General features: G+C 43.6%; 7 protein-coding genes and 1 long non-coding RNA gene across 18 annotated transcripts; 4 read left to right on the top strand and 4 right to left on the bottom strand.

Moving 5' to 3' along the window:
* Window positions 1-171,276: 171,276 nt before the first annotated feature.
* On the bottom strand, window positions 171,277-192,539 carry LOC142070949 (uncharacterized). Its single transcript, XR_012666884.1, has 3 exons — window positions 192,415-192,539; window positions 191,831-191,885; window positions 171,277-174,475 (listed from the first exon to the last, which is right to left on the bottom strand). It is a non-coding gene; the product is annotated as an uncharacterized LOC142070949 (long non-coding RNA).
* A 3,810-nt stretch (window positions 192,540-196,349) lies between these two features.
* On the top strand, window positions 196,350-198,137 carry LOC125632827 (myb/SANT-like DNA-binding domain-containing protein 7). Its single transcript, XM_048841628.2, has 2 exons — window positions 196,350-197,010; window positions 197,599-198,137. Exons 1-2 carry the CDS (start codon window positions 196,431-196,433, stop codon window positions 197,682-197,684), a joined length of 666 nt encoding a protein of 221 aa, XP_048697585.2. The 5' UTR covers window positions 196,350-196,430; the 3' UTR covers window positions 197,685-198,137.
* A 21,591-nt stretch (window positions 198,138-219,728) lies between these two features.
* On the bottom strand, window positions 219,729-272,848 carry TMEM65 (transmembrane protein 65). Of its 2 annotated transcripts, XM_048841629.2 has the most exons (8): window positions 272,098-272,848; window positions 262,548-262,628; window positions 243,371-243,415; window positions 240,562-240,629; window positions 238,173-238,227; window positions 235,439-235,481; window positions 226,742-226,847; window positions 219,729-224,676 (listed from the first exon to the last, which is right to left on the bottom strand). In XM_048841629.2, the coding sequence occupies exons 1-8, from the start codon at window positions 272,450-272,452 to the stop codon at window positions 224,581-224,583; spliced, it is 849 nt and encodes a 282-aa protein (XP_048697586.2). In that variant the 5' UTR covers window positions 272,453-272,848; the 3' UTR covers window positions 219,729-224,580. The 2 variants fall into 2 exon arrangements, with proteins under 2 accessions (XP_048697586.2, XP_074981048.1); XM_075124947.1 differs by lacking the exon at window positions 262,548-262,628 and having other exon boundaries at window positions 272,098-272,816.
* A 56,817-nt stretch (window positions 272,849-329,665) lies between these two features.
* RNF139 (ring finger protein 139) lies at window positions 329,666-339,858 on the top strand. The gene is made up of 2 exons (XM_048841608.2): window positions 329,666-330,021; window positions 337,907-339,858. The coding sequence occupies exons 1-2, from the start codon at window positions 329,841-329,843 to the stop codon at window positions 339,700-339,702; spliced, it is 1,977 nt and encodes a 658-aa protein (XP_048697565.1). The 5' UTR covers window positions 329,666-329,840; the 3' UTR covers window positions 339,703-339,858.
* Window positions 339,859-341,023: 1,165 nt separating this feature from the next.
* Window positions 341,024-368,989, bottom strand: TATDN1 (TatD DNase domain containing 1). 3 transcript variants are annotated; one of them, XM_048841627.2, is made up of 12 exons: window positions 368,864-368,989; window positions 368,089-368,154; window positions 363,535-363,584; window positions 359,870-359,933; window positions 357,539-357,682; window positions 357,408-357,450; window positions 351,186-351,271; window positions 351,039-351,079; window positions 349,786-349,862; window positions 348,791-348,861; window positions 346,016-346,142; window positions 341,024-341,497 (listed from the first exon to the last, which is right to left on the bottom strand). In XM_048841627.2, the coding sequence occupies exons 1-12, from the start codon at window positions 368,883-368,885 to the stop codon at window positions 341,395-341,397; spliced, it is 894 nt and encodes a 297-aa protein (XP_048697584.1). In that variant the 5' UTR covers window positions 368,886-368,989; the 3' UTR covers window positions 341,024-341,394. The 3 variants fall into 3 exon arrangements, with proteins under 3 accessions (XP_048697584.1, XP_048697583.1, XP_074981047.1); XM_048841626.2 differs by having other exon boundaries at window positions 341,395-343,639; XM_075124946.1 differs by lacking the exon at window positions 368,864-368,989 and adding an exon at window positions 368,580-368,835 and having other exon boundaries at window positions 341,395-343,639.
* NDUFB9 (NADH:ubiquinone oxidoreductase subunit B9) lies at window positions 368,884-373,929 on the top strand. Of its 2 annotated transcripts, XM_048841634.2 has the most exons (5): window positions 368,982-369,110; window positions 371,251-371,393; window positions 371,489-371,681; window positions 372,362-372,475; window positions 373,678-373,929. In XM_048841634.2, the coding sequence occupies exons 2-5, from the start codon at window positions 371,332-371,334 to the stop codon at window positions 373,807-373,809; spliced, it is 501 nt and encodes a 166-aa protein (XP_048697591.1). In that variant the 5' UTR covers window positions 368,982-369,110; window positions 371,251-371,331; the 3' UTR covers window positions 373,810-373,929. The 2 variants fall into 2 exon arrangements, with proteins under 2 accessions (XP_048697590.2, XP_048697591.1); XM_048841633.2 differs by lacking the exon at window positions 371,251-371,393 and having other exon boundaries at window positions 368,884-369,110.
* Window positions 373,930-381,790: 7,861 nt separating this feature from the next.
* MTSS1 (MTSS I-BAR domain containing 1) lies at window positions 381,791-560,417 on the bottom strand. 7 transcript variants are annotated; one of them, XM_048841599.2, is made up of 15 exons: window positions 559,500-560,417; window positions 536,349-536,410; window positions 531,598-531,671; window positions 433,486-433,570; window positions 431,879-431,970; window positions 429,547-429,621; window positions 404,200-404,357; window positions 402,963-403,070; window positions 401,538-401,635; window positions 398,514-398,724; window positions 390,939-391,058; window positions 389,794-389,988; window positions 387,838-388,002; window positions 387,259-387,418; window positions 381,791-384,722 (listed from the first exon to the last, which is right to left on the bottom strand). In XM_048841599.2, the coding sequence occupies exons 1-15, from the start codon at window positions 559,569-559,571 to the stop codon at window positions 384,025-384,027; spliced, it is 2,373 nt and encodes a 790-aa protein (XP_048697556.2). In that variant the 5' UTR covers window positions 559,572-560,417; the 3' UTR covers window positions 381,791-384,024. The 7 variants fall into 7 exon arrangements, with proteins under 7 accessions (XP_048697556.2, XP_048697558.2, XP_048697555.2 ...); XM_048841601.2 differs by having other exon boundaries at window positions 387,259-387,421; window positions 398,514-398,640; window positions 559,500-560,416; XM_048841598.2 differs by having other exon boundaries at window positions 387,259-387,421; window positions 559,500-560,415.
* LOC125632835 (zinc finger and SCAN domain-containing protein 32-like) lies at window positions 447,504-454,915 on the top strand. The gene is made up of 2 exons (XM_048841642.2): window positions 447,504-453,524; window positions 454,113-454,915. The coding sequence occupies exons 1-2, from the start codon at window positions 453,122-453,124 to the stop codon at window positions 454,196-454,198; spliced, it is 489 nt and encodes a 162-aa protein (XP_048697599.1). The 5' UTR covers window positions 447,504-453,121; the 3' UTR covers window positions 454,199-454,915.
* Window positions 560,418-576,716: the final 16,299 nt, after the last annotated feature.

The following is a 576,716-nucleotide window of genomic DNA, read 5'->3' as shown; positions in this document are numbered from 1 at the left end:
GAAATGAAAAGTCTTTTTTTAAGGAGAAAAAACCCAAAATAGAATCAGAAGCAGCAAAGAAGAAAAGTTACTCTACAAAAGAACCTCAACTCTGGGTAGATTCACTAAAAAACGAATACTAAACCCTTGAAGAACAGGAGTTTGTGATTATATGCCACCTCCTGGAGTGTCAGAAACATCAGCACACCTGCCATGACAGAGCAAAGTAATGAAACCACATGCTCCAGCAAAGCAGAGTGAAAGTGACAGAAATTCAGCATTGGGTCTTTGACTTCACAACCTCTAATGAAAAGGAATCATATTAGAAAAAATTCAACAGACAGTGAAATGTGAGACCTCTTGGGAAACAGCAATTAGTTTATAACTCCGTCACGTCTATTGGCTCAGCTGCGCAACCTTTCTGTAGAGCTAATGCGAAAGGAATCCAAGAGCACGTAACATTTAAGCAGAGGAGGGAAGGCCACATGGCATTCTGATGTGTTACTCTTGATTTACTGCAGTACAATCAAGGCAATATCCAACCCTTACAGTAGTTGCCAATAATGTCAACATTTTATTTTAAAAAATTACACTGCACTGGTATCCACACTGTTTCCTGTTCTAAGTGCAGAGAAATACTTTGGTATCGCATACACCACAGCTAAGTAGTAACTGTTGGCACGTGTAAAATGATGGTTGTACAGTAATGAGAAAAGGAGTACTTGTGGCACCTTAGAGACTAACCAATTTATTTGAGCATAAGCTTTCATGAGCTACAGCTCACTTCATCGGATGCATTCTGTGGAAACTGCAGAAGACATTATATACACAGAGACCATGTGTATATAATGATACATATAATACAATTGTTTCATGGTCTCTGTGTACATAATGTCTTCTGCAGTTTCCACAGTATGCATCCGATGAAGTGAGCTGTAGCTCACGAAAGCTTATGCTCAAATAAATTGGTTAGTCTCTAAGGTGCCACAAGTACTCCTTTTCTTTTTGCGAATACAGACTAACACGGCTGTTACTCTGAAACCTGTACAGTAATGGTGATTCTTTTTTAACTGGTACTAGATTCACTTCCCCATCTTGAACCTTTGATAACCCTCGTCCTTTTCATTGCAGCGATATCTGAAGAATAATTTTTTTTTCTAATTTATGCTATGAAAATGCAACTACCACACCCAAGAATGTCATTGAAATCAGTAATCAAAAGATGTGACCCACCCCCACTGGCACTTGTCATAGGTGAAAGCCTATGGAATCACAGATGTCCCATTGTTTCTGACCCATTGTTTCTATCCCTGGTGGTTTGCAAGATATCCTACCTAGAAATGATCACTGGTCTTACAAGCAAACCATAGAGGCCACGTAGAAGACAGGTGGTGATGTTTGCAGCATCCAATATTGCTGGTCCCGAACGGTCAAAAATCATGTCAGGCTCCCCCAAAATCATGAGCTTAGCTTGAAAATCATAAGATTAAAAATAATAATAATAAAGTTTGGATTCTTTTCTTTGCCTTCTGGTGTTTGAACCTTTATGTTACATTTTGATGACATTTTCCAGCTTTTCCCGGCAACCATGAGAGCTAGAAGTGTACTTTTTTTTTTTTAATGAAAGCTGAGATTCTCACAAATCCAGCAACTGGGGCTTTATGAAACCCATCAAACAGCACAAGACTCATAATAAAACCACGAGAGTTGACAACACTGAGCATCCCAAGCAAGTCTGCCTTTGGGTTACATAGCAGGTCAGTGGAAGAATGGGAATTAGAATTTAGAGGGTCCTGACTCTCAGCTTTAGGCTTAGCCCACTAGGCCACACTGCCACCAGGCTAGCCAAAACAAATTACTGGGCTTACCAGTCTTTTACATATTTTAAATTTTTTGTTACTGGTTTGCATTGCAGGTCATTCATTTTGATAATCTCTCAGCATGAGTGTACCCTCTTGGTCACTGTATAGCAGTTGCCCAGATGGGCTACACTGACAGTCTGTACATCTTGGCAATGGCTGAATGCACCTTGCTATTTTATGAGTGTTTTGATTTCTGTAATGTTTGGATGCTTGACTCTGGCACAGAGACCCTAACTATGGGCAAGTCACTTGATCTGTCTGTCCCTCTGTTCCCATCTGTAAAAAATGGAGGCATATTGGAAGTATAAATTAATTAATGCTTGCGAGGAACTCAGCTACTGTGGTGATGGAGGCCTTATCCTTAGTTGGGGATTGGTCCTGCTTTGAGCAGGGGGTTGGACTAGATGACCTCCTGAGGTCCCTTCCAACCCTGATATTCTATGATTCTATGATTATCAGTACACAGATAGATAGAACTGAGTGTTTCCATCTCAAAGGCTACCTCTCCTTTCACCTAGCAAGTAGCTTTCAAAAATTGTTTCCTGCATTCCTCTCCGGTGGACATTCCAGTCTCCATTACTCCACCCTGTCCACCTGTGTGAGCTCTATGCAGAAGGTTAACTAGCTGCTTGCAGGGAATAAGGCAGGGCCTCTGCAGTCTCTCAAAATCAATGGCCTGTTGCTTTATTTGTCTTACTGATACATCAGTCAGGCTGAGTGCTTCAGGTTTCTATGGTCAGATGCATCCTGCTCTATTTCAGAGTCTCAAGGCATCACTTATGTTCTTTCCACTGCAGCATAGCTTTTTGGGGGGCGGGGGGAGGACAGGAGGGGACATGGCCCTTCCTCAGCCAGATGGATCATTGTAACTCTAATGAGAAAAGGTCTCAGTAGATTATGGAGGGAGGCTCCATCTTGTTTGTGATTTGACTGCTGGCTATTTATTCATGGATGCAAATAGCTTGGTGAGTGAAGCCACTGAGAGGTAGTGGGACCCACTGTATGGAGCACTACACTGGGAGTCAAGAAATAAACATGGGTTCTAGTCCCAGCTCTGCCACTGACTTGCTGCCTGATCTTGGGCAAGTCACTTCAGTTCTGATTCTCCTCTATTTTTTGTCTTGTCTGTTTAGAGTGTAAGATCACCAAGGCAGGGATTGTCTCTCACCATGTGTTGTTATTTGGGGGCCCAGTTTCAGTTCCAGCATGCGGCTTGGTGTACAGGATGTTACTATGTGTCAAGCTGCCTGGCTACAGATTCACATGTTGGCTTGGGCACAGTCATCTGTTGTTTAGCCAAGCCCTAAGTTACCTTCCTTCACCACAGCTCTACTTTGTCATACAGCCTCCTTGTGGCCCTTTAGTTTCTGCAGCATGTGAGGTTTCAACTAAAGTAATACAAGTTTTAAGCCCTCTGGTTACAAGGAAAACCTTCCAGAAATGATGTTATATTCCTGCGTGCCTGACCAACCAATGCCACAGACAGCAATGACAGCTCGAGGACCAGTGGGAATTTATCTGAAGAGGGCATTTACACAGAAGCCTAATAATGACAGTTTAAGTAGCAGTGTTGTTAACTGTTTCACAGCTAACCATTTCAGCAGAAACATCAAGCAAAGGTGCTTTGTTAGGGAAGGAAAGGCTCAACGGATCCATAGTCTTGTGGCCTGCCACCCCTCCCGCCGCCTCTCAGCTTCAATTGCTCTCTGGAAAAGTGAAGTCCTGAGACAAATAGGTATGGAGCAGGAGAGAAGAGTACTTCTGGTTATGGAGAAGAATCTAGAGTCTAGATGCTCTTCTGCCAAAGATTTGCTTTGCTGTTTCTGCTGGGTGTAAGGGCCTTGCTTTCATAAAATCATAGAATCATAGAATATCAGGGTTGGAAGGGACCTCAGGAGGCCATCTATTCCAACCCCCTGCTCAAAGCAGGACCAATCCCCAAATAAATCATCCCAGACAGGGCTTTGTCAAGCATGACCTTAAAAACTTCTAAGGAAGGAGATTCCACCACCTCCCTAGGTAACGCATTCCAGTGTTTCACCACCCTCCTAGTGAAAAAGTTTTTCCTAATATCCAACCTAAATCTCCCCCACTGCAACTTGAGACCATTACTCCTTGTTCTGTCATCTGCTACCACTGAGAACAGTCTAGAGCCATCCTCTTTGGAACCCCCTTTCAGGTAGTTGAAAGCAGCTATCAAATCCCCCCTCATTCTTCTCTTCCACAGACTAAACAATCCCAGTTCCCTCAGCCTCTCCTCATAAGTCATGTGTTCCAGTCCCCTAATCATTTTTGTTGCCCTCCGCTGGACTCTCTCCAATTTTTCCACATCCTTCTTGTAGTGTTGGGCCCAAAACTGGACACAGTACTCCAGCTGAGGCCTCACCAATGTCGAATAGAGGGGAACAATCACGTCCCTCAATCTGCTGGCAATGCCCCTACGTATACATCCCAAAATGCCATTGGCCTTCTTGGCAACAAGGGCACACTGTTGACTCATATCCAGCTTCTCGCCCACTGTAACCCCTAGGTCCTTTTCTGCAGAACTGCTGCCAAGCCTTTCGGTCCCTACTCTGTAGTGGTGCATTGGATTCTTCTGTCCTAAGTGCAGGACTCTGCACTTGTCCTTGTTGAACCTCATTAGATTTTTTTTGGCCAAATCCTCTAATTTGTCTAGGGCCCTCTGTATCCTATCCCTACCCTCCAGCATATCAACCTCTCCTCCAAGTTTAGTGTCATCTGCAAACTTGCTCAGGGTGCAATCCACACCATCCTCCAGATCATTTATGAAGATATTGAACAAAACCGGCCTGAGGACCGACCCTTGGGGCACTCCACTTGATACCGGCTCCCAACTAGACATGGAGCCATTGATCACTACCCGTTGAGCCCGACAATCTAGCCAACTTTCTATCCACCTTATAGTCCATTCATCCAGCCCATACTTCTTTAACTTGCTGGCAAGAATACTGTGGGAGACCATGTCAAAAGCTTTGCTAAAGTCAAGGAACAATACGTCCACTGCTTTCCCCTCATCCACAGAGCCAGTTATCTCATCATAAAAGGCAATTAGATTAGTCAGGCATGACTTGCCCTTGATGAATCCATGCTGACTGTTCTTGATCCCTTTCCTCTCCTCTAAGTGCTTCAGAATTGATTCCTTGAGGACCTGCTCCATGATTTTTCCAGGGACTGAGGTGAGGCTGACTGGCCTGTAGTTCCCAGGATCCTCCTTCTTCCCTTTTTTAAAGATGGGCATTACATTAGCCTTTTTCCAGTCATCCGGGACCTCCCCCAATCACCATGAGTTTTCAAAGATAATGGCCAATGGCTCTGCAATCACATCCGCCAACTCCTTTGGCACTCTTGGATGCAGCATATCCGGCCCCATGGACTTGTACTCGTCCAGCTTTTCTAAATAGTCCCGAACCACTTCTTTCTCCACAGAGGGCTGGTCACCTCCTCCCCATGCTGTGCTGCCCAGTGCAGCAGTCTGCAAGCTGACCTAGTTCGTGAAGACAGAGGCAAAAAAAGCATTGAGTACATTAGCTTTTTCCACATCCTCTGTCACTAGGTTGCCTCCCTCATTCAGTAAGGGGCCTACACTTTCCTTGACTTTCTTCTGTTTGCTAACATACTTGAAGAAACTCTTCTTGTTATTCTTAACATCTCTTGCTAGCTGCACCTCCAGGTGTGATTTGGCCTTCCTGATTTCACTCCTGCATGCCCGAGCAATATTTTTATACTCTTCCCTGGTCATTTGTCCAATCTTCCACTTCTTGTAAGCTTCTTTCTTGTATTTAAGATCAGCAAGGATTTCCCTGTTAAGCCAAGCTGGTCACCTGCCATATTTACAATTCTTTCTACACATCGGGATGGTTTGTCCCTGTAACCTCAATAAGGATTCTTTAAAATACAGCCAGCTCTCCTGGACTCCTGTCCCCCTCATGTTATTCTCCCAGGGGATCCTGCCCATCAGTTCCCTGAGGGAGTCAAAGTCTGCTTTTCTGAAGTCCAGGGTCCATATTCTGCTGCTCTTTCTTCCTTGTGTCAGGATCCTGAACTCGACCACCTCATGGTCACTGCCTCCCAGGTTCCCATCCACTTTTGCTTCCCCTACTAATTCTTCCCGGTTTGTGAGCAGCAGGTGAAGAAGAGCTCTGCCCCTAGTTGGTTCCTCCAACACTTGCACCAGGAAATTGTCCCCTTCACTTTCCAAAAACTTCCTGGATTGTCTGTGCACTGCTATATTGCTCTTCCAGCAGATATCAGTGTGGTTGAAGTCTCCCATGAGAACCAGGGCCTGCGATCTAGTAACTTCTGTTAGTTGCCAGAAGAAAGCCTCATCCACCTCATCCCCCTGGTCCGGTGGTCTATAGCAGACTCCCACCATGACATCACCCTTGTTGCTCACACTTCTAAACTTAATCCAGAGACTCTCAGGTTTTTCTGCAGTTTCATACCGGAGCTCTGAGCAGTCACACTGCTCTCTTACATACAATGCAACTTCCCCACCTTTTCTGTCCTGCCTGTCTTTCCTGAACGGTTTATATCCATCCATGACCGTACTCCAGTCATGGGAGTTATCCCACCAAGTCCCTGTTATTCCAATCACATCATAATTCCTTGACTATGCCAGGACTTCCAGTTCTCCCTGCTTGTTTCCCAGGCTTCTTGCATTTGTGTATAGGCACTTGAGATAACTTGCTGTTCGTGCTGCTTTCTTAGTATGAGGCAGGAGCCCTCCCCTTTCGCGTTCTCCTGCTCGTGCTTCCTCCCAGTATCCCACATCCCCACTTACCTCAGGGCTTTGGTCTCCTTCCCCCAGTGAACCTAGTTTAAAGCCCTCCTCACTAGGTTAGCCAGCCTGCTTCCGAAGATGCTCTTCCCGCTCTTCGTTAGGTGGAGTCCGTCTCTGTCTAGCACTCCTCCTTCTTGGAACACCATCCCATGATCAAAGAATCCAAAGCCTTCTCTCCGACACCATATGCGTAGCCATTCATTGACTTCCACGATTCGACAGTCTCTACACAGGCCTTTTCCTTCTACGGCGAGGATGGACAAAAACACCACTTGCACCTCAAACTCTTTTATTCTTCTTCCCAGAGCCACGTAGTCCGCAGTGATCCACTCAAGGTCTTTCTGTTATTTATTCGGTTCCTGCATTGTCCAGACAGCTGTTGCAGGAATACATTTGTGTACTAATTGCACCAGTCAATTAGCTCCACCATTATGGTAGTTAGTGTTGCTGTGAGACATCTATGTACTCATTTTGAATCACAGATCTTTGAAATGTGCCAGGAAGCTGCAATGCTTTCATTGTAACAGCATCACAAAACACCAGAAATTTTGGAAGACAGAAGGGTTTACAGGAACTTAACTGTAATCATAATTAATTGAAAATACAATAGAGTATAACCCTGTCTAGCTGCAATGTTTCAGGCACTTCAAAAACTTCGGGAAAGGGGTTTTTCAAATAATTAGAGGAGTATTCAATGCACACACAGGGACATAACTGTGTTTCAGTTAAGTGGAGTATGGATTCACAGGACTGTACTCTATTCTCTGTATTTCATTCATGTGTTGGAATGCATTGTGAATTAGGAGATCTGACTTTATTTCCTGGCTCTGCCACAGACTTCTTGTGTGTCGTTTGACAGATCACTTGGGGACAGATTTTCAAATACTCAGCATCAATGACTGGGGTCAGATTTTCAAAAGAGCTGCGGTCCCATTTAGGCAGCTAAATGCAGTAGAGATTTTCAAGGTCCTTGGCAATCAATGCACTGATGCACTGTATGAAAAAATCCAGCCACTAATTTTGGTACCTAAACAGGAGCTGAGCTCCTTTAAAAATCTAGCCCCTCCTAGGAGTGTTGTGAGGATAAATTCATTAGTGTTTGTGAAGTTACTGTGGTGATAGTGGCCATATAAATAAACAGTTAGATAGACTTGGTATTAACACTGTATTCTGAATCCATGTTTTGACTTTACATCTAATCAGAAAATTCAAAAGTATTGGAAAAAGATGAGGGGTTGAATGTAGCAAGATTAACGGTGTGCTCCAAAACAGTGTGGATAAATATTTGTGCTGTACTTTTCATTCTTCTGAGATTTGAGAGATCTCAGTCCATGTCTATACTACAAAATTAAGTCCATCTAATTTACGTCAGCACACAGCTGCCACAATAATTACATCGCGTGTGCATGTCTACGTTTTTCTCCTTGTGTCAGCTGTGCGCATCCTCACCCAGAACGCTTGTATCAATTGTACTGTCAGTATAGGGCATTGTGGGAAGGCTCCTGAAAGCCAGGAATAGTCGACATAAGCAACGCAGTATCTACACTGACACTGTGTTGACCTAACTACATCAAACTTGACTATACGCCACTCATGGAGGTGGAGTTATTAAGTCAGTGTAGCAAGGCAGTTACATTGGTGGGAGCAAAATTTAAGTATAGACACTTCCATAGTTAGGTCAACATAAGCACCTTGCATTGACCTAACTCTATAGTATAGACCAGGCCTAACATACAGTGGTTCTTCATAGATCTAATGCCTCATGCTCTTGAAGGCCTGTGGGAAGTTGCCTGAGATCTCAAGTCTTCTCAGATTTGTGGCTTTATTAGTTTGTCTTTTTGACTGTTTGCTTGATCTTTTCAAAAGTAAAAACATCTTGGGAAAAGAAAGGGATTTTTTTACTGCAAAGCTACTTCTTTGCAATCTCAGAAAGGATTCAGGAGGACAATTTGTGGACAGTGTGCTTTATTTTCAAAAAATTGGGACAAAGTAGTTATGGCTTTAATGGTCAGGTTATCTTTCAGTTTAAATATATACCTAAATCTTAATAGATTTGCTGTTTTTTAAAGAAGCTGGAAGAAATTGAGGGATAGGATTTTGCAAGGGAACATGATAAATAATATAGAATCAATTGTTAAAAAAGAAAGTTAGAACCTTGGAAAAATTTGGCCAATTTCTTTTCTTTTCTTTTCTTTTCTTTTCTTTTGACTTTAATGCAGCTTTGTGCAGCCTGGCTTGGGAGAGGACCAGCAACTGACATGCTGAAAGGCTGTAAGAGATGCTGTTTCCACTGGGTCAGAGTCTCCTCTAGTGTACACAGGGGTAACCAGCTGAAGTTCATGGAATTACATTGGTGAGAGAGGTGAATGTGACTCAATGTTTCCAATCTAATTAGGAACAGGAAGTGCTGTACATCTGAAGGGAAACCCTGGTCTCATACTGTGTCTGACCCAATTTTTGCAGACTATAAGCCAAGTCCTGTGAAGTGTTGAGTCCCTTCTGGGGTGTCTTTAAACCCCCCCTCCCCACACCCCTGCACTGCTTTCATTAGGAGCAGAGGGCACTCAAAACCTCCAAGCTAGAGCTGTATGGATGGTGAGACAGATGAGAGAACTATCCAAACTTTTGACTCCCTATCCAAACCTAAAGAAACCCTTGGACTCTTTTGATGTTCACCCATCACTGATAATGCAGTACATCCTAGTAGCTGTAATGTTGATAGAACAGGTGACAGCTCTTTCCAAGACTGTAGGTGTCACCTGAGCACTGAAAGATTCCTAGCTGGAAGCAAGACCAGCTCAGCTGTAGATTAGCATTATCCAAGATAGATGTTAGACTTGTCAGAATGTGTTTAGTGTTCAGACTCTATAACATGCTTGTAAGTTGCTGCATGCACTAATCTTACGTGTGATGTCTGTATCCCATACTATAGGAAAGTTTTGCTTTATAACTTTAAAAAATGCCTGTTCTGAATCTGTGAACTCAGGCAGGAGGAGTGGTTCCCCTGTCCTTCAAAAGGGCTATCAAAACTAAGTGGGCCATTGTGAAGCTACTGGCCATCTCACACCTGTAAAAGTGCTACATACAAGAAAGCTCATCCCATCAGCTGGAATTCTGACATGAAAATTCTTCATCTCTTTGCTTTTTGGACTCTCCTAGAGCTGGAGCTAGGAGACAAAAGCCGAGATCCTAGGGTCAACCTGGGTTAGCCTGAAAAGACTTTCAGTGCTGACAGCATACTACAGCTCTGTTACCTTCTGGAACCATAGGTTGTAACTCATTTTTGTATATCTGTTGTCTGTTAACCTGTAAATAACTCTAATTTCTTCTTCCTAGTTAATAAACCCTTAGTTAATTTACTATAGGATTGGCTCCCAGTGTTGTCTTTGGTGTGAGATCTGAGGTACAAGATGACCTGGGGTAAGTGACAGGTCTCTTGGGACCGGAAGAAACCTGAATATTTTGTGATGTTTGGTGTAAGTGACAATTTATCACTAAGTCCAGCTTGCCTGGGTGGCAAGATAGACTGGAGCGCCCAAGGGGACTGTCTGTGACACCATGTTAAAACTATTCCAGTGCTTCAGGAATTCACATTTGTTGCTTCGTTGGTGAAATCTAATTCTAGAACATACCACTGGTTCAGGGTGTCTGCCCTGGTTTTTGACAGTCTGCCCTGAGATTGGCACTCATGGTTGTGAACCACTCCAGACAACACGACAGTAGCTCTGAAGGTTCAATATCCTGATGAGTGACACATTGTGGCATGCATATGAGTAAAAGGCAGTCACCCTGTGCTGCATAGAACATCAGGGGTCTGATCCTGTTCCCACTGTAGTCAATGGCAGAACTTCCATTGTCTTCGGTGGGGCAGGATCAATCCCCTAAGAGCACAGAAATGTCATGGAACACTTCAGGCACTGCTTAGGCTGGGGCATGCCAAAGAGAATGGGCTGGAAAGGCAGTGTAATCAGGGTTGCAGAATCCTAAGAAGTCGTCAGCAGAAGTCTTACATGCCATACATTCTAGAGACCCTGACAGTATATTTCACTTTCCTACCATCATGGAGACTGTATATCAGGTCTTCAGATTAGTCATTGTACAACAGGTCACATTCTTCTGCCATCTCATTTGCATATAGTTCTCCCCATATTTGTATTGTGATGTATTGTATTTGTTCATAGAATTAGTTACTGATTGCAAAAAGAATCTCTGCACTTCGCTGTGTACTCTTTATGAACATGACAGAGAGTATTTGAGGCACTCTGTATACAACAAGCTATCAGGTCTGCAGCATGCTCTTTCCTTTCAAACACCTTGGTGTATATTTTCTATGCACTATGTTATAACCAGAGATGCACTCGAACCAAAATCTTGGATCCAGACACCCATACTGCCAAGGTTCCTCCCCCACTCTGAATGCTAGGGTACAGATGTGGGGACCTGCATGAAAACCTCCTAAGCTTATCTTTACCAGCTTAGGCCAAAACTTCCCCAAGGTACAAAATATTCCACCCTTTGTCCTTGGATTGGCCGCTACCACCACCAAACAAATACTGGTTATTGGGAAAGAGCTGTTTGGAAAAGTCTTTCCCCACAAATACTTCCCAAAACCTTGCACCCCACTTCCTGGACAAGGTTTGGTAAAAAGCCTCACCAATTTGCCTAGGTGACTACAGACCCAAACCCTTGGATCTGAGAACAATGAAAAAGCATTCAGTTTTCTTACAAGAAGACTTTTAATAGAAATAGGAGTAAATAGAAGTAAAGAAATCCCCTCTGTAAAATCAGGATGGTAGATACCTTACAGGGTAATTAGATTCAAAACATAGAGAATCCCTCTAGGCAAAACCTTAAGTTACAGAAAAGATACACAGACGGAAATAGTTATTCTATTCAGCACAATTCTTTTCTCAGCCATTTAAAGAAATCATAATCTAACATATACCTAGCTAGATTACTTACTAAAAGTTCTAAGACTCCATTCCTGGTCTATCCCCGGCAAAAACAGCATATAGACAGACACACAGACCCTTTGTTTCTCTCCCTCCTCCCAGCTTTTGAAAGTATCTTGTCTCCTCATTGGTCATTTTGGTCAGCTACCAGCGAGGTTACCTTTAGCTTCTTAACCCTTTACAGGTGAGAGGATTTTTCCTCTGGCCAGGAGGGACTTTAAAGGGGTTTACCCTTCCCTTTATATTTATGACACATACTTTTATCAGCTGAGGCTCTCCTCTAATTACAGTCTCCACACAAACTTTCTAGTTGTTCCTGATGGAGAGATTACGGCTTGTAGAAACTTTTTCATCCTTTCTTCTTTCAACGTTACAGCCCCATGCTAACAGGAACACAGATCACTTACAGCTATTTTAATTAGTTGAACCTGGGAGATTTGCCTCAGCTTCACGAATGGCTCTCTGCAAAAGCTACCAAGCTTTGCCAGAACTTGTCAATTCTCTAGTAACTTCTAAATTGAAAAGCTCTGACTGTTCCACTGTTTCCTATTAATTGAACAGTGACCTGCATTGGCCTATCTGCCGGATGGAATTTGATGTTTAATTACTGGGCTAATTTGGGGACCCTGTCTTTCAGAATGATGTGTCTGTCACAGCATGAAATCTTCCCATTTTTCAGCTTTCAAAGAACTGCCACTTACCTCCCTGCCCCAGGAGGAGTCAGTTTCCTCACATAGCCGTTTCCCTTTGCTTCCTTAACTGCTAATGTACTTCTGGCATGAAGCTGGATGCTGCATCAAGAGCCATGTAGAACGGTTTCTGTCTGTAACAAAGGGAATGCCGCTAAAAGGGGTTCCTTGATTGAAATTAAGATTGAAGTTTCATTCTGTTTAATTGCTAGATTAGCGTCTAAAATGAAATAGGATTTTCCAAGAGAGGCAGAAAGCATCCCAAGTTTCCGTTTCAACCTCTTGTATCACGCTGTGCAGTTCACTCTTCATTTCCTCTTGTCATTCACAAATCATGACCCCTATTGACCCACAGGGACCAGCTACAGACTTACTTTCCCAAAGGTGCTTTAAAAATACGTGCAATAACTTAGAATCTGTTATCAAGCTGTGCAGAGGGCCAATGGGGATTCGGGCTTGCTGACAGTTATTAAACATACTGATTCAGAATTATTAAGTTGCACATATCATCAGCCTAGCCAATTTAACCTCACGTACTTGCTGCTGTCTTTCACCCTCCCTCTGCCTTCCCTCCTATTCTTTGTTACGCTCTCTTTTTGCATTTTGCCTTCAGTTAGGTCCCTGCTCCTGCAATAAGCTCAGCTTGGATGGATCCCTGCAGCAGCACTGAGCCGCATAAAAGACAATGGAACTCTGTGAGGAGTTCATTGCAGAATGGGGGCCTTAAAATATAAAATCTTAGGAGCAAGCACCACTTCTTGTATATGTACAGCTCCCAGCACAACAGGGCCCCTATCCTGTTTAGAGCCTTTGGGCACGACTACATTGTTAATGAAAGTGTTATAGTGTTATTATTTAAGGCATAGGTTATTAATGTAATTCATTTTTTCAGGTACAGGTTGTTTATTTTGTCAGTGGTTTTTATTATGAATTTGTGATATTGTAGTATGATTGGTGGAGGAATGTATGGCAAATACAATCTTCATTGCTAATACCGACAGGAATGAATATTTGCTCAGTGCTTGGAAACTATGATCTGTTTTTGATGTGCTAAGTGTCATTATTGTTGTTGATTATTGTGGAGGTAAATGGAATTGACAAATACTTCTCATTTTATCATCAACAAAATCTGAACACCACAGAATAGGCTGCTGGAGTAGCAAATGAGTTTTGTGAGACACATGTGTGGATTCATTCCAGAGTCCCTTCATACTGAAATATAGGGCAACAAAATCCCTCACATAGCACTGTATCCTGAGAGGTGCTGAATGGCCTGGATTTCCAGTGAAGTCAGTAAGAGTTGAGAGGAAATAGCACCTCTCAGACGGTGCTTATTAATGGCACTGAGCTTCTGGGGGTTCAGGGCAATAGATGGGCTCATCAAATGGGAATTTATGAGCCGAAATGGTGATTTGAGCAAAAGACATGGAATGTGGACTTCCCAACAAGGCCCCACTCTGAAAACTAGGCCCAGTATTTTCTGTCAGTGTTTTTTCTGTTGACATCATCAATACCTGGGGCCTCACTCAAAGCCCCCTGAAGTCAATGGGAACCTTGCCATTGCCTTGGGACCAGGCCTCTGTTTTGTACCACATGCACACAGGTAGCAGGAAATGGGGTACAGGCTGTAGCAGCTAGCAGCAGTAATGTCTTCAACAAAATTTGGGTCAGGTTCTTCCCTCCCAACCCTATGTCCCCGCTGAGTTATATCATAAAAATATTCCTGACTGTGAGATCTGGCACTGGTGAAAGCCCCATCACTTGGGCCATTTCAAACTGAATTGGGCACAGCGCTTGAAAGGACACTGCAGGGAACATTCCTGAACTGGTGGGGGAATGGGCTAGATTACCTAACAGATTCTTTCCATCAGGGCTGGAGAGGGAAGAGCCATAAAACAGTGAACATTGGAGCCCTGAGTGGAATCCCTTTGGCAAACTAGAGTAAGTCAGACTCTAGACACTCAAGTATTGGGGATGGGTGGCTTTCTGCTATATAAAAATGGAAGTTCTCCTATTTTTAGAATATGTACAGCTCTTATAATTCATACCACAACAATAACATATTCCAGCAACAATATAAAAACAGGTCTAACATCCACCTGAAAGGTTGTTCCATTTGTGTGACGTTATCTGATTAAAATATGACCATATAGATCATTGTTGCAAGCACTGTTATATATTTGCAGCAAATCTTGTACAAAGGTTGTCAAGTGAGGTGTCTATGAAAGGTTATGATTTGCTGGTTATGATTATGCTATCTGTATCCAGGTATCATTTTTGTATTTGTTATGATATTGGCTCTATACCTGGATTTCAAATGTTTGCTCCTGGGGTAACGCCCACAAGGTAGGTAGCACATCTTGGAGGGACTATTCAAATGGAGTGGCCCATCAAAAGAACATTTAACTGACAATGAACCATGGGAGATATCTATCTACACTTAATGGAATTTCCTGCTGTGACTAGGCGAAATGCATGGACATGGGACTTGCCCGTGTGACTCCAAACTCCATCTTGTTACTGTAATTTTCCACAGTAAGAACAATGGGTTTCCTGTCACATGGCAGAGAATATAAAAGGCCCTGGAAAGCCCTCCATTTTGCCTCTATCCTGCTCAAATCTCTGGACTGTGGACTTACACTAATGGGAGCATTCTAACCAAGGGACTGAGGTCCTTCCAGTGATTTGGAAGCAACCAAAGACTTAATAAGCCAGCATGACTTATTAAGTCGTCACTGCTGCAAGCCTGAACCAAGAACTTTCCAATTGTATGTATTTGATTCCTTTAACCAGTTTTAACTCTCACCTTTCTTTCTTTCTTTTGAATAAATCTTTAGATTTTAGATACTAAAGGATTGGCATCAGCATGATTTTTGGGTAAGATCTGAGTTATATATTGACCTGGGTGTGGCTGCTCCTTTGGGATCAGAAGAAACTATCAGTTAATGAGACTGGTGGTAAAGAACCACTCATATCTAAATCCAGTGTTTTTGGTGGTGACATAAGATCTGGAATGCCTAAGGAAACTGCTTTTATGACTTCTTGTTAGCCAGTTTGGTGAAACAGAAGTTTACTTTTGTTGCTGGTTTGGTATAGCTTATGGAAGAACAGCCACCAGTTTGGGGTTATATTTGCCCTGTTTCTCAGCAGTTTGTCCTGAGTTTGGCGTTCTCAGTTGTGACCCGCTGAGGCACGGTTACAACTTGGTTAGTGTTAAAATATATTAATTTATTCATTGTGGGAACAAAACTAAACACTAACTATAGCCACAATTTACATTTTAATAGCTTAAAAAGTGAAAGGAGCTGATTCTAAGCTCATGTACATCAGTTTTCCGCTCATCTTGGAGTTACTCCTGACTTAGGCTGCTGTGAGAACAGAATCAGGCCCTCGCAGACTTTATTGAGAATGCTGGGGGAACATTCACCATTCAGGTGCAGGTTTTTTCTAGCCAGATCCAATTTACTTCCCTTAATCGGAGTTGGTGTGACAGAGAGCTGAGTCCGCAGTTCCTGCCCAGCACCCCGTCACAGGCAGTAATTTTCTTGTGCTGGTGCTTTTGAGCAAAAATGGAGCTCTTGTGAATGAAAATGATATTTTGGTCTAAGTAGAACTTTTTGGCACTGTTTGTGGAAACTACCTGATTCCAATGCTTAAAAAATAGCAATAAATGTCAACTCTGGGTTTTAATCTGCCTCTTGATATATGTGTGCATAGCTTCATAATGTCTTTTATTCATCATACTGAGTGTCTTTATTCAAAGCTTGTAAGGTATTTCACAAATATTAATTAAGCTTCCCAGCACCCTTGTTAGAGAGGTGAATATTATTACAGTGGAGTCGCATCTTACGCGGGGGTTAGGTTCTAAAGTCAGCGCGTAAAGCGAAAATCGCGTATAGTCAAAAAGAGAGAGAGACGAAAGAATGAAAGAATAAAAAAGGGAGAAAGATGACTTCAATGTCGTTATGCGCAAACCGGAGCGCCTCAGGGTGGCCAGGAGCATTGTCTATGATCAGCAACACTTTAAAGTCAAGTCCTTTCTCTTCGAGGTACCGCTTGACCTCCAGAATGAAACGCTTGGGGAACCAATCCGGAAATAATGCTGCCATCACCCAAACCTTTTTATTTGATTGCCAGAACACAGGCAGGAGATTTTTGTTCTTGCCTTTTAGGGCACGGGGATTTGCAGCCCTGCAAATTTTAATGCCTTTTCAGTCTTCACTAAAGTCTTATTACGCACCTGGCTCGTCACCTTAGCAGTTATTGGAGCACTTGATGCCACGGCTTGACAAATTTCTCTCTCTTGAATCTTGATGGCACAGATGCTAGATTCGTTGCGGCCATATTTACGTGCCACGTCAGAGACTGACATAGCATCTCTCAATAAGTCCAACACAGCCAGTTTTTCCTCCAGCATTGGAACAGATCACTGTTTCTTCGGTTGAGCACCGGATGAAGTAGTTGGCTTGCGTTTAGGGGCCATGTTGTAAGAAAAATACATATCTTTAAACACTAGAATCACACTCAGCGCGGCAAGATGCTCACCAGATCGGCGGGCATCGATCGATCCAACGGGGGTTGATTTATCGTGACTAGTCTAGATGCGATAAATCGACCCCCAAGAGCTCTCCCATCGACTCCTGTACAGTATTCCACCGCCGCGAGTTATAAATTTTTTCTTTTTTTTTTGCCGAGCATGTATAGTTGAATTTGCATAAATTAAATGCATGTATGATGCGACTCCACTATACTGCACATCCAACTTATAGGTAAGTAAACTGAGAAAATTAAAGTGATTTGCATAAGGTGGCACATTGAGTCTTCAGCAGAGCTAGAAATAGAAGCCAGGAGTCCTGTCTACAGCTTGCAAAATTTCCATTATGAAACCTGAAATCATACAAAATTTGTGGAAACCAAAGTTTACCATTGCATGCATGAGCATTTGTGCCAGAAGTGCATGTGTGTGAATCCAGATAGGGATCAGACTGTGTGATGTATATGACTAATCACAATCAACGCAGCCTGAATATTGAACACATGCAGAGAAGTATTTTTGATTAACCCATAGGGACAAGAGTGAGATTTCCAAAAGCACGCGGTGTTGGCCTAACTCTGCTCCCATTTAAGTCAATGGCAATTTAACTGTTGATTTCAGTGAGAGGAAAGTTAGGCCAATGATGAGAACTTTGGCAAATCCCACCCAAAAAGTGGGTTGAATAGTTTCAAATAATGAAGTTGAGGAAACTGTACAAGCAGCAAAAAGAACCTAATGTCATCAACTTATTTGTCACAAATTATTCAGTTAGCTCCAACAGCTACCATGACTGGAGAAGAAATAATTCAATGGGACCTAGCTGGGCGGAGGGAGGGTTAAGCCATGAACAGACCAATGGGAGCATTCAGTGATGTTACTGTTGCCCAGAGCCTCGCTCCACTGGGCAGATCTCTTTGCCTTGACTAAGTTACTAAGAAGCAATTTCTGAAAAGCAGAGTTGTACCAAGTGGGACCGGTATTTACATTTCCTGATTAGGATAGTCCCACTTTACATGCTGGCTTCCAAAATACACTGTTTGCAGCTACCCAAGCATTTCTATACATGGTTAAGTACCTCTCTCTGTTAAGTACCACTAATGAAGCTTATTCTCATCTTGAACAGAGGAGTTAAGTGCCTAAATCCCATTAACACTAATGAGAATTACATGCATACATCTGTTACATATTGAGATGAGAACAGAAAAAGACCTAAGAATATAGGTCTACTGTAGATATATTGCAACTACCCAGGCATCTTTTCAGCTCTTCCAAAAAAGCACTGATTGCAGCTGAGAGGGAGTGGTTGGCACAGAGGTCATTTACACCATTCTGCAATCTTCAGGCCTGGTCCCAGCATAATTTAGAACAGCCTCAGGACAAGTCTAAACTCTACTGACTTCCTACTGTAATTTATATGACAGTAACACTTACAGATCCTAGCTGAAATTGGGACCATTGGGCATATGGCTCTAAGGGGCTGCTTTGGGAACCAAAGATTACAGAAGTGTGGAGATGCTCCAGCCATGACCCCTTTCTCTCCACATCTGGAAAGGAGATGATGTAGGAACCACTGTGGTGGTCATACACCACTGAAGGATTCCCACATAGCAGGTGAATCCTCAGGAGTTCAAATCTATCTAGTTGATGTGTGTTTTGCATTGGTACACAGCACAATAAATAGACCCAAGAATCAGGCCAGAGTTACCTGCAGCAGTGATGAGCAAAAGGTAAATCCACTTGGCAGCCTGCTTTGTGGATATCAGCCATTTTACTGCAAGCGCAGAAAAAATATTTAGGACATAATATGATTAGGATTTTCCCTAATTTTTAAGAGCAGCCTTCACTTTGCCAACAAGCTTGAAAAATTTAAATGAGAAATTGAGTGTAGATAAATAAGACCATAATGAATAAGAAGGAAAGGATTATACTTGCAGAGATATGTTTGTGGCAGATTATAATTTAGAGACATGCTATCATAAATTACAGTATTATGAATACAGGAATTTAGAGATGTGCCCTGGAAGCTACAGATGAGCCCTGGAAGCTAGGGTGTCAGAAGTGCTGAATGAGAAGGAAACTACAGTCTTTTTATCATACACATTGTAAGGAGAGTGGTCAGTTTGGATGAGCTATCACCAGCAGGAGAGTGAGTTTGTGTGTGGGGGGGGAGGGGTGAGAAAACCTGGATTTGTGCTGGAAATGGCCCACCTTGATTATCATGCACATTGTAGGGAGAGTGGTCACTTTGGATGAACTATTACCAGCAGGAGAGTGAGTTTGTGTGTGTATGCGGGTGGGGGGTGAGAAAACCTGGATTTGTGCTGGAAATGGCCCACCTTGATTTTCATACACATTGTAAGGAGAGTGGTCACTTTGGATAAGCTATTACCAGCAGGAGAGTGAGTTTGTGTGTGTGTTTTTTGGAAAAAAAGGCGGGGGGGGGGTGAGAAAACCTGGATTTGTGCTGGAAATGGCCCAACTTGATTATCATACACATTGTAAGGAGAGTGATCACTCTAGATAAGCTATTACCAGCAGGAGAGTGGGGTGGGAGGAGGTATTGTTTCATGGTCTCTGTGTATATAATGTCTTCTGCAGTTTCCACAGTATGCATCCGATGAAGTGAGCTGTAGCTCACGAAAGCTTATGCTCAAATAAATTGGTGATAAACTCAAGGCTGAGCTTGCAAGGATGGAAGCAATGCAAGTAATACAAAAAATTGAGGGGCCAACCGAATGGGTGAGCTCCCTCGTCATTGTGGAGGAATGTAATGGCAGCTATGCATATGCTTAGATCCCAGAGACCTCAACAAGATTATAAAAGGAGAACATTTCAAACTGCCAACCAGAGAAGAGATTATGGCTCAATTTGCAAATACTCAATATTTCAGTACAAGATACAGCCTTAGATTTTTGGCAGCTAAAATTAATTGAAGAAAGCGCAAAACTAGGCACATTTAATATGCCATTTGGAAGATACAGATTCTTATGCTTACCGTTCAACATAGCTTCAGCACCAGAAGCAGAGCGCAAAACCATAAATATGGCCATCCAAAGTGACCACTCTCTTCACGATGTGTATGATAATCAAGGTGGGTCATTTCCAGCACAAATCCAGGTTCTCTCACTCCCTCACCCCCCTCCAAAAACCACACACACAAACTCACTCTCCTGCTGGTAATAGCTTATCAAAAGTGACCACTCTCCCTACAATGTGCATGATAATCAAAGTGGGCCATTTCCAGCACAAATCCAGGTTTTCTCACCCCCCCACCACTTTGGATGGGCTATTACCAGCAGGAGAGTGAGTTTGTGGGGGGGCGGAGGGTGAGAAAACCTGGATTTGTGCTGGAAATGGCCCAACTTGATGATCACTTTAGATAAGCTATTACCAGCAGGACAGTGGGGTGGGAGGGGGTATTGTTTCATGGTCTCTGTGTGTATATAATGTCTACTGCAGTTTCCACGGTATGCATCCGATGAAGTGAGCTGTAGCTCACGAAAGCTCATGCTCAAATAAATTGGTTAGTCTCTAAGGTGCCACAAGTACTCCTTTTCTTTTTGCAAAGACAGACTAACACGGCTGTTACTCTGAAACCCGTTGAATTGTTGGGGATCCTTAAAGAAATGATAATTAAAGTGTGGCCTAAAGAAATAAGTAGTTGCTATCCAAGTATAAGACTATTGGAACTGCAGACATGAACTTGCTGTGATAGGTTTTCAAGGGCTGTAAGGTTGTAATTCAAATGAGCTTCCAAAAAGAAATGCTGCAGGTATTTAAGAATTGAGAAGTGCAAACAACAAGCAACAGAGGTGCTGTATTGGCCGTGGATGAATCATGACATTACTAATGTGGTAAGAAACTGCTTTTCATGCTTGAAATACAAGCCATGCCAACAGGCAGTGCCACTGAGACCTCATCCAGTTCCACAAAGGCTTTATAAGAAGATAGGCACTTATTTATTTACCTCACAATCAAAGGATTATTTAATAGTCACAGATTATTAATTTCTGTATCCAAAAATTTGCACACTGCACAGTACTAATAGTAAGTCAGTGATAGCCAGCATGAAGGGAATCTTCTCCAGACATGAAATTCCAGATAAAATCTTTAGTGATAATGGGATGTAATTTTCCAGTGCAGATTTTAGGCAATTTGCCATAGATTGGGATTTTCATCACAAAATATCAAGTCCAAATTTCCTCCAATCAAATGGACTTGTGGAAAAGTATTTACGGACAGTAAAGAACCTTATAAAAAGATTTTGGACCATGGGGATGATTTGTATAAAGCTTTATTGGTTTACCAGAGTAGACATCTGAAGAATAGCTTTTCTCCAGCTCAGCTCTTAATGGGAAGAAGGGTCAGATCTAATTTACCAGTCACTGATAACTTGCTGAAAACTCATTACAATGAAACCATATGGGATATGAAAGAAAATCAGCAGTGGAAGCAGAAATATCATTTTGACAAAAGGGCCTGTGATCTCCCATCTCTTAATTCAGGTGATAGAGCATGTCCAAGGAATCACACATCTAATGCTTGGGGCCAAAGGGGTACCATTATAGACCACTTGCATCCAAGGTTTTATGTAGTCCAGCCAGACCAGGGGGACACATTTCGACGTAATCAAAGGGATCTAAGAGTAATCCCAGAAAGTTCCAAAACATTGACAGTCAGTGTGGACTCTGGCATTTCCTAATTGATTGATCATTTATCATCAGTGCACTAAGGAGAAACTGTCAAGGAACAAGAGAACAACTTAAAGAAAGGCTGATATTGAGAAGATCAGAGAGGAAGATTAAACATCCTGAAAGACTCAAGGAGACTAGCTAACCTGCCTGGAGAAGGGGTATTTGAGGAAAGTGAATGGTAAAGACACCCTCCAGAGTGAAGTGCTGGTAACCTCTCCTCTCTAGGTAGTTGACATATTGGGTTTATGGAAATGTAATTGATGGGTTGAGAATTTAATGTATGTGCTATTAGATAGTTGTTAACTCTGTGTGTGTGTTTGTGTGTGTGACTACACAGTGAGTTCGTTTTTCTTTAAGAGGTAAAATGTAGAGATATGTTTTTGGCAGATTGTGATTTGGACACACTCCCTCATAAGGGACAGTATTATGAATATAGGAATTTAGAGATGTGTCCTGGAAGCTGGGGTTGAGAACACAATGTAGCTGTGTACAGCAGTTCACCACAGAAGCTCTGTAGTTTATTTTATTAAAAGTGTTATTTCTTTCTCATTCACTGGTTTGTTTAATGAACCTCAAGATCATTACAACACTGTTTCATTTATGATCTATTATGAACATAATTTTAACTCCATTTTTATTGGACCGTCCATTTGTATCCACAATCCCCTGTTGCACAGCTTTCCAAAAAGCTGTGTTTAATGAACTCAAGCAGTCTCATAATATAAATTCTTATTGTATAGTCACAAAGGAAATTTATATGTTGCTCCATCCAAGCCCAATTTGCAGAGCGTAAATTGATCTCAGAAAAGGGCAAAAAGTGGTCAAGCTACATAATTTATGACCATCTGTTCCCTTGCCTTCATTTATAGTTCAGAGCATTAAGCAGTTCATAATTGTGTGCATTTATAGAATTATAGGTCTTTATGAACAAAAGCAGCTATTCAAAGTATGAGTTGCCAGCCTGCACCAGACTATAAATCCAAGTAGTCTGGTATGATACTTTCAGCAGTGAATGTGCTTTCCTCCATATACTTCATATGAAGACAACCTTCACCCCTGGAGTCCCTTCCCACAAAAAAGAAAATGAGCATATTTAAAGAGTTTTTAAAAATTAAACAACAGAAAAAATGATTGTTTGTAATTAAGTCCTGGGGGGAAAAAAGCAGGTGGGAAGATTTTGCACTGATTTAAAAAGATGACTGTGATAAAGCCCAAGGGATGGTTGATAAGTGTAATAGGATGATACTCACTTTTGAGGGTCTATTTTCAGGTGATGTCTTCCTTTCATGAGAGTAGTGTAATGAACCTGCTGGCTCATTACTGGGCACCTTCCTCCCACCCCAAACAAGCTGCAGTGAAAGGATTTAGGCTGTGCAGAGCATCGTGTTACACAGTTCAACATTTAGCCAGTGACAGGTTCCCTAAGTCCCAGAGTTAGGAAAAATAACTAACAATCTGAGGTCAGAGGGGACCAAAGTAGACAGAGATGCAGGCTGTGTGAGAACAGGAGCAGAAGGCCAGAGACAGCAGCTTAGGAGCTGCAGCTGAAAGTTGGTCTGGAAAGCTGCCTGCTGCTGGCGGGGGACTGCAGGAGCAGCAGTAGGATGAAGACACAGCACAGAGCCCTGCAGATCAGGGATGTGAAAGCACTGGGACTGCAAGAGCGCAGCGTTGGCAGGTCTCAACAAGACCACAGACAAGAGAAGTGAGCTCTGAACAGTGGGGCTTGCAGGCCACTGCTTTGTTGTCTCTGGAACCTAGGAAGGGCTAAAGCCTAGTCCTCGGAGCACCTACAGAAGTTGTCTCCATGATTGTAAACAGGACATAACTACTGGTATGAAAGCCCTCAAGTCAGAAGAAAGTTAAGCGCATCCACTGTGGCTAGATTATTGTATCTAACTGTGTTTATCTCTTACCCTGACTGAGACACTGGATCTTTGGTATTTGCATCCTTTCCTTTCTTCCTGGAACTTCATCAGCAAAACTTTTGTCATTGGGGGTGTTAAAAAAACACACCCCTGAACGACAAAAGTTTTCTTGACAAAAAGCGCCGGGGCGCTTTCTTGCTGACAGTGCTGCTGCTGCTCATTGGGGGTGGAAGTTTTTTGTCAGCAGGAGAGCTCTCTCATGCCGACAAACAGCAGCTACACTGCGTGCCTTTAGTGGCACGGCTGTGTCGCTAAAAGTTGCATAGTGTGGACAAAGCCTTAGACACCCTATGAGCACGTGAGAAACAATTCCAGTTATTACAAGTTCCTTTATTAACAAATTAACTAAGCAGATAAACAGTCCCACAATTACTAAAATACAATAGCAGACAGTGCAAAGCGTTTAGCCCCATGACTGGCATTACGCACCTCTCCTGCAGGGGGACCCTGGAGTATCAATCTATTCTCTTCATCATTCTCACCCATTGTTGTCATCCTGGCATCTCCCTGTGTCCTGTGCATTCTTTCCTCCCAGTACATAGGCTGGGCAACACCTTTTATCCTGAGTTACATTTACGCTTACTAAGGCTCATGCAAACTCCCTTTTCCTTATTTACACATCCACACCCCATAAACTTTGTGGTGCTCCACTTTTCATAGGTTATTGTCTTAGCTGTCCTCACTCCCACTAGCATCTACGTAGACAAGTTCCCAGGGTAACCTGCGGTTACTGAAGAATTTCTCATGATGTTACAATCAGGTGATGGCTGCAGTCTAGATGGATACACTGGCATATTTTCCCAAACATCACCCATTGGCACATTCTTTACCGTAATCTTGTAACTTTACTGGTACAGGGTTATTCCTGGGTCACCTACTTATGTCAACCCTCCTGAGTCCTAATTACAGCTAAGCTGAAATCTTACAGGCCTTGACTTGTAGGCCTCACATTACAGCCTTACTTTGCTTATATACCTAATACATATTCATCAGTCACAAAAGGTTGTCCACCTTACACTCCTATGAGACTATCTTACTTACACCTATCCATCATACCTATATTATATACTTAACTCACAACACTAAATCCTCTATTAAGTGATTAAATGAAATAACTGGCTACAAAATAAAAATCAGCTACTCCAATCAAAAGTCTGGCAGGGTGGAAAATAGGGGGTAGAACTGATCTAGATTCAGCTAAAGAGTCCCTACTGATGCCTCCCTTTCTACATGTGGACAAGCATGCAGCTTGGTGATATTAATGCAAAGCCTGTAGCACAGGGGCAGGCAAACTTTTTGGCCTGAGGGCCACATCAGGTTTCGGAAATTGTATGGAGGGCCAGTTAGGGAGGCTGTGCCCGTCCCCAGCCCCCCTACCCCTCACCGCTTTTCGCCCCGACGGCCCCCCCAGGACCCCTGCCCCATCCACCCTCCCTGTCCCCTGACCGCCCTGGAACCCCCGCCCCGACTGCCCCCTGCTACCCCATCCAACCCCTCCTCTCATTCCTGACTGCCCCCCCACCGGGACCTCTGCCCCATCTAACCACACCTTCTCCCTGACTGTCACCAGAACCCCTGCCTCTGACTGCCCCCTGCCTCCCCATCCAACCCCCCCCCCCTTCCTGACTGCCCCCCCACGGAACCTCCTGCCCCCATTCAATCTCCCTGTTCCCTGCCCTCTGACCACCCTGACCCCATCCACACCCCCACCCCTGACCACCATCCCAAACTCCCCTCCCCTCTATCCAACCCCCCCTGCTCCCTGCCCCCTTACTGTGCTGCCTGGAGCACCGGTGGTTGGTGACGCGGCTGCACCAGGACAGGCAGCCGTGCCGCACAGCACAGAGCACCGGGTCAGGCCGGGATCTGCAGCTGCGCTGCCCCAGGAGCTCGAAGCCGGCAGCGCAGTGAGCTGAGGCTCCGGGGGAGAGGGAACAGCAAGGAGGGGCCGGGGGTGAGCCTCCCTGGCTGGAAGCTCAGGGGCCCGGCAGGAGGGTCCCGTGGGCCAGATGTGGCCCACGAGCTGTAGTTTGCCCACCTCTGCTTTAGCTGTAGGATGCCACCAGCAACTAAAGCCAAGATCATACCTGTTCGTATGGTAATGGAGTCATCCAGCAGCAAATATTGGCCTCATCTAACCGTCTCAAATAAAAATAACCCTGGGATAAATCTACTTTGCCACTATTTGATCAAACAACCTGTAGTAGATCAAATATAAATCTGAATAATGAATACCCTCTGGACCCTTTGAGATTACATGAAGCAGCAAGGTCTGAAGTCGGTTTAGTAGCATACATACGTCTGCAACATACAAGCAGAGGCGCTGACCGCAGAGGGGCAGCTGATCCTGTGATTCATAGGAATCTCAAGTGGCTGCAAAGATATACTGTCTCTGATTTTAGGTGACATTTATCTTGTCACAGAGCAAGCCCAAAGCCTCTTTCAGTCTATGAAAGCCTCATTCACTGGAGTCAATAAGAATGCTGTAGAAAAATACAGATTTTTTCCTTGTGAAAACTTCATGACTAAAACTATTTTTCAGTGTTTTCATTAACATGTTCCGGAGGCATTTCAGCATTCTGAAGTGGAGCGCGGAACTGTGAAACTGAGCAGCTAGCCAGCGAACATAGTGGAATATACAAGCTGTGTTCTGCAACAAGTGGAGGCTAATTAATTTCCTCCTTTCGTACCCTGTGCAAGATTGTTCCCTGTGGAAAGAAACCAACCACAGTCTGCGTGATAAATTTACCAGCCGTGATGACTAAAATGCTTTCATTGACTTGTTCCATTTTTCATGTGTAGCAGTGAAAGGCTTTGCGGAGGGACTCAGAGAGCATGCAGTGTGAAAGCAGGAAATAGCTAGCTGCACCTGCTTTTCCCACCCAGATCCTCTGCGGATAGATAAACTGAATCTGCCAAGGTGCAAAGTGAGATTGTTTTTCTTTATTTTAAAGAAAAATATGCACAATAATTTGAAAAAGATTGGCAAGGGAGTGAATCTTAGCAATTTCTAAAGGAAAAATATTTGAAAAGTTCTCCCCCATTTCCTGTTTGAAATGGTTACACTGCATTTTTTTTTTTTTGAGGGAGTGTATTTGTTCAATCTAATACCATAAGGACAGACCATAAGGATAAAGATCATTGCCTCACTGCAGTGTCAGTCTGCCTAGAGTATATAGCTTGATTTTCGTACATTTACCAAGTCACAGATTTTTCACAAAGCATGTTCCTCTCATCTGTATTTTAAGTATACCCCTTATGAGTCATCATCTGCAGAAATAATTGTGCCTTCTTGATTTGCATTGCCATCCTCTTATGAACTTCAGCCAAAGCCCAACTGAAGCAAACAGGATTCTTTCCATTGGCTTCAGTGGATTTTGGATCCATCCCTATATCTCCTTTTCTGTTTTTTAAGTTACCATGTTGTGCTGGACTTGGGAATTGCTTCACTATTTTGAATATATACAATTAGAATTGAGTTAATGACCACATGTTCCTCTCCTTTGAGGGTCTGCAAAAGAACATTTTAAATAACAAACTTTTGGAGTCCGACTACTGGAGCTGCAAAGCTTTGTAGATCTCTTTGAAGACTATGTGCACTTTTCTGGGGGTAGCGAAACAATTACACAGCAAACTGCCCTATATTTATTGCATAAGTTTGTGCCCTACAGAACAGTAGCCAGAATTTGCACTTTGTTCTCCTTTCCTTCAACTTCACTGGAGCATCATTGCTTGGAGTGCTAGCTGGTCCCCCGGACAAGAGACATTCAAGCAGCTTTTTTAATTTTATTTCATTTCTCTGGATTTATAAAACAATAAAGTTAAGCTCCATATTTCCCCTGCATAACTGACGCAAGACAACTGTTCTTAAGCAGTTTTAACTGTTACCCCTTTTGACCTGAGGAGCTGGCCAAAACTTCCGGGTCTAGTAGGTTGTTCCAGTTTGGAGGAAAAATTGGGGATAGTTGGGTATTTCTTTGATGCAGTTTTGTTTATTTACTAAGAATTTACAAGGTCCTGTGGCTCTGAACTCAGGAGGAATCAAATAGCAGGAAACAACTTCTTTTGCTCACAGCACCAAGAACAGTCTTTTCAGCCTGCAGCCCTGACTCAAAAGCTTCTCTCCAGGTTTCTTCTAAGGTCGGCCACCATGCTTTTAATACTCCTTCAGGCTCTGGCTCTCTCTCCCTCCCTCTGGTTTTTCCATTTTTTTTTTTTTGGCTGCTCTGCCTTCCCCAACACACACCCTTACCCAAAAGGAAACTCAGCAAAAGCTTGTGGATAGGTTCACATCCTCCTTTTATTTTAGATGGGGGTGGAGGATGGGGTTATCTTTATAGTCAAGTTAATTGAAGGGCGAGTTCACATCTATCAAGCTCAGTGAGATGTAACTCCATAACAAGATTTCATCCACTTCATAACATTACATTGAAAAAAAACTTGTCTCCAGGCTTGTGCAGTAGTTTTCCATTGCAATTTACATATGTACAATTTCTGCTCTGTGTGCCTTTATCATGCTCTAGATCGGGGTCTCAAACATGTGGGCTGCGGGGTTAACTGTGGGCTCCCTGCCTGCCTGCCCTGCCCCCACGCTGCTCCAGGAAGCAGCCAGGACCTGGGGAGGGGGGGCACAGGAGTCTGTGTGTTGTCCTGGCCGCACCTCCAGGTACCTCCCCCAAAGCTCCCATTGGCCGCGGTTCCCCGTTCCCAGCCAATCGGAGCTGCAGGGGGCAGTGCCTGGAGGTGCAGCCGGGGCAACACACAGACCCCTGTGGCCCCCTCTGCCAGTTTCCGGCCACTTTCCAAAGCGGCGCGGGGGCAGGCAGGCTCTGCCTGCCCTGGTGTGCGCCAGGCCGGAGCCCACCCCCCGAACCCCTCCTGCAGCCGTACCCCATGCCACACCCCTCCTGCACCCCGACCCCCTGCCCTGAGCCCCCTGCCGCACTCTGCACCCCCTGGGGGCAGGGAAGGGGCGGAGTTGGGGTGGGGATTTCAGGGAAGGGGTTGGAATGGGGGCAGGGAAGGGGTGGGAAGATGTGGGGCAGGGGCGGGGCCTCATGAAAGGGGTGGAGTGGAGGCGGGGCCAGGGCAGCAGGGGGGTCAGTGATGCAGCCCTCAGGCCAATGTGCTAGTCCTCATGTGGCCCTCGTGGTCATTTGCGTTTGAGACCCCTGCTCTAGGTAATGAAATATTTGCACAGACTACTTGAAGAGCGAACCAAGCACTAGAAAATATACAGCATGGAGCCATCCTGGACTAGCAGGGAAATTCCCTGGATGACCTAGGTCTCTTCTTTTTAAGCCTCTTTCCTGGGTAGGGAGTTTTGATGAGTAGTACCACCACTAAAAGAGCACTGGAGAAATGGTGCTTCTAGTTTGGAGGAAGTGTTGTGGGGGCCATGGATTCACCTTTTCAGATTCCTTCTCTCCAGAGGGGAGCAGGAATAAGCCGTCCCTGCACCCCTCAGAGAGCACAGTGCGACTGTTGTGTGCAGCCCATGCAAAACTGAGCAAAGTGGGAAAGCTGCTTGCTCGCTCCTCCATCTGTGCATGATCACATTCCAGATGTCCCTATAAAAGATAACAGCTGGGCTCTTCTGATTACATGTCAACCCCTATCCAAGCAGATCATTGTTAATATGGAAAAACGTATGTGGATTTGCTCCATGTTTGGAATGTAAGGTAAGTTAGTTCAGTCATTCTTGTGTTGTATTTCACAGTCTTAGCATATCCAAGTGGCACCATCATGCCTCCAGTGAAAATAGCAAAACTCCCATTGACCTGAGCAGGCTGGGAACCCATAATGTCAACTTTGGGGCCTGTTTTGCTCGCACTCTCACCCTGTGCAACTGCAGTGAAGTGAACAGGATTGTACTGACTGCAAATTTGGGCACAATTTGGCCATTGAGAAAAGCATTAAAAGCCAAGAAAATCCTTAGAATCCAACAAGCATGGGACTGTGAGAGCAACTGGCTTGGATAAGTTAATCAAAGTGAAGTATAAATTAATTAGGCAAGAATGATTGCACATCTGTGCACTGCTGTTCTGGTGAGAGATGGAGGTACTCCATTACTGCCACAGTTAAAGTAACACCTTCCTTAGCAAACTCTGCATAAAGATTTTACTACTACAGATGCCAGAAAGTGATGCACATCAATACTGGGTGCTGCCTTTAAAAAAACTAATACTGGACAAGCTTACAGTGATGCTTTCTTGTACCATACACTTGGGTTTAATGACATACAGGGAAATCGATACTAAAGATCCCACCTTCATTACCCTGTCTTAAGCAACCACCACACGGTGCACACAGGACTATATTTCATTGCCCATATTGGGTGCCCATCCCTCCAGCATAATGTGCGACCACTCAGAATTGGTCCCAGGTACAAAAACACTCTCTGCTGGGAGACTAGATTTGCAATTTAATGCCCATAAGACAGACAAACAGACACACACACACATGCACACACGCACACACACAGCATGTGCATAGGAGACACTGTGCTCTGGTCCACACTATGGCCCCTTTGTGCCACTCCCTGGAAGTGTAGGGGAATCGCTGGTAGGGATGTAGAGCCATCATAGCCAGCTCTATGCCACCCCTTCCTGGCCTACCCAAGAGGGGCAATGAGGGGGCATGGACAGAATGCACTGTGCTCTGATGATACCTGGCTAATGAAATCACCCCCTTGGAACTGTAACAACCCAGCATAATTTAGAGCAGTCCTGAGGTTGTTCCTGGTTTTGCCAGGGGCCACACCAGTCCCTGGCAATCCTGGGCCTTTACTCCACCCCTTTTAACTGAGGATCTAGCCCTTTATCCTGAACCATCTGACAGCCATTAAATATAATAAAGCTTAGAGTCTCATTTCAACTAAGACAGGTAAACAGACTGATGTTTTGGCAAGGAGAGACCTGGTTTTTATTTGTTTATATATTATGTAAACATCAATTAATCAAAATTATTTCAATTGGGAATTAAAGTATCAATTGAATTCATTTTTTTGTTCGAGTATGATTCAATCTTTCATAGGATTCCCCTCAGCTTTGTATGTAAAATTCTAAACAACCTCTACTACAAATCCCGCCTTCCCTAAGAAACCATTTTTAAAAGGTCCCTCAACACAAGTGTCACTGTGTATTATATGGACACGACAGGCGAAAAGGCAGTACTGCTGCACCACAGAACAGAGGTAGGCCTTAATTTTCAACCCTGGATGCCTAAAATTAAGCAGAAATTGCTGTGCCAATGACTTCCTGTACAGTCTTGGGTAAATCCCTTAGGGCCAGATTGTTAAAGGTATCTTTATGCTCCTAGATCCCTTTACAAATCTGTCCCGAAGTTTCTCTGTGCCTCAGTTCTCCATCTGAGAGGCTAAATACATTAAAGAATGTGAGATATTCAGTTACTATTATAATTGAGGCCTTATATAGATGTTTATCTTTTAGAGCATTTGCCAAAGCAAAGAAAATCTCTGTAGCCACAAAGAAAAAAATCATGCTTCTTAATAAGGACTTCAAAGCATTGTTCTAGCTGTTTAAGGAATAAAAAAAAAAAAGGCTTTTTTTTTGCAATACAGCCTCCAAAAACACTTGAGTCTTGAAAAACTCCTTGCAGTATATTTAGCCTGTTGTAATCCTACTGAGGATACTCCAAAGATGAACTGGGCCCACCATGACTGCATGTCCTCTTATTCCATAACGCCTCACTTCTGCTCCTTGCTGCAAGTGCTCTAATTGAAGGATGCAATCTGATTTGACATAAATGGCAACAAATGAGGCCTTATCTTGGTTGCAATACTGAATGATTTGTATTTGGTTAGATGAAATACACCGATGCCTTGTCCTTTATTGATCCGAGCAGTTCATCCCTGGGGACTTTCTGAGGAGAAATTTACATGAGTGCCACTCCTCATGTTTCTGTCAGTGCATTTCCTAACTCCATGGTATGATTATGCTGATACTGCCTTTTAAAATATAACCTTCTCTTTTAGCCCTGCCTGGATTTAAGGGACATTGCTATTGCCTTTAAATAATCAAAGGAACAGTCAACAGAGATTGGAGAGCAAGTGCTCTCCTAATGCCTACTAATTAGTGTTACTGAAGATACACTAGCTAAGGGATTGAACTGAACTGCTAATATATTTTGGACTTAGGTAGACACTGAGGTCTAAAAATATTCATTCCCAAGCCAGCTTGGGTGGCAGCATGCTGGCGCCATGTACTATTAAAAGCTATCCAGGGACTATTCAGGAGGGTTAAAGATGTGCTGCAAGCTCACCAGGGTGCGGATGATGGAAAGCAAACTTCAGCATTAATTGTAAAATACTCTGTTACCATAAGCAGCAGGTGTAACATCAACAATGACTGAATTTATATCAAAGACTTTCTCAAGTGCTAAACATCAGTACATGGAGCCTTCTCTTTACCAGGGCATCTCCATAGTCTTTTAAATGCAAACACAACAAGGAGGAAGGATGAGAGTCAGAGCAATAATATTATGTGATGAGTTCCATCCAGATTCCTGGATGATAAGTTTGTGTCTCCTTTTTTACCTTTTCTCAGAGAACAAAGCCCCATGGCTGGTGCTCTGAGGGGGGCAGGGTGTCTTATGAGCCTACCGCTTTACACTAAGGGGACCAGGTAGAAGTGTGAGCCGCAGAATGAGCCAGAACAGCCAACTACAGCCAAAAAAGAGACAATCCTCATTCTGCTGAACCTGTTTGACTAATATATGACTGTATTATAGGAGGGGCTGATAGTACTGCCGGTTATTAAGGTTGCCTGACACTTCCTATTATAAACCCCTGTTTTCAGTTGTTTATAACTTTGCTAAACTGTAACTGATTGGGCTGACGTTTTCCATGCCAGGTGTCTGCTTTATACTGGTGGGGAGTTTTTCGTTTTGAAATTTTCAGCAAAAGGGTTTCAGACATTTCTGAGACAGAACAAGGAGTAATGGTCTCAAGTTGCAGTGGGGGAGGTTTAGGTTGGATATTAGGAAAAACTTTTTCACAAGGAGGGTGGTGAAGCACTGGAATGCATTTCCTAGGGAAGTGGTAGAATCTCCTTCCTTTGAGGTTTTTAAGGTCAGGCTTGATAAAGCCCTGGCTGGGATGATTCAGTTGGGGATTGGTCCTGCTTTGAGCAGGGGGTTGGACTAGATGACCTCCTGAGGTCCCTTCCAACCCTGATATTCTATGATTCTATGAGAATGAGGCTATGGGAAAAGGTATTGTTTCACTCATGTTAAAAACATATTCTGGTAACCTTGTCTTTGAAAAGTTGTAGGGACCTCCATGCTTTGGAGCAGGGGGTGCCTTTGGGGTCAGCAGTGACGGATTAGCCACTGGGCCAATGGAGGCTGTGCCCCGGGTCCCCGCCCAATTGGGGGACCAGGAAAATTGGGCAATCCCAAGCCCCGACCTGCTCTGCCCACCCACCCATTGCTCCTGCCGGGGAGCAGGGTCTGGATGCGGGGGCTTGCCCTGCTCTGCCCGCCTGGCACTCCTGCTGGGGAGCAGGGTTGGGGCATGGGGTGAGGAGATAGACTGGGAGTAGGAGGGGGGAGACTGGAGGGGTGTGACTAGGACTTGCTGGGAAAGGAGATTGAGACTGGGATGAGAAGCCTGAGGAATGGAGATTGGAATTGATTAGGTGAGAAGAATGGGACTGGGACGAGGAACGAGGGATGGGGAAGACTCTGGGAAGGTTTGCAACGTGGAATTTGTTTTTTAAGTTTGCCTTTATTAAAAACCTAGGAAATTACACACTAAAAAGGTTAAAAGAAGGTTGCAAAATCAAGCACTCAAAAGTTAAGACATACAAGAATTATGTTGCTTGTAAAACTTTAATTCAGTCTCTTTGTGTGTCCATCATGTGGCATCATACTGATATTCAGCAGAGTTGGAACTTTTAGGTCAATCACACACACCTCTGTCACTTAAGCTAGCCGAGTAACTGATAGCAGTAGCAGGCTGTTATCCTCTGTATGGGCCAGCATTAGTGGGGAATGAGACACATACTTTGCCAGTGTGTTTTACAGATAGTGCTTACCGCAGAGGAATGGTGAAACTCAGGAATTGTGGGTTCCATTCCAGGCTCTGGATGGGGCCGTGCTCTCAATTCCAGACTCTAGCCTGCAGCAGCCATTACAGGGAAGTTCAGCTTTGCCCCTCTAGACCTGGGCTGGAGAGAGTGTGTCACTTGCTTTGTGCACTATCACATCACACATAGGAGTTGTGAGAGGCTGGAACATGCTCAGTGAGATTGGAAACTTCAGAGATTTTAGCTAAAATTGAAGACGACTCTACTGAGCATGTGCAAACAGTGATTTTTTTCAAAGGCTTGTAACTTGGCCAAATTTGTGCCAATTTTCACAGTTACTGCAAAAGGCACTTCCCTGACACAAGGGCCACTCCCTGCCAAATTTCAAGTCCCTGCCCTGAAGTATGTGCTAGCCATGTTCAAAGAAAAGATCATCAGGTTTTTTTTAACAATGCAAAATATGCTTTTCTTTTAGCCTTGTGCTCAAAAAAGGCTGAACCATTTTGGCTGAAGTTTTCCAACATAATTCAGTCTGAGGCAAACACCATGGCATGGGAAATTTCATTGCAAAAAATTATATTTTGGCAAAATTATAAACTCCTAAAAAGAAAAGGGGCTTCTAATGGGACATTTCAGACAACCTTAATAATAGGTGGTGCTATGAGCTCCTCCTACAATGTATGGATTTACCAGGCAGGGCTTGTAGAGATATGTTTATGAAAGATTGTGATTTGGAGACACTCCCTCATAAGGGACTATATTATGAGTGTGGAAATTTGGAGATGTGCCCTGGAGGCAGGAGCTGGGAAAACTGAATGGTTTTGTGCAGAAGTACACCAGAGATGCTCTTCAGTTTAATAAAACAAACTTTTATTCCTTTCCCATTCACTGCTTTGTTAATTTAATGAACTCCAAGATCGTTACAGGGCTAATCTGTTTTATGCATTTCTGAGTTATCTACCTCAGCCAGCTTGTGGAAGGAAGGTGGGAAAATGAATGGACAGTTAAATTAGTGTGGTTTTTTTTAACCATCTTGGGGTAACAATGGGCCTATGAGAAAAGCCCTGTGTTTTATTTCATTTTATCTGGAGAGGGGAGGGCAGGGGAGAGAATCGTGCCCTTGGGCATATGGGGAGCCCAGGGATGGTTTGCAGCATGAGCCCACCGTGCCCTTATGCCACAGTGGCAGCTCCTGTCCCAAGGGGCGTGGCCTGGCTCTCTGCTCCAAGCAGAGAGGTTGCAACATCACTCAAGTTTGCCATGTTGCAACACTATTCACTCAAATTTGGGGGGAAGGACATGGGGCTGCCCCTGCCCCAAGCACCAGCTCCACACTCTCATTGGCCGGCAAGTGCGGCCAATGGGAGCTGGGGGGGGCAGTGCCTGCAGGCGAGAGCAGCGTGCAGACCCTCCTGACCTCCTCCCCCCCCCCCCGCCTAGGAGCCAGACCTTCTGGCCACTTCTGGGGCACATTGTGGTGCCAGGAGAGGCAGGGAGCCTGCCTTAGCCCCATTTCACCACTGCCCAAGGTAAGCCCGTGCCCCAACCCCCTGCCCAAGCCCTTAGCTCCCCCAAACCCAGAGCCCCCTCCTTCTCCGCAAACCCCTCATCCCCGTCCCCACCCCAGAGCCTGCATCCCCAGCTGGAGCCCTTACCCCCTCTTGCACCCCAACCCAATGCCTTAACCCGCAGCCCCCTCCCGCACTCTGAATCCCTCGGTCCAACCCCCAGCCTGAAGCCCCCTCCTGCACCCTAAACCCCTCATCCCTGACCCCACCCCAGAGACCTCACCCCCATCCCAGAGCCTGTACCCCCTCTCACACACCAACTCCCTGCCTCAACCCGCAGCCCCCTCCCACATTCTGAATCCCTCAGATGCACTCCCCAGCCTGGAGCCCCCTCCTGTACCCCAAAACCCTTATCCCTGGCCCCACCCCAGAGCCCACACCTTCAGCCAGACCCCTCACCCCCTCCTACACCCCATCCCCCTGCCCAGCCCAGAGCCCCTTCCCACATCCTGAACCCCTCATTTCTGTCCAGAGCCCGCACTCCCAGTTAGAGCCCTCACCCCCTCCCACACTCCAACCCCCTGTCCCAGCCCAGGGAAAGTGAGTGAGGGTTGGGGAGAGCGAGCCATCGAGGGAGGGGGAATGTAGTGAGCATGGGGCGGGGCCTCAGGGAAGGGGCAGAGCTAGAGTGTTCAGTTTTGTGCAATTAGAAAGTTGTCAACCCTAGTTCATGATGGATGGGTGGACAGGCCAAACTGGAGCACCGCTTATAACCCCATACCTCAGGTTGCAACACCCGAAGTGGGGATCCAGGCCCTACCCCACAGGACAGGAGCCAGAGATGCTGCCTCTTTGGGGTAAGTGTTTCATTTAGTTTGTTTTTCACTGTATTTAGTGTTATTTCACACTTGTGAAAAGCATGTGGACTCTACCTGTGAGGCCCTTTGCGTGGGCTCATTAGCCTTCCAATTTACACAGAAAGCACCAAGAGAGCGTGTGAGTGCCAGGACAGACACATGACAGAACAGTCAGCCATGAAAGGTAATAAGTATATCAGAGGCAGTTTTATTTGTTTTTTAATCTATTATTTTGGGGTTATTCTTTGCATGCTTCTCTTATCATGGTAAAAGCTCTTTGGACACTTTAAAAAGCCACCCTATGGAGTCATATACATCCTTCCATAAGGATGGAGATTCTCCCACAGGTTTACAGCCATCAGCTCTCTGAAATACAACGAAAGGTCAGACATGCAGCTGGATTATTTATTGAGTAGCTTTAATGTGCTCTGTGTTATTGTCACCGAATGCTCTACTCACCACTAGGGGCACCTCCTTGTGGCCGCATCTGGGGGATTAACTCCACTCAGGTCTGATGGCCCCTTCTGCTGCTTGCTGCATACCCTACCATCTCTCTCTTGCTCCCTGTGACTCAGAGCACTCTGTCTTCATGGCTTGGCCCTCCGGCCAGATCACTATAGTTTTCCCCTCCCGGGGTATCAAAGCCTTTCCATACCCATGGTCTCCGGCAGTCATCTCATAAACTGCCCGGATGGTGCCACTTCTCCAGAGGGCTAGTAGAGGAGCACAGACCTGCCCATTACTCCAGGTTCCAGTCCAGGCAACTGTGGTGGCTTTCCCTCAGACCCTGTTACTCTTTCTCTGGATTTCTTCCTACAGCTTCTGGCTCCCCACATTCCCCCCACTTCTGGGAGTACTGTGGACTACTGAACTCCATAGCTTCAACACACCTCCCTACTCGCAGGGAGTGACTGCAGACTACTTTCTCGCAGCCCCTTCCTGTTGCCAGCTTCCTGGCTTTATCCTAGTCCTGCCTGCTCCTTCTTATCATGCATAATACACCAGATAACAATATTTTACAAAGATTTTTTTTTAATAAAGATATTGTATCTGTCTTTAGCGGATTATTGTTGAAAGGCATGCCAGTAGAATTACAGGCTGTCCTGCTCAATTATTTTATGCTATCTCTGCTGGAGCAATGTAAGGAGGTGAATCAGATATCCAAAGACCAGTGCAGGAAAAGAAAAGAAGAACCACGTTGGGAGTAGTTTTATCTCAGAAGACGAAGGACAGAAAATCATACAATTCATTCAGAATTTCACGCTGTGATTTTTAGTGTTATAATATTGCCTCGCTGGTGTAAGTCAGCAGCACTCCACTGAAGTCAATGGAACTGCATCAATTTACACCAGCGTTCCACAGTGCAGTAGAACATTTGCCTGACCACCCATATTAAATAAAGCTTTTGAACTATGTACAGCTATTTTAATTCTTTTCTATAACAGGAGCTGTCTCTTTTCCCTGTGCTCTCCAGAGTCCAGTAAGTTCTTTATTTGTGGTAGTGCAGCTTGAGGATGTGTCTCAGGAATACGGTAGGGAAAATATAACAGGAGTTAATATTTACAAGCTGGAGGTTAGAAAAGTGTACCAAGGTAGCCAATCACAGAATGGACGCTGTAGGGATGTAGCTGCTTGGTAGGTTTAAAGGGCCAACACTACAAAGGTGTGCTGGGGAAAATATTTCTGTAAGAAGGGAGCCCTGCACGAGGGAAAGTTAGAGGAGACAGGAAATTGTAGTTGAAGATGTGTGTGTAAAATAGCATTAATGTATCACACAGAGTGTCAAATTAACTATCCACATCTTTAATTAATTTATACAGAATGCATAGTTTGGAGCTGTGTGTGCAAAAATGTGTGGGCCACATACCATGTCCTCTAGCCCTTGCTCCAGAGGTTTTGCCAGGAGCTAGAAAGGGGTTGGACAACTTATGCCTCATGCTTCCCCTTCGGGCTATGTTTTCTCTGGCTGGCCCCAGCAAGCCAGACTTTATCCCACAGTCTTGAACAGAAAATTCCACTGGATACAAGTGAAGACAAGCAAACGGTATGTATCCAGTCTAGGGACGGAGTATCTCTGGCATAACTATGTTCACTACTGGGGCATTCCAGTAGAGAATTCAGCCCTGATATCCAATTATGTGGGAAAAACCTCAGAAGGGTTTAATGAATTCTGGGAGAACATGGGGACCTTTACTGCCTGCTCCTGGGCTTTCTGTAGGAGTAGTTGTCTGATCCATGTGCCCATCTTGAGTCTTCAGGGGACCAGCTCTTGTCTCCCCTTCCTCCAGTTAATAGGAAGTCTCTTTAGCAAGTGGACTGCTTGAACCACCCCAACCACCAGTTCAGCAGCAAGATAGGAAACAGTTCTGTGCCTGCTGGTGCTTCACGAAGCCTTACCGTGCTGTGGGCTGAGAAGGTGTGGGGGTGGGGGGGGGGAGTTGTTATCCACCATCATGGACTCCAGATAGGGAGAAGAAGGGCTGTGTGTGGAATCTTTTGGCCAATGTGAGGAGCTGGGGCCATGGAAGAAGAAGCCAGAGGTTGCTCTGAAGCATCTGGAACTGGTCACTGTTGGAGACCGGATACAGGACAAAATGGACCTGTCTGATCCAGTCCAGCCATTCCCATGCACCTATGGTCCACTTGGACTTCAGAACTAGGTGAGTTTGCTTATTTTCAGATAGCAGTACAAAGGTTTTGCCTGCTTCTAATACTGACTGATAAATGCACGTTTTCATGGGCTTGCTCCCTTGCACCCTATAATGTAACACTGACATGGTCTAATCATTGTCATTACTTTGACCTATTACAGGAATGTTGATCCTGTTGGTCTCATTTGGAATAAGAAACTGGATTTGCAATGTAATTTGGCAATATTAAACTTATAATATCAGCACCATTATTTGAAAGCATTACCATGTAAAGTGCTCCTCTTCCTAAATTACCATAGGTGCACCTCCATTGAGCTACACCTCAAGCGCTATTGTGATCTCACACTGCAATGGGGTTACACTGCTGCAAAACCAATGTGAGCCAAGAATCAGGCCACTGCCTTTGGCTCCATCTCCCAGATCTTTTATTAAGAGCAGAGCCTTTAAACTATTTTTGTCAAGCTGGCCAAGGATGAATATTAAATAATAGTGATAGGACTCTCTTCAGTAAGAGATGATGTCTTATTGGAAGAGGAATCTGTATTAATCAGATTTAGAACAGTACATCTGTCTCCTAGCCAAAGAGTACAACCAAGTATATGAGAAATGAGTCGTGTGCGTGCGCGCACCCACAGACATACACACACACAGAGTTCAGATGTAATTTGCATATAATTATTATGGGCAGTGCAGTGATTCATAGATCCTTGGTCTGCAGATAGACAGGACATTTTTGCACCTGCACTTTGGTCCCACAAGAAAGTGTGTCCGAGAGAAGTGACTGAGATTGTTTTGCAGCTCTTTCTATTTAGGAAAACTGAGTAAATTTTCAGTGCTCATAAAAGGGATCAGCTCGAAACAGTGGAAACTGAGCTCCTTTTTATCCACAGAAGAGTTATAGCATGGTTAGCAGCCCGGCAAGGTTTCTGCACACTCCCATCAATATATCTCAGCTCTGACTTGGAGGGACTACTTCTAGGGCTGAGAGTCCATGGAGTGCTGCCAGATGAGAGCCAATGCTAGTATTCTGGGCCTGTGTCTACCAAGAACTGAACTGAAAACACCAATACCTTTCACAGAGAGTCTTAGTCATTGCCAATAAAGGCTCCAATTCAGCTATCAGATGTGCATGGGGATCTTTATATCCAAGAGAAATCTGATTAAATCAGTGGAGCTTTGTACAAGGGCCCGCTTGTATGGGTATGATTACATGATTGGAACCTGAGGTTCTCTACTGAGACACAAGATGTAGCCAAGATTCATATTTAAGCCAGTGTCATGGAGCTCAAATCCTCTGTATTTTATTACCAACCCTACAATGATCCAGTTCTTTCTTTTAAATTGGTAAAACGGTCTTTGCAAATAACTTCTTAAACAATAGTAAAAGATATTCTATTTAAATGAAAGCATTGGAATCTTTGGGCTTACTCAAGTTATTAGTGCACAGAACTTCTTCTAACCCAAATGTCATACAAGTAAAGGGTATTTCTAACTCAGGATTGCACCCAGCTCTATTGCTGACTCTCCATTCTGCTCATGTATCTGCATATCATCATTTTATTGCAATGCCTTGTTGGAGGCAGCACTATGATCACTGCCGACTTACTCTGGAAACAACCCATGGTTATATTGCCACATTTCTAGAGACAATAAATGAGGCAGTAAAACCCATACAAATAATCATCACTGACTTTTGCAAGTGCTTTCCTGGTGCATCTCTCATGACATAATCTTTTACTTCAGATTAAAATGCTTCCTTTGTAACATAGAGAGCTTAATTAATGCATGAATTTTCTATTAGAACAATTCAGTGATCAGACACCTGCCACCACTAGGAAATGGTCCCTCTAGAGAATAGGAAAAAGCAGGAGTTCCCTTTTATCAAAAGGCAGTTGCAGTTCAATCAAGTTTACAGCTCAAACATTATTCTCCCTGTTAACTTGTTCTGGTCTCTCTGATGATTGTTAAATGGCAGACCAAAAGAGGGCAGCTATCCAGGACTGTATAAGCACTCTTCTAAGGTTTTTTCTTCTCCTGCTAAAGGCAGTGGGAGTTTTGACTTCCATTGACTTCAAAGTCCTAGTGAGTGCCATTTGTCTGAATCTCATCACCAGTGATGGTGTCCAGGGGCACTGAGCTGGGGCTCACTCCCCTCTTGATTCACAGGTAGCTGGTGCTGAGCCACCTGGAAAGGGCCATTGGGAAGGGCAGCCTGGCTGGAGGTATTGCCCACCAGGGAGTGGGTCTTGGCTGCTTGGAAAGGACTAAGGATGAGGGGGCAGAGGGAAGAGACACTTTCACCCTGGCTTGGCATGACTCAGCCCGTCTTGGGTGTCAGACTGTTTCCATCCCACAGGAGCCCACCAGACTCCACAGCCCCAGGCCAGGATCTGCCCCATCGCCCTTCAATCCAGCTGCCTCATGTTTTGAGGGGTGGGATTGGCAGCAGCAGGGGAAGCACTGGGGCATCTGTGGTGAACTTCTAAGGGGATAAGAGGCGTTGGGGGGTTGGCAGACTGACTTTTTGTCTAGGCTGACAGAGTGACTGGCGTGGCCTCTGCCTATAGCACAGTGATTAGGACACTTTTCTGAGGTAGGAGACCTGCTTTCAAGCCCCTGTTCCAAATCATACAGAGAAGGGATTTGAACCTGTGTTTCCCAGGTGCCTGGTGAGTACTCTAACCATTGGGCTTTTGGTTTGTACGTCCAGCCCTTGGAGCCTTGTCATCAAAACTGGATGTCTTCGTAACGATGCAGGAATCACTAGGTGAGGCTTATGGTCTATCTTATGCAGGAGGACAGACTAGATTATCATAATGGCCCCTTCTGGCTTTAAAAATCAATTAATCTGGCCCTAGGGACTTTTGGAATTGAAAATAATTTGGTTTAGTTTCCTTTCAAGTGCTGGTCAGATTTCTAATGACTAAGGCAATTTCCAAGACTGTGAGAGGCCCTGAGTGCTTACAGCTCTGATTACTTTTTAAATTCTGGTCTAGAGATTGTGGATTTCACACCCAATTTTCCACTTTAATCACACAAGCTCTTGGAACATCAGTTTGTTGCAGACACAGCTTAGGAACACCAGAAATCAATAAGACAGTGTTTATTGATGGTATCAACACTCTTTTCTCCAAAATAGAGACATCTCTTACAATAAAAAAAAAATAAGGCCCTGATCCTGCAATCAGATCCACGGGGTGACCAGCATGTGACCATGTGAAGCTCACTTGGACTCCCTGCAGGCATAAGGGTCTTCCCAGGAAGATCTGAGTGCAGCATTATGTTATGTTGTAAGGGGACTGTTGGCTCCTTACTAAAACTTAGTGGGGATATTTGGTTAACCAACTCCCAGTACCAAAAAAAGGGGAAGGGTCAGTGGGAAACCAGGACCCTGAGACTGACAGAATCCAGGGGCAATGGGGAGAGGCCAAAGCTACTGGTCAGCCTGATTGACAAGGCAGGCAGGCTAATGAGGGAGTCAGGAGGCCAGGGGTCTCATTCTTCCCTGTGAGCTGGAGCTGCATGGGCCAGAGTGGGGCCAAGCTAAGGAGAGAGCAGGAGCCTGAGCTGAGCTGGAGAGCAGAGCCACACAGGCCAGAGCTAGATGGGCCAGACAAGCAGCCCAGGGAGCTGTGCTGGAGGCACTGCAGAAGCAGGTAGAGGGGCCAGAGAAGCAGCCCAGGAAGCAGATCCATGCTGAGAGCAGAGCCACAGTAGCCAGCATAGGCACTGACTTTGTGGATGCTCCAGGGCTGGAGCACCCATGGGGAAAAAATGGTGGATGCTGAGTGTTGTAGGAGCCACAAAAAGGAGTACTTGTGGCACCTTAGAGACTAACCAATTTATTTGAGCATGAGCTTTCGTGAGCTACAGCTCACTTCATCAGATGTATACCGTGGAAACTGCAGCAGACTTTATATACACACAGAGAATATGAAACAATACCTCCTCCCACCCCACTGTCCTGCTGGTAATAGCTTATCTAAAGTGATCAACAGGTGGGCCATTTCCAGCACAAATCCAGGTTTTCTCACCCTCCACCCCCCCACACAAATTCACTCTCCTGCTGGTGCTAGCCCATCCAAAGTGACAACTCTTTACATAATCAAGTCGGGCTATTTCCTGCATAGCCGCAGTGATCTGTATGCTATGTATAACCTGTATGCTCAAAAGGTCTGTTACACTCCTCCCCCTTCCCCCCCTCCCCCCGTTTTGTCTCCTCTCCCTCTTTGAATACCTGTGAAGTGGCTTTCCCCCTCTCCCTCCCTCCTGGAATGCTTGTGGGATGAATGGATTGCTTGAACAGCTGGAAGATCAGAAGAGCTCCCAGGTAGACAAGGTGTCTGGGACTCTAATTAGGCAGCGCTCACACACCCAATGCATGGACACTGCATGGACACTGCCCGAGGTGGAGTGTGACCAACCAGACGTGGCCAAGTCATCTCTAGTCGCAGGCCATGAGGAGCAGCCCATTAAAAGGGGAAGGGGCCATGTGCTCAGGATTGCACTCACAAGATTATACCTTCCATGAAGGCCCTTCGCCCGGACCGCCTGGCCAGTGGTTCACCGCATTGCATTTCATCATGCCTCAGGAAGACTTATCTCCATCGCGCCGCCCATTGCTGTGCTGTTGGGACACTTACCTTGAAGAATCCTGACATCTCCAGTGCTGTGCCTGTCCTGGGAGCGTGTGTATGCGAGTGTGATTGTGACACCCTCCCCCCCTTCTTTTGAGCTTAGCTATCAGTGTAATAAACATGCTGTTTTCTGCCAAACTCTGGTGCGTGATTAGTAAGTCCTAAGCTTACTAGCTGGCCCAATTTCGGGTAACACTGAGCACCCACCAGCAGCCCCCATGAGCTCTCCCCAACTCCCCAGCGCCTTTTGCCTGCCAGCGGGCCCTACAGATCAGCGCCTTCTCCTCCGTCCCCACGCCTCCCGCCCGCCGCAAACAGCTGTTTCGCGGCATACAGGAGGCTGGGAGGGAGTGGGGAGGAATGAGGAGGTGGTGTGCTCAGGGGAGGGGGCAGAACTGGGTGGGAAGAGGTGGGGTGGGGGTGGAGTGGGGTTGGGAAGAGGCGGGGTGGGGGTGGAGTGGGGCAGGAAGAGGCCTTTGGGGGGCTGGGGACGGGGATGGGGTTTGAAAGTCGGCACCTGTGGTAGCCAGAGCCATAGAGGCCAGAGGAGCAGCCCAGGGAGCTGTGCTGGAGACAGAGTAGCAGCAGCACAGAGGCAGAGTGGAGCTGGGCCTGGGGCTGGAGCAGTCTGGAGCCAGGTGCGGTGAGCAGCTGGGGACAGTGAGGGGGACCCTGGGCAGAGGGCCTAGCGCAGAGAGACGCCCCCAGCCAAGAGGTCTTGCAGGCCAGACTCGGAGTGGGGTCATAACCCTGATGGGGGGGTCGATGATGGCAAGAAGGGCCCTGCCACCTAAAGCCTGAAGGCATGTATCCACCACCAGAGCAAGTGTCCAACCTGAGGCATCCTTGCAGCACAGCCAGGGCCTGGGAAGGAGGCCTAGGATGTGTGAGGAACAGACTGTGAACTTCCCTTACATTCCAGAGACTGATGGTTGTGATGTTCCTGTACCACAGAGCGGGGTTATGTATTTTCCTTTAACCTTTCCTATGTTTTCCTTATTTTTTTAAGTTGATTGCTGTTTAATAAATTGTATTTGCTTGAACTATATGCAATGATCAGTTGGTCTGGGAAGCGGACAGAGCGGCGAGAGCACCCTGGAGTGTGGACACCTTAGCCCCTGTCCTAAGTGACTATGACAAGATTGAGGGTCAAGCTCCCCCAGGAATCCTGGGCCCAGCCTTGTTGGGGTTACAAGGACTCTGCTACACAGGAGAGTGGAAGGGGAGTCCTCGAGGTCAGGCAGGCCTCTGGGTAAAGGGAGTGGAAGCGAGGACTCAGACCCTTTCACTAACCAATTCCACCAAGGTAGTGTATAAGCCAGGAAAGGTCCCCACAATAGTGGGACCATTCCCCCGCTTACGTGTTATGACCTAACTTGGTGACATCTGCCTCAAAATGATGTGACCCTGTACTGCACTATGACAAAGCCTCGCACTGTAACAACACTTCAGAACAATGAGATGCAAACAAGGAGAGAGTGTGTTGTGACCACTTTGACAAAGACATTGGGCTACTCAAGGAACTGCAGGTGCTTGAACTGCTGGTGGAGTGAATAGAACAAGAGTGAAATATATCCCTAAACGGCTTTCTTTAGTTTGCTGTCAGAAAAGACCTAGGCCTAAAAGAATTAGGTAGAAGAAAGCAGCCACACTGCATAGGGGAAAGGTTTGCTGAAGCTGGAAGCAGAAAAAAACGTTCTCTAAGTCATGGCAGTGAAAAGCTGACATTTTTGGCTTCTTCCCCAGATCACAGAGCCTTCTGTTTTTCACAAAATCATTCCTCAAATGCTGGCACTCCAATCGAACCTTCCTTAGCATTAATCTCCACTAGCTAGGATCTTCATAGATATTTATTTAAGGTGATTATTTTGGAAGTAGGAAAAAAGCAGTTGTATTTATTTTTTTCTCACAGAAGGACATTAAAGTTTGATATTTTGGGCATACTGCACATTTCATCCACAGCTCTTGGATTTATGAAGGCCCCTAGGAATAACCAATTAGGAGCATACTGTGGTGCTCCAACCCTGGTGAAAACAAACAAAATACCAAGTAGTCTCAGATAGAGCGCCAACCTTAGAAAAGAACCTGACTGTATTAAAAATGATGTACTGATCTTGATCCATTTGTACCTTTCCCATTGACAATGCTGTGATCTCACAGCAATTTATGAACTGAGCAAAGATAGGAAGTCAATCACCTATCTCGCATGCAGGGCTGGTAGGCAGCCTCTGAGCACGCTTACAGGATTCAGAGTAACAGCCGTGTTAGTCTGTATTTGCAAAAAGAAAAGGAGTACTTGTGGCACCTTAGAGACTAACCAATTTATTTGAGCATGAGCTTTCGTGAGCTACAGCTCACTTACAGGATTGCATCCCATTCAAAATCTGGCTACAGGATGCGGTGGTGGTGCCCATTTTATGCCTTTTAGCCCAGTGGTTAGAGCACTCACCTGAGATGTGGGCAATGTAGGGTCCATTCCCCCTTTTCTAGCAGAGATAAAAGAGGGTTTCGAGCACTGTATATAAGTACTTAAATAGCCACTGGGCTAGAGACAGTGGGAATGAGGTGGGACACCCGGGGTCCAGTCCCCCTGCTCCAATCACTCTTTTGTTATTTATATACAGTGGTACGGTTTCAACAGGTGAGATTGAGGGAGCCCCCACATCAGAATATCCCATAGCTCAATGGTAAGAGCCATGGGCAGCATGTGAACTGGACCTTCTGGGAGGCTCGCTCCTAGCGCCGCCCATTCTGCCCGAGGCCCCGCCCCTTCCCCACCAGAGCCCAAAGCCGCCACCTTCCAGCCCCCCACCCCAGCACTCGCCCTTCCAATCCCAGCACCCCTAGCCCCAGAGCACTGTGTGGGCAGCGCGGCCCCAGTGCCACCACCCCCAGTGCCGGGAAGATGGTGCAGCCCAAGCCCAATAGGTGTGTGAAGTAGGGGTGCAGAGGGTGACCTGCGACCCATTTCCCACCCACTGGCTCCATGCATAAAACCTGGGGGTGCTTCTCACGCCTATGCCCTGCTCCAGGCCCTCCACCTGCACTCTGCTCCCCAATCCCTCACCCGGGGCTCAGGTCCCGGCCGCCGGGCCAACTCACTGCTCCCCTCCCCTCAGCTCACTGCTCTCCCACCGCTGGCCCTATGCCCGGGTCCCCATGCCCGGCCCCACTCCCAGCTCCCAGGGCCCCACGCCCAGGCCCTGTTCCCAGGGCTCCACTCCCAGGACCCCACTTCCGGCCCCACGGCCAGGGCTCCGCTCCTGGCCCCACACCCACCCCCAGCTTTGGCCTTGGCCCCCTTACCTCTGTCAGGGTTCTCCCCTCGGGTCACAGCCCTGCTCCCAGCCTCAGCTTGGGGTGTAGGGGTGGACAGGAGCAAGGGGGCTGGCTTTCAGCACTCTCACTACTAAAAATGTTCCAACGCCACTGCCAAGCCCCGGTGTACCGGGCGGCCCCAGCACCCCTAGCACCAGCCCTGGTCTCCCTGAGTCCCACAGCAAATGTGGGCTATTCCGATGAAGGGTATTTGGAGTTTCAGCTCACATAGCTTTATCTTCCTATTTCTGTTGTGTAGAGGAGTTCTCACACACATTGGAAGAAGATGAGTGTTCATCCCTCTTCTAAATCCCTGGATCTCCCTGGACACAATGAGACACACCAGAGATTTCTATGCAGATGCAGAGTCTCCTTGCCACTTCTCCAGCCCTATGGCAGCACAGCTCCCACAGCTGCTGCTGTTCCCTGAACTCCATGTATTTCAATGCACAGAGGAGAGCCTCCACTAATTACTGCAGGCTCTGACTGCAGGCACATGAAAATCCTCCGGATTTTAAGGGAGATTTAAGGGAGAAGAAATCTGCCCTCCCCCTGTCTGGTAGATCTGGATCCCCATGGGCAGTAGGAACAGACTGGGCAGTAGGACCAAGATTTGCCCCTGAGAGTAGACTACAAGGAATGAATTCCTATATGGGGCAAACCCCAACACAGCCTTTGAACCCTCACGGTCCCATCCACTAGATTACACACTTCTTGGCATGCAGCAGTGAGAACTTGTAGGAGCCAAATAGCCACAGGAGGGCTCCCTGCTGTCCCTGAATAGAATGGAAACATATTAGGCCTCACAATTACAACATTACTAATGTAAATTAAATAAGAATGTCACAGAATTCAAATTAAACCTTTCTCAGGTCATACTAAAACTCTGTGTGTGTGTGTGTGCAAATCAGACTTAATTTACTGTATCATTCATTTCCTTATTTAAAAGGTTTGTAGAGTGACAATGATTTGCCTACATTTCGTTATAAATTCCTTGATAAATAGGTTATCTATAAAAACAGCTATGGGTTCTACAGCTGTAAGAGTGATTTGTCTGGTGCAAAGATACAAAGCCACCTTCTTAGTTTTGGTTGTAATTAACTGTCAGCCAATGTAAAAATCCATATACATTGTGAGCATAGTTATTTTATATTGCTATAATGTAATGTGCACAGGGCATGGAATGATTAAGAATGGGATATTTCAGTCTCCAAGATAGTCATTTCTGTCTGTGAACAGCGACCTGGTGCCTAGCCTTCCTTTAGTGTTTTAAATTGATGAAGATTATTTTTCCCTATGCAGTTATGACCATCTGTTCTTCGATAGGAAAAAACCTAACGATTAAAAAGGTAATGAAAAGTCTCCATTCTTTTTCTCAAAGGTAATTGTAGGTGGCTTCACGAGTGCTGAATAGAGGGGAATAATCACTTCCCTTGATCCACTGGCAATGCTCCTACTCATGCAGCCCAATATGCCATTAGCCTTCTTGGCAACAAGGGCACACTGCTGACTCATATCCAACTTCTCATCCCACTGTAACCCCAGGTCCTTTTCTGCAGAACTGCTGCTTAGCCAGTCGGTCCCCAGCCTGAAGCAGTGCTTGGGACTCTTCCGTCCTAAGTGCAGGACTCTGCACTTGTCCTTGTTGAACCTCATCAGATTTCTTTTGGCCCAATCCTCCAATTTGTCTAGGTCACTCTGGACCCTATCCCTGCCCGCCAGCGTATCTACCTCTCCCCCCAGCTTAGTGTCATTCATCGCTGTGTGCCTCATTTGGCCCATCTGTAAAATGGTAATAATGATACTGACCTCCTTTGTAAAGCACTCTGAGACCTACTCATGGAAATCTAGGTATTATTAGTCATTCACCTTTGCTTCTGAAAGCATAGGAGACACAGATCGGGTGTATCTGGGCCATGGGAGTGGAAGGACACAAGTGCCAGCTCTGTATCAGCATCTTCCCCCTCTGCAATCTCGCAGGCACCCTTCCCAGCAGGGTCACCATGCAGATCAAGCACTGCATGATAAGAGGTGACAGGTTGGAAGTGGGAGGAGGTCGGTCTGGAGGACAGCCCCTGTTGGTGGTTTTATCCCCCGCTTGATCCCTGAGGTAATGATTAAGCTGAGTAAGATCATGTTCACCAAAGTGCCCCTTCCCTAGCCTTTTTACAATAACCTGGGGTAGTTCTAGGTGCTGATGCTACTAGCCCTCTGTGTGTGGGATTCTCATTGAAGTTAATGGGTAATTCAGTGTGCAGCATTCAAGGATACAGCATTGGACATGGATGCAACATTGGGTCCCTGATGTATTCCCTCACAGGTAACATTCTTCATTCCATATTTTTTTAAGCAAAGGTTGGTTCCGCTTTGAGATTAATCATAGAATATCAGGGTTAGACTCTTCTCAGGAGGTCATCTAGTCCAACCACCTGCTCAAAGCAGGACCAACACCAACTAAATCATGCCACACAGTGACCTGTGGTTTGTTCTTTCTCTGTTCTAACACTTCAAAAACCACAGGCCTGTGTGAAGGTGGAGTTGACCCCATAGAGGGAATTGGGGGCTCACTGGTCATGTCTGGATGAGCAGGGGAAGGGCTGGCTCCTCAACCCGGCCTCTGGCTTTATACCATAATCTTATGGCCAAAATTACAGGAGGACTCACTTGATCTCAATGAGATGCCTAAATACCTGATTGTTCTTCTGAAACAGACACGTAGGTGTCTGAATGACATCATTGCATCCACAGGGGCTTGGTTCTTAAACATCCAGACCTACAGTTTTGTTTGAATCTGAACTTCCCACTGAAGGCATTTTTCTGAATACTTTTCCTCACCAAACAGCTTTTCTGCTCCTGCAGCTCTTCCACACATTTTGACTCCTATTGAACCCAATGACAGGTTTGCTAGTGTAAGACCACCAGGGCAGCGAGTGTGAAATTATCATTTTGCCAGCCACATATGAAAAGAACTGAAACACCAGGTGAGGACTCAGCTGTTCCTTTCTAACCCTTGTGTAGATGTGATTCGAGCAGGAAATTTGGGCAGGCCTCTTTTTTTTTAAAACTCTTTTACATCGTGCACTGCAATCTTAGCGTGTGGCTGACATGAAAGTGCATCTACTTTTGCATATTCCCAAGGTGTTGACAAGAATGTGTGTTAATCCCAGAACAAAGGTTGAGTTGAATGTAAAATTAAATCTTCCTTTTTTTTGGAGGCCGAGGGACATAAATTATGTTTATAGCTGATGTAGAGAGCTTCACAAAAGAAGCCATTTGCAGTACACATGATGAGTGTTATTGGTCCTAAAAAAACCCAAGAACTATGGTATGTATTCTTGAGCACAATCTACTTGCCCTTAATCTATTAATGAACTATGTACATATATACAGAAGTAGAACACTTAGATGTACAGCTGCAGAACACTTCTTCCCAAAAGCTGAAACATGTACGACACATCAGCTGTCTCTTTCTCTGTTCTCCTCAATGGCTGCATGACGCTGTCTGTATGTGTCAAGGCTGATTCCCCACTCTGGCACTTTCGAGTGCAGAAGGTGGGGGGCCTGCAAGAATTCTAAAAATTAATACTGGCCACTGCAGGCTGGTATTAAACTCCCATGGTTGCAGTTTTTCTCTGGCCTTGGATGGGTAGATGCTGCCACCACCCAAGTGCAAAAAAAACAAAAAACCTTTGGGACCCAGGAAGGTGCACTTGGGAATTCCTCCCATGTGGGGTACCCTCAAGCCCTTTCACCCCCTCTCTGGGGAAGAGCTGAGAAAGAAAACAAAGGAAATCAGCTGTTGCCACTAAATTGAACAACATATGCACAAACCTCTTAGGGACACAAAAATACAGTCCTGTTCTTAAAAAAGGTAAATTTTATTAAAAACAAACAAAAAAACAGATCTGAAACTTAAGCTTTTTGCTAGATCTTAAAAAATCCACTTACAAAAATTAAGCATCAAGATAGCTCTCTTGAGGTTTAGCTTAAAGGTTACAAGCAAAACAAAAGCATTTGGGGGTTAGCACAGAGAAGTCCACAAGAATATAGACGCTCCCCGATTTACGCAAGCGTTCTGTTCCAGAACACCTTGCGTAACTCGAATTTTGCATAAGTCGGAAACGTATACCGGACCATTATGCAAATAAAAAAAAACCCTCCTATTTCTAGCTTACGGAACTTTTTCCGTAAGTGCGGATTTGGTTAAGTCGGGTCTTGCGTAACCCAGAGAGCGTCTGTAAAAGAAATAACCCTAATCATGTCTTCCTAGACATTCCCTGATTTACTTACATATTTGGGGTTTCAGATAAGCAATCTCTAGGTATGATCTGATGGTTTTTCATACCTGGCTTAAAGCTTCTCACAGCATAACTGCTGCTCTGCTCCCCTCTTCCCTGGAGAACAACAACACAGACAAAGGGGAGTCTTGTTTTCAGTTTTAAAAAGTTCTAGCTGTCCCATTGGCTCTTTTGGTCAGGTGCTCACTCCTTTTCTTTTACCTATACTGGGAGATTTTTTTAACTCTTTACAGGTAAAACAAGCAGAGAACAGCCACCAAGAGGGACTTTATATCTAATTAGCTGGCTGGGTGTCCATAAAAGGGAGCTATCCACCCGCCCCATTTATCACAGTATGAAAAGACGGTCTTCAGTGTAATATCATTAGTTGAGATTGCTCTCACAGTCTTCAATTCCCAGGGAAATTTCAGGTGGAGGGTAAAGTAAGTCACTGGGCATTCAGAAAGAAGTCACATCACAGAAAAATGGGACTTAAACCCATGAAATTATTTCTGTGAACAGAAGAGCTTAAAGAAAAGATTATGTGGTTATAAAAGACATGGCTTATTTTCCAGGTTATTTGTTCTCTGTGCATATACATACTACAAATATATCGAGCAAGGGGACTTAAATATAAAGAGAAAATCATTACGTATAAACTATAAGATTTTATCTAGAATAAATTGTGTTCTGTTGTGTCCTTCTCATGCGGTAGAGAACAGTATCCTTTACAGAGAAATCAGCTGTGCTCCCTTATTTGTGTTCTGCATATGGGTACCATGGTGAATAGCTAGTTTACAAATTAGATGGATAGATTTCAGGGTTTATTTGTTTCTCTCTCCTCTTCAGCTCTCAAACCATCAGACAGAAGGTTTTCTTTTATTTTGACTCCCATTTCTACTCTCCAAGTAGCTTTATTTTTTAATTTTTCAAAATTGTCATCAACTATCCTTATACCTAGTTTTTGAATCTGCCCAATAGAAATGGCTCATCCATTTCTTGTTATTTCTTGTTATTATTATTCATTTGTATTGTGGTACAGCCTCTAGGCTCCAACTAGGGATCAGGGCCCCTGTGCTAGGCTCTGTATATACACACAACAAAAAAACTGGTCGCTGCTCCAAAAAGCTTACAATTTAGGAATTTTCATACTGGATCAGACTAGTGATCCATCTAGCCTGTATGCTATATCTCTAAACCATTGTCATTACCAGATATTTCAGCGCAAGGTACAAGAAATCCCATGACGGATTATATCTCCCTATTAAAAAAGCTTGATCAGCATTTAAAAGCTCACAGTAGACAAATGTGGTAACAAATTAAGCTCTGAGGAAAACAGTTTCCCTTTATTGATTACACACCCACATTGTTACACATCCTGGAGACCTTACATAGGAATAAACATTACGTTTTTAACAATCCATGATTGAGCACATCAACTGGATATTTGCATATGCAAATGACAGGTTATTTATGTAAATACACACCACTGCCTGTAAATATCTAATCTAGATGCTCTGTCATAATTTATAATTTTGTATGGAAATCAGGGGCACAATCCAATTTCCACTGCCATCAATGTAAGTCTGTCCACGGATTCTATAATGGGATCAGATCAGGGACCCATTTCTGAAAATAGTCATAATTGATACTTGAGGTAATTCACAGCACAATATGATCCATCTTTCTGCCACTCACTGTCAGCAGGCAAGGTCTGAAAGGGTTCTGTCTCTCTGGATAATCAGTGTCTATATACAGTCTAATATTTAACTCTGACAGATAATCAATGCAGCTCTGATTCTGGTGTAGCCAATTCCAAGTCATCCCTTTCTGCAGAACAGACACAACCCCTTATTCATACAGTGTGCCGGACAATGAGCACTGCTAAAGAAGAGGGACTGTCAGAATGTCTGTATCAAGGTGCATATAACTTTACAAAAATGTGTCATTCTGTGAAAATTGGTACAGAGAGAGATTTCATTAATTCCAATCAGATGTGTCTAACCTATAGAAGGCATAAAATATAGTTTTCTGGGTTCTTTAATTTTAGTTTCTCTCTTTTCCATTTAAATAAATTACATGGGTTTGATTTAAAAAAACAATAAAAAGTTAGTTAGAAAAACTACGCATACAAAAATTCCAGGGCTCATGGCAGGGAATCTCTGTTTGCTGTCATCTGCATCAGCTTCTACAAGGTAAACTCTGCCCCTAAGGTGAATAAAGAGGGCATCGAACTTTATCAAAAATATTTGTTTTTGCTTTTTTGTTGTTGTTGTTACATTTGAAATACATATCAGGTCCATGCTTTTCCTTCCTGACTTGCAGCGAACAGGATCTTTGGAGGACATCCACAGTGATGTCACACAAGGACCAGCTGCACCTGTCCCTCCCTGCTTAGGCTCTGATCCTGCAATGTAGACAGGTGAACTCCTGTACCTGTGTGCAGTCACACTGAAGACAATAGGCCCAGGTGTAGTTTTCTAAAACTGAAGGCGACGGGATTCTGCGAAGGTGTGGGTTTCCAGAGATGTATTTCACATTGCAGAATTGGGGCTTACGGCCTCAGCCAAAGGCCACTGAAATCAATGAGAGTCTTTTCATTGATTTTAATAGGCTTTGGACCCAGGGCTCGTTTAGGAGCCCTGTGAGAAATCACTATCCACTTTCTCCAGACAACTTTGAAGTTAACAGCAAGACTCCCAGTGATTTCAGTGTGGGGCCAGGATTTCACCCAGTCTTCCAGCAAAGAGAAGGCAGTTAGACCTGGATAGTTATGCTTTAGGAATTATTTTGGGGAAAATTCTGTGGCAGGGGTGGCGAAACTGCGTCTCATGAGCCACATGCGGCTCTTTTACAGTTAAAGTGCTCCCCCCCCCCCACGCACATTCTCCACCTACCAGACTGGAGGGGGTGTGGGGGACTCGAGTCTTCTGCCCTATGGCAGGGTGGTGGGGCTAAGGGCTTCTGCCAGAGATGACTGGTGCCTGCTGGGGGTGGGGGGCACAACAGCATGATTCACGCCCCACCCTTACCCTTAGAGGCCCCTTCCTGCAGTTCCCAGGTATTAGCTCCAGGTGGAGAGGCAGCAGCAAACAGCTGGGAGCTGCCGGGAGGGGCAACAGCAAAAGCAGCAGTTCTTCCTGCAGCTCCCAGTTCTTTGCCATTGCCTCTCCCCAAGGCTGCAGCTCCCAGCTTGCCGGCTGCTGCTGCTGCTGACATGCAAGGAGGGGGCCCGGCGGCACCATTTGACCAAGTGGGCCCAGCAAATCCTGGCAAAAATCTGGGAGGGGGGCATCTGACCACATGTGACCCCCCCCCACACACACACACGTCTCTGGCTTCTGCCCAGCGGGGTGGAGATTCTCAAGGCATCAGCACCATAGGGCACGCCTGCCAGGGCTCAGGGCTTCAGCAGGAGCGGGGCTGGAGCCCTGAGCCCCAGCAGGCGCCTCCCGCGGGGCTGAGGCCCTGAGCCCCGGCAGGAGCACCCCTGCTCTCGAACTTCTGAAGATTGTCGTATGCGGCTCAAAGGGTCAGTAAGTTTGGCCACCCCTGTTCTATGGCCTGGGTTATACAGGAGGTCAGAGTAAATGATCACAATGGTCCCTTCCGGCCTTGGAATCTATTAATCTAAAACAAGTGAAAGAATTATTTGAATCTATGAATCTAAATTCAAGTGAAAGAATTATTTGAAACTGCCTTTATACAGCATAAAGAAGCTGTGAGGGGCAAATGTATTTCTCCCTACTGGTTCGCTTTCTGTTCTCCTCACCTCATTATTGCTTTCCTGTTCCAAAGAGCAGAAAACTGTACAGTATTAACACAGATGAAACAAAGCACTCAGCATTCATAAAAAATAAAAGAAAGCTTCCACAAGGGGCAAGGTCATTGTCTTCAGAGGGGTGTGAAGCTCTTGAATCTTGCGCATAAACAAAGTTCTTGTATTCTTTAATAGATGCGGTTTGCCCTTTGGTGTAATTTCCTCTTTTTTGGATGATTAAATCCTGCCATCTCAAGATAAAGCCAGACATATTCTAGGCTGTGGTTTTAGTCATTAAAGCATCATTCAGATTCAAAAAAATATGTGTAGGTAATTTTTTTCTGAGGTGGAAATTGTGATATCTGATGCGCTTCCTTCCCCTCCTCCCCGGTTTTCTGTCTAATCAAGACTATTCAGAATTACCTTTCCAAGCCCAGCAAGATGGCTCTGTCACTAGTACAAAAACAACACATAAGATTTGGAAATAACCTCCATATCTCAAGAAGGATGTGTGACACGAGAGTTAAATAAGAGGGGTTCTAGTCCTGTTTCTGTCACAGACCATGTATGACCTTGTGTATGTCTGAGAAGGCCAACATTTGCTAAAGGTGAACGCTATTTTTGGGTGCCTCCTTTTTCAAGTGGTATTTCAAGGTGGCCCTCCACAAACTGAGCCACTCAAAATCAGTAGCCACCAAAATATTGGCGTTACTCTCCGTGCTTCAGTTTCCCCATCTCTAACAGGGGGTGGGGGGTTAATATTACCTATCTTTCATGGGTGTGGAAGGATAACTCATTAATGTGTGTAAAAAAGCTGTGAGAATCATAGAGGAAAGGCGTGATCAGACCAAAGAATTATAATTATTTACAACGCTAATGGGTACCCCAGAGATTATGCTCTCCTCCTGGGGAGTGTGGGTGGGGGGGAGATGCAAACTGCTTCAGCCTTGAGCATCCTCTAGCTGGTGCATCCTCGGGGAATAGCATTCGAGTCTGAGATGAAGGCGACAAGGCGACAAGGTTCAGCCCTGTCAAGAGCTGAGTTTGTGCTGAAGCTCAGCAATTACTCTTGGAAGAAATATTAGAAGGCCAGGCGGGAGAGGAGAAGTGAAGTGATGACTTTATGAATGCCTGATGTGCCCTTCTCCTCGCTGCATGGAAAATGGAATTTTGCTAATGTATACAATTCATATTGCTCTCTCTGACCCAAACAGAGCCCTCTGGCCCTCGCTCCCGCCCTAGCTTTCTTGTACCCGTAGCCTCATAACTTTGATTGGTTGCTGTCCAGACTTCCTCTCCATCAGTTGGAGAAAATCTTCTAAACTTTGATGAGACAAATCTACCCCTTATTTAACTCCACTAGCTTGCCTTACACCAGGGATGCATCTGGTCCTGGATGCCTGTTTGGGTTATTATACCATCATATGAGAGAGCGAGAGAGAGAGAGAGAGAGAGAGAGAGAGAGAGGCAGGCTGGAGCAAAGCCAAAAAGTAGCCAGTGGCAGGAAACTAATGAGATACTTTATTTGCATAAAAATAAATGTCAGGCAAAGAATGAGCAGCCTCAATGTGACAGTAAGGTCATTACTGGCTCCGTGTGTGTTACAACTTCTAATACCAGCCTCTATTGGTTATAGTGCAAACCCCGAAGAGAGACAAGCTTTGATAGTTTAGCTTCCAACAAGCCATTTGAAATGATGAAATCTCCCCAAGTAGATGTGATAACAGCGAATAAAACTTAATTTTATTTGTAATACAAAGGAAGGGAACAATGTATGTCCTACTGTTTATTCTAACCATCCCTGTCTAGCTGGAGAAAAGCTATCTGAGCTACATTAGCAAATGTTACAAACAGCATGCCTACAAAATAACCTCTCTGAACAGCCCCCCAAAGCCAATCTCCTAGGCAAAGGAGCATAATGGAGAAAGTTAGAAATAAATAAGGAGAGGAATGAGATTAATTAAGGCAATAAAGAGCTCTCCCTCACTCTCTGGGTGTGGTGCACCTCCATCTGGAATACTGTATTCTGTTCTGGCACCACTTCACCAGAGAGAGAGATTGATGAAGTGGATGGAGTTCAGTGAAGAGCAACTGAAATGATTAGGGAGCTGGACAGACTGGTTAATGGCAAAAGATTAAAAGAGCTAAATACGTCTAAGAGCTCAGTCTAGCAACAACTAAGTTATATGAAATTACAATTCAATGTGGACTGTCTCAAAGTGATGTTTTTACTTATACAGCCCCTTTCCTCCAAGGATAGCAAAGTGTTCTACAGATATTAATTAGGAACCTGTGGGAGTCACAGAAGCATTATACTTATTTTACAAGTGGGTAAACTTATGCTTATCAGCCCCAAATCACCATTGCCCTTGTTAGGGGGCTTATTCCTTCACCCACTTACTTCCCTGGTCCTTCTCGCATGAACAGAGAGCAACAATACCCGAAGTCCAAAGGTGCAAACAATTCGATGTTTATTGGGGTGAACTTCCAGCAAGCATGATTCCAGTTTCCTTCCTTAGTATCCTCCTTCCCAGCTCTGACACCACAGAGCCTTACACCTGTGTCCCTGTTCCCATTCCTACCCTTAGCCAAACATGATTCCAACTTCCTTACTCCCATTCCCTGTTCTCATTTCCCCCTTTAGCAAACATGATTCCAATTTTCTTACCCCCATTCCCTATTCCCATCTCCCTCACCCACATGCCCATGCCCACCCCCACCCCCACCCACACACTTCCTCATTGACTACAGATTATATAGTAAAACTTGAGTTCTGCTTAGCTATACCTTAACCAATTATTTTCCTGGAATTTAACTAACCAATCCTAACATATTGTCCAATTATATCCCACCACCTTAATTAGTTTACACCCAGAAAAATTAATTATACAGCAGACATGAACAATCACAGAACCAGACAGAGATTATACAGACAAACAATAGCAAAGTGGGAACTACAATGACAAGACAACACAGAAGCGAGGATTTCACATCCCAGCTATTGATAAGTGAGTTCTTGCCAGACAGGATGCTATCAAACTAAGTTTCCTTTTACATTTTCTAGGCACTTCCCTTTCTCTGGAGGTGATAGGAACTATCAGGACAGGATTGTATTCCTAACAGCCGAATAGCACCTTATTTCAGTGTGACTAGTTTGGAATGTGAGGATGTGACTGTTTGCTTCCCAGCTTATGGCTGCCTCTGCTGCTTAGCCAAAGGCCTGAGCCTAAGCACAGGGCCACAAACTGTCACAGTAAGAGAAGGCCCTTACACTGGCAGACAGTGGTTTTGATTCTTTCTTTTATACCTCTATCACTAGCCAAGTGATAAGAATACACCTAAATTCTTAGAATATAGGTCTTTACAGACAGGCCTGAATGTCTATATCCTAACAGCCCTACGCTTTGTGCAGTCAATTACACTGGTGCAGAGCATGTGCAATGCTTTCTCTCACTCAGCTGGTTTGCTCAGTGCCACAGAATGAGTAGCGGTGATACTGGGGTTGTTAGGCAGGAATACACCTGCTTCCCAATCTGTTGTTCCAACCCAGGCCATCCCTTAATACCGGAACCACTGGGATCCTTCTAGCAAAGGCCAAGTGTTCAACATGGGAAACAAGGATCGGAAAATGAAAGTGACTATGTAATGAGGAGTACTTGTGGCACCTTAGAGACTATTTGAGCATAAACTTTCGTGAGCTACAGCTCACTTCATCGCATAAGCTTTCGTGAGCTACAGCTTTGTTCAAATAAATTTGTTAGTCTCTAAGGTGCCACAAGTACTCCTTTTCTTTATGTAATGAGGACAGTGTTGCAATTGCAATTCCATCCTTTTAAGAGTGGGCGGCTTATTGGTCCTACTTGTGGGCTAGAGCAGTGTTTTTCAAACCCAGTACTGGGTCGCGGCATGTCAGGCACTGGGTCGCCTTGCTCTCATCAGCACCGCCAAGCAGGACGTTAAAAGAACCATTGGCGGTGCTGCCCAGTTAAGACAGGCTAGTGCCTATCTTTTCCAATGACGTGCTGTGCCCCAGAAGCGGCCAGCAGTGGATCCAGCTTCTAGGCAGGGGGGGCCCAGGGCTCCATGCGCTGCCCTTGCCCCAAGCACTGGCTCTGCACTCCCATTGGCTGGAAATCGACCAATAGGAACTGGGGGGGCGGTGCCTGTGGGCGAGAGTCACGGGAAGCCGCTTGCGTGCCTCCACCTAGGAGCCGGACTTGTTGCTGGATGCTTCCGAGGCGCAGCACAGTCCTCGGTGACAGGACAGGCGGGAAGCCTGCCTCTGCACCCCAGCTGCGCCGCTGACCAGGAGTTGCCAGAGGTAAGTCCACACCTTAACCCTGGGCCCCAATCCCCTGCCCCAGTCCTGAGCCCCCACAAACCTGGAACCCCTTCCTCCACCCCAAACCCCTCATCCCCAGCTCCATTGGGTTGCAGGCATCAACAATTTTCTTCAATGGGGTTCCCAGAAAAAAAGTTTGAAAACCACTGGGCTAGAGGGTTCTGTAGCCAAGAATGTGATCAAAGTCAGTCTAAACTAGTGGTTCTCAAACTGTGGGTCGGGACCCCAATGTGGGTCGCAACCCCATTTTAATGGGGTCACCAAGGCTGGCTTAGACTTGCTGGGGACTGGGGCCAGAGCTGAAACCTGAGCCCCACTGCCCAGGGCCGAAGCCTCAGGGCTTCGGCCCTGGGCAACGGGAGCTCAGGTTACAGGCCCCTCCTGGGGCTGAAGCCCTTGGGCTTCAGCTTTCACCTCCCCGTCTGGGGCAGTGGGACTTGGGCTTTGCCCCCTCCCCCAGGGTGGTGGGGCTTGGGCTTTGGCTCCGGCTTCGGTCCCCCCTCTTGGGGTCGTGTAATAATTTTTGTTGTCAGAAAGGGGTCACAAGGCAATGAAGTTTGAGAACCCCTGGTCTAGATGGAGCCAGCTTAAAGCAAAGTGGGGTGAGTTGTAGCTCTCTGCCTTAGGGATCTGCCTGTTTTCTATCTCTCTTTTTTGGTTCTTGTGTGTTATCGTTCTGAATTCTAATAAATAGTAGGGTTATGCTGCAACTTTCTAGAAGGATTATTTATGTTTTGATCTAATTCTCTCTGTGTATGCTGTGGGCATAACATGTTGGACCATATGTCTAATCAGTATTCAACATTTGTAATAGGATAAAGGGAAGAAACTCCCTCAGAAACATAAGGCTATTAAGAAAAGGAGTACTTGTGGCACCTTAGAGACTAACCAATTTATTTGAGCATGAGCTTTCGTGAGCTACAGCTCACTTCATCAGATGTTCATCAGATGAAGTGAGCTGTAGCTCACGAAAGCTCATGCTCAAATAAATTGGTTAGTCTCTAAGGTGCCACAAGTACTCCTTTTCTTTTTGCGAATACAGACTAACACGGCTGTTCCTCTGAAACCTGTCATAAGGCTATTAAGACATTATAGCAGGGAGAAGAAACATTTTTTGTTTCTGTATTAAGCTGGTGGGAAGAAAGGGCATAAAAATAGATTCTGAAGGCATGAGCCACATCTCCATGTGTGATAACCACATTTCAGAGATCTCCGGAAGCTACTACAGACAGCTATGGTGGCTCAATGAATAGCCTTTTGTGTTTACATTTTCCACAGTTAAGGGCCTGATCCAAAGCCCACCAATGCCATTGGAAAGACTCGGATCAAGCTGTAAATGCACAGAGGGGTACACCCAGGGCCGGATTAACTCTCCTGTGGGCCCAGAACTATTAGATTTTGTGGGGCCACTGTGTATAAATCTTTTTCCTGGGAGGGAGTTTGGTGCAGAGGGGTCTGGGGCAGGGGATTGGGGTGCAGGAGGGGATGCGGGGTCTGGGAGGGAATTTGTGTGAAGGAGGGGAATTATGACCTGGGGCAGGGGGTTAAGGTGGAGGAGGAGGTGCGGGGTCTGGGAGGGAGTTTGGTGCAGGAGGGGGCTCCGGGCTGGTGCAGAGTGTTGGGGTGCAGGAGAGGGTGAGGGGTGTGGGCTCTGGGAGGGAATGTGGTGCAGAAGGGGGCTCCAGGCTGGGGCAGTGGGTTAGGGTGCAGGAGGGGGATTCTGACCTGGGACAGGGGGTTGGGGTGCAGGAGGGAGTGTGGGGTCTGGGAGGGAGTTTGGGTGCAGGAGGGGGATTCTGACCTGGGGCAGGGGGTTGGGGTGCAGGAGGGAGTGTGGGGTCTGGGAGGGAGTTTGGGTGCAGGAGGGGGATTCTGACCTGGGGCAGGGGGTTGGGGTGGGGGAGCGGGTGCAAGGTGCAGGTTCTGGCCTGGAGGCATTTACCACAGGCAGCTCCTGGGCTGGTGGCGCAGCAGGGCTCAGGCAGGCTGCCTGCCTGGCCTGGCCCCACGCCGCTCCTGGAAGCAGCTGGCTGCTGGCCCATCTCTGCGTGCCCCTGTGGGGAGGGGGACAGCATATCTCTGTGCGCTGCCTGCACCTGCAAGCGCCACCCACTGTCCCTGTGGGGACAGTGCTGGAGGCGGGGTCAGTGCGCAGAGCTGCCTCCCCCCACCCGCCAGGGGCCGCATAGACGTGCCAGCAACCAGCTGCTTCCGGGAGCGGCGTGGGGCCACGGCATGCAGGCAGGCAGCCTGAGCACCCTGGAGATCACTGCCTGTGATTTATTTTTTCAGGGCCCCCCTTGAGCCCAGGCTGCAGCCGCTAAAGCCCCTGTCTTAATCCGGACCTGGTTACACCTCAGTCAGACAGAGAGGGTGACATTCTGTGCTGCACCAGAACTCATAACCTGTGGAGAGTGGAGGGTATTGTGGCTTTAAACCAGCTTTGCACTGTTCTGATTCTGGGCTACTCTGGGGTCTGAACTGACCACTGAATGCCTCCAATTTTCCTTGAAAGGAAAGGATCAAAGTGACCCAGTCACAGTTGCCTACAGTGCTTCATCTACACCAGCCAGGCTTCTCTCAACACTTAAATAAAAAGGCTAAACAAGGGATGTCTTGTCTCCATTTTAACATTTCAAATATAGAGCTGTCAGCCACTTGTGCAGCTCCAACATGCTCTGGTTCACCTGACAGCTTCTATTTTTAAACTGGCTGAATTCCTTTCGGTAATGAATTATTACAGCCACAACCACATCTAATAAGTCTCTCTAGCTGCTCTGGCTTCTGTATTGTGTTTCCTTTCAAGCTGTGGTTTTGTAACTGTCTAGGATTATTTTTGGCCATTTCTTTGGCTCTTTAGTTACTCATGGTGCTTGAAAATGACTGGCCTGAGAAAACAAGCTAAAAGGCATAATCTACCCAAATCCTTCTGAAATATCTAGTATGCATACAGATTGTCATTTGTTGCTTTGTATTTTCCTCTGCCCGCCCCTCTTCTCTGTCCCCTGTTTTCTCTGGTCTGCATATTTAACCACTGTAAAAAGTACAATCCCAAGCTGTTTATAATTAGATTTAGCTGAATAGTGGAAAAATATGAGTTGTCCACTAAAATATTTGACTAATTTTGATGGTATGTGTCTAATAAAATATGCAAAAAACAAAACTCTACCAGGATAGATGTGGTTGAATACTGCAAAATATTAATTGAATTTACCATTATTAATTATTATTATTATTATTATTATTATTAATTTGTATTGTGTTAGCATCGAGGAGCTAAAATAAGGGAGGTTGTGACGGGGTGTAACCTGGACTGCGGGACTGCTGAGCCCTCTGTCCCACCAACCTGGGCTGCCTCTCACACCGTGATGCTTTCGGCAAGCTACAGACTTCTGGCAGGTATTGCACTTACATAGCCATACACAGGCAGGGACACACCCAACTGAGTTACATGAATGATCTCCCAGCCACTCATGAAGCAACAATAGAGAGGCTCCAGCCAATTCTCCCCAGCTCCACAGCCTAGCACCCCAGAACTGTACCACCCTCACAGAAACCTGACCAGTGTAAGTTCATTACCCAGTCTGCCCCTCCCTCAACGTGGAGAGAACACACACTAGCCTTTGTAAATGGAACTGAGATTTCCCAAGCACTTCAACCAAAACACTATTTTAAGTAAAATATACAACAGATTTATTAACTACAGACAGATTTTAAGTGATTATAAGTAGCAAGCATAGAGATCGAAGTTGGTTACTTAAGAAATAAAAATAAATTTCTAGTCTGAGTTCTACAAACTAAACAGGATTTGAATCAAGCAGTGTCTCACCCTGATTGATGGTACAAACAGGTCACAGATCCTCAATACATCGGCTGGAACTGTCTTTCAGCCCAAGACCACCCTTCCCCAGTTCAAAGTATTTGTCCTCCAGACATTCCTCCAGGTGCTGAGTTGGAGGGAGAGGCCAAGTGATGATGTCACTTCCCCTCTTTTATACTTTCTTCCAACTTTCTGGAAAGATCTTTGCTGTGTGGTGAGTTAGTCCACCTCCATGGTATACATGCCTCCTCTGAGAAATCTCTAAAATAATGGATTATTTTCTTGATGGGTGTTGATGAGCCATTAACGCTATCTGGCTACTCCACTGTTGTACCTGAAAGGCTGTTTGTGGGTGTTCCCAACCTCACAACATATTTCAGTAACATATTAAGCAATACTTCATAACTTCACATACGACGATAGCACCTACCTTTAGGTGTCCATCTTATTGCTACTCTGGTGATGGAACCAATTTCCATCCGAAGCACATGGCCAATCCATCTCCAGTGCTTCCTGGCAATGACAGTGCAAGTATCTCCTTGGCTGCACTGCGTCAATAGATCTTGGTTTGAAATTGTTCTGGACCAAAAGATACGGAGGATTTTACTGAGGCAGGTTGTATGCATGAAGACAGTTTGGACGTCATACTTTCTCATTCCCCAGCATTCTGCACTATAAAGTAATGTTGAAAGTACGCCGCTCTGATAAATCTTGAGTTTGGTTTTGGTGTTTTGTTTTGATGATTTCCAGACTGTATTTAAGCTCCTGAAGGTGTTCCTGGCTTTATTGATTTTGTTCCAGATGTCCTGGCTTGTTCCTCTGTCCTGGCTGATGGTGCTGCCCATGTATGTGGATGTTTCTACATTGGTTGTGTTATGACAAAATTCTCTCATTAATTCATTTAGTCAGCTTTCTTGATTAATCAATAATAAACATGTGACTCTGACACTGGTCAATGACACCCCATTTGTTTTTTTTATCTGAAATATTTTTAAAAATGTTTTACATTTCTCCAAATATTCAGAGCAAACAGATGCTACTGGATGATGGAAGCGAACAACCCGACAAAACAGAAATGTAAATTCTACATGAGACTGACAGCCATTTTGTGTGCATCTTTGTTCAGTGTGCACCTGCTCTGTAGCAAGCAAAGTCTGGTGAGATTTAAAGGTGCAGTGCACAACAGTAGCATGATAATAATTACATGGCTATATAAACGGTGAGAAACAACCTCCTTTGGAAAAGACATTTGAAAAATCTGATCGCATAAAGTGATTTCTTTTCAAATCCACTTACAGTAGTTTACAACTAAAGACTCTAAGCCTGTTTTTTCAGAAGTTCCACAGATCCTATTGAAGACAATGGGCGCTGCAATATGTCAGGATCTTGGAAAACCAGGCCATATACTTACTGAAGATGGGGTAGAATCAAAACTACAGGTCTGAATGTTAAGGTGCGGGAATCAGAATCCGAACCACCTACTGTCTCATCTTATCCTTAGATTATAAGCTTTTTGGGGCAGGGTCTATCTTTTTGATCAGTGTTTATAAAACACTTTTTACAGTGGGGTTCCTAGGTGGTACCTCAATACAAATAATAAATAACAAGAGAAATAATAAATAATGACGCAAGATCTAAGTTTTGCCCATGGGCCTTTTTTTCTACAATCGGAGTGAAACTAAAATCTAGTTCAGAATGCCCCCCAAACTCTGATGTTTCCAAACCCATTTTTCAGCATGAGCCCCTCTGTAATATATAATAAAGAACAGAAAAATAAATGAAATAATATTCACAAACCTAGCCAAATCCTTTACAATCTTTCATTACTGTCCCTGTTACAAGGAAAATTCCGCTCGTCCCCCAGCCAGTTTAGCCTTGTTAGCAGGCATCAATTAAAACAACAAATCCATTACTATAAAAACTATTTAAGCTTGTGATTTCATCCTACAACACTCCACTGCATTAGAAAAGTATTATAAAAGTGGAGGCCTGCCAAGCTGACAAAGGAAGGCAATTCTAAGTCCTTTCCAGCAGAGAGACACTTAAAAGGCAAATAGCATTTTAGGCCTGATCCTGCAATGGGCTCCATGTGGGCTGACCCCCTCCAGCTGCCTGGGTCCAATCACAGGACTGGGTCTTTATAGCTGATCTATACAGAAGCTGTTCAGTCCATTAAAGTGCCCTCATACGAAGGAGCCTCCCTAGCATCTATTTAAGCATCCTATAAGTCTTTCAAACGCAGTGTTATCTCTTGGCAGGCCTGAAAAAAGGGTACTACAGTAACTTGAAAACGGTTGACTATAGTCTATTAATAGACAAAAGGCCTGGCTTCTCAGAAGGGCTGGATGCGCATGTCTCCAGCTGAAGGAAATGGAACTTCAGGGACTCAATTTCTCTAAAACTCAGGCCCCTAAATATGCAGCCTAATGGAGGTGGGGTGAATGAACTGTATAAATGTTGATATTGGTTATTCTTAATCCCTATAAACTACCCCATCCTATTGGTCAGAGGAATGTTCAGTGAGTGAGATGGCTGCCAACCTGTGGAATTGTGTCATTTCCACTGAGATGCCACAGAGCAGAGGCAGTTCTCCCAAGGTGAATTCACCGTGGCACAGAGGGCCCATGTGATAGCTGTCGCCAACTTGCTATTACCCTCATAGAGCATAAGACAAGATACTGGAGACTTTTTCTGTAACAGTAAACACTTTACTTAACTCGCTGCTCAGAACCATACAGACAGGGCTCTGGACAGCTCCAGCTGAATTTAAGCCCAGCGTACAGATCGATGTTGCTGGCTTGCCTGCCTGGCTCCAATTCCTGCAGCAATGTGCTTGTGCTGATAACTCTGTATGCAGAAAATAAGGATGAAAAAAAGACTCACTACATAATCATTCTCCCCATACAATACTATAGGTAACTTTTGGCTCCTACTGAAAAGTTCCTGCTCTCATTACAGCCCACACTGAGCGCTTAAGTGGAAATCAGTGGTGCTTGGGCCTTGCTTGGGTCCTCTGCACAGCATTTCACCATAGCATAACGGAGGGAGAACTTGCTACATCAGTGAGTAACATGACCTGTATTTATGTAATAAAACACTCTGGTAAAATGCAGCTGACACAGGAACCTAACTGTATTGTCTATGCTGATCTCACTTTAAAATTCCTGCCAGGCCATGGATGTGCAGAAACTCGCTGCAGCCCCAAACGGAGAGCCCTTGGAATACCTTTGTGGAAGACTAAGTACTGCTCCAGTGTTACAATCAGCTTCCTCCTTCTACTCCTCAAAGACTTTTCTGGAGGTTGCTGTAAATTAAGAGTTTAATTCCTTACAATCTATTGAAAGGTATGCCCAGGAGGGACATTCAACATCACTCATCTCCACTCTGTTTAGCTGTACTGGTTAAAGAAGGCCAGGCAGCCAAACAGTGTAAAGTGTTCAACTGCAAACCATCTTCATTAACTAGCCAAGTGAGAGCACCTGGCCAGCCTGTACAGTATGAAACCCTGAGACCCACGGAGGTCATGTCTCTTTTAGTTTGTATTTATATCATGATTTTGTAAGGTGTTGAGAGTCTATTCAAGGACTCCTAGATATACACTCCCCTTTGCTTATGCAGCACACAGGGGAATTGAATGGGACGAATCCATGGGATGGAGAGAAGCGGGGAATTACTCAGAGGGAAAGGTGCTTCCTCCTCTGCATAAATCACCTCCCCTAACACTTAGCTCCCTTTCTCCCTCAGAAGAGGCCGAGACGGAACCTGATCTGCACAGAGCAGAAGCACATAGCCAGGGGAGAAGTGAGGGAATAGTTACTCTGAGGCATGTTCCCCTCAGACGCAGCAATTCCTATTTCTGTGGCATTTCTGTGGGATACCATCTGGAACTGGTGTGGCATGAGGTAGTGCGGCAGCATGATGGTAGAGGGCAAGAGAGGCCTACAGGCAGGATATGGCCAGGCAGAAGGTCAGGTATTTCCAGGGCTGTTTCTCCTGTATGTGGTTCCTGGCCTCTGCAGCTATACTGAGCCACTCCCATCTGCTGCACCTTGGGGTGATGCATAGAAATAAAATAACAAGGAGTCTGGATGCACCTTAAAGACTAACAGATTTATTTGGGCATAAGATTTTGGGGGTAAAAAAACTACTTCTTCAGATGCATGGAGTGAAAATTGCAGATGCAGGCATTAAATACTGACACATGAAGAGAAGGGAGTTACCTCACCAGTGGAGAACCAGTGCTGACAGGGCCAATTCAATCCGGGTGGATCTGGTCTACTCCCAATAATTGATGAGTAGGTGTCAATTCCAGGAGAGGCAAAGCTGCTTTTGTAATGAGCCAGCCACTCCTAGTCCCTAGTCAAGTCCAAATTAATGGTGTTAAATTTGCAAATGAATTTTAGTTCTGCGGTTTCTCTTTGAAGTCTGTTTCGGAAGTTTTTTTGTTCAAGTATAGCTACTTTTAAATCTGTTACAGAATGTCCAGGAAGATTGAAGTGTTCTCCTACTGGCTTTTGTATGTTACCGTTCCTGATGTCCAATTTGTGTCCATTTATTCTTTTAAGTAGGGACTGTCCGGTTTGGCCAATGTAAATGGCAGAGGGGCATTGCTGGCATATGATGGCATATATAACATTAGTAGACGTGCAGGTGAATGAGCCCCTGATGGTGTGGCTGATGTGCTTGGGTCCTCTGATGGTGTCGCTAGAGTACATACGGGGACAGAGTAGGCAACGAGGTTTGCTACAGGGATTGGTTCCTGGGTTAGTGTTTCTGTGGTGTTGTGTGTAGTTGCTGGTGAGTATTTGGTTCAGGTTGGGGGCTGTCTGTAAGCGAGGACTGACCTGTCTCCCAAGGTCTGTGAGAGTGAGGGATCATTTTCCAGGACAGGTTGTAGATCGCTGTTAATGTGCTGGACAGGTTTTAGTTGGGGGCTGTACATGATGGCCAGTGGTGTTCTGTTATTTTCCTTGTTGGGCCTTTCCTGTAGTAGGTGATTTCTGGGTACCCGTCTCGCTCTGTCAATCTGTTTCCTTACTTCCCTACTTGACCGAGCGAGACGGGTACCCAGAAATCACCTTCTACAGGACAGGCCCAACAAGGAAAATAACAGAACACCACTGGCCATCACATACAGCCCCCAGCTTAAATAAACCTGTTAGTCTTTAAGGTGCCACCAGACTCCTTGTTGTTTTTGTGGCTACAGACTAACACAGCTACCCCCTGATACCTGACAGAAATAAAATAGATTAGTTCTTCCTGTTCAGGGCTTTTATGGTGTGCCTGGGTGGCTCTGGCCCTGGATTCTCTGTTAGAAGGGATGCTCATTCTGTGAATCCAGACTCACTAAATTGTTTAAAAACCATTGCCCTTAAATATCATCCCTACATTTGCATTTAACATAATACAGCATTCTCTGGATGCATTAAAATTCCTATGGTCTCGTAACAGTCCAGTATCTAGGGCAACTCCTCACCTTTTAGTCACGCTGTGTGAAATTAACCTTTGTGCAGGCCAGCCAAGTGCTGATGCACCATTTAATTTCCACTTAAAGGTTCCAAATATGGCTTAAGTGGATGCATAGGTCTTGTGCTGAGCTTCTGCACAGGGGTGAATTTCACACCCATTGGGTAGGACCTTATTTATGCCCATAGCAAATATTGGTGTAAGTAGATACTACTCAATATGAGCCCAGGATACAGAATCAAGCCCTTAACTGTTACCAGATCTTGCAAAGTTTCTTGTGTTATCTGGGTAAGTGTTTCAAACATTTAGGGCAGGAAAGCCTTTTATCATCATTAATCAGCTGTAAAATGGGGGAAATGAGGCTTACCCACTTTTATAAAGCACTCTGAGGTCCTTGGATAAAAGGTTTTTTATTAGAACCAAATATCATTGCTACAGTTGGCCTTTCTTCTCTGGGCATCTTTTTACCAAATGAGCAGTAACACCTACAGTTGACCCAGGGGGATGAGTTAATTGATTTTCAGTTTTAACTCTGACTCCTCTGGATGGATACAGGTTCTGGTGATGTACCTGTCTTGTGTGTCCAGCTCTATACACGTTGGTGGCATTCAGTTTGGGACGTGTGCTTCTAACAAGGTGGCTTGAGAGCCAGGGGCTAAACCAGCGCTGATTACAGCATGGGCCTCACCTCAGAGGAGTCAGGGGATTCCTGTATAAAAGGAGATAGGGTTAAGTGCTGAGAGGGCAGGCCTGGGAGGGACCCTGGCTAAAACAAGGGAGAAAGTGAGAAAAGCTTTCCAGACAGGGATAGACCCTGAATAACCAGCAAAAAGACTGAGAGCCCCAGAGAAGGTGGAAGTCTAGTGGGCAGTTGTGATCCTGGAAGGGGTGGGCTAGAAATCTGAGACCCAGTTGAGTTATCTGGCAGAGAAACCACCAGGGGTCACTATCCTAGCAAGAATGCTAAAATGCCATGCCTGGTCATGAGGGAGTGCATAGCGGTGAGTAGAGGCTCGTACAGTGCTCCTAAGTCATTTGGGTCCAGTGTCTCAAAGGTATTTAGGCACCTAAGTGGATTTTAATAGCTAAATACCTTTGCAGATCTGGGCCTGAGGTGTGTTTGAAAATCCCAGTCTTTATCTGCATCATTCATTTACATTATGTGGTAATCATTTTCCATGTAACGGGAAAGAGAAAATAGCCAATATTCATGAACTCAGACTGCTTCTGCAATTAAGACTGATTTCTAAACAGACTCACCATCAGTTTTCACGTCCTGTCTATGCACTGCAACTTATCCAAAAGTCTCTACTAAAAATGGTAGAAATACAGCCAAGCAGAAAAGATCTGTGGAAAATTCAATGTACACTGCACACTCACCTGGAGCCCTTAGGGATGGCATAGCCAAGGAAGAACGGTTATTTTAAAAAACAAACAAATATCTACTTCTTGACCTTACAGGTGATGGGAGAGGTGCAGAGCTCTGGGCCTGAGGGATAAATAATTAAGTCAACCTGAATTAAGAAACTTTTTATTGAGAATGCCTTCAGATCAGTGCTCCCATACCACAGGTTATAAGAAATGCCATTTGACAAAGGAAATAGGACAGGTTGCAGTTTTGTGGCATTGCCAAATCAGAATCAATCATCAACAATGGCCAATGGCATTATTAATGTATTTTCTATTCATGCCAAGATAACAAGGAAGTTTGGTTTCAGCTATAACTGAAATGGGTTCCTCACAATTCATTTGGAGTCTTGGGAACTGGCTAAATAATGCAGCATTGATGGGGCATCATAAATTCTTTTTGGATAAGGACTGTCTTTTTAATCAGTGTTTGTAGAACACCTAGGACAATGGGGTCCCAGTCCATGACCAGGGCTCCTAGCCATAAAGCATGACCAATAAATATATAACTAATAATCCTGCCCTTGCTTCTCTCTGTTCTGTGCATGCAGGTTGTGGAGCAGTCGCTCACAGAGCCATCCTGCCTGCACAGGAACAGGCTGACTCCCTGGGAATGAATGATCAGATGGCACCTTATTGCTGTTGCCAAAAGTAGACTATGCATAGAGGGACCAGAAATGGAGCCCTGGCCCTGCCCTCAAACCAGCAGACCACACAGCTTTAAGGTCATAGGACTCCTGTGTGCGTGTTAGCTGGACATTTCTAGCTCCCAAGGGAGAGTTAGGAGGACGGCACCCTGGACACACTAGGGGTGGAGAACAGGTGGAAAGGGCAAGTCTCCCTGCACCCTCTAGCATACCTGCATGACACAGGACAGGATTCTGCCTTTAGTACCGATATTCCATCATTTACTATTCTACAGAAATTTTACACATGCCACTCCTGTAGCCTCTTGGAATGATCTCTAATACAGACTGACAGTGTGGGAATAGGGCCAGGAAGAAAGTGCAACTAATTTCAATCAAGGCAGCAGAAAAAATAAAAGAAACATTATTTTTAATGAAGTAAGTGGACATGAAGTGTCCAGACAGCAGATGTTGCTGCAGCTGCTAGTTTCTTACAGTAGCTCAAGCATCATCTGCTTACTGTCAAAGCCAGACTGCACTCCATTTTCTAGCCTGCATTTCAGTTGGTGGGAGACTCCAGCCTGCGCTCTTCAATTAGAGTTCTGTCTGTGGAGTCTGATGTTTTAAATGAGTCAAACTGCCAAGACAACTGCACAATTGAAACCAGCGTTGCTAAAAAATCAGCTGAAAGATTCACTAACAAACTAGAATTAATCCCTGACCATTGATGGACCTGTGCTCCATAAACTTATCTAATTTTTTTGAAGTCAGTTATCCTTTTGGCCTTCACAACATCCCCTGGCAATGAGTTGACTATATGTTGCGTGAAGAAGTACTTCCTTTTGTTTGTTTTAAACCTGTTGACTATTAATTTCATTGGGGGACCCCTGGTTCTTGGGTTAAATGAAGAGGTAGATAGCACTTCCTGATTCACTGTCTCCACTCCAGTCGTGATTTGATAGATCACTATCGTGTCCCCCTTTAGTCGTCACTTTTTTAAGATGAACAGTCCTCGTTTTTTTAATCTCTCTTCATATCCAAGTAGTGCCGTACCCCTACACATTTTTGTTTCTCTTCTTTCTGCTTTTACCAATTCTAATATATCTTTTTTGAGATGGGGCAACCAAAACTACATGCAGTGTTCAAGGTGTGGGTGCACTGTGGGTTTATAGAGTGGAATTATGATAGTTTCTGTCTTATTATCTCTCCCTTTCCTAATGGATCCTAACATTCTGTTAGCTTTTTGGACGGCCGCTGCACATTAAGCCAATGCTTTCAGAGAACTATGCACAATGATCCAAGAACGCTTTCTTGAGTGGTAACAGCTAAATTAGACCCCATCATTTTGTATGTATATTTGAGATTGTTTTCCAATGTGCATTACTTTGCATTTATCAACATTGGATTTCAGCTGCCGTTTTGTTGCCCAGTCACCTAGTTTTGTGAGAGTCCTTTGTAACTTGTCGCAGTCTGCTTTGGACTTAACGATCTTGAGCAATTTTGTATTGTCTGCAAACTTTGCCCCCTCACTGTTTACCCCTTTTATCCCATCATTTATGAATAGGTTGTACAGTACTGGTCTCAGCACAGGCGCCAACTCTGTGGGTGCTCTCGGGCTGGAGCACCCACCGAAAAAAAATAGGGGGTGCTCAGCACCCACCGGCAGCCCACCCCCCAATCAGCTCCCCCCCCCTCAGCGCCTCCCACCCACCAGCAGATCCTACCAATCAGCTTCTCCTGCTCCTCCTCCCCCAGCAACTCCCACCTGCCAGTGATCAGCTGTTCAGCAGCGGGCAGGAGGCACTGGGGGGCGGTGGAAGAGCGGGGGCAGGAAGAGGTGAAGCAAGGGGTGGACGCACTCGGGAGAGGGGGCTGAATGGGGCAGGAAGAGGCAGGGTGGAGGTGGAGCGGGGGTGGGAAGAGGTGGGGCGGGGCCTTGGGAGAAGGGGTGGAGTGGGGGCAGGGCCTGGGGTCGAGTGGGGGGTGGCGGTTGAGCACCCCTGGGGAAATGAGAAACTCGGCGCCTCTGGGTCCAGTATGGATCCGTGGGGCACTCCAGTATTTATCTCTCTCCACTGTGAAAACTGACCATTTGTTCCTACCCTTTGTTTCCTACCTTTTAACCAGTTACCATGAGAGGACTTTCCCTTCTATCCCATAACAGCTTACTTTGCTTAAAAGCCTTTGTTGAGGGACCTTGTCCAATTCTTGACATCTGATTTGTGTCCATTTATTCTTTTACGTAGAGACTGTCCAGTTTGACCAATGTACAAGGCAGAGGGGCATTGCTTGCACATGATGGCATATATCACATTAGTAGATGTGCAGGTGAACGAGCCTCTGATAGTGTGGCTGATGTTATTAGGCCCTGTGATGGTGTCCCCTGAATAGATCTGTGGGCACAGTTGGCAATGGGCTTTGTTGCAAGGATAGGTTCCTGGGTTAGTGGTTCTGTTGTGTGGTATGTGGTTGCTGGTGAGTATTCGCTTCAGGTTGGGGGGCTGTCTGTAGGCAAGGACTGGCCTGTCTCCCAAGATTTGAAGGAGTGTCCTTGAAAACTTTTTTATCCTGATCACAGAAGGAATGGAAAAGTAGTATTAGATCACCAGGCACCCAAGTTTCCTGTCCTTAATCCTCAGGCAGTACTTCAATGGGAATTATGCTTCAGTAAAAACTGCTGGGTCTGACCTCATGCTCATCTCCCTCCAAAATCGAGATACAGTCCCCAGTAACAGATGACACGGATAATAAACTGATGGGCTAATAAATAGTAATTCACATAAAAATATAGTCTGCTCCTTTGAGCTCTCCGATTATATCTTCCAATCTTGAATGCAATGGAATACAGGATCTGAACTCTTTAATGGGCAACACTGCCCATTACAATTGCATCTTAAATATTTCAGTCCAATTCAGCAGACTATCTAGTCAAGGTAGACCCAAAGTGCAGTGACACAGAGAATGAATTACCCCTCATGGAGAAGAAGGTACTGTATCTTTTGACAGCTGATCTGCAGAAAAATGAATGTAAGACCTTTTTTGTACAGCGTTTTCTAGGTAGCATGGAGAATTCTCCTTGGAATGAAAACATGCTATATCTGATCACACCTCAAACAGAGGGTAGATTTTAGACTTGAATTGAAAAACTCTCAGCGGTATTTGCCCATGGCACAGATGCTCATTTAGGTGCGTAACTTCAATTGAAATCCCCTTTGAGAAGCTGGGCCTCTAGGTTTATTATCCTAGAGCACTGCCAGACCCAAACATTCCAAAATCGTTAGTTTTTTTTAAAAAAATAATAATACATTGTAGGTTCTTTTCCTTTGCCTATTGGTGTTTGAGTCTTTAGGGCTCATTTTTTCTGCAAATAAGTGCTAGAAACTTGCACTTTTTTTAAGGAAAGCCAATGTTGGGGACACTGGGGCATGGCCACTAGGTAACTCAAGGGGATGGAAGACCTTGAGTGTCAATGAAGCCCCCTCGCACTAGGCCCAGGTGTCCTTGGCCCCCCTTCCCGCCTGGAGGCACACACGGCAGTTATGCTGAGAATCTGCAACACTATGTTGCAGAGTCAGACTGCCTGAAACTAAGCAAGGCCACACAGGGGAGATTTCATAAATATAAAGGGAAGGGAAAACCCCTCTGAAATCCCTCCTGGCCAGGGGAAAGCTCCTCTCACCTGTAAAGGGTTAAGAAGCTAAAGGTAACCTCGCTGGCACCTGACCAAAATGACCAATGAGGAGACAAGATACTTTCAAAAGCTGGGAGGAGGGAGAGAAACAAAGGGTCTGTGTGTCTGTCATATGCTGGTTTCTGCCAGGGATAGACCAGGAATGGAGTCTTAGAACTTTTAGTAAGTAATCTAGCTAGGTATGTGTTAGATTATGATTTCTTTAAATGGCTGAGAAAAGAATTGTGCTGAATAGAATAACTATTTCTGTCTGTATCTTTTTTGTAACTTAAGGTTTTGCCTAGAGGGGTTCTCTATGTTTTTGAATCTAATTACCCTGTAAGATATCTACCATCCTGATTTTACAGGGGGGGATTTCTTTATTTCTATTTACTTCTATTTTTATTAAAAGTCGTCTTGTAAGAAAACTGAATGCTTTTTCATTGTTCTCATATCCAAGGGTTTGGGTCTGTGGTCACCTATGCAAATTGGTGAGGCTTTTTATCCAACATTTCCCAGGAAAGGGGGGGTGCAAGTGTTGGGAGGATTGTTCATTGTTCTTAAGATCCAAGGGTCTGGGTCTGTAGTCACCTAGGCAAATTGGTGAGGCTTTTTATCAAACCTTGCCCAGGAAGTGGGGTGCAAGGTTTTGGGAAGTATTTTGGGGGGAAAGACACGTCCAAACAGCTCTTCCCCAGTAACCAGTATTAGTTTGGTGGTGGTAGCGGCCAATCCAAGGACAAAGGGTGGAATATTTTGTACCTTGGGGAAGTTTTGACCTAAGCTGGTAAAGATAAGCTTAGGAGGTTTTTCATGCAGGTCCCCACATCTGTACCCTAGTGTTCAGAGTGGGGGAGGAACCTTGACATGGTGGCAGAGTGGTGGGATTAACCTGAAATCATTTTGAGATCAATTTTAGATTTTTTGAACTAAAAATACATATTTTAAAAAGGAAATTTTTTTTCCTTTGGAGCTGCTGGAAAAGCAGCTTGTTTTCTCTCTGCTTTGGAGCCAGAGCTGAGACAAAAGGGGATTATCTTTGTGAATTGCAGGTTTTCTTTGCCTGGAGGCAGGGTACTTAACTCCTGCAGGGAAATTCACAGTCTTCCAACCCAGAGTTTTTTTTTTCCCTAAAGTAAATGGGGGGGGGGTGTTCTACCCATTTGCTTTTTCTTTGGGCTGGGTAAGCAGGTTTCCAAGTAGTTGGAGGTTTTTTGCTTTGATATGGGCCCAGAGCAGAGACAAGGGAATTGTCTTTTTCTGTAGGCTGACAATCACTATCAGAGAATAGGTATTCTATTCCAGCACAGCAAAATTTTACAGCCAAGTTTTGTTTGTTTATTTCTAAACCTCGGGTGCAAAGTTAGTTAAAAACAGAGGTTAGAATGACAAAATCCGCGGCTCGACTACAGCTGGAATTAGCCAAATTTCAGGCTGAGGAAAAACAAAGGGAACATGAAAGAAAGATAGAACTCATGTGGCTGGAGAAGGAGGTACAGGAGGCTGCCCACAAGAGGGAAATGGAGGCAAGGAAGCATGTGGAGGAGGAGAAGGAAAAAGAGAGGAAGCATGTGGAGGAGGTGGAGAAGATAAAGGCTCAGCAGAATATACCAACAAACCCTAGCAATCCTTCTCCAGGTACCACTTCCCATCCCAGAAAGTTCCCCACCTACAAGGCAGGTGATGATACTGAGGCCTTCTTAGAAAACTTTGAAAGGGCCTGCCTTGGGTACAGCATCTCTACCGACCAATACATGGTAGAGCTGAGGCCACAGCTCAGTGGACCCTTAGCTGAGGTGGCAGCTGAAATGCCTAGAGAACACATGAATGAGTATGAACTGTTTAAATCCAAGGCGAGAGTCAGAATGGGGATAACACCTGAGCATTCTCGTCGGAGGTTCAGAGCCCTAAGGTGGAAACCAGACATGTCATTTACCTGACATGCCTACCACATTGTGAAACATTGGGATGCCTGGATATCAGGAGCAAGTGTTGAATCTCCAGTAGATGTGCCCTTCCTAATGCAAATGGAACAATTCTTAGAGGGTGTTCCTGAGGAAATGGAAAGATACATCCTAGATGGGAAGCCCAAAACTGTAATCGAGGCAGGAGAGATTGGAGCCAGATGAGTGGAGGTGGCAGAGAAGAAGAAAACTGGTCGCAGTTGGAGCGGAGACCTGAAGGGACCACCCCAGACCACACCCTATTACTGGGGGCTGCCCAAAGCCCCACCTACCTCCCAAAGAACCCTCCAGACCCCTTATCGTCCCACCACCCCGTTCTCCAGCAACCCTCCTCGCCCCAGTGACCCGTCAGCTGGAAGATGTTTTAAATGTAACGAGCTGGGGCATGTAAAGGCCAACTGCCCCAAGAACCTCAATAGATTACAGTTCATTGCACCGGAATCACACCAGAGGTCTACAGGCCCAGATACCCGTGGAGCGGAGGGAAACTGAGTGTGGGTGGGAAGAAGGTCACCGCGTGGAGGGACACCGGAGCATAAGTGTTAGCTATCCATGCTTCCTTAGTGGACCCCAATTTAATCAACCCAGAGATCCAAGTGATGATTCAACCCTTCAAGTCCAACTCTTTCAATTTGCCTACAGCCAAGTTGCCTGTCCAGTACAAGGGCTGGTCAGGAATGTGGACTTTTGCAGTCTATGATGATTATCCCATCCCCATGCTGTTGGGGGAAGACTTGGCCAATCATGTGAAGCAGGCCAAGAGGGTGGGAACGGTCACCCGCAGCCAGGCTAAACAAGCCGTGAGGCCTAGCTCTGTTCCGGAAACTTCTATCAGGACCCGGTCAGAGGTGATGGACCCGGACCCCAGGCCAATGTCTGCAACAGCAGTAGTGGATCCAGTCCCAGAGACCCAGATGGAACCAGTCCCAGAACCGGAACCAGCCGAACAACCAACACCAGACCCATTGTCAGCACTGAATCCAGTACTTGCAACCTCAACACCAGAGGGCCCCACCGACCCTGAACTGGCAGCAGCCGATAACCCAACACGAGGCTCAGCCGGAGCCTGAATCCCAACATAGTGCACCAGCGGAGAGCAGTTCACAGTCAACAGAAACAGCTCCATCCCCTATATCGCTTCCAGAGGGACCAAGCCTAGGTCCACAATCCAATGAGGAACTGATGTCTCCAGCATCAAGGGAACAGTTCCAGACCGAACAGGAAGCAGATGAAAGCCTCCAGAGAGCTTGGACGGCGGCACGGAGCAACCCACCGCCTCTCAGCTCTTCTAATCGATCCAGGTTTGTTGTAGAAAGAGGACTTTTATACAAGGAAACTCTTTCTGGGGGACACCAGGAAGACTGGCATCCTCAGAGACAGTTGGTAGTTCCAACTAAATACCGGGCCAAGCTCTTGAGCTTAGCCCATGATCACCCTAGTGGCCATGCTGGGTTGAACAGGACCAAAGACCGTTTGGGGGGGGTCATTCCACTGGGAGGGAATGGGCAAGGATGTTTCTACCTATGTCCAGTCTTGTGAGGTGTGCCAAAGAGTGGGAAAACCCCAAGACCAGGTCAAAGCCCCTCTCCAGCCACTCCCCATCATTGAAGTTCCATTTCAGCGAGTAGCTGTGGATATTCTGGGTCCTTTTCTGAAAGACACCCAGAGGAAAGCAGTACATACTGACTTTCATGGATTTTGCCACCCGATGGCCGGAAGCAGTAGCTCTAAGCAACACCAGGGCTAAAAGTGTGTGCCAGGCACTAGCAGACATTTTTGCCAGGGTAGGTTGGCCCTCCGACATCCTCACAGATGCAGGGACTAATTTCCTGGCAGGAACTATGGAAAACCTTTGGGAAGCTCATGGGGTGAATCACTTGGTTGCCACCCCTTACCATCATCAACCAAATGGCCTGGTGGAGAAGTTTAATGGAACTTTGGGGGCCATGATACGTAAATTCGTGTATGAGCACTCCAATGATTGGGACCTAGTGTTGCAGCAGTTGCTCTTTGCCTACAGAGCTGTACCACATCCCAGTTTAGGGTTTTCCCCATTTGAACTTGTATATGGCCGTGAGGTTAAGGGGCCATTGCAGTTGGTGAAGCAGCAATGGGAGGGATTTACACAGTCTCCAGGAACTAATATTCTGGACTTCGTAACCAACCTACAAAACACTCTCCGAACCTCTTTAGCCCTTGCTAGAGAAAACTTACAGGATGCTCAAAAAGAGCAAAAAGCCTGGTATGATAAACATGCCAGAGAGCGTTCCTTCAAAGTAGGAGACCAGATCATGGTCTTAAAGGCGCTCCAGGCCCATAAAATGGAAGCATCGTGGGAAGGGCCATTCACGGTCCAGGAGCGCCTGGGAGCTGTTAATTATCTCATAGCATTCCCCACCTCCAACCAAAAGCCTAAGGTGTACCATATTAATTCTCTTAAGCCCTTTTATTCCAGAGAATTAAAGGTTTGTCAGTTTACAGCCCAGGGAGGAGATGATGCTGAGTGGCCCGAAGGTGTCTACTACGAAGGGAAATGTGGTGGTGGTGTGGAAGAGGTGAACCTCTCCATGACCCTTGGGTGTATGCAGCAACAGCAGATCCAGGAGCTGTGCACTAGCTACGCGCCAACGTTCTCAGCCACCCCAGGACTGACTGAACGGGCATACCACTCCATTGACACAGGTAATGCTCACCGAATTAGGGTCCAACCTTACCGGGTGTCTCCTCAAGCTAAAACTGCTATAGAACGGGAGATCCAGGATATGTTACAGATGGGTGTAATCTGCCCCTCTGAAAGTGCATGGGCATCTCCAGTGGTTATAGTTCCCAAACCAGATAGGGAAATACGTTTTTGGTGGAATACCGTAAACTAAATGCTGTAACTCGCCCAGACAACTATCCAATGCCACGCACAGATGAACTATTAGAGAAACTGGGACGGGCCCAGTTCATCTTTACCTTGGACTTAACCAAGGGGTACTGGCAGGTACCGCTAGATGAATCTGCCAAGGAAAGGTCAGCCTTCACCACACATCTCGGGCTGTATGAATTTAATGTACTCCCTTTCGGGCTGCGAAATGCACCCGCCACTTTCCAAAGACTTGTAGATGGTCTCCTAGCGGGATTAGGAGAATATGCAGTCGCCTACCTTGACGACGTGGCCATATTTTCAGATTCCTGGGCAGACCACCTGGAACATCTACAAAAAGTCCTTGAGCGCATAAGGGAGGCAGGACTAACTGTTAAGGCTAAGAAGTGTCAAATAGGCCTAAACAGAGTGACTTACCTTGGACACCAGGTGGGTCAAGGAACTATCAGCCCCCTACAGGCCAAAGTGGATGCTATCCAAAAGTGGCCTGTCCCAAAGTCAAACAGGTTCAATCCTTCTTAGGCTTGGCCGGTTATTACCGACGATTTGTACCGCACTACAGCCAAATCGCTGCCCCACTGACAGACCTAACCAAAAAGAAACAGCCAAATGCTGTTCAGTGGACCGGAAAGTGTCAGAAGGCCTTTAACAAGCTTAAAGCGACACTCATGTCTGACCCTGTACTAAGGGCCCCAGACTTTGACAAACCGTTCCTAGTAACCACAGATGCGTCCGAGCGTGGTGTGGGAGCAGTTTTAATGCAGAAAGGACCTGATCAAGAATTCCACCCTGTAGTGTTTCTCAGCAAAAAACTGTCTGAGAGGGAAAGCAACTGGTCAGTCACTGAAAAAGAATGTTACGCCATTGGGCGTAGCTTTTCCAGAGTGTACACATATGTTTGGGGATGGCATTTCCACCTGCAAACCGACCATGCTGCACTGAAGTGGCTTCACACCGTCAAGGAAACTAACAAAAAACTTCTTCGGTGGGTTTAGCTCTCCAAGATTTTGATTTTGACATCCAACACATCTCAGGAGCTTCTAACAAAGTGGCTGATGCACTCTCCCGTGAAAGTTTCCCAGAATCAACTGGTTAAAATTGTCCTTGAGATGTGGAAAATATTGTTAGTCTTTATGTACTTGGTAGTATATTTAGAGATGCATGTGTCTTATTAACTCTGTTTTTCCTAGAGCTCCAGGAAGAAATCCCAGCCAGTGTTTCACCCTAGCTGAGATTTGGGGGGCGTGTCATAAATATAAAGGGAAGGGTAAACCCCTTTGAAATCCCTCCTGGCCAGGGGAAAGCTCCTCTCACCTGTAAAGGGTTAAGAAGCTAAAGGTAACCTCGCTGGCACCTGACCAAAATGACCAATGAGGAGACAAGATACTTTCAAAAGCTGGGAGGAGGGAGAGAAACAAAGGGTCTGTGTGTCTGTCATATGCTGGTTTCTGCCAGGGATAGACCAGGAATGGAGTCTTAGAACTTTTAGTAAGTAATCTAGCTAGGTATGTGTTAGATTATGATTTCTTTAAATGGCTGAGAAAAGAATTGTGCTGAATAGAATAACTATTTCTGTCTGTATCTTTTTTGTAACTTAAGGTTTTGCCTAGAGGGGTTCTCTATGTTTTTGAATCTAATTACCCTGTAAGATATCTACCATCCTGATTTTACAGGGGGGGATTTCTTTATTTCTATTTACTTCTATTTTTATTAAAAGTCGTCTTGTAAGAAAACTGAATGCTTTTTCATTGTTCTCATATCCAAGGGTTTGGGTCTGTGGTCACCTATGCAAATTGGTGAGGCTTTTTATCCAACATTTCCCAGGAAAGGGGGGGTGCAAGTGTTGGGAGGATTGTTCATTGTTCTTAAGATCCAAGGGTCTGGGTCTGTAGTCACCTAGGCAAATTGGTGAGGCTTTTTATCAAACCTTGCCCAGGAAGTGGGGTGCAAGGTTTTGGGAAGTATTTTGGGGGGAAAGACACGTCCAAACAGCTCTTCCCCAGTAACCAGTATTAGTTTGGTGGTGGTAGCGGCCAATCCAAGGACAAAGGGTGGAATATTTTGTACCTTGGGGAAGTTTTGACCTAAGCTGGTAAAGATAAGCTTAGGAGGTTTTTCATGCAGGTCCCCACATCTGTACCCTAGTGTTCAGAGTGGGGGAGGAACCTTGACATGGTGGCAGAGTGGTGGGATTAACCTGAAATCATTTTGAGATCAATTTTAGATTTTTTGAACTAAAAATACATATTTTAAAAAGGAAATTTTTTTTCCTTTGGAGCTGCTGGAAAAGCAGCTTGTTTTCTCTCTGCTTTGGAGCCAGAGCTGAGACAAAAGGGGATTATCTTTGTGAATTGCAGGTTTTCTTTGCCTGGAGGCAGGGTACTTAACTCCTGCAGGGAAATTCACAGTCTTCCAACCCAGAGTTTTTTTTTTCCCTAAAGTAAATGGGGGGGGGGTGTTCTACCCATTTGCTTTTTCTTTGGGCTGGGTAAGCAGGTTTCCAAGTAGTTGGAGGTTTTTTGCTTTGATATGGGCCCAGAGCAGAGACAAGGGAATTGTCTTTTTCTGTAGGCTGACAATCACTATCAGAGAATAGGTATTCTATTCCAGCACAGCAAAATTTTACAGCCAAGTTTTGTTTGTTTATTTCTAAACCTCGGGTGCAAAGTTAGTTAAAAACAGAGGTTAGAATGACAAAATCCGCGGCTCGACTACAGCTGGAATTAGCCAAATTTCAGGCTGAGGAAAAACAAAGGGAACATGAAAGAAAGATAGAACTCATGTGGCTGGAGAAGGAGGTACAGGAGGCTGCCCACAAGAGGGAAATGGAGGCAAGGAAGCATGTGGAGGAGGAGAAGGAAAAAGAGAGGAAGCATGTGGAGGAGGTGGAGAAGATAAAGGCTCAGCAGAATATACCAACAAACCCTAGCAATCCTTCTCCAGGTACCACTTCCCATCCCAGAAAGTTCCCCACCTACAAGGCAGGTGATGATACTGAGGCCTTCTTAGAAAACTTTGAAAGGGCCTGCCTTGGGTACAGCATCTCTACCGACCAATACATGGTAGAGCTGAGGCCACAGCTCAGTGGACCCTTAGCTGAGGTGGCAGCTGAAATGCCTAGAGAACACATGAATGAGTATGAACTGTTTAAATCCAAGGCGAGAGTCAGAATGGGGATAACACCTGAGCATTCTCGTCGGAGGTTCAGAGCCCTAAGGTGGAAACCAGACATGTCATTTACCTGACATGCCTACCACATTGTGAAACATTGGGATGCCTGGATATCAGGAGCAAGTGTTGAATCTCCAGTAGATGTGCCCTTCCTAATGCAAATGGAACAATTCTTAGAGGGTGTTCCTGAGGAAATGGAAAGATACATCCTAGATGGGAAGCCCAAAACTGTAATCGAGGCAGGAGAGATTGGAGCCAGATGAGTGGAGGTGGCAGAGAAGAAGAAAACTGGTCGCAGTTGGAGCGGAGACCTGAAGGGACCACCCCAGACCACACCCTATTACTGGGGGCTGCCCAAAGCCCCACCTACCTCCCAAAGAACCCTCCAGACCCCTTATCGTCCCACCACCCCGTTCTCCAGCAACCCTCCTCGCCCCAGTGACCCGTCAGCTGGAAGATGTTTTAAATGTAACGAGCTGGGGCATGTAAAGGCCAACTGCCCCAAGAACCTCAATAGATTACAGTTCATTGCACCGGAATCACACCAGAGGTCTACAGGCCCAGATACCCGTGGAGCGGAGGGAAACTGAGTGTGGGTGGGAAGAAGGTCACCGCGTGGAGGGACACCGGAGCATAAGTGTTAGCTATCCATGCTTCCTTAGTGGACCCCAATTTAATCAACCCAGAGATCCAAGTGATGATTCAACCCTTCAAGTCCAACTCTTTCAATTTGCCTACAGCCAAGTTGCCTGTCCAGTACAAGGGCTGGTCAGGAATGTGGACTTTTGCAGTCTATGATGATTATCCCATCCCCATGCTGTTGGGGGAAGACTTGGCCAATCATGTGAAGCAGGCCAAGAGGGTGGGAACGGTCACCCGCAGCCAGGCTAAACAAGCCGTGAGGCCTAGCTCTGTTCCGGAAACTTCTATCAGGACCCGGTCAGAGGTGATGGACCCGGACCCCAGGCCAATGTCTGCAACAGCAGTAGTGGATCCAGTCCCAGAGACCCAGATGGAACCAGTCCCAGAACCGGAACCAGCCGAACAACCAACACCAGACCCATTGTCAGCACTGAATCCAGTACTTGCAACCTCAACACCAGAGGGCCCCACCGACCCTGAACTGGCAGCAGCCGATAACCCAACACGAGGCTCAGCCGGAGCCTGAATCCCAACATAGTGCACCAGCGGAGAGCAGTTCACAGTCAACAGAAACAGCTCCATCCCCTATATCGCTTCCAGAGGGACCAAGCCTAGGTCCACAATCCAATGAGGAACTGATGTCTCCAGCATCAAGGGAACAGTTCCAGACCGAACAGGAAGCAGATGAAAGCCTCCAGAGAGCTTGGACGGCGGCACGGAGCAACCCACCGCCTCTCAGCTCTTCTAATCGATCCAGGTTTGTTGTAGAAAGAGGACTTTTATACAAGGAAACTCTTTCTGGGGGACACCAGGAAGACTGGCATCCTCAGAGACAGTTGGTAGTTCCAACTAAATACCGGGCCAAGCTCTTGAGCTTAGCCCATGATCACCCTAGTGGCCATGCTGGGTTGAACAGGACCAAAGACCGTTTGGGGGGGTCATTCCACTGGGAGGGAATGGGCAAGGATGTTTCTACCTATGTCCAGTCTTGTGAGGTGTGCCAAAGAGTGGGAAAACCCCAAGACCAGGTCAAAGCCCCTCTCCAGCCACTCCCCATCATTGAAGTTCCATTTCAGCGAGTAGCTGTGGATATTCTGGGTCCTTTTCTGAAAGACACCCAGAGGAAAGCAGTACATACTGACTTTCATGGATTTTGCCACCCGATGGCCAGAAGCAGTAGCTCTAAGCAACACCAGGGCTAAAAGTGTGTGCCAGGCACTAGCAGACATTTTTGCCAGGGTAGGTTGGCCCTCCGACATCCTCACAGATGCAGGGACTAATTTCCTGGCAGGAACTATGGAAAACCTTTGGGAAGCTCATGGGGTGAATCACTTGGTTGCCACCCCTTACCATCATCAACCAAATGGCCTGGTGGAGAAGTTTAATGGAACTTTGGGGGCCATGATACGTAAATTCGTGTATGAGCACTCCAATGATTGGGACCTAGTGTTGCAGCAGTTGCTCTTTGCCTACAGAGCTGTACCACATCCCAGTTTAGGGTTTTCCCCATTTGAACTTGTATATGGCCGTGAGGTTAAGGGGCCATTGCAGTTGGTGAAGCAGCAATGGGAGGGATTTACACAGTCTCCAGGAACTAATATTCTGGACTTCGTAACCAACCTACAAAACACTCTCCGAACCTCTTTAGCCCTTGCTAGAGAAAACTTACAGGATGCTCAAAAAGAGCAAAAAGCCTGGTATGATAAACATGCCAGAGAGCGTTCCTTCAAAGTAGGAGACCAGATCATGGTCTTAAAGGCGCTCCAGGCCCATAAAATGGAAGCATCGTGGGAAGGGCCATTCACGGTCCAGGAGCGCCTGGGAGCTGTTAATTATCTCATAGCATTCCCCACCTCCAACCAAAAGCCTAAGGTGTACCATATTAATTCTCTTAAGCCCTTTTATTCCAGAGAATTAAAGGTTTGTCAGTTTACAGCCCAGGGAGGAGATGATGCTGAGTGGCCCGAAGGTGTCTACTACGAAGGGAAATGTGGTGGTGGTGTGGAAGAGGTGAACCTCTCCATGACCCTTGGGTGTATGCAGCAACAGCAGATCCAGGAGCTGTGCACTAGCTACGCGCCAACGTTCTCAGCCACCCCAGGACTGACTGAACGGGCATACCACTCCATTGACACAGGTAATGCTCACCGAATTAGGGTCCAACCTTACCGGGTGTCTCCTCAAGCTAAAACTGCTATAGAACGGGAGATCCAGGATATGTTACAGATGGGTGTAATCTGCCCCTCTGAAAGTGCATGGGCATCTCCAGTGGTTATAGTTCCCAAACCAGATAGGGAAATACGTTTTTGGTGGAATACCGTAAACTAAATGCTGTAACTCGCCCAGACAACTATCCAATGCCACGCACAGATGAACTATTAGAGAAACTGGGACGGGCCCAGTTCATCTTTACCTTGGACTTAACCAAGGGGTACTGGCAGGTACCGCTAGATGAATCTGCCAAGGAAAGGTCAGCCTTCACCACACATCTCGGGCTGTATGAATTTAATGTACTCCCTTTCGGGCTGCGAAATGCACCCGCCACTTTCCAAAGACTTGTAGATGGTCTCCTAGCGGGATTAGGAGAATATGCAGTCGCCTACCTTGACGACGTGGCCATATTTTCAGATTCCTGGGCAGACCACCTGGAACATCTACAAAAAGTCCTTGAGCGCATAAGGGAGGCAGGACTAACTGTTAAGGCTAAGAAGTGTCAAATAGGCCTAAACAGAGTGACTTACCTTGGACACCAGGTGGGTCAAGGAACTATCAGCCCCCTACAGGCCAAAGTGGATGCTATCCAAAAGTGGCCTGTCCCAAAGTCAAACAGGTTCAATCCTTCTTAGGCTTGGCCGGTTATTACCGACGATTTGTACCGCACTACAGCCAAATCGCTGCCCCACTGACAGACCTAACCAAAAAGAAACAGCCAAATGCTGTTCAGTGGACCGGAAAGTGTCAGAAGGCCTTTAACAAGCTTAAAGCGACACTCATGTCTGACCCTGTACTAAGGGCCCCAGACTTTGACAAACCGTTCCTAGTAACCACAGATGCGTCCGAGCGTGGTGTGGGAGCAGTTTTAATGCAGAAAGGACCTGATCAAGAATTCCACCCTGTAGTGTTTCTCAGCAAAAAACTGTCTGAGAGGGAAAGCAACTGGTCAGTCACTGAAAAAGAATGTTACGCCATTGGGCGTAGCTTTTCCAGAGTGTACACATATGTTTGGGGATGGCATTTCCACCTGCAAACCGACCATGCTGCACTGAAGTGGCTTCACACCGTCAAGGAAACTAACAAAAAACTTCTTCGGTGGGTTTAGCTCTCCAAGATTTTGATTTTGACATCCAACACATCTCAGGAGCTTCTAACAAAGTGGCTGATGCACTCTCCCGTGAAAGTTTCCCAGAATCAACTGGTTAAAATTGTCCTTGAGATGTGGAAAATATTGTTAGTCTTTATGTACTTGGTAGTATATTTAGAGATGCATGTGTCTTATTAACTCTGTTTTTCCTAGAGCTCCAGGAAGAAATCCCAGCCAGTGTTTCACCCTAGCTGAGATTTGGGGGGCGTGTCATAAATATAAAGGGAAGGGTAAACCCCTTTGAAATCCCTCCTGGCCAGGGGAAAGCTCCTCTCACCTGTAAAGGGTTAAGAAGCTAAAGGTAACCTCGCTGGCACCTGACCAAAATGACCAATGAGGAGACAAGATACTTTCAAAAGCTGGGAGGAGGGAGAGAAACAAAGGGTCTGTGTGTCTGTCATATGCTGGTTTCTGCCAGGGATAGACCAGGAATGGAGTCTTAGAACTTTTAGTAAGTAATCTAGCTAGGTATGTGTTAGATTATGATTTCTTTAAATGGCTGAGAAAAGAATTGTGCTGAATAGAATAACTATTTCTGTCTGTATCTTTTTTGTAACTTAAGGTTTTGCCTAGAGGGGTTCTCTATGTTTTTGAATCTAATTACCCTGTAAGATATCTACCATCCTGATTTTACAGGGGGGGATTTCTTTATTTCTATTTACTTCTATTTTTATTAAAAGCCGTCTTGTAAGAAAACTGAATGCTTTTTCATTGTTCTCAGATCCAAGGGTTTGGGTCTGTGGTCACCTATGCAAATTGGTGAGGCTTTTTATCCAACATTTCCCAGGAAAGGGGGGGTGCAAGTGTTGGGAGGATTGTTCATTGTTCTTAAGATCCAAGGGTCTGGGTCTGTAGTCACCTAGGCAAATTGGTGAGGCTTTTTACCAAACCTTGCCCAGGAAGTGGGGTGCAAGGTTTTGGGAAGTATTTTGGGGGGAAAGACACGTCCAAACAGCTCTTCCCCAGTAACCAGTATTAGTTTGGTGGTGGTAGCGGCCAATCCAAGGACAAAGGGTGAAATATTTTGTACCTTGGGGAAGTTTTGACCTAAGCTGGTAAAGATAAGCTTCGGAGGTTTTCATGCAGGTCCCCACATCTGTACCCTAGAGTTCAGAGTGGGGGAGGAACCTTGACAGGAGATATGGAAGAACAATGCTGAATAAAGCAGCTTTATGTATAGTTTAACAAATGATACAGAGAACCAGGGAACTAGCTGGGAACTGGATTGGCTGGCTATATGAATACTTAGGGCAGCTTGCTATTGGATAAGTATGCTGGGGAAAAGGATGTATAAAAGCCTGTGTAACTTCCTGCTCTGTGTACAGTATTTGAGATTCAAATCTCCCTGTACCTTTTTGAAGCTTCAAATAAATTTTTCTGCTTCTCCACCCCATTGTGATTATTGGGTGTAGCACACCGGGTAGCGAACCAACTCAAGCTGTTGTTCAGTCTCTCAGCACTGGGTGCCAGCAACAGCTTTGGCATCCCTGGGTGGGCGGAGGCTGCAATTTAGCCTTGCCTGGACCCCTCCTGGAGGTCAAGGATTGCGGCGACAACCGACACCCAGTGCGCACCAGTGAGTTCATCGGGGGCCTCGGAGGAGACGTGATTTGATCGACCCCGGAGGGCACAATGGTGCAACGCACTCCTATAGTGGAGAAGCAGTTGTGGTGGACGACGGTGAAGAACTGGTCCCTTGGATAAGGTAAGAACCTTTTGAAATCCGGATTGTATGCTCTGTTGGAACCTGGGGACACCCAGAGTTACCCTGTAGGTATGGGACAGGGACAGAGCTCAGGGGTTAGGGCACGGTGTACGCCCCTAGAGTGCATTCTAGCAAACTGGAAGGTATTTGGTGCAGATTCGATGACTAAGAGCCAATTAAAATGATTCTGTACAGTTGACTGGCCTCAATATCAACTAGAGGACCAGGAGTGGTGGCCACCAGGAGGGTCAATTAATTACAACACGATCCTTCAGTTACTCCTGTTCTGTCAGAGAACAAGGAAATGGAATGAACATATGTATGCGCATTTGTTTCTGACTTCATGTACTCGACCAGATATTTTACAGCACTGTAATTTGACTCCGACTGGTTTGGTAGCAGCTAATGTTAGTCCCAGACCCCCACCCCCACTGTAATGGCAGAGCCGGTGTCCCCTTCGGCCCCCACACCCCCACCTTATCAGGGTAGGATGCCTCCAGTTACAGAGATTGCCCCCTCGGTGGGACTCTATCCTTTGCTTACCGAGACTGTTGTGGCTTGCCCAGGGGCAGACGGACGTCAGGCTACCACTATGCAAGTTTACACCCATGTGCCATTCAATCCAATAGACTTAGCAGCTTTTAAAACACAGGCTGGGGAATTCTCAACGAACCCAAGCAGGTTTATATCAGTCTTTGAGGGGTGCCTCAGTAGTCACAAGCCGGATTGAGACGACTGTAATATCCTCCTAAGAACTCTGTTGTCTGAGGTAATGGAATCAAGTTACAGCTAAGGCAAGGGGAGCGTCAGCGTTCAAGCGAAGAAGAAAAAAAAAAAAGGAAAGGAAGCTATCTGTCAAGTTCCTACCCCAAGCACTCATAAGCAGCTCAGGGCATTTCTGGGTATGGCAGGCTTTTGCAGGATATGGATTCCAGAGTTTGGACTGTGGGCTAAACCCCTGTACGACTGTGTAAAAGGAGCAGATCATGACCCCTTCTATTGGACCCCAGAGGCTGACAGGGCATTTAAAATCCTGAAAAGAAAATTGATGGAAGCCCCGGCTCTGGGCCTGCCGGATCTCTCTAAGCCGTTTCAGTTGTATGTACATGAACGAAGGGGGGTGGCCCTAGGAGTGCTTACACAGCTGTTAGGAGCATGGAGACATCCCATGGCTTATTTTTCTAAGCAATTGGATCAGGTTGCAAAGGGTTGGCCGGCATGTTTACGGGCAGTCGCAGCTACTGCCCTATTGCTTGAGGAAGCCGAGAAGCTAACAGTGGGAGGGGTTATGCAAATCTATACTCCCCATATGGTCCGAGCCTTATTGGATGCAAAGGGAGGGCTTTGGCTCACCCAGGCTCGGATTGCTCAGTACCAGGCTAAGCTGTCAGAACTCTGAAGTCACCTTACAGCCTTGCGCCTCCCTTAACCCAGCCACTCTTTCCAGAAACAGAGGAACAGAAACATGACTGTTTAGAGATCATAGATGTCCAGTACTCTAGCCGTCCGGATTTAAAGGATGTACCCCTCCCAAATGCAGATTATGAGTGGTACACTGATGGTAGCAGTACTGTAATAGATGGACAAAGGAGGGCGGGTTATGCTGTTGTGACCCTCCATGACACTGTGGAAGCTGAAGGTTTGCCTGCTGGGACCTCTGCCCAGCTTGCTGAACTAATAGCCCTGACCCATGCACTTGAACTGTCAAAAGGAAAGCGGGTCAACATTTTTACTGATTCAAAGTATGCTTTTGGTGTGCTGCATGCTCATGCTGGCCTATGGAAGCAAAGGGGAATGCTGATAGCCCAAGGCTCCCCAGTCAAGTACGGGCCCCAAATCCTCCGGCTCCTAGAAGCCGTACAACTTCCCTCGGAAGTGGCGGTGGTACACTGTAAAGCCCATCAAAGGAAGGATCAAGATGTGGCCAGAGGTAATGCCTGGGCAGATAGAGAGGCTAAGCATGCTGCCACCCTGCCATCCCCTCAGACTGAACACCTATATGCATGCCCTTATCCCATCAGTAAGGGAGCTTCCAACCCCTCAGTACTCTGGGGAGGAGAGACAGCTAACTGACCAACTCGGTCTCTGGGAAAAGGAGGGATGGCTCCATTCCCCAGAAGGGAAGGTCCTCTTACCAAAGGGCCTAATCCGGCCAGTGCTGCAGAAACTACATCTAACCACTCATGCTGGCAGGGAAGCACTTATCCAACTAATGGGAAAATACTTTATCACTTCCGGACTCCGACCCCTGGCTGCCCACGTACAAGCGGACTGCTTAGTCTGCCGAAAGAATAACCCCCGACCGGGACATCCTGTGCCACCAGCTGCCCTAGAACCCACTCTGGGCCCTGGACAAGTGTGGCAAATAGACTTTACTGAGTTTCCCCGGACCCAAGGGTTCAAATATCTCCTTGTCATAGTGGATCGGTTCAGCGGATGGCCAGAAGCCTTCCCATGCCGTAACTGCACTGCCAGAACAGTGGCCCTCAAGTTTTGTTAAGGAGATCATTCCTCGCTTTGGACTCCCCCGTGGATGGAATCTGACAACGGGACACACTTCACATCAAAAATCATTCAAAGCATCTCACATGCCTTACAGATCCCCTGGAAACTCCATACACCCTGGAGACCGCAAGCCAGTGGTGTAGTGGAGCGTACCAATCAGACCCTTAAACGGCATCTCTCAAAAGTGTGCCAAGAAGCCTCACTGCAATGGCCTGATGCTTTGCCCCTTGTCCTACTCCGTATCCGCGTTCTCCCAAAGGGTAGATTAGGGCTCAGTCCCTTTGAAATTATGTTTGGAAGGGCATGGCCTATGAATGGCACCCTGGTTCTGTCAGGGGAATGGAAGTTGGGTAATGGTTTTTTGTCACAGTATATGTGTTCCCTGTCTGCTGTTCTCCTGTCTCTTCACAGGTATACCAAGGATTCCCATCCTCTCCCCTTGGACGCTCCCGTCCACTCCTTACAGCCTGGTGACTCTGTGCTTTTTCGTACCTGGAAAGACGAGCCTCTCCAGGAAAAGTGGAAAGGACCCTATACCATCCCGCTGATCTCCCATACAGCGGCAAAGATCAAGGGACACAAGAACTGGATCCATCACTCTCGTCTGAAGGCAGTACCCGCCCCCTCGTCAGCAGAACAGTGGACCATCCAACCTGCTGACTCCTCATCTAGTGACGATCTCAGGCTAAAGCTACTCTTTAAAAGACACAAATAGCAGGCACCTTAATGCTAAAATGGGCCCACCCAGGTACTGGAGACCCTGGGTTGGGAAGACTCTGGTGATAATTAATTGGGTAACATTGTTATTCTCTGTATTGGTATTTCCAAACTGTGCATATCGGGAGCATAACTCCTTTGTTTCGCTTGCGCACCATGTTGCTACTTTAACAAACCAGACTGATGGCTGGATATGTGCTCCACCTCCACTGTCCCCCAAAATGGGAATGCCCCTTGACATGCTGCCCTTGACCCTAGCAGAATTAGCCACCACCAAAGAGCAGGAAAGAATGGACTCGCCGGTCTGGAATAAGACCTCTTTACAGCAGGCCACCTATCAGGACCAGGAGTATTCAGTTGCAGTACTCCCTGAGGGAGTGTTATGTTTTACCCAAAACCAATCTGATCACTATGGGCGTCCTGTGGGAAAAAGCTCCTGTGTTATTACACAGTGGGCTGATGGGTATTGGATAAAGACCAACAGGGGAGGCCAACAGTGTGGGTGTAACTCTTACAAATAATCTTACCACAAAAGAGGGGTTTGGAAATATAACTTGCCGTCCAGTTACTATCTCCAATGTAGCAAGCCAATGGTGGGTTTGTAGTGGTCCCTATGGCGAGTGTAATTTGAACGGCACAATTAGAAACACCCGCACTTGTACCCAATCAGGAGGATGGGATGCCCCCTTAGGGGCATATGAACTGTTTGGAAAAGCAGCCAAAGCAGCCTTAAATATCCCAGGGATCCCCTTAAGAAACAGTACTGGGCCCTACAGGGTCACTATTTTGTGTGTGGCCGAAAGGCTTACAAGGTGCTGCCAGCCAACTGGACAGGTAGCTGTTATATAGCTCATGGAGTTCCTCATCTGTCAATAACTGCCACACTGTCCAAAGGAAAGATTAGAAATGCCCGAAACATCTCTGTTAAGTCACGAGAAAAGACCCTGCGGCGACTGATAACAGCATTGGAGAGCAATATGAACAATTCCCTCACAACCAAGAAGCTTGTAGGGTGCTCTGTACTGGGAATAGTGCCACTGTTTTCTGGGCCAGCCATGGCATGCATAGGCCGCTATACTGTAAGGCTGCAGATGGTACTTGAGAAAGTTGCCTTAGAGTTAGAGGACTCGGTTAGTGATTTAGGGTCAGCAGTAAAAACATTAAATAAAGAGGTACAGCAGCTCAGGACGTTTTCCCTCCAAAACAGGCTGGCTTTGGACTATCTCTTGGCATCCCAAGGAGGGGTTTGTCCCCTCGTCGGGCCCCGATGTTGTGTATATGTAAATGATAGCAGTTATGAGATCTATGAAAAGGTGGTACAGGCTGAGGCCCATGCCCGAGCTGGAGCACAGGTTGCCTATACTGCCCCCGAGAGCGATTGATTGCAAACCTTGTTTTCAGGCTGGGGTTTGTCGTCTTGGCTTGGTGGTTTATTTAGCCGGCTATTGAAACTTCTCTTTCCTGTATTGCTTGTATTACTGGTATTATGCTGTGCAGTATCATGTGTTAGGGCCCTTTTGCAAAAGTTAATAAGTCATTCTCTTCAGGGCTATCGCAAAGTGCTTATGCAAAGTCCTATTGTAAAGAAATAAGTAGCCCAAGTGAGAAAACTCAGAGCCAAGGTTGTTGAGTGTTCTCAAAGGGGGGAGTTGTTGGGGACACTGGGGCACGGCCACTAGGTAACTCGAGGGGATGGAAGATCACGAGTATCGATGAAGCCCCCTCGCACTAGGCCCAGGTGTCCTTGGCCCCCCTTCCCGCCTGGAGGCACTGGCAGCAGCTCTGCGTACTAGGCCCAAGTGTCCTTGGCCCCCCCGCCTGGAGGCACACACAGCAGTTATGCTGAGAATCTGCAACACTATGTTGCGGAGTCAGACTGCCTGAAACTAAGCAAGGCCACACAGGGGAGATATGGAAGAACAATGCTGAATAAAGCAGCTTTATGTATAGTTTAACAAACGATACAGAAAACCAGGGAACAAGCTGTTGTTCAGCCTCTCGGCACTGGGTGCCGGCAACACCAAGATTCTCACAATCATTTGACTCAGGAGCTAGGGCTTTAAAAATAACACTGATATTGTGAGAAGTGGCAATGCCACCCTTACTTTCCAAGTAAACACTGAAACAAAATTATCCAAATATGTGTGATTATAGCCATGTAATAAACAGCCTCCCCTTTGCTCAGGGCTACTTCTAACATTCTAAATCTCGGAGCATTTTAACAGCCTCTCAAGAAGGATCGCTGTTCCTGCAGGTAAGGCACCAGACTAGACTCCAGGAGGTCTGAGTTCAGCACCTGGGCTCTGACACAGACTTCCTGTGTGATCATGGGTAAGTCACTTAATGCCTCAGTTTACCATCTCTAAAATGGGGGTGATAATGCTGCCTTTGTCTATCTTGTCTGTTCAGATTGTAAGCTCTTTGGAGCATGGACAGCTTTACTATTTATTACGTGTTTGGACAGCCCCTAGCATGAAGGGGTCCAGATCTGAATGGGGCTGCTAGTGTTGTAATAGCCATCTGTTTAATAACAATTGACATGGAAATGGTTTCCCCCAATTTCAAAGTGTGGAATACCAGCTTCCTCAATGCCATCCTGTGCATTTTACCCAAATTACATTAGTCTAAGGCCCAGGCCTGACAAATTCAATCACGGACCAGTGACATATTTAAGGTTGGATATCTGACAAACTATCAAGGGTAGAAGTAAGTGTTTTACCCCCTTGGGGACCTGGACATCGCCATGTCCTGTAGAATACGGAATTTGTGTCTATCCCTGAAAGGTCTGGAAATTCAGGACCTTTCAATTGTAGCATTATGCTTTACAGAATATATTAAAATCAATATTTGAATATATTGCTTTAGTCAAACAAGATATTGGGCTCAGGGGTATCTGGCAGAAATGTAATGGCCTGTAATGTACAGGCGATCAGACTAGACAATCTAATGGGCCATTCTGGTCTTAAACTCTATGAATCTATGAAAAAAAATTTTGAGAGGTTTCTAAAATGTATTAGGCTATGTCAACACTACAGCTTATGCCAACAAAACTGATGTCGTTCAGGAGGGTGAATAAACCACCCCTCCTGAGCAACGTAAGTTAGGGCCTGCGTAAGCACTTGTGTGCACAACACTATGGCGGCTGGTGAGTTTTTCTCCCCAACATAGCGTCTGCCGCATGCGAAGGTGGCTTTATTATGCTGATGGGAGAGCTCTCGGTACAGCTGTACCACTGGGGTGCTGTACGTATAGACGTGGCCTGAGTTATAATTTCTCTCCCTCCAAACGCTGTACAATTGCGGTCCAGGTACTAAGACAGCCAGCTCTCTACAGGCAATAGAATACAAAAAATAGTACTAATCATGACTTTAAAAAAAAAAAAAAATTCTGTATATACACCGACCCTTTGAAGTTAAGCTCTTAAATGCATCAAGAAGCAGTATTTTCAAAAGCACCCACAGGAATAGGGCTCTGATTCTGCAATGTACACGTGCTTAACCTTAAGCATGTGAATAGGTCAGGGGTTCTCAAACTTCATTGCACCGTGACCCCCTTCTGACAACAAAAATTGCTACATGACCCCAGGAGGAGGGACCAAAGCCTGAGCCCCCTTTCCCTGGGGCCGTGGGAGCCAAATCCCGAGCCCCACTGCCCTTGGAGGGACCAAAGCCGAAGCCCAAGTGCTTCAGCCCCAGGCAGGGGGCCTGGAACCTGAGCTGCACCACCCAGGGCTTTTCATATGTCAAATCATATAACTTTATTGTGTGTGATCAAGAAACTCTGTTCTACTCTGCTGACAAATATTACTTTTTCTTCAGGCTACAATTCTGGTACAGTTGCCACGGTGATGTGATGTACAAAAACCAATCCGCTCCGAATCCTTTAGTCATGGTAGATACTGGGCTTCTTAGACTCCAGAAGTCTTGACTATCCAGCAGTGGGGTAAATAACTCTTTTATGCTCTGTTTATTTACTCACAAACATTGATTTGCAATATCTGTGCAAACAGATGCTGTTAGACATCCATATGTGTATTCATATAGCTAAACGCATTCACACAATTGACAAAACAACAATATTGTCATGACCTGAAGACCTTCTGGTGGCCAGAGGGGAATCAGGCAAATAGAAATTTTTAGAAGCAAGATCTTGTTTATGGATTTGTGACACTGAAAATACTGTGAAATGTTTCTCTGCAAAAAGATGCATCTCTGACTACATTTTGAATATTCGGAGCTGCTACCGGCCTACCTTCTGGAAAAAAATACTGTCTTTTCAAGGATGAATTATGTGCAAAGCTTAAATAGACTGCATTATCCAGCTAAGACCAGACTTAATAAAACTGATTCTATTATCCATCTGTCTTGAGAGAGTTGATAGGTTGGCTGATTCTTAAATGTTTACTGGTTTTAAGTTATTTAGGTATCTTACAAAAAGAAAAGGAGGACTTGTGGCACCTTAGACTAACAAATTTATTTGAGCATAAGCTTTCGTGAGCTACAGCTCACTTCATCAGATGCTTTGGACTCAGAAAGTGACCCATCCCACTGCACCAAGGTTTTTTACATGTGTTTGCATCCCATTTTTAAAAGTGACTTATGCACATAGAAACCAAAGTCTCATTGAAAGTCAACTGATCTTTAATTCAGGTCTACTAATTCCCAGTCCAGCGCCCTAGCCATTGGACGCTGCTGCTTATAAATCAGTAAGAGCTGTTTTTCTGATAATGTCAGGCACCCTCACAGACCTGGTCAGCTCCCCCTGCTGGACACTCAACAGGCTGCCGTGTTTGGATCCCAGTACGGGATGCTGGGCGATTCTGAGCAGCACCCGGGAACTGGCTTTGGCCTCTCAGACTCACTCCCAAGGTATAGACTTTGTGTCAGGTGCCCCTTCTTGGAAGTGGGACCCTCAGGCCCACGTGCCTTAGGCCCTAAGACCAGTGCTGAACCCCGAAAGTCTCCCAGTAGCTTAAACACACCCTTTTCCAGAGCTCCATCCTCCTGGGTACACCAATGCACAGTTTAACCCTCTAGGGACCCATGAAGGTTACAGCACGAAACTCAGAGGTTTTGCAAGGGAGCTTCTTAAGCACACACATTTTATTCCTAGAGAGCCTGGAGACTTACCGACCCATTCAAAAACAACAAAACCTGCATGCAAAGCCCCTTCCTCCAGTGTCCTCACCCCTCCAAGAGCTCATTGGGGTTTTGCTCAGTCCTTTAAGGGGCCCTAGAACCTCCTCTTCTCCTATTGAACCTTCAGGTTCTCTCCACCCTTTCAACAAGATCTCTCTAGCTTGTTAGGTCAGCAGTCAAAAGGTTCCCCTAGTTCAGGGGTGGGCAATAATTTTCACAGGGGGGGCCACTCCGTGAATTTTGGTAAGTTGTCACGGGCCGCACATTCTACTATGTTAATGGAAGGGGTGCAGGGTCTGGGAGGGAGTTTGCGTGCAGGAGGGAGCTCCGGGCAGGGGCAGGGGATTGGGGTGCAGGGTCTGGGAGGGAGTTTGGGTGCAGGAGGGGGTTCTGACCTGGGACGGGATTGGGGTGTGAGGGGCGGGCTCTGGCTGGGAAGCGCTTACCACAGGTGGCTAAGGCAGGCTGCCTGCCTGCATGCCATGGCTCCACACTGCTCCTGGAAGTGGCTGCAGATGGCTGCTGCTGGCACGTCTCTGTGCTCCTTGGAGGGAGAGGGGCAGCAGGTCTCCGTGTGTTGCCCGCACCTGCAAGCACCACCCCTGCAGCTCCCATTGGCCGGTTTCCGGCCAAGGGGAGCTGTGAGGACAGTGCTGCGGGCAGGGGCAGCGTGCAGAGCCATGTGTGGCTAGTGGGAGTTGTTGCCTAGGAATGCCTTAGAAGGATTTATTGGTTCCACTGCTATAAAGCCAGACTCCTTTATGACCATGGCTCCAGCTGTACAAGACTGAAGAAGTGAATGTTGGACTAAGGGGATGGATAATGGGCATAACTTGCCAACCGAGTATTGCCCCAGTGGCCCGAAGGAAAAGGAGATGATGTAAAGACATCATAACTGACTCCTGTGCCCCCACACTCCCAGCCCTGGTGTAGGGGTGAGCTGGACAGGGCCTGGCTGGAAAACCACTATACGCTCTGGCAGTTCTAAGCTGGTATGACTGTCCCTTGGAGACTGTGGCCAGCTGGTAGAAGTTGCAGCAGCAGCATAGGCTGCTCTAGCTTACACTAAGGACCTGGATGGAGCTGTGGGTGCAGAAAATTAAAGCTCTGTAATGGGTTGCTGTGAAAGACTCACCATCCCAAAGCAGCCCTTTGTGGCGAGACCTGCACTTCTGCCTCTTCTTGTCCTGAGGGCTCCCATGGTCTGTTGTGGTGATTTGCCCCCTGTCCAGGTCACATCATAGTCCACTCCTTCTGGGGTATCAGTATCCCACACCAACAGTAGCCCACATTACACTAGTCATCTTATACTTTATTTGCACTATGGAGGATGCTAGCACTGCTTCAGGATGACTGTTTGCTAGTGTACGCCTTCATGAGCTCCCTACCTGGTAGGAGAGTGTCTCTCCCCTTCCCCAGAAGATGCTGTGTGGCTAGTGGGAGTTGTTGCCTGGGATTTTCTATTATAACTTTGTGGGGTGGCTGGGCCCCATTGGGATTCTCTCTTCTCCCCTCCCCCCCCCCGTCCCGTCCCTGTGGTTCAGCCTACTATGGGTATTATTAGGGTTTATAAGAGGCCTTTTCCCATACTTTGCTGCTTCTCTCCTAAGGTATTTGAGGAAATAACTGAGGAATTTCCTCACTTCAACCCTGTTCTATGCATAATGTCTCCAAAAGGATGACATAGAATTAAAGAGGCATCACATTTATTATTTAGTGTTTCTGGAATAACAGTGACCCTCTGCAGGCAGGGTGAGGCACCTCAGCAGCACCTGCCCTTAGTGTGAGGAAGTCTTTTCTGTGCCCGCTGTGGGTCAGGTCCCTGAAACCACCAGCCTCTGGTAGCACAAGCACTGTCTTCCAGGCCTCCACCGGTCCCGCTCTCCCTGTACAGGTTAGTGTTAGGCCCGCACCCATCCCCAAGTCCACTGAGCCTTCTCTGTAGTGTCCAGCCCCTGCTCTACTGAATTACCAGGCCTGCTGTCCCCAAATAAACAGTACACACCAGCATGTCAGACTCAGATCAGGATCCCCACTTTGCTTAACACCTCAGCACTTAAGACCTATTTACACTGAAAACAAGGCTACATTTATAATCAAAGAACAAAGATTCAAGTGATAGTGAGCAAAAATGTAAGAAATCAATGGTTACATATAAAACAAATTCATAACATGCTTTCTGGAGACTAAACTAATAGGTTGACCTCCTGTCTAAAGAAGCTTATCTCACCAGATGTTTCCAGTGTTTTCAACCAAGACAGGCTGAGATCCCATTTTTATGAAACAAACTCATTGTGTGTTTACTTCTTAGGTGGAGGATGCCAGGTAGTCTTCTTTGTTCCCCCCAAATGTACTACAGCAAACCTTTGATGCGCACCTCAAAATAGGGTGTCTCTCCCTCCACCTGCTTATGTCCTCCTGTTACTTTTCTGTCTAAAGTTTTCACAATCCTTGATTAGCATTTGGTTCAGACTGGGGAGACGATATGTAATTTATGTGTTAACAGCCCTCTAGATAAATATTTTTTGCCTGACAGAATATCTGTTTTTCAATGTTTGCTGGTAACCAATCCCTAGAAACAGACCTAAAGAATATAATTTCCAGTGTAATACATGACTCCTTACACAGCATCCATACACCTGTTTCATTGATGATGAAGAAACACAGACTCAGCCCTGGTCTACGCTAGGAGTTGAGGTCGAATTTAGCAGCGTTAAATTGATTTAACCCTGCACCCGTCCACATGACGAAGCCCTTTTTTTCGACTTAAAGGGCTCTTAAAATCGATTTCCTTACTCCACCGCCGACAAGGGGATTAGCGCTGAAATCGGCCTTGCTGGGCTGAATTTGGGGTACTGTGGACACAATTAGACGGTATTGGCCTCCGGCAGCTATCCCAGAGTGCTGCATTGTGACCGCTCTGGACAGCACTCTCAACTCAGATGCACTGGCCAGATAGACAGGAAAAGGCCTGTGAACTTTTGAAATTCGATTTCCTGTTTGGCCAGCGTGGCAAGCTGCAGGTGACCATGCAGAGCTCTTCAGCAGAGGTGACCGTGATGGAGTCCCAGAATTGCAAAAGAGCTCCAGCATGGACCGAACGGGAGGTATGGGATCTGAGCACTGTATGGGGAGAGGAATCCGTGCTATCAGAACTACGTTCCAGTTTTTGAAATGCCAAAACATTTGTCAAAATCTCCCAGGGCATGAAGCACTGAGGCCATAACAGGGACCCGAAGCAGTGCCGCATGAAACTTGAGCTGAGGCAAGCCTACCAGAAAACCAGAGAAGCAAACGGCCGCTCCAGGTCAGAGCCCAAAACATGCCGCTTCTATGATGAGCTGCATGCCATTTAAGGCGGTTCAGCCACCACTACCCCAGCCGTGTCTGACTCCTTCAATGGAGATGGAGGCAACACAGAAGCAGGTTTTGGGGACGAGGAAGATAGCTCACAGTAAGCAAGTAGAGAAACTGGTTTTCCCGACAGCTAGGAACTGTTTCTCACCCTGGACCTGGAGCCCGGACCCGCCAGGCGGAGAAGGGACCTCTGGTGAGTGTACCTTTTAAAATACTATACATGGTTTAAAAGCAAGCATGTTTAATGATTAATTTGCCCTAGCATTCGCGGCTCTCCTGGATGTACTCCCAAGCCTTTGCAAAAGGTTTCTGGGGAGGGAACGCTTATTAAATCCACTATGGTAGGACACTTTACCACTCCAGGCCAGTAGCACGTAGTCGGGAATCATTGTAGAACAAAGCATTGCAGTATATGTTTGCTGGCGTTCAAACAACATTCATTCTTTATCTCTCTGTGTTATCCTCAGGAGAGTGATATCATTCATGGTCACCTGGTTGAAATAGGGTGCTTTTTTTAAGGGGACATTCAGAGGTGCCTGTTCCTGCTGGCCTGTTTGCTTGTGGCTGAACAGAAATGTTCCCCGCTGTTAGCCACGGGGACAGGGGAGGGGCTAGCCACACGCTGGGAGGAGGCAAAATGCGACCTTGGAACGAAAGCACATGTGCTATGTATGTAATGTTAACATCAAGGTTTACCGTGAAAAAGTGTACCCATTGTTCTATAAAATGTGTCTTTTTAAATACCACTGTCCCTTTTTTTTTTCTCCACCAGCTGCATGTGTTTCAAGGATCACAGGATCTTCTCCTTCCCAGAGGCTAGCGAAGATTAGAAGACAAAAAAAACGCACTCGAGATTAAATGTTCTCTGAGCTCATGCTGTCCTCCCACACTGACAGAACGCAGACAAATGTGCGGAGGCAGAAAATGTCAGAGTGCAGGAAAGCACAAAATGACCGGGAGGAGAGGTGGCGGGCTGAAGAGAGGGCTGAAGCTGAAAGGTGGCGGCAACATGATAAGAGGAGGCAGGATTCAATGCTGAGGCTGCTGGAGGATCAAACTAATATGCTCCAGTGTATGGTTGAGCCGCAGGAAAGGCAGCAGGACCACAGACCACCGCTACAGCCCCTGTGTAACTAACCGCCCTCCTCCCCAAGTTCCATAGCCTCCTCACCCAGATGCCCAAGAATGCAGTGGGCGGGGCCTCTGGCCACCCAGCCACTCCACCCCAGAGGATTGCCCAAGCAACAGAAGGCTGGCATTCAATAAGTTTTGAAGTTTTAAACTTTTAAACTGCTGTGTGCCCTTGTCCTTCCCTCCTCCGCCACCCCTCCTGGGCTACCTTGGTAGTTATCCCCCTATTTGTGTGATGAATAAAGAATGCATGAATGTGAAGCAACAATGACTTTATTGCCTCCGCAAGCAATGATTAAAGGGAGGAGGGGAGGGTGGTTAGCTTACAGGGAAGTAGAGTGAACCAAGGGGCGGGGGGTTTCATCAAGGAGAAACAAACAGAACTTTCACACCGTAGCCTGGCCAGTCATGAAACTTGTTTTCAAAGCTCCTTTGAAGCGCACCATGCCATCCTGTGCTCTTCTAACCGCCCTGGTGTCTGGCTGTGCGTAACCAGCAGCCAGGCGATTTGCCTCAACCTCCCACCCCGCCATAAACGTCTCCTCCTTACTCTCACAGATATTGTGGAGCGCACAGCAAGCAGTAATAACAATGGGAATATTGGTTTCGCTGAGGTCTAACCGAGTCAGCAAACTGCGCCAGTGCACTTTTAAACACCAAATGCACGTTCTACAACCATTTTGCACTTGCTCAGCCTGTAGTTAAACAGCTCCTGACTACTGTCCATGCTGCCTGTGTATGGCTTCATGAGCCATGGCATTAAGGGGTAGGCTGGGTCCCCAGGGATAACTATAAGCATTTCAACATCCCCAAGAGTTATTTTCAGGTCTGGGAATAAAGTCCCTTCCTGCAGCTTTTGAAACAGACCATAGAATCATAGAATCATAGAATATAAGGGTTGGAAGGGACCCCAGAAGGTCATCTAGTCCAACCCCCTGCTCGAAGCAGGACCAATTCCCAGTTAAATCATCCCAGCCAGGGCTTTGTCAAGCCTGACCTTAAAAACCTCTAAGGAAGGAGATTCTACCACCTCCCTAGGTAACGCATTCCAGTGTTTCACCACCCTCTTAGTGAAAAAGTTTTTCCTAATATCCAATCTAAACCTCCCCCACTGCAGCTTGAGACCATTACTCCTCGTTCTGTCATCTGCTACCATTGAGAACAGTCTAGAGCCATCCTCTTTGGAACCCCCTTTCAGGTAGTTGAAAGCAGCTATCAAATCCCCCCTCATTCTTCTCTTCTGCAGGCTAAACAATCCCAGCTCCCTCAGCCTCTCCTCATAACTTATGTGTTCCAGACCAGAATTCCTGAAGATGTGAGTGTCATGTACCTTTTCCGGCCATCCCACGTTGATGTTGGTGAAATGTCCCTTGTGATCCACCAGTGCTTGCAGCGCTATTGAAAAGTACCCCTTGCGGTTTATGTACTCACCGGCTTGGTGCTCCGATGCCAAGATAGGGATATGGGTTCCGTCTATGGCCCCACCACAGTTAGGGAATCCCATTGCAGCAAAGCCATCCACTATGACCTGCACATTTCCCAGGGTCACTACCCTTGATAGCAGCAGTTCTTTGATTGCTTTGGCTACTTGCATCACAGCAGGCCCCACAGTAGATTTACCCACTCCAAATTGATTCCCGACTGACCGGTAGCTGTCTGGCGTTGCAAGCTTCCACAGGGCTATTGCCACTCGCTTCTCAACTGTGAGGGCTGCTCTCATCTTGGTATTCTTGTGCCTCAGGGCAGGGGAAAGCAAGTCACAAAGTTCCATGAAAGTGCCCTTACACATGCAAAAGTTTCGCAGCCACTGGGACTTGTCCCAGACCTGCAACACTATGCGGTCCCACCAGTCTGAGCTTGTTTCCCGAGCCCAGAATCGGTGTTCCACAGCATGAACCTGTCCCATTAGCACCATGATGCCCACATTGCCAGGGCCCGAGCTTTGAGAGAAGTCTGTGTCCATGTCCTCATCACTCTCGTCACCATGCTGACATCGCCTACTCGCCCGGTTTCGCTTTGCCAGGTTCTGGTGCTGCATATACTGCTGGATAATGCATGTGGTGTTTAATATGCTCCTAATTGCCAAAGTGATCTGAGCGGGCTCCATGCTTGCCGTGGTATTGCGTCTGCACAGAAAAAAGGCACGGAACAATTGTCTGCCATTGCTCTGCTGGAGGGAGGGGCGACTGACGACATGGCTTACAGGATTGGCATACAGGGAATTAAAATCAACAAAGAGGGTGGCTTTGCAAGAAACAGAATGGCCCCCTCAAGGATAGAACTCAAAACTGGGTTTAGCAGGCCATCGATTTCACAAAGGGAGGGAGGAGAAAATGAATACAAAAAAAATCTGGTCTATTTCTTGTTTTGATCCACTTCTTCTATCTTTATACATCTTGCTAGCAGCAGACCGTGCAGTACAACCATTGTCATCTCCTGGGTGCTCGGCAGAAGGTGGTGCAGTATGACTGCTAGCCATTATCTTCTGCTGGCTGCTGATTAAAAGACAGTGTACTGCCGGTAGGACTCAGTTGCCATGAGATGAAACTTAAAAGGGAAATGACCTAGCTGAGTCACTCCCATGTTTGCCCAGGCACCCCTGACCTCATCGAGGTTGGTTAAAAGAGCACCCAGGACTACGTCGACGACAGCTACCAGTCATACTGCACTGTCTGCTGCCAAAAGGCAATAAACTGCTGGTGTGTAGCAATGCAGTACCATGTCTGCCAGCACCCAGGAAACATACGGTGACGGTTAGCTGAGCGGGCTCCATGCTTGCCGTGGTATGGTGTCTGCACAGGTAACTCAAGAAAAAAGGCCCAAAACGATTGTCTGCCCTTGCTTTCACGGAAGGAGGGAGGGAAGGGCGGGGCCTGACGATATGTACCCAGAACCACCCACAACAATGTTTTAGCCCCATCAGGCACTTGGATTTCTACCCAGAATTCAAATGGGCGGCGGAGACTGCGGGAACTGTGGGATAGCTACCAACAGTGCAATTCTCTGAAAGTCGACGGTTGCCTCGGTACTGTGGACACACTCCGCAGACTACATGCACTTAGAGCATTTGTGTGGGGGGACCCACAATCGACTGTATAAAAACGCTTTCTACAAAACCGATGTCTATAAATTCGACCTAATTCCGTAGTGTAGACAAACCCTCGGACACTCAACTATGACCTCTGTGTGACACCAGCTTTTATTTGACCCTCACATGACACTCTTTGGTGAACTAGACTGCACATACCAGATTCAGAAGATCCCTGTAACCCCTCTGCATCCTTTCCCAGTTAGCTCTAAGAGATTCCAGGGTCACAATAACAAAAAAGGGCATTGCAGAAATTCTCCAACACCTTTTTCTCCTTCACAATCTCAAACCAGCAACTGCCTTAGAAGCTGTGGGAAAGATACTTTCTTCCTATCAATTGCCATCAAGAGTTGCAATGAAAATAACCTTTATGATATATAGCAAGATATATCATGTTCTAGTAGAGAAAGCACCAGCATGGAACTCAGCAGAGCTGTGTTGTTTTTCTGGCTCTGATACTGAACTGCTGTCTGACCTTGGGCACATCTCTTCTCCTCTTGGTACCTTCCCACCCTTTGTCTGTACAGTCTATTTGGACTGTAAGCTTTCTGCGGAAGGGTTTGTCTCTTACTTTGTGACTCTGCTGTGCCTAGCCAAGTGGAGTCCAGAGACAGCATTTGCATGGTAACATTTTGCAGCAGTTTTCTAGAAGTTAAAAAAACAAACAAACTCAATTCACTGATAACAGTTTCCTAAGAATAGTCCCGAGTGTGTTTATTTTTAGAAACCATGGCTCTGAGAAAATAAGGTGTTTGGAGAAGTCCTTGAATTTACTTGTTATGAGTTATTAGATCTTGTTTTTAAATCCTCCAAATACCCACAATCATTTAAAGACAAAAGATGAGAGGAATAAAATAAAACCCGGCAAGTGTAACCAAACAAATTGCTTTTTTCTAGAAACAAAACTTTATTTCTAATGTCTTCGGGAGGCAGGAGGCGGGGGGAGAAGGAGCTAAAAAACCCATGACACTCCAGTCTAAGTGCTGAGAAAAGATGTAGTTCAGCTCATGGTAAAAATTGTACCTTTTTGTGACAAAATCCAGTCATGGAACAAACTCAGACATGCTACTCAGCTGTGACCAAAGCACATGCCACAAGAATTTAAACAAAAGAATGATGACTAATTGCAATTATCAAACTATGACTCATCAAAGCATAAAAACAGTGACGTTCAGATTACAACACTGAAGAAATCCAGCCAGGCTGCTCACTCATAAAATAATAAGACAAGGAAGCAGCTTTTATACCTAACTCCTGATTAGGGTGACCAGATGTCCGAATTTTATAGAGCCAGTCCCGATTTTGGGGTCTTTTTCTTATAGATGTAAGCAGAGTCAGGATGCGCTCCACCCTGACATCTGGTGGTGAGGTGTGGCAAGTTGTTGAAAAGAACTTCAGGGGCTGACCTCATTTGCATAGGCACACCCACCCTGCCTGGAATGAGGCCATAGCTGCCCAAATAGTCACTTTGGCTGCTGTGGGATCCCCAGTGTCTCTGTTATTGGGGCAGGAAGAATAAATTGTTATTACCCTGATTATGAGAATCAAGGACAGTGGAACTGTACTTGGCCTTTTGTTATGATGGAGGGACTCGCCATCAACTAAGGAACACTCGCTAGGCAAGGGACATGGGTTCCAAAACTCTGTGAATGGAGAGAGAGGCTGGGAGTAGGTTTTAATACTTGGTGGCATGGGCCTGCTGGTGAGGGCCTTACATGCTAATTGCACTTCCTCCTCTCTCCACTGTGGAATATCAGAGCTAATTTTGATTCTATTAGGAGTCTAGTTACAGGCTGCTGAGCTCAACTCACTTTGGGCTAACGGTGTACCAGCACTGAGGTTCCCCTACTACAAGCTGAAATCACTGAGTGTTGTGTTAAGTAGTGGGGGAGCCTGAAGCTATATGGTAGAGCAGTTTGTGGGACGGTGAGCGGAGTGGAGCCCCATGGAGAGGTGGGGCCATCAGTGTTGGACCATGTAAGGTGCCCCTTAAACCCCCCCCTCAATCTCCACCCAGGTTGGGAGGTAAAACTCTGCAGATAAACTTTTGAACTCTGGGGCCGCCCTGACCAAGGACAGAGACTTTTGGGTCGTTGGACTTTGGGTGATTTGGGGTTGCTGGACTCAAGAACCAAAGGGAAAGGACATGCCCCAATTTGCTTGGGGTGGGTTTTGCTCATGGGTTGTGTTATGAATCCTGTTGGTGGTGTTTCCCCAACATAATGCCACATTGTTTCTCTCTGTTATTAAAAGGCTTTTTGCTACACTCTGACTATGTGCTTGTGAGAGGGGAAGTATTGCCTCTTGGAGGCGCCCAGCGGGGGTGGTATATATTTGTCCCAGGTCACTGGGTGGGGGCTCGAGCCGGTTTTGCATTGTGTTATTGGAATGGAACCCCTAGATACTGAACCCGGCCCTTGTTGTTGCCAACTCTGACAGGCAGAAGGGTTACATATAGGCTCCTATTACCCACCACTCCCTGTCCCGATTTTTCACATTTGCTGTCTAGTCACCCTACTTCTGATAGTGTTAATGCTGCTGGAACTTCAGAGGGCCCTTTGCCAGAGACTATCTAAGCCCTATTAGACTCACTATATCATTTGTCAACTTTTGAACTCACTGCAGTTTTCTTGCTATACTGGGGGGTGGGGGAACTTGAAAGCTGGCAGTATTTATGTCAGGAGATCCAACAGCTTTATCTGAGAGCAAACCCAGTTAGGAGTAGAGTGGAGAAGAGGGGAAAGAATTTGAGAGGCCAGAATACAAAAAATGTTGTTTTCTTGGAGATTTCTTCACTGACTTCTGTTGCTATTTAAATCCCTTAATTCTCTTGACCATTTCAGTGTTCATATTTTCAATAATGTTGTTTGCATAAAATACCCAAGAGCAGTCAAAAGGCCCAGTCTTGCACTCACTTGGACTCCTGCATCCATGCATAACATCCTTAAAGTGCGAATAGCTGCATCTTTAAGTTCTTCTGCTTTGGTGGTTCTGCTTGTAGTAGGCCAGACTAGCCAAATCTCATGATTTCGTGGGGAGGAACGCAATTTTGGCTCTGCCTGGGACAAGACTGGCACAGATGCTCCAGCCCTCCCATGAATTTTAGCTCAGCCCCATGGAAAAGAAACCCTCTGATATGCTGCCTTCCCCACTTCCCCACCTTCTGGAGAAAGGCAGCCAATCAGGGATACTGCAGGAGACATATAGCACTCTTCACTCCCCTCTCTCCCATCCCTTGGGAGCTGAGAGGAGTTTTGATGTGGGGGAGAGTGAGGAGCTGACACCATTCCAATAGGGGGAAAGGAAGAGTAAGGTGCAGAATTCATCTATGCAGGTGAACAAGAGCCTTGTCACAATGTGGGTTTTTTTGAGCTTGTGAGTGCACTGGACAGGCTTGAAGTCCCAGACATGCAGGGCCTGGTACAGAGAAGGATTTGAAGCAACTAGTGGACATAAGTACTCCATCGCCCCCTCCCATTCTTCACCCTCCCCAACCCCTACAGAGCTAACCAGCTGAGGGCCACCTGGAAACTCACGCAAGAGACAAATAGGGAAACATGGCCTTTTGCTGAGCCTGCCTTGTGCTTTTAGCCTGATAGAGGTAGACTTGGTCAACAGAGTAAAGGTACTGAAACTATCCACATGCTGGCTTCCAACAGTAACACTGCACTTGAGCACGTCCAAGGATGAAGCCCACATGTTGCTATTCTAGGCCTGTTGCAGTGTCATCCATGGTGAGTGGGGCGATGCCTGGTTGAGGTGGAGCTGTGAATCCACTTGCCAAAGCATCATTACCAGCAATGGGCCCCAGAACGGATGGCGGGAGGGGAAAAGAACTGATGTGGGTGAGAACTGATGTTGGGGCTAGGAGAACATGATTAATTGGTGGACTTCAGGGATGGCCAGATGTGGGGAGAGGGGTGCACAGAATTAATTAATTAGAATTTGGGATACTGGGAAGAAACTGGAAACTCTGCATCATATAAACTGTCAGGCAGTCTCTCAGGATGACACTGGCCCTTCAAGAGGGAGCAGGGCCAATGCACCTGTGCTGCATCAGCTGACCCAGATTCTGCTTTAAGTGAGGGCACCTCAGTCTGAGGAAGAGAGAGACCTAAGGGGGGGAGAGCCTGGGTGAAGTCAGGCTAAGAGCAGCCAGTCATTAAAAGGGAAGAGCATGGACATGAGTCTCTCAGTGCCTGTCTCCTGGGAATCGGGAGACCTGGAGAGCTAAGCATGCCTGAGTGCTCTGGGAGAAGAGGCAGTGAGCCTGAGAGGTAAAGGGGAAAAGTGCCTGAGGACTGTAGCTCAGGGTGAACTGAGGAACTGTGGTTGGTTGGTTAAGCTGGACAATAATACTGCCTAGAAGAGACTGAGGGTGTGACAGAGTCCTTAGGAAGCTGGGGAGATGCCCTGTCTTGTTACAGGCAGCCAGATAGAGCTCCTACAACAGTGGCCAAAATCACCTTACTCAATACTTTGAGACAGTTGGTAACACTGTTTGTCACTTAGACATACCAGGTATTTCCAGGGGGGAGAGGAGGTTTCAAAAATCAAAAGAGATAAAAAAAACTCTGTATAACTTTTTTTAAATCTCACGATTTTTGTGCGTAGGGGTGGGGTGACTCATGATTTGTGTGTGAGGGCTGACTCATGACTTTTGAATATTTGGGGTTGGCAATACTGTTTATCCCATTGTAAGTTAATTATTAATGCCATTCTTTTAAGAAGATGGTTCCATTCCAGAACACAATTCAGTTTAATATTTTGATTGGTGAGCATCTTAAGGAAAAAAGATACCCTTCTAAGATGTTGCCTCTTGTTTTTTCAAAAAGATGCATGGAATATAAAGAATGAGAGTTAAACAAAGACATAAACCAATTGCTGCCTTCTGCTTAGTAGGTGTGGAGCCTGGTTCTGTTCTGTTTAAAGTGATCAATATTCTGTCCAATTTATGAAGAAAAATGCTTTTGCCAAAATTATGTGGTCTGCACCTCCTTCAGGAATCCTGAGAGGTGAAGCCATGACACCCATCTCATCACCACAGCCATAGAGATGGATCTGGCAGCCATGTCAACAGCATCAAGGGTCAACTGCAATGATGTTTTTGCCACTAGTTGCCCCTCCTAGATGATGGCCTTGAAGGAGTCTCAGGAATTCTCCGGCAATTTATCAATAAAGTCATTTAACTTATTATAACTTGGGTAGTTGTATATTGCTGTGAGCGTGTGGTAGTTGGCAATACGAAACTGTAAGGTGGCCGAGGAGGACATCTTCCTACCAAAGTGAACAAGGCGCTTCCACTCTCTGTCATAGGGTGTTGTCCTGGAGGGATGTTGTGGGCCACGATAGTTCACAGCGTCCTCCACAATGGAATTGAGTGGTGGGTGAGTGAATAAAAACTCTGATTCCTTTGCAGGGACATAATATTTTTTGTCTACCCACTGGCAGTCGGGGCCACCAATGCCAGAGTTTTCCACACCGTCTTAGCTTGGTCTAGACTAACCTCGTTGACTGGGAGGATGATTTTCAAAGAAGGTGAAGAATGAAAGATGTTAATGAGCTGGTGGTGGTGGCTTTGACCTCCTCCAGTGATATGTGGAGGGTGTCCACCACTCTTCAATAGCTCCTGGAACAAGCAAAAGTCATCTGCCATGGCAGGTGGTGAAGGCATGACCGTTTCATCCAGTGTTACCTCCTTCTCTGTGTCCCCTTACTGCTCCTCAATTTCTTGAGGCTGCGAGGCCCTTGATGCTGCGGCCAAGGGAGCATGGCTGGAGGGTTCTTAGGCCATCCTTGACGCCCTTGAGGCAGGCTGTCGGTGCGCTGCCCAGGGGTTCCAATATGGCCACTGTGGTGGCATTGGGCCTGGTGGAGGTGCCATGGGTGGTGGTGCCATCTGGTGGTACATCCCTGGACCCTGTTGGTAGTGGGTCCCATATGGAGCTTGTGAAGAGTACTGTGAAACTCCTTCCAGCTCACTATCCGACCTCTCACTTGATAGTGGAGGGGCATGGCATGATTGTGGAGAGATACCCTGTGGCTGGCCATGGCTCGGTACCGTAATCTCAGTACCCAGGGATGGAGTGTTGGGTGCCTCCAACGTGCCTAGGTCACCGCTCTGATGGAATTCCACTCATACCAAGCCCCCCACCGTCAGTGCCAGGGGGAGACGGAGACCTCATCCACACCAGTCTGTCCAGGGCTGGGTTGGCCAATATTGCTGGTACCAATGGTACCAATGGCGACTCGTGTACAGTAAGCATCTGAGGATGTTTGCCCGTATCTGTCTCTATTAAAGATTTGGTGCCCATGCCCAAAGGGTCTGTGGGGTTATCAATGTGAGGTGAGGGTGCTGGAGGATCTTGGTGCTGGGGCACTGAGGATACCGAACAAGATGGCAATCGCTTTCAGCTATCCCTGGGCTTGCTGAGGGGACTTCACACTCTCTTTTTCAACTTATGAGCGGAGTCCCCAGACCGCTTCTTTGACCCACTATCCTTTGAAGTTGAAGGTTGAGGAGAAGACTCACACCTCACTAGAGGGCTGGGGTCAGAGAGCTGCCTCCATAAAGATGGTTTTCTCTCTGTCCTTGCAGAATCTTGGTTGGAGCTGCTGGCAAAGGGAACACTTCTGCTGGTTGTGGCCCTCACCGAGGCAGCGGATGCACTGACAGTGCTTGTCCATGACCAGGATCACCTCGTTGCAAGTGTGACACTTCTTGAAGCTTAGAGAGCTGAGCATACCCTTGTCTGGGGGGTTCCCCCACACCGGGGGATGACACAAGAACAAAGTCCGTTTTTCTTTCCTTTTTTTTTTAGGTACAGCTAAATAAACAGTCAGAAGAGGAAAAGAAAACTAAAAGGCTTTCAAGGAAGCTAACATTTAACAAATGAAAGAGTAAGCAAGGCTTACACTCCACCATGCATCTGAGTAAAGGACTTGTGTGCATTTGTAATGCCGACAGACCGTGGTCATCAGCGGGTGGGATCAAACTGAGGACCTCGGGAGTTTTGTGCATGACCCTCTACCGCATGAGCTAAAAGCCAACTGCCTGTAGTGCAGACTCATTTGATCTCTCTCTCTAAGTGGTCTCAGTGCCACTAGATGGGACAGAACACAGCACCCAGGAAGTGTGTGGGATACACTGCAAGTGAAGTTAAGCACTAAACACTGTCCTCACTGCTGAGCAGCCGTAAGTTTTGAGTAAGTACTTCTGCTCCTTTTCTTGCAAGTGTGGAGAATAAGATGAGAGAGGGCAGAGTGGTATGAACTGATCTGAGAAGACATGGTTTAAATATTATCCTCATCATGCTAATGCAACGCTTAGCTAAACATTCCCCACTTGTTTATTCTATCTAGTGGCAGAGTGAAACTTAGCAATCACAGAGGAGTACTCACAACTCTGGGTTTAGCAGACCCATGCTCAAACCACTGAGCTATCCACGACCCATCAGTTTTTGCACGTGAGCTAAATTCACCCATGTGCAGAGGACTTGCACAAGGTCAGTGCACCATTTAAGACCTCATAACAAGTTTAAAAGTGGGCCTTAAATGGTCCAGAGCCCTTATTCCAGCCCCCTGCATGGGGTGGATTTCACCTTTTAAATGCACAATATTAATATTGTGCAACTGTGTTATGCAAAAGATTACACAACATTCTGATGAGCCTGCTTAAAGCCACTGCATCATGTCAAGAAATCTAGACTATATATCTGTTTCACATTATTAGTACTTATCACTAAGACATTCATTGCTGTAGTATCTGAACACTATTACATACATTTTGAAGTCTATCGTCTCCATCAAGAAAGAGGATCAAAGTCCCTCACTAGCTCACCTGAAGATACATATCTTGGAGGTGCAAAAGCTCTTTTATTTTAAAAAGTTTGTATAGTCTTGAGTGCTACAATTATTAATATAACATTGAATAAGAAAATATTACTTTACTGTCCAAATATCCTGTGGGGGGAATTGCTTTTTTGTCTTCTTGACACTGAAGAAATAACCTATATGCTGTAGCGGTATATTACGAATAGTTCCTTTTCCAAAAGCAGTAGAGAGATGAATGTTGCTCTTCCCAGCTAGTGTATGTGCTACATATAATCAAATATAAATGGGAAAAGGTAGAAGAAAAACCCTTTACAACTGTGACTTGTCTCTTTAAGGCCACCATACTGTTGTAACCCTGCAGGGTTCTGGCCTTTCTTCCTTAGCAACTGCTGGTGTAGGAGGCTTCCTAGATGTGCCTGGCTGTATTGCCATTGAACTTCTAAGAGGCCATCTAGCTCTAAATAACTTTTTCATTCCTAATGACAGGTTTCAGAGTAGCAGCCGTGTTAGTCTGTATTCGCAAAAAGAAAAGGAGTACTTTTATTTGAGCATAAGTGAGCTGTAGCTCACGAAAGCTTATGCTCAAATAAATTGGTTAGTCTCTAAGGTGCCACAAGTACTCCTTTTCTTTTTTCATTCCTGATGAGCAGCCATGGAATGCCACTAGTTTGGAGCCTGCAGTTGCACCTGGCCTGATTGCCTTATCTGGGACTTGCCTCCCTTCATGGGGAGAGGAACAACATCAGAGCTATATTATAGCCACAATGGGGTTTCCAAGCAAGCAAGATATGTGCATGCTATTATGAATAGGGCCTTACCAAATTCACAGGTAAAAGTACTTTGCAGACTCCCTTATCCAGGGCAACTTACAAACGTAACAATACTACTTGTTGTATATATTATATACTGTATGAACACATCTGCAAAATTTGCTCTTTATGCTCTGACCAAGCCACAAAAAATGTGTGATTTCTCTGCGATTTAAGTAGACCCCTAATCATGAGCATTTCCACAAGTGAAAATGAGGTTCCAAAAAAAATAAAGACGTAGTCTTACTTGTAAGTCTATGCACAGAAACTGCCTTGTACGCCGATCTCTATAAGGTGAATCAATCCCCTAAAAGGATCACATAGGGATATCAGAGCTCTCCTTAGACATAGAACTATCTTTCATTAATCCTTTATAAACACTACAGGATATGGCTAGGATTGTGTTTCCTATGTGAAAAGAGTAGACATTTTGGAGATACAATTCCTGACCTCTCTCAATGGAAGGGAGACACTCTAGAAGCCCAAGGTTTCAGCATAACCTCTCCATCTCTAGTGTTGTTTTTGCACCCTTTCGAAGAATGACACAAAACCTGAAAAAGAAAAAAAAATCTTTCAAAGGAGACTTTTTTAAATGAATGTATAAGGCTCAAGACATATTTCTGCAGCTATGAAAAGTAACATTGTTTTACGTAGGATTTATTGTATGAAAACATTCCTGAACGCATACCGCACCTCTAATGAACACTGCACACTGTGCGGTATCTGATACATCTGTACTCTCATCAAGAGCAATTGAAAATGCTTCGAAGTCTTTTGCCATTTGAATCAATTGTTTTTGCATGTTACCTGCTAAATCCATTATCCTGCAGGCAACTGTATTGGCAGACAAGCTTATGCCTTCAAAAACTTTCTTCCTATCAGGACATAAAATTTTGCTGGCCTTCACAAGACATTCTTTTACGAATAGGCCTTCTGTAAAAGGTTGCGATGATTTAGCTATCGTTTTGCTTATCACAAAACTTGCTCTTACTAAATCTTCGCTAGACTTGTTAATCTCCAAAAAGAAATTTCTTTGCTTGGCAAATGCTGCTTTAAGTAGCCGAACTTTTTCCTCTCGGATTTTTCCAGTGAATGCATCATATTTTTCACGGTGCATTGTGTCATAGTACCGACGCATGTTATACTCCTTGGGAACAGCAATCGTTTGCTGACAAATAAGGCACTGAATTTTATCTTTTACCTCTGTGAAAAAAATATAAATTCTCCCATTTGTCTTGAAACACTCTCTTCTCTTCCATGAGTGTTCTTTTTTTTGACAAAGTCATTTCCCAGCGATTTTAATAAAATATAAACACTCAGTAATGCACCTGACTCAAAGGACAAAACATGCACTTACTTTTAGAATTACTTCTGTTAAAGCCCCCCGTCTGCCCCTGGCCCCACCCCCACTCCACCCCTTCCATGAGGCCCCACCCCTGCCTCGCCTCTTCCCACCCTTTCCCCACCCCTATTCCAACCCCTTCCCCAAATCCCCGCCCCCGCCCTGCCTCTTTTCCGCCTCCTCCCCTGAGCACGCGGCTCCCCGCTCCCTCCTGGAAAGTGTTTGGTGGCAGGAAGTACCTGGAGGTAGGCAGAGGAGTGGGGACGCAGTGCACTGGGTGGGGAGGGGCGGGGAGGGAGGGGAGCTTGGTGGCCATAGGAAATAACTTGGGGGGGACAGCGCAAGGAGCTTGGCAGCCACAGAAAATAACTCTGCAGGCCATGTGTTTGAGACCCCTGGCTTAAAACTGAACTACATTAACATGCAGTAGTGCACCCCAGTGGATCTATATGGGCTAGTTAGTATATAACACATTAGTGCAGACAAGAATTTACATTAAACTACTGGTGCGGACTAACACACCATGTAAGCAAGCCTCCAAGCTCATGATTTCTGGGACCTGATTTATGATTTAACCCAGTGTTAACAACCAGAAGTCAGGGTTGACAACATTTCCATCCAGATCAGTAAACAGAAGTATGTAACATTATGTACAGACTATCTTTCTTCATCAGAATTATCTGAAATCCTTCCATTGTTGCTATAAATATATAAATGACAACAGTTTTTCCCTTTGACACTAATATTTGCATACATGTTCTAATTGGTTGGTCATGTTCCAGCATTCACTGTTGACCATTGATAACAGAAATCTGCTGGCATGCTCAGGACTCTCTTCAGTGCAGCACAAGATAGGGCTTTTCAATGCATATTACATTTACAAAACACAGTGGTGCTTTGAGGCTAAATTAGCGTCTGATAAAGCACTTTCAGATACTGAGGTGAAAGGGGATAGGTACATGCAAAGCATTAGTATTGATCTGATTGATCAATTTTCTTTGACTACTTATTCCTGGATGTTCACCTACCACCTCATCATTTCCTTCTAAAGGGAAGCATAAAAATGTTTAATTTTTAAATTGTATAACAGCAAACTGGGCCAGTACTAAATGGACACTTGCTGTATCACACTCTGTGTTTTGTTATAATAAAAACAAGAGATGCATTTATTTTCCGTTCACCAGCCAGTCTGTAGTATTGACTGTTCTGTTGTGTGTTGATTTGAGTACCATTTCACAAAAATGACTGTACAAACAAACAACTGTGATGGGACTGCTGTGCCCAAATGATGATTTTTGGCTGGCGTTGGATCACAAGTCACTTTGCTATTGGAGCAGAGGTAATAAAGGGGTGTCTATCCTTGTTGTGTGAATCAAGGGCAGCAGAACTGTGCTGGGCATACCCTGATTGAGGGACTTACCCTCAACGAAACTGCACTCGCTAAGCAGGAGATATGTGTACCAAAGGCCAGGGGAGTTGAGAGAAGGTGGGGGGGTAAATACTTGCACAGGCACAGACTTTTATTTTTCTGGGAGGTGCTCTACCCCTGCTCTGCCCCAAGGCTGTGCCCACATTCTGCCTATTTCCCTAAGATCTTGCCCTCACTCTGCCCCCTCCCCCGAGTCCTCTTGCTGCTCTTCAGGCTCAACCCAGTGCCTCCCGCCAGCTGCTGAACAGCTGTGGGTGCTGAGCACTCCGTGTGTTTTTTTCTTGGGTGCTTGAGCCCCGCAGCACCCATGGAGTTGGCACCCATGGGTACTTGTACCTGGAGGTGTGGGCTCTGCTCCCAGGCATGATTTGATCCTGCTTCTCCACTGTGTAATAACAGAGCTGACTAAGACTCACTTGGGAGTCTTGGTGTAGACTAACAGAGCTGAAATCACTGATAACCAGGGCTAAGCATTAGACCTGCTTTGGGACAGAGTCTCTGATGCGAGATTCTGCTCAGTCTGTGCTAGCAATGAGGCTCCCCCACTAACATGAGATCACTGAACGCCGACATCACAGAGCTGTGTTAAGTGGTGGGACCCTATTAAATCCCAGAGGGTGCAGAGTGGCTGGTGGGGCAGAGCAAGTGGCAGGACAGTAGCATGAGTAAGGTGCTTTCCCCCCACCCCCTGCCATGGTGGGAGGTGAACTCTTGAGCTGCACCTTTGGGTCTTCACTGGGATCTTCACTGACCAAGGACAACAACTGTGAGTGGGGTGCTGTGGAGGGAGAAGGGAGGGGCTTGTTAAAGGAACTTTTGGTTGCTGGACTTAAGAACTTCAGGCAAAAGGACACTGCCTATCATACTCTGAGGTGGGTGTTTTGCTCATGGTTTTATGTTCTGAGTCCTGCTTGCGGTGTTTGCCCAAGGTAATGCCGGGTTACTTTCCCCCTTTTTATTAAAAGTTTCTTTCTACACTCAGACTCTGTGCCTGCGAGAGGGGAAGAATTGCTTCTAGAGACGCCCAAGGGGTGGTGTGTAATTGTCCCAGGTTACTGGGTGGGGGCTCAAGCCGGTTCTGTGTCGGACTGTTGAAAAGGAACCCCTAGACATTGAACCCGGCCCTGGTTGATGCTGACTCCAACTGGCAAAAGGGTTACATAGTAAATTGGCCACATGATGTCTATGGTCAGACAATCAATGAGCTCATTTTCCTTTGGCTATCAAGAAAAATGTTTGATGGGATGAGAATCAAAATAAAAATATAGATCGCATCTGTGCCTTTATATCAGTAAATTAAGTGTGAGTGAGTTTCAGTTTATTCCCCAGTAACTTAAATACAGTAATCTACATTGTCAATCACACAGGGGATGGTGAGGGGGAAAAGGTTTGGATCTGAAGAAGTTTTCTTGTAACTACAAGCGCAAATCCATACCTGGCCCAGACAAAAAGTCATATCAGTAAATTGCTTTACATGTGCCCCACCAGTGCTGACAGGTTAAACACAAGCTAATAATAATCTGACCATCTAACTCTCTGTAGTGCATCACAAAAGAAATGAAGTAACATTTTTAGGGGCGAGCTGTGCAGCATTCATTGACGTACACCCGATAAAAATCAGCTTATTGGATCAAGTCCAGAGGTCTTCGCTCAATTTGACATCAGCAGGGAGCTGACGTTGTTAAAAACTGAGGGCTTGTCTCTGCTAGAAAGCTTTACTGGCAAAAGTTCTGCCAGCATACTGCTACTGACATAGCTAGTTTGGCAGAGTGCATTCACACTCAGCATCAGTCCATGTTTACTCAATATTACTGGACACATTTCCTCAGGTCAGAAAAGAGCCCAAATCCATCCTGATTTTGAATTGGTTCTGGGTTATTTTACAAGCCTTCTGTACAGCTCAAATCCTAACCTACCTGGCTGTAATGACAGCCCCACATCATTCCCTTTTCCAAGCCACATTTTTCAGTTATAATCTCGGAATCTGCACACACAGAAGTGTGCATGTAATTGCTTGCCTGCACGCATAGCCAGAGCTATAGGTGCAAAGGGGTTTTCTAAGTGTGCATTTAGGATCAAAACTTGACCTTCATTTGTGGGCACAGAGCATGCATGCCCAGAGGGACTGCTGCAGAAATGAATGGGGGCAAGGTTTGGGGTCCCTGAATATTGCCTTGATTTTTCAAGATAGAAAAATCATCCAGTAGCATTTCACCCACAGTCAGTTACACTTAGGGCCCTACCAAATTCATGCTCCATTTTGATCAATTTCATGGTCAGGTGATTTTAAAAATCGTAAATTTCATGATTTCAGCTATTTAAATCTGAAATTTCATGGTGTTGTAATTGTAGGGATCCTGACTCAAAAAGGAGGTTTTTTTTGGGGGGGGGGGGTCACTACAAGGTTATTGTGGGGGAGGAGGGGTTGGGGTACTGTTACCCCTTCCTTCTGCACTGCTGCTGGTGACGGCGCTGCCTTCAGAGTGGTGGCTGCTGGCCGGGAGCCCAGCTCTGAAGGCAGAGCCCCTGCCAGCAGCAGCGCAGAAGGAAGGACGGCCTGGTGTGGTATTTGCCACCCTTACTTCTGCACTGCTGCCTGCAGAACTGGACCCTCAGTCAGCAGCCGCCACTCTCCGGCCACCCAGCTCTGAAGACATTGCAGAAGTAAGGGTGGCAATACTGTAACCTACAATAACCTTGTGACCCCCCTGCAACTCGCTTTTGGGTTAGGACCCCCAATTTGAGAAACGCTTGTCTCCCCCCATTAAATCTGTACAGTCTAGGGTAAAAGCACACAAAAGACCAGGTTTCACACGGGGAGACCAGATTTCATGGTCAGTGACATGTTTTTCATGGCTGTGAATTTGGTAGGGCCCTAATTATAACTGTTTAAATAAGCCAGAGCCAAACTGGGAATAGTTACCCTTCTGTTACTCTTAGTTGATAAAGTGCTTTGTACTGCAGCCCAGGGGAGGCTAGAAAAGTTCTACTTCATGTTATAATATAGATTTAAATCTATTAGACTCCTTCTTGTAACCAATGCCCATACACTGACCATTTAACCAATGACAAGGTGCCCTGGGATGTTTACAGAATAGATTCACCCCAAACTATGTACAATAATAGAGATATATTTACACAACTTGGGCCACATTCTGGCCAACCATAAGCATATGCACATGCCACCAAACAGTACGCATGCTTCTATTTCAATTATTCCCATATTGACTGGGTACATGTCACCTCAAGACGGGTTGTACAGATAAAGTTTCTTAACTTTAATGACTTAAATGACTGCTTCTTGGAGCAGCTAGTCCTGGAACCCACAAGAGGAGAGGCAATTCTTGATTTAGTCCTAAGGGAAGCACAGGATCTGGTCCAAGAGGTGAATATAGCTGGACCGCTTGGCAATAGTGACTATAAAAAATTAAATTTAACATCCCTTTGGTGGGGGAAAATACCACACCAGCCCAGCACTGTAGCATTTAATTTCAGAAAGGGGAACTACACAAAAATGAGGAGGTTAATTAAACAGAAATTAGAAGGTACAGTGCAAAAAGTGAAATCCCTGCAAGTTGTATGGAAACTTTTTAAAGACACCATAATAAAGGCTCAATTTAAATGTATACTCCAAATTAAAAAACATAGTAAGAAAACCCAAAAAGTGCCACCATGGCTAAACAAGAAAGTAAAGGAAGCAGTGAGAATCAAAAAGGCATCCTTTAAAAAGTGGAAGTTAAATCCTAATGAGGAAAATAGAACGGAGCATAAACTCTGGCAAGTGAAGTATAATAATATAATTAGGAAGGCCAAAAAAGAATTTGAAGAACAGCTAGCCAAAGACTCAAAAAGTAATAGCAAATTTTTTTTAAGTACATCAGAAGTAAGAAGTCTGCTAAACAACCAGTGGGGCCACTGGACGATCGAAATGCTAAAGGAGAACTCAAGGACAATAAGGCCATTGTGGAGAAACTAAATTAATTCTTTGCATCAGTCTTCACAGCTGAGGATGTGAGGGAGATTCCCAACCTGAGCCATTCTTTTTAGGTGACAAATCTGAGGAACTGTCCCAGATTGAGGTGTCATTAGAGGAGGTTTTGGAACAAACTGATAAACTAAACAGTAATAAGTCACCAGGACCAGATGCTATTCACCCAAGAGTTCTGAAGGAACTCAAATGTGAAATTGCAGAACTATTAACTGTCGTCTGTAACTTATCATTTAAATCAGCTTCTGTACCAATGACTGGAGGATAGCTAATGTGATGTCAATTTTTAAAAAGGACTCCAGAGGTGATCCTGGCAATTACAGGCCGGTAAGCCTGACTTCAGTACTGTGCAGACTGGTTGAAACTGTAGTAAAGAACAAAATTGTCAGACACAAAGATGAACATAATTTGTTGGGGAAGAGGAGGTCAACAAGCATGTGGCCAAAGGGTACCAGTGTACATAGTGTACTTAGATTTTCAGAAAGCCTTTGACAAGGTCTCTCACCAAAGGCTCTTAAGCAAAGTAAGCTGTCATGGGATAAGAGGGAAGGTCCTCTCACGTAGTTAAAAGATAGGAAACAAAGTGTAGGAATAAATGGTCAGTTTTCAGAATAAAGAGAGAGGAAAATAGTGGTGTCCCCCAGGGGTCTGTACTGGCCCTAGTCCTATTCAACATATTCATAGATGATCTGGAAAAAGGGGTAAATATTGAGGTGGCAAAATGTGCAGATGATACAAAACTACTCAAGATAGTTAAGTCCCAGGTAGACTGCAAAGAGCTACAAAAGGATCTCTCAAAACTGGGTGACTGGGCAACAAAATGGCAGATGAAATTCAATGTTGATAAATGCAAACTAATGCATATTGTAAAACATAATCCCATCTATACATATAAAATGATGGGGTCTAAATTAGCTGTTACCACTCAAGAAAGATCTTAGTGTCATTGTGGATAGTTCTCTGAAAACATCCACTCAATGTGCAGCAGCAGTCAAAAAAGCGAACAGAATGTTGGGAATCATTAAGAAAGGAATAGATGATAAGACAGAAAATATCACATTCCCTTTATATAAATCCATGGTACGCCCACATGTTGAATACTGCATGCAGATGTAGTCATCCCATACCAAAAAAGATATATTGGAATTGGAAAAGGTTCAGAAAAGGGCAACAAAAATGATTAGGCCTATGGAACAGCTTCTGTATCAGGAGAGATTAATAAGACTGGGATATTTTAGCTTGGAAAAGAGACAACTAAGGGGGGATATAATATGATAGAGGTCTATAAAATCATGACTGGTGTTGAGAAAGTAAATAAGGAAGTGTTTTTACTTCTTCTCATAACACAGGAACTAGGGGTCATGAAATAAAATTAATAGGCAGCAGGTTTAAAACAAACAGAAGGAAGTATTTCTTCTCACGACTCACAGTCAACCTGTGGAACTCTTTGCCAGAGGATGTTGTGAAGGCCAAGACTATAACGGTTCCAAAAAGCACAAGATAAATTCATGGAGGATAGGTCCATCAATAGCTATTAGCCAGGATGGGCATTGATGGTGTTCCTAGCCTCTACTTGCCAGAAGCTGGGAATGGGCGACAGGCGAAGGATCACTTGATGATTACCTGTTCTGTTCATTCCCTCTGGGGCACCTGGCATTGGCCACTGTCAGAAGACAGGATACTGGGCTAGATGGACCTTTGGTCTGACTCAGTATGGCTGTTCTTATATTCATTGAACTCATTGATGAAACCCTCGTTGGTTTAACTGGAAATGGAGCTCAATGGAAGCGGGATCTAGCCCCATGTTCCTGAAAACTTACCATTCTTGGAAATTCCTTCTAGTAAATTTTTTCACAGAAAGAAAACACAGAAGGGCTGAGTATATAGCCGAAGTGAATGGGTTCAGATTTCAACTGAATATTTAAGGCCCTATTAGGCCTTCTCTGCATCGGAAGTTGACTAGCAGATTATTATGGAATAAGCTATTCTACAATAGCTCCCTGTGTGGACACTATTCTGGAATAAAAGTGACCTAATTCTAGAACAACTACTCTGCTTTGTGAGTGGACTAAGTATTCTGGAATTGATCACTTTTATTCCAGAATAGTGTCCACACAGGGAGCTATTCCATTCCAAAATAGTAATGGTAGAATAGATTTTTCCGCAACAGCTCTGCCAGTCAGTCTCCCAACCTCCTCATCCTATTTAGACAAGACCAAAGTCTGAAGGAAAAAGCACGGGCAGGAAATCTAAGTTCGATTCTTGACTCCAACATTGGTATATTGTGTGATCAAGTTAGTAAGCCTCTCTAGGCTGCAGTTCCTTCCCACCCACATCTACCTCCCTCAAAGAATGAGGATGAGTCAATTAAGATCTTCAGAAGGTGCTGTAGTCCTACATATTATTAATGTAGCTATCAACAACATTGCTGCTCACCCTAAGTCTCTTTAATACTAGCAGACTCAGCACAAGGCAGGGTGCCAGAAATTGCTGAGTTCAAATTCCGGTTCTAACATTAATTCATCATTTAACCTTGATCAAATTATTTATGACTCAGATTTGAAGAGCTATGTAGGCATTGCAAGGCCCTAAGTGATTCAAATGGCTAAGTCTCATTTTCAAAAGTCACTTAAGTGACTAAGTCACTTTTCAGAAAGGAACCTTAGGCTTTGCAAAGCCTAAATAACTTTTAAAAGCTGGGCCTTAGCAGCTGTGTCTTGATCTTCCTGTAGGCAAAATGGGAACAATGCAACTTACCTACCTCAAAGAGCTTGTGAGAATTAATATTTCTGAAGCGCTTTGAAGGTATGAAGCTTATATAAGAATTCCATATTACTGCTATTGTAGTCCCTATTGTGTTATGGTGCCCTATTGAAATTTAGTACATAAATTAATGCATTAAATAAAGCCATGCTGGGGTGGTTTATAGCAGGGGTTGTGAGGGAGGATAATCCAGTGAATAGGGCACTGGTCCAGGCCTATTTGATACAAGGCAGATTCCCCGAAGGGGATTTATCTACGAAACCAGATAGTCCTCCTCCTCTACAGAGGGAGAGGACCAGAGAAAATCATAGGGATCAACTGAGCTGAGGGACAGCACTGGCATGTGATGTGGGAGACCTGGGTTCAATTCCCTTCTCTGCCAAGTACTTCCTGTGTGACCTTGGGCAAGTCACTTGGCCACTCTGTGCCTCAGTTCCTTATCCATTAAAATGGGGATAATAGCTCTGTGCTACCTCAGTGGGGTGTTATGAAAATAAATACATAATATCTGTACAGCTCTTTGAGATACATGGCACTTTTCATCAGTCGAAGTCAGGTATTATCCCTTAACTAATGCAGGCAACAGAAATCCTACAGACAATTTCATTCCACCAATTTTTTGAGCACTACACGTTTGAAACACACACAATTGAAGTGTCTCTTTATAATTCTATTTCATGTGAAAATATCCCAAATAACAGCTCAACCTGTGCCTGCTTTTTATCTGCATGACAAAAGAACTGAACATCTTTACTGTTGTTCTAGGAATCACTGCATTAAACGTTTCCGTCATACATTTTGAGTAGGCATTTCTATAGTAGGTTTGTAATTACCCAAGTAGGAGAGCAAGACTTCAATGCAGACACACACACACACACATACATACATACAAACAGGCCCAAAGGTTCTCATGGACGTTTTAAACACACCAATCCTGCTACGTAAGCAGCATTATTGCAGCTTTATTGGGTTTGGCTGTAGAGATAGTCCCACATAAAGCAGAATTTAGAGTCAGAGTTTAAGCCAGGGACCTCCCGATCATAGAATCATAGAATATCAGGGTTGGAAGGGACCTCAGGAGGTCATCTAGTCCAACCCCCTGCTCAAAGCAGGACCAATCCCCAATTAAATCATCCCAGCCAGGGCTTTGTCAAGCCTGACCTTAAAAACTGCGAAGGAAGGAGATTCTACCACCTCCCTAGGTAACGCATTCCAGTGCTTCACCACCCTCCTAGTGAAAAAGTTTTTCCTAATATCCAACGTAAACCTCCCCCACTGCAACTTGAGACCATTACTCCTTGTCCTGTCCTCTTCTACCACTGAGAATAGTCTAGAACCATCCTCTCTAGAACCACCTCTCAGGTAGTTGAAAGCAGCTATCAAATCCCCCCTCATTCTTCTCTTCTGCAGACTAAACAATCCCAGTTCCCTCAGCCTCTCCTCATAAGTCATGTGTTCCAGACGCCTAATCATTTTTGTTGCCCTTCGCTGGACTCTCTCCAATTTATCCACATCCTTCTTGTAGTGTGGGGCCCAAAACTGGACACAGTACTTTGTCTAGTCTGAGTACCTGTGCCCACAGGGGGCTAGACGAACATGCTACAGGCATAGAATAGGAAGGACCGAGTTCCCCCACAATGGCAGAGAATTGATTAAATGAGATATACCCAGAAATCCTGGCAAGTGACCCATGCCCACACGCTGCAGAGGAAAGAAAAAATCCTCAAGATCACTGCCAATCAGACCGGGGGGAAAAATTCCCTCCTGATCCCACATATGGCAATCAGTTAGCTCTCAAGCATCAGACAGTCAAGCACCTTAGAGAGCCCCACTCCTTCCCTCCCAATATCCCATCTCCAGCTGTGGCCATCTCTAATGCTTCAGAGGAAGGAGATCAAGAGACCCAAATCCACTCTGAGGAGGGGGCCTTTGTCTGCTGATCAGTTGTTACATGAATAAGAGCAGAGACCCACACTATAAAGGGCTGACACTCAGATTCATGGGCATGCTTGTTGTGAGCCAAGGTGATTATGAACTTGTAACCACAGAAAAACCCCTCGGAGGAGCCCTTATTGGTGTTGGGGGTGATCTCTGGTTAGCTTATTAGGATGTGTCTAGGTTCCATTATTGTCTTATTATGTTTTCTCTGTAATGAATCATAGAATCATAGAATATCAGGGTTGGAAGGGACCTCAGGAGGTCATCTAGTCCAATTCCCTGCTCAAAGCAGGACCAATCCCCAATTAAATCATCCCAGCCAGGGCTTTGTCAAGCCTGACCTTAAAAACCTCTAAGGAAGGAGATTCTACCACCTCCCTAGGTAATGCATTCCAGTGTTTCACCACCCTCTTAGTGAAGAAGTTTTTCCTAATATCCAACTTAAACCTCCCCCACTGCAACTTGAGACCATTACTCCTTGTCCTGTCCTCTTCCACCACTGAGAATAGTCTAGAACCATCCTCTCTAGAACCACCTCTCAGGTAGTTGAAAGCAGCTATCAAATCCCCTCTCATTCTTCTCTTCTGCAGACTAAACAATCCCAGTTCCCTCAGCCTCTCCTCATAAGTCATGTGTTCCAGACCCCTAATCATTTTTGTTGCCCTTCGCTGGACTCTCTCCAATTTATCCACATCCTTCTTGTAGTGCGGGGCCCAAAACTGGACACAGTACTCCAGATGAGGCCTCACCAATGTCGAATAGAGGGGAACGATCACATCCCTTGATCTGCTCGCTATGCCCCTTCTTATACATCCCAAAATGCCACTGGCCTTCTTGGCAACAAGGGCACACTGCTGACTCATATCCAGCTTCTCGTTCACTGTCACCCCTAGGTCCTTTTCCGCAGAACTTCTGCCTCGCCATTCGGTCCCTAGTCTGTAGCTGTGCATTGGGTTCTTCCGTCCTAAGTGCAGGACCCTGCACTTATCCTTATTGAACCTCATCAGATTTCTTTTGGCCCAATCCTCCAATTTGTTTAGGTCCCTCTGTATCCTATCCCTGCCCTCCAGCGTATCAACCACTCTTCCCAGTTTAGTATCATCTGCAAGTTTGCTGAGAGTGCAATCCACACCATCCTCCAGATCATTTATGAAGATATTGAACAAAACCGGCCCCAGGACCGACCCCTGGGGCACTCCACTTGACACCGGCTGCCAACTAGACATGGAGCCATTGATCACTACCCGTTGAGCCTGACAATCTAGCCAACTTTCTACCCACCTTATAGTGCATTCATCCAGCCCTTACTTCTTTAACTTGCTGACAAGAATACTGTGGGAGACAGTGTCCAAAGCTTTGCTAAAGTCAAGAAACAATACATCCACTGCTTTCCCTTCATCCACAGAACCAGTAATCTCATCATAGAAGGCGATTAGATTAGTCAGGCATGACCTTCCCTTGGTGAATCCATGCTGACTGTTCCTGATCACTTTCCTCTCATGTAAGTGCTTCAGGATTGATTCCTTGAGGACCTGCTCCATGATTTTTCCGGGGACTGAGGTGAGGCTGACTGGCCTGTAGTTCCCAGGATCCTCCTTCTTCCCTTTTTTAAAGATTGGCACTACATTAGCCTTTTTCCAGTCATCTGGGACTTCCCCCGTTCACCACGAGTTTTCAAAGATAATGGCCAATGGCTCTGCAATCACAGCCGCCAATTCCTTTAGCACTCTCAGATGCAACTCGTCCAGCCCCATGGATTTGTGCACGTCCAGCTTTTCTAAATAGTCCCTCACCACCTCTTTCTCCACAGAGGGCTGGCCATCTACTCCTCATGTTGTGATGCCCAACTTGTGATTTTAATGCTTCTACTTAAGAATAAATGTGCTTGTTTAAGAAAAACTGTGTGGTACCTTATAACTCTGGGCAGTTACACACTTCATAGCCTCTGAGGAGAAAAACAAAGCAGGCCTGCTTAGGCAGGACTGATTTGCTGGGGAAGTCAAAGAGCAGACAGGGAACTGAACAGTCGTGGAATAACCCCATCAGGAGGGAGTGAGACATGGATCTCTGCCAAAGAGAGATGACAGCTACAGAGACAGAAGCCTGAGAGCTGGTGCCTTTGCTGGACTATGAGGAGGAACGGGTGCAGTTGCCCTCGACCATGACATATAGGTAAGGGGGAAAATTCCCTGCTTCATTGCTGCATACTGCCTTGGGCTTTCATGGGCAACTAAGCAATACAGCAAATAAACAATAAGCTCCTCCAAATGAAAATGATGTTTTATTACTGTGTTCTGCAGAAATGTGTTTCAAACAGTAGCTGGCCACTGGTCTAGTTATTACGTAGTCCTGCCTTGAGGTGCAGGGGACTGCACTAGATGAGGTCCCTTCCAGTCCTACACTTCTATGATTTTACATCCGAATGAGAAGGCTATATTCCAAGTTCCAGCTTTGCATGGTTTTAGTGGAGATTCTACATGTTTCTTGGCCCACGAAAAGGCTGTGTGCGTCAAAGAATGTGTCTTGACTTGATTAAGAAGAGGATAAGAAGATGCTTTGTGCACTGGGGGCAATGCCCAGGTTGTTCAATCTAGTAACACATTATTCTGTAGCCTTTTATTATCCCTAATATTATTTGCACAGTACAAGAAATATGTCCTAACATTGAGATCTATTAGTTTATGGAATAAGAGTATAGGGAAGGGATGGAAAATACCTCACCTGAGACAAAGCACTAGAAGCAAGGAAGAAATCTCTCTTGGCAGGCGTAGGCTTCCTGACCTAGCACTTCTCTCCTGTATCTGCTATCAGATAAAAAATTTAGGTCTTTTAGAATCTGTGAGGCACACAGCCTGCTGAATAGCCAATAAATCTGATCTGGCTCCTTTTTAACCCTTTGGTTCCAAACAAACTATTAGAGAATTTTGTGGTATGAAAACCATTGTACTTTATAGGACTTCAGGGTTGCTGCACATCATGACATTTCAGAATGTCACATGAACAAATGGGCTAGATGTCAGACCCTCCTGTTCCCAAAGCACAGACTCCTTGCCATTTCAGCTAACAGAGAATTGTAGTTATCAGAAAAGGAGCCGGCGCAGTTTGGGCAGTTCTGATTCGATCCAGCGGAGGTATGCGTACACACTAGCCCGTTCATTACAGTATGATTATTCTCAACGTTTTATGAAACTTAAACAACCCTAAAGGCACTAAGAAAGCTTTAAGGCAATTTCAGTGAAAACACAGGCTTAATGCACCACTGCATTATAACAGTGTTCTGTCGGTGTCACTCCGTTGATTATAGTTGTGTTAAAAACTGGCATGACAGTGGTGAATCGCGCCCCTTATCCTCCCCAAACTGGTTTTGCCAGTGGCAACAGATTTTTCATACTTCTCTGTTCATCGTGCCATTTAAATTATTTTCTAAATATTGATACATGTCACATCTATCAGTCTTAATCTGTATATACTTGTATTTGATTGCCACTATATATAGCACATAATCCCAACAGGACAGCGGTTCTCAAATTGTGGGTTGGGACCCCAAAGTGGGACGCAACCCCATTTTAATGGAGTTGCCAGAACTGGCTTAGACTTGCAGGAGCCCGGGACCAAACCTCAAGGGCTTCAGCCCTGGGCAGCAGGGCTTAGGTTACAGGCCCCCTGCCTGGGGATGAAGGCCTTGAGCTTCAGTTTTGGCCCCTTCATCCAGGGTGGTGGGGTTTGGGCTTTGGCCCCCCCACCTAGGGTGGGAAGGGCTCAGGTGGGCTCAGGCTTCAACGCCCCTCCTGGGGTCTTGTAGTAATTTTTGTTGTCAGAGGGGTGCAATGAAGTTTGAGAACCCCTGCAATAGCAGCTGAGCATACACAATTCCCATTAAAGTCCTCTGAGGTTCCAGGTGCTTGGCCTCCCTCAGGAGCAGGCTGACATGTGCTTATGCTGGGCCATAGTATCTACGATTCTTGCTGAGCTTGATGCAGCAGGGTGGGTGACTGCCAGGGAGCTTGTTGTGGCTCCCTGATTCTCTGGCTAGTTCTACAGCGATCCCAGCCGCAGTGGATTTTAGAGCAGCTTCTGGACGGCTCTAAACTCCACCAGCTGGTAAAGCCCCAAGGAACAGCATATATGTTGGAGTGCAGCACAATCCATCGCCCTCCCAACATGCCACCTATGCTGTGGGCAGGTGGAAGGTGGTGCTGAGGCTAGCTACATTGTCTCTGTACCCACTAAGAGTTCCCTCATGCCAAAAGAATTCTCAAAGGCCAGACCCAGCTGCTACTGACCCCCCTGTGGTCCCAGAGAAACACAAAGGAGCTGGAACATACCACAAACTCTGGCCTAGTATGTGTTCATTCTTGGTAATATCTCAGGGTCTCTGAAATGACTGCAAACATTCCCTGAGAGACAGTCTTGACAGTTTCTGCTACTGATCATGATTTAATAAGGAGCTGTGACCTTTTAAAAGAACTAGCACATGACCTTGAGAATTGTGGTTACTTCCACTCTGCAGCAGCAGCAGCGTGTACTAGCATAGGACTCTCTAGATAAATCACTATCCAATTCAGAAACCAATGGGAGCACTTGCTTTTCCAACTGATAACATAAAGCAGTCCATACCGTCAAGCATCATAAATATTTGGGTGCATTTTAGATTCCACCTTGTAAACATTCTAAAAAGATCAATGAAAGCAATCCAAGGTCTGGGCCTGCTCCTGCCAGGTGTTGAGCACCTCTTGTGTGATACTGAAGGCTTTAATTCCCCATTAAAGTCAATGGAAATTGATACAACAAGATGCTGAGTGCCCTCAAGCCCCATATTAAAAATAAAATTCAAGTGCAATCCCTCTGGATTACAAAATCCTTTCAGATTTGTCCAGAATTGTGTTCAGATTTATAAACTACAGGTAAGGGACCTACTCCCATTGAAGTCAGTGAGACTTTTGCCATGGATTGCAGTGGGGCTAGGATCAGGCTGAGCAGCAGTGGACTGGTTAGCTGGGCAATCAGTTTGATCTGAAAGGACCTTGCTACAGAGTTTTGTAGTACAAATGGACGTGTACTTTTGCATTTGTAGTGCTGACTATCACAAAATATTTATATATAGCTGACATCGTAATGGCAATCTAATCAGAAATTTAGGTATGGCCATCACATATTCTGACATCTACAGTTGCCCCCAATTGCAGCCCCTTTTCTAGACACGAGGGCCCAGATCCTCAAAGGTATTTAGGTATCTAACTCCTATTAAAATCAATGGGAGTTAGGCACCTCAAACATTTGAGCATCTGGGCCCATGCCCATGTTAGTTGGACAGAGTCTGCATTTATCTCTCCTGATTCAGTTACGTTAATCTGAAAATCTGAGTTGCTTCGCAGAACGGCAGCTGGAGTCATTTAATGGGCGTGGGCAAGATACAGCGGTGCTGAACTGAGTGTATCCCCACTGGAATCAGTGGGGCTACTGCTGTAGAGAGCTCTCCCAGCGCTCCACGAGGGGCGTAGCTACCAGCACTAGTGCTGGGGCACTGTCTACGCTGGGGCTTTACGGCGCTGTAACTTGCTGCGCTCAGGGGGCTGTTTTTTCACCCCCCTCAGCGAGAAAGTTGCAGCGCTGTAAAATGCCAGTGTAGACAAGCCCTTAGGCAGCAGCAGCCGGCAGCGCAGGCAAGGGAGAGCCGCGCGGCAGGGCAGCCGCCCGCTTTCAATCAGGCAGGGATGCTCCGGGGCTGGGGGAGGCACACGGGGGAGGGGGGCAGACGGGAGCCAGGGGACGGTCCAGGCAGGCCTGGGGGAGAGACCTGGCGCCAAACACTGGTGGAGCCAGGCCCCCGGCCCTGAATATTCCTGGAGCCTGGGCACCACAGGCCCATATAACTCGCTGCCCCTGCACAGGGTGCTCTGTAGGGATAAAGACTGTGAGGCACTCAGATGCAGTGGTAACTGGAGTCCATGTAAATATCTAAGATTGACAGAAGAGAAAGGTAAATAGAGGCAATGACTTTTTAAAAAAAAATCTTTTACAGCAGTGAAAAGCATGCGAGGTGTTTCCCAATCTAATTTCAGACATGACATAAGGAAGGGGCCAGCAAGTCAACAGGAGACGGGGCGGGGATTCTGAGCATGATAGGACCTTATGCAAATGTGAATACATTTCTGACCAAGTAGACTGCTGCCACTTTCATAACTACTTCTGAAGAGGTAACTAGCATCCTACAGGGCTTCCTCGTGGCTCAAGAGTCATGGGATAGGCAAAATAGTGGTCATTTTCTAGCCTTACAGGAGATTTATAACATAGCTAATGAAACATCAGCAATATGGTAGCATATGCCCTCAGCAAAGACAGACATCTGTTGCCAGGATGAGACATCTGGAATGGGATGTCAGCTAATAGCCCTTCACCTCCATGTTATTTTTTTTCAAACCCCCGTCCCGATGTGCTGTAACGTGGAATACAATCAAAATTCCAAACAGCAGCTCAGTTCTATTACAAAGACATTCTTAGAAGCTGTTCATATTTTTATCCTTTGCAAGGTCATGTCTTTACATACCCCTGTAGGAAATCTCAGCAAAGTGGTGACCCTTAAAGAGCTGAAGGTCCCATTACATTGAGGAGTGTCCCAAACTCTGAAATTTTCCTTCCCCTTCTCTCCCTCTCCTTTCATCTGTGCTCCCAGTCCAACCAGACCCCTGATCTTCCAGCTTCTTTTTGCTTTCCCCAAACAAGCCCACAAGTACCTCACTCCCTCTCATCAGTTGCTCAGATTCAAGTATCCTAACGCAGTCCCCCAAGATCCTTATTTCAAACACACTCTTCACTATCAGTACCTATCCTATCCCCCCGAGTCTTCACCCTCTGTTCTATTCAAATCTCACAAATCTCACAGAGGATCAGGAAAAGGAACAGCTGGGACATCCCACATTTTAAAAATAGTTTGGGGTTCAGTTTGATTTGATATTTGGTCAGGAATTTAGGCTGTGTCTCTCTACTTGTTCTAGTGACCCCATCCCATCTGCTGCTCTCCCTCATGCCCACTCTAATCTCCTCCCTTACTCTTCTCCATAACTTCTCATTCTCTAGCTCTTTCAGCTCACAATAGAAGCATCTTAAAAAAAACAAACCAGCCTTGTCCCTACTTGCATCTCAACTACCGTCCATCTCCAGCAACTGCCCCTTCCCTTTCTAAGCTCACTGAAAGTGCTGTTTGCAATGTCTCTCTCTATTCAAAGCTGCATTTTTTCTAGACCCTGGGACACAGTGGGTCTACATCTCACTACTAATCTTGGTGAGTGTTTGTACGCATCAGTACACAACTATGGACAGGTCTACACTAGAAGCGCTACATTGGCGCAGCTGCACAAATGCAGCTGCACTGCTGAAGTGCATCTGATGAAGACCCTCTATACCAACGGGAGAACGCTCCCCCATCGGCATAATCACTCCACCTCTACGAGAGGCAGAAGCTCTGTCAGCGGGAGAGCTGGTGTGGACAGCGCTTAGGTCATTGTGGCTTGTGTCGCTCAGGGAGGTGTCTTTTTCACACCCCTGAGCAACGTAAGTTAGATCGACTTAAGTAGTGGTGTAGATTTGCCCAAAATGTGTGCCTGCACTTCCCACTACACACACACACACACACACACACGCACACACACACACAGAGTTTATGCATGCAGCTAGCAATGTGCTGCCACGGCAGAGGATTTGTGATGGCAAAGCAGGTGCCCCCAAAAAAATCAATATTTTTATTAACCCAAATCCTTTCTAAGTCTTGAGAGTGCCCCACCCAGACCCAGATGCGCGTTAGCTATCTGCCCTGTTTATTCTTTAACCAGCAATAATTTCCTTCCCTAAATTTCTTCCCTTCTTTCCGTGGTTAGCCCATTTGTTCTTCCTTTAGCTCTCAGCCAGTTCATATCTCTAACCTGAGCTATTTTCGCTTCACTGCTCATTCTCAATCTAAAGCCTTTGTCAATACACAACAGAGTAGTTCAATATGTGAGTGCTCCAAAATCACTCCAGAAAACATTTTCCTGGTTGAGATAATGATTATAAATAAACTCGATTCCAGTCTAGAATTAGCCTATGCCCTACTGAATATGTCACCTCTCCCTGGCTGCATGCCAAGAGATTAATACAAGTATCTGGAAAGACAATAGATTAGATAATGATTCGTTCAGCTGTCCGTTATGAGGGATGCCTTTCATTGGTGTCCCAAATTTATCTCTGGTCCAGGCTGACCTGGCCTTCATGCATTTTTACTATTGTAAATTATTTATTCTGTAGCAGGAATGCTGAGTCAGAAAACTGCAGCAATAGAGAAACGGTTACAGTATTGGTTGGGTTTAGTGTGCAGGTGCTGTTGGCCTGTGATGGACAGGAGGTCAGACTAGATGATCTCTCAGTTCCCAGGCCTGAAACTTTATGACTCGATGGATTCAACTACACTGCAAGAAAAATCAGCGAGTCGCAGAACCAGGGTCAACTGACTGGGGTTCATACTTCAGAGCTAAAAATAGCAGGGTGGATGTTTCCACTCAGACTGCAGCCCCTCCATCCCCACAAGTTCTGAGACCCAAGCTCCAGCCTGAGCAGGAATGTCTGCATTGCTAGTTTTAGCCCCGTAGCACACCATACGCAACACAGTCCAGCCCTGTCGAGCTAGCTTTGCTGGTCATCTGAAGTTGCATAAACTGGCTACATTATAGCCCCATAAATATGGTCCAGCTTTTGCTAGACATCACCATGACATGATACTTTTAGGATTTTAAGCCTGGGGGCAGTTTGGGTTTTGTTCTGCTTATCACTTTTTACGTTGCATCTATACATGCAACTTTCTGCACTAGGCGGGGCAAGTCTTTCCTGAATCAGTTGGGAGCCAGGAAAAATGTATCAGCCAGAATGCAGGTCAGTAACTCTGAGATCACGGCCATGCGGACTGCCAGCCTGATGTGCATTGAGCACCAGCTTTTTGCAGCATAAAAGATGTTTGGCTTGAGGAAGGTTTGAAGGTGGAGAAAACAGAGGGAGGAAATAAGAGGAGCTGTCCCCAGCATTTGAAAATTCACTTGGATGCTGCTTTCCTGGTGAGTTAAGGGGCTTACGTGACCAAATACTGCCAAATCACCCAGAAAAAAAACTAACCAAATTCTCCTCAAACGTAAAATAAAGTAATAAAAATAATAATAATAATTACTTCAGAAATGTGGATCACCACCCCCCACAAGTAACATTTGAACTATGTACTGCTCTAAAGCTCTGGTTAGATTTCAAGTTAATCAATGGCTAATATTTTTATGTCTTTAGTCTGCAGATTGCTGTTGTCTGCAGAGGGAGCTTTTTCTGAGCTGGAGAGGGTTCATCTAGCACAATATGGTGTGTCTCTTTTCCAAATGATGCCTATCTGCATATCACTGACAGGCTACCTAATGCCAAAACCTTTACAATTTTATAATGAAAAGAACTATTAGGTCCCGATTATTGTTAGGCTAGGGCTCTCCAAAATACTAGAGAAAAGGGATTGTGTTTTTATAAGCAGCCACAAGCCTCCATAAAGAGCATATGTCCTTCCTTTTGTCCCCTCTCTGCATGAATGCTCCTCCTCCCAGTTATTTTCCACAGCAGGCACAAGTCGCTATCAGCAGTACACATAAATAAAAGGGACACAGCCTCAAAGAGGATGTGCTTGAGGTAGAGCGTCCCTGGGCATTAAAGACACAAGACAAAACCTTCTACTGGGAGTTGCTAGTACTGTACCTCAGCTTCTGTGTCTGTGCCTGGCACAGCTGGTGCATGCATCATTGTGCAGTGGGGTTGGCTAGCATGATTTATAATGTGAGACACAAAGAGACTGAAGCAAATAAAGTAAGTGTCCTCTTGATCCTTTCTTCACCCTTCTCTATAAATAGAATGAAGGGAGAGAAACAATAATCGCTTTATAAACTAGAGAAAACTTACAATGTGTTGGATGGGAAGCCTTATTATTTACATAGTGTAGTCTCTTTACCTGTACAAGAGTTGAGGTGTGTCATATCTAAAGCATGTTCTGAGGATCTTATAGTCTAAGGGCCCAGTTCAGTGCCCCCTGAAGTAAATGAAAAGATTCCCACTGATTTTGATAGGTGTTGGCTCAGGCCTTATAGGCCATTGGTTTTCAAGCTTTTTTTCTGGTGACCCAGTTGAAGAAAAGTGTTGATGCCCATGACCCAGTGGAGCTGGAGATGAGGAGTTTGGGGTGTGGAGGGGCTCAGAGCTGGGGCACAGGGTTGGGGTGTGGAGGTGAGGGCTGTGGGCTGGGACTGCGAATGAGGGGTTCAGGGTGTGAGAGGGGGCTCTGGGCTGGGGCAGGGGGGTGGGGTGTAGGAGGGGGTCAGGGCTCTGGGCTGGCGGTGCAGGCTCTGGGGTGAGGCTGGGGATGAGGGGTTTGGGGTGCAGTAAGGGGCCCCAGTTTTGGGGGGGCTCAGGGCTGGGGCAGGGGATTAGGGTGTGGGGTTGGGGGCGGGCTTACCTCGGGTGGCTCCCATTCAGCAGCGCAGCGGGGGTGCTAAAGGAGCAGGTCCGGCTCCTAGGCAGAGGCATGCAAATGGTTCCACATGGCTCTCACCCACAGGCACTGCCCCCTGCACCCCCAGCTCCCATTGGCCGGTTCCCATAAGAATGATTACAGGATTAGACAACATGCCTCAAGGTGATCGACCCAAGGAACTCATCTATTTAGCTTAACAAAGAGAAGGGTAGAGGGTGACTTACTTACAGTCTGTAAGTGCCTGCATTGGAACAAATAGTTAATATTGGGTTTGTCAATCTAGCAGAGAAACGTGTAACGTGATCTAATGGCTGGGAGCTGAAACTAGACAAATTCAGACTAGAAATAAGGCATAAATTATTAACAGTGAGAATAATTAACCATTGGAACAATTTTCCAAGGATCATGGTGGATTCTCCATCACTGACCATTTTTAAATCAAGATTGGATATTTTTCTACAGGATATGGTCTAGGAATTATTTGGGGGAAGTTCTATGGCCTGTGTTATACAGGAGCTTAGGCTGAATGTTCACAATGATCCCTTCCGATCTTGGAATCTATGAATCTCACTCGTCACACACATTTGTTTACTAGAAACACATCAAACACATCAAATCTGTGTCTGATTTTTCTTATCATTAATTCCCAAACCCAAAGGATGTGTCTCTCATATTCATTCTTTACATGTTATGACCCATAAGAACCAAGCATTAAACATCTATTGGGACTGACATCATCCATTCATTTCACCAGCAGCAACTGGTGTTTGTCATCTATCAATCAATCAATCTAAAAATTGCTCTGAACCTTTTCTGGCAAAAATTCCACAAGGTATGATGCCTTTATTCTCAAGTGCATTCACCAGCACAGACATCAGTCGTATTTAAGTTTAAATCTGTAGTTTGTCTGTATGTATTGGGCTGCACAGTTATTGCTCTTAATGAAGGAGAGAACTGGATGAAATTCTGTGGCCTGTGTTGTGCAGGAGGTCAGGCTAAATGATCTAATGGTCCCTTCTAGTCTTAAAATCTAAGACTCTGCAATGCAGTTATTCATTTGGAATGTTTCACCAAGCATTCATCGCAGGGTGATGCTGTTCTCTGTGCATAACGCTTCCTGATTCAGATCTCTAGCTGCTGCAGTGCTTTCTGTGGGTCTAATCCCACTTACACTCAAGTCAAATGGCCATACTCCCATTGAGTTCAGTGGCCCACAGTCCTACTAATCAAATGGATGTTTGCCTGAACTGAAACCTCTGGATCTGACTCTCAGATGCTGGCACTGGCTTTCTATAAGGAACTTGGTCACAAGGTGCTCTCTGAACTCTCACCTGGAGATTTGCTCAGGCCTAATTTTAAAGCCCGACCTGGACCAAACCCAAGCCAAGCACAGCCAACCCAAACCCAGCCTGAGAGTATCAAGCTGTTTCGAGGACCAACCCCACTCCTGCCAGATGCTGCCTCACCGTGTTGGGCATGCTCCAGAGTGAGAGATGCTACGAATCATTGGCACATTCACTCAGCAGCATACTCAGAGCACAGTAAGGTGGCAGTGGCCATCAGCAGCAGGGCATGCAGCTGCCATCACAATGCCCTCTGTGGCCAGGAGGAGGTAATCAGAGGTGATCCAATCCCAAGAGGGATGGGTTGCTAGTCTTCAAGATTGCTAGTCAGACTAAATGCAACCCAAACCTGACACTTGTTGTCAGGTCCTGTTGGATTTGAGTTGGGTTGCAAGGCTCTACTTTCACCAGTCAAAGTCTGGTCTCCTATTTGCTTCCATTAAGGACATCAGAGGATATGGTGGAAAGCTAATTAATTTACCTGTGCTGAGTGTCATTTAATCCGACACCAGATTCTGTATTGTTGGGCAATTAACTTAATACACATGTGGAAATTGGTGCTGGTTCCTTAGTGGGCTGGGTGACTCACCTGATGGTCACTGTTTGCAGTGATGTGGTTTTTTAAAAACATCTGTTCACCTCCACTTGGAACCTAAAGACATATGCATGTGATAGACTAAATTAGACCTAGGGCTACTTACCAAGCCCATCCAAGGTAAAGAGCAACAGACACATTTACATTAGCCTAATGCAGTCCTAGAAGAGATATACATTGTGCTTAAACAGATTAGACAGTGATACTCAGACTGCAGCTCGTGAGCTATAAGTCGCTCTTTCATGTGTCTCCTGCGGTTCTTTGCACCACATGATATTAAAACACTGTGGGATTTAATTATCAACCAATCTAAGTGATTAACCAATCAGGATGCTTTTACTATGTTATTAACCAAGTAAGTTATCAACTTGCACTAAGCCAGGGGTCAGCAACTTTTTAGAAGTGGTGTGCCGAGTCTTCATTTATTCACTCTAATTTAAGGTTTCACGTGCCAGTAATACATTTTAACGTTTTTAGAAGCTCTCTTTCTATAAGTCTATAAATACAGTATAACTAAACTATGGTTGTATTTAAAGTAAATAAGGTTTTAAGATGTTTAAGAAGCTTCATTTAAAATTAAGTTAAAATGCAGATCTTATCAGTTTAGTGTGATCCTTGCCCTTGCTTTTCCTTGCTGAGTTTTCCAATGTCTGGCACATATTTGGATACTTTAAGCTGCACACAGGCTTCTGAGAGATCAGTTGTTAACCAGCTCCGAGAGGGACAGAGGACAGATTTCATGTGTGAAAATACCTGTTCACACAGGTATGTGGATCCAAATGCTGAAAGCATTGCAAATGTAATTTTCTTCAAACAGTTAAATTTCACTGGCAGGGACGTCCAGCAGGTCAGAATAGAGGCCCCATGATCTCTCTCAGTAGCTTCAAGTGCACTCAACAGATCTCCAAACTTTGATGCCCACAATTCTGAGCTTTTTAACTGAATGAGCTGCATTTTGAAATCTTCAACACCCATCCACTGAAATACAGACAAATCCAAGTTACTTTTGTTGAACTCTTCAGGTTTAATTAGAAAAGAAAGCATTGGGCCAAATTGCTGGAAATCTTGAAATCTGTCAGAAAATTCTGATTCCAGTTCTTGCATGTACATTCTAATCTCAACGTCAAATGCAGTGCGCTGTTCCATGTGGCATGATAGTGATGAAAGCAGCAAATCAGGACCTAGACAAATTGGAGGATTGGGCCAAAAGAAATCTGATGAGGTTCAACAAGGATAAGTGCAGGGTCCTGCACTTAGGACGGAAGAACCCAATGCACAGCTACAGACTAGGGACCGAATGGCTAGGCAGCAGTTCTGCAGAAAAGGACGTAGGGGTGACAGTGGACGAGAAGCTGGATGAGTCAGCAGTGTGCCCTTGTTGCCAAGAAGGCCAGTGGCATTTTGGGATGTATAAGTAGGGGCATAGCGAGCAGATCAAGGGACGTGATCGTTCCCCTCTATTCGACATTGGTGAGGCCTCATCTGGAGTACTGTGTCCAGTTTTGGGCCCCACACTACAAGAAGGATGTGGATAAATTGGAGAGAGTCCAGCGAAGGGCAACAAAAATGATTAGGGGTCTGGAACACATGACTTATGAGGAGAGGCTGAGGGAACTGGGATTGTTTAGTCTGCAGAAGAGAAGAATGAGGGGGGATTTGATAGCTGCTTTCAACTACCTGAGAGGTGGTTCCAAAGAGGATGGTTCTAGACTATTCTCAGTGGTAGAAGAGGACAGGACAAGGAGTAATGGTCTCAAGTTGCAGTGGGGGAGGTTTACGTTGGATATTAGGAAAAACTTTTTCACTAGGAGGGTGGTGAAACACTGGAATGCGTTACCTAGGGAGGTGGTAGAATCTCCTTCCTTCGAAGTTTTTAAGGTCAGGCTTGACAAAGCTCTGGCTGGGATGATTTAATTGGGGATTAGTCTTGCTTTGAGCAGGGGGTTGGACTAGATGACCTCCTGAGGTCCCTTCCAACCCTGATAGTCTATGATTCTATGAATGTTGATGGCTAATTTGGCTCCTGAACCACTGCAGTCTGAGTATAACTAGATTAGTCTATTTCAACATTAGTGCTACAAATATACCCTCCTCCCTCTTAGCCCAGGCCTCCCCACACTTTACCACAGATGTCTTCTGCAGGGTTATTAATGATCTCTCCTCCCCTTCTGGGACGCAGTGGTCCCCTCATCAGAGACTTTAGGTGTCCCAAGGCAGTTAGAACCCCATCCAAGTCCTTTGTAGGGGCTTCAAGCCACTAACCATCTCTTCTCTTGTAGGAGAGCAGTGTCATCCCCTCCCACTATTGGCAGAGGCATGGGGAAAACATACACGGTCATGGTGAGTCATTAATAACTCTGCAGAAGACATCAGAGGTAAAGTGTGGGGAGGCCTAGGGTAAGGGTGAGGAGGATATATTTGCAGCACAAATGTTGAAATGGGCTAATCTGTTTAAGCATCATCAACTAAGCAGCCGTGGCAGACAGCATCCTAGCAAGCTGAAGATCGTAACCTGGGAACGCCTTGAGTTTGCTTACCAACAAGCATCTGGTTGCTGAGGAACCTGCTGATTTCTCTAACTCTGACATGGAACATAAGATAGTGTGTCACTACCCTGCCACTTAGAGCAGGAGCAGGAAAGGGAGTCTTTCCCCTCCCCTCGATACCTGAATGAGGAGGTGAGAAGGGACTGAGGCAGATTCCTTACACTTACACACACACACACATACACACAATGGTTGGATTTGGAGCACACTGCCCCACCTGGTGTTTCCCCAAGAATAGAAATAGAACTAGCAGCCACTTAGCACTCCTGTTTTCTCCCACCCTTTCAGTCTTGTCTATTTTGGCTCTAAGCTTTCTGGGGCAAGGATGGTCTCTTTGTGTGTGTGTGTGTGTGTGTGTGCTGTGCCTAGCAGAATGAAGCCCTGATCTTGGCTGGAGCCTTTAGACATTACAGTGATGTAAATAAATAATAATTATTAATACAGCACTTTGGGACCCTTTGGCATGAGAAATGTTCTATAAATGTAGGCTATTACTGGAGTAGTGCTGGATCCTTATCCAAAGTGCATTTTCCCATCTGTTACTTAGCTACTTGTTTACCAATCATTTAAATATCTGAACATCTAGGCAGATGGAATATGATGACACTAGAATTGCTGTGATTTATGACAGGGTGCCAATGGAAGCAGAAGCGTCCCCGTGTAAGCTAAAGGAGTTGCTAAGGGGCATCCCGGCTGCTTTGCAAAGTTAAATAATTTGGCCGTTTCACAAAGTGCAGCAGACAGAGATCCGTGTGAAGCACCTGCAAGTTGTGTTTAAAGTGAGCTGTGGTTCAGTTCAGCATGAGTCAAAAAACAGTGTGTGACATCGCCAAAAAGCTTCTTCAGACACCTTCAGCTCTTGCAAAGCTGAGGCAACATCAGCCCGCTATGTGCTCTGTGACTCCCGCAGCAGCCCACGAGCGGGGCGTACAGCCAGCAGCAGCACAGCTGCTGCTACGGCTGATGCCAGGACAGGGTGAGGAGTGAGGGCAGCAATGGAGCGGGAAGGTGCCGTCTCCCTGCAGAGACAGGATCTACAGGGTAGGAGGCTTGCATCCCTTGATGAGCGTTGTCACCTTGCGTCCTTCCCGAGCCATACCCCAGTGCTCTGAACTCTGAGGCTCCATAGGTCCTTTGGAACCACATAAGGTTTGCATTAATTTGTTCTCTTCCGCTCACTTTTGCACGGGAGGGGAAGACACGGACCTCAGATGTTAATGCAGCAGTATTTAAAAACAACAGTATGTTTGAAGAGTGTGCGGGGGGGAGGGTACTTCTGAATCAAAGATGTTTTAGACAAGGTGGAACTAGATGATTCAAGGGATTGGTAACAGATGCTACAAAGTAACTGGGTAAAACTGGCCCAGGTTGGAAGGGATTGAAAGTCACTACCATCTGGGTGCTTAGTTGGATGGGTTTGGTAATCTTAGTCTAGCTGTTAATGGAAAGGTGTCCAAGTCACCAAATAGTGGTTTTTGTCATCACAGCCGGCCCTGATTCATCACAGCCAGCCACCAATTATTGGAAGTCTCGGAAGCGGGGATGAGCAACAAATCCATGTGACCTCTAGAAGTGGTCTCTTCAGGCTGGGTTTGGGATACAACAGCGGGGGGGAAGGTGGAGAAGCTTCCTGTACCTCTTGTGAAAAACAGAGGACTTGCTTCTCCGGGGCCATCAAGTTGAGCCCCATTCACCGCACTAAACGGCTTTTAAAGTGTTTTCTGAAATTCTACTTCAGAGGAGTAACAAAAAATAACCAACTTACAGCCTAGGCAGAAGAGTTCTTGGTTTTGCCCCCTAAGTCTTCCTGTCAGATTTTACCACCTAAAGCAGACAAATGAATCCAAAGTCTAGTTCACATGTTAATGCCAAAATGTGTGTAGTATAAAGCCGTAGATGGCCTGAATCTAGACTGATTTGTCAGGGAAGAGCCAAAGTACTGCTCTCAGTGTATGAGGAACGGATGAAAAAGCATGAGAATGCTGGAAAATTGTTTTACTGTACATATTGCTTTTGAAATTTAGTTTCTCTGCAGAGCTCTGAAGTCTTTCTCAATATAGTTTTAGAAATCTGCTGTATATGAAAATATTACTGCAACTTTTACTGGAAATAATAGTCAGCCTATTCACTACGTGGGTTCATCTATGGTTTGTTTATGCAGGTTCTTGATTTTAAACTGCTTTTGGCCCTAAATTCTAAAGGAAATGCTACTGTCAAACCATATACACAATTCACTGTAAATGACATTTGGTCGAACTAATGCAGATGAGTCACTCATTATTATATGTGTTGTGTGACCTTTTAACATATACACATTGGTACGACTCGCTGTGTGCAGAAAAGATAAGCAAAGGACAGACGTCTTGGCATAAAATGCACAGGTTTGGGGAGAAAGTTTACTTGCAGCATGTTTGAAATTTGCCTTAATGTGAAATAGAAAATGTAAATAACCGAAAGAGTAAGAGTATGGTCCAGGGACAGGGAAGCAGAATGGAATCAGGGGATTGAGGTTCTATTTCTGGCTCTAGTACTGATCTGTTGTGTGATCTTGGGCAAGGCGTTTCATCTCTCTCTCTTTCTCCTTGGTCTTTATTGTGTATTTAGATTATGAACTCTTCAGAGCAAGGATTATCTCTTGCTATGTATTTGCCCAGGGCCTCGCTCAGTGTGGCCACTGCTACACTATGAAACAAAATGTGTGGATGACACAAAGATTGGTGGAGTGGTAAATGGTGAGGCAAGAGCAGTCACACAGAGCAATCTGGATCTCTTGGTAAACTGGGTCCATTCAAACAAAATATATTTTAATGCAACCAAATGCAAGGAACAAGGAATGCAAGGGCCACCTACAGAATGGAGCTGTATCCTGGACATCAGTAACTCTGAAAAGGATTTAGAGGTCATAGTGGACTTAACTTAACATGAGCTCCCAGTGTGATGTTGTGTCAAAGAGGGCTAGTGCAATCCTTGGATGAATAAACAGGGAAATAGGAGTGGGGAGGTGATTTTACCTCTGTATATGGCACTGGAGAGACTGATACTGGAATACTACTTACCATTCTGATGTCCACATTTGAAAAAGGATATTCAAAAATCAGAGAGGGAGCAGAACAGAGGGCACAGAAAGGTGGAGAGCACAATCTATTTAGCTTATCAAAAAGAAGATTGAGAGGTGACTTGATCACAGTGTCTAAGTACCTTCCTGGGGAGGAAATATCAGGTACCAAAGGGCTCTTAAATCTAGCGGAGAAAGGCAGAACAAGAACCAATGGCTGAAACCAGATACATTCAGATGAGAAATCAGGCGCTAACTTTTAACAGTGAGGGTGATTAACCATTGGAACAAACTACTAAAGGAAGTTGTGGCTTCTCCGTCCTTTGGTGTCTTCAGATGGAGACTGAATGCCTTTCTGGAAGATATGCATTAGTCAAACTCAAGTTATTAGATTCAATATAGGGGAAACTGGGTAAAATTTAATATACAGGAAGTGAGATAAGATGACCCAATGGCTCCTTTAGGCTTTAAACTCTATGAACCTATGAATCTACTCACTACTGTAATATTAATAATATTTCTGAGAACAAATTTGCTCAGCCTTAGAGAATAAATCAGTTTCCATCAAATATTGAAAGCCTTGATCTTTCAGATAGATAATATTACAGTCTTGTAGCCTCTGCATGCCATGCTCCACATGGCATTCTCTGTCCAGCAGGCTGACCTTCACTGGTAACATTGAGTTCCTGTTCAAACATAAACAAAAACAAAATACCACACAACTCCTTTCCTGGATGGCCGACAGACTATATATTGGGCAGGATACTGAACAGGTTGTCTGCTCTTCCTTTGTACTTTTATCAGTTTTCAAATGGATCTTTGCATCAAGGAATAATCCAGATTCAAAACCATCTGGAAGCACCATCAGTTGGTTTCTAAATACCCATTTATAAAGTGATTTACTTGGCACTCTAAAGAGTGCAGCTCAGATATCTGGAACCCAGACTAATTAACCAAAAGGAACTGGATGGCTGGATTTGAACCAATCATCTCATTAGTATGCATGTGAGGGCATTAAAAGGGATGAAATCCCTTACAATAGCAAACATTCATCCAAAATTCTCAGGTTGTTTTATAAATATTAAGTAATTACACTTTGCAATGAGGTAGATACGTCTTATTATACCTGTGACAGATATGACAAACAATACCCACATTACAAATGGATAAATTGTGGCACAAAAGGGTTAAAGGCTGGATCCAGTGCCCATTGAAGTCTATGGAAAGATATCAGTAGGCTCCAGATTGGGTCCAAGGTGACAGTGGGGAACAGAGCCCAGGATTCCTGGCTCCAAGTCCTATGTTCCAGCCACTAACTCAACCCCATTGCCAGCAGTACAAGTCAGAGAATAAGTAAATGGAGAACAATTTTCAAAATTAAACACATCAGCACAATGTGCCCTGAGTTCTTCAGAGCAGCATTGTTGGCTTTCTGGCTGGGATTCAGCACAGGCATTCTGCTGTTTAAAAGTTGTTCTGTTGTGGGATGGCTGCCCCATGACATTGATCATTGCAGAGTACGTAAGAATGGCCATACTGGATCAGACCAAAGATCCATCTAATCCAGTATCCTGTCTTCCGATAGTGGCTGGTGCCGGATGATTCAGAGGTAAAGAACAGAACAGGGCAATTTATTGAGTGATTCAACCTCAGTCATCCAGTCTCAGCTTCTGGCAGTGAGAGGTTTAGAGACACCCATCCCTGACCATCCTAACTAATGACTATTGATGGACCTAATCTTCCATGAATTTATCTAATTCTTCTTTTAACCCAGTTATTCTTTTGGCCTTCACAACATCTCCTGCCAATGAGTTCCACAGGCTGACTGTACATTGTATGAAGAACTACTTATGTTTGTTTTAAATCTACTGCCTATTAATTTCATTGGGTGACCCTTGATTCTTGTGTTATGTGAAGGGGTAAATAACACTTCCCTATTCATTTTCTCCTCACCATTTATGATTTTATAGACTTCTATCATATTCCCCCTTAGTGATCTCTTTTCTAAATTGAACTGTCTCAGTCTTTTGAATCTTTCCTTATATAGAAGCTGTTCCATACCCTGAATAATTTTTGTTGCCCTTCTCTGTACTTTTTCCAATTCTAATATACCTTTTTTTGAGATGGGGCAATCAGAACTCCACACAATATTCAAACTGTGGGCGAACCATGGATTTATATAGTTGCATTATGATATTTTCTGTCTTATCATTTGTCCCTTTCTTAATGGTAAAGGAAGCTGGAACAGCATGTCCTTCCAAATGAACTTTGATGGCTATTACAGAAGCATTTGAGTCAGTCCTATAACAGTGGGTCAGGCAAGTCTCTTCTGCAATTGTCCCTCTGTCATTAAATGTGAGACTGAGCCTTGGTCCAGACTAATAGCTTTTGGCAGTGGGCTGGGCAGATGAGACTTCAGAGAAAAATAAAACAGGAGAAAAGAAAACAATGGCTGGGAGAGGTTGTGTGCTAAGTTCGTGGTGTTGTAGAGAAATTTAATCCCTACTTAACGTGTCTAACAGGACATGCGAGTGCTCATACAAATGAAGTTATTCCAGCCATTAGACATTATCAGGCCCACCAATACAATCCTTAAGCAGAAAAGCCCATATCCTTCCCTCCAGCCCACATGCCTGTCTCATAAAACAGTGCTTAATAAAATTTACTTTGACTACAATATAATTTTTATGGCTGTAACTGAAGGATAAGATTAGGTGACCTTTTTGAAATCACTGCAGCAAGTTAAATCCCTGCTCAGCACATTGAGAAAATAAAGAGTAGTATTTTGCTGTCTCTGCCGGTTACCTATACTGTGGACAGATCCACAATAATTACCCTTCACAGACAGAAGGAGAATTCCAGAGATCAACATAAAAATTAATAGAATTCCGCCCCCCTCCCTGCGGACACACACCATTCTCCATCATTTATGTAGTTTTTAAAGCAGGCCAGATCTTTTCTGACTGAACATTTTTCCATCTGATTCACCAAAATGTGTTGCAGGAGCATGTCCATTTGGTTGAATATTGTGACAGAAGCCAGGCCTGCTTTCCTGCCAGCTCGCCTGACTTGCTGGCTGACGCAAAGCCAAGACCCTGAAAACCTAGGCTCATTGATGGCCCTATCCTCCAAGAACTTATCTGGTTCTTTTTCAAACCTAGTTATACATTTGGCCATCACAATCATAGAATCATAGAATATCAGGGTTGGAAGGGACTTCAGGAGGTCATCTAATCCAACTCCATGGCAATGAGTTCCACAGGTTAATTGTGCATTGTGTGAAAAAGTAATTCCTCTTGTTTGTATTAAACCTGCTGCCTATAAATTTAATCAGGGGATCCATGTTTTTTGTATTGTGGGAAAGCATAAATAACACTTCTCTATTCCCTTTTTCCACACTTGTCATGATTTTACAGACCTCTATCATATCCCACCTTAGTCATCTCAGTTCTAAGTGGAACAGTCCTAATCTTTTTAGTCTCTCCTTATACAGAAGTCATTCCATACCCTTGACCATCTTTTCTCTGAACCTTTTCCAGTTCTGCTATATCCTTTTGGAGATGGGGTGACCAGAGAACTGGACACAGTATTCAAGGAGAAGGCACACCATGTATTTATATCAGCGGTCTCAAACATGCAACGGCCCGCAGAGTTATTTCCTGAGGCCCACCATAGGCGTCGACTCCGTGAGTGCTCCGGGGCTGGAGCACCCAGGGGGAAAAATTATTGGGTGCTCTGCACTCACTGGCAGCCAAGCTCCCCTTCCCCCCGCCCCTCCCTCCTGCCCCCTTCCCAAGCGTGCTGCTTCCTCACTCCACTGCCTACTCCCAGCTCTTCCCACTGCCAAACAGCTGTTTAGCGGTGCTTAGGACTTTCCAGGGGGGAGGGGGGAGAAGCAAGGACACGGCACACTCAGGAGAGAAGGCGGAGAAGAGGTGGGGCTGGGGCGGGGATTTGGGGAAGGGATTGGAATAGGGGCAGGGAGGGGGCAGCGTTGTGGCGGGGACTTTGGGGAAGGGGTTGGAATGGGAGCGGGGAAGGGGTGGGAAAAGGCAAGGCAGAGGTGGGGCCCCATGGAAGGTGTGGAGTGGGGGCGGGGCTGGGGGCAGAGCGGGGAACATTTATGCTCTCATTATAACAGGAAAAGGTGCTTGTTTGACAGCAGATTTGAGTGAACTATTCAGTCATTATAGCCTTCTTCCTGTTTGTTAATTGTCTGCAAACATACTAAGGTTTTTATTAATTGAACTTAAATTTATGCATTAGCTTCACTTCAGCATCTTAAATAAGATACGTTCAAATTCAGGTACTCTATTGCAAGTACTTAAATAGAAATCCTATAGGCTATAAAGGTCTTCCAGTTGTTGTTTTATTATGTTTTTTTTTTTAAATACTGACTATATATAAAATCCTGAGATTCAGGATTTTTACTCAGGAAAACCTTCACTGGTGCAACATCCTGCAATATACCAAGTACCAGCTGAACATCCTAAGTTCCAGTTGGGCATGCTCAGCTCCTCAAAGGATCCATCTCAACAGGAGTTTGCCAGATTTATCCCTAATTATTTAGAATGAAATCCTGGCTCCACTGAAGTCAATGTATGGACAGCGAATATGGGGCACTTCTGTATCACACTCAAGTTAGATGGCTGAGTCTTGGAAATGTTTTGAAGTGTTTTTTTGCACTTAGAGAGGAGATTGATTCCTTCATGAAAATGAAAAACAAGGAGGTTCCACAGCTTGCTGATTCCACTTTTATCTGCAACCTTGTTTTTCTAACAGGTGTCACTGATCACCTGAACACACTGAACGAGAAGCTACAGGGTAGAAATCAGGTGATAACACAGATGTATGACAGTGTTAAGTCATTCAAAGTCAAGCTTACTTTGTGGGGGAAACAGCTGATTGCTGGCAATTTGGTCCATTTCTCGACTCTGAATTCCTTAGGAAAAGTTGAACCCAAATCCTTGAAAGAATATGCAGATATCATTTCTAACGTACACAAACAGTTTGATGTGCAGTTTAAAGATTTCAAGGCACTTGAATCACATTTTCAACTTTTTTCCACACCATTTGCTGTGGATATTGACAACGTTGCAGAGGAAATGCAAATGGAGTTAGTGGAGCTTCAGTGTGATACCATTTTGAAGCAGAAGTATACAGAAGTTGGAATTCCAGAATTCTACTGGTTTCTTTCACAAGAAAGATTTCCCATGTTATTCTCTGCTTCCGCAAGGGTAATGGCAACGTTTGGAAGTACATATATATGTTAACAGTTTCTCTCTTCCATGAAGATTAACAAATCTGTGCTAAGGTCAAGGCTCACCGATGAACATTTGCAAGCAACACTGAGATTGATTTCATCTCAGGATATCAAACCTAATATTGATGGACTAGGTTGATGCAAAACGCTGCCAGCTAAGTGGCCAAAAATGAAATGACTGTCAAAATTAGCACTGACTTTTCGCAATACATTTTTAAAAAAGTTAATACATTGACTTTTAATAGCATACTATACTACTCTTCATTTTTTCATTTTTGACTATAGTTTTTGTATCGTTATATGAAAAGGTTTCACTGATGCGGCCCTCAGGCCAATGTACTAGTTCTCATGTGGCCCACATGGTGATTTGAGTTTGAGATCCCTGATTTATATAGTTGTATTATGATGTTTTCCGTCTTATTTTCTATCCCTTTCCTAATAGTGTCTAACATTCTTAGCCTTTTTGATCATTGCTTTGGATTGAGCTGAAGTTTTCAGACAACTATCCATGGTGACTCCAGGAACTCTTTCTTGAGTCATAACAGTTCATTTAGAACCGATCATTACATATATATAGATGGGATTATTTTTTCCAGTATGCATTACTTTACACTTATCAATGCTGAATTTAATCTGTCATTTTGTTGCCTAATTACCCAGTTTTGTGAGATCCCTCTGTAACTCTTCACAGTCAGCTTTGCACTTAACTATTTTGAATAATTTTGTATCATCTGAAAACTTTGCCACTTCCCTGTTCATACCCTTTTCCAGACCATTAATGAATATGTTGAACAGCACAGGTCCTTGGGAGACCCTAATCTTTACCTCTCTGTTATGAAAACTGACCATTTATTCCCACTTTTTGTTTCCTATCTTCTAACCAGTTGCAGGTTTTCTTCACATACCTTGTCCTACATTTTCAAATGCTTCTCTTTCCCCTGTTGATGTGTATAAGAGCCACAGAAGAAACTAACTAGCTATACAGAGAAAATGATCTGAGTTCTTCCTGGAGGAATGCGCCCAATGAGTACTGATGGGAAACTGCCCCACAAACTCTCTCTATGGTACTTATATGGCCTCTACTACTAGAACCCTCATGTGTGGAGTCCTCCCACGATCAATTCTCTCTCTGGTCCTATTCAACATCTACATACAGCCACTAGGTGAACTGGTGGGATGACATGGACTCAAGTGCCAGCAAAATGTAGATGGCATCCAGCTCTGCCTAACTGTCACCACATACAACCATACCATTACCACCAGGGCCTGTAGGAGATCAGTTCATGGATGAAGAACAGTTGGTTGAAGTTGAACCCAAGCAAGAGAGAGGTTATGCTAGTGGCTAGAGGAAAATATTTTGAAGAGTTTTCAGCCATAGTACAGTCTCCTTTGGTTGCAAGTACACGCCCACAATTGAGCACTTGAGTCCATAGCTAACGAGTACTCCTGGATACATCACTGATGCTAAGCTTTCCCATAGCAGCATTTGTGAGTAATGCTTTCCACCATCTTCAGCTGGCTAAGAGTCTCCATTCCCTACTGCACAACAATGCACACTTTCATCACCTCTCAGCTAGACGACAACAACGTGATAGACCTGGGCATGAAGCTTTCCATGCTTAGAAAACTGGTACATAATGCTTCAGCACATCTCCTCAAACATCTGCATTAAAAACTTATATGTACAGTCTTTGTGATACATACCAAGTGCCAGGTAAGGACAGGGCTAGGAGCCAGCACCTTGTAAAAGGTAGAGCTAGCCATAGAGTGGCATGCACTTTCATTAATCACTGTTTATTGTCATGATTCAGCTGTACAGAGCAAAACTTTGTTTCTAATAACCTTTTCCTACTGGTGCTAGTCAGTGGTCAGTGGGGTTGAAATAATCACACTGAAAGTAACTTATTTTATTTTCTTAAGTTTTCAAAGGCAAAAATTAATTTCTCACCCTTTTGAGCAGACTTTTAAAAAAATTTTCCAGAAGTGAGAACCACAACCAATGATCATTTTACTGTTCTTCTTCCTTTTCTCCTCCTTCCAATCATCCTTTCATCCCTCCCTTTTTTTTCACCTCTTCCTCTTCTCCTCTCCCCGCTCCACCCAACTTCACCCCTGTGTAGTAGCCTTTTACCACTTGCTTCCTTTATGATTTTCTAATGCACTGGTTCCTGCCTCCAGACTCCCATCATCCAACTCACAGGATTTTCTCAGGATCTCCATTTTAACTCCATTATTGCATGAGACTGACTCACAACAACACCCTGCACAGTCCTAGTGTCTCTGTCTCATCTCTCCCCGCCTCTGCTTTTCCCCACCCACCATTGTGGCCAGGGTCTCACCGGGCACCCCAGCTCACAAAGCTATATTCTCCACTTTCATCCTCCCTTTGCCACAGGTATTTTGTCACTCGTGGCAATCCTAGTCCAAGTGGGGTCTTCGTGACAGCACTTTAAGAGATGGTTCCATTTTGAATGCTTTTCTTTTAGGCCCATCTCCTCATACCTTCTTACCAGCGAAACCCACAGATGAGGAGTGCCTCAACACAAAGGTTTCCTTTGGCATCTTCCAGTTACAGCAAGGCTAAAAGAGCCACTGGACAATGTCCCGACAACAACGAACATGGAAAGTATTAATGAAGGAGACTCTTCTCAGCCTCACTGCTCTTAGAATGCTTCTGGAAGTGAGAGAGATACCCCCATTTACAACTGATTAATACAGATTTTTCACAAGGGAACAGCTTGGGCCATCCACCCTCCCTGATTATTTCCCGTGAACTGAAGACAATAACCTAGACTAGAAATTATGTTATTTTTCATCATGTCGACACAGCTACAGACCAGCAAGCCAGTGAGATCTCTACGAAAGGGTAAGGAAAAATAAATGAACGGAGCACAACATAAAATGCAGCTCTATCAAAAACTCAGACTGAGAGGTCCCAAGAGATCATGCTAAGATGACCATTTAAATTAGATCTGTGGCCCTCATCTTTGTTCCTGGAAGGGGATGGCCATCATGCTGGAAAGTATGTTTAGCACATTTTATCTTCTTATTCTATGTGGTCTGGCTTATAAGCCATGGGAGAAGGAAACCGTAAAAAGGGAGCTATTTTGTCAACTCAAGTTGACGTTCACTGGAAGAACAATGGAGGGAAATTACATACCACCCATCTATGCTGGTGCTTCTTTCCTACTAGCAAAGAGATGCCTAATTAGATTTCAAGATTGCATTTTGATAGCTCTTTTTATCACATGACATCAAAGCACTTTGCAAATATATATGTATATAAACCAACCCGTCACATGTACCATTCTGTATCATCCAAAAATGGGGTACTGTGGGGTTGCACATCCTGCACCTACATCCTGTACCTGTGTGGTGCCTAGTCTGCTGAATTTCAGACCTGGGAGCAGAAGACCAAGTCCAGATCTAAGTCTGAGTCTTTCACTTTGTTGTCTGCCTCAGGTACACTGAATATGCAGGCTGCTTCCGCTTTTCCAAGAGAATGTTTGCCTGAGTGTACCTACTACTGCCATTTTAAAAGACAAGACCACAACAAGGATCTGACGCTAAGGAAGTAAATGAGTGGCCATTGTAATTTGTTGCAAAAGTATACAGAAATCATTTTTTTTAAAATGGGTGTTTCCTGCAATATCTTTCTGCCATTTTCCATGAGCTCTCCGGATGAACACAAGAAAAAGAGGCATGACATAGTTTTGAGCAATAATATTGAATCCATCATTTGTTTGTCTTGTTAACTTTGATTCCTGTGGGTGTAGCCAAGGTTCTGCTTACAAAAGTATCACGGATCAATGTAACATTGAGTTCTAACACTGCTTCCCATAGATTTGGACAAAATTGCCTTAAAATCTCAATGTTTCAGTTCAGTCATGTAAATCAATGTTCAAAACAAAGGACAGTGTGTCAGTGGACTGGGTCATAGGCAGTCAAGCATAGTGGTTAGAGTGGGAGTCAGGCCTAGAGGTCAGAGCGGGAGTTAGGCCTAGTGGTCAGAGTCCGAATGCCAGAACCAAGGGTTGAGACAGCATCAGAGTCAAGGCCAAGGGTCAGAGCAGGATTACCAGGAGTCAGGAAAGGCAGGAGCAGGGCTGCTTCTGAGGCAGGAGCAGGGCTGGAACAGGATGGGAACAAGGCTGGGTGCAGGGCAAGATCTGTGGAGGAGCAAAGCAGGAGCAGGGTTTGTAGAGACTAGCACATGGTGGCAGAGAGTCCGTGGGCATGTGCATTGAGCAGCCAAGAAGCTACTACTGCTGCTAGGTTTAAGAACTGGCCTGATGAGTTCCTCAGCTGATTAGGCAGGGTGGTCCATCAGGCAGCGTAGCTGGTTCGTTAGGGCATCAGACGTACTAAGCAGGCATAGCTAAGAGCCTTACTCCTGACACAGTGTCAACCTAGAAGTTAGCCTGCATACATACTGTGCAGCTGCCATGGCTTTGGGATTTGGCTTCATCCCCTGTTTGAGAGAATTGTAATAGAGACACTGTTAACATTTGGCACAGTGTCTCAAAAGAGATCAATAAATTCTCTGGGATCACCTGAGCTGGACACCACTAATGAGACCGGGATACCAGCAAAAACTGCTGAAGTCATTCCTAAGAGATCTGAGAATCTGCAACTCCTACAACCCCTCCAGTTACAGCATGGCAGAACAGTAAATATGAATCCAAGGTATTATTTGAGACTGGCCAATATATGGATGTGAGGCAAAAGTACTCTCAGCCCTGGTCTACACTAGGACTTTAGGTCGAATTTAGCAGCGTTAAATCGATGTAAACCTGCACCCATCCACACAATGAAGCCCTTTATTTCGACTTAAAGGGCTCTTAAAATCGATTTCCTTACTCCACCCCTGACAAGTGGATTAGCGCTTAAATCGACGTTGCCAGCTCGAATTTGGGGTACTGTGGACACAATTCGATGGTATTGGCCTCCGGGAGCTATCCCAGAGTGCTCCATTGTGACCGCTCTGGACAGCACTCTCAACTCAGATGCACTGGCCAGGTAGACAGGAAAAGAACCGCGAACTTTTGAATCTCATTTCCTGTTTGGCCAGCGTGGCAAGCTGCAGGTGACCATGCAGAGCTCATCAGCACAGGTGACCATGATGGAGTCCCAGAATCGCAAAAGAGCTCCAGCATGGACCCAACGGGACGTACGGGATCTGATCGCTGTTTGGGGAGAGGAATCCGTGCTATCAGAACTACGTTCCAGTTTTCGAAATGCCAAAACCTTTGTGAAAATCTCCCAGGGCATGAAGGACAGAGGCCATAACAGGGACCCGAAGCAGTGCCGCATGAAACTGAAGGAGCTGAGGCAAGCCTACCAGAAAACCAGAGAGGCGAACAGCTGCTCTGGGTCAGAGCCCCAAACATGCCGCTTCTATGATGAGCTGCATGCCATTTTAGGGGGTTCAGCCACCACTACCCCAGCCGTGTTGTTTGACTCCTTCAATGGAGATGGAGGCAATACGGAAGCAGGTTTTGGGGACGAAGAAGATGATGATGAGGAGGTTGTAGATAGCTCACAGCAAGCAAGCGGAGAAACCGGTTTTCCCGACAGCCAGGAACTGTTTCTCACCCTAGACCTGGAGCCAGTACCCCCCGAACCCACCCAAGGCTGCCTCCTGGACACAGCAGGCGTATAAGGGACCTCTGGTGAGTGTACCTTTTAAAATACTATACATGGTTTAAAAGCAAGCATGTGAAAGAATTACTTTGCCTTGGCATTTGCAGTTCTCCTAGATGTAGTCCTAAAGCCTTTGCAAAAGGTTTCTGGGGAGGGCAGCCTTATTGCGTCCTTCATGGTAGGACACTTTACCACTCCAGGCCAGTAACACGTACTCGGGAATCATTGTAGAACAAAGCATTGCAGTGTATGTTTGCTGGCATTCAAACAACATCCGTTCTTTATCTCTCTGTGTTATCCTCAGGAGAGTGAGATATAATTCATGGTCACCTGGTTGAAATAGAGTGCTTTTCTTCAGGGGACACTCAGAGGAGCCCATTCCTGCTGGGCTGTTTGCCTGTGGCTAAACAGAAATGTTCCCCGCTGTTAGCCACAGGGAGGGGGGAAGGTTGAGGGGGTAGACACGCGGTGGGAGGAGGCAAAATGCGACCTTGTAACGAAAGCACATGTGCTATGTATGTAATGTTAACAGCAAGGTTTACCCTGAAAGAGTGTAGCCACTGTTTTATAAAATGTGTCTTTTTAAATACCGCTGTCCCTTTTTTTTTCTCCACCAGCTGCATGTGTTTCAATGATCACAGGATCTTCTCCTTCCCAGAGGCTAGTGAAGCTTAGAAAGAAAAAAAAACGCACTCGCGATGAAATGTTCTCCGAGCTCATGCTGTCCTCCCACACTGACAGAGCACAGACGAATGCGTGGAGGCAAATAATGTCAGAGTGCAGGAAAGCACAAAATGACCGGGAGGAGAGGTGGCGGGCTGAAGAGAGTAAGTGGCGGGCTGAAGAGAGTAAGTGGCGGGCTGAAGACAGGGCTGAAGCTCAAATGTGGCGGCAGCGTGATGAGAGGAGGCAGGATTCAATGCTGAGGCTGCTGCAGGACCAAACCAGTATGCTCCAGTGTATGGTTGAGCTGCAGCAAAGGCAGCTGGAGCACAGACTGCCACTGCTGCCCCTCTGTAACCAACCGCCCTCCTCCCCAAGTTCCATAGCCTCCACACCCAGACGCCCAAGAACGCGGTGGGGGGGCCTCCGGCCAACCAGCCACTCCACCACAGAGGATTGCCCCAAAAAAAGAAGGCTGTCATTCAATAAATTTTAAAGTTGTAAACTTTTAAAGTGCTGTGCTTAAAGTGCTGTGTGGCATTTTCCTTCCCTCCTCCACCACCCCTCCTGGGCTACCTTGGTAGTCATCCCCCTATTTGTGTGATGAATGAATAAAGAATGCATGAATGTGAAGCAACAATGACTTTATTGCCTCTGCAAGCGGTGATTGAAGGGAGGAGGGGCGGGTGGTTAGCTTACAGGGAAGTAGAGTGAACCAAGGGGCGGGGGGTTTCATCAAGGAGAAACAAACAGAACTTTCACACCGTAGCCTGGCCAGTCATGAAACTGGTTTTCAAAGCTTCTCTGATGCGTACCGTGCCCTCCTGTGCTCTTCTAACTGCCCTGGTGTCTGGCTGCGCGTAACCAGCAGCCAGGCGATTTGCCTCAACCTCCCACCCTGCCATAAACGTCTCCCCCTTACTCTCACAGATATTGTGGAACACACAGCAAGCAGTAATAACAATGGGAATATTGGTTTCGCTGAGGTCTAAGCGAGTCAGTAAACTGCGCCAGCGCGCCTTTAAACGTCCAAATGCACATTCTACCACCATTCTGCACTTGCTCAGCCTGTAGTTGAACAGCTCCTGACTACTGTCCAGGCTGCCTGTGTACGGCTTCATGAGCCATGGCATTAAGGGGTAGGCTGGGTCCCCAAGGATACATATAGGCATTTCAACATCCCTAACAGTTATTTTCTGGTCTGGGAATAAAGTCCCTTCCTGCAGCTTTTGAAACAGACCAGAGTTCCTGAAGATGCGAGCATCATGCACCTTTCCCGGCCATCCCACGTTGATGTTGGTGAAACGTCCCTTGTGATCCACCAGAGCTTGCAGCACTATCGAAAAGTACCCCTTGCGGTTTATGTACTCGGCGGCTTGGTGCTCCGGTGCCAAGATAGGGATATGGGTTCCGTCTATAGCCCCACCACAGTTAGGGAATCCCATTGCAGCAAAGCCATCCACTATGACCTGCACATTTCCCAGGGTCACTACCCTTGATATCAGCAGATCTTTGATTGCGTGGGCTACTTGCATCACAGCAGCCCCAACAGTAGATTTGCCCACTCCAAATTGATTCCCAACTGACCGGTAGCTGTCTGGCGTTGCAAGCTTCCACAGGGCTATCGCCACTCGCTTCTCAACTGTGAGGGCTGCTCTCATCTTGGTATTCATGCGCCTCAGGGCAGGGGAAAGCAAGTCACAAAGTTCCATGAAAGTGCCCTTACGCATGCGAAAGTTTCGCAGCCACTGGGAATCGTCCCAGACCTGCAACACTATGTGGTCCCACCAGTCTGTGCTTGTTTCCCGAGCCCAGAATCGGCGTTCCACAGCATGAACCTGCCCCATTAGCACCATGATGCATGCATTGGCAGGGCCCATGCTTTCAGAGAAATCTGTGTCCATGTCCTGATCACTCACGGGACCGCGCTGACGTCGCCTCCTCGCCCGGTATCGCTTTGCCAGGTTCTGGTGCTGCATATACTGCTGGATAATGCGTGTGGTGTTTAATGTGCTCCTAATTGCCAAAGTGAGCTGAGCGGCCTCCATGCTTGCCTTGGTATGGCATCCACACAGAAAAAAGGCGCGGAACGATTGTCTGCCGTTGCTCTGACGGAGGGAGGGGCGACTGACGACACGGCTTACAAGGTTGGCTTCAGGGAGCTAAAATCAACAAAGGGGGTGGCTTTACATCTAGGAGTATTTCAGGCAGGACTTCACGGAGGGTTCCAATAAGAAATGGTGCACCTAAGTTATTGTCCTTATTGGAACAAGAAGGTTAGCCTGGCCTCTGATTGATACATGGCTAGATTTACCTCGCTGCACCTTCTCTGTGAGTGACTGCAGTGTGATCTAGAAGAATGAGTCCCCTAGACAGGGGAGGGGGGGAAGCAAATGAGTACAAAACAAATCTGGTCTATTTCTTGTTTTGATCCACTCCATCTATCTTTTACATCTTTGGCTGGCAGCAGACGGTGCAGAAGGACTGCATGCCATCCACATCTCATGGCTGCTCGGCAGAAGATGGTACAGTACGACTGCTAGCAGTCCGTATCGCCTGCCCGCTCACCATAAGACGGTTCAATAGGACTGACTGCAGGCAGGACTAAAGAGAATGACCTGGTCAAGTCACTCCAAATTTAGTCCCTGCACCCATGTCTGTCCAGGCGCTCCCAGCTGACGTGGCCAGGAGCACCTCGGACATGACGATGACGGCTACCAGTCGTACTGTACCGTCTGCTGCCACAAGGCAAGGGGTTGCTGCTACTGTGTAGCAATGCCGTACCACGTCTGCCAGCACCCAGGAGACATAGGGTGACGGTTACCTGAGCGGGCTCCATGCTTGCAGTGGTATGGCGTCTGCACAGGTAACTCAGGAAAAAAGGCACGAAATGATTGTCTGCCCTTGCTTTCACGGAGGGAGGGAGGGAACGGGGGCCTGACGATATGTACCCAGAACCACCCGCGACAATGTTTTAGCCCCATCAGGCATTGGGATCTCAACCCAGAATTCCAATGGGCAGCGGAGACTGCGGGAACTGTGGGATAGCTACCCACAGTGCAACGCTCCGGAAGTTGACTCTAGCCTCGGTACTGTGGAAGCGCTCCGCCGAGTTAATGCACTTAATGCACTTAGAGCATTTTCTGTGGGGACACACACACTCGAATATATAAAACTGATTTCTAAAAAACCGACTTCTATAAATTCAACCTTATTCCGTAGTGTAGACATACCCTAAGGAGATGAACAAAAGCACCTAAAGGACACTTATAAAAATACGTTAGCTGCATGAATTGCAGGCTTGTCTAGAGCAGAGGTGGGCAAACTACGGCCCATGGGCCATATCCAGCCTGACCAGCCCTTGAGCTCCTGGCCTGGGAGGCTAGCCCCTGGCCCCTCCCCTGCTGTCCCTCCTCCCCCGCACCCTCAGCTCGCCTTGCCGCCAGTGCTGTGGGTGGCAGGACTGCGAGCTCCAGCCGGGCAGCGCAGCTACCAGTCCTGCAGCTCTGAGAGGCATGGTAAGGGGGCGGGGAGCGGGGGGGTTGGATAAAGGGCAGAGGGTTCCGGGAGGCAGTCAGAGGACCGGGAGCAGGGGGCGGTTGGATAGGCGTGGGAGTCCCAGGGGGGAGCTGTCAGGGGGCAGGGGTGTGGACAGGGGGCAGGGTAGTCAGGCGGCAGGGAGCGGGGGGGTTGGATAGGAGGAGGGGTCCCGGGGGGGCGGTTAGGGATGGGAGGTACCAGGAGGGGGCGGTCAGAGGACAAGGAGCAGGGGGGGTTGGATGGGCCGGAGGTTCTGAGGGGGGCAGTCAGGGGGCAGGAAGTGGGAGGGGGCGGATAGGGGGCATGGGCCAGGCCGTTTGGGGAGGTACAGCCTTCCCTACACAGCCCTTTCAGAACCCCAATGTGGCCCTCAGGCCACAAAGTTTGCCCACCCCTGGTCTAGAGCCACCCAGCAATGGATTAAAGGTCAGAAATTTCAAACATGGCTGCCCAAAGTTAGGCACCTAAAAGTAGACCGAATTTCCACAGCTGCTGACCATCTACTGCTCCCAAATATAGATTTAGGTGCCTAGCTTTAGGCAGCCATGTTGAAAAATTGTGGCCTTAGCCTATAATTAGCTCAGATCAATGCTGTGATGTTTATGCCACAGCACAAAAGTTATGACATCATAGCATTATATAATGTCAAAACGCCACAGAAACACTGTATTCTGATGTCCCCTTGAAGCTGTTTAACAGCTTGGGGTGATCTTCATGTAACAAGGCTGCATGCAAAACCTTGAGGTTCTTCAGCATCAATTTTGTTTCAGAAATGTAGGTAGGCAGGAAGACAGCCTGCCCCCCTTCGCTCCCAAATTAGGCACTTAGATGGAAGAGATTAGCTTTGGTTTGGTGCCATCTGTAGTGTGGCAGAAGGCATCATGGCATCTCATTGCATGACATGCCATAGGCAACATGATGGTGAAGATTTTAATTCTTGTTTGGTGTGTTGCATCTAACGTTAGAAAGCACACGTACATACCCTGAGCAGTGGTATGCAGGGACGACTAGCAGGACGGATGGTGAAGAGGGCAGTTTAGTAGGTTAAACTAAACAGAATGTAATTTGAGGTGTAGAGCAATGAGGTACACCCAAGAGCTATAACTGGGTGAGGATATTCTAGGTTCAAACTGCCTAAACAAAAATAAGTGTATCTACAGCATGTATATAGATTGCAGACCCACCAAAATTGGTGGTTATTCGTATACTTAGGTTTACCAAGCCAGCAACAAGTCAGTTTCTACAATACCTTACTGGTTACCCAGAAGCCAAAAACACAGTTCCCTTAAAGCAACCCAGCCTTGGGCTTCCTCCCAAACAGCGAACTCAGATATGAGGAGCATTACTGAAAATCTTGTTCATCACATAAAAAGTTCTACCAATCCCAAAGGATCAGACATATTACCCACCTAGTTAATGAATATATCAGATCTTACCCAAATACATGCTTACAGACCATTCTTATTAACTAAACTAAGATTTATTAAAAAAGAAAAGAGAGAGTATTGGTTAAAAGATCATTATATATACAGAACTGAATAGAGTTCTTAGGTTCGTTTCGTAGTAGAGATGGTCAGCTTTAAAGTTGCAAAGAGTTCTTTCCAGAATTAGTATCAGGTTATAGTCCAATGTCCATATCCAATATCAGGGCATTCCAGAAGGGACTGGAGACCTCAGTCTTATGACTCAAATTTCCCCTGAACGAAGCTTAAGCAGATCTGAGATGAAAGGATCAGGTCCCAAAAGTTTTTAATAGAGATTTTTTGCAGCCTTTTGACAACCCACAGTCTTTGTGTGAACAACAGGCTTTTGAAGTAATCTTCTAGTTCCTAGGCATCACTGGTAACTAGCTACATTTACATAAAGTAATTATTCATTAAGCAGTGCATAGACAATTTTCTAGGAACTTCATAGTGAAATATACAAAATGACTTAATTACACCAAAGTTTCATCTAAATGTTAATATTCCCTTTTGATCTCTTAATTAACGGAATACAGTGATAGACAGGAACCATCTGTCGACAAGGTTAACATCTAACAAGATATAAGTAAACACATACAATTAGTATTACCGCTAATTCTCTAACAATACAGGCTGGCGTTTCAAAGCTCTACTCCATTTACCATGGCTATGTTAGTTATTTATAAGGAATAGCCCTAATTACCATTTATACACTTCTCTAATATGTCTTTAAACGTTGAATTGGGTCATTTAGCCTGCAAGTTGCTTACCCCTTTCTGGCCCTGTGTCACATGAGGGCATAACAAACTCAAGTAGCTGTGACTTTATTCCTGCACCTGATTCACCCTAGTCCCTATCCCTACCTCCTACTCACATTGTTTGCTCAGTTTACTTGTTGCATCATGTCTACAGTTAATATGAAGGTCTCCAGATCCTGGGACATGTCTATCTCATTTCTTTGTAAAGCATCTAGAACCTAATATATATTACATAATACGAAGGCTGACTTGTCTGCAACCAAAAGTGACATAACAAAATCATGATGTTTCACAAAATACTGTGATGGTGGATGATGGGGACCCATGCTTCCAAACAAGTTGACACAATGGAGCAGATGACATACACTAGTCTTAGCCTGCACTTTGAGGACTTCCTCCAATCCAGGCATATGAAAGAAAGCAGATATGAGCCAGCATGAATTCACCTCTAAAATACCATGGGACATCTTTCATAGAAAATGCTACTGGGAGATCTTATATAGACAAGGTGGGCGAGGTAATCTCTTTTATTGGACCAGCTCCCATATTCTTAGCTTTTTTAACACCTTGTGGACATGAGCATTCACTGAGACATTGAAGACCAAGGGTCAATATCAACTTGTACCAGTGGAGAATGTGGACAAGTTAAGGGGCAGATGTTGACTGGTGTGAAAGGAGCGGAAGGCTCAGTAAGTCTCCTTCCTTTCTTCCTTCATGCAAAAGGGCAGGTAAAGGTGGCAATGTCTGCACTTGCCTATGAGGTGTGATGGAGGAATGCTGGCGGGGGGAGCACCTTCACCATCCTTCTGGCACAAGCTGCCCCTTCGCTCCCTGCAGACAATGAGAGTGCCTATCGGCAACACTTTGAATTTCTTGATGGGTTCATGGTAGCAATAGCCAGGGGAAGTGTGCAGCTTGACCAGGAAATGGATCCTTTTTATGAAACATGTTTTTGTCCTTCATGTTTCCTATTGTTCTTTCATGCTCTACCTCCCATATTCTTAGCTTTTTTTAATCCTTATTTTCCTTTTCTATCTCACATTGAGTTGCCAAAGATAATTAAACAAAAGAGAGTTCTTTGATGTACACAGGATGAGGGTAGAGTATGAAAATATATCTGCTGGTTTAAGTTAGTACAGCTATTCCATTAGCTAAACTGGGAGATCACTTGCTTGGAAGGTCTGATATTAACCCTAATGACCTCAGGCCCTTATCCTGCTAACCCTTATTCAAACAGGCAGTCTTTCCTCATGTAAATAGTCCCATTCACTTCAGCATGTGTGAGTGTTTGTAGGATCAGACCCCATATTGATTTCCTGGTAAATTACTGTAGCCAGTTGTATACACATGTTTATTTTGGGGGTGCTTGAGGTATGGAAGCATAGGCAAACATTGCTGATCTCTTTAGTATCTGCAGAGAAAATCCACAGCTGAGTATTGGGCTAAAGTCTTAATGTTGCTCATGCAATAATAATTTCATTGTACATGATTTATGAACCGAAGTATTCATAGTATGACTAAGGTTCTGGGGTACAAGGGAAGAAAGTAAGTATCTTTCTAGTCAGAAAAGAACTCATATTGAACCTATTCCTGAGCAGATTTCAGAATGGCCAATCCTGCTGCTAATAATACACTCCTGTGTCGTGATGTTTAAGTGAATCCTTTTACAAAACCAGATGATAATTTGCACATCGATAAACTGAAGCTGCAGTTAGATGTCAGTTACTCAGCATTAGTATTTTCTAACAATGTTTCAAGTGCAATATGCAGAGACACACACACCAATGGATTTTCAGGAATCACACATACCAGCACTACAGGAGATTGGGGCAGGAGAACTCCAGGCTAGCAACTTGACAAATATATAGATATTAAGTCCAGAAGAGCTCATTGTGGTCTAGTCTGACACATAACACAGGCCAAAGATCCTCACCCAGTAATCTTTGCATCAAGTCCATGACTTCTGCTTTCACTACAGCATCTCTTTTAGAAAGACATCCAGTCTTGATTTAGACTTCAAGTGATGATGAATCCATCATTCCCCCAGATAAGCTGTTCCAGTGATTAATTGCCCTCACAGTTAAAAATGTGTGCCATATTTCTAAACCATTGGATTCCATTATGCCTTTTTCTGCTAGATCAAAGAGCCATTACCATCACAAATCTATGTGAAATGTAGGTACTGTGGACATTAAGTACCTCTTAAACTTCTCTTCAATAAACTAAATAGAATGAGATTCTTAAGTTTCTCACTATAAGGCTTGTTTTCAAGACCGTACATCATTCTTGTAGTTCCTTTCAGAACACTGGACATTTTTTCCACATTTTTTTTGTATCCACTGAGGAGCTTTGAAGCTTACAAGTAACTGCCACAAATTTCAGCTAAAATGCAAACACAAACCATTATACTCAACACAGTTCTATATGCGTTATACTCCCAGGATCCACAACTGAGACCTAATTCATGGCTCTCTCACTTTGTGTAAATAAATCAATAAAAGAGTTTTGATTTGTTTAAAAAAGTGAATCATGGATTTTAATTGCTATACTGTTTGACGCTATCATTGCTTCAGTGCTTTAATGTAATTCAGAAGTGTAAATTGTAATTACTTTTCGGTATATTCTGCAGATTCTTAATCAAAAGTAAACAAAGAAAAAGAGAGGTGAAAAAACAACCTCTCTCACAACCTAGCAGGGGTATTTGGACAATTCAGGAACAAGTAAAGAGGCAAGATGATCTTGTGGTCAATGCACTGGACTGGGACTCGGAAGATCTAAGATCAATGCCCAGATTTTCCAGAGATTTCCTGTTTGACTTTGGGTAAATCAAATTAATCTCACTGTGCCTCAGCTCCCTGTGTCTCAGCTCCCTGTCTGTAAAATGGGGGAAATAATGCCTTTCTCTCATACATTTTCTGTTTGTATTTATTTAGATTATAAGCGCTTCAGTACAGAAAGTCTCTTACCATGTGTGTACAGTGCCTAGAGCAATGGGGACCTAGTCTTGGTCATCACCTCTAATTTCTACCATGAATAAAGATGCTGTAACCAGGTTGTAAGACAGTTATAAAAATCTTGCTCCTCTAAGTCACAAGTTCAATTCATCCCAGGTCAGTAATGATTAAAAGTTATTACTGTCTGACATCTGTTTAAAGGCATGTGAAAAAGAGTTGGGATATTAATTTAGTTCCTGATGGGGAAAAAACAATCACAGAAACCATCAGAATCATAATTGACTGGAGGTGGTTGAACACTTTCCAGGGGAAAAGTTTTCCATTGAATAAGCATTTTTGGATGGAATCCCAACATGTTATGGGAACATGCCGATTCCATTGAAAGTTTCAATGGGAATGAGGCCAGTCTGCTTGTTTTCTGGCCAGCCTGCCTAGCTCTCCAGGTGACCCAGCCCAGCTGTCAGTGTTTCAGAGCAACTGCACCTGTATTCCCCCTCTCTGCTCCACCAAGGGCACCCAGTCTTAGGTTCCCAGCTCCTCAGCCAGCATCTCTTTTGGGCAGAGACCCATGTTTCTCTCCTCCTTAACAGGGGTTTTCCAGGCTGCTCCATTCCCTACCTATGCTGTGAATAGTCCAACAAGTCAGACTGCCTAAGCAGGCCTGCTTTGCTTTCTCCTCAGAAGCTATAAGCAGCGTAACTTCCCACAGTTATAAGATACCACACAGCTCTCTCTAAGCAAGCACATTAATTTTTAAGGTGAAAGCATTACAGCATTTATTAAAACAATAAACAAACCTACTTGTATGCTAATAAGCTTACCCAAGATCACCCTCTGACTCCAGCAAGGGCGCTGGCAGGAGTCAGTCCTTCAAACCCCACCAACGGGTTTTTCAGAGGTTACAGAAGAGGTTGTTCTGCCCAGAACAAGTAGATGCATGAATCTGTGAGTCACTCCTTTATACAGTTTGGGGTGCTGATCTTGTCCTCATGTAACAGAGGACAAAGGTCCCATCCTCAGGGTGAAGTGTCAAAAGTCGTGTATAACTGGAGAGGTTATATTTGCATACACCTGACCCTAGTGATTTCCTGGGACACCCACTTAACTTTAAAAGATTCATTCTTGTCTGGCACATTGTTTCAAATAGTTTTTTGATGCTCATAACACTTCCCAGGGTTTACAATAACCATGTCTTCCCTCTAGAGAAGTTCCATACAATTCCACCATAATATCCAAATCTTTGCACTTTTCATACAATGAACTCCTAAAATACTTAAACTTAATTCAATAAGGTTTGTCCAGAATATTGCAGGGAATTGCCACATCTGTCACACCAACTCCCTGGGCTGGCGTGTTGTCCAGCCTTCCCAATTCCCTGGGCTGCTGTCTCAGGACGATTTTTTTCTAAAATTTGACATTTTTAATGGAAAGGAAATTGTTTTCCAGCCAGCTCAATAACTGAGACCCTAAGTAGAAGGGCTCAGAACTAAGGAGGGGTTGGGCATACTGGTTTATCACTTTACCCACTAAAGAAACTCCTTGCAGGACATGGTTAAGACACATGAGCAGGATAATGTGGGAAAGCTTGCATTAGTCCTGCATGCCATATGCCAAGTTTTGCAGTGATGTAGCTACACACCTAGCTACACACCTGCAATCGAAGCAAAACATGGGTAAACAGAGTTTACGCCTTCTCATTTGGGGAATAAAGTGTTGACTCACTCCTTCGCTCTCATGGTAAGCAAAGCCTGGCTGTGTGCAGTGCAATTTTAACGTCACTTCTGGTTTTTGCTCCGATGACATCCTTGCCTAAATCTAATTCCAAATAAATGCATCTCTGCACACCCTTAGTGCCTACCATGGCACTCTCTAGCCTAGTACACCAAAAAGGTTAATTTATGCACTTCTTTTTTAACCGCTACACCACTGTATGCACCAGGGCAAAACTCAGTGTATGTAGATGCACTGCACTGATGTGAAGTCTCACTTTCAAAATAGGGTAAGTTCCACTGGTGTAAGTCCCATTTTACACCATTGCAGCACATCTAGACAGGGGGTTTTCACCAGTGGTGCTGTAGTCATGTAGCTACACCAATACAAAATCCCTAATGTAGACAAGCCTTGATGCGAGAGAATGAGATTCTCCAGGGCTGTTAGGATACATTTCCTGGGCAGTATCCTTTAATCTCTCTCCATGCCTCAGCTCCCTGTCCATAAAACAAGGATAAGACGCTCACTTTGGGTGCGAGCAGAGTCTAGTTCAAATCCCATACAAGCCCTTACAAAAGCAGTGAAAATGACTGGAGACTTGCATAGACACTAAATTCACTGAAAATTTTTATTGAAAGGTACCGAAGGAAAAGCAAGAAGGAAAGAACATCCAGATTCTACTTAGACACTGGAAATGGCTTCACCTTCTTCCCAATGCTGCTTAAATCAGCATGGCTCAGCTGTTGCCCAGGGTAAAACATTGTGAATCAGCTAATGAAATTATTCATCTATTCATTTGCCTGAACACGTTAATAATTATGTGCCAAGGATTCATCAACTGTCTTGTTTCTTTCAAGATAAGCTGCTGCCATTCATACAATGCCACAGCCCCTTGCTCTCCCTAATGCCTTCAGAAACGCCCCGTTAAACTTGCCACACACATCGTGTTGGGAAAGCAGTTCATGAGAAAAACAATTGTACCTATTTTGGAGACAATCCCTTGCCACTTTTACAGTATGCAAAGTTACCTGACCCTGCCTGGGACCAGACGCTGGAGCATTCCATTGGACATTGTACCTTACTAACCCACAAATGTCTCCCTGTTTTCACCCAAGCAAGCTAATAGCAAGGTTGCCATTTCTCCCTGTAATTTGAACCTCAGCCATGGCCCTGTATCAGATGTTTCTCCTCTCTCCTTAACCAAATAGTTCCCACTAGTCACAAACTGGATTGTTTTTTGTTAAGTGTTTCCAATGTGCTTGGTGTTGTACACAGCACAAAATGTCAACAAATGTAATTGCTGGATCTCAGGAAGTGGTCTGCTGGGAACCACTAACTGGCAGCCTCATCACTAACTCAGAAACTTATGTGGCCCCAATTACTGTAGTGTCTGAGCATTTCAGAGGTTTTAGTAACTGACATAGAATCATAGAATATCAGGGTTGGAAGGGACCTCAGGAGATCATCTAGTCCAACCTCCTCCTCAAAGCATGACCAATCCCCAGTTTTTGCCCTAGATCCCTAAATGGAACCCCTAAAGGATTGAACTCACAACCCTGGGTTTAGCAGGCCAATGCTCAAACCACTGAGCTATCCCTCCCCCTTGTTTGAGAAACCCTAGATGAGATTTGCACACCTTGCTTCCATTTTCTGGTTTAACATATAGATTGGAGACATTTTTGTTCAATGCTGCTGCTGCTTTAAATGGGATCCAAGTTTTGCAACAATGACTCTTTGCTCTCAGATACCATGATGATAGATAATATAGGAATGGACTTTAATACAAAACAGCAACCCCCTGTGCCATCTAGTTCCCTGGACAGAATTCATCCTCAGCATATGCTTATAATGGGAAGAGGTAACTTGTATGGTTGGTTAGCTGTTCATACATCCAGACCATTTGGGGTTACACTTCAACACCATCTTCCAGACACCTACCAACTAATGAAGCCTGACTGAAGTATGTGGTTTCAGATAAATTACTTCTACTCTTGTTTCAAATTTTATCTGGTTCTCTGAAGCAATTGAAGGAAAACTGAAATATCTGGTCTGATTATAAGACTCCTTGGTGTTCAAAATGTTGGAAGCAACTATCGGTATATCTACACAGCAGTCAGGGATATGACTGTGGCATGTGTAGACGTACCCAAGCCAGTTTTACTCTAGCTGTTATGTTTTCATAGCGGACAAATGGAGAAATTAGATAAAAATATAAAATACTCTTGCTAGAAAGTTACAATATAACACTACTTTATTTCTTATAATTTAGAATGATATTGCAAAAGAACCCCAAAACAGAGAGAGACAAAGTAGGCTGCTCCCTAAAATAAAGAGGCATAACTCACCCCGTCTTACTCTAGGCAGCTGGCTTCCAACTGATTCTGATTGTAAGTTTCCCAGCAGAGCTCCCTAGCCTGCAAACAGAACCAGGAAACTCCATATTGATCAAGCGACAGTTTGCAATTCCAACACAATCCTCAGTACAACACACTAGCTAGCTTGAATAACAATAGAAATGAAGCTGGAGCAGCACAGGCCGCAGCATGGTCTGTACAAGCCTACCCAAGACCCTGGGTACATACTCAAGGGGCAAGCCTGTACAGCTAGTGCCCGTGTTGTCACGACTTCACTGTTATTGTCATTTGAGCTAGTGAGAGCAAAGCTAGCTTGGATTTGTCTGTGTATGCTGTAGCCATGCTTCTGATTACAGTGAAGACGCACCCTAAGAAGAGTTCCGTGTGGCTTGAAAGCTTGTCTCTCTCTTGTAGGACAGAAGTTGGTCCTATAAAAGATATTACCTCACCCACCTTGTCTATTTAAAGGGAAGTCCAGCTGACTGGTTTGGGCAGTATTTCTTTGATGGACAAGACCTTGAACCACCATCTAAAAGTTAAGGAGCCAACGACGTGACAAGCCGTGAAGTGGTAAGTCCAGAACATGTGCATAGAGTAAAAGCGTATCATTACAAAACACTTACCCTGATCAGCGCATCATTCCGGACTCTACCCTTTCGCCTCCGATGGCCTGATTTAGCAAAGGCACCGAAGCAAATGGGGCTAACTAACTTTAAGCACACGTTTAATTCATTGCTGATTCATGGCCATATTTCTTAGGGCTAATCTATGCTACCGCATATCTATCTATGCATCGATGCCGCTGTAGCGCATCTGGCGAAGACACACTATGCCAATGGGAGAGTACTCTCTTGGCAGCATAATTACTCCATGGACCTCAACAAGACGTGGAAACTATGTGGACACAACTTTAAGTCGATGTAACTTATGTCGCTCAGGAGGGCGGCTTTTTCACACCCCTGAGTGACGTAACCTATATCAACCTAAGCAGTAGTATAGACAATCCCTTAGACATCCCATAGTGGGGCAGCTGCTGCACTCCTGGAGAACAGGGGTTAAAAGCAGCCACAGCGGTGGCCAGCTCAATAAGGGCCCAGCTGGCCCTCATAAGAGGGCTGTGGGCCAGGAACTGAAGGAGTCTCTCTCCAGCCCTGGAGGGAGAAGGGCTAGCTGCCTGAGAGGAAGGTACCCGAACTGGAGCAGTGCTGGGGAATAGGGCAAGGAGCTGGGGAGCTCCAGCCTGGTAAAACCCCAGGCTGCAGGCCTTGTTGGAGGCCTACAGAGGTACTGGGGCTGCAGAGATACAGCCTGGGAATAGGCAAAGGCAGCAGGTCCTATCCCCTTGCCAGTGACGAGTGGCCATTACAGACTGCAGTCTGCCCCCAGTGAAAGGGGGCTAGTTGATGACTGGCAGTAGCCACTGAGGCAAGGTGGGGATAGAGGGTTGAGGGTTCCCTGAGAGGGGAGACCCAGAGTGTGGGGGTACTGCTGGGGCAGAACCCCGAGGAAAAGGGCACCGGAGTCCAGGAGGGACACGGGGCCTGAGGCAAATGAGACACTGGCCAGCAGAGGGCGCTCAGAGGCTGAAGAGCTAATTCCCAAGATGACCAGCAGGAGGTGCTGCACCAGTGGGTTTTCACTTTGCTACACATCCATTTCTGTTCAGCTTTAAGATCATACATTAGGTGCCTGCAGGAAGGGTATTAGGACTCTCACTTTTTAATTGAAACATCATTTGACAGGTTTCAGAGTAGCAGCCGTGTTAGTCTGTATCTGCAAAAAGAAAAGGACTTGTGGCACCTTAGAGACTAACAAATTTATTTGAGCATAAGCTTTCGTGAGCTACAGCTCACTTCATCAAGTTATTATTAGACTTATTTCAGATATTTGTGAAATATTTATGTAGTGTCCCACAAAGTATTAATAGCAAAGAGACTGCTCATAAATAAGTGTTCATCAGTGTAAGTAAAGGCTCCACAATCTGGCCCATTACTTGCTTTGTAGCATTTTATTTACATTATCAGAATCGCTTAAAAGTGCTGCGGCCTGAACCACAACTGTTTACAAGGCGGTGAACAACAGAAAGAGAGGGAGCCTCAGGCATGGAATACCACTTAAAAACACGTGACATGGAAAGGGACTTGCAAGTTATTCTTTTATAGCCTCAAAATATTTCTCCCAAGGTATTTTGTGTTACTGCTTCAGATAATCTTTTACTGGGCTCTTGAAAAACAGCTTCCACAGTGGAGAACAGCTTGAGAGGTTTACCTGTAAAAGCATAAGATGTCAGTCAAGATCATTTTGGTTCAGGCACTTTTTCTAATCTCACCTCTGGACAATGCTTGTCTTCTGCTCCCTATATTTTAGTGTCCTGTTTTGTAGATACAAAGTAAGCCTTTTCTTTTTAAAGTATAAAACAACTGAGGATCCATGTAGAAAATGCAAATTTAAGACACTTACAGCTCCTTAAAATGATTTAAAATGTACGTGGTTCATTTACTTTGCTGTCATCTCTATCAATTTAACTAAAAGAAAAAGAGTACTTGTGGCACTTTAGAGACTAACCAATTTATTTGAGCATGAGCTTTCGTGAGCTACAGCTCACTTCATCGGATGCATACCGTGGAAACTGCAGCAGACTTTATATATACACAGAGAATATGAAACAATACCTCCTCCCACCCCACTGTCCTGCTGGTAATAGCTTATCTAAAGTGATCATCAGGTGGGCCATTTCCAGCACAAATCCAGGTTTTCTCACCCTCCACCCCCCCACACAAATTCACTCTCCTGCTCAAAGTGAGCAGGAGAGTGAATTTGTGGGGGGGGGGGTGGAGGGTGAGAAAACCTGGATTTGTGCTGGAAATGGCCCACCTGATGATCACTTTAGATAAGCTATTACCAGCAGGACAGTGGGGTGGGAGGAGGTATTGTTTCATATTCTCTGTGTATATATAAAGTCTGCTGCAGTTTCCACGGTATGCATCCGATGAAGTGAGCTGTAGCTCACGAAAGCTCATGCTCAAATAAATTGGTTAGTCTCTAAGGTGCCACAAGTACTCTTTTTCTTTTTGCGAATACAGACTAACACGGCTGTTACTCTGAAACCTATCAATTTAACTGTGATTTATACCCATAATGGATTCTGACTTTGTACAATTAACTTCAAACAACCAGCAGGTTTTTTACTTAATAATCTGTAGGGCAGCAAGAGAGAGTTTTAGATAAATCTTTATAATAGGTCTGTGTGGAACAAAGAATAAATCCAATAGCAGTATAAAATCAGTTTTTTAATCTATCCTGCAAGAAGAAATGAGGATAAAAAGTTATTCAGACTGAACTACAAAATAACTGAAGACTAAACTGAGCCCAAGCCAGCATTATGTGTTTGACCTTGCTGTACTGAAATTTTCTTGCGTTGTGAAATGTAACACCAGAGGAGACTGTTTCAATCATGCTGTCAAAGTGCTGCTTAAAAGCTGCCAAAGGCAATGGTGCACAGAAGACCCAATATCAAACTGAAAAAGCCAGGAGATATTCACACTCCGTTACCAGTATATTAGAGTTTTACCTCAACAAAATGGCACTGGAATCTATTTGGTTTCTACATGATTACTTTCTGTTGGCAAAACCAGAGCCAAAATTTTAAATCATCAACCTCTAAAAGACTACGGAAGACAATGCGGAACCTTTCAAATTATATTAATAATGGCATCCGATGAAGTGAGCTGTAGCTCACGAAAGCTTATGCTCAAATAAATTTGTTAGTCTCTATGGTGCCACAAGTACTCCTTTTCTTTTTGCGAATACAGACTAACAAGGCTGCTACTCTGAAACCTACCATTAATGACACAGTGTCTCTACATGAAAGGGAATTCTCACAGATCGACTTTCTTTCAAGATACAGCTCCTTTCACTCCCCCTTGAACAGCTAAGTTTCTCATCAGCTGTTATGGAACTTCTAGAACCAAAACACGGGTTTAGTGAAAAAGCAAAGTTTCTATCCCTACTGCAGGGACAGCAAAGAAATTCTGCAATAGGGGTGGGAGATGGGATGTCTTCAGCCACTGATGATTGTCCCATCTGGGAAAAGAAAGCTGCATAAGACGGGTGAGCATTTCGGTAGTGTTTGCACTAGGAAGTGAAGTGGAAAGGAAGCAGATTTTCTCTGAGATGAGACAATGCAACACTGAAAGTGATTTGCAAACTATCTTAGCATTGAAAAACTCTAGCTGCAAGAACCCATCTTGCTTTTTTGGCTGCAAGAAGCCATTTATTTGGAGTCATTCATTTGGCTGAAAAAGGATGAGTTAGCCTATGGAATCTGGAAAATGTGCACTTTGCCTACCTAGTATTTTAAACCACACCTTTAACCATGAGAGCTGAGGCATTTCATGGGCCAGGTCAGTCCCTGACATGGCTAATAAGCAGGTTGGCCACAGCACAACATCAGATAAAAGGTTCAAAAGCACCTTAGTTTCTTAGGGCCCAAGTTACTTAAGTCTTTCTGAAAACATCACTCATCCCTTACTGATGTAAGCCCTGTGGCCTCAAGCCTGTGGTGTTTGTTAGAATCTTAAAAGGAACCCCTTAGATTCCTGAACGCAGTCCTTTTCGCGGCTGCTGACAACACCTGACAGAAGGATGATGCATAGAGCTTGATTTTTTTTGTCCAGGAACAAAGACCCTATACAGCTTTAAAATAAAGAGCCGTCACCAGGAACATTTTGAAATTCTTGTTAAGAAACTGCAGAAATGAATATTTTCATCTGCATAAATAGCTTATTTAAAAAAACCAACCAATTTAATAATTTTGACAAAGAAAACTTTGGAGAGAATCAGACAGACGAATTCTAAGCAATAGCTAAGGACGTTAGGAGTTTTCATACCAAATCACCATTTCCTGAGGGATAAAATTTTGAAGAGCCAATAAATTCTGTTCAGGTAGCTGAGGAACTAAACTTTCTATGAAACTGGTCGGTGAACCCAACAAAATCAAATCTTGCCCCAACAACACGGAAGTAGCTGTGCATGTGGGCTTTCTCTTTACTTTTAATGGGTATAGTAATAAACTTTTAATGGAATAAAATAATAATAAACATGTAACCTGAAGTGGGTTGGAAAGACAGAGGTAAGTCAAAGTGTTTAACGATAACTCTTATCTGTGTTATTAACCAAGAAAACCAGATCAGCAATCATTAGCTATAGTATTTTTTTATATTTGAAGTTTAACAAGTCATTTTAAAGAATTGTAAGAGAGGTTTAATTGCTTTATTTTATATAAAAACACCTACAGTGTTTCGGTATAACTTTATGATGTCCATTGTCATTTGTCTGTCATATTAATATACCCACAAAACATGAAAACCAGGTAATTAGTTTCTGTATTTCATTTCAAATTAATCTGAATATCTGGGAGAGTTCCAGAACCCTAAATCATTTATTTCTCTCATGAGGCTGGAAGTTTAAATCCAAAATTTCAAAAGTTACTTAAACTCACTTTCACTGGGGAAAAAATGAAAGAATTGTTTACTTGGAAAAGTGACCTTTCTCAAATAGCTGGGCTCCTGCTGAGCTGTGGGGATTGAAAAGACGACAGCAGAACCACAGCAGTTCTGATTTAAATGATAAATCTCATAAGAGTTCTGCTATGGCCCTGAATGTTGTGCTGTTGGCTGAGTCATTTGAAATGAATGTACAAAATCCAGCAGTGTTATTGATGATTTAGATTGTGCCATAGGGGGGTATGGTGCTTTACAAACATAAGAAAAGAAATTTATGAACATCAGGGCTGGATCCTGAAATGCTCCTTGCCAGTTTGCATATAGAGCCCCACTGAGGTCAATGGGGTTTTGTGCAAGAGCAGGGGTTTTGCTGACAGAAGCCCATTGCAGGTTCGGTGCATAAGGGTTCACTGCAGAAGGGCACACTAGATGATCACAGTGGTGGTTCCTTCTGTCTTTATAAGCTATGAATCCTGAAACACTTTGGTGAAATGCTGTCTCCATTGAAGTCAGTGGAAGCTTTGCCATTAACCACAGTGGGGCCAGGATTTCATCCATGGATTTTAGTGGGAGTAATTCCAGTGAGGACTAGCCACACGAGTAAAGAGCTGCAGGGACTAGACACCACTACATTGCAGGGGGTGGAAAAGGTGTGGATATAAAACAAGGAGAAAGAAAAAAATGAATAATAGTTAATGGATGAAAAAAAAATGACATTTCTGCCCAAAAATTGTGCACCTACTCTGGTTAGAAACAACACCAGAAAATTACTGTTGAAGTGGTAGAAAAACATTTCTAATTGATTTCAGTTGATTTTGTACATTTCTCAGCACTTTGTATATAGTCAGACAGTTAGGGTCGTCCTTGCTGCAAAGACCCATCTAACCATGTAAAGGGGAGCAGAAACCCCCTCCACAATTTAGTTTAAGGAATTGTTTCATAAAATCATGACATAGTGGGCCAGATCCTCATCTAGTGTAAATCCATGTAGACATCAGTGGAACCCAACACTCTTAACACAACTGAGGATTTGGCCCACCATGTAAAGAAGTTTTAAGTAAACTGGCAGATAAATATATCGCTTCCCCACAAATTCCACTAATCTGGGATGCAGGAAGGGCAATATTCACTCTTTGTCCCATGGCAGGTGCCTCTAGAAACACGAGATGTTTTCCACTAGACAGGAGATATTCCCACTGTGATACCCAATTCTAGCTTTGAGCCTTGAGATGTTCTGAGATATTGGACTTCCCAGCGAGAACATTTTTGTTTAGGCAAAAAAAGTTATGTAAGATTTTTACCAGTTTTTTAAATCTATGACTTATATTTTTTCTTCCGCTCTTAAGGCTTTACAGTTGGACTCTTGGGAGCTAAGGAACCCTGATTTTGTAAACTGAGGGATATGAAATATAGATTCAATAAAATATTGTAAGACTCCCATTTCTAAAATAGATTTTCTGTAAGATGTGGTATATACAGAATGCATGGTGATGCAGGAGGAAGGTTTTTCTGACACTTGCTTAGGAACCGCTGCGTAATTCACTCGTGGCTTCGCCTCCTGTGAGTAATGGACCCACCCTGAACTCGTGCCCTTAAAACCTTTGTATCACATCATCATGTGCTCTCTACGCACTACAGAGACCACTACCACTGCTGCCTATGGTGAAAATTGTCTGACACTTTCAGTTACTAGATCCTGTTTTGCATTGCTTGTAACTTTGCTAAACTGGTACCATGCTAGCTGTCTGCATCAGACTGAGGTTTCTTGAAAGCTCTGCTGAAATGGCTCCACCATTTCTGACAATGAGATTATGGAAAAATACATCATTTTGCCCACGTTCAAAAATTCTTACAACCACTTCACTGTCCCCATTCAATTGCCTTAAACATAAGAGCATTCACCAGCCACCTCGACAGCATCAAAGAATGATTCAATTATCAGCTCAGCAGGGGCAGAATGACAGTTGAAGGTGCTTTTGGTAGACTGAAGGGACGCTGGTGTTGTTTACTTGCCAGATTAGATCTCAGTGAGAAAATATCCCAATGATTATGCAGGCACAACAGACAGCTATAACATCTGTGAAGCAAAGAGGGAGAAGTTGCCGCTGGGGTCAGGGCCAGATTTCCAATTAGGCACAGTAGGCAGGTGCCTAGAAGCACCAGCATTTTAGGGGTGCCTAAAAGTTAAATGTGAGTTAAAAGTTTCATTTTGTACAGAAAACACAAAGATCAGCTGTAGTCGGTGCGGGGGGAGGGGAGTGCTGAAGATGCTGTGCCTAGGGGCATGTAAGATGTAAATCTGGACCTGGCTGGGGTGGACGGTGATGTGGAACAGATGTCTGCTGAGCTTGAACAGCTGGACATACGGCCTATCAGTAGAGCTCAGCGAGGAGCTATCTGGCTTAGGGAAGCTTTGAAAGAGCACTTTAATAGGGAGTCACAGTCATGTGTTGTTCTGTGCCATGCTCCATCTGGTCCTGCAGTCTGAGGGTCTGTTAAGAATTGTGTGGTGCTCGCAGCACATCTAGAACTGTAACACTGACAATGTACCTATTAATGTAGTGGTATGTGCTATACATTTTTGATTAAGACACTGTGTGTTTGTGTGTCACTGATTGTGTTCCCTGGTTTCACTGCCACCACGCATTACGCAGCATCTGTTGGGAACTAATAAAAATGAATTATTTTCCAAACAAAAGAATTTTACTGACTAATGAAAACACCTCAAAAAATTCTGCAAAGGTCAAAAGTAAATACATTAAAATCATAATAAATTTGAGACAGAGCATAAAGAAGAGGAAGGAACATTCATGTGCATTTTAGCTATGCATACATCCACTGTGGCTCTCACAGATCAGTGTATATGAAGCTGTGGTTGTCCTTACTGTCCCTTGGTGTGGAGTGGTAGGAGTAGGGATATGGCCCCTGATGCCATGTGGAGTGCTGAGGTGGAGCATAGGGAGATGCTGTGCTGCAGTTCTCCATGGCCTGGAAAGAAAGAAAAGCCCAGGATTATAGGCCTTGTAGGTCCACAAGAGTCTGCAACATCTGGCCTTCGTGCATCTGAAGAAGTGGTGTTTTACCCATGAAAGCTTATGCTTAGTCTTTAAGGTGCCACCAGACTTCTTGTTTTTGTGGATACAGACTAACACGGCAACCCCCTGATACTTTCAATATCTGTGTTTGCTGCCAGAGAAGCCCCATTATGTCCTGGTGCATCTCCCTCTCCTCTCCCTGCTGGGCCTTTCTCCTGTCCACTCTTTCCCTCTCCATGTAGTCTGTGATATTCATTCTCCAAACCCTCTGTTCATGGTCTGATGCACCACTGGCTTTCAGCATCTCACAGAACAGATCACCCTGAGACCTCTTCTTTCTTCTCCGTATCTGGCTCAGATGTTCCGCTTGTGTGGAAACGAAAACCCTCGAGGCCGCAACTGCAGCAGCTACAGATACAACACTCAGAAATTCCATTGTCAGTATGGTCATAATGGAAATCAAAAGTTAAGGTTCAGAACCCCCTTTCCTTGCTCCCCTAAAGTTTTAAGCAAGATGTGCTTATTGACACTTCTGCTTCACACTGGTTGTGCAGGGCACCACTCACAGCACGAGCCCTGGTAAGTATGGCTCACCAGGGGTTTGGGAAATGAAAGAATTCCTTGGTTGCATGAAACTAGATGGGAGCATACAGCAATGGCACTGAATCCTGGCACCATTTTCCACAGCCAGTGATCACCACTGATACTTTAGCTGATACCTGACTCCTGAGAATAACAAAGGCACAGAGAACACAACAGTTGCTGGCGTCCTGAAACTGCCCAGGCCCCTATGCAGCTAGCCTGAGCACCGCAATGGTGCCTGCTGAAGTTGTCACTGACTAGCATGGAAAAGTGTCCTGCTGTGCAAGAAGAAATAAGGCAGCCATCCCTTGAAACCTTTAGGAAAGGACTGCAGAGTACCACTATGAAAGTTTCATTGAGATCTCTCAGGAGAATTCAAGTGACATCCTGGTGTCTACAAACAAAGTGCTCCTCATGGCCTCTCCACAAACTCTACAGGGGAATGAAAACCAAATAACTCTACCTCTCTTTGCTGTATCTTTTCTAGTATGAGTAAATTCATGTGACTTTCATAGCTGTGTTCTGCTAAGTTGCGGGTGTCATCATTCTAATGGGAAATAAATTTACACACTTCCCCAAGGTTCCTTCCTCTGCACTAGTCTCATCCATGCTTATCTCCTGCGACTGACTTGACAGCAATGGAGTCTCAAACAGGTCCTGGCTCGCAACATAGCTGGGCCTCCCCCGGTAGCAAATCCCCCATCCCCTCTGCCTCCTCCACACATAGGTGCTGGAATTAGGGGTGCTGAGGGTGCTGCTTCCCCCCCTGGCTTGAAGTGTTTTCCATTATATACAGGGCTTACAGTATGATTCAGCACCCCCACTATAAAAATAGTCCCAGCATCCCACCCCCACATCTTCCTCATCCTCGCTGTTCATGGCTGGAGGCTGTGACTCAAGCTTCTGGAGGTATCCCTGGTGGCGGTGTGGTCTCCCCCAGGTACGACATGCAGCTCTTTGTAAATGCCGCAGATCTGCAGCTTGGCACCAGATTGATTGTTGGCCTCTCTGACTTTCTGATATGCCTGCTGCAGTTCCTTTGCTTGTATGTGACACTGCTGCTGATCCTTTTCATACTCCTCCTTCTGCATCCTCTGTTCAATCTGCCTATAGATGTTGATGTTTCTATAGCTGGTCCAGAGCTGTGCTTGTACAGCCTATTCTTCCCACAGGCCCAGGATGTGACGGTGCCCTCCATAAGGCTTTATTGAGATATGCTTATGAATGTATATATGGCATAACTAGAATATGTTTTATGCTACATCTGCCATGTAGCATATCTCTGTAGAGGTTATGATCTACTGAGTCTATTAATCCTATTTGTATGCATGTGTCATTTTTGTATTCGAAGTTATGAATATTGGCTGTGTACTGGCTTGATTTTTAAGTAAACTTTGTAAAGCATTTGGTCAGCTTCTTGAAAAAGGAATGTGCAAATCAAGAAGCACTTAAAGTACAATGGATCTTGGAATGCTCCAATCCACATAAGAAGTCTACTTGAGGACATTCAAGGTAGCATGTGACCCATGGCTGCTACCTGGTAAGAAACTGTGAGCCATGGATGGACATGTGACTTACCCAGGTGACTCCAGAACTCCATCTTGGAGCTGGACTTTGCATAGGAGAGAGGAGGGGGTCTCTAACCAAAAGAGAAAGTCTACTTAAGCCCATGGGAGACCCCTCCATTTTGTCTTCAACTGGCTAAGGAGATAGCCTCTGCACCCCCCCAAGGATACCTAAAAGAAACTGGAACAAAAAACAGTAACTACAGAGGGTGTGAGTGATTACTGGACCCAGACTAGAAGGAGATGAGTCTGTAAAAGGAAGCTTACTGGAACTGGTGAGGTTTTGTCTGTATTCAATTTTATTAGACATAGACTTGCGGGTTTTGTTTTATTTTGCTTGGTAATTCACTTTGTTCTGTCTGTTACTACTTGGAACCACTTAAATCCTACTTTCTGTATTTAATAAAATCACTTTTTACTTATTAATTAACCCAGAGTATGTATTAATACTTGGGGGAGCAAACAGCTGTGCATATCTCTCTATCAGTGTTATAGAGGGCAAACAATTTATGAGTTTACCCTGTGTAAGCTTTATACAGGGTAAAAAGGATTTATTTACGGTTTGGACCCCATTGGGAGTTGGGCATCTGAGTGTTAAAGACAGGCACACTTCTGTAAACTGCTTTCATTTCAGCCTACAGCTGTCAGGGGATGTGGTTCAGATCTGGGTCTGGGTTTACAGCAGGCTAGCGGGTCTGGCTCAAACCAGGCAGGGCACTGAAGTCCTAAGCTGACTGGGCAAGAAAGCAGGAGCAGAAGTAGTCTTGGCACATCAGGTGGCAGGTCCTAGAGGTTTTTCTGTGATCCAACCCATCACACAGGAGATCAAGTATCTCCTGTCTACTCCAGGCCAGAGCATTTCTGGAGTACATAGCTGGCAGGGTCATCTGGGCAGTTTCACACAACACTGGAGAACTGCTAATGCTCACCAAGATGTACAATCAGGAAAGGGCATTTCAAACATTCACAGGGTTTTAAAGGGGATGGGGGTGAACTTCTGATCTCTGTGACCCCTGTGCATGGAGTTCACAATGGTGACTGAAGCAGTCAGTATCAGGCATATGGGACAGCTGCTGGAGGACTGTCACAGTTGATATAGGTGACGCAATATCTACACTTGCGTTGTATTAACCTCAGTACATTGACCATGGCTCAGCACCGCTCAGGGAGGTGGTGATACTATGTCAGCATAAAGAAGAGCTTACATCAGTGGGAGACAAATTTTAGTGTACTCAGACACATGCAAAACTAGGTCAATGCAAGGCGGCTTACACTGACCCAACTTTGTAGTGTGGACCAGTCCTCAGTTTCTATTCTGTGTTGTTTTTCTTTTCTCTCTCTCTCACACGCACACACACACACACACACTGCTCAGCAAAACCCCTCTCCCTGCACTCAGTCCAAATCCCTGTGCAGGTTCACAACACTTTTGTCTTAGGTGAGGGGAGGTCTGTGATTAATTTATCCCAATAGTTATGTCAATTGAAGGCTGTGTTCACACCCAATCTCAAAGAGGTTTGAGCATAAGCTTTTGTGAGCTACAGCTCACTTATATGTTAGCCCTGGTCTACACTAGGACTTTAGGTCGAATTTAGCAGCGTTAAATCGATTTAAACCTGCACCCGTCCACACAATGAAGCCCTTTATTTCGACTTAAAGGGCTCTTAAAATCGATTTCCTTACTCCACCCCTGACAAGTGGATTAGCGCTTAAATCGACGTTGCCGGCTCGAATTTGGGGTACTGTGGACACAATTCGATGGTATTGGCCTCCGGGAGCTATCCCAGAGTGCTCCATTATGACCGCTCTGGACAGCACTCTCAACTCAGATGCACTGGCCAGGTAGACAGGAAAAGAACCGCGAACTTTTGAATCTCATTTCCTGTTTGGCCAGCATGGCAAGCTGCAGGTGACCATGCAGAGCTCATCAGCACAGGTGACCATGATGGAGTCTCAGAATCGCAAAAGAGCTCCAGCATGGACCGAACGGGAGGTACGGGATCTGATCGCTGTTTGGGGAGAGGAATCCGTGCTATCAGAACTACGTTCCAGTTTTCGAAATGCCAAAACCTTTCTGAAAATCTCCCAGGGCATGAAGGACAGAGGCCATAACAGGGACCCGAAGCAGTGCCGCGTGAAACTGAAGGAGCTGAGGCAAGCCTACCAGAAAACCAGAGAGGCGAACAGCCGCTCTGAGTCAGAGCCCCAAACATGCCGCTTCTATGATGAGCTGCATGCCATTTTAGGGGGTTCAGCCACCACTACCCCAGCCGTGTTGTTTGACTCCTTCAATGGAGATGGAGGCAATATGGAAGTAGGTTTTGGGGACGAAGAAGATGATGAGGAGGAGGTTGTAGATAGCTCACAGCAAGCAAGCGGAGAAACCGGTTTTCCCGACAGCCAGGAACTGTTTCTCACCCTAGACCTGGAGCCAGTACCCCCCGAACCCACCCAAGGCTGCCTCCTGGACTCAGCAGGCGGAGAAGGGACCTCTGGTGAGTGTACCTTTTAAAATGCTATACATGGTTTAAAAGCAAGCATGTGAAAGGATTACTTTGCCCTGGCATTTGCGGTTCTGCCTTTGCAAAAGGTTTCTGGGGAGGGCAGCCTTATTTCATCCTTCATGGTAGGACACTTTACCACTCCAGGCCAGTAACACGTACTCGGGAATCACTGTAGAACAAAGCATTGCAGTGTATGTTTGCTGGCATTCAACCAAAATCCGTTCACGCGGTGGGAGGAGGCAAAATGCGACCTTGTAACGAAAGCACATGTGCTATGTATGTAATGTTAACAGCAAGGTTTACCCTGAAAGAGTGTAGCGACTGTTTTATAAAATGTGTCTTTTTAAATACCGCTGTCCCTTTTTTTTTCTCCACCAGCTGCATGTGTTTCAATGATCACAGGATCTTCTCCTTCCCAGAGGCTAGTGAAGCTTAGAAAGAAAAAAAAACGCACTGGCGATGAAATGTTCTCCGAGCTCATGCTGTCCTCCCACACTGACAGAGCACAGACGAATGCGTGGAGGCAAATAATGTCAGAGTGCAGGAAAGCACAAAATGACCGGGAGGAGAGGTGGAGGGCTGAAGAGAGTAAGTGGCGGGCTGAAGAGAGTAAGTGGCGGGCTGAAGACAGGGCTGAAGCTCAAAGGTGGCGGCAGCGTGATGAGAGGAGGCAGGATTCAATGCTGAGGCTGCTGCAGGACCAAACCAGTATGCTCCAGTGTATGGTTGAGCTGCAGCAAAGGCAGCTGGAGCACAGACTGCCACTGCAGCCCCTCTGTAACCAACCGCCCTCCTCCCCAAGTTCCATAGCCTCCACATCCAGACGCCCAAGAACGCGGTGGGGGGGCCTCCGGCCAACCAGCCACTCCACCACAGAGGATTGCCCAAAAAAAAGAAGGCTGTCATTCAATAAATTTTAAAGTTGTAAACTTTTAAAGTGCTGTGCTTAAATTGCTGTGTGGCATTTTCCTTCCCTCCTCCACCACCCCTCCTGGGATACCTTGGTAGTCATCCCCCTATTTGTGTGATGAATGAATAACGAATGCATGACTGTGAAGCAGCAATGACTTTATTGCCTCTGCAAGCGGTGATTAAAGGGAGGAGGGGAGGGTGGTTAGCTTACAGGGAAGTAGAGTGAACCAAGGGGCGGGGGGTTTCATCAAGGAGAAACAAACAGAACTTTCACACCGTAGCCTGGCCAGTCATGAAACTGGTTTTCAAAGCTTCTCTGATGCGTACCGCGCCCTCCTGTGCTCTTCTAACCGCCCTGGTGTCTGGCTGCGCGTAACCAGCAGCTAGGCGATTTGCCTCAACCTCCCACCCCGCCATAAACGTCTCCCCCTTACTCTCACAGATATTGTGGAGCACACAGCAAGCAGTAATAACAGTGGGAATATTGGTTTCGCTGAGGTCTAAGCGAGTCAGTAAACTGCGCCAGCGCGCCTTTAAACGTCCAAATGCACATTCTACCACCATTCTGCACTTGCTCAGCCTGTAGTTGAACAGCTCCTGACCACTGTCCAGGCTGCCTGTGTATGGCTTCATGAGCCATGGCATTAAGGGGTAGGCTGGGTCCCCAAGGATACATATAGGCATTTCAACATCCCCAACAGTTATTTTCTGGTCTGGGAATAAAGTCCCTTCCTGCAGCTTTTGAAACAGACCAGAGTTCCTGAAGATGCGAGCATCATGCACCTTTCCCGGCCATCCCACGTTGATGTTGGTGAAACGTCCCTTGTGATCCACCAGAGCTTGCAGCACTATCGAAAAGTACCCCTTGCGGTTTATGTACTCGGCGGCTTGGTGCTCCGGTGCCAAGATAGGGATATGGGTTCCGTCTATAGCCCCACCACAGTTAGGGAATCCCATTGCAGCAAAGCCATCCACTATGACCTGCACATTTCCCAGGGTCACTACCCTTGATATCAGCAGATCTTTGATTGCGTGGGCTACTTGCATCACAGCAGCCCCAACAGTAGATTTGCCCACTCCAAATTGATTCCCAACTGACCGGTAGCTGTCTGGCGTTGCAAGCTTCCACAGGGCTATCGCCACTCGCTTCTCAACTGTGAGGGCTGCTCTCATCTTGGTATTCATGCGCTTCAGGGCAGGGGAAAGCAAGTCACAAAGTTCCATGAAAGTGCCCTTACGCATGCGAAAGTTTCGCAGCCACTGGGAATCGTCCCAGACCTGCAACACTATGCGGTCCCACCAGTCTGTGCTTGTTTCCCGAGCCCAGAATCGGCGTTCCACAGCATGAACCTACCCCATTAGCACCATGATGCATGCATTGGCAGGGCCCATGCTTTCAGAGAAATCTGTGTCCATGTCCTGATCACTCACGGGACCGCGCTGACGTCGCCTCCTCGCCCGGTATCGCGTTGCCATGTTCTGGTGCTGCATATACTGCTGAATAATGAGTGTGGTGGTTAATGTGCTCCTAATTGCCAAAGTGAGCTGAGCGGGCTCCATGCTTGCCGTGGTATGGCGTCTGCACAGGTAACTCAGGAAAAAAGGCGCGAAATGATTGTCTGCCCTTGCTTTCACGGGGGGGGGAGGGAGGGAACGGGGGGCTGACGATATGTACCCAGAACCACCCGCGACAATGTTTTAGCCCCATCAGGCATTGGGATCTCAACCCAGAATTCCAATGGGCAGCGGAGACTGCGGGAACTGTGGGATAGCTACCCACAGTGCAACGCTCCGGAAGTCGACGCTTGCCTCGGTACTGTGGAAGCGCTCCGCCAAGTTAATGCACTTAATGCACTTTAGAGCATTTTCTGTGGGGACACACACACTCGAATATATAAAACCGATTTCTAAAAAACCGACTTCTATAAATTCGACTTAATTTCGTAGTGTAGACATACCCTTAGTCTCTAAGGTGCCACAAGTACTCCTTTTCTTTTTGCGGATACAGACTAACACGGGCTGCTACTCTGAAACCTGACAAAGAGGTTTGTTATCCATGCAGTCACCAAGACCTCTCAGCGTAACAGTTGTATCTGATGGGTTTGTTAGTGTTTTACAATTAGTTGCATTCCCTTATCTTTTTGACATAGCAGATGGCCTGGGAGGCTTTCCTTACCTAGTACAATAGAGCATTTATTGAGATTCACAGCCTTGCTACATTATGGGGCATTCAATTCACCACATTAACCGCCAGTTTCAGTCAAACAAGCTATTGGGCTCAATACATAGGTAAATGGATGAAATTCTATGGCTTGCATTATACAGAAGGACAGAGGATCTAGTGATCCTTCTGGCCTTAAAAATCTCTGAATAAACCATAGTCAGAAGATCAAATAGACCGCACATTAGCCAGCCTCTCTACACACTATATTTATAATAAATCCTTTTAAAATGAATGCTTTCAACTGAACAAAAATATTCTTTAACAGAAAAGCTGGTTGGGAACTGACATTTTCTTCAGTTCCCAACAGTTCCCACAAAAAATTCTGACATTTAAAATAAAATAATAATAATAATAATAATGATTCCAGTTTGAAATGAAAGGCTGAAATTTTGAAATTTGCTGTGACATGAACATTCTGAAAAACATTTTGTTTCAGTCAAAACATTTGTTGTATCGTTTTGATTCATTTCATTGAGATGTTTACATTATAATGTGTATATTCATATTTTAAAATTAATAGTTTATACAGTAAGTCAAAATGAAACACACATCTAAAAAATGTTTATACTTGTTGCTATTGAAAAATTGTCAAAAATCAACACATTCCCAAACATTTCAATTTTGATGAAACTGCACTGTTTTCAGTGGAAAACTGTTGGCAAAAAATTTTGAATAGCTCTAGTTATAATTATAGATATCTACAAATTGCTGTAAGGAATACATTAAAAGAATAAATTTAAGTACCTACATCTATTAATTTACTGCCATATTCACCAGTATGAAGTGGCTGCTTTGTGGTACTCCAGAATGGATGAACTGGATCGTACCAGTGAAATCAACCAATCATTTTCAAGAATTCACTGAAGCAACTTCCCATATATTAGTTACAAGAACATTTCAATGTCTGTCCCAAGGGCTAGGCTGCTAAGCAGCCATGAAGCAACTAGCACTGTAATCCCTAGGGAATTGTCTAGTTAGAGCCAGGAGACTGCTTTCTCTTCCAAAGTGAATGTAGAGTGATACAATTCATGCATTATTGACTTCTGAAGCTTTGCCTCACCATTTACTATTCATTTTTTCAGATTTATACAAAAAATAAAGAGTCACCTACCCAAGACTTTAGGCATCTCTGCCATAAGTTACAAAAACAAGTATAATTAAGCTGCTGACAGAACACCAGACTCCCTACCCCCACAAGTCAGATTCCCCTCCCAACCCACCGCATATAGACAGACATGTCTTGCAGTGTGCCCTGACGGCCAGTAGGCTCTGGATATTTCAGCTATATTACACATGAACAAAGCATTTCTTTTTTGTCTTGTACAGTGTCAAAGACATTCTGTGCTCCAGAGAGCTTGCCGTCTCAAACACATATAGAAAAATCTCTCTGCATCTGACTCCCTGGCTTCTTCTCCATGGCCTAGGACTCATAATCCTAAGCAAGCCATTGAGCCTTATAGTTTACCTGTCGTTAATTCTTCTTCTTCCTGAGGAGGCATTATACTTCCACATTGTGTATGTACAGATCACTGGGCATGTGTTTTCATAAGCAAAGAGCTGTATAGGGATAGTTTTAAAAAATTAAAGTTAGCTTAAATTTGGTTCAGAAAAATGATATATTTGCTTTACCTTTTGTGGCTAGCAAGGACAAGGACCCAAATCAGCAAGCAAAGGAAGGCCATGAGAATAATTAGTGGTATTTGTTATTACTTGCAGTGTAGAAAGGATGTATGCTTCAAAAAGTAATTCATAAAATGAAAAGCTGCAGTAATGAGAAAAAGGAAAACTGTCTGAAAAGAAACATTGTTCTGCTGGTAAGCAAGGCAGGGGAGGGCTTGGAGGAAGGAAAGTAGAAGGATAAACTGCTTCAAACTGGACTGACTGCTTATTTTTAGGCTGTTGGGCATGTTTAGAGCAATTGTGTAAAATATCATTTGGCCTTTGGACTTAATAAAGGAATTCATGGTTAAATTGGTGTCTGGTGGTCTCCCACATTAACATTAATAATTTCAATTATTAATAATTCCAATATTTCTGGCAACCATGAAGGGACCCCTGACATCAATTTCAGTTGCTCTGAACCCACATAGTGAAGAGGTAGTGACCTATCCTCTGGGGCCACTATAATATCTCTCCTAAAGAGAGGTTTCAGAGTAGCAACCGTGTTAATCTGTATTCGTAAAAAGAAAAGGAGGACTTGTGGCACCTTAGAGACTAACCAATTTATTTGAGCATAAGCTTTTGTGAGCTACAGCTCACTTCATCGAATGCATTCAGTGGAAAAACAAATACTCCTTTTCTTTCTCCTAAAGAGAAAATCCGTAACACAAGGGAAATGGAAGGTACTGTACCTAGGATACCTAGATGGAAAGCTTGTTGGCAAAGCACAGTGTAAGATGCTGGAATGCCACAGATATTTTAAAAGCAAAAGGCCCATGGGTGATGAAGTGAGCTGTAGCTCACGAAAGCTTATGCTCAAATAAATTTGTTAGTCTCTAAGGTGCCACAAGTCCTCCTTTTCTTTTTGCGGATACAGACTAACACGGCTGCTACTCTGAAACATGGTGACAATGTTAATACTGCTTTCTTAAACAATTCCAAAGTAAAGAAAGCACAGACAAATCTGTGTTACAGAGATTGAATTTGGTGGCTAAATCTTTGCAAACAAAATGTGCCACCTTGAGGGATGAATGTAAAAAGCATAAAGAGCAAATTAAAGTCGTACACGAGGAAACAAACTACATGGAAAACATTCCTTGGAGGTCAGGGAGAAAACAGTGTCTGTTACCTACTTGCATAAATCCAAATAAAAAGCAGCAGTCCTTCAAGGACTGTACTGAGGCTGGTCTAAGCTACAAAAGTTATGATGACGTATCAACCGTGTCATGCATGTGTCTACATTAAAATAACGGCACCTCCCTTAGTGGCACTGAGCCATGGTTGATGTACTGAGGTTGACACAGTGCAAGTGTAGACACTGCATTACCTATGTTGATCTTAACAGTCCTCCAGCAGCTGTCCCACAATACCAGACACTGACAGCTGTGGTCACCATTGTTAACTCCACTGCCCTGGGGTCACAGAGACTGGAAGTCCCGCCTCCCCTTTAAAGCCCAGTGAATTTTTGAAATTCCTTTTCCTGACAGCCCAGCTTGGCAAGCACACCTAGCAGCTCTCCACTGCTGAGTGCAACTGCCCAGCTGCTCATGCTGGCTACATGCTCCAGATATGCTCCAGCCTGAAGTAGACAGGAGATACTGGATCTCCTGGGCCTGTGGGGAGAAGAGGCTGTCAGGCACAGCTCTGAACCAGCCCTGGAAACATGGACTTCTATGAGCAGATTGCTCAGGGGATGCAAGAAAAGGGGTATGACATGGACCAGCAACAGTGTCACATGAAAGCTAAGGAGCTGCAGCAGGCATGCCAGAAGGCCAGGGTGGCCAGAAGGCCAGGGTGGCCAACAACCAATCCGTTGCAGAGCCACAGACCTGGCACTTTTACAAAGAGCTGCATGCCATACTCGATGAAGACTCCATCACATACACGTAACACCGTGGAGACCTCCAAGGAGCCTGAGTCATAGGCCCCTGCTGTGAACAGTGAGGAGGAGGTGGACGAGGAAGAGGAGGAGGATGGAGGAGAGGCGACTGGAGAATCCAGCTGTGCAGCAAGCCAGGATGTGTTCTTGACTCCACCACAGTCCAGACCGTCCTGCCAGTTGAGCCCTAGTGAGCCCAGTGCAGGCGGTGGTGTCCTCAAAATAGCAGGAAAAGCTTTTGACTTTTCAATAATTTATTCGTGTTAGAATACATATTGTACAACCAAGAGACGTTGAGTTGTTATCTGCTTTTCATTCCCTTCTAAAGTTAGGCAGGGGGATCCTGTGGAGCTAAAGTTAGGCAGGGGGACCCTGTGGAGCAGTTTGTTTATGTGCACCGGAATGTCCCTTGAATCCTCCTGAGAGATCTTGATGAAACTTTCATGTAGGTACTTTGCAATCCTCTGCTGAAGATTTCTAGGAAGGGCTGCCTTATTTCTTCCTCTGTGGCTGGACATGCTAATCAGTGATTACCTCAGCAGACGCCATTGCAGTGCACAGGCTATCAGCATACGGGTCTGGGTGGCTTCAGAACACCCGCAGCAGCTGTGCTGTCTCTGCCCCTGTTACCCTCAGGAGTGAGAGATCAGCTAAAATCCCCACTGCCAGTGGAAAACAGTGCTAAGATTCAGTGCCATTGGGCTATACTACAAGATTCATGCAACTGAGCAATTCCCCCCTCATTTCCCTAACCCCCAGTGGTCCATACTTACCATGGCTGGTGTTGTGCTCAAGCAATCCCAAGCAGAGGTGAGAATGTAGTTAGAGGAGCAAGGGCAGTGAGTTCTGCATCGTAAATTTCACTTTCCATAGTGAATAGACTGACAAGGGTACCTCTGTGTTTTTTTATTTGCAGCTGCTGCCATTGCAGAAAAAAAAGAGGACTTGGAATGACATGTTTAGTGAGATCCTACAAGCCAGTGCTGCATCAGACCATGAGCACATGGCCTGGAGGATGAACACTGCTGACAGCCTGGAGAAGGAAAGAGTGGAGAGGAGAAAGGCCCAGGAGCTCCAGCAGGAAAAGAAGAGGTAGATGAGCCAGGGACATAATGGGGCTCCTCAAGCAGCAAACACAGATGCTGCAGACTCTGGTTGGCCTGCAGTTTCAGCAATCCCAGTCTCACCTCCCTCTGCAAGTCCACTGAGAGCTCAATATCTGGACTTCCCTATACTCCCCTCAACATTCCATGTGGCATCAGGGGTCACTGCCCTACTTTTACCACTCCACCCTGGGGGACGTTAAAGACAATCACAGCTTCCTGTACATGTAGCTGAAATTCCCTGAGTCCCTGTAGCTGAAGTTCTTTCCCCTTCATAAGTTCTGTGTTCTTCATTTATTAAGCTTGTATTAAGTTTTAAATATATTTGTTCTAAAATGTTGTGGAGTTTTTTGGTTTTTTTTTGCACTGAATTCTTTTACAAAATAAATGTCTGTTATTTAAAACATAACATCTTTATTAGTTTGCAACATCTGCTACCAAGTGCTTAGCAGGTCTAAAAGCACCCAATTACTTGTTACTGACAACGTGATACAACATATAGGTTAAGCCACACACAAAATTAACAGATGTATTGACAATGTTATATTCCCTGCTTGCAGCTTTCTAAAAAGTCCTGTGTTCTTAAAGATGAGAGCATCATACACCTTCCCTGACCAGCCCACACTGATGTTAGTGAAGTGTCCCCAGTGATCCATCAATGATTTCCCTTTCTGTTGATGTACTCCGTGGCAAGGTGGTCTGGTGCCAAAATAGGGATACGTGTCCTGTCTATCGCTCCACCACTGTTTGGGAACCCCATTGCAGCGAATCCATCCTCTGTGTTCCCACAAGTCACAATCCTGTGTAGCAGGATGCTATTAATGGCCCTGCATGCTTGCATGATAATTGCCCCCCCCACCAGTGGATTTCCTGACTCCAAACTGATTTCCCATTGGCTGGTAGTAATCTGGTGCTGCAAGTTTCCAAGGAGTAATCACCATTCATTTCTCCACTGTTAGTGAAGCTCTCATTTTGGCATCTCTGTGCTGACAGGCTGGGGTGAGCTCAGCACACAGATACAGGACTGTGGCTTTGAGCATCCAAAAGTTCTGCAGTCACTGCTTGTCATCCAGAGATTGCATTACGATGGGATCCCACCCGTCAGTGCTCATTTCTTGGGCCCAGAAGTGAATACTGCCGACAACAAACTGTGCTCCAAGAAATCGTCAGATTCGTCACTGATTCAGTTCTTCTTGCAGCTCTGCAAGCACTGCAGGATTGTGCACCCTGTGCTTTCAATGCTGTTGACAATAGTGCACAGCTGTGCAGGTTCCATGCTTCTATCCGAGATGGCAGACAGCGAGGAGGGCCGTGCGGCTTCGTGGGATTAGAAAAAAGGCATGAAAATTATGGGACACAGATGACACTGTGGGATTAGAGACAGTTGCAACCTCAGAACTTGGCCCCTTGTTCCCAGTCACCCCTGTGCTCTCACAAACACTGCTGGTTTTCAAAACCCTATTTTATATGTTTAAAATGAATTGGCTTTTAAAAGATTCCACTAAAAATCCATTTGAATCTCTCACTCAAGCCTGCAAAGCTGACAGACATTCTGTGGGCAGCAGTCAACCTCTCCTGGCAGTTTTAACTTTGTTAGTTAACCCTTTGGGTGGCTCAATGCTTTTACAAAGCTCAACATCTTTTTAAAATTAGGCTATCAATGTTAAATATGAATTAGTAAATGCAAATAGGGACTAAAGGGGTGGCCAGAACCAGGATCCTGGGGAGAGACCCTGGATCACTTTGTTGGTAATAAAGTAACACCTGAAAGAGCTGCAGAAGGAAAATAAATAAATTAATAATCAGAGCTACACCTAGGAGCGGGGCACAAGAGAAGCAGTGTTAAGAACACTGAGTGGATCTGAGTGATCAGACAGTCACTCTGATAGCATGAGATGAAAACTCCATAAGCACAAAATAAGCAGCTCCACTTTATGCGCAAATTAATATGGCTAATATAATGTTATGGAAAATAAAGAGAGGGAATTAAATTATGGAAGGAGTGTGAATTCCCATGGAACATGCAGTGTGTACAATAATCAGGATAAAAGAAGTGTAAACAAAACATGCTACTTAATTAAAATCCGAAAAGGGCTCCAGAGAGGAGCCACAACCGGTTGGGTTTTCTTTTTCAGATGGCTGTGTGCTTTGGAAGCAGAAACCAACCCAACACCAGGGAAGATCAGTGAATATAAGAAATGGAGCCTAACCATTAACTGTGGTGTAAAGTAAATGTTATTAGGAAGTGAAAAACTATGTGGCAATGTTTTGTAAATGGAAGAAGAATTGTATTAAAACTAAGCAATTGTATAAAAGATCAAAATGCCCTGGATTGGAAACAAATCTAGCTAATGGCTTAGGGTAAGAGCTACTAAGAAAATATTGTACAATGATGTTCAGTTTATTTATGTGCCAGTGTCATTGAATTTTACCAATCTGCAGTTCCCTAATGAATCTGATGGAATGTGGTTGTGAACTGTTGAAAGGAATTTCTGAACAAAAACATGTGTTTTAAAATGGATGAGCGGGCCAAGGGGGGCAGCAACAAAAGCGAAGGTCGCTTGGTGGAATTGGCATGGGAGCTGAGCTGTTTGGGGCTGGTATGTCACTCTGAAACCAAGCTGACAGAGATGCTGTGGGAACATGACCAAGCATTTCAGTAGAAGCTAGCAGCAGAAATACTGCATCCATTGAATGAGCAAAACCAAGGACTCATTAATGAACCTTTGTTAACTGTATATAATATACACATTGTACTTGCTTTTAAGAAGTATGGGATTAAGTCACTGTGTTCTAATAATAATAACGGGTAGAGTGTATGGAAGATACATGCTATACAAAGTAAAAGCAGACTTAAGTGAGAAGGAGCAAGAAAATTTGCCCTCTTAACACAGCAGAAATGTTAAAAATTTGGTACAAGAGACATACACATATACACATCCCTCAGATCCAGGGCAACAGGACCATATGCCATTGTCATGCCGTTCTTATGTAGGCACCCTACCATCTCCTCCATAAATCTATCAAGCTCAGTCTTGAAACAAATTAGGTTTTTTGCCCCCTATTCTCCCTTTGGAAGGCTGTTGCAGAACTTCACTCATCTGATAGTTAGAAACCTTTGCCTAATTTTAAGCCTAAACTTATTGATGGCCAGTTTATATCTATTTGTTCTTGTACCAACAATAGCCCTTAACTTAAATAACTGGCAACTTGAGGTTCTTGTGGTTTAGTCCTCTCTCTGGCACTAACTGCCCTAAGATTTTAAACAGGTCACTTACCACTGCCTTGATTACACCAGCTATCGGATAGAAATAATACTTAGCTACTTCCCAGATATGTTGAAAAGCTTTGTAAAGCAGTTTGGGGATGAAGAGCTGTAGTATTAATGAAAACCAGTGTTAATCTGAAATCAGATGTCTACCTATTTCCTCCTCTGAATTTACAGATAGAGTTGCTGGAAGCATTCAATTCTGAGATTTCATGCATGAGACATGATTTATTTAATATTCCTATTAAGTTGATGACATGCAACAGGTTTTGTAGTAATAAATCTTCTATAAGTCTTCTGAGCCTTAATGTTTAATATAGTTGGAAGAAAATTCCTTTCTCCAACTGCCCTCCCACAACCCACTCACAGATTAATTCTATTCTATTTTCTTGTATACAGCTGTTCAATTATATTTGTACAGCGCTGGATACATGAATAATAAGTTCCTGTTACTAACATCTTTTTGACCTGTACTACAAATCATCTATTTCTTATTTTCTCTCCATGGCAACTGAAGATTCCATCCCATCCCCAGCCACATCTTAAGCTATAATTTAATATTTTGTTTGTTCACAGATTGTTAAAATAAACTTAATAAATGCCCTCTACTCTTCCTGCAGCTAACTAGCTATGCCCACTCCAATGGCTCTCACTCCTAATTCAAAGTATATATCATAGAAAAACACAAAGACGGTCAGGTTTTCTATCAAAGTGAGTGATATTCTCTGGGACTGATTTAAATTCACTGCTTCAAAATGAGAGTGAATCAGAGGGCAAGGAAATGTCAGAAGGCTTTCTCTCCCTTTACAGTCAGAAGAATCAATAAGAAATTTGGCACAAAGGAAAAGGGGGAACCAGCCACACAAGTAATGTGTTTTTCATGGTAGCTCACAGGAATTCACTCCACAGAGACCAGATCTCTAACAAGCAGGGCCCTGAAGCTGGAGTTGCAGAACTTAGGTCGACTCAGCCCTGTAGTGTAGACCTGCCCGGAGTTAACGTACCTTGGGTTGACTTATTGCGGTGTCTACACTGCACTGGGTCGAGGGGAGAATGACTTGTCTTATGCTTCTTGTTCCATTGGAGTACCAGAGTTGACAGGAGAGCAACTGGCAGTTGATTTAGCTGGTCTTCACTAGACCTGCTAAATTGACTCCTGGTAGATCGATCACCATGCATTGATCCCTCAGCAAGTGGAGACAAGCCCTAAAGTGCTACAGCAGCACACATACACACAAATACAGTTCATCTGCTCTGCTAGTTTGACTATTTTCCCTGGAACACTCCCATTATGTACTTCTCCTTCAGGAGGGATATTTCAAGGCCAAATTTCAAACTTTTAACCACAAAATCTTGCAGCTGTGGAGATGAAGAGTTCTGAACTCAAAAAGAGTTTGCAAAAGAGCAATAAACTGTACATATAAGACCCCTTTATAGTGATATAACTGCATCCACACTAGCTGTAATACTGGAATAGCTATATCAGTTATGTAACCCTTCTACCAGCTGAAGTCGGCAGCAACAAGGGCTAGATTCAGTATCTAGGGGTTCCTCTTAACACTGCAACACAGAACTGGCTTGAACCCTCATCCAGTAGCCTGGGAAAACTTACCATCACCCCTGGGTACCTCTAAGAGGCAACACTTCCTCACTCACAAGCACCGAGTCTGCATAACAAAAAACAAAACAACAACAAAAAAACCTTTTATTAAAAGTGAAAGGGAACCACGCATTAGTTTGGGAAACTAACTAACATTCAAAACCACGTTATCATAAACCAACCCCATGATACAGTGGGCAGTGTCCTTTGCCTCAGTTTCCCCTATTGCATCCCTTTAGTGCATCTGTCCCCTCTCCCTCCACTGCACCCCACTCACGGTTTTTGTGCTTAGTCATCAAAGACCCAGAGTGCAGAGGTGCGTTCATATCGGTCCCCCTCCCACCCTCAGAGTGGGGGAGGGAAACATTGAGCAATGCCTCAGCAGCAGCTGACACCTCTGCAACTGACTCACAGCGGCCGCTGTTCACTCTGCCGTCACCACCCGCTGCAGCAGTCACTAACTCTGCCACCTGCTGCCACCATTGGCTCTGGCCCTGCTCTCTGCCGCTGCCTCCCTTCACTCTGGCGCTGCTGCTGCGTCTCCGCTGCCACCTGCTACGCTCTGCAATACCACGTTCTGAGGTGTCACCACTTACCCCAGCTCTCAGTGGGCCGTGGGGAACCTCACTGCTACGGCAGGCTGGGCTCTCGCTGCAAGACCGTCCCACCCCAGGTCTAAGGCGCCACCGCTGGTTATCAGGGGTTTCAGTTCTAGTGATCTCTTCCTAAAACAAAGACTCACAATTAAGTCTAATCAGCTTGGTCTTTAAACAGTGGGAAGGGAGATGATCAAATGATCTCTAGGGCTTAGGCCAGGGCTACTCTACAGGTCTATGTGGATATAACTACATCACTCAGAGGTGTGAAAAATCCACCCCCCTGCGTAATATAGTTACACCAACCTAACCCCCCATGTAGACCATACTATGTCACTGACATAGCTTCCGCTTCTCATGGAGGTGGATTAACTATGTCAAGGGGAGAAGTTCTCCAGTCAGCATAGGAGCATCTTCACTACAGTACTATTGCACTGCTGTAACCCTGTGAGGTTCAGTTTAGGGTGACTCTCCGCAATCAGGGCAGGTTAAGCGCAGTTCTGCTGCCCTTTACTGATCCACTTAGGATAACAACATTTCACTACCCTGCATTAAAATACTGGAGTGATTTGTAACCCAACACCAGCCAAAATTGATCATTGATCATGGAGCTGACTGTATTTGCATAAACACACCTACTCTGCTGCACACCTAGGCAGAGTAGGTGTGTTTATGCAAATACAGTCAGCTCCTGAAATCTTTTCCCTAGCTCATCACTAGATGTCAGGGGCGAATCATTCGAACCATGCTTACAGCTAAAACATAAAAAATCATGCCCCTAACTGAAAACATTTCATTGGTACAAAAACCATGCATAGATCAGCCCTTAGTAAGGATTCTTGAGTTTGAGTGGGGTGGGGCTGGCTGGGGGTGTACCTGAAGGACTCTATCAACTGGATCACCAGTCTGGAAAGTGAGGCCCAGATGTTTTGGGAGAGAAGAAGGGCTCTGGGAGATGAGAAGGGTTCAGGAGTCTTTGGAGGGGTCAGGCAGATACATTGCTGGAATTTCTGTCCCTCCCATGAAATGGAAATAAGAGATCCTAATGAGCGCTGGTGATTAAAGATCATATGACACTTTTGGCAGAAGCAACAGTGTTAACAAGATATACTTTAAACAAAAAACAACCTCAAAGTATTAGCCAAGACAATAACTTCTACACATACATATTAGCTATTTTCCCTGTAATTTTTTAAGTGGCATGATAATTTATTTTATTCTCACAATTCTACAGTATGCTTTTATTTAATACTTGCTTTCATGAGTAAAAGGAATGAGGCTGAAGTCTTGAGAAATCATAGATACCTTGACCATTGATAAATTGCTATTGATAAGGAATCTCTTCTATCGATAACATTCACTATACTGCACTAACACACATTTTAATATACCTGTCAATCTGCAAAGTGAGGTATATTAATACTTTTTACAGTATTATAGTTCTGCATAAATTAAGGTTTAAAATTCCTCTCTGTTTAAAGGTTGATTCTTTTAAGTGCTCTAAAATCTCCATGCTTACTCATAATATATTTAAATTTGGTATGCATCATGGGACTGCAGGGTAAGGGTAGTGATCCAAATTTGGAGTCATTTGAGGAAGGGGTTCTCCCTATACAACCCCCTAAAAAAAACCCAGGATTTCTTAAGGTTGACATTCTACCAACTTTTTTTTTTTTTAATAGAAATAGCGATCAAAGCATGATTCTCATTGTGCCTCAAATTGTGTCAGTCACTCAATGTTTACCCCAGCTAGTGCATTGCACCCACTAACCCTTTGGGGAGCAACTAATTTTATATAGGTCTCGGTGCCATTTCCACTTGGTAATGAGATATGGCCACACTCATGTTAACCCTGATTCAAACCAATGCCACAGGAGAAAGACTTTATATCCCGTTATCAATCTCCAGCCTTGCCCAGTCTCACAAACTGTAAAGAAGCAGCAGAGTTAGTACCAGAAGCCTAATGAAGAAGCCTGTACAGGTTTTTCAAAAGCCAGTTGATTTAAGACACCGAAGCCAACTTGTGATGCGGATGATACACTGTTTTTCTTCTTGGCAAAGAATGCAACAATCTTTATCCCTTTTCAAATAAATGGCAACTTTTTCATTGCTTGCCAATAGAAATGCATGTGTGTGTGCAAATTCTTTGCTGAGAGCATAATAAGACGACAGGAAATAATAAGGTTCAAAGCCAAAAATAATGCCCTTGCTTTTATCTAATAGTCCTTAATGGGAAAGGTTTATTATAGTGTGTTGTTCGCTTTAGAGTCTGAACAGTAGTCATGTAAAAAAAAGAGTACATCATTTCACTGTGCATTGTTCACATCAGTAACCCTTATTGTGCTGAGATCTACTGTTCTGAGACACTTCTTGCTGAGCACCAGGCTGCTATGCTGTAGAATCTCCAGTAACGTTACCATGGAATGAAGTCGACAGCTTCTATAAATTGCTGGTTCATTATTTGCATGGTCAAAACTAAACACAGGTACAGTTTGTCATGTGGAATGTATGTTTTACATCCTCTCAAAATCCTGTAAAATTGCTAGAAAAATAAAAAAGGAGATAGAGGATGACAACCAGGGAGAAAGCAACAAAAAAAGGTGGTGGTGATCAACAAGTCCTCTGTTCACAGGCCCAGAATGATGTAGACTCAAGTTTAGAAAGGAGCAACCAACATGTTAATTTTAATACCCCAAGAAATAAGTAAACAAATGTGTTCATCTCTCAACTACTTCTAATATTAGCAAAAAATGGAGAAATACTACAATAGGGATATAGACAGGTACGAAACATTGGTAGATGCTAATATGTAGTGAACCTTGGAAAAATACAAACTAGCATCTGTGGAAAATCTGCAACAAGTATTCAGTGGTAGAAACAAGTAATGCTGAAAGATCTTGCCAATTGGTGACAGCAAATGAGATACAAATTTGCCTTGGGTGATGGCAGCCAAAAAGGGTAACACAATTTTGGCTGCAGAAATATTAGGAGGAGAAGGTGAGCGAAATAATAGTACACTCTCTATATCGTTATCATGTGGCCATCCTGGGAATACTGTATGGTGTATTTGAAAAGTGTGTTGAAATTGTAGACTATTCATTTAATTTGTAAGGGATTTTCTTGTCCTGCTTGTAGGCTAGCAGGGGCTCTTTAGGGAAGTGTGCAATACAGTCAATCAGCACACAGACAGCCTAGAGTAAGGTGGATGGAGTAGTGCCTGCCTGTTAGAGGGAGCTTTGTCTCGCTCTGTTTTGTGGTTCTTGTGTTATTCTGAATTCTAAGAAATATTGTTATTAAGGTTACATTGCAACCTTCCAGCAAGAGTATTTTATGTTATCTAACTTCTCTGTTTGTATGCTGCGAAATATTGTGTTCAGTTCTGTCCACATTACCAGACAAACTGGAGGAAGTACAGAGAACAGCATCAGATATGATCGGGGGTTGGTGGAACTGACATAAGTACAGGCTAATACGAGCTAAATATGAATAGCTTGCCTAAGAAGTGGTTAAGAAAAGGCTATGAACACCCTACAAATATTGTAAACATGTAAATCCCCATGATGAAGGCAGGGGAATTAACTAAGAGTAAAGGAATGAAATTAAAGGACATTAAGAATGAATAGCAGGAAGAACTTCCTGAAAGTAAAAAATAGCTCAAGTTGTAGAATTTAGTTTTCAAAGCCCTGGTCTACACTAGGACTTTAGGTCGAATTTAGCAGCGTTAAATCGATTTAAACCTGCACCCATCCACACAATGAAGCCCTTTATTTCGACTTAAAGGGCTCTTAAAATCGATTTCCTTACTCCACCCCTGATCGACGTTGCCGGCTCGAATTTGGGGTACTGTGGACACAATTCGATGGTATTGGCCTCCGGGAGCTATCCCAGAGTGCTCCATTCTGACCGCTCTGGACAGCACTCTCAACTCAGATGCACTGGCCAGGTAGACAGGAAAAGAACCGCGAACTTTTGAATCTCATTTCCTGTTTGGCCAGCGTGGCAAGCTGCAGGTGACCATGCAGAGCTCATCAGCACAGGTGACCATGATGGAGTCCCAGAATCGCAAAAGAGCTCCAGCATGGACCAAACGGGAGGTACGGGATCTGATCGCTGTTTGGGGAGAGGAATCCGTGCTATCAGAACTCCGTTCCAGTTTTCAAAATGCCAAAACCTTTCTGAAAATCTCCCAGGGCATGAAGGACAGAGGCCATAACAGGGACCCGAAGCAGTGCCGCGTGAAACTGAAGGAGCTGAGGCAAGCCTACCAGAAAACCAGAGAGGCGAACAGCCGCTCTGGGTCAGAGCCCCAAATATGCCGCTTCTATGATGAGCTGCATGCCATTTTAGGGGGTTCAGCCACCACTACCCCAGCCGTGTTGTTTGACTCCTTCAATGGAGATGGAGGCAATACGGAAGTAGGTTTTGGGGACGAAGAAGATGATGATGAGGAGGTTGTAGATAGCTCACAGCAAGCAAGCGGAGAAACCGGTTTTCCCGACAGCCAGGAACTGTTTCTCACCATAGACCTGGAGCCAGCACCCCCTGAACCCACCCAAGGCTGCCTCCTGGACCCAGCAGGTGGAGAAGGGACCTCTGGTGAGTGTACCTTTTAAAATACTATACATGGTTTAAAAGCAAGCATGTGAAAGAATTACTTTGCCCTGGCATTTGCGGTTCTCCTAGATGTAGTCCTAAAGCCTTTGCAAAAGGTTTCTGGGGAGGGCAGCCTTATTGCGTCCTTCATGGTAGGACACTTTACCACTCCAGGCCAGTAACACGTACTCGGGAATCACTGTAGAACAAAGCATTGCAGTGTATGTTTGCTGGCATTCAACCAAAATCCGTTCTTTATCTCTCTGTGTTATCCTCAGGAGAGTGAGATATAATTCATGGTCACCTGGTTGAAATAGAGTGCTTTTCTTCAGGGGACACTCAGAGGAGCCCATTCCTGCTGGGCTGTTTGCCTGTGGCTAAACAGAAATGTTCCCCGCTGTTAGCCACAGGGAGGGGAGAAGGTTGAGGGGGTAGTCACACGGTGGGAGGAGGCAAAATGCGACCTTGTAACGAAAGCACATGTGCTATGTATGTAATGTTAACAGCAAGGTTTACCCTGAAAGAGTGTAGCGACTGTTTTATAAAATGTGTCTTTTTAAATACCGCTGTCCCTTTTTTTTTCTCCACCAGCTGCATGTGTTTCAATGATCACAGGATCTTCTCCTTCCCAGAGGCTAGTGAAGCTTAGAAAGAAAAAAAAAACGCACTCGCGATGAAATGTTCTCCGAGCTCATGCTGTCCTCCCACACTGACAGAGCACAGACGAATGCGTGGAGGCAAATAATGTCAGAGTGCAGGAAAGCACAAAATGACCGGGAGGAGAGGTGGCGGGCTGAAGAGAGTAAGTGGCGGGCTGAAGACAGGGCTGAAGCTCAAATGTGGCGGCAGCGTGATGAGAGGAGGCAGGATTCAATGCTGAGGCTGCTGCAGGACCAAACCAGTATGCTCCAGTGTATGGTTGAGCTGCAGCAAAGGCAGCTGGAGCACAGACTGCCACTGCAGCCCCTCTGTAACCAACTGCCCTCCTCCCCAAGTTCCATAGTCTCCACACCCAGACGCCCAAGAACGCGGTGGGGGGGCCTCCGGCCAACCAGCCACTCCACCAAAGAGGATTGCCCAAAAAAAAGAAGGCTGTCATTCAATAAATTTTAAAGTTGTAAACTTTTAAAGTGCTGTGTGGCATTTTCCTTCCCTCCTCCACCACCCCTCCTGGGATACCTTGGTAGTCATCTCCCTGTTTGTGTGATGAATGAATAACGAATGCATGACTGTGAAGCAGCAATGACTTTATTGCCTCTGCAAGCAATGATTAAAGGGAGGAGGGGAGGGTGGTTACCTTACAGGGAAGTAGAGTGAACCAAGGGGCGGGGGGTTTCATCAAGGAGAAACAAACAGAACTTTCACACCGTAGCCTGGCCAGTCATGAAATTGGTTTTCAAAGCTTCTCTGATGCGTACTGTGCCCTCCTGTGCTCTTCTAACCGCCCTGGTGTCTGGCTGCGCGTAACCAGCAGCTAGGCGATTTGCCTCAACCTCCCACCCCGCCATAAACATCTCCCCCTTACTCTCACAGATATTGTGGAGCACACAGCAAGCAGTAATAACAGTGGGAATATTGGTTTCGCTGAGGTCTAAGTGAGTCAGTAAACTGCGCCAGCGCGCCTTTAAACGTCCAAATGCACATTCTACCACCATTCTGCACTTGCTCAGCCTGTAGTTGAACAGCTCCTGACTACTGTCCAGGCTGCCTGTGTACGGCTTCATGAGCCATGGCATTAAGGGGTAGCTGGGTCCCCAAGGATACATATAGGCATTTCAACATCCCCAACAGTTATTTTCTGGTCTGGGAATAAAGTCCCTTCCTGCAGCTTTTGAAACAGACCAGAGTTCCTGAAGATGCGAGCATCATGCACCTTTCCCGGCCATCCCACGTTGATGTTGGTGAAACGTCCCTTGTGATCCACCAGAGCTTGCAGCACTATCGAAAAGTACCCCTTGCGGTTTATGTACTCGGCGGCTTGGTGCTCCGGTGCCAAGATAGGGATATGGGTTCCGTCTATAGCCCCACCACAGTTAGGGAATCCCATTGCAGCAAAGCCATCCACTATGACCTGCACATTACCCAGGGTCACTACCCTTGATATCAGCAGATCTTTGATTGCGTGGGCTACTTGCATCACAGCAGCCCCAACAGTAGATTTGCCCACTCCAAATTGATTCCCAACTGACCGGTAGCTGTCTGGTGTTGCAAGCTTCCACAGGGCTATCGCCACTCGCTTCTCAACTGTGAGGGCTGCTCTCATCTTGGTATTCATGCGCTTCAGGGCAGGGGAAAGCAAGTCACAAAGTTCCATGAAAGTGCCCTTATGCATGCGAAAGTTTCGCAGCCACTGGGAATCGTCCCAGACCTGCAACACTATGCGGTCCCACCAGTCTGTGCTTGTTTCCCGAGCCCAGAATCGGCGTTCCACAGCATGAACCTGCCCCATTAGCACCATGATGCATGCATTGGCAGGGCCCATGCTTTCAGAGAAATCTGTGTCCATGTCCTGATCACTCACGGGACCGCGCTGACGTCGCCTCCTCACCCGGTATCGCGTTGCCATGTTCTGGTGCTGCATATACTGCTGGATAATGCGTGTGGTGTTTAATGTGCTCCTAATTGCCAAAGTGAGCTGAGCGGCCTCCATGCTTGCCTTGGTATGGCGTCCGCACAGAAAAAAGGCGCGGAACGATTGTCTGCCGTTGCTCTGATGGAGGGAGGGGCGACTGACGACACGGCTTACAGGGTTGGCTTCAGGGAGCTAAAATCAACAAAGGGTGTGCCTGTACATCAAGGAGTATTTCAGGCAGGACTGCACGGAGGGTTCCAATAAGAAATGGTGCACCTAAGTTATCGTTGTTATTGGAACAAGGAGGTTAGCCTGGCCTCTGATTGATACATGGCTAGATTTACCTCGCTGCACCTTCTCTGTGAGTGACTGCAGTGTGATCTAGACAGGGGAGGAAGCAAATGAGTACAAAACAAATCTGGTCTATTTCTTGTTCTGACCCACTCCATCTATCTTTTACATCTTTGGCTGGCAGCAAACGGTGCAGAAGGACTGCATGCCATCCACATCTCATGGCTGCTCGGCAGAAGATGGTACAGTACGACTGCTAGCCATCTTCATCTCTTGCCTGCCTGGCATAAGATGGTACAATACGACTGCTAGCAATCCTCATCTCTTGCCTGCCTGGCAGAAGATGGTACAGTACGACTGCTAGCAGTCCGTATCGCCTGCCCGCTCACCATAAGACGGTTCAATAGGACTGACTGCAGGACTAAAGAGAATGACCTGGTCAAGTCACTCCAAATTTAGTCCCTGTGCCCATGTCTGCCCAGGCGCTCCCAGCCGACGTGACTAGGAGCACCTCGGACACGACGAGGACGACTACCAATCGTATTGCACCGTCTGCTGCCAGAAGGCAATGGGTTGCTGCTACCATGCAGCAAAGCCGTACCGCGTCTGCCAGCACCCAGGAGACATAGGGTGACGGTTACCTGAGCTGGCTCCATGCTTGCCGTGGTATGGCGTCTGCACAGGTAACTCAGGAAAAAAGGCGCGAAATGATTGTCTGCCCTTGCTTTCACGGAGGGAGGGAGGGAACGGGGGCCTGACGACACGTACCCAGAACCACCCGCGACAATGTTTTAGCCCCATCAGAGTGCTCCATTGTGACTGCTCTGGACAGCACTCTCAGATGCCCGATTGTTTCCCGTTGCTCTGACGCTGGGAGGGGCGCTTACAGAGTTGGCTTCAGGGAGCTAAAATCAACAAAGGGGGTGGCTTTACATCAAGGAGTATTTCAGGCAGGACTTCACGGAGGGTTCCAATAAGAAATGGTGCACCTAAGTTATTGTCCTTATTGGAACAAGAAGGTTAGCCTGGCCTCTGATTGATACATGGCTAGATTTACCTCGCTGCACCTTCTCTGTAAGTGACTGCAGTGTGATCTAGAAGAATGAGTCCCCTAGACAGGGGAGGGGGGGAAGCAAATGAGTACAAAACAAATCCGGTCTATTTCTTGTTTTGATCCACTCCATCTATCTTTTACATCTTTGGCTGGCAGCAGACGGTGCAGAAGGACTGCATGCCATCCACATCTCATGGCTGCTCGGCAGAAGATGGTACAGTACGACTGCTAGCAGTCCGTATCGCCTGCCCGCTCACCATAAGACGGTTCAATAGGACTGACTGCAGGACTAAAGAGAATGACCTGCTCAAGTCACTCCAAATTTAGTCCCTGCGCCCATGTCTGCCCAGGTGCTCCTGATCGACCTCACAGAGGCGACCAGGAGCACCTCAGACATGACGATGACGGCTACCAGTCGTACTGTACCGTCTGCTGCCACAAGGCAAGGGGTTGCTGCTACTGTGTAGCAATGCCGTACCGCGTCTGCCAGCACCTAGGAGACATAGGGTGACGGTTACCTGAGCGGGCTCCATGCTTGCCGTGGTATGGCGTCTGCACAGGTAACTCAGGAAAAAAGGCGCGAAATGATTGTCTGCCCTTCCTTTCACGGGGGGGGGAGGGAGGGAACGGGGGGCTGACGATATGTACCCAGAACCACCCGCGACAATGTTTTAGCCCCATCAGGCATTGGGATCTCAACCCAGAATTCCAATGGGCAGCGGAGACTGCGGGAACTGTGGGATAGCTACCCACAGTGCAACGCTCCGGAAGTCGACGCTTGCCTCGGTACTGTGGAAGCGCTCCGCCGAGTTAATGCACTTAGAGCATTTTCTGTGGGGACACACACACTCGAATATATAAAACCGATTTCTAAAAAACCGACTTCTATAAATTCGACCTAATTTCGTAGTGTAGACATACCCAAAGGGAACTAGAGGGAGCCACATACTTGGAAAATTCAAAAAGACACTGGACAAAACCCTGCCAAATACACTTGAGGAACAATCATGAACTCGCAGAGAGGGGGCTAATAGGCCTTTTTCCATTTCTAATTTCTATGATTCTATAAGGCATTTTAGCAAGGATAGGGAAAGTTCACTGAAAAAAATGCATCCCCCTATTATCATTGAGGCCACTGACTATCTCTATGCCACCGGCATTTGCCCCACATTTTCTGAAAATCTGGAGATAAAGATAGCAAACATGCTTCCAGGCACTTGGGTCTTCTCTAATGTGATCAGAGAGAAACAGAGGAAGAAAGATATACCCCAAGTTTTTTTTTTCTATCAATGTTTGTGGCAATTTTTCTTCTTTTTACAAAGAGTGTCCAGAACTGGTCCAATTATGGTGCAATAGTACTTTTCACCCTCTACTGTATAGGGCAGAGGTTAGATAACCATTCTCAGTCTCAGACTCATAGGACAAGGAGAAGCACAACTGGAAACATATCAAAGCTGGGTCTTGTGCTTAGAAAGGCAAAGCCATAATATTAGGCTATCAGACCAGACCACAAATAAAACATACATATAGAGTAGGTTGGTGAGTTTACAATCTGATTTTACTAGAGACTTTATATTTGTGTGGTTTGTAATGGATATTTTGTGCTTAATTTACAAAGCCTGAAGCCACAAATAACCTATATTATTTTTGCATAAAGCTACAACTAGACGTAGTCTAAAGCAGCTTAGGAACTTCCAACACTCTTCCGACCAATACAAAATCATTACTATAGTGAAATAAGAACATAAGACTGGCCATACTGGGTCAGACCAATGGTCCTGCTAGCCCAGTATCCAGTCTTCCAACTGTGGCCGGTGTTAGATGCTTCAGAGAGAGTGAACAGGACAGGGCACTTTATTGCATGATCCAGCCCATTCTCCAGCCCCAGCTTCTAGCAGTCAGATGTTTAGGGACACCCAGAGCATGAGGTTGGCAAATACCATTTATGAACCTATCCTCCATGAAATTATCTAATTCTTTTTAGAACCCAGTTATAGCTTTGGCCTTCGCAACATCATTTGCCAAGGAGTTCCACAGGTTGACTGTGCATTGTGTGAAGAAGTACTTCTGTATGTTTGTTTTAAACCTGCTGTATATTAATTTTGTTGGGTGACCCCTGATTTGTGTGTTATGGGAAGGGGTAAATAACACTTCCCCATTCACTTTCTCCACACCATGCATGATTTTATGAACCTCTACCACATCTCCACTTTTTTCCAAGCAGATTCACACTCGCAGAGACGTACTTTGGAAAACTAATTTCACTGCATTGTTTATATATATACACACACATACAGAGAACAATTGGTTACCTACAGGGATCATGACTGGAAGCTCTCTTAACAAGGGACCCATATTATGAAAAAGTTTAAGAACAACTGGATTAGTCAATTGCCATCACCTAATCTAAATGATATGCAAACAGATATGAATGGTGAAAAGAAAAGAAATTTTTAAAACTTCTTTCTATTTCAGTAAATAAAAGGTATAAAAATACAAGTAAGGCTATTTGTTTAAAAAATTGTGAGGTGACCTCTTAACAGCATTGTCCTAGGAACAGGGTGATAAAATGAAAAAAATCTATGGTCAGCATTACTATATCACTGTATTGTAGACACAAAACCTACTGTAGTCTCCTCAGTAATTCTTCCCACTGACCAGCACAAAATAGAAACAGTAACTGTTCCTCTTTCGCAGACTGCATTGTAGAATTGGATCTAATCAGGAACTCTGCTAATTTACAGAATAAAATGATTAGAATAAAAACATTTGCAAAACTCACTAATCCTGCTCTCAGTTACATCTGTGTAAGATGTAACTCCCTTAAAGTCAATGGAGTAATCCACATGCAAAACTGAGTTAGAGGAGATCAGAAGCACTGTTCTTTACCTTATTAGTGTCAAAAGGGATAACCAGAAACAAAGTAAGATGTTAGTATGGAGCCAAAAACTGTTTTCATCATTGTCTTCAGGGATTCTGATAAAATACTTAGCTAGAGTGCTTAACCTTTCTCTTCAGGCAGGTCAGAGAGTTATATTTCCCTACAGAGTTTTCTTATTTTGCAAATGATATTTCTGTAATAAAGCAGCAGCTTTGGTTTTTACTTCCACCTGTACATCAGTAAGAATGTACACAGCCTATTCTACAATCGTAATAAGTAATATATTACAATAGTAATACATTATATTAACTATAACTTACCAAAATAACTAATTTTCTTACAATTACTTTCAGAGGAGCGGGATTTTCCTCCCCCATTAGATGTTTATACTGTGCAGCTCATTTTGGGGGAATAGATCTCAATATTGATGCACAAATGGTTATTATAATTTCTTATTTTAATTTTACAATCTTACAATTCTTACAGTCTTGACTTCACCTCTGCTGAATTTTAAGAGATAAAATTATTTTCATATGTATTATGCTAGGGAAAATATGGATAGCTTGCATGTTTATGTTTTTGGTTGCTTATTTAATTAAATGAAATGTTCAAGCTAATTAAGGGGATTCCTAGGAATTCTCTGGTTTCTCCAATCAGTGACAAGCACCACAAGTGTCAAAGAGGATGACACCGCCTTACCCATAAAACCTTACATTTGTTACCGCCAAGTGGGTTTACACAGACTCAGGAATGAAGTTTTATAATTTTTATTTTGCTTTTAACATTCTATGCTATTTTCTTTTATTCTAGGTTTTGAAAAATGCAAATAGGAGTTATTGTGATTTGTATCGAACATTGGATAGGAGTTCTTAACTGCAAGTTGTAAATGTACGACATATGCTAGGTTGCAAAGCAAGGAACTATTTGATCAAAAGGAAAACCATCACCAAGTGTGTCTTCCAAAAGAACTGGGCACATTCCCCTTGCACAAGGCACTGTTTTGGTTAAAATATTAGCTTTATCTCACGAAAGCAAACTCTGTGAGATATTTTTCAGAGTAACAGCCATGTTAGTCTGTATTCGCAAAAAGAAAAGGAGTACTTGTGGCACCTTAGAGACTAACCAATTTATTTGAGCATAAGCTTTCGTGAGCTACAGCTCACTTCATCGGATTCATCGGATGAAGTGAGCTGTAGCTCACGAAAGCTTATGCTCAAATAAATTGGTTAGTCTCTAAGGTGCCACAAGTACTCCTTTTCTTTCTGTGAGATATTTACATCTGTCTTAGAAAGAGACCTGGTTGTCTAAAAGAAAATGAGGATGTCCTTTATTCAGAATACTTCAAAGAGGAGTGATGCTTAGGATGTGTTTTCAGCGCTATAAACTAGGTCATGAATTGGGCCTTCTTTACCTCTCTGCTTTGTAAAGAGAAAAAACATCTTCTCTCTCCAAGCAAACAAACAGCAGCTACAAGACAGCGAAGAAGAAAGAAGCCACAGCACAGCTTATTAAAGCAGCAACCTTCCAGTTCAGCACTTTGCTTCTGCAACTTGATGACATTGCCAAGACTTCAGTATCATTAGTGAGATGGGAGTTTGCAAAACCACGGCCAAGGCTTTAGATTTAAACTTTTCTTGTAATAAATTTTAATGGGAAATTGAAATACTATTGTAATTTAGTGTACTAACAGATTCTCCTGTTAAAGACCAGATTGTTCAAACTATGTTCCTGGAGAGAAGCCATCAGCTAACCTTGGTACACAGGTATCGTGGGATTTAATTTGAATTTAAGATTCTTTATATTCATTAATTTGCCTGTCTCAAGACTGCTCCTTGAATGGCTTCTTTTACGTAACTGAGTTAAGTACTTTTGGTTTCATGGGTCTTAGTTATGATCACTCATTTCTGCCCATTTATAAACTGTTTTTCAATCTGTGATAATTCAAACAAGATTCACCGACCCTTAAACAAAATTCCTTTGCTCATCTATAAACTGTTTTAGTTATCTATGATACACTGAGACAGGACTTGCTACTGATTTGGGGAATAATATAATTTGGTCTTATCTTACCTAGAGAAGAGTGTCCCCACCAGAGCATACCCACTCTAACGGTGGAATCTTTGTTGAAAGCTCTCCAGACAGACAGACAGAGGAGACTGTATCTGAAGTAACTAGTGTTTCTGCTTGTGTTCTGTTTTATCTGTCTTTGATCATGGTGCCCCTTCAGGCCTGGTGCAGAACTCCATGTGACTAGAATACCAGGAATTGACTTATGAGGAGAGGCTGAGGGAGCTGGGATTGTTTAGCCTGCAGAAGAGAAGAATGAGGGGGGATTTGATAGCTGCTTTCAACTACCTGAAAGGGGGTTCCAAAGAGGATGGCTCTAGACTGTTCTCAATGGTAGCAGATGACAGAACGAGGAGTAATGGTCTCAAGTTGCAGTGGGGGAGGTTTAGATTGGATATTAGGAAAAACTTTTTCACTAAGAGGGTGGTGAAACACTGGAATGCGTTACCTAGGGAGGTGGTAGAATCTCCTTCCTTAGAGGTTTTTAAGGTCCGGCTTGACAAAGCCCTGGCTGGGATGATTTAACTGGGAATTGGTCCTGCTTCGAGCAGGGGGTTGGACTAGATGACCTTCTGGGGTCCCTTCCAACCCTGATATTCTATGATTCTATGAATCACAATTCCTGAATTGGCAGTGAGAGTCAATTAAGATTTGCCCAACCATTTCTTGTTTCTCTAGACCAGAGATTCCCAAACTCTGGTACATAAGCGTGATGTGATGTTCCATCCATTCACTTCACAACAAATTGAAGATGGTGCAGGAACCAATAAAGTCTGGGAGCTGCTTCTCTAGGCTACAAATGTTTAGTAATTTTTGTGATAAAATTACTTAGTGCTCAACACTGTAAAACTCCCCTTTTTATCCCACACCATATCGTAGCATCTTCCAACAATGCCAAACTGACAGTGCTCAACGATGTTAATTATAAGCATGTTAGTAAATGTTTATTTTGTTAAATGATAATGCATTCTACAGATTGGGAAAGACCACCACAAAGATATTTCAGTAGATTGTTCTTCACAGAAAGCCTTAACAACTACGAGCTATTTTGTAACATTTGACACTTCCAGTGTTTGTCACAGCAGCTGAAATGAAAACAAAAGTTGCAATTTGCTGCCCACATATAATGTCACCAAGAACAATCCTATAGAAATAAGGAACAGTTCCCTGCTGGAAAGTTTCAAAAGAAGTCACTTGTTTATGTGTCAGCCCCTTTGTCATTAAGCTACCGCACTTACAATTAAAATTCAATGCTATTTCCACTGATCCAGTGCAAAGTTGTATTTGCTTAACACTTGCATAATTAACAGCTTCACCTAGAGAGACTAATCAAAGACAATGAGATAAAGACAAGGTAAGTCAGAAAGTGTACACACCGTTGGATTTTAAAGTGAAACTACTGAATACTCTGAGTAGTTAAAATCTTTTTTGAGGATGGTAGAAGCCAATAAGGACAGACATAGACCTCTGGAATTTGTGGCCAAGTGGCTACAACTTTATTCATTTTATAAGAGGACACTTCCTGGGCCAACCTGCACTGGCAGCAGTGAAAAGGGAGAAAGGGCTGTGGTGATCCCTCTGTCACCCACCTTCACCCTTTTGATGATGAAATCCCACAGTCTCAGGCTGTGCATCACAAACCAACCACGTCAGTTCTCAAAGCACCCAGGCCAACAAACTGCAAAAGTAAAAAGTTCACAGGATGCCTCAGAGGTCCGCAAAGTGCCTGCAGAACACCCATGAAATTTTCCAGATCCAAGAATCTCCATACCAGTGACAAAGTCTGTGAGTATCCAGGCACATTATCCACACAATTGTTGCACTCCGAGTGGCCAATGAAAAATACTTGGAACCACAGCATCCTGTGAAACTCAAAATGCAACTTGCAAGCATAAACAGATTGCAAATGTATTAATACATCTAACACAACCTCCAAGGACAGGGAACAAAAGGTGGTATTTTCAATGGGAGGCAGAACAGGAACGGGTCTTCCTTTGCGTCTCTTGGTGATATCAGCTGCTCTGTTCCCCAGCCAGCCAAGCGCCTTTTTCATGGACCATGACTATCTAGTGAGAGCCCTCCTCCTCTTCCTCCTCCCTGCACCCGCTGACTGTTGCAACAAGGCAACCTAGGGGACTGTACTGCCCTGCCCTGCAATCCCGAGGTCAATGCACCTTTTGTGCATATGTAGTTTTATAGGCATGTATGGCTGGTTATCTTTTAAATCAGATGGTGCTACAAGTGTTTCCACGCAGAAGGCAACATGTAGTCATTTCTTTCCAAACTCTTAAATCAACTTGGAATTTAAAAATGAGAGATGAAAAACCAACAACAAAACTCCCTCTCTCTGTCTCCAATCTTTTATAGTTAAGATGCCATGTGACATGATCACCTAATTTGTATACTTTGGTAGTGAAGGTTTTAAATATTGATCTTCATTTCAAGGAAACATTTACAGGCAATTACTCTAAAAGTGGACAAATGGCTTATACTGGTTTGAAAATGAAGATAAATGGCTTCTTTAAATCGATTACATAAGTTGCCATATTTCTATTTGCTGACCAAGCAGTATTTGGACTGATAATCTCATTCACCACTCCACTCCACTGGTAACACTTGACTAACTCCTCTGAAATCAGATGTATCAGTATCATTCTGGAATAACAAATGCAGTTGTGAGTCAGGTGCTAATAAATTGATTTCCCTCCTCTCTACTTTTTGGTTAGGTTAACAGATCATAAGCTATGTGTGGAATTTGCACAAAGGTTAGTAAGAACTGTCACAGTTCAGGGCAATTGCACCTGTATTTCCCCTCAGGGTGTGCCTGTTGCTAACTGGCAGAGTAATAGCGGGGCCTGCAAGACTTCCAGGCATTGCGTGTGGAGCCTGTGGCTGGTGGAGTTGGGGAGCTGACCCACAGCAAGCACTGACAGGGCTTCCTCACACGAGGCGCAAGAGATAGCGAGGTGCCTTCCAACCCTGAGTATCCAGAGCAAGTGTCACAATAAGCCTGAATATTAAAACGGAGGGAATGTATGATTCCCCTCCTCCCCACCATGCACACCACTTCCTTTTGAGGGTTGATTGGCCTTGAATGTATTCTTTGACGAATAACACAACTCCAGTGCGAAGACAAGCATTTATATCAGCATAGCATGTGACCTGCCTCTCTCCCTCAGGGAATTTTGGATTGAAAGAGGGGTTACTTACTCGTAACTGCTGCTCTCCGAGAGTTGCCTCTGTGCAGTCACACTTTTGGGATTTGGGGTATAGAAAGCCATGTCTGCTGTGGTAGGGGTGATGAGGGGAGTGGTACAGTAGCATTCTCTTGCTATGCGGTCATCAGCCATGTCTAGAAAAAGAGCACACCTGCCCCACACCCAAGTCACCCCCGACTGACCCCGACACACAAAGAATTCTGAGGCAGAGCAGAAGGTGGGTGGGTGGTGTGAATGCACAGCGGCAACTCTTGAACAGTTACAAGCAACCAGCCTCATTCTTGGAGGGCCTCTGGGCTTTTCCACTTATGGGGAATTAGTAAGCCACAGCCCGCGTTAGAGGATGGCGGGCAAGGAGTTTTAGGCACAAATGGACCCTCCCTTACCAAACCGAGCATCAGATCGCAATGCCAAGTCCAATGGACAGCGGTTAGCGAAAGTATGACCCAAACTCCATGTTGCTGCTTTGCAAATGTCTGCAAAAGGAATTGGCCTCAAACAAGCTACAGAGGCAGCTGTAGCCCCCACTGGAGTGCATCTTTAATCATACGGGTATTGATTTTCTCACCAAACAACATTTAATACACCTCCTAATCCATTCAGAAAGTCGATTTACTAATAGGTTGTCCCTTACATCTTTCCCCACAGGTAGCAAATAATGTTACACTTTCTGAAGGGCTTAGTCCTGCCCAGATAATAACACAGGGACCTTTGCACATCTTAAAAAAAATAAATGGAACTCTCCTGGATGGGCATGAAGTCTGTGGAAGGACACATACTGTGACAGCAGAAAATCTGAGTCCATTTAAGGCAGAAATTTGGGGTGAAGTCTCAAACGACTTTGTCTAGACTATTAACAATGCCATTTTGATAGCTAGGTGTTCTAAGGAAGCTTGAGAGAGGGGCTCATAGGTGGGCCCATCAATGTTGTAGACTCAGGAAGGGCCTCTAATAGCAGGAGAGGAATTAGTCATTCCCATAAGAAACCTAGAGATTGTGGAGTGGGAGAATAGAGGCTAGCCTCTCATCAATATCAGCCACACTATCAGAGGCTCGTTCACCTGCACATCCACCAATGTGATATATGCCATCATGTGCCAGCAATGCCCCTCTGCCATTTACATTGGTCAAACTGGACAGTCTCTACGAAAAAGAATAAATGGACACAAATCAGATGTCAAGAATTACAACATTCATAAACCAATCGGAGAACACTTCAATCTCTCTGGTCACGCAATCACAGACATGAAGGTCGCTATCTTAAAACAAAAAAACTTCAAATCCAGACTCCAGCGAGAAACTGCTGAATTGGAATTCATTTGCAAATTGGATATTATTAATTTAGGCTTAAATAGAGACTGGGAGTGGCTAAGTCATTATGCAAGGTAGCCTATTTCCTCTTGTTTTTTCCTACCCCCCCCCCCAGATGTTCTGGTTTAACTTGGATTTAAACTTGGAGAGTGGTCAGTTTGGATGAGCTATTACCAGCAGGAGAGTGAGTTTGTGTGTGTATGGGGGTGGGGGGGTGAGAAAACCTGGATTTGTGCTGGAAATGGCCCACCTTGATTATCATGCACATTGTAGGGAGAATGGTCACTTTGGATGAGCTATTACCAGCAGGATAGTGAGTTTGTGTGTGTGGTTTTTGGGAGGGGGGTGAGAGAACCTGGATTTGTGCAGGAAATGGCCCAACTTGATTATCATGCACATTGTGTAGAGAGTTGTCACTTTGGATGGGCTATCACCAGCAGGAGAGTGAATTTGTGGGGGGGGTGGAGGGTGAGAAAACCTGGATTTGTGCTGGAAATGGCCCACCTGTTGATCACTTTAGATAAGCTATTACCAGCAGGACAGTGGGGTGGGAGGAGGTATTGTTTCATATTCTCTGTGTGTATATATAAAGTCTGCTGCAGTTTCCACGGTATGCATCCGATGAAGTGAGCTATAGCTCACGAAAGCTCATGCTCAAATAAATTGGTTAGTCTCTAAGGTGCCACAAGTACTCCTTTTCTTTTTATCAATATCTGAGAGGCAGATACAGCTGCAAGAGGCACCTTTAGGGAAGCTACTGTCAAACCCTGTGATTTTAAATGCAAGAGATACTCTGAAACTGCAGAAACTCCCACCTGTGACAGAGATAACTCATTGTCCTTCACCAAACACCAAATTCTCATCCGTTTTAGTCTGCAACACTTCAAGGTAGAGATCTTCCTAGACTGTAACAGCACTGCTTGAATTCTCTGTGAACACAAGCAATCCATGGAAATCAGCAGACTGTCCTCCCAATAGCTAAGTGAAGTGTCTCAAATTCAACAAATTCTCCTTGCTGTTGAGAAAGGAGGTCTGGGCAAGGGAAAACTCAGAGAACCAGCAGTTCTCTGGTCAGCTGCAGAAGATCTGTGTACTGATACCGCTAAGGCCACATTTGTGCTAGGAGGATACTGTTTGTTCAGTCCTCCCTGATTTTCCTTATGACTCTGGGTATCAAAGGAATAGAGGGAAAGCACAAAGATGACTGCTTCAATCCAGCAGGACTGCATCTGATAGCAATTGGTCTCTGAGCCCTGGTCAATACAGATGACACTGAGAATTCTGAGAGGACATAAGCAGGTCAATTTGGGGTTGACCCCACCTGAAAACTAAACTACCACTAACCGGTTTAGGGATCATTTGTAAAATTTTCTGGTGTGTTGCCAGTTTCAGGGTTACCTGCACCTTTGACCCTGTGTCTGTCTTGTCAATTTAGATTTTAAGTTCTTCAGGCCAGGGTTGTCCACCTGTACACTGCCAAGCACAATAGCTCCCCATTTGTGGTTGGTCCTTTGGCACTACCGTAATAAACATGAATAATAATAAATTTAACTCACTACATCTGCACAGATCAGGACAAAACCAATTCATACATCTGCAAAAGATACTCTGTACAACAAAATAACAAATTCAGTCTACTTATGTTTCAAGATACAATTCACATGAAAGGCTTAAGGGTTAGTTAAATATATACTCAAGATCCTTTCTCACTGAACAATGCTTGTACTTTTCCGTGGTGAAGTTCCGTAGGGTATTCCAAGATATGTAAACTTCATGCAAGAGGGGAAATAGGAAGTCTGTTTCTCTTCCTCCAGGGTACTGATGGATTTCTAAACATGGGCAATGGCAACTATACAGTACAAGAACTGATGTGTCTTATAAACACATTATCACAATATGATTTTATTCCATATTTATGGTTGACATTTAAGCAGAATATTGCTAAAGGTAATTCTGCTGTGCTTTCTGGCATAAATTAACTGCCTGAGGGAACTGCTGAATACTATGTATGTATTGTCCCAATGACTAGGTATATTTTGGGATGACCTTTGTATTCTTTTGAAGACTCAGATTCTGGCAACTGCCAAAGGCTAGAATCCAAGCTGGATCAATCAGTGGTCTGATCCGGTAGGAGTAATGCTATGCAATGAATGTAAGTCTTGCTATCAACATAAAGGTGTGATCAAGAACTGGGACCATATAGATCATTGTTGCAACTAAGGTCCTGTAGTGGCACCAAATCTTGTATAAAGGGGGTCAAATAAGGTGTCTAAGACAAGGTTATGGTTTGCTTGTTATGACTATGCTATCTGTATGCATGTATCATTTTTGTATTTAAAGTTATAAGTATTGGCTCTATACAGTCTGTAGCTCAAACTTGTGCTATGCTTTTGGGTGACACCCCAGACAAGTTGGTGTCAGCTCTGCCTACCCTGGTTGATGGCCCATTAAGGACCATCAGCTATACAATTGACCCATTGAGAGAAGGCAGATACACCTTGCAACTCAGCAAGGTATGTAGGGACCTGCCTATCGCCAGAACTCTAAGGTTTTTCCATGCCATGTGATGGACAGCTTGTCTTCAGAACAAAGAAAGCAGATACCACATGGCAGGAGACTATAAAAGGCTGCTGCAGCTCCTCCATCTTGTCTTCAATCCGGCTTCTTACCTCTGGAGGGACTTTGCTACAAATGGAAGCTCTAAACAAAGGACTGATAACCACTGTTCCCTCTAAGCTGTGCGCGTGCACACAGATGCACAAAATTTGCACAGAAGCACAATTTGCACAGAAGAAATTTTTTGCACACACGGCCTGTCAAAAATTAGAGGGAACATTGCTGATGACCCATTCCAGCTGTGGATGTACTCCAGAGACTTGATTTGAACCTGCAGTTTATTCTATCACTGCTACAAGCCTGAACCAAGAACTTTGCCATTACTGTATGTAATTGATTCCATTTAACCAATTCTAGCTCCCATCTATATCTTTTTCCTTTTATGAATAAACCTTTAGAATTTTTATTCTAAAGGATTGGCAACAGCATGATTTGTGGGTAATTTGTATATTGACCTGGGTCTGGGGCTTGGTCCTTTGGGATTGAGAGAAGCTTTTTTCTTTTACTGGGGTATTGGTTTTCATAACCATCCATCCCCATAACGAGTGGCACTGGTGGGGATACTGGGAAACTGGAGTGCCTAGGGGAAATTGCTTGTGTGACTTGTGGTTAGGCAGTGGGGTAAAACTGAAGTCTTCTCTGTTTGGCTGGTTTGGTTTGCCTTGGTGTGCATAGAAACCCTAACCTTGGACTGTAACTGCCCTGCTTTAAGCAATTTGCCCTGAATTGACATTCTCAGTTGGGTCTCACCAGAACCAGCATCATTACAAAAGGCCTCACAGAAGTCATCCTCAAAAAGCTTAATTTTGTAACTAACAGCTTCTTGGCTAGAGACCATCTCGCTCACAGTGTGGAGATTGACACTGCTCAGCTAGATGCTTCTAAAAGTATTTTCTGGAATAAAAAACAAATCTAAGAATGGCACACACGCTTTTTTGCCTTGGCTCCTTTTCTCATGTGCCCTTTATTCTCTTTAGAAGTCTAAAAGTAGTTCAACAGGGTTGGCTACCGGGAGAGAACAAAAATGCTAACACCCACCCCGTATTGTACCCTAACTAGCAGAAGCAGCAACATCTGTACAAAATCGTTCATACCCCTCTATTAAGCCTGTCAAGAATGAGCGCTAAACAGCAGCAATGAGAAAGATTTAAAAGGAAAAAATATTCAGTCATCCACTGAATACTGAAAACCAAGATTTCGTCTGAGGTGGAAGAATTTTAGAAAGTGTCTATAGTACAGAAGCAAAAACAAGAGATACACCCATGGATATCAGTGCCTGCTACTGTAAAAATCATGGTAGATGCCATCCATGTAACTGAACTTCTATTAATTTGTGAAAGCCATTCATTCATTCTTATATGAATTTTATTGATTTTACTACTGGTGCCAGCAAAATGTGTGATTTTGCATATGCCAGAGACACTAATACATTTTAAATGAGACCATGTAATTTCCTCAATATATTTATTTTAGTCGCTTGTATTAAAATGAATGGCATCTGTGGCATTTGTTTCTGTGCTTCAATTACTGAGCGACAAGTAGTAAATCAAGTAAAGAGCCAAAATGATTAAAGCGGAGTTCCAAAGGCTTATTTTACTGAATGCTTATGTTTAAATGCAAGTTATCAGGCACAAAATTAGAGTGCAGCTGAACTTCTTGCCTATATATTTGTTAAAGTTTGGCTGACTTTACTTCCTAAAAATTTTCACATTTAGTACCCATTTAAATACCTCCGCATAGGAGAAAATGCCCTAACGTGAATGTACTGAACACACTCACCTGTAGTACCTCATATGACAGGAACCAAGGTAATTGGTTATAACTTAAGTGCTCAGTTCCTGTATTGCTTATTTCAATGGGCATTTTGCATGAAAATTAATGGGCATTTCTCCCAAGGACTGGAGGACAGTCTAGTAAAGGAACACAAAAAAAGTTCACTGTAGCGAAAACATTATATAAAACTCAGTAGTTTAATCATAGACTCATAAGACCGGAAGGGACCTCACCTCGAAAGGTCATCTAGTCCAGTCCCCTACACTCATGGTAGGATTAAGTACTATCTAGACCATCCCTGACAGGTGTTTGTCTAACCTGCTCTTAAAAATCTCCAATGATGGAGATTCCACAACCTCCGTAGGCAATTTATTCCAGTGCTTAACTACCCTGACAGTTAGGAAGTTTTTCCTGAAGTCCAACCTAAACCTCTCTTTCTGCAATTTAAGCCCATTGCTTCTTGTCCTATCCTTAGTGGTTAAGGAGAACAAATTTTTCTCCCTCCTCCTTATAACAACTTATGTACTTGAAAACTGTTATGTCCCACCTCAGTCTTCTTTTGTGCAGACTAAACAAACCCACCTTTTTCAATCTTCCCTCAGAGGTCATGTTTTCTAGAGCTTTAATCATTTTTGTTGCTCTTCTCTGGACTTTTTGTCCAATTTGTCCACATCTTTCCTGAAATATGATGCCCATGACATAATACTCCAGTTGAGGCCTAATCAGCGTGAAAGAGAGCAGAATTACTTCTTGTGTCTTGCTTACAACACTTCTGCTGATACATCCCAGAATGATGTTTGCTTTTTCTGCAAGTGTTACATTGTTGACAAAGATTTAGCCTGTGTTTCACTATGAACCCCAGATCCCTTTCCGCAGTACTCCTTCCTAGGCAGTCACTTCCCATTTTGTACGTGTGCAACTGATTGTTCCTTCCTAAGTGGAGTACTTTGCATTTGTCCGTATTGAATTTCATCCTGTTTACTTCAGACCATTTCTCCAGTTTGTCCAGAACATTTTGAATTTTAATCCTATCCTCTAAAGCACTTGCAACCCCTCCCAACTTGGTATTATCCACCAACTTTTCAAGTGTACTCTCTAAGCCATTATCTAAATCATTGATGAAGATACTGAACAGAACCAGACCCAGAAATGATCCCTGAGGGACCCCACTCGACATTCCCTTCCAGCTTGACTATAAACCGCTGATAATTACTCTCTGGGAATGGTTTTCCAACCAGTTATGCACCCACATTCTAGTACTCCATCTAGGTTGTATTTCACTAGTTAGTTTGTGAGGTCATGCGAGATAGTATCAAAAGCCTTACTAAAGTCAAGATATACCACATCTACTGCTTCCTCCCATCCACAAGACTTGTTACCCAGTTGAAGAAAGCTATTAGGCTGGTTTGACATGGATTTGTTCTTGACAAATCCATACAATTACTTATCACCTTATCCTCTAGTGTTTGCAAATCAATTGCTTAATTATTTGTTCCATTATCTTTCCAGGTACTGAAGTTAAGATGACTGATCTGTAATTCCCCAGGTTGTCCTAATTTTATAGATGGGCACTATATTTGCCCTTTTCCAGTCCTCTGGAATCTCCAGTCTTCCATGACTTTTGAAGAGAATCACTAATGTCTCAGATAACTCCTCAGTCAGCTCCTTGAGCATTCTAGGATGCATTTCATCAGGCCTTGGTGACTTGAAGACATCTAACTTGTCTAAGTAATTTATAACTTGTTCTTTCCCCATTTTAGCCTCTAAGCCTACCTCGTATTCACTGGCATTCATGATGTTAGATGTCCAATCGCTACTAAACTTTTTGATGAAAAATAAAAAAAGCCATTTAACATTTTTGCCATTTCCACATTTTCTGTTATTGTTTCCCCCACACACACCCCTTCACTGAGCAACAGGCCTACCCTGTCTAATCTAATAGAACACAATTTGGGCTGTTTGAACACGAATATTCATGTAAAAGTATATGAGAAGAAAAGGAGTCCAGGAGAGCTGGCTGTATTTTAAAGAAACCTTATTGAGGGCGCAGGAACAAACCATCCTGATGTGAAAAAAGAGTAGCAAATATGGCAGGTGACCAGCTTGGTTTAACAGAGAAATCTTTGGTGAGCTTAAATACAAGGAAGTTTACGAATGGAAACTTGGACAGATGACTAGGGAGGAGTATAAAAATATTGCCAGAGCATGCAACAAGGTAGTCAGGGAAAGTGTGGGACCCTTACTGAATGGGGGAGGCAACCTAGTGACAGATGATACGGATAAAGCTGAAGTACTCAATGCTTTTTTTGCCTTGGTCTTCACAGACAGACAGCTCCCAGACTGTTGCACTGGGCAGCACAGTATGGGGAGGAACCCTCAGTGGTGAAAGAACAGGTTAAGGACTATTTAGAAAAGCTGGACATGCACAAGTCCGGATCTAATGCATCCAAGGGTGCTGAGGGAGTTGGCTGATGTGATTGCAGAGCCACTGGCCATTATCTTTGAAAACTCATGGTGATCAGGGGAGATCCCGGATGATTGGAAAAAGGCAAATAGAGTGCCCATCTTTAAAAAAGGGAAGGAGAATCCAGGGAACTACAGACTGATAAGCCTCACCTTAGTCCCTGGAAAAAATCATGAAGCAGGTCCTCAAGGAAACCATTTTGAAGCACTTAGAGGAGAGGAAGGTGATCAGGAACAGTCAACATGGATTCACCAAGGTCAAGTCATGTCTGACCAACCTGATTGCCTTCTATGATGAGAAAACTGGCTCTGTGGATATGGGGAAAGCGGTGGACGTGATATATCTTGACTTCAGCAAAGATTTTGATAACAGTTTCCCACAGTATTCTTGCAGGAAGTTAAAAAAGTATGGCTTGGGTGAATGGACTATAAGGTGGATAGAAAGCTGGCTAGATTGTCAGGCTCAGTGAGTAGTGATCAATGGCTCAATGTCTAGTTGGCAGCTGGTATCAAGCGGAGTGCCCCAGGGGTCAGTCCTGGGGCCAGTTTTGTTCAAGATCTTCATTAATGATCTGGATGATGGGATGGATTGCACCCTTGGCAAGTTTGTGAATGATACTAAACTGGGGGGGGGGAGGTAGATACACTGGAGGGTAGGGATAGGATACAGAGGGACCTAGACAAATTAGAGGATTGGGCCAAAAGAAATCTGATGAGGTTCAACAAGGACAAGTGCAGAGTCCTGCACTTAGGACACAAGAATCACATGCACTGCTACAGGCTGGGGACTGACTGGCTAAGCAGTTCTGCAGAAAACGACCTGGGGATTACAGTGGACGAGAAGTTGGATATGAGTCAACAGTGTGCCCTTGTTGCCAAGAAGAGTAATGGCATATTGGGCTGGTGATTATTACCCTCTATTTGGCACTGGTGAGGCCACATCTGGAGTATTGTGTGCAGTTTTAGTCCCCCCACTACAAGGGATATGGACAAATTGGAGAGAGTCCAGCAGAGGACAACAAAAATGATTAGGGGGCTGGGGCACATGACTTACAAGGAGAGGCTGAGGGAACTGGGGTTATTTCGTCTGCAGAAGAGAAGAATGAGGGGCAATTTGATAGCAGCCTTCAATTACCTGAAGGGGGGTTCCAAAGAGGATGGAGCTAGGCTGTTCTCAGTGGTGGCAGATGACAGAACAAGGAGCAATGGTCTCAAGTTGCAGTAGGGGAGGTCTAGGTTGGATATTAGGAAAAACTATTTCACTAGGAGGGTGGCGAAGCACTGGAGTGGGTTACCTAGCGAGGTGGCGGAATCTCCATCTTTAGAGGTTTTTAAGGCCTGGCTTGACAAAGCCCTGGCTGGAATGATTTAATTGGGGTTAGTCCTGCTTTGAGCAGGGGATTGGACTAGATGGCCTCCTGAGGTCTCTTCGACCCTAATCTTTTATGATTCAATGAATGAGAAATATACAAAGATAAGTTTTGATGATCATGTGTCACGGTTACAGGGTGAGCTGCGCTTTTAGAGCCCTTTCAGTCCCTCTTAAGTGCTCTCCTCACATGACAGGCCTGGCTTCCAGCACTTCATTCTGGGTGGAACCATGCAGTCTTTCCACTCAGATTGACCTCTGGGCTGCAGCCCCATTTATCAGCTGCGTTAACCTGAGGGGCACCAACTGGGGTTGGCACATGTAAGCCCTCTTCCTCCAGGAGCCTGTGATGGAATAAGTTCGTAGTGACACTGAAACAGCTTCTTCAAAACAAAGTAATATTTATCTGCCAAAGGGAACTCAGCATTTAGGAAAAGCAGTTAAAGCAAAAAAGTGTCCTATATGTATTCTGACTTATCGATGCACAGCCTTTCTATGCACAGCTGAGGTAGGTCCAGCTTATTCCTGACCTCCCTTCTGAGCGTTAGTTCGCATCTTCATAGACCCTCTCTGTCTCAGTCTATCAATGTGTCAGCCTCAGTCTGCTGACAATCCTCTCTCCCCATCTCTTTCAGCAGGGCAAATCCTTTAATTGACTGAGTCTTTTGATCTCTCTCTCTCTCGGTCTCTCATCAGCCTTGACAAAGCAGCTGTGTAACTTTGTTGGCACCAGATAAGTTGTTTCTTTATAGCTAATAACCTGGCTGAGACATTCCTTATCTAGGTGATTATTTTCCTTTTCCTGCTTGGTTCCTCTAACAACCCCTTTTGATCTTACCCTATACCAAGTAACTCATCATAAACACACCGAGGTATGCACAATATTCATAAAAAATAAGATATTTCTCAGTTTGGCACACACCATACTATCAAATGCATGGTTTTTGCTGGTTATTTCTAAAAACTTGTCCCTGAATCTATCATGGGCAATGGAAGCAAAAGGAATTGCTCAAACTACAGTAATCACTTGAATCATTTGTTAAAAACACACTGATAATGAAATTTAAAGTTACAATGAAAGACATACCATTTCAGAATATAAACAATTTCACGTCTACCAAGTTTTTAATGTTAAAGGCCCATTTTACATACAGTACAAAACTGATAGAAATAAATAGAGTAAGAACAAAGTCTCTTAAAAAACTTGTACGGACAACATGGTAGTTCTTCTGTTATATGCTTGGTCTTTTCAAATCTGTGTTTTTAAGAACAGAGCCAGAGTTCTCAGAATTGCCCTTGTTCATTTACTAAAAACACATGCTGAGAGATTCACAATACTGAATATGCACAAATCCCTCATTCTGAATCAGGCAGATACCCTATTTTCTCACTACTGAGGTACATGGGTTAATCTTGTAGCCTTGCTGAGCCATCCCACATACAGGGGGACATCTAGCCCCACTGAAAACTGTAAGAACTTCCCCACTGGTGACAAAGGTGGCAGGATTTCACCCACAGTATTCACTATTCCTTTCCCAAATCCTGGGAGACCTAGGGAGTCACCTTCATGATCTCCCTGTCCACGGCTGGTCTGAGACACCCAAGACTATTTCCAACCACGTGCTGCCTGCCCATTATACTTTTTCATGGCCGGCTCAATAGTTTTAAAACAAAATCACATTCACTTCTTTGAAGATCTTTTAGTTCATCTTTTCTTGTTAAAAACACTGGTTGCAGAACAATAGTTTACCATACAGTATCAACAAAATGCACTCAATGTACATGCACAAGGTAATAAACAATAGTACATGGAGTTAATATTGTCATTTTTAAATGAGCACTACTACAACAGCTGAATTTAGCTATGTATTTGTTCTTGCAAGCTCTCAAAATAATGAGAATGAAGTTAGTGTTCCAATTTTAAATCGGTTAGTGAAGTACAGAAGCTTGAGTATTGCCTAAAAATGTCAATGCCAATATTGTAATGGGAAACACTGCTGAAACTATTCTGTGCAAAATACTATACATTAGAGTATGGTACTTATCTTCAGCAACATGTTACACTTTGATGAGTATTAGATGGCCCCCATAAATTGATGAATTATGTCATGTCCATAGCAAAATAACTGTGAATACAGTTAGATTGCTATCCAAAATGCGTTTTATGTGTTCTCCATCTTAAAAAAAATATTAAAGGGACTAATTATAGCTTTGTAAAGAAAAAAACAGGAAAGAACAGTTGTCAAAAGAAGAAAAGCTTATTGCAAACTGAATACATATGCAGAGGAAGAAAATCAAAGTGTCCTTTCCAGACAAGACAACTACCTGGATGATCAATTTTAAAGCATCCAAGTGCCTCATAAAACACAAAAACTTATACTGGAAAGAAGATTATACTATGCTACAACAAGGGACATTTGAACTGATATTACATATTAAGGAGATATCAACCGAAAGTTTATGAAAAGTCATCTTTTTGTGCAAAGTGCAATTTTGAGACACTGCTTTATCAGTACTATCTCAAAGCTTATTAACAAGTTGATAGTATTTCTTTGTTCCTTCTTCATCTATTAGGATTAAAGGGCTGGTACTGCTGTGGCAGGGCCTCTGGCAGTGGTCAAGAGGGAGATCAGATTTACCACCCAGAAGGCGAGCTGCTAATCAAACATGTTAAACAAATAAGGGCTGTAATAATAAAGTCTTTCCAACAGCAAACAAAACACTTAGTTTCATGGGATGTAATGTAATTGTTACTATCTTCTTATAGATTAGAAAAACTCATCTAAGAATGCAGAGCTGCCAAAATAAAGTGTTCTAGCTCTACCCTGCTTTTGGTATCTTCTTCCATATTGTACATAGAGAGGATCCTCTCCTTTGTAGGCAACTATAAGGAATTTATAATTATAGTACAGATGGGTCATATACTGAAATATTAAAAATATTTAATATGGTAATTGCAACTTAACTCATCACTCACCACATAAACATAAAAGATTATACAGGGCTGCAAATAAGTAAAATTAATAAGGCAAAAAAGGAAAAAACCCACAAATCTGCTTTTCCAATAAATGCCATCACAGCAAAAGTAACAAACAAAGGTCTAGTTTTAACTGTGAATTATATTCTGCAAATCAGATCCACTAATCCAGACTGATTCCCCCCCGCCTCGAATTTGACTAATCAGAGAAACCACCTGTTTAAGCATTTTTGGCATGTGCACTCATTCATCTTAAGATAGCTTTCAACAGAAAGACTGAGAAAGACCATCATATTGAGTTTCTAAATTAGGAAACCATGCCTGCAAACATTTGCAAATAAAAAACCCAGTAGATTTTAATTTAGCTATGGTTGTATGAACATGCATAAATATGCATAAATTCAGATACATTTGTCCATTTGTTCTACTCATGCCCACTTCATACATTCATTCCATACATCTCATCTAGCATTCATCTCACACCCACTTTCACTCCATCCCATCTTTCTACCCAACGTCGTTACTCATATACTACCCAGACAACTCATTCCTCCACCAACCCCCCCCTTCATTCCACTCATTCTGCATATACACACAGTTCTATGCATGCAGCCCCACACCCACCAACTGTACCTGCTCACTTCACACACCCATGCATGTTCCACCCACCTGTGCTGAACACCTCACCCACCCATTACACACACAAAAACACACCCCTGCACCTCATACCCAATTCAATCCATGCAGTCATCCCATCACCCACAAAACCCTCCACTAAGCCAGCTCCCACATTACACAAGAGGAGGGAAAGCATACCATAGGCTTCACCATTTACAGAGCCCAGGGCAAGGATGGGAATCCCAGGCGTGGAAGTTCCATCCTTCCCGATAAACATCCCAGGCCTATGATTCCCTATTCTTTTCCTCTCTCCCCATTCCTCCCCGCGATGGCTTCCCACACCTATGTGCTTTTGGGAGGGACCAGCTACCCACTATCTCCAGTGTTTGGGGGACTGTCAAGTGGGGGACACTGCCTAATCCACACCCTGGCTCTGCAGGCATTAAACTCTGCTGGCTCCAGCCCTGGCTGCTGAAGACAGTTCCACCCCCATGGGAGGAGTTTGCCAGCAACAGGGGGTTTCCCATCGGATGGGTATGAAAACCCCAACTACTGAGTAGAGCTACTCCTGGCTAGTATGATTGAAGTCAACAGAGCTCAGTGCCTGGGAGGCAATGTCCCTGCCTCTAAAGGCCATGGGGCTCTGGGATTTGGGAGGCAGAGGGTTCCCTGTTCTCAGCTCCCGAAAGACTAGAGATGGGGAGTCAGCCAGGTACCACATGAAGACCTACGGAGGGGAGGGGCAGGCCATCAGGGCCTGTCCCAGAAGACTCCTAAGGTAAGAGGGGAGCTGGGGCCAGGGTGGGTAGGTTGATGCTAGAGACTCATGGGAGGGCAAATGCACATAGGCAGATGCGGGAGGTCAAGGGGAACTGCAGAGCTGGCAGAAAGCAGCAGCTCCCCAGCCAGTTCTAAGACCGAAGAGCCGAGCACTCCACCAGCCCTCAAGCCTTTGCTTACCCAGCTAATAGATAGTGGAGCAGAGCTCTCGTGTGCTCCACAGACTAAAGACCAGACTGTCCATCAGCTTGTGTAGCAGCTCCAGTTGGCTTTTGTTCCCCAGGACGCAGATGAATAGGAAAGAACAACCAAACAGAGGCTATTTCCCCATATATTAGAGGTTTTCCCCACAAATCCATATCATGGTTTGAAAATCTGTGGTCTACAGGGAAACCTGTAGAACTGGCAGGTCTGGAAAGTGTCCAGAGTTGCCACACTGGAATCCGATTTAATTTGACTGAAACAGATCTTCAAGTCATATCTTTCTTGGACAGAACACAGCACGGGTTCATACCCTTTGCACGAAGCATTCAACCTCATTTTTTGTCCTGTGCACTCATCTGGAAAAGACTTCCTGTATGTATCATCACCTCAAACAGAACTTTCCTTTTCCAGTTTCATCTCAAGACATCCCTCCCTTGTCTACAGCTCTTCTCAGCCTATCTGCTATGCTGTACAAAACACAGTTATTATTTTGATCCAGTTACCAGGAGCACATAATTACTCCACTAGGGGCTCAGCTGGAATTCCTGGAGTTTGGTGAAAGTCCAGGAAGAGAGGAAAGTTATGCTTACTGCAAGTAGGTGCTGTAACATATTTGAGTGGGTGGTTAGATGAAAGAAAGGATACTCCACACACTAACTTTAAACTTGACTCTCAAAATACTGCTTCGGGGGGAAAAAAATTGGGTGACTGTGTATAAACTCTGAAGGATGAGCCTGGTAACAAGGCACCACTATAAACACTTACCTTGTCAAGAAGTGATGGCATGTAATGGATGGCTTGTAAGCCACATTAGCTAGAATTGTGAAGGAGTGCAAACCAAACAGTGGGGGGTTGCTGAAACAGGCCTATCCTGAGGAAATGTGAAATGGTGGCTCAAAGGAAAAAAATAACTGCAAAAGTGCTTAATAACATCATTCCAAATCACCTGCCAACTGGCCCCACTGATAGTCTGGATTGGAGGACCTGATGAGACCATAAAGGATCCTTTTTGGCATGCATTTACAAGTTAGGCAGCAGCTGTGGAAACCCAAAACCTACACAGTACATCCAGAGCAGTCAAGTAAGTAATAATCCTGTTACCGGATGAAGGTGAGAGGGAATCAGTAAACGTCAGTTGCTACTATAAGTGAGAACATTTCAACAACTTACTTTAAATAAAAAGCTAAATGGTATCTTATAAAAAGATGTACTGAATAAGACAAAGCCACAATAAATTAGTGTATCCATAAAACAACATGCTGAATGTTTTGTTCCCAGGTCTATACATTGTTACTGTCAGTTAATTCCTAAATATTCTGACAGCATAATTGAATAATTGAGGTACATTAGTTTACATTTTTATTTGTATTGTAAAAATGTTAATTTTTCTCTTCCAGTTTTTTTTCTTCATCTCCAAAGAAGAACAAAGGAAACATTCCTAAAAGGCAGCCAATGGTCACTCCAATAGCTTTACCCTAAGGAAAAAAATGGAGAGAAATTACCAGGGTTTTCACAGTCCAGTTGCTACACATTTGCACAGTGGTAGCACCCCCAATCAGGAAATAGGTCCTATTATGCTAGCCACTGCAATAGCACATAATTAGAAACTAACCCTGTTCTGAAGTGCTTACAATATAGGAAGACAAAAAAAAAAAAAGATATAAATGTGCAAGGACAGCAATCAGGGTAACATGTCAAATTAATTCAGTGGGTTGGGTTTTTTTGCCCCAAGTCAGGGAACATACAAAGAGTGGTGGAGAGGAATATATATGCAGGTGGACAAGGCTGACAGTGGCAAGGCACAAGGAGTGGGATACACACCATAATAAAAGAAGAGTGTGTGAATAAGTGGGGAGGGAGGGAGCGCAGAACTGTGAAGGGTCTTGAAAGAGAGCCCAAGAACTTGAATTTCTTGTAATGGAGACGATGACAACTGTGGAGGGATTCAAAAAAGGAGTGACATGGTCATAATGACAGGCAAGGAAGATACCTTAGCAGCTGCACTTTAATGGAATGGGAGGCAGTGAAGGAGGTGTCAGGGAGGCCAGAGAAGAGGAGATTATTGTAATCAAAATGGGAGATGAGGACCTGTAAGATTTTGCTGCATGTACACAAAGAAATAGGTCAGATTTCACAAACGTTATGGAAGAAGAACCCACAAGATTTGGGCCCACATGTCTAGGTCAAAGGAGAAGAACTAGTCAAAGGTGATGTGCAGGTTAGATCTCGGAGCAAAAAAAATATGGTAATATTGTGAAGTGACAAGTAAGGGTTGAGTGGGAAGGTTTTGGGAAGAAAAATAGTGAGTTCAATTTTGGCCATGTTAGGTTTAAGCTGCTAAGACATCCAGAAGACTTTGTCAAAGAGAGATGCTGTAAAGCCAAATTGGATGAGGGAGACAGCAGAAAGACAGATTTGAGAGTCATTGGGATGAGAATGGAAGCCGAATCTATGTGAATGAATGAGATCTTACAAAAAGATGTACAGGAAGAGTAGCAGAGTTAACAGTTAATTTTGTTTAAAGTTCCAAGAGTCGGACTCTCAAAATTTTAACATTTGGGATTAACAATTAGCATAGGAAAACCCTAAATGCTACAGGCTGACGAATGTGCCATTGAAAACATTTAGTACCTGTACATAAGGCTAGAGGATTCATTGCTTCTTTTGCTGCTGGTGATGTTACATCAGGACATACAACACACAGCTCTCCATAATGACTTTTCCAAGATAAATGCTACAATTTTTTTTACCCTAATTTCCACCAAGGTAAACTATTCCCACATTACTTTTTCAACTTTTGCTTGGATATTTCCTTCATCTTGCAGCTGTAGCATTTATTTCATCACAATGAATTGCCACAGAAATAAACTGGCAAATTTAATTCCCCCCATTTTAATGAGTCAATATCAAATACTTCAATTTTTAATAAAATTAAAATACCCAACATTTTCTCTCTGTAAGATGATGAATATCCAGTAATTCTGAAAATGATTTCTATCTTAAGTCTAGGTGGTGGATATTCCTTTAACATGCACATTTTACTTAGATGAAAGGTGTTTTCATATCCAAATTTATATATAAATTAAGGATTGGAATTAGATTTGTACACACTACAGATATATTCCCAGAAAGTATTTAATAAGTCTGACACGAACAATGAATATAAAAACCAAACTCTCTAAAGGACAAGAACTGCCAGCCATCACGTTGACTGACTTCACAGACACCCACCTAATCTTACCACCACAGCCAGAGTTCACAGACATATGCAGATTGTGTGGCTGTTTTCCACCCCTATCCCTACTGCAGCCAGCCTCTAATCACCCAAACACAACTCCAGATCTACCTCTCCCTCCTCTCCCCCCCCCCCCCCCCAGCCCAGATCTGCTTCCCCTCAACTTGACACAACAATATTCAATATTTACCAACTACTGAAAGCTAAGTATTTGATATTTGGCAAAAATGAAAAAAATTGGATTCTTCCCATCCCTGCTAATTACCAGTGAAAAGTACACACAAACTATACATAAATATATTTACCACATGTGCACTGAGACGCGTTTGCCACATATCTGCTTGCTTGGGTGTCAGATCAGGAATTGACAGGCCCATTCTCGAAGCTAGAGCTTCAACATAGCCTGCAAGACTAAAAAAGAGCCACATGTCAGTAGTACTCAGGCTTTTGGATTTGAAAATATATTAGCTGGAGTAATGCACAACTGAAGTTAAATTACTTGTGCAAAAGTAGTACTAACTTATACTGAAAAGTTTTTCTTCTTGCATGCTGTACTGTTCACCCACCAGTTTGGCATATAGAAGAAAATATTCAGACTCGAAAGTTCACATTTACATTGTAAGTGCATATTTTTGACTAATTCACTCCCTAATTAGTCAAGTCTTCCAGAAAACCCAAAACTTCATGTAATAAGACCTGGACATTATTGTAGTTTGACACATTTACAGTAACTTTATGAACAAAATATTTAATCATTTAGCAATGTTTTTCAGTACTAGAAAAAATCCAGTACATATGTAAGAGCTTCCCTCTCAACAATTATTCATGGAACATTCTATATCATATCATATATTTGTGCTTTAATAATCAGTTGCTGAGGCAGAAATCAATGTTCAATATGTTTTTTTCCTGTGGAAAAGAAAGCAGAAAAGTCTCACACATACTAATTTACCATTGATAACTACTCAAGTCTGGAGTCTAAAGACATCTTTCCCCCCTCTTGTATACCTTTTTCTTAAAATGTAACAGTACAACTGTAAAATAAAAATTAGTATTAAAATGTGAGTATTCAGCATATTTACCATAACCCTTATCATACCAGTAACTACATGACAAACAAAAGTTACCTTTTTAAAAATGGAACTGAAAAAAGAAAAAAGTTTCAGAGAAAAGTTCTTGGCAGAGTTAATCCATTTAGCCTTTTGCAGTATTATAGCTGTGTTGGTCCCCAGATATTAGACAGACAAGGTGGGTGAGGTAATATCTTTTATTGGACCAACTTCTGTTGGTGAAAGACAAGCTTTCATGTGGACACAGAGCTTGAACGCTTCTCTTCCACCAACAGAGGTTGGTCCAATAAAAGATATTACCTCACCCACTCTACCACTTTTGTGATTCTCAAGGCACATTAATACTTGCAAAATATATTAAAATTGTATGAGGCACTGTATTTGTAGATTGCCCCTCCCAATGCAGGTAAGTAATTCCAAAGAATTACTAGTTTATATGCAACTCTTCAGGTTTTTCAGTTTTCCAAGAGCAAATTGTTATTACCATGAAATTCTCTATGTAGAGATTCTAAAAGCCTGTTACCTCTTGTCAAAGCTTTGGCAATATTCCAAAGCATGCCTGGAACTTTAGCCACTTGCTGGGGAACACTTGGTATTAACAGTGCAGTGTTTTCCCACTGCAGAGGAATGCAAGTTAGGAAAGCTCTCTCTCTTTTAACCAACTTATCCACCTGGAGGTTAGTCTCACTTTTATCGTTAGGTGCAGATAGAGGGCTGCTACACAGTAAAGGTGGTGGAAATGAGTTTGGGAAGGACTTGGCCTGCCAAATAAGCCTCAAGGAAATAGTTACGGAGCTCTAGGTTGCACAAGTCCTCTGGAAATAAACTCCATAAAAAGGAGTGTATTCCAAAGATGCAGGCCAGCTGAACAAACCTGCCTGAAGGCAGATTGTTGGGATGTTCCAGATCACCTGTCTAGGCACTCTAGTAAACTACATTAGATGGACTGAAAGATGCAGAGTCTATTCAAACTATAATATAAAGTCCAGTTTATAGATTAGGACTGAACAGTTTATAACTACTTCCATATTTTTTCCTGTATATGAAAAAGCTATTTGAAGATACTAACACCAAAAGATTCTCACTGTGGGCTTTGTTATTCCAGAATGAGACAGCATTGAACTAACTGAGGCTAAGACAGCATATGATGCTATCCAAAGATCTTGCCCAAAGTCTCAAATACTGACTCTACATGCTGCTGGTGGCAACTTCATATTCTAGCACAGAATGTATGTCATGCTGAGATGATCAAGGACATTTTTAAGGAACTGCTCTAAAAAAAGCTTAGCATGAAAAATATTAAAATGTTGGATTTATGGCACTTTAGTTATGTTTCTCTAATCTGAACACAGTTTTGCACTTTCTGGCCATTTCATTACATTAATGCAACTTGAACATTAATGAACTGTCCTTAGGGTCAAGTTTTCAGCTGGTTCTCTACTGAGTCTCCATTTAGACATGCACAAAAACACATATATGCACATACATACATGGGTCCACATTTTGCAGGTACAAACATTTGTGCAAACACAATTCTAACCCTTACCAGTAGGCAACTGTTTCATATTTGCATCTACAGAACACATTGAAATGAATGGGTTTTGTGAATGCAAGTTCTGTTTGCAACAATGGGTGAAAATTCTATTTATCATCTGCAAAGTATGTGAATATACTTTTTAATGGATACAGCAAAACTTTTAAAGCTAAACTTTAGCTACTTTGCTATATTTTTGGAATGGAGCAAAGGCTAAAATACATTCCGAAACGGGAAGAGAAATCAATGTGAGTAACGATATCGTAATTCCAGCTACTGTAAGAAACAGATAAAGAACAGTTACTTACCTCATAGTAACTGTTGTTCTTCAAGACGTTCTGCACATGTGGATCCCACTTATGGGGTCCACGTGCCCCAGCACAGGGGTTGGGAACATTTTCACTAGCAGTGTCCAGTAGACGTCACACATGTAACCTGCATGCCCTTGTGCCTGTCCCCTCCAAAGGCACAAAGGTCACAGCAACCTCAACCACTATTCAGTTCCTTTTGCCACCCAGAATCCTCATTTATAGGACTCTAAGCTGTGGGGATGGTGGCTGTGTCATGGGATCCACACGCGCAGAAAATCTCAAAGAACCACAGTTACTACCAGGTAAATAACCATTCTTCCTCCTTCGCAGTACTGCACATGAGTAGCCCACTTATAGCGATCACCTAGCAGTTATCTGTTAAGAGATGAGAGCCAGGACTTATTGGAAAAGAGACAGCAAAACAACTCTACCAAAATGGGTGTCACGTCTTGAAGCAGTAATTAACTAATAATGTTTCGTAAATGTACGAGCTAAAGACCTGGTAGCTGTTATATATATTTCTTATATTAGGACTTGACTTAAGCTGCTATCTATGAAGCTTATGCTCTGGTGGAGTGGTTTGAATGCTTGACAGATGTCTCTTCCTGTTAATATAAGCAGTTCTAAGACATGCTATATCTATTTTGAAAGTCTGTGATGAAATAGCCATCCCTTTTGATTTGTCATCCTAAGCAATGAAAAATCTTGTCATTTTATGAAAAGATCTAGTGCTAGCTAGGCAATATAACAGGGACCTCATATCTAAAATACGTAATTTTGATTCAGCAGGAGAAGAATGAAGCTTTTGTGGGGAAAAACTGGTAAATGCGTGAACTGATTGTTATGAAAATCTGATAGCAATTTGGAAATAAAATATGGCTGCAATCTCAGTTACTCTATCCATGTGAAAAAAATGTGCATGGAGGATTAATCCATATGGCTTGAAATATGCTTATTCTACTAGCTGATGTTAATTGGCACCAGAAATGCTACCTTCACTGTTAGATGAACTGGACAATCTGATAAAGGTTCAAAGTGGGGATGTCCATAAGTGAAGAAAGCACTAAATTTAAGTCCCATGCTGAAGCAATCTCTCTCACAAAAGGAAAAAAATGTGAACAAGCCCTTTCATAAATCTATTCATTGATTTATGAGAGGGGAAAAAAATGTATCTCCCTCTTTTGGAGAATGAAATACAGATATCACTGCCAAATGAATTTGATTGAAGAGATAAAGTCTTGAATGCTTTAAATAAGAGGCAATCTAATATTATTGGAACTGAACACTGAGATGGAGCGTAGCCTTTCGACCTTGCCCATAAAGAAAAATGTTTCCATTTGGCCATGTATTTAGCCCTATGGGATAATTTTCTACTCCGAAGAAGAATGGTCTGTACGTCTGAAGAATGCTCTCTGTCTGTTGAAGACATCCAGATACCATCCAGGATGTGAAAGGCAGAGAGGCTGGGTGGAGAATCAGACCGTGACTCTATGATAACAGGCCTTCCAGAACTGTGAATGTGATAAACTGATGACAGTAACATTTGATCTGAGAATCGAAACTGGCAAGGTCAAGCCAGAGCCATCTGTATAACTCAAGACTTTTCTTGCCATATTGTCTAACACCCTTGGAATTAGTGGAAATGGAGGGAAAACATACATCAAACGGTGTGACCAAGAAATCATGAATCATCTGTTAGAGATTCCAGATTCTTTCCTGCTCAAGAGCAAAATATCACACATTTCCTATTTTGAACTGATGTAACTAAGTCTATCTGGGGAAGTCCCCACACTTGAAAAAAATCAGTTTAGTATTGCATTTTTTTACTTCCCACTTGTGAGATAAGTACATTTTCCTCCTCCATGAGGCCACCAGACCATTTTTTCTTTTCTGGGAGACGAAGAGCTGTCAATTTTATGTGATTCTGAATGCACCATTCCCGAAGTTTTATGGCTTGTTGGCAAAGAAGGCCTGACCTCGTGCCTCCATCTGTTTAAGTAATAGGCAGCCATGGAATTGTCCGTCAGAACTTGGATTTAAGAATTCTTTATGACAGGTAGAAATGCTTTGCAAGCTAATCTTACCTCCCTTGGTTCAAGTACATTTATGTGAACTGTGGATTCTAGATATGTTCGAACTCATGGCCTCCAGTCTTGATTTGTGTGTTCTCCCCAGCTCATATTGGGTGCATATGTTATCAAAGTTTTGGGTGCAATCAGAGGGGCAAATGGAATTCCTGCACATACATTTCCATGTATCATCCACCTTTCCATCAAGAATAGAGTTTGATCTAGGATCAGCACTTTCACTGACTTAGTGTGGATTGCTGGTCTGTAAACAGTTTTGATCCATGCTTGAAACAGCCAGACGTAACCTGGCAAATGGGGTTACAAATGTACACAAAGCATATGGCCTAGACGCTTCAGGCATATCCTTATTGTTGTCTGTGGGTAAGTATGGAAGTGAAGAATCAGATTTTTTATTATTTGAAATCTGTCCGGCGCGAGGAACGTCTCACTGCTATTGAGTCTAAGAGAGCTCTGATGAACTCTATGTATTGGGACAGAATCTGAGTAGACTTTTTAAAGTTGATCCTTAAACCCAGGAATGAAAACAAACAAATCACTTTCTTTGCTGCCGTTATGACCTGTGTTCGTCACTTCCCCTACACAAGCCAGTCTTCTAGGGAATGGTAAATATGCAACCCTTTTCTGAGGAGATGGGCTGCACTACTGACAAGAATTTTGTAAATGTCTTCTGTACTGATGAAATTCCAAAGTAGTATTCTGAATGAGTAATGACTCCCCAGAGCCATAAAACAGATACTTTCTGTGTGCTGGGTGTGATTGATACATGAAAATAAGTGTCCTGTAAGTCAAAGGTAATGAACTAATCTATGGGATCCAGCACAGGGATAACTGAAGCAAGAGTTACCATGTAGAACCTTGCATGCCAAATGAATTTGTTGAGGTTCCTGAGATCTTGAACTGAACGCAAGTCACCTTTATTTTTAATATGAGGAAACAGGGAGAATACAAGCCTTTTCCCATATACTGCTGAGGAACTAACTCTCTTGCTCCAAGCTTGAGCAGTTTTGTCAATTTTCTGATCCATGACACTCTCATAAGAAAGGTCCCTGAAAAGGGACTGGGAAGGAGGCAAGGATTGAAACTGAATGACATAACCATCCCTGATTACTTAATGGACCCATCAATCTGTGGTGATTTCTACCAAGCCTCCAGGAAATAAAATAGATGGGAACCAAAGGGTGGAGTAAAAGAGCATCAAATCTGACGTCTGTGTGTCTGACCCAACTGAGTAATTCTAGAAGAGGGCAGTGGAGTTGATTACTACTTCTGATATCTAAATTTCTTTCTAGATTTTTCAGAAGGGCCTTTGGTGTCAGGAATATGAAAAAGAAGGACATTGAGCATTCCTATATCTGGAGAATGAAAATTGAGGATGAAACTAATTTCTTTTTGAAGGAAGGATTACATAAACCCAATGACCTGAGTGTGCAACTTGAGTCTTTTAATTAATGCAGAGATTCGTAAGACTTGGCACTGAATAGATTCTGACCATCAAATGGCAGATCTTCAATTGTCACTTGCAGTTCTTTTGGTAAACCTGATGCAGAGAACCACAATGAGCACTGCATCATGATACCTACAGCCACTAAACAAGCACTCAAATCAGCAGCATCTAACGTAGCTTGGAGAGGTTTTAGCAATAAGCTGCTCTTCTTCACAAATAGCTTTAAACTCAGCTCTATTCTGAGTGCAATTTGTCCTTAAACGACAGTCTACCCACTGGATATAATCATATTTAGACAGCATGATTTGATAATTTGCTATCCTGATCTATAAAAATGCTGAAGAGTAAATTTTCTTTCAAAAAAAATCCAATCTCCTTTGGAACAGATTTCCTAGTCTGTTTTGATCGTTCATTGGCTGCAGCAACCAGTGGTGATGAAGCGAGATGATGATGTGACAAAGATACTCAAATCCTAGGGGGCACCTGATATCTATGATCAGTGTGTTTTAAAATAGCTGAAATGGAAACAGAGGTAGCCCAGAAATCTTTTGTTGGATCCAATACTCCTTCATTAATAGGTAGTGCAAACCTGCTTTGGGATGCTGACTGTAGAATATCAAAAAGTTTGTTTTTCCTGAACTGTCACCATAGTAAATTCTATTGTTTTTGTCATATGCTTCAATGATTCCTCAAAGATTTTAAAAATCATCCGCTGAAAGTGGTATAGCCTATGAAATGGTTTCCATCAGGTAAGAAAGAAGATCAGAAGAATTGTCCTGATGGGCTGGTATTTCACCATCACTTACAATTTGTTGTTCCTCTGCATCTTAACTTAATGGGTGATCAGGACTATAGGGTTTGTAGCAGGTGACTCATGAATAGATTTCATATACTGTGGGAGAACTTGTCCCTCAAAATTGCAACTATTGAGGCCATGAGAGCCAAATATGGCCATGGTTGTGGACCATATGGAAAGTAGTGGAGGGAATCAAGGAGCATAGTAATAATTAGCGTCCTTGGGTTAAATGGGAAGGTCTTTTCCATATGCCTGCCAAGACTTATTTTCTTTCCGTTCATGCAATTTCCTTTTTGGTGGAGGACTCCCGTCAGCATCTTTGGATGAAGAAACTTCTAATGCAGAACCAGGGCTTTGGAGCGGAGCCCGAAGCTGGGAGCACGGAGCAGCAGGTTTTTTTGCCTGGAGCTGGAGCAGAGCCAGAGCACAGCTCCAAAGCCCTGTGCAGAACCCATAACAGGAGATGGAAGGATTTGATTGGAACTTAAATCCTTAATTGTATCAACATGCTGGTTCAAAGCAATTTTCTTTAGCGGTACCCTGGCTTCGTTTTGAGGAAGGGATATGTTTGGTATCAAGATTGGGGAACTTCTAGGACTGGTGACATAGGATCTGGAGTGACCCTGAGGTTTGGCAAAGACATAAAAGAAGCCTTTGGAACTGCAAATTTAGTTGTAAAAAGGTCCCTGCAGCGAGGGTATTGTAGATGTCTCTCCCTGCTTTGAAGTTTCCTCAGCAGCTGAAACCCTGGCCCAGAACGGGCTTTGATCAAAGGTGCTGTGCCAACGAGGGAAGCACTGCAGAAGACTGTCCGAACCACTCTGATGCTGAAAGGGAGAGTGCTGCTGAAGCCTGTGCTGAAGAGGAGGAAAGAAGGTGACTGTCTGAATTCTTCTTCCTTTGAGATCTTTTAGCTGAAGAGGAAGAGGAAGATTTCTGTCACAGCTCTGTGCTATGCTTCAGCACAACAGCGCTCCTCTGCACTCTCAGCACTGGCATAACAGCTCCTTTGAAGAACTCCTCTGCCCTCCCAGCCACAGAGACAGGATTCGATGCTGCGAAACTGAGACCTGGCCTACACTAGAAAAGCACATCAGTTTAACTATACTGGTCAGGGGTGTGACATCCACACCCCTGAGCAGTGCTATGAAGCTGACCTAAGCCCCTGTGAAGACAGTGCTAGGTCCCTTCGCGTCCCCCACACCTCTCCGCTGGGTTTCAAAGCCCAAGCAGAAATTTTTAGCTTTTATTTTTGGCCCTGTACAGCAAGCCCTGCAAGCTTGAGTCAGTTGACCTAGAATGTGAGACTTGCTGCCCTGTGTTTTTTTCTTTGCAGTGTAGACACACCGATAGTTGTTCTGACTCGCTGGCTGAGGCAGTTAGAAGGAACTGGGTGGCAGTTGGGATCACTGTGCCCTTTATGTACTTGGGGAATGAGGGCATACAAGGCAACCCCCTCCTGGACACTGCTACTGAAAATGTTCAAAACTCCTGTGCTGGGGCATATGAACACCATAACTGGGAGCCACAGGTGCAGTAATTCGAAGAAGAATGCAGCTTTATTTCTGAGCAAAGCAAGGAGAGAAGGGCAATTATTTTGGTATCTTTATGGGTATCTGGTTTGATAATATACATTTCAAGAATTAGAAACACCCAAAGGGATTTCTACAGTGTATTAAGCTTTGTTGAGTGGGGGGGGTTTGTTTTGTTTTTTTGAGATCAGGCAATAACATACTTCAAGCAAAATGCAGACTTACCCGAGTCCAGCTAAATCTGAAACAAGATTTCCCAAAGCAGCAGCTGAAAAATTGAGAAACAGGAAAGCATTATTTTACAAAACCCACGGACAAAAGAGTAATTAAGATATATAGCATGAGTATCCAGAATTAAGTTTCTTCTCTTACACTAGGATTTCTTTTAGCAGCACAATTTGTAACACTAGGTCTAGCAGAGCTTTAACATCATAGGTGGTGCACTTATTTTCTTGAATTTATTAAATTCAGGAAAATCACTCAGTTCTGGGACATGGAATAACAAATTTTCAGACTTTAGTTAACAATGGCCACAGCCACCAGCCAACTTTGTATATCTGACACAGGAACTAGGAGTCCTTAGTTGGAGTCACACAAAAAGGCTTCCAGTCAGTTAGCAGAAGCAACAGCACTCGCACCAGAAGTTGTATAGCTAGGTATGACAGATATTCCAGTAAAAGGCAGTGGTATCCCATGGACATAGCTTCTGCCTCTCATAGAGGTGGAGTAATTATGCCGACAGGCTAGTGCTCTCCCATAGGCAGAGTGAGTCTTCGAGACGCGCTACAGTGGTACAGTTGCATTGGTCATGTAGACTAGCTCTTATTCTGAGAAATATATTTTATACATGCCTGAAAGAGTAATGTTTTACATTACACACATTTAAAACATTTATGTTGCAAGAGCAGAACTCGCAAGTAGGTTTACTTTTTTGTTGTTAGATTTTTTTTTTAAATTTAATTAACATTAAAAAGATAAAGTCAGTCTACACAAGGCAAACCAATTCCTCTTGCCTTCTGGGCCGCTGTCCCACATGTGCGGAGAGAGTACATACCACTGAAAGTAAACAGGAAGTACTCCAACTTCGAAACTTAAATTATTTCTTTATCTCAGAAGTAAAAATAAAGGAGATAATTCAGATAGTTGGTATAACACGTTTGGTTTAACAGATACCCCCAGCACCAAAATATAACAGTTCACTTGGCCAATGTAAAGGTTGTAAGTCTATCCAACATGGAGTGGTCACAAAGCATTCCATGGGGACTGCAAAACACTAAAGACACCACAGTGCCTCCATAAAGCCCAAAGTGCCTGTTAGGCTTTGCCTGTCTGTTACTTAATGCCATTGGCAGTGCCTAGACACAACTTTTTCAGATCTGGTGTAAAAATGTCTAAGACTGGTAATTCAGTCAGTGTATACCAACATGCATATTGAATCTTGTATGGGCAAGCAGAACAAAAAGCTTTAAATTACCAAACTAATCTTAAGGATAGTTCTAATTAACTTAGATTTTCTTCCCAGTTAAATAAATAACTATATATATACACACACACACAAATATCACATAACAGAAGTAAATCAACATGGCATAATCAGACACCAATTTCCTCTCAATCTACAGTTTTTCTTGATGATATTTCACATTTTAACAGGGACTCCGTAAAGCAAATTACAAAGCATGGCACTATTTTTAGTCACATTTTTGTGGCTTTTATGTTTGACATTTTCCAACTGAGCACTCTTTCTAGGTCTACACTAGGCATGTTAAGAAAGTCATTCAAAAAGGTCTGCTAATGCTACTGGATTTATAACTAAATTCCTGTTGCTAATGTGTATTTTCCTAAAAACAGAGAAGGAAACTACTCATTCTATGTCCTATTAACTAGTATTTGAGGAGAACACCCAGATGGAGAAACTATACATCTCTGCATTCCAAAATGATACAGATCTAAAAAATCATGAATGGTGTGGAGAAAGTGAACAGGGAAGTGTTATTTACCCTTTCACAAAATACTAAAACTAGGGGTTCACCCAATAAAATTAACAGACAGCAGGTTTAAACATAAGAAGTACTTCTTCATTCAACACACAGTCAATGTATGGAACTCTTTGCCAGGGGATGCTGTGAAGGCCAAAAGTATAACTGGGTTCAAAAAGAATTAGTTGAGTTTAATCGATGATAGATACATCAATGGCTATTAGCTAAGATGGTTTGGGGATACAATCCCATGCCTTCAGTGTCTCTAAACCTCTGACTGCCAGAAGCTGGGACTGGATAACAAGGGATGGATCACTCAATAATTGCCATGTTCTGTTCATTACCACTGAAGCATCTGGTATTGGCCACCATTAATTAGTTAAACAAAAATACTTTTGATAATTTTGTAGTAAAGCAGAATTTTGCAAAAGAGTTATATCTAGATTTATACAAGACAAAGTCATCCCTACTTTCATGTAAGCATTTAAGTGCCGTTTCTCTGCAACTGGAACTTTAGAGTCTTCTTTCAAACAATGACAGAATTAAAACAACATGTTGCAAATACTGGTAAACAGACATGATCATTTAAACATACTTAACAGCTATAGACTGTGGGCCTGATTTTGCAAGGTGAGTTCCCTCAACTCCTGTGTACTTTATTTGGAGTTGCAGGCACATAGCAGCTTGTAGAATCAGACCTGTGGTGGTTTACAGCTTTCCTAAAGAAATGCCACTTTTTTAAAAAAAAAAAAGTAACACAACTGGATTTTTATACAATCAATATCTTCAGAGGCTATTTCAGCTGAAAATTCCATGACTGTATATGGAATACTTACTTTTAACAACAGAATTGTTTCTCTATAAACAAGATTCAATTATGGAACAAAGAGCAGCTGTTTCAAATCCATGTGGCTTATTTTCAGTCTAGACTGAAGGAATTTGCTATTTTGGTTTACATTTATTGTGTTTATCTTACTTGCCTGCCATAGTAGTTATTCCCAGGACAACTCCAATCGATAATTCTATTTGGGTTCCCTGAAAATAAAAGTTCGTCTTGTCATTATTTGAGGCATTACTTGTCAGCAATAAGTTAAGAACATTCATATTTAACATAACAGACTGACGGCTGCTTGCTTCGTTATTTAGAAGTACAGAGATAGGTAATACCATAGCTTCTACTTGATCAATACATCTCCTTCCAGCCTTTCCCATTCCCTTAAATACAGGTCCCTGCTTCATATGTTTAATACCTCCTATATTCATTTCATACTATATATTTGTTTCACAGTGGCTATCTGCTGGACATCAGAAAACAGGAGTCCCAATCTCAGCACACTAATTTCCTATTTTAATTCTCTTAGCTAAATGTAAAACTAATACATGTTATAATTATTTTAACACTTTTACATCTTCAAATGCTAATCAAAATAATAAATCATAGAATCATAGAATCTCAGGGTTGGAAGGGACCCCTGAAGGTCATCTAGTCCAACCCCCTGCTTGAAGCAGGACCAATTCCCAGTTAAATCATCCCAGCCAGGGCTTTGTCAAGCCGGACCTTAAAAACCTCTAAGGAGATTCTACCACCTCCCTAGGTAACGCATTCCAGTGTTTCACCACCCTCTTAGTGAAAAAGTTTTTCCTAATATCCAATCTAAACCTCCCCCACTGCAACTTGAGACCATTACTCCTCGTTCTGTCATCTGCTACCATTGAGAACAGTCTAGAGCCATCCTCTTTGGAACCCCCTTTCAGGTAGTTGAAAGCAGCTATCAAATCCCCCCTCATTCTTCTCTTCTGCAGGCTAAACAATCCCAGCTCCCTCAGCCTCTCCTCATAACTCATGTGTTCCAGACCCCTAATCATTTTTGTTGCCCTTCGCTGGACTCTCTCCAATTTATCCACATCCTTCTTGTAGTGTGGGGCCCAAAACTGGACACAGTACTCCAGATGAGGCCTCACCAATGTCGAATAGAGGGGAACGATCACGTCCCTCGATCTGCTCGCTATGCCCCTACTTATACATCCCAAAATGCCATTGGCCTTCTTGGCAACAAGGGCACACTGCTGACTCATATCCAGCTTCTCGTCCACTGTCACCCCTAGGTCCTTTTCCGCAGAACTGCTGCCTAGCCATTCGGTCCCTAGTCTGTAGCTGTGCATTGGATTCTTCCATCCCAAGTGCAGGACCCTGCACTTATCCTTATTGAACCTCATCAGATTTCTTTTGGCCCAATCCTCCAATTTGTCTAGGTCCTTCTGTATCCTATCCCTCCCCTCCAGCGTATCTACCACTCCTCCCAGTTTAGTATACTCAACACCACATGAGATAGGGCCTTATTTGTCAGATGAGGAAGATGACACAATGCGATTAAGTAGCATGCCCAACCCCCTAGGGTCGGTGGTAAAAATCAAGATTAAAAGTAAGAGTTTTTGGCCTCTACTCCTGTTCCCACTCCACTAGTTTATTTTGCCTTTAGGAATTATTTTGGGGAAGTTCTATGGCCTGTGTTATACAGATGTTCAGACTAGATGATCAAAATGATCTTTTCTGGCCACAGAATCGATGAATTAGGTAGAAATATTTGAAAGTGTTATTCCAATTAAACCCACCTAGATTAATAAAATACTGTATATAATAAAAAGCAGCAAAAGCACTTACAGCATATCTATAGGACCACTTATCAGCAAATCACGAACATTCTTTACAAACATTAAGCATGACAATACTCCCGTGTGCTGTGTATATATTATAACCATTTTATAAATAAGACATGTTTCATTACATGTCTAATGTCACATGGCAAGCCAGTGTCAGTCAACACTCCCGTGTGCTGTGTATATATTATAACCATTTTATAAATAAGACATGTTTCATTACATGTCTAATGTCACATGGCAAGCCAGTGTCAGTCAACACTCCCGTGTGCTGTGTATATATTATAACCATTTTATAAATAAGACATGTTTCATTACATGTCTAATGTCACATGGCAAGCCAGTGTCAGTCAACAGAACAAAGGATTCTTCACACATTAGACCGCTCACACTGCACAGATCTTTAAGAGCAGGAAAAAAAAGCAAGTTCTTTTCAAACCAGGCAAAAATAAGATCAGCTTTAATTTTGCCCCTTCAGACATGAACATCACTATTCTGAAAAAGAAAAAAAAAAACAAATTTTGAAAATATTCTGTATAAATAAAATGTGAAAATATTCTCAGTGGAAGTACTAAAATGGGACTGAAGTTAGCAACATGGTAGAAAAAAAAGTCTTCTGGAAATCATAATAGAAGTGATGAGTGGAAACTATGTTTATTTAATCTGAGACACTACAGTTCCTTTATCAAAATCAGACAAAGACAAACTTACCGCAGCAATCATAATTGCATTATCCAAGAATCCAAACCCTACAAAAGGTATTGCATTGTGGAAGAACACTGAAAGAAATGAAAAATAAGAAGTAAGACTCTATAGCTGAGTTCACTCATTTAAATAAATCTAAGTTTCAACTGTTCAATTGCAAGATATCAGATTTAAAAGACAAATTAAGACACACACATGCAGTAGTCTTTCCCCGGCTGCTTTTATATAGCTTGGACTTGTTGTCCTGACCTTTTTGTTTTCACTGGGTATGCTCACACTGCAATAGAAGACCCACAGCATGGCTGCAGCTATCCTCAGCTAACCTGGGCTGTGGGGTTACAAAATATCAGTGTAGACATTTGAGCTAAGGCTGGAGCCCAGACTCCGAGACCCTGCGAGGATCTATAATTATCTACATTATCTTGGCTTCCTTAACATGTTCCTGGAGCTGTGATTTTTTTAAGACTGTAAACTCCTCAGATCAGGGAGTATGTCTTCCTTTATGTTTCTTGGCCAGTGCTAACATTTTCTACACTTAAATCTGCTCCTCATTTCCCTGCTTGAAGAACTGAGTTTCATCTCCATTTTCTGCATTCCCAACCCTTCCCTTTTTCTCTACCCCTCACCTTTCCTCTGATAGTTCAAGAGAAGAAAATGCCACTTGATATAACTCAATATTGTAGTAACTTGGTATGGTCTATGACACGAGTACCTTCCTTCAATAATAAGCAGGCTTTTATTACAGCACAATTTTCTTTCTGCTATCATACCCAGCTCTTCTGCTAGGAATGTGTCTTTGTACGTGTTTATACAGCACCTGTCTCAGTGAAGCCTCAGTCCTGATTAGAAACTCTGGGTGCTACTAGAATATAAATATTAAATAGGGAACTGAAGTATAACGCATATAACTTAAAAAACAAATGTGGGGATTAGACTCATTTAAACATCTTTTTGGTAATATTCCCCATGTTTCTGCCATTTGACATTTTTTCCCCAATATCATCTTAAAAATCTATGGTCTTTTAAAATTTATGCTATTTTGTAAACATACAGAAGTACAACCACCGGGGGAGGGGAGGGGTAGGGGGGGGGGGAAGACAGAGAAAGAAAGAAGGGTAGAGTGAAAACCTGTGAGTATTAATTTCACATTGAAGGGAAACTGAAAGAATAATAAAAAGGTGAATGGTACAGTCAACTCATACTATCCAGTAGAGGCACCTAGATATAATCCAATTTTGGAACTAAAATACCATACTTGAATAAGTTTTTTTTTGCCCCCAAATACTAAAGGTTTAGTTTGGAATTTTGGAACTATTTTACATGACAGTAAAAACTCTCTCCCTTCATATCTGCATTTGAAAATGTGTAGTGGATTGTGATTTGTATACATCTGGTATGTTAGCATGCTTGAACATGGAGGACATTAGAAAGGCAATATAGATAGAAAACACCAAGTGTGAAACACTGCAGTGCCTTTCAAGATCTGTATTACCAACTATGGATCAAACTCAAATGAAATCAATGAGATTCTAATAACTTCAATAGGGTTTAGACTGATCCCTGAACGAGTAACACTACAAACAACTTACACAACTAAAAAAGGGAAAAGGGTGTAGTAGTGTGTTTGTCCATCGATGTACAAGAAAAAGGTACTTACATTCTGTTAATAAATAGAGCTGAACACATAATTTGTCAAGAATAATTTGGAGTGGGGTGGATTTTTTTCCCTGTTTGTGAATTATCTGTGATCAAAATGAAGTTTTTATTTATTTGTTCACTGTTTCACGTACTCAGTTCGGTCACTGCATGCGAGTAGCTCTTTGCAGACTAACAGCATGAATACTTTTGATCTGAAATTTCCTTTCCATTAATATTCTGAAATATTTGCTTAAATATAAATTGCTTTGGCAAACATTCCTGCCAGTAAATCTGTTTGCTAAAGTGTTTATGGAAGATCAACATTAAGCAGATGTAAACGCAGTTAAAAAATTAAAATATTTCTACTCAGTGTATACAAATAGTTTTATTTTTTCTAGTCCCCCTCCACCGCTCCACACACACATGATAATCTACTTCTGTGGGATAAGAAATAATTTACTCAGATACCACTTCCTGCCAAAAAAGAAATTCACTGAATCTTAACACCTACAATTTTTAGCCAAATCCCAAACTTACATCTATAGGAGAGAACACTGTGCTATAACCACACTGACTTGACTACTAAATTCTCAGAAATGTTATCCAACGCCTATATTTATACTGCATGTGCACGCACACACACACCCCTCTACCATCTTAATAATGTAACATCTGTAAGTAGACCACTAAATAAAAGAAAGCTAAAACTAATACTGCAAAAGGTCAGCGACAAGAATAAGAACCTGATTGGTCATTAAAATTTCCAGCTTCAAAAAAAATGCTACCGTAACAACACAACTTGGAACCAATACACTGTTCCGTATTGGCTTTGAATTTCTTTTCCAATGCAGTAACAGTTTATACTTGGGGTTTGGGTAAACTAGACATTAGGGACAATAAGACACACCAAAGATATTTGGTCATTTCCCCAATTAGCGTATTATGAAACAGCAGCAGGGTGGTTGCAGATACTTTGTAATACCTCAGTGCACTCCAGATGTAGGTTCTCTCACTAGTCTCTAAGGAAAATATGTAGATAGCTCCCATTAATGAAAGGAGGAGTTAGAATAAATCTGAACAGTTTTGAGAATAAGACAAAGTATTTAAAAGTATGAGCAATCAAAGAATATATACAACTATTAACTATATTTAATAAGTTTTTTGTTTTTTTTTTTACCGTGTTTCAGCTGTCCTGGGGATGGTGGTGCAACTTCCAACTTCTCTAGATAGGTCAAAACGAAATTAGAAAGTTAGTCTAATCATACTTCCATTTCATTGCAATATAAAATGTTTACAGTATCTCTCTCTATTTTCTGCATCTAGGATATATAAAGGAATGTGATTGTAGTGGAGTAATGAAAATACAGGTATGGATCAATATATTATACAAGGATACAGCTAACTTGGATTCAAGATAGCATGTCAGTCATGATGATAAAGTTCTCTAGTAATTTTTAAATATGGAATAGGAAAGCCTCAGACTAGTTCCATATAATTATTAAACTGAAAAATTATCAAAATTATGCAAAATAAGTTGCCTATATTCAAAAAAATTTGATGAGTACCTTTGCTTTAAAATTTTGGGGGAAAGTTCTGGAAAAACAGCAATAAGGCAGTAATAGGTCTACATAAATAAACAACAGCACATTTCATGGTGCATGAAGCCCTTACAGAAGCAGGTTTAAAAAAAGATACTCTAAGTACAGAGCAGATAGCATTTTGTATACGGATATTGGAAAGAAGTTTATCATCTAATAGCATGGATTTTTCATTGTTGATGCAAGATTAAAAGTAAACAATACGACAGTGGCAGAGGCCACTGCCTTTAACAGCAGCAATTGAGTTCCTGAAGCATGAGAAAATCGTTTAGGTATCCTGGGCCCAAACCATTAAGAGCTCGAAGGTAAGGACCAAGATGTTAAGGTAATGAAAAGAAATCCAACCTTGAATTGTGGGGACCAAACTGGTGGTGGTATTCGTTATGTGGAGTTGAGCCCAGGAAATTAAATGCAGGTCCACCAACACTGACCCTCAGATATGCATACACTGTCACCCTGATGTTACCTTTGCCAGGATCAGGGACACAACCTGAAGCTGGGCATGTTATCCAAGCACTGGACATTAAAGCTCTCTCCTACAGGTTGCTGCAGCGAGCCTGTAGGAATTGCACTTCAAAGGAAAGCACAAGGAACTCTTGATTGATCACCCAATCATGCTCCAACGTGCACAACTGTACTTTGGCTAAAGCCTGCAGTACCTTTATTACAGATCACGACGCTTGAGAAGGAAAGAACCTAGCTTTATTCTCAGAGCCCAATTCTGAGTTTAACGCTGGCAGAAAAAAATATTCTTTTAACAAGCAAATTTGAACTAGAATAATTGAGACACAACCATGACACTCCAGAATACCATTTTTGCAGTCACTTTGTAGTGTAGGGATACGCAACCTGCAGCACACGAGCCGATTTTCAGTGGCACTCACACTGCCCGGGTCCTGGCCACCAGTCCCAGCCTGGGGTCCCATCCACCAGCCTGGGGTCCCAGCCACCAGTCCCGGGGGCTCCGCCGCCGGCCTGGGGTCCCAGCCCACAGCCTGGAGCAGTGAGGGGTGCAGACAGCGGCAAGAGGGGGCGCAGCTCAGCACCCCCACCTTAAAAATAGTTCCAGAACCACTGTACTGGGATAGTTTTAAGTCCCGATTTGCTGCTTTCATCACTATCATGCCACGTGGAACAGTGCACTGCGTTTGACGCTGAGATTAGAATGTACATGCAAGAACTGGAATCAGAACTTTCTGACAGATTTCAACATTTCCAGAAATTTGGCCCAATGCTTTCTTTTCTAATTAAACCTGAAGAGTTCAACAAAAACAACTTGGATTTGTCTGTATTTCAGTGGATGGGTGTTGAAGATTTCAAAATACAGCTCATTCAGTTAAAAAGCTCAGAATTGTGGGCATCAAAGTTTGGAGATCTGTGGAGTGCACTTGAAGCTACCGAGAGAGATCATGGGGCCTCTATTCTGACCTGCTGGACGTCCCTGCCAGTGAAATTTAACTGTTTGAAGAAAATTACGTTTGCAATGCTTTCAGCATTTGGATCCACATACTTGTGTGAACAGGTATTTTCACACATGAAATCTGTCCTCTGTCCCTCTCGGAGCTGGTTAACAACTGATCTCTCAGAAGCCTGTGTGCAGCTTAAAGTATCCAAATATGTGCCAGACATTGGAAAACTCAGCAAGGAAAAGCAAGGCCAAAGATCACACTAAACTGATAAAATTAAATTAAAATGCAGATCTTAAGTGAAGCTTCTTAAACATTTTAAAAACCTTATTTACTTTAAATACAACAATAGTTTAGTTATATATTATAGACTTATAGAAAGAGACCTTCTAAAAATATTAGAATGTATTACTGGCACGCAAAACCTTAAATTAGAGTGAATAACTGAAGACTCGGCATGCCACTTCTGAAAGGTTGCTGACCCCTGTTGTAGTGTATAAAACCACGGCTTTAAAGAAATCTACAAGACTGTAACCACATTAATGTCACTATCTTATTAGCAAGACAGCCCCCAACAGTTGAAAGACCAAAATTCTAGATGTAATTAAAAACTTGAAATACACTTCACAGTACAGTCATACACAAAAGCTGTGTTTGATCTTTTGAATTTTCAAGGCTTAGCACAATGGATACAAGCTGTGGTTTGTTTGATTTTTCATTATTTTTCAACTAGAAAGGGACAAATTGAAACCTTACATAACAATGCTAAAGGAAAAACAAGCAAAGGGTCCTTAATTTTTTCCATTTTTAAAAAAAAAGCCAGTAACCCCTGCAACCTCAGTAGAACGTTCATGCAGAAATTCAGTTTTAAGAGTTACCATCATACTGTAAACTCAATACACAAATAGGGAGTATGTGTGTCTCAAAAATGAAAGCAGCCCCGGCATCAGGTCTCGAGAGAGCTTCTCACCAGACCTTCTGGCTAAGGCACACAACTGAAGGAGACACCAGATTGTGTCTTGCAGCAGGAGGAGTGAAATGGAAAGAGAACCATACTAGCAAACCATTGGAATACCCTATATATGAGGAAGTGTAAGGCATTCTCTATTTCCTAATAACTGAGGCCCAGCAATCAACTAGGGAAGTGGGGTTTTTTCCCCCCACAACTTCTCAAATCTAAGTTCTTTACATGTTTATAGTTGATAAATTGTTTTAAAACAAAGTTAGATTTATTGCAAAAGGATTAAGCTTGAAGGACATAAATCTGAACGCTAATACAGCACTGTTTTTCCAATATGTTCCTAGTTCAGCAAAAAGACAAAATCTGCTGACTGTGGCTGATCTATACTCCTTCAAGCTATGTACAGCAGTTTAGATTCAGGTTTTTTTCCTTCCGTCCAGAAGGAAAATGATTAGGTGAGTGATAACCAGGGATATTCAGGAAATTAGTCAAGTCTACTAAAGAAGCACTAGTGCTAGTCTGTGAGTGACCAAACGATTAAGAAATAAGGATACAATGAAACTGGCAGCCATAAAGAAATACACAAGGTCTACTAGTAATCCAAGTAATAACTTGTTATAATTTTATTTTAAAAATTAGAATCACTCTCTAATATTATAATCCTGCAATCTGCTATTGGTGATATTTGATATGGGAATGGATGCTCCCTTAAATATGTAAGATACAGCTGGGCAATATCAAGTCTCAATGTAAAAGTGTTAAAAATCTAAATAGGGTATTTTGTAAGAAAGAATAATTTCAGATACTGTACTGGTCATATTTTAATTGTCTCCTCCAAAGCAGAACAGAAAAGAAATCATTGTTAGCAGTTTAACAGTGGATGCTGGAAAAGGGGGAGGAAATAATATGAACAGTCAAGGAAAGTACAAATACTCTCAACCTAGTACCCCTACCATACACAGATTGAAGGATAATTTCTTACCTGGAAGTTAGTTTCTGTGCCTCAGATCCATCAGTCCAGAACACAAGTTTCTCTCCGACCTGCCTGTCAAGGCAAAGCCAGCAAATCACTTGCCAAGATAATCATAATCAGGACAGTGAGGGCTTTAAACACACAAAACAACCAAAAGTATTTTCCATGTCTACCAGAAAGGTAATCTAACCTAATCTAAAATCCTTTATAGGAGTCAGAGTAGCAGCCGTGTTAGTCTGTATCCGTAAAAAGAAGAGGAGTACTTGTGGCACCTTAGAGACTAACAAATTTATTAGAGCATAAGCTTTCATGAGCAAAGTGAGCTGTAGCTCACAAAAGCTTATGCTCTAATAAATTTGTTAGTCTCTAAGGTGCCACAAGTACTCCTTTTCTTTATAGGACTATCCATGAAGAGGAAAGGGACTATGCTAGGGGAAAATTCTGGACTGGTGGATAAGATGCACAGAAACCAGGTAACACTTACTTAAGAATCCTGAAGGAGGTGGACTCTATATAATAACTGCTGAGCAGTTGTCAATTTTACTCACTGGGATAGCCTCATGAGGCAGTAAAATCATGAAGATCTCTAAAACCTAAAAATGAGATGGAAATAAAGCAGACACTTAGGCTATAACGTTTAGTGAACAAGTTCATTGCTTTTCCAGTGGTTGTCAGATATTTCAGGCAGGAAATGCCAAAACACAAGCTGACGGTATCTAGAAACAAAAAATTTCAGCCACTTGTTGCACACAATATAAATGGTTTCCAGTTGCTATGACAGTCAAACCATGGAAAGATGTTGACTAGTGAAATGCTTAAATATATGCTGTACTATATTAACTATTTAGATGCACCAAAAAAAAAAAAAAAAAAGTTGAGGAAAGTATTCACATGATTCGCAGAACATGGGAAAATACGTGACTCCACATCACCACTGGAAAAAGATATTTTTGTCCATAAAACTCTCTGCATATTTGTGGTGCTGTTCAGATAAAAGACCAACATAAAACAATTAACAAAAGTAACGGAAATCTGCAGAGAATTTTATATGCAGCATTGTTGTAGCTATTTCAGTCCCAGGATATTACAGAGACAAGGTGGGTGAGGTAGTATCTTTTATGGGACCAATTTCGGATGGTGAGAGAAATGTTTTCAAGATACACAGAATTCTTCCTCAGAGAATTTTAGTGACATCTAGAGAGAGTGCCTCATTCCTCCCTCAAAAATCTGAGAAACTTCTACAGTTATTCAATGTTTCTATTTACTTAATCCTACTCTTACATCTGAATATCAAATATTGTATAATACAAGGAGGACTATTTTTAAAAATAAATATTTAAACTGAACTGCCTTCAGTGCTACTGGACCACATTTTGCACAATCTCCACAGAAGGTGCTACAACGAGAACAAAAACATTTAAGGTAATAACATGACACCCCATATTTACTATAAGTGTATGCAAGTGATGAGGATTGAATCTAGAACCTCTGGATCTAAAACCCTGAGCCCCTACTGGCTAAGATAAAGAACCAGGTTCCTTAACTGAAAGGCTATAGCAGACAAACCTGTATATGTTAGAAGGAGACAATGTCACACCATGTAGGGTGATTATGCAAGGAAAAGCAACAAGCTTCTATATTTATGCATGGTAGTGACAAAAGTGTGCTTGGCACTTCATACATATGTATGAACATGAGGCTCCTTCCCTGAAGAAACCTACATTAAGTCATGTTCCCAAACATACTTCAATATTAAGAAACTCATTAGTCTGCACATTACTGTAAATCACACACAAAATTCAAATGTTGTATATTACTACAGGATGTACAGAGCTTTGGGTACCGACTTCTATCTTCGGTACCTATATGATGTGCCTTACTAAAGTAACTTAGCACCTCACTTTTTTTTTTTTAAATTATGTATATATCCTCACAACCTTCCTATGAGGTTGGTCAGTGCTATTATTCCCCATTTTACAGATGAGGAACTAACACACAGAGAGATTTAATGATTTGCCCATGATCACCAAGGAGATCTGAGGCAGAGCAGGGAATCCAAGTCAGTTCTCCCAAATCCCAGGCTATCACCTAAAACAAGGGAACATTTTCCCCTCTCTTCTCTAACTCTACTTCAGTACCTTAAATTTACAGATTTATTTTAGAATCACAGAATAATAGAAATGTTGGGCTCGAATGGACCTCGAAAGGTCAGCTACTCCAGCCCCCTGCACTGAGGCAAGACCAAGTAAACCCTGGCAGATGTTTATCTAACCTGTTCTTAAAAACCTCCAATGATGGGGATTCCACAAGCTCCTGTGAAAGACTAATCCCGCGCTTAACTATTTTCATAGTTTAAAAGTTTTCCCTAATATCTAACCTAAATCTCCCTTGCTGCGGATTAAGCCCATCACTACTTCACCTACATTCAGTGGACATAAGAACTGATTACAGACCTCTTTGTTACAGTACTTAACATATCTGAAGACTTATCAGGTCCCCCTTCAGCTCTTTTCTGAAGACTAAACATGCCAAGTTTTTTTTTTTTTCAATCTTTCCTCACAGGGCAGGTTTTCTAAAAGTTTTCAAATTTTCATTCTCCTCTGGAGTCTCTCCAATTTGTCCACATCTTTCTGAAAGTGTGGTGCCCAGAACTGGACACAGGACTCCAGCTGAGGCTCACCACTGACTAGTAGAGTGGGACAACTGCCTCCCTTGTCCTACATCTGACTTTCCTGCTAATACACGGCAGACTATTGCCTTTTTAGCAACTGCATCACATTATTGGCTCATATTCAATTAGTGGTCCACTGTACCCGCCAAATCCTTTTCAGTAGTACTACTGCCTGGACAGTTACTTCCCATTTTTGTAGCTGTGCATTTAATTTTCCTTCTTAAGGACAGTACTTCACATTTATCTTTATTGATTTTCATCATGCTGATTTCAAACCAGTTCTCCAATTTGTCAAGGTGTAGGAGGGGGACATTTTTGATAGCCCAGAGCCCAGTAACAAGCCTAGACCACTGCCGGCTAGAATAGCAATTGTTATGCTCATTGCTGAAAGCAGCTAGCAAGGCCATTTCTGAAGCCTTAGCACAATTAGCAGATCACGAGGGGAAGTGAGAAGCGAGCCACCACGAGGAGTAAACATGACCCTGTGCCCTCCTGACTTGAGTATTTTCCGAAGCATGCGGTTTGCAAGATGGAAAGTCTGGCAATAGTTAATTGCTGTGTCAGATACAGCTGGCTAACTGATGAAAAAGTCCACACTACAGGCTAGAAAACTCCAGACTTAACTTAGCTTCTGCAGTTTTATTTTTTTGTTGTTGTTTTATGAACAAGCTTTGTAATACTAAGAAATTGGACACTTGAACACCTCTCCAATTCCTTTGCAGACAGAAAGCTGGCCACCGGAAGTCTATAGAAATCCACTCAAAACCTCATCAAGACGTTGGATAAATATGAATCTGGGGTTAATTTGGGTTACTCTACTAACCTGTTGTGGAGGTGTGTAAGTGCTTGAGACTAAATAAAGTAGACGCTTTAAGTGAAAGCACTTTTGTTTGCCTGCTTGCATCAACTATCTATCAGTCGGACGTGCTGTGTCCCTACTGATTTATTTCCTGCCACCACCTCACAGAATAAAGTTACCAAGAGCTTTGGGTTCAGCAAAACCCCAGGTAACAAAGGTCCTTTTGAATTCTAATCCTGTCCTCCAAAGTACTAGCACATATCCCTGGCAAGCCCTCCCAGCTTGGTGTCATCAGCAAATTTTATAAGCGTACTTTCTACTCCATTATCCAAGTCATTAATGGAAGCACTGAATAGTGCCAGACTCTTGTGGGGCACCACTAGATATGTTGCCCTGGTTTGATAGCAAGCCACTGATAATTGCGCTCTGAATAGTCTTTCAATCAGTTGTGCACCCACCTTATAAGTAATTTCATCTAAACCACATTTCCTTAGTTTACGAGAATGTCATGTCTGTCTCAAAAGCCTTACTAAATATCAAGTCTACATTCCCCCCCCCTCCCCCATCCATCCATCCATATCCACTAGGCCAGTAACCCCTTATCAAAGAATGAAATTAGGTTTGTTTGGCATGATTTGTTCTTGACAAATGCATGTTGGCTATTACTTATAACCTGATGATACTTTAGGTGCTTACAAACTGTTTGATTATTTGTTCCAGTATCTTTCCAGATACTGCAGTTAAACTGGCTGGTCTATAATTCTCCAGGTCCTTTTTGTTCCTTTTTTTAAAGATATGTACTATGTTTGCCCTTCTCCAGTCTCTAGAGCTTCACCCATCCTCCATGATTTCTCAAAGATAACTGCTAAAGCTTCCAAGATTGCTTCAGTTAGTTCCTTAAATACTCTAGAGTGAATTTTATCAGGCCGGGCTGACTTGAATACATCTATCTTTCCACTTCAGTCCAAACAGAATTCGCACATAGCATGATCCAAGGCATACCAAACCACAGACCAGGATCTCTATTTGTAAGATGGCATCATTAGATATAAGACATAACTCCAACAAGATGCTTGGCAGAAAGAATGCCTCAAATATCCAAATAAGAGGCAAACTACAATATCTCCATACTCAAAACTACTGTCTTTATAGCTCTTTTTAGTGGTCTTGGTGTAGTGCCAAGGAGGGCCTCAAAGAGAAGGACGAACATCTTGAAATTAACCCAGTGTTTTATAATAAGCAAGAGCACTGAGGTGATAGGGTCTCAGTGGCTATTTGGACTAGGTATTTAGTTGTTCTTGTTAGAGAACACTGCACTCATTCCCCATGTAAAGAGTTAGAATAACCCAGCTTTGACATCACAAAAGCTCAGATCATTGTGGCCAACTCTTTGTTTGCCAATAAGAGGCATAAGAGCTCTCTTGCCAGTCTAAATAAAATCCATTTAGAACATATGATTTAAATTAACAGTCTCCACATGTGGACTTGAAAACTTTGACAACGTCCATTTAAAATACAGTATCAGCAATACATTCACCTCTTACGTTATTTTGTTCCCATCCCCATACATCAGTTCATCCAGATTACATTCTTCTCATTCCCCATAACTCATATTACCACAGTTATAAGACGTTTCTATTCTTCTTCCTTAAGAAGTCACTGACAGTCTGGTTTGGTACTTAGAGTTCCAACACTGTTGCAGATAACCATTTTATTGGTTTCCCCCACACTGCAAGTTTTATAGTTTGATATAATTTCATTTTACTTCTCTAGTCCCGCTATTGAACAAATAAAATAAAATATGGAAAGATTAATGATAGATGCCAAGTTTCCTCCATGGAATATGCTAAAGAATATGGCAATTAGGGCTGGATGAAATTTAAAATTCAGTTTCAGTCAACACAAAAATATTCATAAATTTGTGTTGACTTTGCCAAACAGTTTTGACCAAACCAAAAAAATAAGAATAAAAATGGTAACTGTGAGGATGGCAGACTAGGTGCCAGCTCACGCCAAGGCCCCTGGGCCTCACTGAACACTGACAAATGCATAGCTGGCTGTGTTCCAGTCTGGCTCACCTGAGTGTTAGCACTGTTAAAACAGATGTTAAAATTATAAGAATGTGTTTAGACGTTATAAAATGCTTGTAGGATGCTGCATGTATTAATCTTACTTCTTATATATGTATCCCATGTTATACAGTAACATTTAAGTGTTTGCTCTGTATCTATCAAAATGTTTGCTAAGACTATAAACCCCCACAATCAGGGGAGAATCATTACCAAGTGTGAAATGCTAGTTTACCACAAGAGGTGTCATCTTCTCCCCAATGAAAGAAGGCCTATAGATGTCAGACAAGTAATTGTGGGAGATCAGTGGACAATTTGTTGATTGCTTCCCCCCAAACCCATGAAATAGAGACATGGACAAACTCTCCTCCCATCAGCTTGAGGTCTGGGGGAAACGGATAAAAATCCCTGTTAAGAAAAAAACTGTTGTCACTGTGCTGCTTGGAATTCAGAAACAGCAATATTTCAAAGCACAAGCAAAGGATCCCCAAGCTGCTTGGCTTAGCCCCGCAAGACATATAGATCTTCCATATTACAGCAGCTACTATTACCTTTTGGAACTGAAGACTCCCTCATCTGCTTGTGTATAGTTACCTGCTTTACTTTGGAAATAACTCATTTCTTTTTCTTAGTTAATAAATCTTTAGTTAGTATTATATGATTGGCTACAAACATTGCCTTTGGTTTGAGATCAGAGATACAACTGACCTGGGATAAGTGACTGATCCTTTGGGACTGGGAGAACCTGAATATTGTGATTTTTGGTGTAAGGGACCATTTATCACAAAAGGCAGGCTTGCCTGGGTGGCAAGATAGACCAGAGTGCCCGAGGGACTCGTCTGTGAGCCCATGTAAAGGCTGTTATAATGCTTTAAGACAGTTGTTCTCAACCAGGGGTACATGTACTCCTGGGGGTACACAGAGATGTTCCAGAGGGTATATCAACTCATCTAGATAGTTGCCTAGTTTACAAAAAAAGCACTAGTGAACTAAAATTTCATACAGACAATGACTTGTTTATACTGCTCTATGTACTATATACTGAAATGTAAGTACAGTATTTATATTCCAATTGATTTTATAATTGTATAGTAAAAATGAGAAAGTAAGCAATTTTTGAGTAACAGTGTGCTATGACACTTTTGTATTTTAGGTCTGACTTTGTAAACTAGTAGTTTTTAAGTGAGGTGAACCGGGTACGCAAGACAAATCAGACTCCCAAAAGAGGTACAGTAGTCTGGAAAGGTTGAGAGTCACTGCTTTACGAGATCACACTTGTTACTTGGTTGATGAAATCTAATTATAGAATATATAACCAGTTTGTGGTTTGTGCCCTGTTCCTTGGAAGTCTGCCCTGAGGCTGGCACTCATGATCATGAGCTATTCTAAACAGCTTGACTGCAACGTCAAAATGAAGGCACCAGGCTATAGTCATTTTCAGTCTCTTTCCCTGGTCCAATGACTAGCCCTTGTCAATCATGGTGGCAATTCATAGTTAACTAGGGATAGTCACTGAGCCAGGGAAAGAATGAAAAATGACTACAGCCTGATGGTTAGGGTACTCACCTGGGATGTGTGAGACCCATGTTGTAGTCCTTGCTTCAATGACCGACTATTTATACACAATAGAACAGCTTCAGCAAGTCCAGTCATTAAAACATATTCTGACAGCCATATTTCATCAATGTAATGTACACATTTCAGATAAAGCTTTTGTAAAGATTTACATGCATACATTTTTTTAAACAAATTAAAGAAAGCTGGCTGGCATTCAATAGTGGATGGGATATTTATATTTTTGGAATATAGCCAAAAAGCTATAAAAGCGAACCTAAACTAGGGCTTGTCTACACATTCAGCGCTGCAGCTGCACCGACCACTGCAGTACGTCTGGTGAAGACACTCTGTGCCAGTGATTCTCAGCCTATTTACCACGGTGGATCACATATGCAGCTCTGTGGGTTATGCGGGTCACATCCACACAATATATATACTACCTGTATGGCACTCAGAATGTCACATGGGCCGCAGCTGTGCCGATTGGGCTGCAAGTGGCCTGTGGGCCACAGGTTGAGAATTACTGCTCTATGCCGATGGGACAGCTCTCTTCATGAGAGCCAATAGCTATGCTATGCTAGCTAGCTAAGCCCTGCCACCAACATAGCGCTGTCCACACTGGCACTTACGACAGCATAACGTAAGACATTCATTGTTCACTCATTCACACCCGGGAGTGACAAATTATGCCGACATAAGCTGTAGTGTAGAGACAGCCCTACTGGAAGTAAAGCAGCAAGAGACAAGGGTTGTTTTAAATATGCAAATAAACTGGAACTGGATGATCTAAAACAAGCAAAAGCACGTAGGCTTTTGTTTTTAATTTTAAGCTTTTAGTCCCTTTGGCCACAAAAATGACCATCCGATTATGAAGAGGTAGTGTTGTTTCAGGCCCAATCCACACTGCAGTAATAATATCAGCAGATGCTTAGAAACATCACTGTTCAAGTAAGAATTTCTGTTTGTAGTTTGGACAAGACAATTCTTCATGACCTAGGCTGTAATGTGATTGCCTCAGTTATAGAGCTGTGGTAGCCCCTTACATTACAAACAAACTTCATATTGGAATACAAATACCCATCTCAGATTAAAGGTCTGGCTCTGCCACCACACAGTTATGCAGGGCATGTTACCAAATCTGCAGATAGATCAAAAACAACAGGCCACTAAATAGCGTTAAACCTACTGGACAAACTACATCACTGCTGAAAGATAGGTGAAAACTGCCCCATTTAGATCAGCTGAGTAGGAATACTGAAAGCTGATGAGTCTAGCATTGATGTTAATTATTTAACTACTAATCATTTAGCAGAAAGCCAGCTATTCAGATTGTAGACAAAGTTAGAATAAACTACTCCACCACTTGTATCCAGAAACCTGACTTCTGCACTTGATTATGTATGCTTTGAATTTTATATATTTAATTTGAAGGTTTCAAAATGCTTTTCAATTTTCCCTTGAGGCAAATTATGAGAGAAACTGAGGCACTACAATTATCTTGCCTCTGGTTGCACCAAGTAGATGACAAAGCTGGGAACAGAAACCAGAATTCTCAATTCCCAGTCCTCTACTCCAATCATTTGTCAAAACATTAAGGGTAGGTCTACACTTCTAGCTGAGGTGTAAGAGACATACCCGTGGTCGTTTTGATTGAACTAGCACCCTAAAACACAGTAAATGTAGCATCAAAGATGTGAACAATTAGCCACACCAAGTATGTATCTGTCCAAAATGCTAGGCAAGTACTTGGGACAACTAGACTCTCCTGCCATTCCTGCTGTCCTGGCTACAGCAATCTGCAAAGATCAATGTGGGAAATTATCATACTAGTCTGAGAGCATGGATCATTTTAGGTGACATGCACAAAACGGAACAGGCATCCAATGCTGTGCTCAGAGAAAGTATTTGGGGTTACTGTGCAAATAAATCATTAAATCACCATATACCAGTGTGTAGCGGGGGGGGAGGGGAGTGGTGTGGCAGAGGGGGCTATTAGATTTACAAAATACAGAATATAAAGATAGAAAAGACACTGTTGATCGACTCACAAGTAATGTATCTGGAATCCTTTATATATATATTATATAAATATTACATGACAGGATACAAATTTGGAGAGGAGACAGAGAAGGGCAAATGAATCTAAGTAGTCTAAAAGGAATTTGTCATAATTCAACCAGGAGAAATGATGAACTTCAGTGTGATTAAAAGGTTTCCCAAATTTTGAAAGGGGTTAGCAGATGTTATTTTATCACAGTAAGACGATCAATAAAATTACAGTCAAAAAGGTAAAAAACTGGAAACAGAAGAGGAAACTCAAACAATAGCTACAAACAGAGGATGATCATATGGTGAAAAACTTACCAAGAAAGATATCTGAATCAAACAGCACTGATGAGTTTGAGACCCTACATTTATTTTGGAAAAGAAAGCAATTAAAGGGTAGGCTGAGAAAGCTGGAAGGTAGATTAATGGGGGTGGGGGTTTGTTTGTTTTTTTTAAGGTCAGGTTTGGCCTGATGGCCTTTCAGTTCCGAAGACATAGGTCATAAATATAAAGGGAAGGGTAAACACCTTTAAATCCCTCCTGGCCAGAGAAAAAAAACCCTTTCACCTATAAAGGGTTAAGAAGCTAAGACAACCTCGCTGGCACCTGACCAAAATGACCAATGAGGAGATTGATTCAAAGTCGTGATTCAAAGCTGAGAGAATGGTAACCGGAGTACCCAGGCAAAAATCTAATGTACTTAATGTGTCTTGAGAGCACAGAGATCGAGGATAGGTCTCATTCCCCCCTTTGGCTTTGGGGATTAGGAAGTACCAGGGGTAAAATCTCTTTCCATGAAGGTGATGAGGAACCTCCTCGACAGACCCCAGAGTACACAGGGTTCATACCTGCTGTAACAGCAGTGAGTTCTGAGAGGGATCCCTGAAGACAGATGGGGTAGTAGGACGGAAGTGGGGAAAATGGAAAGAAAATGAATGATATAACCCAATCTCATGGTGCTCAGGACCCATCTCTCCATAGTTACTGTCCCCCAAACACCACAGAAGTGAGACAGCCTGACCCCACATAGCTAGGGCGTGGATACGACACTGACAACTGAGGCACCGCTCTCAAAATGCCCAAACAACATGTCTAACCAAAAGAGAAAGAGGATGGGCCATCTGAGAAAAAAACAGACCCAGAAGGTTTCCTTCTCCGTGATTTGTACCCCTTTCTGGGGAAATCTTGATGCCTCACAGGGTAGAAGGACTGCTGGAAATATCACCGAGGATGACATTGCTGTTGGTTCCCAAAATGACATCTCTTTGCAGCCTGCGTGTAAGTCCCCAATGAGCATAGGGTGACCAGGAGACCTTAAAAGAACGAAATCTCTCCTCAGTTTTCTTCAAGAATAGGAAGCAACCAAATGGCAAGTACTCTATGGTTTGCTGGATCTTAGGAGCTATGCCTGAGTTTTGTAACTATGAGATTCTTCTCATTGTTATGGCCAAGGCCCCGAGCCTGGATGAAGCACCGACTACATCCAGGGCTGACTGTAAGAATGTCTTGGCCACTAAATGGCCTTCTGTAATAAAGGCCTTGAACTCCTGCCTGAAAGATTCTGGCAACTTGTCCACAAATTTGGACATAGCATCCCAGTTCACAGAATTATTTTTCGATAACACAGCTTGCTTGTTTGTAATGTGCATCTGCAAAGTGGGAGTCAAGCAGATCTTTCTCCCCATCAAATCTAGCCTTTTGGACTCTTTCCATAGGCACCAGTTTACATCTTCCCTGTCTTACTTTCTCATTTGCCACTATATCAGTCAGAGAATTCGGAGCTGGATGAGAGAAAATAGACTCAAAGCCCTACACTGGCACACAGTATCTTCTGACAGCGAGCTTTGCTGCGTGCATTAACAAAGCAAGGGCATTCCACAGGGATTTACCAGGCTCTTGTATTGCTTTGTTTATAGGGCTGCAACTATCCAAGGAACCGATGGCTGGAGAATAGCCACCAATGCAGCTGTAGGGGGTGTGTAGGTGTTTTCCTGTACAAACTCAGCCTGAATTCCAAAGGCCGATACCAGGCAACTAAGCAGATCGTGAAAAAAATCTGAAGTCATCCAGCACTGAAGACTCAGTACTCCTGTGTCATTTGGCGATGAGGAGAAAGATATAGTTGGGACCAATGGAATCCCTTGAGGAATGACATCTGACTGCCATAATGGTTCAGGATACCCCATGGCAGAAGGAGCTGATGGCTGCAGGCCTGGTGGTTCTGGCAGGGAGCCCGTTGTAGGTACAGGTGAACTCACCCTACAGTGTACAGACAACCAGCATTTCTTCAAACAAAGGACTTCCACAGAGGCTTTGTCAACCAGAAAGAACTAGGCCAAGGTCTCATGTCTCTACTGCAGGAACGGTACCAATCCCATTACCAACTGTGATTCCTGCTGTGTCTTGATGACCTTTGAGATTGAGAGCAATGGGAAAGGGGAGGGAGCTTGACTGTGAGGATCCCTCCAAATAGCTTGACAGTGTTGTTGGGGTCACTGGATGGGGCCACTAAACATTCAGCATCATCCATAGCTCAACCCCATGATGCCACTGGTACCAAAGGAACAGTCAACAGGACCTTCGATATTGGTACTGGCCTCAACCTCACACTGGGTTCCGAAAGAGGCATCAGGACCAAAAACGAAGATGGTCCAAGGACAGCAGATGCAGGCTGCACTGTAGAGAGCACCACTACCGAAGATTGTATGCACGTCAACGATGCTCTTCATGCCAAGCAGGAAGTCGACAACAACCCTGCACCAAGGTAAACTGCAGTACGAAGGATGGCATCAGCAACAACAGTAAGTCTGCCACCAAACCAAGGGGATCTGAGGACGCCAAGGATGACAGCACTGTAGTCGACTGGTCCTGAATGAGCGGCGAGTCAGGCAGAAAGGAACAGAAAATCTGCTGCTGCCTGATATACAGTCAGGTGTTGGATCATATTAAAGAAGTTCTGTATTAAAATCACAAATGAGTGTGATTCCCCATAGTTTAAATTCCAGGTTATTACTAATTAAGAGGTCTCTTGGTTTTGGTACTGTTTCTCTCCCTCTATGTGTGAAACTTGCAAGCTGCTGATTGCATTAGTACATTCTAAGACCGAGTCTGTTCTCAAAGCAATTCACACAGAGACTCAAAGCAATACTCTGTAACAACAGAAACAGCACCCAGAGACTCCCCACCCTTTTGTTGTATTAACAATTGTGATTAAAATAGAGATAGAAGATGTATGTGGATGGATGCTTGGTGTGGATAATAACTGAATGATCAGCGAGGTGCCAGCCTAAGAATCCAGTGTCCATCAGCTGAAGAAGGCGTCAAGTGGAAATAACCAGAGGACCCCCGGAGGGCAGACTGGAATCCACCCAACAGTGTCAAGAATGGGAGAACCAAAGAACAAGATAACATCTAGCAGCACGGAGCCGTCAGGAATGTGCTATCTGCTGATTGACTCAGCAACAGCATGATGAAGCAATTCCCACAGAGTGGCCTAGGAATAAATTCCTATAAAAATAGACTCTAGAAAGTGAGAACTTTGGGGGGGCGGGGAAGGGGGGAGTCTGATTCTGCAAACCAACTTCCAGGAACATCAGATGAGTATCTGACAAGGCCCTGCTCCCCCCTCATGTCCAGGCCACCCGGCCAGTGGCTTGGCATGAGCAACTCTAAGGCTGGTAACTATGATGATAACCTTGCAGAACCTGTGTGTGTGTTTGTATGAATGAATGTGTGAATAAATATGAGACTGAATGGAATGTTATAGCTATAACTAACTGCTTACTATGATTCTTTCTGTATTCACAATAAATGTGGTATTTTGCCTTTTTCCCTTTTAATAAGATCCTGCTGGTTTTTATTTTATTGGTACAAGACAGGGAGGAGACCGACAGTCTCAACAGGCACCTAAGGCAGTACTGAGTCAACAGTACAGGCCCTCTCTGCTCCCACCTCAGTACTGGAGAGTGTGTTGATAGTCCCACTCTAACCAGTATACCGGAGACTCTCAGTGCTGCTCAGTACTATTCTTAGGCACAGAAGTCAAGTCCGACCTCTGGAATGGCCCTGGGCTGTCTTATGAGATTTCTTCTCAGATAGCCCAATGGTTCCTCTTCCTTCCACATGAGTAATTTGAGCTTGGCTGAGAAGTCCCAGCTCTGGTGCTCTTTGACTTTCCAAAGTGACTTTCCAAAGTGGTCCACAGCATCCAGGCAGGCTTCAAAGTCTGCTCCAGAAGGTGCTGCTTCAGTCTTAAATCTCTAGCCATCTGGTTCCTCTTTTTAAAGAACTTACAAATAGAGTGCCTTTCCTTAGTGCGTCCTTCCCCAAATCACAATCAACATCTATCCTCACCAATTTAAAAACAAGTAGTACAAAATGAATAATTCAAACAAGTCTTCCAAAGGAATCCAAAGAACAAAATGTAAACAAACTATCAGAGATGAATGGAAAATGGCAGACATGCTGAGGAAACACCATTTAATAAACTAGAAAGAAGAGAAACAGCAAATGCTGACATGCCATAACTCTGCTAAAGTTTAGCAAAACCTGGGCTATATATTAAGAAACTGACATACTTTATTCTTTAGATGGACATAGTGCAATGAACACTGCAGAAGTACTTTCAACTTCTTGCATATAGCATTGAGAGTTTTTGGATGAAAAAAATCACATCCATTGGATAAAACATTTTCCTGAACTTCTGCCTTTAAAACCAAGTAAATATGGTTCGTATAGGACACTGAAAATTCAAAAAGCTGTCAGAAATGAAAGACGAATTTAATTGCAAGCATTGTTAGTACATGTCCCAAGACTCAAGCAAGCATGCTATTTGTTATGAAGGAAAGTTTCACACAGAATAAGAGTAAACTAAAAGAAGATACTTTTTGTTTTTGAAACGGTTCCATGATATTTTTAAAAACAAGCTATCTCCAACTGTCTCTTCATCTAGCCATTTCTATATTTTTTTTTAAAATGGAACTAACTTAACAAGATTTGTGACAGTTGCCCTGACTTCTCTGCTTCTATACTGTATCTACCTGTATTCCGTGATCTTTGTCTTTTTATAATGTAAATTCGAGAGGAAACAGACTATGTCTTCATAATTCTGAACAGCACCTAGTTCACTCTGGCTAAATAAGATTGGCAGTGGCTAAGAGCTGGCAATTCAGGGTAAACTTTTCTCGTTGCTTAAGTAAAACGCCATATTTTATTTTTTTAATTTAGAAGACACACCAGAACTAAGCTCCTGATGGAGAAAATAATGGAACTAAGCATATGCACACTCTGAATACCGCTTATGGCTGCTAAAGTGTTTTTAACTAGGATAGTTATGTGAACTGTAAAAATCAAACTACACATTTAGTGTTAGCAGAATGTTGATCTCCTCTAAAAGTCCTACTATATCAAAAAGTAGCATATTTTCCTGTAGAAAAGTTAGTTAAAAATCTAACTTCTTACAGGTATAAATGTCTTCCTTTTACAGATATAAGATTACTACTTTTACATATATTGTCAAACTTAGACCCTGCTCCTGAAAACACTTATGTATATACTGAACTTTATGTATGTAAGTAATCCCATTAACTTCAACATGACTACTCATGCACTTGAAGTTAAAACACGAGTAAGCATCTGCAGGACCAGGCCTTAAGGCTCAAATTTGTAAAGACATGCATGTAAAAGTGTGCGAGCATAATTTATGAAGTAACTTGGCACAAAATATATATGCAAAATTGCACATGCACAATTTTGAAAATTTTGCCCTAAATCTAAATTAGAATATTCCATTTCATTTCACCTATGAACAGTAATTATTGCTTTGGTTTTTGTAAAAAAAGTAATAATATTTTTAGTGGTGAAAGTATTTCAGTACTATGGTACTGAACATTTAGTGTACCAGATGTAGCTCCTTCCTAGCAAAGAGATGCTGATGGTATAAGGTACATGTTGCCAATGTTTACAGAGCGAACAAAGCTATTTCAAAGATGCATGCCTGTTTCAGCATTAACTAAAAGTTATGATATAGTTCATAAGCCTCTCCACAAGAAGAAGGAAAAGAACAACTTTCTACAATTGAGCTAAAAACATTCCCATAATAATTTTTGGACTTAGCTGACATTCTTGAATTATAAACAGAACTGCAAACTTTATTTCTACTAACAAAACATGCCAACTGCTTCAAAACAAGCAAGCAGAAGTATGTCAAACTGATAATTTCCTACATTTTTTGTGCTGCATAAAGCCAGCAAACATAAAAGAGATTTTACCATACCAAAAGTACTAGTTGACTCTGGTGATGTTACCCGCTTCGTTGCCTTCTCAAAGGGTACCAGTGGTTTTGGGTATCTGGATGCTAAACGTTTTAAAAAGCAAAAACAGGAACAAGTCATTCTCTAGTAGCTTATATTATTTAAAACCATTCCAGCTACCATAATTTACCTGCCAGAAAGGATACGGCCTTTATAACTGATAGAGAGGCCTAATCCTGTAAACAGAACTCCCACTGATCGCAGCACCATTGGTCTTTAATAAGATGTTTTCATGACAGTAAAGTCTGTAGCATCAGGCTCTGAGAATTTCTAGAGAACTATTGAGAATAGAGAAATAGATGCCATATCAAATTAAAGAAGTGGTCTTCATAAAAATATACAGACAGAACACTGCAGGATGGAGCAGAAAGTGAAATCTGGTGAATGAGTCATAAAACGAGTTAATGACAGGTTTCAGAGGAACAGCCGTGTTAGTCTGTATTCGCAAAAAGAAAAGGAGTACTTGTGGCACCTTAGAGACTAACCAATTTATTTGAGCATGAGCTTTCGTGAGCTACAGCTCACTTCATCAGATGTTTACCGTGGAAACTGCAGCAGACTTTATATACACACAGAGAATATGAAACAATACCTCCTCCCACCCCACTGTCCTGCTGGTAATAGCTTATCTAAACTGATCAACAGGTGGGCCATTTCCAGCACAAATCCAGCACAAATCCAGGTTTTCTCACCCTCCACCCCCCACACAAATTCACTCTCCTGCTGGTGCTAGCCCATCCAAAGTGACAACTCTTTACATAATCAAGTAGGGCTATTTCCTGCATAGATCAAGGTTTTCTCACATCCCCCCCACCCCCATACACACACAAACTCACTCTCCTGCTGGTAATAGCTCATCTAAACTGACCACTCTCCAAGTTTAAATCCAAGTTAAACCAGAACATCGGGATTTAAACTATGCAGGAGAGTGAATTTGTGTGGGGGGTGGAGGGTGAGAAAACCTGGATTTGTGCTGGAAATGGCCCACCTGTTGATCAGTTTAGATAAGCTATTACCAGCAGGACAGTGGGGTGGGAGGAGGTATTGTTTCATATTCTCTGTGTGTATATAAAGTCTGCTGCAGTTTCCACGGTAAACATCTGATGAAGTGAGCTGTAGCTCACGAAAGCTCATGCTCAAATAAAACGAGTTAAATTGCACTGAACAGTTTGTTGCTGAATCTAGTGTAAAAATGGACAGCTATTATGTTTAGACATTTTCTGAAATAAATTTCAGGCTAATTCTGTTTTAAATGATTAAATGCTTCCTTTGTAATTTAGGCTATTAAACCCTACCCCACTTTTGGTACCCTAATAATATATCAACAGCCTCACCCTGGAGTGCTTTCTATAAGAAGCTCCTGTTTTCACAGGTTATACACACGGAACCAGGATCAAGTCCTAAACAAAACCAACACAATGTTAGGTTTGCAAGTTTAAACACAAAACAAGTCAGGAAATTAAAGTTAAATTTCTCAAAGCAATTTTAACTTGACCATATGGCATATTAAGGTAAACATTTAATCTAGCAAAAATACTACATGTGTAATAGGAATGTTATCTTACCCCCATGAGAAATTTAAAATTGAGTTTCCCAACTATTTAAATTTGCAATTTTATTCTTGGATTGACATAGCGTTGTGTATTTTTTTAAATAAAGCTTAAATATGTAGAGGAATAAAGGAATAAAGAAAACCAGGTGAAGAACTGCTGAGTTGCGCAGCTCTGTAGTGCAACCAAAGGTACTTATGCCACTAAAAACAAAGATTTTCAGCTCCTCAAGAGCAGTACATGTTAAAGCTTTTTTAACTTTGTAGATTAATATTTTTTAAGTTCTCAGCTCAGAAGGCTCATAACTGAGGTATCCAAAGAAATTCCTAGTCTTCAATCTTTTCTCTCTTCTCCACCTGCATCTGGTGCTGATTGTTTTGCAGGCTACAAGAGTGCTATAACCTTAGTGCCACCCACATTTGTGGAGGGAAAGATTAGCATGAAACTTCATCCAGACTATTTTTTACAAGGCAAAATAATTTCATCTAGGGATGAGGAGAGTGAAGAAATCCAACTTTTGACCCTATTTACTTGGTGGGGTAGTTGTGGTGTTCACTGATGAGGGAGGTCTGACCCTGGCCTATATATAGTAATACAGTTACCTGTGGAGTTTTTAAGCCCAATTGGGCATTCAGTTCTCCCTGGCTAAACACCATAATAGAGTGCCTATCTGAACAAGGCAGAATCCACAGTTCCAGCCATCAGAAAGGGGCGTGGCTGGGGCAGATCAACAAAGCCAAATCTGCTTTGCACAGCAACTTGCTTCATTGAATACTCTGACTCAAAAGCTGCTGTGACAATTTTGTGGATGAACAGAGGGGTCGTGATTCTGACAAGAAAATACATTTTTTCCTCAGGCCAAGTATTGTACCAAAGCAAATAAAGCAAGACTTAACTCTGAATGTCCCCTGGTTGGGCTGGTTTGCATGTATTATATACACACATTCTCTTTTACCAAGAAAGCATTGTATATTATTCACACCTTATCACCTACAACTTCTGCTATTTGAACAAATCATCAAAGAATGTATTTAACATAAAACTGAAATAAATTCTTAAAGTTAAATATGGTTTATTGCTGATAATTGAGCTAATTGCTGTACATGTCAACAGAAAGTAGCAATGAAAGGCTTCTGACTTTCTACTGTGGTGTAAATGCTTACCAATTATATTCTCTACCACAGAAGACCATTAGCATTAATGTATGTTGCTCGGCTTCTCTACACAGAAATATTAACATAAAGCATTAAAAAATAGTAATTCTTGGATTCCCATAAATTGATGCTTTGTGTAAAATATATTCAAAGTACAGTAAGATTGACCAAAGTTCAAACTCAATATTGTTTGCATTTTCTTTTAACATTCTAGACAAGCTACATGGCAGTTGCTATACATGCCTCCTTTATACAGAGACTTGACGCTAGTCTTAGAGGCTCAGAAAAGAAAAAGCACGGTGAGATGGTGGAGGAAATGTATATTTCCATCTGAAATATCTTAGCCTCATTGATTCTATGAATTAACCTTTTGCACTCACTAGTGGGTTTTGCAAACATACAGCTGAAAGAGCTGTCATATTGGAGTAGAACCGTTTGCACCTGTCAAAGCAGCTTATTCTTGAAAAACTGTTATGAATGTTTAGCAACACAGGCACAAAATCTGCCCAACCACCGATTATCAAAACAACAATGAAATTAATCATTTTATTCTCCCACTGAAAAAAAAAATTGCTTGCCTTGGGAAAGCACAAACCATGTAAGAGTTAGCCAGAAGGCAGATGGTTCCATCTATGCATAGCTCCAAATCCACCTGCACATATATACACAATAGCCATAAAGGGATGCCAGAAGAATCTTCCCTTCAGCTTCAACCATATCTGCCATATCACACTGGCAGAAACATTCCCCACAGTAAACCAACTAGTCTATCCAAAATATGCACACACATAGTCCCACACCCTACCCAGTGTAAGGAAGCTTATTTTGCAGAGGAAATGATCCCAGCAGAATCAAGTAAGTGGTCACTGGGTCAAAGAGTGGCACTCAACCCACTGGTCTTGGTACGCTTTAGTACACTGTGCAGGAGTGTTTTCATGAAAGTCACTTAAGAAATGTAAGTTTGATCAAACTGAAAGTAGAAAACTTGAATGTAACCATCTTTTCACTGAAAATTTTTTTCTACAGACATTTCTTAATTTTCATCAAAAGATAGTTTTGTTACATAAAAGGAAATTTAGAAGCGTAAATGAGTCTCTGTGTAAAGTCATTTTTGACACCAGCTGTAAGTCTTCCCCACTACTCTGGAATCAGGGACACCTCCTTCCTCTGACCATGTTGGGGCAGAGAGAAGGAATTAACTTTGTCTCACTGCTAAGCAAGCTTATCGGGGTACCACTTTTACTCAGAAAATAAAGCAAAATTGGAAGCATTCCAGGTATATTCAAAACAGAAAAGGGAGGAATTTGTCAGCCCACCACTTGGTGATTTTATAAGTGTAAAGAGGGAGGAAGTAAAATATGATGCGAGTCCGGTCCATCTGTGTGACTTTAAGATAATGTCTGTAAGGGACAGGTATTACATTTACAAACTGTATTTTCCAGGAAGAATAGAAACTCTGAGACATAATCCTCAAGCTTCTCTGTCTGAGAACAACTTGCAAAGGATTTCCATGTTACAAGGGAAAAAAAAATTAATGTTGTAGATACAGCACACTATCTAGTGATGTACTGTCAAAATTTTAACATGGAACGCTTTAAAAAAAAAAATGTATTCCACCTCAACTGTCAGGTCATAGTAAGGTAAAAATATTATCCTGACAACACAACCTAAAAATCCAATTCTATACTTTTTCCTCCTCCCATTCTTCCTACCCAGAGCTACATGCTCTTGCTCCACTGCTCCTGTGAGAGGTTCCTCTGTGTCAGTGATTCTCAACCAGGAGTATATGTACTCCTGGGGATACACACAAGTTTTCCAGGGGGTACTCAACTCATCTAGATCAGTGTTTTTCAACCTTGGGGGATGGGGGGGTCCACAGGACGTGTTTAGGGGGATTGCAAGTGCAGGGCTGGCATAAAGGGGTGGCAAGCAGGGCAACTGCCCAGGGCCCTACACCACAGGGATTGCTGCAAAGCTAAGTAGCATGCTTCAGCCCTGCTGCCTGGGGCTCAAGCTTCTGACAAGGCTTCCAAGTGAAAAACAGGCTCTAATATCACAATGAAATGCAAGTAAAATATTTATATTCCAATTGATTTATTTTATAATTATATGAGAAAAATGAGAAAGTCAGCAATTTTTCAATAATAGTGTGATGTGACACTTGTGTCTGATTTTGTAAGCAAGTAGTTTTTAAGTGAGGTGAAACTTGCGGTACACAAGACAAATCAGACTCCTGGAAAGGGGTACAGTAATCTGGAAAGGTTGAGAAGCACAGCTCCGTGTGGCTCCCTGCAGGGCACTGCCAAGCACACAGAGACAGGCCTTCTGATTGAGGACTAAAAGTATAAAGGAGAATTTCTGTTTTTAAAGTACACTTCTAGCTCTTTTCTAGATAGCCCTGATAATGTCTACCAGTGTAAACCGATCAGTAGGATTGGTGAAAGAAAACAGAACTTGGGATCCACTTCGGCAACAGGGAGCTGGAGGGCACCTAGAGTTCTCCAACTAACACCTAACATAAAACAAATCAGTTATGCTTGGAATGCATCCCAAGGAATTATCCTATCCACTCAACACATCCCCGTGCATAGCTATATGATCACGGTGGACAGGAATGGGTTACGTTTTGAAATAGTAATGATACAAACTTTTTTCATAGGCCCACCTGTTCGGATTGGTGGCTTCTAAATGTTAAGGATGATGGCTCTGGCTCACCTATCTGACAACTGTTCTTCAGTGCAGCAGTGGTGACAAAAGGTAGGTTATTCTTCAGCCTCTGCTGTTAGTGGAAGCTGCAGGCAAGATGTCCTGCCCTATCTAGCTGTAAGGCAGTTGGTAGATGTAGATGGGACTATATTCTTCTGGTGATGGGCTTGGATAATTAGTTGGGAAACAGGCCCCCTTTGGTTCTTGATGTGAACATGTCTCCTATCTGCTTACAGTCTCCCCTAACTAATGAGAGTCTCCGCGACGGCACAGAAGCAGTAGTGAAGGGGGAGGGGCGGGGGAGGAATGTAAAAAAAACCTACCCTAACTAGGAATTCTTGGTCACAAGGGGCACATACTAAAGGCTCTTCTTCCATAAAGGTGTATTGTGTCAAGAGCTGAAGCTTCAGGACACATCAGAAGACCACACACATGAACCAAGCTTAAGTGTATATGGTGACAGAACTGTGCACACTTTTTATTATTTTCTCATCAAGGAGAAAGTTTGTTAGTTGCAGCAGGCATGGCAAGTTAAATGAAAATTTTAAAGGCTGAATTTCTAGTAGCCTGTTAACCAAAAGTGAACCTGAAGCGATACCAAACAAACCAATTCAAACATGATTCCAGGCAGTCAATTCCTTAATGTCTTGCTGTACAATGAGAAGCCAGAACGAATGCACTATATTACCAAATTCACGTTGACAAATACTAGGCACAACCCAGAAAAAAAAAAATAAAGGTGAGGTTAATAGATCAGGGAAAGTAATTGGAAGATGTGGTGACAATATATGTTCCTCAAAGGGTATATATTGTCTCCCACATGGAGAAGATATCCTCTAAGGGTATGTCTACACAGCAAAGGAAAACCCAAGGCTGGCCCATGCCAGCCATCTCGGGGTTGTGGGGCTCAGGCTATCAGGCTGCTTCATTACTGTGCAGACTTCTGGGCTCTGTCTGGAACCCAAACTCTGTGAGCCTCCCACCCCACAGGGTCCTACAGCCTGGGTTTCAGCCCGAGCTCACAATTCTACACAGCAATGAAACAGCCCCACAGCCTGAGCCGGATTCAGCTGACACGAACCAGCCATTGGATTTTCTTTGCTGTGCAGACATACCCTTTGAGGATTTCTTCTCGATGTGGAATCAGGTTGGATTCTCAATTATCCCCAGTAACCTTTCAACAAGTAGCTAAGATCACTTGAACCCTTTCTCACACATTACATCATTCTCTTTCAAATGCTGACCTTGTAACAATAATTCTTACTTCTGTCACATCAAGACTGGACTACATTCTACTTGGAGCTCCATTTTAAATCCACTGGGAAGCTAACATTAATGTGGCAACCCACTCAGCAAGTAGAGCATCCTATTATAAGATTATTGTTTCAGTGCTCCCAGATCTGTCCTGGCTGCCTGCAGATTTCCAGGTGGAGTTGAAGGTACAATTTGTAGATATACAAATCCCTAAATGACTCAAGGACTTAGACTGCCTCTCTCTACATGACACACTGTTGAAGTCGAGACCTGTGGAGACACTCCAGCCAGAGATCCCTCTGACTAAATTGGCAGGGCATTCTAGATGAGGGACCCTTTCCTCTGGAATACACAAACAAACACACACCCAACTAGAAATAGCCTGGATATGCTGACCTGCACGGGGGTCTCCAAAAATTTTTAGAGGGATTTTTGGAGACAAATGTTATTTGAGGAGTAATGTTTACCGAGGATGGAATGGCTATTTTATCTATATTATGTGGTCCATTCATTTATTTAAGTATGTGAGGTTCCTGCTGAGTCTTCTGTTCATGTTAATTATGCTATTAACTAATTTTCATGAGTGCCAAGAGTATGAGAGAGGTGCCCCTGGTAACTTTACAGATGATGACAGAAGTCATCATTCAAATACAATAAAGATTAATATGGCCTGTTTTTTTCCTGTTTAGTCTTCTAAATACTCAGTTAATAGGTATGCAGACTATGGATTTTATAGAAATGTAGTTATAGAGGAAGGCTATCATAATGCAACTAGCAGCAGTTTAGCAAACTACTTAATGCAATCTGTTTATCTCTGTATCAATCCTCAAACCTTATGTTGAAATAAAAAAAAAAAATCACATTTCTTCTTGTCCTATTTTATCATTGAATAACTTGCTTTGGCAACGATGCTAAAGAATACAACTATTCACACCTCATGTATTGCTTTGCCAAAAGCTAGCAGTAAAGCGCCACAAAAGCTTGAATTTTCTCAAGAGATATTCACATAGTAATTTTTTAAAATGTCCCTTGCTTTCTATCACAGAATAGTATAGCATTCATTTACACAACAAAGATAAGAAAGGCACATTATTTCTTCAGTGAAACAGAGCTTCTAGGGCTGAAATGTTGTAGCTGTTTTCCATTTACTGCAATGTTTCCTCGAGACTTGCACTGTACATCTACAGGCCATAAAAGTGCCCTTTCCAAGGACATATACGACAGTACTACTGAAGACACACAGAGGCCTACCTCAAATATGAGTTGATTTCTTTAATATGTTACAGAATCTTGAATATTTGTAATAAAAAATGATGGTACCTAATAATTAAATTATAAGAGTCAGAATTTCAAATTCAGTACTCTGCTTAATAGATTTTTTGTTTTTGTTTGTTTGTGTTACATCAAGTTTTGAGACCAAAGCTAGGTGAAAATTTTAAAAATTGGCCACCTGCATGGCATCTTTGGAAGCTTATGAACTGCTGCTTAACACTTTGACATACACAAATGTTACGCTGCCCAAGAATTGCCAAGCTACGGGTGTTGAAGGCAGAGGACACAGTCCCTATGCACTGATACTGCACAATAAAGACAAATTTACCTTTATATATATCTATCTATCTCATTAGTATATTTTTTGAAGTCACATTTTACATGAGTCTCCTACTTACTCTATTGCTTTTTAAGGATTCTATTGGCCCTAATGCATAGGAGGGAGAAAAGGCTGAATTCTTATTAAGTCGGACCTGAATACATCATTGAATCAATAAATCATACCAACATCCAGAAAACTCATACAAGTTGAGTAGTTAGAGTGTGAAAAGGGTTCCTTGGAATCATTTTATTCCTTTTCTCCATTTCGCTGTCATTTTACTTCCATCTCTTTTCCTGGAGTTCTGAGAAGCCTCCCTAAAATCGCACATGCCAAATCTCTAAATTCCACAGTAATTTAAAAAGCTCAAAATAGACAATTTAGTCTAGAATGAAATAGCAAGCCCTAGTTTTAACACTTTGTTTTCTGCTTCTATTTTCATTAAGGTTTTTATCTAATATGGTAAAGAGTTTGCTTTTTCTCCCTGTCCCTCTTTACCAACAACCTGAAGCTAGTATTAATTTAATTGGTCAGCATACAGCACACTTTCATCTTTATTTCACTATACCGTTCCCCAGTTTGATGCTGGATGTTTTCAAGTCATTCACAGATCGTCTACTCGTTTTACCTCCTCTGCTCTACTCTTCTGCTTCCTAATACCTTCTGGAGATTCTCTCCTTCCTGGTCCTAAAGCCCTTCAAACACACCTTCCTCTACCAAAATAGGTTTTACTTTTCAATGAACAGAGATAGGCAAGAGAGGAACCATTACACTAGGCACGTTATTCCTACTTTTTTTTTAATGGAAAACTTTCCGTGAGTAACCCGGGGCCCCGTGCAGTATCTCACTTCACTGCACAGCCCAGCTCAGCTCATCAAAGGTACTCTGAAGTACGCGACACAGCCACAGCCACAGCAGCCCGGCTGCTCAGGACACCTGGCTAGGGAAGCAGGCGATGAGGAACCCTTTCCATGTCACTTACTTTGGGGGCAAGGTGTTATGTTACAAAGCGTTAGCGGCTGCGGTGGCAGCCTGGCCCCCCGTAGCTAATGCAGCTGGGGAACCAGGTGCAGGACGGGGCACAGGCCGTGCACAGGAGGACTTTAGCGGAGGGCTGCGCGTCGGCGTCTCCCCCAGCGCCGGGGGGAACAGGACACGCTCCCAGCTGGAGGAAGGGTCGCTGCCAGGGCGCGGCGATGCCAGGCTGGGCCCCGGCGCGGGCAGGGCAGGGCGGCGCTGGCCCCCGCCGGCCGCTCACCTTGCGCGATGGCGATGGACTCGAAGCGGTGCAGCTCCCGCAGCAGGCAGCTCCGCTCGGTGGAGTGCAGGCTGTAGATGAAGTCGCGGGCGCCCTGCGCCGTGTTCAGCGCCTCGATCGGCTCCTTCTTGGGGTGGGTGCCCAGCGCCCGCGGGCGGCCGGGGGGCGCCAGCCCCGAGGCCGGGGAGGACGAGGCCGGGGGAAGGCGCAGCCCCTCGGACCCGCCGCGCAGGGTGGCCAGGCGGCGGCGGCAGCAGCGGGGGGCCCGTAAGGAGCCCAGGCAGAAAGGGGCGGCGGTGGCGGGGCCCCCCGGCCGCCCCAGCCGCAGCGCCGCCCGGCTCAGCCACGCCGACATCAGCAGGCAGGGAGCGGCGCTAGGGAGCTACGATCCCGGCCCGGGAGCCCCGCGCGCGGCAGGGCCGGGCACCATCCAGGGCGGAGCCCGGGAGCCGGGAAACGAGCAGCCGCGGCCGGGCTCGGCTCCTTCGTGCGCCGGTGGCCGAGACTAGGGAGGGGGACGCGCCGGGGGGCTCCGCTCGGTCTCTCTGCAGCCGCCTCCTGCGGCTGGGCTCCGGGCTGGGGAAGGGCGAGCCAGTCACAGCTCCCTGCGCCGCCCCATGGAGGCTCCCGGCAGCAGCGCTCTCCCCCGGCCCGGCTGCGAAGGGAACACCCCGGCCGCACAGGCGCGGCAACCACCGGCGGCGCCCGCGGACAGCCGAGGGGGCGGCTCCGCGCAGGCGCCCGGCCGATGCCTGAGCGACGGCGGGAGAGAGACCGGGGGCCCGCCCCTAGCCGAGTGGCGAGCGCCCCGCCCGGCCCCGGCCCCGGCCCCGGCCCGACCCCCACGCCTTGCTCCGAGGCGCGTGGGTGGGGGCGCTCAGCCCCAGGGGAAGCCCGGGGAGGCTCCTCCCGCCGTGCTCAGCAGCACCCCCGCCCCCGGGCTCGGGCTCTCCGCCTGGGCGGGCTCCCCTCCGGTCCCAGTGCTCCCTTGGGTCAACCCCGGCCGAGGAGCGGATTCGTGCCCGGCTCCGCCACTCGGTGGCCTGGGCGCTGCCCGTGGGGTTTCCCCGGCCCGCTGGTGCCAGGGGAGCGAGCCGCTGCGGCGCTCAAGCGCTGGGCAGCCCGGGCGTGTCTCAGCAGCGAGGCTGGACTCAGCGGGAGCGGGGCTTTGTTTGGGCGCGGCGAGCTTGGCCGGCGTTTATACCGCGCTGGGGTCCGGGAAGTAGAACACAGCGAGCGTCTGACCCGCCTCGGGCTTCCTCGTGCGACCTGGGGCCGTTATCCCGTGTCAGTGTGTCCCGGGGGAGTCAGCCCCGCCGCCCCGCTCCCTTCCCCCGGGATTATGGGTGAGCTCGCGTCTGTTTTTAGTGGGTGGGGCTGTCGCACAGTGGAGGGGCGGGACCTGTGTGACCTGGCACGTGCTCTGAGGGCTGCATGCGTGCTCTCTCAGAGGGCTGGGTTAAGATGCTGTTTACTTACACATCGTGTTCATGGGGTACCGCTCTCTCCCTCGGGGGAGGGAGTCTAGTTTCAGGCAGTGAACCTCCGAGAGCTGTCCTCTCTGTTTTCTGTAGATTACACAGAGATGGTGTGCCAGGTTTAGGCACGTGGTTTCTGATCTTCCAAAACCCATGCTCCTGGGCAAGCTTGAATCATCTCAGAAGTGTGTCATCGTTGTAACTAAAACTGGCATATTCAAATCAGATTTTTTTTGGGGGGGGGGAACTATTTCCTGTTATTACTAATAAATTTGATAAGTAATAGCTTAACATTGATATAGCGATTTACATAATCAAAACGTTACAAACATCAGCAAATCAATACCCTATCATTTAGGCAGTGGAAAACAAACTGTGTTTCACTTCGGTTTCTTCATCCCTTTTCTCTTCTCTTCCGCCTCCCTCCCCCCATGCAACAGGACAATGCTGCAACATTTGGATTGCAATCACTGCAGGGGAATTGTTTTTAAATTAAAAGACAGTTCTTTTTTATAAATGCAAAGATTTCAGATTTCTAATTAGGTTTTGCAATAAAAATGTATTCGTATTTTTTTTAAATGAGTACTAACTATCCAGTATGATCCTAAAGTGCAATCTTTTTCATCAGAACACTCTAGGACAATTATGTGCCAAAGTTTTAAAGGAATTGGGAAGCTTTTTAAATACACTAACATGCAATCTGGTATTTTTATTGTCCTGGAAATTAATTTATGTGCAAAGAAAGTGTCAGGCCTAAATTCATAGTCAGGAGTGTCCAGGCCCTGACAGGTGGCAACCCATTTGTTTAGCTTGCTTTAAAAAAAAAAAAAAAAGACACATTGCAATTATTGGTTTTTACATTTTAACTGTTCAGGATCTCAAGCGCTTCTGCTACAAGGGGTTTATTTATAAAGTTCTTTATATTGTTGCTGGTTCTTTTAATTGAAAGAATAACAAAGACTTCTGGAAGGTGGAAGCAAGTCCAGATAGTGCAGCATAGTGTCTGCTACTTTTCTGGGGAGAGTGCCCAGGCCACTTCTCCTCTCTCCATCCGTTCTGAGGAGAAGTTAGAAGCACGTGACTGTAAATGCAGCAGCTGTCCAACAGCTGCAGAGGATTAATATCAAGTTCTGTGACAAAGAGGTCACAATAAGTGGGGTTTCTTCTATGGTGCATATATAATAAATGATGCACTGCTTGTAATTTTCAGCCTACTAAGGGAAACAACAGAAGAAGATGGGTGTTGGCTTGTATGTCTAGTTAAACATGTTTTTATCAGGCAGCCAACTGGTTTTGGAGCACTATCTCATTTCTGAAACTCAAGAAAAATGTCACTGTTCTTTAATCTATTCTCCCTGCTCTTATTCCTTGTACAGAAAAGTTAAGCTTTTGATGACAGCCTGGGCATATTTTTAGTATCTGTGATGCCTTATTAAAAACATAACTATCTGGTGAGTTATGCTGATATCAATATTTTACACATATAGAGATCTTTATTAATATTAACTAATTAATAAAGCTGGTAAAAGTTTTTTTTATTCAAAAATGTTTCTCAGCCAAAAATAGCTTTTTCACCAAAACAGAAGTTTCCATAGGAAGTGTCCCTATTATGAAATTTTTTCTGAAGTGGGAAGGGAAAATAGGGGTTGCCAAGAAAGTGAAAACTTGAAAAAATTCAGCTGAAAAATAAAAAAAAATAGTTGTTAAAAAATTTAAAAGTTTCATTTTGGGTGGGGTTTTTTTTTGCAAAATCCTAAGAACTTTTGAAGAAGAATTTTGACAATTTCCCCCCATCTTTTATCATTTCTCATTTTCATGAGAACATTTACGAACTGGCTGTGCTAATTAAGGTCCTGATTCTACAATGAGTTCTTGCAGGCAGACCCCTGTGCCTAGAAGGAGCCCCACTGAATATGGAGGTGCAGGGATCCACCCACATGGATTTAATTGTAGGATGGGGTCCTAAATCATGTCACCCTTGTGAGACAAGTACTGTCCCCATTTTAGAGATAAGGAAACAGACAGGGAGAGGCTGAAGTCACAGGACTTGTCAGTGGGAGAACCCATAGGCGCCAACCTGCTAATGTGCCGGGGGGCTGCTCCCCCTTGGCTCCACCTCAGGCTCTGCCCCACTCCACCCCTTCCCCCAATGCCCCACCCTGTCTCACCTCTTTCCACCCCCACTTCTCCCCTTCCCCCAGGGCACCGCCCACCCCGCCCCCGAGCATGCCCCACCCAGGTCCTCCTGTATGTCGCGGGACAGCTGTTCCCCGGCGGGCGGGAGGCGCTGGCAGAGGTGGGGGGAAGTGCTAATGGGGGGATTCCAGAGGGTGCTGAGCACCCACCATTTTTTTTCCTTTGGCATCTATGGGAGAACCAAACAAACCTAGGAGCCCTAACTCCTGGCCCTTTGTTTCTTCTTGTAGGCATCTTTATAGCTTTAATTTGTAAAGAAACTGAGAATTTTGAGGGCAACAGAGTACCAGAGAACTAGAAGGATTTACTCAGCCAACTGTGACATCTTTGGAGAAGTGACCATTATGAGGGGAGACTTGAGAGCCAGAGATAAAGAATGCTCCATAAAGAGCACTTGACTACAGAATGACCTACCAGAGAAGATTGATTAGATTTTGGGCGCAGTCCTTTTTTCAGTGTGTTGCAAAACTTACATTATTGCTCAAGCTTTCCTGCAATTATTATTTATGATGGTTGGGTGTGGTGTGACAGAGCTCAAATGTGGTCGGGGCTTTCCAAACATTCAAGAAGTGATTGTTCTCATAGGAAGGCGCTCACAATCTAAGACCCTGATCCTGGAAAGAGCCACACACAGGCAGATCCCTGTGCGTCACCACAGTGAAATCAATGGAGGTTCAATGGTGGAACTCATTGCAGGATTGGGATCTTAAGGAGATAGACATAACAGCCTAAAGGTAGTTGAGATATATAAACACCACACCAGGAGACAAAAGAGAGGTCAAGGGGATTAAACTAGTTATGTTATAATAACATTAAGAAAAGAAAAATCTTCTGCTGAATATCAAGCTACAGGTCAAAGTCAGAAAGTATAGTAAATTGTGGAGTCTCTCAAGGGAATAGCGGTGGTTCCATACAAAACTGCATAGGATAAATTTAGTATAAAAACATTGAAGGCAACAATTCTGCACTGGCAAGGAATGGGCCAAATGATATAACAGGCCTTCTCTATCTTTCATTGCTATTACTTTTATTTAAAGAGAAAGTGTAACTGAAGCCTCTGGCAAGCAGACATTTTGATTAATCAGACTTTATTTTTAACCAGATTCATCACATGATGTATAGTAACTCTGATTAATCTTTGAGACTCCAGCAGGATCTGTGAGCTTGCTACAAAGGTAAATTCTCAGACAGGGTTGCCAACTTGGTAATATTCAAAAACCAGACACTCCAGCAGGAGCACTGGAACCTCCCCTGCCCAGCCTCTTCCCCCCAAAGCCCCTCCCCTGCTTTACCTCTTCCCCAACCAATGGGCAAAATCCAGTCCAATTTACAAACTGGAGTGAACAGCCTTTACACAGGAGACCAGTGCTGGCGGCTGGGATTGGAGGAGATGAAATCTTCCTCTTCAATTCAAAGATGAAGTGGAACATTGCCAGTGTTCTACGTCAGGGGTTCTCAACCAGGGGTACGCGTACCCTGGGGATACACAGAGGTCTTCCAGGGGGTACATCAGTTCATCTAGTATTTGCCTAGTTTTACAACAGACTACACAAAAAGCACTAGAAAAGTCAGTACTAACTAAAATATCGTACAAGGCTTGTTTATACTGCTCTATGTATTATACACCGAAATGTAAGTACACTATTTATATGCCAAATTATTTATTTTATAATTGTATGGTAAAAAGGAGAAAGTAAGAAATTTTTCAGTAATAGTGTATTGTGACACTTTTGTATTTTTATGTCTGATTTTGTAAGCAAGTAGTTTCTAAGTGAGGTGAAACTTGGGGGTACGCAAACAAAATCAGACTCCTGAAAGGGGTCCAGTAGTCTGGAAAGGTTGAGAGCCACTGTTCTATGTAGCCTTTTCAGGCTGCTAAATATGGGTTTCCGTCAGTGAATCCTGAATTCACTGGCCACACTGCTCATACTCATCTCTAGCCTCTAACTTTTCTCTATGCTGCTGTGGAGAATGCCACCAGAGGGCAGCGCAAGGGTTATGAAGCCTCTCCACCATAAACTCCCCAAACCATGCTGCAGAACTCACCAAGCCCACCCAAGAGTCAGAAAAGGATTAAACATTCAATTGGACAGTTATAATGAATTAATAATAGCCTCCAGATTGTTTGCATTTTATTTAAAAATATGTAAAGATTATCCAGCATAGGCATCACCAGGGCTGGAGCACCCACTGAAAAAAATTAGTGGGTGCTTAGCACCCACTGGCAGCCAGCTCCCCACCACCACCCCCCAACGCCTCCCACCTGCCAACGGCCCTACCAATCAACTCCTCCCTCTCCCTTCCAGCGTCTCCCACCCACCGCAATCACCTGTTCTACAGCATCCAGGAAGCGCTGGGCAGAGGGGGAGAAGTGGGGATGGGGCGCACTTGGGGAAGGTGGTATGGGCGCAGCTGGGGCAGGGTGGGGTGGGGCCTGTGGCTGAGTGGAGCTTGAGCACCCCTGGGGAAAGGAGGAAGCCAGCACTTGTGTTATCTACTACCATAAAAATCTGTTTTCAGAACACCCTGAACCACAAAAACAACTTACTCAAATCCAAATGTAACACTTTCAGGTACCTCTTGCATGATGCCATAGATCAACCAGTTTAAGTTTATATAACAGCAGTTAGGGCCCCTGTTCTGCAAAAGTCTTGTCTCCAACCTGCAACATTTAAATCTGACCACTTTTACCAAGATTAAGAACAGCCATAATCTGTCCTTCCTGTAGAATTTACAACCAGGTATTATAATGATTTTTGTTTTTCCACCAAGTGTTAATATTGCCTATTATGTCATGGTCCTCTTCTTTTCCAGGAATTCTAGATCATCTAGTTTTGCTTGTAAGCTTCTCACATGGGGATTTGGCCCAACACCATTCCAATCAATTGGAACTAGACCAGGCCCATAGACATTTATAGTTTTCATTTTGGCCGTCAGCTACTTTTATTTTCCTTCTTAGTATGACAGACTCTCACTTTTCTAGAATTAACAGATCTCAGCCTGTCCCTCCTCCACTTCAGCTGTAACTTCCTTCCTATGCTTCACTGGGTACAGAAAGACCTTTGTGTTACTGACATCTCTAAAAGTCTCTCTAGGTCAGTGGTTCTCAACCAGGGGCATGCACACAGCTCTCAGAGGGGCGGGTATGCAGAGGGTCTTCCAGGGGGTTCACCAACTCATCTAGATCAGCAATTCTCAACCAGGGTCCACGGACCCTCAGAGCCCTCTCAAGGGGGCCGTGGGGCCCCATGGCTGAAGCCCCAATCCCCAGTGCCCCCCGTAGGACTGAAGCTGGGGGTTGCGGGGCTGAAGCCCTGATCCCCAGTGCCCCCCGCAGGGCTGAAGCCTGGAGCCCTGAGCCCTGGTGCTCCCTGTGGGGCAGAAACCCTGAGCCCATGGGCAGAGTTGGGGGCATGAAGGGCATTGCTCCTCCTCAAATTGCAGCGCAAGAGCACGGCAGTCCTGGGGGAAGCTCCACACCTCCCCCCCACAATCTTCTCTCCCCGGCCCCTGGCCAGGTCGGAGGCAGGAAGCCGGAGCCAGGCAATGCAGGGCAGCTTGCCAGAGGACTTGTCCGAGGGAAAATATTGAGAGAGTGAGGAAGTTTAGCAGCTCCCACACCCTGCCACACACACAATGCACACACTATGGGTACCCGCATGGCCCCACAGTATGCCAACATTTTTATGGCTGACTTAGAACAACGCTTCCTCAGCTCTCGTCCCCTAACGCCCCTACTCTACTTGCGCTATATTGATGACATCTTCATCATCTGGACCCATGGAAAAGAAGCCCTTGAGGAATTCCACCATGATTTCAACAATTTCCATCCCACCATCAACCTCAGCCTGATCCAGTCCACACAAGAGATCCACTTCCTGGACACTACAGTGCTAATAAACGATGGTCACATAAACACCACCCTATACCGGAAACCTACTGACCGCTATTCCTACCTACATGCCTCCACCTTTCACCCTGACCACACCACACGATCCATCGTCTACAGCCAAGCTCTGCGATACAGCCGCATTTGCTCCAACCCCTCAGACAGAGACAAACACCTACAAGATCTCTATCAAGCATTCTTACAACTACAATACCCACCTGCGGAAGTGAAGAAACAGATTGATAGAGCCAGAAGAGTTCCCAGACGTCACCTACTCTAGGACAGGCCTAACAAAGAAAATAACAGAACGCCACTAGCCGTCACCTTCAGCCCCCAACTAAAACCCCTCCAGCGCATTATTAAGGATCTACAACCTCTCCTGAAGGATGACCCAACACTCTCACAAATCCTGGGAGACAGGCCAGTCCTTGCTTACAGACAGCCCCCCAACCTGAAGCAAATACTCACCAGCAACCACATACCACACAACAGAACCACTAACCCAGGAACTTATCCTTGCAACAAAGCCCGTTGCCAACTGTGCCCACATATCTATTCAGGGGACACCATCACAGGGCCTAATAACATCAGCCACACTATCAGAGGCTCGTTCACCTGCACATCCACCAATGTGATATATGCCATCATGTGCCAGCAATGCCTCTCTGCCATTTACATTGGTCAAACTGGACAGTCTCTACGTAAAAGAATAAATGGACACAAATCAGATGTCAAGAATTATAACATTCATAAACCAGTCAGAGAACACTTCAATCTCTCTGGTCACGCGATTACAGACATGAAAGTTGCAATTCTTCAACAAAAAAACTTCAAATCCAGACTCCAGCGAGAAACTGTTGAATTGGAATTCATTTGCAAATTGGATACAATTAACTTAGGCTTGAATAGAGACTGGGAGTGGCTAAGTCATTATGCAAGGTAACCTATTTCCCCTTGTTTTTTCCTAATTTCCCCCCCCTCCCCAGACGTTCTTGTTAAACCCTGGATTTGTGCTGGAAATGGCCCACCTTGATTATCATACACATTGTAAGGAGACTGGTCACTTTAGATAAGCTATTGCCAGCAGGAGAGTGGGGTGGGGGGAGGTATTTTTTCATGCTTTGTATGTATAAAAGATCTTCTACACTTTCCACAGTATGCATCCGATGAAGTGAGCTGTAGCTCACGAAAGCTTATGCTCAGATAAATTGGTTAGTCTCTAAGGTGCCACAAGTCCTCCTTTTCCTAATGCACACGCACACTTTCTCTAACCGGTTTCAAAATCAGTTCAGCTAAAGGAATTTTGAAACTGGTTGGAGCCATAGAATAGGTCAGGGTCCAGGCAGCCTGAACCTAATTCAAAACTTGCTTAGGGTGGTTTTGAACAAAAATCAGTAAAAACAGGGGAGCCTGATCTACACTTCAGCTCCCACCAGTTTTTAAATCTGTTTAGCTGACCTAGTTTTAAAACCAGTTAGAATTTGGGAGGAAATTTCCCCATTGTACACCAGACCTGTAAGAGCTGTTGTTAGAACTTAGGCATGAAATCATGTTCCCACTGTATTCAATGGGAGTTTTGCTCTTTACTTCAGCAGGACCAGGATTTTGCTACTGGAGCTCATTGCTTCTGGCCTGTGTTTACTGCACTAAATGCTGCCACCTTTGCACTATAAGGAGTAAGTCAAGTATACTGCATTATGTTTCCGATAGATGGTAGATTTCAAAAGGCTCCCATTCACTTTATTTTTAATACTAGCATATAGACTGTATTTAAGAGTAGGAATTTTTTCTATTAATATAATTTGATAGATTGAATACTGATGTTGTACACATCTCATTCAAGATATATTTTAATGACTATAAATCTTATTTAATAGGAAAACAGGGTAATGTGGTTGGCACCATTCTGACTGAAAAAGAAATTCACTCTGCCTGGATAGAATTTCTCTGTGCAGGTGGAGCATGGGGAAACTATGGAGGCAAAATCTACCTATCGTCTGGAATACTGGAGCCATGAAAACGCAGATCTTAAGCCCCTCTCCATTCTGCCTGTTGTCCAAACCCAATGTGACCTTCCTCACCAGCCTATGCAGGGCCACTGTGGGGACAGTTCCTGAGGCAACAGGGTGTGCATGTTAACTCCTACCCAGCCAGCAGATCCTCCCAGTGCAGCCTAAAGACTTAAATGCTTTGGAGAGCCTTACACATAGAGGTGAATTCCACTCTCAGAGTGAAATTTTAGTTTCCATTTTATTATACGATATACAAAATCAAACCCTTTCATAGACATATGGGAGGCATGGGCAAGATAAGCCATATAGTCACTGCTTCTGGAAGGTTGTTCTTTAACACATAAGGAATATCAGAGTGTTTAAAAACATGTCTATCCTCCCAATAGGCCATGCTCTACAAAACAAACTGTGCCTTATAAAAGACACAAATAAGTGAGTGCAACACACTACATAATGCCTCCTGCCATCATGTCTTTGCCTGGCAAAATATTTGGAAAATACCTTTTTTCCCATATGATAGAGGCAGAAAATTAATGAAAATACCTAGAAAATACCTAAGTCCCCTTCTTCAAACCTCCAACATACTGGAATCTGTTTTTGCCTGTTATTTGTTTTGTCTACAGTAAAGATGAGGGTGGTTTTATTCATCAGTATTCTGGAGAGAAAGAAAATGTGTTGCTGTCAATCAAGAATTTCCATTTAATTATTTCTGTATAGTCATGATCATGATTTGTAGACCACAACAGTCCTAACATCTGTGGAAGAAATGATCTTTAGTCTACATTGTTTCACAGAGAGTAAGAGCTTTCTGTGCACAGATATCCTCATTCTACTGCAGCCAAAGAACTAACAAAGTTGGATACAGTGGGCTCTGTGGGATTTTGTTCATGACTAGAGGGATGAATACAAAGATGAAGAATCATTTATTTAGAATGCACCTATGTTACATCCATGTTCAAATGCATCTATGTTACATCCATCTATGTTCGTTCTGAATGCAGAATTTTTATGTTTTGTGTGTTTCACGCACAGCAATCATTCAAGACAAGGAACATTGCTGTTAAGCTGATTTTGGAATTATTATATATTTTTTAATTTAATATTTGCATCATTTCCAAGATGGAATTGTAAACATGAAAAACCATCAATCAGTTCATTTCCCAAGCCACATAGGAATTGCCATACCAAATCAGAATAGTGGTCCACCCAGTTCTATCGCCGACAATGACCAATACCAGATTGCTTCCAAGAAAGATATGATTGTGGAACAAATTGTTCACAGGGGAAATTTCTTCTTAACCCTAGGTCACTAATAGTTGGCTTATGCCCTGAAGCATGAGGATTTATATCCCTCAATTTTTATTTTATTTAATGGAACATTATCAATATAAATGTTTAGTTCTTCTCTGTATCCTGCTAAGTTCTTGGACTCAGTGACACGTTGCAGCAATACATTTCATATAATATTTACTGACATGCACTTTTGTTTCTCATGTTTATTTTATCCTAATTTTATCTGCTCCAGATTTATAGATCCATCAATCCACATATAAGAGGCATAGAAACTTTTCAGCCCATGCACAAAGACACGGTTCTCCCGCTGACAGTCTACACAATTCTTTCACTGGCTAACTTTCTCATATTTCACTCTGGATGACCAACCATAAGCTGAAACTCAATATGATAGAAGATGAACTCCTTATCTTTCCTTTCAAGACTTCCCATCTGCCCCCTTTCCCAATCGCTGTCAATGATGCCACTACCTTTCCCACCACCTAGGCTTTCCAAATTGGATGTCGTTTGTTTATTCTTTTCTTTCTCCAGTCTGCCTTCCTTATGCACACACACACAAATCCAGACTGTTGCCAAATACTGCTGTATTTATCTCCAAGGTGTCTCCAGAATTCATCCTTTCCTTTCCATGCCTACAGCTAGCATGGTAGCCCTTGCCTTAGTCATTTCTTGTGTTGACTACTGCAATCCTCTCCTCTCTGGCTTCTCTACCTCTCACCTTGCCACCTTCCAGCCCATCCAGAATGCAGCTGTGAAAACAAGCTTCTCACCAGTGTGATTATGTGTCTCCCCTATTTACATCTCTTTTCTGTCCATTGTATTAAGTTCAGATTTCTTATCCTCAGCTTCAGGACCCTATAGAACTCCACTTCACGTTACATTTTTGCACTCTTTCCACCAACTGGACCACCTAACCACTTCCTTTGTCTCTTTATACTTCCACAATTCATATCTCACAACTAATGCTATGATTTAGTCACAGGTGTTTTTAGTAAAAGTCATGGACAGGTCACGGGCAATAAACAAAAATTCACGGCCTGTGATCTGTCCATGACTTTTACTAAAAATACCTGTGATTAAATCTTGGAGGGTGGGGGACGCAGCTGGGGGGATGTCCGGGGGGGCACTGCTGAGGAGTGGGCCTGGGGCCAGCCGGGGACCGCTGCCAGGGCCAGTGGACTGCGGCTGCTCCAGCCAGCCAGCTGGGGACTGGTGCCTGGGGCCACCAGAGCAGGGGCTGGTGTGGCTGTCCCCGGGGCCACCTGAGCAGCTGGCCCCAGAGGCAGCTGCTTGGAAGGCCCTGGGGTCAGCCACATTGGCCCCTGCAGAAGTCACAGAGGTCACAGAAAGTCACAGAATCCATGACTTCCGCGATCTCCGTGACAGACACAGAACCCTGCTCATAACTACATCTTACAGAAGGAATCTACCTTCCTTGTTTTGTGGGCTTTTTTTAGAAAAACTTGTAGATTTTGTGGACATACTGTATTGACTGTCCATCTGAGTATATAAGTACTTTGGGTCGCAGACTAGCTCTTTGAGTATGTTTGGATCACACTAAGATCACTCACAATAACTGGATGGAATCTGCCACAATAGCTGTCGTTGCATGATATGAAAATTCCACACAATAAAACAAATTTAACTTTTTATGCGTCTATAAACATTTTGGGAACAATTTACCCTTGAATTAGTCTTGGTGTTCCACTTGACATTTCATGTTATTTTAGCTGATTATGGAGGAGGGAAGATAAGGAGGAGGAGTGAAACCTACTGGCAATGATTTTCCTGTGAAAGTTTGTGACATGCATCCTTACCCATAACAGTCTTCAAACGTTTGTGGCTTATGCACAGAAGAGTAATTATCCCAATATGTTGAAAGTGACTTCTTCTTTTATGCATATTGAGACAGTAACTGAGATTAAGAAGCCTAATTTTTGCACTGTGTGGTAGATTCAAGCTTGCTTTCCTGTAAATTTCCTGGCTAGGCAGCAGCTCTGCGGAAAAGGACCTAGAGGTGACAGTGGACGAGAAGCTGGATATGAGTCAGCAGTGTGCCCTTGTTGCCAAGAAGGCCAATGGCATTTTGGGATGTATAAGTAGGGGCATAGCGAGCAGATCGAGGGACGTGATCGTCCCCCTCTATTCGACATTGGTGAGGCCTCATCTGGAGTACTGTGTCCAGTTTTGGGCCCCGCACTACAAGAAGGATGTGGATAAATTGGAGAGAGTCCAGCGAAGGGCAACAAAAATGATTAGGGGTCTGGAACACATGACTTATGAGGAGAGGCTGAGGGAACTGGGATTGTTTAGTCTGCAGAAGAGAAGAATGAGGGGGGATTTGATAGCTGCTTTCAACTACCTGAGAGGTGGTTCCAGAGAGGATGGTTCTAGACTATTCTCAGTGGTAGAAGAGGACAGGACAAGGAGTAACGGTCTCAAGTTGCAGTGGGGGAGGTTTAGGTTGGATATTAGGAAAAACTTTTTCACTAGGAGGGTGGTGAAACACTGGAATGCGTTGCCTAGGAAGGTGGTGGAATCTCCTTCCTTAGAAGTTTTTAAGGTCAGGCTTGACAAAGCCCTGGCTGGGATGATTTAATTGGGATTGGTCCTGCTTTTGAGCAGGGGGTTGGACTAGATGACCTCCTGAGGTCCCTTCCAACCCTGATATTCTATGATTCTATGGTCTTGGAATTAATTTAATGTTGGACCTTTGTTGCCAAGTGCTTTTTGGATCCTTATCAGAAATCAGGGATGTTCTACTAAAATGCTGATCATTTGGTTTTAATTCTTGATATGGCATTGGGGGTTAGTTAATGCACTAGTTTATCACTTAAATTCAAGACCTGTCTCTGGTCATATGTGAAAATTAAATTGCGGTTTTATCCTAGTATCCACATGATCATCTATTGTGAGATGACACCTGGCAGGGGTGAGGGGAAAGGGGGAGGAAAATGAACTAACATTTGCTGTGGACTATCAGATCCACTGATTGAGGACAGATGGGGGCATACTCTTCCTGGTTTCCAAACAGAAATCATATATGGCCAATTAAATCCATTCTCCTAATATCTGTCATGCAGCTTCCACACACTTGCCTGTCCATTTCAGATTGAGGAGCAGTGTACCACTGGCAGCTCAAGTATTTTGAGGAATTCCACCAATATACACACAAATAATTTTCCCAAACAGGAAGCCTTAACTATATTAAATCACTGAAAATAACTGTCATAAATATAATCATGTCATTCAGAAAACAACAGCTTTCTGTTTCCCATCTTCTCTTCATATTCAACTCCAGTAGTTAATTTTTTTGCTACCTATTTCCCGTTCAGATGGGACTCAATTTTCAAAGTTGTCTGCCTAAATCCTGAGGCCGAGCACTTACAAAGCATTTGGGAAACTAAATGCCCTTTTAGGCAACCCTTGTAAATGGTGGTTTGAGCACCCAAAGGAAGGATTTAAGCTCCCAAATTTCAAAATTGGATTCCCATTGTGACGGGATCCCTGGGGTACAATCTGGCACTGTGAGACTGCTGTGCCACCCTCACTCACTCATCTAGGTTGTCTCTCGTAATGCCTTACTGGTGACAAGTAGCAAACCCCGCCAGGTGCTCTTGCCGCTCAGTACAACTGCACGTGGAGCCCCACACCCCGCTAGTTTGCATGAACGCTCCCAGAGCCGCTCACAAATCACACAGTGAAAGGTACCCGCCAAACTCCCGCCCCCGCCACGAGCTCCTAGCCTTATACCTCAGGATTATATTGTCTTGCACTTCGCAAAACCCTTTCTTGAGCAAACGCAAGTTTATTAATTGGTTCACCACTTCATCAATGGATAGCGGACATACACCAGCCTTTGTAACCTGAGACGATTTATCAAGCACTTCAGTCAAACTCACTGGTAAGGATAAACATTAGAATAAATTTACTGATTACAAAAGATTGATTTTAAATTTTTATAAGTGATAGGCAAAAAGTCAGAGTAGTTACCAAAAGAAAATAAAAGATAAGCATGCAGTCTAACGTTTCAATTTTATTAGACTAGGAATAGCTAGATTAAGCAATTTTTTCTCACCCTACTGGATACTGCAGGTTGGTTACAGTCTTTCATACACAGGCTGTCCCTGTTAGCCTGGGGACCAGTCTCCTCAGCTCCAGTATTCTTGTTGCCTTTAGTATAGGTGGGAGAGGAGAAAGGACAAACCATGCAGCCTCTGTCCTTTATTTTATATTCTCATTTCATGTGCTTGGAGAACACAAGTCCAGGCATGTCTGGTGGGCATTGCTGAGTGACCAGGCAAGGCTGAGCAATTCCCCTAGTGTGGCCTTGTGCAAGTGAGTCATTGAATTGTAACTCCCTTGCTGGACAATGGCTGTTGATGGTTGCTCAACACCTGCTCAGATGCTGGTTACCTCCCTTCTTGTTGTCTCTGGGGATCTAATATCTGGGTGATTCCCTAACTCACAACATATTTTAGTGACAACCATACAACACAATCTCAAAACTTGATATGCACTAATAATATACATAGTTAGATAAAGCAATGGCTTTCAGCAGATCATAACCTTTCCTTATATCATAGGAGCCAACTCCATGGGTGCTCTGAGGCTGGAGCACCCACCGAAAAAAAAATAGAGGGTGCTCAGCATCCACTGGCAGCCCCCTGATTAGCTCCTCCCCCTCCCTCCCAGTGCCTGCCACCCACCACAGATAAGCTGTTCAGTGGCATGCAGGAGGTGTTGGGAGGGAGGGAGAGGAGCCGGGCCAGGGGGCAGAGTGGGGGGAGGGTGGAGCAGGGGCAGGAAGAGGAGGAGCAGGGATAAGGGTTTGAGGGAAGGGGTGAAGTCGGGGAGGGGCCTGGGGCAGAGTGGGGGGTCAAGCACCCCCCGGCAACTCATAAAGATGGCGTCTATGGCTTACATGGCATGCTTTATATGAAATATCACAATTATATATAAATGATTAATATGGAGGTTACAGGGTGCTCCCCCGAGGTATAGAGTGTCACACTCATGTTTACCCAGTAGCGTAATTAAGTGACTTCCTCAGAATCACACAGCAAATTAGTGGAAGCAAATTAGATGGAGACCCATCTTTTAATACCTATAATGAAATTCTGGCCCCATTGAAGCCAATAGCAAAACTCCCATTGACTTCATAGAGTCAGGATTTCATCCCTTGTTTTCTAATTTAACCTCTAGAACATGCTTCCTCGTAAAGTGCATCAAAGGTGGGTGAAAAAGGAGATTATTCACGTCCAGTAATACAGCAGCGTCCTATCAAAGTTGTCCTTTAATAAAATGAATAAGCCTTAAAAACTGAATTAAGCTGCTGGCTTCCACAACTTCCTAAAATGGATGGCAGTAGATTGAGTCTAAGATCCTCAAATCATATTGGGTGAAGATAGAACAGGATTGTGAAAAGCAGCTAATGGCTCAGGAGAGAATTTTCTCTCTGTTTGCTAACTGTTCGTGTTGCTTTCTTACTTTATCATTTTCAATGGGATCTAGGTATACAGACATGTATGGTGGCACTGTTGGCATTTAGAAAATGACATGGTCCCTGCCCCAGCCAGCCTCTCTGGTAATACAAGAATTTGTAGAGGAAAACATATTCCACGAGGAGCTTAACAGCCTTATTCAGTGGCAGAACGATACAGTGAAAGGGACAGAGAGGTGAGGAGGTGGTTGTGCTTGGGGTACTGATTAAATGTTGCGGAAAAACAGGAGGGTTTGGAGAAGAAATTAAAAACAAATAGCATAGTAGTGAAGTGCTCCCCTTGATTCTGTTTTAATGTGAGAAACTACCTGTCTTTGCCATTACAAGGAGCAAGCGTTGCAGAAATCTGCAATGGGGAAAATAAAGGACTGAAGGTTCTGAGTGCTTCCTGTGAAATTCTACCACCTTCAGTTCCTGTTGAACTCAGTGGGAGTTCAGGAAGATCAGCACCAACTGGAATGGGACCCAAACTTGTTAAACATAAAGTTAAGTTAATGCATTTAAGTCATGCCCTGAAGAGTTTACTGTCACTATCTCTGCATCATTCCACTGAATAAGGCTCTCTTAGGCATGGTATCTATTTTGAATTTATATATTTCCTTTCCAAAGCATAAAGGGCAGACATTTTGCAAAATTATTTTCTCTCTAGAATATTAAATGGTGATTTACCTACCACTGAAATGCAGCCAGCTCTGGGGTGAAATGTGGATGGTGAGTAAAAATGCACAGCAAATTTAGGGTACTTTTTGTCATTAAGAAGTTGTTCCTCCCGTGTAACAATATTTATGAACTGGACATAGAAATCTCAGTCTTTAAGTATTTAAATCATGTATATCACTATGGGTATAAATCTGAGTAGCTATGGAACAATTATTTAATACTGGAAAATAGCATTCAATATGCTACACTTAACCTTGTATAAATGTTGAGATTCTAAGAGTACTGAATGTTTTCTATGAAACGAATTTACTCCAAATTCAAATAAAAGTATTAAACTTAAAAAAGAGAGGGAAAGAATACACACTTTCCATATGCTAAATATAGCACCTAAGAATCTTGTAGAAACAAAAGGTAAAATCCTGGCTCTATTGAAGACACTGGGAATTTTGCCATTATTTTACCAAAGTTAGGGTAGGAATGAGAGATGGAAAAAATTAATCATTATTAGGCCAATCTAGTTTAACCCCTGGAGTCCAGTGCAGAAACATTCTTTACAAATTATTCTCTGGTACTTTATTCACTCCGGGTATAAAATGACCTATCACTTTCCTATTCCACCAACTCTTACAACAGCTAAACTGATCACCCTTTGTGTGCATACAACTTAATAGTCAAATAAAATGACTAGTCCATTCCCTAAGGTGTTTGCAGTCTAAATTAAAAATAACACAGTAAGGAATGGCAATAAACAAAGGGTATGGGAAAGAGGATAGAATTATGAGGATAACGTCAACAACATGAAGTATGATTATTGCTACATATAGGTTTGTTGGTTCCCTTATTTATAAAAGATGTTAAGATTTGGCACAGTGGCTGGAGTAGGGCCCAAGGTCAGTGATGGAAGGCTAATTGAAATAAGTGATGTTTGATGAGAGCTTGAACAGGTAGATTGAAGAAGAGTCTCCAGTTTTCTGACCAAACAATGACATTTCTAGCAACCACATAAAGCCATGAAGGCTCAGAATTACCATGGCTGAAGAAATCAGCATACGTTAAACAAATATATACATATATATGTAGCTTAAGTATTTCTAGGATGCTGGTCACTGTCTTATCTAAACTCCATAGAAATAGAAGGCCTGCATTACATGTTAGTCCCAATGAAATCAATGGCAAAACTTCCGTGAATGAAGCCTGGGTTTCACCCAAGGTGAAAATGTCTAGCAATAGCTTGTATCTGAAATTATTTGAATACTCACTGTTTATCATAGATCAGACAGCTGCGCCATATTATTAGCAAAATGGAATTTCAACTCTTTAATGGGAAAACAAGTTAAGGTGAGCTCTTAGTGTTTTTTGCAGCTAAAATGCACTCTTCTGCAGCAGAAGAAAGCCTACTAAGTAAAGGCTGGTTTCAGAGTAGCAGCTGTGTTAGTCTGTATTCGCAAAAAGAAAAGGAGTACTTGTGGCACCTTAGAGACTAACCAAGTTATTTGAGCATAAGCTCTCGTGAGCTACAGCTCACTTCATCGGATGCTTAAGCTCAAATAAATTTGTTAGTCTCTAAGGTGCCACAAGTACTCCTTTTCTTTTTAAGTAAAGGCTGTTTTCTAAATCTTCCCTTGGTGGTTGAAAATTTTAAATTAAGAAGAGATTCTGGCAATTTTGAGCATGTTGTGACTTGATTTTGTCATGTTAGAGCAGAAATATTTAAATTCTGTATCAATATTGGCCAAAAATACAAAGCCTTCCATGTGTGATGACTAAACAGAAAGTATTAGTACAAAATAAATAAAGTCAGATCCTCAGCTAGTGTGTAGTTCTGCTGAAATCAATGGCATGACAACATTTTATACCAGCTGAGAATCTCGCCCAAAGTAGCTACAATACATTAATCCAATGCACAATACCTGATGTAGGAAGAGTTAAGATTTGGTGCATTGTGCTAATTGCGGTATTTAAAAACAAAAACAAAAAACATGACTCCCAGAACTAAAGAGTTAATTACATTTAGGCATTCTAGTTTGTCAGTCAGAGGGATGCCCACATTTTTGAATTATTCCAGAAATATAGCGCAAGAATGAAATAATCTATCTGAAATGGAGATGGTCCTCCTGTAACAAAGGCTTTGGGGATTGGCTATTTTTATTTTGTGTGTTCCAGGAAACTAATCTGTCATTTAGAGTTGCAATATTTTTGATATGCGAGCATGCACACACAAATCTATGAATCATTTCTTGATTAGTGCATTCATAATTCCTACAGATGTTACTTACTGAGGCAAGAAGAAAATTATTCCATTTGAGATGCTTTCTATTTTTAATCTATGTTTTGCAAAACCAAAGTGCTACAATGATGAAATGCTCTCAGAAAAGCAGCAGCAGGTGGATAGAATAAACATGGAATAGGCCAGTTAATCCATAGAAACCATGCAATTTTTTCTAAGGTCAGGTACCCCAAAGAATGTCCATGCCACAGGGTATCCAAACTCCATACTATAGCCCTGTTTTCTACTACCTATTTTATTCCCACAATCACTACCAGCTTCTCTTTCAGGATTTTTTAAATTATGAGCCCTTTGGGGTAAGGACTGTGATGGACTGACAATATCCAGAACAAACCTTATGGGATTAAGATAATTTAATAAAGTTTAAGTTAAACTTTATTGAACTACAGGTTATTATTGAAATTAAACCTTATTCAATGTCTTTGGGGTACATTGTATTAAAAATGCAATTGTGTATGTGGCATTGTGGCATTGTATGTGCCTTCACTAGTAGGGAGGGGTGATGCTAATGCATTTCCTCCTTTATTAACCCTTATGAAGTCACTCCCTGGGGATATATGCATACTCTAGATCAAACTGGATTCTCCAGAGACCAACAGACAAAGAAAGGACTTTTGGATAAAAAACCTGCTTTTAAGCTGACTCAGGGCCTTCTTCCTGATCCAGCAAATGGGCAGGACCCCTGGTCCACAGAGGGCCCCAATCCTTAGGAGAAGAGTGGCAGGACTTGGCCTACTGAGGCCTCATAAGACTGGGTGCTTGTTCTGAACTGAAGCTATGGTGAACTTGTAACCACAAGGAATCCCTTTGGGGGTGTGAGGGGTGTGTGTTAAAGGACATCTCTTGACAGAATTCGTGTTAGAGTTGGGATGGACTCTGGTGAACTTATTAGCATGTGTGTAGGTTCTTTTATTTTTTTCCCCCATGTTTTCTCTGTAATGATTTTTACCTTATAATAAAGGAGGCTTGCTTAGAAAGGGCTGTGTGGTAACTTATACCTGTAGCAATCAGTCTGTGATCAGTATCTGAAGAGAAAGCAAGCGGGTCTCTTTAGGCAGACTGTCTTTGTGAGAGATAACACAATGAAGGCAGAGACCGGTGCAGCCTGGAAATAACCCAGTCAGAACAGAGATAGGTGCATGTCTCTACCTAATAGACCCAACAGCTGGGGAGCTGGAAGACTGGTGTGGGACCCCTTGTTGAACCACTGAGGGGAACTAAAGGTGCCGTTGCCCTGAACTGTGACAGGGGCCATGTCTTCTTCTGCCTTTTGATGAATTTTACAAATTTTAATTTCAACCACCACCACTCCCCAAAAAAATCTTTTTCCCAATGAAGATTTTCATAGAGAGGTTATCATTTGAAACCAATTTGATTGCTGGTTTGGTTAATTTATTTAAAATATATATATATTGAAAATCCAATTTTTTAAGTCAATTTTTTTTACTTGTTTTTCAACCGCCTATCACATATTATGAGTGCTACTAGGAAAAAAAAAACCTATCATGAGGCTTATTGGAGCTATTGCAGCATCAGTTATAGGCTGGCGTAGATCTTGTAATACTACAGGTGTCCGACAGGCCACATTTAATTAAAAGAAACAGTACCATCAATTTCCAGAGGATAAGAGTAGACGTGTGTATGGTTTAGGGCATGATCTAACTCCCACTAAAGTCAATAGGAGTCTCTCCATTGGCATCAATGGATTTTGGATCAGGCCCTTAGTGATGAATTTATGTTGTGTACCAGCATAATGTAAATTATATTTTCTTCACTTGCTACAACATCCAACTAGATAATAAGTGAGGAGATATTCTGCACCATCCCCTTCTGTAGAGGGAAGGGCCCTAATACACCAAAACTGCCATGGTTCTGCTGCCCAAGTTGTGGGCAGCACACATAGGGAGACTCCACCAACCACCGGCAGCAAAGCAGTGCACCATGGTGACTTTCCTCTGGGCCAATGCGGAGGGGTTCGGGGATGGGTGATGAGAGAGGGTCAACAACTATGTAGAACCTCTGGCCAAAATCTGGGGCCAGAGATGCTGCTGCAGTCCTGAGGCTTCCATGGCAACCATAGAGCGGCTCTGCATGGTGCTCCACAGCTGGCCATATGGGAAGGAATCCTATCTATTAGGGTTCTGGGCAGGGATTAAGCATTTGGCCCTTAAAAAGAAAATGGCCAGTTGTTTTCACTGAATGGAAATAATTAACTGAAACTGTTCTGAGAGTACAGGGACAGTCATCCTGGAACAGCAACATTTTCCCATTAACAACATACTCAGATCCCTTCCTCTCATAATGGCTAATGCCGCATACTTTGAGGATGGCATAAAATCTCTATAATATACCTAACCATTCAGTTCTGTACCCAAAGGGAAATCTGTCACAGCCTCCAGCTGATCAACTTATGCCCGGCTGCATGAAGGCTAAAGACTAATCACTTCTCTTCATGAGGGAAAGCTTATAAATAAGAGTACAGAGCACTGAAACATATTGTGTGCGAAGAGTGCAATGAGCCTGTCTGGGCCTGTGGTTTCTCCACCTACAATTCTGAAACAATCACAGAATTAGGATTCAGTTACAGGTTGTCAGACCTGCTGATGTGTACAACATTTCCTCAGATCTTCCTATATTGCAGAGTGTGTTATAACATAATGCATCATAATGGGGTAACCTGAATGGTAAAGCAGGATACACACCATTAGTTTGGCTATAGTATTAATAATGAAATGTAGTCGATACACTGAAACAGGATACTGGGATAAGTGGCTGTAGCATCTGCACGTTAATTGATCATCATCCACTCTTCCCAGAAACAGCAATATGCCAAGCTTCCTAAACCGAACACTTTGAATGAGATATAGCACATTAACTAGAGAGCTACACTGAAGCCTTAAGCAACTTTGTGTTTCTATTTCCATGAGCACTGTCCTGCTATTTCACCCCATGTTGTGTTCTTCACTCCTTCTTGCATCTTGTACACGATCTATTTAAACTAGGGTTGCAACCCTGGATCTTGCAGGAATTAAAGATTAATCTTTAATTAAAGATTGTCATGTGATAAAACCTCCAGGAATATGCCCAACCAAAACTGGCCACCCTAATTTAAACCCCAATCTTGCAATGAGCTCTGAGCAGGCCCAGAGATCTGCCATTGAAAAGTTAATTGCAGAATCAGGACATCAAACTGTAAGCAAATTGGTACATGTACTGTCTTTTATTGCATATTTGTCCAGTGCCCAGCACAAAAAGGCCTTGATCTTAATTGGAGCCTTTGGGTGCTATACAAACTAATAAATAATAATAGTGAAAACAACAATAAATATTAATAGGAAAGTAGTTACACATAGCATTATGTGTAAGAGGATGAACAATAACCAAGAGTTAGTCACCTTATTATTAGGGGCTGTTTGTTTTTATTTATTTTTTGGGTTAAAGTATCTAGCAGTAATTTCTGCATTTTTAGATTAAAAGTATTGGGCCAGATCCTCACCTGATGTAAATTGACATGCCTCCACTGAAGTAAATGGAGCTATATTGATTAATGCCAGCTGAGAATCTGGTCCACTATTTTTATTTATAGAAATAAAATGTTCAGTATTTTTTGTTTTTTTCAGTATTTATGAAAAATGTGTTCATTTTTAGACCTGGATAATTGCTAACCAACAAATGATTTTACAGACAATGCAGTTTCAGCCCCCCAAAAAATGATTTTGCTGAAATTTGTCTATTTTCTGTCAGGAAAATCTAAATGAAATATTTTATTTTAGGGAGGTTTCATCCCAATCAAAACCTTTCAGTTTATTGAATTGCATTTTGTTTCAAGTCTGGCCAACATTAAACTGCATCTGTGTAGGGTGCTACAGTGCCTCAGGGGGGTTGTAGTTTGGGTTCTTCATGCCCCCCATTCTCTCCCATGGGATGGACTCCTTGGCTAGACTACATCTCATCAAGACTGACTTCAGTGGTAAAGCCAGAGGAGGGGAGAAATAATAAGAAATTAGAGCTGAAGTACAGGCCAGAGCAGTTATTACGGGCCTTGGGAAGAGTCTGACAAGTTTAAATTTAGTATAGTGAGCATGGGGGAGCCAGTGGAGGGACTGCTGAGAGTCAGTATTGAAATATGAACCACTAGCTTTGATTGTGATGATGTGCCACTGACCAATCAGCCTAGATAAGGTGGAAGTTCACTTCTTGGGACATTTTCTAATAACTAGATTTTCTTCTTGATTCAAGGCTAATTTTGTCATTTGGATTGCAATCTCTTCTTTTGGAAGTACTTTCAGGACTTTAACTTTCACATACAGCTCTATCCTCCTCAGAGACCTTTTCAAAGGGTGTATGTACAATTTACCACACATCTGTGTACATCTAAATCTTTCACAATCTTCTGTAGTAGTGCTCAGCCTTAATCAAGGTTTTAGTTATTCTAAAAATAAATTCAAGTGAAATAGTTCAGGAAGCCTGCTATTAAGGGCATTGTTTTAAGTAATCATGCCATGACATGGGTTGGAATTAATTCTCCCATAATCTATCCTGAGAGCTGACAAATTAAAATGAAAACGTTTTAAAAATCATTTAAACCTCTTTGATGGAAAAGCCTAATTACTCATTTGGTATTTTAGGCAGTGGCATGGCATCTTCATCTGCCTATTGATATATTTTGCTTGGAAGTTTGTACCTCTTGCTATAACTAAGATATGAATGGTATCTTTAATATTAAATCAGGAAATTAAAAGTAGATTATTATATTATTAATCAAATACAAAGGGACTTGGTTCTTCCCCAATACTCAAGTATAACTCCCCAATATTGCTTCCAAACTTGAGACTTGATCCAGAATAGCATATATAGAAATCTGTCTTTCCTACTCCCTTTCTAAATATAGTTCCACATATTGATAATTTTCAAAGCTTTGTTCTATTGTTCATGCAAGTTTGGGCTCCCCAGGACTGATGTGTCAGCAAGAAGTCAGGACAACTGAAATCTTGACAGAATTGAAACCAAAGTGGTAAAGACATGAAAATAATATCCCTTGAACTAGGCCATTGCCCTCTCTCTCCAGAGATCCTGCCTTGTTAACACTAGCTTTTTTCCGCAAAAAAAAGACACGCTTTGCTACCAGTGGTTCATCTCCACTGAAAGAAGCAACAGCAGAAGTGCTAGTGTAGACAAGGCTTATCTAGCAGCCTTAATGGTTTGAATCCTTCCTGGAAAAATTCACCCTGTGAGTAGTGATGGGAAAGTGCACCTGTACTACCAAACTCCTCACTTGTAAAGTACCACAAGGATCAAGTCTCCCTCCAGTCCTATTCAACATCTACACTATACTTCACCACATATAACCATACTATTACCTCCAGTGTGGCCCAGGGTGTGGATGAGATCAGTTCATGGATGAAGAATAGCTGGATGAAGCTGAACTCAGATGAGACAGGTGATGTTGGTGGGCAGAGGAAAGCATTTTGAAGAGTTTGTAGCCATGGTACAGTCTTATTTGGTTGAAGGTATACATCCACATTGGTGAATTCAGTTTGTAGCTTAGGAGTGCTTCTGAATTTCTGACTGACACTAAACTCTCATATAACAGCATTTGCCAGTAGCTCTGTCTGCCATCTCCAGTTGGGTAGGAGACGCCACTCCATCCTGGCAAATGATGACCTAACCTCAGTTATTCATACTTTCCTCACCTCTCAGCTGGACTACAGCAATGCAATATACATGGGCATGAAGACTTCAGTGATGAAGAAACTACAAATGGTACAGAACACTGTAGCACATCTCCTTAGCAACATTAGCTACCACAAACACATCAAACCAGTCCTCCACTTTCTACTCTGGCTTCCTATAGAATATCAAATCAAGTTCAAGGTTTCAGTCCCTCTCTTCTGAGCGCTCAATGGCCTGGGCCCAGGGTATCTAAACGAGCCACCAGAGCTCTGCTCCTCTGGCACAATAACAACAATCTACAAAAAGGATAAAGGTAATCTGTGCAGGAGACAGAGTTTTCTCAGGGACCAGCCCACGACTGTATAATCAACTCCCACAGGAGCTAAGGATTATCACAAATATCACCACCTTACACTCTGAGTTCCAGGCACACTTCTTTGGTCTTCCCTTTTCTAACATAAACAGAGCACTGCCAGGCTGACGGAGTTGAGTTTAAAAAAGAGAAGAAGGAGGATCCTGGGAACTACAGGCCAGTCAGCCTCACCTCAGTCCCTGGAAAAATCATGGAGCAGGTCCTCAAGGAATCAATTCTGAAGCACTTAAAGGAGAGGAAAGTGATCAGGAACAGTCAGCATGGATTCACCAAGGGCAAGTCATGCCTGACTAATCTAATTGCCTTCTATGACGAGATAACTGGCTCTGTGGATGAGGGGAAAGCGGTGGACGTGTTGTTCCTTGACTTTAGCAAAGCTTTTGACACGGTCTCCCACAGTATTCTTGACAGCAAGTTAAAGAAGTATGGGCTGGATGAATGGACTATAAGGTAGATAGAAAGTTGGCTAGATTGTCGGGCTCAACAGGTAGTGATCAATGGCTCCATGTCTAGTTGGCAGCTGGTATCAAGTGGAGTGCCCCAAGGGTCGGGCCTCAGGCCGGTTTTGTTCAATATCTTCATAAATGATCTGGAGGATGGTGTGGATTGCACCCTCAGCAAGTTTGCAGATGACACTAAACTGGGAGGAGACATAGATACGCTGGAGGGTAGGGATAGGATACAGAGGGACCTAGACAAATTAGAGGATTGGGCCAAAAGAAATCTGATGAGGTTCAACAAGGACAAGTGCAGAGTCCTGCACTTAGGGACGGAAGAATCCCATGCACCGCTACAGACTAGGGACCGAATGGCTCGGCAGCAGTTCTGCAGAAAAGGACCTAGGGGTTACAGTGGACGAGAAGCTGGATATGAATCAACAGTGTGCCCTTGTTGCCAAGAAGGCCAATGGCATTTTGGGATGTATACGTAGGGGCATTGCTAGCAGATCGAGAGACGTGATCGTTCCCCTCTATTTGACATTGGTGAGGCCTCATCTGGAGTACTGTGTCCAGTTTTGGGCCCCACACTGCAAGAAGGATGTGGAAAAATTGGAAAGAGTCCAGCGGAGGGCAACAAAAATGATTAGGGGACTGGAACACATGAGTTATGAGGAGAGGCTGAGGGAACTAAGCCCTGGTCTACACTAGGACTTTAGGTTGAATTTAGCAGCGTTAAATCAATGTAAACCTGCACCCATCCACACGATGAATCCCTTTATTTCGACTTAAAGGGCTCTTAAAATCGATTTCCTTACGCCACCCCTGACAAGTGGATTAGCGCTTAAATCGGCCTTGCCGGGTCGAATTTGGGGTACTGTGGACACAATTCGACAGTACTGGCCTCCGGGAGCTATCCCAGAGTGCTCCATTGTGACTGCTCTGGACAGCACTCTCAACTCAGATGCACGATTGTTTGCCGTTGCTCTGACGCAGGGAGGGGCGACTGACGACACGGCTTACAGGGTTGGCTTACAGGGAGTTAAAATCAACAAAGGGGGTGGCTTTACATCAAGGAGTATTTCAGGCAGGACTTCACGGAGGGTTCCAATAAGAAATGGTGCACCTAAGTTATTGTTCTTATTGGAACAAGGAGGTTAGTCTGGCCTCTGATTGATACATGGCTAGATTTACCTCGCTGCACCTTCTCTGTGAGTGACTGCAGTGTGACCTAGAGGACTGAGTCCCCTAGACGGGGGGTGGGGGGGCGGTTTGCAAATGAGTACAAAACAAATCTGGTCTATTTCTTGTTTTGATACACTCCATCTATCTTTTACATCTTTGGCTGGCAGCAGACGGTGCAGAAGGACTGCATGCCATCCACAACTCATGGCTGCTCGGCAGAAGATGGTGCAATAGGACTGCTAGCCATCCTCATCTCTTGCCTGCACGGCAGAAGATGATGCAATAGGACTGCTAGCAATCCGTATCACCTGTCTGCTCACCATAAGATGGTTCAATAGGACTAACTGCAGGACTAAAGAGAATGACCTGATCAAGTCACTCCAAATTTAGTCCCTGCGCCCATGTCTGCCCAGGCGCTCCTGATCGACCTCATAGAGGCGACCAGGAGCACCTCGGACATGACGATGACGGCTACCAGTCCTATTGCACCGTCTGCTGCCACAAGGCAATGGGATGCTGCTGCTGTGTAGCAATGCAGTACCACGTCTGCCAGCACCCAGGAGCCATACAGTGACAGTGAGCTGAGCGGGCTCCATGCTTGCCGTGGTATGGCGTCTGCACAGGTAACTCAGGAAAAAAGGCGTAAAACGATTGTCTGCCCTTGCTTTCACAGAGGGAGGGAACGGGGGCCTGATGATATGTACCCAGAACCACCCGCGACAATGTTTTAGCCCCATCAGGCATTGGGATCTCAACCCAGAATTCCAATGGGCAGTGGAGACTGCGGGAACTGTGGGATAGCTACCCACAGTGCAACACTCCGGAAGTCGACTCTAGCCTCGGTACTGTGGAAGCACTCCGCCGAGTTAATGCACTTAGAGCATTTTCTGTAGGGACACACACACACTCAAATATATAAAACCGATTTCTAAAAAACCGACTTCTATAAATTCAACCTAATTTCGTAGTGTAGACATACCCTGGGATTGTTTAGTTTGCGGAAGAGAAGAATGAGGGGGGATTTGATAGCTGCTTTCAACTACCTGAAAGGGGGTTCCAAAGAGGATGAATCTAGACTGTTCTCAGTGGTAGCTGATGACAGAACAAGGAGTAATGGTCTCAAGTTGCAGTGGGGGAGATTTAGGTTGGATATTAGGAAAAACTTTTTCACTAGGAGGGTGGTGAAACACTGGAATGCGTTACCTAGGGAGGTGGTGGAATCTCTTTCCTTAGATATTTTTAAGGTCAGGCTTGACAAAGCCCTGGCTGGGATGATTTAATTGGGGAGTGGTCCTGCTTTGAGCAGGGGGTTGGACTAGATGACCTCCTGAGGTCCCTTCCAACCCTGATATTCTATGATTCTGTGAGTGGCTGGGAGTCTTACAGAGGCGGAATGCATAGCCCCTGGAGGAAGCAAGTGTTTTGCTTTTGTAGGAGAAGTATAACATTAAAGTTAGCTTAAGTTTGGTTAAAGAAATATGTATATGTTGTAAAAAAAACATTCCTGACTAGCAAGTAGAAGGAAGAATTGTAAATAATGAGTTATAATGCCAGAAATAATGAAGTAGGGAGGATGTCTGGCTCAAAGAATAACTAATGAGATAAGGGGAAGTTTCCAAAAAGAAGGCAGCTGACCAATACGAGTAACTGCAAATGGTTTTAAATCAAAGAGAATCTGTCCTAAAATGAGCCAACACAGCCCTTCCCCAACCCACACACGTGTTCCAGCCTGTGTGAACCCAGGTGCAATGGGAAAACTGTTGGACAGCAACAAGGAGGGGAGGAAAGACCTTGGGAAGAAAGAAGGTTATACATCTTATCTGGATTGAAACTGGAAATAAGGGTGAACTGTCTTAAATGTTTTTTGGCTGAAGTCAGTAACGACATCACTTGTTTGTTAAAGGGTATAGAAAGTCAGCTCTGAATGGGTTCATTGCTAACACCTGCCTGACCACACTGAAGCTGACCAACATGGATCTAAGCACCCCTGGAGTTAGCCCATTTGAAAGTATCTTAATCTAATGCTTATAAATGTTTTGTTACTATTTGAATGTAGTAAATTGCTTATTATTTAGGCTTTTTTGACATGTTTAGAGCAACTACATAAAGTATCATTTGGCCTTTGGATTTAATAATGGAATTTATGGTTAAATTGGTGTTTGGTAATTTCCCATAATTTCAAATATTATTAATAATTCCAACAGCTTTGCTCTACTGTCATACATTTGGCCAACTCAGAAACAATGTTTATAAACTTTAGAAGTCAGATCCAGTCACTACCAGCTGGAAGGATAATCAGGCAGTGCTTCTAAAGTAGTAAAGGGCCTGTCCTTGTGGTTGTTGTGAGGGTATAGGTGCAGCCACACCCCCTGGCTTGAAGTAGTTTCCATTATATACAGGGTTTACAGTTTGGTTCAATGGCTCTCAGCACCCCTGTGTGAGAGGGAAAGTTCAACCCCTAGGTCCTTTTCTCTCCTCCCTTCCATCCCTGGGTAAATTATAGAAAGGTGAAGAAAATAGAAATAACATGAACCAAAGAATTTGCACTGTGTGATAATTCCTGTGTTTTTTCTAATCCAGAAAAGTATTAGCTCCTTCCAATTGTGAAAGTGGATACAGACTCGAGAAGTTAAGAGGGGCTCAGATTTAGAAGGGAGAATATATTAACTTTAAAATCAGCAAAGTAAGTGTGGACATCTTTATTCTTCTGAGCTCAGTAAAGAAACCTGTGTACTGTTTTCAGGATATTTATAAATACTGTTACTGTAAATTGTTATCTTTAAAAATTAACAGTTTTGAGAGCACTAAAAATTGCCCAGGAGTGTAATTTACAGTCAAAAAGTCTTGCTTTTGCATAACTTTATTCTTAAATTAAAACACAAGCCTGCTTGGAAACCTTTCAAAAACTATAAACTGAAAAACTCTGTAAAGGCTATTTTAATTCTTCATACAAAACATGCCTGCCATCTTGTGGTCAAAACAAGGTATAAACTGAATTAATGGCTGGATTAATGGAAATGGCTGGATTACTGGAAATACTCCCATGTAACCCTTCTGCCCGTCAGAGTTGGCAGCAACAAGGGCCGGGTTCAATATCTAGGGGTTCCATTCCAATAAGACAATGCAAACCGGCTCGAGCCCCCACCCAGTGACCTGGGACAAATATATATCACTCCTGCTGGGCGCCTCCAAGAGGCAATACTTCCCCTCTCGCAAGCACATAGGCTGAGTGTAGCAAAAAGCCTTTTAATTACAGAGAAACAATGTGGCATTATGTTGGGGAAACACCACCAACAGGATTCATAACACAACCCATGAGCAAAAAAACCCACCCCAAGCAAATTGGGGCATGTCCTTTCCCTTTGGTTCTTGAGTCCAGCAACCCCAAATCACCCAAAGTCCCAAAAGTCCAATGACCCAAAAGTCTCTGTCCCTGGTCAGGGCAGCCCCAGAGTTCGAAAGTTTATCTGCGGAGCTTTACCTCCCAACCTGGGTGGAGATGGGATGGGGGTAAGAGGCACCTTACATCATCTGAAGCTGACTGCCCCACAGCTCCATACACCTTCGCTTCGCTCCGCCAGCCACCCCACGAACTCCTTCACTCAGCTCCGTGGCCCACAAGCAGCTCCCACCATCCCACGAACTGCTCCACGTCCCACCAGCAGCTCCCGCCTTCCTACGAACTGCTCCACCAGCCTGTCCACAAGGCACTCCAGCCGTCCCACAAACTGCGCCACAATATATCTTCAGGCTCCCCCACTACTTAACACAATGCTCAGTGATTTCAGCTCTGAGTCAGTTCAGCTCTTTGGTGAATTCAGCTTGTAGTAGGGGAGCCTCAGTGCTGGTGCACCATTAGCCCAAAGTGAGCTCAGCAGCCTGTAACTAGACTCCTAATAGAATCAAAATTAGCTCTGATATTCCACAGTGGAGAGAGGAGGAAGTGCAATTAGCATGTAAGGCCCTCACCAAGTGGCCCATACCACCAAGTATTAACACTTGTCCCCAGCCTCTCTCAATTCACAGAGATTTAAAACCCATGACCCTTGCGAGTGCTACTTAGTTGATGGTGAGTCCCTCCATCATAACAAAAGGCCAAGTACAGTTCCAAGCACAGTTCCCATAATCAGGGTAATAACAATTTATTCTTCCTGCCCCAATAACAGAGACACTGGGGATCCCACAGCAGCCAAAGTGACCATTTGGGCAGCTATGGCCTCATTCTAGGCGGGGTGGGTGTGCCTATGCAAATGAGATCGGCCCCTGAAGTTCTTTTCCACAACTTGCCACACCTCACCACCAGATGTCAGGGTGGAGCTCATCCTGACACTGCTTACACCCACATGAAAGTTTCTATACTGAGAGTTGTTGACACAAGGAAACTGGGGCCCAAATTAAGCCTGGGTGCCATTGATGTTAACAGATTCCCCCAATTACATCAGGGACAAATTTGGCCCTAGAGTTATGCAAAACTCCTCTCTTTTGGTTCACAAGGCTTCATCTTTAATCTTTTCTTTGGTTTCTCTCTGCAGCGTTTACATTCCCTGAGCATTCCTTTAGGTTTGCATTTACTCTAAGAGTCACACATTGTTGAAACAATCAAAATTAATCTATTTTTGCATTAAAATCACAAATTTTGATGGCTTCAGCATCAAACCAAGATTGCCCACAAAAGGGGCCCAAGGTTCACAAACTATTATAGAGCATTTGGATGAACCTTTGTTAAATGTCAAGGTTGAAGTAGAACTTTTAGTAGAGGTTGTACAGTGCCAGGTTCCACTGCAAATATTTCACACAGTTCTAATAAAAGCCAAAGCACAGTAACCTTGTGACTCACTAGAATTTGACCCCACAGAAGAAAACTTTTTGAAGTATTTTTAACTGGGAATGAAGAACTTGCTTGCTTGCTCAGAGGTAACATAAGTTTTCCAACATAAGTTCTCCATGACTTGAGGTCTTCAAAACGTGACTGGATGTCTTGCTAAGAGATATGATGTACTGCAACCAGAAGTTATTAAATTTGATGCAGGAATTACTTGATTAAATTGTATGGCCCGTGTTATGCAGGCAGCAGAACTAGATGTCATAATGATCCCTTCTGGCTTTAAAATCTATGAATCACCCAGAAAGCCAGACAGATCATGCTGGTCATTTTCAGGAATGTCAGGTTCTGTATTTGATTCATCCACCTTCAGTATCTAAAAGGGAAAGAGCAAACCACAAAATACAGATAGTCTGTGTACCAAAGAGCTTATGGTATAAACAAGACAGATATAGACAAGATGCCCTAGGAAGCCTGCAGGAGGAAATAACTAGTATTTTTAGAAAGAAATATTATAATTATTGTCTTTTTGCGAGCATCACAGAAGAAGTGAGACCAGGTGGGTGAAGTAATATCATTTATTGGACCAACTTCTGTTGGTGAGAGAGACAAGATTTCAGGAGGGATATTAATGGATAAGGTAATAGATTGATGGACCAGAATTGTGAAGGTATTCAATACATAAGGAGGACTCTGGAAAAAGACATAGAAAGGAATGGACAAATGGAGCACTGAGGCTGGCATTGTTGATGGGCACAGGGTGACATACTAAGAGACTAACTGGATGTGTAGGGCAGTGCAGAGTTTTGTATGACCTTGAACTATCTGAGATCCCAAAATCTTCAAGTTTACAACTAAATACATATCTGAAAGTTAGTTCCTTCTTCACTTATCTGCATCTGAACTCAGGTCTAGGAAAGCTGTTTTATATATATCTGAAATCATCAGTTGTTGCAGGGAAACATGAAATTCTCAACTCAGGACTTAGCCAAAGCCGAAACTAATTTTCAAATATCATCTATTAAAATATAAACATATAGGGCTACATTCTGGTGAATGCAGTGAGAGTGGCATAACCCCACCAAACGACATGTATGTACACTACAAACATTTTTGACATGCAGTTTATTCTGCTCGAGACCCACCACACATACAGCCCCATCATGTGTTCAGGAGCAGCAATAATCCAGGATAAGGCTGGTCAGAAAACCTTTAATAGAAGCATTCTTCATCAGAAAAGGCATTGCATTGAAACAGAAGTAATTCACGTAATTATGACAATTTTGCCAAAATTTAAATTTGGAGAAAAAATGGGGGGGGGGAGTTTCAGAAATGTTGAAATCTCCTGTTTTTCTATTTTCTAAATGAAACATTTTGATTGCTCATTTTGAAATGACTTCTTGTTTTGATGTCTTTTTTTATATTATATTATATTATATTATATTATATTTATTATTAAGGAAATAAAAAAGTCCAAATAGAAATGAAACATTTCAGTTTTGTCAAAACAAAATGTTTCAATTGATCCACAGTGAATTTGGGGGAGGGAGGGGTAGGGGGACATTTTCTTTCACGGAGAATTTAAAAATTTTGGTAGTTTGTTCCAATTTGGAATAAAGCCAGATTTTTAAATCTCAGAATCTCAAAATCCTTCCCAAAATGGAATTTCTGTCCTCTGCACAGCTCTAATTTGGGAGGGATGGTGTGTGTATGGGGACTATCTATGTAGCCGTATAAAGGCTCAATATAAGCGCGGTATGCCAATTTCTACATCTCCCACCTGGCTCGCTCATATACTTTTATCTCCCTTCCTTGATGTCAGTCATGAAAACCTTCCATACAGTCTCTAGGGGTTAGATTTGCAAAAGGACTTTAGTGCCTAAGTCCAAGAATCAGGCCCCACTGGGATTCACAGAAGCCCTGCTCAGCTGCTGCTGAACCCTGTAGGCACCTAAGCTCACTCAGTACCTACATTTTTGCAGTAAAAGTTCCCTCAGTGCCTAGGTGTCTGCCTCTGCACATGCATGCTGCTGCTCCACTCTTGGTGTCCAGGCTTCCCAGTGAAGACATGAACTGGGGAAATCACCTAACTTGCCTGCAGGGACCAGTCTGGTAAGTGAGCTCAGAGATCCCTCAGGCTCTATTGTTGAAGTTGTTCCACTGTGAATAAATAACATAAAAAAGTAATTGGAGCAGGAAGACTGGATCCTGGGACTCCTACACCCAGGTGACTGCTCCAACCACAGGTTATGTCTAGCTGCAATAAAACACCTGCGGCACTGAGTCTTGGAGCTTGGGTCAATTGACTAGGACTCAAAGGGTTCAGGATGAGGTGCTAAAAATAGCAGTATAGACATTCGGGGTTGGGGTGAAGCCTGGGCTCTGAAATCCATCAAGAGGAGAGAGTCTCAAAGCCCAGGCTCCAGCCCAAGCCCAAACACCTACACTGCTATTTTTAGCCCCAGAGCCCAAGCCCCATGAGCCTGAGTCAATTGACCTGGGCTTTGAAGATATGTATACACTGCAACATAAGCCCATGCTTAAGCTCAGGCTCAAGTCTAACCGCCGCCTCATTGCATCTACACTGCAATTGTGCTAACCCAGCCTGAGCGCCAGGGCCCCAGGATCCTGTAGGGCTGCAGGGTCTGAGCACAAGTCCAGCTGGGACCCAGGGTCTGAGCCCTATTGCTTTTCAGTGCAGACGCAGTGACTCTTGTGACTCGTGTCCTGGGAGACCACCAGAAGTATCCCACAATTCCAGGGGCCAACTCCCTTAGTCCTTGCTAACCAAATAATCTCCAATTGACTCTATTGCCACCCTCATCTTGGCATAGGGCAGCAGCTCAGGGCAGTGTTAACCCGTTCTCTTCTAATCACCAAGTTGCAAGCACACTATTGCAGAGCCTCCTAGGTTTGCAATGGAAATCAAACAGAGCATGCCTTTTACAAAACACGCTGCTTCATGGTCACGGGAGCACAGTCAAATTTTGGTGACTCTCTGGTATGAGGTCAGTAAAACTGTGGACTTTAGCAAAAGCACCAGGAATGATGACGCCTACCAGCAGATAGCTAAAAAGCTGGCAGCTTTGTAGATTTTTTAGACAGTGCAGGGAACATAGTAAGAGGCTGAAGATTGAGTACCAGAAGACAAGGGACAAGAACCACACAATGAACAACTCACCAATGACATGCCTGTTTTATGAGCAGTTTGACCGGGTGCGAGGCACTGCACCCAGCACTGAGCCAACTTGACCTGGTGAGCTGGGATGGTGCCCTACTGGCCTCTGAATCCAGCATGGGGACTGAAGGGAGCCAGCAGCAGGCTCCCCCTGAGGAGCATAATGTTACTCTCAATGAAACCAGAGCAGGCTGATGATCAGGATCAACAGCAAATTCTCTGTTGCTACTAGGGTTGCCAACCCTCCAGGATTGTCCTAGAGTCTCCAGGAATTGAAGATTAATCTTTAATGAAAGATTATGCCATGTGATGGAACCTCCAGGAATACATCCCACCAAAACTGGCAACCCTACTCAGAAGAGCAGTTTGATTTCACCACCACCACCAGGAACAGCCCACTGCTGAATCTGCAGCAAACTCAGAGGAGACAGAAGACGCTCCAGAGCTCAGTAAATTTATGATTCCAATTAACAGTTTATTATTACAGGAATGGGAGGAATTTCTGCTCTAAGCAGCAATGCAAAAGTTATGAGAAGCCCCAGCTAGCAGCGTGTGCCCGCCAATGGCAGGTTTTTTCAGAGCACGTTGGTGTCGCCTTTCCCCCTCATCCCCCGCAATGTGGAGTTCAAAATGGTGACTGTTTCAAACAGCTGAAAAGAGTATTTTCGGTGTAAAGTCACAGATGTTTGCTAGGGTCACTCATGTTTTCCTTTCATTAGGAAGGACTTGAAATTTGCTGCTCTGTAATCCCTGCTCCTCGGTCTATGGAGCTGCCTGGAAACAGTGAAGTCGGTGTGTGTGTTTGGGAAACAGTATTCTATTTCTAGATGAAATCTAGTCCATTTCAGCTAGAGGTAATCTGTGCTGTCTGCGGGTCACCAAATCATTTCTCCCAAGTATGAGTGTGGTGTCAGTTTTTGCCCCAAACTGTGCCAGGTGTGGGCAGGAGGAAACCCTGTAGAGTGCTGCGTGTTTGCATGCAGTAATAACATGGTAAGCGGCAAGCCACATGTGTGTTAACACAGCAACCTGTTAAATCCATCATGGATTCTGACCCAATCTGCTGCAAGATGGGAGGGTCCCAGAGCTTGAGTTCCAGCCGGAGCCCAGAAGCCTACAAAGCAATGAAACAAGCCCGAGCCCGTGAGCCCGAGTCAGCTGGCACAGGCCAGCTCTGGGTTTTTCTTTATGTCTACACAGCACTTTGAGGCGCCTCTCTCTCCCTATCTATTGTAGAGGGAGTCTAGGCACCTAATTCAGGCTTTGTGAATCACAGGGATTTTCTAAGTGCCTAAATGTTAGGCATGGTGACACTCAGCATCGCCACACCTAAGTTATTTTGTGAACCTAGCCCTACGTAACTTTCTGGAGGTTGTGGAATCAAGGAGAACAACTTCCACAAAGCTCTTCCCCTGCCACCCATAATTTTCTGATCTGCATATGCATGCTGCCAATCGGAATTTGGCCCATTATTTTAGGTGAAATTCACCCCGTACAGAGGGCCATCAAATCTGTGCATCATTTAAATCCCTCCTAAGCCTTAAATCTAGCATGAATCTTGTGTGCCCTCTGCACAAGAGTGAGCTATACCCTTAATCATGTAGCATCATAATATGTTTTCCACAATCCTCTATTGAAAGTGGTGTGATACTGCAGTCCTGAGATCATTTTATTCGTGGAATTCCCACTGAAGACAGCTGGTATTAATGATCAGTGAAGAACAATGGTAGTAACAGGATCTGTGATGCTACCACCAACCTGCAACTATTTACACTCACCTCCCTCCACCTCCCCAGCCAAACTCTTGTCTTGCCATCTAGATGCAAAATTTCACAGACAAATAACTCCAAAGGCAAGTGACAAGCTCCTCGCTTGACACTCAGGAAAGGGCTGAAAACAGATACCTTTAAGGCTAGCTAGACCAGAGACAGGAATCTTCCCAGGAAGCAGATAATTTTTAATTGAAAAATGTCCAGTTTATTAATCAAACTGTTACATTCCAAAGCAGTCGCCACTTTCAACTGGTTCTATAAATAGAAGCTAGTATTAATGAGCTGATTAATTTCTGGTGTCATCTGGAGCTGGTTAGCTCCCTGAGAAAAAAATCAAAAAGCTGATGATATATGCGTGTTCAGAATATAAGTAGCTCTGACCTTCTCAGATCTCATAAATCTGATCCTCATACAGGTTCTGTACCAGGCTCCCCCCATAGCTGAGAAAGATTACAGTTGAAAGGCTTTGACATATGGGGGTTATTTATCAAAATACATGAGGAAGATACACCCTGGGAAGCTCTATAATTTTTGCAAAAAGAAAAGGAGTACTTGTGGCACCTTAGAGATTAACCAATTTATTTGAGCATAAGCTTTCGTGAGCTACAGCTCACTTCATCGGATGCATACTGTGGAAAGTAAAAAAGATCTTTTTATACACACACACTTGGCTCTTTTAACCTGAGTGGTTATAGTTAAATGAAAACCCAGTTATGTATATGGATAGTTCAAATGATTCCTTCCCATGTGCATTACCTTGCATTTGTCAATTAATGAATTTAATTTGGCATTGTGCTGCAAATGCATGCAGGCCCAGGTAGGGGGCCTTGTCATCCCCTCCATTCAGTATGTGTAAGAGATTACTTGGGGAGATAGTGTGGGCTTTGGTGCATTCGGTAGGCAGGAGACACCCAGCTCTGTGTCAGCAATGTTGATTGGCTCTCTCAGTGTAGTCAGATTGGGACCCACAGGAAAACATAGCTGGGTCACATTCAGCCCAGGAAAGACAGAGATCATGTTAGACTGAGGGAAACCAGTAGAGAGCTCCCTCATTTGGAAATATCGACCTGCTTTTTGTTAGAGAGACAGATGGTGATCTTGTAATTATATCTTAGATGGCTGCTGAATATCTGACCGCAGCAGTTGCCAAGATGGCTTTATTGTGTGTATGCTTAGCTAGAATGTTATGATCTTGTCTTTCAGATGCAGATTTCACCACAGTTACCTATGATTTTCCCCCCATCCAGCTTAGGTTACTAAAATAAACCCTACAGGGAGTGATACTTGAAGACCGCTTAGAAACTTCAACTGGTGTAGAATGTTGCTGCTCACTTATTTAGCAGTGTTTCCCACAGGGAGCAAATTAAAGATGTGCTCATAGTCAGCATCAGATTCCAGTTTGTTTCTAAGCACACTTGAAGATGTTGTTTTAGCCTGTCACTCTAAGTGGCTTGGTAAATTCAAGCTAACGGCACCTAACTTGACAGTTCTAGATCTCTGATGATAGATATCTGTGCACTGACATATCATTCTTTCTTGATACACTATCATATCCAAAAGACAAATAAATAATCATTTTTACTGAGCTGCATGTATAAAACTTTTGTAAGATCAAATCCATTTGGTATTTTCCTCCTGCTTCTATGTAAAATGTATTACAAATACACTTGTAAGAAACAATTCTACTTGAGAGTAGGGGTCAGGGTTTTCAGATACATTTGTTGAAAGCTGCCAATAGATTGACTAATTCTGTGAGCCTTGAATCTGACTTATCCCTCCTTTTGGTCAAGCTACGCAATGACCAACAATTACTGGGTTCCACATATCAATCGTTCTTTATCTCTTTGTTCATCAGTGACATCTAAAATCATCAAATTAGCACTCTGGTTTGGGGCAGCTATCTGTGTAGCATGTCTGACACAATTTTGGATACAACAGGAAAGTAACTGAAAACATACAAAAATTATTAGGATTCCAAACAGGAGAGTTAGGGCTCCCTGAAACAACCAGTTTCCTATGCCAGAGAAATTGAAAAGGTTACTTAGCCACTTCCATAAAGAACTTGGCTCTTCGTAGGGAAGATATGCGATTTGTTCTAAGTGGCTAGCATGGTCTATTACCTCATTGGTGTTGTCTGGTATATACACACAGCAGTCTTTTCCAATGACAGCACAAGTCCCTCCTTTTGCCGCAGCACTATGTCCAATGCCTGACGGTTTTGGAGGGCCATCTGTCGGATTGCCCCTGTTTCTTTGGCTAGGGCTCTTAAACTTTCTCTGGTTTCATTTGCCATTATTTCAACTACTGCTTGTAACCTTAGGAGCCTTTTTGCATGGTGTATTACTCCCCCAATGGTATGAAGGAACCGCCAATGGCCTCTTCCCAGATTAAGGGTCTTACGTTATTTACATACCATTGGGCATCTGTTAAGTCCCTTCTTTTTCGCCTGAAATTGTGGAGGCATTCTCGAGGGAAGGTTCCTAGCACTCGGAATTGGGGGAAGAGTCGGGCGGGATAACAGATTCCTGACCAATTAGCTGGTAGTGCGGTATAAGCTCTGGTCCCACACACCCAGTGATGGCCTATTAAGGCCAGGAAGGGTCGGTTTCACCCATTTGTCATGTAGGTGTTTGCAAAGGAGGAGGAGTATCCCCCAAAGGGTACAGGGTAATTCTCCTTACGAGGAGTGGTGTTATTTGCATGACTGTAGGGGGAACATGAGATTGATTTCTCTGTTTGATCCCAGGTTGAGAAAAAAATTCATATCTCCATACCCAGCCCGCCACTTTTTAGTTTTGTTTGAATAATACCATACACCATTGGCCACAATATGCTGAAGGCAACGGCTTTTCCCCAGATCCAGCCCTGTCCCATTACACACCCAACACCAATGACCTTTTCCCTCCACCACACTTAATCCATTTAGATGCATTTATTCCCACCGCTTCCCAAGTGTCATTGCTGTTCCATATTTTGTTAAACGGACGAGGCCCTCCAGTGAGGTCTGGGGACTTGAGTGGGATAGCCAGGACAGGAACACCAGTTTAAGAGTAGGCTGGGATGTGGCTGCAGACCCAGCAATTAGAAATATTAAGGGTCTGAGCTATCCACACCTGCTGCTGGATAAAAGAATGGTCATCGGGTCTCCCCAGACCGTAAGATACCAGCAGCCGAGGAACAGGCAGAGGCGCATGTTGGAGGCAAGGCTCTTCTGGTTCTGACAACCTCAACTGAGGGAACTGCAGTCACGGTTTTACTCCCACGAGGGTTTTTTTTTTCCCCCCTCTTTTCTTCTCGTCTGCTTCTGGCAACCCTTACGAGAGCGTAGATTGTAAGGTATTGCAGACTGTTCCTCTATGTCTTCTTCTGGAGTCAAAATTGACTCTGCGTTGTCCTGAGATGATGATTGGTTCTCTGGGGATGGTGCCTTTTTACACTGTGAAGCATGTATCCACGCTGCGATGCCAAATAGTTTAACAGCCGTCTGTGTAGTAAGCGGTACCTGATGAGGACCCTTCCACCGGGGCTCCAAGGCGTGCTTTCGATGATGGCACCGTATATAGACCCAATCACCTGGCTCAAGGTTATGGCAAGCGTCGGAGGTGGGTTCCGTGGGCCAGGCGGCTCGAACCTGTGAATGGAAGTGACTTACAGCTTGCATTAGTCCCTTGCAATACTTAAGGAGCGCACTGTGAGTCAAGTTCAAATCTGGAACGGGAGTAATGATAGTCATAGCTCGCATAGGGTGTCCCATAACAATTTCAAAGGGACTTAAATTTATGCCTTTGGGATGGAGTGGATCTCATGTCCATAAGGGCTAATGGTAAGGCTACTGGCCAGCTTAATCCTGTAGAGTCACAAATTTTAGCAAGCTTATTCTTAAGTACACCATTTCGTCTTTCAACTGCACCTGCACTCTGTGGGTGGTAGGGACAATGCAACAGGTGTTTGATATGCAATATACGGTCCAGGTCTTGAACAAGTTGTCCAGTAAAATGTGTATCCCGATCACTGGACAGAGTAGCAGGAATTCCCTTGGCAGGCATAATATGATTTAACAAACATTTGGCAACAGACAGTGAGTCAGCCTTGCGACAAGGAAAGGCTTCAATCCAACCAGAGACTAAACATACCATAACCAGTATAAATTCATATTGTTGACACTTAGGCATTTGTACAGAATCAAGTTGCCAATGCAAGAACGGTGCTTGAGGCTGACCCTGGAACCCCTGGGCCACTTTTACAGGTTTACCAATATTATGGCTTTGGCAAGTGGTACAGGCTGCACAGTGGCAGGCTGCAAAAGAGCTAAAATGGGGGGCCCACCATCCTGTCTCAGTTACAGCAGAGACCATCCCCTCCTTTCCGACATGTGAAACACCGTGTAGCAGGGCCGCCAGAGACGGGCGCCAAAAAGAATCGGGATGTAGAAAGCAACCTTGGGCAACCCAGGATTCTTTCTCAGTTTCTGGGGCAGAGTCTTGGAGCAGGATGAGGTCAGTGAGGGATGGCAGCGGTATAGAAACAGAAAGGGAACCTAGAAATGCATCTGGGGAAAGTTCTATGGCAGCAGCATGTTTAGCAGAGGCATCAGCAAATGCGTTACCCTTAGCAACATCAGTATCCGCCATTGAGTGGCCAGGGCACTTAACAGTAGCTAGGACAGACGGAAGTAAAACTGCATACAGAAGGGCAGCGATGTAGGGCCCATTTTTAACAGGGGTACCGGCAGAGGTAAGGAAACCCTGAGTTTGCCAGAGGGTACCAAAGTCATGTACAACCCCAAAAGCATAGCGGGAGTCAGTGTAAATGGTGGCGGAGCGTCCCTCCGCCAAAAAGCAGGCACGGGTGAGGGCAACTAATTCAGCGAATTGTGCTGAGGTTACAGAAGGTAAAGGCACAGCTTCCAGGGTTTCAGAGAGTGAAACTACAGCGTATCCTGCAAGGAGACGACCTTAGTCGTCTCGAAAACAGGAACCATCAGTAAATAAACCAAGGTCAGAGTTAGGGAGAGGGACATCAGAAAGGTCAGAGCGCGGGACGGTGACAGCAGAGACAGTTGCAAGGCAGTCGTGGGGATCACCGTCATTAAACAAAGGAAGGAGAGTGGCAGGGTTTAACTGAGAACAGCGCTTTATGGTGATATATGAAGCTGATAGTAGTAAAAGTTCGTACCTGGTAAGGCGGGCAGAGGAGAGGTGGCCTGTGTTACGTTGTAGCAGGAGAGTTTCTACAGAGTGAGGGACCAGGAGGGTAAGAGGAGAGCAGAGAACAAGGGGATCGACATTTCAACTAGGCGCCCTGCAGCAGCCACAGCACGCAGGCAGGGGGGTAAGCCTTGGGCAACAGGGTCTAAAGTGGCAAAGAAATAAGCCACTGGGTGGTTCTTTTCTCCATGCATCTGAGTGAGAACTCCAAGTGCACACCCAAATTGTTCATGGCAGAAAAGGGTAAAAGGCTTAGAAAAGTCAGGCAGCCCTAAGGCAGGGGTAGAAGCCAAACCCTGTTTGAGGGAAACAAAGGCAGGATTGGCCTCAGGGGGCCACGGCATGGGGTCAGGCACAGAGACTCGAGTGAGTTCCTGGAGAGGTTTTGCAAGGGAGGCATACTGGGGAATCCATTGTCTGCAAAATCCAGCCATGCCTAAAAACTTCCGGACCTGGGGAGCGGAGTCAGGGAAAGCTAAGGATAGCTTGGACGCGGGTGGGAGAAAGTGCACAGGAACCCTGGGAGAGGAGAAAGCCAAGATATGTGACAGAAGCTTGACAGAGTTGTAGTTTAGAGCGAGAAGCTTTGTGACCCTTATTTGCTAGGGCAGTAAGGAGCACTAAAGAGTCAGTTTCAGAGGCAGACAATGAAGGGGAACAGAGGAGTAGATCATCTACATATTGGACTAGCGTGGACCTGGACAGGAAAACAAGGTCAGCATGGTCTCGGGCTAATGCTTGGGAAAAATATGACGGGCTTTCAGTATACCCCTGGGGCAGTGTGGTCCATGTGTACTGTTGCCCCTTGTAAGAAAAGGCAAAAAGGAACTGGGAGTCAGGGTGAACCGGGACAGAGAAGAAAGCAGAGCACAAATCAACAACAATAAAATGAGTTGCATCTGGTGGGATAGAAGCCAGAAACTTAGAGAGGCAAGTTTTGATTCTGTCCACCTATGATTTGCCTCTTCCCACCACTGCATGAAATGATCAACCTCTCCTTTTGCCAATTTAGTTTTAGGTTGGCCGACTTTGTCTTTTAAAACGTCTACTCGGTCTTTGTCCCAAGATCCTAACAGTGGCCACTGAATTTTGGGATTCTCCTGAGTTAGCCTAGACCATTTTTCCAGAAATTTACAGGAGTCCGGACCCTTCCTAAAATACATAAAATGAGCCGGCGTTCCTTTAGGGAACTGTCCCGACTTAGACGTCTGGTTACACATACAGGAGGTCTTTACATACCAATCACACAAGAAGGAAAGTTGGGTTTGTCAGAGCGAAGCCCGGTGCAACATACGAAAAGGGCCCACAGGCTACTGCCTCAATCGCCCTTGCTTTCACACCAAGGGTTTTACCCAAGGCACGGTGCAGCTGTGATTGTGCAGATTTCACTCACTCAGACCGTGGGGACAGGAACCCTTTGGTCAGCCAATCCCCGGACAGAGACGGCACCCAGACTCAAACACACCACAGGGAAGACGGACAGACACAGAGACAAGACAGTCCTCAGTCTGGACAAAACACAGAAATAATTACCTGACCAGATTCCTGATGTCAGATCCCGGGATCCCTACCAGAACAGAGTAGGAAACCAACAGGTTCAATGGCGTAGACTTCACTGTGGTCATTCACCCTTCCGTTCTGGCGGAGGACCGCTCGGGCCAAATGCCCAGGTGCCGGCTTGCCACAGCCATCCTAAGAACGGTCAGGAGTCACACGGCCCCAGTGAAGACAGTTGCCATCTCGGTGGGACCTCCAAATTGTCAAAGTCAGATTCAAGGCTCACAGAATTTGTCAAACTACTCTGTTTATTAGCAAAGCGCTTTGCCAATGCACCCAGATGTGAGCCCTCTGCAAAAGCTCAAGCTAACTTATTTATACAGATAAGCCAAAGCCAATGTAACATAAGAGACAAAAGGAAGCAGAAACTGACAAATATATATACATATCTTATTTGCATACTGACATTTACCAATCTCCTAGCTCAGTAGGAGCTCTAAGTTAATTAGTTTGAGGACTTATTGTCTCACACTCCTTAATGTTTCTCTTCTCTTCCAACTATATTTCAACAAACCCACCAGATGCATTTCTTTAATGAATTATAATTTCAATATAATTCATTCTACTTTCACAAGATTAATATTTGCATTCCAAAATTTTACTGGTTAAAAAGATGATCAATATCAGTCATTTGGTGGCACTCACTCATTATGAGCCAAAACATCACAGGAACCAGAACTCCTAATGACCTCTTCCACTGTGGTGTCTCCATCCAGGTGCCAATGAAAGACAAAGGGGATTTCAGTGTCTTTCCCCACATGTTCTCTCAAAGCAAAACAGGTTCCAGTGTTCAAGATTTATCAGAAACTAAGTAAATGGAGTATGAACCTGCCTCACCAAAGTCACTGGGGAGCAGGATCAGGTCCTTAAGTTCTCTACCTACATAATTGGTGCACTACATGCATCTAGAGCGTAAAATACTTTCGTTTTCCTTAGCTATGGAAATCAATATATCAAATTGAATCATCAGGAAAGTTGCTATTGACAGTTGTTGTTTTTTTAAATGATGTTACAATGCACAAGCAGGTCTAGTATTTTATTTACTACAAACTTCTAAAGAGCAGCAAAAACCAAAACAAATCTAGAAACACTGACTCTGTCAGCCCAGGATAAATTGACATTTTTATAGCTACTGCTATACTACTTTGCTATATTTTACTTTACATATACTTTACTGTTTTGTACGTTTGCCCCTAGAGATCATTATTACTGGATCCTTAAAGCACTTTGCAGTATCTTTTTTTCTCGCAAATGCCATTGTATAGTTTACCTTGTACAAAAGAAACATTCTCCTGTTCCCTTTTTTCAGTGAGCATGTTTTGCCAGACAATGGGTAAGAGATCTTCATCTCCCTTTTGAGAGAATTGTTATATAATGGGTGCCTACATACTCTAGTGATAGGTGTCTTAGAAATGTGAAATAAAAATGGGGTTTTTTACACAGAAATAAATTACCATGTGACTTGTCCGTATTTAATAGGAATAAATCACTTTTCACACACTTTTTACTTGGCTTTAAAAGTGAAAACCAAACTCATGGCTTGGAGTGCAGAGAAGAAGAAGATCAAAGGGTAAACACAGTTTCCTGAGGTTTGTGTTTACTAGCTGAATCTTGGACACATGTGCTTTTTTCTGGGCGGGGAAAAGGGAAGAGAACCAAATATCAAAAAGATGTCCCTAAGGCATTTGCAAATATTTACTACTACTGTTATAGTCAGTTGCTCTTCTTTTTCAAAGGAGCTTCTAGTTTGCTGTGTTTTCATTATTTTGCTCATAAGTAGCTCATAAACTGTTTGTTCTTGGCAAAGACTTTTCACATTATAATTAAAGACACAGGTAAAATATACACTGTAACTGTAATTTTCTTACATTAAGCCCCAAGCAGCAACTGCTCTGGTCTTTAAGTATCATTCATGCTTCTAGTATCATGTGCAAAAGTCCATCTATACTGAATTGCAAAACAACAGGTGCAGGTTTAGGATATATGAAGTCTCTACGTGCAGTACCCACTAAATGTATTTTATTGACCTTGTAGTCAGTACACCTGTTACAAACCTATTAACATTTTACACAAGCATAACTGGGGTCTGAATTTGTCCCTCTATAAGAGGCTGGATGTCATCTGCATACTCAGCGTATCAAAGCCCATACTAATAAACAGTAATACTTAGCATTTAAAAAGGAATGTACAGATATTAATCTATCTAATGCTAGAAAATCATTCAGTGAGGGGAATAAAAAAAAAACCCTTTGCCCTCAACTCCAATTTCCTTTCACAGTTCTCATTCATTCCAGTCCAGTGAACAAAAATCCTCACTCTTCCTAATGTGAAAAACCCGGTGATAAATTAATGAGCTATTACACAGAGCTTTTCAATAAGAAGTGTTAAATCATTGGTTCCAAAAGATTTAAGCCTTTAGAAGGGAAAAAAAGCTCTTTTTGAAATACAGCAAGACATTAATTATTTCATCATTTGCAAGCTGTGTACAAACTTCAATTTTTCAATACCCAAATTTTGAGTTGAGTCTCTTTTAACAAATAGTAAGTGTTTATAATTCTTACGTAACTTATGTTTTTTAGATCTGGCTAAATTAACATTTGGCCACACAGGGTAAAAGGTCTCTGAATACATTTACATGCTTCTCAGGAATTTGTAGCTAGAAACAGGAATGCAACCACAAAGTCTTCTCCCATTTTTCTTTTTCTTTACCTTTATGAATGAGCATTTTGCAGAATCCTATCATTTGACTTCAGGAGGTGACAAGGTATAGAGGGCCTGGTGTGAGAAGTGTGTGGTTGTACCAGGGCATTCTTTAATTTGCAAGTTTAAGGAGTTTTTTGAGCTCCAGCAAATGTCTTTTGTTTATGTCCAGTTTATTTGCATTCATTTTGTTAAACCAGCTACAGCTCAAGCAAACCATTGCAGTTCATACTTGATGCTTTTCATTTATATAGCACCTCTCACCCAAAATCTCAAACAATTTTTGAAAATTTTCATGAATTTTGACCAATCGATGATCTGGCTATAAAACAGTAAAAATCATTTGTAAAAAAAAAAAAAAAAAATTTAAAGCATTTTTGCACAATTCATTTTGTCAAAATTTTAAAAATCCTCAGCTGGCTCTAATCTCAAAGTACTGTTCAAACTCTAATTAATTTTCAGAATGCAATTTGGCAGGTAATTATTATATCCAATTTATATAGCAAGAAACTAAGGCTCAGATCCACAAGGGAATTTAGGTGCTTACGGTCCAGTGTTAGGCCCTAAATCCCAGGATTAGTTCCACTCCTTCTGAATGCAGTAGGCTCCTAAACTCAGTTTAGCACCTAAGATTTCAGGGAAAAGTTCCCCAGATGCCTATGTTTCTGCCTCTGAGCTTGTGCACTGCTGCCTCCCTCAAGGTCTATCTCCCATATAAATGCCAAAGTGAGTCATGAATCAGGAGAAGATAGGTATTCAGCTGCCAAAGTCATCTGCAGGATCTGATCCAATAGGGTATGCTCAGATAGTGGATCGAGTCTAGTTCAGAATCTGGCCAGAACTAGAACCCAGTTTATAACTTTAGCCCAATACCTAGAGCATTCACCTGGGATGTGGGAGACCCAGGTTCAATTCTCCCTCTCCCCTGCCAGAGAGGCAGAAAGGATTTGAACAGGGATCTCCCCCCTACTAGGGCGGATGTACTAACCACTGAGCAATGGGGTATTCTGATGTGGGGGTTCCCTCAACCTCTCTTGTTGAAGCTGTTCCACAGTGAATAAATAATGATAAAGTGATTGGAAAAGAGAGAGTGGACCCAGGGTCTCCCACCTGTCAGGTGGGTGCCTTAATCACTGAACTATAGTCATTCTTATGCTCACTCTCTTTTTCACCCAATGACTATTATCCAGAGGGGATAATTTATCCACAGGGGAAGAGTCACTTCATGTATACAACCCCATTGACTTCAGTGAGGTTCCAAACCAGAGTAACTGGCAGAATTTGGTTCATTATTCCAAATGATCACCACCACATTTGGGAGCACAAAGTGTAAATATGCAATAGATGTTATCTTTACTCATACTATATGCTTGCTAATAATCGAGCTTAGAAGGTTTTTAAAAATAACAGCAGCAATGTTAAACACTGGGCCAGATTTTCAGAAGTGTATGTACAAAAATTTGTGTGCTCATTTGATCTGACCCACCTTAGACCTTACACCTGATGGGCACACACAAGTTGGAGTTGTTTTACACCTAAGACCCAACACATATACATGCACATGCACCTGATGGTACTTGTGTGCCTAAATTAGCTTGTATAAATGTGTGTAAACATGCATATGTATTTCAACAAAAAATATTTTGAGTAAGTTCTCTGGCCTCTGTTTCTCAGCAGGTCAGACTAGATGATCACAGTGGTCCCTTCTGGCCTTGAATCTATGAATCACTGTGAATCTAGTCCACTGTGTTTAACGCTTAACTCAGTGGTCCCCAAACTTTTTATGTTGCGCTCGCCCCTTTCCCCCCAACCGTAATGTAATCGGTCCGCCCTCAGCCCCCCGGGGACTGAGGCTGGAGCTGCGGCTGGGGCTGGGAGCTGCAGCTAGGAGCAGGAGCTGCAGTCAGGAGTGGAGCCGAAGCTAGGTCCTGAGCTGGAGTGAAGCTGGGGGCAGAGCGGGGCTGGGTGGTGCTCCCACCCCCTTGGGGGCTGGCCTGGGCCCCGCCACACACACCCCGAGCATTGGTCTGCATGCACCCTCCTAAGGGGGTACACCCCACAGTTTAGGGACCGTTGGCTTAACTCCTTTAAAGCAACATGAAAATAGCAATGTAAATTCCTATCAAGCAAGCTGATCTGCAAAGGTGTACCTTCCATCAGTGAGGAACCCAACTGTAGTTAATGAGGCCCCATGCAGACCAAAGTAAAAGGGTCCTTCTGCATGGAAGACTTTGCAGCTGTTAGTTAATTTAAATTATACCCCATACAGATAAACATTTTCAATATATCTTATTCAGAATGATCAGGTATATACATGTTGTTCCCCTTTCTCTTCCTTTCCTCCTCAAAAATTATTAGTGTTGATTTATTTCAAATACTTCGTCTCAAGCCTGTATTGCTCTCTATTTTTATTTCAAATTGAACAATATTATCAATATTATTATAGGCATCAGGCATCTTTAAAAATGAGGAAATTAAAAAATACACATTTCTCATTATAAAACAAAAAACCAAAACCTACAACTTTTATTTGGCATGGAAATAGTTCCAGGGTTGCAGATATGCCTATCAGTATCTAGTGGAAATTAGTTGTGCATTGTCAAAGATAAGTTTTGTCTGTTTTATTAAATGTTCTTTCTGAATGTTTATTGGATTTGTAATGCAATCCTTTAGCAAACTGCCAATGTTCTATTGGTTCTGTTAATGTGGACATAGCTTAGGAAAGTTTGTATGCAATGCTGTAGGTCCTGGTCTGTCTCTTAGGCCTGGACTACACCGGGGAGCAGGTGCGGGGGAGATAAGTCGGTCCAAGTTACGCAACTTCAGCGTCGAAAATAGCATAGCTGAAGTAGAGCTTCTTAGAATGTTTACACTGTGGTAGGTCGACTGCTGACGCTCCCCCATTGACTGCACCTACGTTTCTCATTCGGGAGAGCGCTCAGTGGTCGATTTATCACATCTTCACTAGATGCGATAAATCGACCCCTACTGGATCGATTGCTCCGGAGGTAAGTGTAGACATGCCCTAAAAAAGATGTATGCTGGAAAGGAGACATGGTTCCAAAGGAGTACTGCCTTCTTCCATCTGATATAGAAAGGTGTGCAGAGAAATAAGGCAAGAGCTTCTGCATTATTGATTACACATAAAAATAGGAAATTCCATGCAACATCTTCTGCCCCCTCCCCCAACATTAAAGGAACATTGACACTTCAAGGTGAATGACTCACTCATAAGTCAGGAAATGACAATGCTAAATTTGCCTGTATCTAAATGAGGTTAGACAATATAGTGGTAAAAATGCTGGCACCTATGAGAAATTTTATTAAAAAGGACAGCGTAGACACAGCCTTGAAGTGCAAACTACATACAATTTCTTGTGAGAAAATAAGATAGCTGAGCTAATAAAAACAGAAGAACATCAATACTGGTATGCTGGGAGAGATGGCAGTCTTTATAATTGTGTGTTGAAACAAACTGAAACCATTCCAGCCTTAGATTGAGTTTCAGGATTGTTCAAGATCCATTGCTATTAAAATCAAACACACATTTCTTTTTTTAAAAAATGGATTCCTCATTTAAAAAAAACTGTTTTGTGGGTTGGGGAATTTTTCTATATGTAACTTCTGTATAATGGCATATGAGTTTCATATACATACATAGTATGTCATTTTTGATATGTCCTATGTGTGTGGAGTGTATTATGTGAAATGGGTCATACTGCCATATTAATGTTAGTAATGCATGGGGATTTGTGTAACTTTAGTATATGTGAATGAATTGTGCAGTGAGGAGATGATCTGTTTAACTTCAGTACTGGTGGTTAGTGCTGGGTGTATGTGAGAGAGGGTGGCTAAGGGATGTGGTGGATTTTCTGAGGGGGTGTTTGCTGTGTACATGAGTGAGTATGCAAGGATGCAGTGCGGTTGGCGTGTGTGGGAGGGGCACTGTGATCATTGTTAGGGATATGTGTGAGTGGGATTGTGGTGGGGTTTGGGCTGCGTCAGGGGCCCTGTGGGAGTTTGGGGTTAGGGTGTGTGTATGAGAGCATTCTAGGGCCTTGTCTACACTACAGTGGATGTAGTTGAAAAAACAGTGGATGTATACACACTACAATGCGACTTTTGGTGGCAAAAATGCCCTGTTTTGGCAACAAAATAAAACCACCCTGTCAAGAGACACAAAAGTTTTGTTGGCAAAGTGCCAAAGTAGACACCATGCTTGATTTTATTGCTTTAATTTGCCTGCAGGAGGTGTCCCACAATGCCCATCCTGACCGCTCTGGTCAGCGGTTTGAACTCCGCTGCCCTGCAGCCAGGTAAACAACCATCTGCCCCTCCCCCTTTAAAGCCCTGGGAATTTTTAAAATTCCATTTCCTGTTTGCTCGGTGTGGAGAGGACTCATAGCATCTTCCCAGGTGACCATGGTGGCTTCATGCAGCAAACGCTCTTTCGCTTGGCCCACTGCGGAGCTGCTGTATCTGCTCAGTATTTGGAGAGAGGAGGCTGTGCAATCCCAGCTGTGCTTCAGCCTTAGGAATTTTGATACTTGTGCAAGGCTTGTGCGAAAAAGGCTATGATCAGGACACACTGCAGTGCAGCGTAAAGATAAAGGAGCTGAGACAGGTGTACCATACAGCAAAGGAGGCAAACCTGCACTCTGGTGCTGCACTCAAGACCTGCTGGTTCTACAAGGAGCTGGATGCTATCCTTGGTGGCAACCCCACCGCCACCACCAAGACCCCCATTGATATTTTGGCAGGCCTGGAGACAGCAGAAAGAGGACCTAACCCGGAGGACGAAGTCATTGATGAAGAATGGAGTTAGACGACAATGTTGAACCCAGAACAGGGTCGCCTGGTGGAGCAGGCAGCCAGGAACTCTTTACCACTCTAGAGGTGTCTAGCCAGTCTCAGTTGCTCCCAGTTGCTCTCAGGTGAGCAAGAAGAAGGAGAGAAGACACCTGGTAAGTGAATGTGGTTTGTGTACTGTGGAGGTGGGCTCAGGGTATAAAAATGGGAAGGCTGGCTGTATTACTGTGTTCCCAGACACTTCCTGGGCAGCTAATCAATATGGCGGAACAGGGTGTTGATGCATGCCAAGATCTCCTGGGAATCCTCCAGAGAGATCTCTAGGAAACTTCCTTGGAGGTCTCGGCATTCCTCTGCTGAAGGTTCCTTGGCAGAGCTGCTTTGTTCCTTCCCCCATTGTAGGAAACTTCCCGCGCCATTCAGCAATCACTTGTGCAGGGACCAAACCGGCACACAGGCGAGCAACATAGGGACCAGGGCGGAATCCACAAGTGTGTAGTAGATGTGCCCTTGTTTCCCTGCTTACCCTCAGGAGTGAGAGATCTACTACAATGACCCCTGCCTGTGGAAAATGTGGGAGAATTTAGATTTTTTTCCCCTAGTCAGCTGCACCGCATCCCTTCTACAGTGCTCTTTTTCCCATGTAGAGAGCCCTCCCCTCCAGCCAACACTCACCATGCTTTGGGTATTTGCCGAGATGTGCGCTTGCCAAGGGTCAGTGAGAGAGTGATTGTAATGTTACCAGAGGTGTATTTTACTGAAATGTTTCAATGCTGTGCATGAACTTAACAATCATGCTTCTGTGCATTGTTTCTTGTGTTTCTGCAGATGTGGCCTTAGAGACACCCCATACACACCAGCAGAGTGTCTCACCGAGATAAGAAAGCGCCCAAGACAGAGCAAAGAAGACATGTTCCAGGAGCAGGGCCAGATTAACTCTCCTGTGGGCCTGGGGCTATTAGATTTTGTGGGGCCCCTGTATACCAGTCTTTTTCCTGGGAGGGAGTTTGGTGCAGGAGGGGGCTGGGGCAGGAGATTGGGGTGCAGGAGGGGGTGCGGGGTCTGGGAGGGAGTTTGGGTGCAGGAGGGGATTCTGATCTGTGACAGGGGTTCAGGTGGAGGAGGGGGTGCGACGTGCAGGCTCTGGCTGGGAGGCGCTTACCACAAGCAGCTCCCGGCCAGCGGTGCAGCAGGGCTCAGGCTGCCTCCCTGTCTGCCATAGACCCATGCCACTCCCGGAAGTGGCTGGCTGCTAGCACATCTCTAGGTGCCCCTTTGGGGGAGGAGGGCAGCAGGTCTCCATACACTGCCCGCACCTGCAAGTGCCGCCCCTGGCCAATGGAAGCTGTGGGGACAGTGCTGGGGGTGGGGCAGCGCACGGAGCTGCCTCCCCCACCCCTCGCCAGGGGCTGCAGAGATGTGCCAGCAGCAAGCCGCTTCCGGGAGCGGCGTGGGGCTATGGCAGGCAGGCAGCCTGCCTGAGAGCCCCTTTTAGCATCCCAGAGATCGCTGCCTGTAATTTATTTTTGCGGGGCCCTGAGCTGCAGCCCCTAAAGCTCCAGCCTTAATCCGGCCCTCTCCAGGAAGTAGAGGGAAGCCAAAAGGCAGGACAGAAAAGAAAATCAGGAATTCGTTAAGGACGCTACCATGTCGATGATTAAAATCATGGAGGAACAAACAAGCAGATGCTGAAGTCCTTAATAATGCTGCAGACTGAGCAGATGTGTGCACGCCCTCCCCTGCAGCTCATTCAAAACTCTTTTCCGTGTCCTCCCCTCCCCCACCCAACTCTACCTGCACATTCCTTTCCGCTTTCTGGAAGTTCTCCGTTTCCCGTTCACTCCACCCCTTCAGACAACTTTCAAAATGATAGCTGGACCTACACACAGCTCTGAAAGTCTGCTCTTCCCTGGTACCACCTTTCCCACCAACTCTGTGTGTGTGTGTGTTGTTTTTTCTGAAATAATAGCAAAGTTTTGAACAATAACTAATCTTTATTTGTGTCTTACAAATTGAGATAGCAGGCACTACCAAGACATACATAGGCAGTTTAATCATTTACTTACTTGAATTTAAGGCCCATAATTTCACAATTTCTTCCTCGAATTACCCCCCTCTGATAGCCCTGGTATCTGGCTGCTCAAAATCAGCAGCCAGGCAGTCTGCCTCAGCATTCCACCCCTGAGCAAACCTTTCACCCTTAGCTTCATAAATATTATGCAACATATAACATGTGACTATGACAATGGGTATATTACCCTCACTGAGGTCTAACCTGCCATAAAGGCATCACCAGTACATCTTTAATCTGCCAAAGGCACATTCCACGGTCATCCGGCACCTACTCAGCCTGTTGTTGAACTGCTTCTTACTGCGATCCAATTTTCCCATGTAAGGTTTCATGAGCCATGGTTGTAAGAGGTTTCAGAGTAACAGCCGTGTTAGTCTGTATTCGCAAAAAGAAAAGGAGTACTTGTGGCACCTTAGAGACTAACCAATTTATTTGAGCATGAGCTTTCGTGAGCTACAGCTCACTTCATCGGATGCATACCGTGGAAACTGCAGCAGACATTATATACACACAGAGATCATGATAGTGGGGTGGGAGGAGGTATTGTTTCATGATCTCTGTGTGTATATAATGTCTGCTGCAGTTTCCACGGTATGCATCCGATGAAGTCAGCTGTAGCTCACGAAAGCTCATGCTCAAATAAATTGGTTAGTCTCTAAAGTGCCACAAGTACTCCTTTTCTGGTTTTAAGAGGAACGCTGTGTCTCCCAAGATCACTATGGGCATTTCAACATTCCCTTCATGCACCTTCCCAGACCACCCAACACTGATGTCAGTGAATTGCCCATGGTTATCCAGAAGTGCCTACAACACCATGGAGAAGTACCTCATCCTATTGATGTACTCTGTTGCAAGGTGGTCTGGTGCCAAAATTGGAATATGTGTGCCATCTATCTCCTGTCCACAGTTAGGGAAACCCGTTTCTGAAAAGCCATCCACTATTTCACGCACATTTCCCAGAGTCACGGTACTTCGTGGCAGGATGTGATTAAGTGATTTGAACACTTGCATTAACGCAGCCCCAGCGGTCGACTTCCCAACTCCAAACTGATTTGTGACCAACAGGTAGCAGTGTGGAGTCGCAAACTTCCACACTGCAATTGCCGCACGCTTCTCTATCAATAGGGCAGCTCTCATTCTGGTGTCCTTGTGCCTCAGTGCTGGGGTGAGCTCCGCACACAGTTCCAAGAAGGTGGTTTTCCACATCCGAAGGTTCTGTAGCCAGTGCTTGTCGTCCTCGGCCTGCATGACAGTACAATCCCACCGTTTGGTGCTTGTTTCCTAAGCCCAAAAGCGATGATCCACTGTCTGCAGCTGTTCTGAGAATGCCAAAAGAAATCTAAAGTTGCTCCTAGCCATATCACACACCATGTCAGGCAACTGTGAGTCTTGTTCATTAGGAACTTCATGATTAACTGCACTGCCATTCGTGATGTGTTAATGACAGTTATCAGAGCACAGGAGAGCAGTGCGCGATCCATCCACAAAGATGCCGGAGTGCACAGCAAACAAGAGCTGTTGAAAAATGCCATGAAAGAAAGCCAGAAGACCATAGAAAGCTGGGATGGAAAATGATGCATCATGGGACATTGAACCTGATCTCAAGATGTGCCCCGATCCACTCCGCCTTCCCACTAGACCTAGCGGCAGGTGTTAAACTGCACTGTGGGATAGGTACTCACAGTGCATTGTTCACACTGTCAATGATAGTGCCCCAATTGTGGACGCACTCCACCGACAGAGGGAACAAGTGTGATCATGCAATACCGATTTTTATTATAGCGCTTTTTGAGTGTCAACATAACTTTTGTGAACAAAACTCTGTAGTGTAGACAGGGCCTAGATGTACAAGTGTGGCTGCAGTGGGGTTTCAACGTGCGTGTTTGTGTATAGGTGGGGTTTGGGGGCATATGAGCGGGTTGCAAAGGGGGGTTAAAGTGTTTGTGTGAGGGAGACTGCAACTGGGTTTGTGGAGGTTTTAGAGGGGCTGCACTGGGATTTTGAGATGTGTGAGAGGGAGGTTGCAATAAGGTTTATGGGGATTATGGATGAGGCTGCAGGGGGGATTTGAGGCTTGTGATGGGTGCAGTAGGTAGGTGTGAGTGGGGGTTGCAGTGAGGTTTGCAGGGGGGATGTGGAGCAGCAGTGGCATCTGAGATGTCTGAGGGTTATTAGGAGATGCGAGGGGGCAGCAGTGGAGTTTGTGGGGGTTAAGAGGGTTGCAGCAGGGTTTGGGCAATTAGGCAGCAGTGTGGTTTGAGGAATGTGAGGAGGAGCGGTAGGTAGAGTAGCAGTAGGACATGTGGGTGGCTATAGTGGGGCTTATAGGGGGCCATGGGAGTAGGGTTTGCAGGGGCTATGGGGCGGCAGTAAAGTGTGAGCGGGTTACAGTGACGGGCTATGGGCGGCAGTAGGGTATGAGGGGGGGTTGCAGTGATGGGCTATGGGGCAGCAGTGAAGTGTGAGCGGGTTACAGTGATGGGCTGTGGGTGGCAGTAGGGTGTGAAAGGAGTGACAGTGATGGGCTATGGGTCGGCAATGTGCTGTGAGGGGGTGGGGGACAGCAGTAGGGTGTGATGGGGGTTTACAGGGCGGCAGTGCAATGGAGGGGTGGTGGCAGCAGTACGGTGAGGGAAGGCTATGGGGCGGCAGTGCAGGGTGAGGGATGGATTCATGGGGCAGCAGGAAGAGGGGGCGGCCATGCAGTGTGTGTAGGGGCTATGGGTTGGCAATGTGCTGTGAGGGGATGGGGGGCAGCAGTAGGGTGTGATGGGGGTTAAAGGGGCGCAGTGCAGAGTGGAGGGGGTGGGGGCAGCAGTGCAGTGTGAGGGGGTGAGGTGGCAGTACGGTGTGAGGGAGTCTATGGGGCGGCCGGGCGGTGTGGGGGTGCTATGGGGTGGCAGTGCAGTGTGAGGGATGGGTTCATGGGGCGGCAGGAAGAGGGGGCGGCCGTGCAGTGTGTGGGGGGGACTATGTGTCAGCAATGCACTGTGAAGGGTATGGGGGGCAGCAGTACGGTGTGAGGGGGGCTCTGGGGCGGCAGTGTGGTGTGAGGGAGTGCTATGGGGCGGCAGTGTAGTGTTAGGAGAGTCTATGGGGCGGCTGGGAGGTGTTCGGGGGGGTGAGTCTAGGGGGGCCGGGCGCTGTGCCGGGGGCTGAGGCGGCAGCACGGTGTGAGGGGCTCTATGGGGCTGCCGGGCGGTGTGGGAGGGGCTGAGGCGGCAGCCCGCTGTGACAGGGTCTATGGGGTGGCCGGGCGGTATGCGGGGGGGCTGAGGCGGCAGCCTGGTGTGACGGGGTCTATGGGGCGGCCGGGCGGTGTGCGGGGGGGGGGGGGGGCTGAGGCGGCAGCACGGTGTGACGGGCTCTATGGGGCGGCCGGGCGGTGTGAGGGGCTCTATGGGGCTGCCGGTCGGGGGGCTGAGGCGGCAGCACGGTGTGACGGGCTCTATGGGGCTGCCGGGCGGTGTGCGGGGGGCTGAGGCGGCAGCCCGGTGTGACGGGCTCTATGGGGCGGCCGGGCGTTGTCCGGGGGGGGACTGAGGCGGCAGCACGGTGTGACGAGCTCTATTGGGCGGCCGGGCGGTGTGCGGGGGGGCTGAGGCGGCAGCCCGGTGTGACGGGCTCTATGTGGCGGCCGGGCGGTGTGCGGGGGGGGGCTGAGGCGGCAGCCCGGTGTGACGGGCTCTATGGGGCTGCCGGGCGTTGTGCGGGGGGTCTGAGGCGGCAGCACGGTGTGACGGGCTCTATGGGGCGGCCGGGCGGTGTGCGGGGGGGCTGAGGCGGCAGCACGGTGTGACGGGCTCTATGGGGCGGCCGGGCGGTGTGCGGGGGGGGTGGGCTGAGGCGGCAGCCCGGTGTGACGGGCTCTATGGCGCGGCCGGGCGGTGTGCGGGGGGGCTGAGGCGGCAGCCCGGTGTGACGGGCTCTATGGGGCGGCCGGGCGGTGTGCGGGGGGGCTGAGGCGGCAGCCCGGTGTGAGGGGCTCTATGGGGCGGCCGGGCGGTGTGCGGGGGGGCTGAGGCGGCAGCCCGGTGTGACGGGCTCTATGTGGCGGCCGGGCGGTGTGCGGGGGGGGGCTGAGGCGGCAGCCCGGTGTGACGGGCTCTATGGGGCGGCCGGGCGGTGTGCGGGGGGGGGGGGGGGGGCTGAGGCGGCAGCACGGTGTGACGGGCTCTATGGGGCGGCCGGGCGGTGTGCGGGGGGGGGGGGGGGGGCTGAGGCGGCAGCACGGTGTGACGGGCTCTATGGGGCGGCCGGGCGGTGTGCGGGGGGGCTGAGGCGGCAGCCCGGTGTGACGGGCTCTATGGGGCGGCCGGGCGGCGTGCGGGGAGTGTATGGGGCGGTGTGCGAGACCCGGGGGCAGCAGGGCTCCCGGCGGAAACCCTCCCCGAGCCACCAGCGGCAGCAGCCGCCCGCCCCGGGTAGAAGCCGGGGGCGGGGCCGCGCATTGTGACGGCGCCGTGTCTCCGCCTCCCCCTCCCTGTAGGGTGGTGCGGGCTGCCGCAGGCCGAGGCCCGAGCGCGAAAGGAACATGGAGGAGGCCGCACTGCGGGGGGCCTGGCCCGTCCAGGAGGCGGGAGCAGGACTATAGCGAGGTCCCTGGGCCAGAGACTGGTACGAGGCGGCGGGTCCCGGGGGATGGCGGCCCCTGGTCCCCCGCAGCTGCCGGGGCTGGGGCTGGGCCCGCGGCTCCGAACAGGGCTGGAAGTTGCGCTGCGGGTGCCCAGCCTCTTCCTCATCGACGCCATCTTCAACTCTTACCCCCTGCCGGGGGGCTCCCTGTGCGCCGGGCTCCTGGGGGTGCTGCTGCGGCTGCTGGGTGAGAGACCCCCCCCCGTGCGCCGGGCTCCTGGGGGTGTTGCTGGGGGAGAGACCCCCCCTTTCTTCCCCTCCCCCTGTTCACTGTGCTCCTGGGGGTGCTGCTGGGGGAGAGACACCCCCCCTTTACTCTCCTCCCCCTGTTCACCGGGCTCCTGGGGGTGCTGCTGGGGGAGACCTCTTCCACTGTACATCCCCTTTCTTATCCCACCCCGGCTCCTGGAGGCACTGCCGCGGGGGCTGGGTATCCCCCTGGGCCCCGGGGGATACCTGCACTTTCCCAACTGTCCGCCACCCTCCTTGTTGTGTATATAATGTCTTCTGCAGTTTCCACGGTATGCATCCGATGAAGTGAGCTGTAGCTCACGAAAGCTCATGCTCAGATAAATTGGTTAGTTTCTAAGGTGCCACAAGTCCTCCTTTCCTCCTTGTTGGTGCATCCGCACACCTCCCGGCCGCCTCCCTCCCCACTTCGAGCTCAGCCGAGTCACCCGCCAGCCTCTGTCTCCTGGCTGCTGCTTTCCCCATAACTCTTCTTGGTGTCTTACGCCGCCTGTTTCCCCGCAACCCTTCTATACCTAGGGCCCCTTCCCTCGAGCGCCTCCACGTTTCTTCTCCTTTCTGTTTCACTGCCAGCTGATCCGAATTCTCTAGTCTCTGTTCTGTTGCCCTACTTCTCTTTTTTACCTGTATTGAGCAGATATGTCTGCACTTTCCTCCTCTCCTGCTGCTGGTCTGACTTCATTGAGCTCATAGCGCTTCACTTTTTTATTCTCCACTCATCATTTTTTTCCTTCTGCTTCAGCATCTCTCCCTCCTAACAGCAGCAAGTTGAGAGCTGATTCCTTCTGCTACATATCTCCTAACTGAAGTAAACTGAAGAGATTTCTTCTGCTCCTCTTTCCTCATTCTCTTGCTTTTTGCGTGTGGCTCCTAACCTGCCCTCAAATGAGATATTTTTGCCCCTCAGTAACAATTTGAGAACCCTAGAAAATTTTAAAATTCCATCGAAGTGTTAGGAATTATGATTGTAACTTTATCCGGCTAACAAGGCCTGCAAGTGATGCTGAAGCTAATACCTTCAGTGTCTCTAAAATAGATTACACTGTGGTAATGGGTCTTCTGCTATGTGACCATTTTGCATTACTATCCATTTCTCTTTAGAGTTTTTCTTTTTCTCCATATTTGAGATTGTAATGTTCTGTGTAGTCTGGAGATTTTCAACAATCCTTTGCTTGGTGATCTTACACATATCACATTCTGATAAGAGAGACTTTAAAAAACAACCACCAGAAGTGTAATATGCTTTGTTGAAACATACTTCAAAATCTTTGAATGTAATAGAATCAGAGAAGTGTGGGACTGGAAGGGACCTCAAGAGGTCATCTAGTATTTAGTGCAGTCCCTTGCACTCAAGGCAGGGCTACATAATAACTAGACCATTCCTGACAGGTGTTCCTAACCTGTTCTTAAAAACCTTCAGTGACAGAGATTCCACAGCCTCTCTGGTCAATTTGTTCCTGGGCTTAACCACCCTGACAGGAAGTTTTTCCTCATGTCAAACCTAAACCTCCCTTACTGCAATCTAAGCCTATTGCTTCTTGTCCTATCTCTAAAGATTAACAAGAACAGTTTTTCACCTTCATCTTTGTAACAACCTTTTACGTACTTTAAAACTGCAGCGTGGAGGGATAGCTCAGTGGTTTGAGCATTGGTCTGCTAAACCCAGAGTTGTGAGTTCAATCCTTGAGGGGGCCATTTAGGGATGGGGTAAAAATTGGGGATTGGTCCTGCTTTGAGCAGGGGGTTGGACTAGATGACCTCCTGAGGTCCCTTCCAACCCTGTGATTCTATGATCATGTCTCCCCTCAGTCTTCTCTTCCTCAGATTAAAGAAACCCAGTTTTTTCAATCATATAGCTTATAAAATACATGAAAAAGAATTCCCAGATAGGGAAAAAGTGAAACTTGGCAGGAGTCATGGTTGATATTGGGGAATTTTTCATTGTTTTCCTGTGTGATATATAATATATTTATATTACAGTAGTGTCCCTGTGTCCCATAAACAGGACTGGGATACTATTGTCCTAAGCACGGTACAAATGCAGTTCCCACCTGTACAGAGTTTGCAATCCCAAAAGACAGGAGAGAGGCAGAAGGTGGGGGAAGGGAACACAAAATACAATGTTTCAGAGTAGCAGCCGTGTTAGTCTGTATCTGCAAAAAGAAAAGGAGTACTTGTGGCACCTTAGAGACTAACCAATTTATTAGAGCATAAGCTTTCAAGAGCTACAGCTCACTTTGTCGGATGCATACAGTGGAAAATATAGCGGGGAGATTTTATATACACAGAGAACATGAAACAATGGGTGTTACCATACAGACTGTAACAAGAGTGACAAGGTGAGCTATTACCAGCAGGAGAGCGGCGGGGGGCAGAACCTTTTGTAGTGATAGTCAAGGTGGGTCATTTCCAGCACTTTACAAGAACAGTAGGAGCAGAAATCATAGACTATCAGGGTTGGAAGGGACCTCAGGAGGTCATCTAGTCCAACCCCCTGCTTAAAGCAGGACCAATCCCCAATTTTTGCCCCAGATCCCTAAATGGCCCCCTCAAGGATTGAACTCACAACCCTGGGTTTAGCAGGCCAATGCTCGAACCACTGAGCTATCCCTCCCTGCCACCCACCCACAAAGAGAAATAGTTTTACTGGAGTGGATGTGTCATTACACAAAGGCTTCTTGTGGCTGCTGCTCCTCATGTAAAGAACTGGGTAGGCTACATGGCTCAGTGCCTAGGTGAGTTCATGGATTGTAGTGTGCAGGCTAGAAAGCCTTCATGTGCCCACTGTGCCGTCAGTTGAAGCTGGTAGTGGTGCTTTCGGAGGAGCCCTTCTTGTTCCTGCTCTTCTGTACGTTGGGAGAAAGGGAGGGGGATAAATGGTTCCTGTTCATTCTCTTGTCTTGCAGGACTGGAAGGCCCTGACTTACTCCCTCTGTTCCTTAAGCTGGTGTGGGCACTACCTTAAACTGATAAATTACCTTTTTTTTTTTTAAGCGATACTTCTAAATGTCTCATTTAGAACACCTTTCAAACACCTTTCAAAGTCCTGTTTTGTATGAGGCAGATGCTTTAGACAGTGCCTTGGAATTAATCCCACATAAATGAGAGTTGGTGTGTTTGTTATTGGATGGTCTCTGTTAAGTGTCTAATAATATGATTATGGCACTCTTCAGAATGGTGTCTGTATGATAGGTTTTTGGAGAAGGAGAGGGTAATCATTTTGTTATTTGTTTATTTTTCCTCCATGGAAAGTTTTGGAAGAAAGCTTATGCTCAAATAAATTTGTTAGTCTCTAAAGTGCCACAGGTACTCCTTTTCTTTTTTTAAAAACTAAACTGGTTGCAGCATTTGATATACTGTAGGAACAATCCTGCACTGATATAAACACACTTCCTACCCAAAAGTGATGTTGACCACTTTTAATTGGAGAGCCGCCTTAAGATACTGATATTTTTCATATTGATCAGTAATGAAGTGACTTGATGTGACTGTTTCTCCCTATATTTAATTTTTTCTCTTCCCTACCCCTCAAATAAGAAGAGAACTGTTACAGTCCACATTCGCAATCAGAAACAACTTTATTAAGACATATTTAAGACAGTATTTTGTTAACTAGCTATATTCTGACTACTTGAAGACATTTTGCAGCTGACAGATGTGTTACTGAGAAACATAAACCAAAATATTATTTGACTCTGAAATACCATAGATTATGCCATATTGAAATAATGGAAGAGTTTTGTTGGTAAAACTCCCAACATGTAGGCAGTGATTGTCTGGACTGATTCTACTTTTAACAAGTTGACTTTTAAAAAAATAGGATAAATACCCTAATTTAGCTATGGATGGGAGGAAAGGTTATGTGTCCCAATGAAATTTCATTGATACTGTTGGAGAGTGCTGTTTGAATAGTTTTGAAACGCTATTCCAGATAGTATATCTTATTTTGAGAAGAATGAATGGAATGCTGTACAGTTATGGTACATTATGGAATCCTGTTGCTTCCGTTTAAATTTTGTATTCAGTTCTGCCCTGATTTGCTTCCTATGTAAGTAATCACATTGGCTTCAACTGGGATTAGGTGAATAGGAAGTCAGGGCAGAATGGAGTCCTAAAACTATTTCCAAGCTTTCTCTAACCTTTCTGCTTAACCTGTCACTTTATCTCCCTAGTTACACACTCTCCTTTCACCATCTCCTTTGGCTCCCAGTTTTCTTTAAGCATTAAAATCATTTCTGGGGTCATGTGTGTCTAATGCATTAAATTGTCACTTCAAAAGGCAATATCTCTTCTTTGGGGTGTGCTGATTTGACAGGTTCACTGGAGATGTTGCTTTCTAAGTGTAGATTGAGCTTGAGGTGAACAGAGTTGGGGGTGGAAAGACAGTTCAGTGGCTGATTAAAGAGTTAAAAAATAAATAGTATGTGGACAAGTAATAGTTCCTTCTAATATAGCTCGTATATTACTGACTTTTGAATACTCTGTTGAATTCTGGGTACCACATTACCAGAAAGATATTGACAAATTGCAGGGAGTGCAGCTGAGAATAGAAACAAGGGAATTAGAGGTATTGATTACAGTATAAGGGAAGATACAAATTACACTATTAGTAATGTCATCCTCATGTTAAGATAATTGTTTTTTACTGTTTGTAAATCTTTGTTCTCAGAGGATTTAGAGCATTGTGCAACAATCAATTTAAAATATTGTTTTCAGAAAGCAACCGGGTTCTGTCCTTATATAAAACACATGAACCAGGTATGATATATTTGGATTTTCCAAATGAAGTTGCTAGCAACTCACGATATGTGTATAGCTAGAACTACACTGGTACTGGGTACAATCCTATCCCGAGCAGGTGCTTGCAGCTCTTCGTTACCCAGAATGGTGTGTTATTGCAGAAGCGCAAAAAAAAAAAAAAAAAAAAATCACGATATTAGTCAAAATTTATCCAGACTGGTTTGGATGTGAACACTGTCGCATGGGCAGAAGGGCCATGGACGAGTGAGGTATTACAGAGGCTAGTGTGAGTCCCATTGTATTTAACATTTTCATTAATGACTTGGAGGTGGTTGTTGAGGTGATAAATGGCACACTAATGAAATTCATAGATGATACTAAAGAAGGAGGCATTGGAAGGACAGAGATAATACAAATATATGTAGAGATTAGAAACATGGCCCAAGAAAAACACAACAAGATTAAACATGGAAAAATGCAAGCTTTTAAATCTGGGGCAAAAGACATCACAAATTCTATATGAGGGAAAAATGTGGCAAACAAATATGCTGAGACCTGAAATTGACAGACAACAAATTCGGTGTGAGTTTTCACTGTGATATGGCAGGCAAAGACCAATGCTTTTGTACACACATCACAGAATTCTATCATGTCACAAAACAAGTAGGTAATAGTTCCTCTCTGTATGAGTTTGTTCAGTTCTGAACACCTTATTACAAGACCTTATAAGAGAGAGAGATAAATTGGAGCAGGGGCAGGCAAACCTTTTGGCCTGAGGGCCACATCGGGTTTCTGAAATTGTAAAGAGGTCCGGCACCTGCCCCCATCCGACACCCCCCCCCCCCCCGCTTCTCGCCCCCTGTCCCTTGGCAGCCCCCCTGCCTCATCCAACCCCTCCTCTCATTCCTGACTGCCCCCCGCCGCCCCATCCAGCCACCACTTCTCCCTGACCGTCCCTGAAACCCCATGCCCCCATTCAACTCCCCTGTTCCCTGCCCTCTGACCGCCCCGACCCCTATCCACACCCCCGCCCACTGACCATTACCCCAAACTCCCCTGCCCTCTATCCAAACCCCCACCCCCTTACCGCGCTGCCTGGAGTGCTGGCGGCACTACAGCCGCGCTGCCCAGAGCACCAGGCCAGGCTGCTGTACCGCCCGGCTGGAGCCAGCCATACCACCACGCAGCACAGAGCACCGGGTCAGGCTGCGACTCTGCAGCTCCGCTGCCCAGAGGATTGTGCCGGTGGTGCAGTGAGCTGAGGCTGCGGGGGGAGGGGGAACAGCAGGGAAGGATTCTGGGGGTTAGCCTTCCAGGCCAGGAGCTCAGGGGCTGGGCAGGAGTGTCCCATGGGCCGTACTTTGAACTCCCTCTAATTCAGAGGTGGGCAAACAAGACCAATAAAAGTAAATCTGTACACGTATAAAAAAAAAAAAGATGAAATTACATAGGATGAGACATAACAATTCAAAAATATCTGAATAGTATAAATATCAAATTATGTCAAATTATTTATGGTAGTACAAGGATGTATATCTAGGAGTTACAAGATGAAATTAATACACATTTTTTCTGAAAACTTCCTAACAATCTATTAAGCTGTGGAACGGAATCCTAAAATTCCCTCCATAATGTAGGAAAACTAAATCTAGCTAGACTGGGAAAACAACTTTAAAATGTGTTATAGGGAATGGCCTACAGTGACTAGTATCTATTCTATTTTCCAATTAGGTCTAATTTCTGTGATTGTCTCTCAGCTTGTAAGAGCAGTATGTTTTTGGTTTCTCTAGACCAGTGTTGCTCAGCCAGTGGGTTGTAACCCGCAGCAGGGTCATGAAAGGAATTGGGTTGGGGAGGTTGGGGTATCACAGTCTAAAACAAAAAAAATCTTCCCCTATTCCCTGCAGACCCTTACCCTTCAAATCAAGTATTCCCTACCAATCTCTCGACACACACAAAAATATATAGGTTTATCATTGTTAATACATTTACTATAAAAGTAAGAGTGAAAATGTTAGATTGCAAAATTTGATTTTGAATAAGTGGTCACCAATCTCAAAAGGTTGAAAAATGCTGCCTCAAGCAAATTGGAGCGGATTGTTTTGTCATTTGAGTCAAACAGCTGTTAGAAATATGTAAAAAAAATTGTAGGTTTTACCCTAGGTTTTCAGCAACTTTCTACAGATCTGGATAGGAATATGGTATCCTGTATGAAAACGAATGTGCACAGTTGTATTCTTGGCTTTCTCTCTTACTATCATACTTATATTACAAAAATAATTGGTTTCCTATCGTCAAACTAAAAAGTTAAACTAATTGGACACTAGATTATTTAAGGTGTTGTAATAGCTTGACTTCTTAGAATGATTGAAGTGAACACCTCAAAATAGCAGCAATTTAAGAATGTCTGAAGGTTTCAAAATATATTCTGATAGCAACATTTTACTTATACTGTTCTCTAAATTTTAAAAATAATTAAAAAAAAAAGTTAGTGAAAGGCTCTGGATTAATTGTCCTACAGACTGAAGTCCTCTATAGATTCACAGTACTTGAAGAGTTCAGGCATTGGCAATTCAGTGCTTTTGTCAAAAATAAGTTATTTGGCTCAATACGGGTGTAGCTGAGTGGAAATTTAGTGGTGTGTGATATACAGAAAGTCAGACTAGATGAACAAATGTCCCATCAGGTCTTAAAATCTATGAATCTCCCTGCATTGTGTCTCAATACTGATCTGGAAGGATCCCACTCTACCGAGATGGGGGAAGTAGTTAAGTCTTTGTATTGAAATTGCAAAAAAGACAGACAGTTGTGGTGGTGACTTACTGTTTTTGCATAATTGGTGTGGGGCTCACTTTTTGTGTGTATTAAAAGCAAGTTAAGTAGTCCTGTACCCTGGTGCCTCTTGCACAGAAAAAGCTAAAGTTTAAACAGTAGCTCTATTCACAAATGTTTTTTAGAAATGTTTAAAGGTAAATAAAAGCATCAAAGCTAAAAACTCTGAACTGTGTATCATGAGAGTTAATAGGTAAAATGCGTATGTCTAATTTCTGCTGAAAACTAAATGATTTCATTCTGTTTTTTAGGGGTCTTTGTATCCAGTGTTGTTCTGGTCTTGCAACAGCGAGCACTTTTCAAGTTTTATATGATCAGCTCAGCATTTCTGCTAGCTGCAACCTCAGTGTTGGTGAATTATTATGCTTCTTTGCACATAAACTTCTACAGTGCTTACTACACAGCAGCTTTTGGAATTCAGTTCCTCCCTCATAAAGGACCCTCACTATGGATGGCACTTTCTATCCTTCAGCTTACCTTTGGGATTGGATATGTTACATTGTTAAACGTACAGTCCATATACTCCCAACTAATCATACTGGATATACTGATTCCTATAATAGGCTTGATCATTGAATTACCTTTAAATGTCAGACAGATTTTAGTTTTTATTTCAGGCCTAATTCTGACATTACATACCACAATCAATTTAGTTATGAAAATTAAATGGTTCTATTATTCCACACGATACGTTTATCTCCTTTTAAGGCATATGTATCGCATTTATGGATTACAGTTATTGATGGAAGATACGTGGAAAAGGATTCGTTTTCCAGCTGTACTGCGTGTGTTCTGGCTAACGAGACTTACAGCACAAGCAGTTGTATTAACTTATGTTGTCAAGATGGCAGAAACTAATACAGAAGAGAAGTTCTACTTGATTTCTTGGGAAAATTGTTGGGAACTAGTTTGCAGTCTTATAATAAGTGGGTGTGATTCTACTTTAACTGTCTTAGGCATGAGCGCTGTAATTTCTTCAGTAGCCCATTATTTGGGACTGGGTATTTTGGCCTTTATTGGATCAACTGATGAAGATGACAAGAGGCTTGGTTTTGTAGCACCTGTTTTATTTTTTATTTTGGCTCTGCAGACTGGCTTAAGTGGTCTAAAGCCAGAAGAGAGACTAGTTCGCCTAAGTCGAAACATGTGCCTTTTGTTAACTGCAGTCCTGCATTTTATCCATGGAATGACAGACCCTGTACTAATGTCTCTCAGTGCCTCCCATGTGTCATCATTTCGCAGACACTTCCCTGTACTTCTTGTTTCAGCTTGCCTTTTTATTCTTCCAGTTCTGCTCAGTTATATCCTTTGGCACCACTATGCACTAAATACATGGCTTTTTGCAGTTACAGCATTCTGTGTGGAACTTTGCCTAAAAGTAATTGTTTCTATCACGGTTTATGTACTATTCATGATTGATGGCTACTATAATGTCCTATGGGAAAAGCTTGATGATTATGTCTACTATGTTCGTTCAACAGGCAATATTATTGAGTTTATATTTGGTGTGATCATGTTTGGAAATGGAGCTTATACCATGGTATTTGAATCAGGAAGTAAGATTCGGGCTTGCATGATGTGTCTACATGCTTATTTCAACATCTACTTGCAAGCAAAGAATGGCTGGAAAACTTTTATAAATCGGAGGACAGCTGTTAAGAAAATAAACTCACTTCCTGAAGTAAAAGGAAGTCGGTTACATGAAATAGATGATGTATGTGCAATCTGCTACCATGAGTTTACTACATCTGCTCGTATTACTCCATGCAATCATTACTTTCATGCACTTTGCCTTCGGAAATGGCTCTATATTCAAGACACTTGTCCAATGTGCCATCAAAAAGTATATATTGAAGAAAAGGAAAATGCAAATATCTCTAACAATGGGTTTGTTGCACCTAATGAAAATCCTGTAGAAGTTGCAGAAGAAGCTGCTCATGAAATAAATGAAGATAATGACAGTACTGACAGTGGTGATGATGATGACTGTGTGGCAGAACACCAGAATGAGACTCTTAATGTTGATTCTGACTCCGTGGGTGACTAAAATCACTGAGGTATTTGTTTAAAATGGAGTTCAACAACAGAATAAAAGTTTCACTTCACTGTATACTTAAGCACAACAATGGTATCTCAGTGTTGTCTGTGAATGGTTGTCGTTTACTCTGGTGTGCTACTGTAAATATACCACTAATTATTTCCAGTCTCTTTCATGACTACCTTAAACTTGTGTACATTATTGTACATGGAATAAAATGTTTTCACATGTTTAAGACAAAGTTGGACAAACACTTGATATAGTGACACATGTAATCCATCTGCTGTGCCAAAGGCTGCATGCTAAATTCTAGAACAATGATTTTTGGCTGTGAGTTAAACTATTGGAGAAAAAAGACCTTCAGTATGCCTGGAAGACACAATTAGAGATGAAATGTTTTGAACCTATAAATTTAAAAACATTAGCAGAACATTATAGCTATCTCAAAATAAAGTTCAGGTTTGTAGAAAACTTAAAAGTACTTGTGTGTGTGGAATATAAGAATGAAACTGCTATGTTTTCTGGAAAACTTTCTCAGAACCAAGCTGTATGATGGATAGGTAAACTTCATTAATATTATGAGAAGGTACCATGGAAAGTAAAAACTTTGCTTTTTACAGACTTATTTTAATCTGATACAAAGTCAGAGTACTGGAAAAGATGAATCAAGAGCACAGCTGCTACAGACTACCCTTAAAATTGATCCTAGAATGTTGTGAGGGAAGTAGAGCTGCAAAACTGACTGTACAAAAAGCAGACCAAGTTTGTTGAGGCATTAGGTCTGTGGCCATCAGGGGCTTTTTGTGTAGCCATAGTCTCCTTGGCACTGATGGAGGTGGGGGGCAAAGCAATGCTCCCCCCCAGGGGCACCAGCAGGTGTTGGGGCTGACCCCCTTTGGATCCACAAATACCAGAGGAGTAGGCTTTAGGCCTGGGGTGGCAGGCAGCAGTAGGTTCCATCCCCTGGACATGAGGCTTTGGGCTCCAGCCCCAGGCTCACCCCCATACTTCTGGCCCCCATTATGGCCTCTTATCCCTGTTGCACAGCTGCAGGGCTCCTCTCCTTTGGCTCAACCCCCATTACCCCTGGTCCCTGCTGCTTTCCTACCCACCTCCCTATCCAGGGCTTAGCTCTGGCAAGCTGGAGGACAAATTGAGTAAGTCAGTTGTGAAAAGTGATATTTGTATATTATTCACTGTCTCCCAGCTACCTAACAAGCCTGCTGCTGTGAAAAGTGATTAACATACAAATATCACTTTTCACAGAAACAGACTTACTAGCTAGCAAATCTTTAAAAAATCCTCCCCCCCCAAAAAAGAACAACAAAACAACACTATGCAAAGTACTTTATCTGTTTCGGTCCAGAAAAGAATAGACATAACTGTACATTTTTTATTGAGTCTGCAAAAAAAAAAACCCACACAAATAAATTAGTGATTTGGACATGTATATGTGCATATGTATTATTTTCCCTAAAGTTAATTATTTTAGGAAAAATGGTCAGAGTGGCCACCAAAAAAATTGTTGCGAGAACCCCTGCTTTAGATGTTCAGTATTTGAGGTTTACAAAGACAGGTTTAATCTTGTCATACCTCAAAATATTTTTTTTTTATGGCAGGAGGGTTTTTTTTTTTTTAAGTTTTATAGTAAGGTTAACAGACTTTGCATACTTTTATACAAAATAAGGGTAAGGAACAGCATTACATATCAGAAAAGAAGACTTTAATAGTATTGTTGTAAAGAGTGTTGGCCAGTTCAAGTGGGTCTTCCTCTCTTACTGTCGTCATTATCTCTAGTACTTGACTAAAAAGAAAAAAAGTTAATTTTACTCAGTTATGTGTAATGGTAAATATACTAATGTCAGTTTAGTTTATGCGTACACAACTAGCTATGAGGGGACCAAGATGGTCAGGACTTAATGGTGCAAGTATACTTTAGTTTCATTTGTACACAGTAACTAGCTTCTACCACTTAAAACATCATCCACTCACTGGCAGTCTCCTAATCTTTGATCCTTTGACAACTTTTGCTTGGCCTACATAGGTAGTTAAACAACCTTACATTCCAATGAAAGTGATTTTGCTGTACAGGTGAAACTTCTGCTATTTTGGATAAAGTGCAGTATAAATCTCTCACGTAGGCCATCAGAAGTTCAGAGGGTGAATTTAAGAGTGTAGTCAATTAAATAGCCTATACTCTTGCTTCCTATCCACATTTTTTATTTCTAATGAACAAGTTCTTAGGTGTTTAGCAATAGCTTGTTAAATTAACACTTCAGGAATATGGTATTTAATAAATCTGTTGTTAAAAGGGATGGGGAAGAAGCCAAAGGATAAGACTAAATTAATAGTCGCACTTTTCAAAAACTGTTACCCTAAGTCTTGACAGGTGGAGCAATGCACTACCACTTATTTGTATTTAGAAAATACAGGTTTCCAATTAGTAGCTGAAAAACAAGGATTGAATAGTTGTTCCTTCCACTACTTGGTGATCCCCGATAGCCCTTAGGACTACCTTCCGACTATTAATGCAATATTGTGCTTCTTTAGATGCAGCTGAATTAGTGGATACACTTCTGCTTAGAAAAAACCTCAGTTAAGTTCTACAGTGCTGCCCTTTCAAGTTCTTTATTACCACTAAAGCTTCAGTTCACAAGAAAAATTTCTGCACAGGTGGTTTGTTGTAGGTACAAGACATTAACAGTAAGTGAAAGTGATCATTGAGGGAGAGATTCTCAGCTGGTTGTAGATACATTAGCTTTAGTAGAGCTACACCAATTTACCCCAGCTGAGGATCTGGCCTCAGGAAGTTTCACTAGGAAATCTTAAGCTGAAGTCCATATTTAGGCCAATAAATAAGTGGCCTTTTCTAAAGTTCCGTGCACCCAGCAGCTCCCCTTAACTTCAGCAGAAGTTGCTTAGCACTTCTGAAAAACCAGGCCACCTATTTAGCTTCCTGAATAGAAAATCTCAACCTGAAGTCCATAAAGTCAGACATTTAGCCAGTGTAAATTGGTGTAGGTCTACAGAAGCTTATGTAGCCATCCCAAGTAACACTAGCTGAGAATCTGTGTAGCTCTGACAATGACAACAGGGAATTTTCCCCTCATGGAGAACAGACCATCACCCAATGGCCTATGACAAAGGCCTGATGTAGTTTATTTTGACAGTACTTTCCACCTTACCCTCCTTTAATAGCCACATCTTTTTGTTGTTAAAGAGGAAGGGCTTGATCCACAAAGGGGATGTAGGGTAAGCCTTGTAATGCCTACATTTAGGTGTTCTGCCACCCAGAGGACACCTTAGCCCCAAGTCAGACTCCCATACTCTCTGCAGTGTGAATGAGGGGCAGGTGCCTAAAAAGCGGATTCACAAAAGCCACCATAGGCTGTCTAAACTAACTAGGAGACAATGCCAAAGAGAGAGGTTTTGCCTAAGCCTCACCCCCTCAAAGGGAATTAGGTGCCTGTTTCCACTTGGAATTCACCACTGAAGAGTCTCCTAATTAGATCCCTAGATCAGCTCAGCCCTTTTTCAAGTAAAACTGAGGAAGAGGGTACTGCCCTTAAACTCAGTAGCCAAGCAGTTAGCGTACTCTGCCAGAATGTGGGAGAGAGAGGTTCAAATGTGCACTTTGCCTGATTGAGAACAGGGACTTGAACACAGGTCTTCTACCTCTCAGGTGAGTAACCATTAGGCTAACAGGGTATTTTGGGATGAATGTCTTTCAATCTCTCCTGCTGAAGATGTTTTACTTTTGTGTCACATACTTAATCATCAGCCTAGAGAGAATATAGCCTAGGGGTTAGCATACTCTCCTGGGAGACTCAGGTCTCTGCTCCAGTGACAAAGTATTCCACCTCCTTTTTCAGGCTGTGTTTTTCTGGGGTCCATTCCAGTAGACATGCTCTTAAGAGACCCCTGAGAATGCCTACCAAATTGGGACCTGCAGGCAAGATAGATGAGAGAAAGTCTAGTTTGTGAATCCCACTAGGGCTGAGGTATGAAGTAGGTGCTGAGCATCAGAACTTGGTCAGCTTTGCACGTGCCCACCAGCAGGAATTCAGGCAGCAGCAGAGCAAGGGTCGAATGTAGGCATATAAAGTGGCAGTTAAGTACCAAAATCTCTGTGGATCTAGCCTAAGATGGCCTCCAATGTCACTTATCACACTTCATTTTATCTGAGACTAAAGTAACCAACTGAAGATTTTTGTTTTGTCCAATTTACATCTTAGAATTGATATTCAGGGTTGAAGTTGGCTGCATGCTATTTATGATCATTTTAAAGGGTGACTGACTTTAGTCCCATTTTGACCTAAACATTTTATACCTAATGTTACAGGTTGCTGACTGTCACTGAAATCAGAAAATCCTTCCCCCGCTCCCAGTAAAATAATAAACAAAATTTTATCCATCGTTAGTTGCACTTCATATCTCATGTACTGCTCTTCGGGGGGAGGGGGGAGCTCCCCTGCATATTCTCCCCCACTCTCTGTAACAAGGTATTGACTGCTAACAGCTAAATTGAAACAGGATCAGCTGACAAGCATGTGTGTAGAGAGGGGGAGGAACACTCTTAACATAATTTGAGGTTCATCCAGATAACCTTTCTAAAACAGCAGCAGGGAGAAGATAAACTTTACAAATTGGGGACATACAAGTTTGTCAAAATATTGTTAGAAATTGTTAAATCAAACTGTGTCCCTATAAGGTCTGGTAATGTATTGAAAAGTATGGAAAGTACACGTTATTCAAAAGCTCCTACAAATTGCTATGCACAAAGAGCTTCTGAACACTCTTAGAATAGATGATGCCATATCAAAGTAAGATCAATCAACTCTCTTGTGGATTACTTGCCAAATTTATTTGGACTCTTTAGTAGCTGCATCCAAAGACCTTTTTTTTATAAAGACACTGGCTTTTAAAAATTAAGCTATAAAACTTTTTTTTTTCCCCAAAATGACTGAACATTTCTACAAGTAAACTAGTTTCAGATTTTGACTACTACAAACGTATTTACATTCTTGCTGACAGACACTCTTGCAAACTGTTACTGGGCCAAAAGTGAATTAAAGTCACTTACAACTAGGCTTGGGAGAATTAGATTTTTAGGTAAATGTCAATTTCACCATATACAAACTGGTGAAAAAAATATTTCCATTGATAATTGAAATGTACAGATAGAGAAAAATGCTGCTTGAGAACTTATTAGAGTTTGATTTAAGGATATTTAGATGTGATATTGACCATTTCTGTGTTTTATAATTATACAGCTTTAACTTTTTGACTCTCCACATCCACTGTCATTAAATAATTGCCTAATTTCCCACAACTGTGAAATGTAAATTGATAAAAACAGAAAAAATCATCCTCAATTGACATTATAAAATAATAAAAATCAAACTCTTCTAAGCCTACTTATAATCAGAGCATTTCACGTAATGTTTTGTGGTGGTGGGTAAACAGGAGAAAGCAGATCTAACCCCAAGACCAGACTGAAACAATAGGGGATCAGCATTTGATGAGATTTGAGTATTTCAGCCATCAATCTCATTTAGTGATTATAGTTAATACAATTTAAAATCAAAAGTAGCACTTTTACCCCCTGCTGTTTGTTTTTTCTAGACATTTAGATTCTAGAGCAAAGCGGGCCATAGGCACCTGAAGCATTTCCCTCTCCAAACGCCCCTTTGGGGCATTCTTGTTCATCTCCAAACCTCAAACTGGTGTCTTTACTGGCTGTAGAGCAGAATGAAACTGATGTGATCTTAATCAGTTTCATTTTGCTGCTGATCCTCAGGTTACAGCTACACCAACACTAGCCTCCTCATCTGCTGGAAGTACTCTTAAACCAGTAGTGATTTGGAGAAAACAATTTGTATCCGCTCTGTGTCCCACTAGCCCCTCCCACTTTAAAAGATCACACAGTTGGCTCTTCTGGTGTTGCATGTACTCTAACAGCTACATCTGGAGAAGCAACACAGTGACATGAATTAGAGTCTGGGTACTTGGACTCTATTTTGGTAGTGCTAAGGGGAGAACTACAAAGTAGAGGGAAGGGATACATGGGATATCAAATGAAAAGACATCACTAAGGACCTGATTTTAAGATTTGCTGAGCTTCCGAAACTCCTGCTGAAATCAATGGAGATGCAAGAACCTCTGAAAAGTTAGCCACAATGTATTTTGTAAAACATATTTTAGAGTACAGCACCTTGCTCCCGATTCAATAACTCTGTATTGGTTTAAGCCTACTAAATTTTGTATGTACTTGTGTACATTTCCAAACCTTTAGTTTCAAATATAAAAATTACATACTTACATTATATGGCAAGGTTCATTTCTGTCCTTCAAGCAATGCTCTAGTTCCCATTTCTTTTTTGTGGGAAATGTTGTTTTTATACACTTTGACCCAGCATGAGTATTTTTCACACCACACCAGGGAGCATCTTGCATGATTCAAACAAGAGTTAAATGTATACAATCGTTAATAATTTCATATAATTGTTTGCTCTTCTGTCAGTTTATGTCCTCCCCACCTTCCACAGACCAAAGCCCATTTTAGAAATCACTCCTCTTAAGCACAGTTTCTCTCCCAAATGATAAAGGAATGATTATGAGATTAGTTCATTTAACATCCATAATAATTAATAAATTACTTCAAATTACTATTCCATTATATTAAATTCTGTAAGATTTTTACATATTATAAAATTAGCCACTTTATTCAGCAATAATGCAATAAAATAAAAGAAGCAGAGAGAGAAATGCTACCATGACAAGGGCTGCTAGCCAGTGAACCACTTGTGTAACCCACAGAAAGTTTAGATACACAAGTGATACTCAGATTGAGGCTCATGAGTCACAAGTGGCTTTTTAATGTGTCTCCTGTGGCTCTTTGCAGCACGTGATATTAAAACACTGATTTAATTATTAACCAATCTAAGTTATTAATCAATCAGGATGCTTTTACTATATTAACCAATTGTAGTTGATAAAATAATAATACTTGATCAGTCATTTTGCTGTGAGTGTGTGTGTGTATATATATTATATATATGAATTAATATTTCCCCATCATACTGTTTAAATATGAATATATAGTACTATAGTAAATAAAATAATGAATTCACACTACTATGGGACTTTTGAGTAATGTTGATTGCCAGTTTGGCTCCTGAACCACTGAAGTCTGAGTATCACTGATAAACAAAGGCACATCAGGGTGTATAAGACAAAAATGAAATGCAGGGATTTACAGGGTTTTTAAAAACAGCCTTTTTCAGATATGCCAAATTACATAACTGTTGACTAAATCTCCTAATCTATTTTTAACTGTCCTACTACTGATGTCTGAAATAAATGTGAGTAGAACCAATATCCACTAATAGATCAGTTCAATCGTAACTAATTATTCCAAGAGGTATTTTCAGGCCCTCTTTCATATTGTTTTGCTTAATGAATTGGAATTTCCTGGTATGCACCCAAGTGCCATTACTGCTGATAATGGGATGGCCTTTATCATGTTCTTTACCATAGTGTTTGGCATATCTACACTCTGCTTTGGGTAGGGCTACACTACCCACCAGATTGGCAGGCAGCAATTGATCCAGCGGGGGTCGATTTTATCACGTCTAGACTAGACGCGATAATCGACCTCCAAGCACTCTCCCGTCAACTCCTGTACTCCACCGCCGTGAGAGGCGCAGGCGGACTTGACCGGGGGTGGGGGTGGGGGGTGGGGGGGGGGACAGCTACATTATTCATGCAGCTGAAGTTGTGTAACTTAGATCGATCCCCCCCACAGTGTAGACCAGGCCTTAGTGTCTCCCCTTTTATTCATTCATGCCCTCAGTCTCTGTCAAGGTGATCTATGTTCTTTTCTACCAGAAGAGGGCTGAATATAACTACTTCTGGAGCCTGTGAACTCTGCTCATTGAGTCTGCCAGAGAGTTTTTTAGGGTATGTCTACACCGCAATGTAAACCCAGGGTTAATAGAACTCCACTTAGCAGACACTGGGTTTGTTATAACCTAGGGCAGGAGTCGGCAACCTTTGAGAAGTGGTGTGCCAAGTCTTCATTTATTTACTGTAACTTAAGGTTTTGCGTGCCAGGGGCTGGAACCCCAGAACGGCAGCGGGCTGAGTGGGGCTGGTGGCTGGGACCCTGGCTGGCAGGGGCCGGCGGACCGAACCCCAGACCAGCAGTGGGGATGGCAGATGGAACCCCGACCGGCAGCGGACTGTGCCACTCAGCCCGCTGCTGGTCTGGGGGTTCCATCTGCCAGCCCCTGCCAGCCGGGGTCCCAGCCACTGGCCCCGCTCAGCCTGCTGCTGGCCCTGGGTTCCATCCATCTAGGCTGGCAGCAGGTTGAGCAGGGCCGGCAGCCAGGACCCCAGCTGGCAGCAGAGTGCCACCAAAAATTAGCATGCGTGCCGCAGGCTGCCGACCCCCACCTAGGGCTTGAGCATCTACACTCATTTGTAACCCCATGTTAGGAATTGTTGAACCCTGCATCCCAACCTGGGGCTCCAGCATCTACGCTGCATTATGTGGGGCTGAATCCAACCACCCATATCCCAGGCTTCTTAACACCCTCCCAAAATGTGGCTGCTCTCACCCTTTGATTGTGGTGCAGTGTGGAAAAACTTGACTGTGCCTGTCTAGAGGACAAAAAGTTGGCCTGTGGGATTGTGGAATACTTTTCGCAGTCTTCCGGACCAGAAGCCCAGTGGGGCTACGTCTATGCTGCAGAGCAATAGGCTTGAACTGTGGGTCCTGGCTTGACTCAGGCTCAGGCCCTCCACCTCCTTGGGGTCCTGGGTCTGAGTTGTGGGTTAGCGAGATTTGTGTCTAGAAGGAAGAGGGGGCTAGGCTTGAGCCTGAATTCCAACCCTGAGCTTACACTGCAGTGTAGATATACCCATAGAGAACAAGGTAATCCTTTCGCCATTCCTAACCCCTGTTACTGTAATGGTGAGTTTGTGTCTGAAGACTGCCCTTTATATTCACTGCCATACAAGCATAACTGCACTTCTAATAAAGTTTTCAAAACATAAAAAAAATGCAATATGGTCCATCAGAACAGCAACTTACCAGTTTCTATCATTAATCTTTCACTAGGAATTGACTTCAGTGTTTCTAAGTTGGCTTCTGTTTTCAGTGAGCTAGAAATCATAAGAATAGGGAGTGAATTTGGATGCAAGTTGATGTTTTGTTAGAGGATTGTGGTTTTTTGTTCAAACCATACTTAAGCCATGTGTGACTGGAATCATCTTCTCAGAGCCTTATAAAGCTCATAACTTTTAGAAACTAAGTAGAATGTTCTCTGGCTGGTATTTAATTACCTTGCTTACAAAAATGGTTTCTTAGCAAAAGTGGTTTCTTAAAGAGTTAATTTCTAAATAATGTGTAAGTATTATTTGCCTCAACTTATATTAAAAAAAGCTCCCAGCTGTGCGTCCAAGCCACGGCTAAAAATGACAACCCTGGGAGGTGGCTCGCTGTCCCAGTCCTAATTCCAGTTCCACAAATCAGCTTCTACAGCCACACTGGCCTGGTAAAGCACATGGAAGCTTCTGCTGGGTTTCTGTGTTCACCTGGCTTGATATCTGGATAATTTAAAGGCTCCTGCCAAAAGGTGTAGCAGTCTGAGCTCACGTAAATCAAACAGTTAGGTCTCAGGATAATTAATAGTGTGATTTCAGCCCAGTCCATTGGTAGATCAGGCTGGTCACATTAATTCTTGGTTACTTTTGGACTAGACAATGTAGTTTTTTTTTTTTTTAATTACTCTGTCCTAAAATACAGCTGCCTCTACACTCCACCTCATTTATTTACAAACTAGAATTGGCATGGAGCATCTCAGAAAGGGCCCAAGACTAGATTATCTCAGTGTGTAAAGAGGAATGCATTTGACCTGTGAATTGAGAACTTTTTGCAGTTAACAGATTAATAAGTACAAATCTAAATCTGTCTACAAATGATCACTTAGTCTAATGGGCTTTGAAGTCTTAACCTCATTTTAAAAAGTAATTACATTTCAAGTTATGAAACTATTTTAAAAATATCATTTGTTGAAAAGAACTTACCAACCATTTATTCCTATATAGAGATCCAAATCTATTATAGCAGCTGCTTCTTCCTTTGTGCCATCAAATGAATGTACCTAGAAAAGAGGTTTATATACTTTATCATGTAAGAAAACCTGTAACCCAAAATTAATATTTGTGTAAATATTTATAGTTCTTAATTGTAAAGTAAAAACCAGAGGTAATATGCAAGATATATTTATATAGAATTCAGTGAATTATAGAGTAAGTAAGGCTCATCTGATAGCACTTTTGCTTTTGGGCAAGAGGCTCACAGGCTGAATTCTGCACCCAAATATTGACAAAAGAGTGCAGCCCCTTGACAAGTAGCGTTGGTTGTAAATGCGTTTCGGAAGGATGGCCTGCTCTTCTCTCTCAGCCAGGGATGATGATTATATCTTAAAGTAACCTACAAGAATTTTTTAAAAAAATTGTCCTTTGTTTTCAGTTACTATTTTTAACATTAAAATATAAAACCTTAATTTCTGCAGATATATACTGGTTGAAAGTTACATATGGACATGGTTTTGACAAAGTGTTTTGATATAAAAAGTGAACGTTTGTGGTTACCGTTTCTGCTGGAGCATGCAACAGACAAGAAATTAAAAATGCAGTGGTACAAAGTTAGTTGCACCAGAAAAAGTGCAGTTTGTCAATCACAGAAAAGGCATCCTAGACATTAGTGGTAGTAGGACCAACGATGGAGAGGACTTCATCGCTAAAACAGACTGGTTTGGAGTGATGTAAGCATGACCCTTATGTTAAAGTATGACTTTTTTTTTTTATATATACTCTTGGTGATCTGGTATCCTACCAATCAATATCTAAACTGAACCCTGCCCATATCCATGTACAAAACCCACCATTTTATATTGGGTTTCAATTTCTAGACAGGATTAGTACTCCTTAAAACTAACTGCAGCTGTAGACACTTCAGAATTGGGAAGGAGCCAGTTTAAGCAAAAAGTGCTTAAAGCTGCACTTCTGGCAAGCCAATAAAAACTGTTGATGTCAGCTGCAAAGTCTCTCTCCCCTTGACCAATCCTCATACCTTGCAAGAAACTGTTGGAAAAGCAACAGTGAGAAGGATAAAAGTAGTGAAAGGGATTGTAAAGCTACTATGGATTTGTAGTGGTTTAAATGGTTTAACCGGAAATCTACTGAGATTATATTACACTCAAAAGGATAGTACTCAAAACAATTAAATGAGTGTTAGATTGAATATAATTTATTATAAGATTGGTCATACTTACCACTCCTCCCACATATCTATCTCTATTCCTTCTCATTATTTCTGCCAATTAAAAGAAAGAACAATGTAAGCAAAACTAACTATTTGCTAAAGGGCAAAAGCAAACTATTACAAACTTTTGTCACATTCAGTCCTGAGCAAAACCTACCTAAGAATTCAGTGTGTGCATTTCTACAATGGAGAAACATTGGCAATTTTGTTTTCTCTGACAGGTCAAATTGCTTTTCAAAGTATCTGTAAGAAAAAAAAATATGTTTTTAGATAGAAACTGGGTACAAGATTGAATAAAAATGGTGTAAAGGAGGCCATGAGACAGAATGGTCTTTTTAAAAAAAAAAAAAGAGGTTCTCAAACTGTGGTCTGCGGACAACCAGTGGTCTGCGAGCTCCATTCAGATGGTCCATGGATAGTTCCCTCTCAGGCGCGCGCTTGGGCGGTCACACATGAGAGAATGAAGGGCCACCCACCTAATTAGTTGAGCCATTCAGACATAGCCTCCACTAATTACGAGCCTGGACCCTGGAGAAGACCCACATGTAAGGTGAGGTGGTGGCTGGGGGGGAATAGGAGGTAGGTGGGAGAGGACAGTGAGGCGAGAAGAGGGGGTAGGCAGAATTTAGGACATGCAGGGCTGCGGCGGTCAGAGAAAGAGGCGACTTTCCCCAGCTCCAGTGCTGCAGCTGTCGGGGAGAGATGGCAGCTCTGTGGCTGCTGTGGTGGGGGAGAGACTCCCTTTCTTCCCAGCCCCAGCCTGGAAGCTGTTGTGGCGGGGAGAGAGGGTACATCCATCGCATTGGAAAGGTAAGACTACTGATAGTAAAATATGAATTGTGCGCTTTTATTTGTAGAACAAAAAAATGTTAAGTTTTTTTTAAAAGAATGTTTTTATCCAAAGCGCTTTTCAATAGTTAGCTAATCATACAAACAACATTTGGAAAGATCATTAAGTGGTCCACTGAGACCCCCAGCAAGTGGTCTGCAAAAAAAAAGTTTGAGAACCACTGGTGTATATATAGTAAAGAAACAATGAATTTGCACTACTGTGGCTCTTTTAGATAATGTGGATGGCTAATTTGGCTCCTGAACCACTGAAATCTGAAAAAAGAAAAGGAGTACTTGTAGCACCTTAGAGACTAACCAATTTATTTGAGCATGAGCTTTCGTGAGCTACAGCTCACTTCATCAGATGTATACCGTGGAAACTGCAGCAGACTTTATATACACACAGAGATCATGAAACAATACCTCCTCCGTTTCATGATCTCTGTGTGTATATAAAGTCTGCTGCAGTTTCCACGGTATACATCTGATGAAGTGAGCTGTAGCTCACGAAAGCTCATGCTCAAATAAATTGGTTAGTCTCTAAGGTGCTACAAGTACTCCTTTTCTTTTTGCGAATACAGACTAACACGGCTGTTACTCTGAAAACTGAAATCTGAGTATCACCGCATTAACGGTTCCACTGAATGGGAGTTTTTGCCTGTGAAATGACTAAAGGATAGATCTTTAAAGGGAAGTCTTCCCTGGACACACTACTATATTAAGTGATAAATTTTGGAAGTCAGTTAATAAGAGGCCAGGAATGGCAACATTGGGGGAATGCAAAGCGGTTTACACTGAATCAGAAGTGTGACCCTCCCCTTTTTTTAAAAAAAAAGATAACTGAATTATCTCCAGGAAGCTTTAAAAATTGAGGAACTTTAGGTTTAAATTTAGCACAATTGCAGCATGTTTCCCAAAAAAAATTAGGAAACAGGTGGGGGTTAATGTCATCTGGATATCAACAGCACAAAGAACAATCAAATTGAGTATCTGTGGGTTGGAGAAAATAGGGGAGCATTCTCCTGGCCTTTATATCCTCAAACAGCTATAATTAGGTAGCAGGCTGCCAGTTATTTTACTTGTATGGTAGGCTACCAAGAAAGACTTTAAATTTTGGTGTGTCATTTCTCAATGGAAGATTGAGGTACCAACATTAGGATCACTACTATTATTTCTGCCCCATTTCTCCTTCTATCTTAACCCTCTTCAGGTCTTCTGCTATCTATCTCCTCTCCTCCTTCCTTTTTTCTGCATTTGGTTTGCCTATTCTCTCATCTTTCTCCCTCTCCCTGCTTTTTCTACCCCCTGCTATTCTCTTCTTTGCTGGATGAAGGGCCAGTAGTAGTCATGCAGGAGCTCTATAAAGACATATGGAAGGGTGGGTGGAGAGAAACCAACTAGGGTGCCAGTTTTCCCAACACACTTTCCAAAGCAAACCAATTAATTTTTCAACACCATGTCAATTTCCATTTGTAGCTAGTTCTGTCTCTAGATTGCTACATTGGTCATTTCTGGTTGGTTTTGGCTGCCAAGCCGTCACCAGACTGGCAAATTAGAACCGATCAGGAAACATGATAGGGACAGGAATAAATAGCAGACTCACTGTGGAGGATAACATTAATTAGACAAGGCAAGAGGACATTGCTGCCTGCCCAACAAAATGATTCTTACTGCATTTGCCAAGTTTCTTTATATTTTGTTGCTTAAACTAATAAGCACAGTATTCCTATCCTCACACATAAAAAATCCTTTAAAGGGAAGACCCAGTCCACATGCAGGTGTGTATGATGCACAACACCAGAGTGGACTGGACATATAGTAATAAATACTTAATATGATAACCATACATACAGAACAGGGAGAAAGAAAAGCATGACAAATGCAAAAAAAAAAAAAAAAAAAAAAGAGTGAGTGGTAGCACCAGAGAACTAGCATCAATCAAGGGACAGTCACACAAAGCCTACTCTTCCTAAGGGAGAGGGGAGAAAAAAAACCAACAGCTATTTATTAAAAAATAAATAAAATAAAAAGCCAGCTGTTAAATCATTTCAATTATTTAACCACAAAATCTATAAATAGCTAGCAACCAAATACTATTTAACCAAAGAATCCAAATTAATATAAATACAGTATCCAGACAACACACTAAAGGAATTCCATCAACTTGAAAGTTATTCATGTTACATTTAATACATGTCCCTGAATCTCCTGGCCAATTTTTATGATTTCTACACTGCAACAGGTGAGAAAGAGGAAGAAGGAAAACTTGAAAGAAACTGCTCCTGGGGCAGCTCTACCAAAGGACTTTCATCATGAATGGCTGTGCAAGACAGGAGACAGATATTCTCTAGTCTTCATAAAAAATTGTCCCCAAGGAAACAAAGTTTCACTACAACAGAAAATAATGTTTAAGCATGAAATGGAACTTAGAAGTTATACTCAGGTATAATCTACTGGGAAACGGTGTTACCCAGTAAGAGGAAAAAAAGTAACATCTGGCTGACTGCTAGCAATCTTAATAAGTAGTATAACAGTTTGACTCCATTTAAGCTGAAAACTGGCAAATTGGCTACACTCATTCCATCCTTTTTTTTTTTTTCTTTCAGTGTCCTTATGGGCTTTTTTAAAAATTATTAATTTAAAACTTTCCCTTATCTTGGTTTGAAACTCCAAATGCCTAACACTATGGCATGCAATTTTAGAACTCTCTTAACAGTAATTTTCCCAGACATATGTAGGACAGCTACCAGCAAAATGCAAAAATATCTAGGAAAAACAATAACATTAAATTTACAAACCTAAAAGTGGCATGTGTCTTTCCCCATTTTACATTTCTTTGTTGCCTGCTCTCATTCCCCTCCCTTCCACCCCCCATCTATCTTTTCTCTATGGTGATTTCCAGCAAGGATGCCAAGTGGAGCCAACAGGAATTGAACTGACAAAACCAATTTATTTCAGACAATCCATTGAACAATCAGATGGTAGAGACTTTCTGCCTCTGCAGCTCAACAGATGATCTACCTGTTCTATTTTTCCTCTTCTACCCTCCCACGCCAATTTAAGTATGGTTGATTAGAAGTTTTCCTCTAGCCCACTAAAACTATAAGTCAAGCACTTGCATCACTGACCATGCTGATTCAGATAGCTGTCTGTTAGCTTGTGTAGTGGGAAGGAACAATTAGACTCTAAAGATTTATTTCAGTAGGCTCAGGCTCTGTTTAGGAAACAGAAGAATCTTCAAAGTGACATCATCTACTCCTGCTCACTATTCCAGTGTTTCATTTCACAGCAATGGTTGAACAAGTCTTCACCAAGCTGTGCTTTATTGAATTCAGCACATTTTGGTTGCTACTGGAAACTAATAACAAGAACAAGAAAAAAATATGCTGGCCACTTGGCTGATCCTCTTACTACAAGAGGCTAGTGCAGTAGCATGTAATGCTGTAGCTTTTAACCTATTTACAAGCCACTATACCTTCTGTAGCGAAAGCTACAGCTTCATACTGCAGGTGCAAAGTGTAAAAAGTCCTAAGTAACCTCTCCAATTCTGTGAATGACATTAGTTCTCTCCCTACTCAGACAGCAATGTGCAAGCATCATCCACAAGTCCAAAGGTTATTTTGTTGAAATTTATCATCTGCTGTCAAAGATGTATTTCTCAACTGCTTCCCTAGACAGCCCTACTCATTTCTGCAGGGTTTCCTCCCCAACACCACAACCCAATTCTGGGTGCAGTGCCAGCATCAGAACAACTCAGTCCCTTCCCTGCTCCTTAATGCGTGCTTTGCCCTCTGACAAACTAGCCTGCTCCTCACCAGCTTTCCTAGATTGCCCTGCTCCTAAGGCCTACCTTGCCAATATCTTGCCCCCTTATCCACTGCAGGCTTTGTCCTCTGTGACAGTTCCACTCCCTTCTACAAGCCTCCCTTCTATGCCACTCCCTATTGTAGGCTTCCCTCTGGACTGGAGCGCCAGACAGTTCTTGAATAGCAAAGTCAGTGAATGCCTTTCCTATCCAGAAACTCTCAAATTCTGATTGATTTTACAGCAAAGGAAGTATTGATTCAATGTCAGGTATAAGAGTAGTTTTGCAATATTAAAAGTGGAATAGAATCATAGGACTGGAAGGGACCTCAAGAGGTCATCTAGTCCAGTCCCTTTCACTCTTGGCAGGATTAAGTATTATCTAGACCATCCCTGACAGGTGTTTGTCTAACCTGCTCTTAAAAATCTCCAATGACAGAGGTCCCACAAACTCCCTAGGCAATTTATTCTGGTGCTTAACTATCCTGACAGGAAGTTTTTCCTAATGTCCAACCTAAACCGCCCTCGCTGCAATTTAAGCCCATTGCTTCTTGTCCCATCCTCAGAGGTTAACAAGAACAATTTACTTCCCTCCTCCTTCTAACAACCTTTTATGTATTTGAAAACTGTTATATCCCCTCTCAGTCTTCTCTTCTCCAGACTAAACAAAACCAGGTTTTTTTCAATCTTCCCTAATAGGTCATGATTTCTAGACCTTTAATCATTTTTGTTGCTCTTCTCTGGACTGTCTCCCTCTTATCCACATCTTTCCTGAAATGTGGTGCCCTGAACTGGACACAACACTCCATGAAGGAGCTTAGCATTGCAACGCTGAGCATCACAGCGCCTTTTAGGTACCTAGAAAAATCAAAGGAACAACACCGCAATCCACAAAAGCCAGCACATTAAGTGGGTGCCAATCCCCTTGCTCCAATCACTCCTTCATTATTTATCCACAGCAGAACAGCTTCAACAGGAGAGACTGAGGGAGCTCCACATCATAATATCCCATAGCTCCATGGTTAGAGCACCCTCCTGAGAGGTGGGAGACCCCTGTTCAAATCCTTTCTACAACTCTGGCAGAGAGGGAGAAATTGAATCCTGATCTCCCACATCCCAGGTGAGTGCTCTAAACACAGGGATAAAAGTTGTAAGGTGGGCACCACAACCTCCTCTGGACAGATGCGGAATGGAACCCAACTTGTTCGGTGTGCTCAAAGTTTGCCTACCACATCAGACCTTACATGCAACTTAGGCGGCCAATGCCTATCTTCCCCCAGTTCATAGATTGCTCTGGGGCTTTGGTGAGAGATAGGTGTCTGGAAGCCTAGAGGGAGGCATCAGTGCACATGTCCCAGGGTCTACAACTTAGGCATCTATGGAACTTTTACAGCAGAAAGTTAGGTGCTGAGTGAGTTTAGGCATCCAGAGTATTAGGCAGCAGCCAAGGAGTTTCATGGATTGCAGTGAGGTTGTGCACTGGGATTACGTGTTTAACTCTCTGGAATTTAACCACCTAAATTGCTTTGTGAATTACACCCTAAGTACCTGATTTTTTTTTTTAAATATAGGTCTCTTTCCTATAAAATCATTATTGCTGGTCAAAAAATAATAGCTTATCAGACTTCAAGTTAGAATAAGTATGTAGCCAACAAAATGCCAGTTGCTATAATACAACATTTTTCATTTTGTAAATCACTGTAAAGATTTATACATCAATCTCTATAGTTATCAAATCTCTTACTTGAGTTGGGTGTCTTTAGGGCAAAATTCTAATCTATCAAAATCTACAAAAGAAAAAAAAACAATTAATTCCTTGTCTTTTTTAAGAATTCAACGAAGAGGATAATCTTCAGCTATCCCAACAATACTTACCCAGGCCACATTCCCCAATTGCTCTGATCTTCCCCTTATTTTTTTCAACGAGATTTTGCAATTCACCTAAATATTGGTCAGGGTCACTCTGCTCAAATTCTCCACAGCGGGTGGGATGGCAGCCAACCGTACTGTAAAACATGTCTAGTGCATAACAGTATTAGAATTTTATTTCCAGGAATACAGCAAGTTTATATCAAATTAACAGCAACTCATACTGAATTTATTTTTTCCTTGGGGCAAACCCTGAGCAGAAGTGGGGCTGGTTCAAGCAAACCAGGTGACCTTCAGCTCTGAGGCACATGATTTAACATGTTACTTTCTTCCTCCCACCTGTTCCAATCTCCTATGCAATCCTTGTTGGGGTGGGAGAGATTCAGTCCAGCTAGGTAAGGGGATAACTTGTCCAGAAGCTTTGATACCGGAAGCCTAGAGGGAGGCATCAGTGCACATGTCCCAGAGTCTACAACTTAGGCACCTATGGAACTTTTATAGCAGAAAATTATGCGCCGAGTGAGTTTAGGTATTCAGAATTTGTGGGTATGTTTGTGAAGGAAGTTAATACCACAACTCAACAAAACAATTAAGCACATGAATAATCCCAGCCTTATTCAACAGAGCATTTAAGCATATACTGAAATTTAAGCACAGGCTTAACTGCTTTGCTGAATAGGTACGGGATCATTCACACGCTTAAATGATCTGCTAAATAGGGATCTAGGTGAACAGTGGATGGAGGTTGCTTTCAAACAGAAAGAGAAGGGGGAACCTGCAAACACTGCAATAAAAAGAAAAATATCCCCATTCCACATGGTAATCATATTAGTACAATCACCACAAAATAGCACAAACTCCACACCGTGTGGCACTGCAAGCCTGAGCAGTAAATACTATATGAGCATTTCAGTTGGCTCCAGAAGGGCAGGGGCCAGAGAAGTATTATTACATCCTTCTCACACCAGTGTTGCGACTCTCTTCCATCCCCTTCTGTCATTGGCTGTTGCTTCCATCTGCTCTATGGTGTTCAGACCAATTGTTCTGCCCTCCCTACTAAGGGTTCTTGTTAAGATTTTTCTTGGGCACCCTTGTTTCCTCACACCAGTTGGTTTCCACTTGATAGGTTCGTGTGAAAGTCTGGGTGTTAGCATCCAGAGTACATGCCCCAAATACGTCAAGCACTTCCTTCTGATTCTGGTAGAGACAAGCTGCTGGTTTGTGATTTCTTAGATCTCTTCACTGGTGATGAAACCTTTCCATCCAAGGCCCAGGATCTTCAAAGGCACTTATTTTCAAAGGCACCTGGTTTTCTGTTTAATCGTTTGGTAGATCTCCAGCTCTCAGAGCTGTATATTAACACTGAGATTATGTTTGAGTTGACAATTCTAAGTTTTGTTTTTGCACTCTATATCTCTGATTTCCATAGGTTGTTGAGTTTAGTGAATGCTGTGGATGCCTTTCCTATCCTTGATGTCATTTCTTTCCTGAGGTCTCCATTGGCTAGTCTGGTGCTACCCAGGTAAATGAACTATTCTACTTTCATGATGTTTTTACCTTCTAATAGGATGCCTCAGCTTAACATCCAGGTTTCAAGGATGTTTGTGTTGGCGTAACTGATTTTGAGCCCTACTTGGCTTCCTGTTTTTGCCAAGATGTCGGTCTTTGTTTGTAGCTTTTGGGGGTGTCATTCAATAGCACGATATCACCAGAGTCTAGGTCTTCTAGGCACTTGGTAACTACCCATGCTACGCCAGTGTGTGTGTTGGTAACATGCTGCTTCATTATCAGATACACAATGCAGCCCTGTTTCATACCACTGTGCACACTGAACCATGCTGTTGTCTGGTAGTTCACTCTTACAGTACACTTTGCATTGCTGTATACAGCATTGATGATATTGATAACTTTAGCTGGAATTCCATAAGACTGAAGAATATTCTGCAATGTATGCCTTTGCAGGCTGTCAAATGCCTTTTGAAAATCCCTGAAATAGATAATAAGGGGAGCTGGCTATTCTGTACGTTCTTCTAGGATAGAAAAGTACTCCTCCTCCAAAAACACTCTTGATTTGTTTTATCTAGAAATACAGAAACAGAAGATAGGAAGGACTGATATCCACCAATACCCCATGCCCTCTGTAATAACAAGAAATAAATTATGTAGAATATATCCATCTAACCTGGATATATTTTTTCTTTTCTTGGATCTGAATAATGTGGATTCTGCCAATAGCTCCAGGAATAAGTAATTTTAAATGTTAATTACCATGGGGAAGGGTGGAAATCTACAGCTACAGGGATTAAATATATATCATGTCTTTTAAAGTAAGGATACCATTTGTCTGTGCCAGCTGCAATGCATCTTTACTATCTTGTAGATTTCCACCTGTAATCATAAACTGAAATGAAGAAAAATATTGTTAGTAAATGTGTGTTCAACTTTGAATTAACAGCAAACAACCAGGAAATGCTTTAAAAGGCACTCTGATACCAGAGTGATAGAAATCAGAGAAGAACCTAGACAGAGGAAAGCCTAGTAGCTATTTGTATTATGAATATAGTAGTATTCTGTTAAACCACTCAAGTGTCTCAAGATTCATTAAGACTTTCAGCAGACATATTAGTGAATGTATTATAGGCCAAATCATGGCTTTTGATCAGTAGTACATAAATTAGCCTCCCACCATAATGTCGGTCACAGTCCATTCAATTACTGCAATACCACTATTAATAACAGTATTGACCTTTTTCATTTTCATCTTCAAGGCACTTTTCTGGGTACTTTTCTGTGAGGATTAATTCATTTGTAAAGTATAATCCCCATTTTACAGTTGGGGAAATCAAAGTAGAAGGAGGATGTGATTTTTAAAAAGCCATCCAGGGAATCAATATTAGAGCCCGAGGATTAAAAATTCAGGAGTTTCGGGCCCTCAGTGTCATGCTCCAACCATAGCATCAGAGCTTGTTACATTAACATTGTAGTTTTAAGTGTCCTCTTAACCTTTCATATGTTGGATGTACATCCAGCGTTTTATTGCCTCTGCAATAAAACCATGTCTCATTCTCCCAAGGGAGAACAAAGGCAATTTAAATGTACGATTGTTCAGCTCTATTAGTTTTTCTTCAAACCAGGTAATGCTTTTGCTATAGAACATTTTCTATTGTTTGTTTTTGGAAACACAGGACTGGATTTTAAGTTACTTGTGCAAAATGAACAGTTGATAGCTGTGACAGCATGTGCAAATAGGTTAATATATGTGCAAATGCCAAGATTTGGCCATATGACTACATAATTACGTCATCGGGATACGCAATCACATCAATTGCACATACAAGTTAAAGGTGTGCAATTACTAGTTCTGAGGGAATTGTGCACCAAATATTTAAAAATCTGCACACAATATTTTAAAATTCTGCATATTTTATTTGTCAAAACAACACAATATAATCACACATTTTTCAATTATTTTGGTAAATTTATTTCAAAATACCGGTCAGCAAGTAAGTCTGTAACAATACAGACTACAAAAAAGATTCAGAAAATGTTTTCTGACAAATAGATTGCATAGTAGGCATATTAGTACATCAATATGGCTCCACAGCGAGCAAGGAGGACAGAGTCTTGCACACCCGCACGCCCAGCCCTGTCCTCCTGACCCAGGTGTGGGGCAGGCAGGCTCAGCCTGGCAGGATCCAAGTATGGAGGGGCTTAGTGAGGGGGGATCCAGGTCACAGTGTTCTGTGTGGGGCAATCTGGGTGCAGGTGGCTTGGTGACGGGTCTGGGTACAAGGGGGATCTGGATGCACAGGGGCTTGTTGGGGGATTCTGGGTGTAGGGATGGAGGTTTAGATACAGAGGGGTTGGCCAGACCAGGGTCAGCGTCTCATACAGTGAACACTTCCCCTGCAGCCAGGGAGCGATGAGGGCAGGAAGCGGGTGGGGGAGGGGTGAGGTGGAGCTTCCTGCAGCCAGGGAAGGTTCCAGGGGTGGGTCTGATCCGACTGTGGCCTTGGGAGTGGCCACTGGATGGGAAGAGGAAGTCCCATTCCCCAGCTCAGCCAAGATTAGCAGCTAGAGTCTGGTGCCCGGTAGGAGCCACCAGCTGGGGCATCCCCAGCCCTGTCCCTCCCCAGCTACTTCAATAGCAAGTGAGAGGGACAGAGAGAGCCCAGCCCTGTCCCACAAGGTGGCGATTTACATCCCCCCGCGCTGCTCCTGACACCCAAACCAGATGCGCCCCTCCAACCCTGACTGCTCCCCAGAAGGGATGCATGAATCAGTTTTTCTGTGGGGTAAAATCTGTGGGGGACACTAATTCTGCACTTGCGTAGAATTCCTCCAGGAGTATATAATTACACATGTACTGTACGTGCCTAACATTTTTCAGAATCAGGGCTAACGATGCTCATGATAGCTAAACAATTTCTCACGTACTCTGGATGTAACTGGGGTTTATTATCTACTTGCTATATGTCAATAATTCCCATGAATGTTACTGGTCACTGTGCTCTGAGGAGAAACAGAAACATCTTACTGTGAAAGATGCAAGCTTCTCTAGAACTAATCAGGAGAGCCACAAAACAGCAACATAATGATTGTGACATAATGATGTGCTCTTGGGCAAATTACTTAATCTATGTTTATCAGTTTCTCTGTGTGCAAAATAGGAATATTACTAATTAATTAAATCACAGGAGTGTTGTGAGGATTGAATAATGTTTGTACAGCACTTACATAAGTGCTAAGTATTACTGATTCTACATGAGTTACTTTGAACTTTTCCCTTGCTCTCCAAATTTTAACTCCTTTCAGATTATGTTTTATTTATTAAACCTCCTGTGGAAGAGGTGGGGGTTCTTTCTTTTTAAAACAAACTAAGATCTATGCTTTATTAACATAGTAAAATACCATTATAATATCACAAAACTGCTGATTTGAGCAAATTCATATTTTTTGTTTGGAAAACCAAAATATCTTTAATTTTACAGAGGTCCAATAAAAAGGAGTTGGACTGAATACTTGTTTCTTGAATATTCACTGGCCACTGTAGTTGGGAAGGAGCTTTTGGCCAAGAATTTTTGTCATAGAGTTCCAAGTTTGCACATAATGATGTAAATCTAAATAAAGGTAAGAACTCTATTAACTGTACGTCTACCGTTAGTACATCAACTAACAGAGAGTCAGCTAAGGGCCTAATCCTGCAAACATCTATGGACATACTTAACTTTACACAGGTGAAAAGCACAAAGATGATTGAATTAAAGCCGGCTTCTAATTCTCCCTGGTGGTGCTCAACCCCCAGCTCAGCCCCAGACCCTGCCCCCATCACTTCCCGCCCCACCCCTGTCCCTCCTCTTCCCACCCTTTCCTCCAAGCGGGTCTTGTCCCCACTCATCCCACTCCCTCCCAGTGCCTCCTGCACGCTGCTGAACAGCTGTTCTGAGGCGTGCAGGAGGCACTGGGAGGCAGGGGGAGGAGTTGATCAGTGGGGCCTGTGGCCCTGGACATGACTCGCGGACCCCAGTTTAAGAAGTACTGAACTCAAATGTTTACAGAATCAAGGCCACATGAATATTTGGTGTAGGCTGACAGAGGTAATCACAAAGTGAGAGAGTTACATAGATAATGGAAGTCAATACTGGCCTCCTTCAACACAAAAAACACCCAGAAAACTTCCCCCTCCCTTATGTTAGAACTTGCCATGGCCAGTTTTACATACAGAAGTTTTTTGCAAAAAGGATGCCCTTTCATGTATTTTTGTGACCAGCTAATCACTGTGCACAGGAAGACGTAATATCGGGTACAAAGAATTCGGATTTTGCAGAGAACTCTGCAATACTAAAGAAAGTTTCTGGTATTTTTATAGTTGCTAATTTCAGCAGAAAATTGTTTTTGTTATAACTTCAGTATTCCTAAAAACTCTGGCTGTTAAAATCCATTTTTAAAAATGTACAACATCATAACAAAACCATATATGCATGATTTATAAGAGAAGTTACCTTTTTAACACCGGTTTTGACTGCTCTCTCTATTACATCCAAAAAGTCATCTGCAAAAGTAAAAATTTGGTAAATTAAGGTCCAGTTCTTAACACATACTTTAACTTGCACATTCCTTTGCTATAAAGTCATTTATGTACAGTTAGTAATATGCTTAACATGATCTGAATAATCTTTGGACACATACAATTAGTTAATCTTTAGGAAGGCAAATAGGAGGATGATGCAAATGACTAAGAACCGGATCTAAAACCCATTTAAGTTAATGGGATGTTTTCCATAGACTTCAATGGGATTTGGATGAGGCCCTAGTTACATAAATGCCTCTCTTGTCTTGAGCTCTATGTCTGACAACTGTGTTTGCTGAAAGTAGTAGGTATAGTGGGTCACTGTGCCCCAGCACACCAACAGCCTGATAGCTCACTCCGCCTGCATAGACCCCCATCTGCTGAGTTGTCTCTACGGGTAGAGACTGTGTCGCTTAACGAGTCTGTAAGTAGCTGTAGGCCAACTAACCTCACCGATTTTCTGTTCCTGCCTCAAGAGCTGAGCTGTCTGCATGGTCAGTCAATACTTGTTCTCCAATATTGAAATTAAATCCAAATGAAAGACTGCAGTTAAATGAAATACTGCTTATTTAAGGAACAGAAAAGAATGAAAATGAATTACAAGTTCTTTGGGAAGTGGGGAAATTGTCTAATTTCCTTTTAGCTTCTCTAAATAACTCTTCTTTCGAGTTGGTTGGAAAAAGGGTCAGTATATTTCATGAAAATTTTCAAAAGAAACTACAGGTTATTTAAAAAAAACAAAAGAAGTTTTGTTTCCGGGTTGAGGGGGTGGGGGAACCACTCTTTCTTTTTTTTTTTAAACTTTCCCCCACTGTTTTCCATTAGAAAGGGAGACGAGAGAATAAAAAAAAGTGAAAGAAAGTGGAATTTTCGCCACCAAACAAAAAACGGAAAAAATTTAGTCAAAAAGCCATTTATAAAAAAAAGATCTGGTTCTACTCTGTATCTTTTATTACAATGTTATTTTATAACTTTGTATATTTCTTACAGCCATACTGCTCAGCTACTTTATCCTTCCACCTCATAAAACAGCAATAGACTGAGGGAAATGATCTTCAGGAATCTAAACAAAATAATACTTACTTGTATTTTGAATATGCTCCTATCATTTGCCCATGTACCATAAAAACAAATTACAAGCTTTACTAAATAGACCAATGAAAGATTAAAAACTCTGCCATAAATGCAACTCCTGCGGACATGACAAAGTTGATTCCTGTGAATCTGTAGCATACAGAAATGCACTCTAAAAACCTGTGTGTATTTCATATGCACTGCTGTTTAACTTTGATGTATTATGCTTAATACGGTATGAATAGTCTTTGGACCTAAATAATTGGCTAGCTAGAACAAAGTGAAGCCAGCTGTCTTGTCTTCAGCAGAACAGGTGGACTGGATTAGAGTTTAAGTTCCCACAAACTAAAAAAAAAGTAGATAGTAGGAAAACATTGGAATTAAAATATACAGCATAATATGCTGCACTGTGCCTTCCTTTTAGAAGGACAAAGGAAAACGTCTCTGCTACAAAGGAAGTGACCATCTGAAAGATTTATTGTGTGTGAGTATAAGAAAAAACATCCAAATTGTACCATATAATACAATTTACTTTATCTGGTTTCTTTAATTATGCCTGGGGGAATTCTGTGCCACTGTGCATGCATAGAATTAATGTTCCCCGCAGATTTATTTGCTTCACTGCAGAAAAATGACTCTCTGACAGGGAAGCAACAGGAAGCTGCAAGAGCAGTCACACACCACTCCCTAGCTGCGCAGGTACATTGTTTCAAGCACATGGTGGAGAGGTAAATCACTGCAGAGCTGGGGAAACCCCAGCCAGTAGCTCCTACCCTGAGCTGGGATCAGCTGTTAGCCCAGGCTAGGCTGGGCTGGAGGCAGGAGACGACAGGCCTTCCTCTTCCTCTGTAAGGAGTGGCTGGGGCTGTGTCAGACCCACCCCCAGAAACCTCCCCCAGCTACATGAAACTCGGCATCCTCCCCTGCTTCCATCACTCCTCAGCTGCCAGGGAGGGGGTCACTGTATAGGGAGCTGCTCCCCCATCTACCCAATCCCCATGCATCTGGACTCCCATACCCAGACACCCCCACCAAGCCTCACCCCAGACATCCAGAACCCCCCTAGCCTTCCGTACCCAAACCCCACCACATTGAACCTCAACCCCTGCATCTGGAGCCCCCCTGCACCCAGACCTCCTGCCTCAGGACCCCCATCCCTGCACCCAGACCACCCCCCCCCCCACTGAGCTCCTTGCACCTAAACCCCCACGGCACCAAGCCCCACTCCCCCAGCACCCAGACTCCCTTGCTGAGCCCCCCATACCCATATCCCTCTGCTGAGCCCCAACCACCTTCACCTGGAAGCCCCTGCACCTGGAACTCCTCCCAACAAGCCTCTGTGCATCCAGATTCCTCCCACACCTAGAACACCCCCCCCACTGAGCTGCCTGCAACCAGACTGTTCCACACAGAATCCTCTCACCCCACACCTGGATCCCTCCACACTAAGCCCCTCCACACTTGGATCCTGCCTAGTTGAACCTGCCTGCTCCACACCTGGCACAGAGGGGCAGGCCCAGGCCTTGTGCTGTGTCAGGGCTGGATGCAACCTCATCACTGAATCCATGCCCTGACGATTAGGGGTGGGGAGCCTGTGGAGTGATTTCCTACCTTCGTACACAGCCAGTGGCCTGTGCTCCCCACTGCCATGCTGGAGCCTCTGCATTTATTTATTGACAAATAAAACTTGCAGAATTTTAAAATCTTGTGCACATAATTTTTAGGAGCAGAATTTGTAACCTTTTGGCACAGAATGCCCTCAGGAGTATTTAATACAAGGATTAAGTTAGGCACATGACTGAAAATAACTTGCATTTTCCTATGCCACCAGAAGCAGGTGTTCCTCACACTCTCTTAAAATTCCTCTGAGGACTAATCAGAGAGGAGCATCATACCAATAAAAAGGAAGAAAAACCCAGAACAAAGAAAAATAGAAGAAAATTTGCTCCATGTTAGGATTGAAATTATAATTATCTGGAATTCATGTCAGTACATTGTATAAAACCTCACACCTAAAATTTCTGAATCCCCCTGTTTTTTGAAAGAGGAGAGTGGAAAAGAAAAGGAATGTGTAGGAGAGAATTCCCCAACAAATATGAAATTAATGCCCTGTAGTACAATGTATCACAAAATAATTCACATGGAAGCTAAAGAGAAAAAGAAGCTTGAAGATTTATAGAAAGAAATCTTGACTGTTATTACTAATAAATATTTACTGAGAGACAGTGTGTACAACTCTGTACATACACAATAGAAGTAATGGACCTTGTCACATAAAACTTACAATATAAACCAGACAGACACTACAGTCTAAACACATAGGACAGGACCCTCAGCTAGGGCACAACAGAGTAGCTCCACTGATTACAATGGAGTTACACCAAAGTATACCAGCTGATGATCTGACCCACAAAATACAAAGGCTGGAAGTCTAAACTCAGATCTGTCTGCATAACCTTGTAAAACCACCGCGGAAAGACTTTACCAAAATGTTCAGCTACTTAGATTTGAATCTGTATGGAAGTTATATTACAAAATATACATGTTCTAATTAGAAGGTATAAACATGTATTTTTAAAGCACCAACCTCACTTTGGACACTATAGAAATAAGTAACAACTAGGTGAAAGCCTATTGCTGTTGTATGGGTGTAAGTAAGTGTAAAAAAGTAGAAAATGTCTGAGAACTTGAATATTGGACATTAATATACCACAAATTCCAGCGATGATTGAACCTGGTGATATACTAAACAAGAAGAAGAGGAGTACTAGTGGCACCTTAGAGACTAACCAATTTATTATTATTGGTTAGTCTTTAAGGTGCCACTAGTACTCCTTTTCTTTTTGCGCATACAGACTAACAGGGCTGCTACTCTGAAAACTAAACAAGAAGAGCTCTCAACCATGCTTGTAGCAGTTTCCATCATTTCACACTAAGCTTAGAATCATAGGGTTAGACGGCACCGCAAGGGTCTAGTAGTCTAACCCCATGCCAATAACCCTGTTACTTCCCTCTGAAGCACCTGGCATTGGCCACTGTCAGAAGACAGGATACTGGGTGAGATGGACCATTGGTCTGATCCAGTATGGCTGTTCTTATGCCAAGATGCAGGATTTATTGTGTCTAAGCCATCTATGACAGATGGGAATCCAGCTTCCTTTTGAAAGCCTCCAGTGAAGGAGATTCCACAACCTCCCGAGACAGGCTGTTCCATTGTCTTACTGTTTTTACAGTTAGGAAATTTTTCCTGAGATTTAATCTAAACTTCAGAATGACACTCCCGGAATCTCATAATACAGATAATAATGCTTAGATACTATAAGCAACTGATGAGAAAAAAAGATGAATATTTCATATTTACTGTTCAGGTAAGAAATAGGATTTCCTTGAATCTGTCAAAAGTTACGTTTACCTTGATGTTTCCGTGTACCTCTGTAAATGCCTCTGAACATAGGATCTGTCAAGTTAATACCGATATCTGCAGTGAGAAAAACAATGCAGGCTGAATTAGCTGTTATAGTCTTTCTATTTCCCCATGTAGCTCAACAGAGTCGGTATTGAAAGTAAGCCATGGAGAAACAGATATATCTTTGTGAACATGATGGTTCTGAGGGGCACCAGATACCACAGAGATAGAGAGCTAGTTTAAAGCTTAAGCATGGGTTTTCTTCAACCATCCTGAAGTTTCACTTCTTAGGCTTGAGAGAATGACAAATTGTGGCCTGTTTGGGAATAAGCATCAGGCTCGTGCTACCTTATAAACATTTTAAAAACCCGACTCCACCTACAGCAAAGCAAAGCAAAGCCCTAAATGATAAGCCTCCTAGGGAACGGTGTGTATTGGCACATCTCCAGCCGTGCTCCCTCGTGCCAGCCCAGGGAAAGAGGCAGCATCTCTCGCACCTGCTGGGTAAGGGGCAGGCCAGGCAGCTTCTCCAAGCCCGCCAGCCTCCCCTCCCGAGTCCCTGCCCCCGGGACAACCCGCAGGGCAGAAAGACGAGGCGGCGGGGGAAACATCGCTTATGGGACCAGCTTCTGCCCGTGAACGAGACAAGCTCTTGGGCGCACGCAGAAGGCCAGCCCCGGGCCCCGGGCGCCGGCGGACCCGCACACTGGAGCCCTCTGCCCGGGATCCGCACTCCCCGCGGCCCCGGACCTCGCGCCGCCGCCGCGCCCATCCCCCTCACCGATGAATTTAAAGCGGCTCATGGCGGCCGCAGCTCCGCCTCCTCCCTGTCCCGGGCCGGCGGAAGGAAGGGAGCAAGCGCCCGGCCTGAGCGTCGCGGGCTCCTCCCCCTTCCCGGCGGCCCACGCGCCCCCTTGGCGAGGGCGAGGGCCGAAGGCCGAGATGGCGGCGTACCTAACGCACCAGCAGAAGGTGCTGCGGCTCTACAAGCGGGCGATGCGCCAGCTCGAGTCCTGGTGCATCCAGCGGTGAGCGCGGGGCGCGGGTGGGTCTTGGGGCCCCTACGAGCCGCCCTCGGCCCTGCTGGGGGGAGACTCCCGCAGCGCCGCGCACGGTCCCCGCGCCGGAGCGGCCTCTTAGCGCCGGGGAGGGGCGCCCCCTGAGCCGTCTCCGTGGGGGGCTGGGCGCCAGGCAGGCCTTGAGCTGGTGCCTCAGGCTGCTGCCTTTCCCATCCGCCGCCGCCCGCCCCCGGGGCGCTCATCCCTCCGCAGCGCGAGCTCCTGGCCGCGCAGGCCTCTGGGCCTGAGCGCTGACACCTCGGGCCCCTTTCCCCTCCCCGGGGGCCGGTGTGGGGCGGGCGGGCCGGAGGTGAGCTGGGGGCTGGGGCCGCTGAGCGGGGAGGTCGCTGTCTGCGCCCACGGGTGACGTTTCTGACGCCAGTAACGGTCAGTAGTAAACGGGTGGAAGGCGGGTGGGTGTGAGGTGGGATCGGGCTGGGGCTGGGCGGGAAAGGAAAGGGCATTGAAACGAGACGGGTCAGTACAGGCTTCAGCCCATCTCCACTCGCTGGAAGATCTCTGGCATTGGCCATGTGCTAAAGCCTCTTTTATTCAGTCTTACTTGACTTTGAACTTTTCCGTGGCTTTAAAATTTTCAGTTTAAACAGTAGTCTGCTGTATTAATACCCAGCTCTAAACTAGCCCTTTCCATCCAGAGTCTTGGAAAAGGTTTCTGAAGGCTGTCTATATCCTTATCCCCACTTAACAGATGGGGAAACCTGAGGCACAGACTCGACAGGATTTACCCCAGGTCACCCAGCAGATTAGTGACAGAGCCAGGAATAGAATCCAGGTCTCCTGAATTCCACTCCAGTGCTGTGTCCACTACATCATGGAATATTAGGTGTGGTGGATTCTCCATCACTTGTGGCCTTCAAATCAGGACTCCCTATTCTTTTCAAAGATACACTATTGCTCAAACAAGTTACAGGCTTGATGCAGAAATTACTGGGTGAGGCTATATGGCAGCAGTGGGCAACCTGCGGTCCATCCGGGTAATCCACTGGTGGGCCACGAGGCTGTGTTTACATTTACTGTCCTCAGGCACGGCCTCCCACAGCTCCCAGCGGACGCAGTTCGCCGTTCCTGGCCAATAGAAGCTGCAGGAAGCGGCGCAGGCTGTAGCAACATGCTGGCCACCGCTTCCCGCAGCTCCCATTAGCTGGGAACAGTGAACTGCATCCACTGGGAGCTGCGAGTGGTCATGCCTGTGGACGGTCAATGTAAACGCTGTCTCATGGTGTACCAGCGGATTACCCTGATGGGCTGCAGGATGCCCATCACTGCTCTATGGTCTGTGTTCTGCAGAAGATCAGATTAGATTAACATAATGGTCCTTTCTGGCCTTAATCTGTTTCTATTACAGTAGTGTCCAGTGGCCTCAGTCAGGATCATCAGGGCCCTACTGTGCTGGTTGATGTACAAATACTTAGATGTTCTCTGCCCAAAAGGGTTTACAACTTTTTTAGGGTAGGTTGCTTATTACTAACAAACTTTTTGCATTCCAATAAGCCAAAAGGCTCCTATCAAAATCATGGCTCAATTGTGCCATCTGCATTACAAACATGGATAAAGAGAGAGCCCCTGCCCAGAGTCTAAAAAAAATACAGGAGCAGACAAAGGATTAGGGATGGGGATATAACATAAAAATAACTGAAATGGCCACAGTTTTGTTACTTGCATAACAGGCAGCATGGGAGAGTGCAGAAAATTTAAGGGAGAAGCTTATCCGTGGGCAGTGTCTCAAGTGCTAGAGCAGGGCAAATTGTGAAGGCCTTAAAGATAAAGACACAAACTATTGTTTGATACAAGAATGAAGAAGGAGCCAGTGCAGGGATTAGATTAGTGCAATGATGTGATAAGTGGTGAGCCAGGAAAACTATCATAGCATCAGCATTTCAAATAAACTTGAGTTCAATTTGCAATCAAGCTCAGGGAGGCTGCAGTAGTCAAGGTGCAAGATTATGGGAGTTGTGGTGATGCGGTCAGAGAGGACATAGAGAATTGTGGAGATGTTATGAAGGAATTGGCTAGACAGCACCTGGATGGGTCAAACTGCAGAAAGGGCTTAACTTGTTTATAACTAGATAAAGGGTTTGACTCATTTCAGACTAGACCATAAACAAGGAGAACCTACTCTAGACATCCAATGACTAGATGACGCAAGGAAGCTCTTCCATCCCTGAGTTCCATGAAGAATGGTGATAATGATGTGAATTCTCAAATGGTCAAGGGCAAGTCTTTTAGTTTGTGGTGAGGAAACTTCTAATATTCCCATACTAGAAAACAATGCAGAAAACAACCCTGATATTTATACCACTAGAAATATTGCACATTTGTATCTATAGGGACAATTATCGATTCTTTGCCTGTGTGCTGAGAGAACGGTTTGAACAACACAAAAATGAGAAGGATATGATGAAAGCAACAAAACTGCTGAGAGCTGCTGAGGAAGAACTTTGGGCAAACCAGCATCCTCAACCTTACATCTTCCCTGATTCTCCAGGAGGTACATCTTATGAGAGATATGAATGTTACAAGGTAGGTAGGCTCTAAAGTAGTATCAGTGGAACGTTTGGCCTATGTTGTTCTCTCCTGTCTTAATGAGTTGTCTCTTGTTCTGTTGGGAGTGGAAGATGGGAATTTCAAGCACTGTTTATAATGTCTTGCTCTTTTGCTGGTCTGAAATAAACTGAACGTTGGACCACTGTGTTATAATTATGTTTTGCCTTCATCACTTCATCTGGTTTGCATCACAGATGCTGGTAACTAAACCCCAAATTTAGGAGGACATGAGTGTTTTTTTTTTTTAAATTACACCTCTTCTGTAACTGTTAACTCATAGTATAAGCAATTGGCATTCTTTCAAGGGGAAAGATGAAAATAATTGGCCTAGTGGACAGAACACTGGACTGGGACTCAGGACGCCAGGGTTCTATTTCCAGCTCTGCCACCTAAGGGTGCTTGCTAAGGGTGACCTTAAGCAAGCCACTTCACCTTGCTGTGGCTCCATTTCCCTTTCTGTGAAATGGAGTTTAAAAATACTGACATCCTTTGTAAAGCACTTTGAGATCTACATCTGAAAAGTACTATTTAAGAGGTAGTATTATGTAATGCTTTGCTTTATGGGCCACTTGCCAATGTCCTATTAATGTGATTGCCTAAGCTGTGTTGCTGAATATTCTGTAGTTTCTTATATCTAGTGCTTGGATTTTTGACAGGCTCCTGAGTGGTGCTTGGATTTCTGGCATCCTTCTGAGAAGGCAATGTATCCTGATTACTTCTCCAAAAGAGAGCAGTGGAAGAGGCTGCAGTTAGAAAGCTGGGAAAAAGAGGTCAGTACTATTTTACTGTGGAGCGAAGCTCAGTTAGTTTGACTCTGTGCTTTCAAAGAAGCAAACAATGTATTCCAGACTCCAACTGGGTGACAAACACTTTAAAAGTGATTACTTGATTTAGGCATGATACTTAAATTTCCCTACAGAATTCTTAATTAGACTACTCCCAGTAAAGTTGTTAGTTCTGTAATACTGACAGCTTTCCATATGCAGATATCTTAATGACACACAACTTCATAAGGACTCCAAAGGATCATTTCAGAGTTAAAGCTGCAATTATATCCTTGTCTCATCCTCTAGTGTACCGGGTGCAACACTTAGCCACAAAAGTTGTAAGTGTCACACTGGGACAAATAGGACAGTAACTCTATTATATAATTTTTATTATTATTGTACTATACCTTTTGTGGGTAGAAGCTCTGAAGAAATAGGTACATGCTTTTGCAAAGCTCATTTTGTCAACATGCTTTTAAAGAATTCAGAACCACCTTGGGCCATTTTTCATTTAGTTTTCAGGAGAAAAAAAGTTGCTAATTATGTTGAAATCTTGAACTTTTTCCAAACATTAATGTTTAGGCAAATGGAGTGGATTTGTGACTATGCCATTACATAGAGGTGGTGAAGCTGACCTTAACACTAGGTGTCACATTCTTAACTTCAAAAACAATCAGCTCAAAATAACAGAAATGGGAGCTGAGGCTCTTGGCTCCATATAGAATGTTTCATGTTTTAAAAAGGTTTTATCCTGCAAGGACATTAGAGCAAGTCCATTAAAGGCAATGGAAAGACACTTACTGAGTCCAGTGGTGCTGGTTTGGGTCGCTAATATTTATTGAAGTATCTGATAGGCTTCCAAAGCAGAGGGAGGATACTTATTACCTGTAACAAATAATGGAATAAGCTTCTGTTTAAAATATTGCTTTGTCATTAATAAGTTTTAACTTAAATTATTGTAGGGGCAGAAGATCTGTGACTGAAATTGCAAATGAGCACTAGATAGTGCAGTCAACCTAAATGAGGGAATTTTATTTGTATTGACTCTATCCTGTTCATGAAGTCAGTTCTTCATTTGGTTATAGTTGTGACAGAAGGAAGTGTTCTGGGCCTATATTTGAGAGCAAAGCAAAATACCAAATGAAACAAACCAGGATTCAAGACTTAGGTATACTGGGTGAAATTTGTTTTCTTGTATGTTTTAGGTTAAGCAGCTAGAAGATGAAACTCCACCTGGTGGTCCTTTGAATGAAGCCTTGCCCCCAGCTCGCAAAGAAGGGCATCTGCCACCTCTGTGGTGGCATCATGTAACCAGACCCCGAGAACAGCCAATGTAAAAGAATCCGTGCATGAACAAGAGAATTACACTCAAGTGGTTTGTTCTCTACGACCAGTAGGAATTCCATGTAACATGCACTACTGTACTTAATGCACAATAAAACTAAAACAAACATGAATATACTTTGGATGGGATTTGGTGATATTCTACCTTAACTCTAGCATCAAAACTACCTATCGTACAGTAGAATCTCAGAGTTACAAACACCTCAGGAATGGAGGTTGTTTGAAAGAACATTTGTTCATATTACGAAAGTTTACAGCTGAACATGTATTTAATACAACTTTGAAACTTTACTATGCAGCAGAAAAATGCTACTTTCCCTTTATTTTTTTAGTTTAACAGTACTGTACTTGATTTTGTTCCCTCTGTGGTTGCCCGATTGCATACTTCTGGTTCCAAATGAAGTGTGTGGTTGACTGGTCAGTTTGTAACTCTGGTGTTTGTATCTGTGAGGTTCTACTGTAGTGTGTAGGCATCTGTATCTTCACACATCATTTGGGGCCTGTAGGTCAGATGCCTTTTTTTTCAGCCAAGTACACAACATTTTAGTTGGATGCTGTGCATCCCTCTGCACTGACATCTTCCTGTAAAATGTTAATTCTGCTTCTGAAATGTTAATTTCTGGCCTTCTCTAGGTTGATTGGAAGATGGTGGAGGTATAAGGATGGCTGAAGGAGGCTTTTATTTAAGTTAAATAGGTGCCAAGTTCTCAACAGTGATGAGCAATCTCTAACCCTCTTAATAGCTGAACTTTCACTCATGCCTTGTGTTATCATTCACACTAGCTCTTCCCTCCTAGACAGGACAAGAATTTCAAAGGTAAGCAGAAAAAGATGTGCAGGCTGCCTCTATACAATGAAGCAGAAGAAAAGATCGCAAGCCCTGCTCTCTTCCCTTTGATGTTTTGCTTTAAGACACTGCACTTAGCAACTACCTGGCAAGATAGAATAAACTAAAATGTTAGTACTTTTCCAAAAATGCATTTGGATATCAGCAATTTTATGTAGTACTGCAAACTATGGGTGCATCTCTAGTAAGCTAGTTGTATTATTTTTCTTTCACATTAGAGTGCTTGTGAGCCTTCTACTGATTTGGCTAAATGGGCTACAAGTGATTTTGATTTTTTTTAAAACAACCAAACTGCAAAGAATCATTTTAATGGTATTTGGCTTAATGCAGCAGTCTCCTCTGCTGGAAGAAGTCCTAGTTTCAAGCACTGGAAATATATGACTTGTTTATCTTATTAAATGTGTTAATCGGCAGGGCAATCCAAATGCTCTTGCATTCACTAAGGTACCTTAGTTACATTAAGGAAAATGTAATGTAAATACTAGATGCAAGTTTATGCACCTGTACCAACATTATCTATGTAAGGTATCACTTTTCCTTCTCTGAAGCTGGCCCATGGTGTTCTTTGATATGGTACAACTGAGCCATTCTTCATCAGCCAAGCACAAATCCTTTTTTCCCTTAATCCCCTCTAGCATTACCATGCAGTGCCAGCAGGTGGACATGTTTAGAGAACTGATTGCCTCACTATCAATTCTGTTAATTCATTTGAAAGAGTAGCCCCCTCCAGGCAGTATACTATCTTAGCTACTCTTTCATTAACACATAACAAATGGAAAAAACTTACAGCAAGGAAGATTCTCCTGTGAGAATTCTAAGAATCTCCATCTCTCTGCAGCAATGGCCTATAAGGGGAAAAAGGAAAGAGTTCCCCTCTAATAGGAATAGGATGTCCTGGGTGGGGCTCTCAGAGCACCAGTTGCCCACTTCAGAGAAGGAAAAATGTTGGCTAGGTAATTTGTGCTTGTTAGTGTAGAATCACAGCCATTCAAATTGTCCATTGGAGTCAGCATGCTGCCACTGTGAGCAATTAGGCAGCTGGGAGTGTTTCTTGAATGAAAGCTGCTGCTGGGCTGAATAAAATGGTATGCAAGTCTGTTTTGGCACTTATGAAGGAAAAGGGAAAAGCTTTATCACACTTATGTGTATTCCAGAAATGTGGGTGATCCTTGGGCCATGTAGGTTGATGTAATGAGCTAGGTTGCACTGGTAAGAAAAGAAATAGGCAGGCAGGGGTTAGACCACACTGACCCAACGGAGGCCTAAACAGGCTTCCTGGCCCTGGGGGGAAATAGGAGTTAGAATGCTGTGCTGTATGTGGCACACCTTGGGGAATTCTGCACCTAAGATAAAATTTTAAAATTGTTGACAATTCTTATTTGTAAAACATGTCAGTTTTAATTATTTTGGTAACTTATATTCACTAATCTATTTTGAAATATTTAATAGACAACAAAAAAGATTCCTTACCTAGACATAGTAATACAGAACTTTAATAATTCATTTAAACTACAGTACAGAAACATATTTCCCACACTCCCCAGAACCAGGGCAAAGGCTTGGGGGAGTCAGGGGTAACAGAGGAGGGAGAGAGAACAGATAGTGAACCTAGAAGGTGTGGGTGAGAGAAGTATGGAACAGGTTTTTTTGTGGGGGGATTGTTAGTGAGTTGGGGAGCCTCCCCCATGCAGATGCTAGCTAACCCCTAGTCTCCCATTCAGTCATGCACCTCTGCCTGTCCCATGTGTCCTTGCACACTCACTCAGGCACTCCATCCCCAGGTATCCTTGCAGCCCTCTCCCCATGTGACCCTGCAGCATCCACTTCTATTCAGCCCTGACTCAGTGCTGTCACCCCATTAGTGCCCATTCTAGTCTGTCCTGCCCACTAGCCCTTCTGAGTCCATGTCTGTGTGACACACACCCTGCCCCCCAGTGCCCCAAACTGTCCATCCTCCCCATAGTCCATGTCTCATCACCTGGACCAGTGTGTGGCTGCTTTGGCCCTGAGACGGCTGTCCTCTCTTCTGGGGCCACAGCAGCCCCTGGTGGGGAAAAATATCTAATTGCAGCACCTCCCCAGCAAAATACATTATTCTGCAGTGGGGAAAAGAAAACTCTGTAGGGGACATGAATTCTGCATGTGTGAACTGGTACAGCATTCTCCCAGGAGTAATAATATGGGGTGGGGGATAGCAGTGGTAAAATGACACTGGCCCAGGCCATGTATGAGGGGAATACAGGGCTCACCACCACCAGGCTGGCAATACGGCCCAAGCAGTTCTACTGCCTCACCAAGGGGGAAAAAAAATCTGCACGGGGAAGTGGCAGGCTGCAGTAACCCAGAGGTGCAGGAACAGAGAACAGGCTTACTGGACCAAACTCTCAGGCTAGCCTAACGGAATAGTAACAACTGGTACCAAATATGAGGCATCCAAGCTATGTGTGGGGTGAGGGAGTTAATGTGGCATTGGTGTTGGAGCCTGTAGGCATCAGGACTGCCCAGCAGAGGGGGAAGAGTGAGAGGTTCAAGATATTGACCATAACAAGAACTCACTAAAGCTCTTCCTGGAGCAATTACTGACTCACAGCAGTCGGAAAGGGACAGGGAAATCTTCCTCAGTGGATTTTTCCAGCGTCTTGAAGCTGCTCCTGTACTATATTTCACACTCTTGAGCTTGTTGATTCCAAAATGCCAGGTCCTACTGAATTTCCATTCTGAGCTGCTTAAGGCTTGCCTGCTACGTTACTGCAGTTGGTGTCAGCCTTTGCTACCGTGTTTCACCTTGGCAGGAGCACCAACTATGCAAAGCCTCCTGGGTTTGGAGATTCTGGAAAGCTGGTTCTTGTAGCTGACTTTCTTCCCCAAACAGTTTTAGCCCTGCCTTGGTACCATAATATGCTGCTGGGCTGTGAGTAGAAGCCCTTTTGATCTTAAATGGACTTGCTACTGTACTGTGCTTTCTCTTAAATACCAGTTTCACGCAGACTCCTGTCATCAAAAAGCCTCTCTCTACAGCAGGGCACAGAAGACAGGGAGCCAACTTAAGTGCCTGCCTGGAGACAGAGCCCTAGTCCTGCTCGTTGGAGCAGAGAGTAAGACTAAGTTTTCTGATTGCTCCACCTGCTGGCACTATTTGTGAAACTAGAGAGGAGTTAAAAAAAACCTGTTAGGACTCTGAGGAGAACCCAGTTGCAAGAGATCATGGTGCATCAGGTGCCCAGAAGGGAGAAGTGTCTGTCTCTCTCTCTCTCTCAAACTAGCTCCTGGCAACTTAATGGGAGAAATTAAAATCTTCATGTGCATGTTGTCTTGGCATCTAGATTGTGAATGCAATCAAATCCAAAAATGCATGACTAGTGTTTTGCAACATGTGATCATGGAAATGGGTTGTAGCTGGAGCTGATCGGAGAATTTGGACATGTTTGAAGTAGACATTTTTGCAGAAAGCTGATACTGTTTTAGCTCTAAAAGCATTGTGCCTTCCAAGGCACAGTCTGTACATCCACCAGAAACACTAGGCATCACCCTAGCAGCATCCTTTACCACTGTTTGTTGCAATCATGGTAAAGGACAGAAGGTCAGTCCAGCTCCATATCAGGCACTGAAGGTATTCTAACCAAACTGGTCTAGGAAGATGGAGGTAAGTCAGTATCTAACAGTAGCTTCTAGTATAGCCCCTCTTGTTCTCACCTAGGCTGGTGTTGCAGGGGAGAAATGAAGGGTGTGAGTTCTAACCAGGTGCACAAGATTAGAGAGGAGAATAAAGCTGATTGATAGAACTATGATTGGGTGTCTAGCCTGCAATGTAAATAGAGAATAAAGTAGCAAAGCGCACAAAAATGAAGCTTGTGTAAGAGCAAAAGATTCATGTGGGGAAATAATCCAAGTAATTTAACTGAAATGTCATCTCCACAATCTTTGCATGCAATATAATTGTATGCATCAAGATATTACCCCACTTTGTCTCTCATCTCCAGAGTCAGACATTTATAGATTTTAAGGCCAGACAGGACCATCTTGTGCAACCTCTATATCACAGGCCACAGAATTTCCTCCAGTTATCCCACTATTGAGTCCTATAATTGTTTGACTAAAGCATATTTTCCAGAAAGGCCCCCAGTCTTGAAGATTTCAAGAGATGGAGGATCCACCACTTGCTTTAGTAGTTTGTTCCAATGGTTAATCACCCTTATTCATAAAAAGTGGCATTTATAATATGAATGTATGTGGCTTTAACATCCAGCTGTTGACTGGGTTATGCCTTTCTCCAGAACCTGAGTCTCTTGACTACGGCATCAGGCTTTATCCACTGTTCCACAATGCCTCCCTTAGACTTGAATACACTGGCACTGCTTAACTAAAATTGACTTATCTGCCTTTGAAATTCATATACATTTTAGCTTTTCTGTGGTACACCCTCCTGAAGAGTACTCACCTTCCACAGAACAGGACCCTTCCCCCTCCAGCAGGTGGTCTGTGCCCCATTCCAGCACTCCTCTCCAACATGAGCACAACTCTCTCTCTCTCTCACATATGACCCCTGATCTTTAGCACAGAACTGTTCCGCACATACGCAGGATGTTCCTCTTCCCCCTTTAGCCTCTGGTGCAGTTCCCTGCTATGTCTTGGGCTGCGGGAGGAGGTGGCTGTCACTGACAGGGCTGTTGTAGAGATGACTTGTTCATAACAGGAGTCCCAGCTAAGCCTTTACTCATGCATTTGTAAAGCACTCCTTGCCATAGCTAGGTTCTTTGTAGCACAGCAGCTCTAATAATTGCAGCAAAATTTTGGAAGTTAGCCAGTCCAAAATCATACATTCCAGGGTCAGAAGGGAGGGACCATTGTGATTATCTAATCTGACTCCTGCATAACACAGGCCATAGCACTCGGATGAATTTATTCCTGTTTGAATTAGAACAGATCTTTTAGAAAAACATCAAATCCTTATTTAAAAATGGCCAGTGATGGAAAATCCACCATGACCCTTGGTAAATTGTTCCAATGATTTATTACCCTAATTATTAAAAAATGTCCTTTATTACTCGTCTGAATTTATTTAGCTTCAATTTCTAGACATTGGATCATGTTACACCTTTTTCTGATAAATTGAAGAGCCTGCTATCATCAAATTTCTGTTCCCCATGTAAGTATTTACATAATGATCAAGTCACCCCTTAATCTGGTAAACTACACAGATTGCACTCCTGTAAGCTATCACTGTATGGTAAGTTTTCCATTCTCATAGCTTTCTCTCAACTTCAGTTTATCAACATCCCTTTTGAATTGTGGACACCAAAACTGGGTACAGTATTGCAATAGCTGTTCCACTGGTGCTAACTACAAAGGTAATATAACCTCCCTACGCCTACTTGAGATGCCTGTTTATATATCCAAGGATTGCATTAGCCCTTTTGGCCACCAGGTTTGCACTGGGAACTAATGTTCACCTGATTAGCCACTAGAAGCACAAAGTCCTTTCAAGAGTCCCCCATCCTAAAGAATGGCCTATATTCTTTGATCCTAGATATATACATTTACATAGGTGGTATTCAAACACCTTTGTTTGTGCCCAGTTTATCGAACATTCCAGATTACTTCATCATCTTAATTATTTACCACAACCCCAATCCATGTGTCATCCGTATACTTCATCAGCGATGATTTTGTTTTCTTCCAGATCATTGATAAAAATGTTGAATAGCAAAGGTCCAGGAACCAATCCCTGCATGACCCATTAGAAACATATCGACTCGATGATTTCCCATTTATAGTTACATTTTAAGACCTGTTATTAAGCCATTTAATATGTACCATGTTGATTTTGCATTACTCAACTTCTTAATCAGTGTCGTGTGGTACCAAGTCAAATGTCTTACAGAAGTTTTAAATATATTACATCAGCACTATTGCCTTTATCAACTAAACTTGTCATAAAAAAAAGCCACCCAAAAATCAGGCTAGTTTGAGATGTTTTCCATAAACAAGTTCCAACAGCCAACTTGTTTTAGCAACTAATTACACAGAATTGTCTGATTCTTTTTCTTTAAAATGGACACAAGCCACTTTTTTTTTTTACTCTCCCATGATTCTTGTGCTGTTTGTCAACTAAACTCCTACCTTCAGTGTAAACACTAAACAGATCCGAGTTGTTGCCTTGTTATGGCCTTTTGGGGACAAATATACCCTTTTTATTCCACTTGTCTGAAGTCTCCATGTTTACAGCTAGCATTGAAGAGCCAATCCATTGCTCACTGAAACCAGTGAAAATCTTTCCATTGACTTCAGTGGCTATCAGATCTGATGGCCCTATGTCTGATGTTCTCTAGGAGAATACTTTTTTCAAATGTTTGCACAAAGTGTCAAAGCTGACACACACTGGAGAACCATTAGGAAAGTGCCTCAAGGTTGTATAGGCTTGCCTAGCAGCACCATGCACTTATGAAATAAATTATGGCAGTAGAAAGAAAGTGGGTATGCAAGTATACTGCTTTTAAAGGCACAACATATATCTAGCTCAACCACCTTGAGTTTTCCTTTCATGTCTGAATGAAAAATGAAAACTTTAGGACATGAATTGTCTGTTTCAGCAGCAGGTAAATTAGGACGCTGTATGGTAGTTTTAAAACAATTCCTTCCCATCCTACCTTTGTCTTTAGGACAGGCACCAGAACGGAGAGCAGACATCAGTCAGAAATATATGGAAGATAGCACTTACTGTTATGCTTGATACTGACTAATATATTTATTAGAACACAAGCCGCATCAACAGCAGTAATCTTCGTCCTAAGGCAAAAGGATAACTGCAGTCCACCAGGAAAACAGATATACTGAAAGCACAGTATTGGCCAGCACTTTAGAGTGTTGTACGATGTATCTTTCTCCTCTAACCTCAGGGCCACCTCTCCAAACGCCCTAGGAAAAAAACAACTGAACAAAAGTATAATCTCCGAGAGTCCTCATCTAAGCTTCTGTTTACCTACATGCATGATTCAGATGCTTGGAGTTCAGGCATGATTTGCATGTTCTGTGTTTTATATTTTTTTTAAAGGAATTAGACAAAGAAAAACATCTACATCCAAAGCCCTGAAAGGACGGAGTCTTTTTTAAGAATGGAAAAACACGCATTTTCCATCAGTTCTTTATTTATAATGTAGGCTGAAGCAATCATTACAATGTAGAAGGGAGACCCACAGTTACAGCAATTATTTATACCAGTTTAGAACAAAAAGCTGCACAAGGAGAGGTCAACTCTCAGTACAAACTAGCAACTAAACCACAATAATTTACCATTAGAAACTTTTTATTTTTTAGCTGTGACACTGCTTTTACAATATGCAAAAACACAAACAATAGAACTATCCAAAGTGTTTTGTCACATTCTTTCTACATTGAATTTGGCAACATTTTATATTACATTTACCGAGATTATACTTACGTTTAAGAACTAAACAAGTGAAAAGCTGTACTTCGGTACAGTTACATCCATTTATTTCAAAGGTTTAAATAACACTTTTAACTATTGAGATTATTTCCTAACAGTTTTTGTTTAAGCAAAAACCGCCTCAAAGCATCATTTGCACAATGCATCAGCTACTTTATCAAGATTGGTGGGCTCCACCCCAGGCACTACTGTTTGTTATATTCGGTAATAAGGAGCTTGTTTTTCAAAGAAAGGAAGGTTTCCTATGTTCTAAGAATCATGCCTTTTTGCTTTAAAGCCATAATATAAAAATGTTAAGCAACCACAGCAGTGTAAATATTATATAGAACAGAGTGACTATTCAGTTACAAGAAGGCTCACATCCAATGCAGTTATGTATTAAAGCATAAGAGGTTATGTAGGCAAGACAAAAGCCAACAGAAATCTGCAGTGTTTGGTGGAAACTAGCCCCTTACATTTTATTTGGTGTATTTTAACAGTCACAAACATACAAACCTGGTACCTATCTCACTTTTGGGGTTGATGAAGACAGGCAGGTTGTGTGCCCTTTTGGACTGTTTGAACAGAACACTTGCGGCACTCCCAAGTTCTGCACATTTCTGTTGGCTTCAGGAGATGGGTACTGCAGTAATAACTTAATTTTACTTTAAGAAAAAAATCCATCTCATCTATAATTCTATCAATAACATTCCAAAAATACATTGCCTAGAATACAAAAAAGAGAACAGAGTGGTCAGTCTTGGAGAAGTGACATTAAATATAAATCTTTCTCCCACCCCCCTATTTTTCAGTATTTAGTAAAAGCCAATCAACTGCCATTTAAAAGACGGTAAGAAAAACAAGCCCCTGAATTGGAAAAGAAATATATTTGCAATTTACTAGATCTTAAGCTGGTGACTGCAGTCAAATCATTAAGTGTTTTCTCAAAATATTCGGGCTTTTCAGGGTGCCCAGCCTGCTGGGCTCAGTCACTAAAAGGCATTTTGATATATCGAAGAACTCCCTGCTATCATTTTTAAAACGTTTTCACATTTGTAACTGCCTTAAGCCTCTTGAACTTGTTTGTATTCGATGAAAGGATGAGCGGAATGGAAAGTGATGGAGGACATCTAAGCCTACACAGTTCAGGTGGCATGCATGTGACTGAAAGTTGTTGCTGTGCAGTCTAGAAGAAATATGGGGAAAAAAACTGAAGTCTTTAAACACGCTACAGAAACAAACACCGCAATCCAATATGGCTTATTCGGATGCACTTACTGTGAAGCTACTAGCACTTAATCCTACTAGGCTACTCTTGTGCAACAGCATCTGCTATTTTGATGGCATTTCCCTCCCCCCCATTATCCCCCAATATTCTACCAATTGCAGGTTTCTTTCTTGCATTATATTGCTTTTATCATCAATTGTTATTCCTGCTTTTCAAACAAAACAAACAAACAAAATCATTATACTTAAATGAGTATCTATTCCTTACTGGTTCGTTTATACACAGAAGTATCATTTCTTTTAAATCTCACTATTACAAGGTGCTCTACAAAAGCCTGCAAAAAAGCCAAATGCAGTAAATCTCTTTGCCAGAGTTAACTACTTAACTTTTTTTTCCTCCTGCGTATTTAAAACTTTACAAAGAGTTATACAAAAGTTAAATGGGATTTGGCACCTTCAGAAAAAATTAAAAGGGGGTCTTAGATCCAAAATGTGCAGAAACAAAATCACTGATATTTACAAATTAAAACACTAGTGAAAATGTCTGTTACTATGCGTTTTCATCTCCTTTTCCCATTTATAGTACCTCAAAACTGTCTATTACTGAGTTTCCTACAAAATTGTTTGATTATAGATTGGAATGGATAGAGACAAATAAGGTTTCATCACAGTTCATTCTCACTGACTAGAACTCTGGCAGCAATCTCCTGTCTACAAAATACGAGGTGCCGAGCGATCATTTGTGGTAGTTTTCTTCAGTTTGACACCACGGCGAATGGCGTTCAGCATGTCTTCACCTTGCAGGGCATCTCCAGGGCTCAGGTGTCCTGGGTCACACTTTGGCTGGCATGGGGGCGCAAGGGTGCTTGAGCTATCCCTTTCGCTTTCTTCTCCCTCACTTTCAGGGACTGCTTGTCTCTGCTCATCTGGGGTATTCAGCTTCTGGCTTGGTGGTGGAGGGTTGACAGATGCTTGTCCACTCCACAAGGAAGAGGGCATACTGGTGACTCCTTGCCCACCGTCGCCTGCTGATTCAGACTCAGGACTCTGCTCAGCACATTCTTCTGCCCCACCCAGGATGCCTGGCAGTCCCCCTAGTACATCTGGTACTGTTGGCGTTTTGACAGGAATTACTGGAGTTTTGATTGGAATAGGGCCCCCCCCTATGGTACCTCGTCTGACCGAAGGTTTGGTGGAAGGGGTCCGTCTGATGGTTGCTACACCGGGTGTAACTATTACAGGTCCAAGCGTTGTTGGCAGGCCTGCAGTGGAAGCAGGACGCTTGGCCTGAAACATTCTGCGGTAGGACTGGCTGATATCACTGTTTCTTGGAATGGTTGAGGATTTGTCAAATTCTTGTTGTTCCGTCTCCTGATCGGCACTCACGGAGAAATAATCATAATCTGAAACTGATGCCAAAGAATACTGTTAGAAACAAGCTGGAGCAAACAGCTGTATTAGGTTAGTGAGTCTAAAGTAAGTGTATAACAATACTAAGTTTGAAGTCAATACAGTAACTCCTCACTTAACATTGTAGTTATGTTCCTGAAAAAGGCAACTTTAAGCAAAACAATGTTAAGTGAATCCAATTTCCCCATAAGAATTCATTTAAATGGGTGGTGGTGGTGGTGGTTAGGTTCTAGGGAAATTTTTTTCACCAGACAAGAAGACTATATATATATAAATGGTGTGTGTGTGTGTGTGTATACACACACACACGTACAGTATAAGTTTTAAACAAACAGTTTAATACTGTACACAGCGATGATGATTGTGAAGCTTGGTTGAGGTGGTGAAGACTGAGTGTGGGATATTTCCCAGGGAATGCCTTACTGCTAAATGATGAACTAGCAATGGGCTGAGCCCTCAAGGGTTAACTCATTGTTGTTAATGTAGCTGCACACTCTACAAGGCAGCACGAATGGAGGGAGGGGAGACAGCATGGCAGACAGAGACCCACACTGTGTGTGTGTGTGTGTGTGTGTGTGTGTGTGTGTGTGTGTGTGTGTGTGTGTGTGTGTGTGTGTGTGTGTGTGTGTGTGTGTGTGTGTGTGTGTGTGTGTGTGTGTGTGTGTGTGTGTGTGTGTGTGTGTGTGTGTGTGTGTGTGTGTGTGTGATGCGCATTGCCCCTTTAAGTATGCTGACCCCACTCTTATCAACAAGCTGAAACGGGCCAGGAAGTTCCCTCCCTCCTGAGCCCTGCCGTGTGTCCCCCCTGCTCTACGGAAGATGGGGTAAGCGGGGTGCAGGAGCACGGGGGGGAGGGGGACACCCTGACATTAGCCCCCCTCCCTCCCCACACAGCAAGCAGGAGGCTCTGGAGAGCAGCTCCAAGGCAGAGAGCAGGGGCAGCACATGGCAGTGGGGGGAGGGACAGCTGAACTGCCAGCAATTGATAGCCTGCTGGGCAGCTGCCGCACAGGGAACTTAGGGGAGCAGGGAGCTGATAGGGGGGCTGCCAGTCCATGCTGGTTCCAAGCCCGCACCAGCTAGCTGCAACGGGCTGCTCTTCCAGCAAGCAATGGACAAAGCAGGCGGCTGCCAAACGATGTTATAAGGGAGCATTGCACAACTTTAAACGAGCATGTTCCCTAATTGATCAGCAATGTAACAACGAAACAACGTTAACCCGGACGACTTTAAGTGAGGAGTTACTGTATCTATTAATATTTGCAGAAGACACTTTACCAGCATGTGCACGCACCCAAAAGGGGAACAAGCCCAAGATACCATGGCCACAACTTTCAAACCTAGGTGTCTAAAGTTAAGCACCTAAGTGGCCTGATTTTAGAGGGGATAAGCACCTACATCTCTCACTGAAGTTAATGAGCATTATGGGTGCTCAGCACCTCTGAAAAAATCAGATAACTTATTCAGGTGTCTAAAAAATTTGGGTGCCAACCATAGAGAACCCAAGTTTTAAAACCACTCACTACTCTGTCCTGTTAGCCACATCCCAATATTTTTAATTCATCAGTGATGATGGAAGTGCAGTCCTGATCTAAAAGGCCGTTCTAAAAATTGCATTGTGACATCTGCTGTGTCTCAATGATTTCTCCATCAGATACATTCGACTTATGAGTAAAAATATTTTCTAATGGCCAGCCCTTCAAACTCAGCCTAAGCTCTGAGTGTTAAGCCTCCTTCTCACAAACTAGAAGTTAGAGGTTATGGCAAATTAGGCCTTCTGTTATAACTATCCAACCCTTATAACCTTTAATGGGCTTGCATAGGTGTAACGGATTCAAAATTAGTAAACAATTTTAGTGGTGCACAAAGAATAAATCCGGCTCACTCCCTCTTGGCTGGGTTGCCTCTTCTGAAGCTGAATTAAAAATAAATCCTGAATGCAATTTGTCACGTATCCCCAAATAAACTTTCAGAAAATCTATTTTTCAGTTAAAGTTACTACAATTTCCACCTATGTTCAAAAAAGCTCACAGAATGAACTAGTCAGCTACTGAGCAAAGTTCATGGATTTGCCATTGGACAATACAGGACCACCCAAAAGGCTACACAGTCAGTGAGACAAATCATGGAGAACATTATTAAATAAAACCCATAAAAGATCAATCAGATTTACAATAAAAATGGTACAATACTTAAGGTGAAATTCACTCCTACACAGTTCCTCAGACCTCTGGTAAGTCTTTAGTTATTGCATAAGGTGTGCAGGCACCACTCCACTGGAGTGAATTTTGCCCTTATTTGCTGTGTAAGGTAGAACAGGCTCAGAAGCTCACAAGATGAAATCTGTTAATATACAGCTCACACTTAAGCCTGAGCAAGCCCTCAGCATGGTAAAGTTAGCTTTGCTCTTCTCCCGTCACCAACCAGAAGAGAGCAACGTTTCCGGACTTCAAATCCATTAGCAGTGAGAAGTCAGGGGCTGTGATGGCCTTTGTTTTGGATGGTCAAGAAGTGCAGCAGCTTAGATCCGTATACCTTGTGACGGGATAGTGTCCTCCGAACAGCATGGTGTGGTGGTTTGAGTGCTGTAGCCACTGGAGCATTGCAAGGAATCTCTGCTGCTTCTCTGGGTGTCCAGCTGCAGACCTCTCGTCAGAGCCAGAGCTAGCTCCTCGCATGCTTCTATCTCCTCTCCCTGCTAGTTACACACAGGAAAGCAGCTCGTTAGATTTACGTATGATTCCGCTGGGGCGTTACTTCCGAGACCACACCAAGTTTGGTCCTGTCACTGTTGTATCCTTTCCCACCTCAACCTGAATCACCACCACAACCCAACAGGATTATTTCTAAATATTCACTATTAAAAAAAGAAAAAGAAAAGGAGAGAGAAATAGGTGTTTCTTCTTACATCATAGTTCCAAAGTGCCAACATACTGAACTGTGTATCCTCCATAGTTGCATATTTATGAATGCCGAAGACTATGCCCATGCCTTAACCATTTTGTCTTTATAAAAAGAGTTATGACCACAGAAATCATTAAACTAAAATGTTTGCAAGAGATAACAAATACATCCCCTGTGCACAGAGCTCCATAGTAAAAATTAGAGCATCACCCTTGTGGTAGCTGACACAGTCATACTCCGAGGTCTCTGGGCCTCCTCAGTGGGCACAGATGGTCCACTTGGGGCTCCTCCATTAGGGTCTGGTTCACGTTTATCTTTGCGGCGTTGCAAGGTGTTCACCATAGGCTGATCATATGGACCTGGTTTAGCCCAATCCTAGGAAAATGGTTCCATTAGTAAACATATGGTCTATGCGGAAATACAGCCATTCCTATTATAGAACACCACCAACATAGCAGCAGAGTAGGTATCAAATGTAGGTGCAATACTGAAAAAAGTGAAATAAAATACTTAATTCTCAGGATATTTATGAAGAAGTTCATGATATAAACCCATCTCTTCTAATCCTCCTTTAAACAAGGTACCTAAAATACCTTAATTCTCTCCAGGTAAAACTCAGTTGCATTTAAAACCTAAATTTTCAGAAACACAGAGGCAAAATTTATGTCATTACCACAAATGAGCAATTGCAATGCATGTGCAAATGGCCAGCTAGCCATCTAAAAATTCATATGCATGGGCAATAGCAGAAAGTGCACACATCACATTATGGTTGCAGTGTTCTGAAAATTCGGTCTTAAACAGATCTAAATACCACATTAAAAGTGTGCATTTATTCTGAGTGTTTTCTTTTAAAGCTACTTATTAGCTGAAATCTAGGTTTTAGTTAGAGCTATATTGAGGAGGGCTAACTTCACTTTGCATACTGATGATGCTGAATCCCTGAAGAAGGCAACTTTTCAAGCTATTGGGAATATATGCACTTATGGCTCTCTTAAGCAGTGAAAATTCTGAGGGTACATAGAAACTATAGAGCATGCACCAGGAAAGGTGTTAAGCAGAGAAATTTGGTGGGACTACAAATTCACTGATGATCAGAATCAGAGGTGCTGCTTACCAAATGATAATGCTCAACTGATTGTAAAGAGGTCTTCTCTAATCTGTACATGAAGTCCTTTCTCCCTTTTCCATAAATGAACTGCCAGAACCTGAAGACTACACGGCCCATTTCTGGTAGCAGCCTGGCTGCTAATCAGCCTCTTCTCTACCCTCTTGAACTCATGGAGGATACCCAAGCCCAGAGGTGGTCATTACCATCCTCCATAAAGGGCTTTCAGAGAGAGGTAGAGCTACAGACTCCAAGTTTCAGAGGGTGGGGTAGAACTGGAAGCCGATATGTAGCATTCTACAGCTGCAATAAGTATCCCAAGTCTGGATTTAATTTATAAAAAGTCCCATTTAAAAAAGCTGCAATCCTGTAACAAAAATCCATAGCCACCCAAGAACTTCACAGCTGTCTGTATGATGCACACCATGGCTACTTGGAGCTTCAAGGGGACAGAACTCAGATTGTCCTGGTCCAAAAACACAGGCCCATTCCTCCTGTTTGAGCTAAATGAGAATCTCTGAAAGCTCTGGGCACTATTGGGCCTATGACACAATGAAACAGTTCTGATTCCATCCACTAAAAGACAGGGGTATTCTCTAGTAGTTCTTTACAATAGCTAAATGCAACATATGTACATTGTTAATGAATTTAAAAAACATCTACTCAGTGAACTAGATGCCAACCCTACATTTGCCTCTTCAGGCATAAGTTCGGTGGGGTGCTAAGCAACTTGTGGAAGTCTTACCACCTGCTGAACAGAGCCTAGAGTGCCCACAAAGGAACAACCCCCCCATCCCCCTTTCTAAGGCCAACCCTATTTTTAAAGGCAAGTATTTTACAAACCTTAGACTATTCATGGTCATGCAGAAATATTGGTTTAGTTCTTTGTACCTTTATAATCGGATTGTGGTAAATATTCAGCATTTAAACTCCACTTTAGCATGGTACTAAACAGAGCAGATCAACTGGTAATTAAGTGGGATTTGAAAGGCAAGGACCGCAGTGAGTATCGAAATGCATGGAGAGGAGAGCATTGCTGCAACAAAAGAAACACAAACCTTCCAGCTAGGGATCTTAGATGATGATAACATGCTTGGCCCAATGGTGTAATAATGACCGCGTTCTGGAAGGAGGGTTGAGGAAGCCCGAGTCCATGCGCGGGAGACAGGCGGGAAATGAGGGAAAGGACCTGCACCAACTGAAGCTAGGTATGGGTCACTTGATAAACTACAGTGATAAAACCCATTAGACAACTGGAAACAAAAAAAACAAAAAACAAAAAATAAATTAATATAAACAAGATGAGTATGGAAACATACGGTGACTGATATGCTCTGGGCAGAAAGTCTCTTAATTTTAAAGCAAAAAAATTGAGAACTGCTACAAATTAACAGCTAATTAAAAAAAGGATCTAATGTTTGCTCTTGAAGTGTGCCTGCTTGAAAATTGTTATTTGAATTAACAAATTTCAGAGGACAATCCAGAAATCATTTTTTTTTGGACTAAGCAGCTTTGCCTGGTCTCCCCTGGAGATGGTATTTTGAAAAAAAAGAGACTCAACAATTTACTGATGATGCAGCTCTGGATATGGAAACTAAACATTTCCAAAGCTGAAAATGTTCATGTCAGCTTTATCATATGCAATAAAACAGAGAGGGGAAAGTGTGCAGCCTCTGAAAATGATATGTACCAGCAGCATAATGACAAGGGAGGGAAGGAAAAATGGCTGGATGAGAATGGATACTGACATCACTGGCTCCCCTAAATTTAGGGTTTATCCAAAATTTATTCTAGCATGGTGGGGTTTTTTTTTGCATGCCTGGGTTTCTCAGAGATTAATGCATAATACAATAATTTGGAGAAAACACATGGACAGTGAAACCTGAACAAGAGGCCACTCATATTAGGCAACTACTCTCTGCAGACAACTTCCCACAGTGCCCCCAAGCAGAGAGTGCAGTATGGCTGCACCTGTGTTAGAAAAACTCTTAAGCCACCAATTTGTAGGTCCCCGGACTGGTAGTTTAGACAAGTTTCACTGTAGTTTACTCATGTATTCATTCGTTGAGGGAGTGTATAACAGTTCTTTTTCTCATCTTCACAGGGAAGGGTCTTAGCTCCATGTCCCATGCATGCTGTTATTCAACGGCTGGGCTTGGCTAATGAGCCAGAAGATTTGTATGTCTGAGATGAAATTTTTCACCTTATCTGTGGAGGCCCAAGCCCCCATGGTGGAGCCTGAGCTGACTGAGGTGGGGGAACTGCACTCGCTCACTGACTGGCAGGTTTCAGAAGCTTCTGAAGAGGCAGAGCTGGACGAATTCTGCAGCGTGAACAGCACCACAACGCAAGGAAAGGAAAAAACAAGCCACCAACAAAGGAAAACAAAGAGCACGCACAAACAGACGGACAAACACAGAAGAAGGGGAAGGATGAGAAAAGCAGAGGGTTAGGGGTTAAATCAATCATTAAATACTGCTCAAAGCCATCACTAGTGATCAGTAACTGTACAGAAGAAACTAATTCCTTAATGCAAGGACAGATGGACCTCTTGGTTCTCTCACCCCCACTGCTTTCTGTGCCACTGCACCTCCAGGGCCAGATGCCCTCAGGTGCTGAGGGCCCTCCTATATAGTCAGTGGAAATTGAGGGAACTCAGCTTATGGGCCTTATATGCATTTAACTATTTAATATCAAAGGCAGATTATATCATGAGCTCAGTTTCCTACTGGAAGCTGTCTAGACTCAACATGTGCCTGCAAAATGGCAAACACCCCTTGTGCAAACAACTTCTGGTTTTTGCAGATGCAAATGTGCGTATGCAAAGCTTGATTGCGTTTGGACATTAGAGAACAGCATACAGTCTGACTTTCCCTCTTTGGAACCCTTCCCTGTGAGACCAGGTTGACTATGAAATCCCCTCACAATTATGAACATACCTATTGGGTGAGCTTAAAGTTCAATTCACCCCTTTAACTATTTCATCACGGTCAATATTTTGTTAAAGCCTGGAATGACCGTGGTTACCCTTCAATGAATGCACTCGCTACAAATCTAAAAATCACCTCTTGTATGAAAGAGATTAAAGGTAACACAACACTAACATAGCAATCTAAACAGTGCTTTGCACAGCAACAAATGCCATTTTTCAGGGTTATATTTTGTTCTACGTAGCCTGCTACCTTGTCCGTTAGATGACGACTCTTGGTGTCAGGGATTGTTCTTCAATAACCTTTCTTGGTTAGTATGGCTTAGGGGCATTCCATCGAATATATACAGTATTTTGGGCCATTGTACCATGTTTTTAGATTAGATGGCACTTTCCAGCTTTCGACCTATACAAGAGCCATATCCATTTCAATCTGTCGGTATCCTCATTTTGCTATATTTTCAATTCATGTACTGTGTTGCTTCTTAAAAACAAACAAAAAACTTTTGTCACCATACCAAGGAAGACAAAATCTTACTGACGGGCCTGATCCAGAGCCTACTGAAACCAATGGGAGTCTTTCCACTGACTTCAGCTGGGTCAGGCTGACAGTGACTTGAGATCACTCCCTTGGATTTTTTCCACAGGCAGCAGAAAGTCTCTGCAGTGACTTCTGATGGTCTGTGGTCAATAACACAACCCAACTGGATTTTTTTAAAGCTGAAGAAACTCAGGACAAGCTAATACTTGATGGTGGCTCACAGAGATTTATAGTTCCTGGGGGACCCCTACTAAATCTCACACGTGGTCCGTTGGGTGACTGGGTCAATTCTGAAATGAAGTGACAACAAACTGATATTTTATAAATCATTAACAAAGGAAGAGCTCCTGACATGACCAAAATGATGCTTGGTCCAGTCAGTTAATGTCTTCCAAGCCCGTTTCTTACCCAAGGAAAGCTAGTTTATCCACACACCAGAACTTTCTGCTAGCCAATGAATGTAGTACTTTATTGAATGCTTTCTGAATAGCTAGGTATCAAAGGATATCCTGTATTTTAGCCTGTATGATCTTTTAGACAGAGGCTGCATCTTCATCTGTAATTGGGAAGCACTCAACACACTTGGGGAGCTATAGTCATAATAATTTCTGCAGACTGCCATATAAATAACTGATGAACTCCAACAATTAGTTAAGCATAACAGACCTCCAGGCCCTTGTACCCAGGTGTTCCTACTAGTTTACCTAACACATGTAGTAAAGGTTCCTGATCCATATATTTTAAGTTGGTATTAAAAACAAACACACACTGACTGTCAGTGAAACTGTTACTAATTTCAGTCAGGTTTTAAAAAAAAAAAAAAAAAAAAGATTTGTAGAGTTATCTGCACTTCATAATTTATGTAGAAAGAAGGATTTTTTTCCAGAAATATTTCCACTCTGAACTATACTAACTTCTTCCTTACTATCTGATGCAACAGGATCTCCTCATCAGCGGATTCCCATCAGCTTCCTGATTTGTACATGCAAAAGCAAGTTAAAACAAACCTGCCACATATTTCTGACCTAGTTTCCCTTTTTAGAGATTACCCATTTTCCTTTGTCATCTCTAGAAAGATATTTTAAGAATCCTTTATTGTTAGTCAAACTGTCTTCTGCAATTTGAGATCAGAATTTATTTTGCTCTAGTTGTCCTTTCAACTTGCTTTGTCTGCTTCTTTATTTACTTTTCTAATACCATTACCTAGTTTTCATCCTCACTGGGTTGTTTTAAAAGCTTTTTTGATTTTTTGTGACTTGTGCCTTTACAATGGCTTTTGCTGTCCTTTTGTCATGATTAGATTTAAACCAGAATTAATTCCATGTGCAGTCTCTCCAACTGTGTAATTACTGTCCACTTTCCTGCAGTACATTTCTTACATTATTATAAACAAGGCATTTTCATGTTCACTCAAAGTCAAAAGACATCATTTTATTATTACCCTGATAAGTCAAATATAATTATTAGGGCTGTCAAGAGATTAAACCACAATCACGATTAATTATGTGATGAAACAACAACAGAATACCATTTATTTTAGATCTTTTTGGATGTTTTCTACATTTTCAAATATATTGATTTCAAGTACAACACAGAATACAAAGTGTACAGTGCTCACTTTATATTTATTTTTTATTACAAATATTGGCACTGTAAAAAACAACAAAAAAATTATTTTTCAATTCACCTCATACAAGTACTGTAGTACAATCTCTTTACCATGAAAGTTGAACTTACAAATGTAGAATTATGTGCAAAAAAAATCTGCATTCAAAAATAAAACAATATAAATCTTTAGAGCCTACAAGTTCACTCAGTCCTACTTCTTGGTCAGCCAATTACTCAGACAAACAAGGTTGGTTACAATTTGCAGGAGATAATGCTGCCTGCTTTTTGTTTACCCCGTCACCTGAACGTGAGAACAGGCATTCGCATGACACTGTTGTAGCTGGCATTGGAAGATATTTACGTGCCAGATGCACTAAAGGTTCGTATGTCCCGTCATGCTGCAAACACCATTCCAGAGGACATGCGTCCAGGCTGATGACTGGTTCTGCTTGATAATGATCCAAAACAGAGCGGACTGACGCATGTTCATTTTCATCATCTGAGTCAGATGCCATCAGCAGAAGGTTGATTTTCTTTTTTGGTGGTTTGGGTTCTGTAGTTTCCGAATCAGAGCGTTGCTCTTTTAAGACTTCTAAAACCTCGTCCCTCAGATTTTGGACGGCACTTCAGATTCTTAATCCTTGGGTCGAGTGCCATAGCTGTATTTAGAAATCTCACATTGATATCTTCGCGTTTTGTCAAATCCTCTGTGAAAGTGTACTTAAAACCAGCCTGTGCTGGGTCATCATCTGAGACTGCTATGCCATGAAATATATGGCAGAATGCGGGTAAAACAGAGCAGGAGACACACAATTCTCACCCCAAGAAGTAGAGTCACAAATTTAATTGATGGATTATTTTTTTAACGAGCATCATCAGCATGGAAGCATGTCCTCTGGAACGGTGGCCGAAGCATGAAGAGGCATACGAATGTTTAGCATATCTGGCATGTAAATAACGCCGGCTTTCAGGTGACATTGTAAATAAGAAGCAGACAGCAGTATCACCTGTCAATGTAAACAAACTTGTTTATCTTAGCGATTGGCTGAACAAGAAGCAAGACTGAGTGGACTTGTAGGCGCTAAAGTTTTACACTGTTTTGTTTTTGAGTGCAGTTATGTAACCAAAAAAAAAAATCTGCATTTGTAAGTTACACTTTCATGATAAAGAGATTGCACTACGGTACTTGTATTAGGTGAACTGAAAAATACTATTTCTTTTGTCTATAACTTTTACAGTGCAAATATTTGTAATAAAAATAATAATATAAAGTGAACACTATACACTTTGTATTCTGTGTTGTAACTGAAATCAATATTGAAAATGTAGAAAAACATCCAAAAATATGTAATAAATTTCAATTGGTATTCTATTGTTATAAGTGCAATTAATCATGATTACTTCTTTTAATCGTGATTCATTTTTTTTAAATCGCATGCGTTAATTGTGATTAATTGACAACCCTAATAATTACCACATCAGTTGACCCTAGATGCTCCCAAACCTGGGCCTCTCTATTGTACTAGGCTATGGTTAGCTTCAATAGGACCTCTGCCATGTAAAGTGTGCCCCAAAGAGATGTTACGTGCTGTCTCTACCAGCATATTCCCCTCCTTAGTTTTATGGAGTTCCCTCAAAACAAGACTTAGGCAATTCCAACCCCACTTGATATAAGTCTAGCCTTTTAAATAACTATCAACTACAAAAGACCAACCTGATCTGTGTTCTTTAATTGCTCAGTAATATCCAGCTATCACTTCAATATACTGAAAAGCAGTCTTCACTTTGCTGGATGTTCACTGATAGATTAGGTAGCTCTGTCTATCTGTTTGGTAAAGTCTGTATCCTTCTTGTTTAAAACACTAGGTATCCCTCATTTTCAGCTAACTTAGTAAAAAAAAAACCACACCCTGATTTATTGTTAAACCACTAGTTATATACTTTTCTAAAACTATGGTTTACACTTTCTACCCATCTCCTACAGCCCTCGTGGAAGATACATGACCATGGAATTTATGCACGGTCCCTTTAAACAACGTGGTGTTAATACATGGAGCTCACAGAAATCACCAGAGCAGGTGCTCAGTCAATGCTGGATGTACAGCTTTTGATTTCCTTTTGTCATTCTAAAACTCCCTTTTCTGCTTCTCAAAATGTTACGGTTGGAAATGACATCTGGGTTTCAAAAGCAACATTTAGCAAACAGTACCTGCGCTTTCTTCCCATAGGAGCGTGGAAGCACAATACAAGAATGAAAGTCTGGCCGTTAGCTGGAGACTCACAACATGAAATATCCTGTACGTTAAACAGCCTTTTCATAAATTTCCTGTCACAAATTTATCAGCACAACATGCGCATTTTAATTAGTGCTGCACATACAAAGTAAGCCACTTAAGCAAAAATGAAACTGCCAGGCAATGATCTGTTACCTTTCCCTCGAGGGAAAGGCAGACATAACTTGGGACATGTTGAGTACATACTTATGCATCGTACCAAGATACTACAGTTGGCAAGTCAATGTAAAATAGCTGAATTCCCAGTTACTAATTTACTACCGCTATTCAGGAGCTACAGTGGTATTCGGGTTGCTTTGTGATTTCATACGTAGCTTCAGAAATGAACTAAAATAATACTTGAGCCAGATCCTCAACTGGTTTAAATCAGCACAGGTCCATTGGCTTCAATGAAGCTATGTCGACTTATACAGTGAGGATCTGTCCCCTTATTTAAGAAGATGCAAAGAGAATTTGTAGGAGATAGTGCTGATGCTTCCCTTCCCTAAATGACCTTAACAGAAAAAACTTTGCCTGCAAAAATACCTGCCAGTACCATACCGCAACTCACCACCCTTTTACCCAAATGTGCTGGATGTTTTATGGAAAGGTAAGGGGATACCGACAGGTTAAATCCATATATTTTAAAGTTAACTTTCTTACCTTTTTACTAATCCAATTTTCATTTTTGATCATTCATGTTGCATTTACTTTTTGCATTTCACTTGGCTTAGCCTTAGATCATCAAAACAGAGCAGTCAATTAACTGTCTATATGCAGTTCCTAATCAATTTCACTTTCAGGATCTCATCCATGTGAAAAATGCTGCAATGTCTGAGCTGCAACACTGCAGAGGATATACTTATTTGAAAACAAAATGTTTTCATTAAAATAAAAAAATGGAAGTATTTGTGTTGATGTTCCATTTATGTGACTATATTCTGGACCTAAATTAACCTGAGAGCGTTCTACTGCATGTCCTACAGTTTTATTTCTAGTTATACTTATCAAATACTCAGCAAGAAACAAGGGACCTGATGCACCAGATGTACTGATGACAGATGTGTTTCTACTGTTTGGATTCAAACTCTCCATTTCCTGCTTTAGCTGGAAAGTCATAGTTTTTAGTGCATACAAACTCACCTAGCTTTTACCAGATGAAAAAGATTAGATTTGTATTTATTAAACTAAAAACCTTCATTAAAGAGGCGCTAAGGGCATCTCTTCTTCCAGTGACCTGTGGGCTACTAAGCAACAAACATAAATCTTAACAAAAGATGACAAAGACCTACTCAATGGTCTTTGAGTAGACCATACCCATACTCAATGGGTATGTCTACACTTTGAGTTGGGGATATAATTCCCAGCTCGAGGAGACATATTCATGCAAGAGCTACGCCCCCAGCTTGAAGTACAGACATACCCCCAGTGTTGTGATGTTGAGCTCTGGGGTGGAATTTAGTATGTAAAATGGCAAAAAGCCTTAATTAGAGCAAGAAAAAAAATTGTATTTAAAGGGTGATTTGTAGAAACTATGCAAAATTCAGCTGCTGAAACCGAGATGCCAGTCAGCCACAGAAACCCCATTTGCATATTTCACCAAGGTTTTGTAGGATACAAACAAACAGACCATAAACAGAACACAACTCAGTTTGACAGAGACATGTATAGAATGTACTGTCTGGTTTAAAAAGACCAGGAAAAAAGCAAGAGGTGAACTTCTAACCTCACTGATGTCAACAGCAAAACTCCCATTGGCTTAAGTGGCTGGGATTTCGCCCAACATCTTTAGGTTAATATGCATGTCTTATAAGTAGTATTATTTAAAAAGTTTACATTGTTTTAGTACTTCTCTCGGGTGCTGGATCGGCAGCCCTGGAGAATGAGGTTATCCATGGAGAAGGATACCTCAAGTGGCAGAGCAACTCAGGGCATGGCTACACTCAAAACTTCAAAGCGCTGTCATGGGCGCTCTCCCAGCGCTTTGAAGAGAGCTCTCCCAGCGCTTCTGGTACTCCACCTGCTTTGGGAGTGGGCCATTTCTCAGAGGTCAAACAGGAATGAAGTCTTATGTGTATTTAGTCCTTGGCCTCTTTGCCAACACTATCAGCAAGGGCACCAGAGTTAATACGAATTATGAGGCTACTGTGGCATGGATATCTGACCACTGGGAAATTGAACTGAGATGACTTAACTCAACAGCCATTAGATGTTAACAACTTGCAGGCACTGCTGACCTAGATAGGGTATGAACTAGTGAGCTGGGTGCGTGAAGTTCAAGTGGAAATTAATTGCCTCATTTAAAAGTGTTCAACTTGATTCCATGATACCCAAAAACCACATGCTCCTTCCTCTAACTCCATAAATTTTGTGTGCGCATTACCGTACACGACACACACAGATTTGTATTTTTTCGCTTGCACATACCTGGTTAGGTGCTTCGGGTGGCATAGGGGATGGCGATTTGGACTGGAAAGCATCCTGGGATATGAATCCAGAATCATGGGATGACACGCTGGACAGTCTCATGGGCGCTTGCTGAGGCAGATTGGAGCTGCGATAGCGATAGTGTGAACTAGGTGAGTGAGAGTGAGAGCCACTCGACCGGGAATCACTACTGTTAACGCTGTTCAGACTGCTGTGAGAGACAAAAGGAAAAGAGAAAGGAAAGGGGAGAGGGAAAGACAAGAGGGAGGAATGGGAAGAGACCAATACAGTACAATTAACACTCTACAGGTCTAGCAACAGGCAGCATAAACCAGAAAAGAAATGTTGATCAATAATTGGTAAAAATCATAAGAAGCTGCAAATATCCTGAGCGATCAGAGAGGGAAAATGGCGTTCTGCATTATTATGTGTTCTGCGCTCATTAGGGGCTGGACTCTGACACACTTACTCACACTGAGTAGTAAGGGTAGCACAATCTGGCCCTAAGGAATTCATTTCCCTAGCTTGGGGAGACAGTAGAACACACTCTCTCTCACTCACTTTCACTCCCTGGGCTTTTACAGAGCTCCTGTCACCAAGCATGAACAGTCCATTACTGTCCCTATCTGATGGTCAGCAGAGAGAGTCTAGTTTAATATTACCGGCTCAGATATGTTAAATTCAATGTAATGGGCCACACTGTTAAGGTAGTGGCCAGTAACATGTCTGCAAAGTTTAAAGGCACATCCAATAGCCTGCATCTGACTGGACAAAGAGGGTCAGTAGGCAGACAAACAGATGCAGTTTTTGGAAATGGCTTTGAAAATGCGAACTTATCTTGAGTTCTCTAGATCTTCTACAGCAGGTTTCACTGTATAAAAGATTTCTGCTGGTAAACTGCAAACTGAAAGCACATAAGGTAAAGCTATACTGAGGGTATTTATCAAATGTCAGTGAGTACAGAGAGGGAAGAGACTTAAAGATCCCAGCTAGTAACTGTGAAAAAGGCATAAATATTACTGACTTCTGAATAATCCAAAAGAGACTGGTTTCAGAGGAACAGCCGTGTTAGTCTGTATTCGCAAAAAGAAAAGGAGTACTTGTGGCACCTTAGAGACTAACCAATTTATTTGAGCATGAGCTTTCGTGAGCTACAGCTCACTTCATCAGATGTTTACCGTGGAAACTGCAGCAGACTTTATATACACACAGAAATCATGAAACAATACCTCCTCCCACCCCACTGTCCTGCTGGTAATAGCTTATCTAAAGTGATCAACAGGTGGGCCATTTCCAGCACAAATCCAGGTTTTCTCACCCTCCACCCCCCCACACAAATTCACTCTCACTAGCACCAGCAGGAGAGTGAATTTGTGTGGGGGGGTGGAGGGTGAGAAAACCTGGATTTGTGCTGGAAATGGCCCACCTGTTGATCACTTTAGATAAGCTATTACCAGCAGGACAGTGGGGTGGGAGGAGGTATTGTTTCATGATTTCTGTGTGTATATAAAGTCTGCTGCAGTTTCCACGGTAAACATCTGATGAAGTGAGCTGTAGCTCACGAAAGCTCATGCTCAAATAAATTGGTTAGTCTCTAAGGTGCCACAAGTACTCCTTTTCTTTTTCCAAAAGAGACTGTTTTCAAAGTTCCAATAAATCTATGTTGCATTAATTATTTACCAGCCACATATGGGTGGTTTTCAAGAGTTTCCTCTTGCCTCTTAAGATAACTTACTAATGGCATTAGTAGCACTCCCCAATGTAAGTATAGGGAATAACTGCTCAGACTGGTAAGCTCTCCCCAATGGTAAAAAGGAAACAGAAAAGGTATCCACCCAGCTGTATGCTGATTCAACATGTATAACATAATTTTTCTATTTAAAAATTGCATGTAAAAGTGTGTGCTTGGGACAAAGATGGGGAGGGCTGTGTTGCTTGATCCAGACACACAAAAACTGCTGCTACATGATCTTATCACTTGAGAAAATAAAAAGCTGTCTAGGAATATACAATGTATTTTCAGCCATTTTCTTTTACAGTTTCAGGATATTGCATCTTTAAGCCTGTGTTCACTGCTGTACATATAAAATTTATACACACATATATATACATACACGTGTGTGTGTTTGTGTGTGTGTATGTATATATATGGTGGATAATTTTATATTATATATATATATATATATATATATATATATATATATATATATGCATGCAGAGACAGCTAGATACATATATGAAGAAGTGCAATTTTGCTAGGTCTGCCATGCTATAGGCTGAATTCAGCTCACACAAAGGAGCTTACGATCCATTTGATTTGCAAGGTAAATCAAAAAGATAAGAGCATTAAAGGTTACAAAGGTATTAGAGCAGAATACACAATAGGTATTCATCCCTTTTTTTTTTTTTTTTTTTAAAGGGTGGGATAGTTAATTATTTAGACACCAAGGCACAGGGGCAACATGCTGATAAACTGTTTTACTGAAAGAAAACAGTTTTCCAGAGAAAGTAAAGACAAGATCCAACTATTCCAAAATACACTTTAGGACAGAATTAGACAGCATTAAACAGTCTTGTATTTCACAGTAAAGCATTTCCATTTAAAAGACTGAAAAAGTAATTGACTAGTACATTCTTCCCTTTCATACAATTTAAGCTAGTAGTGAATTACAGCTACTGCATGATCATTTATCTAAATCATCATAACATGATGTATTCATGATCAAAAAGGGCAACTATGAGTGAACAATTCAGAGCTTAGATTGGCTAATATGGTTTGCTCTTTCATCTGCAGTGCACTAAGCTGAACTGAATCAAACGTATCCTCAGCGGTCAGTCTCCTTGCATTCAGTTATTTAATAGTGCCCCTCATTTTTCACGTCCTGTCACACAGTTAAATGGATAATGACTAGTAGGGATTGATATCTCATTATTAAAACAAAATACAGGCACAAATTTGCAACAGAGCCTGGGTCTCTATTTTCCCCAAAATAGATTAAAATGACATTTCCCCAATCTGCTTACCTGCAAACGCTGGATTTTCTGGACATGGTGGTACTGGGAGAGGATGGAGGAGTTTGATATGACCAGCTGTAATCAGAACCTTTCAAATCTAAAATCACCTGGTGAAACAGAATTGATCATATAAAATGCTTTAAAAAAAAAAAGCCATTTTCCCTCTCAAGAAAATACTCCAAATTTGCAAAAAGTTGTTCATTAGAGGAATTTTCACTACAAATCTAGCGATATTCTTCTATTGATTTACACTTTGTGATCACCAAATTCATGCTTTCTATTTTTTTTCGTATTTAGCTCTGGATGGATGATGAGCACAGACTAGTCAGCTTCATTTTTGGGTTCTGGCACACTAAAGCAATGTCCCAGTATTTGGGTTACTAACATGAAAGGGAAAGTTTAGATTTATACAAAAATAATAATAATTTTTTCACTTATTTACATGTAGTAATAATAAAAAAATATCAACCCTCGGGCCATGATCCTGCAAATAAGAGCATACTCATTAAATTAAATGGATCCAATTCTCATTTACACTGCTGGATCAGTGTAAAGGAGTCAGAATGAATAAGAACTGGACTCCATAAGACTACTCAAGTGTTTGTGGGATAAGGGCCTAAATTCTAAAACTAGGTTACTTGATAGTAGACCTATATGGGGGTTTGGGTGTAAAACTCAAATAACAGAATGCTGGGAATTATCTATCCAGAGCAGTGCTGCTGTTGTCTAAGATGTTCAAAGGTACCTTACGGGAGTCAAGCACCCAAATCCACTGAGTTTCCATGGGAGCTGGGCACCTAACTCCCTTAGCCTCTTGAAATGTCCAGCCTAAAATGTTACCATAACTACCTTAAGATTTGTTCCTGCATTTGCTTTTACAGTTCTATACATGCATTTAACAGATACTTTTAAAGGTTCAAAAGAACATTTATACCAGTTTTTAGTTTTCAGTGGCCAAACAAAGGTGGTGGAGGGTGGAAAATTCTCCCCGAGCAGCCTAATTCTAACTGTAGCCAGCAGCAAACTTACAGTGGGGCCCCACGACAAAAAAAAAGCCATTTCCCTTTGAAAGAGTCCCCCAGCTCTGTGGTTGCAGGATGTTATTTTCCAGCACCAAATGGTGAAACTGATTTATAAACAGCACTTTCCACTCAGTCCTTTTTGGAGCACAGGTGGTTGTTTCTTAGCTACATTCAAAGTGACATTTTGGGTTGGTCTGCCACAAGTTCAGGAGAGAATCGATGATTTACTTGATTTATCAAGTTGGAAACACTGTATATATTAAAAGTGAAAAAGTTATCAAGCTGCACCTAGGCACCTACAAATATATACTCAAGTATTTTTTACCACTTGGAGTTAGTAAAAATTTCTAATAAGCAGCCACCCTTCCCCCCACTCCCATAACACTGCCTTTTCTAGGGAATAAGAAATAACCTGTTCACTTGATGATGGCAATTTGTGAGGATCCATAGTGAGGTTTTTCAGGTCATCTGATATGGTTTGGAGATGGGTTATTTCTCCTAGCATTGATATTTCTTCTTCCTGAAGAGATTAAAAACATAACAGTAAGGCTCACAATCCTCTTGGATTTTAAAAATTGCCATATATAGACCATGATGTGCAACCTTTATCACTCCTCCTCCTGGGTACAACTATGTCAAACAATCAGTTACATGCTCATGTGTTTGTCCAAGAGATTATTATTTCCCATGGAAAAGGGCTGGAAAGTTCAATCTATAATTCTTAAGAACGAGAACCACACTGCAGCAAATCTGTGCCTCAAAACTCATGCTCAATAAGCTACCTGTCTCACCCAGGAGATGCAGAAATCTAAGCAAACTTTTAGAAAGACTTGTGCAAACAGAAGTGCAGTCCCTCTCTGCATTTGGAATGGCAATCAGAACTCCTAAGTGTATTCAGTGTTTGGCCTTAGGGATCTTATCCTTGAAACTAAGACACAGTGGTTGAACTTATAGTTTTTGCTGGTTTTGTGTGCACTTCATTTAGATAAAGTCATTACATAAATCTGAGATTCAGACTGGCACATAATTATGCCCAGGGCTGGTTTTGACCTTACAGTTTCAGGAACATGGCAAATTACCACAGCAGTTGCTTCAGCTACCATGGCAATTTTATCCAGAACTCCAGCGTCTGCTATTCACTTCTTATTGCTTAGGCACCCTCCTACCTAACATTTAACTGTGGTTCTACTTAGGGACTGATGCCTTTCATAAGCAAGCATCAAGAACATATTGCATATGCAACTATCCACAAATACACAAGTCTTATATAATGAGACAACATTCCATCCCTGGGCTTCAGGCAAACTGAGCTTAAGGAAATATACTTAAACCTCTCAAATGAACTGAAAAGGGCCCTGTGTAGGTGGCCGATGCCATCAGAAAACTGTGTCGGAGCAAACTGGGAATCTGTCAGATAATCATTTCTGTATATGGGGGGTTGGCTCATGGAATGTACACAAGTCCTAGCGGAGTGAAGAGTGAGGGAGGAAGGATACTTTTTAATATCCCATTTTAAAGAGAGGGAGGCAGAATATGAATTAGTAACATCTAAAAGTTCATTCAAAACTTTTATTACTAATTACTCTACCTCAAAATTACGTTCACCTGTCAGGGTTGTTAATTTTAAGAACCTGAAACAAAAGACTTACTATCACAGGCCGTAGCATCGAGATGAAAGTACAGAAGCGACTGCGTTCTTCAATGAGGGCCTTTCTAACAGCCTGCTTCTCAGTTTCTTCAAGCAGCAGGTACTTATCATTGACATCTTGTAATGCACTGTCCAGCTGGGGCTGGATGTCTCCTCTCCCTGTACATGGGAAAGAATCATAAGTAGGTTTTGTTTGAACTACTTGCTTACACAGAAGGAATTCCCTATTTTCAGTCAATATCACTGCCTCATTGCCTGACAAGGCTATTCATAATGTGAGGCTAATCAGCATTTTCTATAATTAAAATATATTTTCTTAATCAGTAGTTTACCATAATTTCTTTTTCACCTGGAAGAAGAAATACAACCCCCTCAATTCCAATTGAAGGAGGTTCCTTCAAGTTAGAAAGAGCAGATTCTGGTTTGTATTTCACATGGAGAGTGTAAGATGGCTGTATAAAGCCAATCTTATTAAAAAAAACCTCAGCCATTCTTGTTAATGACTGTTGCATGCAGGAGTTGTGAAGGTGCCAATCACTGACAGCTTTCTCTCTCCCCCTACCCTCTCTTTGAGCCTAGTTCCTAGTTACTTTTGGTTTTGGTAGGACCACGAAAGATTCATGCACTAGTGATGTTCCTTAGGATCAAATGACAATAGGTGCTAATTACTGATGGTTAGAACACTGAATTCTCTTGTATCTCTAGAAGTAACTGGTAATAGCAAAACACAGTATTCACCATTCTACTAAGGTCAAAACCCTTTCATAAGTTATGCATAAGTCCAGTAGCTTTTACATTTTTTTTTTTTTTTACCTAAAACCAATCTACTAAAAGTAATAGGAACAGACTTTTGTCAGAGATCCATCTATATAGTTGCAACAAACTCATTATGCTGAAGCTTGCTGCCACAGTAAGTATACATCAAGTCTCATTCTAAAACAAGTTACACCCATGCGTACTGTCCACCACTCCAAAAAAATGGGTTTGTAATGAAAAGCAGCCTTAGCTAAAGCATTATTGATTCACTGTTATAGCTACAAGACTTTTTAGTACAACTTATTAGGTTCTGTAATATTTTAGACTCAGACACGTACATTTACCCTAAGCGTTAAATAATGTGATGTCTTTTCTGAAATTTTTCAGAGTAACAGCCGTGTTAGTCTGTATTCACAAAAAGAAAAGGAGTACTTGTGGCACCTTAGAGATTAACCAATTTCTGTAGCTCACGAAAGCTTATGCTCAAATAAATTGGTTAATCTCTAGGTGCCACAAGTACTCCTTTTCTTTTTTCTGAAAATTTTATGTACTTTGTATATTTCCATTTCCATCAGTGTGGAATACCAAGGACTACTTGTATATTATATTTATGTTTGTTCATATTAGTGAAGCTCCTCCTCCCAGATTCATTGCAGTGATACTGCCCATCACTAATTTTTGCATCCGTCTGAAATGTCGGGGGAAGACCATTTCCAGGCAAGATAACAGTTGGTTAGCATGTTTGGGTACATAGTTGCTATGTAGGGGCTTCCCCCCAAGCTGAGTTACTGAACTCCAAGAGAGGGGCAGGGCTTAGGACATACCCTTCTTCTCAGCATCTCCCATTAGCTGCTTCGGCGTTTCCCTGCCTAGTATGCTGGCTTTTGTTAAGCACCTCTCTCCCCCCGTTCACCATATAGGGAGTGTAGGCACTTAATTCAGGTTTTCTGGATTCCCAGTGTTTTTCCAGTAGTTTCTAAGCACCTGTTAGGCATTGCAACTCCTACACCCTTTGTGAAGCTGGCCCAACATTTACATTTCACCCTCTGTAGAAACCTTTTTTGTCTCCATCTACACCAAAGACTGCTATATAACATTTTGTAATGTTTGGCTCAAGGATGGGGTTTATGAAATGGTGGCAGATGAAGAAACTAACTTGCCTTTTCTGGTGCACCAAAACTTCAGTGGTATGAAAGTTGGCAGAGTTGCAATTCCTGGAAGCTGAAATCCTATTAGGGAGCAGACCTGACAGAACATAGGATTTTTCCTTACTGTTTTGCAAGCCAACTTCAGAAGCTATACCTACATGGTCCTCTATAAAACAAAGACTACTCGATGTACCAGGTGCAAATGTATAACGCGGCCTATACAGACCAGAGACTACATGCTCATTTCACCTTGGACTCTCATACATTGGATGAGAATAGTTACTCCCAACCTTAATTAGAACAGAATTTGATATCTTGGTACAACATTGTTTTAGAGAGAAAGCAAAAGGCAAGGTAAGATTGGGTTAGCCTGATGGTAACACATTACCATGCACATGATGAAAGTACACCATCTAAGATGTACTGTCTCCTTTAGAGGCAGCATATTCCTTTCTTAGGAGGGAAGTTTATACAAAGGAGCATTTTGCATCACCTTGTAGTGATGCCTGGGGCCATTTTGGGAGCATGACTAACTGGACCGTACAGGCACCACGACCAGCTTCACCCCTCAACAAGGTCATTCACTGAGACCTGAGGGCTTTTATGGTGAAGGTCAGCAAAGAAAATTCATGTGAATGTCTTTTCACTAGTTGGTGCTGAGCAGGGCTTAAATTCAGCCAGAGCTGTCCAGAGCCACGTTCCGGTAAATGTTTTCAACCCCCCTATAGATTTTATAGCATGTTAGGGGGAATGAGGCCCCTCTGGAAAATACTCTATAAGAATTTAACCCATGGTGCTGAGACTTGGGATTTATTAAAGCAATGTGTGTGCTGAGCTCAGGGCTCCTGTTGCCTACGGGTTGAAATCTAGAGTTTAAAATGGGTTGAAAAAAATATGTATAATTCAGTTTCACTTGTTTTAGACTCAAGTCAGGTAGAGAAAACATTTAATAGATCTCTAGCTAACTACACCTTCTATGTATCAAACAACTAGCACTAAAGTGGTTGACCTAAAAGCACAGCCAGTATAAACTGGTGCAGAGATCTCTTAAGATGCATGTTTGTCAGTAAAGATTTATATAGAGATAAGTACAATAGGAGTTAGTTATTTCTGTGGGCTAGCCGAAGCTGGCACTGAATTACATGCCAGGCTCTAAGTTCTGTGGCTTTAATGATGTAGGACAGCAGAGAAGCTAGGACACCAGCACATTTAGGGACAGCAGAGTACATATGACATCTTGAATGATCAAGTATTTTGAGGAGCGTGTAAAATTAAACTGAGAGTTTGTGAGTGAATCCTTAATATACAATATATATGCTCTGTCAAAGTGGTCTGTAACAATGATAAGCTACCAAAAATATAATTATCTGATGCAAATCCAATCAAAGCTATAGGCGCAGAGCTGGATTAATATTTATTGGGGCCCTGGGCACAAAGAATATTTGAGTCTCTTCTCTTCTCTCCCCCCGCCCCGCCAGGGCCCTGCCTCCTGTTCTTCTCCTTCCCACCAAGACCCAGCTCAGGCCAGAAGCAGAGCTGGGCTGTGGTACGAGCTTCCCAGGGAGCCTGGGCTGTTGTGGTGAGCCCTGGCACCTGCCCTAGACAGTGTGCTCCAAGGGGCAAAGGCAAAGCTTTTCTCGGGCCCCCCACCCAAGGCAGGTGGAGGGGCTGAGGTTCCCCACAGTGGCTTGGGCTCTCTGGGAGGCTCTTACCAAAGCCTAGGATGACCATCCATCCTGTTTTGGCCAGGATAGTCCCCTTTTTAAGCCTTACCCTGGACGTCCCAACTTTTTAGGCAAAACTGTGCCCTTGTTCTGTTGCACTTGCCAGCTGATCATCAAGCTCAAGCCAGCTCCATGAAATCATGACGATGTATGTTAAGGCTTAAACTTATTATACGCTATTAAAATAAATTAAATTAAAAAAAAATTATCAGTACATGTCTGCTGCTAAATTTTTAAAGAAAGTCAAGCCACTGAAAACTGAACTGGTAGAAGTCAGTGGATAAACAGCTGGAACTAGAATTTTCTGAAGTGCTAAACTGGGTTTGACAGCAGTGGCTGCTGCTTCAGGAACAGAGAGAATATTTTCTTCATTTCAGTTTATTCAGCTAGTTCAGTTCAGTGACTAGTTGGCATCAAAGTTAAGACACCAATGGGAGTTGAAAAAGCAGAGATGTTTGTTTTTCTCTTCCAATCTCTGAATAAAAACTAGATATTAGAGTAGTGGTTCTCAACCAGGGGTACAAGTACTCCTGGCGGTATGCAGAGGTCTTCCAGTGGGTACTTCAATTAATCTAGATCAGTGTTTCCTCAACCTGGGGATTGCAGCCCCCAGGGGAGCCACAGGGATGGGTTTGGGGAATCACAAATGCAGGGCCAGCATTAGGGGGTGGCAAGCAGGGCAACTGCCCCAGCCCCCATGAAGCTCAGTTACATACTTCAGCCCCGTCACCTGAGGCTTGGGTTTTAGACAAGTGAAAAACAGGCTCAAGTACAACACTGAAACACAAGTTCAATATTTATACTCCAAACAATTTATTTTATAATTATATGGCAAAAACAAGAAAGTAAGCTTGTGTGCTGTGACACTTGTATTTTTGTGTCTGATTTTGTACGCAAGCACTTTTTAAATGAGGTGAAAGTTGGGGTACACAAGACAAATCAGACTCCTGAAAGGGGTACAATTGTCTGGAAAGGTTGAGAACAACTGTTTTAGAGAATGAGATCTATTAGTTCTAAAGTCCTGAAGGACATGGTGACAAGAAACAATCAGTTCAATTCACTAACTACAGATAGTATTTCCTCTGCTTAATAAATTAAGTTTATATGCAAAACCTGTTTTTGATAAACTGACTTTTTTCTTTATGTATCCACAACATTTAAGGTAATTTTATTTAACTCATAAAAACAATTTTAAAATGCTGTTCTTGTGCATGGTAAATGAGCACAGTTGTTCTGTGGCACTCAGTTTCCCTTCGCCCAGGAGCTCCACAGTAAGTCCACTGAGGCCTGTGTCACATGCCAACACCCTTCTTGGGGAGTAGTTTATGAACATACAATATGCTCAAACAGTCCCTTTTGTCCCAGTATCCTACTGGGTACAGCCCCTCCTTTCTGAAGGTCTTTCTATTTCGCAGCTTCAAATAAAGTCTCTTTCTGAAGTCCTCCACTGGGTACAGTCCTCCTGTCTAAGGCCTGTCTATTTCCCTTTCACAGTCATCCTTCTCTGAGGTCTGGCTTCAATTTCCCTGGATAATACAGTGCTCTCTAGCTCCAACTTCCTCTCATTCCCTTTGGAGTCCTCTGGGTTATCCAGGTCCCTTTCTTGACACCTCTGCTCTCTGGATTCTCAGGCTGTACCTCCAGAAAACTTTCCCAATTGCTTCCCAAAGGAATCCTATCAGGAGCTCAGCCCCAGCTGCTCCTCTCTACCTCCAGCTGCACTCCCCTGCTGCTCCTGACTCTCTCCCAGGAAACTCTCCACATCCCTCTTTTCATATCCACTCCTCCCTGCCTTATGAAACCCAGATACTTTCCTTTTTGATCAGCAGCAGCCAGTTGGTCACATGTGCTTATCTGCTGCCCAATTAACTGAAAGGAAAAATCAGTCAAAAGTGCCATCCCTTTCACCCCATGACATGCATTTTTAATTGAGTCTGAATCTCCATCCAAATACAGGTTGGCACAAATCACAAGTAAAACATTAATCATCATGTAGAAAATACAATGTGTTATTCATAATTTTCTAACATAACAAAAACATAAAAATTGAGACCGATCCACGCACATGCAGAGAGTGTAATCTAGAGAGAAAACTGTGCTTTATTGTACAGTGTGAAGAACTCTCTGATGTTTTCCTAGTGGGCAATGCATCTGCCTCGACTAAAGCAGCACAGTGCTAGCATGGACCCAGGACAAGACTGCACACTGACTTACATTGGTGCAGCATTACCAGTGGGGACACACTCAATTGGTGTTTGACCAGCTGTGTCAGATCAACTGACTGACATTACCATCCGTGGATTTTTCTCAGACCAGGCCTAACACTTTCACAACTGTTTTACAGTAGGGTCTATAACTTTTAAAAAATAGTTAATTTAATAGTGGCCTATGAAATTATAGAATTACTAAGTTCCCCTCCCCGAAAAAGTGAAACATTAAAAATTGGGGTTTTTTTTTGGCAAACTCTGATTTGAAACGGGGTGGACTGATTTAAATCAAGGCAATTTAAAGCACCAAGTGGAAAGCCTCAATTTAAATAATCAATTGTTCTTCAGTTATTTTCTAAAGAAAGGTGCATTCTCATTGGTTGATATAACCATTAAACCATGTTGATTTACAACTAATGCTGCCTTTACATCAGGCTTGGTACATTTTTTGCTACTTAGGAGGGTACACAAATACATTTATCTAAGCAACTACAGAGCTTAGTATTTTCAGATTCCTATTATCTGTACATTTTTAGTATGTTAGAAAATGGTGAAGGATATATTGCTTATTTACTATTATTGTGCCATATTTATAAAGCTTGACCTCAAAAGTTAGATGTTTTTCCCGATTCTCTCTTTATATAGAAAATCAGTTTTAACTCCAAGTTTCTGAAAGAGACTCATGGATTCAGCATATTTTTTTCTATTTAAATGTTTTAAGAGATTATAAGCCGTTTACTGTTAAATTCAGAGTTCATTTTAAATAGATTTTTAAAAAGAAAAAGTATAATTTAAACGAATAAAATCAAAGAAATCCAATTTAAATAAAAATATCTGATTTTTAATAAAAACCCTGATTTTTATCCACCCCAATTTCAAATCGTTCCTGAATGGACTCACATTTTCAGAGTCCTCATCTGCCTCTTGAAACAGGCAAGGTGGTAACTTTGTGTCATTTTTTAATAACTTTCAAATCCTTTTTATTTCAAGTGATTCGCTCCTCTTTGTAATTAGATGCAGTGATTAGAATACCATTTACATTACACTGGAGTTTTTCTTTTCTATCAGACTGAGGATTATATTATTGACACCACACAAGAAAATACGAAAGTGACTATATTTTGAGAAGAATTTTGAAAATGATTGTAAGTGCCTTAAATCTAGACAGTAGCTCACAAATGTAAGTCTACCAAATGCAAAATATTAGTCATTAGCTGAACTGCTGAAACTAATGAATGACTCTGTTTCAGAGAGCTGCTATAAATGTTCAGCTGTTCCTCAAATATAATTGTGCATGGTGAAAGCCCTGGATGAACACAGAGATTCTAGGTTAAATTCATAGGTCTATTGGTATAAATGATAAAAGATGCACTATCTATTTCACTAGGAATCTACTGATGAAGTAAAGTCAACTGATGGTGAAATTCAAATCATCATTGTTTAAAAGTTATATAGAAAAAAACCCTGCACTAATTACTTGGTGTATAAGTGACTTAGCTTATACTAATGTAACTCCACTGACTTCAACGGACTACCACTCGTGTAAGTAAGGAGTAACCAAAATCAGGCCCAGTGTATTTTAGCCCAATTCCCTTCAACACAAAGTTTCTTTAACCTCACACAGCTCTGGCATCACCTGTGCCTTTATAAAGCTCTTGTATTACTCCTTTATGTAACCTGCCAAACCTATGTGGACAGGATGCATCCTAATGACTGTTCCTTGGACAGGAAAACTGTACTGAATACCCACAACACAGAGCCTAGCCAGCCAGCAGATAGGGCTTGTGATCTATGTGTGGCCTACCCTCTCTGCTCCCTGAAGAAAAGGTTACTCACTTTGTGCAGTAACTGTGGTTCTTCGAGATGTATGTCCCTATGGTGCACATGTGCCTTTTGAGCCCTTAATCAGAGATTTTTCCATTAGCAGTTTCTGTTTGGCTCATGCATGCACTCCTTACTTCATGCTGTGCTCCAAAAATACAGAGGGCTACGCAGGCGAACCACCTTCACTCGGTTCCTTCCCTATCCGAACGTCCAAAAAGAACAGTTCGAGGCAGAGGGGAAGTAGGGCAGGAAGTGGAGCATCCATAGGGACACACATCTTGAAGACCCACAGTTATTGCACAAGATGAGTAACTTTTCTTTTTCTTGAAGCAGTCTTCCTATGGGTGCTCCACTTCAGGTGACTACCGAGCAGTATCCTCACAGGGAGGAGGGAGCTTAATAATCAAGTCCAAGACTAAAGACAGTACAGCAGAACCACATGCTGCACCAGATCTGATGGTGTGGACCAAGGCCTAGTGCTTAGAAAATGTATGTACTGAAGCCCATGTAACAGCTCTGCATCTCAGACACTGGTATGTTTTTGAGCAATGCTGTGGAAGTTGCTTGTGATCAGGTAGAGTGTGCTATGATCCTTTGCAGAAGCAAAGCACCAGCTGCATCATAGCAAACAGTAATACACACAGGGATCCCTCCCAACAATCTCTGTGATGAGATCATGGACCCCTTTAATCTTTCTGCAATGGAAACACAGAGTGTAGGTTATTTCTGAAATGGATTGGTTCTATCCAGATTAAAGGCCAATGCTCTTCGTATATATAATGTGTGAAGGGAAGTCTCCTGCTCAGATTTATGTGGTTTAGGAAAAAATACTGGTAGAAGAATAGACAGCACCTCAGGTAAGAACTTTGGTGCAGTCATGGGGAGACCTCGTCCTTGAAAAAACATCGTAAATGGGGGGGGGGGAGGCTGTCTGCCATCAAGGCTCCAATTTCCCCAACTCTGTGGGCTGACATGATAGCTACTACACAGGCCATCTTCATAGGTAAGTGAAACAAGGAGCAGGTCGTCACAGGTTCAAATGGAGGGTCCAAAAGGTATTTAAGTACTTGGCTGAGATCCCAAGTCAGAGTGGGATCCTTAACCTGGGGATAAAAATAAGATTCCCCATACCCTTAATAAATTTTGATGACAGAGTGTGCAAAAACAGAAAGTCCTTCTAGTGGGGAATGAAAAGCTGATATTGTTGCAAGATAAACCTTAACAGAGCTCCCCCCGCTCTCCCTAAGTCCAGCAGATAATCCAAGATGTCTGGGGCGAAAAAGATTCAGACACAAGACAGCAATGGTGACTCCTTCAGAAATGGAAGAGGTTCAGTCATTGGCAAGTAATTTCAGTTGACTCAATTTTCTAGCGTTTAGTAATACCCGTTTGTACTCCTGTCAAGCAGGTGGATTCTAATCCCATGAACCATGCAGAAGTCATGCTTGGAGACAGAGAACCCCTAGACTGGGGTGAAGCACAACTCACGCTGGGAGAGATGAGGGACGGTCAGAAGCTTGAGTGCCAGTTGGACACACAGGTGAAGCAGGTCAGGATATAAAGCTTGCCTTGGCCAGATCAGTACTACGAGGATAACCCTGGCCTTGTCCTGCCCGATTTTGTTAATCACTCTTACAATTAGTGGTGTTGGAGGGAATGCATAAAACAGACCTATTGTCCAAGGAAGGAGAAAGGTGTCTCCAAAAGAGAGGCACCTAGGGCCTCCTCTTGAGCAGAATAAGGAGCACTTCCTGTTCCTGGGTGTGGTGAATAGGTCCACTTGTGGAAGTCACTAACTCTGCAATATCTCATGAAGAATTTGAAAGTCCAGCTCCCATTTATAATCCTGGGAGAAGCACCTGCTGAGCATATTGGCTGTGACATTCTGGACTCCAGGAGGATAAAGAGCTGAAATCTGAATCTGATGGGCTATACATCAGTTTCATAACTTTATAGCTTTGGCACACAGGGAGAGGGATGATATAGAACATACAAGATACACTATCAGGATTGTGGTTGATTTGCCCCTGAAGAGGGGTAGGAACTGAAGACAGGCATTCCTGACTGCCCTGAGTTCCAACAAATTGATATGGAGACTGGTTTCCTGAGGTGACCATCTGCCCTGAGTTGGGAGCATCTTCAGGGTTTGGTGGAGGAGACTGCGTGACTCTAGTTTCCTGGTGCAGTGAAGCTGGAGGTCTGGCAAATCGCTGCCAATACGTTGCTCAAGGATCCCCATATAGGAGATGGGGTGGTACCTAGGACTGATCCCACACTGACATGGGCGTGACTCTGTCAAAGTATGGGTTCCTATAATGATGAGGAAGGAACCCTGCTCTGATAAGGGGGAGATTGATTAAATGTCTCCCTAATCCTCCTCAATGTCCTCTAATGGTGGAGGGGTAGTAGAAAAGGGTAAAGAATCCTATGGCATGGAGAAGCACTGGTAATCCAGAGACCAGGGTCTTGGTACCAAGTCATTCAGTACCCACGAGCAGTGGGGATTCTGGCTCATCTAACACTGACAAGTTCCTGGAGTAATGGAATTTCTGTCGTAACAAGTGGGTTGTACTTACAGAGCAGTTGACTTTGGTGGTACCATTGGTTTGGAGCATCTAGGTGCCAGCACCGAAGCTGTGCGCTTTGATTTTGTTGGTACCAAGACCGCGGAGTGGGAAGGCCCCATTAATAAGTGAAATAGATAGTGCTGATCTGGAGGGGCATAGTACTGGGGCCCTGCCAGTGTCATGTTTCTCCAAAGTGCTCTAGGATCTCCCTGCTCTGCTGGTACTGGAGGTACCATGGAGACGAAAGACTCTTCTGAGTCAAAAGGTCGAGGCTCACAACATCACAGACCTACCAGGAGAATTGCACTTGTTGGGAGCTGGCTCCTTGTGGTAGGAGGCTGAGCTCCTCTTCTTCAAGGCCTACCGAGTCCTCCAAAATCTTCCTCTTCTTAGGCGAAACCTTAGCTAAAGTTGAAGGGGCACTGGATCTGTCTGGAGACGGATGTATTTGGGGAGGTGGTGGTGGGGGGTCTCCTGATCTGATTCGGAAGTGAGTCAAAGAGAGCGCTTCCATCAGCAGTTTCAGTTTCGTCTCCCGATTCTTCCGAGCTCTAGATTTTAGAGTCAGGTAGAGTTACTCTTCTGGGAGCTATGGAACTCTCCCATGCAACAGATACACATAGAGTGGCTGTCACTGATCAGGATAGCCTCCCCACAAGAGAGGCAGTGTTTGAAACCTGGTGAGTGAGGCATACCCAGCCAGGACAAATAAGCCCCCCAGAAAAAATAGGGGGGGAGGAAAAACTGAACCCCCTCACAATAACCTAATTCATTCTATACCAACAATAGCTAACACTAACCTAACTAAACAACAACTACAGAAAACAGTGAGGCATACCTGAGGCAGACATGCTAGAACCCCGTCTCAGGCCAAGGCGGTAGAGAAGGAACTGAGGTCAGTTCACCAACGTAGCCCTACGTATGCTCAGAGAGTGGAACGAAGTTGTTTCGAGCACACGAGGGGCAAATGGACACTGCTAACAGAAAAATCTCTGCTCAAGGGCTCGAGAGCACATGCGCACCTGAAGTGGAGCACCCATAAGTCCACTACTAGAAAAAGCAGTGGCAATTGCCAACTGCAGCACTCCCAGGCTTTACCAGTGCAGGAATTGTGTCTGAGCCCTACAGAGGTCTCCATGCCCCAGGCGAAATGGCACACAGGGCTACCTCTAGGCTGCACTCCTGATACACTGCGATACACATTTTGAAAAACTCTGAGGTTGTAATATTAGACTGCAGATCACCAGGCACTTCCCAGCTATTGCCTTCATCAACCTGACTCCACTGCGTTACTCATGTGAAGGAGCTGTCAGCTCCAGCTGCTGCCAGAGAGGAGAGGTGGCCAACTGTGCATATGCATCTACACTGGCACTGAATGAACAACTTCAATCAACTGAGGCTTTTCCCCCTAAGTTACCAGGGAAACCTCAATGGATTATTGCCTCCATTACCACTGAAAGTATTTTTCCTCATGGACACATGGTACACCGCGATCAACAGGGAACATTAACAACCGATTAATCTCTTTATCATAGACAAGGCCTTAGGCTAGCTACCTAGGAATGTTTTCATAGAATAAAATTCTTAAATTATAAAAAAAAATTTCCAGAGACGCTTTGTCATTTAATACCGGATTATACACGGCAGTGAAAAATATACGCTGGGGGACAGTCCTGCCCCAGCTAGGTATTGGATTGCATGGCTTGACAGAATAGAAATTAGCAACAGACAGAAAGGTCTGATTTCCCCCAATCAACGAGAGCGAAGAACATCAGTGTGGTCGTTCTACAGAACACTAAGGTGCACGCTCAGAAAGGGACCAATCACTTGCTCAAATACCCTGAGGAGAGATTTCTGAAGGCAAAAGGCTTCTTATTGTCCATTCACTCTTCTCTCAATCTTGATTTTTGCTGACGGGGAGCAGAGCTACTGCGTGAGTGGTTGTGGCCTGACTCCACTCTGCTGGTCGAAAAAGCAGCAGCTTCAGGCAGTTGTGGGACTAAGAGGTCGACACAGGCAGATACACGTCTAATAAACTGTATAGAGAGCTCACCACAGCTGCTGGGTTGCTTCTCATTGATATTAACAAGAATCCATGGCTACCCACAGGACAGTCTTAATATGCTACCTTCATAGCAGCTGCTTCAGTCATGCATGATCAGTAGCATGGCATGCAAGAGTTTTCAAGGGCCAACATGCATTAAAACCTCTGTGAGAGATGCAGCTGAATGTGCTTGTGAGCCTGAATCCTAAATACTCATCTATTGAAACAAAAGTTTAATGAAAGGAGCATACTAAAAACTAATAATTCTAATTTCCAACTTGTTTTCATGACTGAGGTTTGTGCTACAACTTAAATAAAAGCTAGCTTCAACTGCAGAATTGATGGATTATTTTAAAAAAGTTACTCCTGAGGGAATTCTGCACCAAAAAATTAAAAATCCTGTGCACAATATTTTAAAATTTTGCAACATTCTGCAAATTTTATCCGTCAATAAATAAATGTGGAGGCTCCAGCATAGCAGGGGGGAACACAGGCCACTGGGTACATGGAGATGGGAGATCACTCTGCAGCGCCAAACCCCCTCGGGGCACAGACTCAGCAGTGAGGCTGCACCCAACCCTGACACAGTGCAAGGGTGGGGCCTTCCCCGGGAAAACCTAGGGCCCTGCCCCTTTATAACAGGTGAGGCAGGTATGGCAGGCTTGGCAGGCTCAGTCCAGCACAAGAACATAAGAATGGCCATACTGGGTAAGACCAAAGGTCCATCCAGCCCAGTATCCTGTCTACCGACAGTGGCCAATGCCAGGTGCCCCAGAGGAAGTGAACCTAACAGGTAATGATCAAGTGACCTCTCTCCTGCCATCCATCTCCACCCTCTGACAAACAGAGGCTAGGGACACCATTCCTTACCCATCCTGGCTAACAGCCATTAATGGATTTAACCTCCATGAATAGATCCACTTCTCTTTTAAACCCTGTTATAGTCCTAGCCTTCACAACCTCCTCAGGCAAGGAGTTCCACAGGTTGACTGTATGCTGAGTGAAGAAGAACTTCCTTTTATTTGTTTTAAGACTGCTTCCCATTAATTTCATTTGGTGGCCCCTAGTTGTTATATTCTAAGAATATTCCTTATTCACTTTCTCCACACCACTCATGATTTTATATACCTCTATCATATCCCGCCTTAGTCTCCTCTTTTCCAAGCTGAAAAGTCCTAGACTCTTTCATCTCTTCTCATATGGTACCCGTTCCAAACCCCTAATCAATTTAGTTGCCCTTTTCGGAACCTTTTCTAATGCCAGTATATCTTTTTTTTGAGATGAGGGGACCACATCTGTACGCAGTATTCAAGATGTGGGCGTACCATGGATTTATATAAGGACAATAAGATCTTCTCTGTCTTATTCTCTATCCTTTTTTTAAATGATTCCTAACATCCTGGTTTGCTTTTTTGACTCCCGCTGCACAGTGCATGGACGTCTTCAGAGAAATATCCACGATGACTCCAAGATCTTTCTCCTGATTAGTTGTAGCTAAATTAGCCCCCATCATATTGTATGTATAGTTGGGGTTATTTTTTCCAATGTGCATTACTTTTCATTTATCCACATTAAATTTCATTTGCCATTTTGTTGCCCAGTCAGTTAGTTTTGTGAGATCTTTTTGAAGTTCTTCAGTCTGCTTTGGTCTTAACTATCTTGAGCAGTTTACAGAGTAGCAGCCACGTTAGTCTGTATCCGCAAAAAGAAAAGGAGTACTGGTGGCACCTTAGAGACTAACAAATTTATCTGAGCATAAGCTTTTGTGAGCTACAGCATCTGATGCATCCGATGAAGTGAGCTGTAGCCCACGAAAGCTTATGCTCAAATAAATTTGTTAGTCTCTAAGGTGCCACAGATACTCCTTTTCTTTTTGAGCAGTTTAGTATCATCTGAAAACTTTGCCACCTCATTGTTTACCCCTTTCTCCAGAACATTTCTCTGGATCAGCAGGATCCAAGCATAGAGAGGCTAAGTGAGGGGGATCAGGTGTGGGGTTAGAGGGCTCTGTCTGGGGCAACCTGGGTGCGGGTGGCTCAGTGGGGGCATCTGGATGCACAGGGGCTTGTTGCGGGGTTCTGGGCATAGGGACAATGGGACTCTGCACGGGGGGCCAGGTGAAGGTGGTTGGGGCTCAGGAGGGATGGTCTGGTTGAGGGAGACTCGGTGAGGGGGTCTGGGTGCTGCAGGAGTGGGGTTTGATGGGGTGGCGGTCTGGGTGCAGCTGGTTGGGACTCAGTGGGATGGGGGTCTGGGTGCAGGGGGCTTGTTGGGGTGTCCAGGTGCAAGGGGGTGGGGCTCTTCGGGATGGGGGTTTGATGGGCCTGCTTAATAGAAGAGCCCTAGCTGCTACTGCTGAGGGGATGCTGCATACCAGGCACCTGCTTTCTCCCACCTGCCCCCAATTCCTCTATCCTCTTCTCTTCCCCATCCCATCCCTCTTCCTTTCTCTACTGTCCCCTGGCCCATCCCTCTCACCTAAACTCCCATAACCCCTTGCCCTATCCCACCCCTGTTCCTTCCCCACTGCCTCTTCCCACCACCCCATCCCCCTTTCCTCATTTCCCTCACCCACCTTACCCTGTCCCACCGTGGGCACTCACTGTTGTACACAAACCAGGCACTGGGACCCAGGACTTCAGAGCCAGAGAGCGGAGCACCAGCCTCCTTCAGCCAGGCAGCTTTGTGCTCGCAGAAATGAGTGGAGCCATGGCACATGACCCTGCATGCCCCCTCACCTCGCCTCAGCTTGGGGGTTGGCAATGCCCCCCCAAACCACACCTATGGGCATACCCAGTCCCTCCCCTCACGCAGCATCCCTTTGCTTCCCTGTCATTTTCTGTGAGGAGGCAAAGAAATCTACAAGGGGGTCATGCCTTCTGAGCACAGGCAGTGGCGCAGAACTCCCCCAGGAGTATAAAACGCACCCACAATTTAGGTTTGGACACTAATGGTATTGCTAGCATAGACAAGACAGATAACACCATATACGTTGGTTCAATTAAGACTACTTTTCATTGCACGCTTTTTGGCTCACAGATTGCTTCCCCACTCTTTCCAGGTGTCTACAAGGAATTTTTAATTTGGACTCTACGCAAAATGACAATTTACACTACACATTAACAAGCTGAGCACATAAACAATACCACCAAAAAACAGCTGCTGTAGTCATGCACCCCCTATTCTTCTCCTATGGCAACCGTGTGCACCTTGACCTTCCAATATAATTCACTACTGTAAGTACTGCACAGTGAACAAACAAACAACTATGGTGTAGTCCAAGAACAAAAGAACCACGCAACTGTTTTCAGACCGGTGGGAAGAAACTATACAACAGTATCTGCAATTTGTCAGAATAGCCTGTTAAAAAATGGTTTCTGTTGGATTAATCCGACTATCTTCAAAAGTAAGAGGAAAAACTCAAATGTGTTATATTAACTTGCAAATAACCTTCTCCAAAATCTCTAAGGAATGCCTGAGGTACCTTATAGAACAGAATCCTTAGAAGCCCAGTAATTGATCCAGTCCCCAACTCCATTCATAGAATCATATAATCATAGAATATCAGGGTTGGAAGGGACCCCAGAAGGTCATCTAGTCCAACCCCCTGCTCGAAGCAGGACCAATTCCCAGTTAAATCATCCCAGCCAGGGCTTTGTCAAGCCTGACCTTAAAAACCTCTAAGGAAGGAGATTCTACCACCTCCCTAGGTAACGCATTCCAGTGTTTCACCACCCTCTTAGTGAAAAAGTTTTTCCTAATATCCAATCTAAACCTCCCCCACTGCAACTTGAGACCATTACTCCTCGTTCTGTCATCTGCTACCATTGAGAACAGTCTAGAGCCATCCTCTTTGGAACCCCCTTTCAGGTAGCTGAAAGCAGCTATCAAATCCCCCCTCATTCTTCTCTTCTGCAGGCTAAACAATCCCAGCTCCCTCAGCCTCTCCTCATAACTCATGTGTTCCAGACCCCTAATCATTTTTGTTGCCCTTCGCTGGACTCTCCAATTTATCCACATCCTTCTTGAAGTGTGGGGCCCAAAACTGGACACAGTACTCCAGATGAGGCCTCACCAATGTCAAATAGAGGGGAACGATCACGTCCCTCGATCTGCTCGCTATGCCCCTACTTATACATCCCAAAATGCCATTGGCCTTCTTGGCAACAAGGGCACACTGCTGACTCATATCCAGCTTCTCGTCCACTGTCACCCCTGCAAACATCAAGAAAAAACGGTTACCTATCTATAACCGTTGTTTTTTGAGAGGTGATGCAGATGTGTTTTCTACTTGTGGGTGCGTGCCCAGGGTATTGGAGCTGGAGAACTTTGCCTAGCAGTATCCATAGGAGTGGTGCTCATGTCCTGCAGCCCTACCCCCTCCTCTGGCCATATAAGGGTGGCCAGAGGACTGCAGGATTGCCTTCTCAAAATTTACATCTGATTTGGATGCAGAAGTATGGCACAGTGGCGTATAAAACTATGCACAGAGGACCAAATGGCAGCCCCGCCAATGTCTAATAAAGTCACTTAGAAATGCATTCAGTGTTGCCTGGGTGCTTGTGAAATGAGCTCGCACCCTTTGAGGTGGTGTAATCTGTGCTACTTCATAGGCTGTCACGATACAGGAAGTTATCCACCTGGAGATCATCTGTGACGGGATGGCTTGACCCTTCATTCAGTCAGCATATGAAACTGACAAATGAGATGAGGAATGCAAAGGTTTGGTCCTATCTAGATAAAAAGCTAAAAATTTCTTGACATCCCATGTGTGAAGATATTATTCCTCTGGGGTTGAATGCGGCTTAGGAAAGAATACGCGTAAATATATCGCTTGATTCAAGTGAAACTAGGGAACCACTTCGGATAAAACCTTAGGGCGCGGCTAAAGGGTTATTTTGTCTTCAGAAACCTGGGCATACGGGGTTTCCGCCATCAAAGCCTACAACTCACCCAACCTCCTTGCAGAGGTTACTGCCATAAAGACGGCAGGTTTTGACACAAAAGGGAGAAAAGAAGGCGTGGCCAGAGGCTCGAATGGAGGCCTCACAAGAGCTGCTGAGATAGTATTAAGTCTCAAAAAGGAATCTGCTCTTTAAGCGGCAGGTGGAGACGAGCGGCTCCTTTCAAGAACCCCGCCGACATGGCGTTTGAAAACCCCAATCTTCCATTGATGGGCAGATGACACGCCAAAATCACTGCCAGGTGCTTAGCTCATTGAGAGGGCACAAGACCAGAAGACTGAAGGTGTAACCGGTATCCCAAGATATCCTAGATACAAGCCAACTTCGGATGAACTCCCTGGGCTAGAGACCACATCGAGAACCACTTCCACTTGACCAAATAGGTCTCTCAGTGGAGGGCTTCCTACTATTCAGCAAGACGTGCTGGACCACCACCGAACATTGTTCCTCCTCCTCTTCATCTAACCATGCAACATCCATTCTGAGAGATGCAGAAAGCTGAGTGTGGGATGCAAAACTGATCATGGTGCTGAATAAGGAGGTCAGAATGAAGAAGAGATATGGAAGGCCGACCTGATAACGCAAGGAGGCTGGAGAAACAACACTGTCTTGGCTACACCGGAGCAATGAGAATGAGCTTAACACAGTCCAATTTCAGCTTGAGAATGATAGGATGACAGAATTGGAGGAAAGGCATACAGGAGTGCTGATTTGCAACTCAGGTGAAAAGCACTGGTCAAGGAGCCCAGACTGAGACCCCCTTAAGAGCAAAACAGCTAGTGAACAGGCAGATTGTTGGGATGCTCCGAACTGCAAAAGTAGACTGCAGGGCACTGGGGTTCAGAGACTACTCATGATTAAAGGAGAAATTCCTGCTGGAGTGATTTTGGATCCCAGTAAGTGATCAGCCACGGGGATAATGTTTTTCCCAGGGCAAAACTGTCAGAGCCTGATCACCTCCTGACACACCACGCTGGAGTTTGCTTCCTCCTGTCTGTTCATGTAATACACCGAGGTGGCATTGTTGGTAAGAATGTGCACTTCTGAGTCTCTCATGTGATCTCGAAGGCCCTGACAGTCATTGTAGATGGCATGAAGCTCCAGGACATAGATATGCAGAGAAGCTTCCTGTTCTGACTACAGGCCTTGAACTTTCAGCAGGCCCCTGTGCTCCCCAACCTGTTAAGAAAGCATGCAAGCATATGGCCTAGCAACCTCAGAGGTACTCAGGCTGTGGTTGAGGGTTGAGACTGCACCGTAAGACATAGGTGGTGAATCACCACTAATCGCTTGGCTGGCAGAAAAGCTCTCTAACTCATCATCTACTGGGGCCACAATGAGCTCAATTCTTTGAGTTGGAACCAATGTTGACTTCCACTGTTCAGGATGAGACCTAGGAGGCGTAGTATGATGTATGTGTGATGTGGACAGGACAGAGGATTTCCTCTCTGGACTTGACCCTCAGTAAACAATTGTCCAAATACAGGAAGACATGAATACCCCTCTTACACTGTCTTCCACTTGCCTTCCCCTTGTTATACACAGCTTATTGCTGCTGCAAACTTCAGAAACTAATTCCAAATCCAACTCCCACTGAAATCCATGGGAGTCTTTTTAGTGACTAGAAGACGACGTTGGATCAGTCCCTAATGCTGCAAAAATTGTTAGTTGTCCTTATAAGGCCAGCTCTAAGTAATGCAAACTTATGGATTTAGATAAGCCCAGGAAAAATGCAAAGTACAATTCAAAAAGGAGAAAAAATACTAAAAGACTAAGCAAAACAACCGTATTCAATTTCCAATAGCATGGTTGAAGATAACCCTCTGATTCAATAGATTTAAGACAGTTAAGCAGCAGAAAAGAAGAATCCAATTTCCATCCCTTTGAAAGATCAATATAATTTGTTACTAATCAATCAATGATAAAGGTGCATGCAATGTGTTTAAAAGGGATTCAGATAACAGGTTTACAAAAAAACACCACGAAGGATTTTAAGCTCTAGACTTTAAAAATCACACTGGCAATAAGAAAAAAAGTTATTTGGGCATCACCCTGATGATAGATTGTGTGTTTAATGTAATGTAACTTCTCTCACAAGCATGGCATGATTTAACCAGTGCATATTAATCCCTTTCTAAAATAAACCTACAATTTAGCTACTACAAACAGATTTTTTTTCCTTTTACAGTGTTCCAACTAGATGCAAAGAAAAGGAAAATTAAAAGAATGATTGTTGAGTTTCAAGATCATTGAGAATAGGTGGTATTTTAATTTTATTATTTTAATTAGAAATTAAAGTCTAGGCAGCTAGTGGAGACTAGACTACCATGAAGAGGCCACAGAAAGGACTACAACCAACCAGCCACCAGGGATACAGCACAGCACAGACTTACCCAGAGCCTCAGCTGGCGGGAAGGTGCGCATGATGAGAAATTGCAGGATATAAAATTGATACAAAAAGGAAAATGAAAAAAGTCAAACTGGTATTCCAGCATTCCTAGTGTTTATACATCAATATCAGCTCCAGGACAAGAGAGAGAGTAACTTCAGATTATACTACTTTGACTTCTTCGTGTGCTGGTATCAAGGAAAAACTGCTAGCATTGATTTACAACAGTTCATTAATAAACAAACCTCCCATTACATGCCAAGCAGTTATATTTTAAAGGCAGTAACTTTAAACCCATTTAGTAATTTTTAAAATCAACATTGTTTAACTTACAGCAACACCACAGTAGCTGATCCTTAAAGAAAGCACACACTATATATAGTTAATACTCAGACTCATTAAGTTAATGAACAAGAATGAAGTAAATGTCCTTTTGTCTAACTTTCCCTGTACCTCTATTTAAAGCTGCAGTGATACATAGAACAGTAGTTCAAGTCCTTGCAATGCTGACATATTGCACCGATTGCTGCAGCATGCTCCAGCATACTTTCTGCTGCGGTTTTATAAGCTAAAGGTTGATGCAGTACAAAACAATGCCAGAAGGCGGCTACTACGAAGGAGAAACAATCCCTCTGCAAGTTGTGATTTTAAATACGATAAAAGGAACGAGTATCAAAACAAGATTTCTGGTCAACGATTTCCCTAACACCTTTATTTTCATCTTGTCGCCAGCAGAGCTAACATGATAGAGGTGTGAGAAATAAGATGCTCCTAGGTGTCTTGTCTACATTATAATTTTCTCCGAAAGTTTCTAAAAGTTGTTACCTCCAGTTTAGCTCCGATCACTGTTCCAAGCCTGGTTGTACTGCAGTCAGCTCTGTCTACATTCCCACTGCTGGAGCTGCATGCACTGTGATAGCACATGTGCTTACTTTAAAAGGGAAAATCCTAGTGTAGACACATTCTAAAATTGGACCTGATCAGAGGTCCTTTACCTGCAATCCAACTCCAGTGAGAGTTCATGAGAGCTTTTCGTACTAAGGACTGCAAAATTGAGCTAAGAGATTTTAATCAAAATGCTAATCTAAGTATTTATATGGCTGCCATCACTATAATATTTATCTTGTCTAACCAAAAAAAAAGAATTTAAAGAGCTTCTAAAGCTACTTAATAAAAAACAAATCTCAAATATATACACTAAAATTCTGAAGAGCAAGTTCTCAAGAACTGCTGAGTAACTCAAAAGTACCGAGAATCAGTATCTAAAGTAAATACCCATTAGCCCTACATGTCATGAACTTAGGCACTGGCTACTGATGGGATGAGAGATGTCCCCATTCAGGTATATTAAGTGTAAGTAGAGCTCTAAAGGGATTTTATTGGATAGTTCAGATCCAAAATGCAGGTTTTGTATATGTTTTATAAAATTTATGGGGAGGGGGGGAGAGAAAGGGATTTTTGACTATTAATTGCTTCCCCTCCCCCAAAAGATTTATCTATCTGAAAACTTTTCAGATTTAATCATTTTCCCTTGCAGTGTTTGCAGCCCTTGGACTAACACAATGCTCCACAAAGACCCTGAAAGTGAAACCTACCAAACACAAATTAAGCAATAGTGAAATAAGAGTAGTCTAGCTAGATGTAATTAGATTTTTTTTTCAATTATAACCTATGAGGTTATTCATGATTTTAGTTAATTTTTTTTTAAAAATATGATTTTTAGTTAAAATGTGCCTAACAATGTTAACTCACCCTTGCCCCCCCACGTTTACACCTACAAAAATAGCTACGACAATTTACACCAGCTGGGGACCTGGTCCCAATTAATCACAACACTTGAAGTACACACCTCATCTTAAGCACATGCTTATGTGCTTTACTGAATCAGTTCCTATGCACACGGAGTACACAGAAGTGGGAAGGGATTGATCTCTTTGGCACCAAAAAAATAATGTGAAAAAGGAGAGCAATTTAAAGATGGAACATGTAATTACATCCATTGGAAACAAACAAAAATAAATGAAAAATGTAGATCAATTAAAGCATATGCTTTTCCTATAGTCTTAATAAGCTTGTCCTAAAGCAGCCAAAAGAAACAACCTCAATGTACAAAATCAATAAGATTCCCCAAGAAAATTGTAAAATCTCCATTTCCCTTTCCCTAAAAGTCTTACCATTTTGCCAAATACCTTTTTGCAAACTTGGAAAAAGCAATCCTAAAATCATTCATTTAGTTTAGCATTCTAGTGCTTCCCATTCATCTTAAAAGGAAACACATTTATCCCAATTAACACCACTGATTCCATAGGTATAATGTCTAACTACTGATCTCAAGAAAGTCTAAAGTTGAGTTACCACATAGTCACACAGGACTATATATCATATGGGACTATATATAGTCTACACAAGACAAAAAAATATGGACCAAATACATTCAACCTTCTTTGAATTCTAAGGGATGGGGATGAAGGATGCATTGTGCTGAGGCAGATTATAATGCTCAAATCTCTGAATCCAATGCTACCCATATAGTTTGTATCCAAAGCCAAGAGGGGTCTACTTTCCAATTCAGTTGCGGCAGAAATTTTGCTATGGAAAGCTAGTAAAATTCTGGCACCAGATTTTACCTTAAATTTAATCTAGATCCAGATCTCAGCACTGCCCCATTGACCCATCTTGGATCATAAGGTTTGTTAAATATATTTGAGAAGTGGAAGGTGAAAGATTATCTTATTTGTTATTTTATAGTTCTCAAAAGCGTGCTAGGAACATTACAGAAAATAAAAGGGATAAGTTCCTGCTTGGAAATAGCTCAATTTTAATGAGGGATGTAACAGACAAATGAGTTTATGACTAGCAGGAAGTGGGAGGGGGGAAGAAACACAGGTGATAGACACACAGGTATGAATACATGGATACTCATTTGAAACTTACATGTGTCATGATGTCAAGGTTTTGGGGTTTTAAAGTTAATACACTTACAGGTTAGTACACAGCCCTCTAGAGATTGTGGTTCAAATCCTGTTTCTATCTAGAATGGAATTCGCTTAGTGTTGTCAATATAGTGCCTGGTAGAAGTTTGACACTTAATTACCAAGCCCCACTTCAGTTTGGCAGTACTAGAAGTTTCTGCTTATGAGACACTGCAGATTGATAGCAAGAATAATGCAGTCAAGACTGAGGCATATTAAGCAGATATTTAGGAGGAAGCATAAAAACATTTTTGCCTTCATGATGCCTGCTTTTAGCTAGACACGGATTTTATTTTAAGGACAATGTCTTGATGCTTCAAGTCTGGGGCGCAGGGGATATGGAGAAGAGTAAGCACCTGACACTTATTTTCTTCTACACGTCATTGCTTTTTCAAATGTTAGAGGAAGTAGCTATGCTCCTATCCATTGTGTGTGTGATCCACTGGGATCACAGGAATTCATTTTTTTTCACTTCTATATAAGATTTAGTTTTTAGCTAGACAACTGTGTATCCATACTCCAGGTAGACAGAGAAAGGACAAAAGTTTCCTAAGAAACATGGTGAACCCTGATTTCACTATATATTGGGTTGGCTATCTGGCTGGCTTCGTTTGCTCTCCTCATTTCCAACCTCCCTTGCTGCTCACTTTACCATTAATTTTGTCCTCAATTTCTACCTTAAAGAAACTTTGGATCCAAGTGAATGTTCAAGACAGACAACTCTGGGATCTGAAGTGTTCCAAGAATGCATTGCACACCAGCATGGATGATTCAGTAAGGAGTCCGACAACATATCCCAAGGTGCCAACATTTAGAAAAGGTGACTGGATTTTTAAACCACCATGGTATCTGTGTCACAATGGAGACACTAACGCAAATGGCCTTTTACTTCTCCCCTTTTAATCCTTTCAAAAAATAAAATAAAACACCACAGTAAGCTGATTTTCTCTTGGCCAGCTCTGGTTCCTTTAAAAAAAAAATCAAGGCAATACCCTCCTCTGCACACACTCCTGTACATGGGGACAGGATAAGAGAACACACACATTAGTCACCTTGCTTAATGCATTTCTGGAAGATTCTCAGATACTACAGTGGTGAGCCTGGTATAAGAAACTAGATAGGAAAGCAGTGAACATCTCCATGCTCCAGCAGAGGGGGCATTAAGTGTTCCTTCTCTCCAGGGAGTCTCTGCAGCACTGAGTATGCCGGCTGGCCTGGGAGAGAGCAAGGGATAACCCACTAGAGGATAACTTCTAAGACAAAACTCATGTAAAGATGGTTCCATAGTCCCACTCTGGACATATTCTCTGTAACTCTCCATCTGAAGGATGCCATGCACTGCAGGGTTGCTCATGGTATCCAGTGAAGAAGCAAGGGGGACTGCAGGTGGTTGGGAGGGGAATAACATACACTGGCTTGATAAAATTAAGATTGAAATCAGCCAATTTCTCAAACAAGGAGTAAACAAAGCTAAGAACCTAAACCGAGGTTATGATTTGATATTGGATTCTTCCCCAGGACAACTCCTGATACAGGCAAAGATTGCTGGCCCCACTGTGCTAATTCCCTATTTTGCAGTCTTTCGCCTTTTTTCCCCCTTCCCCTCCATTCTTCCTTTAAATAGCTAGAGAAGCTTCAAGAGCAATTTATTTACTATGAAATAATTTAGTCATATGATCAACCATTAGAATATTTGTTCACAAACTCTGCTAACTCAGTGGTCAGAAAGGGATGCCTTGGATAAAACATGAATTCATCTGAATCGCTGAGGTGTAGAAAGTTAAGGAAACACCACATCCCCCCATTCACTTGGCTTGGCTCTGCACATCCAGGTTTCAGCCAGGATGGGAAGCATAAGTTCCAACAGCGAATCTGTCCAAAGCGTATTTCCGACCAACCTGATATCAGAGAGCCCAAGAAGTGCAAGGTTTCCAGTCCAGTTTTGCAAGCATACAGAGGAGATATGAAGAATCTGAAACTTACAGGCTGGTGAAGTTTGTGCATCACTCAGCAGCGCTCGGGACCTCACTTATCAGTGTTACCACCACAGTTCTCTGACTTCAGGAAAGTGCAAATTTAAAATAAAGCACTGGCAAGTCACCAATGGGGAACAAACCACTGTGAAAAACCACAGATTCTGCTACTAAACATTGTATCAAGGGATTATGAGAGAAAGAGCTTGGGAATTTTGCTGGGGAGGAGGAAGAGGAAACTATTGTCCTGCCCTTCTTTACCTCATCTTCTGGCTTTTCACTATTGCTAAGTGCACTCTCTGACAGCTTTCTACAGCTGTCATTTTATGAATCTTGTAACAAACAATGGGAAATTTAGGAGATTATAGGTTGTAAAAGAAGGGGGTGGAAAAGGGGGAACAGCATAATTTCCTGCTATAACCACTACAGAGCATTTGCATAATAGCTTTTCTGCACTATTCCAAAGCTTCCAGGAGATTTTGCATGTATAACACAGCACAAGTCATACAACATTACCAGTTTCTTAACATGAAAAAGCCCACAAAAATATTCCATTTTAAAAACTCTCTCTGCTGATCAATTTTGTACATAGAGATTTTTCACACACTTAAGGCATTTTAAAACAGACAGCAGCTTTTATGCTTTCTACAAGAACACCATTACAGGTACACATTAGATGTGACACTATATGGAATGATGGGGTTTCCACAGAACATCCTATACCTAGGCAATGAATCCTTCACAAAAGTACCTCAATGATAAAAGTATGGAGGAAGTTACCTTTCTTTGCTTTCTTCTGCAGTTTCAGTGTGTCTGACGACTTCTTTTTTATCTCTTGGCGGGCTTTTTTGTACTCTAAAAAACACAGTCTGTATGTCAACACATTTGATACTTGGTTCAGTCTTTGTTTTACAAAAAAGACTATGTTTTAAGACACTGTAAATGCTCCCTAGACTAGAAATTTTAACACAGCACACAGGGATTTTCACTTTTAATCAGAGCAGCTTAAAAATCAGATTGACATTTTGTAGTGTCTGAAGCTTTGGTTTTGGGTGAAATAGTGCTCACATGGTACATCTACACGCAATAAAAAACCCGTAGCACTGAATTTCAGAGCCTGGGTCAGCTGATTCAGGCTCATGGAGCTTGCGCAGTGGAGACATTTGGGCTCGGGCTGGCTCCCAGGCTCTCAGACACTTCCCCCTTGCAGAGTCTCAGAGCCCAGGCTCTAGCCTGAGCCCAAATGTCTACACTGCAATTTTATAGCCTGACAGTCTGCACCCCATCAGCCTGAGTCAGCTGATGCTAGCCAACTGCTCCCATGCCATGTAGTGTATCACAGTGTAGATGTACCCCCAATGGACTTTTTTCCAAATAAACTAGGTCTTTACAGAAATCTCAGTGAACACAACACAAAATGAGAGAACTAGCTTGATTCATGACTTATCCACTAACAGCAATGGAACACAGAAGGATTTTGACAGGCCTCTTAGAACATTTGTGTTCAAAAATTAGTAACCACTAACTGTAAAATAGAGAACACTATATTTACTATCCCCTTTGAAAGTCAGGGAAGGGATGTCATATCTAGAGCTAGGCAAAACTTTCTGGCTGAAACTCTTTTTGCAAAAAAAAAAAAAAAAAAATTAAAATTAAAAATGCAGATTCTGGTTGACTGACATTTCGTGAACATGTGTCATTTAGGCAAATTGTTTTGGTCCCAAGTATGCAATCTCTCATCTGTTTTAACAGCAATACCACCTTGCTCTTATATACTATTTTCCATCAGTAAATCTCAAAGAGGTTTATAGTGGAGGTTGGTATCATAATCCCCATTTTACAGATGGGAAAACTGAGGCATAGAAAAGGAAGGGATTGCCCAACATCACCCAGCAGCACAGTGACAGGGCCAGCAACTGAACCCAGGTCTCCTGTATCCCATTCCAGTTGGCTGCACTGAGCCCCAACCTCCACTCTTCAGAGAACCCCACATTTAGGAGCCCTGCAGATCCCTCCTGCCCACTGCTCTCTCTGCTTAAATCTCCCCCAGTCACCTCTGTAGTTGCAAGGGTGAAGGTCAGGGTGTAAATTCCTTCGGAGACTGTTGATGCTTCTATTAGGCCATAACATGAACTGAGTGCTATGAGGCACTTTCTCCCACAGGGACCACTGTGCAGCCTCCACAGCAGTGTCAACTGCTCTCAGTCCAGCAAGCCTGAGTCACTGCACAGCCATGCAGGAGACCCTGATCTGAATGCTCAGAGCATTATTAGATCAGCAAGCATGATTTTGCTTTGTTCACGCAGACCCAAGGGCTTGAATTTTAAAGGCTAACAGCAAAACATAAACAAGTTCAAATGGCTATGTCTGAGGTCAACTCCCCCCCCCACCAATGCAACGCCTCGTATGTCTGAAATTGTTTCCTGGCAACAGCCATGGCTCTGGCTGCGTGCAAGTGTCCCTCTCTCCCCACACTGGGCACTCTATGGGAGAGATCACCCCACCATGGAACAACACTGCCACTCTTGCTCTGCCAAGAGGGAAGTTGGCTTCTCCTGCCCTCTAACAGATGGTTTTCCAAGTTCTCTTTGAATATTCATCTGTTATATCCTATTGGATATAAACCAAAAAAGACTGAATGCTTCAGAAGACTACACAATATCTGGAGGGCAGTCTGGCTGAGACTTGCCTTAACCCTACAGGTAGTCTACATATCCCAGGGCTGTCGAGTGGTGGGTGCCATATCCCCAGCAGAGCGCATGACAAGGCATCACGCAGCAAGAGATTGCTGAGAGAAACACCATGCCAGACTTAAATTTACAAGAGAAGATTCACCTACGTTTAGTAATATGCTGAAAACAGCCCATTACAGAGTTCACTTAGACCCTTAAGCACCTAGCTTCAAAATTAAGCCTGTAAAGCCTGAAGAATTAGCTAACTATATTTGCTATGTAGTTTTTTCAAAAACTAATGAGGAAAATTAGTATAGATACTTAAGCAAGTTTAATATGGTTTACCCAATACCCAATAAAAAGGGAAGTGCCGTGTTAGGAAGAAATCTTGTATGACAACCGTGTCCTACTATACTACAGTGTTCTTCCTCTGTAACTACCTTTTGCATGGTCTTTATCCAGTTGATTGGCCACTTTCTTCCACTCTTCCATCTGTTCTTGAAGTGGGTTTATCAGACAGTCAATTAAAGCACTAATTTTGTTGAAAAAACACAAAGAGCAATCAAATCCTGCAGATGCCCTTATTTCTCTATCCAGAGCCAAGGTCAATATTGGAGTATTTCGCTCCGCTGCAACAGTTAATAGTGCCATGGAATGCAAATATCTAAACCCAAAGGTGTTTAAGTGCCTGGTATACAATCAGGTGGTTAAATAGTTGTTAGGACGTGAACCAAATTTCTCTGGTTGGATGAAAGCCAAAGATGGGACAATCAAAAAACCCACATAAGAGGGCAACAAGAATCAGTGTGTAGAAGTTCAGGGACAGTGTGGAATAGAATATAAACCAGAAGAGCGACCTGAAACAGGGCCAATGTAAACGATTAGATTTTTCATTTGTCACACGCTTGCAGAAGTCAGTGTTTGCAGAATGCTCTAGATCGATGTCCTGAAGACTAATGGCTTCTATTTATCCAAAAAGATTGTACAAATACATAATGCTCACGCAGAGCAAAACCAGCAGCACTGCAAGCTTCTATATTCTGCCCCATCCATGTGCCCCAATCCTCATCAGTGGGGACCATGGTGATGGGCTAATTCAGCCCACTCTATGCCCACTGAATTCCTGGCATCTCTACTGAGAATGTTAAGTAGGAATTTCAATTGTTATTGTGGATTCTGTGATATGGCATTGGGAACTGTGCTCTAGGGAACTGGATTGAGACCAAACTCATTTCAAATAGGCTACTGACCAGCCAATGTTTGGCCATAGCTGACATGAACTGAATTAAAAGCAGTAATTGGGAGATGACAGGACTACCCCCTTTCACCAATCTTCAGTCATTCAGTCCCTCAAATTTACCCCATTAAAAAAAAAAAAACGTATCTAGGTCAAAGAAATGGCAGGTCATGGTTTCCTCTTACCACTGGCAGAGTATGCATTTTACTTCTCTGATAAAAGGTGTTGGAGTAAGCATATTGGCAACTTTCTTCCTAACACACAACAAGATTGTGTTATTCTTCCCCACCTCACTATTTCTGCATTCTGTAGAAATCTACTGAAATAGGGTGCAGTGGAGGAGTTCAGTTCATGTCAGTTTGCTCCCATACTTTCTTGGCTGCATGTTATTCGGATTCCCATGCATTTGAGAAGACGGGGTGAAGTACTTGCTTTTACTCAGTGACAACACAGAAATTTTAAGCCTGGTCCCCAATACCATGAATTGACTGCTCACTGCTGAGCTACAGTAACGTTGATGATAGGAATTTCCAGCATTTAAAGCAGCTTGAGCTGGCAAGTCCAATTCTCAGAATGAGCAGCTAAATCCCTGATCTTCTCTATTTCTATGAAGTCCAATTTGTTGGGGGAGAGAAAAGAAAGCCTGTTCTCACTGACTTTAAGTCAGAGGTCAGCTGGAAGCCAACACTGGTACACAGCTTAACGTGCTCCTGAATGAAAGGGGCTGTGTAACAATTACGTTTTGACTGTAGTCCAGTAGCCAGTGAAGAGTGATTCCCAAGCTTTGGGCCAGGTTGTGTAATTGCTCACCTTGAAAACTGCCTGAGTTTGGACTCTATACTTCTGTGTCTCATGCACATTCTCGTCAGGGCAGACCCAATTTCTCTGGTACCACCTGCAAATGAAATACAAAAGAGTTAAGGGACAGGGATCTCTCAGATGTGAGACTCTCACTGGGATGTAGATGGAAGCTGAATTAAATATCATATTGTAAAATTAAGTCCTTAGTGTACTATTAACACAGCAGAACCACTAAACAATATTTGACATTTAGGAAAAAAGAGATTTATTGCTGGTCACCAGAAGCCCAGAACTGGATTAACAAAAGGACAAAATAATTTTCTCTCTAGAGGCCTTAGTGTGCCAAGAATGTGTAGAGGATCAACATACTCGCAACATTTTACTTGGAAGGGATCCAAAAAGAGCGCAAGAGCTGGGAGATCAGAGCTGGGTGTGTAGGAGGAAGAAGTAGGGTAAAGAGAGGAGAGAGAGAGAGTTGGGAGCAGTAGCATAAACACTGATCAAGTCAGTGTCTAGAGAGATACAAAAAGATTAGGAGGACTTGTGGCACCGTAGAGACTAATAAATTTATTTGAGCATAAGCTTTCGTGAGCTACAGCTCACTTCACACAGTAATCCAAAGTCTTGAAACAACATATCCAGGACTTTTGACTAATTTCCTTTGGCCAGATTCTTCACAGCCAATACTGCAAAGGTTTTGACATTTAAAACACCCCATTTCAGCACAGATTACGCTCTCTCTTCCCAAACCCAATCCTGTATACAGGACACATATCGGTAGTCATCATAGACCATGCATCTATCACTTCACAATATTGCCAGAAGATGGCACTGTTTATGTGCTCTGCACTCCCACTCACTCATTTCAGTGCCTCCAAATGATAACTTCTCTTGACAGCAAACGATTAATTTTTACGACTTTTTCTCCCCAAAGTATATTTTCTTTTAAAGCAAGCATTTGCCCGCTTTATTTAATTAAACAATCATCTTGGCCTTTTCTGTGTTCAGTTAGCTTTTGTTTTGATAGCCATATGGTTCTACCTATATGTAAGCCAAGCTGTAGTTAGCATCTCAACAAACTGCTACGCAACGTCCTAACTGATTGGTTAAAAATATTCACCAGGGTTGTGTGAAACACCCATAACAGTTTTAAAACCTCAAAATGTAAAGTTTTTCATTTTGATTGTGATCTTGATCTGCTTTTGCAATATACTTTGAAATTTTGTGAGTTTTGCTAAAAACTAGGGGAAAGAATTTATTTTCAAGTGAAAAGCTCAATATGGTCAATATTCCAATTTTTACATTTAAAAAAATTGCTAAATGTCACGTTTTTATGTTAAAATTATTTTTACAACTAGCAAAATTTTGGGCCCATCAAATGAATGAAATTGCAAATATTCTGCACAAAAATGCTGTGGGGTTTTATTTTTTGGCTCTTATTATGGCAGAAGCCTTTTATTTACCCTTTTGAACATGTTCAGAATTAAATTCCTTTGAAGAATTAATTTAATAACGAACATACAGAAGTTTGAAGTTTTACTAACATTTATAAGTATTAAGGTGCTGTAGTAGAACTAACAACTGTGCAAAAACAATGACTGAAGAAAACTTGCAGATCTGAATGGGTCTTTACAGTGGAGGCAGATCAGTCTTCTCTCATTAATACTGCAGTTCATACAAAAGCTGTTACTACACATACAGCTGTGTACCAAAAAGCGGAAAAGTCAGACCCCTCATCTCCCACAGTGAAAAACTATGTCAGCTACTGACGGCATCTTTCTTGTCCCACATGCTCAGTATGGTCTTATTCTTCATTCCCCCAACAGAGAACTACCAGGCCATTAAAAAACAAGCAAGGAGCAGGACTTCTTGTCCTAATGGAGGCAGAACTCCTACTGCAGATTTCAAGGAAGGTCTCCTGAGAAATGGCTGCTAAAACTATCTCCACTGTGATTAGTGGAGTAACTTATCTTTCAAGATACAGTGAAATGCTGCATTACGCAAGAACTGGGGAAACTTGAATAGGAACACAAGTATTCTGGGGTTTTTATAGGTTAAATATTTATGCTTCCCTAACCCCACACCATGAGAAAAGGAAGAGCCATTTAAGAACAGAAAATGGGAAATGGGGAACAACGTGTTTTGTAAAATGGGGAATAAGGGTCAGCTAAAATAAAGAAGGGCACAAATAAAAACTGCCAGGTAGCACTATTCTAACCCAAGTAGCAGTAACCAGCCAACATAAATATGCACATTCAACACCAAGGATATATACTATATAACACAACAACATTGTATGAAACAAGGGAAGGTATTTACTATTAATTGTAAAAAGCTCTTTCAGAGGTGTGAAAAAACTTTTTTTCTCCCAGAAAACAACACTACTTTTGGGATGGACAGTCTTTTAAAAAAACAAACAAACCACCAATTGCCCCCCTCTACACCTCTTTGAATTTCCATGTTCTTTGGAAGTATTTCTAGAATCATAGTATATATCTGAAAGGTGGTTTATTTTTTTTATACCAGAAACATTAGGTGTAAATGTCAATCTGTGAATGAAAATTATCCTAAAAAAGGGAAGTGATGAGCACATCCAAGTTTTTGTATGCCTGTTAGGAAACAAAGTCTAGAACTGTTACAGAAGCATAGAAGGGAAGATGAATGGGCAGAGTCAATGATAACAAGGAGAAGCCGGACCAGCACATGAAATTAAACGTCAGTGAATATTAAAGAGAAGAGACTGGGAGAAGTTGTCAATGGTTAGCAGGAGGCTTAGTTTGTTAAAATCTTGCTGTGAGTGGGTAGGGCATCTGATAATATGATTGTGATGGGGCGGACCTGGCTCTGAAGGCCCCTACTGAAGGCCTCGCAGCCCTGCCACACCCGCCCCAGAAAAGGGCAGTGGAGAGGGTCCTCCAAGCTGCCTAGAGTGGCTGTATGGGACACAGCGAATCAGAAAGGGGTTGCAGGGGAGCAGCCAATCAGGACCCAGCAGGCTAGTATAAGAAATGTTGCAGGGTCAGTTCTTTGCTAGAGCTGGAGGAGAGTGGATGGTGTGTTTGGCAAGGCTGAGGGAGCTACAGGACCTAGGACAGAGCAGTGCTGGCAGAGGCTGGCGGGAACATGAAGGAGCTTCGAGCTGACTGATGGGACTCCACCAGGACAAGGCCCTGAGGTAAGGATGAAGAATGTTCTGGGGCCACAGGCAAGTGGCCCAGGGAACTGTAGCACTGACACAGTTTATTTAAAAGCAGCGGATGGCTGCTTTCTATAGGATCCCTGCGCTGCGACCCAGAGTAGAGGGCGGGGCTTGCTCAGCCCCACCAGCCACTGGGAAAGTGGCCTGGACTTTGATACTCCCCAGAAGAGGAATCGAACTCTTTTAGGTTTCAGAGTAACAGCCGTGTTAGTCTGTATTCGCAAAAAGAAAAGGAGTACTTGTGGCACCTTAGAGACTAACCAATTTATTGGAGCATGAGCTTTCGTGAGCTACAGCTCACTTCATCGGATGCATACCCTGTCTTCTGCAGGACCTGAGATGGGCCCCCTGTTGGGCTTATATCCTGGATGGGGTTTGATTTATCTCACACACAGACTGTGTGTGACTTGGCCGGAGGGCTGGATCGCTGAAGACTCATCACAAAGCAGAGAGAAAATGCAAGCACACACACTCTGCCAGGAGGGCGCTCGCAAAAAGTGAGGGCACCCCGTTACAATGATGCTGTATAATGTCAGTTAGCTTAATCTTCTTTTTCTCTGTTCAGTGTTGAATTCACCAAGCAATTTCTCATTCTAAGTGGTAAATGTGAAACTTGAACTGATCAGTACCACAAAATGAGTGGTTAATGTTTAAGTCATTTCCAAACAGCACACTAATGTATCTGACTCAGCTAGTCTAAAACCAAAGGAAGTGTTAGGAAACAAGTGAATGCCAAAAGTTGCTAAGTAACAAAAGACGATTCATGCTCATACAATAAAACACAAAGAATTGGTTTCTTCAGAACCTTCAAGATCAAATGTGCTACTAAATGAAAATGTATGCATAAATGGAAGAGCAGAGGGACACAGAGTCTGATGATCCCAGAAACAAGACATCTGCAGTGCCCCAGTCAGTATCAAAATATAGCTGCAAAGACTATTTAAGTCCCAGATCCAGACCTTCCAGCAGCTCATCATCATCTTCATCCCAGGGTAACAATAATATGGGACCATTTAAAACAAAACAAAAAAAAAAAAACAGTTGCATATAGCAACTTGCCATAAACAATTACAGTGCTGTTTGATGCAGACCATGGTGATCTTTGTTCTATTCCTCAAAGCCCTCTCATTTGCAGGCTGCTACCGTCTCAACACAGCAGGCAGCTAATGGCTACACAGTCAATCAGTCCATAGAGGGGTGCAGGTGGCAAGCATGCACTGAAAAAGCTGTTCTGTATGAGCAGGCTTCTGCCGCAGCAAAAAACAAAAACAAACCTGGGGTTCATTCAAAGCATACTGCAACAACAAAGTCACTCTGCATTTCAAATTCCCATTTAAGAGCTAATGTTGTTGAAGTATAATTAAGTGTATGAGACAGAACTGCTGGAAGAGACAATTGGATTTTTAATCTTAACACGCTTTTGATCAGAAAAGCCAGAAAACCACAAATATGTCTGTAAATACCTATCCAGGTGAGAAGGCATGCTGGGTTTATAGGATATCAGAGAGAGAGAGAGAGATGCTGAAGAAGAAACAACTGCACTGATACCTGTGAGTATCTCATCTCTGAAGATGACCTACACAATGACACTGGGAGATATCCCTGGAGCCCCTTGATAAAATTCAACCATCAAACTGGGTTGATATCCCTGCCTCTGAATCAACCACCCCCTTTCTCCACCTATCACTAAAGTATCCCTGCCAAAGATTACTTATAACCCAGGACTCTGAAAAATACCCTGAAGAGCAAATGTTTTTCGACTGGAATGGACCAAATTGTACCACACCCCAGGTATTTTAAAAAATATTTTCCAGGGGCAGAAAAAAACCCGCAGGCCCCTACCAGGTCTTCAGCCCCACATCAGATTACACCATTTAAACACTGCCATGCTATCAATATATTCAGTATATTTTCCAGGGAGAAAGTTATCTTCTTCTTTCTTGCTACTTCCCTATCTGGGGTTGATGACTTTTATAGCCAAGCTGTTGGGCAAACTGATCTCTCTTGGTATGTCTACACAGCAAAGAAAAACCCATGGCTGGCCCATGCCAGCCAGCTCAGGCTGCCGGGCTGTTTCATTGCTGGGTAGACTTACAGGCTCAGGTTGGAGCCCAAGCTCTGGGACCCTCCCACCCCACAGGGTCCTAGAGCCCAGGTTCCAGCCCAAGCCCATAAGTCTACACAGCAATGAAACAGCCCTTCAGCCTGAGCCTACTGGCACAAGCCAGGCACGGGTTTTCCTGTGCAGATATGTCCTTTTGAGGTCCACTGATACCTGGTCCATGTACCGCATCTTTGATCTCTCCCTCAGTTGTCCTTCCATCTAAAGTCACTGCAAGAGCCACCCTACCAATATAATTCTTCAGTCTCTGCTAAATATGCCCATATCAATATAGCCTAGACCTCCCTCAACTGGCCTTCAACTGGAGCAACCTGCACTAGGCCCTTTACAGCCTCGCTTTATTTCCTATTGTTACATGTCCAACCATTTGACCCTCTCATTATCTTCACTTCTGTGATGGAGAGCATGCTGGCTTCCCTTCCTGTGGCTGGTCCATACATTAATAGGGACTGAATTTCCAGGAACTGAATGTGTGTGTGTGTATGTATGTGTTGGGGGGGTGACTGGGCTGAGCCACACCACAGGATGGCACTGCAGTACCCACTGTTGGGAGGACTGCTATTGGGCAATCCCAGCACTTCTTAAAGATACTGGCATCGGCTGGTGGGACACTGCCCACACAGACTAGCACCAGGCAGAAGAAGATCTCTTCAAGTCATACGATCTTAGTAGAGCTGATCCAAAATTTGTGAATCTTCAAAATTGCTGAAGCTTGTTGTTGGTTTTGTTTTTAAACTAGCGTTAATTTTTAGCTTCCTCCAGAGGGTCATCACAGATGGAAAGGCAGTCCCATACTTTGGTTCATCATTACAGTAACTTAGTGTCTTGCAGTGATCCCCAGAAGACTGTGGCAGGCGCCAGACACCCCAATGCCGAAAAGCGGCAGCGGGAAGAAGCATTGCCACCGAAATGCCACCAAGAAATGGCAACGCTTCTCGGTGGTATTTCGGCAGCGGCGTGTCCTGCGGGCGCACAAAAATGCCCCGGCAGGCGCAATGGCACCGTGTTGGGGACCCCTGGTCTTGCCCATAGAATGAGATGTTAACAAACCACTAGCTATTTGGTTCATTACAGAATTATGAAAGTTCACATGGCAATAAGTAATTCAGCCACTAACTAATCCACCAGGCAAACCCTCAGCATTATACTTGGGGGTTTAGCCTCACAACAACACGAATGGAATGTGGGACGAAGTTCGTGTATTAAGTATGCAGTACAATTGGTGCAGTCTAGTGCTTAAGAGCACAAAACAGGATTTTAAAATCCATATGGGAAAGTATTTTCATATTTAAAATAAAAGTTTTAATGCAAGTATGCATGGACCCTGAAAAGTGAAGTCTACCTACAGTCAAGCATAGGAAGCTGCAGTGAAAGCTTTCCAGCACTAACTCATACACTTTCCGCAACCATGTCCCAGAGGGACTCACCTCTAAAAAGGTGAGATGAGTCTAATCTCCATGCCTGTTCACTTCTTACCCACCAAGACTCTCTACAAGTGGCCAGTTGCAAAGGGAAAACCTATTCACTGAAGAACAGAATGCTGTCAGTTTGTTTCCCAGAAGCAAACAGAGAGCACCAGCTTTCAGCTGCTACCAAACCCAATTGGACAGAGCCAGACAAAAGGCTTTGCATTGCAATACCATCCACTCCCATGCATTCCTGTAGCTGAGAAATTGCTGAACCAATTTAAACTCCATTTTGTTTAAAAGCTGACACTTTGCACAAAGTCCCAGCATGCTTCTATGACACTTACAATCCCCTGAAGACAAGAGATTATAATGGCATATTTAGCAGTCTCCTAGTAAAAGAGATGATAAAGTGTTGGAAGACCCAAGTTCCACTCCCTGCTCTATGACTCCTTGGGCAAGTTCCCTAACTACGTCTCAGTTTCTCCACCTATAAAATGTGGGTAAAATGTATGTACCTTACAGGGCGCATTACAATGATTCATTAAACGTCTCTAAAATTCTCTAACACTGTCTAAAGAAATATTCTACAAGTGGAGAATGGCATTACTGCTATACAGTGGAACCTCTCGTCAGTATTAAAAAAAACCTGTCATTTTATCAAATTAAAAAAACGGTAAAAAAAAAAATCAAGGATTCTGTGTTCTCAGAAATAAAATGCATTATTCACAACACACACATGCGTCCCCCAACCAAGCCTAAGAAGACCAAAAATCTCATTATAAACTAATTAAATGAAATGCTGTGTAATACTGCTACAAGGAGGCCACTGTAAAGGCTTAAATGGTTCTATTTCCATGCCCATTTGTTATTCAACACCACAGAGGAATAAAAGGAGTAGGGATGGGGGGGAAGGGGGAGAGGAAGAGACAGGCTAAATTGCTTTATTAGAATCATTCTGTTCTACTTAATGATCATGTATCAATGAAATGATTATTTGATGAAACGTGCAGCTGTATAACTACAAGGCCTTCTGTATACTCAAAGCAGTTGGCTACAATCAGCCTCTTATCTCTTCTAGCCTTTAACTTCATTGTTGAGCAGGGTACAGAAGGTTAGCTTGACAACTGTCTTTCAGGAAGTGACTTTAAGACTCCACTTAAGTGATTCCTTTTTATCTTCAAGGGGGAAGTCCAAAAGGGAAGGGAGACCATGAAAAGGGGACATAATATTTTGCAATTTCAAAGTTATCAAGAGATGCTTCCATCTCATAGCATAGATTAAACAAGCAGCTGACTATAGGCTCCATTATTAAATACATTAAATACCAAGGCTGTGACAAGCTGATAAGCAGTGGGACATTCTCGACTTATCACTCAACTCTTATTTAAACTCAAGCTGTTGAAATAGCAGACAGTTTCCTTTATGGGTTACAAGCCATAGGCCCTGATCCTGAAAGCTGTTCATGGGGGGACACTTGTGTCCACATGCAGTCCCACAAAAGTAAAGGATGGATTGACGGATAAGTGCCACAGAGACTTGCAGCCATGCTAGGCTCCATATAGCCCAAGAAATCTCAACAGGGCAACTGTTTGCATGCACTAAACCAAACAAACACTGTTACAATATTATAAACTTGTTTAAAACCATGCTATAAACTACCTTTTGGGGGAGGAAGGAGCTTTTGTTTATAGATTTATTTAAGTTAGCACAGGTCTCCGCCCCCCGCGAAAAGAATTGTTGGAAAAACAGTTGAGTGTTGGGCAACTCCTAGGTGAACTGCACTTGGGAAACATTTCTAAACATTGTTTGCTCAAGGTGATAAAAACTAAGCAATTTTCTTAGGTACTTAAAATAATTTTTAAAGTTTTCATTCACTTTTTTAAAAATTAGACATCTTTGAAACAAGTGTGAATTTGCAATTGTTACAAGGTCTAAACTCCCTCAACTATTTTCATTTAAATCGGCAAAAAAACCCTACAATTATGACAAGCCAAAGTCATGCACTGCATAGCCATACAATTGTCAACACAGACTAGATTAAGTGTAATATTCAGTACGACCGCCTATTTGAAAAAGTACTGGGTAATATATATTTAAATGGGCTTAGATATAAACATGACTGAAAATTTGCCCAGGCTATGGGATTCTGTTCCCAGCTTGGCTGAGAAAGAAATATGCTAAATAGCTATTTTCTCTGTAACTAAGGATGCCAAAGTCTTTGCAGACACAAATCAGAGGAAAACTGCCTCAGAGATGCAGATTCTTGAAGGAGCTATTTGTGTCAATGGTACTAAGGCTTTGTTTACAATAGAAAGGATCTAGCTATACCAGAGGTGGGCAAACTATGGCCCGCAGGCCACATCCAGCCTGCGGGACCCTCCTGCTCGGCCCTTGAGCTCCCCACCGGGGAGGCTAGCCCCGGTCTCTCCCCCACAGTCCCCCCTCCCCCCGCAGCCACGCTGCCATACGGGCAGTGCTCTGGGCGGCGGGGCTGCGCGCTCCTGCAGGGCAGTGCAGCAGGCTCTGGCCGGGCAGCACGGCTGCAAGACATGCTGCTCTGAGCGGCATGGTAAGGGGGCCGGGGCTGGGGGGTTGGATAAGGGGCAGAGGGTCTCGGGGGCAGTCAGGGGACAGCGAACAGTTGGATGCAGCGGTGATTCTGCGTGGGGGTCAGTCAGGGGACGTGGTATGGGGGGGTTGGATAGGCGTGGGGTCCCGGGGGGGCCTCTCAGGATGCAGGGGTGTGGATAGGGGTCGGGGGACTGGAAGCAGAGGGGTTGGATGGGGGTGGGGTCCCGGGGGTGGTTAAGGGCGGGGGGTCCCGGGAGGGGGCGGTTAGGGGACAAGGAGCAGGAGGGTTGAATAGGTCAGGGGTTCTGAGGGGGGCAGTCAGGGGGCAGGAAGTGGGAGGGTGCGGATAGGGGGTGGGAGCCAGGCTGTTTGGGGAGGCACAGCCTTCCCTACCTGGCCCTCCGTACAGTTTTGCAACCCCAATGTGGCCCTCGGGCCAAAAAGTTTGGCCTGAGCAGCTATACATACATAAAAAGAAAAGGAGTACTTGTGGCACCTTAGAGACTAACCAATTTATTTGAGCATTAGCTTTCGTGAGCTACAGCTCACTTCATCAGATGCATACCGTGGAAACTGCAGCAGACTTTATATATACACAGAGAATATGAAACAATACCTCCTCCCACCCCACTGTCCTGCTGGTAATAGCTTATCTAAAGTGATCAACAGGTGGGCCATTTCCAGCACAAATCCAGGTTTTCTCACCCTCCACCCCCCCACACAAATTCACTCTCCTGCTGGTGCTAGCCCATCCAAAGTGACAACTCTTTACATAATCAAGTCGGGCTATTTCCTGCATAAATCCAGGTTTTCTCACATCCCCCCCACCCCCATACACACACAAACTCACCTGCAGAAGTAAAGAAACAGATTGATAGAGCCAGAAGAGTTCCCAGAAGTTACCTACTACAGGACAGGCCTAACAAAGAAAATAACAGAACGCCACTAGCGGTCACCTTCAGCCCCCAACTAAAACCCCTCCAACGCATTATTAAGGATGGATCTACAACCTATCCTAAAGGATGACCCAACACTCTCACAAGTCTTGGGAGACAGGCCAGTCCTTGCCTACAGACAGCCCCGCAACCTGAAGCAAATACTCACCAACAACCACATACCACACAACAGAACCACTAACCCAGGAACTTATCCTTGCAACAAAGCCCGTTGCCAATTGTGCCCACATATCTATTCAGGGGACACCATCACAGGGCCTAATAACATCAGCCACACTATCAGAGGCTCGTTCACCTGCACATCCACCAATGTGATATATGCCATCATGTGCCAGCAATGCCCCTCTGCCATGTACATTGGTCAAACTGGACAGTCTCTACGTAAAAGAATAAATGGACACAAATCAGATGTCAAGAATTATAACATTCATAAACCAGTCGGAGAACACTTCAATCTCTCTGGTCACGCAATCACAGACATGAAGGTCGCTATCTTAAAACAAAAAAACTTCAAATCCAGACTCCAGCGAGAAACTGCTGAATTGGAATTCATTTGCAAATTGGATACTATTAATTTAGGCTTAAATAGAGACTGGGAGTGGCGAAGTCATTATGCAAGGTAGCCTGTTTCCTCTTGTTTTTTCCTACCCCCCCCCCCGATGTTCTGGTTTAACTTGGATTTAAACTTGGAGAGTGGTCAGTTTAGATGAGCTATTACCAGCAGGAAAGTGAGTGTGTGTGTGTATGGGGGTGGGGGGGGGATGTGAGAAAACCTGGATTTATGCAGGAAATAGCCCGACTTGATTATGTAAAGAGTTGTCACTTTGGATGGGCTAGCACCAGCAGGAGAGTGAATTTGTGGGGGGGGGTGGAGGGTGAGAAAACCTGGATTTGTGCTGGAAATGGCCCACCTGTTGATCACTTTAGATAAGCTATTACCAGCAGGACAGTGGGGTGGGAGGAGGTATTGTTTCATATTCTCTGTGTATATATAAAGTCTGCTGCAGTTTCCACGGTATGCATCTGATGAAGTGAGCTGTAGCTCACGAAAGCTCATGCTCAAATAAATTGGTTAGTCTCTAAGGTGCCACAAGTACTCCTTTTCTTTTTGCGAATACAGACTAACACGGCTGTTCCTCTGAAACCTATACATACGTAGTTATGCCAGCACCCCCCCTAGTGGCGATGCAGCTTATACTAGCTAAAGGGGTTCTTTTGACAGTATAGCTTATATCAGTTCCCCCGAATAAAATAAACTATATTGACATAAGTGCTTGCACCATACAGCTTTTGCCAATATAGTTATGTCGGTCAGGGGTGTAATATTTCAAACTCCTTACCAACGTATCTGTGCTGGCAAAACTTTTAAGATGTGGACCAGACCTAGTAATTAATTAATGTGAATGATGGATCTCAGTAAAATATAGAGGCACAGACTATTCCTGAAGAGCAACAAAACTCTGCCCTCTGAGGATCTCCAAACAAGGTTTGGGAATTTAAAAACAAAACCCACAAAAACAAAATAAAACCCCTCAATCTGAGAAAACGCGTGAACGGTTTCAGTCTAAATTCATTTGTTAATATCTGTATTCAAGATGTTCAATTTAGAATAGAACGTTTGATTAGGTCTTTGACATCCACACACAGTGGGTGCACTTAGTGCAATACTTGGTTGAGTTTAGGAAATGGGAAGAGCATGCAAATACACAAGTGTTCACTGGACTATGCCAGATAACTGGGCACCAGAACGCTCTGTGACATCCTATATGTATTAAGGGTTAGATGAAACTGATGACATATGCAGGACATCACTGCTACTGGAATTCTGTTTGATATTCACATGGAAGGGTGAGTTGGATCCAAACACAGCTAAGTCTAACAGGTGCAAAAAGCAGAACAAAGAATTTGTCACTGAAGGCAGCAGCTACAACTGAGAGAACACACAGTGAGCAGTTCTGCAGAGTATGGCAGTGCTGTTTTTAAAACTGCCACTTTTCTGAGCAGAACAACTCTAGAGCAGTTTCCTTGGCAGGGTACAAGGGAGGATGGTGGGGTAACAAAAGGAGAAAATTCACTAAATGCTATATTAAAGTTAACACATTTTCCATAAAATTTCACAGGTCTTCATTCAACATACAGGAATACAGTACGAAAGTTTAAATTAAAATGGCAACATCAACCAATAACAACAATTAAATGCACAATTAAGCAGAACAGCACCACATGGTCTTCTGCACAACACAGCCCAATAAAGCATGTAGAGGAATGCTATACTCCATTTCCAGGTATTCCATGATGTGCTTCATTTCCCACTTGTGAATGTCTTTCGCTTTGCATTAGTGTTAACATTCTTTCACTGTGTTTAGTGTGGTATGACTGTCAGAACAAGTTTTTATTGCACACCTAAATGCACACTCTCCAAAGGCAGCTGCTGAGCATTCTGTGAAGCCAATTTTAAAAATCTGATCTCAACTGTATTTCGAAATACCTGTGAACTCTATCTCCCAGGAATAATTCACTGTTGAAATTTGTTTTAACATGGATTGGTACAAAGAATGGAGCTTTAAAATTAACTGTCTTTTCCCACCACTTCTCTAGACAGCAATTTCTTAGGCAAAATTTGGAGAATTTATTAACTCCTTTAACCAAACGACAACCAACACAAGTATTAAGTTTAAATTGGATAACTGTGCCACTAAAATGGTTACCTAGATTCCATGAAACCTGCTAAGCTATTTTATCCAGTGCTACGTTCAAAGACCAATGCTGTGCTGGTCTGGCACTAATATTTTGCATTAGTGCAACTACTTTCATCTCTAGCTTTCCTACATTTGTTACCTAGTTATGCTTTTCCACAAATGGAGGGAGACTAGCACCACACAGCCTAACACCAGCTGGCTGTTTAAACCCAGTAGGCACAAGAATTTAGTACACAACATTGACATCAATGGAAAAAAGCAATACTCCACCTGTTATGAAAAATATAATGAGGACAATAATCTGAACACACACAAGTCAAGTGTCTTTGCTCTTTTGGCCACATAAATGCACTAAACGATACAAACTCTGAAATAAACTAAATCTAATTATAAAATGTTTTAATTTTGAATTTAAAAACAGTACCGTAGCTACTTTTCCCCCTCTGCATATACGCACAGTAGAGGACTGCGCTTTTTACATTAAGCAGCTTGCATACCCATTAACAGATTAATTTAGAGGCGGGAAATCTGATGAGGCCAGCTCTTGTTCTCCAAATAAATTCTTTGCAGGCTTGAGTTAACAGCTCAGCTGGCAAATGTACTGTTTACCCCAAAATTCTTTACAACAATCGAAATTGGCATGCTGAATTTAAAGCACCTCTGTTCAAAGCATGGAGCATAAAAGTGGGAATAGCTTCCTGAGATTTTCTTACTTTGCAAGTAAAACCTGCAAATCTTACAAAAAACATCCTTCATTTAAAAAAGCTGTGCGTTGTTGTAGTGCATGGCAATTCTGGAGCAAACCAAGATGTTTAAGGTGTTCACTTACATGCAAATGCCAAGTGTAAGGGGACTGTTGCCCCCTTACTAACATTCAGTGGGGGGTGTTTTAGTTGCAGCTCCCAGTACTAAAAGGGGGAAGGGTCGAAGGGAAAGCAGGACCCTGAGACTGACAGATCCCAGGAACAATGGGGAGAGGCCAATGCTCCAGGTCAGCCTGAATGACAGGGCGGGCAGGCTAATCAGGGAGTCAGGAGGCCAGGGAGGTCCCGTCCTCCGTGTGAGCTGGAATTGCCTGGGTCAGACAGAGTGGGGCCGAGCAAAGGAGAAAACAGGGGACCAAGCTGAGCTGGGGATCAGAGCTGTGCCAGAGCCAGAGGGACCAGAAAAGCAGCCCAGAGAGAGCAGACCCTGTGCTGGGAGCAGAGCTGCAGCCCCAAAGCCAGAGGCACAGCCCAGACAGAGCAGACTTGCCCCAGGAGGAGAGCTGCAGCAACCAGAGCCAGAGGGGCCAGAAAAGCAGCCCAGGAAGCAGGCCAGTGCTGGCAGCAGAGTCACAGAAGCAGCCTGCAGAGCAGACCTGTCCTGGGAGCAGAGCTGCAGCAACCAGAGGCAGAGGGGCCAGAGAAGCAGTCCAGGGAGCTGGAGGCAGAGCAGCAGCCATGCTGAGGCAGAGCGGGGCTGGGACTGGGGCAGTCCGGAGCCAGGTGTGGTGAGCAGCTGGGGAGAGCGAGGGGGATCCTGGGCAGCAGGTCCAGCACAGGAAGACGCCTCAGCCAGGAGGATCTGCAGGCCAGACTCGGAGGGGGATTGGTAACCCCGACAGGGCGGGCACAATGCTGGGAAGAAGGGGCCTGCCACCTAGAGCCTGAGAGTCTGTGGCCACCACCAGAGCGAGTGTCCAACCCACAGCATCCCTGCAGCAGCCAGAGCCGTACAAGGAACAGACTGTGAACTGCCCTGACGTTCCAGAGACACTGTTTGTGATGTTCCCTGCCACAGAGTGGGGTGATGTGTTTCCTTTAACCTTTCCCATTTTCCCTTATTCTTTTTAAAATTAATTGTTGATTAAATAACTTGCATTTGCTTTAACTTGTATGTAATGGTCAGTGGGTCAGAGAAGTGCCCAGTGCAGAGAGAGTACCCCGGAGTGGGGACACCCTAGCCCCTGTCCTAGGTGACCACAGCAGGGTTGGGGGTCGAGCCCCCCAGGAATCCTGGGCCCTGCCTTGTTGGGGTTACAAGGACTCTGCCAGACAGGAGGGTGGAAGGGGAGTCCTCAACGGCAGGGAGGCCTCTGGGTAAAGGAAGTGGGAGTGAGGACTCAGATCCTTTCGCTGGCCCACTTCACCGGGGTAGTGCAGAAGCCAGGAAAGTTCCCCACAATAGTGGGACTATTCCCCCGCTTACACAAGCATAGCATATGCTCATGTCTCACTGCTGCAGAGCTATCAGTGAAGGCGAGAAAAAGGGAAGTAAAATGCATGGACAAGGCAGGAAGTACCAGTGCAGGATTTAGCACCGTCCACAAAATACAGCAACGTGTCTTTTTGATTTCTTCTTTAAGGAGATCCCCACAACTATGATGGAAACTTAAGAGCTCAGATTGTTAGACTGCACACAAAATAACGTTGCTGTATAGTTGCTGTTATGATATACACAAATTAAGCAAAAAACAAGTTTCAGATTTGGGACAAGAAAGCTTAAAGACACTTTGTGCATTCCCTCACTGAAACGAATTGTAAAAAGCTCTGAGAAACCCACCCTTAAAGGCGACAGTTTTTTCCCTACCCACGGACACCAAGACAAAAGCTAAAAGAAGGAAGGAAAGCGCGCAAGAGGGGGGAAAAAAGATTAATAGAGACTTAGCATGCCCTGCGATTCAAGACTTGAAAAGGAAGACAAGTTCCTCTGCACACCTATAAAGGACAGTGCCATCACCCCGTCTACTTTACAACTTTTAACAGTTTGTAATCAGTCAAGGTTCTCTGGCTCTACACAAAGGTTCTGTCCACACACAATACTGCTGCTGCTCCCGCCTTAGTGACTATGGCAGCTAGCAACGTTCCCTTCCCTGCCAGCATATGCAGCTGGCACATGGCTGTCTTCTTGTAACTCATTTGGCCCGCTTCATCTCCCCCCTCCCTTCACAAAGAGTACTTGTGTAACCAGTTTGGCTGGTTGTCCTTCCTCCCAGCATTTTGTGCAGTGGAACGAGGGTGACCAGACAGCAAGCATGAAAAATTGGGACACGAGGTGGGGGGTAATAGGAGCCTATATAAGAAAAAGACCCAAAAATCGGGACATTTGGTCACCCTAAGTGGAACATCCCAGAGCGCATTGCCCACTGCTGCTGTGTGCATGACTTCTAGATGCTCAGTTCCCACCTCAGGCATTAGCTGCCCAAATTTATCGAGAATGACCTGAAAGATGACGTGGTAAAGCAGCCTGGTAGGTGTGGACAGAAACACAGTGGACGCTTGTTTGTATTGGGAAAAATGTTTTTATGTCAACACAACTCAACCATGTGTGTTAAACAGGTCAAATGCCAGTGTCACAACCTAGTTACAGAGATTCTCTGGTGTACTTGAGAGGACCTATCAGCAAAAGAAGCTAAGCTCTGGGATAACACCAACATATCTGGACACAGATATTTTCTCTGTACTTCCTAAAGCACATCAAAATACATTTTGCCCTGTTTTTCAAGGTTAAGTTGACTTATGCCTAATGATACTGAGATCGGCATCTGGTCATCTGACTTTTTGGTACTGAGGTAAGTTCATGCAAATCTCACATCTTCTCAAGCCTCATTACCACTCCTTTGTTCAGCCTTTGCTTAGGAAGGCAGGGCTAGTTTATAAAATTATCAGCTAAACATGACAGGAAATGTCAGAGGAGGCAAAAGGGCTGTTGACCTAGGCTCTAAGTGCTCTGGTGCACATAATGCCAGCATCTAAATTGCAGGTTTCCAGGAAACTACTTGGAAAGATTCGCCTGCTATTTAGAATTTATTAACTATTCCCAGAGGAAGTAGTTTGATTTAGTGCCATGTTCCCACATTAGTAGTGATGCTCTTGTATTATAGACTTCCCTCCCCCCATCCCCCATTCTCTTTCTCTCTGTCAACCATGAAGCAGGACTCTGTTCATTTCACCCAGCTGTTCCTCTGAAGACAGTCAACATGAGAACCAGGCTACTCTCAGACAAAGAGCATGACCCAATTACAGACCATTTTATAAGTTTAACATTTGTTATGCTCTAATGGGGTAGTAGGGAGCAGTAACTCCTCCTGCAATGTCTTTTAGAGTGCATTTATAATTTCCTGACTTTGTGGGAGACATGCCCTCTAATGCAGTAGTCTCCAAACTTTTCGGCTCACGCACCCCCAGGGTGAAGACCGGAAGACCTGCCACAGACGTGCCGCTGATGGAAGAAGACTGGAAGACCTGCCGCAGACGCGCCACCGGAGGGGAACACCAGCTGTGGACGTGCAGAGCTGCTGCCGAAGAAAAAAAAAAAAGTCGGGCGGCGCTCCTGCTGCCGTGCACCGCCTGGGATCATCTCATGCACCCCAATTTGGAGACCACTGCTCTAATGGATGGACCACAGAGAGGTTAAGAGATCGTCTACTGTGATCTCAAGTGGTGAAGACCTGCATTTTGGAAGCTAAAGGACCTGAGTTCTAGTCTCAGATCCCCAGATCAAAGTATGATTCATTTAAAACTGTTTGTATGCAGCGCATGAATGAGTTACAAATCATGGCCAAGGGTGGGACAGAGGAGCTCCAGATGGAAGGTGTGGTCCTGAAGATCAGAAAAAACAGTCCACAGGACAAGAATGCAACATCTCTGAAAGGGTGCGAGACAGAGGGAGACCAACCATAGCTACTGCATATGGTATTAATTACTCTCTACACTGTACGATTGCTCATAATGCTTTAAGGCCGGGGTAATTATTTTTTGTCAAGGTCCAAATTTCTTGGTCAAGGTATAGACTCCAGAGAAAATAATAATGATAATAATTAGTAAATAAAAGATTTTGCAGTCTGTTCAAAAGCATCTGGTGATCCGTATTTGGCCTGCAGTCCGCTTATTGACTACCCTTGCTTTAAGGGAACCATGCGTCCCAATTAACACTATGCCCAAAATATCGCATTATGGACACATCAATAAATGTGTCTTATATTTGACGGTAAACGTCAATGAAAAACAATATAAGAGATCAAATGAAACTTCTGACAAAAAAAATCAAAGCTATACTAAGATCAGTGATCAAAATTATTTTAAATCACATAAATTCAACCATAGGGAGCATGTTTGTTTTGTTTCCTTCTGTGTGGTCTGTCTCTCACACAGTTTACCTTCTACATCTTAGGTTTTGGTTGATTTTTTAAATAGGAAATTATGAATATGAATTGCAAAATATTAGCTTCTTTATACCTCTATTTCTCCAACTGTAAAATGGGAATAATGGAACTTAACCATCTTTCTGAAATGCTTTGCTTTCTAAGAATGAATATTGCCACAAGTACTAAAATGAATACAGCATGTTTAACATCCAAAAGCTCTTTCCCTTGCTTCAGCAAAATTTGTATCAGTTATCCATTAAGTACAGGGCTGTTCTGCTGTAACTACAGAGTTGTATCAATGATTTTCATCAAGTTTTGATACTTGTGAGCCTTAAATAGCATCCAGTTATTAAACTAGTAAAAATATTTTGTAATATTTAATACCGGAAATGAGATATTGCACTATATGAAAGAATGGGATGGTCAGAAGTGTGGTGATCCTTAGAAATGTATGCTATATGCAAAATATTCAAGTTGGTTATGCTCTGGTATGTATTACATCTTATCAGTCTTGAGACATCCAATGGAATAGAAGTTTCACTGCTTTACTTCCTTCCACCCCACAAATCTCTTCTCCACAATCAGTTTCCATTTGAAGCATCAATACCCAACAGCCAATCTCACCAGCTGCAGCTTGCAAGGCCATTTACTTATGGAAAAATAGATATGCACTACTTGTCTACTATTTTGCTCTTTTGCAACAGAACTGTGATCAAATCCGTGCTTCCATCCTGTAAATAAACTTTGGATCACTAGCTACTGCATTAAAGTACTGGAGCTAGGTCCCAGCTCTTCTGGTTAATTCTCTTACATACTATACGTGTATATATCCAAATACATAGAGAGAAGGTTCAAAATCTCTCACTGCATATGCATTTTCAGCTTTGTACATAGTATTAAAGAGAGGAGCAGGCTGATATCAAGTGACTATCATGCAGAAAAAGCCTTTAAAACATCAAAAACCTTAGAAAGCCTACACATTGTGAGACCTCTTCCCACTATACAGAACTAAAGCCACACCTTCCTAAGCCCTGGTCTACACTAGGACTTTAGGTCGAATTTAGCAGCGTTAAATCGATGTAAACCTGCACCCGTCCACACGATGAAGCCCTTTATTTCGACTTAAAGGGCTCTTAAAATCGATTTCCTTACTCCACCCCTGACAAGTGGATTAGCGCTTAAATCGACCTTGCCGGCTCAAATTTGGGGTACTGTGGACGCAATTCGATGGTATTGGCCTCCGGGAGCTATCCCAGAGTGCTCCATTGTGACCGCTCTGGACAGCACTCTCAACTCAGATGCACTGGCCAGGTAGACAGGAAAAGAACCGTGAACTTTTGAATCTCATTTCCTGTTTGGTCAACGTGGCAAGCTGCAGGTGACCATGCAGAGCTCATCAGCACAGGTGACCATGATGGAGTCCCAGAATCGCAAAAGAGCTCCAGCATGGACCGAACGGGAGGTATAGGATCTGATGGCTGTTTGGGGATAGGAATACGTGCTATCAGAACTCCGTTCCAGTTTTCGAAATGCCAAAACCTTTGTCAAAATCTCCCAGGGCATGAAGGACAGAGGCCATAACAGGGACCCGAAGCAATGCCGCGTGAAACTTAAGGAGCTGAGGCAAGCCTACCAAAAAACCAGAGAGGCGAATGGCCGCTCCGGGTCAGAGCCCCAAACATGCCGCTTCTATGATGAGCTGCATGCCATTTTAGGGGGTTCAGCCACCACTACCCCAGCCGTGTTGTTTGACTCCTTCAATGGAGATGGAGGCAATACGGAAGCAGGTTTTGGGGATGAAGAAGATGATGATGATGAGGTTGTAGATGGCTCACAGCAAGCAAGCGGAGAAACCGGTTTTCCCGACAGCCAGGAACTGTTTCTCACCCTGGACCTGGAGCCAGTACCCCCCGAACCCACCCAAGGCTGCCTCCTGGACCCAGCAGGCGGAGAAGGGACCTCCGGTGAGTGTACCTTTTAAAATACTATACATGGTTTAAAAGCAAGCACGTGAAAGGATTACTTTGCCCTGGCATTCTCGGTTCTCCTAGATGTACTCCTAAAGCCTTTGCAAAAGGTTTCTGGGGAGGGCAGCCTTATTGCGTCCTTAATGGTAGGACACTTTACCACTCCAGGCCAATAACACGTACTTGGGAATCATTGTAGAACAAAGCATTGCAGTGTATGTTTGCTGGCATTCAAACAACATCAGTTCTTTATCTCTCTGTGTTATCCTCAGGAGAGAGAGATATAATTCATGGTCACCTGATTGAAACAGAGTGCTTTTCTTCAGGGGACACTCAGAGGAGCCCATTCCTGCTGGGCTGTTTGCCTGTGGCTAAACAGAAATGTTCCCCGCTGTTAGCCACAGGGAGGGGGGAAGGTTGAGGGGGTAGCCACGCGGTGGGGGGAGGCAAAATGTGACCTTGTAATGAAAGCACATGTGCTATGTATGTAATGTTAACAGCAAGGATTACCCTGAAAGAGTGTAGCCACTGTTTTATAAAATGTGTCTTTTTAAATACCGCTGTCCCTTTTTTTTCCTCCACCAGCTGCATGTGTTTCAATGATCACAGGATCTTCTCCTTCCCAGAGGCTAGTGAAGATTAGAAAGAAAAAAAAAACGCACTCGCGATGAAATGTTCTCCAAGCTCATGCTGTCTTCCCACACTGACAGAGCACAGACGAATGTGTGGAGGCAAATAATGTCAGAGTGCAGGAAAGCACAAAATGACCGGGAGGAGAGGTGGCGGGCTGAAGACAGGGCTGAAGCTCAAATGTGGCGGCAGCGTGATGAGAGGAGGCAGGATTCAATGCTGAGGCTGCTGGAGGACCAAACCAGTATGCTCCAGTGTATGGCTGAGCTGCAGCAAAGGCAGCTGGAGCACAGACTGCCACTGCAGCCCCTCTGTAACCAACCGCCCTCCTCCCCAAGCCTCCACACCCAGACGCCCAAGAACGCAGTGGGGGGGCCTCCGGCCAACCAGCCATTCCACCACAGAGGATTGCCCCAAAAAAAGAAGGCTGTCATTCAATAAATTTTAAAGTTGTAAACTTTTAAAGTGCTGTGTGGCATTTTCCTTCCCTCCTCCACCACCCCTCCTGGGCTACCTTGGTAGTCATCCCCCTATTTGTGTGATGAATGAATAAAGAATGCATGAATGTGAAGCAACAATGACTTTATTGCCTCTGCAAGCGGTGATTGACGGGAGGAGGGGCGGGTGGTTAGCTTACAGGGAAGTAGAGTGAACCAAGGGGCGGGGGGTTTCATCAAGGAGAAACAAACAGAACTTTCACACCGTAGCCTGGCCAGTCATGAAACTGGTTTTCAAAGCTTCTCTGATGCGTGCCGCGCCCTCCTGTGCTCTTCTAACCGCGCCCTGGTGTCTGGCTGCGCGTAACCAGCAGCCAGGCGATTTGCCTCAACCTCCCACCCCGCCATAAACGTCTCCCCCTTACTCTCACAGATATAGTGGAGCACACAGCAAGCAGTAATAACAGTGGGAATATTGGTTTCGCTGAGGTCTAAGCGAGTCAGTAAACTGCGCCAGCGCGCCTTTAAATGTCCAAATGCACATTCTACCACCATTCTGCACTTGCTCAGCCTGTAGTTGAACAGCTCCTGACTACTGTCCAGGCTGCCTGTGTATGGCTTCATGAGCCATGGCATTAAGGGGTAGCTGGGTCCCCAAGGATATATATAGGCATTTCAACATCCCTAACAGTTATTTTCAGGTCTGGGAATAAAGTCCCTTCCTGCAGCTTTTGAAACAGACCAGAGTTCCTGAAGATGCGAGTGTCATGTACCTTTCCCGGCCATCCCACGTTGATGTTGGTGAAACGTCCCTTGTGATCCACCAGAGCTTGCAGCACTATTGAAAAGCACCCCTTGCGGTTTATGTACTCGGCGGCTTGGTGCTCCGGTGCCAAGATAGGGATATGGGTTCCGTCTATGGCCCCACCACAGTGAGGGAATCCCATTGCAGCAAAGCCATCCACTATGACCTGCACATTTCCCAGGGTCACTACCCTTGATAGCAGCAGACCTTTGATTGCGTGGGCTACTTGCATCACAGCAGCCCCCACAGTAGATTTGCCCACTCCAAATTGATTCCCAACTGACTGGTAGCTGTCTGGCATTGCAAGCTTCCACAGGGCTATCGCCACTCGCTTCTCAACTGTGAGGGCTGTTCTCATCTTGGTATTCATGCGCCTCAGGGCAGGGGAAAGCAAGTCACAAAGTTCCATGAAAGTGCCCTTACGCATGCGAAAGTTTCGCAGCCACTGGGAATCGTCCCAGACCTGCAACACTATGCGGTCCCACCAGTCTGTGCTTGTTTCCCGAGCCCAGAATCGGCATTCCACAGCATGAACCTGCCCCATTAGCACCATGATGCATGCATTGGCAGGGCCCATGCTTTCAGAGAAATCTGTGTCCATGTCCTGATCACTCACGTGACCGCGCTGACGTCGCCTCCTCGCCCGGTATCGCTTTGCCAGGTTCCGGTGCTGCATATACTGCTGGATAATGCGTGTGGTGTTTAATGTGCTCCTAATTGCCAAAGTGAGCTGAGCGGCCTCCATGCTTGCCTTGGTATGGCGTCTGCACAGAAAAAAGGCACGGAACAATTGTCTGCCGTTACTCTGACGGAGGGAGGGGCGACTGACGACACGGCTTACAGGGTTGGCTTCAGGGAGTTAAAATCAACAAAGGGGGTGTCTTTACATCAAGGAGTATTTCAGGCAGGACTTCACGGAGGGTTCCAATAAGAAATGGTGCACCTAAGTTATCGTTCTTATTGGAACAAGAAGGTTAGCCTGGCCTCTGATTGATACATGGCTAGATTTACCTCGCTGCACCTTCTCTGTGAGTGACTGCAGTGTGACCTAGAAGAGTGAGTCCCCTAGACGGGGGAGGGGGGGAAGCAAATGAATACAGAACAAATCTGGTCTATTTCTTGTTTTGATCCACTCCATCTATCTTTTACATCTTTGGCTGGCAGCAGACGGTGCAGAAGGACTGCATGCCATCCACATCTCATGGCTGCTCGGCAGAAGATGGTACAGTACGACTGCTAGCAATCCGTATCGCCTGCCTGCTCACCATAAGATGGTTCAATAGGACTGACTGCAGGACTAAAGAGAATGACCTGGTCAAGTCACTCTAAATTAAGTCCCTGCGCCCATGTCTGTCCAGGCGCTCCCAGCCGACGTGGCCAGAAGCACCTCGGATATGGCGATGACGGCTACCAGTCGTACTGTACCGTCTGCTGCCACAAGGCAAGGGGTTGCTGCTACTGTGTAGCAAAGCCGTACCGCGTCTGCCAGCACCCAGGAGACATAGGGTGACGGTTACCTGAGCGGGCTCCATGCTTGCCGTGGTATGGCGTCTGCACAGGTAACTCAGGAAAAAAGGCGCGAAACGATTGTCTGCCCTTGCTTTCACGGAGGGAGGGAGGGAACGGGGGCCTGACGATATGTACCCAGAACCACCCGCGACAATGTTTTAGCCCCATCAGGCATTGGGATCTCAACCCACAATTCCAAGGGGCAGCGGGGACTACGGGAACTGTGGGATAGCTATCCACAGTGCAACGCTCCGGAAGTTGACTCTAGCCTCGGTACTGTGGAAGCACTCCGCCGAGTTAATGCACTTAATGCACTTAGAGCATTTTCTGTGGGGACACACACACTCGAATATATAAAACCGATTTCTAAAAAACCGACTTCTATAAATTCGACCTTATTCCGTAGCGTAGACATACCCTAAAAGCTCCTGATGAACACTTCAACAGCCCAAATTTCTGGTTGTGACGTAGGCTCACAGTAACTGCAATGCAGCATTTGTGTGGTCTTTGATTATCTCGGATTTTGTCTTTTGAAGCAGCAACATTGCCACTCAATCCGAGAAACTCAAGGGCAAATCCTTAACAAAATAATTGGTGCATTCAATCTGTCCAGCTGCAATCCATTCTAGAAACAACTGCCTGCAACAGCATTAGCCTAGATTTCATAACAGTATATTTAAGTAGGTAAAATAAATTATATAAAGAACTACTTCTTGATAGAAGAATAAGGACAGAGTAATTAGATCTTGGCCTAAGCAGCCACTCTATAGTTATGAAAAACCTTTCCAAGGCACTCCTTTAGTCTCAATCTGCCATTTCCAAAAGGATCAGAAACCTGTGAAAAACTGCTTACAGGAAAAAGTGCAATAAAATGAGAGCAATGTTGGTAATTCAAAGAGAGAACAGGGATGCATGTGGGATAAATTCCATGTAATCCATTATTTTATTATCCAGTAACTATGGCAGAATCCTACATGGACAGAAATGGAAGCACAGAAAATTCTCAGGAGACTGATAAATTTCAGCACGCTAATCAACAACAGAACCAGACTCAAGGAACAGTGATCTACATATTACTCTACTAGATTTGTTTCAAGCAGGCAAGCTAGGGGACAGACACCCCATGAAATTAAAGAGCATGCCAAGTTCCAAACAGGAGCTGGGAGATAGGAGATTTCTCCCCTTTACAGGGTTGGGGTGGGTGGGTGCACATAAAGCGCTTAAAGAGGTGCCAGATTTGCAGCCATAAAATAAGTACTGAGCAAGAAGCAGCAGTCCCAGCTTCTCTTCCAATATGCCCCCTCTCTAAGCTTACCTATAACAATAGTAATGACAGTAATTTAATGCACTGGGAAGCCCCCTCCAGGACATTCTGTTCACCACAAGCAATGAACGAGAAGAATCGGATTTGAATGTAAAGCACATGCACGGGGAGGTAAGATGTGGCCCCCTTTGAAGTTTCTCTGCCTTTTGCAAAAGGACGAGTAAAACAAATCAGTCTGCAAAAGCAGCAGAGGGGTCCCATTAAGAGAAATGGCCTCCTCTTTAGTCTAAAGATGTCAAAGAGCTCACATTTTTTAAAATGATACGGGATAGGATGAAAACATCAAAAAGGGATTAGACCTATCAGGCCATCGAGTTCATCTCGCTGACAACATAGGGCTGTTCCCTGCACTATGTGTTTTAAGTGTCCCAAACATAGTGCTTCGCACCAGTTGTAGACTAATCTACAGCCTAACACATATCATCAGGAAGTTTTCATGATATTCATCCTAAACTTTTCCCCTCTTCACGTAACGCAGTCATCCTCTTTACCACTAAGTAATTCCTCTCCCTCCTTAGTGTTTACACCCTTCAAAGAGGCTTTTCTATAGTTGGATCCATGGCTACTATCATTGTTCTACTAAATACCAACAAATACAATAGGAGAAAACGTAGAGGCAATTGGCAAAGTTTCCTTCTGAGGGTGAAGGGGGAAGTGTGAGCCATGGGCAAATCAAAATGTGCCATCATCCACCAAGTCAGCCCCAAGCAGCTGATTGCTGGTCCGCATGCATCCTGTGTTAGAGTGTACAGCATAGCTGTCTGCAAGCTACAGACAAACGTTTTGTTCTAGTTTCATGAGATCATTGTCCAATAACAGAGGTCACATTAGCAAAGGAAGAAACCCATTGTTTACATGCCAAACTGTCTCCAAAGCTTTGATTTCAAATCATAGAAAAAATTAAGGAAGCAGCCAAGCTTGAAACATACCCCAGTGTTCTCTAGCCAGCTCGGGGCAGCCAAGATTACTTCAAAAGAAAAGTCATGCCTAGTCATTGACCCAGACTCTAAAATAGTCTAATTTGTGTTCTGGGGGGAACATTTCCTGCCACAGAACACCTCTGTATGGAAAACATCACAGTAACTTCCCTTAGAAGTCTTATTTTAATTGGGGCCACAAACCAATGCCAACATTAAAAAATAACGACCTAATAACTGGATTTCTCAGCTGAAGATTTTGATGCTTTGCCATGATGTGCTACAGGAGGGAATTTTCTGTCCTTTTATCTTTGGATTTTCCACCGTGAGAGCTCTATTCCAGACTAATAGCCAAGTATGACTCCACTAGTTTTGATGGCATGATCGTTACTCTCATGAATCATGGAATCATACCACTTATCCCAAATAAAAGAAGCAATAAACAAATGCAGCAACTTAATAGGAAAGTACCACGCAGAATGATATTGGGTAGCCTTGATGGACGATCCACAGAGGAGAGTTCACAATTCCTCCCTACAGAAGATATGCAAGATAAGGTTTGACTCCCTGAGTTCTTCCTCCTCCAAATCCCTTAGGCAATTGATTAGAGGAATATAGCAATGCAAGTTATATTCTAAATTGATGTCTCTCTCTCTCTCACACACACACACACCCCTCTCTATCAAAAACCATCATTAAAAAGCTGTCAAGAAGCTTCTGGTGGAAATAGAAAAACCCTGTCACCCTCAGATATTTTTAGCCTAATGAGCAAGAAAGCTCTGCTAAATCCATTAGCCTGGACCAGATCAGCTGTGAGGGCTGGGAATCTGGCTCTGCTTTCACTTCTGGATTTCACTGAGATCCACAGGAATAAAGTCAGAGCCGTAACTAAGCATTTTAGCGCCCAGGGTGAGCAAGCATATTTGTGCCCACTAGAGGTGATGCATGGCAGAGCATGAGGGGTCACATTCCTCCTTCCCAGATTTCTGCCTTCCATTTAGCACAAAGGTTTTCAAACTGTGGGGTGTGCCACATGAGGGAGACATGCCCTACAGTTTGAAAACCGTCACCTCCTGCCAGAAGCCACGGTACCTTGTCAGAAACTGCAACTGATGGATTTTTCTACCAGTAGCTGTTACTGACACCTCTGGATGCTCTCTTTTGCTGCCCTGTCATGATTTGCCACCTCTCGCCTTTCCCATCCTCTGGTCCAGGAGTACCAAATTGAGACAGGGTGTCAACCATCCATCACAATTTGCTATCCCTAGACTAGAGAATGACAACTGAGTGGTAGCAAATTGTGATGGGTGGCTGACACATACCCATGGTGCACCGCACTCTGAATCAGTACAAGCACTCCTAGTGAGTACACTCATCCCGACACAAGGAGCCAAGCAGGCCCATGCACAAGTGATATACTCACTGCGGTGACTGTATGCTGATGTAACTTGAGTGAACGTAAGTTTGTAGTGTAGATAGGGCCTTACGTATATGAATTGTTTGGGAGAGGTAACAGCAAAAGTATGAGGCTAGGCCAAGATACACTGAGAGCTTACTTTTGTGGATCTAAGCCTCCTGCACCCTAAAGGCTCAGGAACAAAGACACATAAAAAGAACCCAGTTTCATTTATTTTGTTTTAAAAATTTCATGACTTAGGCTGCGAGTTTGTCACGGAAGTCACGGATTCTGTGACTTTCCAGGACCTCTGTGACTTCTGCAGTGGCTGGTGCGGCTTGCCCGGGGGCCACTTGAGCAGCTCAGGCAGCCCTGGGCCAGCCACACTGGCTGCTGCTGGGGCAGTCTCAGGCCACCGTGTCTCCCTCCCCCAGCAACAGCAGGAGTTTGGGTGCGGGTCTCAGGGCTGGGTGCGCAGGAGGGGGTGAGGACTCTGGGCGGTGCTTACCTCGGGGGAGCTCCGCAGAAATGGTGACATTCCTAGGCGGAGGTGTGGCAACGGGCTCACTGCGCTGCCTCTGCCTGCAGGCACCACCCCCGCAGTTCCCATTGGCCATGGTTCCCAGCCAATGGGAGCTGTGCAGCCAGCGATTGGGGCAGAGGCAGCACACAGAGCTGCTTGGCCGTGCCTCCCAGTCCACCTAGGAGCTGAGGGATGTTGCCACTTTTGAGGAGGCGCTGAGCTGGGCAGGAGGCCTGCCAGCCTTGCTGAACAGCCCATAGCACATGTGGCACCCCTGGCCGCCCATCTCCCTGATTTAGTCATGGGCATATAGTACAAGTCATGGACAGGTCACGAGCCGTGAATTTTTGTTTACTGCCCGTGACCTGTCCATGACTTTTACTAAAAATACCCATGACTAAAACAGTCTCTTATTCATGACTTCAGGGTGTATAACTCATGATTTTTTAATTCTTGTGATTGTCAAACAATCTTGGGGTTGTAGATATGTATTCATTACGTTGTGAAGGCCAAAACTATAACTGGGTTAAAAAAAGAATTAGATAAGGTCAGGGATGAAACCCCATGCTCTGGATGTCCATATTCCTGGCCTCTGCCTGCCTGAAGCTGGGAGTGGATGAGAGGATCACTCGATGACTTCATTCCCTCTGAAGCACCTGGCATTGTCCACTGTTGGAAGACAAGATACTGGGCTTGACAGACCATTACTGACTCAGTATGGCTGTTCTTATGCTCAGTACAAATTACAACAGATGTTTGCCTTTGAGAGGATTTAATATGAGATAGTATACGGCCCTTTGTGACTACTGGGGAAGCAAGTTCTACACAGAAGCAGTGACATGCATAAAGCACGAAGGGCTGGACTGAGAGGCAAAACAAGAGTTGAGAAAGGCAATCCCCACTGGCGGATCAAATGAAAATGAAGTTTTGACACCAAGCTAGGAAATCAGTCAGACTGGAAGTCACATGATCCCAACAAAATAAACTTGTGCTATAGTAAAAACATAGAAAGTGCTATGCTAGAAACACAGATGTCATTGCTAAAAACTACTAGCAACCATTTACTTATAAACATTTTCAATGATTATTTGCTATTATAATATAAATTAAAGAGCACAATGACATCCATCTGCTTAGTGTTGACAAAGGCAAATGATGAAATGCTAAGAGTAATAAAAACATTTAAAAACTAAACAATTAGAAGGAGCAAAACTCTATTTAAAATGGATTACCAGAAAGGGGGTGAAATTCAGGGAATTACAGCAGCAGATGAGACAAACCTGTGAACTGCTATGAGACTTTATGCAGACATATAAACTGGTAAGGGATTCTTTTAGGTACTCAAAATGTGTGACACAGTTTTGGGGGGGTGTATGTTACTGAATCAAGTCTCCTATACCACCTCAGTACGTTATAAGAGACAGAACAGCTGCCTTGTGTAGGCATTGGGATGCCAGTGCCTTTAAGAACAGAGCCCTTAGAAGCGGATGCTGAGCCGTACTGTTCTGAGGGAGGGGAAATAAAAAAGCCCGCCGGCCCCCCCCCCTCTATTTTTGTAAACGCTGCAGGTGGCTCAACCCATCACGGTAACTGGTACCCCCTCTGCACTTCCCTGTGCCAGGGTTTTGCCCTCTGCCACTCTGGTAGCCCCTCACCCCTGGCTCCTAACCCTTCCCATCCTTGATTTTGCCCTCAGCCGCTCTCCTGCCCCTGCCTCCAGCTGTTTGACACCCCCACACAGTCAGTTTCCACCCCTGCTCAGACACAGCCCATCCCCCGCCTCCGATTGGCTCCCTTTAACCTCTCTGAACACCAGCAGATTTTAATCCCCAGCAAAGGCAGCAGCTTCAAAAGATGTTACTGAGCGTGCTCAGTCTATTAGAGTACATTTATAGCAGGAGCCAAGCAGCGCACTCAGTGCTGTGCCTGCCTGCTACCCTGGTCCTAGCACCACAGGGAGAGCCTACGCCAGCTGGGGTCACTGGGCCCATGATCCTGCAGGGATGGGGGCGCCAAGCACCCTGGGCTCCAGCGGATGCCACACCCTAGTTATGGCCCTGAATAAAGTATTCCAAGGATCGGAGAGCTGTGTTTTATGTGGACTTAAAGTGAACCACCACAGAAGAATGTCTCTAAAGTGGTTATGGGCTGGGGAAATGTGTGTTAAGTCGCTGGATCAGGGGACGTCAGTTTCACAAACTCAAAACACTGTCCTTTGTATAAACAATATCACTGGCTCCACAGCATGAGATGGAAGAATTGATCAGCTGGAATCCCTCCTCTTTAAAGTGCTACTTCTCTGAAGCACCTCTCCTAACTTACTGCAGGATGCCTTCAGACACAAACTGGAAAAACAAGGAGATCATCCCAATTACCATGACTATGACCTGCCAGTGTTTAACTACTGATCTATTCTTTGTGGCCAAGAAAAAACAGCAGGTGATTAGCTTCAATATGAGTCAACTGTGTCCCTGTAGTGCAATAATTCAATTAGACACTTAACAACCTTCAATCTGGTTCAGGATCTGTCTACTGCAGCAACACTCCCCCGACTGTGGTTTCATTCAACCTCACAAGTTAAGTAGGGCCAGGCCTGGTCAAAACTCAGGTACTACAGGGAATAGTGCAGATGGTTTAGTCAGTGGCACTCAATCAGTGCCCTGGGATGGCATTTGGAGTCCCTGTGGGCAGTGAGGTAAGTTTTATAGTACTGGAGCCATCTCCCCACCTTACACCTGCCCCTTCCCTCCAGCGCCTGCCCCCCATGCTCTGCTCAAGTCGCCTTTTAGCATAATGGCTAGTGAAAATATTCTTTGGGGAGACGGGTACAACTGTTGGGCTGGGCCCTGCTCTTTGGTGCATGCAAGGGTGGCTGTCTCTAGCCCAGCCTGGTGTGAAAGAGAGGACTGATGGACTGGAGAGCATGCCCGCCCCAAACTCACCCCAAAGTAGCGGCTTCTGTCCGACGGGAATGGGCCCAGCTGCCTGCTCTGGCCTTTTGGCTCTTACCACTCGCAGAGTTGCTGTGGCAGGCTCCTCTGAATAAGGGTAGGAGGAGGGAAAGATGACAGTCATCTGACCACCCCAAGATGAGAGGGGTGGTGCTTAACACTTCAAAGCAAATACAGGATGCAGATGCCAGGGCTAAAGGGCCCTGCAGGGTGTTCATGGGTGAGCCTCAGGGGACTGGGGCACTTAGGAAAGGGAGAGGAGAGCTGGTGCAGCCAGGAGTTAGGGGCAGTTAGGCTGATCTGTCCAGCAGATGGACTTGCAGCAGAAGAGCCCTTGGGGAAGGAAGTGGCGGTGGAATAGTGGGGGAGGCAGGGGTGAAGAGGGAGGAAGGGGGAAGGAAGTGTTTTGGGAATTAGTGGGTGGGTGAGTACAAGGGGTTTAAGAGGTGGGTTTATTGGGGAAGGGGGCTGGAGTATGGTGAGCAGTAGCGGGGGAGGGTTTGGGGGTGGAGATGTGGGGCAGGTTTGGCAGGATTATGTTTCATAGGAGTGTTTTGGGGGAGCTGGGTGATGGGGTAGCTTTACTCGGAGAGATGGGGGTTGGTGTGGCTGGGTGAGGAGCTGAGGTAGTGGGGAGTTTGGGGGAGGAGGAGTGGGAAGGAGTTGGGGTGTGTTTATTTGGGGGGTGGGGTATCAGGAGTTTAAGCAGGGGCTGAGGGGAGGTGGGTGGGAGCAGGGTTATTTGGAAGTCTATGGCGGTGGCGGGGGTTGGGAGAACATTGTGTGGAGGTGCCAATGGCCACAGCTGGCTGTGGTGGTGTCTGGCTCCCTCTGCAGCCTCTTCCCCCCTCCTCCCCTCTCTGTCTGCCACCTCCCTCACTGGCACCAGTCCCAACTCCACTCAAAAGCACGGGGGAGGAGGGAATGGACTTGCAGCTGCAGCTGGGATGGGGCTGGCTTGCTGGGCGCTGGCCACACCCAGGGTGGAGTCTGCCCAAAGCGCCATGTCCCTGGGGCCTTGCGCACTCACCTCACTGCCTGCTGCCAGGCTCCAGGAGCTCTCCCGGCTCATTCTGATGCCTGGCAACCTATTTATGTAATTTATTGGAACCTTGAGAACTGCCAGGTGACAGAGACCCGCTCAAGGTTTGAGAGACAGCTCTCCATCTGATCCCCAAGTGGTACAATTCTTGTGTTTCACCCTGAACTGAACATTAAAACTATTTAAACTTCATATAGCTACACAGTTGGACTGTAACTTATCAGCTCCTGGAAGAGTTCACGATGTTGTGACTGTTCAATTTTATACCTACAGAATTTGGGTTTTGTACAGACTAATTTTGCACTTTTACAAATAAAGGGAAAAATAATAACCAGGCAGCTCAGGGACAAGCTGGCCCTAGCGTTGCCAGAGCTTTGCCTGCTAAGATGGGATGTATACACAGGCAGCAGGGGTGCTCAGATCTGGGGTTGCTAGGCTCCCTTTAGCCCTAGCCACCTGCACCCCTTGGACCTCTCCCACTGCAGTGTCTCCGGGAGCAACTGGGCAACACACATTTCAGAGAGGAGCACAAGCCTCAGAGGGAGTCAGTGGGAGAGAGGGAGAGGGAAATTCTGAAGTGCCAGAGCTTTGCTCTAACCTAGATTTCAGGTGCCAGAGCAGTGCACTGGGCCACTTTGGCAGCACCACTCCCTTGATTTTGCAACTGCAGGTGGTGGGTTTTTCAATTACATAAATCTGAGATGCTGACCTCCTGAGGTCACTGGTCTCATGGTGCTTTCTGCAAGGCCGGGGGCATTAACCTTGGTATCCTGGCAAATCCAACTTGGGCAGTATATTCTCCCAGCCTAAACTGCTAACCTTCTGCAGTTTCAGTTTGCTACATTATTCTTCATTTCCTGGCCTGAGCTGCTGCCCCCACCCCCAGAAATGGCTGTAATTCAGTGATAAATGAATTTATATATCCCTTTGCTCTCCTCCACTGAATCTATTTTCCAGTTGGCTTGAGACTGAACCAGGAAGCCGCTTGGGACTTGTTCCCCGGTATGGCAAGTAAGTGAAACCTTCAGCACAGTATGCAATGCACGACCTCATTTGTGTTAAAACACTCAAATTTCAGAAGCTGAAAGGGGAGGGAAGGTTCTGTGATGACGTGTTTATCTAAGGTAGAGGAGGGTCCTTGCAGTTAAGGCAATGGACCTAGACTCAGGAGACCTGGATTCTATTACAGGTTCTGTCACAGGCTTTCTACATCACTCTGTGAAAAATCGCTTCATCTCTGGGCTTCAGTTTCTTAACTGTAAAATGAGGATACTAATACTACCTCTGCCCCATGCTTTGTCTATTTAGGGTGTAAATTTACAACCTATTTAGACAGTAAATTCTTTGGGGCATCTTACTATGCATTTATTCAGCACAAGGAGACTCAATACTATAATGCAAACTAAATAACTGCAAAGGTGTTCGTTCCATTTAAATATGCAACTCTGGAGCTCTGATTCCCCTCCACTCTGACAATTTAGTTACTGAAGGTTTTGAATTGCTGGCAAATGTCTTTTCCAATCACAAAGCCACTGCAGTAGAACAGTGGAGACCACCACGTCTTCCGGAAATCCCAGGCTTTAATCTAAATCAATAGGAATCACCATTGGCCAGTGCCAAAGTCATGAAAGCATGCCCTAAGAGCTTACATCATGCTCGAAACCCCTCAGCATTATGTAGCAAACTTATTATCCATGTCAAACTGAAACAGGAAATGAGTTTGATTTTTACTAATCCACTGGAAAAGTGTAAATTCAAGTTGAACGTAAGAGCCAAGTGCACACTAACCTGATGAGCTACTGGGTACGCAACTGTAACCCACGCTGGAGATTAGCTCCCTCTAGTGGCGGGATCACACAGTAGCAAACTCATAAACCTATCTGAGTTTGCAGAGCTGGGTATTTTAGCACAGGCAGCCTAGAGGCTCACGGTTTCAGATCCAGCAGAGGTCTCAGGTTCGAGCTTTGCTGCCATTGACCCATCATCCAGAGACTACGTGTTCTTCAAAACCAGAGTAAAAAATGAGAATCTGCAGGGAGTTTTATGAGGATAGGCATGGAAAGCTTTTTCATCTATGACTGCTAGTTCTATCAAACTTTTTCATTAAGTATCTCTTTACTCTGTCAGTTGTAAATAGCAGCATTATTGTGACTTATAATGGTATAAAGCAGTGGTTCTCAACCAGGGGTATGTGTACCCCTGGAGGGTACACAGAGGTCTTCCGGGAGGAATGGGGAAGTGGGGGGGTTTACATCTACTCATCTAGAGATTTGCCTAGTTTTACAACAGGCTACATAAAAAGCTCCAGCGAAGTCAGTACAAACTAAAATTTCACACAGACAATGACTTGTTTATACTGCTCTATATACACTGATATGTCAGTACAATATTTATATGCCAAATTATTTATTTTATAATTATATGGTAAAAATGAGAAAGTCAGCAATTTTTCAGTAATAGTGTGCTCTGACACTTTTTTATTTTTATGTCTGATTCTGTAAGCAAGTAGTTTTTAAGTGAGGTGTAACTTGGGGGTCTGCAAGAGAAATCAGACTCCTGAAAGGGGAACAGTAGTCTGGAAAGGTTGAGTTTCACGGATATAAAGCAATTTTATGGTGATATAACTGTTTCCACACTGGGGAAGCCTGGTGGAGGGCGGGGGGGGGGGGGTTACACCACAATTATACTGATATAGTTGAAAGGATACAACCTTTCCAGAGTAGACAAGCCCTCAGAATTTGGTAACAGAGGTTTTCCAAAGTTCAAAGGGTAAACACAGCCATGACAGCTGCAAGAGAAAGGCTTGCGTGATGGATATCAAAATGCCTGCACCAGTGAGAAGAAATGAAGTTGGAGGACTCTCCTGCTCCTTAAAAAAAAAAATAAAAAAAATTCATGTATACACAAAGTGGAAAACCAAGGGGGGTGGGGGGAATCAATCCATTCCACAAAGCAAGCAGACAGCTGGTCCAAAAAAAAAAAAAAAAAAGGTGAACAGTAATCCCATCCCATCACCCATGTGACTAGAAAGCAGGGTGGAAAGGGTGCTCTTATCTCTATTATATTTGAGAGTCTGAAATAGCTCACCTTTCTTTTAAGGAAAAGCTTTAAATAGAATCTCTTTTCTACTGGGGTAGTCTTACTCTTGAGTATATACAGCAATACACATTCACTCTCCAAGTTCTATAATAATAATAAATAATAATAATCTCTATCAGTCCTTTTATGTTTATAAAAATCACTTACGATTTTCAAACCTCTCACTGTTCCTACAAAGAAATCCTAGCAACTCCAATCACAAGCAGATCTACAGGCCCAGGTACTTCAAGGTGACCGCATAAAAGGTCGGGGAAAACTTTTTCTTCCTTGTAGGATTCCAATTCCCCCAAACACTTTAGCAAAGTTTGAGACAACAATCAGAGCTGCTTCACATCCTAAAGAATCTGAGTGGAGTCTTGTGCCACAATGAGGCACCCCACAGCCAACATAGATGGAGGTTTGGAAAAGACTCCAAAGAAAACATGTACTAAGAAGCTGGTTTAGCAGAGGGAGGAAGAGACTGAACTGCTTTGCAGAGGGAAAGTTCACAATCTTCAACCACAACCCACTTCACAGAAGCATGGGAGAAGGTAACATCCCTTGCACCAGAATCTGGACTACCTTTGAATTTAGGGGACACAACATTCTCAGTGAATAGTCTTCAGCTGTGCCAGTCAATTCTCTCAATGATCTATCAAAGGCAAAAGTGCTAACCTGGTAAGGCATAGTATATGGCCCATGTTTTTTCCACAGAGTTTTGCAAAGCAGAGGGTGGTCAAGTTTATTCTAAGGAGTTGAGCCTGACTGACATTTAGTCAATTAGTTCTGTATTGACTAACACGAAACCTGGTAGCGAGTACATTTTATCAAATCAGAAACAACCCCCGCCCCCCCCCCCCCCAACCCACAATGACTTGTTTTAACTCAACTCAGAGGGACTGGCAAAACCAGCTGCTTAACAGACAGTCTTCTAATAAATGTTTAATTCTGCTAAGAGAACTTTAGAGCTACTTTACTACTGACTGGACACATCATGCTTACATAGCATTCCCTCATAGCTACCCAATCTCCTTGCTGCATTTGGAAAATAGACCAGAGTTGATTTCCCAACCAATAATTAACACAGGAGGTGGCAGAAGAGCAGTGAATAGGGCACATCAGCATATTGACAAGACCAGAATAACCTAATAGAATAACCAAATTCTTCCTCTCTGGCTGGGACATCTGGGTTATGTCTACACTGCATAAAAAAACCCGTGGCTGGCCTCTGCCAGCTTACTCAGGTTCACAGGGCTATAACAATAGCAGTGTAGATGTTCGGGCTCTGGGTTGGAGCCCAAACATCTACACTGTAATTTTGTATCCCCACAGCCTGAGCCCAAGTCAGCTGACATGGGCCAGCCAGGGTGTTTTACCTCAGTGTAGGCATACCCCTGATCACTTCATGGAGGCTGGAAAGAAGACGAAAAAATAAAATTAAGAGGGATAAGCATTCTGAAACCCTAAGTACTCTAGAGACCGGCTTTGGCATGTTCATTAGCTTTGATATTTTTCTTCCACTCCTTTTCAGGACTTGATGTTGCCAAAAGGGTAGGTGGCAGACAGACCAGGACTGGATGTTCCAAAGTGTTGCTATGGTTACTCTATCAGTACATGACATATTGGCAAAGTACTCCCCCCATTGGTATCTTTTTGCCTCCCCACTGCTCGTGAGTCAAGAAATATGTTCCCATCTTCAATAATGCACGACAAAACATTCAGCCACAAAAGTCATCACCATGCAACTGTCTCTCATTTCAGGACAGATGGAATGACACCTGTAGCAGCACTAGCTAAATTCAAAACCAAGTGTCTTCACTGCACCTTTCATCCCAGCATCTCAGAATGGCATTAAACGTTACACCTCACCAGCCCTGGGGAGTAGGGAAATCTTCCCAGATTCTTTGCAGATAGAGGGACAGACTCGGAAGTTAAGTCTAGGCTGCAATCACAGGGTGTGACCGCAGCGCAAGCAGACACACCTGAGTCAGCTTTGCTCTATCTAGTCTGGGTCCTGGAGCAGCGTAGCAGCTGCACAGGCTGGCAACATGAGTAATTCCCCAGGGTCTGGGCAGGGCTGCACCACTGCTCTGTTACCCGAGTTAGCTAGGGAACGTGTAGTCAATTTGCAGTCGCACTCAGAGACTGAAGTACAGACATACCCCAAAGAGGCTGATTTATCAGTGCTACAGCCCAGAGCTCCTTACTTCTAGTCTGGGCTCCAACCATGCACCACTTCTTTAGGAACTGCCTCCAAAATGACAAAGGTCAAAAGACTCAGGTGTTCCCCTGGATATATCCATGATGAAAGAGGACTGTTTGATCATTTAAAACTGAAGTTTTTTTTGTAAGCAGCCTATAATCTGTGCCTAAAATGGATAATACACTAGTATATATCTGGTTCAATTAAGTGTAGTACTTAAGCACCACATTTATTTAACCCCCGACTGTAGTCATTTGCAGGACCTGTCCACCCTCACACCTACACAACTTCCTTTTCTTCCTCATTCTACATTATATAGCAGGTACCATAACTGGCAGGCAATATGATTCTCTCTTGATTTTCCCCAAGGCAAATGGAGCTGCAGCCCCACATGCAAGTGAGAATTTCCTGGTTAAAAACAACCTGCTAATGTATTAAACAAATCACGGGTAGGGTTTTTAATAACTAAGTCGCTTCTTGTTCTTCAGCAGCCAATAAAAATGCACTGTTAGCACTCCAGTACTAAACAACAGAAAGAGGTCCCAGCAGTGCCATTACTGATCATCCCCTCAACAGCATGTCTACGTCCACTAATGCGGATGGGAGTTACGTACATATATATACACAAAGGAGACCAAACCTCAACGTATGCCACACATGCACGGCAAACCAGCAGCTGCCTTTCAAAAGCGTTATACTATAACTGCCCTAACTACGCCATCAAGACCCATAGACCCATCTCATGACTAGATGTCTAGCCCTCAGTCACACAAGTTGTCCATATAGGACTCCTCTTCTAAGTAACTGCTCACCAACATGAGTCAGTGTTGCACAATGGGGTCATATAATGAGGACGATGTAGTACTGTGCATGACAAGTGGCTAACTGCTTTGCCGTAGGCCGGTCATGCAGGAGGTGCATGCACCTATAGTCCTTTACAGAACATTTATTGGTATTCTGGTGGAAGGTATGTTCAGAAAGCTAGCCACAGTTTTAAAAGAGCTGTGAGGCATAATCAGAACTGGTCTCCTCCTGAAAGTTAAACAGGAAGACCTGACGCATTTCCACTTTCATCCAGAACTAGGACAGGTTCTCTAGTATTCCTGACTCCCCCAGTTTTGCTTACCTTGTGAATGGAAACCACCACCAAGATGCTTCCTGCTCCAATCTGTGTATGTAGCACTGTTTGAGACAAGCTACCACAGATCTGACTTGGATGGGGCACATCTGGCAGAGACTCTCCTGAGTGAGCCATGGTGGTTTTTTAAACCACCAAAGCCAAGAGTAAACCCAAGTGGATTTAAAATACATCTGAGCTAGTCATAACTAGCACCATTCCACTAAGATACGATGCATGTTTGCAAAGGACAAAGATGGCACAATGCACTATTGCTCCCAACAAGCTTCAGAGTAACTCTGCCTTGATTTTTCCAGACAAACTGAAGCAGCTCTTGTAAGAGAGGCTCAGAGTGGAAGGACTGTAGTCAGCATAGCCACTCTGCATTAGGTGACAAGGGAAGAAGATTCATGTGGTACATTATCCTCATCACCTCCATTATGTCAAAGATTGACAGAGTAGCCCAGCAGTTTCTGAGGTGATTATCACCTCTCAAAAGCTCCAGGTCAGCAGCAACAACAGTTCAGGACTTTGGATGGAGTCTGGGTAAAAAACGATAACCAGAATGAAAAAGCAAACATAAGCCCCACTAACAAAGCTCTGCATGCTCCCATATCTAATATACGATGTGAGCAAGGAGAATGAAGAATCCTATGCCGAGGAGCTCAGGGGAAAAAAAAATTGTATACGTATTTAAAGTCATTAATCGCAATGCAAATCTGAGTGTGTTGGTCTCTTCTTTGTTTTCAGGGGCACTCAGACAGCTGCGTATTAAAAATGAAAGTTACAACAAAACAAAAATGCAAATTTCAATAAATCATTAAGCTAAAGTTCTAAATGTTTATCTACAAAAACAGACGTGCTTTTTTATTAACTGTTAAAATGTTTTGTAGATATTATGGAAGATTAAACCTGATCACTGTTGAAGAAGTTTTCTCTTTACTTCATATAAGAGGAATAATTTGTTCTTCTGTATCACAAACAAAATTTTTTGGAGCGGAATATATGGAAAGTCATAAAGAAGAGACTGTAAACATAACCCTTAGCTGCTGCCATTATGTTGACAGCCGAATAGGCCCAGAACAAGTGAAGCTTTAAGTAGTGTTCATTAATAAGGCAGCTATGGGGAACCAATCTTATTGGCTTCACTCCACTTCCTCCATTGATTCCTCCTACCCCCGTGTTTGCAACTGTAACATAGTGGCAATTACTATGTACAGGTTTATTGAAAGTCCAATGTCTGGATACCCCTGGTTAGAGACTGCCAAATACATGTAGTAACTTGAACAAGGAAATAAGTCGGCTAATACACACAGCCAGGAAATTGCTCATAATGAAATCTCTTGACTTTGTCAGAGTAGCTTGGAAAGAATATGTCTGCATTGCTGAAGGTCTACACTTCAGTCCACAGGTGGCAAAGAAAGGGGGAAAAAAAGCCATGTTTATACAATTCATGACATTCATGGTGCAGTGCTGCTACACAATGCCTTCTTGAAAGTCCATTGACTAGATGAAAGCACCAGGACTCATTCCTCAGAGTGACCCCAGAAACTGCTGACATTTTCCCACACAGCTATGCAATACAGACACAGACCTTTACCTCACTTCACAGCCCCTCAGCCCCATTCATAAGGATACAGGGGATCCCTGCCCCAACATGCATCACAGGTATTCTACCCACTTTTTAATTTTTAAATCACACTAAACATTCTGCTTTAGAACCACATTTTGAGTGTGGCAGAAAATTATCTCCCCCCAGTGTCTGATAACCAAATAGCACTTATTTTATGGCAGAGGAATATCTCTATCCAGTTCAGACTCAATGCACTTATCTAAAAAGAAAGTAAATATTAAAATATAGGGTGGAGGGGGAATGGTAGGACAAGTTGCACCTGATTGCAATATTTATATGCTGAAATCTATCCGAGTCCTGTACTAAGACAATTGCTGCATCTCCAGATGGTACGGATGAGGAGGATTCAGGAATCACCTGGGACTTTCCAGTAGCTTGCTTTGTCTACAGAGCATGAGGCAAAGTGTAAACGGATGTTGAATATAGCCTGGGAGGCTGGCTCTTTAAGACATAATTTGAAGCGGACTCTTCTCTATTAAGACTTTTGAATATATTAAACTACAAACAAATCTCTCTGCTTCTTTGCGCAGGTAACTCAAACATCTCTGAAATGTTGAAGTCCTTGAAGTACTGTACTGTTTACCTGCTAAGGTCTGAAATTAGGCTGCAACACACAACTGAGATTCACAGAAGTTCAACCCTGGTTTAGGTAAGAAGAGATGGAACTGATGATTTAAATAAATAAATAAATAAATAAATAAATAGACAGACGACTAGGGTCAGCAAACATGTGGCCTGATATTTAATGACAGTAAACGGGAACGTTAACATGGTATGCAGCCTAAAACTGCTCCCGAAGGCAACAGATGTGACATGATCCTTCTGACAGCTGTGACAAATTCGGTTTCATTTGCTTGAGAGCCAGCCATGTTCATTTAACTACAATTACTGGCGCACCATGATCCCCACTCCAGAGACTGCATCCAGTCATCCATCCAGGCAGTGAAATAAAGCATCTTGTACAGATCAACATGTTTAAATCATTCCTCCGTAACCACAGCAAAACACTCAAATCTTCAGGACAACCAAGTGTGTATGCATGTCTGCAGATTCCAGAGTTGTTTAGCAGATCCTCTATTTTTTCAGCAAATAGGGAACAGTAAGACCCATTTTTAATATTTTGAAATATTCACCCGTCCACTATGCATCTGACTTATGAACATTGCAGAAAAACAGAACAGTCCATGCTTTCCTGTAGGATATATTCTGGTTTCTGACCTTGTATAATAACTGGAATACTTTGAGATGTGCAGTCCTTATGTGTATTCCACCTGAGGTGCTCCATGAGCCTAAGATCAGAAAATTTGTAATTAGCAGTGTCCGTTCTGCACCTGCCCTCCTCTCCTCCTCATGCTCTGAGCTGAGGATATTAGGGGCAGTGCAGACCAACGACTTCTCCAGTTCCTTCTGAACCCTTAATAACCACAGGATAAGGATCCACAGCAGAGGTGAAGGAGGACAGCTGGTGGAACGTACATGGGGGACCACACATCTCAAAGAACTCTAGTTACTGTACAAGCTAAGTAACCAGTCGTTCTTCTTCAAGTAACGGTCCCTAGGTTTATTCCATCGGAGTTGGCTCTCAATTAGTATTCTTTGAGGAGGAAGGTGTGAGGAACCCTTGCTGCACCACAGATTGGAGGACTGCTCTGCCAAAGGAGACATCTGCTGTAGGAGCTTGTACCAGGGCGTAATGTCTTGCAAATGTATGCAGAGCCCCACATTGCTGCATTACAGAAGAGGAGCATCTCAAAGAGAAGCATCCAATGCAGCCTGAGCTCTAGTCAAGTGGGCTCTTATACCACATGCAGGAGGGGCCACTACCAACTCGTAGCAAAGCAGGCTGCATCCTGAAATCCATTTAGAAAGTCTCTATGGTGACTGCCACCAGGAAGGCAACCTTCATAGATAGATGAAGGAAGGAAGGAATGAACATGAGGCTAAAGGCTCAAATGGGAAATTTGTGCAGGTAGGACTGGATTAAGGTCCCATATCAGGGCAGGCTTCCACACTGGAAGAAAGATTTACAAGACCTTTCAGAAACCTTATACTGTAGTCAGACAGGCGAAGACAAAATGGTTGTCCACCAGAAGGTGAAATGCGCTAATAGCTTCTATGTGCAAGGAGCCGAGATACAACCCCGACATTTTCACAGAAAAGAGATAGTCCAGAACAGCAGAGATCTTGGGACCTTCTGGAGGTAGCTGATGAAGCTGATGCCATATAGAGAATCTCTTCCATTTTTCTGTATAGCATTTTCTCATGGAGTTTTTACTGCTATTGCTAAGGATGGAATATACAGGCACAGAGCATGATCGCTCTAAGTTCATCAGCCATCCAAATACCAAGCTGCCAGATGGACAGAGATTGGATCTTGCCTCTGTCCTGGGTCAACAGATCTGGAAAGAGTTGAATATGGATGAATGGATGCAAGCCCATCTCGAAGATACAAGTGAGCCAGGACTGCCTCAGACACCTGGGAGCCATGAGGATCACCATCATTTTGTCTTGTCTGATCCTCCTCAGAACTAGTGGTAAGAGAGGGATGGGCAGAAATACGTACATTAGGGGTTATGACCCTTGTATTCAAAATGTGTCCCCTCTGGAGTTGTGGCCCTGGAGCAGTAGGCCGGGCATTTTTTGTTTTCTTGAGATGTGAAGAGATCCCATGACAGGAATCCCCACTGCTAAAAGATGCTCTGCACCACTGAGTCACGGTCTCTGAAGAAGCATTTGCTGGGGCTGCCTGACAGCATGTTCTGCGCCCCTGGAAAATGCTCTGCCAAAAGGTAATCTGGTGGCAGATGCACCAGTTCCAGACACTGACAGCCTCTATGCAAAGAAGGATGGACCTTGCCCCTCAGTTTGTTGATATAACAAACTGCTGTCATGTTGTCCACTATGACTTGAAATTGCTGGGTCCAGATCAGCAGTAGAAACCATCTGCAGGCTTCATGCACCAGTTCCTAGTAGGTTTATGTGTAAGTTGGAATCCTGTTATGTTGAAGTACCTTGTGCTATATGTACATTCAACACAGCAGAAGCGCATCTGTAATCAGTCTTATTGTCGGAAGATAGAGTGGAAACAAAGGGAACTTCTATACACACTACTTTCATGTTTTCCCATCAGGTGATTGAAGTTAGAACTCTGTGGGGGACCTTGTCCAAACTGTGCTCATTTGTGCATAGAGTATCCACAACCAAGCCTATACCTGTTGAGATGAAGTGTGCAAAAGGTGTGACACGTACATGATCCCATGTGGCCCAGTAGCACAAAACAAGATCTTAGGTGTTGTCCAAGGGCTCACTCAGAGCTGAATAGTGAGATCCTTCATAGCTTGGAACCTGTTCTGAAATAGGTAGGCTTTGGCCCTGACCAAATCGAGGGTCGCACCAATAAAATCTATGGTCTGTGTGGGAGTTAAAGTGGACTTTTCTGCATTTACTTGGAGTCCTAATGATTACAGGAATTGGAGCAGGGTCCAGCTGCCACTTGCACTTCTTGGCATGACTTTCCTGTGTGTGTGGTTGTCGGGGTATGTGAGTGTTCTCCTACCTAGACAATGCAGATGAGCTGCCACTACTGAAAACACCTTTGCGACACCCATGGCACTGCTGAGAAGCCAAAGGGGAGCACTCTGTACTGGTAATGGTCTAGGCCAGTGGCTCCCAAACTTGTTCCGCCGCTTGTGTAGGGAAAGCCACTGCTGGGCCGGGCCAGTTTGTTTACCTGCCGTGTCCGCAGGTTCGGCCGATCGCGGCTCCCAGTGGCCGCGGTTCACTGCTCCATGCCAATGGGGGCTGCTGGAAGCGGCGGCCAGTACGTCCCTCGAACGAACCTGCGGACACGGCAGGTAAACAAACCAGCCCGGCCCACCAGTGGCTTTCCCTGCACAAGCGGCGGAACAAGTTTGGGAACCACGGGTCTAGGCCTACAGCAAACTGCAGGAATCTCCTGTGTGCAAGGGTGGATATTTATGTTGAAATAGTGCCCTTCAAGTCAAGAATTGCAAACCAATCCCCTTTGTTTAGCAGTGGAGCTATAGCTGCCATGGTGATCATTCTGAAGTCAGGTGGCAGATTAAAGGTTTTTTGTGGGGGATGGAAGATGGAGAAGAACTCTATCATATAGTAATTATTCCCAGAACCCATGTCTGATATTATATAGCACCACACAAAAAGAAAGGCCACCAAAAGTTCCACATGTATTCAGTCTGGGTAAGTCAATCTCAGACTGCGGGCAGTAGAACGGAACTGGAGAAGCAGTCAGTTCACACCACCTCTAATATCCACAAGTTCAGAGCATGAGGAGGAGCAGGGTGCATGAGTGGAATACACATAGGGACAATCACTCAAAGAAGAACCTTACTCTCTGATCAAACCCAAACCAGAGTATGCCATTTGGACACTAAATAGCTTCCATATATACGGCTATGGAATGGAAAAGTCTGCTGGAATTTAACCCATATCTATAGGATTTTAGAAGAATTTCATCCCTACTAAGTTCGCTAAAACTTATCCATAACGTCATTCTGTGATCTTTAGGGCCAACTTCTGCCCTTGAACGTATGCCAACAGCTCCCACTGACTTCTGAGGGCACTGAGCGTGGCTGATGAACGAGAGTTAAATTTCACCTCAAAGAGAGAATGACCTTATTTTCCAGATCCACAAAAGGATTAGGTGCTTTAGTGTCCTCATCCTTATCCTCCCTAAACTACAGCCTCAAAACAGAAGGAAGTTTCATTCAATTGTAAATACATCAGTGAAACAATTTTTCTTCACAGAGATTCTAAATTTAAAAAAAAAAAAAGCAGCACTCACTGCTGATTCACTTTAATGCCCCCAGATACACCTGTCTTGGTTTTAAACAATCAATTTAGAAACTTCACAAAATGTTTCCAAATATCAACATCATTTGTGTACAAAAACAACTTTAAATAAATTCCAGAGTGTGACCTGTAACAAATACAGGCAATTTGTAGGCCAGACATTGTTCTCTTGAATGCGGTTGTTCAGGCAACAGCTGTTCTTTCAGGCTATGGCCTGTAGTAACAGGTGGCTTATGTTTTTCTTTTCAAAAGAACATCCTTGTCCACAACTTCAATGGAATGCAAGAGAAACACTGGCATTTGTGTATCCCAAGGCAGAATTTGCTCTTTAGCAGGAGTCAATCTCCTATCAACACATGGGGAGACTTGCTCTACAGTACATAGATAACACCAACTAGCGCATGGGATGCCGTAAGTATGCCAAAAGAAGCCAGAAATCCTTACATGGCATTAGCTAATAGCTCAAACTTCCTGTTCATTCAGGATCACAAGAAAGATACTTTACTGGGCAGATATGTTCCTGAAAATAGTTGCCCTGATGAATAATATGCTGAAACAATTTAAAACTTTGAGAACAGGCAAGACGTTAAAAGAAAATGAAACCAGAAGGATCAGGAAAGCGAGTGACAGGGAAGGTAAGAACATACAGATGAACTTTTGATGAAGATTATAAACTAAACAGCAATCAAAGGGCAAAAGGCCCTGAGCTAGTCAACTAAAATACTTTGCCTACTTTTTACCCATTTTTGATTATTAGCTAATGGCAAGGAATTCTATACATTTAAAAAATTAAATATTTTACAAGTCGAACTAAGTAGGTCTCTGGCCTTACAGCATTACACACATGCTTAACTATATGAGCTGCGAGTAGTCCCATCGACCTTAACAGGGATACTGACAGTGCATGAAGATAAACCATGTGCTTAAATCATTGCAGGATTCCAGCTTAGACATGAACCAGTCACAACCCTTTATCCCCATTTCCCAGGTTCTTTGTATGCTTCTTAGTTTAGACTGCAAGTGCCTCATGCCAGAGGCTGTTTTTGTTCATCTTCACAGTGCCTAGTACACTCTGGATGCAAGTGCAATAAAAACAAATGAAGTTACTACCCCAAACCAATTCATACTGTCCATGTTCATATTTTAAAAACTATGTTCATTCCAAAACCAACAGCTTTTGAAAAGGTTATTCCCCTCCCCTTCTGCAGACAGAAAGGTTAACCTCAACATCCATTGCATACATGTCTGCAACAATACAAAGAACAGAGCTATAAAGTCCACAGCACTAAATACCTCTAGACTAAAGACAGCTTTGTCACCGAGAATGCCACATTGAGAACGAACATACAACAAAACTTCCTGAACCCAACCCAACTAACGCCCTACCGCAGCTTGCTTACTCATCTGAATAAAGGCTCCACCAAAAACAATCCTCCAAAATGTGGGTTTACAAACAAAGCCTTGAACAGTAAATGTAAATTAAAAATAAATTTCTTCCTGTATTTTTATTGTAGGCATAAAAAAAAAAGATTACAGGCATCACCAATGGGTAAGCAGAGGCACAGATGTTAACAGACTTGCTCAAAGGCATAATCTATTGTTGAGATGGGAACAGAACCCGGGAGCCTTACTCCCAGCTCCCTATTTTGACAAAAAGATCTTTCAACATCCTAAGAAAACAGCTCTTTCCACACTATGGATGGACATGATCTGTTTTGTTTTATTTACAATTATTTATGAAGCAGTTGAGTTTTACAGGAAAATAACCTGGAGACTACAGAGCACAAATAAACTCAATAGCTCTGCAAGCAGCTGTTGGCCTGATTTTCTACCTACTCCTCCCCCCTAGATTTAAATCATTACATCTCTCTTGCTGGAGTCTATTTGCAGACATTACTTTTCATGGCCACTACCTTTTCTCAGCAGCCAGCCAGCCACGCAGCACATTTTAGTGCAGTGCTGCACAGACAGCATTTTCTAAATCCATCAATTGATGGGAAGTTATTGTAATATTTAAGGTATCAGAGTAGCAGCCGTGTTAGTCTGTATTTGCAAAAAGAAAAGGAGTACTTGTGGCACCTTAGAGACTAACCAATTTATTTGAGCATGAGCTTTCCTGAACTACAGCTCACTTCATCTGATGAAGTGACCTGTAGCTCACGAAAGCTTATGCTCAAATAAATTGGTTAGTCTCTAAGGTGCCACAAGTACTCCTTTTCTTTTTGTAATATTTAAGGTATTCAGTTCTGTTTAAGAACAAGATAGACTTAGTTGACAAGTAAATAGAAGAGGAAAATTTGTCATTAGGTTTTCCAAATTAAAATAAATAGAATTCTGTTTATTTTTAAATGGAGAGAGAGAAAGAGGAGCGCTCTCTTAAAAAAAAAATCAAATCAACTTCCTACACTAAAAGCACTCTAACTCTTTGGGCATTTTTGAAGAAGATATTCAGAGTGAGAAACAAATGTATTTTCTGTCCTTGATATCTCTAATGAGGCTCCATCATCCCCAAGAGCCAAGGCAGAAGGAAAATGGGTCACATATCTAATTACCACTGTTGAAGCGTGAAGCCAAAACATCCCTGAAATGTAATAGATTTTTAATAACTCCAGCTTCATTAGAATATCCCAGTCACCTATGTATTGCCAGCAGCTTAAACTGAGTACTATAAAGCAAGAACTTATCAGACACCATGCTGTTTCACCATCGAGACAGGCAACATTAGATAACATCTAATCTGTTATTAATTGAGTAGTAAAATAACTAGAAAATTCAACCCCATACAGACGGTCCTTTAATTTAATCAAAAAAATCCTCCCCCACAAAAACACACCAAAAAAACAAACAACCTAGACATATCCAGGCACTAACCAAATCTCAAGAATTCAGTTTCTAAGCAAACAGCTGGACAGAACCCACTGCAGATTCCAACTTGTATTTCACAGAATTTTTTTTTTTTTTAAACTTGCATTTCACATCAAGTTTATTACTTCCCTGTAACACAGTAAGGATTCCACAGAAAGTTCTTTGCCCAGCTGTTCACTTAATTCTGCCCTCATTCCCTCCCACACACAGATACCGCACCCTCACACACAAACTATTAGACACAGCCACGCATTTAGGCTTTGTCATAGTCAGATTATGTTTTTAAATGACAGGTGCATACACTGGCTGTACTGGGCAGTGAACCGGTGATCAAGCTTATCCAGTAGAAGATGATATCAGGAAGTCACATGGGGAAACAAATCTCACTATCAGGTATGTTTATAGCACACTAAGCTCATAACAGGATCCAAGACCAGCAGCATGTCAGTTGGCCACACTTTCCACACCGATTTAACAGTCTGCTGTTTGTTCTTTAATCATTCTCATGGCTCTTCTCTGAACCCTCTGCAACTTCCTTCTTGAACGGTGTACACCAGAACTGGACACAGTATTCCAGTAGTTGTCACACCAGTGCCAAATAGAGGTAATATAACCTCCCTTTTCCTACTCAATATTCCCCTATTTATGAATTCAAAGATTGCCTTAGCTCTTTTGGCCAAAGCATCACATTGGGAACTCAATCAGCTGATTGTAAAGGACTTGGAGGTCATGGCTGATAGAATCACTGCTTCCCAGGATTGAGTCCCCCATTATATAAGTATGGCCTACATTCTTTGCTCTTAGATGTATACATTTACATTTAGCAATATTAAAACACACATTGTGTCCAGCTTACCGAGCGATCCAGAACGGTCTGCATCAGTGACCTGTCCTCTTCATTATTTATCACTCTCCCAATCTTAGTCTCATCTGCAAACCTCATCAGCGATGATTTTATAGTCTATTTCATATCATTTCAGGTCAAGGTGTTAAATAGTATAAGGCCAAGAACCGACCCTTGTGGAACACACCCGCACAATGACGATTCCCCATTTACAATTACATTTTGGGACCTATCAGCCAGTTTTTAATCCACTGAATGTGTGCCATGTTTATTTTGTATCATTACAGTTTCTAGCTTATTCACTTTCCTGTACAGAAATAGCTATACAGATAAAACTGCATTCACATTAGGGGTTTGTACCACTTTAAGTACGCTGGTATAGTTAAAACAGTACAACTTTCTGCTGCAGACAAGAAAAAAGCAAAGTAGCAGCAAAGTAGTTAGCTAACTTGCTTTAGCGGACCTGGGGCCAGATTTTCTGAACAGCTCTGCTCCCATTCAGACACCAAAATATAGCTGAGATGCTCAACATGTTGGGTAGTAAGCACTTATGAAAATCTGGCCACTTATTTAAGTACCTAAATGGGAGCAGAGCTCTTCTGAAAATCAGACTCCTACAGTGCACTTCCACAGCACCTTATATGCAAGGATCTACAAGTGTTAACCCTCTGAGTGGGGTATTACCCAGTGGTGAGATAGAACCAGTTGTTAAATTTAGAAGCCCTTTTAGAACCGGTTGTTCCGCGAGGGACAACCGGTTCTAAAAGGGCTTTTAAGTTTAACTGGCCAAAAGTGACACCTTAGGTGCCGTCTCCATGGGTGCTCCAGCCCTGGAGCACCCAACGGAAAAATTTGGTGGGTGCAGAGCACCCACCAGCAGCTCCTCACCCCACCCCCGGCCCCAGCTCTCCTCCACTCTGCCTCCTCCCCTGAACAAGCTGCCCCGCCCTGCTTCTCTGCCCCCTCTCCCCCCCGGCTTCCTGCGAATCAGCTGTTCACGCGGGAAGCTGGGGCAGGCTGAGAAGCAGGCCACGGCTTCCTGCTAAGGCCCAGGGAGACAGAGGTGAGCTGGGGCAGGGGGCGCGAGGAGGGCTGGCCGCGCCGCAGCAGGTAACCGGAAGGGGGGAAGGGGCACGCAGGGGAACCTCTCCCTGCCCCAGCTTACCTCCGCCACCCTTGGCCCGAGTGGCAAGCCACCGCCTGCTTCTCAGCCCTCCCCAGCTTCCTGCCGAACAGCTAATTCATGGGAAGCGGGGGGAGAGGGGCGCATGGAGAATCACAGTGGGGCGGTGCGTTCAGAGGAGGAGGCGGAGCGGAGGTGAGCTGGGGCCGGGCGCGGGGTGGGGAGCTGCCGGTGGGTGCTCTGCACCCACCAAATTTTCCCCGTGGGTGCTCTAGCACCGGAGCGCCCACGGAGTCGGCGCCTAAGGCGCCACTTTTGATGTGATCAGTGGGGGGAGTGGCCGCTCCCCCTGCTCCCCCACCCGCTACAGTGGCCCACAAGATGATCCTGCCCGGTACTGGGGGCAGACAGGGGAGGGGGATGGATGGGGCAGGGGTCCTGGGGGGGGGCACATCAAGGAACTCAGGGGAGTTGGATGGGGCAGGAGTCCCGGGGGCCGAGGGTGGGCAACGACCCCCTCGTGGGGTGAGGAGGGAACCCGTTGTTAAGATTTTGGCAGCTCATCACTGGTATTACCCCATATTGTAGCCAGGAGCTGTGGCACACATTTTAAAGGATCTAACCCCATTCTTATCGGTGTCGTCAGAAATATTCCCACTGACTTCAGTGGGCTCTGAATCAGGCCCTAAATGCCTTTCCCATGATCATGCAGCAGTCATGACAGAGCCAGAAACCAGATCTCCTAGTCCAGTGCCTTAACCACATCATCATCTCATTTACTGTGAAACAAAACTAGGGTAAAGGAGGCTTTCAATGGAAAATGCAATGTGAATGGAAAGCAAGAGTAAAAGCCTCGTCGGCACATTTCATACACTTTGTCTCTGTTTAATGAGGAGATAAACAGATAAAGCTTTCAACCTATATATGGAGTATTTTTATTTAAAAAGAAACTACCAAAGCATATGGAACTCAATGACAAACAAAAGGCAGAACAGAATACATTTTCTGACAACGGCCTACATGTTAAGTGAAAAACGTCACAATTCTCATACAACAGGAAGAGGAAGTAGAGGGTTTCCCCATCTTCTCTACCTGGCCAAATTTGTTTCCTCTAGTAATCTACTCCCATTCAAATACCTCACCTCTGTAATCGTATCAATATATTCAAAAGCAATACTTCTATGCGCACACTCACACAAAAGCAACATTAACGTTAAAATTCAGAGTGAAGATCCTCAAAGCCAGTTTATCTCCCTCCCCATTCACGTATACTTTACAACCAACCCCTTTACTACTTGACTTAACAATATGTGGAAATAACAAAAAACTCCCGTTGTAAAAATGCAAGCAAACAGAACAGGGGGCTGCTCTTTTGTGTCATGTTCGCAGAAGAGCATGTGAGAATGTCTACGTTTGTGAGCTTATGTAACGAGAGTCCCTGCTGTAATGCAAAAACATCCTGTGCGTGTTTTCCTTTGTTTTTAAGGGAGGGATTTTTTAGTGCAGAATGAGTTTTTAAAAAATGAAGTTAGAGAAAATGGAGTCCCCTCTTAACAGCAGATTGTGACACAAAGCCAACCTCCATGAACTTTTCTCCTCTCTTTGGGATGGACCCAAGCCACAGACTTTGGATCCAGACTTTGCGAATGTCTGAAGGTGCTTAGACAGGCTTTGGTTTCAGCCCATGAGTACTCAAGGTGCCCAGCCATCACTATTCTTACAAAGCTGCAGAGCCACTGGCCATACCACCACCAAATACACAACCATTTAACATGCAAAGAAGCTGTATCTCTATTAACATGCAAACCATCTCATTACGGAGTTCAACCTATGCACAGACATTAAATTGGCTAAATAAAATAAAGCTTCTGTAGTTCCAAGAAGAAAAGGAGTACTTGTGGCACCTTAGAGACTAACCAATTTATTTGAGCATGAGCTTTCGTGAGCTACAGCTCACTTAGTCTAAGGTGCCACAAGTACTCCTTTTCTTTTTGCGAATACAGACTAACACGGCTGTTACTCTGAAACCTGTAGTTCCAAGGTGGCTTTTAAAAACTGATCATGGAAGGATTTTCCTCATTCATGGATAATTTCAAAATGAATTTTAAATTTTTTTCTCTCATGTGCTAAGTGCTAGATTGACAACTATGGATAGGGAAGCCCCCCTTCAAAGATGCATACGTCTTTCCATCAGCTTGCTTCAACCATGACTACCTTCAAGAGAAGATGGTCATTTGGTCTCCACAGCACACTCCAGTTTTGACCATTCTGCCAAGACAGCCATTTCGGGGTGGGGCAGCGGGGGGGGGGGGGGCGGGGAGGAGGCAGTGATATACTAACTTCTGCGCTCTAGGAACTTGACTGAGATCAAACTCATTCTCGCACAGCTCAAAGAGCCACCAGATAAGTAACCTTCTGTCTCTACTGACCAGAGAGAGATTAAGGAGCAGACAGCGCTTAAGAACCCACAGCCTCCAACAAAAGGCTTATATCCTCTGCTATCCAGCCCTCTTGGATTTCTTTTTAAAATCTAAAGACACACTTTTAGGACAAGACCAAGCATGAAAAACTTCAAAGACACCATTTCTGGAATATTTTCTAAACTCTAAAAAGTCGGGGTTTAGCTGGAAGTGCCATCTCAACCTTAGAAGTATAGCATTGTTACCACAATATCGTAAGAGGCTGTTGACTTCACTATGAAAATCTCAGACACTGATTTACATGCATGTGAAATACAAGTATGGATTCTTTTAACCATAATTAGATAAACCTTTACAAATATGGAAGATCTTATTATTGAGAGGGAAATGATGAACAACAGCTGTTATCTTTAAAAAAAAATACAAACATGTAGCGCCAGCCAGCCACAGGAAGAACCCGATGGGGAAGAAATGCCCTTGTTTTCAGTTTCTAAAAAGGCTGCTTCACAGCTTCATTTCTTGTCATTTGTTTCAGAGATTGCACTTCAATCAAAGCCATTTATCCCAAAGGGCCCACCACAGAAAACTACAATTCAGGAACCTACATATCTGAATATGTAACTTCTGACAGGAAAAAATTAGAAACTTATTACACTTACCACTGTTCTGCACAGTGCTGAGAGCTATTTTCAAGATGTAACGGTAACATTCCCCAGGGTGCAATCTGAACTGCTGGACTGATGCGTCCCCTTAGCTCTATAGCCTGGGATGCTTTCTACACCGATTTGCTGATGAACAGCAGCCTCTCCGGGCTCTGCTCGCTCACGGCCACCAGCATGCAAAGTCACTCCCAGCTGACTACATGAATGCTGTGCCCAGCCATCCATGAATTATATACAGGCTAGCACCCGCATATCCTTCAGCCGCAGCCTTGTTCCCCAGAAACGTGCACCTTGTACTGCTCAGCAGCCACTGCTTAGAAGCCCACTGGTCAGTACAAGCTCACAGATAGTTTGTCATTCCAACAACGGGTAATGATGATGCACCAGGCTTGTTGACCTAAGTGGAGATTCCCAAGCACTTCAAGCAAAACACACTGGTTTAAATAAAGCCATAAAACAAGTTTATTAACTAGAGAAAGAAAGATTTTAAATAATTACAAGTATAGATGCATATAAGTCAGGATTGGTTACAAAAGAAAGATGGTTTCTTACCATCAGAGGAGTGATGTTCTGGAACAGCCCTCCAAGCACAGCAGTGTGGGCAAAAAACCTAACTGGCTTTGGCATGTGGCCCATCGGTGACTGCCAATCGCAAAAATCTCCAACTGCTGGAGACGGGACACAAGAAGGGGCGGGCTCTGAGTTACTATAGAGAATTCTTTCCCAGGTATCTGCCTGGTGAGTCTTGCCCACATGCTCAGGGTTTAACTGATCACCACATTAGGTGTTGGGAAGCACTTTTCCCCTGGGTCAGATTGGCAGAGACCCGGGGGGCGGGTGGGTGGGTCATCTTCCTCTGCAGCATGGGACTTAGATCCCTTGCAGGTTTACACTAGTGTAAAGGGTGAATTCTCTGTAACCAAGTATTTAAACCATAATTTGAGGACTTCAGTAACTCAGCCAGTGGTTAGGGGACTATTTCAGGAGCGAGTGAAGTTCTGTGGCCTGCATCGTGCGGGAGGTCAGACCAGATGATCACGATGGTCCCTTCTGACCTTAAAGTCTAAGTCTAAATAAAAGGAAAAACACACAAGCTAATTCCTAAACTTTACCAAGGCTAATAGACTTAAAAGCAAAAAGTCTGTCTCACCATGAGCTGCAATACATTTTACAGGCTGTGCCCCTTTCCAGTCTGGGATCACTACTCCCATTTGTTCAGTTCTTTGAGAGCCATTGTTCTCATGAGAAGAGAAACGGAAGGAGGAGAGAGGTGAGGTGAAGGTCACGGTCTCTTATTTTTATACCCTCCTCCCCTCTTTGAGGATTACCCCCCGCCGGGATGCAGGCAAACAGTTCCTTGTGTACATGAGATTTGAAACGTTCTTGCGATGCAATGAAAATTTCTTGTTTATATCTTCCCGGTCGCTAGGGAATAGCCAATTCAATCAGTAAGGGCCCTTTAGCACTTGGCTGGCGTGCCAGTGTCTCTTTGTCTCTGAGAAGTTGGTTTGTAGGCATTACCCAGAACTACAACGTATTTCACTAATAATCCTACAGTAAAATCTTATAGCTTTACACACAGTGTTGTTATGCAATCTTAACAGGACAATGATGTTCAGCAGTTTATGAGTTTTCAAATGATATCTCACCATACTTTGTACAAAATATATCATAACCTTATAAAAATGGTGAACATTGGGTACAGGTTGCCACAATAACTCATTTTGAAAGCAGCATATTTCTGGAATGCATTACTCAGGTTGCATCCAGTGTACAACTCAAAACATGTAGGTTTTTATTTTAGTGGAAGCAGTATGTAACACTGGCAACTGCGTCCCCTCTTTGGTTATAATTTAAAAAAAAATAGAACTTAACTGCTGCATATTGCAGCTACAATAAACTTGGAATACTTATTAATGCAATTTATGGGTAAAAGCTAGCCCAAAGTAAAAGAGGGTATCATACAGAAAATTCTCTCATCTCATCAAGGTTTATTCTATTGTTAGTAGTTTCTTTTGTCATACTTTAATTTCTTAATACGTATTTCCACTTCATAGATTTTATATTTTTCATTTGTTTTCTGCCTCTATTCTACAGTTTGGTTAGATTAACAAGAAAGAGTTTGCCAAGGGAAGTGGCAAATTCATCAAGCAAAGTCGTTCTAAAATATTCGATCTAATTTAACCAGTTATCTAGTTGTTGGGCTCAACAATATTCATTTACAGGGAAATTCTGGGTCTGCATTTTGCAGAAGATCAGACTACATCACACTAATCCTTTACGGCCTTAAAAAAAAAAAAAATCTATGCAACTGAGGTCTCCATCAGTGGATCAGCCAAACTGATGCAAGAGTCCATTGCAACCAGGTGCTCAATTTATACTGTTGATCATTCCTGAGTTCATGACATAATCCCAATTAAACAGAAAACTATTAGTGTAATTCCCAGAATATGACGAAATCTCAGTAAACACCAGGAAGTAGAGGTAATGGTATTAGGCCTACCGTTTCCAAAGATCAAAGACTATTGCTCAATCATTTTAATCAATTCTCATCAACCAAGCCTCATCGGGCTAGGTTCCCAACTGTAAATTCCTTTTATGGTTAAAAAACAAGATAAATGCTTTACAGTAAGCAGGCAATCCCCAAATAATCATAATAAAATACTAGGTTCACCTCATCTGCTTAGTTAAACTTCCATGTGAACAGCAGTTTCAGATACATTCATTTAGTTCACATTTAGTTCACATTTTTGATAGTGTTTATCAGGTTATTGTTTCAGTAATCATAGAAACTGAGAAAGGTAGACAGACTAGTAAGCCCTCTGTCCATTCCTGACCGACTCGGAAGTTCCCTATAGCGTACGTATTCAAATATTTTGTCCAGTGTAGTCATGAATGATTCATATGACAAGATTGCTATCATTTCCTTTGACAGACTATTACAACAAAGAGAAGGCTAAAGAAATTCCCCTAAGCTCTATTTCATGCAATTCCTTTCCCTCCCTTTATATTTTGAATAGGTTAATATCCCAATTTACTGAATGTTGACTGATCAAACTCTGATCTAGAGCTTGTCTACTCAGTGAGCTAATGAGCTCTACAGGGGGGTGATTTCCAGTATGCACTAAAGGTTCCCTTGCATGCTTTAGAACTCTCACTCCCATAGCGTGCATTACCCGACTGTGGAGACAAGCCCCTAGATCAGTGGCGAGCAACCTGCAGCCCGTCAGGGTAATCCGCTGGCAGGCCATAAGACAGTTTGTTTACATTGACCGTCCGCAGGCATGGCCACCCACAGCTCCCAGTGGCCGTGGTTCACCATTGCCAGTCACATCCCGCAGCTCCCATTGGCCGGGAACGGCAAACTGCAGCCACTGAAAGCTGCAGGAAGCTGTGCATGCAGACGGTCAATGTAAACGAACTGTCTCACGGCCCGCCAGTGGATTACCCTGACGGGCCGCGTGCTGCCCACCACTCTCCTAGGTTGCTTGGTTTTCTTGTTAAATTTTTAAAGAGAAATTCAATAGTTTAACTATTTTAGAATCATTTTTATCTTCTTAGCAGGTTATTTCCTCTAGTCCATAATATTCACTCTACACTCCCCCAATAAAGGAATGTGTAAATGTTCTAAAGTGTGGGATTGAAGCAAAGAAGATTCCATGAGACATATCCTACAATGCAAAATATCTACACGGCTGGATGGTGAATTGCCAACATTTGCTTCCAAGCAGATCATTTTCTTAGCCTACTGCTTTGACCATGTCACCCCTCTCTTTTCATCCCTCCACTGGTTCCCTCTTCTCTATCACATCAAACATAAGCTACCAGTCCTCACTTTCAAGGCCTTTCACTGCCCATTCCATGCTACTTATCTCATACACTACAGTTTCTCAACCTTTTTGATACCAGAGACCAGCTTGCTACCTTCCCATACTGTGTCAGGGAGATCTCAAAGCGAGCAGCGCTGGTCCACAGACTGGCAGTTGAGAAACACTGCACTACAGACGTGTCAGCTGCCTTCGATCAGCTCATGATGCCAGCCCCTATCACCCACTTATTCAACTCTCCAACAGGCACCTTCGTGTTTTTTTCCATGCTGTCCCTTCACTTCATTATCCTCCTTCAAACTCTTTGCCAGGATCCCTACAAAAAATTTAACAAGCATACTGAGACCACTGCCTATCAGGCTGACCAGCATTGTCTCATTGTTTCCTTGTGCTTTCCGGTCTGTCTCCATCTGTTGTAAGCTCTTTGGGATGTTCTGTGTTTGTACAGCACCTAGCACAATGAGGGCCTGGCTCATAAACAGAGCTCCTAGGTGCTATCACAATACAAATAATAAAAATCAGAGTAAGCTCACATTTTTTTTAAATACAAGTCGTCATCAAGTATCTCAAAAACATTCCCAAAAATTACACTACCGAAAGCATTCAAAGCCGTCTTACTATCCTGAAACTCCGATTTCTGTCTTTTAAAAAAATTAGTGTGTCCTACTGATCGTAGCCTTCTACTACGCTATGTAAATGGCCCTCATCCATAGTATCTGAGCACTGCACAGTCTTTCGTGTATCTATCCTCACAACACTGCTGCAAGATAGGGCCCTGCCATTACCCTCATTGAACAGGTGGGGAACTGAGGCACAGAAAGCGAGCTGATCTGAACCCAAGTCCTAGGCTAGTCCCTTAACCACTGAAGGATGCTCTCTTTATCAGTACTATGCCACAGGGGTGGACTGCAACATTTTAGAACTGCAAACAATTTTAAATAAGCAAACAACTTCAGAATGAATGATTTAAGGAGAAAGATCTTCCCATATATGTCATACAAAATACGAAAGAATTAAGCCAACCCAAACATTATACAAGTCAAAACAGATCTAGGCAAGACCACCATTGTTTCTGTTTGGCATAATTGGTAACACCCTTGCCTCATTACAACAAACAGAGATTTCATTTCTGAAATTAAGATTCCCTCACTGCATATCCTGCAGTACACAAAGCTGGGACAGTGAAGCACCTTTACATGAATGTAAAGGAATTTTCTTCCCCCTGCCTAGTGACTCTCCAGTTAGAAACTGACTGTTGCTTTCTACAGCACTGTTTGAAACAATTAATGTCTTTATTTCCCCCCTACAATTTCCTATGGTACCCCTTCTGGAAATATGACAGACTAAATTTATAGATTCTACCAGTGGACAACTCCTGAAGGGGGAAAAAAATACAACGTGCAACTTCAGTGGTATGGACTGGTTTTGACATGACCTACAGGATTACCTATAATCCTGGTGTGACTAATCATGGTATTTTCAATGTTTGCTGTCTGGGAAGGCGAATTTAATGACAACCCCCACTTTACACATTCCCAAGAGGGTGTGGGAAGACGACTGGGGAAGGGATGGTGTGTAAATATATTCAGTACCTAGAACCTCCAATGAGATGGTTACATGTTTTTCTAGTTTACTGCAGAGGTGGCATAAAAAGTTTTAATTGATAAGAAAAGAACAGGAGGATAATCCAGGTATCCTTTTCCATGTTTCCTCTCAATAAAACAAGTTTCAGCATTCACAACGTCACAGGGGCTATTTCCACGCACCTAAAAATAGCTGCTCTATTTGTCCCCCCACCACACAGAGTCAGGATTCAGCTCTTTACTTCATAAAGCACTAAAATATCTCAAGTTAAAATGGTGCCATATCAAATCAAAATTATGTTCTAAACAGAGTCTTGGAAAATTTAATGGCCCAGATAAAAATCTGCTTACCTGTCCTATATTATGATTGATCATGAAAAAAATCTAACGATATGCTAAAAAAAGTGACCCATCCTGGGCAAGTAGCATTTTGCAAGGCTGTTATACTGTTACATAGGACTGAAAGTCAAACATTAAACTCAACCACTACAAAAGAAAGGGGGAAAAGATAATAAATAAGGCTGTGAATAGCCAAATCTTACAACTTTTTCCAGAGGCCAAATGAAAGTTTCCTCTTTCAATGGTGGAACCTCAGAGTAACGAAGGTTACTCCACATGATGTACCACATCCTTCCTACACAGTCCAGTCTAATAATACATCAGCAAGTCAAATGAGAACAACTTTTTCTAAAAAATACCATCTCTAGGACTGTCTAAGGGACGAGATAGGAGTAGACCAGTTTCTTAGGACTTAATGCACTTACTTTTCTGGCTCAAAGGGGCTGTCACGTTTAAATTTAAACATCTGTTCTCTATCAACCCCTAAATGGCTTGGAATCAAGTTATCTCAAAGACATACACTTGTAAGACACCACCTGAACTCAAGGACTAGAATCTGAGCGTTCTCAGTGAAGGAGACCTGGCTGGGCAGCTCTACGTCTGTTGGCAGCCCAGAGACATAGGTGCTAGAACTAGGGGTGCTGGGGCTGCTGCACACCCTGGCTTGAAACGATTTCCACCATATAAAGGGTTTACAGATCGGTTCAATGGCTCTCAGCACCTCCACTAAGCAAATTGCTCCAGCACGCCTGACCAGAGATAGAATTTACTGACCACCATCACACAGTGAAAGGCCCTTCTGTAAACCCTAGCATTTCTTGATTGAGGGGTAGAAGTGGTGAAGTTTAAGCCATAGGCAGGCAACTACAGGGGTAGGTGATTCTGATGGCTGCTGAACACGACAAGTCTCACCCCAGACCAGATACAGAAGCTTTACCTCCTGTAGTAAACGCCTTGAACCTTCGTTCCGTTTCAGAAGTACTCCACTGGCAGATAAGCTACACAAGAAGTGCCAAAGCGTGAAGGACAGAAAGCTTTGGTATCTGTCACAAAACAGATCAGTACATCAGGCAACTTCCCAGGACTGGTTTTCTCAGTAGTGTTTGGGATTTAATCCCCTGTGCCTACTTACCATTGCCCATTTTTTACTCCATCGCAGCCTATTATTCCTACCAACTATCTTTATCCAAAGGTTATACACAGTTTTTCATCACAACTTCCCAATGGGAAGTCTCAATTTCTGATAATTTGAGGCAACTTTGCTTCTTTGTCATATTGACTGCACAGTTGTTTCTTTGGATTGGTGCTTTGCATGGTCTCCCCCCATTTCCACCTCTATTTCTAGTTACCAATTCTGTTTTTTCCCCATAGTCTTTTGTGAACTGAGTGTTTTAACCAATCCAGTTAAAGTGTCAACAAAACAGTTTTTTCCAGGAGACAGCACCCTACGTGCTCCTGCAAAGAACTGTCACACCAACTACCTAACCCATTAATACTAACTAAACAAGGAGATCGATTCCCATAAATTAAGACTTACTGATGTTTCAGTGCCTAGTGGAAGTTTCATTGCCCCAGTTTACTGCCCTTTGACCACCAAAGTTTGCAACAGATTGTTAATTGCACCTTAGCTAGAATGCTGAGGTTCCTGTGGTTTAGCATCTGTCTTCTCTCTGCCTGTAAGTATTGCCCTTTACTGATCTTCCCACAGAATGCAACTAAGGATTTTACCATCTCAGGAAACAAGCTGCCCTAAACACAGAGGTCCCATTTCAAATTAAAAGGCAGGTAGTAAGGTAGCACTAAGTGAACATACAAACACACAATACATATTCATGATTGTAACATATTACAGGTAAGTGCATTAGTAACATTCATTTCTTTCTTGTATTTAATGCAACAAATAATAATCCAAACAATAATTATAATACAAATTGGACTTATTTTAAAAAGAACACAACATAACTTTAAAAAAATCCACAACTTTCCATTACCAATAACTTAGATCAGGGGTTCTCAACCTTTTTCTTTCTGAATGCGCCCCCCCTCCCCCCACTATAAAAACTCCATGGCCCACCTGTGCCAAAACAACAGTTCTTCTGCACATAAAAGAATAAGTGTTGGGGAGCTGGGGGTGCAGCTGCACCCCCTAGCTTGAAGTGGTTTCCATCATACACAGGGTTTATAGTTTGGTTCAATGGTTCTCAGCACCCCCACTCTACAAATTGTTCCAGCTCCCCTGTATAAAAGCCAGGGCCGGCATTGGGAGTAGCAAGCCGGGCAACTGCCCAAAGCCCCATGCCACAGGGAGCCCCGCGAAGCTATGTTGCTCAAGCTTCGGTTTCAGACCCAAGGGGCAGAGCTTGGGGCAGTGAGGCTTCAGCTTTCTGCCCTGGGCTCTAGTGAGTCTAATGCCGGCTCTGATTGGCGGACCCCCTGAAACCTGCTCAGGCCCCCTAGCGGGCCTTGCACCCCAGGCTGAGAACTGCTGACTTAGATGACCACAGCTGAAAATGTTTTAAAGCCCTAACTGAACTTTCACGTTTTGCATTATTCTCAGCTTAGACAATGACAGAATAAATGATTTTATGAAAATTGACTATAATTTCATCTTCTGGTTCAAATGCACTATAATCTTCGGTTCAAAACTTGTAGAGAAATGTTTAGATTAAAAACCCTTCGTTGAAAATTAAGCAGCATCATAAAGTATTTGTAATATCAGATTTTAGAAAATAAACACTCTTCAAAAGTACAATCCAAACTCTGTGCTTAAAAGTTGCGTACAGTAACGTTCCTTTGCACACAAAGGAAACAAGCAACTACAGAGCTCCCCTATGCACAGCATAGCTACTGCATTACGAATGTTTTGTAACTGTGCATTCTCTTTATGTAATCTCACTTTAAAATGAGGGCCAAATCTGACCAAAAGTTTTAAATAATCGGCAACTTTTTAATTTATGGGGAGGCAAATATTAATCTCTCAGCACCCTGCTAGTAAGCTGTTAGATGGTAACTGGCTACCATTTGAAGAAAAGATCTGGTCCTGATTGATAATGTACACTGAAAAAATTGATTTACAGATGAAATGTTTGGAAGCTTCAGAGGACAACCTGATTATTGCAAAGCCAACTGTTAAAATCTCCTCTTTAAAAAAACCATACAAAGCCAGGATTACGTAGCATTGCTCTACTAGAAGCTATTGAATGTAGTATTCACGCAGCTTCTGTGAGCAAAGTGGTCTACACAGCTTAGCAAGGTCTCTCACAGAGGACCGAACACTTGGATGAGTGCTGAGTGTGAGCCAACTTTAAGTTCAAATGGCATTTTGGGTTTAAGGACCACCTGAGAAAGTATTCAGCAGGCAGAATCTCAGCTTGGCTGCTCCCAGAAACTGAGAATGTAGCTGTGGAAGCTAAGGCTGGACACAACCGCCCGAATGAAATCAGGCAGGGAGAGAAGAACTCCCAGAGATTTGTATGAGTGGAAGATTGATTGTGACGGTGATGCAAAAGTGTCCTGACAGAAAATCACACACACACTTCACAGATTCTGTAAGCCACACTCATTCCACACACCAGGAACTCCTTGCATCCCTCCATTCCCCACCCCCACCAGCTCCCTGTGAGACACCTTCCCCTGCCGCTCCCCCACCCTCCCATTTCAGGGACTTGCTGCAACACTCTCATGGCAGAGGCTCTGTGTTTCCCCTATTCCTCATGTCAGGGACTCTGAGTGCCCATGTCTCCCTCCCCCTCACATCATTGCCCGCATTCTCCCCACCCTTTCCAGGGACTCTGTGTGCCCCGCTTTATCCCTTACCCCCATACCAGGCTCCCCCATTCTCCCCACCATGCCAGGGGCTCTATAGTGCCCCCATTTCTCCCACCATTCTCATCTTTTTCTTTCTTTCTATGCGGGAGGGAATTCATTTAGGGGGTCACACTGAATTGGGATAATGGACAGAGCTGAGATGTGGTGTATTATTATGCAGGAAGGTGTTAATGGCAGCCATCAACTTTTTTTTTATCTATAGACAGACTAATGAAGCTGCCAACTCTGCTAACAGGATGACAGGGGCTCTGTCTAGCCCCAAAAGCCCCCAAAATCCATAGATTTCCACACACAGATGCTCAGAACACTCCCTGAATTTTAGAATTGATGGTATGTGGCATTCAAATATTATGGTGTTACAAACAGAGATAAAGAAATGCCATCAAGTTGAATGTAAACCCACATCATACATGGAGTACCTTACTAGTGTAGGGGTATCGGTATACCATACTAGCAAAGCCCTCCTCGTTACACAGCACTCCTAGACATATCCTGGCAAAGTCATGCTGCGTGCCAGTACAAAAAAAACACCCCCCATGAGCAAAACAAGTTACACTGTTAAAAGCACAGCTTTGCTGGTTTAGCTGAGTCTACACTAGGGACTTCTGCCAGCACAGCCATGTTGTATGTGGTCAGGGAGTACACCTCTTCTCTTCACAGCCCTGACCAACACAGACTCTACCATCAGAATTTATAGTGTAGACCTGGCCTAAAACCTCACTTCACTCAGCCAATTACATCGAGTTGATCTAGGCCTTGTCTACACTACACACTTTTGTCCTCGAAACAGTGAAGGTGTACACACTGAAATGCTCCTCCCACCGATGTAACTCCCATGCTACGCTGACATCATACAACCACCTCAATGAGAGGCGTAAGGCTTATGTCGATACACTTAGGGTGACTCGGTATCTGTGTAGACGCTGCTGCGTTCCTTACATGGGCTGTTGGCTGTCATTCTTGTCAATTTCACGGCTCCATGTTAGAGCCCTGAAATTGATAAGCTGCCCAGCTCCCAGCAGATGGGGCCAAGAAGCCGGGGTAACTGGACCCTGCTCCCCAGGGGCGAGAAGCCCTGAGCGGCGTCCCCACTGCTCCTGGTGGGGGAGGGGAGGCAAGAAGCCCTGGGTGGCTTACCCCCCACTCCCAGCATGGAACTGGGAGCCGAGGAGGGGGCAAGCCCACTGCGAGTTTGTGGGGCAGCTGATAAGGAGCTGCCCAAGGAGCCGAGACTGGGCTCTCAGCTCCCCACACTGCCCTTCTTAGGTCGGTGGGAAGCACTCCTGGTGAGGACGCGCACCGTTGACACAAGGAGGGTAGTGTAGACATGCACCACCACAGTAAATTAATTAACTAACAATTTATCTTTGTAGTGTAGACATAGCCTTAGTATGGATTGCAAGGTACTTATATCTGCACTGTCAACCCTAAGTATTCAAAAATCATGTAATTTCTGAAATATAATAAATTGATGGTATTTTTATTTGCCTTCTAATTTGATTTATTAGGGGCGCACTTGGGCCACATTTTCAAGCTTTTCTCTGCAACTATGAGGGCTTGGAAACTTACTTTTTTATTAAAATAAAAGCAGAGATACTCTCTTCTAATCACATGAATCCAGGAGTTGGGGATTTAAGGACATCATCATATATGACAAGGCTTGTGATAAATTTGTTAAAGTTGGCAACAATGTATCTGGATACTCACACCAATAAATGGTGCACTATATCTGTAGCTTGCTAAACAGCAGCCCTGAAAAACTCTCCCTACAATAATAAACAGAAATTTCTTTTTTTCAAAGTAAGGGGTTTTTTGGTTTAGATGTTTGGAGTAACTGAGCCAGTCCGCAGAACTTTAGCTGCTGCACTCTGCAGTTTAGACTGCCCTAAAGGAACATAATTAAAGTGGTGTTAACACCCTGTGCCTCCAGCACCCAGGAAATAATTGCAGTCCCAAGACTTTACTGAAACCGGGAGCTACTAAATCAAAATGTAGAGTTGTGGCAAGATGTTTCTATGAAAACACACACACACCCCAATTATATCAATCATCAGGGGGCTCCTATTTGAGGGCACTTTTCTATGGATAATTTATTGTAGTGTTTAAATTATTAGTGTACTATGTATCATAACCAAATAATGCAACAAAGCTGTTCCAGCTAAGAGTGTGCAGTGACTTCTCAACTCCCAGGGAACCAGTCACTCAAACATTAGCTTGTAACGATCCCTACATTAATTTAGTTTCCACGAAAATACTTCCCATACTGGCTTGGAAGCATAAATCCCTGATAAGAGTCAGTTTAACAAGTGAACCAGAGTATCATATAACTTACTCTAAACAAAGTGTGCATATTGTTGTATGTATTACATATTTAACAACCAGCGGTTGTTTAGTGTTTGCATTTTACAACACTGGGGTGTCTTCAGACTTTTCCCTTGAGATCTCTCTGGACAAAATCTTGAGACCAAACTGAATAAAGTCAAAGTAAAGATTAAGTCCAACGCTAAAAATAAATAAGCATCCCATACATGAGAAAACTAGGTTGTCTACCTCATCCACTGATCAATTTGATTAACAAATGACCTATTTAAAAAAAGGAAGAGGGCAAAAGAATCTGTGGTATTTTCTAGACAGCATGCAACATAACCTAACCATAATAAGAATCACGGCAGTTTAGTCAACTCAGCAGGCTGAAGACTAAAGGCATGCAAGGTGATGATGGAAACGAAGCCTCCCGAGAATGAGTGAGTCAAAGGCGTCCAATTTTATGCAGAAGTAGTTATGTCACTTTGGTGGTCTTGTAAAGCCAGGATTTTTATGATCCAAAAGCGTGTGCTGAATGATTCCCATAGTGCAGTGTAATCAGAGTAGGTATTAGCTCTATGCATGTGCTGTTTCTCCAGCCTGGAGAAATCGGATTATCAGAACTTCTCCATCTGAAGTTTAAAGTTTGATTGTTTTGTTTGTATACTTAGAAGAAAAATTACCCCCTATCATGGATCCACAAGTCAGCCCCTCTTGAACAGCTCTGGAACAGTCCCTGGGAGAACCCCTTCAGTGATGTCAGCCACCTTAGGGTCACACTCTTTCATTAGGGCCAGCCTCCTGGGACCATACCTCTCAGCCTTAAGCACCCTTTTTCTGTTCTGCCCTCAAACTTGCTCTGAAAATGGATAGAGTGCACAAGTATGCATATTTTACACAGTTGCGTCTGTATTCTTGGAATATTTATCAGTAAACTAGGGCAGAAAACATTACGAGGAGCTTATAAATTGCCATCAGCAGTAACCTAAGCACATAGTACTTACTGCACAGAGCTTTGGCTTTTGTCTAGGGATCAATGTATTGGACTTTTAATTTTCTAACCTACTTCTCTCTCTCTCCAGAGAACAGTGATTTGATGCCATATTGTAAATGTTAAGAATCAGTTCACTGTCACTCCAAAACGGGTGGGGGGGGGCACACATGACAGGACACGCTCAATTTGTAGAAATCTTGCCTATGTAAGGTCATGCGTTCAGGTACCACACCAGGACTAGGGACAATACTCAGCAGTCTCCTTGGTGCTTCACCTTCCCACTCTACAAGAAGTGCAAAGTACTATTTCAGAAGCCACTTGCTGTTTTGTGGTTAGTGAGATCCAGAGCTAAAACAATCCTATGAAGTAATGTCCTTTCATATATTCAGCACACATCTGACAGATTCAGCACAAGTGCATTTACTGAGGGCAGCATGCCTTCTCACCAGTAAAGCGCCTCGTTTGACGTGGTCAATCTATGACCGACATTAGCTCTGATCCATATCAAAGTAGGTGTACAGTCATTGATGACTAACAAGTGTAAACGACAGTAGCAGGTACAGGGGAATTCTACTTACAAGACAACAGAGCAAATGAGGTCAGATTTTATCAAGTAAAATCTATGCCAGAGGCAATGTATCAAACAGCTAAGATATATTAAACCTTCCCAAAAAGAAAGGCTCCCCAGCTCCCTCCTAATTCACTGATTTGATATTTCAGGACTGATAGTGCTGAAAAATCTGCATATGATTAGCTAACCAGTTGTCCCAGCTATAGGGGAAACACCATTACTGTAAAGGAAAGAGATTTAAGTCTTGTTTGCAGTCAGTCTGGGCCTGTACTGAACAGCTGTTTAAAATTCTATGTAACCACTAAAGATTTGTGCTGCCAAAGTAATTTCTCAGGAAGCCACAAATTGAATCATAACTTGAAGGCTGGTAAGTTTCTAAAAATAAAAAACATTTCTCTTCCTTCAGCAAAGGAATATGGCTAAACTGATAGGCAGGGAATTGGGAGGAATAAGTACTGTTAATAATGTAAACAAAAACTACCGAAGGGAGCTGCTAAAGAAAGTATATACTAAGACACATCACAGACGTAAAAAAGAGGATTTGTGTTGCTTTACGGATCCACGTAAATCATGACAGTTAGTTAGCACATGGCTCCTCCAAAGATTTAGGCTGAAGCAACTCCAGCATGTCATATCCAATATTTGGTGCATATGGTACAAAATTAAAAATACACTTCACATTTTTATCCCTATCCATTTGCTTCCTTGAATCTCTCCATCCCCACACTTCTACAGAAGGAAAAGCAAAAGCCAATGACTCATGTTGGCTGCAACTTATTTTATTCTTTTTCCAAGTTTCTCCCATTCTGGCGGAGTCCACTGAGAGGATCTCTAAAATCTGGGTTAGGTGGTAACCTTTTCCTCCACCCTTTGTCTTCTCAGACTGTAAGCTTCTGTGGCCTTCTTATAGGTCTGTATCTAGCATACCTAGGGTACTAAACACTGCAATATTCATAACTCACAGACAGCAGGGGTGGTTAGATATTACAAGTTTGCTCTCCAGCTAAGAGCGATCTCAGTGCTTACAATGCAAGACAAAGGCCAAATCAATATAGAAGACAAACACTTTAGAAGAAATAGATTAAAGGGGGCCCCAAATATTAATAGGAATAAAATCTTCAATTAGTGCATCCCATTTATATACATATGTTAGTGTGCTTGCACCCATACGCAAGCACTGTAAGCCACCCTCTACCGGATGGGATGTGTCAAAGCAAGATCCAGACACCCTCTAGCAGCTGTAGTTCAAAGAATATGTACTACAGAGTCATAGATTCCAAGGCCAAAAGGGACCAACTGTCATCATGTAGTCTGATCTCATGCCATAAAACTTCCCCAAAATAATTCCTAGAGCAGATCTTTTAGATCATCCAATTTTGATTTAAAGGACGTCAGCGATGGAGAATCCATCGTGACCCCGGTAAATTTTTCCAGTGGTTAATTACTCTCACTGTTAAAAATTTATGCCTTATTTCCGGTCTGAATTTGTCTAGTTTAACTTCCAGCCACTGGACCGTGTTCTACCTTTCTCTGCTAAATTGAAGAGCCCCTTATTATATATTTGTTCCCCAAGTAGATATTTACAGATGGTGATTAAGTCACCCCTTACCGTTCTCTTTGTTAAGCTAAATAGATTGAGCTCCTTGAGTTTATCACTTAAAGGGATGTTTTCTAATCCTTTAATCATTCTCGTGGCTCTTCTCTGAGCCCTCTCTAGTTTACCAACGTCCTTCTTGAAGGGGACAGAGTATTCCAGTATAGTGCTCACACCACTGCCAAATACAAAGGTAAAATATCCTCCCTACTCCTACTTGAAACTCCCCTGTTTATACATCCAAGGATCACATTAGCCCTTTTGGCCACTGAGTTTGCAATGGGAACTAACCTGACTATTCACCCTGACCACCAAGTCCTTTTCAGAGAGTCACTGATTCCCAGGATGAAGTCCCCGCCCCTCCAAAAAAATCAGATAAGTATGGCCTATAAATTCTTTGTTCCTAGATGAACACATTTTACATTTAGCTGTACTAAAATCCATACTGTTTATGTGTGCCCAATTTACCGAGCTAGCACTGCTCAATCTGATAATTCATGGGTTTGGTAGTGTTCTTGAAATCTGTATGTGTGATGCCGCTACCCCCACCTCATGTATACCTGCTCCTAGTTCATCAGCATGGGAAGAGTCACTCCACCACAGTTACTATGATAATTTTGAGTAGTAAGAGTGCTGTACACCCATATTCCTCTTCTGGTCCTTTCCCCTGCTTTCTGCGTCACAGCAGCAGCAGCAGAGCTGGTTGAATGCCATTCTGACCAGCTGGCGCTCTCAGCAGCCCATACAACTGACCAAGAATGACCTTCAAAATGCTAACCAAGGAGAATATCCAAGAGAAGGCAAAATATAAAATCCAGGAGAGATTATAGCTATTCCAAACCCAAATTAGTCACAGGACTATGTCCCCCTTTAACAAGAACACAGATATGTACTCTGCATTCATCAGTAGTACGTTTGGAAGTTTGTAACCTTCTTTTCCTAACTCAAAGATATTACCATATCAAACAGCATGAGAAATATATTTTGGTTTCCTATGGTTGGACAGGCGCCAGAGACCTACTCCTGTCCTCTGTCCTAAGTCATATGACTAAACCACAACATTACTACGATACATACTCACCGATCCAATACAAGATGGCATCCTGACAATGATTCTGACACCTGCATCATGCCAATGGAATGCTACAGCAAAGCTCTATCACAAAAAGTGTCATACTGCTGCGGTTTACTTAACACAGGTTTCTCTTTAGCCCTAACCCAGCAAAGCACTTGCTCAAACTTATAACACACCCACACATAGACTCCCACACACCCACCCTATTAGGCAGAGACAAAGACCCTAACATTTCAACACAGAAGATTCGGAATGTTACGAGCAATTGGAAACAGGGTTAGAATGGAAGCAATCGTACAACCATAGCAACAGCTGTCTCACCCCTATCATCTTAAGATCAATTCATGGCATTTGAGGGCGGGATAGAAGATGAATGGGATTTCAGGTAAGGGAATACATGAAGGACAAGATGAGAAATGGCACTGGAACGCCCACCTTTCAGCAGCTTTTCTACGGTAAAGTGGGGAGGAAAAAAAATGCAAAATAGGGAGGAGCAGGCAGACAGAAGTCACGCACAGAGCATACAAGCAAGCTCTCTCATTAATATGGACATTCTATTTAAATAGACTTCATAGTAGACCTGATGCTGTATACAAAGAGTCCCTCACTTTACACAGAAAAGCTAGTAAAAAAAATTCCTATTTCTTTCAGCTTTACAATAGCATTCAGAGAAGGGCCTGCACATTGCTAAATAGACTGGGCACCTAGCATTGGTATGGCTACGACAGCCTGAGAAAAGGACTTCAAATCAGCCCACTAAGTGGAAAGATACATGAGCAGCCAGGCAGTTTAGAGAGAGACAAGGCCCACCTGGGCAACACTGCTGATCAAGTACTCATCTTTTCTTAGCACTCTATGGACAGCTGGTGCTGTACAGTAGAACAACTGAGGCTAGAGGCCTGCAGGCCCTTGTGGCTAGCTGCAGCCGCAGTTTCACGTAACTATGCAACAACTGTCTGGCCACATCAACAGGCTCTAAACAGATACATTCAGATTCCACATTTGTCATCACCATAAACCTCTTGCCCGATGGGGCTGCCTAGCCCTATCACAACATTCACACTTCCATTTACGTTATCATTCTCAGTGTTTAAAACCTTTTTATTTAAAAAAAAAGTCAGCAAAAGCAGGGAAAGCCTCGAATGCAAGTTGATGCCCCATTCAAACAAGAAAAGTACACTGAAATATTTAATTTCAGCCCAAACCACAACCATTTCTTTGTATTCCTATGCTGTATGTGCAGTAATGAAACACTTTACAAGCATATGTCATTTACTAACCCTGCCAATCAGAACACATGTCTATATTCAAAGAATTTAACAGCAGTGTTACTTAAATGAGATTTCCTCATCACTGTTAATACAAACCGGTGCATGGTTTCAAACCCCATATCCATACCGTTTAGGGAAACTGGGTACTGAAGTCTCTCAAACCTAATAAAGGTACCTTTGATTTGACTACGGTACTTCCACCTTTCAACTGCCACCTAAAAATGTTTATGAATCTACATACAGCATCGTCATCAGTAGGTACCTGGAAGCAAAACTGATAACCTTGGGAAACAGCTTCCATTGGTGCATCATTTGTTTCCCATTTAATACAAAGTCAGGTTCAAGTTTTTGGTCCTCACCTTTCAGAGCCCTCCAGAGGGCTGGTCAGGCTACCCTTCCTCTCTCTGCAGGATCACAGCCCTCCCATGACAAGCATATTCCTCTGGAAACCATCACATGTTACCCATGTGGCACACGAATACAGAAGGCAGAGCTTTCCTGGCAACTGGCCCCTGATGGCGAAACTCTCTTCAGGGACACACCTCAGCAGTTTCAGAATGAGATGTAAAACCCAGTTTCAACCTAGCCTTCCCATCAACTCTACAAAGCCTAATAAATAATCCGAGCATTCGTGGCGGGGGGGGGGAGGGGAGCGGAATCCTTTCAGCCTGAAGAGTTAGCTGAGACAGGCCAATTGACCTACATGGACACACCAATACACCTGTAAGGCACTCAGATACTACAGCTCTGAGTGCAGGCATTAGTAACTCCCCCAAGAAGAGTTAAACAAGCTTAGATATTTTAAACACTACAGGGGAGATTTTCAAAAGGCACAAATAGCAGTTAAAACACCTTACTCGCACTGACTTTCAGTGAGAGTTAGGTGCCTAAAAGCCATTGATGTCAATGATGATCATCTTCTAAATCCAATCACATTCAAGATAATCCACCTCATTCACACTAGAGTGACTGTACATCATTGTTTATCCAAAGAGTATATTTTTGGGGCTAACATGACACTCAAAACATACATTACACCTTAAGGTGGGGTCATATATAGTAAACATAGTATCTGCAGGAACCAAAACGTAGTTTTACAGAAAGTATCCAGTTGTACAACCGGTATCTCATTTTGTCACAAATATATATACACTGCTTGCTAGGTTAGCAAAACAACTACAACCCCAAGTTCTGGAACAGACACCGTTGCTATTTACAGAGGTTTGCTTTCTATTTGAAAATGCTCAGGAAGAAATGCATCCTTCTAATCCATTCAATATTTAAACCATAAAATACGCAAGTGGTTTTAAACCCACCTTTTCTGAATTAATTTTCCATTTTCCAATTAAACAATTAATAAAAGGAAGCGCATGAGACATTATCTAGATGTTACTAACCACTTCCATACTACAATTGAGACAGTGACTAATTATGTTCGTGGTTAAGAAGGTAACAGCATGATCTCCAATATTTTTCGAATGAGCCTGTGAAGGCAACACCATCCCTCCAAAATCAATTTAATGTTTTTGACCATCAGTATATTTCAAGAACTTGAATTAGACAATACAAGTGTTCCAAGTGGAACTGTACCTAAAACTTGCGCACACACATATTTGTTAAAAAGTTGCTTTGATTTAACATCTACTCTTTCACTTCTTTGAAACCCCATATTCTCTTTCAGTGGGAAAGACACAAGACACTCCAAAACCTTGGTAGAAAATTTTCTGACCACGAGCCATATCTTCAAGGTGCAGTATTTCAAACAGGGCAGTGGGGGAGGGGGGGAAATCTAATAATGGAAGCAGCAGAAGCCAATTTACTTTTTGGCAGAATAAGTCATAAGGCATTATCTTAACCTGATAAACAGGAGGTTTTTTAGCCACCTCAGAAAACATAAGCAACAGGGAAAACTGAACCACGGCATAACCACCTATTCTTGCATTGTTAACTCAACACCACTATATAGATTTATCAACATTGCAGCACTTCAAATAAAATCACTAGGATAGATTGAACAGCTATGCTATTCTCAGTGCAAACGATACACAGCTAGAAGTCCATCACTTGCATTCCAAAATGGTTTTCCCTTTTAATTTTCAGGAAGATTGCAGGCACATAAGAAAACTGTTTTTGCCAGAGTTACAATTCCATTAAAAAACTTTAAAGTTTACCCCAACATAAGCACTGGATCCCATTTCCACATTCCCCGCTTTGGCACCTAGATTCATACTAAATACAATTTGTCCAGCATGGGAGAGCATGAACCTTAGCCGCTCATTTCAGATAAGGTTTTCAAAAGTAACTAGTGATTTTACGTCTCATTTTTCCGAAGACCAAACTGAGACATCTTAAAGGACTGATTTTAAGGAAGGGCTGAGCTCCCCCCGCCCCACTGACAATCAGGCTCCTGTGCAAATAAGGCCTCCAACATGCTTATTTGTGCATGCAAATATAGTAAATGCACACTTCTGCATTCTGGACCTGCCTCCTTTGGAAATTTAGCCTAAAAATACCTATTATTGGCTACACCATTAAACAATCTGAAACACAATATGTGGTGCTGTAGTTAAGTTCTTTCTGCAATGATTTGTTAATTTCACATAACCCAGCTAACCAAATCATTAAATAACCCTACCATTAAATGCACACATATCTTTGGTCAACATCTATTTTCCCCTCACATACAGTAGGTTATGTGGAACTTCCTAGCCTTCATTTCTGTTTCCATGGTTACATCCCCATAAAAAAACCAGGACTGATCACTTAAACCATGTTGTGTGGACAGTTATTATTGGGTAGATGTAGAGGAACAGAAGAAGCCAAAACAATGTATATTCTCAGTCACACAGTAACAGATTTATAGTTTGATTCCAAAATGACGAAATTATAGCATTTCCCCCAACGCTACAGATACGAGGCTCCAGTTTCACTACTGCTCTTCTGTGAGCTTTCAATTATCTCTAAAAATGGCACCAGCAACTTAGGGTGTGGTAAGCCCAACAGCAACACAACATGCTTTCAAAAGGCTACTCATCATAGCCACCTTTCGGGGCAGAATGGTACAAATTCCGTAATTAAGGTGATGCTCAACCCAGGAAAATTCTGATTCTGGCACTCGATAACTTCTTTTCACCAGTTAACCATTGCCATGCACAGGTCTCTTTTTGCATTTTGTTCTTTTTAAGAGTACATGTGGAGTAATTAAAAAAGAGACCTGCTTTCAAAACCACATTAACTTCTACTTTAAAACAGTCCTGATGCAATCTCTGAATCTACTGTTGAACTAATCTGTTTCCCGTTAAGAATAGTTGACTGCATGAAGAAAAACACTTCACATATAGGCTGAGTCAGTATATTTCTTCTCCCTCTTTTGCCTTCCAAATATTATAATATATAAACATAATATTCTAATTAAAACGGTTTGAAAAAGAAATCATGGGCAAGTTCTTCCCTGGTGTAATGCAGCGGAGTGACACCAGAGATAAATTTGGCTGCAAGTCTAGTTGTTCCATATTTCACATGCAAGTTTTTTTTTTTTTTTAAAACAGATTAGGAATCAGTTTCATTATGACAAATTTAAGTTCCTGTTTACCTCCCCGACTCTCCAGATACTGTGCACAGACTGCAGTTGTATTAGCCTTAATTCAGAGGCGTTAAAGCCATTTCTTGGCACAAACGCCAGGTCAACTCTGCACGGCGTGCACTGCAGCCTCCTCTTAAAAGAATGAGGAACCACCACCAGGCTACTTTTTTTCCTCGTTTTTTTAAAAGTTATTCTTGATTCACAGTTTAACACAACCCTTTGGAAGTTAAAGTAATACAGTCTCACTCAAAGTAATTACTAACAGTCAGATGTACGCTACAAACAGTTAAGAAAAAGGATAGATATAAGCTTTACCAGGCATTAAGAAATGCTGAGAAGTAACTTTTACACTGAGAAATTACTCCATATGCCCAGAGATCAAAAGCTAAAAAGTGAGCCATCACCGCTAAAAGATCCTAATGGTTTGTTACAAGACAGGGAAGAGAATCACTCTTCTATATAAAGCAAAACATTGTAATAACTGATTCTCTGGCTAATAGTTAGAAGTTTTAAAATAGTTAACACTTGAAAAAAATGGCAACATGGCAGTGTAGATTATCTGGGAGAGCATGCAGATACAGTGGAGCAGAAGGAAAATTCTAATTTAACACCTGAAAAGATGCAGAAGTAGGCGATAAAAATGCCATTTACCTTTTGCAGACTACAAAAAACAGACAAAGCTCAGTGGACTCTGACAGCTGACAGCATTTTAAGGTTACTTAGATCCTATCTGCTCTAATTTTTTGTTTGGAAATCTGGGCTGGTTTGGAGACCACTCAAATTTCTTATATTAAGTGAATTTCTTTAAAAAAGTTATTAGAGACACTGATCTAAAGCAGATCTGTTCCCAACTAGAGCCCAGATGTTGATAGCGGGATCATTCTTCATGCAGAGTCAAAGCCAAGATTCCAAATTCCTGTACACGAGGATCGACGGGAGATTAAATGAAAGCTGTCTTCAGCATTTCCATCCTATGTATTATTTCAAGAAATATGACTTATACTTGTTTGTTCTCGAGTTGCACAGATGTACTGTATCAATTCGTATTACTGGAAGAAGATAAGTAGAACCAGTTTTAAAACCACTCTTGACTCCATAGTTTTAGAAGCATGAATTTGGACCGTCAGCATGTTTTGCTGCACAAGCATGGGGGGTTAAAAACTGATCAAATTAAGTTTAATCAAACCATGAAGAGATCTGAAAATAGATGTTTTGAAACCAAAAAACAACCACCACCAAAAAAGCTATGACGGAGCTACTGAAAAAGCAGTTGCACTTATTTCCATGTTCTCTAGCTACTTTTTAAGTCGCTGGGCATTCCAGACTCTTGCAAACAATGAATTTTGCTTTCAAAACCATTACAAAGAATCACAGAACAGTTGAAATGAATGCCAGCTAGACACCTTTTCACCACTTCCACTGTAGGTGATCCCAGGATGTCTAAAGGGTTGATTTGCTATGTTGAAGTCCTGCTTTGTCTCTAATGAAGAGTGAGTTTTAACAGGGAGAGCGCTCTAACGTCTCATACAGTTCCAAAATTGCAACTTTGCTTTAAAATGTATTTTTTCCCTACTGTTGTCTCTTAAAAACTATTGGGGACTATCCCTGGTTCCCGCAATGTATCCCGCAATGTAACACAAACAAAAACACAGTGCTAGGCTACCTAGGACTTTCAGAATTAGACACTAAACAAAAACTTTTGCGATCAGCCAGAAGCTTCAGTTATAGTGCCCTTCCTTTAAATCTGTGCTGGAGGTCTACAAACAGGCCCATTATATTTTATAATCAGGATGGAGCTTGTCTGAACTACTAATCAAAGATGCATGTTACATTAAAGGCTTACAAGAGAAATGTAAAGAGTTGTGTTTCACATTAGCTTACTCCAAATAAAATTACTGTTAAATTTAAAAAACCTTCAGACCTACAAATGAAAAGCAAGTAGGTCACTGGTACACAAATGTATCCCACAGTGTACAATATAGAAATAACTGCCCCAAGATTTAGATGACCTTTAATTTCTATGGGTATAATCCCTTTCATCCAAGCATCTCGCTCGTGTGAGATGAGGAAACGGAGGTAACGTTAAATCAGTTTTTCAAATGATGCTGAGCGTGCAGAGATAAACTGGGCATCAAAAGGTTTTGCAATCAGAAAAGCAGGAGTGCTTACAAAAAATATATACAAATATACTAGAATAGCTATTAGCCCCCACTATCACAACTGCAGTTCAAGAAGCAAAAATATTTTCTGTCCTCCTCATCCCGTTACAAGAACACTTTTTGATGTAACCTAGGTTTTCATAACTACATCTTTTATGTAAATTTACACACACCAAATGTAGGTAAGACTGCAGTAAAACAAGCAGCAACATTTGTATATGTACTCTAATCCTCTCTAATTATAGATGTGACTATATACAAAATACTGTTTCATAAATCTGTTGCTGCTTGTTTTACAGTTATATTAAAGTAAGTAATATTTGTGGAGTCAGAGCCAAACTGAGCCTCCATGTATGTTTACATAGAGGTAGGGCTCCACCAACTGAAATCATCCTCTCACAGGTCTTTTGCTACCTCTGCCATTACTGTGATTCTGAGGGGACAATCAGAGAAGACTTGATCAGGTATTCCCCAAATGTCCATTCTCTGGAGAAAGAGCATTCTCTAACTTTGCTTGACCTCACTGCCATATGTTCAGTGACAGTCCAGCTAGTATTCTCCCAAAGGCCAACTGTCTGTCCCTCAGCAAGGGAAGAACTTTGGAATGGCTACGGACAGATTTTGTTGGGTGCTTCTCCCTAGTTGACTGCTCCCTTTCATCTATCCTCTACCTCCCCTGTATTGATTGGCAAACTACTGGAAAGACCCAAAAAAGAGCAGTAATGCACAAGACCACTATTAATCATCCTTTCTTAACCACACCTCAAAGCATTTAAAAAAAAATAACCCTCACAATTCTAGAAGACAGACCACCAACCCTGTTAGTCTGCTCCTCTCTCCAACCAGCCACGGTGTAGGAGGTACCCAACTGTAGTTAGGGTAACTGCTATTTACTGGACAAGAAAGGAGGATTCAACATGCACTGTGGGAGAGGTGACTCATTCACAAGCTTTCTGACTTCTTATTTAGCTCCCCAACCTTATCCATGGAGGAAAAAAGTGTTCCCAATTCTTCCATACAGATCAGTCTTTCCTCCAAATAGACCACCCTCCTACAGAACAAGGATCCACAAACTTTGTATACTTTGTTTGGCCAGGGATTTTCTACTGGATTAAGGACAAGTAATGCAAAGTAAGATCTACTAAACTGCCTTGCCAATACCTTCCATCTTGTAAAGTGCAAGATTTGACTGAAAGAGTCCAGCATAGCTAATTTATCCCCTTTCCAAACCAAGTGCCACAAAACCATAGGGAGGGGGCAATATGTGTGTGTTCTACAATAGTGCAAGGTTCATGGTCCTCAATGTGATTAGACGAACATACAAACCATACTGCCAGAGAACATAAACCAGGGACCTAGCTATTAAAGGTCTTACTGTTCAGAAAACCAAGGGCATAGTTACTCTATGATGGGGGTCTAATTTGGAGAAATGGCCCAGCTGCTTAAATATATACCAGAAGAAAATAATCTTTAAAATATTATTTCAAAAGGTATTTTTATATATATTCTCACCCCAATCTGTCAGTCTGCATAGAAGTGCTCGACAAACTATGAAGTGAGAGGCAATTTTATCCACATATGGTGGACGTATCCAATTAAAGTTTTCTGGGATACAATTTGAAACCACATATTATAAGCTGTTGGGCAATTTGTTTTCATCTAGAGCAAAAATGTGGCAATTAGTCGGCAATATTTCAGGGTAATTCCAAGTTGCAGGACACTACACTCCGTACAACCCAGGGCTCCTAAATGAGCTAATAAAAAATTAAGATAATTCTTTCTTCACCCACATTATCAAATTAAAAATAAATCTTCCAGGCTTACAGCTTAAAATATAGCACAGAATACATTTTGACCCATCTTTAGTTATTCCAGCTTTAAAGCAGCAACGTACAGGTTTTGAAAATGGGACTGTTACTCAGAGATAGCTGTGCTTGCATAGAAGGAAACAAGCCTCCCTATTGTCCAGCCCCTTCCTGCAGTGTAAATGGTAGGAAGAGGGATAGAAGAGCATATTGAGGTTCAAAGGTAGTTCCCTGTTATAGCATTTCAAAAAGCTGCTTGGGTGACAATCTTACCAAGTAAATATACCCCAAAGCACTCTAAACTGTCATAATTATCATCGTTACAGCAACTGTGTCTCAAATCTAAACACAGCATCTCTACATCTGTTCTAGCCTCTTATTGGTCTCCATCGTTGCTACAGGAAAACTCTTATCCAGAGCATAGCTTTAATGTTTTACTGGCCAAAGTACAACAGACCTCTGAGGTCTCCGATAAGTAGGAGAATCGGTTTCAGTGCATCTTATTGTACGTAAGTAAACCAGCGAGGGATCCACACAGATGGATGCATCTGCAGGTCAGGCAGACGTGGCCTCATATTTTTACCACAGCCCGCTTTCTTCACTCACACTTCTCTTTGGCATTTTCTGTTCTGCTATTCTTGATGGCTTTAACTGCAGACCAACAGGCCTGCCGCCATCCTGATCTATCAGCAGCAGCAGCAGCTTCCCATGTGTTCGGGTCGACTTTGTCAGCTTTTAGTTGATCTTTGAGAGTGTCCTTATATTTCACTGGCTTCCCAAGGTATGTGCTCCCATTTTCAACTGCCCATAAAATATGGCTTTGGGAGTCACATATCACCCATATCCAGTCCACTGAATGCACCCGATGAAGTGAGCTGTAGCTCACGAAAGCTTATGCTCAAATAAATTGGTTAGTCTCTAAGGTGCCACAAGTACTCCTTTTCTTTTTGCGAATACAGACTAACACGGCTGCTACTCTGAAACATATCACCCATAGTACAAGGTGAACAGCTCAGCAAAATTGCACCTGTATGACTAGGGATTCAAAGCTAGTCATGCAGCATCGGTCCAGGACTTCGATGTTTGGTATCCTGTCTGACCACTTGACTTTACAGATGAGACACAAAAAGAAAAGGAGTACTTGTGGCACCTTAGAGACTAACCAATTTATTTGAGCATGAGCTTTCGTGAGCTACAGCTCACTTGTAGCTCACGAAAGCTCATGCTCAAATAAATTGGTTAGTCTCTAAGGTGCCACAAGTACTCCTTTTCTTTTTGCGAATACAGACTAACACGGCTGTTCCTCTGAAAGATGAGACACAGACAGTGCATATGAAAACATTCTAGTTGCTCCAAGTGCCTGCTGTAGTGTCCATGTTTCACAGCCAGAGAGAGAAGTGCTTAACACAGTTAAGAGAGCTTAACAGACAGAGACCACGCGTGTGGAGGGGTGCATGCAAGGTCACGTGCCCCCCAGATTTGCTACTTGCCTTAGACTGAGCATGCTCAATAAACACTGCTGAAACCAGCTGCCCTCACTCTATCTACCTCCCCCCACGATCAATCGACAGGCACAGGTTGCCTGTGACAACCGACCTTAATCTTGGTGTGAAGTCGAACACCTCTCACATTCCACAGGTGGTGACAAAGAGGACCATAGGCAGTACTGGCTTGTGATATGCGCTGCATGATTCTGTTGTCGATCATGGCATTATTAAATCAAGTGCTGCCAAGATAGCAAAATTATTCTACCACAGTAAGCAGCGTGCCATTAACTGCGATTTCAGGGGCAGAATACATTTTTCCTGGAGCAGACTGGTAAAGCACTTCAGTTTTCTTGAGGCTGACAGAGTCCAAATCACTTTGCTGATCCAGAAAGAAGTCTATTTGATGCTGCATGTCTTCAACGGTATGCGCTACAAGAGTGCATTCGTCAGCAAAGAGGAACTCCCTACAGAACAAGCCCTGGCCAAAGTACAGTACTGTGTTGTTACAAACCACTCTGCAAAATAGGCACTGTTCTTAGGCATTTTACAAGCCATTAGGTCTGATGTACGCCAGACAGAGGAACTGCCAGCACCTTTCTGATGCTGCTGGAATATTGTGTCCACATTTCAATGGTGTCCATAATTCAAGAAGGATGCTGGTAAATTGGAGAGGGTTCAGAGAAGAGCCATGAGAGTGATTAAAGGATTAGAAAACATGTCTTATAGTGATCGATTGAGCTCCTTGAGTCTATTTAAGCTTAACAAAAAGAAGGTTAAGGGGTGAGTTGATTACAGTGTATCAGTTTCTACACAGGGAACAAATATTTGATAATGGGCTCTTCAGTGTAGCAGAGAAAAGTATAACACAATCCAATGGCTGGAAGCTGAAGCTAGACAAATTCAAACGGGAAATAAGGCGTACCTTCTTAACAGTGAGAGTAATTAACCATTTACCAAGGATATAGTGGCTTCCCCATCTCTGGCTATTTTTAAATCAAGATTGGATGTTTTTCCATCTAAACAATCTGCTCTAAGAATTATTTTGGGGGAGTTCTATGGCTTGTGTGATTCAGGTCAGCCTAGATGATCGCAGTGATCCCTTCTGGCCTTTTAATCTATCAATCAATCTAGAAAAAATACAGAGGGTATTACATTTTCAAACAAGCAAGAGGAGTTAAAAAAAAAGATGATTATTTCAAAGGTATGGAGCATGAAGATTCAGGAGAAAGGGGAAACAATATTTTTCATATTGAAGGTTCTATTACAGCAGTCACCTGTCCTTCCTAGTCCACGTGGTATTCCCTGTCCCACCCAAGCATCTCGATCTTTCTCAAGTAAAGCAAGACCTGTCCTCCTCACTCTGTGCTGATCACTGGGAAATGTATAAGGATGTTTCCCACTTAGCACCGCAAAGAGTTCATCCACATGTTACTACAGATAGATATACAATGCAATGCCCCAAAAGGCATTCTACATTCCATGAAGTCAAAAGACAACAGTCCTTTTGATCCCAGATCTACCCATCTGAGTCACATAGGAATTAACTGACAATCATTAATATTTATGTCATACTGGGCCTTCTTTATGCCATCACTGTTTAGCACTCCCACTGAAGCCTGCCAAAGTAGAGGCCTAATTAATTGATAAGCCACGTCTAAAAGCTTTCATTCAGACTAGAGATGCAGTCCCTTATGTTCCTGCCAAAACAATTCTACTCCCACTCTCCTGTCAGCATGATCAGGTCTAAAACTTATAAATAAAAAACATTAAAAGGTTTTCAGCCGAGTTAAAAGTAATTTGAGATTTCTCAAAAAAAATTCCAAGAAACCAGACTCCCTGTAGACTGGGTTTTTAAAAAAATGTCATTAATTAGAGATAACGTCTTTAGTTGCTGAAATGAAATCTAAAAGAGTAAACGGGAGTACTAAACAGGACGTAAATTAAAGAACTGAAGTGTTCTTTACATTTATTGCATGGAAGTTTCAGTGTCTAAACATATTGTTTTCATTAGTATCTTGTAATAAAAACCTGGAGTGAAAGGAACTAAGATAGTGAAGTGGAACATTAACAAGGCTTTCAAAGTTGTCTAGTTTTATACCTGCTTTACACTGCAAAATAGATTTGGCTATTGATCAGAAAGGTCTGCTCTACTAGGCATAACACCTGGGCTTGTTAGAGCTAAGACTTATTTGTGGCTAGCCCTAACCCCATTATCCAGAGCTAGAGCAATCAGGGTCCAAAACACCTTGCTTTTCACAAACGTGACCAACAACCGGACTATTTTGCAAATTGTATATTTATGGGTCATTAGTTTAATGCAAATATATTGACGATGCTGCTTCTTACCATAGGACGTTTGTGCTTCCAAAACAAGAAAGATACCAACAGGTGCAGATAAAGGATGGAAAACAGCACATAAAGCCTTTGTGAATAAAATGTGAGGTCTACCATTTGCTCAGCAGAGCTACGTGAACCAGGCATGAGAAGTCTGGCCAGAAATGGGGAACAATTACCAGTGTTTACCACCCACCTCACGCGCAAAAAATGTTAGAAAATCATGTGTTCTCATTGTGTTCTCAGGAGTGGTAAAATTTACAAATAATTTAAATGAAGCAAAAGAATGTAGGGAGAGCTTTAAAGGTAAAGCAGAGCATGGTTGTTAGCCTTATGGGGCATTGATGGAAAAATCCCCAGTCCAACACAAATCAACCACTGCATCCTACAGGTGACTGAGGGGAAGACACTGAGCGTTTATAAAAAAAAAAAATACTCTTTTATCCATCTCATTAATTAATCCACAACACCAAGTAAGAAAATACTCGCCTTTTTAACAGATGGAGGAAAATAAACTAAGTGACTTGCCCAGAGTTAATAGATTTTAAGGTCAGGAGGAACCACTCTAATAAGCTAGGTCAGAGAGAGAAAAATATGTCAAAGATGGGATTAGAATTTAGAAGTTCCTGGCACCCAGCCTAGTGTTTAAACCAATCTGTTCACTCCGCTATCCAAGAGGAACCGGAGACAGTCTTAGCTTGCCGAGCATTGAGTCATTTTGTTAGGCTGTTTCCCCTTTTGAGAAAGACCTGAAATACCCTTAACTAGAAATTACTGTGATTATATAAACGGACGTTCCACAGTCAGATACTGTTGGCATGCAATTTTTTAAAAAAAATTACCCACAAATCACACTTGAAACCTAAACGCAACATATCTCCTTAGCTAGGTTGTTGTCTGGCACGCAACACACCTTTAAGTGAAACAGCTAAGGAAAAGGTTCACATTTTCCTCATGTCCTTTCGACCTTTCCTCTTTGCAGCTCCTAGAAGCAATGAATCAAAGGTAAACTGAACTGACTTGCCCCATTTCATTTCCATGCAACTTAAAACCACAGCCTTAATATTTAATGTTTACTCCCATTGGTCATGGGAAAGCTTTTTACATGGGGAATGCACTTCATTTTAAAAAGGGAAACATTAGAGGAAATTATTGTAAAGAATGATGCTAATAGCACCTCCTTTCCTTATTTTCCACAACAGAGTTCCTAAAGTTTGGTGGCATTCTTTAAACAATAAAGCTACACTACCTAGGAACACCTGTAGGACCCATTTTGCAAGCCAAGCTTACCATTTTGGCAAGTGCAAACTATCTGCCAAGACTAACTCCTGGTGAATTACTAGAGGAAAGTATGAATTAGACAGGAACAAAAAAATTGTGGGTAGAATTGTTTACTGGATCTGCAAAACTGTGCACATAAAAACGGAGGCCTATTTTGAAAGTCAGGCTTGAATATTTCCCATATAAAAGGTGGCATTAAAAATTAGGTTTTGAAGCACTGGTTTGTTTGTTTTTTGATAGTGCACTCTGATCTGAATGCAATACTATATCAAACAGTCCACCTTATTGAGGTGAAAAAAGCAGTCAGTTTTCCTACTTTAACCTTAAGTAATCAGTCCTTCCACAAGCAAAGGAAATGCTAGATCTTCCTGCCAGCTCTGTCCAACATCCCACAGCGACACTCAGGACAGGCAGATACATTTTCTTAAAACACACACCCATTCAAGTTCTACTGTAAGGAAGTTTATGTACTCTAGTACCATGCTTGAACAGGCAGGCTTTGTTTCGACCAGGCAACAATTGCTTCGAAACATCACTCTTCTCTCAATTTTCAGAGCAGGTTACTGTTCACTTATTCTGGGCATGAAATTTCAAGTCATATTACAGTACATTTTTCTTCTGCACTTTCATCATTTACTCACAAAAAGGTCTTTGGCACCACCCTGCTTATTTAAAAAACCCTCCCTCCCTCCCATTTTGAAAAGTATGTTGCACTCACAAGCTGGCTGCCTCCCATGTGCCCACTTGTGGCCCTGGGTTACTTTGCAGGCAGTTTCCCCCATTTGAGGAGCTTCTTAAACTCCACACAGACCTTTCTTGTCCATTCACCACCCCTTCTCTGAGTTTATTCACATAAACAAAGCTCCAAGATACAATTAATCAGTTTTACTCTCTTGACAGGTCACTCCCAGGCTTTTCCTGTCTGTAGTCTCAGGAGGGAAACCCCATGCTCCAGGTGTTTCTGCTGGAGCCAATTCACCCTACTTCTAGGCCTTCCTGCCTGCGGCCTTTCCTGCTGTGGCAGTCTGTTTCCAGACCTTAACTGACTGAAGCCTCAGGTTTATGGCTCTAGCTTCCAAACCCCGGGTAAGAGGGTGTTTCCTGCAAAAATCTCTCTTACTTCCTGCAGTTTCCTCCTTAACTATAGCTACCTCCTGCCCTTTATAGGGAAGTACCTAAACCAACCCAGATGTGCCTCTTTAGTAATCAGGGTTGGTTAAACCCAGGCCCTCCAGCCTTTTGGGGCAAGCCACCCTATTACAGGCTTTATCAATTAACCACCCCAAACTTGTATGGTGCCCTTCTATCAAGTGGTCTGGAATGGGCATAGTATTACGGTATCTATTCAAAGACAGCTTTCATTTCCCCAACTGCAGGCTAAACTGCCGTTTGTTTAATCACTCTTACTCCTCACTCAGGCTCCTGGCTGCACAGCCACAGAAGTACATGTGAACTCTTTACCTCTGAACCAGCATGTCTGAAGCCCACACTTAGCTACTATTTGTCTAGCACAGTGGTTCTCAAACTTATGTGACTGGGCCCTCCTTCTCTGTGTCTCTAATTGTTTACGCTCCCCCCCACCCCCCACACACACAAGTGTACCCTCCAGTGTATCTACCTCTTCCCCCAGCTCAGTGTCATCTGCAAACTTGCTGAAGGTGCAATCCATCCCATCATCCAGATCATTAATGAAGATGTTAAACAAAACCGGCCCCAGAACTGACCCCTTGATTAACAAGGTTTCTCAGCAATATCAACCAACACAAACTGTTCAGTTCTGACAGTGCCACCTCTCAGAAGGAGGTAGTAACAAGTTACCTGGAAACATTTCACTGTTGTCCAAAAATACTCAGAATCATGACTGCACTAAACCAATGGCATCATGTGAACAGGCAGGTTAACATTTTGTTATGTTATGGATAACATAAGGTCAATTAAACAAAAAAACAAAAGGAAGTATTTTTTCACACAATACACAGTTAATCTGTGGAACTCCTTGCCAGAGGATGTTGTGAAGGCCAAGACTATAACAGCGTTCAAAAAAGAATAGATAAGTTCATGGAGGATAGGTCCATCAATGGCTATTAGCCAGCAAGGGCAGGGATGGTGTGCCTAGCCTCTGTTTGCCAGAAGATGGGAATGGGTGACAGAGAATGGATCACTTGATGATTACCTATTCTGTTCGTTCCCTCTGGGGCACCCGGCATTGGCTACTGTCGGAAGACAGGATACTGGGCTAGATGGACTTTTGGCTAGATGGCCATTCTTATGAAATCTTATTCTAAAAAGAATGATTATCCATATTTTTATACTCATATATGTTCAACTGTCTTTCAATTATATATTAGAATACACATTCACACCTCAGACTATGTTGTTGATGCTACAAATTTGGCTGGCAATAAGACTGCTGACTTTAATTCCACATATCTGGGGAACTGTTCACAGTTCAGGTACCATTCTGCATTGGGTATGCCCACTTCTTTGAGGCATTCTTCCGACTGTATGAAATATTCTCTGCTCAGGGATTGTTACTCTACTGCAGTAGACTATTTCTATGTTGTATTCCCCTTCTCATGAAAATGGGGTTCTACTCTGAAAGATACAAAAATATCATGGGATTCCATCTTTATCTCTCAGACCACAACATAATAATTGTTCAAGAAGAACCAGGATATTTTCCAGACTACCAGCACCACAAAACCTGGATTGTAAAAGTCACCTTTTTTCTTGTCTCTTTTCATTCTGCTATGCAACCCCTTTGCAACTTAAAACTGCACAGGTGTAAATGAAAGCCGAATCTGGCCCTGCAACTGGAACTTTGTTAACAATGCTATTCACTATGCCCAGCAAAACAGACTCCAGCTCAGTCTCAGTATGAGATAAACACTTTTGTGACAGCTGTTATCCTGTGGAGAAATAGCACCCATTCTTAGCCTTACATTTCACTTTGAGATGGGCTGAAGTGATGCCCAGAATATAAGAATATTCTGCCATCAATTCTCACTGTATTCTTCAATCCTTCAAATCTATGGCTCTTTTGGCAACATCAGAAACCTACACGCTGTCCACCTCTGAAGCTGGCATTCTACAGAATGCCCATTTTCAGATCGCAATACACATTTGAGGTGCATGCACTTCAGTTGCAGCAAGGAAAGCCACATTCCCTATCTTCTTGGTTGTAATCAAACATTTGCACAGGATTGCACGGAACTGTGAAATATGCTCTTATACAACTCCAAAGAAAAGCACCAGCCAGCTCCTTGATATTAGTTTCTATAGTAACCAGTCCCTAGGCCCAGATGCTCACAGTGGGGGATAATGCAGATTTCAATTTTACATAGCAGTAAATGCTTCAGAAAGACAGAGTTGCATAGTAATTGTAAGCACTGGCATAGCAAACAGACCCACCCCATACAATTATCCCATGATTCTGCTACACTGCAATACAGCAGAATGTTCCCCCACTCCCTGTTATTTTTCACATGGTTATCTGCAACCTGTGCTAGGGACGCTGCTGCAAAATGGCAGCATTTTTCACCAAGGTCCTAATGAGAATAAGGAACGTGCTCCCTCTCATGTATCAGACCTAGCAAGAGGATATCAAACAGTGCCAAATGCAATGAGATTTAACGGAGTGTAAGCCAACCATTCACTGAGATTGGGTCATTTCTGAACCAGAACTTGCCTGCTAAATGCCAAACGAAACAATCAGAACGGGTGGCAGGGGGAAATCACTCACTACAGAAGTTTGCCCTTTTACACCCACTCTTCCTAGAAAAGAAGATAAGAGAGGTTCTAACTCTGAATTGAAACAGCAGGACGATCACACTATTTAATTTTCACGCAGTTTTACAGGTTGGACTTCATTAAGCAAGGGAGTGGAGAGGGAGAGAGGAGCACAGAACAATAAGTTACTTGTCCTAGGTTGATACTAGTTTTCTAGTACAATCTGACAACCGAAAGGGCTCCCCTCTTAAGGAGCTCAGAATTCTGCATACAGAGGGTATTTCTACCCCAATATTGGCCAAACAAGACCAGACAACTGCCTAAGGTCTAGCTCCAGGAGATGCCTCATTTTAAAACAAACTGACATTTGCACATAGCAACAGGGGCAAATAATTGAGCTAGCAACACCCAACAGCTCACAAGCAAACAGAAGGACAAGAAAATACAGGAAGCCGATCTATTTTAAGCAAGACCTCATTATTACCATACAAATGTATAACCTTCCTCTGAGCAGCAAGTATACAAATGCGGGATGAATCATATCACTAAGCAAACTGCCTGGCAATGAGAACAGCCCTAACTAGTTTGCTTGCGCGCACACGCACGCGCACACACACCCCCTGAAATTGCTGACACCTCTGCAGTAAGGGTGCATAAAAGGAATTGACATGGCAGAGTTTAGCCTCCAAGGAATAATTAAATCAACATCAGAAACAGTAGCTCAAGCATCCTTCTGAGAGACAGACAGTATATCACAGAGGGGGGAAAGCCTGGTAGACAATGCAAATGCCACTGGGTCTTTTGTTCAAGGATTAAACAGAGCTCCATTGTCCTGGATGTGCAATTCTCAATTCTAGACTTCCAAGACTTGTAATCTCACCTTTGCTTATATCCTCTGTGTTGTCAGAAACAGAATTTTGTCTGAGGGGAAAACCTAAGAACAAACCTGTATTCCAGTCCAAAGGATGTATCTTTATAATGTGCAACAAATACACCGCTTTGCATCACTCAGAACTGATGTAAAGGAATGAAAAGGGGGCTAAAGGCTTAAAGTAGTGATAACAGGACATATTCCTGTGTCAGTGGTCTGAATCCTGCCTGGGTTGATACACAGCTACATGAAGTTACCAGCACAGAGATGTGGTGTGAGTTGCAGGAAGCAAGTTGACATTGTTAATTTGATTTCTCATGAGCACATTCCCCTGTTCACTAAAGCTACCATCACAGTGGTCATTCTGAATCTCAGCAGAGCATATGCAATAAGACAGCCATGGCTGGCTGATGCCAGCTGACTCGAGGTCGCAGGGCTTGGGCTAAGGGGCTGTTTAACTGCAGTGTAGAGGTTCAGGCTAGAGCCACAGCCTGGGCTTTGGGACCCTCCCACCTCTCAAGGTCCTAGAGTCTGGGCTGTGGCCCAAGCCCAAACCTCTACATTGCAATTAAACTGCCCCTTTAGCCCAAGCCCTGAGAGCCCAAGTCACCTGGTACAGGCCAGCCACAGGTGTTCATCTGCAGTGTAGACATACCCAGAGAGGCCAAGGAGTGAACTGGCACGTAGAGAATCAGCTGCCTTTTGTCTCAAGAGGTGGCCTCAGAAGGCTTCGGGTGGGATTTGGAAAGGCAGTTGGGCAAGCATACAGTACTTTTATTTGGGCAACATCTCCAGGGCCACCAGCATGAACCTATCTCGAGAAATTCATGGCGGATGGTTCCATCAGTAGCTATTAGCCAGGATGGGCAGGGATGGTGTCCCTAGCCACTGTTTTCCAGAAGCTGGGAATGGGTGACAGTGGATGGATCACTTGATGATTACCTGTTCTGTTCATTCCCTCTGGGGCACCTGACATTGGCCACTGTCAGAAGACAGGATACTGGGCTAGATGGACCTTTGGTCTGATCCAGTATGACCTTCCTTACGTACTTTAAGTAAAGGACGAGCAACTCAATTCTAACTTAATGACCTTATACTTATTTTTCCTATAGATGCCTAATGATGAATAGATTAAAATAGAACAAATATTGGTAAACTACAATGGAAACATCTCTTTGGCAACTGTTGCTAACTAACAGATTCACAGAGCAGGAAAAAAAGCTCTTTTTTTGTGGTTACTACAGAAATATGGTTATGCACCGACTACAGGACCAGTTTATCACATCATGACTGAATCAGACTGAAAGGGGATCTCCAACCATAGGAAGATGAGCTATATTGACAAGCAACCACCAACTAAAACCTCAGCCGCCACCGTTTTAAAAGTCATTCTCTCTCTCTCACTCTCTCCCGCCAGAAAATTAGTGAAATGAAATAATCCTTAAACAGCTTGTGGTTTACACTCATCTTCACAGTTCCCCAAGAAACTGGATTTTTGAAGGTTTTAAAATTCCAATCCCATCCCTTTAACACTTGTAACTCAAGACCAATTCCAAACACAGGCATTTCATTCCCAGTCCTGCAAGAAACACCACGTGGGCAGACACCTACACAGCGTCAAATAAAAGGCACCATATGGACATAGGGGTCGGTCCGTAGGGCCTTAGATACTACAGTGCTAAGAAATACTAAGTCAGAAAGCTGCTGTTTAATTGCTGTTATTGATTAAATAGCAATGCATACCTAATGCTCACTCTTCCTCTACCCCCACAACCTCCCCCAACAAGGTTTCTGACTCAATGTTTCTGAATAGATTTGCATTTTTAATCAGAAAGGGGTGTCAAGCTCTTCCTTACTATACACGTGCCCTTTTCTTATTTGCACTCCCTCCCAAACATTGGTTTGGTGGTGGTGGGTGGTTGTTGGGGTTTTTTTGTTTTTTAAAGAAACCCTTGCAATTAAATTTGCTCATTTCTGCTGCCTGAATACAAATCGCTGCAGCAGCCTAATCCATCTCCTAACTGCATTTCAATCTCTTTACAAAAGACAGCCGGCTTCATAAAAAAACGCTTCGACTTAGGGAAAGAGACATCATTGGCTATTTATACACCATATTGCGCAAAGCACCGTGGACTAGGTGGCCATGTAGGTTGCCATAGTGATTATTTTATCTATCAAACTGGAAATTTCCCCTCCATGTGAAGTACAAGGCAGCACTAATTTTGATTACATGAATCCTGAGCTAGCTTCAGACTTGACCTTAAGGAAAAACACACACACACACACACAAATCTAGCTAGAAACAACAACAAAATATAAGAAAATAGCCTTAAATCTCTTGCATTTATGCATTTAAGATTAAACAACATCTAAAAAAGACAAGACTCAGGTCTCATTCCATTCTGACCCCTTCTACCGAGTACCACAGAACTCTCAAGGTCGGTATGCAGCTCAGTGACCTTCACACTGCACTCTATGCGCAAGGAGATAGAGATGAGAAAACATGGCTAACCCTACTGGTCTTCAACTATGTACTTCCCAGATTCTGCGGATTTAATATTAAAAAGTTAGATAATAGTTTTAAACCTGTTATGCATTAATTGATATTACAGAACACAGATTGTATGTAATGTGTTCAAGCAATTTAAAAACTACCTGCAAAGGATTTTAAATTGCTTCTTTATTGCACGTACTGGTAGCATGAAAGGTTTATTTAAATATTGCTTTTTCTCCTGCTTGATTTACACCTTACAAGTATCATGTGTGGAAAGTCTGATCATCCCTGGGTTTTATTTGGGAGGACCAGTGGAAGGACAGAGAAGTTTATTGCAAGTCCTTTGGCCCTTAATTGAACAAAGGTTTCCTTTATTCTAATATCACTGAAGTTAAACAGCTGTTCATGAAAAAAATAGTTTCTTAGTGACTAAATTCCCTTCCCCTCATCAGCTCCACTTTTACTCCCATGCTTCTTGTGAGGTCATCGTTTATACAAGTTCACCTGTCAATGGAGACTGCCATAGAGCCGAACAAAAAACAGGGACAAGTTTTGGGGGGAAATTACATTTCTTTTCTGCACCCATCTCTACAGCTGGTTCAAAGTTTAACTTTGAAGGGGTTTTTTTGGACAGAAAAGGGACACTTCTTTCAATATTTCCCATGCTATTCAGCTGTACGGTCAAGAATTCTGTCCTGCGAACACAATTTACCATCATTTTTATTAAGTCAAACACCAGTTTAGGAGAATTAAAATATTTATTCAGGAGACCTGGATTCTATTCCCTGCTCTGCTAGTGATTTGCTGTGTGGCCTTGGGCAAATCACTTCCCCTCGGTTTTTCCCCACATACCACTTATCTTGTTTAGTTAGATCGCAAAATCTTTGGGGCAAGGACCATCTCACTTCATGTTTACACAGTGCCTGGCACAGTGGGGCCTCCAGTCACTACTGAAATACAAATAAATAATTCATTTTCACAAGACAGGATGGCAGAGACTCATCTTCTGCCCACAGCCCTCAGTCGCCTTTCCCCAGCCTGGGAACACCATGGGTGCGTCTACGGGTGCGTTATAGCAAAAAGGTGTGATTTAATCTAGTTATCATGGTTAATAATAGCAGCATAGATGCTTCACAAAATTCGGCACTGGCTAGCAACTAGAGTATGCACCCTGCGCCCCGGGAGTATGTCTACATTGCAGCTGGAAGCATGTCTCCCAGCCCAGTCAGACTTGAATTAGTGCACTAAAAACAGCATTGTGGACATAGCAGCATGGGCAGAGGCACAGGCTAGCCACCTGAGCTCCGACCTAGGGAGTAGGTGAGCTTGCACTTGGGCATCTAACGCATGCTGCCATCCAGCCACAACCTCCACACTGCTATTTTTAGCATGCTAGCTTGAGCGGAGCTCATGTGTCTCTGTCTACCTGGGCTGGGAGGCACGCTCTCAGCTACAGCGTAGACATAAGCATCAGTTTTGGCTGCTCTCTAATGTGCTATCTTGGCTATTCCTCCAGGGCCTTGACATCCTCTAACCCCAAGTCCTAACCTACCGTCAGGAAACCATTTCCGACACACATTTCATTAGCACTCTAATGTGCAGATCATCTTTCACTCCTCATGGACTGCTGTAGAATGAAGGGGATTGAGAGCATAAACAGCACGGGACGTCTTAAAGTATACTGCACTGTACATGGGAAGGGAAGGCGTATCCCTTGCAGGACATGTCAAGCCCCCGAGTTGCATCATCACACACTGAATCAGACTGTCCACAGAAAAGCTCTCTGAGTTACTGTATAATTAAACCATTCTGAGGCACACTTATCTACCAATAGCAAATACTCCTGCTATGTCTATTAAAAACCACTTCAATACAGGGGGGGAAAAAAAAAAAGCTAAATGCGTAGTGGATACTGAAGGACTCATTAACAATCGTACTTTGAAGATCAATTGTTAGCTCCCGCATAATCACAAAGCTTTCAATTTCTCTTCCCATAAGTCTTCTAAATTTACACCTGTGAAAACGAAGGAGACGGTGGGGAGACATTGCCACTTAATATATTCAGGCTCTCCTATGAATATTCAATAAAGCAGATTTAAAGGATAACATCAGTATTAACTCTGAAGCTTTAAGACATTAGGCGAATGTCACTATTCCTCTCCACCCTACATATTCAAGTTTTTAAATCCAGTGCCAGTCCGGAAGGACATCAAAATATAGTGAAGGCAAAGAGAAAATTAGTGTAGGTACAAAGCGAAGAAATCAACTTACCCACACGCTAAAACTGCACAAAAACCAAATTTATATTACATTTTCAAACTACAGTAATTTGAACATATTGGGATTCTCTTGTTATAAGAAAACATAGCAGGACCACGTCAACTTAATTTAAGGCCAACATTTATAGAAGGCTGGGTTAGAGGAGAGGCTTTAGGATTTTAAGACTCTAAAAATGACCATTACCCCTTCAATGGTTTGAACAAAGATGCAATAACATTGCACTAACTTATGAAAATGAGAAAATGACTAGACCAATCTAGTCTCTCTTTTTCCATCCTCAGCAAAATGCAAACTGAGCCAATAATAATTAAAATAATTATAACGCCTAAAAATGCACTTATGTAGTGTTTTGCATGAGTAGATCTCAAAGCGCTTCACCATCTTTTAATGCATTTATCCTCAACGCCCATCGTGAGGTAGGGCAGTGCTATTATCTCCAGTTTAAAGATGGGGAACTGCAGCACAGAGGAGCTAAATGACTTGCCCAAGGTCACACGGAAACTTTGTGGCAGAACCCGGTGAAAGATATTGTTCTTTATAAATCAAAAAATTCTAAATGGGTCTGAGGTAATTTTTCTGCAAAAAAAGTTTTAAATGATGGGGGTTTAAAAAAAATAAAAATACTTACACCATCATACAGACCTCGGTTCAGCAAAGTATTGAAACTTATGCCTAACTGGCAAAAGCCATCGAGTGGAAAGGGTTGATGGGGGCAGAAAGAGTATTTTGGAGAATTGGGAGGAAAAATGGCTTCTCAGGGTGGGGGGTTGTTTTGTTTTATTAATCTTTTGCTGGCCAAGGTAAACTGATCTCCATTTGCAGCCAATAAGATCTCTACCATGGACTTCAACAGGAACAGTTACACCAACGTTGAGCGCTTCTGAAAATCCCATCCTTAATGCCAGGGGCTAATGCAATTTAATGTATTAGTATTTACTGTTATTTTATTGCACATTTAATAATTCTAAGGGCATTTGGTGCTTGTTTTTTAAATTGAGACATAAAATAACTCTCACCCAATGAGTAACTTCACTGTAGTCAGTGGGACAACTCACATGCTTTACGTTAGGCATGAGCTCAGGCACCTTGCTGAACTGGGGCTATAGATTTTACACATGAACTAATCCTCCCATGAACTCTGGATAAGAATTATCTTCTGGTATGGAGGGGGAGGAGAGAGGAGGAGAAGTACAGGGCCTGGGCCTGGGAGTTTCTAAACACAGTCCACTTCCAATGAAGTCAGTAGGAGTTGGGGGCACTCAGCACATATCCCAAGATGGCCCCACAGCAGGTGTATCTAGACTAGAATAAAAGGTGGATATTTAAAAATGCAGAGTGAACCAATTTAGCCAGCATCCTTTAAATATACCTTTTATCCTAGTCTATGCAAGCCCCACAACCTGAGGAAGGCCAGCTCTGAAATGGATACAGTGCAGAACTCAGACTCACATGTACTTGGCTCCCTGCCCGCGGTCAATCCACCAGACCACACTGTCTCCTTAAAGTGAGATAAATCCTCCAATACAACACAGTGTTTTACTACTGGAGCTCACATGCTTTTATAACAAATTCTGTATCCGGAATATAAATATAACGAATACAGGCAACACACCACTTTTACTGCATCTGTTAGATGGACAATGTTCTTTCATTAGTCAACTCATTTAACAGCTCTTCTTATTAAAGAATCAGACTGGAAATAAGAAGTGGTAGGACTTATCCTCCACTCACAATCCTGGAACAGCTGAATGTTTCTGCTCACACACATCAGAAGTAAGCATCATCAGTATTAAAATCCTTCAGAGTTAGCCCCCCACCTTGAAATGAACAGAGCAGCTCATACCACTCTGAGCTATTGTTTCTATATACCAGCTCAATACAACAATGCATTGCGTCACACTGAGGGGGTCTTTGCTACCCTCAAAGGTAGCATGTGCAGAATGATGGCATGGCGCAGCACAGCATAGCGTACTGCACACTCCGCCCTGTGATTCTATTGTTTTACACTCTCCCCTTAGAGCCTTCCGCCTCAAAGACTTCAATCCCAACACAAATATAAAAACTGTGTAACAAGCAAAACCTGCAAAGTTAAAGTCAAGAGGAGGCAAATGACCAAGGGAGACCAGCAGTTCTCAAACTATAGGTCACGACCACAAACAGGGTCACCACCCCATTTTAATGGTGTCGCCAGGGCTGGGATGAGACTTGCTGGGGTCCGGGGCCAAAGCCAAAAGTCAGAGTCCCATTGTCCAGGGCTGAAGCCGAAGCCCAACGGCTTCAGCCCTGGGAGACAGGGCTCAAGCTTCAGCTTCAGCCTTGGGCAGTGGGGCTCAGGTTACAGGCCTCCAGCCTGGGGCTGAAACCCTTGGGTTTCAGCTTTTCCCCCTCCTCCCTCCCACCCAGGGTGGTGGGACTCGGGCTTTGGCCCCCACTCCCCACCCAGGGTGACAGGGGTTGGGCAGGCTCAGGCTTCAGTCTCCCTTCCTGAGGCTGTGTAGTACTTTTTGTTGTCAGAAGTGGGTCACAATTCAACGAAGTTTGAGAACCGGTGAGATAGGTAGATAGGAAGGGAACAGCCAGCACTTCAGGGTGGCAGACCTCAAGTATCATGTAGAGGTTAGTGCCAGCTAGAAAAGCCTGGCTTCAGTGTTGTACTTCATAGAAATGAAACGAGAAGCTACGTACAAGCCCACCATCCTCAGGTATCTGCAAAGGTATTAGGTTTTCCCCTGTATACATGGGTATGTATAGTTGTAAATATTTACATATTATATACATAGACAGTATTTTCTCCCTCTGAAGCAAATGCTGATGCAAGCAGATTGACAAGTAGTTAGAGAGGGTTACTGCTGACTGACTGTGATAAAATGCTTTCATCAGCTAGAATGCTGGGCCTTAAAATAACACACCACTTCCAGTAAAACAGTAAGCAATTACAAATAAAAAACAGCACACAGCTTTACAACAATTTAATCACACTACTTCACATTAGGGAATAACACTATCTCTCTGAAATAGGCGGTGGATCAGCATTTTTACTTAAAGTTATCAAAGAAATACTTCTTCATACAATGACAATGTATACCTATAATTCACAGCATGCAAAGTTGCTAAACTTTCTGTGTAGTGGTACACAGGACACGCATGTATATCCTGCTTGTAGTTTACCCTCAAACATTTGCATATATATTAAAAACATTGTATATACTCTCTGCACAAATACTTAAAACACAAAAGCAAACTTTGCTAATTTCAGTTAATGTAAACAAACATGGGACAAAACTGTTTTAAAAACCACCCTTGGTTTTGCAGCATTAGGTGTAATCTATACCAACAGCAACCACCACAGGTCAAAGAAATACACCATTTATAAAGGATAAAATACACAGAAACAAAACAAATGACAACATTTAGTACAGTATTGTCTTCAGTCCTACATATCTAATTAACAACTCCCCAAGGGGCAAAACCACAGGCAAGAAAAGAATCCCCACATCACAAAAGGGAAGGGGGGGGGAGGGAAATCAGTTGTTTTAAGCCAGATTTCACTTAAGCTACTACTTTTATGAAGATGCTGGATGAAATCCTGACCCCAGTGAAGTCACAGGAGTTCTACTATTGACTTCAATGGGACCGGGATTTCATCCAGTCTACAACAAAAGATATTAGGATTCACATTAGCTGAAGAACCTCAAGGAGGTTTCTTCTTGGGTACAATGCAAGTTGCTAATTCTTAACAACACATAGGGGGAAATGGAAGAGCCACTAGCCTGAAATTTCAATTATTTGGTCAGAATGTCAGTTTCTAAAAATATGTCAAAATTCCCTTCTATCATTTCAATTGGGAGAAGTAAGGGAGGAAGAACAGTGGGGGTTATACAAATTTCACTGGACTGAATTTACAGAGCTTCTTTTCTGAAGAAAAGGAGTACTTGTGGCACCTTAGAGACTAACCAATTTATTTGAGCATGAGCTTTCATGAGCTACAGCTCACTTCAATTTAGTCTCTAAGGTGCCACAAGTACTCCTTTTCTTTTTGCGAATACAGACTAACATGGCTGTTACTCTGAAACCTATCTTTTCTGAAGGACGTAGTCTGGAAAGATGCAATGCATGCTGGATATAGTCCAAATACATCAAAATACATGGAACAGAAGGGATAAAATATCCCCCAATAATTTGCATAGATCCACATTATTTAATTTTTTGGTCATTCAAGAATTCAAAACACTTGTAAAAAGAATGTTTTAATGATCTTTAAGCGCTTTTAGTGACCCAGCACTGAAGCAGAGCTCAGCCAAGCCTGACCTTTTGGAGGGGTGTTTCAGACTCCAAACCCAAAATTTTTCATCTTGGGTCCCTGTGGCAGTCTCATCCCTAGATTTGTCCCTTTCGTGCAATGTACACAGGAAGCCAAGTCTGTCAGTCATGGTTTGATGTCTAACATGTATGAGCTGGCATTTTTTAACGTATGTATTAATATCACCAATAGTAGATAAAAAAATTCCTTCAGATAAGCTTAGCAGAATGCAATTAGCAGCTTTTAAAAACAAATATCTGGTTCCTCAAAGTTGTCACAGTGCCCTTATTTAACTCTTGTTCCAGCTGCTACTACTGCTCTCAGAAGGAAAAGTGTGGCTTAGATAGTTAGCACATTGCTAATTAAACGTCACACTTTTCAACATTAGGGATGCAGTATTACTCAGAGATAGAAACTAGCAAGGATTTATTTGGGGGGGGGGGCACCACCCAAAAACCCAAAGCTAGAAACTACTGAAAACAAGTTTCAGAGTAGCAGCCGTGTTAGTCTGTATTCGCAAAAAGAAAAGGAGTACTTGTGGCACCTTAGAGACTAACCAATTTATTTGAGCATGAGCTTTCGTGAGCTACAGCTCACTTCATCGGATGCATACCATGGAAACTGCAGCAGACTTTATATATACACAGAGAATATGAAACAATACCTCCTCCCACCCCACTGTCCTGCTGTTAATAGCTCTTCTAAAGTGATCATCAGGTGGGCCATTTCCAGCACAAATCCAGGTTTTCTCACCCTCCACCCCCCCACACAAATTCACTCTCCTGCTGGTGCTAGCCCATCCAAAGTGACAACTCTTTACATAATCAAGTCGGGCTATTTCCTGCACAAATCCAGGACTTGATTATGTAAAGAGTTGTCACTTTGGATGGGCTAGCACCAGCAGGAGAGTGAATTTGTGTGGGGGGGTGGAGGGTGAGAAAACCTGGATTTGTGCTGGAAATGGCCCACCTGATGATCACTTTAGATAAGCTATTACCAGCAGGACAGTGGGGTGGGAGGAGGTATTGTTTCATATTCTCTGTGTATATATAAAGTCTGCTGCAGTTTCCACGGTATGCATCCGATGAAGTGAGCTGTAGCTCACGAAAGCTCATGCTCAAATAAATTGGTTAGTCTCTAAGGTGCCACAAGTACTCCTTTTCTTTTTACTGAAAACAACTTGATGAACAGTTGTACATTCACTTTGGAATAGCTCTTCAATAACAGAGCCCTGCTGGACTGGGCAGCCCAGCCTCTGCAGAGACATCAGAACTCTTATTGCCTGGGTCAGTGGTCATCTGGCACACCACAGAAAAGCAGCCTTTTGCTCCCCACTCACCCAGGGGTCTGGCAGGATTGTCAGTTGCACTGTTTCTACTGGTCTATTCATGGACAAACTTGCAGTCAGCCACCCATATGAACCTGAACATCCCTCATTTCCTGCTAGAGGCCAGGAGAACTAGTTTGGCCATTAATTAGCAGGTTAAGGAAAAATTATAGGGTATGGAAAGGTGGGGACGATACAGGAAGATTCCTCTAAAATGAAGGTGCAGGCAACTGCCTCAGATATCCAGGGACCGAGGCTTAAAAAGCAATTAAAAAAAACTACAGACCAGATCCTCAGTTGGTGCAAGTCAGCACAGCTCTATGGTCTTCAATGAACCTACACTGATTGACGCCAGCTGAGGAGCTGGCTTTACATCTCTTTTAAACTTATTTATGGGATAAAGTGTCAGAGTGAGAACAGATACAGATTTCAATAAATCTACAGTTAAAATATTCTTCCTGAGCATGTAATTCAGAGGGCAATTAAGAAATATTCAAAACGATTTATGTCAAACAAATCTAAATTATGGGTCTCCATCATTTTTCCACAAATCTTTCAAACCATCTCATATTCTGCATATTCAAAGTAAGAGCTCATCAAACAGAGGTCTACCAGATCTGCCTGTCAGTGGTAACAAGTAAGGCTTTTTTATTATTATTACTACCACAAATGATATAAGCTGGACACAGCATTCTGCTAAACTAAATATTGACACATCTGCTTACCACGTGTGTTAGTAGCCATGTCAGCCACTTTCTGAAAGGCATCCAAAAAGGCAGCAGCTGCTACTACTGTAGTCCTGAAATGCATACAGAAAAACAAAACATTAGCTGTGTCTCATTGCTGCCCGTTTAATTATTGTCAAAAATGTTTAGGCTTATTAAGAAACTAGTGGGAACTTGCAGGGGCAACAATATAACAAATCCCTCTCTATTTTGTGTTTGAATTTAGTCCTCTTCTGCCTTCATTTCTTAATCTCTTCCTTGCTTTGTGCTGGTACTATGGACATGCTAATGCTGTACTGTGAATTGCACAGGACAGGTGTTATTTCAAAAGGATGCAGTCAGCCCCTTGTAGCGGATTTTATCTGATGAATCAATATTAAAGCAATCAAACATGAAAAAGAATCTAAACAAATTAAAGCCACTATTATTTTTGGGAGGCACCTGTATTCTGCAGGATACATCCCCAGATAAGGGAGAAGTAAGTTCTCTGCAGTCCCAGTCAAATCCTATCCTAAGCACATCATTTGAAGTGTACCTGCCTCCCTGATAATTGTGAGAGCATAAATGGGTACTTTCCAAGAGATCCGTTGATCCTGTTTGGGAGTTTTGGGACCAGTGGGAAAAGGAGAATATTCACTACCCAGAGAGTTCTCTCTGTTCTACAGTTACACCAGGGCAGAACAAATGATTATATCATTCTCCTCTTTACAGGCAGGTCACCTTCAGTCTTAGTTGCCGAGCCAGCTAGACCCACCCCCACCTTTGCCTCTAGAGGAGCTAAACCAAATGTCTTAGTAGTGCTATATATAAACATGTACAACAACAAAATTGCACCTGCTGACTAATCGTGCGTGCCTGTGCAAGCAGAACCAGGGCAAAGAAAGGAGTTACAAGTAAGAAGTCTCTTCTGTACCGGAGGCAGACTCACCACAAGGAGGAGACAAACACACACCCCAAGAGGCAGAAGAGAATAGATGGCAAAGGCAGACGAGCCACCTGAAGAAAATTCCATCAGAACTAATGCACAAGATACAGAATACCTTCCCCCCGCTCACCCCCCACATCCTTGACAGAGGGCAGGCCCACCAAGCTATGAGGAATGCATTATCCATAAGCAGCATCTGAGGATGAAAGCATAGAGGCAGTATGTTGAGAACACTTCTGCAGGGACCACCAAGTGGGAGATTTGCACTTCTTCAGCTACAGCTGCTCACCTGCTCTGCCCAGGAAGTGAACTGGATAGGCCTTTAAGGTTCAAAGGGCAAGGAAGGCCTGCTAATTGCATAATTCAGACAAACAGTTTTATCAATTTAGATAGCAAATCTAGCCGCTGGCATCCAGTGATTCTTACCCTCAGAATGGACAAACAGATTCCAATTTTCTAAATAAGTAGGTCTTGAGGGCCCTACACATCGCAGCTTTGTGCCAGAGCTTTTCTTTTTCTCTCTTACAGTCTGGGTATCCTGATTTAAATGAAATTAGGACAGGACTTTAGGGATTAAATGAGAACAGTGGCACAGCAATACTTAGTCCTCATGGACAATGAGGTACAGAGAAACATAGGCGAATATAGTGAATTCCCTCCTGCCCACAACAGTTGGAGAGATCATTCCAAATGAGTCCCAAACAATCAAGATTTCCTTAGAGAGATCTGAGACAAAGTAAAATTTATGGAAGTCTCCTCATTGTGGCCTAAAGGCAAAAGTCCATCTAAGCCACACCCCGCCGAACCAAAAACATGAGCAGAAAGCTGCAGGGAAGCTTGTCCGCAGTCATAATTGTAGATAAAGAATGGTTTTCCTGGGAGAGCTGGAACTGGACTACTTGGATTTTATCCAACCCTCACTTCATGCACACCCTCAAAATAGAGGAGAAATAAATGGTAGTGCATGGTTGGGCTACAGCCGGTGCAGAATTCCTCCTAAGAGCCTTCTCAATCTTCTGATCCAAGATATGGGTTTGAAAGAGATGATGACCTCAAACAGATGGAAGGAGGGCTCTCTACATGCTGTCATTTGTAGGTCAGCCCCTGAGATAGGGGGAGGAGAAGGGCTTCTCTAGCTAATTGTTAATACTTATTCATGGACCTGGCTATTTCCAGACCTGGATTTTTCCAGCACTGTTTTCCTATTGTTAGGCTCTTCCAAAATCATGCGCTACATTATCTTATCCAGATTGTTAATAAGGAGGTTCCACTTCTCTGATAAAAAATACTAGGGGGGCCTGACTCCAGCTTCGATTACATATTCTCCCCTTTGTCAAAGGAAGCAGCAGAGGCAAAAGATTAACATTTGCTGGGAGTGAGTGAGTGAATCCTCAAACTGTCTGTGCACAGAGCTATTAAAGCACCTGGGAGGGAAGTTTTCTTTGTGCTGCGTGGGTGGTAGAGAAAAAAGACTTTGAATAAGACCTATAAAATAATTGGCTGAGCAACTGAACTTCAGCACCTGAAGGCAAACACTTCCCCCCTTCGAAAAGAAGCTGCTGGAGGAGATGGTGTCCTGGAAATTGTCCTCTACTCTTCCAGCTGCAGTAGTTGAGGACAAGGCCTGGATCTGAAAGCTCCTATTCAGGGAAATCATGGGCAGCTGGCATCAGAGACTGTCCAGGCCAGGGGCAGCGGAGAGGTAGTCTGGAGCTTTGAGGTGCTGCCAGATGCCGCCAGATGCCATTGCTCCTTCTGAAGGGCAGCTTCACAGCAAGAATCCGTGACGAAGGTCCATGTTGTACAGGTGCAGCTAGAGTATGCAGAGCCTCTTTTTGGGGGGCAGGAGAGGAATGTCCCTTGTCACATAATAAGGAAAATTAGAAAAATGAGGAAGAACTCTGAAAACCTGCACTGATAAGCCAGAAAATGGCAGAGACCAAAGATGTACTGGGGAGACAAAGCAGGGGGCAAGATCTGGCTCGCTAGTGTGTGCCAGGATCTGGAGATTCTCCTGGATTCTGGTCTCCTTGTTGAAAGACAAGGAGTTGCCCAATTGTCCTGAACTGGTGGCATTCAGGATGTATGAGGAACTGGAGTGGTTTCTGAAGCAATCCCAACTGGGCAAACAAACTGTATTTCCTAAATAAATGATTAAAAACTTCCAGGTTGCCCTAATTTGTTTAACACACCTTAGCTTAAGGACATACTACACTGTAACCTTTCAAACAGTTAACCCCCTCAAGGACTCCACTCCTTTTTCTCCTCTCCCAGCAGTAGCTCCACCTGTCCTCTGTACAGACTACCCCCCACTTCTCGCTGTGTGTCATTTCCTCCCCACACTTGGCCACAGCTGCATTTGTATGCCATCTATCCCTACAGCTTCCCAAGCAGGGAAAGGTGGCAGAAGCAGGAAGCCAGATAAGACTCGGGGTATTGGGTACATGGAGGAGCTCCTGGAGATAAGGAAGTGGGCCTAGCTCCTTCCAAAAGTACCATTATGGCTCCACTTTCCAGTCCATCCCATTCAGGATAAGACTTCAGGGAGAACTTGGAAACTGGCCAGACAACGTTTGAACATCTAAGAACCCAGGCAGACTCTTTCCAGTTGTGCCTTCCAAAATCCAAAGTGGATTTAATAATGATCTGCAACTCGGAGCGACACTTTGGCACAGTCCTGTAAAACCTTTCTGGCATATAAGTACTCCCAGTACATGGCAATTGCCTTACTGGCATCACATATCGAAAAAGGGCAGGTGGGGGCTGGATAGGGTGGGGACAAGCAAGCTCACATTGGCCAAAACAATGCCTTCCTAGCCCCAGGGGCACGCTTCAAATCCCATACTGCAGGACTGCTGGTGGAGGAGAGAAGGACATGGGGGGAAAAAAAAAAACTGAAAACAATCTTTAAAAATAGATAACTACACAATCTAATAGGAGTCAGAGAAAGCATGGTTCCTCTTTCCTTCCTTTTACTTCTTCAGTAAGACAGGTGAATCCCACCTGGGAAACCCAATGGGATGGGACTGCATGGAAAGGGAAGCACACGTCAGGCAACCAACCACATACAGGATTTTTGTGGGGTTTTTAATAGGACATATGAGAAGTGTATATCCCATTAGTTTAGGAAATAAGATTCAGTTCATAGTAACATGCAATTTAATTTCTCCCCTCTCCCTATGTAAGCAGAAAGGCATTTTATGAGCCTGTTGATTCTGTTACAGATACTAAGTTGTGATATGATATAGAAGCTGCTTGAATAATATTTTATTAATGGAAGTCTATGAAAAGTTATCCAGAATGTTCTTAGTATACTGAGACCCAACTAGTTACATGTTATTAACTGCTGCCAAATGACCCAGCACTGGGATTTCCTTGGCAGCCAGATCTTCTGTCCTAGTTTTTAGGTTACCATAGACTTTACCCAATATTTAGAGTACTTCTGTAACTTAATAAGCCTTCTTTATCTTACATTTATAAAAATAATGCGAGGACTTTCGACCCAAAAGCTATGGGTTAATTAAATCAAAATAAATCAACTGTCTTACATTAGAATTCCAGATGGGGCCACATCATGAAAATGAAAATGTGAAAAGAACTTACAGTCCTGTGTGGACAATTAGCTATTTTTCTAAAATATACTAAAACTGTAAAAGGAGGCACACAGAATTTACATCGATGAGTTATGAATATGAAATATTAAAAAGAAACGCTAAACTAAAACCATGCTAAATAGACTATCAATGATGAAACACCATTTAAACTACGCAGTATGCCTAGCATGTCCCACATGCCAAGGGGATGGGCTATGCGATAAGAAACTTACCTTAGCTGAGACTGCAGTTTCCCAGCTTTGTTTATAAAATCTTCCCAAACTGGGTAACTTCCCTGAAAGGAAAAAAAAAAAAAAAGAATTTTAGTGGCCGTTCAATTTTGATGTTCAGAATTCAGTGTTTGGGATAATATGAATGATCAAAGTAAAGCAATAAAGCCTACTTTTTGTTTAATAAATGTCCATCCCTTGAGCCATGTAATATTTTTCTAGCAATTTATCTGCTGTTCCTTTAAAATTACATTGTCCTTAAACAAAAAAAACTCCCACTGGTTCTGAATTCAGGCTGCCTGTTTGCTGAACATAAGCAGCACACTATAACCCAGGACTTGAGACCTAAGTTTAAATTCCTACTCTGCCACAGACTTCCTTTGTGACCCTGGGCAAACCACTTAGGGCTTGTCTACACTTACCGGCAGATCGACATGCACCGATCGATGCATTGGCAGTCAATTTAGCGGGTCTAGTGAAGACCCACTAAATCCACCGCAGATCGCTCTGCCGTCGACTCCTGTACTCCACCTGAACGAGAAGCACAAGGGGAGTTGACAGAAGAATGTCTCCCATTGACATAGGATGACGGTACCCCCCGTAAGTACCCCACGTAAGTAGATCTAAGTACACCCCGTAAGACCCCACGGTAAGTAGATCTAAGCTACGTCAACTTCAGCTACATTAGTCATGTAGCTGAAGTTGTATAACTTAGATCGATCTCCCCCCAAAGAGTCAAAGGTGCTAACATGACCGTGAAACTGTCTAACATTAAACCGTGTCAAATAAGGTTTGGTATACAGAGCCCATAGCCCTGCTTAGCACCATTGCAAACACAATTAAACATCTTTTTAACCTTTTATTACAAATGGGGGGGGAACAGTTACTATTTAAAGCATTTGAAATGTAGAATAAGGCTTTCATTTGAACAACATCCCTTGTTCCTTTTTCCACTCTACCCGGGGAGAATTTTTTTTTGAGTAAAACACCTTGTTTGACAGTCTTTCAGATGGTATCAAAGATAACTGTCTTTTTTGGAGGGGAACTTAGTTGAGATGGGTTGGAGCTGTTATAAATGCAGTTTATAAATGCAGCTGAAGTTTGACCCTTGACCCTGTTTAGATAAAACAGGGCATACACAAGAAGGGAGAAGAAGGAACAGCAAAGACAAAGTGCAGCTTCTGTCTCTGGTGTTAACTTTCGCTTGCAATCTCTCTCCTGGAAAAATCACAGGCACAGCACATCGTCTTATTGGCCACTCTGAGACCTGGCAAACTTATACCAGCAATGGGCTGTTTAGGCCACTGCTTTTAACAGCCTCTTTCTGATCACAGACTCAAAGCAGCATAGCAAAATATACACTTTCGGCTGGCTAAGCCAGACTCTAAGACAAAAGGCAAACTGAGAAGGATAGCAAAGATAAGAAATAACGTGTGGATGGAAAACAACATACTCGGTGGTTGGGGGGGAGGGGGAGGGGAATGGGGCCGGCACAAAGTCTCACATCCCAGGTGGTATTCAGGATTTATCCAGAGCCAGTGGAGAGGACAATGTCATCTGGTTCCCTCTCTGGCCCAGTCTGCTCAGCACCTCTCAGGATTAGGACAAAGAAGATCCAGGTCCCAGCAGACAGTGGGGCTCACTCCTTCCCCTTCTTTTAATCAGCCAGCATTGCCGTCATCCCCCAAAATCTCCTTCTGAGGACTCGTGGTCCTCATTATTTTGTCCACCAATTAGGCCTAGTTTCTAATACCCTAATTTTGGTTCACTGTTTTCCTGTCCCCAGGCTTTTCTTGGTTACCAAGAATTATCTTAACATTGTTCTTGAATTATATCAGTAGGCGTTTTTGTTAAGACTAATTCAGTCTGTCTCCCTTTTGCACCTTTTCCCATCAACATTTATTGGCATAGGTTATTGTGACATCTTACAGACTTTCACTCACTCTTCTCAGTTGAGCTCACAATTAGGATAAACTGGTAGGCCCCATTACCACAACAGTTCTATTCAGAATAAGTGTCAAGTCCCCCTTTGACCTAGCTTCTCCCTCCCCGCCCTAGTACAACCAACTGTCCATGCCCTCCCACAAATAATTCCAACTGACTAGGGGTTAGAGAGAAAAAGAGAACTGTGTTCACTTTAACAAATGTGTAAGACACTCAGTTACTGCAACATGGTACAAGCCTAGATAAAACTGATGCCCATTTCTGAGAATACGCATTCCAAATAGGAAGTTATTATATGCAAATACAATTGTTTGTAGTGAGGCATATCTGCCCTCAACAGGTTTCATCTCTGCTTCTATCAAATGAGACAGAAGATAGTTTATTAATTATTTATATCACCACAGTGTCTAAAAGCCCTCGGCATGGACCAGGGCCCTACTGTGCTAGGTGCTGTACAAACAGAACAAAAAGACAGTCTTTGCCCCAAAGAGCTTACAGTCTAAATATCAGTCAAGAGGAAAAAAAAGATGATACAGTCATACAAATTGGGAAATACAAAGAAACAACAAGACAATAATGGTCAGCATGATAGGCACTAATATCAGTGTACCAGTACACTAGCCGTTGTCCAGTTTTTTGCAGACATTATCTACTCTTCAGATTTTGTATCATGCAATACCGTATCTGGTAACACCCCAATCTTACAGGAATTCTGCACCAGGAGTGGCTTCTTTTGCTAACTGCTCTATATGACAGCAAATCAGAATGTCAGATCACAATGTGTTTATCAACTATAATCCAGTGGAATTTAAAAATAAGGGCCTGACCCCGCAAGCCTAATCATAATTCCCACTGAAATCAGCGACTCGGGTTCAAACCCTAAAATTGCTAGTGATGGTAGATAACTATCAGTGTCAATAAGTCAGATTAAGATATTAAATGCCTCCAAAAAAATCTTTTCACCTAATCGAAGAGACTAACTATTTTACCAATCTTGTATTGATTTGCTAAACCAAAACCAAGTTTATTTGAAAAGAAGAGCATTGTACTTGGCAGGGTTAAATCAAAGGGATATCTTCAGGGCAAAACAGAAAGCAGCAGGTTCAAAAGGACACACCAGTTTCCCCAACAAAAGTTTCATGCAACATAGCCAATTTAATGTAAATTTGGTACTTACTGTTCTCGGATTCCTCCACTTTCCTAATATTATTTCAACTCAGCTCGCTGACAAGTCTTAGAAGCCTCATTTTTACAGTGCATTTCCTTAATCGAGTTCACAGCTAATTGATTGGAATGCATCCCCTCTCCCCCCCACTTTGAGAAATGTCAGCAGACACAAACCCCAGCATGAAGCTGACCACATGTAATTAAAGTCAGCTTCAGAACATGCAGACACTGAAGTATAAGGCTGAAATCTTGCCTGCACTAAAATCAATGAGAGTTTTGCTACTGACTTCAATATGGCCAGGATTTTACCCTGAGGTTTTTTCCAGGTGACACCCCAAATCAGCAAGGCCCACTCTTAATGAACACCAGGAAGTGAGGAGGCATCTTTGTAATTCCCACATTCACGATTCCTTTAGAAACCAGATTTTGCAGCCAATGGCTCTGCACTTGCAGAATTGTATTGTTCTTATTGTTACTATAACACAGGTCAAAGAAGTACCTTGCTGAATCAGGGCCTAAGTACATACTGAAATTTCAGTCCATGAATAGTCCCAATTACCTCCCTGGAACTACCCACATTAGTCAGGTATGTCCTTCGTACCTTGCTGCATCAGTGCCTTATGAAACGCACAGGAGATGATTGTTACATTTGCCCTCCATACCACCATCAGGAATTGGGAAGGAAACTCAAATCTGGACTACCAGAGCATTTACAGTTCGGCTATCTGCTGCCTTCTGAACACCAGCAACCTCACAATGTAATTAATTTAATACACTACCTATTAGACATGAGAAATGAAGACTCCTTAAATAGAGAAATGGCAGAACACTACACTGGCCTTTCCATCATTAACAGCAAATATCGAGAGAAGAACAGAATGAATCAGAGGACTGATAATGAATTACACAGCCTCACCCATCTCAGGGCTTGTCTTCACTGCAGCAGTTAGCTCCAGGTCCTTGTTGAGCCAGCCTTGCTTGAGTGAGAGCAGCCACCTGGCAAAAGGCTTGAGCTATACAGTGTTTGGATTAGGAGGTTATGAGCTGTGCTAATTCGAAAGGTAGTCTGTAGCTGCATCCTCGCTGAATTACTAGCTCAAGCATCAACAGCAACGGGGCTTCCAGCTACACCCCTAACAGGCCAGCTAGCTTGAGTTTAAAACATCATTTACCTCAAGCTAGAGATGGGGCGGGGGAGGAGAACTGGGCTGGGGGCAATGCTTGATTTACACCCTGCAGTGAAAACAAGCCCTAAATTTCTGATTCAAGTCTGGCCAAGGTGAGTAACAACAATTGGCTATCCTTGGAGAGCCATGAATGGTCTGTGTGTAAAATGGGAAATTCTTGTCCAGTGACCACAACTCTCACAAACAAGAAGTCACTCCACAGCTGGCAACCTCTGCAGAAAGGCCCAGGGGTGAAGATGTATGAAGGATGCCCTTCCCTCTTATCCCTAGAAGTAGCTTGTGCATAACTAAAACACCGTACCAAGATAGGAGAAGCTATTATCCTAGCTATGACTGTTCTGTGGGTGGAGAAAATTTCCGTCTCTAGGGCTATGACACCTTTCACACACATTTATTTTAATGAATTCAGTAAATCAGTCAGGTTGCCATGAACCTGAACCTAAGTATGTCTACACCTCATGGGGAAGAAATGGATGTTAAAATTTTATTCAGGGTGGTAAGACCCTGAATAAAGTGTTTTATGTTCAGACAGAATTGTCAGCCATGTAAATGCAAGACACCCATTGATGAGTTAATCACTGCCATCTCCTTAAACCTATCAGTATTACTGAAATCTACTACTTTGAACCCTTTTCTTTCAACAGTAAGCTGGCTAGAGTGTCTATATGCAACGTATGCATTATGTATGTGTATGCCAGGAACATTCAAAGCACTGACAACTAACAGCAGGGTCTAAGGCTTTACTGGATTCTCAAGCAAAAATACAAGCTGACAACTAAGCTTAGCATTCCAGTGGCAGCATTACACTGCTAACTGTGCCTAATGGTACAGAGAATACGGACACCAGTCATGAATTTAATTGTGTCACAGGGAGACTCAAGAGAGAGTAGAGACAAAATATAACTTGGGAAGGGGAGATTTTGTGGTACCACCTTGCCACACAGAAATCAAATTCAAATCATCATCTACCACTTCCACAAATCTTGGTTCTCTTTGTTTTTAAGCCTACCCACAGAAGCTGCATCAATGTAATTAAATTGGTTTCTAAATTGATTTAGTTAAATCAGTACAAATCCTTTCATGTGGACATTCTTAAACTGATCTAAGAGTGGCTGATCGCGATTTAGCTTAACTTGATACCAAAATAGCAATTTCTTAGTTCAATCCTAATTGAATCCCTGAATGTTTGCTCACTTGCAATCTAGCAACAAGCCCACCTTCTAGCAGCATGTGTGTGTTGTGGTTTTTATCTGCACTTCACTTACAGCATTAATTCCTGTATAACCCCTTTGGCTAGCAATAACTCACTCTGCGTTTCCACAGCTCTGACCTCTCCCCCACTAATCTTCTATATAAACTCGTATTTTGTAATTTCCAATTATTCCTATCCAGTAGAAAATGTTCTTTCCCTTTAACCTTCAAGTCAGCCCCTTCTGAAGCCAAATCAGCAGTTTGTTTCCTCACCCCCCTCCCCTTTTCTGGAATTTAATTCATGTGTATTAATTATGGTGTCCCTTTGAACCCTTCAACCAAATACTTCTGTCAACCTAATCTTGTGAGGTACTGAATGCCCTGAACTCCCAGTGAAAGCAGTAGGAGTTGAGGATGCTCATCAGGTCACAAGATCTGAGGGTAAATATTTATCCTGTCTCCTCCAGCTAGGGTGACCACAGGTCCTAATAAAATCAGGACTGTCCCGATATTTAACCCTTTCTCACGCATCCCGATCGATGTACAATCGGGACCCCATTTGTCCCAATATTCAAGTAAGGAGGTGAGCAGGAGGGAAGCGCCAACTCTGTGGGTGCTCCGGGGATGGCACACCCACAGGGAAAAATTAGCAGGTGCGCTGCATCCACCGGCAGCCAAGCTCCCCCCTCCTCGTCTCCTTCTCTCCCCCCAGCATGCCACGTCCCCACTCCTTCCCTTCCCTCCCAGGGCTTTAGCACCCCCACCGCCTAACGGCTGTTTGGCGACACTTAGGACTTTCCAGGAGGAAGGGCGAGGAGCAGGGATGTGGTGCACTCAGGGGAGGAGGCGGAGAAGAGGCAGGCAGGGACTTGGAGGAATGGGGGCAAGGTGAGGGCAGTGCAGGGGCGAGAAGAGGCGGGCAAACACCCACCAGGCAGAGGGGAAGTCGGCGCCATAGTCCAAGGCGAGTTGTGGGAAAGGTGAGCGGCAAGCCAGCAGCAGGCAGGGAAGTTAAGAGGCAAGCGGTGGTCAGGGAGGGTGAAGAGGTGAGTGGTGGGCCAGCGACGGGTGGGGGGTGTGAGGAGACAAGCGGCGAGCCAGCAGCGGGCAGGGGGTGTGAGGAGGCGAGCAGTGGGTGGGGGGACTGAGGAGGGATGCAGCAAGCCAGGAGCAGGTGGGGGATGAGGAAGGGCGCAGTGGCGGGGGGCTGAATATGGAAGGGGCGGGACCTGGGGCAGCATGGGGGCGGCGCCTGGGAGGAGCAGGGGTGGACTGTGGGCAGGGCTGATGGCACCCTGCCTCCAGCTGAGGAAACAATTTATGCAGGATCATCTGGATGAGGTTTATGGAGAGCAAATAAGGAGGAAGAGGTGGTCCACTGGTTAAAACACTTGCCTAGGACTTGGGAGACCTGGGTTCAAGCCCCTTCTTTGCCACAGACTTTGTGTGTGACCTTGGACAAGTCACTTGGTTTCTCTGGGTTCCCCATCTGTAAAATGGGGATAACCAATACTTCCCTACCTCAAAGGGGTGTTGTGAGGATAAAAGATTGTAAGGTGCTCAGATACTATACAACAGGGGGCTATGGAATTTGGCCCAACCGATTGTCCATTAAATTTGTAAGATTTCATCCTAAGAAACATTTAATGCAACATTACTTTTTTAATTAATTGGAAAAGCAACTATATACTTGCTCTGACTAAAAATCCTTGTGTGATTTAAGACTACTCTGGAAGAACAACAACAAAGAGGTTTTAAGTGCAATGTTTCATTGTTCAGTCTGAAATTTCTGATTTCAAAACAGCTGATAAAGGAAATCAATTTTTTTCTTTAAATGTTAGAGTCATTTGAGCTCAAGTGTTATCTGTAAAAGGGGAAGGCTTCCTTTATCTTTCAAACCCTGTTCACAGTATGAAGGGAGTGTTGGGCAGATCAGCTTCAGGACATAAGTCCGAGGGCCATCTATTGAGCAACTTCATGGTTTACACAACAAGTCAGACATTTGTAGGTTTGGTTTTTGGGAGGTTTCTTAATGTTAATGATTTATCATTTGGGATCTATTTTCTCAGAACTAACCTTATGCCTATTGAAGAAGTTGGTTCTTTAAATGTCAACTACTGTGTTTTTCCTTGGAATTTATATTTCATCACAATAAGACACTCCAAAGTATCTACAGTGACACACCTTGGTGTTTAGCACGCTCTGGTTTTGGCTGCTTGCCATCCAACCATCAAGGCGTGTCATTATTAGACCATATCTTATTGCTTAGTTGGTTGGTTGATGGGTGATTAATTGCAGCGTGGGTGAGTCCTCTCCTCAGATCAGGCGATTCATGTACTGTAAAGGTGGGCAGGGCACTGTCTTTCTGCTTTTACCTCTCCTCCCTGACTGACTAGCCTGCGGACTGACAAAGGAAACAGTGAGTCCTACCCTGTCAGTATTTAGCCAGTTCACAAATAAAACTCCAAACCGTGTCCCCTCAAGGCAGGGGTGAAAGTGCGCCAGTACGTTGTACCGGTAAAAAGTGGCCACTGGTACCAGCCGCTGGTACCAGCCTGGGCAAAGGGGAGCACTTTGGATTCTGTGCACGTGTGGGGGTGAGCCCATGGTGTTCGGAGTGTGGGAGGGGGCTCAGGGCTATGGCAGAGGGTTGGGGTGCAGGGGTGTGAGGACTCCGGCTGGGGGTGCGGGCTCTGGGGTGGGGTCAGGGATGAAGGTTTTGGGGTACAGGAGGGTGCTCCAGGGCTACGGTGGGGAGAGAGAACTCCCCCAGCTCTCTCCCTGCAGCAGCACCTGGGCTGGAGGAGGAGAGGCGCCTCTCCCCGCCATGGCTCCGGGGCTGGGATAGGCGCCCCTCCCTTGGCCCCCGCAGGTCTTGGCCAGGGCTGGGTTCGGGGAGGGGCAACCCGCAGCCGGATCTGGGCCTCTGGGTCCGGGCTGGGGCCGCCCTGGCAGGTATGGACCGCGGCATAGTTGGGGCCAGAGGGCCGCCACCACCGTGGCAGGTTGGGGCCTGCGGCATAGTTGGTGTCGGGGGAGGGACACCCCTCCCCTGGCCGCGACAGGTCCCCAGACAGGTTCCCTGAGCGCCCGCGCGGCACTAAATAGGCTGCTGCACAGCTTACAGGGAACGTAGGTCATGATTCTTCACGCAGGAACAAGTGTAGAATGGTCACTCCCTGGCGGATTTGGGAGTTGCTAAAAGAGGTGATCTAAAAATGGCTCTCTTCCTTCTTTCAGGCCAGCAAACCTGCAAAGGTAGTTAATATATGAACTGAAACAACTGAACAACAATCACCTTGAGGTCTAAGAACATCAAGCTTGAGAAGAGTAAAGATTCACTCTCTCCAGAAAAGGATATTGATCTGGTTTATCAAGAAACCAATACCGCACAGATATAGATGCGCAAAGTAAGGCTATACTTGATGAAGAGGGCCATACTTACACAGATTATATCTAATGGCAAGGATGAGAAAGAACCAAATTGCTGGTGCTGACTGTGCAATCCAAAATAAATTTAAGGGTCTTGACAGCTTAGCAAAAGGAATTAGTGAACAGTTTATGATGATTCTTTATCTACTTCAAGGAAAAGACTGGCTTTCCTTAATAGTCTATGTGCATGTACTGCGAATGACAAAGGTGAAGGAAAGACTTAGATGAAGCTATGATGCACATTGCTAATAAAACCGGTGTTAGGTGACTCCAGTCCTGGTGTCAGTTCCTCCTATGACATTCACCAATGACAATTACTGCAAAAGACGCAGCAAAAGTTTGACTCTTTGCTTGTGCTAACATCCATCACATACACAACCTTTGACAGAACCATCTGAACGTCACAGGATGACCTGGATGTACTACCTATTTTAGGGAAAAAAATTGAGAAGATGGTTTGACGGTCCCACTGGGGTGGGAGGAGGAAAAAAAAAGAAGAAAATGGGGAGGAAGCAGGGTGAGGGCAGCGGGCAGAGCAGTGTGTTACTCATCAAAGCCAGGAATCTCCACTTCCTCCCCTCAAGCCACAGCTTCCCTCCCTGCAACCCACATTTATCACATTAACAGCTCACTGTTTAGAGGCATTAATACAAAAATCATGGGCGTTAGCACAGGGGTTCTCAAAATGGGGGTCGTGACCTCTCAGGGTGTTGCAAGGTGGTTATATGGGGTTTCCGAGCTGTCAGCTTTGTGGGGCTAACAACCCTGAGCCCCCATTAAATTACCCCCCTGCTTTTAATTGTTAAAAAGCTTTTTTAACTGTTTAAACAGTTTAAAAGTTAACTGGTGATTTCCTTCTTGGGTTTTTTAGCATAATTGTACAACTAAACTTAAGTTTACAGTTCTGTCACCAAATTTCACACACTAGTAACACATCCACAGACTGCACATCTGTCCTTGCAACAACAAAACAATATTAACTCTACTCCTGAACACGCCCTGAAAATATAAAAAAAAACACACAACCCTAAAAATCTTACCCACCCACAACAAAACTTCCCTCTCATTGGTTACCACAACCACTAGAATGATTAGTACTATGAGCACAACACCATGTCTCCAATCAGAACAGAGAGCCTATTGTGCTAGGTGCTGTACAAATATACAAAGGTTACACACAAAGCACAACTGGACTAGACTGGACATAAAAGGACACCAGTCTTCCGAAGAAATTTCAATGGACAGAGCAAGGAACACCCAGGGGAAGCAATACAACAATGACCTTAAAATGGACCTTAACCGCTGACAAATATCAACATGTGAGGGGAGATATAGCGGCTGAAAAATCAGTTTGCTAAACCAGAACAACATCTGCTGCAAACAGTTTGTGGGTTTTTTTTTTAAGTCAGTCAACAAGGGAAAAGGGCATTTGGCAAGCCAAGAGAGAGAAGTTACAAAACACTAGCAAACAGTACTGCATTTCTCTCCTCAATCCATGGATGGGTTTATATAACTCAAAAGTTAGACTGTGTAGCCACTCACAAGACCATAAAAGCTCTTGCAAAAAAACAGATCATCTTTGACACAGAACAGACAGTCCAATCTGAAGTTTATGATCACCTTTTCCAAGCTTCCCTACTACCTTAATAGTAATAATTTTCTCTCTCATTGGTAGCATTCCCTCTAAGCTGGCTGGTTCCTCCGCTCTTCAGGTCAGAAAGCGGACATTAAAAATAATTAAAGAACCTATCTGAAGTATCTTCAGCTGAATCTGTTTCCCAACAAAATGTCAGATTAACTACAATCTTACAGTGAGCTGAAATGTAAACTCAGGCAGGGTCCAGAAATAGTTCATTCTATTTTCTTCACGCAGATCTAGAACAATAGCACATGTATTCTAGGATGTTATTTTGTCTCTTAATGAACAGCACTTCGTTACTGCTGCCTTCATTATCAATTTGTATCTTGCTTTGGTGCAAGTGATTTTGACATATTCATTTCCCACACGCTTCCCTTTCCTATCCTTCAATATTAATATTCCAGTTAAGTGAATCAACCCGTGAAGTTTTTGCAACACCAAATGCACCATACGCTCCATCATACAAGATCTTGAGCATTTCTAGTTTGTTTTCCAATGTCAAGATGTAATTTAAAACCAAGCATTTAAAATAGTGTTTCAATTCCAAGGTCTAAAAATAAGATTAAAATACTCCATTTCAAATCTTTCTTAAAAGAAAAGTTACTCCATTGGTTGATATGCCAGCCAAAACATATTTTGTTAATCGTATAGCATAAACATGAGAAATCTCAATGTAATTTAAGTCAAGCTTTCAAAATCTGTGTACTGTTAGAATTCCCAAGGCCAGACCAGACCAAAGCTCAATCTAGACCAGTATCTTGTCTCTGACAGTGGCCAATACCAGATGCTTCAGAGGAAGGGATGAGAAAACCTGCTCAAGGTAGTTAATGAGATCAGAGGAAGCTTTTTCATGGTGGCAGGCTGACCCCCAAACTTAGAGACTGTCTTATGCCGTGAAGCATGAAGATTTATATCCCTTCCAAAACTCGTTTAATAGTCACCATTATGGTTTTTCTTGATAGCCATATAAGCATCTCATTCTTTTTTTGGAATCCTGAACATCTCTTCCCTTCAATGGTATCTTATGTACAGTCTTATGTACAGATATTTCTTTTTAGCAGCTTTTAGATTTGCCACCTTTCAATTTCATTGAGCATCCTTTTGTTCTTATATTATGAGAAAGGACAAACAGAAGTTTCAATCTACCTTCTCTATATCATTCATAACCAGCATCTGAGAATATTTTTGTATTAGATGAAAATACACCTACCCTTAACTTGTTGATAGATAATTACAATAAAGCAGATGCAAGGCCTCTTCATGTTTCTATGAAAATCTTTTCACTCTGACGGATTCCAAAATGCTTTATAAACTATATGCATGGCCTGATTTACAAAAGGTGGTGAGCACATGTATCTTCATGACACCTTTGAAAGTGAAGCCAATAGGCATCCCCATTCACCCATCACTGATATACATGCACCTGTGGGATCAAAGAGGGCAGCACTCCCCTACTAAGCAATACTGCACTGTATTATTTTATTTTTGAAAGGGAAATGAAAAATAATTTCCCCACTTAGTTTCACTTAGAGAACTGTGAGTACCCAGAATGCAACTTTGTTCAAAAGAGAAGCAAGTGTGCACAGAACCTCTCACAAGTGGTAAGGGCAAGCCCATAATCTCATGAAGAGTTCTACAACTGAAGAAAGAAATAATGCTATACACAGAGCAAGGATTTAGGATGCAATGGTTTTGCAGCAACCAAAGAAACTCTTTACTCACCAGAACCCCTGCAGGGCCAGGAATGATATATTGTAGTTAACAGTTAAAGAACAGAATGACATCAATTTCATCTCCTTTCAAAACTAAGGCATCTCAAACCCAACTTCGCTAAAAGGAAAAACATCAAGTTTAAGAGGCTGTACTGCACACAACTAAAAGCACTGACAAATCACAGGAAATCAGGTTAAAAAGGTGGTTTAGCCCGTGTTGCGTTTCAGGATCAGAAGACTGTAGATCAGTGGTTTTCAACCATTTTTCATTTGCGGATCACTAAAAAATATCAAATGGAGGTGCAGACCCCTTTGGACATCTTAGCCAGTCTGCAGACCCCCAGGCATCCGTAGACCATAAGTTGAAAACCATGACAGTAGAGGATTAAAAGGAAAATCTAAGTCTAACCTATTGTTCCACCACTTATGCTACTGTTTTCTTTTCTATTTCTCTCAGCCTAGACAATCTAAACAGACTTGCCAGTTTTACTTTCAGGGCCTTGTGCAATAGCACAATGCTGCAACGTACGCAATCTAAAGACTTCAGTGGAAAGCTTGTATGGGTTAAATGTTATAAATTTCACGGAACCACCCCTACTAGTCCAGGGTTTTTGTAACAGCTTGGTCAGCTCAAGAAACTGATCCACTCACGGTGGAAGTCTATGGAAAACTCTAGAAGAGAACCACCACACCACAGGAAAAAGTATCTCTACTATTTAGATAAGTGGTGGGCGACCGACAGGCTGCATGTGGCCCACGGGCCGCAAGTTGCCCACCACTGATTTAGATACTTCCAAAGCTCTTTCTGAACACCAAACAATAACTAATTCCAGAGCACTGAAATGCAGCCACCTCTTGCAATATGGCAATTTAATGATCATAGCAGCTATAAAAAATTCAAGGGAAGGAGTTGAGGAATACGAATCAGGTGTAATTTTGTTATCAGAGAGCCATTTTCTTCGCTTAGTTCTTATTGGAATAAAGCCCACATCCCAACAGCCCACATCTAAATGGATCTAGTAGTGAAGTACACACACTGTATTGTCATAATCACATCAGTCTGTGAGATGTCAAGGGTGGAATGGCCCAAGATATTTGGGCTCTAAAAGCATCCTGCCCTTTCTTGGAGCATAACATCCTGGCTTGAGACCAGTCCACTCACCAGCTGCCAACAAGTGTGACATCATTCATGGCACATTTTCACTACAGGTTCATAAGACCTAGCAAACTTAGTTTCAAGAAAGTAAGTTTAAATACAAACAGACTGGGAAATTATTAAACATGTTAAGAAAATGTATTAATACAGTATGAGAGGGTACACACCCACTGGATATCTTTACGTTTTTTCCACTCTGAAAGTCCCTCTCAAACATATGCAGACCTCCATTAAAATGAGAAGTCTTAACTAGACTCTCTCTTTAAATAGAATAAGTTGTCTGTAGGAGGAGGAAAAAAGCTACCCAGCTGCAGCTATTGCAGAACCTGACCTAGTATCCAATGGCGCATTCTGTAAAAAGAGTTGTACACACGAGAAGATAATTCTAAAGAAGTCATGCAAGGGGAAACGTTTAGTTACATGTTCTTCAATTCAGATTAGAACACCACACTTGTGAGAAACTCTGAAGAGAAGATTTCTCCACAGAGACTCATCAATAGAAGCCTTTCATCCACTCTAACATTATGAATCAGCTCCTGTGTATGCACAGCAGACGCTTAAACCCACAATATTTCAGTTGGCTCAAAACTAAGATTATTAAAATTTCAAGAGGCATCCACTCTGGTTAAGGCATACGGGGTAAATTCTCAAAGCAACACCAGGGCCTACCCATGGCCCAGTAACTCCATTAACAGCACTAGGATTTGATCAGCTAAAATTTTACATAGCCCTTTTAGCCTAAAAAAGTTAATTTATAACAGTGCCCCATACCACACGGTACCTGTGCATGGTACAATATTTTATGCATCTTATGTGCTAACCAGTGTCTCCTTTACAAGAGTCACACCATGCAAAGCATGCACCACCAAGTCCACATGAGAGACGCCCATGGTTTCAATGCCAATGGTTAAATCTAACACAGGCTCCCTCAGGCCAGCAGATGAAATGATTTCCAGGGCCAAAAATCTTTTCCCAAGATGTTGAGAAATGCCTTAGCTGATCACAGCTGTCAAGGCAGCACATAGGGAGAAAGGGAGTTCTCTTGGACAGCCTGGCCCAAACTATATAGGGTTTTACCCTTTGGATAGTTTCAAAATTCATGATATGTATCCGGGTTTATTACAAGTTTATTACTAGCTAAGAGGAGAAAAATAAAGTAATTTCCGAGCCCCAAGCTAAACACCTAAGCCAAGTTTCGGCAAAGAAGAATCGGAAAGGGTAGGGGGCTACAGTTATTACCAACTCAAAATAAGGCTTAACACTGACGGGCTAACTCCCCCTCAGCTACAGAGCTATTACACAAAAGCTATTTCACAACAACATTGAGGGTCCAACACGCAAACATGGTGGCATTGCTAGTTTAAGGAGAAAGAGGACTCAGACCCACAGGTGATATCACTCCACCACCCCCCCCCTTTCTTTTTGGTAGCATAAATTGAATTTCTCAGGTAGAATAATCATTAAGAGCACCAAACACAACAAAATCATCAACAACAAGAAGTTAACTCACTTAACTTTACTTATAGCAGACACAGAGCTATAGCTACACTATAGGCCTTACATCGGCACGGCAACCCCTCTGCAACTACGCAGCTGTAAGGTCTCCCGTGTAGCCGCTCTATGCCGACGGGAGAGCTCTCTTCCGTCAGCATATTTAAACCACCCCCCAACAAGCAGCGGTAGCTATGTCAGCAGGACCGCATCCCCCGCCGACACAACACTGTTCACGCCGGAGCGTCCGTCGGTGAAACTCATGTTGGTCAGGGATGTGTTTTTTCCACACCCGACTGACAAAAGTTTGACTGCCAGAAGTGCTGTTGCAGACATAGCCTAGATCAGCGTTTCTCAAACTGGGGTCCACAAGGGCCTCCGGCCCCGCTGATCGACTCCTCTCCCTCCCTCCCAGTGCCTCCTGAATGCCGGGGGGAACAGCTGTTCCCCAGCGTGCAGGAAGCACTGGGATGGGGGGAGGAGCAGGGATGGGGCAAAAAGAGGCAGGGAAGAAAAGGGGCAGGGGTGGAGCGGGGCAGGAAGAGGTGGGTCAGGGATAGGGTGACCAGATGTCCTGATTTTATAGGGACAGTCCCGATATTTGGGGCTTTTTCTTATATAGGCTCCTATTACCCCCCCATCCCGATTTTTCACACTTGCTGTCTGGTCAGCCTAGTCAGGGGCGGGGCCTTGGGGGAAGGGGTGTAGTGGGGGCAGGGCCCGGGGCTGAGCAGGGGTCTTGGGGTCCTCGGTTCGCTGAAGTTTGAGAACCGCTGGCCTCGACCAGTATCTCAGCCTGCATCCGAAGATTAGCACAAACAGCACAGCACTGCTCCGCTTTTGCCTCTTCAACAGCTTGTTGTTGGCTAGTGACAGTGCGACAGACAGAGATAAAACAGCCACTCACAGAATAGCCAGCTATGGATCCTTCATACACTATAATCCCACAGGTTAAAGTGCTCCAATCAGTCCCTTCCTTTAAAAACCAACACAGCTGTTGTACCCAATGTTTTTGGCCTCATGTACATCGGGGTGGGGGGGTTTGGGGGGCAATCCTCATGATCAGACTTGGATGAGCAACTGTAGAGATTATCTTCTCCACCTTCAAACAAGGGGAAACCATCAGTGAAGTCTGAGGCGCTGACAAACTTCAGAGAGCACAGTAGTGAAAGCCAGAATCTCCTGAACTCAAATCCTTGCTCTAAGTCCTATTCCATTTACAGCCTTGGGGAAAACATCACCAAAGCTCCAAGCCTCACCTTGCCCTTCTGTTAAGGAGGGGATAAATATTTCTACGGTTCCGGTTCCTGTGAAGCTGGGTACTAGCGTTTGTAGAGCACTTTGAAGATGAAATGCACTATGGGCTCAACCCTAGTGCCAAGCATTCCGTCTTCAATCCAGCAAAGCACTTCCGTGCACAAGCAGTCCCACTGACTCTACAGGGACTTCTTATGTGCTTAACGTTCAGCACGATCTATACATTTTAGTGCTCTGCTGGATTGGGGACAGTATATAATGCTAAACTGACAAACCTAAACACAAAGAGAAAACAAATCCACCCTGCTGAGAGGCCCTCTGGGGGGACTCCTCCTTACTAATTCAGAGCCCCCCTGATTCTGTGGGTTCAAAGTAGACCCATGCGTCTTTTAAGTACAGCTGTCATTTTATTATTCTGCTCTGTGCCATGGGATTCTTCCCCCCCTCCTCCATCGAATACCTTGTATAGACATTTCCATGGACAGATCGCTACTTCCCTCCTAATTAAAAATGGGGATTTGTAACTGAAAAGCTGAAAACACCAAGACAATGATAGTGGTGCTTCTGGAAGATATTCTATACAGATACACAAAAGTGCTCCATCACTTAGAGCAACAAATAGGTGACCAAGAGACATGCATACACAGTACAGCACTTGCTATTGTATACGGCTGGTTTTAATGCATCTTTTCCAGGTTCAGAACCGAGGAAACGGTGAACTCTGAGACACATCAGTGTTTGTTATGTATTAACCAGTGCTGGGTGCATAATTACAGAGTCTCGTTATTCTCAAACATTTGTTCCGTCAGTTGTATTTTTTATGCAAAGCTGCACAACCTCTTCTAGGCTACAACACTGGAAACCTTACTATGTAGCTAGCCCAAGGCATTCTGCCTGATCGGAAAGGATTTTTTAAAATATTTTTTCCCTCCACACTATATCAGGAAACAAAACTGCCCTCTAAAGACTTGAGGGGCAGATCCTCAGCTGCTGTAAACTGTCATCACTCCACTGCAGATGATTTACACCAGCTGAGGATCTGCTGCTAAAAAGAGGTTGTAGTTATGCATTTTCATCTCTCTGCCACAATTGTATGGAACATACAGGTAGGCCCAATACACTGATAAGCATTCAGTATTTCTTTTCCTAGACTATCACTCAAGCTTCGTGATAAATTCATGAGATTTTTTTCTTCTGAAGTCCTTAAGACACTTACAGAAATATTCTGCAGCTGTTTGTAAAGAGCAAAGAATTTCAGAGAAAACAAGCTAGTTGCTTGCACAAATTGCAAACAATCAGCTGTATTTGCTATCCACAGAAGTGTTGACAGCAAAACACCTATTCTAAAAAAAGAAGCTGCATGGAGAAAAAAAGAAACACACTGTATAGTATAAATACAGGAGTCCCTATGCTTGAAACAGAGCTTGTCTTCAGGAATCATGGGAGAGAGACATGTAAATTCTAAAGGTAATGGAAGAAGTCCTTCTCTCATCTCCCTTCCCCCCCAAAGTCTACAACTGTGCTTCGCACATTTATTTAAGTTAACCATTAAAAGAAAATAATGCTAGCCATATTAGAAATTGGATGGCTGGAAGACCTTAAATTCAGCTGTAGTATCTATATTTTACTTCAGTTTTGTTACTACCAGCTTACTCCAAAGCTTTTAGAGACAGCTTGTTTGAGAGATGCTATACAAAATAAAGTCAGGGTCCTGGAAGCAGATATATGCGGGCAGCCTCTTGTGTTTGCACAGATCTGATCACGGGACCAGGACCATTTCACGCCATATTTGTGTGGTAACTGGCTCAGCACTTTGCTTTCCCCAACAATGGCTTAGCATTGTTCGAGTCACATCACAAATATTTTCATCTGTTTTTCAAACGTGCATTTCCTTGTGTTCATATCAAACACAAACAAAAATGCCACCAGCTATCCCTAACCACTGAATCAGTGGTAGAACCTAACTACCAAATTGCTTCAAGAACTATAGCCATTTCCCTTGTGGCATCTTGTGACAAATTTTGCCATGTACATGGTTTACAACTACTCTTCACTCTTCCCATACTGAAAATACACTGACAATCGGAAAAATACTCGGTACTTAAAATTTCTCATCTCTCAACCACTCATATACATTCTCTTATCTATTCTCCTTTTGGGCCCACTCAGATTTCTATCCTTTCTATATCTCTACCAGCAACAGTCTTGAACATTTGACAGCAACGATACCACATTCCCATCCGAAAGAGTATTACTAGCCACCACAGGGCAAAATAAAGTTAGTGGTATCTCTCCAACTTAGCATTAAAAATAAAAGTCACATCAAGTCTTTGCTCTCAATTACTTCATGGAGACTTCAACTAAAAGACTATAAAAATTTATATTCTCTTATAATTAGGCCTCTGTATTTCCATCCCTTATTAGGGAAGTGGGCACTGATCCTTAGAAACATATGTTTTTATTCTCCAAGAAAATTTATATCCCCTTCTTGTATCTTTAAACTGCAAATCCCCCAGCACCTCCTACATCTGGACAAATGAATGCAAATATCAGTCATCTTTTAAGATTTGTTTTCATAAAAAAAAAAAAGTGGTTAAAAAACCCTGTTCAATATAAGCCCATTCAAACTCATGGATATAATCAATGTAGGCCTGCCTGTTATCATTTATTTGTATGCTAGGAATGCCTGGAGACCACAATCAGGATCAGGGCCCCATTCAATCAGGTGCTGTACAGAGCAATAGCTCCAACAAGCTTACAGTCTGAATAGACCAAACAGATGAAGGGTGTGTTGGGGAAAAAGGATGCAACATGCAAGCAAGAGTGATGAGTGGCACACAGTATCTTTGTTCCTTTTTGGGGCGAGGGAGGAGCGAATAATTATAATGTGGAATAGTGTGACTAAAGTGGAGCGGGAGGGAGTAAGTTAAGAAAAGCACAGAATTAGGAATAAGAAGGAAAGGAAGAGCAACACTGAAAAGGACGAGCATGATCTGCATCTAAAGACAGGATTGTTTGAAACATGCTCTTTAAAAGCTCACCACAAAATGATCTCCACACATTTGCTGTACGCGATGAAAAATATTGAAAGTAACAGCGTACTACTGTACAGTGATTCTCAGTGTTTTCTTTCCAGAAAGGAGTTACAATCCATTCAGATCAAATGCTATCTTCCCACAGAGAGCTACAGAAAGCACATTACATTCACAGGGAAAACTGTACAATGTTAGCACAGCATATAAATCTACTCCTCAGAGGGCACAAAGCAAGTGTTTATTTTTTTAATTTGGACCACTTTGAAAGAGATCTTACATATAACATCTGTACATTATCACCTCAAGAATAGATTGTAGGGAACAATAGTTCATTAAGAATGGACAGCTAAATTTCTATGATTCGCTTGAATTCTGAAGTTGCCAAATCCTGATTCTGGAGCAAAAATACCAAGCATGGGACCAAATGTGAACTTGTCAAACATGAGTCTGTCATAGTGAAGACCCTGCATACTCCATGATAAATCTGACCTAAACTTTGCAGCAGAGGGCCTGGATTTTGCCTACACAGAAACTGTAAATTCCACAGCAGAGTAAGATAAAGTAAAAAACTGAAGGGGGAGGGGTTCCTGAATTATATATTAAAATGAACAATGCAATATTCCTTGTGTTATTTAATTTGATATTCAATTTAATTGAGAAAGTAAATAAGGAAGTGTTATTTACTCCTTCTCATTACACAAGAACTAGGAGTCACCAAACGAAATTAATAGGCAACAGATTTAAAACGAACAAAAGGAAGTATTTTTTCCACACAATGCAGTGTCAACCTGTGGAACTCTTTGCCAGAGGATGTTGTGAAGGACAAGACTGTAACAGGGTTCAAAAAAGAACTAGGTAAGTTCATGGAGGATAGGTCCATCAATGGCTATTAGCCAGGAAGGACAGGAATGGTGTCCCTAACTTCTGTTTGCCAGAAATTGGGAATGGGCGACAGGATGGATCCCTTGATGATTACCTTCTGTTCATTCTGTTCTGTTCATTCCCTCTGGAGCACCTGGCATTGGAAGATAGGATACTGGGCTAGATGGACCTTTGGTCAGACCCAGAATGACAGTTCTTATGTTCTTAATTATACAATGCTCCAAATTTTTTAATTTACACATAGCTGCCAAACTTTGCACTGAAACCACACCTGCATTGTAGAAGTTGCTGGAAAAAGATCTGGAACTTTTGGCACTTTGGAAATTGAGAGAAGCAGTTTATGACTGTGGACTAGAAGCAAACTAGTTCAATGTTTCTGCTAAGACAACCAGCATTAGACTGGTTAAGCTTGCTAACATAGTCATAATTAAGTTTCAGAGTTAACACACCATTGAGTCTATTGGGGGAGATCACACTTTGAAGCTATTCTTTACAGGCTCAGAAGCCTTGTCCACTCTAAGGAAAGGTGGGCATCAACAACAGAACAGCTGAAGTGGTGCTAAACATAGTTTAAATACAAGCATAGATATGGACAAGCAGTTCCAAATGGAATATATCTGCTTCTATGCTTGCAATCAAACAGTGTTCATCCATACCCATTGTTGACACATGCAATGGGTACTTTAACACTGACTCTCTGTTCACACTCTTCATATTTGGGGTTTTTTCATCACAATGACTAAGAATAAAAATTAATAAAATGAAAGGGCTGGATTCTGTTGCAAATTCCACACCACTGCAGAGAACACAGGGCTCTGGCTATAGCCTTCCCATTATGGGAATTACGGACAGATCCTGCAACAGGATAAGTGGGCAGACCCCTGCTCAGATCCAAACAGCTTTGCAAGGAGTCCACCCCCCACAGTTCCACTTGTACGAAATGGTCCTTAGAAAGCTAAGTTCCATTTTACTGCAAAGGTACAGCTAGCTGAAAGCACCCATTAATCTCTGAAAAAATTATTTTTGTAAACTGTTATTATCCTTGCACATAATTAGTAAAGACAGCTAATATTTCATTAATTGCATTGATGTAATTTAATTGCTTTGTTTAGACTAAACAATAAGGAACATTGTGCTTGTTTATCTAAACAGTGATCAACAGGGGTAAGAACTGGGGCAGTGTTCTTTTTCTTTAAATCTAATACACCCCTTCTAGCGTTCGGTCTAGAAAACAGTTCCACTACTAGTAAAGATTTTTTTTAAATCCACACCTGTTCCCATTTCTGTAAAGCAGCAGTGTTAAAATCTTTCAAGTGAGCAGAGTTTCTGTGCACGTAACAGTGCATAAACACACACAACAGCAGCAGCAAAACAAGATGCATCATTTTCATTGGAGAGAAGTAAAGACATGTTCTGCTCTTCTCTATTTAAATTTAAAAAAAAAACAGATTTAATCTGGCAAAACAAAACGTCTGCTAAATGTTCTTCTTGAGGTATATTTAATGAAAATTATTACAGGGCGGAGGTTGGTTTTTATTATGTCTTTTTAATGAAACCTACACTTAGTGTAAAGTAAAAAATAAAGCAAAATTTGGAAAAAACTACACTTGAATTACAGAATTCTCCTGATACACACATACACACACCTCTCCCCCAAACCTGCCGACTCTTTACAAGCCATGCTTTTAATTGAGATCTGTTTAGATGAAAATGCATGTGAAACCAACCTAAAAAATAGTTCCTGGACCAGATACCTCCCCTCCCACACTGTACACACAAAAAAACATTAATTTCTAATTAGTTTTTAGCTAGTAAAACTGAGCTTCCATCCAGAGCACATCCACGCCCACCAGTGAATCCCTCACCTCTGAGAACTACCTCCACCTGGCACCCTCACTTCCCAGCCCTTCTAGGAAGAGTCCTGTACAAATTAAAAATACATTACAGCATCCTACAGCAATGATTCTAAACAGTGTAACACTTCACTACTGGCTGTATGTAGACTATAGCTGGATTCCCTCAAATCTAGCCCCTCATCTAAGCCCCATCCATGAAAGGCATCTTGCCCTTGTTAAGGAGAATATTGTACAGTATTCCGCAAGAAGAGCTGCAAACACTGTAGTAACGTTATTTTAAGCTATAGTGGTTTGGGACCGTTACTGCAGAGATACTGTAGTTTGGTTTTTTTAAATGAGACTAGGCTAGAAGATCCTCCCTATATATACATACATACACACACATACACACACACATATATATATATCCTGCAGAGCGGCCCTTTGCAGTCAAGGATGCAGTCAACACCCCTTAATTGATGGCTCCCTTACAAGAATGATCTTCATAGATTGTGATTTCATTTTGCAAGGGGGCAAAGCTATGAGAACTGATGCACTTTGCATTTAAACGTACTCAGGAAAGGGCAGCTACCATCCATATGAACATACCATATACAAAAACATTAATCACAGATTAAGATACAGTTTCAACCCAGAAAAACAAATATACTTTTTAGTATCTGCAGGTCCAGATTCTTATGTTGCACTCATCATGGTGGTATACTGATGCCTATATTGCCCCTTTCAGCCCCACCCTAGGGCTTTCCAACACACTATAATAGGTGTCCTACACTGAACCACTACTGGCCTTGTTGCCTTTATTGTTAGGAATGGCACAGCCTAAACCAGTTTTAAAAAACGGTATAGGAAACGTTGGCCCTAAGGTAAAGAGACCTAAACTTAAACGTTCAGGGACGGGCACTGCAGGAGAAGGACGTGGTGTCCTGCAAGTAACTCAAGAGTCAAAACCATCAACAATTACCTAGCATACTGCAAAGAGCATTTATAACTGATGCCACCACGCATCCAAAGATTAAACATGGGGTCTCTGTCTCACCTACAAACTAATGTAAGGGGCTTTGGGTGGGGTAGGGAGTTAATGCAATGACCCTTCAATGCAGCTGGAATTTATGGTGCAATCATGTGGTGCTTGTAAAGTTTACCCAGCAAAGGTTAGTAGATGGCTTCCCGGCACCTGGTCCCCCACTTCCCTCTCAATCACTTACCTTCATGTCGCTTATGATGGTCTGGAACAGCCCTCCAAGCGCACTACATTCCTTCTCTATCACAGCCTCCATTTTCCCAGCTCGATCACACAAGAGGACACAGACACTGCTGCGATTTCACAACCCTAAAAAAAAATAATCGCCCCAATCTCCCACCTCTAAACAAAACCTGAGCAGCTCTATATATATATATAAAAAAAAAGGCAAACCTAAAGGCAGCAGGGAAAATAACTGAAATCCTTATCTATTTTTTAAAAAATCCCAATGTTATTGGTGTCTATTTTCTACATACAGTCCCCAACAACCCCCCCAAAATGTCCTGAGATTTAAAACGAAGCTGCTACTATCCCCCCACACAAGGGCAACAACAAAATCCATCCTTGTGCATAATGGGTCATGCCCACAAGTAGGATCAAACCTGGTATTTCAATCTAAAACAGCATCAGCTGTTTAAAAATACATTTAATGCACCAGATCTGCTGCCTACCAAAAAAAAAAGAAAATAACTATTCATTTAAGGCAACAAATCTGATCGCAAAGAAACGCATTTAATACACCCACGATACAGCTTGCACTTAAAAAAAAAGTAAAGCGCGTTTAACAAAACAAATCAAAGGCTTGCCAAAAAAAAATGCCTAACGCATTCAGAGCAACAAATTAATATTTCAATTTTAAAAGCCCAACTGCATTTATTAATGCGCTCGATCGCCTGGCTGCCTCGGCGGGAGGGGAGCCAACTACGAATCTAATGTTTCCAGAAAGCCCCAGTACACGGGATTCAGCGGGTCTTTATTGGCAACCCCACCCCCGCGAGCCACCCGGCCGGCAGAGCTGCCCCCTCTCGTGCCCCTGTGCTGCGCTGTGACTGGCCTCTCACGCGGAACGGCGCAGCCACAGCTCCTCGAGCTCTCCTCGCGAGCGCGCGCGCGCCACTGCCCAGGCCCTACTAGCTCACCTCCCCGGGAGCGGGGGCGCGTCACGAGCGCACAGTGCCCGCACCGCCGCTGCTGATTGGCTAAAGGGAGAAGGGGCGGGTGGGGAGAAGGGAGCTGCTGGCTCCGGAGCGCGCACGGGAGTGGGAGCCGGACGCTAGCGAGGGAATGGCAAGGAGCTGCCGGTTCGAGTCCCGACTCTGCCACTGTGGGAATGGCTGCGCGTCAGGACTCCGGAGAGACTGGTCCTTCTAGGAAGAGGCAGTACTAGGATCCTGGGTTCTGTTCCCAACTCGGGAGGGGTTGGGGTGCTACTGACTTGCTATGGCTTTGCCCCTCCTGCCCCCAGCCATGAGAAGTGGCATGTGAGAAGATCCTGAGGTACAAAAGGCCTATATCCAGAGGGATTAATGAGCTAACCAAAGCGAGGGTGTGTGGTGTTGCAGCTTTTTCTACCCTCTGTCAGGCTGGTGTTTGTACTCCCCGCAATCTGCCCCTTCAGTTGCCAAATTGTCATGCAATTTTAAATATAGTGCTCACACCAAAAACCATGCTAGAAGAATATTTTTAAGGTTGTAAAGTCAAGCACGCTAGGAAATGCCAGAATTAAGGCTGTCTGTGCAGGGGTCCTAGGAAAAATTAGTGCAGTACATGATAATTTCATTAAACGTTATCATAATGCACTCAAGCAAGCTGGCCAAATTAATGCTGCATGGGCCCCCTTAATGCTGGCATTTGCTGACTTAGAGTGCTTGATCTTCTAACCTTAATAATGTTCTTTGAGAGAGAAAGAGTGTCTAATGTCCTAGGTTTTTAAAAAAGCAAACTGAAAAAATAAATTCTATCATGGGGCATCATGCTGATAATCACATGGTTCATCATTAGGTCTATTGCACAGACTTTTACCAGGTAAGCTAATGGAGTAACTGATAGCAGTAGTGGACTGTCATCCTCTATGTGGACTAGCACTAGAGGGGGATGGAATGCTTTGTGCTCGGGTTTCATAGATATTTGCTGATAGCAAAGGCATGATGAGATTTGTGAGTCTTGGGTTCCATCCCAGGCACTGTAGAAGACTGTACTCTCCAAGGCACAAGCGTCTTCTGCCCATTACTCTCTAACTTGATCCTCTTCTACTCTGTTCCCTCCATTCTCTCCCAGTCTACTTCTGTCTCTTCCCTCTCCCTGATTACTCATCCCAGTCCCATTCTCCTCACCTACCTAGTCTCAGTCGTCATTCCTTAGGCTTCTCATCCTAGTCATAGTCTCCTTGCCCAGCAAGTCCTGGTTTCATCCCTCTGGGCTCCCACCCCTCCTTGTCCAGCCAGTCCTGGTCCCAGTCCCATTCTCCTTCCCTAGCCAGTCCCAGCTTCCCTTTCTCCCTCCCTCTCTAGTCCCAGTCTCCTTCCCCCAGGCTCCTTGTCCCAATCAAATCCCTATCCCTCACACTTCAGGTGTGGTTCCTGTCCCCTCTGCATTTGAATCAGGCAGCTATCTGCTCCACACTGCATGGGCCAAGTGGTGGTTGGGGGAGGGAATTGAGAACACAGGAGAGACTGCCTCTCAGCTCTCCATTCTAAGTCCCAGCTTATAGCACCCCAAAGATGCAATTTAACCTTCTGGGAATTTAACTGCAAAGGTTTTGCAAGTTTCTAATAAGCATATGCAAACAGCAATTTTTAAATGGCTTATAACTTCCCCAAAGTTGAGCAGACTTTAACAGGGTTTGCAAAAGGCACATCCCTGACACAAAAGCCATTCACCTTCAAAAGCATGAAGGTGCTAGACATGTTCAAAGAAAAAGTTACCAATATTTTTTTACCATGGGCAATTTGATAATAATATCCTTGTTACTGAAAACAGCTGAACCATTCTGGCTGAAATTCGCACCCTCCTTCCCCCAAGACAAATCAGCCTGAGGCAGATGCCTGGCATAGAAAATTTCAGCCCAAACAGTTAAAAGTTATAAGCAACTGAAAACAACATTTTATAATTGAAAGTGTAGAGCAACTTTAATAATAGGTGGTGCGTGTGCGTATTATCCCATAAATGGGGCCCAACCAAATTCACGTTCCATTTTGGACAATTTTCCAGTCATAGGCTTTCAAAAATCTTAAATGTCACGGTTTCAGATATTTATATCTGAAATTTCACGGTGTTGTAACCATGGGGGTCCCAACAAAAAAGGGGACCGTGGAGGGTTGCAAGGCTATTTTAAGGGGGGTTGCAGTATTGCCACCTTTACTTCTGTGCTGCTGCTGACAGTGGTGCTGCCTTCAGAGCTGGGCTCCCAGCCAGCAGCTGCGGAGCTACCTGCGTTCGGGGGAGGTTCCAGGAGATGGGTCTGACCGAGCCCCAGGAGTGGCCTCTGCAGGGGAAGAGGAAGTCCCCTTCCTCCCCAGCTCAGCTGGGACTAGCATCTGGAGATCCGCACCCAGTAAGAGAGGGCCCAGTCCTGCCCCTCCCCTACACTAGCCAGATTTCACAGGGGAGATCAGATTTCACAGTCCATGATGCATTTTTCATGGCTGTGAATTTCATTGGGCCCTACCCATATGTAAGTGGGGGAACAGTCCCGCTATTGTGGGGAACTTTCCTGGCTTCTGCACTACCCCGGTGAAGGGGGCTAGCGAAAGGATTTGAGTCCTCGTTCCCACTTCCTTTACCCAGTGGCCTCCCTGCCCTTGAGGACTGCCCTTCCACTCTCTTGTCTGGCAGAGTCCTCGTAACTCCAACAAGGCTGGGCCCAGGATTCCTCGGGGGCTCGACCCCCAACCCTGCTGTGGTCACCTAGGACAGGGGCTAAGGTGTCCCCACTCCGGGGTACTCTCTCTGCACTGGGCACTTCTCTGACCCACTGACCATTACATACAAGTTAAAGCAAATGCAAGTTATTTAATCAACAGTTAATTTTAAAAAGAATAAGGAAAAATGGGAAAGGTTAAAGGAAATACATCACCCCAATGTGGCAGGGAACATCACAAACAGTGTCTCTGGAACGTCAGGGCAGTTCACAGTCTGTTCCTTGTGAGTCCCAGGCCGCCTTCTCAGGCTCTGGCTGTGCTGCAGGGATGCTGTGGGTTGGACACTCACTCTGGTAGTGGCCACACGCTCTCAGGCTCTAAGTGGTAGGACCCTTCTTCCCAGTATCGCCCCCCGCCCTGTCGGGGTTATGATCCAAGCCTGGCCTGTAGAGCCTCTTGGCTGAGGCGTCTCCCTGTGCTGGGCCTGCCGCCCAGGGTCCCCCTCGCTCTCCCCAGCTGCTCACCACACCCAGCTCCGGAGACTGCTACTGCTCCAGCCCCAGCTCCACCACTCTGTCTCTGCTGCTCTGCCTCCAGCTCCCTGGGCTGCTTTTCTGGCCCCTCTGACTCTGGTTGCTGCAGCTCTGCTCCCAGGGCAAGTCTGCTCTCTCTGGGCTGTGCCTCTAGCTCTGGGGCTGCAGCTCTGCTCCCAGCACAGGGTCTGCTCTCTCTGGACTGTTTTTCTGGTCCCTCTGGCTCTCGCACAGCTCTGCTCCCCAGCTTAGCTTGGGCCCTCGCTTTCTCCTTAGCTCAGCCCCACACTATCTGACTCAGACAAATCCAGCTCACATGGAGGACAGGACCTCCCTGGCCTCCTGACTCCCTGATTAGCCTGCCCGCCCTGTCATTCAGGCTGACCTGGAGCATTGGTCTCAGTCTCAGGGTCCTAGTTTCCCATAGACTCTTCCCACTTTAGTACTGGGAGCTAGCCAACCAAAACACCCCCACTGAATGTTAGTAAGCGGGCAACAGTCCCCTTACACATAAATCCAGAAATGTAGTAATCCTTATTGTTAAGGTTGATAGTCTGAGCATTTATATCAAATAAAAATACTTCTCTCAAAACACCAACATTTGGTCTATTAAAATTTCATCCAGTTCAAAAGATTTCTACAGTGAGGCCCCAAATCTGCAAAGAATTATGATTGTGCTTGATTTTATGCACTATGACCCCAGTCCTGCAAGCACTTACACATTTGCTTAGTAAAGGTAAGTATTTGCAGGATCAGGCAGGGCCATAGTGGCATCACATTGAAATTCGTGGGAATAGTCACAATGTGGAAACTTAATCCTGTGCTCAAGTACTTTCAAGACTGGGGCACTGGGTTTCTACTGTTGCTATCCCTGGTGGAGCTGCACTGGTGGGATATTAGACTGAATTATTGCACAACTTAATAAGCTCCCAGATGAGGATCAGGAAAATATAAGTGAAAAATAATATGCTCTGCACCTTGCATAAGTACTCTCACTCTTTTGCTCTCTGTATTATTAATGTATATATGTGATGGGTTAATTTATTTACATTAATTTAGTGCTAGTGAAAAGTGCCAGAGTGATCCTCACTCTCAATAAAGCCAGTGCAGCACACCCATTAGCGCAATAGTCCCCAAACTGTGGGGAGCACGGAGGAACGTTTGGGGGGCCTGGCAGGCCCAGGCCAGCCCCCAAAGGGGGTGGGGAGGGAGTGCCACCCAGCCTCACTCTGCCCCCCAGCTCTGCCATGGCTCTGGCCCCAGCCGCGGCCCCTGACCACAGTCCGGCTCCCAGCCACAGTCCTGATCCTGGGGGCGGGGGAAGTGAGACAGATTACACTAAGGTAATGGGAGGCACCACATAAGTTTGGGAACCACTGCATTAGTGGAAGACACTCTCACTGCTCTCTACCAGATAGCCTTAGCTGTGCCCTGGACGGACACCTCCTGGTCTGAAAGAGTAGTTCAGTCTCCACAGCTTATTAAATCCTAGCTGCTTCTAAAGAGAATTCTGACTAGTGCCCATTCTGGCAGTAGTGTGTGATATGGGCACCTGCCTGATATGAATTGGACTGTGAACACCAACTTATTTCCCATAACCAACCAAACAGCCTTCAAAGGGGATAGATTTGAATCAGCAACTTAGAGATGAAGGTTTGTATCACATTATCATTCCCTTCAGTCACTCAGTCTAGGGGATGGACATTCTTTTACCATAGGTAATATTTAGTATCTCCTCCTTTTGTTGAGTCAGTATTTCTGATGTGCAAGGTTTGTAATAATAAAAGCCACATCATACCATATGTGTATGGGACAGGATAGAGGTGAATCTGGTTCTAAATAGAAAGGACAGTGGAAGGAGATGTTTCAGTCAATTCCTTGAAGATTGCATTACTTTGGTCATTTTTTAGATACATAAGCTGGTGTATCACTGTAGTGTAGACTCATAGAATCCTAAATTATAAGGCCATAAGGGACCACCATGATCATCTCGTCAGATCTCCTGCACATCGCAGGCCACAAAATCTCACTCCCCCACTCCAGCAACAGGCCCATAATCTCTGGCTGAGTTACCGAAGTTCTCAAATCTTGATTTAAAGACTTCAAGTTACAAAGAATCCACCATTTACTCTAGTTCAGCAGTTCCCAAACTGTGTGTCGGGACCCCAAAGTGGGTGGCTGCCCCATTTTAGTGGGGTCGTCAGGGCTGGCATTAGATTTGCTCGGGTCTGGGGCCAAAGCCGAAGCCTGACCCTCACTGCCCAGAGCTGAAGCCCAAGCCCCACTGCCCGGGGCCAAAGCCGAAATCCAAGGACTTCAGCCCTTGATGGCAGCAGGGTTAGAGGCCCCCTGCCTGGGGCTGAAGCCACTGTGCTTTGACTTTTGACCCCTCCCCCCCCCAGGGTGGTGGGGCTCAGGCTTTGGCTCCCCCGCCTGGGATGGTGGAGCTCAGGCAAGCTCAGGCTTCGGTCCCCACTCCTCCTGGGATTGTGTAGTAATTTTTGTTGTCAGAAGAGGGTCGCAGTTCAATGAACTGCTCTAGTTCAGACCAACAAGTGACCTGTGCCCCACTCTGCAGAGGGAGGCAAAAAAAACCTCAAGGTCTCTGCCAATCTGAACCTGGGGAAAAATTCTTTCCTGACCCCAATAGGCACTAAATTTCTAATCTGCCAGGGGGTGCTCCCCCATGGCTCCACCCAGGCCCTGCCCCCATTCCCCCAATTCCCCACCCTCGCCCTGCTTCTCCCCCCGCCCCCGTCCCGCCTCTTCCCCATCTTTTCCTGCCCTGCTTCTTCCCACCCCAGGTCCACCTCCTCCCCCAAACGCGCCGTGCCCTCGCTCCTCCCTCCTCCCCCACAGTACCTCCTGATGCAACGAAACAGCTAATCCATGGCAGGCGGTAGGCGCTGGAAGAGGGAGGTGCTGATCGGCAGGGCCCGCAGGTAGCCAGGAGGTGCTGGGCAAGGGGGAGGCATTGATAGGGGGGCTGCCAGTGAGTGCTAAGCACCCACCATTTTTTCCCATGGGTGCTCCAGGCCCAGAGCACCCACGCAATCGGCGCCTATGCTGACCCCAAATATGGCAATCAATTAGACCCTGAGCATATGGGCAACACCCATCAGCCAGACACCTGGAAAAGAATTCTCTGGAGTAGCTCAGAGTCCTCCCAGCTAGTGTCCCATCTCAGGCCATTGGAGATATTTGTTAATAACAGTCATAGATGGCCCATATGCCATCATAGGCAACTTCATCGTACTATCTCCTCCATAAAGTTAACAAGCTCAGTCTTGAAACAAGTTACAGTAGAACCTCAGAGTTACAAACACCTCGGAACTGGAGGTTGTTCATAACTCTGAAATGTTTGTAACTGTGAACAAAATGTTATGGTTGGTCTTTCAAAAGTTTACAACTGAACATTGATTTTACTATGCAGAAGAAAAATGCTTCTTTTAGCCAACGTAATTAAAATGAAACAAGCACAGAAACAGTTTCCTTACTCTTGTCAAATCTTTTTATTTAAACTTTCCCTTTATTTTTTTAGTAGTTTACGTTTAACACAGTACTGTATTTGCTGCTTTTTTTTTGGTCTCTCCTGCTGTTTGATTGCGTACTTCTGGTTCCAAAGGAGGTGTGTGGTTGACCGGTCAGTTCTTAACTCTGGTGTTCATAACTCTAAGGTTCTACTGTAGTTTTTTTTGCCCCCATTACTCCACTTGGAAGGCTGTTTCAGAACTTCATTCCTCTGATGGTTAGAAACCTTCATCTAATTTCAATCCTAAACTTATTGATGGCCAGTTTATATCCATTTGTTTTTGTGCCAATGTTGGCCCTTAACTTTAATAACTCCTCTCCCTCCTTGGTGTTTTTCCCTCTGATATATTTATAGAGAGCAATCACATTCTCCCCTCAGCTTTCGTTTGGGTAGGCAAACAAGCCAAGCTCCTTAAGTCTCCTCTCATAAGGCAGGTTCTCTATTCCTCTGATCATCTTAGTGGCCCTTTTCTGCACCTCTTCCAGTCTGAATTCATCTTTCTTAAGCATGGAAGACCAGAATTGAAAACAGTACTACAGTGAACTACAGTGAGGCCTCACCACTGCCTTGTAGACTGGTAATAATACTTCCCTGTCTCTACTGAAAGTACCTCACTTAATGCATACTAGGATTCCATTAGCCTTTCACATGGCTGTATCATATTGGCAGCTCACAGTATCCTGTGATCAACAAATACACCCAGGTCTGTCTCCTCCTCTGTTACTTCCAACTGGTAAATCCCCAGTTTATAGCAAGAATTCTTGTTGTTAGTCCCTGAGTGAATGACCTTGCACTTTGCACTATTAAATTTCATCCCATTTCTAAAACCCCAGTTTTCAAGGTCATCCAAATCTTCTGGTTTGATATTCTGGTCCTCCTCTATATTGGCAATACCTCCTAACTTTGTGTCATCTGCAAATTTTATTAGCATACTCCCACTCATTGTGCCAAGATCATTAAATGTTAAATAAGATTTGTCCCAAGACGGATCCTTGAGGTACTCCACTACTAACCTCCCTCCAGCCTGACAGTTCACCTTTCAGTATGACCTGTTGCAGTCTCCACTTTAACCAGTTCCCTACCTACCTCTAGATTCTTGTATTAATCCCCATCTTGCCCAATTTAATTAATAATTTCCTATGTGGAACTATACAGAATGTTTTACTAAAACATTTAATGGGTAGATTAGATCTACTGCATTTCATTTGTCTAGAAAATCAGTTATCTTCTGAAAGAAAGATCAGGCTGGTCTAGCATGATCTACTTTTTGTAAAACCATGTTTTATTTTATCCCAAATACCATTTGCCTCTATGTCTTTAATAACTTTATTTCAAAATTTGTTCTAAGACCTTGCACACAAGTGAGGTCAAACTAAAGGGCCTATAATTAGCTGGATCACTTTTTTTTTCTTTCTTAAATACAGGTACTATATTTGCAGTTCTCCAGTCATAGGGTATGACCTCAAGTTTATGGATTCATCAAAAATCTTTCCTATTGGACTAACAATTTAATATTCCAGTTCCTTTAATATTCTGGGATGGAGATTATCCAGCCCTCCTGATCTGCTCCCATTAGGGTGTTTAAATTTGGCTTCCACCTGAGATGTGGTAATTTCTACTTCCATTTCCTTGTTCCCATTATCCACCTTGTCACTGCCCCCAAGCTCCTTATTACCCTTATTAAGAACTGAGGCAAAGTATTCATTTAGGTGTTGGGCCATACCTAGATTATCTTTAATCCCTATCCTCACTGCTTAGCAGACCCACTTCTTTTTTTCCTTGTTTTCTGTTTACTAATATGGCTAAAGAACCTTTTACTATTGGTTTTAATTTCCTTTACAAGGTCCAACTCTGCCTGGCTTTTGGCAGTTCTCACTTTATCCCTACACTTTCTGACCTTCAAGAAGTAGCTTTTCTTGTAGATCCATCCCTTCTTCCATTCCTTGTAGGCTTTCTGCTTTCTCTTAATACCTGTTTGAGATGCCATTTCATCCAGTTTGGTCTGCAACCTTTCCCTTTGAGTTTTCACCTTTGCTTGGGATGCACCCTTCAGATTGCTTCTGCAACTTTGACTTAAAGTAATTCCAAGCCTCCTCCACATTCAGATTCTTGAGTTTGTCAGTCCAGTCCACCTCCCTAATTAATTCCCTTAATTATTTAAAGTTTGCTGTTTTGCAGTCAAGCACCTTAGTTGCAGATCTATTTTTGTTTATCCTTTAATTGAATTTAAACTGGATTAACTCATGATCACTCGAACTCAAGGTTCTCCTCTACACCCAGTTCTACTATGAGCTCGCTACTTACCAATACTAAATCTAAAATGGCATCACCTCTTGTTGGTTCAGTGACTATTTGGTGAAGAAATCTGTTAGCTCTCACACCCAGGAATATCTAGGACCTACCATTATTAGTAGGGCTACGTACACACTACAGCTTAAGTCGGTATGAGTTATGTCGCTTAGGGGTGAGAATAAGCCACCCTGCTGAGCAACATAAGTTACACCGACATAACTGCCGGTGTGGACAGCGCTATGTTGGCAGGAGAGCTTCTCCCACTGACATAGCTACCACCACATGCGGGAGCTGGAGTAATTAAGTCAACAGGAGAGCTCTCTTCTGTCGGTTTAGAGCCCTGTTTCCCAAACTTGGAACACCGCTTGTTCAGGGAAAGCCCCTGGCGGGCCGAGCCGGTTTGTTTACCTGCCGCGTCTGCAGGTTCAGCCGATCACGACTCCCACTGGCCGCGGTTTGCTGTGCCCAAATTTCCTGTGGAACAGATACTCTGAATTTCTGTCAGCACTAGCCTTTTCCCTTGGAGTGCTGAATCCAAATGGTGGTTTAAAGCATAACTAAAAATGAGTTTGGTGGTGTCATCATAATCTAGGGGTAGCCATCTCTCACAGTATTTCCAGAATCATCCTTATTTAGTTATGGGAAACCACTTCTGCAAGCATTGATTGCAACACATAATTACATCCAAAGTCTATTTCAGAACTTATGAAACATCATTACATTGCAGCATTGGATCACCAAGCGCTGACATTACCATGAAACACGTTGGATAGCAACATGCCACCAGGACATCACAATATCATAATGGCTGAGTGTGTCTATTAGACAACACTCAAAAAGGCGAGAACCCTAAAATTTGTTAGCATCACAATACCACCACACATTCTGGCACGCTTCAACACGTTTGGCAGTCCACTGATAAGAGGCCTATTCTGCTGAAACTGCAGGGCTGCTCCTGGTCAAGAATGAAGTTATATTGTCAGAGATATGTAAGGAACTCTGGACAATGTCTGTTGTCACTATACTTGGTTTGAGTCAGTGCTACTAGTCCTCTTGAATTCCATTGTCAGCTCTGCCTCTGACTTGCCACATGACCGTGGGAAAATCTCTTCTTCTCCTTGTGCCTCAGATTCTCCATCTGTAAAATAGGGATATGATATTTGCCCAGGATTGCAAACACCGAGATATACTAATGGAAATTATTGTAAGTGAAAAATATTATTGCCATTAAAAATATTAATTATTTCATCAGTATCCCCTAAAGTGTTTAACTACAGCAGTGATTTTGACCCTGATCCTAAAAACATTTAACCATGTATGTAACTGTACTCATGTGAGTAGTCCCATTGAAGTCTAGACTCTAGATTACACATGTGTTTGAGTGTTTTCACGATCAGGGTTATAGTCTGACCAATAGTTACAAAAAATGGTTATTCACCTTTAAATTACAGGGTTGCTAATTCCATGTAATGTTGTTCTCCAGGAAAAAATTGCTCCATCCATGATACAATGCAGGAGGAACCTGCACCTCCAGGTGGCTGATGGTTCAGAAAGTAGATGTGGTTAAATATGATAGCCAAAGGGTGTAATGATTAATTGAGATATCTCATTAAGAAATTGATGCCATTCATATTATAACACTCTATTACTTTTCTATAGAGTCTTTCATCCTCAAGCTTTCCTAAAACACTTATGTAAGCTTAACAAACAAGCACACACATTTCTCCTTATATTCCCAGTATTCTTAGGAGAAGAGCATAATAGCTGTTGTTTTCCCAATCTGTCTCTCCCTAAAGCCGTCTGATAAGCCTTTGCATTTCAATGAAGTTAAAAGGAAGGTCCATATTTTTCTCCACGTGGACTCAGTACTGACTCCGGAGAAAGTGCCACCTCCTAAATCCCCAACATCACTTCCTACATCTTCAAGCTGTTCCTTGGAGATGAAATATCCCAGAGCCAACCTGGTACAACCCTGCTTGGCTTTTCAGAGCTGGTGGGATCAGGGTATAAGGGCTAATTGGATGAGAATGTAAGATGGCTGGCAGCATTGCTGAAAAGGGGACAAAAGAAATGGGAGAAAAACAGAACAAAAATCAGTAGTAGACTTTTGAAAGCCTGGGATCTGGACTGCAATATAAATATTAAATAATAATTGCTCCTTAGCACTAGTGAAGGATTTAGGTTATTTGTAAGTTACATAAATTATTGATTGTCATATCTGCAGCTGGGAAGCAGGTGAGGTGGAAATTTCACATTTTCCTGAAACAGGTGTTTTCAATCTGGTTCCTAAACCACCAGTGCCAACCCAGAAATGGTGCATTTGTGGTTTACCACAATTTTTTTTGTGCTTTCTTTGTGTTTCCCTCCCACCCCCTTATTCCCAAGTGCCATTTTAGTTCAGATATCTCTGCAGTAGTTTGAATTTAGTGCTTGTGGGCAAAGTAACTGAGCTGCTGTTCCTACATAGAAGGGTTTATTTCTGTGCAGCAACTCTGTCTAAAGACTACCCACAGGCAACAACTCCACAGTAAGATACCTATGCACTGCATCAGCCCCACTTTTAGTTATAAACTTTTAAATATATTATATTGATGTAAAGTACAGTCTCAGCAAAATCAAACACAGTATGTCATTCAACCAGAGCACATCAAGGCTGATCCTCTCATTTCTAAATGGTATAAATTAATCAGGATTCTACTTCTAACCCTTCTCCCTACTAAAAAGACAGCAAAAATATTGCTGTTTGTGAGTAATAAAAGATCAGACTTTGGGGTTTTTTGTATTATCAGGAACTGTATTACATAAGAATGGCCATGCTGGGTCAGACCAATGGTCCATCTAGCCCAGTATTCTGTCTTCCAACAGTGGCTAATGCCAGGTGCTTCAAGGAGAATGAACAGAACAGGTAATCATCAAGTGATCCTAATCAGCTATTGGCTATTTTTATTTTACATCAGTGGAAATTAAATTGTTGCTTGCCAAGATTCTTCTTAGGCTGACAGATTTAGAAAATGGGCCCAGGCCTGCAGCACATTTTCAAGTAAAACTCCCATTATTCTCAATGGGAGTTTTGCCTGAGTAAGGACTGCAAGTTGGGCCTCTAGAAACATATTCCCAGACCTGTACAAGCATGACGTATTTGTTTCCCATTAAACAATTCATTGTATCTCATCTATCAGAAAACAAAACAGGTTCAAAAAGACTTGTGTGTGTTATTTATTAAAAATAAGGGGGGAAAACCAAACTCTGGTCATGGGAAATTTGCAAAGTGAGAAAAAAGAAAAAAGGGAGCTGCGGGAAGTAGCAGCCAGCTCATCCCTGGGGCCCTCAGCTCCCGTTGGCCAGGAATGGTGAACCACAGCCACTGGGAGCTGCAGGGGGCTGTGCCTGCGGATGGTCAACGACAGCAAAATGTCTTGTAGCCTGCAATCGGATTACCCTGATGGGCCGCATGCGGCCCACAGGTGGCAGGCTGCCCACCATTGCATTAAACACTTAAGTAGTTCCAGACTACACATGTGCTTAAAGTTAGGCACCCTGCAGAAGAGGTGCCTGTGATGAGTGTCACTTTCCCAAACAGTCAGTGTGTTCTTTTTTCAAGCAATATTGATATTTTCTTTTAAAATGATGACTTTACCTCTCCAATACATCTATCAGTCGAGCACTTTTCATACAGCCTCTTCTTCCTCTTCAACCTCTGGATGCTATTTCCTACAAACACTAATTATTTGGGATGATATCAGCTTGAACTGAATTTCTTCTGTACTTCTCAGCAGGCAACAATTTTTAGAAGGTCATTTTTCCTTTACAACTGCTTTAATTGTTTCTAGAACTCTCTTTTGTGACCCATATTTATTGGTATGCACTGAAATTAACATGTTCATCCACAACTGTACCTGGTGATGTGAAGCATTATAGAATGCTTCCTCCTCTAAAGAGAGGGCTTTATTCTCCAGGCCTGTAAATCCAGCACCTTTCATGAGCATTACATTCATATGGAAACAGTTTAGAAAAAAAATAGGTGAATGTATTTCTGTGGGCAGAAATCCAGCTATACTATACATGCAATACAAATAATAATAATTAATATGCATAATTTTGGACTAAACAGGGTTATACTTTTTTTTAAACTGATTAAAACACATGGATCATGAACCTTTTTCTACAAAGCTATACACTTAAGATGTCAATAGGACAGATTGTTATCCATAAGTTACACCTGACAATTCAAGTAGATGTTCTACAGCAAATTCTACAAGAGAAAGCATTTGTAAGTAAATAAGGTCAGACCATGAGTCTGCTAGTACATAGCTTCTACAACAAAAGCGACAATAGAAACACTTTGGAATTAAATAACAGGAGCCTTTCCAAAGAGATATGGAAGATGGACAAAAGAAAAATCTATTCTAGTTAGGCAAATAACACGGGCAGTCCAGCATGTAGTGGAATTTGGGACCCAAACTAAAGAGAACTGACATGGAGACATTCTTCAGGGAAAGAGAAGTATAGCAATGAATGGTGCTATTGTGGGACTGCTTTAATTAATTTTTGTAATGAAGCCAAAGTACTAATTTACCACATCCCAAAAGTAAATAGGAAAGGTTATTCCCATTATTTCAGAGGTGGAGAAAAAAATCTAGTTGTCAAGCAGCCGGTTGTCACTCATTATTGCAACTTGACTGATAAGTCTGTTGTATTACTTTGAACGGTACCGAATGCTAAAATAATGAATAATGTAAGTTTAGTGTTCTCTCTCTCCTCCCCAATTATAGTTTCATAGAAATCGTAGAAATGTAGAACTAGAAAGGTCATCAAGAAGTCTTCAATTCCAGCCTCCTGCACTGAGGCAGGACCAAATAAACCTAGGCCATCCCTGACAGGTATTTGTCCAACCTGTTCTTAGAAACCTCCAGTGATGATTAGCTAAGATTTGTATCAGCTGATGTCTGTATACCATGAAGACAAAAAAAAAATGACTAGCCCATGAGATTCCAAACCAAGCATGCCTGGGCCTGTGATTATTCTTTTGGAAGAATAGTCTGTAGATGTTGACCTTTTCTATTGAACTCTCCCCTGTCAGTCTCGATCACATATGATCTGGGTCCTGAATTCTTTTTCTTCACTACAGCTGGAGTTCTCCATCCTTTTTCTCCATCCGATTCGACATGAACAAATCTGAACAGTAATTCTGGGTTGTCTTCCCATCAGGAGTAGTGCTGGACTATATTCATTAGCTTCTTGGTGTTGATCTGTAATTCAGAAGAGCAAGGAATAGATCTTCTTACTGTAGGATTTTCTTGGCTGGCTGTACAGCTCTCTCAGCCTCTTCATTAGCTTGTGGGTAATGTGGGCTGATAGTAATATGATCAAGATAATTCTTGAATGACTTAAATTCTGCTGCAGTGAATTGTGGTTTGTTGTCCTTCACTAGTTGTTCTGGAATACTAAAGAGAGCAAGAGTGCACTTCAGTTCTCAATAACACTGTGACATGGTATGTCTCTCAAGTACATTTTTTCCGTATCCTTGGAAAAATAGTCCATTATGATCTGATAATGATGTCCTCAGAATTTGCATAAATCTGCAGCTAGTCTCTTCCAAGGTCTGTCTGGTAGAGGTTTTGTTATTAAAGATTGTTTGTGTTGTATTGGTCTGTTAGTTCTGCAGTGTTCACATGCGGATACTTCATTCTTTAAGTCCTTGCTGCTGCCTGGCCACCACACTGATCAATCGGCCTGTTCACAGGATTTAGTTAATCCTTGATGCACCATAGAGACTAACCAATTTATTTGAGCATAAGCTTTCGTGAGCTACAGCTCACTTCATCGGATGCATTCATCGGATGCGAAAGCTTATGCTCAAATAAATTTGTTAGTCTCTGAGGTGCCACAAGTACTCCTGTTCTTTTTGAAAATACAGACTAACACGGCTGCTACTCTGAAAATTAATCCTTGATATCCTTCATAGATTAGGTTTAGGATTTCTTCTCTCAATTCGTATGGAAATATGATACAATTGCTTTTAATCATTAGTCCATTTGACTTGCTTATTTGTCCACAAACCGCAAAGTAGTCTCTTGTCCAGGGGTGGGCAAACTTTTTGGCCCGAGGGCTACATCTGGGTATGGAAATTGCATGGTGGGCCATGAATGCTCACAAAATTGGGGTTGGAGTGCAGGAGGGAGTGAGGGCTCTGGCTGGGAGTGGAGGCTTTTGGGTGGGGCCAGAAATGAGGAATTCAGAGTGCAGGAGGGGGCTCCAGGCTGAGGCAGGGGGTTGGGGTGTGGGGGGGTGAGGGCTCCGGCTCCAGGTGTGGGCTCTGGGGTGGGACTGGGGATGAGGGATTTGGGGTATAGGAGGGTGCTCCAGGCTGGGACTGATTGGTTCGGAGGGCGGGAGGGGAATCAGGGCTGGGGCAGGGGGCTTGGCTCAGGGGTGCAGGCTCCAGGTGGTGCTTACCTGAAGCAGCTCTCGGAAACAGTGGCATGTCACCTCTCCGGGACCTATGCGGAGGCATGGCCAGGTGGCTCTGTGCGCTGCCCTGTCCTCAGGTGCCACTTCTGCAGCTCCCATTGGCTGAAGTTCCTGGCCAATGGGAGCTGTGGGGGCGGTGCTTGGGGTGGGGGCACCGCACAGAGCCCCTTGGCTACCCCTAAATGTAGGAGCCAGAGAGGGGACATACTGCTTCTTCCGGGAGCTGCACAGAACTGTGGCAGGCACGCGCAGAGCGGCTGCCGACCCCGCTTTCCGGCTGGAGCATGGGACCAGGGCAAGCCCCAGGCCCCGCTCCGCAGCAGGACCTTGAGGGCTGGATTAAATCGGCTGGCGGGCCGGATGTGGCCTGCGGGCCATAGTTTGCCTACCCCTGCTCTTGTCACTTCCTTAGTGTCCTTTAGATACTTGGACCAGCTGCCCCAGTGTAAACTTAGAACTTACTGAAATTGCAAGTCTGTGAAGCTTTGCTTTTTGTAGCAGGAGTAGGCTCTTTTCCTGCACAGGTCTGTATGTGTCTAAAGCATCCATGTACATTTTTACATCATCTTTGAGCTCATGGGTAGTTGAATGTGATGCTAAGATCTGTAACAGAGTGTCTGCTACTACCAGATTTTTCCTGGGCAGGAAAAATCTACCAGGAACATATTTAGCAAATAGGTTAAATATCGTTAACCTTAGCAATAGATGTTGGC

The sequence above is a fragment of the Caretta caretta genome, chromosome 2 (assembly GCF_965140235.1).
Source record: "Caretta caretta isolate rCarCar2 chromosome 2, rCarCar1.hap1, whole genome shotgun sequence".
In the NCBI taxonomy this organism is placed as follows: domain Eukaryota; kingdom Metazoa; phylum Chordata; order Testudines; family Cheloniidae; genus Caretta; species Caretta caretta.
This window is presented reverse-complemented; position numbering and strand designations above follow the sequence as displayed.

Bases quoted from the DNA above. Each gene is read 5' to 3' on its own strand.
- LOC125632827 (XM_048841628.2), top strand. From the start codon at position 196,431: ATGCAGAGCTCATCAGCACAGGTGACCATGATGGAGTCCCAGAATCGC. The intron at 197,011-197,598 runs GTGAGTGTACCT...TTTCTCCACCAG, and splicing joins AGGTGGAGAAGGGACCTCTG to CTGCATGTGTTTCAATGATC.
- TMEM65 (XM_048841629.2), bottom strand. From the start codon at position 272,452: ATGTCGGCGTGGCTGAGCCGGGCGGCGCTGCGGCTGGGGCGGCCGGGG. The intron at 240,630-243,370 runs GTAAAAAAAAAA...CATTTCTTTCAG, and splicing joins CCCAGGACAGCTGAAACACG to TGTTCTTCCACAATGCAATA. The intron at 238,228-240,561 runs GTAAGTTTGTCT...TTTTATTTTCAG, and splicing joins ATGCAATTATGATTGCTGCG to GGAACCCAAATAGAATTATC.
- RNF139 (XM_048841608.2), top strand. From the start codon at position 329,841: ATGGCGGCCCCTGGTCCCCCGCAGCTGCCGGGGCTGGGGCTGGGCCCG. The intron at 330,022-337,906 runs GTGAGAGACCCC...TCTGTTTTTTAG, and splicing joins GGTGCTGCTGCGGCTGCTGG to GGGTCTTTGTATCCAGTGTT.
- NDUFB9 (XM_048841633.2), top strand. From the start codon at position 368,884: ATGGCGGCCGCAGCTCCGCCTCCTCCCTGTCCCGGGCCGGCGGAAGGA. The intron at 369,111-371,488 runs GTGAGCGCGGGG...TTGTATCTATAG, and splicing joins GAGTCCTGGTGCATCCAGCG to GGACAATTATCGATTCTTTG. The intron at 372,476-373,677 runs GTCAGTACTATT...TGTATGTTTTAG, and splicing joins TAGAAAGCTGGGAAAAAGAG to GTTAAGCAGCTAGAAGATGA.
- TATDN1 (XM_048841626.2), bottom strand. From the start codon at position 368,885: ATGAGCCGCTTTAAATTCATCG. The intron at 357,451-357,538 runs GTAAGTATTGTT...TTTCTTTTGTAG, and splicing joins AATTGGGGAATGTGGCCTGG to ATTTTGATAGATTAGAATTT. The intron at 348,862-349,785 runs GTAAGTTCTTTT...TATGATTTCTAG, and splicing joins TATATAGGAATAAATGGTTG to CTCACTGAAAACAGAAGCCA.
- LOC125632835 (XM_048841642.2), top strand. From the start codon at position 453,122: ATGAAGGACAGAGGCCATAACAGGGACCCGAAGCAATGCCGCGTGAAA. The intron at 453,525-454,112 runs GTGAGTGTACCT...TTCCTCCACCAG, and splicing joins AGGCGGAGAAGGGACCTCCG to CTGCATGTGTTTCAATGATC.
- MTSS1 (XM_048841598.2), bottom strand. From the start codon at position 559,571: ATGGAGGCTGTGATAGAGAAGGAATGTAGTGCGCTTGGAGGGCTGTTC. The intron at 536,411-559,499 runs GTAAGTGATTGA...TTTTCCTTTCAG, and splicing joins CCATCATAAGCGACATGAAG to GGAAGTTACCCAGTTTGGGA. The intron at 384,723-387,258 runs GTATACGGATCT...CTTTGGCATCAG, and splicing joins GGACACTATCCCGTCACAAG to TTTCAGATTATGATTATTTC.